The following is a 572,608-nucleotide window of genomic DNA, read 5'->3' as shown; positions in this document are numbered from 1 at the left end:
TGGTCTATGTTGAAGAAGATGACTGGAAGAAGGAAGTCCACTCAAATTCCTGTTTTTATTGTGGGTCAAAAAACTGATAAAGAAAAAGCTGACTTGTTGGGGGAAAACATTTGCTAGGGTACATAGTGGATGTTACTTTGGATGAAGTATATAAGCAACGCAGGTGTGAGATTTGAAATGCTCATGTTAATGTGTATAAGGAAAGGGATACTGTTAACTCTTCTTTTGGATGCTGTTTTTACCACACATGAGATGCGTTCAGCCTTAATAGGCTGTGGATATACAGCCCCAGGTCATGATCAGTTGTGCTGTGCATCATTTAAGCATCTACCTGATGAGATCATACATGTTCTCCGGGGATTATTTAATGCGATTTGGAGTGAGGGTGTTATACCTTCTGGTTGGAAACGTGCTGTAATATTACCTTTTGTAAAGCCTGGTAAGGACCCTTCATGTGCTGATAGTTATAGACCAATAGCACTGACCTCTAACTTGTGTAAACTGATGGAAAAGATGATTGTCATATTTCCTGGAACATAGAGGTTTATTGAGTCAATGTCAAAGTGGATTCCGTAAAGATAGACATACTTTGGATGCATTAGTAAAGGTGAGCAATGAAGTTGAAAAGAACTCTGGTCATGACAGAAGTAATGGCTACTGTCTTTTTTTTACACTGAAAAGGCTTATGACACTATGTGGAGCAAAGGCCTACTGATTAAGATGGAAATACTTGGTATTGGTGGGAGATTATATAACTGGGATTTGGCTTTCTTATTTAATCGCTCGAGTTAAAATAGGATCCATTTTATCTGATGCCTATGGAGTTGACAATGGTATTCCTCAAGGCAGTGCTATCAGTCCTACTTTGTTCAACATTATGATTAACAATTGCTTTTGGGGATATTGGGGCTTCCCTATACAGTGGGGCAAAAAAGTATTTAGTAAACAAGCTATAGTGGAAGTATAGTTGAAAGATTGTCGATTGACTGGGGTTTTAAATAGTCAGTGGCGAAGTCTTGTTGTATGTTTTTCTCAAAGAAGAAAGTTGCTGATATTATACAGTTGTTTCTGTATGGACAGCCTATGGGGAGGGTTTATAAGTACAAATATTTGGGTCTATGTTTCAATGAGCGATATGCATGGAAAGATCATGTCATAAATGTTGAAACAATGTGTAAGAAGGTGGTGAATCTTATGCTTATGAATGGGGTGCTGACAGACAATCGTTGATGGATATTTATAGAGCTCTGATCAGGACAACAATTTATTACGGGTGTATAGTTTAAGGAACAGTGGTGAAGACTTGGCTTCAGAAGCTGGACAGAATCCAGTATATGTAGTGCATTTGGAAATTATTCAGACCGCTAGACTTTTTGCACATTTTATTACATTACAGCCTTATTCTAAAATATATTAATGTTTTTCCTTATCAATCTACACACAATACACCATAATGACAAAGCGAAAACAGGAAAAACCCTGTTTCCATTGATCATCTTTGAGATGTTTCTAGAACTTGATTGGAACCCACCTATGGTAAATCCAATTGATTGGACATGATTTGGAAAGGCACACATCGGTGGAGAAGGGCTTTGGTCAGGGAGGTGACCAAGAACCCGATGGTCACTCTGACAGAGCTCCAGAGTTCCTCTTTGGAGATGGGATAACCTTCCAGAAGGAAGCACTCCACCAATCAGGGCTTTATGGTACGTGGCCAGAAGGAAGCCAATCCTCAGTAAAAGGCGCATGACAGCCTGCTTGAGTTTGCCAAAAGGAACCTAATGGACGCTCAGACATGAGAAACAAGATTCTCTGGTCTGATGAAACCAAGATTGAACTCTTTGGCCTGATAGCCAAAGGTTGCGCTCACCACCTGGCCAATTCCATCCATACGGTGAAGCACGGTGGTGGCTGTGGGGATGTTTTTCAGCAGCAGAGACTGGGAGACTAGTCAGGATCGAGGAAAAGATTAACGGAGCAAAGTACAGATAGATCCTTGATGAAAATCTGCTCCAGAGTGCTCAGGATCTTAGACTGGGGCGAAGGTTCACCTTCCAACTGAACAACGACCCTAAGCACACAGCCAAGATAATGCTTGAGTAGTTTTGGGACAAGTCTCTGAATGTAATTGAGTGACCCAGCCAGAGTCCGGACATGAACTTGATTTAACATCTCTGGAAAGACCTGAAAATAGCTGTGCAACGACGCTCCCCATCCAACCCGAGAGAGCTTGAGAGGATCTGCAGAGAAGAATGGGAGAAACTCCCCAAATACAGGTGTGCCAAGCTTGTAGTGCCATACCCAAGAAGACAGCTGTAATTGCTGCCAAAGGTGTTGCAACAAAGTACTGAGCAAAGGGTCTGAATACTTATGTAAATGTGATATTTCCTTTTAAAAAATTTAATACATTTGCAAAAATGTCTAAAAACCTGTTTTTGATAAGGGAAAAAACGATTTAATCCATTTTAGAATAAGGCTGTAGCATAATAAAATGTGGAAAATGTCAAGGGGTCTGAATACTTTAAGGATATGTACTGGTGAATCATCATCTGGTGAATTAACATCTGTATGTGTCTTAATAGTGGAGGCAAGTGAGATGCCTTTGGATATACGGCGTAAAAAAAATCATTAGCTTATTGGGTTAGGTTGAAAGGCTGTGAGGTTGAGCATCCCACTGCTACAGTTCTAGATGACTGTTGGGAATACTTGTAGATAAGGCAGTGGTTTTGGTTGGACAGTTGGAAAGCTTGCTGATGAGAGGGTTTTGAAGGAGTTGGAGGTTGGCCCTTCTGTGATGATAGGGAATGTTCCTCCATGGTTACTCCCAGATCCTGTTCTTGATCTAACCTTGATAGTGAAAAGGAAATATTGGTCAGATGTCAGTGATATAGGTAAACTGGTTGACAATTACATTGGTTGAAGTCTTTATGCTTTTTTACCACTTTTCACAGATGGATCCAAGGACCCAGATAGTGGGCGCACAGAAGCAGGTGTTTACGTTCCTGAATTTGATGTGAAGATATGTAGAAGACTAACAGATTGAACTGTTGGCGATAGTAGTTGCCCTACAGTGGGTGGAGGACGTACAACCTGTTATAATTATAACAACCTGTTAGAATCTGAGCAATTATAATATGCTCAGATTCTCTGTCTGTATTGAATCTGGTAAATCTAACAGGAGTGACTTACTGTTGGAGGTATTCTGGTTATTATGGAGAATTGAGAGAATGTGTGTAGTAATGAGATTTCCAGCACATTCTGGTGTGGAAGGGAATTCAATTGTAGACCAGTTAGCCAAAAGAGCTTTGAAATGAGATATAATTTATATTAATGTTCCACTGGGTAAAGGTGAGGCCAAATGTAAGATTAGAGCCATTTTAATAGATGTGTTGCAGAAGAGATGGGACTCTGAGCCCAAGGGCTGTCATTTATATGCCCTCAAAATATATTTTTATTTAACTTGGCCATTCTGTAAAGAACAAATTCTTATTTTACAGTGACGGCCTTCCCCGGCCAACCCCCCCCCTAACCCGGACGACGCTGGGCCAATTGTGCGCCGCTATATGGGACTCCCGATCACAGCCGGTTGCAATACAGCCCGGGATCAAACCAGGGTCTGTAGTGACACCTCTAGCACTGAGATGCAGTGCCTTAGACCACTGTGCCACTCGGAAGCCTTAAAAGAAATGTCGGTGGACCAAGATTCAAAGGTCAGATTAGGAAGGAAGAGGTGGTGTTTGCTCGATTGCGCTTGGGACATTGCACATTGAACTCGTCATTACATCTGATTGGCAAGCATGTGAATGGTTCGTGACTGGAGTATATGGTTAATGAAACGGTGGAGCATGTGTTATATTGTTTTTAGTATGTTGAAGAGAGGGAAAGATTGAAGTTTAGGGTCATTGAGGTTGGGGGGGTTTGGAAGGTATTTTGGGAATGGGGGATGGTCTATTAGAAGTTGGTAGGGCTCTTTTTTATTTTCTTAGAAGTACTGAGTTAGGTAGGAGGATTTGACCACACACTCCAGCACAGTAGGTGGTGGAATGCACCTTTAACATTGGTTTGCGGACAGCCATTATATCATAGAAGAAGTAGAAGTTACTTTGAAACGAGCATGGTACGTTGTGTTGGGTCAAGCCCAAATCAAACGAAAAGTGTATTTTACACACATTAACACACTGGAATTAGAATGAACGGTAGTGAATGAGAGAGAACAGAGGGGCCGTGGCCTCCCGAGTGTCGCAGTGGTCTAAGGCACTGCATCTCAGTGCTTGAGGCGTCACTACATACCTGGGTTCAATTCCAGGCTGTGTCATAACCGACCGTGACCGGGAGTCCCGTAGGGTGGCGCACAATTGGCCCAGCATCGTCCGGGTTAGGGGAGGGTTTGGCCAAGGGGGCTTTATTGGCTTGACGCACTCTAGCGACTCCTTGTGGGGGCCGGGCGCCTGCAGGCTGACTCTGGTCGTCAGTTGAACGGTGTTTCCTCTGACACATTGGTGCAGCTGGCTTCCGGGTTAAGGGGCAGTTTGGCGGATCATGTTTTGGAGGACGCATGACTCGATCTTCTCCTCTCCCGAGCCCGTTGGGGAGTTGCAGCGATGAGACAAGATTGTAATTGGATCGAAGATTGGATATCACAAAATTGGGGGTAAAAAAAATTAATAATAATAATTCCCCCCCAAAATTAAACAGAGGAGCCGTGAGAGTCAACAGCATCATAGCTGTAAAATTAGAAGGGAAGTCTATTTTTCTCACTTCTACGCAAAGCAATACTGGTGAATTTAGCAGATAAATTCCCAGAAAATAGACTGTTTATACAATGTTAAGTCTGGAATTGTGACATGTATAGTTAAAAGGCGTCTATTTAGTGTTGATAATAATACTGCCAGTGCCAATAATACATATTTGAAAACAATAACATTATGCCTACCTTGATTTGATTTCGATCACAGGCATATAACCTAGGCAGGCTACGGCTGGGAAACTCGAGGAGAATACTGTTATGTAGAAAAAAATTGACTAGCTAAATTCTTTATAAAGTGCTCAGGTGTATTAGCTACAACTGTCCTCACGTTCGTGAGCTAACGTAACAACTGTTTAGAGCAGGCAGGTATGGTGGCTCCAGTAGGACATATAAGGAGAGTTAAAGAGGAACACACAACAATAATTAAGGGCAGTGTATGTGAATTGTTCTCTGCTCTCGCATGCACATTTTGATGCCATTGACGTCTCTCCATGTGATTTGTGCTTCCATGTTGCGTCTAGTGCTATTCTTAGCGTTAAGATTATCGTTAGAAACTTCTTACGATGTATCTTTAGCTTACGATGTATCTTTAGTAGCTGAGGTGTTTCAACAGTCTTCGTTAGAAACATTACATTTACATTTAAGTCATTTAGCAGACGCTCTTATCCAGAGCGACTTACAAATTGGTGCATTCACCTTATGATATCCAGTGGAACAACCACTTTACAATAGTGCATCTAACTCTTTTAAGGGGGGGGGGGTTAGAAGGATTACTTTATCCTATCCTAGGTATTCCTTAAAGAGGTGGGGTTTCAGGTGTCTCCGGAAGGTGGTGATTGACTCCGCTGACCTTGCGTCGTGAGGGAGTTTGTTCCACCATTGGGGTGCCAGAGCAGCGAACAGTTTTGACTGGGCTGAGCGGGAACTGTACTTCCTCAGAGGTAGGGAGGCGAGCAGGCCAGAGGTGGATGAACGCAGTGCCCTTGTTTGGGTGTAGGGCCTGATCAGAGCCTGAAGGTACGGAGGTGCCGTTCCCCTCACAGCTCCGTAGGCAAGCACCATGGTCTTGTAGCGGATGCGAGCTTCAACTGGAAGCCAGTGGAGAGAGCGGAGGAGCGGGGTGACGTGAGAGAACTTGGGAAAGTTGAACACCAGACGGGCTGCGGCGTTCTGGATGAGTTGTAGGGGTTTAATGGCACAGGCAGGGAGCCCAGCCAACAGCGAGTTGCAGTAATCCAGACGGGAGATGACAAGTGCCTGGATTAGGACCTGCGCCGCTTCCTGCGTGAGGCAGGGTCGTACTCTGCGAATGTTGTAGAGCATGAACCTACAGGAACGGGTCACCGCCTTGATGTTAGTTGAGAACGACAGGGTGTTGTCCAGGATCACGCCAAGGTTCTTAGCACTCTGGGAGGAGGACACAATGGAGTTGTCAACCGTGATGGCGAGATCATGGAACGGGCAGTCCTTCCCCGGGAGGAAGAGCAGCTCCGTCTTGCCGAGGTTCAGCTTGAGGTGGTGATCCGTCATCCACACTGATATGTCTGCCAGACATGCAGAGATGCGATTCACCACCTGGTTATCAGAGGGGGGAAAGGAGAAGATTAATTGTGTGTCGTCTGCATAGCAATGATAGGAGAGACCATGTGAGGATATGACAGAGCCAAGTGACTTGGTGTATAGCGAGAATAGGAGAGGGCCTAGAACAGAGCCCTGGGGGACACCAGTGGTGAGAGCACGTGGTGCGGAGACAGATTCTCGCCACGCCACCTGGTAGGAGCGACCTGTCAGGTAGGACGCAATCCAAGCGTGGGCCGCGCCGGAGATGCCCAGCTCGGAGAGGGTGGAGAGGAGGATCTGATGGTTCACAGTATCAAAGGCAGCCGATAGGTCTAGAAGGATGAGAGCAGAGGAGAGAGAGTTAGCTTTAGCAGTGCGGAGCGCCTCCGTGACACAGAGAAGAGCAGTCTCAGTTGAATGACTAGTCTTGAAACCTGACTGATTTGGATCAAGAAGGTCATTCTGAGAGAGATAGCAGGAGAGCTGGCCAAGGACGGCACGTTCAAGAGTTTTGGAGAGAAAAGAAAGAAGGGATACTGGTCTGTAGTTGTTGACATCGGAGGGATCGAGTGTAGGTTTTTTCAGAAGGGGTGCAACTCTCGCTCTCTTGAAGACGGAAGGGACGTAGCCAGCGGTCAAGGATGAGTTGATGAGCGAGGTGAGGTAAGGGAGAAGGTCTCCGGAAATGGTCTGGAGAAGAGAGGAGGGGATAGGGTCAAGCGGGCAGGTTGTTGGGCGGCCGGCCGTCACAAGACGCGAGATTTCATCTGGAGAGAGAGGGGAGAAAGAGGTCAAAGCACAGGGTAGGGCAGTGTGAGCAGAACCAGCGGTGTCGTTTGACTTAGCAAACGAGGATCGGATGTCGTCGACCTTCTTTTCAAATGGTTGACGAAGTCATCAGCAGAGAGGGAGGAGGGGGGAGGAGGGGGAGGAGGATTCAGGAGGGAGGAGAAGGTGGCAAAGAGCTTCCTAGGGTTAGAGGCAGATGCTTGGAATTTAGAGTGGTAGAAATTGGCTTTAGCAGCAGAGACAGAAGAGGAGAATGTAGAGAGGAGGGAGTGAAAGGATGCCAGGTCCGCAGGGAGGCGAGTTTTCCTCCATTTCCGCTCGGCTGCCCGGAGCCCTGTTCTGTGAGCTCGCAATGAGTCGTCGAGCCACGGAGCAGGAGGGGAGGACCGAGCCGGCCTGGAGGATAGGGGACATAGAGAGTCAAAGGATGCAGAAAGGGAGGAGAGGAGGGTTGAGGAGGCAGAATCAGGAGATAGGTTGGAGAAGGTTTGAGCAGAGGGAAGAGATGATAGGATGGAAGAGGAGAGAGTAGCGGGGGAGAGAGAGCGAAGGTTGGGACGGCGTGATACCATCCGAGTAGGGGCAGTGTGGGAAGTGTTGGATGAGAGCGAGAGGGAAAAGGATACAAGGTAGTGGTCGGAGACTTGGAGGGGAGTTGCAATGAGATTAGTGGAAGAACAGCATCTAGTAAAGATGAGGTCAAGCGTATTGCCTGCCTTGTGAGTAGGGGGGGAAGGTGAGAGGGTGAGGTCAAAAGAGGAGAGGAGTGGAAAGAAGGAGGCAGAGAGGAATGAGTCAAAGGTAGACGTGGGGAGGTTAAAGTCACCCAGAACTGTGAGAGGTGAGCCATCCTCAGGAAAGGAACTTATCAGGGCGTCAAGCTCATTGATGAACTCTCCAAGGGAACCTGGAGGGCTCTTAAAGAGAGTGCTTTTAAGAATCGACGAAACAGCCAATGTGGCATCTATACTGAAAAAACCCCCAAATCCAACATGTTTCATGAGCTGAAATAAAAGATCCCAGAAATGTTCCATACACACAGAAAGCTAATTTCTTTAAAATGTTGTGCACAAATGTGTTTACATCCATGTTATTTAGCATTCCTCCTTTGCCAAAATAATCCATCCACCTGACAGGTGTGGCATATCAAGAAGCTGATTAAACAGCATGATCATTACACAGGTGGACCTTGTGATGTGGACAATAAAGGGCCACTGTAAAATGTGCAGTTTTGTCACACAACACAATGCCACAGATGTTTTGAGGGAGTGTGCATTTGGTATGCTGACTACAGGAATGTCCACCAGTGCTATTGCCAGATAATTGAATGTTCATTTCTCTACCATAAGCCACATCTGACGTCATTTTTGAGAATTTGGCAGTAAGTCCAACCGGCCTCACAACCGCAGACCACATGTAACCACGCCAGCCTAGGACCTTCACCTGCGGGATCGTTTGAGACCAGCCACCCGGACAGCTGATGAAACTGGGTTTGTACAACCAAATAATTTCTGCACAAGCTGTCAGAAACCGTCTCAGGGAAGCTCATCTGTGTCCTCAACAGGATCTTGACCTGACTGTATTTCGGCATCGTAACCAACTTCAGTGGACAAATGCTCACCTTTGATGGCCACTGGCACACCGAAGAAGTGTGCTCTTCACGGATGAATCCGGTTTCAACTGTACCAGGCAGATGACAGACAGTGTGTATGGTGTCGTGTGGGCGAGCGGTTTGCTGATGTCGTGATACCGTGACGACATCCTGAGGCCCATTGTCGTGCCATTCATCCGCTGCCATCACCTCATGTTTCAGCATGATAATGCATAGCCCCATGTCGCAAGGATCTGTACACAATTCCTGGAAGCTAAAAATGTTCCAGTTCTTCCATGGTCTGCATTCTCACCTGTCAATGGTGTGCGTACTGGGAGCAGAGTCAGGTGCAGGAGAGCAGAGAGTTGTGAACAGGCGCACACTTTATTTAGGCAGGAGAAACTAACAGACGGACGCCACTGCGTCGAAACCTCCAGCCAATATGCCAAAGTGCAAAACGCGCAAACAGTCACAATAATTATGTACGAACAAATAAACATACCTTGTGAAATAAAACACGGAATAAACGTACACCAGAATAGCGCGTCAAACATGTCACGTAACACGAAATAATCACACACAAAAACATGAGGGGGAACAGAGGAATAAATACATGTAGTGTGATTGGGGAATAAAAACCAGGTGTGTATGGAACAAGACAAAACAAATGGATAAATGAAAAATGGAGCGGCGATGGCTAGAAAGCCGGTGACGTCGACCGCCGAACGCCGCCCGAACAAGGAGAGGAGCCGACTTCGGTGGAAGTCGTGACATCACCAGACTTGTCACCCATTGAGCATGTTTGGATTGCTCTGGATCGACGTGTATGACAGCGTGTTCCAGTTCCCGCCAATATCCAGCAACTTTGCACAGCCATTGAAGAGGAGTGGGACAACATTCCTGATCATCTCTATACAAAGGAGATGTGTCGTACTGCTTGAGGCAAATGGTGGTCACACCAGATACTGACTAGTTTTCTGATCCACACCGCTACATGTATTTTTTAAGGTATCTGTGACCAACAGATGCATATCTGTATTCCCAGTCATGTGAAATACATAGATTAGGGCCTAATTTATTTATTTAAATTGACTGATTTCCTTATATGAACTGTAACTCAGTAAAATCTTTGAAATTGTTGCATGTTGCGTTTATGTTTTTGTTCAGTGTACATGAGTCAGGAACAGTTATTCTAGTGTCAAAATGTACTACAAAGTGTAAATAGTATAAAGTCAGTCTCGTCTAAAAACAGAGTTTGGAACGTCTGTGTGTCACAATTGGTTAATGAAGGTTGGGTTTTGATTTGACAATGTTCATTTGCCCACTAACATGGGGTAAACAGCTGTGGTGATTCCTCTCTATCCAATAGCATAGACAATGAGACAGACCTGCCCAGCAGCTCCGACTTTGTTTACACAAGACAACACGTTGCACATTTCTTTACTTGAGAAACTGCACCAAACACCTTAGATGTAAAACTGCGGAACTAAACATCCTCGTCAAAAGTGCCAAAATGAATTACAGATTTATTGAGTTAGATTCATTCTGGGGATTTTGAGAACAAACATCATTAACCAAACACAGAATTGGTCAGGAAACACACCTCCGAGACTGAAATCTTGTTTTTCTAACGAGCAACAGAAAAATACACGTGCCAATATGCATGTTAAGTGGATCTTTAAAACCTTCTCAACCTTATGAAAACACATCTACAAGTGATCCAGACCTGGATACCCAGCCTAAACATCTTGATTCTGTTTAGCAGAAATCTTCTGTGAATAAAGTTACGCGGAATGGCAAAAACCATCTAACGATTCACTTTGGCTGCTTTACGAGGGGTCTGGATCACCCAGGTTGTCATCAGTCATAGATGTGCTAAGGTTTTTAAGAGTAACGTTACTAACGAAGGCTCTGGGGAAAAAGATTGGCTTCTAAAGATAGATTTTAAGATGGTTCTAACAATGATCTTAACCCTACGAAGGCTCTGGGAAACGAGGCCCAGTGCGGTGTCTGACAGTTGTCTCCTGAATCTAGCATATTGCCTGCAATCACAAAACTGGAGATAAAATAAGAACGTGATGGCTTTTCAGACTAGAGGCAATTTACAATATGCACCATTATTGGCCATTTTGACTTGTATGGTCTTAGTCATGATATTGTGTCCTGTGTTTTTTACAAGCCCTCCTCTTGCATATACTGCAGTTGCATTGCAGTCTTTACAAAGCAATAACCTACCCACAAAACACATATGTCATAGAAATTGGACTATAGGCAAATTTGACTATTTTACTGGAAATCTAAAGTTTTAGAAATATTTAGCCTGGAAATCCAAGACTTTCAATTCCTTTAGTATTTTTCCGGAAGTCATTTGTTATCTCGCTCACTCATCTCGGCGCATTATGTATAGAAAAGGACTGGTGAGGCTTTGATGTGGCCTGCTGACTGATTCTCAGTCTGAACACCCTGGCTCTGTCTGTCTGTCTCTGGCTGGCCTGGCACACAAACACAGTGTCTTTAGTCTCCTTCAGTCCTCTGTTGTTACCAGTCACATTTAGCAGGTTGTCATGGCAGTGACATGTGAAACACTTGGGCTACACCATAGCCATGGCCATTCTATTTCTATGGGCAACATCTTCAATATCTTTCTAGTGGTGGTTTCAAATGACTGTGATCGACGGTATTTGCTTTTGTAGGTGGAGTGCTTCTTTTTCTGTCTGCGTGTGCATATGCATGTGTTGCATTCCAGTATTATATAGGGCATCGGTGTACATTTCTTTGTTTATGAGTGTTTGCCTGTGTACACCTGATCTCTTTGTGTGCCTGTGAGGTGGTGCATGTTGGAGAGTGCCTCTGTATCTATTTCCATTCCTGTTTATTCATATGCAAACATGCTCTCTGTACACTGGTAAGCTCACCTTTTGTTCTATAGCTGTGCTATATATTCTGGTTTCACTGACTTCACAATACTGTATGTTCTCCCATCTTTCTCTGTGCTGTGGGCCACATCGGTCTGGAATGAGGCTAGAGACCATATTCACCCTCCCAGTCCAACACCCTGCTAACACCCACCCCCTCCCACCAGCGTTCTAATCGATTAGTGTCATTCATTAGTGAGGACACTAGAACGAGTTTCATTGAGAGAATCTGACACTCGGCACTGGAACTACAGCCAAAATCCAAATCCATGTCCATTCCAACCAACCAAACAACCAGACCACCACCGAATCTGAAAAACAAGGCCCTGTAAAAAAAGGTCTGAGAAAATTCTATATTTCAGACTTTTTTAAAGGCTGGTACGTACATAGGAATATAATGACATTGGTAGGCAAAATTGAAAACCTCTCGGAGAAAGATGTGCATTCGATCGATGCCATGTCTTCAGTTCATCCGAGGAAGACACATTGTCATGAAGGAGAAAGAAGGAGGAGAATGGAGAAAGAGGAGAAAGTACAGGTACAGAAAAGAAGACCCACTCAGGTGGAACCATGGGAAAACACAGAGGGCCAACAGTTCATACCGTGTATATGGGATGAAATAGTACGGGTCGTAGGTGTTATCCACACAGGAAGATACAGAATATAAATAGCACTTTACGGTCCCACAGGGCTTGTGCAGCCATAAAAAAAACTATTACTCATTTGCTGCTGATAGAACAAGAGCACTTGGTGGACTATCTTCAGAATTTTTAGTGGAAGGCTAAAGTGCTTGATCAAATTTAAGGCCCTTTAATATCAGTTATTTAAAGGTATTTGAAGGTATTTAAGTTTCTTCTAGTTGTGTTGTCTCTTAACAATTTGACTAGAAACCAAGTGTGTTCCAATGCGTTAAAAAAATCTGTATATACTGTATATGCTTTATAGGACATTAATAAACTCTTCATAAGCATTGCATAAATGCTTCACAAATGTGTGTGTGTGACAGGCAGTGTGTAATAAGCAGCAACTCTCCTCCCTTATCAGAGACTGATCTCTCTCATTGAATCCACTATACAACCACCACCGATGCACTTGCACGCATCAGTGCTTATATCTATTATCAACAGTTGAAAAAATCTTGGTTATGTTGAAAATCTCTCATTCACCCACTAAGTCTGTCAAAAATTAAGTTGATTAAATTCTCTCAATTTGCTCACTCCTGGAGTCACAGAAACCAGGCACACAAAAAGGCCACGCACAATACAGTCAACATATTTTTTTGATAATTAAATCAGGTAAGAATAATTACAAAGAAAACTAACAGGCCAAACAGACCTACATTAATAATTGCAATTTTAATTTGTGAAGCAACCTTGAGCTTAGAGTGAGACAAAGCTCAGGTGAATCAAAATTCGTTTTTTGTATTGACATGTTCTTCTCTTTCATTTGATTTCCTTGTAAGATATAATCACATTGGCTTTGTTGAACTGCTCCTATTGAGGGAATCTGATGGAGAAAGAGAAAGTAACAGCGTGAGAGCATAAGAAATACTCTGCAACAGCACAGGACCCCAGGCATCTGTGTGCGTGTGAATGTGCGCGTATGTGCACAAGAATGTGTGTGTGTGTGTATGTATGCATGTGTGCATATTGCTTCAAATCTGTCCATGGATGACACAATTTGATAGTGATGCTCTGCGATGCCAGCTAACACAACTGCCTGTACTTTGGTTGAAGACATGTCTCGTTTCTAGGGCAACTGGGAAGTCAGCACCTATCAGAGTATATACTCCAAACTCCTCAGGAGGGGATGTGAATTACACGTCTTTATGCTTCAGGGGGATGAATCTTACTATTTCATTTGAGTAGGATACAGCTACAGTAGTGTATTACCTGCTTCTAGAGGGGTCACAGCACATCAGGCCTTTCTAATCGACCTGGCCCGGGTATCCTGGAAGGATATTGACCTCATTCTATCAGTAGAGGATGCCTGGTTGCTCTTTAAAAGTGATTTCCTCACCATCTTAAATAAGCATGCACCATTCAAAACATGTAGAACCAGGAACAGATATAGCCCTTGGTTCACTCCAGACCTGACTGCCCTTGATCAGCACAAAAACATCCTGTGGCGTACTGCATTAGCATCGAATAGCCCTCGCGATATGCAACTTTTCAGGGAAGTTAGGAACCAATATACACAGGCAGTTAAGAAAGCAAAGGCTAGCTTCTTCAAACAGAAATTTGCATCCTGTAGCACAAACTCCAAAAAGTACTGGGACATTGTAAAGTCCAGAGAGAATAAGAGCACCTCCTCCCAGCTACCCACTGCACTGATGCTAGGAAATACTGTCCCCGCGGAATTTTTTTTGTTGGCCATGCTTTCCACCTGGCTACCCCTACCCCGATCAACAGCCCTGCACCCCCCATAGCAACTTGCCCAAACCTCCCCCATTTCTCCTTCACTCAAATCCAGATAGCTAATTTTCTGAAAGAGTTGCAAAATCGGGACCCCTACAAATCAGCTGGGCTAGACAATCTGGACCCTCTCTTTCTAAAATTAACCGCCGCAATTGTTGCAACCCCTATTACTAGCCTGTTCAACCTCTCTTTTGTATTGTCTGAGATCCCCAAAGATTGAAAAGCTTCCGCGGTCATCCCCTTCTTCAAAGGGGGAGACAATCTAGACCCAAACTGTTACAGACCTATATCTATCCTACCTTGCCTTTCTAAGGTCTTCGAAAGCCAAGTTAACAAACAGATCACCGACCATTTCGAATCCCACCGTACCTTCTCCCCTATGCAATCTGGTTTCCGAGCTGGTCATGGGTGCACCTCAGCCACGCTCAAGGTACTAAACGATATCATAACCGCCATCGATAAAAGACAATACTGTGCAGCCATATTCGTCGACCTGGCCAAGGCTTTCGACTCTGTCAATCTCAACATTCTTATCGGCAGACTCAACAGCCTTGGTTTCTCAAATGACTGCCTCGCCTGGTTTACCAACTACTTCTCAGACAGAGTTCAGTGTGTCAAATCGGAGGGCCTATTGTCCGGACCTCTGGCAGTCTCTAGGGGGGTGCCACAGGGTTCAATTCTTGGGTCGACTCTTTTCTCTGTATACATAAATGATGTCGCTCTTGCTGCTGGTGATTCTCTGATCCACCTCTACGCAGATGACACCATTCTGTATACTTCTGGCCCTTCGTTGGACACTGTGTTAACTAACCACCAGACGAGCGTCAATGCCATACAACTCTCCTTCCATGGCCTCCAACTGCTCTTAAATGCAAATAAAACTGAAAATGCATGCTCTTCAACCGATCGCTGCCCGCACCTTCCCGCCCATCCAGCATCACTACTCTGGACGGTTCTGAATATGTAGACAATTACAAATACCTAGGTGTCTGGTTAGACTGTAAAATCTCCTTCTAGACTCACATTAAGCATCTCCAATCCAAAATTAAATCTAGAATCGGCTTCCTTTTTTGCAACAAAGCCTCCTTCACTCGTGCTGCCAAACATAGCCTCGTAAAACTGACTATCCTAACGATGCTCTCGCTGGCTGGCCCTCGCTTCATATTCGTCGCCAAACCCACTGCCTCCAGGTCATCTATAAGTCTTTGCTAGGTAAAGCCCCGCCTTATCTCAACTCACTGGTCCCCATAGCAGCACCCACCCGTAGCACGCGCTCCAGCAGGTATATTTCACTGGTTACCCCCAAAGCCTATTACTCATTTGGCCGCCTTTCCTTCCAGTTCTCTGCTGCCAATGACTGGAACGAATTGCAAAAATCACTGAAGCTGGAGACGCATATCTCCCTCTCTAACTTTAAGCATCAGCTGTCAGAGCAGCTCACAGATCACTGCACCTGTACATAGCCCATCTGTAAATAGCCCATCCAACTACCTCATCCCCATATTGTTATTTTATTTTTTATCTTTTTGCTCCTTTGCACCCCAGTATCTCTACTTGCACATTCATCTGCACATCTATCACTCTAGTGTTTAATTGCTAAATTGTAATTACTTCGCCACTACGGCCTATTTCTTGCCTTACCTCCCTAATCTTACCTAATTTGCACACACTGTATATAGATTTTTTCCTATTGTGTTATTGACTGTACGTTTGTTTATTCCCTGTGTACCTCTGTGTTGTTGTTTGTGTCGCACTGCTTTGCTTAATCTTGCCAGGTCACAGTTATAAATGAGAACTTGTTCTCAACTGGCCTACCTGGTTAAATAAAGGTGAAATAAATGAAATTAAATTTAAAAAAATCAGTCCTTATGAGGAGTTTATCAACAAGCTCCATTAACAGGTGATTGGATCTCAATCTCTAAGCCATAGAGATTGGCTACATATGGGCAGACAGTGATGTATCTAGATGTGCATAGAATTGTGCTTGAAAGGAGAGATGCACATCCCTAGTACACCATAATGTGACTGGGGAAGGGGCCAATCGATATTAACCTCACGGATGAATTTATCTCGAGGTCATATCTCAAGTATCTCTTCACTGCAATTGTTGATGTGTGGTGGGCACTATGGTGCAAAATGTCCACCACTTTGCATCACACAGGTACATATTTGCTATTTTAATTTGATCCCTCTGTTGGCGCAGGGAATTCTCCTGTGCAGCAGTAAATGCAAATTGTAGTTTATTCAAGGTTTAAACGATCCACCCTTTTTTCTGCATTTTCGCCTAAAATGACATACCCAAATCTAACTGCCTGTAGCTCAGGACCTGAAGGAAGGATATGCATATTCTTGATACCATTTGAAAGGAAACACTTTGAAGTTTGTTGAAATGTGAAAATAATGTTGGAGAATATAACACATTAGATCTGGTAAAAGATAATACAAATAATAATTTTTTGTGTACCATCATTGAAATACAAGAGAAAGGCCATAATGTGTTATTCCAGCCCAGGTGCAATTTAAACGTTGGTCACTAGATGGCAGTAGTGTATGGGCAAAGTTTTAAACTAATCCAATGAACCATTGCATTTCTCTTCAAAATGTTGTATCAAGACTGCCCAAATGTGTCTAATTGGTTTATTCAAACATTTGAACATCAAGTTCATAATTGTGCACTCTCCTCAAACAATAGCATGGTATTATTTCACTGTAATAGCTATTGTAAATTGGACATTGCCGTTAGAGTAATACGAATTTAAGCTTTCTGTCCATATCAGATATGTCTATGTCCTGGGATTTTTTGTTTGTTTCTTACAACCTCATGCTAATCACATTAGCCTATGTTAGCTCAACCGTCCCACGCGGGGACACCGATCCTGTAGAGGTTAAAAATGCTTCTAAAGTTTGTAATTTCCAATTAAAAACGTCAGACTTGATTTGCAATAACGAAAAATGCATCAACCCCAACAAAATGTCCATTAATTATAATCCATATAATAATTCACATTACCTGTTGCTGCAGGATTATTTTCCTGCTGTGAGAAGCAGGGTCAAATTAAGATAGTGTATCTGTAGGAGGGTGCCGTTACACATTGGTGATGGGCACAAGACCAGAAAGGAGGCGCTACATATAGCAAATGCAATCCACCATTATCCATGATGTTCAACGTTGAACTACAACCTCAGCACATCCTCAGCGTCTCTCATCCACAACACCCTGATCTTGGGTTATATTCACTAGGCACGGAACACAAGAAAATGGTCTGACATTGAGGAAAACATGGAAGTACTATCAGAACTTGTCCAATAAGAAACTGCTTTATTCCTTTTCTGTTGCACAACGTTTTGAAACAAATTAACTAATGAACATAACCCTAAAAACATTCTATGAACACAGAGCAGAATTCTGTTTAATTATTGTACGCATTCATGTTTATACAGTTGCCGTCAACAGATTCAAGCCACTTGAAAGACGAAGGCGAGGTGTGATACTGCACCTACCTCACCACCAGAAAGAGGAAGCATGCAAGTACATGCAAACGCGTGCGTGTGCACACACACACACACACACACACACACACACACACACACACACACACACACACACACACACACACACACACACACACACACACACACACACACACACACACACACACACACACACACACACACACACACACCGTGGTGGAGACAAACACAATTGGCAGGGAGAAAGGGACATGTTGTTGGAAAGACAGCAGAGCAAGGACAAGAGAGCACAAAGATAACAAGCAGCCTGCCCTGGCACAGAGTCACAGACAATCTCCTTCAGAGGCATTCAGTAACACCAGTATTGGTCCCCTCTCAGTCAAACCAGGAAGGCCAACCTTACCTGCTTCTGTATCAACCGAATGTTTACTAAAAAAAGGACACAGTTTCTCTCAGGAAAGAACACTGCTACTAAACTGGTGGAACTAACTGCCCGGTTCTGCAGGTGTGGGTAGATGTGCATTTATTTGATATAAAAAAACTACTTTTTTATTTGTATTTGTGGTTTAACTGTCTTTTCCCAGCTGATGTCTCAGGGTGAACCACAGAGATAGATAAAGGACTCATCTTTGCATCTGTGCTATTACGGCATCTGTGATAGCAGACCAAAAAGATAATCAAGGACAACAACCACCCGAGCCACTGCCTGTTCACCCAGCTACCATCCAGAAGGCGAGGTCAGTACAGGTGCATCAAAGCGGGGACCGAGAGACTGAAAAACAGCTTCTATCTCAAGGCCATCAGACTGGTAAACAGCCATCACTAACACAGAGAGGCTGCAGCCTCATCATTGGCCACTTTAATAATGTCTACATATCTTGCATTACTCATCTCATATGCATATACCGTGTTTTGCTATACTCGAAACAACATCTGCTAACCATGTGTATGTGACCAATAAAATTTGATTGCTGTACTCTCCATTTTAAAGTACTACATTTTCTTATTTTATGTTTGAAAAAAGCATAAAGCTAATATTGGTGATTTACTGCACCCGCCGTGCTGGAGTCCTAAACCAAATCTTGTGTGTCATTCATTTTATTGTTGCCACTAGATGGTGGTGATATAGTTTAAAGCCATTTACAAACCATAGGCAACCACATTTAAAGGAGAAGACAATGCTCTGATCATGGGCCGATCACTCCAAACCTATAGGAATCCCCACCCAGTTGACTACATTAAAATGGTGGAAGCCCTCGATGGCAATGTCCATGCTAAAACGGGTTATATCCATCTAGAGTCCTCTATCTCTATGGGGTGAACCTGTCCCTCTCAGTGGAGCAGTGAGCTCTCAGCCCAGTGTTCTGTCTATCTGAGGTCAGAGAGATAGGATGTGATGTGATTGCTCTCCTGCTGTTGCTGACAGACTGGCTTTCCTGGAGCAGGTAAAACAGAAGAGAAGTGCAGGTAGAGTAAACACACAATGCTGGTCAAACACATACACTGGATAGCGAGGGTCTGAGGGTCTATGGGCACGCACACACACACGCACACACACACACACACACACACACACAGACACACACACAGTAGTCAACAGTGGACACACATTTACATGTTGTTTTCCTCTTCCGATTCAGTCTAAAATTCTTCTATTACCATACTGTTTGTGCTTCTCATAGAACACATGCCAAGCACACCTGCCCCATCCTCACTCACATCAGAATAACTAATGTCACTCATTGTACCTCAGTGTAACCCTGAACCTGCCACCCAGACTGATCGTGATCCACCTTGGCATCTCGAGTGGCGCAGCAGTCTAAAGCACTGCATCTCAGTGCTAGAGGCGTCACTACAGACCCTGGTTTGATCACGGGCTGTATCACAACCGGCCGTGATCGGGAGTCCCATAGGGCGGCGCACAATTGCCCCAGCGTTGTCCGGGATAGTGGAGGGTTTGGTCGGGTTAGGCCGTCATTGTAAATAAGAATTTGTTCTTAACTGACTTTGCTAGTTAAATAAAGGTTAAATAAAAATAAACGGTATGGAGGTGACAGCTAGTTTGTGTTAAGGTCATCCCAAGTCAGACCTGATGCACCAGCAGGTAGGGGCGCGGCACACACCAGCTGTGGCTCACTGGTACCCTCTCCTCCTCTATCCCACGGCCGCATCCACAAATAAACACATGCTAAACAGATCTCCATCCCCACTGCCTCCCACATTCAGCTGCAAATGAGCCGGCATATGGGCCTCACTACCCCTGTTTGATGTGGGGAATAATGTGAACGTATTCGCATTCGTCCAGGCCTGAAAACGCTAATGTGCATTGTGTGTCCCTCACACAAAGCGTGATCTAGTCCATACATAAGCAAGTAGACAGACAGACAGACAGACACACACAAACACACACACACACAAGCAGGTTCCACCCCCCCAGTATTTGGAGAATCCATCTCATAGAAACATCTGTCCCTTATGTCAGTGTTGTGTCTATCTGAGGTCAGAGAGATAGGATGTGATGTGACTGCTCTACTGCTGTTGCTGATGCTGACAGACTGGCTCTCCTGGAGCAGGTGAAACAGGAGAGCGCAGGTAGAGTAAACGTACACAACTGGTCACCCACTAGATACACTGCATACACACTCACATAGACTCAAAAGTAAGGGCTACATTTTCCTCAACACAAAACAGCACTGAATTGTGCAAAGAATACACAGTTGCAGTGTTCAGAACCAGCCTTGGATGTACCGTTCCATCTAATTTGATGGTTACATTAACTTGGCACACTGCAAATGCTATTCTCCTGAATCGTTTCCTTTTTTCAATTGGTATACAGTAATCCCTCGTTTATCGCGGGGGTTACGTTCCGAAAATGACCCGCGATAAGTGAAATCCGCGAAATAGATTTTTTTTTTTTTTTTTACAATTAGCAACTATTACATGTATACAAATACAGTGACTCACGTGTAGGCCGTTTCGTCGACATTATGGGTTTAGGAGATGTTCGAAATTACAAGATAATTTGGCCAACTTAATGTAAATTTGCCAAGCTGTTTTATGTACGTACACATAACTGCACGAGACGACAAAATGATAGCACAATTCGTAGCATGTTTTGATACAAGAAGCGGGAGTGAGTTTTTAGCGAATCAGAATGCAGAGCACAATGCACCAAAAAAAAAAAAAATATGCATTATGAAAATCCGCGAAATAGCGAATCCGCGATAAGTGAACCGCGAAGTGGCGAGGGATCACTGTATTGTATTGGATAGGAAAGGAAAGATAGAGGAGAGAGTGTGCTGAAACAGCAGTGGGCCAGATTCAAACTTTTTCACTCAGGCCCCCCTCCAGCATTGGGGAACATCCCAACCTTCCAGCAGCGTGTGAAGGAATGTGAATGTACAGTTGAAGTCGGAAGTTTGCATACCCCTTAGCCAAATACATTTAAACTCACATACATTTTCACAATTCCTGACATTTAATCCTAGTAGAAATTCCCTGTCTTAGGTCTGTTAGGATCACCACTTTATTTGAAGTGAAATGTCAGAATAATAGTAGAGAGAATGATTTATTTCAGCTTTCATTTCTTTCATCACATTCCCAGTGGGTCAGAAGTTTACATACACTCAATTAGTATTTGGAAGCATTGCCTTTAATTTGTTTAACTTGGGTCAAACGTATCGGGTAGCCTTCCACAAGCTTCTCACAATAAGTTGGGTGAATTTTGGCCCATTCCTCCTGACAGAGCTGATGTAACTGAGTCAGGTTTGTAGGCCTCCTTGCTCGCACACACTTTTTCAGTTCTGCCCACAAATTTTCTACAGGATTTAGGTCAGGGCTTTGTGATGGCCACTCCAATATCTTGATTTTGTTGTCCGTAAGCCATTATGCCACAACTTTGGAAGTAGGCTTGGGGTCAATGTCCATTTGGAAGACCCATTTGCAACCAAGCTTTAATTTCCTGACTGATGTCCTGAGATGTTGCTTCAATATATCCACATAATTCTTTCCTCATGATGCCATCTATTTTGTGAAGTGCACCAGTCCCCCCTGCAGCAAAGCACCCCCACAACATGATGCTGCCACCCCCATGCTTCACGGTTGGTGTTTTTCGGCTTGCAAGCCTCCCCCTTTTTCCTCCAAACATAACAATGGTCATTATGGCCAAACAGTTATTTTTTTGTTTCATCAGACCAGAGGACATTTCTCCAAAAAGTACAATCTTTGTCCCCATGTGCAGTTGCACACTGTAGTCAAGCTTTTTTATGGAGGTTTTGGAGCAGTGGCTTCTTCCTTGCTGAGCGGCCTTTCAGGTTATGTCGATATAGGACTCGTTTTACTGTTGATATAGATACTTTTGTACCTGTTTCCTTCATCATCTTCACAAGGTCCTTTGCTGTTGTTCTGTGATTGATTTGCACTTTTTGCACAAAGGTACGTTCATCTCTAGGAGACAGAATGCGTCTGCTTCCTGAGCGGTATGACAGCTGCGTGGTCCCATGGTGTTATGTTCCGGAGTTCCAAATTAAGCAGCAGCAGCTGAAAAGATGAGCTCCTACAAATATTGAAATGTAAATGTTTTTTTAGAGTAAAGTACATCGAAAAAAAAATCAAAAGAAAACTGCAAACTGAATAGGAGACCAAACAAGCAGCAAACAAAGAAGAAAGGCTTTTGAAAAAGTAACAATTTTTCATAAAATTATACCGTTTTATTAGCTAGCTAAGTTGTTTACCTGTTGCTAGGCAGTTGCTAGGGACATTCCTGAAAGAAGCTAGCTAGCTAACAAGGAGTGTCTAGTTGGCAGAAGAGAAGAAGGGACAAAGAAGGGACAAAGTGGGACAAAATAAGGACAGAAGAAAAGGGAAAGGGGACATTAAGGTGAAGCAGTCCTCTAAAGACACAAAAGACAATAATACAAGAAACAACACTTCTATTGCCTCTCCCTCTACGATACGCACTCCCGGTTTGGTTTGGAGCGAGTAGTTGCATTCCGCTTTGCTCCACAGGTAGTATTACAGGTAGTATTACATTTCATTTCATTACAGTACAACAGTTTGATTTGTTTGATCTTAGCTGGCTACATAGCCGTCTTTGTATCCAAGATAATTGTGTAGTCTAGAGTAATTGTCGAGGTTACCTAGCCAGTTAGAGGTTACCTAGCCAGCTACACTTTCAAACAAAGTCAACAACGCAGCCACTGCTAGCTAGCCTATTTCACCAGCCAGCAGTACTATATCATTTTAGTCAATAAGATTTTTTGCAACGTAAGCTTAACTTTCTGAACATTCGAGACGTGTAGTCCACTTGTCATTCCAATCTCCTTTGCATTAGCGTAGCCTCTTCTGTAGCCTGTCAACTATGTGTCTGTCTATCCCTGTTCTCTCCTCTCTGCACAGACCATACAAACGCTTCACACCGCGTGGCCGCTGCTACTCTAACCTGGTGGTCCCAGCGCGCACGACCCACGTGGAGTTCCAGGTCTCAGGCAGCCTCTGGAACTGCCGATCTGCGGCCAACAAGGCAGAGTTCATCTCAGCCTATGCTTCCCTCCAGTCCCTCGACTTCTTGGCACTGACGGAAACATGGATTACCACTGATAACACTGCTACTCCTACTGCTCTCTCCTCGTCTGCCCACGTGTTCTCGCACACCCCGAGAGCTTCTGGTCAGCGGGGTGGTGGCACTGGGATCCTCATCTCTCCCAAGTGGACATTCTCTCTTTCTCCCCTGACCCATCTGTCTATCGCCTCCTTTGAATTCCATGCTGTCACAGTTACCAGCCCTTTCAAGCTTAACATCCTTATCATTTATCGCCCTCCAGGTTCCCTTGGAGAGTTCATCAATGAGCTTGACGCCCTGATAAGTTCCTTTCCTGAGGATGGCTCACCTCTCACAGTTCTGGGTGACTTTAACCTCCCCACGTCTACCTTTGACTCATTCCTCTCTGCCTCCTTCTTTCCACTCCTCTCCTCTTTTGACCTCACCCTCTCACCTTCCCCCCCTACTCACAAGGCAGGCAATACGCTTGACCTCATCTTTACTAGATGCTGTTCTTCCACTAATCTCATTGCAACTCCCCTCCAAGTCTCTGACCACTACCTTGTATCCTTTTCCCTCTCGCTCTCATCCAACACTTCCCACACTGCCCCTACTCGGATGGTATCGCGCCGTCCCAACCTTCGCTCTCTCTCCCCCGCTACTCTCTCCTCTTCCATCCTATCATCTCTTCCCTCTGCTCAAACCTTCTCCAACCTATCTCCTGATTCTGCCTCCTCAACCCTCCTCTCCTCCCTTTCTGCATCCTTTGACTCTCTATGTCCCCTATCCTCCAGGCCGGCTCGGTCCTCCCCTCCTGCTCCGTGGCTCGACGACTCATTGCGAGCTCACAGAACAGGGCTCCGGGCAGCCGAGCGGAAATGGAGGAAAACTCGCCTCCCTGCGGACCTGGCATCCTTTCACTCCCTCCTCTCTACATTCTCCTCTTCTGTCTCTGCTGCTAAAGCCAATTTCTACCACTCTAAATTCCAAGCATCTGCCTCTAACCCTAGGAAGCTCTTTGCCACCTTCTCCTCCCTCCTGAATCCTCCTCCCCCTCCTCCCCCCTCCTCCCTCTCTGCTGATGACTTCGTCAACCATTTTGAAAAGAAGGTCGACGACATCCGATCCTCGTTTGCTAAGTCAAACGACACCGCTGGTTCTGCTCACACTGCCGTACCCTGTGCTTTGACCTCTTTCTCCCCTCTCTCTCCAGATGAAATCTCGCGTCTTGTGACGGCCGGCCGCCCAACAACCTGCCCGCTTGACCCTATCCCCTCCTCTCTTCTCCAGACCATTTCCGGAGACCTTCTCCCTTACCTCACCTCGCTCATCAACTCATCCTTGACCGCTGGCTACGTCCCTTCCGTCTTCAAGAGAGCGAGAGTTGCACCCCTTCTGAAAAAACCTACACTCGATCCCTCCGATGTCAACAACTACAGACCAGTATCCCTTCTTTCTTTTCTCTCCAAAACTCTTGAACGTGCCGTCCTTGGCCAGCTCTCCTGCTATCTCTCTCAGAATGACCTTCTTGATCCAAATCAGTCAGGTTTCAAGACTAGTCATTCAACTGAGACTGCTCTTCTCTGTGTCACGGAGGCGCTCCGCACTGCTAAAGCTAACTCTCTCTCCTCTGCTCTCATCCTTCTAGACCTATCGGCTGCCTTTGATACTGTGAACCATCAGATCCTCCTCTCCACCCTCTCCGAGCTGGGCATCTCCGGCGCGGCCCACGCTTGGATTGCGTCCTACCTGACAGGTCGCTCCTACCAGGTGGCGTGGCGAGAATCTGTCTCCGCACTACGTGCTCTCACCACTGGTGTCCCCCAGGGCTCTGTTCTAGGCCCTCTCCTATTCTCGCTATACACCAAGTCACTTGGCTCTGTCATATCCTCACATGGTCTCTCCTATCATTGCTATGCAGACGACACACAATTAATCTTCTCCTTTCCCCCCTCTGATAACCAGGTGGTGAATCGCATCTCTGCATGTCTGGCAGACATATCAGTGTGGATGACGGATCACCACCTCAAGCTGAACCTCGGCAAGACGGAGCTGCTCTTCCTCCCGGGGAAGGACTGCCCGTTCCATGATCTCGCCATCACGGTTGACAACTCCATTGTGTCCTCCTCCCAGAGTGCTAAGAACCTTGGCGTGATCCTGGACAACACCCTGTCGTTCTCAACTAACATCAAGGCGGTGACCCGTTCCTGTAGGTTCATGCTCTACAACATTCGCAGAGTACGACCCTGCCTCACGCAGGAAGCGGCGCAGGTCCTAATCCAGGCACTTGTCATCTCCCGTCTGGATTACTGCAACTCGCTGTTGGCTGGGCTCCCTGCCTGTGCCATTAAACCCCTACAACTCATCCAGAACGCCGCAGCCCGTCTGGTGTTCAACTTTCCCAAGTTCTCTCACGTCACCCCGCTCCTCCGCTCTCTCCACTGGCTTCCAGTTGAAGCTCGCATCCGTTACAAGACCATGGTGCTTGCCTACGGAGCTGTGAGGGGAACGGCACCTCCGTACCTTCAGGCTCTGATCAGGCCCTACACCCAAACAAGGGCACTGCGTTCATCCACCTCTGGCCTGCTCGCCTCCCTACCTCTGAGGAAGTACAGTTCCCGCTCAGCCCAGTCAAAACTGTTCGCTGCTCTGGCACCCCAATGGTGGAACAAACTCCCTCACGACGCCAGGTCAGCGGAGTCAATCACCACCTTCCGGAGACACCTGAAACCCCACCTCTTTAAGGAATACCTAGGATAGGATAAAGTAATCCTTCTAACCCCCCCCCCCCCCCCTTAAAAGAGTTAGATGCACTATTGTAAAGTGGTTGTTCCACTGGATATCATAAGGTGAATGCACCAATTTGTAAGTCGCTCTGGATAAGAGCGTCTGCTAAATGACTTAAATGTAAATGTAATGTAAATGTGTTTATACTTCAGTACTATTGTTTGTACAGATGAACGTGGTACCTTCAGGAGGTCTACATTTTTTTTCTGATGTCTTGGCTGATCTTTTTAGATTTTCCCATGATGTCAAGCAAAGGCTTAACATCAAGTTTGAAGGTAGGCCTTGAAATACATCCATAGGTACACCTCCAATTGACTCAAATTATGTCAATTAGCCTATCAGAAGCTTCTAAAGCCATGACATAATTTTCTGGAATTTTCAAAGCTGTTTAAAGGCACAGTCAACTTAGTGTATGTAAACTTCTGACCAACTGGAATTGTGATTGTGAATTATAATTGAAATAATCTGTCTGTAAACAATTGTTGGAAAATTACTTGTGTCATGCACAAAGTAGATGTCCTAACAGACTTGCCAAAATATAGTTTGTTAATTAACAAGAAATTTGTGGAGTGGTTGAAAAACAAGTTTTAATGACTCCAACCTAATTGTATGTAAACTTCCGACTTCAACTGTATGTGTGTGTGTCACGCCCTGATCTGTTGCACCTGTCCTTGTGCACATCTCTACCCCACTCCACGTTTCGCCCATCTTCCCCATTATCCCCGGGATACTTATACCGTGTTCTCTGTTTGTCTGTTGCCAGTTCATCTTGTTTGTCAAGTCAACCAGCGTTTTGTCTCAGCTCCTGCTTTTCCCCAGTCTCTCTTTTTCTCACTCTCCTGGTTTTGACCATTGCCTGTCCTGACCCTGAGCCTGCCTGCCGTCCTGTACCTTTGCCCCTACTCTGGATTACCGACCCCTGCCTGCCTTGACCTGTTGTTTGCCTGCCCCTGTTGCTGTAATACACATTGTTACTTCAACACAGTTTGCATTTGGGTCTTCCCTGAAATGTTATAGTGTGTGTGGCATCAATATGCACGTGTGTTTGTGCTTTGTGTGTGTGTCCATATCAGTACACGCTCCTCAGAGGAGGAAGGGTAGAACCATCCAGTCACGCTGGTATAAAGGATTTTGGAGACGGGCGCAGGAATACACAATAGGGGTTTTTAATACACCCAAAACAAACACGTATACAAAAACACTGGGCTGTACCCAAACAAAAGAGCGAGGGTAAACATTGTTGAACGCCACGGGACGATACCCGTAATACACCATATACTGTATATAGCACGCAGCATAACAGCTGCACCAACGCATAGGTACTCACACCACCAATGGATATGGGAACAATAACCGAGAAAGACAGAGGGAACAGAAGGCACATACTGTATATAACATACTAATCAGGGGAAATGGGAACCAGGTGTGTGTAATCAGATAAGACAGCCCGGGGTTGATAATAATGAATCCTGTTCAGTGAAGCCTAGAAAGCCAGTGGCGTAGACCTCCGGAACTGGTGAACAGAATGAGCATCAGTACCGGGGGGATCTGTGACACATCCTCCTCAGTGAATTTCATAAAAATACAATTGTAAAGCATTTAAAGAGTGATCATTTTTTAGATAAAACTATACTAAAACACAATATTTTGCAATGAAGGTCTACAGTAGCCTCAACAACTCTCTGTAGAGTAGCGCCATGGTGTAGCTGGAGGACAGCTAGCCTTCGTCCTGCTTTGGGTACATTGACTTCAATACAAAACTTAGGAGGTTCATAGTTCTCACCCCTTTCCATAAACCTACACAGTAATTATGACAACTTCCGGAGGACGTCCTCCAACCTGTCAGAGCTCTTGCAGCATGAACTGACATGTTGTCGATCCAATTAAAGGATCAGAGAATGAATCTAGTACTGCAAGCATAAGCTACAGCTAGCTAGCACTGCAGTGCATAAATGTGGTGCGTAGTTGACTGAAAGAGAGACAAAGACAAAAGTTGAACAAGAGAGAGATTGTCATTTTTCACTTTCAGTTTCACTTACTTGGCAGGCAAATGCAGCTAGCTAGTTTAACCTACTCAAACAGTGGGATGCTATGTTAGCTAGCTGGCTATGACTATCCAACACAACACGGAACTCTTCCAAGTCAAGGTAAGCTTTTGGTTTTACTAATTTATTGCCACTGGGGCCCGCCGGTGTAAGTGCTAAACTGCTTACTGACTGTACACTGTAACGTTACTGCAACAGTGTAGTGGGTTTACTAACGTGTTAGTTCTATATTTGTAGATCTATTAGCTATGTTGACTATGACATTACTTTAGCTAATATGGTGACAATGATGTAGGCTGTGTGTAGCGAGGCTGTGTGTAGCGGTTATGATATGGTTTGGCTTGGAAAGTATTTTCTGCCTGGTCACATACAGCTGATGAGTTGTGCATTGAAGTCCACAAGCGAAGGGAAAAAGTGAGAGGAGGAGAGCACATAAATGCAAGAAGAAATACAAAGTGGCTGCCATGAAAGTGAACTGTGTTTACGCGTGATCAGGGCTGTATTCATTTGGCCGATACTGTTGAAAAACATTTCTTAAACGAAAGCAAATGGAACAAAAAGGTATAAACAGACCTGAATTCGTCCAATAGAAACTCATGTTTGCAACTGTTGGACTAATGATTACACCCTATATCAGCTAGATGCAGGCAAGGGTGTGCAAGGTCTTGAATGTCACTGTCTGTCAACTCAAATTTCTCTCTCGACCTGTGTGCACCTACAGTGGCAAGAAAAAGTATGCGAACCCTTTGGAATTAGATGGATTTCTGCATAAATTGGTCATAAAATTTGATTGGATCCTTATCTAAGTCACAACAATAGACAAACACAACGTGCTTAAACTACTGGCACACAAACAATTATATGTTTTAATGTCTTTATTGAACACACTGTGTAAACATTCACAGTGCAGGGTGGGAAAGGTATGTGAACCCTTGGATTTAATAACTGGTTGACCCTCCTTCAGCAGAAATAACCTCAACCAAACGTTTTCTGTAGTTGTGGATCAGACCTGCACAACGGTCAGGAGGAATTTTGGACCATTCCTCTTTACAAAATTGTTTCAGTTCAGCAATATTTCTGGGATGTCTGGTGTGAACCACTCTCTTGAGGTCATACCATAGCATCTCAATCGGGTTGCGGTCAGGACTTTGACTGGGTCACTCCAGAAGCAGTATTTTCTTCTGTTGAAGCCATTCTGTTGTTGATTTACCTCTGTGTTTTGGGTTGTTGTCCTGTTGCATCACCCAACTTCTGTTGAGCTTTAATTGGCGGACAGATAGCCTTACATTCTCCTGCAAAATGTCTTGATAAACTTGGGAATTCATTTTTAGCAAGTTGTTCAGGCCCTGAGGCAGCAAAGCAGCCCCAAACCATGATGCTCCCTCCACCATACTTTACAGTTGGGATGAGGTTTTGATGTTGGTGTGCAGTGCCTTTTTTTCTCCACACGTAGTGTTGTGTGTTCCTTCCAAACAACTCAACTTTAGATTAATCTGTCCACAGAATATTTTGCCAGTAGCGCTGTGGAACATCCAGGTGCTCTTTTGCGAACTTCAGATGTGCAGCAATGCTTTTTTGGACAGCAGTGGCTTTGTCTGTGGTGTCCTCCCATGAACACCATTCTTGTTTAGTGTTTTACATATTGTAGACTCGTCAACAGAGATGTTAGCATGTTCCAGAGATTTCTGTAAGTCTTTAGCTGACACTCTAGGATTCTTCTTAACCTCATTGAGCATTCTGCGCTGTGCTCTTGCAGTCATCTTTGCAGGATGGCCACTCCTAGGGAGAGTAGCAACAGTGCTGAAGTTTCTCCATTTATAGACAATTTGTCTTACCGTGGACTGATGAACGTCAAGGCTTTTAGAGATACTTTTGTAACTCTTTCCAGCTTTATGCAAGTCAGCAATTCTTAATCTTAGGTCTTCTGAGATCTCTTTTGTTCGAGGTATGGTTCACATCAGGCACTGCTTCTTGTGAATAGCAAACTCACATTTTGTGAATGTTTTTTATAGGGCAGGGCAGCTTTAACCAACATCTCCAGTCTCGTATCATTGATTGGACTCCAGGTTAGCTGACTCCTGATTCAATTAGCTTTTGGAGAAGTCATTAGCCTAGGGGTTCACATACTTTTCCCAACCTACACGTTGTATGTTTAAATTATTTATTCAATATAGGCAAGAAAAATACAATAATGTGTGTTTTTAGTTTAAGCACAATGTGTTTGTCTATTGTTGTCAATTAGATGAAGATCAGATCACATTTTATGACTAATTTATGCAGAAATCCAGGTAATTCCAAAGGGTTCACATACTTTTCTTGCCACTGTACGTTGTAAACTTTCATTCATAGGCTTAGTTGTAGCAACCTCATGATGGGTTTTGGGAAATGAAAGTGTCATGTACTGTAGTAGCCTAAACCTATCGCTGTTACATTGAACTGTGTGAATGGAAAAGGAATAACAGTCATCCAATATGCTGTAATAGAAATAAGGCCATGCTCACAAACAAAGAAAAATCATACCCCCTCATAAAACTGCACTGCCTGCCACTGGTCCATATATCTGTCTCTGTGTGTGTGTCTCTGTGTGTGTGTGTATGTGTGTGTGTGTGTGTGTGTACGTGGTTAGAACTCTAACCACGTACCCACACATACTACACTGACACTCCAACACACACACACACACACACACACACACACACACACACACACACACACACACACACACACACACACACACACACACACACACACACACACACACACACACACACACACATCGAGCCTGTGCAAGAGAGTAAGTGCAAAAGATAAGAATATATAGGACAATGCAAATAGTCAGGGTAGTCATTTGACTACCTGTTCAGCACACTTATTGCTTGGTGGTAGAATCGTTAACCTTTTCACTCATACCAACAAATGGGTGTGATCATTCTACAGTGGTCCCTGCAGCATACGCTCGAACCGATGTGATTAGAACGCTTATTTAGAATGTCCAGTTTCGATTGACGCAACAGTCAGCATTTGAGGTGGCCAGACTGCTGGCCACACTGAAACATTTTGTACAAACACAGCCCATACAAAGTTAAATCCAGAATGTGACCAGTTTATTTTTGGATGTAATGTTCAGACATTCCCAGAAGTAGCTACAGCATAACACAATCATCCAAACCGGAAAATGTAGGCTACATTTGTCCTAGAGCAAACTGAGGAAAGATAGACTTAACACAAGCAGTCATATTTTTACAACTCTCGGCTGACAGAAACTACAATATGAATTTGCTATGACTATTTATAATTAATCACATCACAGGTGAGATCAGCATTGATCGAAATAATTGAGTAAAACACTTTCTAGAAATTGAAAATAATCCAACGATGGGTAGTTTGTGCACCCGCCATGTTTGTTTTATCACATCAACCAAAGACAATAAGAGGAGACAAGATGAGTTTGGTCTGTTTATTGTATGCATGTTGAAGGGGGTGAGTCAGCTACCATTGTTCACATCCCATCATTCATTTCCGGAAGTTTACTCGAAAAATGAACAACACCTCGCTCACCTCATTATAACTTCTTTGGTCTGACAGACATTTACATGAAACCCAGAATGCATTGTATGTCAACTAACATGGCTCCACACATAGCTGGCAAATAGCTTAGCATTAGCTCATTAGAATCAGTACAACAAAATAGCAAAAAACTATCTTACACACATCATAGGTGTACATTACAATCTATGCAATAATCAGAATGCATTATTTGTCACCAGGACTTGAAAACATGTGAATAAAACTGTAAATACATTATGCTCCATACATACATACTGTATGCTACAGTAGAAACGACAACATGATATACAGAAAATAAGGCACTTACTTTGATAGGAACGCACACATGTCCAAAGTTTTTATTTGTAAGGAAAAAAACTATGTGATAATGTGAGTGCCAGCCAGAAAATTTGCCAGTTCGTGGAAAACTGTGCAAATGTCTGCATACTTGATGTGTGAAATAAATGGGGAAGGGCTCTCGGAAGTTTTGTCCGGCTCAGTAAAGCCTCAAACATAAATTGTCCGCAACAATGAAATGGGCTACTTCTATGTGAATTAATGAGGAGGTGGAACACACCTCTATTCAAACTGTTGTTAGGAAATACAACTTGTTGGAAAATAATGTTGAAATTGACAAGTTGAAACATAGCCTATAGATAATTAGCAGGCCGCATGTGTTCTGTTGCGTAACAATAACATTTTGAAACAGTGAGTGCATTCTGACATCACGTGCATAAAACAACGGTCGCTGAGGCGACTGTTAGAGATATTTGGAACTCACATGTGAAAAGGTTAAGGAGCCTTTTGGTCCCAGACTTGGCGCTCCGGTACCGCTTGCATCCGGTAGCAGAGAGAACAGTCTACCTGCTTCCTCTAACACCGCCTAGTATAGAGGTCCTAGATGCCGAGCAGTTGCCATACCAAGCGGTGATGTAACCAGTCAGCATGCTCTCGATGGTGCAGCTGTAGAACTTTTGGAGGATCTGAGGACATATGACACATATTTTCAGCCTCCTGAGGGGGAATAGTCATTGTCGTGCCCTCCTCACGACTGTGTTGGTGTGTTTGGACCATGATAGGTCCTTAGAGATATGGACACCAAGGAACTTGATGCTCTCGACCTTCTCCACTACAGCCCAGTCGATGTGAATGGGTGAGTGCTCGGCCCTCCTTTTCCTGTAGTCCACGAGCAGCTCCTTTGTCTTGCTCAAGTTGACGAAGATATTGTTGTCCTGGCACCACACTGTTAGGTCTCTGATCTCCTCCCTATACGCTGTCTCATTGTTGTCAGTGATCAGGCCTATCACCGTTGTCTCGTCAGCAAACTTAATGATGGTGTTGGAGTCATGCGTGGCCACACAGTCGTGGGTGAACAGGAGGGGAATAAGCACACACCCCCTGAGAGGCTCCTATGTTGAGGGTCAGCGTAGCAGATGTGTTGTTACCCACCCTCACCACCTGGGGAGTGGCCCGTCAGAAAGTCCAGGATCCAGTTGCAGAGGGAGGTGTTCAGTCCCAGGGTCCTTGGCATAGGGATGAGCTTGGAGGGCAATATAATGTTGAACGCTGAGCTATAGTCAATGAACATCATTCTCACGTAGGTATTCCTTTTGTCCAGGTGGGAAAGGGCCGTGTGGAGTGCAACAGAGATTGCGATGTCTGTGGATCTGTTGGGGCGATATGTGATTTAGAGTGGGTCCAGGATTTTGGGATGATGGTGTTGATGTGAGCCATGACCAGCCTTTCAAAGCATTTCATGACAACAGATGTGACAGCTACGGGGCGATAGTCGTGTTACCTGGGCATGCTTTGGCACAGGGACTATGGTGGTGTGCTTGAAACATGTAGGTATTACAGACGGGGTCAGGAAGAGGTAGAAAATGTCAGGAAAGACACTGACCAGCTGGTCAGCGCATGTTATGATTACGCGCCCTTGTAATCTGTCTGGCCCTACAGTCTTGTGAAAGTTAACCTGTTTAAAGGCCTTACTCACATCGGCTACAGAGAGCGTGATCACACAGTTGTCCAGAACAACTGGTGCTCTCATGCATGGTTCAGTGTTACTTGCCTCGAGGACAGGCATAGATTGGATTTAGCTGGTAGGCTCGCCTCACTGGGCAGCTCGCGGCTGGGTTTCCCTTTGTAATCCGTAATAGTTGGCAAGCCCTGCTACATCCGACGAGCGTCAGAGTAGTAGTAGATCTTAATTCTGTCTGGACACTTTGCCTGTTTGATGGTTCGTCGTAGGGCATAGCAGGATTTCTTATAAGCGTCCGGATTAGTGTCCCACTCCTTGAAAGCTGCCGCTCTCGACTTTAGCTCAATGTAGATGTTTCCCTGTAATCCATGGTTTCTGGTTGGGATATGTACGTACGGTCACTGTGGGGACAATGTTGTCAATGCACTTATTAATTTTTTTATTTTATTTTTCATTTTATTTCACCTTTATTTAACCAGGTAGGCTAGTTGAGAACAAGTTCTCATTTGCAACTGCGACCTGGCCAAGATAAAGCATAGCAGTGTGAACAGACAACACAGAGTTACACATGGAGTAAACAATAAACAAGTCAATAACATGGTAGAAAAAAAGAGAATCTATATACAATGTGTGCAAAAGGCATGAGGTAGGCAATAAATCGAATAATTACAATTTAGCAGATTAACACTGGAGTGATAAATCATCAGATGATCATGTGCAAGAAGAGATATTGGTACTGGTGTGCAAAAGAGCAGAAAAGTAAATAAATAAAAGCAGTATGGGGGGTGAGGTAGGTAAATTGGGTGGGTAGTTTACAGATGGACTATGTACAGCTGCAGCGATCGGTTAGCTGCTCGGATAGCAGATTTTTAAAGTTGTTGAGGGAGATAAAAGTCTCCAACTTCAGAGATTTTTGCAATTCGTTCCAGTCGCAGGCAGCAGAGAACTGGAAGGAAAGGCGTCCAAATGAGGTTTTAGCTTTAGGGATGATCAGTGAGATACACCTGCTGGAGCGCGTGCTGCGGGTGGGTGTAGCCATCGTGACCAGTGAACTGAGATAAGGCGGCACTTTACCTAGCATAGCCTTGTAGATGACCTGGAGCCAGTGGGTCTGACGACGAACATGTAGCGAGGGCCAGCCGACTAGGGCATACAGGTCGCAGTGGTGGGTCGTATAAGGTGCTTTAGTAACAAAACGAATGGCACTGTGATAAACTGCATCCAGGTTGCTGAGTAGAGTGTTGGAAGCTATTTTGTAGATGACATCGCCGAAGTCGAGGATCGGCAGGATAGTCAGTTTTACTAGGGTAAGTTTGGCGGCGTGAGTGAAGGAGGCTTTGTTGCGGAATAGAAAGCCGATTCTTGATTTGATTTTGGATTGGAGATGTTTGATATGAGTCTGGAAGGAGAGTTTGCAGTCTAGCCAGACACCTAGGTACTTATAGATGTCCACATATTCTAGGTCGGAACCGTCCAGGGTGGTGATGCTAGTCGGGCGTGCGGGTGCAGGCAGCGAACGGTTGAAAAGCATGCATTTGGTTTTACTAGCGTTTAAGAGCAGTTGGAGGCCACGGAAGGAGTGTTGTATGGCATTGAAGCTCGTTTGGAGGTTAGATAGCACAGTGTCCAAGGAAGGGCCGGAAGTATATAGAATGGTGTCGTCTGCGTAGAGGTGGATCAGGGAATCGCCCGCAGCAAGAGCAACATCATTGATGTATACAGAGAAAAGAGTCGGCCCGAGAATTGAACCCTGTGGTACCCCCATAGAGACTGCCAGAGGACCGGACAACATGCCCTCCGATTTGACACACTGAACTCTGTCTGCAAAGTAGTTGGTGAACCAGGCAAGGCAGTCATTAGAAAAACCGAGGCTACTGAGTCTGCCGATAAGAATATGGTGATTGACAGAGTCGAAAGCCTTGGCCAGGTCGATGAAGACGGCTGCACAGTAATGTCTTTTATCGATGGCGGTTATGATGTCGTTTAGTACCTTGAGCGTGGCTGAGGTGCATCCGTGACCGGCTCGGAAACCGGATTGCACAGCGGAGAAGGTACGGTGGGATTCGAGATGGTCAGTGATCTGTTTGTTGACTTGGCTTTCGAAGACCTTAGATAGGCAGGGCAGGATGGATATAGGTCTGTAACAGTTTGGGTCCAGGGTGTCTCCCCCTTTGAAGAGGGGGATGACCGCGGCAGCTTTCCAATCCTTGGGGATCTCAGATGATACGAAGGAGAGGTTGAACAGGCTGGTAATAGGGGGTGCGACAATGGCGGCGGACAGTTTCAGAAATAGGGGGTCCAGATTGTCAAGCCCAGCTGATTTGTATGGGTCCAGGTTTTCCAGCTCTTTCAGAACATCTGCTATCTGGATTTGGGTAAAGGAGAAGCTGGGGAGGCTTGGGCGAGTAGCAGCGGGGGGGGCGGGGCTGTTGGCCAAGGTTGGAGTCGCCAGGAAGAAGGCATGGCCAGCCATTGAGAAATGCTTGTTGAAGTCTTCGATTATCACGGATTTATCGGTGGTGACCGTGTTACCTAGCCTCAGTGCAGTGGGCAGCTGGGAGGAGGTGCTCTTGTTCTCCATGGACTTTACAGTATCCCAGAACTTTTTGGAGTTAGAGCTACAGGATGCGAATTTCTGCTTGAAAAAGCTGGCCTTTGCTTTCCTGACTGACTGCGTGTATTGGTTCCTGACTTCCCTGAACAGTTGCATATCGCGGGGGCTCTTCGATGCTATTGCAGTTCGCCACAGGATGTTTTTGTGCTGGTCGAGGGCAGTCAGGTCTGGAGTGAACCAAGGGCTATATCTGTTCTTGGTTCTGCATTTTTTGAACGGAGCATGCTTGTCTAATATGGTGAGGAAGTAACATTTAAAGAATGACCAGGCATCCTCAACTGACGGGATGAGGTCAATATCCTTCCAGGGTACCCGGGCCAGGTCGATTAGAAAGGCCTGCTCGCAGAAGTGTTTTAGGGAGCGTTTGACAGTGATGAGGGGTGGTCGTTTGACCGCAGACCCGTGGCGGATACAGGCAATGAGGCAGTGATCGCTGAGATCTTGATTGAAGACAGCAGAGGTGTATTTGGAGGGCAGGTTGGTCAGGATGATGTCTATTAGGGTGCCCATGTTTACGGATTTAGGGTTGTACCTGGTGGGTTCCTTGATGATTTGTGTGAGATTGAGGGCATCAAGCTTGGATTGTAGGACTGCCGGGGTGTTAAGCATATCCCAGTTTAGGTCACCTAACAGAACAAACTCTGAAGCTAGATGGGGAGCGATCAATTCACAGATGGTGTCCAGGGCACAGCTGGGAGCTGAGGGGGGTCGGTAGCAGGCGGCAACAGTGAGAGACTTATTTCTGGAGAGATTAATTTTTAAAATTAGAAGTTCGAACTGTTTGGGCATAGACCTGGAAAGTATGACAGAACTTTGCAGGCTATCTCTGCAGTAGATTGCAACTCCTCCCCCTTTGGCAGTTCTATCTTGACGGAAAGTGTTATAGTTGGGTATGGAAATCTCAGAATTTTTGGTGGCCTTCCTAAGCCAGGATTCGGACACGGCAAGGACATCAGGATTGGCAGAGTGTGCTAAAGCGGTGAGTAAGGCAAACTTAGGGAGGAGGCTTCTGATGTTGACATGCATGAGGCCAAGGCTTTTTCGATCGCAGAAGTCAACAAATGAGGGTGACTGGGGACATGCAGGGCCTGGGTTTACCTCCACATCACCCGAGGAACAGAGGAGTAGTAGGATGAGGGTGCGGCTAAAGGCTATCAAAACTGGTCGCCTAGAGCGTTGGGGACAAAGAATAAAAGGAGCAGATTTATGGGCGTGGTAGAATAGATTCTGGGCATAATGTGCAGACAGGGGTATGGAGGGGCGCGGGTACAGCGGAGGCAAGCCCAGGCACTGGGTGATGATAAGAGAGGTTGTATCTCTGGACATGCTGGTCTCAATGGGTGAGGTCACCGCATGTGTGGGGGGTGGGACAAAGGGGGTATCAGAGGTACGGAGAGTGGAACTACAGGGTCCATTGCAAACCAAAACAATGACAATGAAAACTAGCCTGAACAACAGTATGCAAGGCATATTGATATTTGAGAGAGACATACAATAAGGCATAAAGTGATTGCAGGTCTTGATTGGGAGAGCTAGCTAAAACAACAGGTAAGATAACAGCAGCAATAACAGGGTGCTAGTCTGACACAGCAACAACAGGTAAAAAAATGGCGATGACTAGGCAGAGAGGGTCGGATTAACTACACACAGATCCTGAGTTAAAGCACAGAGCCGACAGATAAGACACAAATAAACAGAATGGAGTACCGTGAATTAATGGACAGTCAAGCATGCATCAGCTATGTAGCCAAGTGATCATAGTGTCCAGGGGGCAGCCGTAGATGGAGCAGAGGAGGCCTCCACTAAGCTAGCACGCGGCGTGTAAAGTTAGTAGCCCGGGGGGTGGTCTGCTCAGACGGAGGGGGTCTGCTCAGACGTGGTTGTGTCGACAGAGAATCCAAGCCAGATGGCGATGGCGAAAGAGAGGTTGTCAATTGTAGAATAGTGTTTGCTAACTGGTGCTAGCTTCGTGGCAGTGGCAGTGGCACTAGCTCTTCAGCTAGCCGGCAGATGGGCCTAGCTCGAGGCTAGCTCAAGGCTAACTGGTGCTTGCTTCGGGACAGAGGTGTTAGCCAGTAGTAGCCACTCGGTTGCAGCTAGCTAGCTGTGATGATACGGTGTAATTGTCCAGAGCTTGCGTCAGGAATCCGGTGATGTGGTAGAGAAAAAGCAGTCCTATATGCTCTGGGTTGATATCGCGCTGCAGCTAGCCGGCAGATGGGCCTAGCTCGAGGCTAGCTCAAGGCTAACTGGTGCTTGCTTCGGGACAGAGGCGTTAGCCAGTAGTAGCCACTCGGTTGCAGCTAGCTAGCTGTGATAATACGGTGTAATTGTCCAGAGCTTGCGTCAGGAATCCGGTGATGTGGTAGAGAGAAAGCAGTCCTATATGCTCTGGGTTGATATCGCGCTTGCAGACTGGCAGGTATCGGCCCGGTGTTGAAGCTGGCTGTGTCCGAGTTAAGGGCGAAGACCGCAGCAGTGGCTAACTGACTACTAGCTAGTAGCTAGTTATCTGGCTAGCTTCTGATTGGGGTTACGGTTCAAAAGTATATAAAAAATAGCAGGTCCGTACCACATTGGGTGAGGCGGAATGTAGGAATGTATATTCAGTTCCTAGATGGAAAGTGAAATTAAAATAAATACGAAATGTATACGAAGAATACGAATACTATTTACACGGGACAAGACAGGACAAAGACACATCCGACTGCTACGCCATTCTTGGATTGAAAGCCGGCGACTGATGTGGTATACTCCTCAATGCCATTGAATGAATACTGGAACATGTTCCAGTCTGTGCTAGCAAAACAGTCCTGTAGCTCAGCATCCGCTTCATCAGACCACTTCCATATTCAGCGCGTCACTGGTACTTCCTGTATGAGTTTTTGCTTGTAAGCAGGAATCAGGAGGATAGAGTTATGGTCATATTTGCCAAATGGAGGGAAAAGGAGAGCTTTGTATGTGTGCTGTGTGTGGAGTAAAGGTGATCTAGAGTTTTTTCTCCCTAGTTGCACATGTGACATGCAGGTCGAAATTAGGTAAAACGGATTTCAGTTTTCCTGCATTAATGTCCCTGGCCACTAGGAGCGACGTGTCTGGATGAGCATTTTCTTGTATGCTTATGGCCTTATACAGCTCGTTGAGTGTGGTCTTAGTGCCAGCATCGGTTTGTGGTGGTACATAGACATCTACGAAGAAAATAGATGAAAACTCTCTTGGTAAATATATTGTGTGGTCTACAGCTTACTATGAGGTATTCTAACTCGGGCAAGCAAAACCTAGAGATCGCCCACCAGCTGTTGGTAATATAGAGACACAGATCTTACCGTAGGCTGCTGTTCTGTCTTGCCGATGCACAGAAAACCCAGCTAACTGTATATTATCCATGTCCTTGTTCAGCCACAACTCGGTGAAACATAGGATATTACAGGTTTTAATGTCACATTGATACGATAGTCTTGAACGGAGCTCATCCAGTTTATTCTTCAGTGATTGCACATTTTCCAGTGGAACGGAGGGTAGAGGCGTATTATCCACTAGCCGACGCAGTCTCGCCAGGCATCTGGCTTGCCGACCCCTATAGCGGCATCTCCTCTTATGAATAATGGGGATTTGGGCCTGGTCTGGGAATAGCAGTATATCCTTCGCGTCCGACTCATTAAACAAAAAATCATTGTCCAGACAGAGGTGAGTAATCGCTGTTCTGATGTCCAGAAGCTCTTTTCAGTCATAGGAAATTATATCGGAAACATTATGTAAAAAAAAGTTAAAAACAGCGCAATAAAACACACAAAATAGCATAATTGGTCAGGAGCCTGTAAAACGGTGGCCATCCCCTCTGGCTCCATTCTATTTAGTTAATGAAACAAACTGTTCACACCCCTCTTGTTGGTGGAGAGAAAATGTTGTAGGTTTAAAGCTTATTTTCTGCAATTCTACACATTTTGTCATGGGGTGCAGAGAACATTTAGCAGTTTTTAAGCTACTTTTCTTGCAGTTCTATACATTTTGCTATGTCTCACGTATATTCACTTGATATTTGAGTGACTCAAACATTACAACACAATCTATGGGTTAAAAAACCTAGAAAAAAAACGTTAGCTGACATGGGCTAGTTGATCTGGACATTTCTGAGAACATTACAATAGCTCTCTAAGGTACACAAAGACTGACATGACAAGAGGAAAACTGATGATGCACTACACAATTAAAAAAATTGCACCCTGTGCATTCTAGCATTACAACTTTCAAGAGTAAGTTGAAAGCCGGACTGAGTACCTTGGTTGGATCACTCCAAACAAAGCTGGTTACCAACATGTACTGACCAACCTGTTTACTGGGGAAGAAGGGAAAAAACAAACAAGTGAAAGGCACTCAAAGTACCAGGTTGGGTTCGGATCGACTAACGGGTGGGTCAAAGGTTGGACTCAATTGGAGCCTGCCGGCAGCTACAGGCTGCTATCGACTGTCTGGTTGCAGTTGACCACATGACTGTAGACGAGTGTAACATCTCATCACTGTGCTTAATCTATGAGCAATACAGTTATGGCTAGGGTATGTTCTAGGGCCATTACTGCCACTACTATGGTACTAACTTAGAGGAAGAATTCAATATGAGGCCCATAGGTTTGAGGGACTACTGTCTGCTTTTATGCTTTGCTATGTGTGTGTGTGTGTGTGTGTGTGTGTGCGTGGGCATGGCTAAAGATGCGTAAATGTGGCCCATTGATTTCCTCATTACCCTCAGCCTATTAAACAGCCAGGCTACTCTGCTAATGCACTGTGAATCAACACACACTCAGTGGACTCCCTCCCTGAAGTGAAAGAACACTATCATTATCTGTGGTTTTTGACGAAGTCAAGGCTCATCGATAATTTATTTTAAAAGGCAAGGTATGCTATTATATTTAGTTCAACGTGCTTTTACTAGGACAGCAGCTATTTTCAAAGGTAGTCCTCCTTAAACTGGTATTATCAGTCAGATGTTCAAATAATACACAAATAGGGCCCGGCCAACTCCATTACAGATTAAGAAGCCCAAACTCCAGTGGTTACGCACTGTCTAGTCGTTGTGGGCACCACTTGGCATTATATTTCCATGGCAATTTCCAACCGTCCACTTGGGGCAACGCAAGTGCCTTTTACGAGAGCCCTGCATGCCACATGGGCATGAAATTGAAGCCTGAGCCCTAACCATGCCCATGACGTTCAGGCCCTACCCTACCCGGGCCCCCTTTGCTTCTGCCAAATTTAAGGCCCAGCCATGCACGAACCCGAAATCAGAAACAACTTCCTCTGCTACTATATCCATTCCATTAGCTGCTAGTCTCTATCTGTCCCCTGCTCCCTGCACTAACCCCGCTTCATGCGCTCTCTGCATGTGTGAGTATCCATAGCAACGGCCCCGCTTTGGGCTGCTCATTGACAAAACGTGAGAGACCTCTTAGCTGTTAGCTAGCTACTTCTTGTCACTCTTAACTCAAACAAAACTCACAGAACATTATAATTTTCTGTCAAATAATCTCTCTTGTCAACTCAGACAATGTTCTGGTTATATATTTGACAAGGTTGAAGCTTCAAAATTAATTGAATAATTCTTGAAAATAATACCAGTACCCTAGTTATGGATGAAAAAAACAGGCCCTACCCAGCCCTAACCCAATATATAGTGTTGGGACCCGTCGGGCTTGGGTCGGGTAGCAGAGCTCTACCTGGTGTGCCAATCTGGCTATACTCGTATTCGTGATCGTAAATTGAATGTCGTGGTTGGAGTTTGCACCTGAACGGAGTTAAAACAGCGCTCTATCCAATCGTAATGCTAGGATCAACCTACAGCCCGCCCATTTCTTTACAGACAGCAGAACTAGCCTGTTGGTTTATTAAGAGCAATTATTTAGAGCATTTAGAGTACCTCACACATGTTTGAGTGACATAAGAGAGATGCGGTTAATTACAAAAAAATACTCTGAACATAATCATATCTGGAAAATACCCCATATCCGTTAAGGTGCTCATTTTTCCGAGTACTCGGCACACCCCTACCTGTTATCATCTAGTAGGCTCACAACAAGCTAGGGCATTGACGAAAGGTTTTAGGATAGGCTAAATTACAGAGTGTGTGGCGATGTGTTCGCTATCAGTCAAACTGCACAAAAGTGAAACCAAAACTAACATACATTTTAACATTAGGCATTATTCCGAGATTAAAAAAAAAAAAAGTTTAGGCATTAGGGTTACATTTAGGCATTAATTCCAACTGATTAAGGTTAGGGTTAAGGTTTGGTTAGGGTTAAAAACAAACACACAAAATTCTAAATGAGTGCCTTGCACTGGGATTGAATCTGCGACGTTCAGAGATGTAGCGCATGATTTGTAATTAAAACGGTAACAAACGTCATAATCTAAAGATGGCACCAAAATGTCATTAAAAGGGCAATAAACACCGTAATCTATGTTACCTGGAGTAACGAAAAATGTCTCCATTTGCCTTAGAAGGTGCGTTGAGATTCAGATTTTTGAGATAAGCGTGTGCCACTCAGGCATTCACGTAAATCTTTAATTGATACCAATGTGAGACTTAAAGGCGCAGTAAAGCCATTTTGATGTTCTTTCCTTAACAAATGATTTCTGGGTAACAATATTGGCAGATAGTTTGAAATTAAATACTTTTTTATTGGTCTATTCAATTATTCCCTCACATGACATCACACGAGGAGCAAAAACTCTACCCATGCAAAACCTGTTGATTATACAGATTGTATTTTCTAAGTGCAGAGATCTCAGAATACCATCCTTTGTACATTTTCATTCAAACCATAGTCTTAGATAATGGTTTCTTAGTAACTTCCACTGTTTGGAAGACATCCCAACCTTCACTCTTCTCTTTTAGTCTCTGAAATGTCTGAACGTAAGACCTTGAAGTAGATGCAGAATACTGGTAGGCCTATACAGGTTTGGCTTTGTTTCTGCTATTTGAATACTTAGCTCAATGTTCACCTTAACTCACTGTCTAGCAATGAACCAATATTGTGAGGATCGACGCCGGACACGAGAAGCAGGTACAGGGAGTGAACATTTAATAAACAACGGACATGAAACAGAACAGGAACAGTGTCTGGACAGGGGAAAAATAACGACATCAATGCTGACACAGGGAACAAACTGAGGAGCAGTTTGAAGGGCAGCCTGGCGCCCTTGAGCGCCAGAGAGGGAGAGCGGGAGCAGGCGTGACAAATATAGAAGGTAAGCTATCCATTTTGTCCGTGATGAACTAAACCTATGGACTTTTCTGAAAACAGTGCAGAGGTGTGTATGTTAACTTTAATTTCAAAACACATACAGTTGGTCCATCATAATATCCCTAAGTCTATCTTTCATTCATTTCTGGTATGAGGCATAATCCTGCTGTTGAGCCAAACAGATAATTTGGGATGATATACTGTTAAAATGTAAACCCTATCCCTGTAGGGCTATACTTCTGCATTAAAGAAGATAAAAGATCAAGAAAGTGAGAAAAATAGAAAGAAGGGAAACAAAGGGCAAGACAGACAGAGAGCAAAATAGAGTAGAAGAGTAAGAAAGAGAGAGAGGGAGAAAGAGTGAGACAGAGAGATAGAGAAGGGTCTCTTTTGGGGTGCAGTGGGGTGTGAGACAGGCCCATTGAGCCAAATCTAAGCACGGTGTCAGACTGTGCATCAGCGCTCTCACCCAGGCAGCAGCAACACTGGCTACAGACACAAAGTTAACCAGTCAACTCCATTACAGTGCAGGGGGCGTGTACAGACCTGCCACACCAAAGAGACCACGCCGGCCAGCCAAGAATATTAATTGCTTTTAAATGAAGTGGAAGTCTCTTTATTGGGTGTCTGGTGTTGGTTTGTTATCGGCCCTCTGAAAAGGAGGCGTCCCTCTTTGGTCTCACCGCCTTTCAAAGAGCTGCTGGCTCTAAATGAGGTCATTGATCAGCAGGAGCTATATTCTTCCAATGTTTTTTGGGGGGCCCTTCCCCTTTAAACATTCCTATTGTATACTGCCTTTCAGCCCTCAATCATACTGTTTAATGTCTTATCCAACCGCAGCCATATTAGATTCTGTCCAAACCATGTTGACTTCAATTGTTTGGTGCTATTTTCAAAAGTATTTGGTGAATTTTCTAAATTCTTAGAACAAAACTCCAAACTGGTAACACTTGTAACGCAGCAAGTCTTATCTTCAAAACTTTGTATTGTGCATTCATTTTGTTTGGAGGCATCTTTTAACACATAATCATTGATCCAAAATATAAGTGTACTGTGAAATACCATGAGGATCAAAACACAACATTTAATCATCAAAACACAACATAATAATTCTGTATCTTCTCAATGTAGTTGTTTTAACAACCAGTTAATCCAATAGCAAAAAATGCAAAATACATGTTTTACAATTCCCCTTTGAATGTAATATGCTACAGTACTGCACATTACAGTACATTATACTGTTTTCACATCAGGCAATACACTTGCAATACCCATCAAAATTGACTGAAAATCAAATTTCCATCATTTCTATCCCATGTGTGATCAAAGGGGTGATCATTAAAGACATCTTTCCTTGACGCATAAAATGAATGTATGGTTCAGATATAATTACAACATAGGTGTACTGTAATCAAATTAAACAAATTAAATGAATGAAAGAAAGAAACATAACGCTTAGCGGGCACTAGTTTGCATCAAGCTTGTCTTGAGAATTTGGCCGAGGTTCTCATCGACATCGCTGTATAATTTATGTCGAATTAATGGAGAATCCAAGCCTGACATACTGTAGGTCTGGATTGATGTCATTGCATGCCTCACCCATGGCCTGGAGGAGGGTGACACGCTCATGGGGAAGGTGATCCTACACGTTCCACCTCTATTGTAATCATGTACTGTATTTCACAGTATTGTATTGTACTTATGTATTGTAGTGGTTCTGTGTTAGTAAGAGCATGGCACTAGCAACACCAGTTGCTGGTTCGATTCCCACTGAAGTCACATAAGAAATTATGTGGACTCACTGTTGTGGATAAAACGCCTGCACGTAAATGGCATATATTACAGTATTGTATTTGCCAATGTAATTTTAGTAAAGCAGTGTGACAGCAATTTCATTTTGTATACATGTTTACTGCAATCGACGCTCCTCAGAGGAGAAAGGTTGGACCATCCTACACATAAAAAATCAAATAGTGAAACATTAAAAGTGATCTTTTTTAGATAAAACTATGCTAAATATATTCACGTCACCAAATAACTGATTAAAACACTGTTTGAAATGAAGGTCTACAGTAGCCTCAACAGCACTCTGTAGGGTAGCACCATGGTGTAGCCGGAGGACAGCTATTTTCAATACAAAACCTAGGAGGCTCATGGTTCTCACCCACTTCCATAGACTTACACAGTAATTATGACGACTTCCGTAGGACATCCTCCTACCTATCAGAGGAATGCTATTTATGTTAGCTAGCTGGCTAAGGTTATCCAATACTATAACTCTTCCAAGTCAAGGTAAGCTTTTGGTTTTATAAATGTATTGCCATCGGGGCCCGCCGCTGTAACTGCTAATAATTGCGCCGGAGGAGATGGCTGCCGTTTTACGGTCCCCTAACCAATTGTGCTATTGTGTGTGTTTTTCCGTGTTATTTGTTGCTTATTTTGTACATTACGTTTCTGCCACCGTCTCTTATGACCAAAAATAGCTTCTAGATATCAGGACAGAGATTACTCACCCCGTACTGGAAGAATATATATTTTTTCTTTAACGAGTCAGGCGAAAAGGATTTACTCCAGACACCCGACAAGGCCCTCATCCCCGACAGAATAAGAGACATGAATAACATACAGCTGGCTTGGATGTTTTACGCTTTTTTTCGTCAGGATAGAAGAGCAGCCTCTGGTAAGACAAGGGGTGGCGGTCAAGGTACATTTGTAAACAACAGCTGGTGCACGAAATCTAAGGAAGTCTCAAGGTTTTGCTCGCCTGAGGTAGAGTATTTCATGATAAGCTGTAGAATACACTTTTTACCAAGAGAGTTTTCATCTATATTCTTTGTAGCTGTCTAAGACTGCACTCTACGAGCTGTATACGGCCATAAGCAAAAAGGAAAACGCTCATCCAGAGGCGGCGCTCCTAGTGGCCAGGGACTTTAATGCAGGGAAACTTAAATCCGTTTTACCGTTTTATGGTGTTGATGTGAGCCATGACCAGCCTTTCAAAGCACTTCATGGCTACATATGTGAGTGTTATGGGTCAGTAGTCATTTAGGCAGGTTACCTTGGCGTTCTTGGGCACAGGGAATGTGGTGGTGTTCTTGAAACATGTATGTATTACAGACTGGGTCAGGGAGAGGTTGAAAATGTCAGTGAAGACACTTGCCAGCTGGTCAGCGCATGCTCTGAGTACACATCGTGGTAATCCGTCTGGCCCTGAGGCCTTGTGAATATTAACCTGTTTAAAGGTCTTACTCTCATCTGCTATGGAGATCGTGATCACACAGTCGTCCGGAACAGCTGGTGCTTGGTTCAGTGTTGCTTGAATCGAAGCGATAAAAAGTTGTGTGAGATGAAGAATGAATTATCCACATTTTACACACACTGCTATGTGACTTTTGTAGAATGACCCAAGATGAAAAGTTGTGTAGGAATATTACAAGGGAAGATTATAAAAGCGAGCGAGACAGAGTATAAGCACCTCAGGCATGTCAAATCAGAAGTCTCACAGAAACTACATGGGTGCCAATTAATGACTGGATTGTGAATCCTGTCAATCGTGTATGTTACATCCTTACATCTGTGTCGAGTCCCAAACTTGGTGACATCTGTCTGCAATGAGACAACTAATACAACTAACTAGGGTCAATCTGCAGTTGCTACATCCATTTTTGGACATATAAATTAATAATATGTACCCATTGACTCTTGAAGAATATATCTACAGTGCATTCGGAAAGTATTCAGACCTCTTTACTTTTTCCATATTTTGTTACGTTACAGCCTTATTCCAAAATTTATTAAATAATTTTTTCCCCTCATCAATCTACACACAATACCCCATAATGACAAAGCCAAAACAAGTTTTTAGAAATCTTTGCAAATGGATTACAAATAAAAATCAGCAATACCTTATTTACATAAGAGACTTTACTATAGAGACTCAAAATTGAGCTCAGATGCATCTTGTTCCCATTGATCATCCTTGAGATGTTTCAACAACTTGATTGGAGTCCACCTGTAGTAAATTCAATTGATTGGACATGATATGGAAAGGCACACACCTGTCAATATAAGATCCCACAGTTGACAGTGCACGTCAGAGCAAAAACCAAGCCATCAGGTCTAAGGAATTGTCCGTAAAGCTACGAGACAGGATTGTGTCGAGGCACAGATCTGGGGAAGGGTACCAAAAAATGTCTGCAGCATTAAATTTCCCCAAAAACACAATGGTCTCCATTATTCTTAAATGGAAGAAGTTTGGAACCACCAAGACTCTTCCTAGAACTGACCGCCCTTCCAAACTGAGCAATCGGGGGAGAAGGGCCTTGGTCAGGGAGGTGACCAAGAACCGATGGTCACTCTGACAGAGCTCCAGAGTTCCTCTGTGGAGATGGGAGAACCTTCCAGAAGGACAACCATCTCTGTAGTACTTCAACAATCAGGCCTTTATGGTAGAGTGGCCAGAAGGAAGCCACTACTCAGTAAAAAGGCACATGACAGCCCGCTTGGAGTTTGCCAAAAGGCACCTAATGGACTCTGACCATGAGAAACAAGATTATCTGGTCTGATGAAACCAAGACTGAACTCTTTAGCCTGAATGCCAAGCGTCATGTCTGGAGGCAACCTGGCACCATCCTTACGGTGAAGCATGGTGGTGGCAGCATCATGCTGTGGGGATGTTTTTCAGCAGCAGGGACTGGGGACTAGTCAGGATCGAGGGAAAGATGAACGGAGCAAAGTACAGAGAGATCCTCAATGAAAACCTGCTCCTGAGCGCTCAAGACCTCAGACCGGGGTGAAGGTTCACCTTCCAACAAGACAACGACCCTAAGCACACAGCCAAGACAACGCAGGGTTCTCTGGAGAGACCTGAAAATAGCTGTGCAGTGACACTCCCTGTCCAACCTGACAGAGCTTGAGAGGATCTGCAGAGAAGAATGGGAGAAACCCCAAATACAGGTGTGCCAAGCTTGTAGCGTCATACTCAACAAGACTCGAGGCTGTAATCGCTGCCAAAGGTACTTCAACAAAGTACTGAGTAAATAATTCTGAATACTTATGTAAATGTGATATTTCAGTTTATTATTTTTAATAAATTTTCAAAAATGTAAAAAAACTGTTTTTATGTGTTATTGTTTGTAGATTGATGAGGAAAAAACAATTTAATCAATTTTAGAATAAGGCTGTAACATAACAAAATGTGGAAAATGTCAAGGGGTCTGAATACCTTCCGAATGCACTGTAAATTCCTCATCAGCTTAGTTCAACTGTCATGCCCGTCAGAACCCAAAATATTTGCTTATTTTACTCCAATTTTTGGAAACAAAGTGAATGTAAACAAACACTGTATTGCATCAAAACACTTGAAACTATAATACTGATATCATGTACATTATGGTCTGTCCTTGCATCCATAGCTCTGTCTATGAATTTGAGAGTGGTTAAATTTCTCCAGCCCCATCGCTCAGCTTTTTACCAAAACAGTGGTGGGGAGTGCCCTTTGTTATTGTTTTAAGTGCAGATTGTCCCTTTAAGTTATAACATTAGAGCACTACCGTTCAAAAGTTTGGGGTCACTTAGAAATGTCCTTGTTTTTGAAAGAAAAGCACATTTTTAGTCCATTAAAAGAACTTCAAATTGATCAGAAATACAGTGTAGACATTGTTAATGTTGTAAGTGATTATTGTAGCTGGAAACAGCAGATTCTTTTATGGAATATCTACATATAGTAGGCGTACAGAGGCCCATTATCAGCAACCATCACTCCTGTGTTCCAATGGCAAGTTGGTTAGCTAATCCAAGTCTATCATTTTAGAAGGCTAATTGATCATTAGAAAACCCTTTTGCAATTATGTTAGCACAGCTGAAAACTGTTGAACTGATTAAAACCTCTTAGCGCCAGGGGTCAGATTTATTATTATTTCTTTTTTTAAATAACGTGCCCAACGTAAACGGACATTTTCTCTGGCCCAGATCGTAGAATATGCATATAATTTACAGATTATGATAGAAAACACTCTAAAGTTTCCAAAACTGTCAAAATATTGTCTGTAAGTAAAACAATACTTTTTCTGCATGCGAAAACCTGAGAAAAAGTAACCCGGAAGTTATATTTAAAAAAAGAAAAATCTGTGTTTCCTGGCCCGCCTATCCTCCATTTAAAGGGGTATCAACCAGATTCCTTTTCCAATGGCTTCCTCAGGCTGTGACCAGGCATTAGACATAGTTTCAGGCTTTTATTTTGAAAAATAAATGAGTTTTTTCAACTCTAGTCAGGTTTCCTCCGAAATAATTCCTGTGCGCGCAAGAGGAGCTCACTATTTTCCTTTCGTCTCTGAATGAATAGGTTATGGTCCTGTTGAAATATTATCGATTATGTTTATTAAAAACAACCTGAGGATTGATTATAAAAAAAACATTTGACATGTTTCTACGACCATTAATGATACTTTTTGGAATTTTTCGAACGGAACACAGCTTTGATTTTCTCAGCATAATGCGCAACCCAAATGGCGGTTTTTGGTGATAATAGTAATATTTATCGAACAAAAATAACATTTGTTGTGTAACTGGGAGTCTCGTGAGTGGAAACATCCGAAGATTATCAAAGGTAAGCAATTAATTTCATTGCTTTTCTGACTTTCATGACCAAGCTAATCAAGCTAATATAAGGCTAGCTTGTTGTAGCATTGAAAGCTACACTCACAAAAGCTTGGAATTCTTTCGCTGTAAAGTATATTTTCAAAATCTGACACGATAGGTAGATTAACAACAAGCTAAGGTGTGTTTTGGTATATTTCACTTGTGATTGCATGATTATAAATATTTTTTGTAATATTTATGCATTTGGCACCCTGCAATTCTAGCGGTTGTTTAGGAAAGTGAACCCGTATTCGGTATCCGTAGCGCAGAGAAGTTAAAGAAGCAATAAAACGGGCCTTCTTTGGACTAGTTGAGTATCTGGAGCATCAGCATTTGTGGGTTCGAGTACAGGCTCAGAATGACCAGAAACAAAGCACTTTCTTCTGAAACTCGTCAGTCTATTCTTGTTCTGAGAAACGAAGACTGTTCCCGTGCAGGAAATTACAAGAAACTGAAGATCTCGTAAAAAGCTGTGTACTACTCCCTTCACAGAACAGCGCAAACTGGCTCTAACCGGAATAGAAAGAGGAGTGAGACGCCTGGTACACAACTGAGCAAGAGGACAAGTACCTTAGAGTGTCTGGTTTGAGAAACAGACGCCTCACAAGTCCTCAACTGGCGGCTTCATTAAATAGTACTCACAAAACACCCGTCTCAATTTCAACAGTGAAGAGGCGACTCCGCGATGAGGGTATACCTGATGCCCTCCTCCTTCCCCTCGGATCGCTTCAAGATAGCCTACCTCATCACGCTGATGTCCGGGAGGGCTCTCACCTTGGCACCTGCCGTGTGGGAACAACAGCCGGCCATATGCGCTAGTCTGGAGGGGTTCGTGGGAGAAATGAGGAAGGTCTTTGATGCCCCGTTCTCTGGGCGAGAGGCCTCCCGGAAGCTAATCCAGCTTCGGCAGGACTCCCGCAGTGTAGCTGATTATGCGATGGATTTCCGCACGTTGGCAGCGGAGAGTGCTGGGAATCAAGAGGCACTGTTCAATATGTTCCTGCATGGCGTATCGGAGGAGGTCAAGGACGAGCTTGCAGCCCGGGAGTTACCTACGAAGCTCAATACCCTCATCCCTTTGACCATCGCATCAATGGGCGATTTACGGGAACGGTGGAGGGAGAGGAATTTGGATTTCGCTCGCACGCCCAGAGATCCCACTTTGCCTCTGAGTCATCCCGGAAACTCCCGGCGGTTTCGTTGCAGAGAGAACCCGAGGCTTTCCGACTTGCCCTGAGGGCCACCGAAGACGGCCGAGTCACCGCTTCCTGAGCCTATGCTACTAGGCAGAGCTGGGCTGTCGCCAGCGGAATGGCAATACAGGATTGACACAAAGAGTTGTCTGTATTACGGGACTCTTGGTCATTTCGTGTCCTCTTGTCATTTACAGAAATCAGGCTCACCGGTAGGAGCAAGTACTCTGGTGGGCCATATGGAGAACGTTCCAGCTTCCTCTGCTCTCACCCCTTTTCATGCCATTCTGCTGTGGGGAGACCAGTCCAAATCTCTCTGGGTTCTCATTGACTCTGGGGCCGACAAGAGCTTTTTGGACGCTACCCTGGCATCCGAGCTGAACATCCCCACTCAGCCCCTCTCCATTCCCATGGACATTAGAGCGTGGATGGGAGTTCTACATGCCGAGTCACCCACAACACCACAATCAACTTACGGGTGTCGGGGAACCACAGCCAGGCTATCCAGTTCCTGCTCATCAAGTCCCCTCTGATTCCCGTGGTATTGGGATTTTCTTCTCCCGCCAGCGCAGGGTTCTTCTTCGCGCCCGTGCATTCACTACTAAGGACTTAATGACATTATAGTTAAGAACCGTTACCCGCTACCACTCATCTCCTCAGCCTTCAAGCCGTTCCAGGGGGCCACTGTGTTTTCCAAGCTGGATTTACGGAACGCCTACCACCTGGTGCAGATACGAGAGGGGGACGAGTGGAAGATCGCCTTCAACACAGCCAGTGGCCACTACGAGTATCTGGTCATGCCCTTTGGCCTCACCAATGCACCTGCTGTGTTCCAGGCTCTGGTGAATGATGTATTCCGCGACATGTTGAACTGGTTCGTCTTCGTCTACATTGACGACATCCTCGTCTTCTCCCGCTCCCCTCAAGAACACATGCTTCACGTCTGGCAGGTCCTTCAATGCCTTCTGGAGAATCAGCTGTTGTGAAGGCGGAGAAGTGCGAGTTCCACCATCCCCTTTCTGGGTTACATCATCTCTGCTGGGAGTGTCCAGATGGATTCCGGGAAGTTGAGAGCCGTGATGGATTGGCCTCAGCCTACGTCCAGGGTGCAGCTGCAACATTTCCTGGGGTTCGCCAACTTCTATCGCCGCTTTATCCGGGGTTACAGCACCCTGGCATCCCACCTGTCAGCACTCTCTTCACCCAAGGTTCCGTTCACATGGTCTCCAGCTGCTTACCGGGCGTTCTGGGACCTCAAACATCCTTTCACCACAGCTCCCATCTTGGTTCATCCTGACCCTTCTCGTCAGTTTGTGGTGGAGGCCGATGCTTTGGATGTCAGAGTGGGGGCTGTCCTGTCCTAGTGTTCTGCCCTTGACCTCAAGCTACATCCCTGCATCTTCTTCTCTCATCACCTCAACGCCATGGAAAGGAACTACGATGTGGGGAATCATGAGCTTCTCGCGGTGAGGATGGAGTTGGAGGAGTGGAGGCCCTGGTTGGAGGGGGCGGAACATCCGTTCATCGTGTGGACTGACCACAAAAACCTGGAGTATCTCAGCACCGACAAGTGCCTAAAATCCAGGCAAGCCAGATGGGCCCTGCTGTTCACACGGTTCAACTTGTCCCTCTCATACCGTCCGGGATGCAATAATGTCAAGCCGGATGCACTGTCACACCGCTATGGCCCCACGACTACTACCCTGGAACCCGAGACCATCCTTCCCACTTCATGCCTGGCGACGACACTCAGCTGCGTAACAGGGAAGCAGTCCGTGAGGCGCAGCATCCCCAGCAGAAACACCGGGGGGAGGGCACTGATAACCGGATGTTCGTTCCTTACATCGTCCGCCCCGTGGTCCTGGGGTGGACCCACTTCTCCAGGCTTGCCTGCCACCTGAGCGCCCGTAGGACACTGGCCTTTGTGCGACAGCGCTTTTGGTGGCCTACTATGGTTCCTGACGTGTCTGCATTTATTGCCGCTGGCATTGGGGGGTGCACAGAACAAGACTCCTCGGCAAGCTCCGGCTGGTCTCCTCCAACCTCTGCCTGTCCCCCACCGTCCCTGGTCTCACATCTCCCTGGACTTTGTCACAGGTCTTCCCCCGTCTGATGGCAACACCGCCATCCTGACCGTGGTGGATTGGTTTTCCAAAGCCGCCCACTTCATTCCTCTCCCCAAACTACCCTCTGCCAAGGAGACGGCCCAGCTCATGGTGCAGCACGTCTTCTGGATCCATGGACTGCCCGTGGACATGGTCTCCGACCAGGGTCCTCAGTTCTTGTCCCAGTTCTGGAAGGCGTTCTGCACCCTCATTGTGTCGTCGTCCAGCCTGTCCTCCGGGTTCCACCCCCAGTCCAATGGCCAGTCGGAGCGAGCCAAACCAGGACCTCAAAACTACCCTGTGCTGCCTGGTCTCCGCCAACCACACCACCTGGAGCCAGCAGCTTGTGTGAGTCAAATACGCGCAACACCCTTCCCTGCTCTGCCACGGGCCTATCTCCCTTTGAGTGTTCCCTGGGGTATCAGCCCCCGCACTTCCCTGAGCAGGAAGAGGAGGTCGGCATACCTTCTGCCCAGATGTATGTCCGCCGCTGTCGTACCTGGAGGAGAGCCCGGTCGGCCCTCCCCAAGACCACCTCTAGGTATCGACGACAAGTGGATCGCCATCGGACCCCGGCGCCCGGGATCTGCTCCTCCGGGTGGAGTCTCGCAAACTGCCCCCCCCCCGGTTTATCATCCCTTTCCCCATCTCCAAGATCATTAGCCCCTCTGCTGTCCGCCTTCTGTTGCCCCGTACCTTTCGTATTCATCCTACATTCCATGTGTCTAGAATTACGCCCGTGTCTCACAGCCCTTTGTCTTCTATTTCCAGGCCCACCCCTCCTCCCCGTGTCGTCGATGGCCATCCGGCGAACACGGTGAGACGCCTCCTGAGGGCTTGGCAGGGATTTCCAGTACCTGGTTGACTGGGAGGGTAATGGCCCGGAGGAGAGGTGCTGGGTCCCTGCTAGAGACATCCTGGACCCATCCTGGACCCAGCACTCATTGCCGACTTCCACCGCCGGGTACCCCGGTCAACAAATTATGCGCCCAGCTAGGATGCCAGGTGGCGCCACTAGAAGGGGGGGGGGGGGGTACTGTCACACCCTGATCTGTTTCACCTGTCTTTGTGATCGTCTCCACCCCTCTCCAGGTGTCGCCCATCTTCCCCATTATCCCCAGTGTATTTATACCTGTGTTGTCTGTTGCCAGTTTGTCTTGTTTGTGAAGCCTACCAGCGTTTTTGTGTCAGCTCCTGCTTTCCCCCAGTCTCTCTTTTCTTGTCCTCCTGGTTTTTGACCCTTGCCTTCCTGACCCTGTACCCACCTGCCTGACCACTCTGCCTGCCCCTGACCCTGAGCCTGCCTGCCATCCTGTACCTTTGCCCCTGTTGCTGTAATAAACATTGTTACTTTGACACGGTCTGCATCTGGGTGTTACCTTGATACCCGATACATGATACCCCTAAGTAATACATCTTTACTAGGCATCAAGAATCCACCGTCCTGAGATCATGATAAGGATACACATAGGTTGTGAGAATGTACTGCTGTGTTCACTAATCTGGCTAGTCTCATGGCCATGCAGTGTCTCTGTCCACTCCTCTGGTACTCACTAGTCTGTCTATCTAAAGGCCTAGCGGGAAATAGAAGAGAAGAGGATGGAGAACATTATATTTAATTCCCTGCACCGCCTCATTCAAGTGGGACAACCAAACAAAGCCCTGGAGGCTGCTGTGGTAGAGATGAAGAAGAGACAGGGGTTTCAGATGACTTGAATGAGGTTATATATTAATCCTGCTAAGAAAAAAAAACATGCTACAGGTTGTAAGGTTCCTTTGTGGCAGTTTTTTTTGTTGTGTTGCTCTCTGTCTGGCTCCTGAAAAGGATTTTTTCTTTTCCCATTGAAGAAATTGCCTTCTAAATACATGCTATTAGAATATTTGTATAGATGAGTAATAAGTTATTAGTTGCAATTACTGGTCATCTATTAGTCCCGTATAATAGACTGATTAGCCACATGGCCTTTTAACTTCAGAAGAAGTAATTTAGAAGACAGCCTACCTTTGACAAGGAGAAGAAAGGCTGTCCTTTATTCCTGCCATATCTAGCTATTGTACTAAAAGACACATTATAATAGGAATACCAGAGTACCAAAGAGAACTGATAAAATCAATGGCAAATGCATATATCATCATTTTGGTGGTTTTGTCAGTATTATTCAGACATACAGGAGATCACAGGAAATCTGTGCTAGTGAGGATAGTGAGAGGGCACTTAACAAGAGGGTGGAGAGTTGTCACCATGCCACAAGGCCAATGATGAATGATGAACCGTGTAATGTACTGAAACGTGTTATACTGTATACTGGATTATGTACATACTCTGAGGGTAAATTGAAAAGGAAATTCACATATACTGCCTTTGATTTGGGAAGTTTGAAACAGGTATAAGAAAATGTTACATTTACTTGGAAACTAACCTGCTTGTGACCTAAAAAACTGGAAACATATTGCTTCCATACATGTGAAAGTGAACTTTTGTCTAGGATTGTCTCAAATTCCCATTCAAGTCCTTTGTGAGTTTTCCAAGGACAACCTTTTATTGCTATAATCGTTATGACAAACACTCGGGATAGGTTTGTAATCGGTTTCTTTATAACTTTTTCATTATCAAGAGCAATGTTAGCCAGTGGTCTTCTTTTCCTTCTGCTCAGCCTCTTTTCCCATTGCAAATAACATAGCTGCAATAACTGCTAAAATTCTTATTTTTTGGAATGTACTCTACTGTAAACTACCTGTGAATGTTTATGTCTCCCTCTATGTCCTTGCCTTTGGGCTTTGAGCTTTTCTGTTAACTCTGGCATGTTTACATTGATGTGGAAACTGAAATGTTGATGAATGTTCACAGTACCTACATCATAATTTACCAGGGAAAATCCAATGAGATTAAAATGATCCCGTAAAAGAGAGAGCTGGATTATGGACTAGAGCAGGTTATGTTTTGGTCATGTCATAACAATTCTCTGGCCTTCGTGTGTCGAACGCCAGTTCTACAGAGGAGATGCACTGCTTCTGACACAGGAGGGATAGCCGCGGAAAGTAGGGGTGATGAGGGTTCTGCAGCACCCTCTGAGAAATCTGAATGAAAAAATTATAATAAATTATATATATTTTTTAGATATGTTTATTTTCTTCACAGAAGTGGTGCACTGGGACTTTATTAGTCCTGTATTAGCGTACCAATTACAGCCCTCTGTAGCGCGGGCAACATCGTTAGGACGGAGAGACATGTATCTTGTCAGTATATCTATAATCTTTGCTCCAACTGAACTTGAGGAGGACAGTAGGCCTAACTAAGGTACTTACAAAAAACATGTTTAAAAAATATTTATATTTTATTGTTACCAGATAGGTGCAGTGAAATGTGTTGTCCTGATAAAGAGCTACAAAAGTAAGTAAATGGCAGTATTAGACTGAAAGATATGTCATTTTATCAAACTTGTGAGGCTCTCCATGTTTATTAGTTGCTCATTCAACATATTTGCTGCTACTTCAGTCAATCCCGTTTGAACAGTTTCCCTTCCTAACTGTTTTACGTTCTCTGAGATCAGCCAATTGCTTTTATTCATGTATACTACACTGTCCCACTAATGTTCCGTAAAATCATCCTGTGTCCCGCATTTGGGGTATTTTAAATGTGGTCACCCATCGTCCCGTGGCTATGCACAGAAACACCGAGAGGAGTCTGCATCTTTCTACTTCAATCGCCAGCTCAATTTGTGCTTTATCCCGCTCCTCCATTCAACATGCAGCCCTCACAGACGCTGCTTTGACAGGCCAAATGACACTGAACAATTCCATTTTTTGTATCGCTGAGCACAAGCGCTGTCCTTTTCTTACTCTCTCCCTCTCACTTTTTCTACCTTGGCCTTATCCCTTCCTAGTTGTTTATTTTAATTTGGCCTGCAGGAACAGCTGGTGGTGACACGGGGGTTGATTATGCTGTGCCTAGATTGACATATTCAAAGGCAGCCAGAGGAAGAGTCCATTGTGCTCTGCTCTGCTGTTGACAGGCCTGCCTGTTGCACCAGCCTAGGCAGGGCCAATGCCTGGTGAGAGGGAGCAGGCCATACACACACACCACACATACACAACACAACACCCACACTCTCTACAGTATTCTACACTGAGATATAATAGTAGATACTATAGTTCAGTGTAATTTATAGGGAAGATTTCCTGGACACAGCTAGCTCAATGGAGAATCTCAATTTGAAAATGTTTTTAGTCCAGGACTAGGCTTAATCAGTGTCTGGGAAAACTAGCTCATAGTGTTAAAAGAAATGTATAGAGTATAGAGTAATAAGATTACAGATATAAACCTACAAACTAATCAGTATTCTACAATATGGCATTACCATTGTAACAGGTCGAACTGAACCTGTTACACAGTATATGATAAAATAAGGAACACGGGGAGAAAATCAAGAAAGGAAAACAAGGAGTACCACAGAGTCAGTCACTCAGTCAGCCAGTCAGTCAGAGGCCCCAGTTTTCAGTAATTGCTGCCAGCAAGTGAGCCACTTCATATGAATGGAAGTGCAGTAAAGCATCAGTGTCCATGATCAGTGTCTGCTCTGAGGTAATAGCCACCCACCCCCCCCATACAACCCTTCTCTAAACCTCTAGTGCAGAGGGAGAGGATGAAAGTACTGAAGGCTGGACAAAGAGAAGGAGGGAGGGTTTTCTTCTTCCCCCATGCTTTAATACTGGCCGTCTATAATTACATGTAATGAGAGTTTTGTCTTGTAGCATTATGGAGATGTTCTTGAAGTCATCCTGGAGGTTTGAATCAAGGAAAGTACTTTCCTTGGTTTGAATGAGGAAGAGCAGCACCAACGGCACACCTCCAGTCCCACTCACAGTTCTGATCCATATGTGCTGTAAGTACCCAAGTCTCATTGAAGTCTCTCTATCTGCTCTCTCAGCTGGATGAATACCATCCACCACTTCCCCATTACATAAAGTGACACTCCTAGAGATTCAACATATCCCATCTTCTCCTTCTCCTCCACCACCCAGAAAACAGCTCCAACTCTCTTTTGATGTCTTTGACTGACTGCCGTAATGGGTCACCTTGGCGAGTGAATGTATTTTTTGTGTGTGTGTGAATGTATCTTTTTATGACTTTTGACAAGCAAAAAAGCTTGTAAAAAGCAAAAAACAAACTTCCTCCTGAGGGAAATATTGGAGTGTTTGGTATCAGATGCCGAACTATATCTAATATCTAACACACGTGCACACACACACACATGAAACACACACTCATAGCATGCACACACAAGCATGGATACAGTACCCCCTGTATATAGCCCCACTATTGTTATTTACTGCTGCTCTTTAATTATTTGTTATTCTTATCTCTTACTTTTTTTAAATTAATTTTCTTAAAACTGCATTGTTTGTTAATAAGGGCTTATAAGTAAGCATTTCACTGTAAGCTGTTGTATTCGGCGTATTCGGCGCATGTGACAAATAAAATGTTATTTGATTTGAACCTTTGTTACCTACACCGCCTTCATTGCGTTGTTCAGGAGGCTTTGGATTTTTGCTGGATGAATACCAGCATTAAATTAGCATGGAATAAATCTAAACAGGAATCATTCTAAAAAAGGCTGAACAAATCTGAAGCAGTCTAGCCTGTAGTAGAGCATATATGGGTAAAGAGGTGCACTTGAGATTTAGAAAAACCAGAAAACCAGCAGATTTTTTGGTTAAGGTGGCATTACATTAACATAGTTAGTTCATTTATACACATTGCGACTACTACCATGAAGGAGCTAGAGTGTCATTTTTAAATGAACCAAAGCACTGGCAGCCTGTGAGGGCACAAGGGGGTACTCAATAGTCAGCTCTCAGGTAGGGTTTGGAAATAAAGTGATTTAAGTGTGTGTGTGTGTTAAAGTGTATAGAGAGCAGCAGGAATAGGTTCTAGACTCCTCGTCACAGAGAAGAAAATGACCCAGTGAGCCCAGATACACACTCTCTCTTTCACACACACTCTCTCTTTCACACACACACACACACACACACACACACACACACACACACACACACACACACACACACACACACACACACACACACACACACACACACACACACACACACACACACACACACACACACACACACACACACACACACACACACACACATACACAGCTGTACGGGTGGGCCTTGTTGTTTGTCCTGTTTGTTTTCTTTTTATTGAGGAAAGTTGCATTGCGGTGCGGCTCTCGAGCAGTGGAAGAGTGTGTGCCATGTGGATCCGTTCTCAGCCTCCACTCCGCACCGGGGCTAATTTGCATTCCTTTGTGTGTGGATAAAGGACACCTATTCTGAGGACAGAGTTTACCAGCTGCCATCCAGGGCTAGTCCTTATTAGAGCCCTGCTGTTTCTCTGAGAACGCCAGCACATGTTCAACACACGCTCCCACTCACACACGAGCAGACAGGCAGACAGGCGGAGACAGACAGACACAGAACACTTATAAGCGTGCCCACATGCACACACACGCATGCACGTATGAACACATACACACACACACTCACACACAAAAATGTACACAGTGGTTCTTTGACAACGCCATTTGCCCAACCTCATCCATCTATCTGTGTTCATCCTTTCCAACCACAAATACAACTAGAAACGTTATGAGAACATACGGGGACTATTTCATGTGGTTGGCCTCAAACATTATTAGCATGAGAAATCATCTGACAAAGGAAATGTCATGGTTTAATGTTCAAGGACTTGCCCCTGAAGTGCTTTTTGGAAATGCTTTCAGATGCAAGAGTCGTTAGCTGGGAATATACAAGCTTAGGTACCTGAACAAATGTACATGAATCCTCACATTCAAATATAAGTACAGTGGCATACTTTGTCCTAAAGACCTTGCTCGTCATTCAATGCATCTTCTCCAGGGATCTGTACGTCTATAAAATATGGCCTCAGTTAAGCCATTGAGTCAAAGTAACGAAAAATAGCAAATGATTTTACCAAACAAACAAGCTGAGTAAAACATTGAATCTGCTTGCACAATACATGGAATTTATTCAAGTTCCACAGTTAAATTAGAATACATTCCCCAAACATATTTTCTTACTTGGACTTCACTTTATGATTATAAAATACTGATCTCATTGTCCCACTTTATATGAGTTACTGATGACTTTATGTGCCACAAAGGGATAAGTTGGTGAAAGTTTTTGAATTATTTGAAGTGGTAGCTTTGTGCTAGGAGTAGGCTCCCTGAGTAGACTCCCTGAGTAGTCTCCCATGTGCGATATCAATGAAGTGTCACAGATTGAATAGTTGTTGTAAGTTTGTAACATATTTGAAGTAGCTCTCTTGTAATTCATTCCTGCAAGGTTCACACAGTGTGGATTTTATGGATGTAATTGAGTTGTGTCAGTTTCCGTTGTGTGTGCATGTGTGTGTGTGTGTACAGACTGATAGGAATGAGGTTAAGACAGTGGTCCGGGTGGCATGTGTTCTTGGACCTCCTGATGTCTGCGTCCAGGCCATAGATCAGGTCCTAGGGCACAAACTAACATCTGTTCAGTATAACCACTCCAGAGCATCTGTGACCCCCCTCCGCAATCCCCCAACACACACACACACACACACACACACACACACACACACACACACACACACACACACACACACACACACACACACACACACACACACACACACACACACACACACACACACACACACACACACACACACACACACACACACACACACACACACACACACACACACAGACCTATATTTAATGTCAGATGACAAAATGTCATTGAAACCAAGCACATTTTCTGGGCTGAAATTGATCATTTGTGGGAAAGATTTGAGATTTCATGGAGGAAAACTAATGATACAATTGAAGAGTTTTTCAGTCAAAAACGCTGTAAGTCCATTTTCAGAAATGTTGGTCAATTAGCTCTTTTGTTTAAAGAACTTATGAAAGAGATCGGTATGTATTCCCCCCCATCTAGTCATGGGTTATTAAATGACAGACGTATTTGCTTGAAACTAAACAATCACATTTAGTTGCAAAACAAGATATATCCGCCTCACTAACCACATTTCCATCCACAGTTTTTAAGCGAGTAAAGTCATATAGTACCAAAACAAAAAACGAATGACATTTGTGATGCAATTTTATAAATTCAACATGATGGGATCAGAGTGGGCACATTTGCTGTTCAACGCAACAGGTGTGACAAAACTATCGGTAGAGTTGAAAATGCGATGAAAACACATTGAACATTTGATTTGTATTCGCTACATGAAAAGTTAAGTGAAAAAGTACATTTCGTGTGCACTACGTCATCACACACTGATTTGTATCAGCAACAAGCCAGTTTGGTGGAAACTCATATTTTCTTTATGCAGATTTTTGAATATTTGCATGAAATCCTGTCGCCAATTGGATGGAAACCTAGCTACTCTCAGTTAAAAAAGTAGCACTGCAAGGTTTTACCCAGTCAGATGTGACAAATAATTACATTTGGTTGGTGGCACCTTAATTGGGGAGGACGGGCTCATAGTAATGACTGGAATGGAATTGATGGAATGGTAATCAAACTCATGGTTTCGACTCACTCCATTCCAGCCATTATTATGAGCCGTCCTCCCCTCAGCAGCCTCTTGTGGTACAAATTATACATTTGTGACATCAATATTTTAAAACATTATCAACACAGTAATATGAGATCTGGGCTCTGGTCAAAAGTAGTGCACTATATAGGGAATAGGGTGCCATTTGGGATGATACTTTACTCTAACCAATCACTATAGCATGAGGCTAGATTGATGATGTGTTGAATTTGCATGTGAAATCTACAGGATACAAACATTCCATTCCAGATGGATATATTTTGCAACAAAACCAATTGTAATACACATCTCAAATCAATGAATATAAAATCTGAGGACAGTAATATTTGACACACCCATAAAAGTACCTATAAGCATGAATTTCTGATGAAAAAACACAAATGTGAAAAATTGGCAGATATAGCATTTTGGAAATAAACTCTTCAATTAAAGGGCTAATAAACCCCTTGATAGTGACAGGGTTGAACTAAAGGCTAACCTCTGTGTGAATACCGGATTATTAGCTGTGAGGGGAAAATCGCTAGGTATCCTCCCAAATTACAAGCTGGCCTCATACACAGAGAGAGCGTGCTCTCATATAGGGCATGTGAATGGCTAGACTATTAGCCTGTGTGCATTCAGAGTTGATCCTCTGGGTCTGGATACACTCTGTTCTCCCAGTCTCTGGTCTGAAGTGGCCGCTGACACTCACGTCCATTTGATGATCCGTGTTTCACAGTCACACGACTATTGTTTTTCTTTGTTTCTCTATCTCTCTTCCTTTCACCAGTTCTCCCTTGTCGGTCTATTTTGCATTAATTGCATCTAGATGGATTGTTCATTTTTTTGAATAGAGGTTTGCCAAGAACACCGTCGAATGAGGAAAGCCATCACAAGGGCACTTCAGTGATATCACAAATAGGTGCCGGGCTCGCTCAAGTACTGTTTCGAGCTGCTGTTGAGTGGCGTCGGGAGAGTTTAATCAAAACTCAGTTAGAAAAATATGGAATATGATCATCATTGTCATTACTGTATGTTTGCCAACACTGAGCAACATCAGCGGAATAAATATATGACCAATGTTAGGGAAGAAAAGCTGCAGCACGAGCGAGGTTTTGGCACCTTTCATAACGTCTGCAGCCTTTTTGAAATGGGATTGGTCAAATGAAACCTTGTGTGAAATGGTCTCCATTCCATCCAGCCATTCCCAGAACACTTCGATCAATATTCACGCGGTGAGTTTTGTCATAGTCACCAAGCCCCTCGTGTTTGTCATAAAATGGGATCATTCCATAAACTACGGACACACAGTACAAATAAGATGAAGTGCTCCTTCTGGAATTAGCAACCTTCCTCTTACAGAGTTAGGACCCCCCTCAGATAGTTCTGAACAATCCATTACTGGAATTATAATCCTGCAATTACATCATATTCTTCTCATGCTCATATATGTACGAGCAGGAGTGTGTGTGTGTGTGTGTGTGTGTGTGTGTGTGTGTGTGTGTGTGTGTGTGTGTGTGTGTGTGTGTGTGTGTGTGTGTGTGTGTGTGTGTGTAAACAGGCACTTTTTTCCTTCTCTGTTTTTTTAGCCATTATTCAGATTGTGCAATACTACTAGAGGGAAGGGAATCTGATTGGCTTTGACCGCTGTCACAATACAGACAGCAGACATGTTTGGTGAAAAATGAGATTTTCCCCCCTCTGTGGAGCAGAAAAATTACCCCGGCGGAATTATTTGCCTGCAACTACTAGAGCTTGTGGTAATTACTTTAATGATGTCCCCGCGCCGTCACCGACTCAGTGCCACGATCAGTCAAAGGCTGATCAGAAAATACAATTTCAGGGGACACACGGGGTAGGCACAATCATCTCATTAATACATGCTAATATAGCAGGGAGAAAGAGAACAGAGCCCAGGCTGCTGCCGGATTCTCTAATAGGACATGAAACAACACTAGAAGCAAATCTTTTACAGATGATGACCCCTCTGATTTTACATTGGAAAAACCATGGGTGTTGACCTTTACAGTAATGGAAAACACTAAACTTTAGGTTTTTACACCGTGATGAAATCCTTTCTATAAGGTTAACCACAAGCAACTTCTACACTGACATATCAACATTATTGGATGTCTAAATCTCTTGCAATGCATTGCATATGAATATCATACAGTACACATAAAGCAGCATTCAAATGAATGTATTGTAACAAGGATCTAGCCAGAAAATTCTTGAAATCTGCATATTACCCCAAGAAAATGGACAAATTAAACAAAATGACTGCAGGCAAATCAGGGAAATGGTACAGTATGTAAAGAAAACAAAAACAGAAGACATAATTCTTCAGGAAAAAAATATACTGTATATATCGTAAAATAACAACAAATTTAATACGGTATATGGTACAAAATATTTTTGGGGACTGGCCCAAAAAAACATGGTGGATGAACAAGCATGGTAGACTAATGATTTGCACAGCTGTTCCCCTTCATATCCACAAGCATGTGACCATGGTCTCTGGGTTTTACTCTTTCCCGCCTTACTGCTCTGCTGCTTGCTTTTGGTCCCTAATGTTAACCATGGCGTTGTTTGATTCTGATATGCCCTGAAAGGAAAGGGACATACGTAGCTATAACAACATCAATGCGCTTCACCAGGTTTTCAAGTCAGGGACATGTCTTATTATAATTATTACCTATATATTATTTATTTCTCTGAGAAACAACTCGTTGTATTTTCTGAACAGTCAGTCCCCTTTTTTGTAGCTTTTCTCCTTACATCTTCCTTCCTAATCCTAGGAAATCTGGAGATCATTTATTTACATTTGGCATCTGCATAATGAACTGGGGAGCCAATGGCGGCCCTGGCTGGCCCGAGACAGGGTGGCATGCCTTCAGTTTTAATGGGCACGCTGAGGAAACTTCCAATCCTTCTTGACATTTCTCATAGCGAAATAAACGTGCTCTGGGTCAGAGTGTCTATTAGGAAAATAAGAGACGAACAAGTCAATTATACTTCAATGACTGCATTGCCAGGGGACCTCATTATCATGATCAGGGAGGTCCATGCTGCAGCAGCCCGCTCCTGTGTGTAGCTCCTGATTAAGTTGTGGAAGAATGACATGGCCCTTTTCCCCCTCTTTTTTACGCAGAGGAAGAGGCAAACACACAGATACACACACAAATGCGTGTGTGCACACACACACACACACACACACAGAAATTGTTGACACGTTCAAAAAAGTGAGAGGCGCACTGGTTTTTGAGCTGCTGATAGGGTCACGGAAGTGGATGCAACGGGAAAACAGTTATGGCAGGGGATGTTGTGAGCTGTCATGCACAGCCTGGATGCATGGCCTTGGGTTGGGATTGGAGGGTTGGGTTGGGGGGGGGGCGGCGCGGGCTGAGGCGGAGGCGTGGGTTAAAAAAAGCAGTGCCTGGGGTTTGGTGGGCGGAGTGGTGCATGTTTTCTTCCCTTCTCTCTATCTGCTGGGCTGTTCTCCACTGCGAGGACACTGCGATCTGTTGACGTTGATGGGATGAGTGCAGACAGGGTACAGGGAGCCTGGCTTGTCTTTCCTAGTGCTTGCATAGTGTGCATCACATAGCCAGTGTTTCAGCTAAGGCTCTAATTAATTCATCTAAGTGCAGATCTGGACCACTGGGAATTGATCAGCAGCCAGTCGCCTTATCTGTGACAATACTGTTCACACTTCTGACTGGAGAAAGGAGACGTAGTAATCTCATATTTATGTGAGTTACATGTGTGTTGTATAACCCTCTTTACATTTTCCTTCTTTGTAATGTGGGGTTTTTATTACAGACAATATTGATATTTTGACAAATACGGAAATAGTATGACAGGAAACAAACAGATGAAAGTAAATCCGGAAATAGACTGGTGTTGGCTAGGTGAAGAAAAAAACGGACCAAAAATCTGTTATGCAGATGAATGAGGACCCAAAAGCGACGTAATAGTAACAGAGTCTTTATTCCAGTATAAAACAAATAATGATACTCCTGGATATAAATCAATGGAAATCCAAAACAGGAAACTGAAATCCTCTCGTCAATAGAGAGGAACGACTGGAGACGCGACCACAGACTGCAGGTCGCTTCAGGAAGGCACAGGCCGTAGCTGACATAGACACCTGCTCACACGCAGCATCTGAAGAAGGCAAAAGAACACGACAGGGCGGAACAAGACACAGGAACTGCAAACATCAAACAAGAATCCGACAAGGACAGGAGCGGAAAACAGAGGGAGAAATAGGGACTCTAATCAGAGGGCAAAATAGGGGACAGGTGTGAAAGAGTAAATGAGGTCGTAGGGAGAATGAGAAACAGCTGGGAGCATGAACGGAACGATAGAGAGAGAGAAAGAGAAAGAACCTAATAAGACCAGCAGAGGGAAGCACAGGGACAAGACATGATCAAAGACAAAACATGACAGTACCCCCCCACTCACCGAGCGCCTCCTGGCGCACTCGAGGAGGAACCCTGGCGGCAACGAAGGAAATCATCGATCAACGAACGGTCCAGCACGTCCCGAGATGGAACCCAACTCCTCTCCTCAGGACCGTAACCCTCCCAATCCACTAAGTACTGGTGACCACGTCCCCGAGAACGCATGTCCATGATCTTCCGTACCTTGTAAATAGGAGCGCCCTCGACAAGGACGGGGGGGGGGAGGGAAGACGAACGGGGGCGCGAAGAAAAGGCTTGACACAGGAGACATGGAAGACAGGGTGGACGCGACGAAGATGTTGCGGAAGAAGCAGTCGCACAGCGACAGGATTGACGACCTGAGAGACACGGAACGGACCAATGAACCGCGGAGTCAACTTGCGAGAAGCTGTCGTAAGGGGAAGGTTACGAGTGGAAAGCCACACTCTCTGACCGCGACAATACCTAGGACTCTTAATCCTACGCTTATTGGCGGCTCTCACAGTCTGCGCCCTGTAACGGCAAAGTGCAGACCTGACCCTCCTCCAGGTGCGCTCACAACGTTGGACAAAAGCCTGAGCGGAGGGAACGCTGGACTCGGCGAGCTGGGACGAAAACAGAGGAGGCTGGTAGCCAAGACTACTCTGAAACGGGGACAGCCCGGTAGCAGACGAAGGAAGCGAGTTGTGAGCGTACTCAGCCCAGGGGAGCTGTTCTGCCCAAGACGCAGGGTTTCGAAACGAAAGGCTGCGTAAAATGCGACCAATCGACTGATTGGCCCTTTCTGCTTGACCGTTAGACTGGGGATGAAACCCGGAAGAGAGACTGACGGAAGCACCAATCAAACGACAGAACTCCCTCCAAAACTGTGACGTGAATTGCGGACCTCTGTCTGAAACGGCGTCTAACGGGAGGCCATGAATTCTGAACACATTCTCAATGATGATTTGTGCCGTCTCCTTAGCGGAAGGAAGCTTAGCGAGGGGAATGAAATGTGCCGCCTTAGAGAACCTATCGATAACCGTAAGAATCACAGTCTTCCCCGCAGACGAAGGCAGACCGGTAATAAAGTCTAAGGCGATGTGAGACCATGGTCGAGAAGGAATGGGAAGCGGTCTGAGACGACCGGCAGGAGGAGAGTTACCTGACTTAGTCTGCGCGCAGTCCGAACAAGCAGCCACGAAACGACGCGTGTCCCGCTCCTGAGTAGGCCACCAAAACCGCTGGCGAATAGAAGCAAGCGTACCCCGAACGCCGGGGTGGCCAGCTAACTTGGCAGAGTGAGCCCACTGAAGAACAGCCAGACGAGTAGAGACAGGAACGAACAGAAGGTTACTAGGACAAGCGCGCGGCGACGCAGTGTGAGTGAGTGCTTGCTTTACCTGTCTCTCAATTCCCCAGACAGTCAACCCGACAACACGCCCTTCAGGGAGAATCCCCTCGGGGTCGGTAGAAGCCACAGAAGAACTAAAGAGACGGGATAAGGCATCAGGCTTGGTGTTCTTATTTCCCGGACGATAGGAAATCACGAACTCGAAACGAGCGAAAAACAACGCCCAACGAGCTTGACGTGCATTAAGTCGTTTGGCCGAACGGATGTACTCAAGGTTCTTATGGTCAGTCCAAACGACAAAAGGGACGGTCGCCCCCTCCAACCACTGTCGCCATTCGCCTATGGCTAAGCGGATGGCGAGCAGTTCGCGGTTACCCACATCATAGTTGCGTTCCGATGGCGACAGGCGATGAGAAAAGTAAGCGCAAGGATGGACCTTATCGTCAGACTGGAAGCGCTGAGACAGAATGGCTCCCACGCCCACCTCTGAAGCGTCAACCTCGACAATGAATTGTTTAGTGACGTCAGGAGTAACAAGGATAGGAGCGGATGTAAAACGCTTCTTGAGGAGATCAAAAGCTCCCTGGGCGGAACCGGACCACTTAAAGCAAGTCTTGACAGAAGTCAGAGCGGTGAGAGGGGCAGCCACTTGACCGAAATTACGAATGAAACGCCGATAGAAATTAGCGAAACCGAGAAAACGCTGCAACTCGACACGTGACTTAGGGACGGGCCAATCGCTGACAGCCTGGACCTTAGCGGGATCCATCTGAATGCCTTCAGCGGAAATAACAGAACCGAGAAAAGTGACAGAGGAGACATGAAAGGCGCACTTCTCAGCCTTCACGTAGAGACAATTCTCTAAAAGGCGCTGGAGTACACGTCGAACGTGCTGAACATGAATCTCGAGTGACGGTGAAAAAATCAGGATATCGTCAAGGTAAACGAAAACAAAAATGTTCAGCATGTCTCTCAGTACATCATTAACTAATGCCTGAAAGACAGCTGGAGCATTAGCGAGACCGAACGGCAGAACCCGGTATTCAAAATGCCCTAACGGAGTGTTAAACGCCGTTTTCCACTCGTCCCCCTCTCTGATGCGTACGAGATGGTAAGCGTTACGAAGGTCCAACTTAGTAAAGCACCTGGCTCCCTGCAAAATCTCGAAGGCTGACGACATAAGGGGAAGCGGATAACGATTCTTAACCGTTATGTCATTCAGCCCTCGATAATCCACGCAGGGGCGCAGAGTACCGTCCTTCTTCTTAACAAAGAAAAATCCCGCTCCGGCGGGAGAGGAAGAAGGCACCACGGTACCGGCGTCGAGAGAAACAGACAGATAATCCTCGAGAGCCTTACGTTCGGGAGCCGACAGAGAGTATAGTCTACCCCGAGGGGGAGTGGTCCCCGGAAGGAGATCAATACAACAATCATACGACCGGTGAGGAGGAAGGGAGCTGGCTCTGGACCGACTGAAGACCGTGCGCAGATCATGATATTCCTCCGGCACTCCTGTCAAATCACCAGGTTCCTCCTGAGTAGAGGGGACAGAAGACACAGGAGGGATAGCAGACATTAAACACTTCACATGACAAGAAACGTTCCAGGATAGAATAGAATTACTAGACCAATTAATAGAAGGATTATGACAAACTAGCCAGGGATGACCCAAAACAACAGGTGTAAAAGGTGAACGAAAAATCAAAAAGGAAATGGTCTCACTGTGGTTACCAGATACTGTGAGGGTTAAAGGTAGTGTCTCACATCTGATACTGGGGAGAAGACTACCATCTAAGGCGAACATGGGCGTGGGCTTCCCTAACTGTCTGAGAGGAATGTCATGTTTCCGAGCCCATGCTTCGTCCATAAAACAACCCTCAGCCCCTGAGTCTATCAAAGCACTGCAGGAAGCAGCCGAACCGGTCCAGCGTAGATGGACCGACAAGGTAGTACAGGATCTTGATGGAGAGACCTGAGTAGTAGCGCTCACCAGTAGCCCTCCGCTTACTGATGAGCTCTGGCTTTTACTGGACATGACATGACAAAATGTCCAGCAGAACCGCAATAGAGGCAAAGGCGGTTGGTGATTCTCCGTTCCCTCTCCTTAGTCGAGATGCGAATACCTCCCAGCTGCATGGGCTCAGTCTCTGAGCCGGTGGGAGGAGATGGTTGAGATGCGGAGAGGGGAAGCACCGTTAACGCGAGCTCTCTTCCACGAGCTCGATGACGAAGATCTATCCGTCGTTCTATGCGGATGGCGAGTGCAATCAAAGAGTCCACGCTGGAAGGAACCTCCCGGGAGAGAATCTCATCCTTAACCTCAGCGTGAAGTCCCTCCAGAAAACGAGCGAGCAACGCCGGCTCGTTCCAGTCACTGGAGGCAGCAAGAGTGCGAAACTCTATAGAGTAATCCGTTATGGATCGATCACCTTGACATAGGGAAGCCAGGGCCCTGGAAGCCTCCTTCCCAAAAACTGAACGATCAAAAACCCGTATCATCTCCTCTTTAAAGTTCTGATAATCGTTTGAACACTCAGCCCTTGCCTCCCAGATAGCTGTGCCCCACTCCCGAGCCCGACCAGTAAGGAGTGATATGACGTAAGCGATCCGAGCTCTCTCTCTTGAGTACGTGTTGGGCTGGAGAGAGAACACAATATCACACTGGGTGAGAAAGGAGCGACACTCAGTGGGCTGCCCAGAGTAACATGGTGGGTTATTAACCCTAGGTTCCGGAGACTCGGAAGACCAGGAAGTAGCTGGTGGCACGAGACGAAGACTCTGAAACTGTCCAGAGAGATCGGAGACCTGAGCGGCCAGGGTCTCAACGGCATGACGAGCAGCAAACAATTCCTGCTCGTGTCTGCCGAGCATAGCTCCCTGGAACTCGACGGCAGTGTTGAGAGAATCCGTAGTCGCTGGGTCCATTCTTGGTCGGATTCTTCTGTTATGCAGATGAATGAGGACCCAAAAGCGACGTAATAGTAACAGAGTCTTTATTCCAGTATAAAACAAATAATGATACTCCTGGATATAAATCAATGGAAATCCAAAACAGGAAACTGAAATCCTCTCGTCAATAGAGAGGAACGACTGGAGACGCGACCACAGACTGCAGGTCGCTTCAGGAAGGCACAGGCCGTAGCTGACATAGACACCTGCTCACACGCAGCATCTGAAGAAGGCAAAAGAACACGACAGGGCGGAACAAGACACAGGAACTGCAAACATCAAACAAGAATCCGACAAGGACAGGAGCGGAAAACAGAGGGAGAAATAGGGACTCTAATCAGAGGGCAAAATAGGGGACAGGTGTGAAAGAGTAAATGAGGTCGTAGGGAGAATGAGAAACAGCTGGGAGCATGAACGGAACGATAGAGAGAGAGAAAGAGAAAGAACCTAATAAGACCAGCAGAGGGAAGCACAGGGACAAGACATGATCAAAGACAAAACATGACAAAATCTGACTATATGAACAACATGGCCTTTTTACTGTCCTTTTGATAGCATGGTTAATCTGAAATGTCCATCCTTCTAGAATTGATGAATTCATCTCACACACCACTGACCTGTAAGAAATTATATGCCTTGTTTCAAATTCAAATAGGAAATAAACCCACCAAACTGTTTCAGATAAATTGTTGAATTTCTGATCAAAACGTAACTTTTTTGTTAACGTTCAAAATTCTCCTATGTGAATCACATTTGTTGATCACAATTTACAGATTGCAACAGTAAGTAGCTTGCGTTTGTCCACACGCAGACCAAGCACAAAGGAACCACACAAGGAAGGGTCCCGGCCATATCTGCTTGCCTACCTCCGTTATTGCTCTCTGAAACATGACTGATTTGATTATGTGATGACAGCTTATTTCCTAAATGTGTTTCGGCACCATATGTCTCTAATATGCAATTCCCTTTTATAAAAATTGCTTCGCCCTAGGGTCTGTGAAAGGCCACGCACTTCTCATACCTGGAGGGAGATTGGCATGTGAGTTCAGACATAAATACTCCACTGGAAAAAGCTCAACGAACCGCAATCTTGTGCATGTTCAAGAAAAACCTTTTTTATTGCGTCTCACTTTTTTTATGATGAATTAATAACGCATTTTGAGGCTACAAGTGCAATTTTTAAATATCTTGGCCTCAACAAACCTACCCAAATCAAGCAGAATACGGGGATAAAAAGCACTTCTTTCATTATTTTCCAAGTCTTCTGACAGTAGTATCCTTATTATAATTGGTTTCCCAGTCTTGTTTTCCTGAGTAATCTTAAAATATGAGCAAGCTCTTCAATTCAAACAAACCTTAACCAGCTTTACAACCTGTGTCTCATCACTATAATATGTTCTTTAGTTTATTTGACCGCATGACAGTGATGTCCAAATAATAAATCATGGCAGATTCTGTCCAAAATACAGTGATGGTAAACCAAATTGGAAGAATAATGGCATTAGACCCAAGAGGAATATTCTTCATTATGCTATTGATATTAAATATCCATAATTATGATATATAATAAAACATTCAAAATAAAATAAAAAGCAATTACATGAATTTAACATTTGCCTTGATTATATTCTGACAGTAAATAGTTCTAAATAGTTAACTTCCATAGTAAATACTATAATTGAGATGAACATGATTACATTAGATTCCTATTTCTTGTCTTATATTAGTAGTCTATGACTGACATCTGTATATAGTAGATAACAATGCAAGTATTATATAGCAATACTACTCATTTGAAAAGGGATTTATAAACACTTTCCACACCATATGATCCTCCTCTAGTCGAGTGCAAATATTTTCTGATGAATTTCAAAATAATTGTATTTGTTCAGTGGACAAATAATTGCAAATATTTTGCTAATTAAATAATTTCATAATATTCTATTACCATTATTATCATCATATGTATTCTTCTTACGTTTATTATTATTACATTATAATTTTTATGAACAAAATAATCCTCATCCTATTTGGATAATCTAACCCAATACAGTATCCTATATACTGTACATGTTTAAGCAATGTCCTGTGGCTGGGCTTTTGGTGTCATGGGTGAGCATCAGTAGACAGTAGGGCATGTTAAGGATTAATGACTGAAGTTTCTCCATGCAGACTGCAGAGCAGGGCATTTGTATTTGTATTTGTATTTATTATGGATCCCAATAGCTGCTGCCAAGGCAGCTAAGTAAATCAATGAAACCTTTATTAATGCAATTGCAGACAGAAGTTGAAAATGTAAACACAGCTTGTATGTTTCAGAGTAAGTTCTGCACCCCACCTAAGGGCGCAGCTGATTTTATACATGTGATCACTCCCTAGCGGTATGATCACCCACGTCAATGTATGTATACAGCAATATGCTGAGGTTACCTTATAAAGTAACCTAGTACAGTAGCTTCTCTGAATTCATTACCATTGTCCACTGTCACACAAGATCAAAATGTTAAAACCAGACAGTGGTTAATTCTAAATCTAGTTTTGGTCTGACTCAGACCTAGCCTGCAAGCACACTCTTGCAACAGCTAGGGCTTAACCACAAAGACTAATATAGATGGCTTGTGCAACGTATAGTGGCAGAGTTTTTAGACACATAGCAACAGTATCTATTATCAGGCCTGCAGCAAAACATATGAATCTTAAGGTCCCCTTAATCAATAATGGGGAGGGTCTTTGGGACCCTAACCCCTTCACAGGTATACCAACATTACAATACATTCACAGATTTCACAACACACTGTGGACCCTCAGGCCCCTACTCCACCACCACCACATATCTACAATACAAAATCCATGTGTATGTGTGTGTATAGTGCGTAATGTTATCGTGTGTGTGTATGCATGTGTCTGTGCCTATGTGTGTGTTGCTTCACAGTCCCCGCTGTCCCATAAGGTGTATTTGTATCTGTTATTTAAATCAAATTTTACTGCTTGCATCAGTTGCATCAGAATAGAGTTCCATGTAGTCATGGCTCTATGTAGTACTGTACGCCTCCCATAGTCTGTTCTGGACTTGGGGACTGTGAAGAGACCTCTTGTGGCATGTCTTGTGGGGTATGCATGGGTGACCGAGCTGTGCGCCAGTAGTTCAAACAGATAGCTCGGTGCATTCAATATGTCAATACCTCTCATAAATACAAGTAGTTATGAAGTCAATCTCTCCTCCACTTTGAGCCAGGAGAGATTGACATGCATATTATTAATGTTAGCTCTCTGTGTACATCCAAGCGCTAGCCGTGCTGCTCTGTTCTAAGCCAATTGCAATTTTCCTAAGTCCCTTTTTGTGGAACCTGACCACACGACTGAACAGTAGTCCAGGTGCGACAAAACTAGGGCAGTGATGAGGTCACTAAAGAGGGCTAGGAGTGCACTGTGTCTACTACACAGTATCCTACACATCTCATTCACACCTAACATATGGAGAAACCTGGCCAGCCAAAGTTCATAATCGTACAAAACATATACGTAGCTATCGATGGCAATCTTACACACAACATTTGGTTCTGGAAGCCGACATTAAGAAATGTCAAATGACGTGTCAAGCAGTGGCGACCCGTCATTCAGGGCAGGTCGGGCAAAAATGGGGGCTTGCCTGTTTTGCATTATTTTGTCATTAATACGTGTCACATATCAGTTTGCAAACAATGTAAAGAAAAAATGTATCATTGAGTTAATAAAGCCGCATACAAACATGGTCTCTTTTTAGTTTTCTTGAGTAAGGCAGCTCCAAAATGCAGGTGTTTCAGCCTAGCTCAGTGCTAAGGGTAGAACTTGAAGTCTAAGGGTAGACCTTGAAAATTCTATCCCTATCACGTTTCAGGTATGACCCAGATGCAGACAGTGTCGAAGAAAAAAGTGTATTTCTAATACTGGGGCAGGCAAACAACAGGTCAAAGGCAGGTAGGCAGGGGTCAGTAATCCAGAGGGGGTGCAAAGGGTCCAGAACGGCAGGCAGTCTCAGGGTCAGGGCAGGCAGGGGTCAATAATCCAGTGAGGTGGGGCAAGGTATAGAACGGCAGGCAGGCTCAGGGTCAGGGCAGGCAGAAGGGTCAAAACCGGGAAGGACTACGAACAGGAGCAAGATACAGGCAGGAGCAGGGAAACAAACGCTGGTAGGTTCCACGAACAAAACGAACTGGCAACAGACAAACAGAGAACACAGGTATAAATACACAGGGGATAATGGGGAAGATGGGCAACACCTGGAGGGGGGTGGATACAAGCACAAAGACAGGTGAAACAGATCAGGGTGTGACAAGCCCTTTGGGTGCTGCCATAGATTTACATTAAGAAGGCTCATCCAAGAAGGCTCAAGGTCATTGGTCACAGTTACAATGACGTCAAATCTCGTTATATGTACAGCAGCTTTGATTGAACTGATTATGTCAACATCATACTTTCAAAATCTTAGCTAGCAGTCATTATCATGAATCAAGTCGACAATCTACTGGCAAATCCTTTTTAATCCTTGTCATATGAAAATAAATTATAGATAATTATAGATAATTATAGATTTTCATTGGGAATACAGATTTCTAATTGACCTCCTTGCAGTTCCTACCGCTTCCACTGGATGTCAACAGTCTTTAGAAATTGGTTGAGGGTTTTTCCTTTGTGTAATGAAGAAGTACGGCCATTTTGAATCAGTGTCATTTGTTGTGTCCTGTTTGTTAGAGGAGCATTACCAGTAGGCTAGCTACAGTTTGTTTTAATCCTGTATTGAACACAGATCATCCCGTCTTCAATTTTATCGATTATTTACGTAAAAAAATACCTAAAGTTGTAGTATAAAAGTAGTTTGAAATGTTTTGGCAAAGTTTACAGGTAACTTTTGAGATATTTTGTAGTCACGTTTCACAAGTTGGAACCGGTGTTTTTCTGGATCAAACGCGCCAAATAAATGGACATTTTGGATATCGACGGAATTAATCGAACAAAAGGACCATTTGTGATGTTTATGGGACATATTGGAGTGCCAACAACAGAAGCTCGTCAAAGGTAAGGCATGAATTATATTTTTATTTCTGCGTTTTGTGTCGCGCATTCAGGGTTGAAATATGATTCTCTCTCTGTTTACTATGGTGCTATCCTCAGATAATAGCATCGTTTGCTTTTGCCGAAAAGCCTATTTGAATTCTGACATGTTGACTGGATTCACAACCAGTGTAGCTTTAATTTGGTATCTTTCATGTGTGATTTAATGAAAGTTTGATTTTTATAGTAATTTATTTGAATATGGCGCTCTGCATTTTCTCTGGCTTTTGGCCAAGTGAGACAGTAGCGTCCCGCCTAAACTCAGATTTTTGCATATAAATATGAACTTCACCGAAAAAAACATACATGTATTGTGTAACATGAAGTCCTATGAGTGTCATCTGATGAAAATCATCAAAGGTTAGTGATTAATTTTATCTCTATTTCTGCTTTTTGTTACTCCTCTCTTTGGCTGGAAAAATGGCTGTGTTTTTCTGTGGCTATGTACTGACCTAACATAATCGTTTGGTGTGCTTTCGCCGTAAATCCTTTTTGAAATCAGACATGTTGGCTGGATTCACAACAAGTGTAGCTTTAATTTGGTGTCTTTCATGTGTGATTTAATGAAAGTTAGATTTTTATAGTAATTTATTTGAATTTGGAGCTCTGCATTTTTACTGGCTTTTGGCCAAGTGGGAAGTTAGCGTCCCACATATCCCAGAGAAGTTAATGTCTTCTACGAAATTACGGATTGCCTCTTATCCGCTTGTCGTCCCCTTATGCCATAGTTTGTACATCTCAATTGTCATTAGAAACCACATTTGTTTAAACAAGTCAGCCATATATCAGATATGTTTTTTTTTAAAGGCAGTAAATGAGGCTGAATGAACTGTTTCGCTGCCAGACAAGGCATGTAAGCCCTAACAGTTTGTGGGCTCTGTTTGTCACCGTTATAGTGCAATTCATGTATTGTTTAGTGTTGTGTAGTGGCTTTGCTGGCATGCAACCCACTTTTCTTTTTTTTGTTACCACATTTACATGCTAAAATCACCACTGGTGTAAAGAGAAAAAAAACGATATTTCTAATGCCTGGCTTTAACCACACTCCCACCAGTGAGAAGGGCCAAGCGGGAGACGGACTATTCATGACCAACCATTACAGGCAGAAAGTGCATCACTACTGTAGCAAGCACAACACTTGAAAGGAGGGTCGAGGGGATGCGGGAGGTACTCTACACCACAATACAATAAACTCAAACATCTTCTTTACGACATGTATGCACTTTTGGACTGAGACATTTTTAGGCTTTTTTTTGCAGAAATAATTTCCCTTTTGAACCAGTGATCCAGCCGGTGAATGATGGTGGCTTTTCTTAATTCTTAATTTCAATGAAATCAATTTAGGAGATGCCTGAAAAATGGGAAAGGGCAGCGGGCACTGCTCCTGGAAGTGTTCCTTTGGCGACCAGAATTTTTTAAATTGAAGTCTAAAAGCACTGAACACCTTCAAGGTCTATAGGTCTGCACATATTACTCAGTACCTCAAAGAGTTAAAAATGTCACTATTTCAATTAGCTTAATAATGCAACTAGGTTCACATTCCCTACTATATTCTCAAGTTGTCAGAAGATGACTTGACTATATACTGTCTCTTGATCACATTGACTGCGAGTATGTGCAAGTGTGCATGTATACAGCATGTGTATGCAGTGCTGGAAAAAGTACCCAAAAGCAATACTTGATTAAAATGACTCAAGTAAAAGTGAATGTCAGCAATTGAAATACTACTTGAGTAAGTCTTGAAGCACCTGATATTAAACGTACTTAAGTATCAAAAGTAATAGCTGTAAGGTAAATGTCCTTAAGTATCAAAAGTTAAATTATGAAACGTAAGAGTCGTAAATCCAAAAAGTAAAACAGCCAGACCTTTTATTTAGTTTGAGTGTAACAGTATAACTTTAGTCCGTCCCCTCGCCCCGGGCGTGAATCAGGGACCCTCTGCACACATCAACAACAGTCACCCACGAAGCATCATTACCCATCGCTCCACAAAAGCCACGGCCCTTGCAGAGCAAGGGGAACCACTACTTCAAGGTCTCAAAGCGAGTGACGTCACCGATTGAAACGCTATTAGCGCGCACCACCGCTAACTAGCTAGCCATTTCACATCCGTTACATGAGCTTGAGTTTTTCTGAAAGGTAATAGTTATTTTTTCTAAAAGGTAACAGTCTTACAGATGCAAGAAGTGCTCAGATAAAAAAAGGTGGATTCTCAATTAGGCAACACTTCAAAATGAGGCAAAATATAATTATGCCCCAATTAAGGAATATAGCCAGTAAAGCACTTACAATCAGTCACGTTTCTTTAGAAAAAACATCCTATAACAGAACACTATATATTGAAAAAAATTATTTAGATGATGAGCTCATCAAAAGTACATGTACAGAACTGCACACAACCTCACTGTAGGAATGAGGACATCAGCACTGTCGTGACTTTACTTTCATTAACCTCTAACGAGTCACAAACCCGGATCCAGGACCCCCCCCATCAAAAAAGCTGACTAGCATAGCCTAGCCTAAAGCCACAGGGATATCATATAATAAAATGTTCATGAAATCACAAGTCCAAGACACCAAATGAAAGATACACATCTTGTGAATCCAGCCATCATTTCTGATTTTTAAAATGTGTTACAGGGAAGACACAATATGTATTTCTATTAGCTAACCACCATAGCAAAAGACACAACTTTTTTTCCCCACCATTTTTTTCCTGCATAGGTAGCTATCACAAATTCGACCAAATAAAGATATAAATAGTCACTAACCAAGAAACAACTTCATCAGATGACAGTCTGATAACATATTTATTGTATAGCATATGTTTTGTTCGAAAAATTTGCATATTTCAGGTATAAATCATAGTTTTACATTGCAGCCACCATCACAACTCTCACCAAAGCAACTAGAATAACTACAGAGAGCAACGTGAATTACCTAAATACTCATCATAAAACATTTATGAAAAATACACAGCGTACAGCAAATGAAAGACAAAGATCTTGTGAATCCAGCCAATATTTCAGATTCTTTAAGTGTTTTACAGCGAAAACACAATTTAGCATTATATTAGCTTACTACAATAGCCAACCACACAGCAGCATTGATTCATGCACGTTAGCGATAGCGAATAAACCAGCAAAAGATATTAAATTTTTCACTAACCTTCTCAAAACTTCATCAGATGACAGTCCTATAACATCATATTACACAATACATATATTGTTTGTTCGAAAATGTGCATATTTAGCGGCACAAATCGTGGTTATACAATGAGAATAGTAGCCAAGCTGCCAACAAAATGTCGGGAGAAATCTTGGGAGAGGCACCTAATCTAATCAATAACTAATCATAAACTTGACTAAAAAATACAGGTTGGACAGCAAATAAAATATACATTAGTTCTTAATGCAACAGCTTAATGCAACAACGTTACTACGACATACAGCGTGCGTTAAAGCGAGACCGCACCGAAATTAATGGCGGAATAGTAGTGTAACATTTTTCAACAGAACAACGAATTAACATCATAAATAGTTCTTACTTTTTGATGAGCTTCCATCAGAATCTTGTGCAAGTTGTCCTTTGTCCAGAATCATCGTTGCTCGGTTGTAGATTGTCGTCTTCAGCTTAGGAATTAGCAGCAAACATTAGCTATGTGGCCCAGACGTGTCCAACTCTTCATAACGCAGCACAAAGAAAATTCAGAAAATCGCAATATACTGATATAAACTGATATAACTCGGTTTAAAATAACTACATTATGATGTTTTTAACACCTATATCGAATAAAATCAGAGCCGGATATATCTAAGGCCTATAACGAGAGCTTTTCAGAATGCCATCCTGAGGTCTGTCTTGCGCCATGACGAACGTTGAAAAGAGTGCACCCCACGTTCCAAGAGCCTTTATATGGCCTCAGATCTACCTAGCAACCCCATTCCAATTCTCACTGCTTACTGACATCTAGGGGAAATCGTATGCAGTGCATGTCGACTCATAGATTACATGCAAATTAATAAACTGACCCTGGAACAGAGTGCCCGATTTCAGATTTCTCACTTCCTGACAGGAAGTTAGCTGCAACCTGAGTTCTGTTTTACTCACAGATATAATTCAAACGGTTTTAGAAACTAGAGAGTGTTTTCTATCCAATAGTAATAATAATATGCATATTGTACGAGCAAGAATTGAGTACGAGGCAGTTTAATTTGGGAACGAATTTTTACAAAGTGAAAACAGCGCCCCCATATTGACAAGAAGTTAATCTGATGACTGTTATTTATTTAATCCACTAACTATGTTTAATTGTTACCCAATTAAATGAATCATGTAACAACTAACTCATTAGGAATTTGGGGCACCACGGAAGAGGTTGTTTAAAGAGTTACCATCTCCCAAATTAAATTCTATAAGATATATATCTATTACATCGATAAACAGTCATCTTATTAATCATTACCTTTTATCAAGTAATCATTCTGAACAGTCGTAACCTCATGCATCTGCAAAAACCCCAGCATTACTCATGATTCAGTATTACACAAATTGGTTTAATTATTTATTCACTAGCTAACTAAATGATAACAGGATAACATACACACTTAATACATGAAACAAAGGTCGCTAGTGGACTTTTACAACACGGTGGCTTTCTACACAACGACATGGAGAGGGAGAAAGAGAGAGAGAGAGGGGAAAAGTGTCACGACTTCTGCCGAAGTTGTTGCCTCTCCTTGTTCGGGCGGTGTTCGGCGGTCGACGTCACCGGCCTTCTAGCCATCATTGATCCATTTTTCATTTTCCATTGGTTTTGTCTTGACTTCCTACACACCTGGTTTCAATCCCATTCATTACCTGTTGTGTATTTAACCCTCTGTTTCCCCTCATGTCTTTGTCAGAGATTGTTTTTATGTCAGTGTTGTATATATGTCTGTATAGGTGTGCGACGGGTCCTCGTACCCACTTTTGTTTTTGATGTACATTTAGTGTTTGGAGTATGTTTAGTGGACTTCTATTAAAAAGACTCCATTACACTCCATTTGACTCTTCTGCGCCTGACTTCCCTGCAACCTATACACACGACTCTGACAAAAAGACACTTATCGTCGATTCATTTCAGAACTATTCTTACAGTAATCACATAGTTTGCACATGAACCGCAGCCCGTTTGGAAATAAAAAATCATGAATGTATTTACGTTTGAGTGCCTTTGTTCGCAGTTTATCTCTGTCGGAACCAGCCCTCCTTAGGAAGGTTTTTGGCCTTTCAGCTGCAAGCTGTATGGCTCGGACTGTCCGAAAGGGGACTCCCCTTTCCCGTCTCTACTGTTGTTCACTCTGGAAGATAGCTAGCCAGCCGTGTTGATGGTTCCCATTGGTAATGAACGTAGTAGTAGAGTCTCACTTAGATTCGCTTTTCTAGATATTTAACTCAAGACCGCTAATCAGCTGTCTCAGTGATTGTCTGAGAGGGTAGTTTGTTTCTCCCCCGTGTTGGTATTCAGGATTCGTACCACGATGGATATGAGCTGCAGCTTGCCGTCTCTCTGGTCAAAAGGAAGGTGAGTTTATTTCTCCACCTCGTGTTAAGGTTCAAAGTTCCAACCATTTCAAATGTGTAGCTCCCGCCTCACGTTTTCTGGTCTATGAGATTCAGCGTTTAAACCACTTTAGACGTGGGCTGCAACTTCCCGTCTTTCCTGGTCTATGAGATTCGATGTTTAAACCACTTTAGACGTGGGCTGCAACTCCTCGTCTTTCCAGGTCAATGAGATTCAATGTTTAAATCACTTTAGACGTCGGCTGCAACTCCCCGTCTTTCCTGGTCTATGAGATTCAGCGTTTAAACCACTTTAGTCATGGGCTGCAACTGTAATGTTGATCTCTGTTGACAATAATTGTATGTACTCTGGCCAAAGAGGATGGTTCCGTCAGTTTGACACGCTCTCTGACCTAATTCGGGGCGTGGCTACTTACTATGCACAAAGTTATGTAAAACTATTATCTTGTATGGCTCTTAAAATCATGCCCCATCTTAACAAAAATACTTTCAGCATTTTCCATATTACATGTGTAAGAATATTTAGAAGATAAATACACAATGCAGAAGTCGAGAGGTTAATAGAGTACTTATGGTCAAGAGGACTAAAAGTCAATAGAGTACTAACAATCAATGGAAATAGTGTTTCTTCTGTAATAGGGGATTAATGATCAATGGGTCAGACAATGGGAGGAATTTGTCTATACAGTTGAAGTCAGAAGTTTACATATACTTAGGTTGGAGTCATTAAAACTCGTTTTTCAACCACTCCACCAAGTTCTTGTTAACAAACTACAGTTTTGGCATGTCGGTTAGGACATCTACTTTGTGCATGACACAAGTCATTTTTCCAACAATTGTTTACAGACAGATTATTTCACTTATAATTCACTGTATTACAATTCCAGGGAGTCAGAAGTTTACATACACTAAGTTGACTGTGCCTTTAAACAGCTTGGAAAATTCCAGAAAATGCTGTCATGGCTTTAGAAGCTTCTGGTAGGCTAATTGACATAATTTGAGTCAATTGGAGGTGTACCTGTGGATGTATTTGAAGGCCTACCTTCAAACTCAGCTCCTCATTGCTTGACATCATGGTAAAATCAAAAGAAGTCAGCCAAGATCTCATAAAAAAAATTGTAGACCACAAGTCTGGGTCATCCTTGGGAGCAATTTCCAAACGCCTGAAGGTACCACGTTCATCTGTACAAACAATAGTACGCAAGTATAAACACCATGGGACTATGCAGCCGTCATACCGCTCAGGAAGGAGACGCATTCTGTCTCCTAGAGATGAACGTACTTTGGTGCGAAAAGTACAAATCAATCCAAGAACAACAGCAAAGGACCTTGTGAAGATGCTGGAGGAAACAGGTACAAAAGTATCTATATCCACAGTAAAACAAGTCCTATATCGACATAACCTGAAAGTCCGCACAGCAAGGAAGAAGCCACTACTCCAAAACCGCCATAAAAAAGCCAGACTACGGTTTGCAACTGCACATGGGGACAAAGATCGTACTTTTTGGAGAAATGTCCTCTGGTCTGATGAAACAAAAATAGAACTGTTTGGCCATAATGACCATCGTTATAAGTCGCTCTGGATAAGAGCGTCTGCTAAATGACTTAAATGTAAATGTAAATGTTTGGAGGAAAAAGGGGGAGACTTGCAACCTGAAGAACACCATCCCAACCGTGAAGCACGGGGGTGGCAGCATCATGTTGTGGGGGTGCTTTGCTGAAGGAGGGACAGGTGCACTTCACAAAATAGATGGCATCATGAGGAGAAAATTATGTGGATATATTGAAGCAACATCTCAAGACATCAGTCAGGAAGTTAAAGCTTGGTCGCAAATGGGTCTTCCAAATGGACAATGACCCCAAGCATACTTCCAAAGGTGTGGCAAAATGGCTTAAGGACAACAACAAAGTCAAGGTATTGGAGTGGCCATCACAAAGCCCTGACCTCAACCCTATAGAAAATTTGAGAGCAGAACTGAAAAAGCGAGTGCGAGCAAGGAGGCCTAGAAACCTGACTCAGTTACACCAGTTCTGTCAGGAGGAACTTATTGTGGGAAGCTTGTGAAAGGCTACCCGAAACGTTTGACCCAAGTTAAACAATTTAAAGGCAATGCTACCAAATACTAATTGAGTGTATGTAAACTTCTGACCCACTGGGAATGTGATGACATAAATAAAAGCTGAAATAAATCATTCTCTCTACTATTATTCAGACATTTCACATTCTTAAAATAAAGTGGTGATCCTAACTGACCTAAAACAGGGAATTGTTACTGAGATTAAATGTCAGGAATTGTGAAACTGAGTTTAAATGTATTTGGCTAAGGTGTATGTAAACTTCCGACTTCAACTGTATATTGAGCCTGAAATAGGATACTGGTTATTTGGCCATTAGCCCAGTTTTATTGCAAGGAATTCTAATTGGTCAACCACAGGCTAGGGCTGGGTTATAAAACTACATCCTGTCCCTTTATTCTGTGGAGAGAATCACAGGAGAAAGTCACTGAGGACAGGGGAGAATGAACATTTACCTCTCACCATAATATCTCCTCTTTGAATAAACCTATTTTCCTCCCCCTGATTTGCTTTGGGGTTTGTGTTATTGAAGAGTAACATCAACTGCTAACACTTGGTGCCGTGACCCGGATGAATTGGTCTTGAAAAACTCAACTGTGTGTTGATCCAGGGAAAAGAGAGAGAGAGAGGGCTGAGTGCAACCCATGGGATTCAACTCTTAATCTCCTGATTGACTGCTAACATATTGCTGGTTGAGTCTAGACCGATATCATTTAAAAGAAACAAATCAGGTTAAAATTAGTGCATGTAATGAGTGATACGTATCTGTGATGTATAAGGTTCATGTCCTTTGTTCTGTTATCAGGTTAACTTCTTATGGCTGGAGGGCAGTATTGAGTAGCTTGGATGAATAAGGTGCCCAGAGTGAACTGCCTGCTACTCAGGCCCAGAAGCTAAGATATGCATATTATTAGTAGATTTGGATAGAAAACACTCTGACGTTTCTAAAACTGTTTGAATGATGTCTGTGAGTAAAACAGAACTCATATGGCAGGCAAAAACCTGAGAAAAAATCCAACCAGGAAGTGGAAAATCTGAGGTTTGTAGGTTTTCAAGTCTTTGCCTATCCAAACTGATGAGGAAATACACCTTGTATACATTGCAACATATTAGAGACATGCAAAGCAGTGCACCAAAAGATGAAGTGTGGGAATGGATGGCTGCAGGATGCAAATTCAATCAAGAAGGTGTGTGGAAATACAACCTGAGATGTGTAGCGCCAAATGCACTCTTACCCTACTTGGTGACACAGATCCATTCTTTGGGACACATTGGTGTGGACAAGATAGTTTATCGTTTTTGTGGGCAAATGGTGGATTCCTGGTGTGCGGAAAGAGGTTGAGACTGTTGTGGCGAAATGCAACATTTGTATGGAAAACAACACCAAGGGACGAGTGAAAGTATAGACATGACGAGCGCCTGGCCCACCAGGACCCGTCAGACATCTACAGCTTGATTACATCACACTGCACAAATGCAAAGGACACGAAGATGTGCTGGTCGTTCTTGATCGTTTCTCACGATGGGTTGAAGCCTACCCTACTAAGAAAGGAACTGCACAACACACAGCTAAAATTATGATTTGAGAAATCATTCCCAGATGGGGATTTCCGGAACAATTAGATTCAAACCAAGGCACTCATTTCACAGGAAAGTGTGTCAGGAGGTAGCTCGTCTTCTGAACATAGACTGGCAATTCCACTGCCCTTATAATCCTCAATCGAGTGGACAGGTAGAACGCACAAATCGAGTTTTGAAAGAGAGACTTTCAAAGATGCATCAGAAAGGGATGGCATGGCCGGATGCATTGCCTACAGTATTATGTAGTATATGGGCAACGCATAACAAAATCACTGGGTTGAGTCCGTTTGAGGTCGTCACAGGTCGACCCATGTCACTACCAGGCACGTTAGATTTGAGAAAAGCAGACGTTCACTTTATGAGTGACACAATGCTTAACTATTGCATGCAAAGAGGCGTGGGGAATAACTCCCGAGGGGGGACATGACGTAATACCAAGACAGTGGGTGATGGTAAAAAAATGTAACAGAGACATTAGAGCCAAAATGGGAAGGTCCTTATCATATTTTTCTCGTAACGAGGTCAGCAGTAAAAGTCCAGGAAAAATCACGGTGGATACACGTCACTATTTGCAAGGTTGTCCATTTTGATGACAAAGCGGAGCCTGGAGAATAAAGAACTGATTGATTAGCAATCAGGAGCCAATCTTGGGTGAAGAAGCATAGTAAGATGATCAGAACCTGATAAGCGTATATGTTGTACACCGCAGTCATCATATTAGGGATATCTAGGTGAAATGACCAACTTTTTCCTTAAAATCCAGACATGCTTACTTAGGGAAATCTGTATGAAATATAAATTTCTCTTGAAACCAGGACATGTTACTTTCACTTTTTTGTTTCCTTCGTTACAGGTTATGAGAATCTACCATCTGAAGCTGAAGCAATATTCCTTGAACCAAGGACTGTACTTGACATGATACAAGATCAATGGTGAAGTGTTCATTACAGAAGTCCTTATCAACCAGTGGAACGGAAGAAGAATTCCTCACTACCAGCAGACTGTCAGAATATAATTTCTAATAGTTATCTATGTGGGACTGATACCAGTGTGGAAGAGCTGGTCACTTTTAAAGGACTTGGTGAATGATTACCTTGCCAATAGGACGACTGAATATTTTTGTCCTGAAGACAACATTTATTTTGTGAGTTTCCTCCTAATACAGGATGTGGTAGGAATCGTAAGGGACATCATCATTACACCTATTAATACTTATTTAATTTAATTTTGTTTGAAATCTATTTCTTATTGTAACAGCAAGTAAAATATGCTATTTTTGTCTTATAGAAATGCAAGGTGTTTAATGTGAATGATTTTATGCTTACTGCTAATGTTTTTTTACAGTTTTTTATATTTATATATATTTTTATATTTATGAAGATAAATACAGAACGCAGAGGACGAGAGGTTAATAGAGTGCTAACGGTCAAGAGGACTAAAAGTCAATAGAGTACTAACGATCAATGGAAATAGTGGTTTTTCTGTAATAGGGGATTAATGATCAATGGGTCAGAGACATGGGAGGAATTTGTCTATATATTGAGCCTGAAATAGGATACAGGTTATTTGCCCATTGGCCCAGGTTTATTGCAAGGAATTCTAATTGGTCAACCACAGGCTAGGGCTGGGTTATTTGTTCTGTGGAGAGAATCATAAGAGAGAATCACTGAGAACAGGGGAGAATGAACATTTACCTCTCAGAATAACATCTCCTCTTTGAATAAACCTATTTTTCTCCCCCGAATTTGCTTTGGGGTCTGTGTTATTGAAGAGTATTGAAGAGTAACGTCACGTGACGTCACTATATAAAAACCAATATGACATTTGTATTCTATAGCTCCCCACTGACCATTCCCCACATTCTTATGCTAGAATTATTATTCCAGTATCCACTTTTAGTGTTAGAGTTTCGGCGGGAAACAGTCTGTTAACAATGGACATTCCTTTCGCCAATACTGGAGTGGAAAAGAGAATCCTCTTCTACTTAAATTTACGACAGGGCGTGAGGTGTCAAAACCCCCACACCAATTCCCTCCTTCCCGCTCCTGTTGGTGAGAGAAGGTCTGGTTACTGTCAGCCATTGCCAAGCTGATCTGACCCATTCTGATCCTCACAGGACAGTCATGACACCACTGATGGAACTGTATTAGAAATCAGTGTGTCAGGTCATGCCTTTGTAACAAGGACACCTATAACCTGTGAATTTTAAAAGTAAATTAACAAAATGCATAAGCCATCTCTGTCCTTGGGCTTGCTAGCATTAAAGTTGAAGAATTTTCAAAGTTTCTGGAATCCAGCCTTGTTCTCCTGGGGCTGAAAACAAGTCCTGCAATGCTGAACAGCCTTTCACAGGCAGCTGAGGCAGGTAAGGGTGTGGTTAGCCTCAGAGACAGGGAAGGACTTGAGCAACTCCATATGATCAGCTGAAGAGGCCAGGTATCCATCCAGCTGTCTGGAGCTTTCTTGTGCTTGAGAAGTCTTCATGGCAGAGAAGAAGTCCTCCTCATCTGAAGAACTGGTGCCATCACCTAGCTGCAGCAAGGGTTCTTCCATGTGGTCTTTGATGTAGTCCATTCTTGAATTACAAGGGAGATGACAATAGAAATCACGCAGTTATGTTTTTTTGTGAGCCTACATTAACCCATCCACACCCCCCATCTATATAAACCAAGCAACAGGGCTAAGTAGGCTACCCATTGGAATGAACCACAAAGTCAGGATAGTCATTTAAATGAGTGGTTATCAAATCTATGTCAAAATGTACACTATACACAGTTGTTTATGAATAATAAAATATTGCTAATGTCTTACCCATTCTGATGGTGGCAACTGGAGGTTCCAAGCATCTTCAACCGTTTCGGCTGCAAGTGTGGATCTTCCTCATTTGTTCCAAAGTGCCTGGCACTTGCCAAATGTTGAACGGGACACTTTTTTTGTAAGCTTTCAGGGCATCGACTGTAGATACTAAGTTGAGTACGTGGCAAGCACAGCGCTGGTGCTTCGGCAGCTGGTACTCAAAACCATCATCTTCATTCAGGATCGTTGCCACATAAACTACACTTCTTCACTCTTCTCTTGTTCCTCCTCTTCACCATCTTCCTGTTCTGGCTGAGCTGCTTCACCACAACCACCCACTGCATCGACTGCCTCGTTATTTTCCTCTTCTCCAACAACTTGGAAAGCTTTCAAGAAGGTAAAGCCGTTGTCTGTTGTTCTCACAATCTTACCCTGGATTTTGAACTCAGAATTTATGTAATTTAGGGTGTCTGCCAGCAAAGGTGTGCGAGCCTCTCAACCGTTTACAGGCCAGGGCTGCAGAGCATCTGTTGAGACTTTCAGGGTCTATCCAATGGACTGTAACACCAATAAAGCTCCGTCTTCTTGCAGATCAGCAGTCGGTGGTGGTGGCGATGTGGTAAACTCATCATGGCCTCAGTCACCTTCTTCTCAATTTCCTTGGAGGCTTCATCCATCCTGGAGTGCAGTGAGGGCCTTGATATGATCTTTGAGTTAGGCTGCAGATCCTGGACAAACTCTCTGAACGGTTCTTGTTCTACAACAGCGAATGGTTGGAGTCCTTGGACTACATACAGTACTTCACCACAGCTTCACCACAATACTTAAGGTATAGGATCCTAATTTTAAAGCTATAAACAACATTAGTTAAGTGAGAGTTTGTGACCACCATTTAATATTATAATGAATAAAAACAATGTTAATTGATCTAGTAGTAGGTTATGTCAATACTTTAAGTCTACTGTAATTAGCTAGGTAAGAAGAACAACTTTATCAACTAACACAAATAATAAAATGACTAGCTAACTAGCTAAGCTAGTGGGTGTTAACTAAAATTTGAATGTTAATGTTAGCTAGCTAGCTTGACCAGGGGTGTTCAGAGAAAGGGTATTTGGCTAGACTAGCGTTAGCTGACTAAAATGTTCCCAGATTCGGAAACTACTACTCTAGCTAGTTAGCAATTTTTATTTAGATTGCATTAGCTAACAAAGCTTCCGAATCTGGGCACATTTTGGCCAGCTAAAGTAGGTAGCTACTAGCTAGTAAACTATATAAGTTTGCGATTAACTAACACTGCTTGTTGTATTAGCAAACGTTAGGGTGACCAGACGTCCCCGTTTTCCGGGGACAGTCCCCGTTTTTGGTGGCCTGTCCCCAGCTGGAGCTGTCCCCGGAAATGTCCCCGTTTTTAACTGTGCGTTAAAAACAGACCGCAAAGTGAAATAGACTGCTCAAAAAAATAAAGGTAACACTAAAATAACACATCCTAGATCTGAATGAATGAAATATTCTTATTAAATACTTTTTTCTTTACATAGTTGAATGTGCTGACAACAAAATCACACAAAAATGATCAATGGAAATCAAATGTATCAACCCATGGAGGTCTGGATTTGGAGTCACACTCAAAATTAAAGTGGAAAACCACACTACAGGCTGATCCAACTTTGATGTAATGTCCTTAAAACAAGTCAAAATGAGGCTCAGTAGTGTGTGTGGCCTCCACGTGCCTGTATAAACTCCCTACAACGCCTGGGCATGCTCCTGATGAGGTGGCGGATGGTCTCCCGAGGGATCTCCTCCCAGACCTGGACTAAAGGATCCGCCAACTCCTGGACAGTCTGTGGTGTAACGTGGCGTTGGTGGATGGAGCGAGACATGATGTCCCAGATGTGCTCAATTGGATTCAGGTCTGGGGAACGGGCGGGCCAGTCCATGGCATCAATGCCTTCCTCTTGCAGGAACTGCTGACACACTCCAGCCACATGAGGTCTAGCATTGTCTTGCATTAGGAGGAACCCAGGGCCAACCGCACCAGCATATGGTCTCACAAGGGGTCTGAGGATCTCATCTCGGTACCTAATGGCAGTCAGGCTACCTCTGGCGAGCACATGGAGGGCTATGCAGCCCCCAAAGAAATGCCACCCCACACCATGACTGACCCACCACCAAATCGGTCATGCTGGAGGATGTTGCAGGCAGCAGAACGTTCTCCACGGCGTCTCCAGACTCTGTCACGTCTGTCACGTGCTCAGTGTGAACCTGCTTTCATCTGTGAAGAGCACAGGGCGCCAGTGGCGAATTTGCCAATCTTGGTGTTCTCTGGCAAATGCCAAACGTCCTGCACGGGGTTGGGCTGTAAGCACAACCCCCACCTGTGGACGTCGGGCCCTCATACCACCCTCATGGAGTCTGTTTCTGACCGTTTGAGCAGACACATGCACATTTGTGGACTGCTGGAGGTAATTTTGCAGGGCTCTGGCAGTGTTCCACCTGCTCCTCCTTGCACAAAGGCGGAGGTAGCGGTCCTGCTGCTGGGTTGTTGCCCTCCTACGGCCTCCTCCACGTCTCCTGATGTACTGGCCTGTCTCCTGGTAGCGCCTCCATGCTCTGGACACTACGCTGACAGACACAGCAAACCTTCTTGCCACAGCTCGCATTGATGTGCCATCCTGGATGAGCTGCACTACCTGAGCCACTTGTGTGGGTTGTAGACTCCGTCTCATGCTACCACTAGAGTGAAAGCACCGCCAGCATTCAAAAGTGACCAAAACATCAGCCAGGAAGCATAGGAACTGAGAAGTGGTCTGTGGTCACCACCTGCAGAACCACTCCTTTATTGGGGGTGTCTTGCTAATTGCCTATAATTTCCACCTTTTGTCTATTCCATTTGCACAACAGCATGTGAAATGTATTGTCAATCAGTGTTGCTTCCTAAGTGGACAGTTTGATTTCACAGAAGTGTGATTGACTTGGAGTTACATTTGTCACGGTTCATGAATCCACTGCCTCCCTCTCTCTTTCTCTTTTGTCTTTTTCTCTCTCTCTCTCTCTCTCTCTCTCTCTCTCTCTCTCTCTCTCTCTCTCTCCCGTGTTTGTGTGGGCGTGGTTCCCAATCTCGGCCTGATTGTCTGCGCCAGCTGGAATCACTTATCTTCCCTTTATATGTTCTGTAACCAGTGTTTCTTGTTGTCAGATCGTTGTTACTTCCCTGAGGTTGTGTCGTGTGTCCGTGCTCATTCTCTCGCCGCCCTTGTGTGGATTATCTTCTGTGCTCCTTCCTACCCATCCGGACACACTCCCCTGGATTTCTCAGCACGCTATCATCGGAAGATGCGCTCTAGTCCCTGGGTCGGATTCCGTCTGAGTACAGTCTGTCTGTCCTGTTGCTGCTGTAAACTGTATTCATTAAACCATCGTTGCTTGCATCTTGCATCCGCCTCTGTATTGTCACAACATTGTGTTGTTTAAGTGTTCCCTTTATTTTTTTGAGCAGTGTATTTTACTTGGCAAGAAAGACCGGGCAGCAGAGCCTACCGGTTGACGTCTCAATCGCGTTGTGCTTGTTTAGGCCAACAGAGGGGTCTGCTCGCTATAGCAGCTTCATTCACTCTTCTTCTACTAACTACTTGCTCGCGATAGTTTTAGAGAAAACTGCTGTGGAAAACTCGTCCAGAAGCTAGCAAGTATCAAGTGGATCCACAACATCACGACAAACGTCTTTTCAAGCCAATCGTTTGAGATACTAGTGATGTTATACTGTCACAACTTATTATATAGATAGATGATCTGCTCTATAAGGTTTTAAATAGGTTATGCTAGCTAACGTTTGCTATGTAGACTAAGTTAGCTAGCTATATTAGCTAGCTACTGTTATGGTCGGTTAAAAAACATTCACATGTAAACATACAGTGGACGGGCTATTTTTAAAATATGACTATATTAAATGAATGCACAATTAATTCTGAGAATATTTTTGTAGATTACAATTTAATGGTTTGGCATTATAATAAATAGTGTGAAAATATATTTAGAAGTGTTCATGGATAACATTAGCAGTGGAGAGGAAGGAGAGGAGGAAGACTGGATAGGAAGAAGTGTGAAGGAGACAGAGGAGGAAAGGGTAAAGATATGGTTACAGAGCCTGCCAATTTATTACTCCAAACAATGTTTTTGAGATAAAATACAAAAATGAGGCAAGCAATGGGAATCTGTTAACCAAAGTATTTTATCTAATAGTATGCTATTTATTAATACAGATTGGAGAGGAAGGAGAAGGAAAAATTAAGGGAGGAAAAAGAGTGAAGCAAGGAGAGTGTAGAAGAGTGAGGTGGAAAGGTGAAGAGAAGGAAAGGAAGACGAGTGACGAAAAGAGGAGGAGAAAGATTGGAGGAGAAGAAAAAGTTAAGAGAGTAAGAAGAGTGACACAAGGAGAGTGAAGAAGAACAGACAGAGGAGATACAATGACTCTTTCCAAGAAACGGAAATGCACTTTTTATGAAAAACATGAGAGAATTTCCATTTATATGCTCAGGTCAAGACAATAGAATTGTTCACTGCACGCTTTGTAATTCCTCTCTTTCAATTGGCAGCCGGAGAAGAACGGCAGTGGTAGAACATCAGCAGACGAAAAAGCATAAAGCCTCTCTATTTGCCCGTGTTGGTATGCCCTCTGTCACCACATTCTTCAAGAAGGTAGAGCTTTCCCAAGAAGAATATGGTTTAGCTGTGCAGGAGGATGTATTTGCATACCACACTATGCGACACAATCCTAGTTACAGATCTATGGACTGCACAGCACAACTGACACGGAAACTTTATGAGCCAAAGTTTACATGTGCTTGGACAAAATGTGACGCCATAGTGAGTAACGTGTTAGCAACATGGGCAAACACTTTGGTAACACAGGACCTAGTCAAGGTTTAATTTGTTTCCCTGTCCGTTGATGCGTCCAATCATGGACATGTAAAGCTGCTGCCAATAGTAGTCAGATATGTAAGATATATGATGGCAGCACATCTGTGGAAACAAAACTGCTTGATTTTGTTGAATTGAATGGAGAAACAGCAGAGGAAATTGCAGCTGAGGTCCTGGTGGTCATCCAAAAATGTAACCTGGAAAACATTCTCTGCCGACAACAAATACCAACTTTGGAGGACTGAATAGGCTGGGGAGGGTCAATGTTCATACCAAAGTTAAAAATGCTCTGCAGCGGGAGGTGATTGGCTTAGGTTGCCCACATCATTCATAACACGGCCAGAACAGCTTTGGATATGATGTTGAGTACCTGCCCACATCATTCATAACACGGCCAGAACAGCTTTGGATATGATGTTGAGTACCTGCTCACGAAGATATTTGGATATGTTCATTTTTCACCGTCAGAGTAGAAAGACTGAAGGGCTTTTGTGAGTTTGTTGGCCAGGAGTACCATAACATTTTAGGACACAGCAATGTTCGCTGGATGTCCATGCTCCCTGTTCTAGAAAGAGTGCTGAAAATGTATGTGCCATTGAAATCCTTTTTTATTTCTGAAGACAAATGCTCTGATGTCCTGTGAACAATGTTCGACGATCCACTGACTGAACATTGGCTGGCCTTTGTTAATGGAAACTTGACCGTATTCAGTGACACGATCAAGATGCTTGCAATTCTGAGAAACGTTGAGGCAAAATTGACTGCAAGACGTGATGACAACTTCATTTTTTATTTATTTTATTTTTTATTTCACCTTTATTTAACCAGGTAGGCTAGTTGAGAACAAGTTCTCATTTGCAACTGCGACCTGGCCAAGATAAAGCATAGCAGTGTGAACAGACAACACAGAGTTACACATGGAGTAAACAATAAACAAGTCAATAACATGGTAGAAAAAAAAAAAGAGAATCTATATACAATGTGTGCAAAAGGCATGAGGTAGGCAATAAATCGAATAATTACAATTTAGCAGATTAACACTGGAGTGATAAATCATCAGATGATCATGTGCAAGAAGAGATACTGGTGTGCAAAAGAGCAGAAAAGTAAATAAATAAAAGCAGTATGGGGGGTGAGGTAGGTAAATTGGGTGGGTAGTTTACAGATGGACTATGTACAGCTGCAGCGATCGGTTAGCTGCTCGGATAGCAGATTTTTAAAGTTGTTGAGGGAGATAAAAGTCTCCAACTTCAGAGATTTTTGCAATTCGTTCCAGTCGCAGGCAGCAGAGAACTGGAAGGAAAGGCGTCCAAATGAGGTTTTGGCTTTAGGGATGATCAGTGAGATACACCTGCTGGAGCGCGTGTTGCAGGTGGGTGTAGCCATCGTGACCAGTGAACTGAGATAAGGCGGCACTTTACCTAGCATAGCCTTGTAGATGACCTGGAGCCAGTGGGTCTGACGACGAACATGTAGCGAGGGCCAGCCGACTAGGGCATACAGGTCGCAGTGGTGGGTCGTATAAGGTGCTTTAGTAACAAAACGAATGGCACTGTGATAAACTGCATCCAGTTTGCTGAGTAGAGTATTGGAAGCTATTTTGTAGATGACATCGCCGAAGTCGAGGATCGGTAGGATAGTCAGTTTTACTAGGGTAAGTTTGGCGGCGTGAGTGAAGGAGGCTTTGTTGCGGAATAGAAAGCCGATTCTTGCTTTGATTTTGGATTGGAGATGTTTGATATGAGTCTGGAAGGAGAGTTTGCAGTCTAGCCAGACACCTAGGTACTTATAGATGTCCACATATTCTAGGTCGGAACCGTCCAGGGTGGTGATGCTAGTCGGGCGTGCGGGTGCAGGCAGCGAACGGTTGAAAAGCATGCATTTGGTTTTACTAGCGTTTAAGAGCAGTTGGAGGCCACGGAAGGAGTGTTGTATGGCATTGAAGCTCGTTTGGAGGTTAGATAGTACAGTGTCCAAGGAAGGGCCGGAAGTATATAGAATGGTGTCGTCTGCGTAGAGGTGGATCAGGGAATCGCCCGCAGCAAGAGCAACATCATTGATGTATACAGAGAAAAGAGTCGGCCCGAGAATTGAACCCTGTGGTACCCCCATAGAGACTGCCAGAGGACCGGACAACATGCCCTCCGATTTGACACACTGAACTCTGTCTGCAAAGTAGTTGGTGAACCAGGCAAGGCAGTCATTAGAAAAACCGAGGCTACTGAGTCTGCCGATAAGAATATGGTGATTGACAGAGTCGAAAGCCTTGGCCAGGTCGATTCTCAATGGGTGAGGTCACCGCATGTGTGGGGGGTGGGACGAAGGGGGTATCAGAGGTACGGAGAGTGGAACTACGGGGTCCATTGCAAACCAAAACAATGATAGCTAGCCTGAACAACAGTATGCAAGGCATATTGATATTTGAGGGAGACATACAATAAGGCATAAAGTGATTGCAGGTCTTGATTGGGAGAGCTAGCTAAAACAACAGGTAAGATAACAGCAGCAATAACAGGGTGCTAGTCTGACACAGCAACAACAGGTAAAAATGGCGATGACTAGGCAGAGAGGGTCGGATTAACTACACACAGATCCTGAGTTAAAGCACAGAGCCGACAGATAAAACACAAATAAACGGAATGGAGTACCGTGAATTAATGGACAGTCAAGCAAGCATCAGCTATGTAGCCAAGTGATCATAGTGTCCAGGGGGCAGCCGTAGATGGAGCAGTGAGGCCTCCACTAAGCTAGCCCGCGGCGTAAGATTGTTCGATAGACCTGTTCAGATAGCAGCCGATATGCTCAAGACAGCTAACGATTAGCGGGCCGCAGTTAGCATATGTGCGTTCAGGTTACGTCGCGATGGAGGGGCCAGTTGAATAACTCCCTCGGGCAGATAACGTCGGTATCCCAGTCGTGAAGGCCCGGTGGGGCTCCGCATCGGCAGTAAAACGGGTCCGGATAGGTAATTGTAGCCCAGGAGTGGCTGATGGAACTCTTCAGCTGGCTAGCTCCGGGATAATTGGTGTTTGCTCCGGAATTGATGTTAGCCAATAGTCACTCGGATAGCAGCTAGTTAGCTGCAAGATCCAGGTGTAAATGTCCAGAGATTGCGGTAAAAATCCGGGGATATGGAGAGAAAATAGGTCTGGTATGCTCTGGTCTGAGTCGCGTTGTACAAAACTGGCAATAGTTTTCAGAGCTAAAGGATAGCTGATAAGCGCTAGCTGTGGTTAGCTGAACTACTCACGTTAGCTTGTGAGCTGGCTAACTTCTGGCTAGATGAATAACTCCCTCGGGCAGATAACGTCGGTATCCCAGTCGTGAAGGCCCGGCGGGGCTCCGCATCGGCAGTAAAACGGGTCCGGATAGGTGATTGTAGCCCAGGAGTGGCTGATGGAACTCTTCAGCTGGCTAGCTCCGGGATAATTGGTGTTTGCTCCGGAATTGATGTTAGCCAATAGTCACTCGGATAGCAGCTAGTTAGCTGCAAGATCCAGGTGTAAATGTCCAGAGCTTGCGGTAAAAATCCGGGGATATGGAGAGAAAATAGGTCTGGTATGCTCTGGTCTGAGTCGCGTTGTACAAAACTGGCAATAGTTTTCAGAGCTAAAGGATAGCTGATAAGCGCTAGCTGTGGTTAGCTGAACTACTCACGTTAGCTTGTGAGCTGGCTAACTACTGGCTAGCTTCTGTTGTAGATTTCGGATACGAGGTGAATAATACCTTTGAGGAGAAAAAAAGCAGATCCGCACCACATTTGGTGAGGTAGGTTGCAGGAGAGTGTTTTGAAGTTGAGTTTTTAAGAAGAAAAAATATATATATAAAAAGAAATGCGAAGAAAAATATATAAAAAATATATACACGGGACAGGACGAGGACAAAGGACATCTGACTGCTACGCCATCTTGGATTCGATAGGATCCAAGATTACAGTTTTGGTCAGAGGACTTCTGAGAGAGCTAGAGGAAAATGGAGCCATGTCTAAAGAGAGCTTTCTCAAAACATCCCAATCATTCTTCACTATGGCTGTGAACTACTTGCAAGCATGGGGATAATAATAATCTAAAAGATTTACATTGTCTCCTTTTAAAAAGGCAACCTCTGCGTGAAGAGATCCAGAAGGAAGCAGGCACACTGCAGGAAAAATGCCCCAATGTGACCATCAATGAGGATGCATTGTGTGACGAGGTTACTGGCCTGCAAGAGTTCCTAAAGGGGGGATCGCTTGAAGAATGGAAAACATCTGAGACACAGAGATGGAGCACGGTGGTTACCCACTTCAAAGAGAATGACATCCCACACACTAACCTGGCTAGATAAGTGTCTGTTGTCATATGCTTACCTGGAAGTAATGCACCAGTCGAGAGAGTGTTCTCCCAAATGAATGATCAATGGACAGCAGTAAGAAATAGGTTCACTGTTCCTACCATCAAGGCCATGCTTATTGTGAAGACAAACTTCAACCTCCCCTGCCAGGAATTCATGGAGAAGCTGGCCAAAGAAATACCTTCTTCTGAGAAATATACAGATTAGGTTGGTATAAGTATATTATGTAGTTACCAATCTCATCATCATTTATTCTTTATTATGTTGATAACTATTTCACAAATACTATTGTCTGTTTTTTCAATTTTGCTCATGTTCCCTTCTGCTCTTATTCTACCAAGACCACTGAATGGCTGTTCAGATCAGACAGTTCTGTCTTGTCTGTAGTGTTTCTGTAATATAGTTGTTTTCTTTGTCTACCATAGTGTGCCTGTTAGACTAAATACATGAAACCGGAACTGTCCACCTTTATATTTCATAGATAATAACATTGGATATTTTAATTATATATTGACCTGCCCGAACTGGAAATGTCCCCGGTTTTCATTTCAGAAATCTGGTCACTTTAGCAAACGTGGGCTAGCTAGCTAGGTTAGCTAGCATGCTAACATCATTCTTGCTAGCTGGAAAGCTAACAGTAGGCTTACCTCAATGTGTTTAAAAAAAATTTGATGGCGAGTTCTTGAACGCTAGTATTCCCTGAACTTTTAGTAAACATAACAGACATTTCATCATGTAGGATGAATCCTTCATCCCGAGAAAATAAAACATTTATTTTTGATACGGCCAAGGTTGTTCGTCCTCATCAGGAGGTGGTGGTAAAGCGATGTCGGACATGATTGTGCTATTTCGGACATGCTTGGGCAAAGTACTGCTGAGTGGATGACTATTTTGCAAGTGACAGGCTCCCGGTGGGTGCATGTTGTCGAGTACTGCCTTGCAAAACAAGTTCACCCATGGGTGCGCCGTTGCTTGCTTCTTTTTTCCAACATGATTCATTTTTTTTCTTCCAGCTTCAGGATTGATTAGATTTCATAGTGAGTAACGAAGGTGTCAGGGGAAATGTATCAGAGTAAAAGTGTATAAACTCAGCAAAAACAACCCTTTTTCAGGACCCTGTCTTTCAAAGATATTTCGTAAAAATCAAAATAACTTCACAGATCTTAATTGTAAAGAATTTAAACACTGTTTCCCATGCTTGTTCAATGAACCATAAACAACTAATGAACATACAGCTGTGGAACGGTCGTTAAGACATTAACAGCTTACAGATGGTAGGCAATTAAGGTCACAGTTATGAAAACTTAGGACACTAAAGAGGCCTTTCTACTGACTCTGAAAAACACCAAAAGAAAGATGCCCAGGGTCCCTGCTCATCTGCGTGAACCTGCCTTAGGCATGCTGCAAGGAGGCATGAGGACTGCAGATGTGGCCAGGGCAATAAATTGCAATGTCCGTACTGTGAGACGCCTAAGACAGTGCTAAAGGGAGACAGGACGGACAGCTGATCGTCCTCACAGTGGCAGACCACGTGTGACAACACATGCACAGGATCGGTACATCCGAACATCACACCTGCAGGACAGGTACAGGATGGCAACAACTGCCCGAGTTACACCAGGAACGCACAATCCCTCCATCAGTGTTCAGACTGTCCGCAATAGGCTGAGAGAGGCTGGACTGAGGGCTTGTAGGCCTGTTGTAAGGCAGGTCCTCACCAGACATCACCGGCAACAACGTTGCCAATGGGCACAAACCCACTGTCGCTGAACAAGACAGGACTGGCAAAAAGTGCTCTTCACTGACGAGTCGCAGTTTTGTCTCACCAGGGGTGATGGTCGAATTTGCGTTTATCGCCGAAGGAATGAGTGTTACACCGAGGCCTGTACTCTGGAGCAGGATCAATTTGGAGGTGGAGGGTCTGTCATGGTCTGGGGCGGTGTGTCACAGCATCATCGGACTGAGCTTGTTGTCATTGCAGGCAATCTCAACACTGTGCGTTACATGGAAGACATCCTCCTCCCTCATGTGGTACCCTTCCTGCAGGCTCATCCTGACATGACCCTCCAGCATGACAATGCCACCAGCCATACTGCTCGTTCTGTGCGTGATTTCCTGCAAGACAGGAATGTCAGTGTTCTGCCATGGCCAGCGAAGAGCCCGGATCTCAATCCCATTGAGCACATCTGGGACCTGTTGGATCGGAGGGTGAGGGCTAAGACCATTCCCCCCAGAAATGTCCGGGAACTTGCAGGTGTCTTGTTGGAAGAGTGGGGTAACATCTCACAGCAAGAACTGGCAAATCTGGTGCAGTCCATGAGGAGGAGATGCACTGCAGTACTTAATGCAGCTGGTGGCCACACCAGATATTGACTGTTACTTTTGATTTTGACCCCCCCTTTGTTCAGGGACACAATATTCCATTTCTGTCAGTCACATGTCTGTGGAACTTGTTCAGTTTATGTCTCAGTTGTTGAATATTGTTATGTTCATACAAATATTTACACGTGTTAAGTTTGCTGAAATTAAACGCAATTGACAGTGAGAGGACGTTTCTTTTTTTGCTGAGTTTATATATATTTTTTCTAGTTCAGTAAAAGTCGACAGAAATATAAATAGTAAAGATAAAGATACACTAAAAAAATACTTAAGTATAGTAACAAAGTATTTCTACTTCCTTACTTTACACAACTGTGTGTTTGTGATGTGTGTGTGTGCGCACATGCATTGGAGTGTGCATACATATGCATGCTTGCATGAGTGTGTGTGTGTGCATGTGCATGCTTGCATGAGTGTGTGTGTGTGTGTGTGTGTGTGTGTGTGTGTGTGTGTGTGTGTGTGTGTGTGTGTGTGTGTGTGTGTGTGTGTGTGTGTGTGTGTGTGTGCGTGCATGTATATGTGTTTGGCCAGCCCGGCTCTGTGTGCTACGGTCTACTGGCCCTGTGAGTAAACCTGTCCGGTCCAGATTCTTTCTGGCCATTTAGCTTGGCTAATGGCCACTCTGCCATGGCAAATGGCCCATCTCTCCGCTCTGCCAGCCAGCCGTCACCCTGATAGGCCCTAATGTAAATATTTGGACCATTTCTACCTCCCCCCTAGGGGACAAAACAAGCTCTTTAATTGATATACTGTGCGTCCCCAACATCCCACGCCCCCCTTTGAGTTTCGGGAAGGAACTGGTGTAAGGAGTGGAACAAAAGAACTACAGCAGTGTAGGAGGGATAATGGATTAGTCTTATTCTGTGAAGAAGCTGGTGTCACACTGAGTGTCCCTGGACCTTCAGATCTCAGCGGTGTGCATCTCTGGATCTGTCCTGACAAGAAGTGGAGTTTCGCTTGAGTTAATCCCTTTGAAGTCTTTTCACAAGGGTGGATGTACAGACGTGAAAAAAGTGAACCATTACAAAAATGAACTTTAAACGAAAGATAAAATACACAACACTTTCAAAGTCTACACAGTTGTTCCTTTTAGTTCAGACAAAGTTGCAGAACAAATCTGTTCATGTGGGAACTGAAAATGAAATCACCAGCAGTGAAATCATTTGCTGCCAATTCTGACACCGAATATCGTTTGGATGATCAGCTTGTCTGTTGAGTATCTCACAGTGCTTATTACTCTTGGGAAATGAAGCATACAACATTCATCTCTACAATAACCTCTGAGCCATACACAAGCCGTTATGTCAGAAACAGAGCATGGCACTATGGGGCCACTATCCACTCTCACGGCAGGTCTTTATATCAAGTCCCTCTGAAAACTTCATTAGCTATATAGAGTTTTTAAAAAATCTCACTTTCTCTTCAAACAAAAAAAGAGGGAGCATTGCATAGCCCAAGGGGCATATGTACAAAATCACAGAGCCCTCCTGAAAGCTTAAGTAGGTCACAGTGTCAGGAGACTCATGTGGGACACGTGGCTTGGGCTGGGATCACTTTACACTTCCCCACGTGCTTGCTAATTGACCGTAATTGCCAAATTTACTGGTCAGTAATCTACTTTTAATTTGTAGTTTTTTTACTCCCCACCTCCTCCTCCTTCCCTCTCTTCACTCCATAGAGTTAGAGAAGAGGGCCAGCCCTGTCCTGAGTGTCACGTTCAATAACGCAGCTCAGGACGGGACCCAATTAGCATTGTGAGCTGAATTCTCAAAAAAGGAAACCTAACGGCGACATATCCTGGGGACATAATTGAACGTGACACCAGCTATAATTTGAATTTCTACTGCCTACGGGGCTGGGCTCTGAAATAAGTTTGTCTTAAAGGTCATGTAAACTATGGGAGCTCAGATTTCACTGTTTGTCCAATGAGTAGGTAGCTTAATGAGAGTAATAATTAGGATCTAATTACTTCGCTGTTGTTTCCGTAAAGAACAATAACGATAAGGTTTACTTTTTTATGTGCTCGCCACAACATTCAATGTTTTAATTATGTCACCTATACACATTTTGAAATTGTATTCTATTGTATTTATTCTGGTAGGACAATCAATGTCAGAATGTATCTGTATATAATATAATGGTCTATTTCGTCCTTACCATTGTTTGATTACAAATGTATGTGTTTTTTGTCTGATACGTATACTACCTCAATGCACAGTATACTTTCTCTGTAACACGGGTGTAATTTAAATGATACAAGATCTAGTGTTCTCAAGCTACATTAATGTTAGACAAAAGTTGACACACAAAGTAGAAAACGGTTCAATAATGTATAAACACTGAAACAGTGAATATGCATGTCTGTGGCACAGTTGTGCATCAGTCGTAGTCACAGATCAAAGGGAAACTGACAGACAGGTAAAGATAAGCCTTGCTTCTAGAGCCATAAAGTGTCTAAAGAAAGTCAAGGTTTATTCCATAAGTAATTATCTCAGACAATGAGGGAAAACACTGCTTTTCAAAGACTGTAATAAAAAACGTTAAACTTGTGGGCATCGAGATGCAACAAGAGGAACTGTATCACCCCAGCTCTTCAAATACACAGAGGATATCACTGAGGGACAGGCGAGAATGAGGAGAGGCCTTGGTGGGTGGGTACTGTTGAGGTAAGGAAGAAAGACTCAAGTCTAGATCGAAGATCATGAAGTGATTCCAGAGATGAGATGAAGGATTGGTGTCGACTCTCGATTAGGTGGTCAGGGCCTGTGGTTAGGGTCTCTCATGACCTGCCACACCAAAGACCTGTCACAGGTCACGCCAATGACCTGTGCTGTATCCGCTCTTGGGAGATGCAGACTGAAGTGTCTCCTCTTCGTGTATCTCTCTCTATTTCTCCCTCCGCCTCTTCGTACTCTCCTCTCTCTCTACTAATCGCCTCTGTCTTTAATAGCTTCTCTGGTGGTAGTGATAGGAAGACTCAGTGCGGACCTTCAGATCGCATTACCCCAGGCCAGTCCAGATTTGAGTGGCTGAACTTGTAACCTTATGATCCTCCAGCCCAAACTTAATGGGGCACCAGAGTCCCAACCCGCCTCAACCAGCCCATTGCATTAGTACCACTCGGGGCCCTTCAGAGGGACTGGCCGCAAATGTGAGGCAGCACTGCCGGAGACCTGCCTGAGTTTACCATGGCCCCAGGTCATGTGCCCGTGACATCACTGGCCAGCCTCGTCGCCCCGGGTCACCATCATCAGATAGGGAGGCCGATCCAGAATGCGCCTGAGTGGCCGGAAAGTCTGATGATTATGACATCATCACGCCCATACAGCTCCATGATGGAGCTCGCCCATACAGAACAGCTGCCGGGCATCGCCCTGGACAGAGAGGGGTGGACTCTCTGGTAGTGGAGCTGCTCAGCTCAGCGGAGAGAGAGACCACTATGAGACAGATTTGCCAGGGTGAAAGCCGTTTGTTTAGAAAACGCATGTTTTGGTGCCCAACAAGCCAACCACCATATTCACTGCCAACTGATTCAACAAGCACTAGGGTCACTGGGATGCAGAGATAACAAGAAAACACTTGGTGAAAAACAGGGCCTTACACAGAACCTACAAGGTTTAATAGACTTTCACCACACTAAACACCCCATCTCAAAGGTACTCTGACTATGTTGATTGGCTACATACAGGTTGGCCAACTGAAAAGTATTGCAGGATCACAAAACCTCCTGATAGAGGATCATTCACTCTCTCTCCCATCCCAAACAGAGAGTCGGGGCTTGTAGCCTGTGTCTTTATCCTCCGTGAGGGGAAACAGAGGTGTGTCTGTTAGCCTAATCGCTAAGCACACTTATGGAACAGCAGTCAAGTGAATTAGGGACACAACATTACGGTTCAGCGTAATGGAAGCCAACAAGTTGACGGGATACTAGTGAATTTATGGTGCGCGCTCAGCAGCTGAAAAAAATGGCAAAACTAGTAGGTTGAATGGTCTTCAATCTGATTGGATTAATGTTACTCAGACCATACACAGTCAAGAATGAATAACTCGAACCCCTCTCTCTCTCGGTGGGTGAGAGAGGAGATGGACTGGAGATGACCTGACCTAATTGGAGAACATATCCAAACTGATGTATATCTATATGATAAACCTTCCATCTTAAATACTGTATATAGTATGTTTGTGAATGTAGAAGAATAAGCAACTTGCTTCTGTGCCTAAGAGTAGGCTTGGCTGAGACTGGAGCATCATGGACTGGATGACGGACACATCCGAAAGATCACTAAGTATATGTATACTATGCATTAAATAGCATGATTCCTATAAGCACAATACACCAGCAGAGCAAACCCATATCATCGGCCAAAGCACGATTGGAGTTTTTGAGTGAAAATATAGGGGTTGCACTTTCATTAATTAATGCTATTGCATTTTAGTTAATAAATGGTTTATAGCCACAGAATAGAATCGGCCTTGAAAAGCAAACTTTGTCACTAAAAGAAAACAACAACCTGCAAAATCCACCTGTTGAACAAGACACAGAAGAACCAACCCAGAAGACAGGCAACACAGAACAAACAACATGGCTAAAGGGATGCGGATGTTTCAGTTCATGCCGAACCGAATGAGTGTACTCGCATAATCCCTTAAAATATCTTCACTTGGGAAACGAGAAAAAAGCGGCAATGGTACCGTTTATCCATTTTGAGAAGCCGTAGTCAGTATACACTTCCTCAAAATATTCAGAATGAATCTAAAATAACTCAAGAAATCTGTCATTCATTTTGACGTTTTTGCCGAAGAGATCTTAGTTGCACAATTTAACATCTAAGATTTTTTTTGTATGAAATGTGCATGAAAACGAGTCGTCTCTCATTGAATGACAACAAAGACTTTATTGAAGAATCCCAATGTTGACCAATCACAGATGAAGGGGCATAGACTTCGGCTCCGAACTCCAGCTTGCCCCCAGAATTTTTTTTATTGTGTCTGAACAGCCAAAGTCCAAAAGAACTAAAACGTTGTCATAATATATGCATAAACTCTCCCAAACTGTTTCGGCTTGGAAGCATGAGGATAGACTACACTCCCACCTTTCATCCAAAAAATATTTTCTTTAAAACCCATTTCCCTATTCATCCCTGTCATTATTGTGAAACAGCCAAGGTGATCCTGCTCTGTTTTCAATTAGGCCGCTGGTTGTTTACAACTATTGTGCTGAGGCTGTTGGACCCATGTAGGCTGTCCTCGAGGCCATTGTGCCTGCCGACAATGGATAATGAGCTTTCTGCCCATGTGCGGCTTGCAGGGGAGAGCGGCAGACAGACAACGTGCTCGTCACTCCCCACCCAAACACACACACACCCATGCACACGCAAAAACAGGACAGACAATATAAATATATATATAGGATAACCTTTTTTGGTTCCAGATAGAACCTTTTGGTGGTGAAAAAGGTTCTAAGAACCTTTTAGTGGTGAAAGGGTTCCACGTAGAATATTGTATCAATGAAAGGGTTCCAATTGGAACCAAAAATTGTTATTTTCAGAGGGTTCTCCTATGGGTACAATTGAAGAACCCTTTATGGTTCTAGGTACTGCAGCACCTTCTTTTCTAAGAGTGTACTGACCCCCTGACTCCTACTTACGTCTCAGATACTTCTCAACCAACCAACTGTCCACTCTGATGTCTAATGAACAGCCACCTCTATAATTTCCGCTATTTGAGATTCAGTTGGTCAGATATGGACATTGTTGCTGCCTGGACAATTAAACCTGAAGCACTAAATAATAATGTTCTCATGTTCAGACAGTGACTCAAAAACCCACAACCGTAGACAACAATCAGCTTCGGAGAAGTTCTAAGTGGTCTGTTAGGTGGGCAAGTCTGTTGAGTCACTGTATTGTTCCGCGGTGGGGGGTAGGAAGTTGGGGGGGGTCTACGATATCACGTAGACCCTTGAGCAGGTAAGGAGATAAAATCCCAGCCGGATTTACATGCCACAAGTGATGCAGAGAAAGAGACACCTCATCCATTGCAGCCACATCAAAGGAGACCAGGTTATTAACGGGGGATGGAGAGCACTGGAGGCTGCATTACAAATCACACGCTCTCCCACGCTCATTTAGAATCAACAACACATGCAAACACAATTACACACAGCCACACAACCACATAAACACACAAGTATACATACCAACTATGTTCTATATCTTTCTCTATTATCGACATGATGGCGAAACTACTCTATTGTCGGTGCCTCTCACAATTAGGCAACTTATTGAGCTCAAGACGCAATATGCATGTTAATTTAATGGGTTCTCTGGTTTGGGGGAACATTTTAAATGCTTTGATGTTCACCAAACTTGGCAGTCAATCGTCAGTGGCAAACAATTGCAGACTTAATGAAGACAGCAAAAACAATGGCCAGGGCTATTGTTTCAAATACATGCATGTTAATATGCCTCAAATACATGCATGTAAATGTGATTTGAATCAATACCTTTTAATTGGCCAGTGTCTGTATTCTTGTCCTTGATATATAGCACTTACCTAATCCTCCTGAACGGAATAACCTTTATGATTTAATTGGTCATGAAATAAGAGCAGTTTTAAATGATGTTACCTTCATCAGCACCTCTCAGTTACAGGAACCAGACAGACTTGGATGGAACCCCGGGTAAGTCTGCAAAGGACAGTGTCAGCAATAAGATGTAAAACTCAAGAAATATCTTACTAACGGTTGACAGACTAGGCTAGGGATGGGCAACAGGTAAGTCTGCGGATCAAAATATTATTATGATTTTAAAAAATGTGGGAACTCAGTCCGGTCCGTTTTCTTGTTCTCATCAGTCATTTTGATTGGCAAATGAGTCTAGCCAGCTCTCTAAACTTGCAGTAATCATGATCGAATTACCGACCGGGGGCCCCCATTGATTTTATTAGTCCCTCTCACTCAGATACCACATTAAAAAACTGCAAACACTTTCTCCACCTTATGGCAAAATGTGTAGAATTGCAGGAAATTAGCTGTAAAACCCAACAACATTTTGTCGACGGTCAAGCGAGCCACTGCGGCCCCTCATGATGAGTTCAGATTTTTATATGGCCCCCAGCCCCATAAAAGTTGCCCATCCCTGGACTAGGCCTACTCTAGGCCTACTCACATGCACCATTTTACACTGAACAAAAATATAAACGCATGTAAAGTGTTGGTCCATGTTTCATGAGCTGAAATAAATGATCCCAGAAATTTTACATACACACATACTTTCAAATTTTGTGCAAACATTTGTTTACATCCCTGTTAGTGAGTATTTCTCCTTTGCCAGGATAATCCATTCACCTTTTATTTATTTTTAAAATTTTATTTAACCTTTATTTAACCAGGTAAGCTAGTTGAGAACAAGTTCTCATTTACAACTGCGACCTGGCCAAGATAAAGCAAAGCAGTGCGACAGAAACAACAACACAGAGTTACACATGGAATAAACAAGCGTACAGTCAATAACACAATAGAAAAAAAGAAAGTGTATATACAGTGTGTGAAAATGGCATGAGGAGTTAAGGCAATAAATAGGCCATAGTAGCAAAGTAATTACAATTTAGCAGATTAACACTGGAGTGATAGATGAGCAGATGATGATGAGTCGATGATGGTGTGTAAGTAGTGATAATGGTGTGCAAAACAGCAGCAAAGTAAATAAAAACAATATGGGGATGAGGTAGGTAGATTGGGTGGGCTATTTACAGATGGACTATGTACAGCTGCAGCGATCGGTTAGCTGCTCAGATAGCTGATATTTAAAGTTAGTGAGGGAAATGTAAGTCTCCAGCTTCAGCGATTTTTGCAATTCGTTCCAGTCACTGGCAGCAGAGAACTGGAAGGAAAGGTGGCCAAAGGAGGTGTTGGCTTTGGGGATGACCAGTGAGATATACCTGCTGGAGTGCGTGCTACGGGTGGGTTTTGTTATCGTGACCAGTGAGCTGAGATAAGGCAGAGCTTTACCTATATTTACCATACCGGACAGGTATGGTATATCAAGAAGTTGATTAAACAGTATGATCATTACACAGGTGCACCTTGTACTGAGGACAATAAAAGGCCACTCTAAAATATGCAGTTTTGTTCCAACATAATGCCACAGATATCTCAACTTTTGAGGGAGTGTGAAACGAGGCAAGCTGACTGCAGGAATGTCCACCAGAGCTGTTGCCAGAGAATTTAATGTTCATTTCTCTACCATAAGCCACCTCCAATGTCATTTTAGGGACTTTGGCAGTAGGTCCAACTGACCTCACAACCGCAGACCATCTGCGTGCTCGTCATCCACACCAGGGTCTTGACCTGACTGTAGTTCGGCATCGTAACCGACTTCAGTGGGCAAATGCTCACCTTCAATGACCACTGGCACACTGGAGAAGTTTTCTCTTCATGGATGAATCCCGGTTTCAACTGTACCGGGCAGATGGCAGGGAGCGTGTATGGCGTTGTGTGGGCGAGTGGTTTCCTGATGTCAACATTGTGAACAGAGTGCCCCATGGTGGCGGTGGGGTTATGGTATGGGCAGGCATAATCTACGGACAACAAACACAGATACTGACTGGTTTTCTGATCCACGCCCCAACAGATGCATATCTGTATTCCTAGTCATGTTATATCCATATAGGGCCTATTTTATTTCTTTCCATTGAAATGGTTGCATTTTGCATTTATATATATTTTTTTCCAGTATACTTGTCTAGCCCTGGATAGCTGAAGCACTTCATCTGGCTACTCCTTATGATTTAAAAATGAACCTTGTCAATGTAGCACATTAGGCTTATATTAACATTTCTGCTCACATTTGAGGAAATGTCAGGTTGGCATAGTATAGGTGAAGGTAGGCCTATGCTTCTGTATGCTGTAGCAAAGAAGTTTAATTCAAGGACCAAGGTCACCAAATATGTAAAATGCCTCGTCTGTACAGTGGAGCAGAAGTGAAGGATTGAGGTCAAATGTAAATCTGTATCTTACTTGTCATATGTCCAGCATGTGTTGATCCATCTGGAGCTGTAGCTAGAAGTGAATAATCAGCACAAGCTGCGCGAGCATGTTCCCGAAATGGTAAGGGCGGGAAAAATAGAGCAAAATTATACAAAATAGGTAACCTATGCCTTAGCGTTCGTTGCCAGAAAAATGATTGAAATATGTGTATACAATAAACACTATTTGGCCAATGTAAAAGAAACTGAAGCTATTAGCCTATTGTGTTAACATGGGCCTGGCCTAGGCTACTCAAGGGCTATCAGGCTAATCATAGGCTTTCCTTATAGTAGGGTGTCCAATCAAAACACATATTTTGACCAATGGGTAAAATCATATGTTTATTGTGTAGACAATCCTGCAACTTCATTGGAAGTTGTGGGACTGTACATTTGATTTCCCATTGCTTCTGGGAAAGAAGCCATACATTTTCTGACTGGTAAAAAACGTTTTTTAAACATTCTGAGAACTGAAGTTAAAAAAAAAAAATGTATTTTCTGGGAACATTAACTTTTAGGTTTTACTATGGTTCCCTGAATGTTTTCCTGTGAGGTTTTATTAACGTTCTGAGAACATAAATGACTTTAAATAGAACCATGAGGAAAACCTGATGAAAACATTATGCTGAAGTACTGAAATTCCCACAGAAGAACATGGGAATTTTGAGAAAAAGTACATTAAATAGAACCACGAGAAAACCTGTAGGAAATGTTATGCTGAAGTACTGAAATTCCCACCTACGAAACACATGGTTCTCAGAACGTGATGGCTAGCTGGGTATCCTGCACCATTCCCAGAACATTGTGGGAAGGTCGTATGCAAAATATCTATAGGACAACCAAGCTCTAAGAAACATATGTTTCTCAAACCGTTATGTGCTAGCTGGAAATCTTCAAAGAAAACCAAAGGTCCAAACCTCATGTCTACCATAATCCGTTACAAATGTATTGGAGTTTTTACTCTTGTAGGATGGCCAAAATTAGGGGACTAAATCAATGGAGGCCAGATAAAAAAAAGTGATCAAAAATAAGGAAGATTGCACAGCATCGCCTCAGCTAGGCAGGATGCTGTAGAAGAACGAAGGCTACCTGAGAGGCTCACTTTCCTGTTGAACTCGTCATATTTTCAAATCGGCAGGATTCTCAATCCGCTGAGGATACAGCGTTCAACGAATCGCCACTATTGGTTGATCGGTCTTGATATATTGCTTATTTGACATTTTGTTTGGTTTTGAAGGGCTTTGAAATTTTTATTTAAAGTGCTATATAAGTTTAAATTAGGCCTATTATAAAATAAAAGATAAATCTCGATTGAGACATATGTAGTATTTTCATATTTTAGTAGCCTATACGCTTTTCAAATTAATGCGATATTCCTGTTATTCTTTTGAAGTTTTCTCCGAAAACCAAGCTGTCTATGTGATGTCAACGAAGCACTGAGCTTAACCAAGCGTCTCATTTTAAAAGCCTTTTACATTTAATTCAGCTCCTATCATGCTAACGTTAATGTAGCTTTTTGAGACCCTGAGCAGGTCGGGTGGACACCCTACTATTAGTGTGATGTAGCAGGCTATATTTCGCTACAGTAGCCTAGGTCTAACACTTGCTGAGTTAAACAAACTCAAAGTATGCTGGTCCTACCATGTCGGATAAGGTCAAAACCATCAACAACCATTTTTTTTTTGCCACAAAAAGGACTGGGAGGTTTTCAGTGGGGGCTTCGGGCAAGACTGTCTCCTTTAAATTGAAACAAAATAATTATTAAACGCGACTTTAGGTCGTGATCACACTTGTCATGTTCAATTCGGAGTTGAGTCACACGGGGGTGAGACGCCTCGTCTAATTATGTAAACGTTGTCAAGTCTTTAGGATTTGCTTGCTATCTGCGCGTGGTACCCGCCCGAGAAACAACAGGCTGTCGGAAACCTGTGCCCACCATTGCCTCACAGGCGAAAACCTGTGCGTAGCGCGGGAGCACGAGCTGTCTGGAGATCCGAGATGTCTTGATATATTATTCACAGAATCAGTCAAGTGAATCGCAAAACAGTCAGGGGTTTTATGCGTGCCATTTTCTCTCTTAAGGACTTGTAGTTTGTCATGTTTGTGTCTGGGAAGTGAGGTGGTCCACCAGTTAGCCTAATGTGATGAAAAATAAAAGTCGACTACACTTCTTGATTTGGCCAAAGATGATCTATTATATTGACAAGATAGCCGAGTTGACCGCTTTAACGATGGAAATACATATCTTCAATTATTGAAGGCAGGCGAGATCAGGTGGGGCCATTCTAGCCAATGAGAGGGCAGATACGTGTTTGAACAAAAGGAACAACTAAGTCGTTTTTCTCAAAGTTCATCCACTTATAGGCCTATCAGTACATTTGTAACAGCTTAAACATTATGAAACTTCAATTCAATTAAATGCGCCCCACGTAAATCGACACGTTCATAGATCTCCATACAAAAAAAGGCCTAATCTCACAGGACAGATTTTAGGGCAGAGTAAATCCTCTCGCTTCTCCTCTTCCTCTCTGATTTGGTTCAGAAATTCTAGTGGCCATGACTGAATTCAAATCTGAGTTGGTTTCTGGGTGTGGTTTAATGTGTGCGTTTGCAGGTGGGAAGAGTTACCCAAATAATTTAGCCAATCTTTTTTAAACTTCAGCTGACTGGTGTGTGACCATGGAAAAGTTGGTTTAACTTTGGATACCCTATCTCTGGGGATATTTAGGGACCATTAATAAATTACACAATGTTAATAGGGCAATATTTTCATGTTGCACACATTTTCTTTGTCTCATTAAATGCGCTCAATATTTGTATATGAATTTCTACAATTTAAAGTTGGTTTGAGGTTTTTAAGTCATTGAAATTTGTAGCTTTTTACTTTTTAAAATATTGTCCAGTGACCATTGTGTAATTTACTGATGGTCCCTAACTAACCCCATATGGATATCGAATGTCAAACCAAATTGACCATGGGCATTATAATGAATGATTAATTGGGTGCTGCCAGCTGTGGGCATGTGGGCAGGATTAAAAATAAACCCAACCCATAGAAAACTGTTATAGTACCCTTCATTCCGTGACATACCATTTTTTCCTAGCATCTCCAGATCTCAGTTTTGGACGAGATTGACTTTATGACCAAACATATACTGTTTTACACTTTGTAGTCAGGAAATGTTTCTGACTAATAAATGTTTCTGACTCATATTGGGGTGGCAGGTAGCCTAGTGGTTAGAGTGTTGGACCTGTAACTGAAAGGTTGCAAGATCAAATCCCTGAGCTGACAAGGTAAAAATCTGTTGTTCTGAACAAGGCAGTTAACCCACTGTTCCTAGGCTGTCATTGAAAATTAGAATTTGTTCTTAACTGACTTGCCAAGGTAAATAATAACAAAAATATATATATATTGATGCCACATATGCCATTTTAAACAAGAAGTTGATTTTTAGGGGCAGTTGCTCTTTAAAAATGTTTTAAAGCTAATGTCCTGCAATTCTACACATTTTGCCATGACTTATGCTATGTTAATATGATATCTGAGTGAGAATGACTAACACAATCAATGTGGGCCCCCTGGAGGTCAGGGCCCTGGGCAAGTGCCCTGTGTGCCCGGAAAGTATTCGGCCATGATTTCTACAAGTTTAGATAACTGGCTTAACTAACTACCAATCAAAAAATTCTTAGCTGACATGGCTTATTGAGTGACTGTCAGTGACTGACATAAGAAGAAAAAAAACTGCCAAATGATGCATAACCACATTTCAAAATTGCAACTAGTGTATTCTACTATTCTTACTCTCAATAGTAAGTTGAGACCCCACCACTGCAGATCAGTGGTAAGGTCAGTAGTAGGTGGGTCAAATCAGCCCTGTAAAGCAAATGGTCTACTCTAGTGGCCATGACTTCACCCACATAATTGAACGGAACATGCATTATACCGTATCTCCACGGCTTCATCGGGAGCATTTTCAGGTTACAGTAGCAATGTAAGGCAGTGGTCTTGACATCGGCATCACACCATTCAGGACCATAGGCTAGGGCAGTGGTCAGAGCTTGACAATGGAGCACTGGTCACGGTACCACTCAGCTGTAGATCAGGGGGAAGGGACTTCATGTTTTTGATTTAACCGACCTGGAAGACCAGGTGTGTTGAATTTAGGCAATCGATGAACTGATCAAATCAAAATAAAATAAAATGTTATTTGTCACATGCTTCGTAAACAACTGGTGTAGACTAACAGTGAAATGTTTACGGGCCCTTCCCAATAATGCAGAGAAAAAGATAAATAATAGAACAATTATAACACAAGGAATAAATACACAATGAGTAACGATAACTTGGCTATATACACGTTGGTCAGGTGTGGTGCATAGTTGGAACAAAATCAGGGTTGCCTATCCATACTGTAGGTGGTCAATGAGGTGGTCCGTGACGGCTAAACAACTGACACCACTGTGTTTCATCTATAGAGAACCTATAATTCACTCCAACTCAATTTGCTCTATTTCATGTTGTCATTGTACCATCCTCATTTGACTGATTCAAGTCAGTGTCTTCATTTAATTGTATTATAGGCCTAATCCCCTGGTCTTCGTTTAAGATGTGTGGGGAAGAATTAAATAAATCATCAAATTCTGATTAAATCTATGGTTTACTGTACAAAAAATATGATGAACTTACTGACATTTTGATGCCTTGTGAGGCAAGTAGACAGAATAAGTCAAACCAGTTGTGACCTCCCAACAGTTGGGAAACACTGCAGTTTTGAGGAACATTGGAAAAGGGTGCCCTCTGCTGTTTATAATAATGCTAAAATAAAATTGTTTTAATAGGGATTCTGTCTTTCTCTTTCTATTTTTCTGTTTCTCTCTCACTAAAATACAAACATCAAGGTCACATGTTATTGATACATTATTACATATATTTAAAAAAATAAGGCAGCATATTTTCTATTTACAAACTGTAATTACACTTTTTCAAAAGTCTTACCAAGAAAACAACAATAACGGCTTTAAACAATGAAGTCAGACTCCTACAACGTTATGGACTGTCTTGACACATTTTTATTTGTACACATTCTGGACACATTTTCTTATCCAGACAACTGCGATACTATTTTTTCCTAAACCAAGTGAAAGAGCTCCAACTCTACATTCAGTTGTGCTGCTCTGTGGCTGACCCTGTGCCTCTCAATGCGTGTTCTATTCTATTCAGATACATTAATAGTTACATGAGTGCATGATTATCTGTGCTACCTTTTGGATGGTGGGGGTAGACAGACACTAGACAGGGACAGGGTGAGCAGGGTGGGATGGGTTAGAGGAGAGGGTGTCTGGGTTCCCTACGGCAGACAGTCTTGGGACAGACAGACGCTAGGCTGCAAGGCCTCAGGGGTGCCAGTGCTACTGACAAGGTCCTGGTGTCACATGATGCCATGATGGTGTAAACAAGGTCAAACAAAGTCAGGTTACAGCTGTCTGTCTGTCTGTCTCCCCCAGACTGGCAGGCTGACTGGAACCAGCAAGGTGACGTGTCATTTCCAAAAGAAAGTAGAAAATAAAATAAAACATAAGACGTAACTGAAATAATTATCTGGAGTGTCATCTCTTTTATATGCCGTCATCCACTTTGTGGACTAGCACCCTTTTAAAACACAGAGACCCTCAATTTGACCAGCAAGGTGCCTAGGCTAAGTGCAGAGAGCAAGGTGTATAGGGAGAGATGGAGAAAGGGGAAAAGGTAATGGGGTTGAGGCACAGAGGGGAAAGAAGAGGGTTGAGGTGTACAAAGAGAAGGAAGATTTATATAGGCAGTAGTATGGGAAGGAAATATTTTTGAAGTAACAGTTGAAGAGAGTATAGAGAGAGAGTAGGAAGAAAATATAATTATATCGCATTGGTATATTAGTCGATTTAATAATTTGATGTTATTGGAGGAGGTGTGAGCGGAGAGGTAATGTTAATAAATGAGGTACACTGGTACTGATAACATACAAATGAATCCATGGTCGACCAATAACACAATGGAATTTAGTATGTTGAGCACAACCAATCCAATAAGAGACTAATTGGAAACCATGGAGACAACAGGAGTATGTTGACATTGAGACATATTGATCAATATGTCAAAGCACTCTATGCCTGAGGCAATTTTGGAGTAAAAACAGAGAGGGATTACCATAGAGAGAGAGAACGATATAGAAAGAGAGAGAGAGAGAGAGAGAGGAGGGGTTGCACTTTAGTCTCCCCTTAGCCTTGCCGGGGGTGTGACGCTACGCCTATCTGTCTGATCTGGTTTGCTATAGGCTTTTTATTGATCCCAGGCTGGGTGAGGGTAAGGATGAGTGATTTGATTCGGTGCCCCTGGTGGTACTGTCCATCTGTGTGTCTGTGGCCAGTGGTCAGTCTGTTGACTGGTAATACCGTTACATCCTGGGGCCAGTTCCCAGTCCAGCCCAGTTAACACCAGACAATACCAAAACACCCTGGACCGATCCCAGTGATTCCAGTCTAGTTCTTAGCATTCAGTCTATCTGTAATAAATGTTTATTCACTCAGCAGTCTCAGCACTGTTAGCAGTAGATACAGTTCAGTAGAACAGATGTTTCTGTGTGTTCAAAGTCCCACACATCACAATCAATGCACCAATTAATGATATAGCAACACTAACTTTAGGTTGAAAACAAATGCCAAACAATGTGCTAATGGAAAACACTTAAAATGTGTTATTTGTTTTTTTAGTTATACATTAAAATACACAGTGAAAGTAAAGTCAGCCGAATTCAGGTGAACCCAAAATGATAGTGGATCAATCCTTGCAATATCCCAATCTACCTCTGGATGGAGCCTTGCCACCATGAGAAATTTGAACCATATTCTGAATACAAGTACAGTATCTTTACAAGATGGCAACACAAAAATATCCTAACAGGCAATAACCCCTAGCGTGTTATGCTAACCACCCATGAGACTGATCCATTAGCAATATATGTATTTTCTTTAACAGCAGGAACTACTCATGTGAACATAATTACTTTACAATGTAATAACTACAGTATTCTACCGTACAGTCCATTTGAAAACCATAATAGAAAATAAATAATAACACTCTGATCCTGTTGAGGTGTAAGTCAATCCACAATGTAAATTAAAGCACTCCTGCCATAGGTAATGCCCCAGGCAGTGTGCTGGGGATAAGCTGTAATGGTGGTGGTGTGTGTGTATGTGTGTGTGTGTGTGGATGCGAGCGCGTGTGGGGAGATGCGCTTGTGCGCATGCATGGATGCATGTGTGTGCGTGTGTATGTGTGTGTGCCTGCTTTGAGGACAGGACTGTCAGAAGCTGGAATGTGGTGTACGGACCTGGGGCCCACAAGGCTCACTCTCAACACTAGGCCTGATGGTCGGCTTGCGGTAAGTGAGTCGGCGACGGAAGTGTCCGCTGAGCAGGATGTAGATGAAAGGGTTAATGCTGCTGGCGGCGTAGCTGAGGCACACTGACAGGTAGTAGCAGGTGTAGTAGGCCAGCGTGGGCCGCCGCAGTGTTAAGCTGACCAGCTGGAGCATGTGGTAGGGCCCTATCTCACCAGGAAAACCGCCACTAGGACCAGAACCATCTTGGTGAGGCGGATGGCTCGGTCCCGGGACTGGTTGTTAGCACTGAAGCTGAGGAGGGGAGAGGAACCAGGGGCATGGGTTAGTGACAATAATGACCAACATAGAAGCATGAATCAAGAAGTTCCCTCCTGCATCAGATAAGTGATCCCCACTATAATTTTGGTTTACTGAGTGGATAACCTTGTCCTTAGGCTCAATTTCTACCCACAGAGAAACAGACGGCTAATGACTAGATTTCTGAGAGGAGGTCATGGTTCCGTTAGATTTCTCCAGCATAGAACTGTTTTAATGTCATTTCTTTTTAGAACACCCACCAAAACCTGTAATTTCATACCTGTGGGCATCTCTATTTCTAGTGCCTCACATTTACTGTATCTAGTACCTCTGTGTGTCTCTGTGTATATAAGTAACTATCAGGCTCTGCCACGGTTGATGACCACGACTACATTTGACCACGCTCTCTGCCACTCTTGTTCTTCAGGTACATCCTCCAGGTATAGCACAGGATCAGCATATAACAGGTGAGGATAAGGGGCAAGGGCAGACAGAAAGACGTGATGGTCTGATAGAGGGTGTGCCTGGGGGGAGGGGAGATAGAGAGAGAGAGGGAACGAACATGTGTATCAGCTTTCAGTAGCTACAGTACCATCCCACTAGGTGTAACGATCGTCGTACGAAGGAGTGGACCAAAACGCAGCGCTGCAAGTGTTCATGACAAATTTAATACTCAAAACACTCAAACAAAATAACAGAGGGAAAACCGAAACAGTCCTGTCAGGTGCAGACACTAAACAGAAAACAACTACCCACAAATGAAAGAGGGAAAAAGGACTGCCTAAGTATGATTCCCAATCAGAGACAACGATAGACAGCTGCCTCTGATTGGGAACCACACTCGGCCAAAAACAAAGAAAGAGAAAACATAGAAATAAAGAAACTAGAATGCCCACCCTAGTCACACCCTGGCCTAACCAAAATAGAGAATAAAAACCTCTCGTGACACTAGGCAAAAACTTGTTGAATCAATGTTGTTTCCATATAATTTCAACCCCAAAAATATATGTGATGAATGTTGAATCAACGTGGAAAACTAATTGGATTTGCAGAGTAAGGGTAATTCATATTTTTTTCACTCAACTTTTAACCTAAATCCAATGACATGGTTAAATTTTTCATTGATTTCACATTGAATTCACGTTAGTTGACTCAACCAAATGTCAATCGAAACTAGACATTGAACTGATGTCTGTGCCCAGTGGGATGTCCCACTGCTATGAATACGTTTGATCATTAGATAGGATGCAGGAATTGTAGCTAAACAAATTTTCACACTGTTAAAAGTGTCCCCAGGATTACAGTAATTACAATGAAGGGTGTGAGTACATAGTAGGTGTTCATTTTTCTACCACTGATTAATACTATGCTTGAAAGCAGCTCTACTTCCGAGAACAGGTTCCTCCGATGGTTTTTCTGCCTGATACCCTAAAAGGCCTCTTTACCAATTTAATTGACATTTGGATTTCTATGAACAGTTTCTGCAGGAGTCCAGTAATTTCCCCAGCCAATAACATGTGTATGGTTTGTTCATAAAGCTAGTTGGGGGGGTGAATATGGCATTGGAGTAGAGGATCATGATATAGAGACCAGCATGACTCATCTGACCTCTGACCCCATCAGACAAATCATCAGACAAATTAACTCCAAGTTCTATTAACATCAGATTTCGTATTTCTTTCAGCATTGAACATTTATTTCAAGAGCAAACCAACAACATGATTTCATGATCTGGTTTACCCCATGTTGAAATCATGTTAGTCAAGTCAATTAAATATCCACCTAAATTCAATGTTGATTTGATGTTATGTCAGGGTTGTGACCTTACCAGAGCACCTCTTTGGGAGTGACCAGGTTCATGGAGCAGCTCTCCAGTCCGTCAGGGAAGCGAATGACTTGAGTGGACCCAGGCGGGAAGGACCATGACAAATGACACCACCCACACAAACAGGTTGATCCAGATGGTCTTAGAGCGGGTTCGTCGGGTCATCAGACGGAACGGGTGCACCACCGCCAGGTACCTATGAGTCAATTGATAGATCAATATGAGGAACTGAACAATTAAACCGACTATATGCCACAAACATACATCCCCATTAAATAACCTAATTTATATCCTTGCAGATATAGACTGACAACAGAACAATCTATAGAAGGGTTGGTTGTTCAGCAACAAAACCGACAAGGTTGGTTTTGGAATGTTGACTACATGTAAACGATATTTTGTCTCCAATGTTTACAAAAAAACATAATACATTTGCACAATGAGCACTTGTTGTCTCTCAAATGCATTGTTAAAGTTGTTGGTTAGCTAGCTAGCGAATTTGAGCCATATTAGGATTGACATGAAATCCATCAAACACCTCAAAACAAGACAGTGTCAAGAACAAGATGAAACTATAGTAGCTGAAACGAGACACTTATGATTTCCCGCATGGCAGTTTCTTGTCATTGTTACTGGCCATTTGGCCATCCAGAATCACAACAACTTACGGATTTCTGCCCCATTGAAGCGTGCACATTGTTTTCGTGACATTGTCAGCTAATCCATCTATACAAAGTCAGGTAAGGTCACTATGTTACTGTCTGTAATAGAGTGCAGATGAGACTGTAAAGTGAGAGTGAGAGTGTGTAGAGATTGCGGGCGAGACGATTGAGTTTTCATCATGTGCTGGCTTGGAACAAATGGAAAGGTAACTTCGATCATGAGCAGAACAGTTAGCTAGAGACGATTGTCAGTGGATTCCGCATCAAATCAAATCAAATTTATTTATAAAGCCCTTCTAACATCAGCTGATTTCTCAAAGTGCTGAACAGAAACCCAGCCTAAAACCTCAAACAGCAAGCAATGCAGGTGTAGAAGCATCCAACTGGACACTGACATGGAGGCCACTACGCTCATCAATTATACAACTGAGGTCATGACACCATCTGCATATCACTAGAAACAGGGCATTCAGGGTAAAGAAAACCCATGAATTATTCTACTTCCACAAATCAGTTAATCTGTTAGTTGTTCTAATCTGAGCCAGATATCACTTTTAAGAAGTTGAGGGAAATAGATTTTCCCTCCAAATTATGCTACCTCTGAAAAATCGTGCATGTTTTTAGTGGGACTCTGGCATTTTGTATGCAATTTGTATAAGAGTGAATTTAACAAAACCAGAGTAGAACATCTAGAAATGGCCCTGGATTGGATGGTAAATAAAGTATAGACAGTGTAACAGCAATTTGGAAAACTAAAGGACATTATTGATTACGTACTTCAGTTTTCTATGGAAGTATAGATAGGAATGCAATCACAGACATCATGGAATGTAAAGTGTATGGTGAATGCACAATGTTAACATACAAAACGTGTGTACCGCGACCCCTGTGAAAGGAAATGTTAGGAACAGTACTGTACTATATGCACTACAGTGGCGTGTTCGCCTGGCTGATGGGTAAAATCCATTTGAATGCAATCACTTTTTGACAGCATCCCTTTTGATTGGAACAAAACCTTCCATACATATTTGCCCATTGTTGAAGTGCTCAGAAAGTGACTTTTTGGACCTGAATGCAAAAACATTCAAGAGATAAAGGTGCTCAAGATACCCTATTTTGCATACCCCACCAAACCATGAGATATCCATGTCTTCATCTCTGGAAAAGATTAACAGTTGAGATTGATATCATTTAAAAGCTTACAAACAGGGTTGTCAAACTATTTTCTAATTTAAAAAATCAAAAAATACCCTGGGGAAACCAACCTCCCAAAAAGCCGTATTACATGTGTTGTGATAATTTTGTTGTTTTCCCTATGACCTGTTAGTTCATATGCCTTGCGACCGTGATATATAGGCCTAAGGCCGAGACAATAAGAAGACACAGTGGCACACCTTTGTTTCATCACAAAACAAGACAGCAACCTCTGTCCGGTGAAATCCACAAACCATATTGCATGTAACAAACAGCTACATGACCTACAGCATGTTCAAGCAAGTTAATGTTGCCGACATTTTCGGACTACTAAACAACTATTGATTTAGAACCACAGAGAGTTACATGACCTACAGCAAGTCGCAAAGAAAACAGGAGCTGCCTCCACTATTCCAGTACCATTTCAACATCATCAAATCACCTATGCTTAGTCTAATACTGTAACAACTAAAAGATACCAAAAACAATTTAGTCCAATCAACGTAAGCTAAATATGATTTGTCTGTCCATGGTTCTGATTTCTGTGTGTGTGTGTGTGTGTGTGTGTGTGTGTGTGTGTGTGTGTGTGTGTGTGTGTGTGTGTGTGTGTGTGTGTGTGTGTGTGTGTGTGTGCATTCAAGTAGAAAAAACGCTGACTCACCCTACGCCAATGTCATCCTCCTCTCTTTCATGTTGACAAACGGTCTATGACTCCGTCATACAGTACGCTTATAGTTTTTGTTGTCATAGGCTACCTGGCTAAAATGCTTGCTCACTAGCCTAAGTTCCTTTCATGGGCAACAATGAGCCAGCTAGTTAACATCAGCCTACTACAACTAGCTACATATTGATCTTCCATCCTCTCAGGCCATGTATGAATTTAAAGGTTGGATCAGAATCACCGTTATAATCATTGGCCAGTACGGAGAATTAAGTCAAACCACAAGTCCAAATCCCTATCTCCATCCATGGCTAATTTAGGAAAGGGCCAAGTTTAGATAGCTAGCCACCCGAGGACAACAACACAACGAGATGCGCATTTTTTCTGTCAATTACATTTTGCTCTCGATGTGATTGGTGTGAAGCCAAATCCAAATTGGCTTCCCTTGACACTTTTTTTTGATGCCCCAGGACAATTCACTGTTGAGCTCACTCAGTTTAGCTCAACGCTGATTGGCTATTATTTTATACTTTTTTTATCAAGGGAGGATAGACATGACTATTTAGTTTTTTTATCGCTTTGGTACTATGTGGTAAAATTTCACAACTCTTAGTATAAAAATCTAAACAGGTCATCAAATTATTATTTTTTTTTATTACTTTAAGAACGTTTTCAATTGAGTAAGTACAACAATCAAAATCACACAGTAACTTTTTCACCAAACCTCATCAGTGTTTCATCTAGAAATACCATTCACAATGCAATGCTCATAATACTTTTCATATGATTCTCAAAAAGTTCTACAGCTACACCATCGAGAGCATCCTGACTGGTTGCATCACTGTCTGGTATGGCAAATGCTCGGCATCTGAATGTAAGACGCTACAGTGGGTAGTGCGTACGTGTCAGAGGAAGGCCCCAAAAATTGTCAAAGACTCCAGTCACCTCACCCAAGTCATAGACTGTTCTCTCTGCTACCACACAGCAAGCGGTACCAGAGCGCCAAGTCTAGGTCCAAAGGGCTTCTAGGTCCAAACCCCCTTCTGCTGAACAATTAATCAATTGGCCACCCAGACTATTTTCATTGACACCCTCTATGCATAGTCACTTTACCCCTACCTACATGTACAAATGACCTCAACTAACCTGTACCTCCCGCACATTGATGCTCGGTGCCGGTACCCACCGTATATATAGCCTCGTTATTGTTATTTTATTGTGTTACTTTTTATGTAATTTTTTACTTTAATTTATTTAGTAAATATTTTCTTAACTCTATTTCTTGAACTGCATTGTTGGTTAAGGGCTTGTAAAGTAAGCATTTCACAGTAAAGTATTTCTTTTTTGGGGGGGTGAGCTTTATTATTGCAAATATACTGAACATAAATATAAACGCAATATGCAACAATTTCAAAGATTTTACTGAGTTACAGTTCATATAAGGAAATCAGTCATTTGAAATCAATCAGAATGAGTTTTTCTCCACAGAATGGCTTATTACAGACTAATACTCCTCATGACCGCACATTTTAAAGTGACCTTTTATTGTCCCCAGCACAAGGTGCATCTGTGCAATGATCATGCTGTTTGTTTAATCAGCTTCTTGATATGCCACACCTGTCAGGTGGATGGATTATCTTGGCAATGGAGAAATGCTCACTAACAGGGATGTAAACAAATGTGTGCACAACCTTTTTGAGAATTATGCTTTTTGTGCGTATGAAAAATGTCTGGGATTTTTTATTTCAGCTAATGAAACATGGGACCAACACTTTACATGCTGCTTTTATATTTTTGTGGCTTCTATCAATGTAATTGTCTGCATCATTTCCAATCCCCCATGAATGTTTTTATGAATATATATATTATTTTAAATATACATTGTATATATTTTCCTGTATCATTTTCCCATAACCCTACCACCCCTCCCTAATTGGAGTAAACTAATGGACTACAACACTTAGGCTTCTACTTCAAACTCATATAGTACATACTAAATACATTTTACAAACACAGTATATTTTACATCAGTTATCTTTTGTTTGTTTTTAGTTCTAACCTTCAGCTCCGCTCAACCCCTCCCATCTATCTCCGAACACCATCCAGTTTTTTAAAAACTGTGCTGTGATGTTTCCCAAAAGTTCTGAACCTTTCTATTCTGATAGTTTCTACAATGTACAGTTTATCGAATACGAGAGCTACACATTTCCCTTTTATTCTATTCACTTTGAATAGTGGGTGCAGAATTCTGCAATTTCCTTCATGAACTGATCATTCATTCCTATTTTCATGCCAGCAAGTCTTTTGCACAGGTTTTTAAACAGCGGCCTTACCATGGCAGAGGCTGCCAGATTAGTTCAACCCAATCTGAAAAGGTCAAAGGTCAATTCGATCATGAGAACATGTTGCCAAGAAAACCGGTACATCTGCAGAATATGCACTATGCTTTACCATTACATTTACAGTAAATTACATATTGTAAATTCACAAAACACGTTACAGTATTCTTACAGTACGATCTATTGACAGTATACTCTGTTCTACCCTCAGAATTTACAGAATGCCCCATGGTGATGGCCGTGGCCGCGTGCTGACCGACCAGGAGGAGTGGGCAGTGGTGGAAATGGTGAGGGCCAGGAATGACATACAGTTATCCAAAATAAAGCAGGCCATTGAGGAGAATGATGACAGCTTTGCCAATGTGGCATCCATCAGCCTACCAAGAATCGCCTGCCTTTTGAAGAGGCACCAGGTATCTATGAAACACATTTACCTGGTGCCTTTTGAGAGAAACAATGACCGGGTGAAACAACTGCGGGCCGAGTATGTTCAGGTGCAGCACTATATACTATATTACTGTTACTATTTGATGCCCATGATACTTCACAATATCATACTGGAACTATACTGTAAAAAGAACTAACCAAAATGTATTTTTAGAGGGTAATGGTACTTGATGCTCCTGTGAATCATCACAAGAATATCTTTGTTGATGAGGTGGGCTTCAACCTGGCCAAAACTCGTCGCCGGGGGTGGAACCTCATCGGCCAAAGGGCGACTGTCCAAGTGCCTAGACAACGTGGGGGAAACATCTCCATGTGCGCAGCTATCTCTAACATGGTGTGGTAGGACGTAGGCCATTCTTTGGATCCTACAACGCTGATCACCTCATTGTGTTTCTTAATGAAATTCAGCAGGCTTGTCAAGGTGACGGCGTCACCTAATGTCATTGTTTGGGACAATGTCAGGTTCCACCATGCAGAAGTGGTTCAGGCACGGTTTTGGGCCTATCCCAGATTCGTGACCCTATACCTGCCCCCATACTCTCTTTTCCTCAAACCTATTGAGGACTTTTTTCAGCATGGAGGAAGGTATACGATCACCATCCCCATGATTGTGCCACCCTCCTTCTGGCCATAGATAAGGCATGCGACAACGTCAATGCAGACCAATGTCAAGCTTGGATTTGCCATGCCAAAATGTTTTTCCCATGGTGCATGAACAACGAGAACATTCACTGTGATGTGAAATGTTTCCTCTAAGCTGCACGCATGTGTGGGTGCACAGTAGCCCCGAGACTGCCATGCAGCTCCCTCTGGACTGCCAAGCAGAGCGCAGAAGAAATATCAGCCCATGGAGAGAAGCAGTAGATTGAACTTCACTCAACTTTCTAGAGTTTTCCCTTGTTAGTTAACACTATCAACGTTTCCCTTTACTGTGGCAATAGTGATCGAATGAATGCAATGTTAGCCAATTTCAGTGCAACATACCGAATCAAAACAAACTATGCAAGAGATTATGTAGTAGGCAGAATGCATCGGAGCAGGATTCTATTGTGCAAGACTCAGCCCCTACTCTACAGAGACCAGTGTCGCATAACCAATCAGAGCTGCAGTAGGCCTATATGCAAATAGACCATTGCCATATACTGTATGGATCTGTGCTATTTACTCTGAACTGGACTGTGTTTACAGCTGTGGTCGTGAGTAGATGCGCTTGTTTTGAGATCAAAGCAAAGGCTGCCCATAGCCACCTGTGCACATTTTGTTCATATCATTTCCTAGTTACTGAGTTATTAGCCCAGTTACAAATAATTTGTAGTCAGCAATAGGGGAGTGATTGCTTCTAACAAGAGCACAACATGTGTAGGGAGAGGGTATAATAATTTGTCTGATTCTCTGTAATAATGGTATGGGAATAATAATGCAGATTATTTCATTTTCAAGAAGTGCAGTTTGGCAGGTCATTTTTCGAAGGACACATGACTCGACCTTCGCATCTCACGAGATATATTTATTATTTACTTCTTTTTTTTAGGGGGTAGATCAGCTTTAATATTTCAGACAGATTGTAGCTTCCATCAATGTAATTGACTGCATCACTTCCAATCCCCCATATATATTTTTTGCAAATATATATATACACACACACAGATGTATAAAGATATATATATATATACTGTATATATAGAAATATACAGTTGAAGTCGGAAGTGTACATACACCTTAGCCAAATACATTTAAACTCAGTTTTTCACAATTCCTGAACCACCACTTTATTTTAAGAATGTGAAATGTCAGAATAATAGTAGAGAGAATTATTTATTTCAGCTTTCATTTCTTTCATCACATTCCCAGTGGGTCAGAAGTTTACATACACTCAATTAGTATTTGGTAGCATTGCCTTTAAATGGTTTAATTTGGGTCAAGCATTTTGGGTAGCCTTCCACAAGCTTCCCACAATAAGTTGGGTGAATATTGGCCCATTCCTCCTGACAGAGCTGGTGTAACTGAGTCAGGTTTGTAGGCCTCCTTGCTCGCACAAGCTTTTTCAATTCTGTCCACAGATTTTCTATAGGATTGAGGTCAGGGCTTTGTGATGGCCACTCCAATACCTTGACTTTGTTGTCCTTAAGCCATTTTGCCACAACTTTGGAAGTAGGCTTGGGTTCATTGTCCATTTGGAAGACCCATTTGCGACCAAGCTTTAACTTCCTGACTGATGTCTTGAGATGTTTCTTCAAATTATCCACATAATTATCCTGCCTCATGATGCCATCTATTTTGTGAAGTGCACCAGTCCCTCCTGCAGCAAAGCACCCCCACAACATGATGCTGCCACCCCCGTGCTTCACGGTTGAGATGGTGTTCTTCGGCTTGCAAGCCTCCCCCTTTTTCCTCCAAACATAAAGATGGTCATTATGGTCAAACAGTTATATATTTGTTTCATCAGACCAGAGGACATTTCTCCATGTGCAGTTGCAAACCATAGTCTGGCTTTTTTTATGGCAGTTTTGGAGCTGTGGCTTCTTCCTTCCTGAGTGGCCTTTCAGGTTATGTCGATATAGGACTCGTTTTACTGTGGATATAGATACTTTTGTACCTGTTTCCTCGAGCATCTTCACAAGGTCCTTTGCTGTTGTTATGGGACTGATTTTCACTTTTCACACCAAAGTACGTTAATCTCTAGGAGACAGAACGCGTCTCCTTCCTGAGCGGTATGACAGCTGCATGGTCCCATGGTGTTTATACTTGCGTACTATTGTTTGTACAGATGAACGCATTTGGAAATTGCTCCCAAGGATGAACCAGACTTGTGGAGGTCTACACATTTTTTTCTGAGGTCTTGGCTGATTTCTTTTGATTTTCCCATGATGTCAAGCAAAGAGGCACTGAGTTTGAAGGTAGGCCTTGAAATACATCCACAGCTACAGCTCCAATTGACTCAAATGATGTCAATTAGCCAAGACATAATTTTCTGGAACTTTCCAAGCTCTTTAAAGGCACAGTCAACTTAGTATATGTAAACTTCTGACCCACTGGAATTGTGATACAGTGAATTATAAGTGAAATAATCTGTCTGTAAACAATTGTTGGGAAAATGACTTGTGTCATGCACAAAGAAGTCCTAACCAACTTGCCAAAACTATAGTTTGTTAACAAGAAATTTTTGGAGTGGTTGAAAAACGAGTTTTAATGACTCGAACCTAAGTGTATGTAAACTTCTGACTTCAACTGTATATGTGGGAAACAACCATCCCAGCTCTGCAGATTTAGCTGCGAAGAGACATTTACTTCATTTGTTTTGGTCCTGGGATGGTCGCAGGTCCAGAAATGGCTGAAGAATTGCGAAATTTACCTTGAGCTTACTCTGCAGGTAGCACTACTGGGTGATTTGAAAAGTCCTAGTCAATCGATCAATAATATAATAATACTTTTAGCAAAAATGTTATCTTTAATTTACAATCTGTAAATTAAAGATAAAATCCTTCTTCATATCCCAAAAAGTCAGTTTAGTTGGCGCCATCGATTTGAGTAATCCACTCGTTCAATATGCAGAGAAAGGAATCCAAAAAGCTACCGCTAAACTTTGTTAAAACAAGTCAAAATATGTTTCTATTAAATCCTCAGGTACCCGAAAATGTAATTAAACTATAATATTTCATACGGAAAGAAGTATGTTCAATAGAAAAGAAAATTAGCAAGTGCACGTCCTCTTCGTCACGCGCGCACAGACTGATTTCCAACTCTGACTCCCAGTACCAAAACTCAAAATTCTTCCTCATTTAGGAAGAAACAAGCCTGAAACCTTGAACAAAGACTGTTGACATCTAGTGGAAGCCACAGGAATTGCAATCTGGGAGCTGGAATTGCATAGGACCCATAGCTTTCCATTGAAAGAGCATGGGCTCTCCCCCCAAAAAAATCTGGTTGGTTTTTCTTTGGGTTTACCCTACCATATCAATTGTGTTATAGTCTCATACATTATTTTAACATTTCCACAAACGTCAAAGTGTTTTCTATCCAATGGTACCAATTATATGCATATCCTGGCTTCTGGGCCTGAGTAACAGGCAGTTTACTTTTTGGCACGTCAGTCAGACAGGAAGTGGAGAAAAAATAGACCCTAGCCTGAAGAAGTTAGTTTTAACAGTGGTCAAGTAGGCTACTGTGGCTATTTGATCATAATGTAGGCCTACCATAGTAGCCTACCATCAAAAACAATGGAGAAAATGCATCCCATAACATTTTAACATGGAAATAGCTGTTCTATCATTCAGCCTACAGTAACAGCCAATGTGTGGTGTTCAATGTAGGCCTACATTCCATGAGACTTTTGAAAAAAACATGCAGAGCTTGACATTAACCGGTTTACCCACTTCTCCTTCAGACAAGGAGGTGTTTGAAATGTTGTGTTGTTTGATGCAAGAAACCACTTCACAAAATAAAATGCACAATATCGCTATAAAACAAGCCATAGAAAGTTTGTTGCAATTTCAGTTTAATTCACCATTAGTCAGGTTAAGTCAATTTAAATTGAAGTTTTACCTTAATTGCAATGTTTACAACGCTGGTTGAAATGAGATGATGGTTGCTAACTTTTTTCAAATCAAATGTATTTTCCACTTTAATTCCACGTCACAACATGTTGAGAAATTATGTTGAAACAACTTTGATTCAACTGGAATGCTGTGATAGAATTGAATTTCCAATCATCACTGCTGAACGGTGGGAGCTAACGTTCTCTTGAAGACAATGACACTCCAAGAGCGCATTATACACACGCAGTTTGAACAGACGTGGTATGCAATGCTCATTTGCATTGGTCATGCTCGGTATGCTGTTTATCAAACGGAACACGTTAACCAGATTTGATACATTGCCAGAGTATAACAAGATGTGTTTTCTTGAGATAAGATTGAGATTATCTGTCCAAACATTAGACTAATAAAATGTTATTATTAGACATGTTTTGAAAACCTAACAGAAAAAGAAAAAAAACTGACGGTTCCTTAAATTTTTCCTTACAAGGGACTATGTATGACACCTATTTCCAAGTGTAATGTTAAAAAACGTTTTAAAGTGTATTAAACTGTTAATAAAAATGTAGATCTGGTAAAATGACTGTTTTTCTCTTTACACATTGTACAAATGCACAACAACAACATCATATTCTGACACTGTCTAAAACGTCACCAAAAGCTACCAAACGTTAATACATTGTGTAGGGCCTATGTCTGATGACAGTAGTGGATCTCCTTGAGTTCCCTAGTCAAAAACATAGGCATGTGGAATTGTACAGTACCTTAAGAAAGTATTCACACCCCTAGACTTTTTACACATTTTGTTCTTACATGCTAAATTTGAAATTAATTAAATGTAGATTTTTTTTTGTCACTGGCCTACACACAATACACCATAATGTTAAAGTGGAATTATGTTTTTAGACATTTTTACAAATTAATTAAAAATGAAAGCTGAAATGTCTTGTCAATAAGTATTCAAACCCTTTGTTATAGCAAGTCTAAATAGAATCAGGAGTAAACATTTGCTTAACAAGTCCCATCATAAGTTGCATGTGCAATAATAGTGTTTAACATGATTTTTTAATGACTACCTCATCTCTGTACAAAATACAATTATCTGTAAGGTCCAGTGGAATTTCAAACACAGATTCAACCACGAAGACCAGGGAGGTTTTCCAATGCCTCGCAAGAAGGGCACCTATTGGTAGAAGGGTAAAAAATGTAAAAAGCAGACACTAAATATCCCTTAGAGCATGATGTTGTTATTAATTACACTTTGGATTGTGTGAATACTTATGTAAATGTAAATTTCATTTTCAATAAATGTGCAAAAATATGTTTTCACATTGTCATTATGGGGTATTGTGTGAAGATGGGTGAGAATAAAAAAAATATGAATAAAAATTGAATTCAGGCTGTAACAACAAAATGTGGAATACGTCAAGTGGTATGAATACTTTCTGAAGGCACTGTATAGCATAAATGTCTTCACAAATGGACTAAAAGCTATGTCTGTGTAATGTCCTCTGGAATACAATGTTCTAAATACTGTGTATCTATGTAAAACATGTACTGTACACCAGCAACCCTCAAACCAGTGGTCATCTTAAATAATATAAATGACATCAAAATATCTGTTGTACTGTAGTTCAGTGCCTGTACACTATGGAGCCATGTCATGTGGTGAAAATGAAACCCATGGTATGCTTACACAATAGCACACAATAGTGTCATGTCCAATATCGAATACAACACTCACTATCAAGGGATGACGTTGCATGCAATTTTTCTGTTGTTGATATCTACAGCACACACACACACACGTTGAAACTCAGAAGAAAAGTCAACATGCACAGTTTTTGTGCCAAAACATTGTAGTACATGAGTTAAAAAAAGCAATGGTTGAATCGATCAACATTGTTTCCACATCATGGAGACAGCTGAGGAACCCTTTTTCTAAGCGTGTGGAACACAAGGGATTTACATAAACATGCATGTTTAATTTGTCCCCTATGACTGTACTAAATGGAGCCTATCTCCCGAGTGGCGCAGCGGTCTAAGGCACTGCATCTCAGTGCAAGAGGCATCACTACAGTCCCTGGTTCGAATCCAGGCTTTATCACATCCGGCTGTGATTGGGGGTCCCATAGGACGGTGCACAATTGGTCCAGCGTGGCCGGGATAGGCTGTCATTGTAAATAAGAATTTGTTCTTAACTGACTTGCCTAGTTACATTTAAAAAAAATAAAACTTTAACTACATACAGCTGAAGATGCAGCAGAAGAGGAGAATCACATAATGTCCAGGTGTTCTCATTTCTTTCAAATGCCTGTTGCTCCCTAATAACACTGCCTTGCGCAGTCACCTGTTTAAATTACCAGTAATCCGTATTACAAGGACCACTTCTCAGTGTTACCAGATGTTCTGGCTAAGAATCCTCAGTACGCATCTAAAAGACCTGGTGAGAAAACCCCTAGTAGGTAGGTAGACACAGACAGCTCCAAATATGACCTGGGAATGGGAAAAATTGTGCTTGTACACTAAGCACAACTTGGCTCCATTCCTGATTTCGGCACAGTTGAGAAAAGAAATGGGAAACTATTAGACAACGGCAGAGATCTAACATGAAGAGAGCACATTTTGACACTCCTCTGTTATGGCCCCACTGAGCCCACATGTGTTTGGGGGAATCAAAGTCCAGGCAGGCAGGCACGGAGGCGGCCAGGGATTCCTATCTTCCTTCTAGGGAGGGGGCTGACTGCTGGAGCACTTTGCGGAAAGATAAGGGGATAAATAATTGCTTTATCGTCTGAAGGACGGGAAAGAGAGCATCACTTATAACTGAGTGGATAGAATACGAAAAACAACAAAACAACAGTGGTATCATAAATGAGCCAGACATGTCAAAAGTCCCCACATAACAACATTGCATCGTTGTGATAGCTACTGTATGGTCGGATGTTCTCATTTCTTTTGCAAGCCTTTTTCATGAAGGAACCGTACATTAAGCTCCCACGCCACATCACAAGACGTGATAGAGCTATGTAGCTATGGTCGGGCATTCTAAGGTCTGTTGCTGCCTTAAAATATGGCCTTGCCCAGTCACCTGTTTGAGCAAGTGATCTGTATTACAGGGTTGACCACTTCTCACACCCAGACAGAAGCTCAAGGTCACTGCTTAGCAGCATCCGTCCATGGGTAGCTCTCACTGTGCTGAAGTCAGTGTCAGTATTTTTATTTGTTTTTATTGGTTACTCTGTCTTCAAAAGAGAACATTACAATCAATGTTTTTACTTTACTTCTTGAACTTCTCAAATACGGACAAATAATGTCTCAGACAGTTCTCTCAGGGTGGTTGTGAGTCATTAGGTGGAATAAGATCAGTCTTACCAGGGGCTGGAAGACCTACTGAAGACTCAAAACAAACAATAAGGTTTTTACGAATCTATCAAACAATATGATGACAGACACCAGAGTATGTGAGTGGAGCAGCGCTGGAGTGGAGCGAGGAGAGGAGCCTGTCCAATTAGACTGGAGAGTGGAGCGAGGAGAGGAGCCTGCCCAATTAGACTGGAGAGTGGAGCGAGGAGAGGAGCCTGTCCAATTAGACTGGAGAGTGGAGCCTGTCCAATTAGACTGGAGAGTGGAGCGAGGAGAGGAGCCTGCCCAATTTGACTGGAGCGAGATTCCCAAAGGCTGGAGTGTCGACCTTCTCTCCCGCTCCAATAGCGCTCACTTCACGAGCTCAGGGCATATCCGGCCCAGCATGCATTTGTAGTCTACTTGTGTGCTGCTATAGGCCCTTGCTTCAGCTACGGTCATGGAGTTCACTAAATATTTTCATAAAAAACCTGAAAAATCACATAGGTACAAAATCAAGGTGACTTACAAAGATGAGGACCAAGAGCAAGAGAGGGAGTGCTGTGATGTAATGTCCACAACCAAAGAATCATTGGAATCTGAAAAGACACAAATCCCAAAAGCATGATGGTGTACTTACTATGTGCACATGCTAAAAGAAAGGAATGAGGTGGTTAGCTAATTAAGTGTCATTGTAGCAAAGTATTTGTAAACAAAAAATCTGATCTCATAAAAGTTTCCTTCATTTTTGTTCTATTATCTATACAATAGGCCATAATTGATTTTGGCCCAATAGACCCGGCTTATTCCATTTTTCAAGGAGCTTTCCCTTTGGTTGGGTTATTTATTTATTATAATATTTTTTTAACCCTTTTTCTACCCAATTTCATGTTATCCAATTTGTAGTTACAGTCTTGTCCCATCGCTGCAACTCCCATACGGACTCAGGAGAGGCGAAGGTCGAGAGCCGTTCAACCTCCGAAACACAACCCCGCCAAGGCGCACTGCTTTTTTGACATACTGCTCTCTTAACCCGGAAGCCAGCCGCATCAATGTGTTGGAGGAAACACAGTACACACTGGCAACCGAGTCAGCGTGCATGCGCCCGGCCCGCCACAGGAGTCGCTAGAGCGCGATGGGACAAGGACTTCCCAGCCGACCAAACCCTCCGCAAACCTGGACGACGCTGGGCCAATTGTGCACGGTCTCATTGGGCTCCCGGTCGAGGCCGGCCACAGCCTGGGATCGAACCAGGATCTATAGTGACACAGCAAGCACTGCGATGCAGTGCTCGGGAGGCCTGGTTGGGTTATTTTCCCTAAAAACCTTTAGGCCTACAGTACCTAAAATAAAATAAACTTTGCATCCCTGCCCAGCCTGGCAAGAGTGGCCAAAAGGGTGTTTAACATCTACAGTGGCTCTGCAAGCGCCTAGAGGATGTCCTCCGCTGCTGGCTTCAGGCACTATCACATGAGCCTGGAGCCAAAGACTCTGGCCAAACTGGTGTTTCTAAAAAATGAATTCAAAGGCAATGAGACATTGCTAGTTTAATTTGTATTTAATTCTTAGTAAGTCACAGCTTATATGCACAATTTATAGACTATGATGATTTAATTCAAAAACATGTTTAAATGATGAGTGTTTAATATCCCTGACTTCCTACCTGCCTGGTGTGTCGCAATTGCAAATGTTTCACAATACATTTCTTTATATGCTATAGCCTTGAAATAATAGAAATAATATAGCCTAAATAATTCATTTATGTTCCTTCTCAGGCTCTGTGTCTGGCTCCTGACCTATTTAGAGTATTTATATGCCGTTTAATATGACATGTAGCCTATTTGAAATGATGAGCGCTTTTCATGTTCATTATAATACTTTTCATTCAAAGCATATGGTTTGATGTCAATACTTCAAAACCAAATGGTAGGTCCAGGTAGTCACACAAATGTATGGGTGTTGGTTAAATTGTGATTTTAATGAATGGAGCGAATTTGGAGGCAGTTTTTTTCCTTGTGAGCAAGGAGCGGATTTTAGCGGAGTGGTTGGAAAGGACATGGAGCACCGGAGCAATGAGCGGGATTTCTGACAACAACTCCACTCACATCCTCTGACAGACACTAATACAGTGAGTATGGTCAGGACTCAATTCTTATTGTTGCACGCCTTATATAGAATACCTTATGGTAAGCTTCTGACCATTTTATATACCAAGAGAGTTCTCAACCATAATTATCATGCCGGTCTACATCAATTCTGACATTCAACGAACTGTATGGGGCCATAAACAAACAAGAAACAGCTCACCCAGAGGCAGTGTTTCTGGTGGGTGGAGACTAACGCGGGGAGGCATAAAACCGTCCTACCTCACTTTTACCAATAACAGGGGCGTTAAAACTCTAGACCACTTTTATTCTACCCACAGAAACTCATACAATGCCCTCCCTTCTGCAAATCTGACCACGAAACCATTCTCGTGCTTCCTGTTTACAAACAAAGGCTCAAACAGGAAGTACCAGTGATACGCTCAATACGGAAGTGGTCGGATGAAGCAGATGTGAGGCTACAAGACTGTTTCGCTATGTTCCGAGATACATCCGATACCATTGAGGCGTTTTACCACAACAGTCACAGGCTTCATCAATAAGTGCATCGACGATGTCGTCCCCACAGTGACTATACGAACATATCCAAACCAAAAACGATGGATTACAGGCAATATCCACCTAGGATAAAGGCTAGAGATACCACTGACAAGGAACGGGACATGGATGGATACAAGAAAGCCTGCTACGACCTCCAATGAGACATCAAACATGCAAAAGGACAATACACTCCAAAGGGGTTCTTTGCGAAGGGATAAGGTTCTACCAAGAACTGTTTTGTTCAGAAGAACCGTTTTTGGAAGAAAGGGTTCTTTGATTCTTTGGAAGGCAAGGATTCTTTGGAAGGTAAAAATGTTTCTACAAAGAACCATATATTTCCCAGCATGCTCTATTGCAGGGAGACTTTCAACATTGTTTGTTTTACTGTTATATCAGTTGTTTTTGCATTGATTGTGCAGCATAAAATGTATCAACCAAAGATAAATAACATATCATTTTCTAAACTAATCTAATCTGTTCGTCATTGGTTGTTCCAGTTTTCAATCTTCACTACCATGGCGGTCATTCTGAATGCAGGTTGCGGGTGATTAACAATTATTCTTGTTGGATATCCTAATTCTAGCTGGATTCCAATAGGAATTACACATCACTTTGCAAGCCAGCATAATGTGACTTGCAGGCCTGATGTGGCCTGTAAACCAGGAGATTCCTAACACCCTTGTGTTAGGGTATAACTAGGCCCTCAAAGAAAGACCTTATATATGCAATGTATTGTCATAAATCACTATGTAAGAATGCTGTTCATAGACTACAGCTCAGCGTTCAACACCATAGTCCCCTCCGAGCTCATCACAAAGCCAGGGAACCTGAGATTGAACACCTCCCTCTGCAACTCAACTGGATCCTTGGACTTCCTGATGGGCCGGCCCCAGGTGGTGAGGGTAGGAAACAACACCTCCGCCACGCTGACCCTTAACACAGGGGTTCCACCGGGGTGTGTACTTAGTCCCCTCCTGTATTCGCTGTTCACCCACGACTGCCTGGGAATGAACGACTCCAACACCATCAAGTTTTCTTATGACACAACGGTGGTAGGCCTGATCACCGACAGCAATGAGACAGCCTACAGGGAGGAAGTCAGAAGCGTAGCAGTGTGGTGCCAGGACATCAACCTCTCCCTCAACGTCAGTAAAACTAAGGACCTGTTCGTGGACTATAGGAGAAAGAGGGGAGAGACCCCATCCACAGGGCTGTGGTCCACGCACACCCGCACTGTTGTGAAGAGGGCACGGCAACACCTCATCCCTCTCAGGAGGCGAAAAAGACTTGGCATAGGCCCTCGGATCCTCAAAATGTTATATAGCTGCACCATTGAAGGAATCTTGACTGACTGCATCACCGCTTGTTATGGCAAATGCACCGCCTTCGACCGCAAAGAGCTACAGAGAGTGGTGCAGACAGCCCAGTACATCACTGGGGTTGAGGACCTCTATATCAGGCGGTGTCAGCTCTCGTATCAACAGGCTCCGAGACAGCTTCTACTCCCAAGCCATAAGACTGCTAAATAGCCATAATACTGCTAAATAGTTCAGATAACCATTAATTGACTATCTGCACAGACCCCATCTTGCACTGACCTTGTGCACACTCACTAGACAATATTTGTATTATTTTATTATTTTTAAACTCTGTATCGTACATGCACTAACACACACTCCATTGACACCTCCACACATTCACATACACTACATACGCACACACAACCACATAACACACACATGCGTATCGACACAACAAACACACTTTTACACATCATTTGCTGCTGAAACTCTGTTCTTTCATTTATTCTTATTATTATCTATTATGATGCCTAGTGACTTTACCCTGCCTTCATGTACATACACTACATGACCAAAAGTATGTGGACACCTGCTCTTCGAACATCTTATTCCAAAATGATGTGCATTAATATAGAGTTGGTCCCCCATTTGCTGAAATAATAGCTTCCACTCTTCTGGGAAGGCTTTCCACTAGATGTTGGAACATTACTGAGGGGACTTGCTTCCATTCAGCCACAAGAACATTGGTGAGGTCGGGCACTGACTTTGGGCGATTAGGCCTGGTTTCGCAGTTGGCGTTCCAATTCATCCCAAAGGTGTTCGACGGGGTTGAGGTCAAGGCCATGTGCAGACCAGTCAAGTTCTTCCACACAGACCGACAAACTATTTCTGTATGGACCTCGCTTTGTGCACGTGGGTATTGTCATGTGAAAACAGGAAAGGGCCTTCCCCAAACTGTTGCCACGAAGTTGGAAGCACAAAATCGTCTAGAATGTCACTGTATGCTGTAGAGTTAAGATTTCCCTTCACTTGAACTAAGGGGCTTAGCCTAAACCATGAAAAACAGTCCCAGATCATTATTACTCCTCCACCAAACTTTGCACTATGCATTGTGGCAGGTAGCGTTCTCCTGGCATCCGCCAATTCCAGATGGTGAAGAGTGATTCATCACTCCAGAGAACGCGTGTTCACTGCTCCAGAGTCCAATGGCGGCGAGCTTTACGCCCCTCCAGCCGACATTTGGCATTGCTCATGGCGATCTTGTGTGTGGCTGCTCAGTCTTGGAAACACATTTTTACATTTACATTTTAGTCATTTAGCAGACGCTCTTATCCAGAGCGACTTACAGTAGAGTGTATACATTTTAACATACTGAGACAAGGATATCCCTACCGGCCAAGAGCAGACGCTCTTATCCAGAGCGACTTACAGTAGAGTGCATACATTTTATTACATTTTTTACATACTGAGACAAGGATATCCCTACCGGCCAAACCCTTCCTACCGGCCAAACCCTCCCTAACCCGGACGACGCTATGCCAATTGTGCGTCGCCCCACGGATCTCCCGGTTACGGCCGGCTGCGACAGAGCCTGGGCGCGAACCCAGCCCAGCCTGGGCGCGAACCCAGAGACTCTGGTGGCGCAGCTAGCACTGCGATGCAGTGCCCTAGACCACTGCGCCACCCGGGAGAACTACATTTCAAACACAATTCATGAAGCTCCCGACGAACAGTTATTGTGCTGACATTGCTTCCAGAGGCAATTTGGAACTAGGTAGTGAGTGTTGCAACCGAGGACAGAGGATTTTTAGGTGCTACGTTAGCTTGCGTGGCCTACCACTTCGTGCCTGAGCCGTTGTTGCTCCTAGACGTTTTGATTTCACAATAATAGAGCTTACAGTTCACCGGGGCAGCTCTAGCAGGGCAGAAATTTGACGAACTGACTTGTTGGAATGGTCCGATGGTCCGATGTTGAAAGTCACTGAGTTCTTCAGTAAGGCCCTTCTACTGCCAATGTTTGTCTATGGAGATTGCATGGCTGTGTGCTCAATTTTATACACCTGTCAGCAACAGGTGTGGATGAAATAGCTGAATCAATCAATTTGAAGGGGTATTTACATACACTACATATAAAGTATCTCCCTCAAATATCTCTGCACATTGATCTGGTACTGCTACTCCCTGTACATAGCTCCATTCTTTTGTATTTTATTTTATGTCTTATGTTATTTTATTTGTATTATTTTATTATTTTTAAACTCTGTATTGTTGGGAAGGAATTGTAAGTAAGCATTTCACGGTTTTACTCTAATTTACTCTTGAGTTTACAGTGAATGTGGTGCCCACAAACATTGTGAATATTGCCTTTAATAGGCACATTGTTGACAGAGCAACACGCTTCTCTATAACCCTGGCCTTTGTGTATGGATGACAGACTCTTACCAGTATATCAATGGGAAAAGAGTTAGTCATGCTACTTTGGGACGGCTGAGTGGAGACATCTAGCATGTGACATAAAAGACCCACTCTCCTCTCACCCTGTGCATCACAGCCAACAGTCTTTCTCCTAGTTATATGTTTTATAGACACATTTTCTGTTAGCTTTGAAGATAGAATTTTCCCACTTAGTATGACACGGTCATGGGAGCAAACAATGGTAATGCCCAAACCTTACCCAAGAAACCGCTAAAAGTACTGTACACACACAAACAAACACAATGACAGCAGATATGAAGTAAACAATCATTTAAACCATTTATTTGATCATGTCTATTTTGGCTCGTATCTATCACATTCATTAAGATATTTTCCCTTTTACATCAAAACCACATTCACCATTGTCTTGATGATATTGCACTTCTGTAGTCTCCTTCACTCCCTTCCTGGATCACTTCTCCTTTGTGCCCCATGTCCCTCGCCCTCAGTCTCTCCACCACATCACATTTTGCATGACTGGATGGTCATGGCGTCCTCTGGCCAGCGGTAAGAGTCCACAGCAAACTCGTCATAGTCAGGGCTGTAGATCAGGGAGCGCACAAAAGCCTCCTTATCCTCAGGCTCCGGGTACAGCGTCGCCAACTTGTGCTCATAGGCAAACTCCACGATCTGTAAGACACGCAAACACACACACGATAGTTCATAGGTGTACACTGTATAGACTGAGTAGTATACAAAACATTAAGAAAACCTGCTCTTTCCATGACATAGACTGACCAGGTGAATCCTGGGGAAGGCTATGATCCCCGCACTTGTTAACTCCACTTCAAATCAGTGTAGATGAAGGGGACGAGACAGGTCAAAGAAGGATTTTGTATGTGTGCCATTCAGAGGGTGAATGGGCAAGACAACTCAATATTAGGAAGGTGTTTGGTATACTCGGTATACTTGGTATACTCAGTGTAAGTGTGAAGACCGATTGAGGCTATGGCAGCATGAAGACCTAAGGACATGTTTGTTTGTGTGTGTGTGTGTGCGCGTGTGCGTGCGTGCAGATGTGTGTGTGCTCTCACCTTCACGGCCAGCTTGAGAGAGACATCTCTGATGGTGTTCAGGGGAGGGTACAGTCTTCCCTCTGACAGATCCTTCTCTGTCACCAGGTCAGCAATGGTCTGTCAGAGAGCAACCAAATGGATGAGTTATGCACACACAGTCACAAACAGATATTCGGCATACCTTAACATACACACACGTTACTGTAAAGAGTATTGAGACGTTGGAATGCATTTTAAATAAAGTTACATTTGATTAGATTTCTATATGATATACCGGTAGGGTGGGTATTAGGGTATAATGGGTGGCAATCAGTGTAGATAATGTAGCAAAGACTTGACATTCATCCCACCCTCCCCCTCCTTCTGTTGCGCAACCGTCCTCCATCCTCAGTCTACCTCATTGGTAGGCTGAGTGTGGCTCTCATATGCTTGAGGCCCATGATGACAGTATCAAATAAAACATGAAATTGTCATTCAGTAATGCACCCCCCATTTATGCATCACCGTGAAGCTTTAATCGTCTCCCATGTCTGCAGAGCCAGGCAGCACAGAGGAAAGAGAGCTGATTGGCATTCGCACAAGATCAGCCTATGAGAGGTTATCAGTTTGGGCATTTTTTCTGATGGTTTATTGACTGGGCTCACAGGGATATTGTTATATTTGCCATGCCACTGAGCTGGGGACAGACATGAGGACATTTTTAAGTGATTTCCTTAATGATCTGTAAGCAGACTGAGTTTCACTGTAGTGTTATTTGCAGACTTTAGTGTAGTATTCAATGTAGTGTTTTTGTAGACTTCAGTGAATACTGTAGTATTTACAGTAGTATACTGTAGTATTTACAGTTAACTATAGTATAAACACTGTTGTAAAATAACTAGTATATACTATAGTAATTAATGTAGTGTTTTTGTGGACATTACTGTAGTATTTACTATAGTGCTTTATTATATTTGACATAGAAGTGGAGTCTTTCTCCTTCAGGAAACCTACTGGAGAAATGTAGGTTTCTCCAGTAGGTTGTACATAACCTGTAAGGAGGTAGGACTGGGGTCTGAACAGATAGTTCTGAGATTCTGCTCTTTTCTATATAACTGAGGTCTATACCTGGCATGTAGGTTTCTCACTCCTGGGTGGCACAAATTGCAATATGGGGGAGGGGAATGGGCAAGGTATATGCACATCCGATACTTTAATATTTACTATAGTTAAAAAGAGTAGTGTTTTTTGCAGACATTTTCTGTAGCATTTACTACAGTGTTTTTTTTGCGGATAATGCTGTAGTGTTTACTATAGTATTCTACAGTATACTACAGTTTACTATAGAATTATATAGTAAGTACTGTAGTATTCTATAGTAAACTGTAGTAGTTTTCATGTAGGGTCTCCAGGGAAGAAGAAAGAGGGAGAGATAAAGGGGAAGAATTATAGCGAGATTGAGTTGAAACAAATAGAGAAAGCGATACGGAAAGTGAAAGAGATATTGAGTTGGAGAAAATACATGAATAGAGAAGGTGAAGAAATATACAAGAGAGCGATAGAGAGGGAGTTGAATAGGAAGTGATAGAGAGAATGGAAGAGAGTGTGTTAAAAAGAGACAGGCCAGATATAGGAAGGAAGATACAGAGAGAGTCAGTTGAAGAAGAGAGAGTTGGAGGGTGTGTGTGTTAATTAAGATGATATTTTAATGAGTGCTCTGTCACCAAGCTATTTGAAAGTAAATGAACTGATAATTGGATGGATGCATTTGTGTGTGTGTGTTACCTCTGCGGTGGTGAGGAAGATCTCATCGGTGACGTGTCGGATTGCACAGGCGGTGACGCCCAGGCCGACTCCAGGGAACACGTACGCATTGTTGCCCTGGCCAGGGAAGAACGTCCGCCCATCAGGGAGGGTCACGGGGTCAAATGGACTGCCACTGGCAAAGATGCCCCGCCCCTGGACCAAACAAGTGTTGAGGGTGTCAACACAGGAAAATATATTACTGTGCATATACTGTACATACACACTGACTCAACCTCTCTAAATGAACTTTCCCCCAGGGTCATTGTAGTAAGTACAATATGTGCTCTTAATCAATTTATGGAGTGGCTGCGAGGCCGAATTCTCTGGACGCCTCTTCCCGATCTCTAAACAACTGAACCTTCTGTAGCATGTGCAGGATTAGAGGCGACAGTACTCTGGCGAAAACGCAGGACGTTCGGCTGCCCAGAGGTGGAATACTGGCAAACTTAAATTCTGCTGTCAATCAAATTGTGTGGTGTTGATCAATGAAAAGCGAAATAACAGTTTTGTGGTTAAAATGCAGACTGTTTAGACTGTGTCCTGCTTATGTTTATGCTACTGCAATATCTTAAGTTACAACAGACAGAGAGGGTTGTAGCCTACATCCTAAATTAACCTACAAAATATATATATTTTTGGAACATTAGTTTAAAATCACCACAGGGTTTTTATTTCAGCTGTTCAGAAATATGAGGCAGAAGTAACCCAAGTACCACTTGAGCAGAACGTGATTCCTTTGTTTAGCTCTGGGGAAGAGGCGTCCAGGTGGGCGGGACAGGGGGCGGAAGTCAGTGGTTTGAGTCGTTCGCACAGTCTCAGCCATCAATTTAACCAGTAAACACAATGCATTCACTTATATTATCTCCTGTACACATACTGTTCAACCACAGAGCTGATCAAGTGTTGAAGTACACAGACACTTCAGACCCTCTCCGGTACCTCTGTGATGGTGTAGCACTGCTCGGCAGTGCACTCTGCCTTGCTGGTGGGGTTGCTAAGGGCGAAGATGATCGGCCTCTCGTTAAACGAGGCCATGTCCCTGATGATTTCCTCCGTGAAAGCTCCAGAGATGGCTGCCACACCTAGAGAGCAGGATCGTATTCATTAGGCACCAAAAGGAAGAAAACAGACTGAAATAGGGAGGGACTACCTGAACTTAAATCCAATATGAAATGCTCACTTTTGTTTTCCATTGCAAAATGTTTTGCTACGGTGTATCCTAATGAATAAGACCCACGAGAGAACACATTAACCATGCGGACCACTACAAACTCTAACCCAGGGGTGGTAAGCCCTCTATCCACCTGGAGAGATATCGGGTAATTGGAATTTCAATTAATCTCAGTGATTTACTGGATTATATTGAATTGTAACCTGTATACTGTTTTCTATACTATTCTATGGTATCTCATTCACTTAATAATGTTTACATATCATTACTCATCTCATATGTATATACTGTTTTCTATACTATTCTAGTGAATCTTAGTCCGTTCCGCACTGACATTGCTCATCCATAAGTATATAGTCTTAATTCATTCCTACTTAGATTTGTGTGTATTGGGTATATGTTGTGTAATTTGTTACACCCACAATAACATCTGCTAATCACGTGTATGTGACCAATAAAATTGGATTTATAAATAAAGGTTCACTTAAAATCCAATTGACCCCCTCCCTGCCTCCCCAGTGAGCCGATTGGTGTATTACCTATGATGGCTGTGGGTTTGAGCTCATGCACCACATCTACCAGGTACCTCATCTGCTTGTGTTCGTGGGCAAACCTCTCCTTCTCATGGGTCAGGTGGTCTCTTCCCTGAGGGTGGAAGAGAGATAGTTGGAAGACAGAATATAATGGAGCTTGTTTCTACACATGCCAACAACTGATGTTATCTTTGATAATCTCTGAAATAAATACATAGAGGAATTCAAACACAGACACAAAGACTATCTGCAAGAGCCAAGGATTCTGGACTTCTCCACCCTAACCCACTTAAGGGAAATAAGCTTGGAGTTTCAGTGGAGTCAAGTGCTATGTGTTCTGGTCACTAGAGGGCAGTGTTGACTCAATGCTGGTCTACAGAATTGGTGACAAACGTACATCCAGCTTGCCAAAGGCTCCATGGAGTTAGTGACTTTACCAGAATCCTATAAAGTGAATATCAACAGGCACCACCACTCTGTCTGCATGTCTGTCTGCCTGAAAGCCTCATCATTTAGTTGATCAAATAAGGATTACTTCCATAAACAATTCCCTCTTCATCTTTTATTGCGTCAACCCTGTGGTCAGAATGACCTTTTCAAGACAGACGGGAAAAGGCCATACAGTGACAGAAGCATGGACACAATACCAGCTTCTGGCGTAAGTGTGTGCGCACTGTGCAGAGTTATTCTTATCATTGATCAAACAGAATTGACTCCACAAACATGCCTCAGATGACAATCTCTGGGTAGTTCTTCAGTCCCCAACCACATGTGGATCATGACAGGGCTAAGACTGTGGCAGTTCTCTGTCGAAATAAATGCAATACAGTAGCCCGTGTCAACACAACAACGGACTCAAAGGACTGGTAGACAACCAGGCTCAAACTCATCCACACTCTGGCAGCATCTGGTGAAACCCTTAATTAAATGCATAACATCTACAGTGTTTCATCCCATTATAGACTCTACCTGTCTTGTTGAACTATGAGAGCTACGACTCTCATTCAGACTCATGTCTGTCTTTCAGTTCATGTATAATAAACAAGGGTTGGGATCAGTTCCATTTAAATTCAGTCAATTTTACGAAGTAAACTGAGATTCTGTCAGTCGCGTCACACATCATGAATATATGCACGCCTATAGGTCCGGACAGTGGGGACTCCAGACAGAGCTGTGTCTACTCTACAGGGGATGAGTGACCCCGGACGAGTGGCCAGAGCGGAGGTACTTGTATCACCTTGACGATGAGGCCCTTGGAGTCAACCATCCAGATCTTCCTCAGAGCCTCGTCTTTGGGGAGTCCCTCCTTCTCCATCGCCATCGTGATGAGGTCAGCTATCCCCATCGCAGCCTGGGGACAAGAGGGAGAGAAAAGGGAGGGAGAGAGAAAGCAGATGTGATAGGAATGCCTCTGTGCCCCACCATTCACTTCCCTGATCAAACAAGAAATAAGTCCCTAGCTTTCACCCCTAAACAATTTACCCAGTTATTATTCGGACTTATTGTAATCTTGACTCTAGTTATATTAACGCACACCTTTCAATTTTGTGATTTAATTCAATGCAGGTCTGTGAAATGCTTGAAAGGCTCACTTTTCTGTTCTGTTCTCAGCACAATAACCCTTCACTGTAAATACACTCAAATTCTACACATCACCATCTACTTCCCTTTCAATACAAAGTGGTCATCCACCAACATGGAAAACACATGAAACAAGGCATTTTAAAGAAGATGGGGGTACTATGGTTCACAGTTAGGCCAAGAGCCCCAGAGGCTAAAATACATTCTAAATGTCTCCCCATTACAAATGATGTTGTGCTAATCACAGTTGTATTTCCATGTTCTCCTGTTTATTAGAGACAGGGTCTGTTGAGCACAGCCTAGTGGTCTACTAGACCTCAATAAAAAGCTCAGTGATTGGGAATGGGTATTTGAAGCAGTGGTCTGTGGTTATTTCTGATTATGTCATTAGGGGCAATCAGTCTGGCGCGTTTCTGAGCAGAGAAAAAACAGGAGTGAATTTGCACATTGACAAGAGCTCTGCACCCACCTCCCCTGCACCCTGGAATACAATGGTATGGTCTGACATCTTGCTCTTGGTGACACGAAGGGCAGCGAGTAGGCCGGCCACCGCCACTGCAGCGGTACCTGAGGGGGGTTTGGGGGGACAGAGTGACATATATGATTTAGACCTGCAAGTATGAGCTTTCTTCAAGTGAGTTACTATTGCAGTGAGAGAGAGAGTCAATTTGCCCTTTATGTTGTCTGCAGTAATAGGAAGCAGATTTACCGAGACAGAGAATTAGAGAGAAAATATGGTTTAGATTAGCCTGCAGAAATCACGGCTACCAGGGCTAATTTCTGGGGAAAATTGTTTTATTTGACAGACGAACTAATGGCTCCATAGACATGGTGTGACTGATACTGTGGTCTCATTAAGGATACAAAAAGTTTGACTGTGTCCCAAATGGCACCCTATTCCCTATATAGTGCACACAGGGCCCATAAGGCTCTGGTCAAAAGTAGTCCACTATAGAGGGAATAGCGGTGCCATTTGGGACACAAGCCCTAGTCTGGAGTCTCTGGACTTACTGTTACATTACTGTTGTTTTCCACAGGACTCTATCAAACCCAACCCACTGGAGAGAGAGAGGGATCAGGGGCTCGGTGTGTTTGTTTGACATTTGAATTAGTGCTCTATGAACAAGCTATCTGATTTAAACAGAATTGGTGGTTGGGTGTGTGTGTGTGTGTGTGTGTGTGTGTGGGGGAGGGAGGGAGGGAGGGAGGGAGGGAGGGAGGGAGGGAGGGAGGGAGGGAGGGAGGGAGGAAGAGAACGTGGAAATAGAAAAAGAGAGGGAGAGATAAAGGGAAGGAGGATGATTGCTCGAGAGGGAGTTTGAGTGCATTTGACATGGGGAGTGGTGTGCGTGTGCGTGTGGTGCATGTGTGTGGGTTCTTGTGAGCGCGTTATCGAGTCTCTGCGCAATTGATATTGGCATTTTGCAATCGAAGTACACGTGTACCTTGGATGTCATCGTTGAACGTGCAGTACTGGTCGCGGTACTTGCTCAGCAGACGGAAGGCATTGGTATTGGCAAAGTCCTCAAACTGGATGAGACAATCCATTCCATACCTGCGGATAAGACAGCCAAGTCAGATAAGACAACATTCACATTCCTACTCTTTTCCTAGTCATTCGCCACAGGGCCAAGAGAGTTCAAACAAAGGAGAGAGCTGAAAATCAGAGTAATCACATCCAGGACTGTGATAATGTTGTGCATCGACAGTAGAGGAATGTTGCCCACACACACACACACACACACACACACACACACGTCTGTGTAGCAAATAGTGCATTGCCTCTGCCTGTACCAAGTCCCCCTTCTACACCATAGGAATAAGAACCTTCACAGTTCTGTCCTGGAGAGGGCACTCATTCACTGTTGAGGAGCTCGAGTTACATTTGAAACATGTGGAGTGGGATGCTGTACGAGCTTGGTGTTTATGCATACAATGCATATGACTAATTATGAATGTAAATAAGCATGTTTCAATGTGCAGGCTATACCATCCAGCAATCCACTTTGTCAGTGACTTAGGCCTCAAAAATACAGTAAGAGACTTGGTGTTCAGGACTGATTCTATGACAGGCTATTTGCCTCTGCTTAGCGACCAATCCTCAAACAGCTGTCCTCCAGGTCACTAGACAGGTTAAATGTCTGTCAAGGAGGGAGATCTGCTAGCTTCACAAAGGAACGGAAACACTATAAAACCCTGTGTAATGGTAAGAATAGCAGGACCACCTAGTAAATCATCACCGAACAACTTTACAAGCTAATCCCCAGGTCACCTGACACCCTGTTCACCGACATATATGACCTCATCATCCACTAATACAAAACCCTACAAAAACACGATACACAGAAAATAAGAAATGTATTATGAGCTGCTAAAATAGCCTTAGCAGAAAGTGACTCCTGGTTCCCATGCTCTCTTCCGCAGTGCTGTAAATCTGTGAAAACAGAGTAACACAAGCTCTCTCTATTAGCCAAGCCCAGTGTCACACAGATACAATAGGCGTAGAAGGGAGGGAGAGGGTGGGAGATGCACTTCTAATGAAAACTCCAGGGCTCGCATTTCGGCCGCATGGCGCGGGAGGAAAATGGGGACAGGTCGAGCAAACAGAGAGCGACGGCAGCACAGAGTATGGTCCTGTCAATCATGAGGGCAAGGAGAGGGAGAGATGATGTGAGTTTCACCCCCTTGTTCTTTATGGATCTTTCTAGCTACAATATAACTTGGTTGTCTCTCCCCTCTCTCTCTCTCTCTCCCTCTCCATTATTTCTCTTTCGCTCCCTCTCTCCATCTTTCTGGAGAGCCCCTCATACCCGGCATATGGAAAAGACTCACTCCAGCATTTCTGCAGCTTATTGTACAAATCACGAAAGCCGTTTCTCAGTTGGCCTTCTGCTGCTAAAATGCTTAAGCCTCCAGGGCAAGAGGAGGAAGAGAATTGGAGAGGAAGGATAAGAGGATGAGAGTTGGGCTTCAGTGCTAATAAAACTTTAGCTCCAGATCAGCGAGGTGGGTTCCATCACTGTGTCCGTCTGTCTGACCCTGTATTTCATCCGACTCAGCCATCTGTGATACAGCGCATTCTGTAAGCGACGATTGACACAGGGAATGACTGAACGAGTGCTCCAAACGAGCACAGCAGGACCGTGGAGAGAAAATGTGTTTTCTATCAGGCACAGAGGAAAGCAAAGTACTAAAGCAGTGCAGCTATGGTTACGGGGAGGATGATAGAAGCAGCCAAAAAGGCACCATAAACTTTTCATTGTCTCAAGGCTGCGGAAGAGGCGCACAGCGAGAGAGGCGAGGATGCTGTCACCACTACAGCACCACTACCGCCCCCTAACGTGCTTTATTGTGTATCGCTACGAGGTCACCTCAGTTCATCCAGATAAACAGGCGCCCTCGCAGCTATTCAAAGAGGTGGTTTTGGAGGCAGAGTGTTGTGGCTCTGTAGCTCTGAGACAGACGACAGTCATGTAGCTCTCGTGTTGCATGTGACAAAATCATATAGTAGGGAGTGGATAGCTTCGAGTTGAAGCACAGACTGATTTATCCTGCTGATAGCTAGTACATGATCTGCGCAGCTCTGTATAGCAGTTCTAATGAGGAGGACTGAATGTCCACAATCAATCAATCAAAACCAAAATGAGAATATTTGCGATGGAGGGAGAGACTGAAATCAGTCTTGGCTAGGGTCAAACCCCTGCTCCTCAGGCCATACCAACAGAGAGGGGGCGAGGGGAGATGGGGAGAGGGAGTGAGGGCTAGATGGGTGTACCTCCGATCAGAACAAAACCCCCTGGTATGTATTGACCCCCATTGTACTAACGATTTCCATTCTTCCCTAAAGCCTGTTGTCTTTCTCTGACACCTGACGTCTGAATGGGCCCCTCACTCCCACAATGCACCTCCCAGCCTACCGTAACACACCCAAGACAAAGAGGCTGGATCTGCTTTAGGTGAGAAGCCTCTAGAAACTACCAATACGCCACACCCAGAGATGAGTAACATGCCTTGTAGAAATTCCTAGGTTGAAGTGGAGAGAACACAGTCTCTCAGTGAGGAGAGGCTGGCTTCCGTCTGGCCACTCTACCATAAAGGCCTGATTGGTGGAGTTCTGCAGAGATGGTTGTCCTCCTGGAAGGTTCTCCTATCTCCACAGAGGAACTCTGGCGCTCTGTCAGAGTGACCAGGGTTATTGGTCACCTCCCTGACCAAGGCCCTTCTCCCCCGATTGCTCAGTTTCTAGAGCTGGCCGCCCAGCCAAAGAGTCTTGGTTCCAAACTTCTTCCATTTAAGAATGATGGAGGTCACTGTTTTTTGGGGGATCTTCAATGCTGCAGAAATGTTTTGGTACTCTTCCCCAGATCTGTGCCTCGATACAATCCTGTCTCTGAGCTCTATGGACAATTCCTTCGACCTCATGGCTTTGTTTTTGCTCTGACATGCACGGTCACCTGTGGGACCTTATATACACAGGTGTGTGCCTTTCTAAATCATGTCCAATCAAATGAATTTACCACAGGTGGACTCCAATAAAGTTGTAGAAACATCTCAAGGATGATCAATGGAAACAGGATGCACCAGAGCTCAATTTAGAATCTCATAGTAAATGTTCTGAATACTTATGTAAATAAGGTATCGGTTTTTAATTGTAATACATTTGCAAACATTTCTAAAAACCTGTTTTCGCTTTCTCATTATGGGGTATTGTGTGTAGATAAATGAGGAAATGTTTTTATTTAATCCATTTCAGAATAAGGCTGTAACATAACAAAATGTGGAAAAAGTGAAGGAATCTAAATACTTTCCAAATGCACTGTACATACAGTACCAGTCAAAAGTTTGGAAACACCTACTCATTCAAGGTTCTCCTTATTTTTACTATTTTCTACATTGTAGAATAATAGTGAGTACATCAACACTATGAAATAACACATATGGAATCATGTAGTAACCAAAAAAGTGTTGAACTAAGTTATTTCATAGTTTTGATGTCTTCACTATTATTCTACAATGTAGAAAATAGTAAAAATAAAGAAAAACCCTTGAATGAGTAGGTGTGTCCAAACTATTGACTGGTACTGTATACATTGTATATGCTTGTTTATACAGAGGCCAATGGTGACCAGTGACCTCTACGATTATGTTCTTACATTTATTTTGTTTGCTCTTTTCTATACTTATTTCTTAATTCCTCTTATAAATCAAAATGCATTTCTTGCAGTCAAAGGTTTGTGTGTGCGTCAGAGCAAAACTAATGCTGTTTTGAGTTAAGCATATATAGGGGTATGATGTGTGCTTCAGGCAATTGTGCTGAGTAATATAATTCTTGCTGTAGACAGCAAGTGTTGCTTCATGATGTTTATTACACACACACACACACACTTTTCACTGATATCGGCTACTCATTGGCGGATGGACTAGGGGTGGAGTGCACAGTTGAGGCCTCAATCAATGTGATACTTTCCTAGCACTGCTAAAGCCATCTGGGGGACGTCACCAGCACAATACAGACCTCTTTTTGACACTTTCATTCTTCTGGGATTTACAGCTCATATGGATAATACACATTCTTACTGGAGGAAATAAGTGTTTCCCGTGTCGGCAAGTTAAGACTATCACCTTTTGATGGGGCGCTGAGGTTTCTCACTAACTGCCAAACTTCCCCTACAGTGAGTGTAAAGCCTTTTGACACACTAAAATGTTTGATACTGGTCTGAAAAAACCTAAGATGGCTATGAGAGATGACAGCAGATTTCCCATGTGGCGGATCGCTCAGACGCGGCGGTGTTACGTTTGGACTGGCGCGTGGGATAAAGAGGACAAATTAAAGACCCCAGGTCCTTGAGGCAACTTAATCCTCTCTCATCCCAGGCCCGATGAAACCTAAACTTGTACCTAGAATCTTTCCGGAAGTGTCCTCTACTTCCAGGTTTGAGGGTGCGACAGAAGAGGAGGCATGAAGTGGGTCTTGATCCTCCGTGTGCATACCAAGGAGCCGCTGGCACTAATAAAGAATGTCATGGATAAGAGCACTCTGTCCAAACACAGCTGTCCAAGCAAGATAACTCACACACACACACACTGTCCTAAACTTTACATATACCTGTACAGTACACACGCACGCACACATGCCAGGGTCAGGCCCTGTTACCTCCGTATTTGTTTCCATCTCCCTGTGTGTGCATCCACATTGGCTGCCTGTTCTTTCTGTGTCCATGGGGGGCTGAGCCGAGGGGCCTGGGGGCTGAAAGGCCAGAGAGGTTGAGAACAAAGCCTTCTTAATAAAGCCACAGCGTCTCGCCTCCCTCTTTCCTTCTCTCCTCCAGAGAGCAAACATCTCTCAGCGACACACATTATTTCCCAAAATCCCCTCTCCATCATTAAAGACAGAAACACAGTCTGCATTCCTTCTCCCCCTACATCCGCCTGTTTGTCCGATATCCCCTAACCCCATCTACCAAAGAGGTCTAACCCAAAGCTGGCCCCATAACCATGACGATGGACAGACAAAGACGGACGACAGAGTTGTTGGGTTCAAAAGAGGGAATCTTTACTCATTAAAAGATTTGACATGGGGACAAAAACGTGGCGGGAAATGGTCGAGAGGCACAGAAGTCAAAAATATTTCAGGCATTGAAATGCCCTGTGTGCTGCCCCCTGCACCGACCCTCAATTCATGCAAACCTGAGGAGAGGCCAACTCTCACAGAAGTTCTCCTGTTTAGCATTTGAAAATGGTCTTGTTAGTTTGAGAGGGCTCTTCACCCAAAATACGAAAGACTTGAACAGTGTCTAGACTGTTGGTGGGCCTTGGTTCCACTGGTTTAAAACATTGTGGGGGATCGTGTTGACTGATCGGAGTGTTTCTATCTGTATCCTTTTCCAATAGTCTGGCCAGCGACTAAAGGAGAGGGGACACATGTAGACTGTTTCACAGGAGCCACCTTGGACAAGAGCTTGGCCTGAAATCAATCTTATCGGCAGACTCAACAGCCTTGGTTTCTCAAATGACTGCCTCGCCTGGTTCACCAACTACTTCTCAGACAGAGTTCAGTGTGTCAAATCGGAGGGGCTGTTGTCCGGACCTCTGGCAGTCTCTATGGGGGTGCCACAGGGTTCAATTCTTGGGCTGACTCTTTTCTCTGTATACATCAGTGATGTCGCTCTTGCTGCTGATGATTCTCTGATCCACCTCTACGCAGACGACACCATTCTGTATACCTTTGGCCCTTCCTTGGACACTGTGTTAACTAACCTCCTGATGAGCTTCAATGCATTACAACTCTCCTTCTGTGGCCTCCAACTGCTCTTAAATGCAAGTAAAACTAAACGCATGCTCTTCAACCGACCGCTGCCTGCACCTGCCCGCCCGACTAGCATCACTACTCTGGACGGTTCTGACTTAGAATATGTGGACAATTACAAATACCTAGGTGTCTGGTTAGACTGTAAACTCTCCTTCCAGACTCCCATTAAGCATCTCCAATCCAAAATTAAATCTAGAATCGGCTTCCTATTTCACAACAAAGCATCCTTCACTCATGCTGCCAAACATACCCTCGTAAAACTGACCATCCTACCGATCCTTGACTTCGGCGATGTCATTTACAAAATAGCCTCCAACACTCTACTCAGCAAATTGGATGCAGTCTATCACAGTGCCATCCGTTTTGTCACCAAAGCCCCATATGCAACCTGTATGCTCTCGTTGGATGGCCCTCGCTTCATATTCGTCGCCAAACCCACTGGCTCCAAGTCATCTATAAGTCTTTGCTAGGTAAAGCCTACCTTATCTCAGCTCACTGGTCACCATAGCAGCACCCACCTGTAGCACGCGCTCCAGCAGGTATATTTCACTGGCCACCCCCAAAGCCTATTCCTCCTTTGGCCGCCTTTCCTTCCAGTTCTCTGCTGCCAATGACTGGAACGAATTTAAAAATATCACTGAAGCTGGAGACTCATATCTCCCTCACTAACTTGAAACATCAGCTGTCAGAGCAGCTCACAGATCATTGCACCTGTACATAGCCCATCTGTAAATAGTCCATCCAACTGTCACGAACGTCGTTGTAAGGATTGTCGGACCAAAGTGCTGCGTGGTATGGGTTCAACATATTTATTTAGTGAACCGGCACAAAAAAAACAATAAAGCACAAATGAAATGTGAAGCTAATGGCGTGCTCACAGGCAACTAACCAAAAACAAGATCCTACAAAAACCAGTGGGGAAATGGCTGCCTAAATATGATCCCCAATCAGAGACAACGATAAGCAGCTGCCTCTGATTGGGAACCAGACCAGACCAACATAGAAAACAAAACACCTAGATAGGAACACACCCCCATAGTCACACCCCGACCTTAATAAATAAATAAAAAAATAAAAAAAGGGCCTCTATGGTCAGGTTGTGACACCAACTACCTCATCCCCATATTGTTATTTATTTTTTTGCTCCTTTACACCCCAGTATCTCACTTTCACATTCATCTTCTGCACATCTATCACTCCAGTGTCTAATTGCTAAATACTTCGCCACTACGGCCTATTTATTGCCCTACCTCCCTAATCTTACCTCATTTGCATTTCTATTATGTTATTGACTGTACGTTTGTTTATTCCATGTGTAACTCTGTGTTGTTGTTTGTGTCGCACTGCTTTGCTTTATCTTGGCCAGGTTGCAGTTGTAAATGAGAACTTGTTCTCAACTGGCCTACCTGGTTAACCAAAGGTGAAATAAAAAAAAAATTAGAAGAATGACAAATGCTTGCATGGCCTTTGATGAGCAAAGATATCAAATTATATGAGGCAGTGTGAGTATAGACAAATCAGCTTCAGAATATAAAGCGGCACCAAATGAGCGCCCGGCCCGCCTAAGAGCTCTCCGTTTCTCTCCCAGACTATAATCATTCATTCATTCACTCAATTTCCAACCCAATAATCATTTGTTTTCCGCCAAACCGGCTCTTTCGGGGGAAAAGCTCTGCCATTCCCTGGAGTTGTGAAGCCACCCGGTTATTAAGGAGTCATGGCTTTCCCCTGCCAGTTGGAGGGGCCCCAGACCCTGGTCTCTGCTCTGGCCTCTGTGGAGCTGAACTGGTCTGACATTAAGCAAGACCACATGTGACCAGGGGTGGTCAGGGACAGCTCTGTGTCACCGAAGAGAAAACATCAGCCACTATAGAGACAGAACTGGACTGGACACTCTCCAAGCCCCAGGGGAAAGTATAGGCCTCTCCATATTCATCCCCTTATTTATACAGTCATTGATCCATCCCCACAAAGCGACAAAATACCCAATATGAATGTACAAACCTAATGTAGAAAAATATCAAAATACCAAACAGCCCTATATCCAGTAACGCATCTATGTCCAGCGAGTCCATCTCTAGCCAATCCTTTCCTGCCATGTCAAGCACAGTACTGAAAGCACTGGAGACTGGGGTTTGAAAGGGCTAGATTGGTTCCATCACTAGGCTGCAGGATATGATGGGTCTGTGTGCGTGCGTGCGTCCGTGCGTGTGCGAGAAAGAGAGAGAGTTTAGAAATTTAATGAAGTGGGTATAGTGTGGTCGGATATCTGACCACTTAAGTCAGCACTCAGAAACGGCCTCTACCCACAAAGCAGAGGCACATACAACCTCACATTCTAACTAGTGTTAACTGAAGGCTCAGATATTCTGTATAAGCTCAGTAAGACCCACACCACCATGTAACAGCATCAGCATGAGGTCAGCTTGAGAATGAGCCTGTGCTCTTTCGTCTGATGTGGAATATAAACTACAGTATGACGACATATCGACACATAGGGTTAGAACAGTATGTTGACTAAAGCTGGGAGGTATGAGCAAATATCCATATCGCGATAAATTGCCTGAATTGATGCGGTAACGATGAATAGAAAGATACGTTTCTAACATTAATGTGCACCAGGTTTTTATTTATTATCCTACTACTACTAGTTTGATGGTTGAACCATAAACTGTCCCATTAACAATCACCCATATTAGCAAACTTATTTAATTTCAAACTTCACATTTTTCTATTATAGGCTACTTATCGTAAACAATAACAAGCAAAGTGCCTGCAATAAGTGCCCAATAGACATTAAATGGTAAATAATGTATTGTATAATTTTGGAATCACTTTTATAGGAAATAAGAATACAATATGTTTCTAAACACTTCTACAATAATATGGATGTTACCATGATTACGGATAATCATGAATGAATTGTGAATAATGATGAGAGAGAAAGTTAGAGGCATAAATATCATATCTCACAAAAATGCTAACCTCCCCTTATTGGTAATGGTGAGAGGTCAGCATGTCTTGGTGGTATGATATTTATGACTCCAACTTTCTCACTCATCATTATTCACAATTCATTCATGACTATCCGTATCATATACAGTTGAAGTCGGAAGTTTACATACACTTAGGTTGGAGTCATTAAAACCCGTTTTCAACCACTCCACAAATGTATTGTTAACAAACTATAGTTTTGGCAAGTTGGTTAGGACATCTACTTTGTGCATGACAAGTAATTTTTCCAACAATTGTTTACAGACAGATTATTTCACTTATAATTCACTGTACCACAATACCAGTGGGTCAGAAGTTTACATACACTAAATTGACTGTGCCTTTAAACAGCTTGGAAAATTCCAGAAAAGGATGTCATGGCTTTAGAAGCTTCTGATAGGCTAATTGACATAATTTAAGTCAATTGGAGGTGTACCTGTGGATGTATTTCAGTGCCTCTTTGCCTGATATCATGGGAAAATCAAAAGAAATCAGCCAAGACCTCAGGAAAAAAAGGGTAGACCTCCACAAGTCTGGTTTATCCTTAGGAGCAATTTCCAAACGCTGAAGGTACCACGTTCATCTGTACAAACAATACTATGCAAGTATAAACACCATGGGACTACGCAGCTGTCATACCGCTCAGGAAGGAGACACTTTCTGTCTCCTAGAGATGAACGTACTTTGGTGCGAAATGTGCAAATCAATCCCAGAACAACAGCAAAGGACCTTGTGAAGATGCTGGAGGAAACAGGTACAAAAGTATCTATATCCACAGTAAAACAAGTCCTATATCAACATAACCTGAAAGGCCGCTCAGCAAGGAAGAAGCCACTGCTCCAAAACCGCCATAAAAAAGCCAGACTACGGTTTGCAACTGTACATGGGGACAAAGAACGTACTTTTTGGAGAAATGTCCTCTGGTCTGATGAAACAAAAATACAACTGTTTGGCCATAATGACCATCGTTATGTTTGGAGGAAAAAGGGGAACACTTGCAAGCCAAAGAACACCATCCCAACCGTGAAGCACGGGGGTGGCAACATCATGTTGTGGGGGTGCTTTTCTGCAGGAGGGACTGGTGCACTTCACAAAATATATGGCATCATGAGGAAAGACAATTATGTGGATATATTGAAGCAACATCTCAAGACATCAGTCAGGAAGTTAAAGCTTGGTCACAAATGGGTCTTCCAAATGGACAATGACCCCAAGCAAACATCCAAAGTTGTGGCAAAATGGCTTAAGGACAACAAAATAAAGATATTGGAGTGGCCATCACAAAGCCCTGACCTCAATCCTATAGGAAATGTGTGGGCAGAACTGAAAAAGCGTTACACCAGCTCTGTCAGGAGGAATGGGCCAAAATTCACCCAATTTATTGTGGAAAGCTTGTGGAAGGCTACCCGAAACATTTGACCCAAGTTAAACAATTTAAAGGCAATGCTACCAAATACTAATTGAGTGCATGTAAACTTCTGACCCACTGGGAATGTGATGAAGGAAATAAAAGCTGAAATAAATCATTCTCTACTATTGTTCTGACATTTCACATTCTTCAAATAAAGTGGTAATCCTAATTGACCTAAAACAGGGAATTTTACTTGGATTAAATGTCAGGAATTGTGAAAAAACTGAGTTTAAATGTATTTGGCTAAGGTGTATGTAAACTTCCAACTTCAACTGTACATGTGACATCAATATTTAAACATTTTTATAGAAAATAATTCAAAACACTAATAGGAGATATGTATGCAAAACATTTTTTAGTCATTTAGCAGATGCTCTTATCCAGAGTGATTTACAGTAAGTACACTCATCTTAAGATAGCTAGTGGAGACAACCACATGTCACAGTCAAATATACAGGATACGAACATTCCATTCCAGCTAAACAATGGATATATAGCGTCCAATAAAAAAATAATAAAAAAAAACACAAATATGAAAAATTGGTGGATAAAGCGTTTTGGGAAAAAAACTCTTCATATGCAGTTCCTAGGCTGATAAGGGCATTAGTGCATAAACCCTTTCAGAGTCACTGTCCTGAACCTTAGATAAAATAGAGTACAAGGCAGAAGTGTTGACATGTGATTCTTGGGCAGTATTCATATACCTAATTTTCACTATAGGGTGAACCTGAACCATACTGTGCTGGCTCAGATATTTTTGCATGCAGTCCTCTCCAGCTTGGTTCCAGTGCCTATGGTGGATGTGTAACCAGACTATCCCAGTACATCTTGGGCTTAGCTCGGCTAAGTAGTGTGAAAATAGTTCTACTGTACCTGTCCGACACTGCCTTCATAAACTCCTCCAGCAGGTCATCATAGGCCTGGCCTCGAATCCTCTTGTGTCTCAGCCCAATGTACAGAGGGTCCTTCAGCAGCTCCTAGAAAAGAGGGGGGGAGAGGGAGGGAAGGTTAGAGTCAGTTCGTACAGTATATAGTGGTAAGGATTTCACACAGACCCAGGGGTGGAGAATAACTGCTTTTTCCATCTGCGGCAGCTGGGTATGTCACACATACTGTAGGAGCAGACATCATACTGTGAGGCACGCTATGCAGAGACAGAGAGACAGAGACAGAGGGAGTGTTTGGACTGGTTGGATTCCATTTACTCCTGCATATAAGACCACTACTTATCCAAAAAAGACTGGGTTAGAGTTCACAAGGCCTCTATCCCTCAGATCCAGCAAAGCCCATTCCCCTACAACCACACTGCAAATCCATCACACACTGACTGTCCTAGCCACTGGATGATATTGGATAGAACTGTGTGACATAAGTAAGATTTACAACTATGATTATGATCTCTTTGGTGTGGAACTAAAAAAATAACATGGGGCAGAAAGTGAGACATGATTTGGTGTTTGGATTTACATTCAAACGAATTGGGAGAGAGAAAAAGGGAAGTATTTGTGTGTACTGTACATTGTGTGTGTGTGTGTATATGAGCGTGTGTGTGTGTGTGTGTGTGTGTGTGTGGTGTGTGTGTGTGGTGTGTGTGTGAGAGAGAGTGTCCATGCACATGTGTGTTTGACAAAGAGTGCGAAAGACAGGAAGATAGATGTGTGTGTGTGGTCTAAATGTGGGAGACTCCTGCTCCTATGAGGCCTTTCCTTTGTGCCCTTAAGCACTCAACAACCCCTGCAGTACTGGTTCCAGCTCAAGCAATTTATTGTTTTTAATAACCACTCTCAAATGCTATTTCTGGGCAACGTTGTCCCCTTAAAAGTCAAATCCACAGTAAAATGGACAGACAGCGCACACACACACATTCTCACACAGGAGGCAGCTTGTGTCCTCTTTTAAAAGAAAAAAAGAAAACAGTGGAAAAACTAAAGTAGTAAGGAAGAATGAAGTGATATTGGCATACACACACACACGCTTATCACTGTAAACCTCAGCCCCCTATAATGTGAACCATGTGTCGTTGATTCCAAAAGAGAAATGAGGAGTGCAGCCTCTCAGTTCAAATAGTGTCAGCAAATATACACTGAGTGTACATAACATTAAGAACTGCTCTTTCCATGGCATAGACTGACCAGGTGAAAGCTATGATCCCTTATTGATGTCACTTGTTCAAGCCACTTCAAATCAGTGTAGATGAAGTGGAGGAGACAGGTTAAAGAAGGATTTTTAAACCTTGAGACAATTGAGATTCGGATTGTGTATGTGTGCCATTCAGAGGGTGAATAAGCAAGGCAAAAGACGTAAGTGCCTCCGAACGGAGTATGGTAGTAGGTGCCAGGCACACCGGTTTGTGTCAAGAACTGCAACGCTGCTGGGGTTTACACGCTCAAAAGTTTCCTGTGTGTATCAAGAATGGTCCACCACCCAAAGGACATCCAGCCAACTTGACACAACTGTGGAACGCATTGGAGTCAACATGGGCCAGCATGTAGAACGCTTTCGACAATTGTACAGTCCATGCTCCAAGGAATTGAAGCTGTTGAGGGCAAAAGGAAGGGGGGGGGGGGGGGGGTGATACCACTGACCCTCACCAAATCAAAAGTGTTGGCCTTATCACCCTTGTTGGTTTGAATTCTATTTCTGTTGGCACTTTTCACTCCTCACAAGGGCTATTATGGGGAAACAAAGTCAGACTAACTGGTAATGCTTAGATCCCTAAATTACCTCATTGCTGTAGGTAAAAGCTCAAATTAAACTTCTGGACAAAAATATGTGGAAGTAGTTTGCTGAAAGTTATTGGTAGAAGTAATCCACTCTCCCAAAACTCTTCATAGAAAATTGTTCCTTTGGTCAGAAAAATGCACCGGTTTTCCTTTTTTGTGTGCAAATACCACAGGTCAAACCTTATCGGCCTATCATACTCCTTTACTAGTTTCAAATGCCACTGCTGCTGGCTGGATTTTTATCAAGCCTCGTTTTTGGCTAAAAAACACCACACCCTTTCACCAAAGGTTGGATCAACAGAAAGGAGGTACCAAGATGATGGGAAAGGTGAAATAAGGTTTGGTTACCATCCCCAAGTCCAGTTCACATCCCTCCCCATTCCTCATTGTGTTGCTTGGAGCAGCCTCGTAATACATACGGCTTCATTTACTGCCATTCCATCCTTGAAATCTTTCGCTGTAGTTAGTCCATTTTATTGCCATCCAAGCTGGCTTGTTATGAAAGTTGTTTCGGTGACGGCCAGATTGAGACAGAGAGAAAGAGGGATTGAGTAGCTACGCTAGCACTTTAGCCCTTTGACTGAGGCCTGAGTTCAGGTCGAGTGCGCACACGTGTGTGTGTGTAGCTTGTCTGCATGTCTGTGGTGATCCTGATGGAGTGCTCGGTGATGAGAGGCCTGGGTTCAGAGGGCCCCTGTATGTGATTTATCACACAAACACACTTTGATCTGCTCTTAACACACACATACACGCACACACTCTGCATCAAAGCGTGGTCTACTCTACAAAATGTCTCCTCTTCGCTGTGGTCAGCTAGTGTGTTTTATTGTGTGTTTTAATACTGTACTTCTTCTATTTGTCTTATCTATCTCTGGCATGTGTCTGTAAAGAGAGCCACTTGGAGCCAGGTTTCTAAATCCAGGAGTGGGATGTCCTCCCTAGGATCCTGCCAGTCTTCTACGCCAATCCTGCCCCCCCTGTCTGCTCCACTGTCTGCTTCAGGGGATGCTCCTCAGAGGAGGAAGAGGAGGACCATCCTCCTCAGTGAATTTCATATTTTTTTTGTAATTGTCAAACATTTTGTTTTAAAAGTTTTTTAGATTCAACTATACAAAATATATCCATATGTCTACCAAATAATTGCAATAACGGTCTACAGTAGATGGGGTAGTCGGAGGACATCCTCGTCTGGGAACATTTACTTCAATACAAAACCTACAGTAGGAGGCTCATGGTTCTCACCCCCTTCCATAGACTTACACAGTAATTATGCCAACTTCTGGAGGATGTCCTCCAGCCTATCAGAGTTCTTTTAGCATGAACTGACATGTTGTCCACCCAATCAAAGGATCAGAGAATGAATCTAGTACTGAAAGCATAAGCTACAGCTACAGTAGCTAGCACTGCAGTGCACAAAATGTTGTGAGTAGTTGACTCCCTCCCATCAGCATTCAACACCATAGTACCCTCCAAGCTCATCATTAAGCTTGAGGCCCTGGGTCTCAACCCTGCCCTGTGCGATTGTGTCCTGGACTTCCTGACGGGCACAACGCATCACCGGGGGCAAACTACCTGCCCTCCAGGACACCTACAGCACCCGATGTCACAGGAAGGCCAAAAAGATCATTAAGGACATCAACCACCCGAGCCACTGCCTGTTCACCCCGCTACCATCCAGAAGGTGAGGTCAGTACAGGTGCATCAAAGCTGGGACCGAGACACTGGAAAAAAAATTCTATCGCAAGGCCACCAGACTGCTAAACAGACATCACAAACTCACAAATGCCTGCATACAGACTTGAAATCATTGGCCACTAACAAATGGATCACTAGTCACTTTATTAATGCCACTGTAATAATGATGTTTACATATCTTGCATTACTCATCCCATATGTACAGTATATACTGTATTTTATACCATCTATTGCATCTTGCCTATGCTGCTCGGTCATTGCTCACCCATTTATTTTATGTACATATTCTTATCCCATCCCTTTACTTAGATTTGTGTGTATTAGGTAGTTGTTGTGGAATTGTTAGATTACTTGTTGATATTGCTGCACTGTCGGAACAAGAAGCACAAGCATTTGCTACACTCTCAATAATTTCTGCTAACCATGTGTATGTGACCAATAAACTTTGATTTGATTGGAGAAAAGACAGTTTTGAACAAATTCATTTCTTTAAAAAACAAAGGAGAAACAATAGAGGTTGTTTTTTTTCACTTACTTAGCTAGGAAATGCAGCTAGCTAGTTTAGCCTATTCAAACACCCTGCTGAAACAGAGGGATGCTGTTAGCTAGCTGGATATGACTATCCAACACAACACTGGAACTCTTCCAAGTCAAGTTACGCTTCTGGTTTTACTCATTTGTTGCCACCGGGGCCTGCCGGTGTTACTGCTAAACTGCTTACTGACTGTACACTGTAAGGTTACCGCATTATTGTAGCTGGTTTACTAACGTGTTAGTTCTATTAGCTATGTTAACCAGCTAATATGGTGACAATGATCTAGGCTGTGTGTAGCAGTTATGATATGGTTAAGCTTGGAAAGTTTTTTTTTGCCTGGTCACATACAGCTGAGGTGTTGTGCATTGAAATCCACAAGCGAAGGGAAAAGGTTAAAGGAGGAGAGCGCATAGCGAGAGGAAATATAACGTGGCTGCTATAAAAGTGAACTGTGTTCAGGGGTGTATTCATTCTTCTGATTCTGTTGAAAAACATTTCTTAAACGGAAGCAAACAGAGCGAAACGGGGCTAAACATACCTGAAATTGTCCAATAGAAACTCATGTTTGCAACTGTTGGACTAATGATTACACCCTAGATCAGCTAGATGCAGGCAAGATTGTGCAAGGCAGTATTGAATGTGTCACTGCCTGTCCATGTGTCACTGTCTGTCAAATTTTTCTCTCGACCTGTGTGCACTTACGTTGTAAACTTTCATTCATTGGCTAGGTTGTAGCAACCTCATGATGGGTATAGGGAAATTTAGAGTATCATGTAGTAGCCTAAACCTATCGATGCTAATGACAGTCATCCAATATGCTGTAATAGAAATAAGGCCATTCTCATGAAGAAAAAAAAAATATCTGACTCCCTCATCTTAAAAACGGTACCGACTGCCACTGGTCTGTTCAACTGAGGACATGACGCAAGGGAATTCTGATCCCCCTGGGAAGAGGTGATTTGGAACGCTGGCATGCCTCATCAAGACTGGAGCGTTTAGATTCCGTGGAGTCTGGGGGTTGGGGGAGGGATTTAAGGGGGTGGTCTATTTGGACAGAGCTGGGACAGGCTCTGTGTCACAAATGGACCATGACACTGTCAATCAAAACTAGTATACCCATTAACAACTCCCAGAGTAACTTTAAAGCCCCTGACATTTTCAAAACCTTCCACCCCAGGCATTGACACAGGTCTCACCACTAACTAAAACAACATTCTCAACCATGTTCATGTTCAACTCAATGGTTGACTTTTACAAGACGCTAGATTACTTTCTCGTGTGCATACTGTATCCGAGGAAGGAGATACTGTATAAACAGCTCTGACAGAGTAATAATGAACGAGTTAATCTCATGTATTGGCTCAGTTGACACAGCACTGAGGTGTTGAGATATGTCGACTTTCTCCCTGAGATGCTCTTCTGTTGATTGCCCGAGCTGTTCTTTCTGCTTTCAGGTGTAACTAACCCTGTTCAAAAGCAACAGTCAGGGTCTGTTTAGGACAGAGAGGTAGGAGATGGAGGGAAGAGTGGGGGATGAGAGAGCAGAGTGTGTGGGGGGGATAGGGGCCTGTCTGAAGGGACACCCCCCTTTGGGTCCAGGAGAGCGCACCCAATACAAGACAAACAACACATTGTGTGGGATGACATCACCGGGGTCTCATTTCAGTGTGTGTTGTGACACAGAGGTTATACCAGGTAATATCAGTGAAAGAGAAAGGGAGAGAAAGAGAGTGAGTGGGAGAGAGAAAGAGCGAGATGAGAGAGGGCCAACTTTCCCATAACACTCACCGTTTAGTTTATTTCCCACAAGCCACATTTAGATTAATGGCCATTTAGAGAAGAAAAAAAAATGTATGTGTTGTATACTCACTCTACAGACCTGTTTACTGGGAGGGAAAACAACGTGTAGACACAGAGACGTGTCTTACTGATGAGTGTGAGTGTACATGTCTGTGTGTAGAAAATAGACAAAGGAGAAAGGGAAGAGAGAGATGTGCATCTGTTTTTGCGAGTACGTGCTTGTGAATGTGACGGGACGTTAGAGAGCTGAATGATGCGTCAGAAACAGTGTGCGCGTTTGTGTGTGAGAGGGAGGAGAGAGCGAGAAGTCCACAGGTAGCAGGGCTGTGTAGGATTAGCGATGGTTTACACAAGAGATTATCCACTTCCCGCATTCCAGTGCACCTAGAGAAGCGCACACATCCGAAACGCCTTGCACAGCACAGCCCATCCCATGCATCAGTCACATCCTATACAGGAGCTCTTCCATATCCCATCTGTTTTCTGGACATGTTCCCAAAACATTCCCCCTTGCTTTATCACATTCTGGAATTACAGTGCAACACTACCACAGGGAGATCCAGGCTGAGTCTCACATCGCACCCTACAGTATTTCCTAATTCCTATATACTTTTGACCAGGTCCCATAGAGAATAGGGTGCCATTTTGGACACAACCCCAGTCTTTCCAGTCAAGGTCAAGATGTCACATGCCTGACCTCAGTGCAGGAGTCCTCATACCAACCCAAGGTCAGAAATAAGCCTCATATGTTCAATTATTTACTGCCTACCTCCACCACCTCCTACCACTGTGTAACCCTCTGCCTGTAGGGGCTGGAGCACGGCATCAGACCAGCGTGTCTGAGATAATATATTATGAGTCAGGCCAGAGGAACTCCATATGGCTTAAGACACACAGGCACTCCATTTATCCTATTACAACTCATTTGGCCTGTCATCTCTTTAGAATAATGGAAAAATGGAAAAGGTTGTGATGGCCAACTAGAGACTACAGTGCAAGGTCTTAGTTCTCGTGAGGTTGTGTAACACATGCACGTACACACGCATTCACACACAGAGATCTGTGTCTATGCATACATGGGTGCGCCCGTGCCTGAATGAGTGTTTGTGTGCCTGTGGTGATCCTGATGGAGTGCTTGGTGATGAGTGATCTGTGGTAATGGCTGGCACATTCTGCTTCCCGGGTGGTGAGGTGATTTTTAAGGGAAATGTGCTTGGCCTGTTGTAAACTCTGACAGATACTGAGCTGCTGGGCTGCTGCTGTGCTACATCTGCAAACACTTCACAGGTTTGGAAAACAACAGGCAGAAACCTGTAACTTCTCTGAGTGTAAGGAAGAACATCTTTTCACACATGAAGGTTACGGCCCATTCCAGCACTATGGGTGACAATGAAGGTCTGTCCATTATTCTCAATAGTTGATTTTATTGATTAACGTTCCAATTCAGTCCCTGCCACAGACACGCATCACACAAAGGGAGAGTAGCATGAAATATGAGCACACATCGCTAAATGCACACACACAATAAAAAAATACTCCATACACACACTTCCATACATACAGAGATGAATAGAGGAGCATAGAAAGTAGACAGACCGAGCCAAATCCAGGATTAGCAGAGAAACACATCTCAAACATGCACGCACACAGACACTACAGACACGTACTCTTAGAAAAAAGGGTTCCAAAAGAGTTCTTCAGCTGTCCCCATAGGAGAACCCTTTTTGGATCTGAAAAGTGTTCTTCAAAGGGACTCCCTATGGGGACAGCCGAAGAACCCTTTTAGGTTCTAGATAGCACTTGTTTTCTAAGAGTGCACACACACACACACACAAATATATGGTAATAAACCCCTATTTGCTTCCATCCTCTGGCAGCAGCTACAGAGTGCATTGAGGACACCGACAGTCTTTGAGGCAGCTAGTTAAAGTGGTGTTTTGATGCCTATAAATGTCCGGGAATAGTTGACAATCACCCAAGCATCCCTAAACTGGACCTGTGACAGTCGCTTTCAAAATCTTTCAATAGAACAATAGAGTTCATGCATAGAAGTGTGTATGGAGATGCTATTAAAGGGATGGGGGCAGAAGGGCATGGCATTTACCTCTGCTATGAGGTAGAACAGAGTGGGAGAAACTGGCAGAGAGGGAAAACATAATCCTGTACACCAAGATCCAATGCCACCTACAGTATTCATGCTGTAGTGTAAGATCTTTTATAGGTTCTCTCATAGGCATTTTGTGTGTGTTCTATGAATAAGGGGGATTTCTTCTGGGTCTCAGTGTGGTTTGATGAAGTGTGAATTGGCTAGCTGACATAAGAGAACATGGAGAGAGTTTGTGGCGACCATCCACACAGCGAATGCTACATCTGACAGGGATAGGGCTAGTCCCTCTGTTCAACTCTGCTTCCCGTCTCCTTATCTTTCCCTCCCCCTTCCTTTATTTATCCCTCTTTTATACTAGTCCCCTCGTTTTGTTGCCCATGGAGTGTCTTTCATTATTTCTTTCTATCGCCAATGATTATTGTCAGTCGTTTACATCTTTGACCAGTCCTATACCCAGCTAACCGCAAATCCATCTCCCTCTTCTTTCCTCCCACCCTTTATCAATCTATCCTTCTTTCACAGTGATGTCTTCTTTTATGTCTCATTCTCAGCATATGGATAACTGTCAAGATCATGTCTATCCTTGACCAGACCTACCAACTAACCCCAAATCGCCCATTATCCTCTCCCCAACTCTTATACTGAAACTCAGAGGCTAGGAGAGCAAGTCCAGGCCCAGGAAATCAGAGGATGGCTCAGCCAAGCAGCAGGCATATGGTGGCAGTGCCACACCCTTGGCCCAGCTCTGGATGACATGGAGAAAATACACTTAAATATAGCCGTGTACACAACACGGACTATTCTTAGTTTGCTCCTGTTTAACAGTGTTGCCACAGCACACCCAGAGTGAGGCTCCTCTTTCAGCTATAAAGAGGAGGGCCATGCCATACATAGGACCAGTGGAACCAGCAGGAAAAACCAAACCAGAGGGCCTCTTTGAATACTGTGGACTGGCAGTGCTGGCGGGCTGGATAGGTGCTGTCATGACATTGCCCTCTTTGGGTACAGCGAGTACCATCCCCCTCTCTCTGTCTCCTACAACTAGGCTGCTGTGGTCAGAGAGGTCGTAAATTCCCGGAGGAGATTATCTCCTCATGGCCACAGTATAGAGACAGAGTGAATTTTCATAGAGAACAAAGGAATTTCTTCCACCTCACAGAACTTGAGGTCCGAACATTTATGTTCCGGAGAAGGTATAAAAGATCGGTGAAGAATCCAGCTACGAACTGGTCTGTTTGGTACCATTTTGTGACTCATGGGAGACGGTGCGTCCACATTACCATAACGCTGTTTATATAATAGCCTCAGATATGAGGTTTACATCTAATTGTTGTATAAGATGAATGAGTGAGGATGATACTGTTTGTAAAATTGTGTAATGTGATTTTTGGACTGTTTAATGAAGGAAACTCCAATTCTCTAAAAAGTTTCACTACGTCCTTGGCACGCCCCCAGGTGTACAGACAGGACCGGGCGTCATGAGACAGCCCTTTTCGATGTTCCGAATAAAACTCCCACTGAGAATTTCTCAACAGACCATGTTTCTCTCAATTACGAGAGGACAAAGGTTGCAAACCAGCTTACCTCGATAACAAGAGGGCCAAGGTTTGAGACGATTGCTGAATCTTTTAACCATCCCACGTGGTTAAACTCTTAGACTATCGATACCGACAGAATAAGAACAAGTCTTTGATATTAATTACTAGTCTGCAGCTAGGAATTCGGTATCATTGAACGCAAAGAACGACAACCGCCGAAACATCTATAACGAAAAGAATGAATGTCACTCTGAACTATCCACTCTAACCACGACCGAGAGAGAGAGAGGACAAAAACTCTCCAACAGAAACTAACTTTTAAACAGAGATCCCGACAACACACTGAGCGTAAATATATATATTGATTGCAATTGTTCTCGAATGAGTGAGCGTTCATGTGCAAAGGATTAACATTTCAATTGTTATAATTATCAACTTTGTAGTGTCTCATCTCAGTTGACCCCCACTTCCCTTTTTGTCCACCAAGCCGCGATATCGGTTTATCCCACTAAGGAAACGCCGTTATCATTTCCTTGTAACTATCTACTGTTTGTTTATGCATTTCTGTGAATTACTTTGTTAGTAAATAAATGATTTAAGACAATTGATGTATGGATGACTCATAGTGAAGACTGGGTTCGTGCAGATAACCAACAATTTACGACGTTTGGAATGAGACTAACGTGAGGTAAAGTAAATAATTAATTAATTAAGAAGACTAATTGATCAGATATGAAAATATCTGAAAAGTTATATTAGGAAAATTATAACTTTGTAATCTGAATATTTTCCTTGGTGCCCCGACTTCCTAGTTAATTACAGTTACATGATTAATCAGTTTAACCGCGTAATAATAATTACAGAGAGTTATTTGATAAATAAGACAGTGCTTTTCTGTCTTGCATGGGTGAACAGTACGGCTTTCCTCAGTTGCGTTCAGGGTGTTTCCTCGTTGTAAAGTGTGAGAATTTCTCGTTTCTTGGCTGTTAGTGCTTGGAAATTTGGAGTTTGGAGTCTGAGGGGCTTACCTGAATATAACGTATTGACTGGATCGTGTTTTCTTAGCTGGCATATTACGTCTAGCATATAATATGTTACGAAGTTGACAGTTTTCTTTGTTACATAGTTGACGGGTGTCAAGTGTATCATCTTGTTTGCATGTAGCTATGCGTGTATTCACTTGGTTGTTAGGTGTGCCTCTTCTTACCTCATTGTCTGTGCCCACATCCAGCATGACTGGCAGACACTGCTGGGGTGGCATGCCTCCACAGGCCGTGTAGAGTGCCAGTTTGCCCACAGGGATGCCCATGCCGTAGCAGCCCAGGTCCCCCAGGCCCAGGATCCTCTCTCCGTCTGTCACACACACCGCCTGTCAATCACATCACACCTGTCAATCATACCTGTGAGTCTATGTCAATCAAATACTTTATCAGTCAGAGCAGACTGTCTATGGCTCTAGATAACAGTAATTTTCTTTCGGCTTCCTGTTTGAAATTAACCAAATAAAATCTCAGATTAGCCAAAAATGTTATCATAATATCAGGCAGTGAAAATACAGTAACTAGCGAATAAAGCCAGCATATTCATTAGCCAATCAGTTTCAGTAAGTGTACATGATTAAACAGGAAATATTCACACACAATATTCACACACAATATTCACTACTGACACGTCCTGTGTCTGTAAAATACATAAGACGTTATCAGTCAGAGCAGAATATTAGTAACTCTAGACAACGGTAGTCCCTAACCTCAAAGGCTATCATCAAGCAGTCAGTGAAAATACAGACAGCAACTTGCAAATAAATCTATGTTCAGTAACTAATAATTTACTGTACAGTTAGCATACATTACATGGACGTGATTTAACAGGATATATTCAAACTAGCTACTGTAACAGCATTGCTTCCATCACTCCATTCCCATACTACCCTGCCAAGCAAACCCCCCCACCAATCCTGCTTCTCTACTCCATCTCCCCTGTAGGTCTGGCCCGGTCCTGCTTCACACAACCTAACCATGCACTCTTATTAAACAGAAAACAACAAACAAATTGCCTGACGTTCTCAATGTGGAATTTACAAACGAACGATTGTGTAACATAACCTGATCACCAGGGGTGTTTTGGGGAAAAAAAAACTTTATTGTCCAGGAAATGTGTCGATTGAAATTAAAACATTATCATGCTTAATAAATGACCAACAACAAATATATATAAAGACAATTATGAACTGGGTGGTTCGAGCTCTGAATGCTGATTGTCTGAAAGACGTGTTATGTCAGACCTATACCACAGGAAAAAAATGTTTTTTTTTACTGCTCTAATTACATTGGTATTTAATAAGTGATAATGCCCGAGAAGCCGGTGTTTGGATGATATGGCATGGCTGTTATTAGGCCTGAGACTAAGACGAGTGGCGGCAAACCGTGCCAATATATCCTCCAAACACCTGCTTTGGGGGCATTATCACTTTTATACAACGGGTTAGCAACATATTCAAATAATGATTGACATATTTTCATTAAAAACATTATTTTGATGGATTTATATCTATGGCAACATTCTTATCCTTTTGCTTGATAGCTAGCCAACTACGGCTAACTTAGTCACGTCAAACAGTGCAGCCAGAATAACAGAAAACAGCTGCGTTTGCATTTGTTTAAGCTGTTTTCTAGTGACATTTATTTGGATACATCCATAACAATGAGCTAATGATGCGCAATTTCACCTGGCATAGAAAATGTGCTCTCTCGTCAGGAAATTGTTGTTCAGAGGAGCTAGGCAACAACACAGATAACACGATCACTTCAAACTGAAGATGGAAAGCTGCATTTCATTTAGTTTTACCTGTTTTATATTGAAATTTCTTTCTATACGCTACTATTCAAAAGTTTGTGGTCACTTAGAAATATCCTTGTTTTTTTGTCCATTAAAATAACATATTGATCAGAAATACAGTGTAGACTTTGTTAATGTTGTAAATGAAGCTGCAAGTCCTCAACTGGCAGCTTCATTAAATAGTATCCGCAAAACACCAGTCTCAATGTTAACAGTGGCGACTCCGGGATGTTGGCCTTCTATGCAGAGTTCCTCTGTCCAGTGCCTGTGTTATTTTGCCCATCTTAATCTTTTCTTTTTATTGGCTAGTCTGAGATATGGCCAGCATCCCGGAGTCGCCTCTTCATTGTTGATGTTTAGACTGGTGATTTGCGGGTACTATTTAATGAAGCTGCCAGTTGAGGACTTGTGAGGCATCTGTTTCTCAAACTAGACACTCTAATGTACTTGTCCTCTTGCTCAGTTGTGCATTCTGGTTAGAGCCAGTTTGCGCTGTTCTGTGAAGGGAGTAGTACACAGCGTTGTAAGAGATCTTCAATGTCTTGGCAATTTCTCACATGGAATAGCCTTCATTCCTCAGAACAAGAATAGACTGACGAGTTTCAGATGAAAGTTCTTTGTTTCTGGCCGTTTTGAGCCTGTAATCGAACCCACAACTGCCGATGCTCCAGATACTCAACTAGTCTAAAGGCCAGTTTTATTGCTTCTTTAAATCAGCACAACAGTTTACAGCTGTGCTAACATAATTGCAAAAGGGTTTTCTAATGATCAATTAGCCTTTTAAAATGATAAACTTGGATTAGCTAACAGAACGTGCCATTGGAACACAGGAGTGATGGTTGCTGATAATGGGCCTCTGTTCGCCTATGTAGATATTTCATAAAAATAAATAAGCCGTTTCCAGCTACAATAATCATTTCCAACATTAACAATGTCTACACTGTATTTCTGATCAATTTGATGTTATTTTAAATGGACAATTATTATTTTATTTTTTCAAAAACAAGGACATTTCTAAGTGACCCCAAACTTTTGAATGGTAGTGTATATACCCATAAAAATTATGCTGATTCATGATTTCGACTGGCTGAGAAAAGCTGCCTGCCTGTCTCTCTCATCCCAACTCCTGACCCCTACACATTCATTATTATGGGATAGCTGGAGATCGAATTTCAATATTGAAACGATGTTGCAAATGTCAGAGAGACAGATAGCAAGGTTTAAACAAATCTCCACTTTTGAAACCAATTGCTAGTCTAAAAGAAATTGGAGATAATGTCTAGATGCTTTTTACAGTGGAGATCAAGTTTATAAATTGGCTGGCTGGGCTGATGAGACTGCGCAACGAGATGGAACAGAATAAATAGGCATTTCAACGTCATAGCTTTAGCCAGTGGTAACTTGTAGAATAGACACAGGCTGGAATGCGGTTTTAACCAATCAGCATCCAGGATTAGATCCATCCGTTGTATAAAATAGCAGTAAGACACCTCTGGGGTTTGAGGTATATGGCCAATATACCACAGCTAAGGGCTGTGTGCAGGCACTCAGCATTGCATCGTGCTTAAGAACAGCACTTGGCTGTGGTATATTGGCCATATACCACACCTCCTCTGGCCTTATTGCTTATCGCATTACTCAACAACATGAAAGCAGATATAATTAAAAGGAACAATCTTCCCATGAATCGTACAGGTAGAATAAACCTCTTTAGAATAGTATGGCTCCCAAAGTTTCTATATTTATTTTCGGTAATACCAATTACACCACCGAAGACATTCTTTAAAAAAGTATCCCGTCATACGACTTAATATGGGCAAATAAAACTCATAGAATAAAAACAAAAGTTTTACATCTCCCTAAGTCTGAAGGTGGTTTAACCTTCCAGACTTGGAATTATATCAACTCTCCACCCTGCGACATACAGAGCATTCAGAAAGTATTCAGACCCCTTGACTTTTTCCACATTTTGTTATGTTACAGCCTTATTCTAAAATGGATTAAATACAATCATTTTCCTCATCTTTATGGAAGAAAATGAAATGGATTCTACAAGAACTAAAATCACTCCCTATAACACACCCCTATGAAACAATCCTTGGATAGCTTTTCAGAATTCACCGATAAATTGTCCCACATGGAAAACTAAAGGCATAGAAATCGTAAATGACTTGGTAATAGGAAACACAATTATTTCCATGACAGAATTAAAAAGCCATTTTGGACTGACCAATTTACAGTCGTGGCCAAAAGTTTTGAGAATGACACAAATATTAATTTTCACAAAGTTTGCTCCTTCAGTGTCTTTAGATATTTTTGTCAGATGTTACTATGGAATACTGAAGTATAATTACAAGCATTTCATAAGTGTCAAAGGCTTTTATTGACAATTGACAACATGAAGTTGATGCAAAGAGTCAATATTTGCAGTGTTGACCCTTCTTTTTCAAGACCTCTGCAATCCACCCTGGCCTGCTGTCAATTAACTTCTGGGCCACATCCTGTCTGATGGCAGCCCATTCTTGCATAATCAATGCTTGGAGTTTGTCAGAATTTGTGGGTTTTTGTTTGTCCACCCGCCTCTTGAGGATTGACCACAAGTTCTCAATGGGATTAAGGTCTGGGGAGTTTCCTGGCCATTGACCCAAAATATCGATATTTTGTTCTCCGAGCCACTTAGTTATCACTTTTGCCTTATGGCAAGGTGCTCCATCATGCTGGAAAAGGCATTGTTCGTCACCAAACTGTTCCTGGATGGTTGGGAGAAGTTGCTCTCGGAGGATGTGTTGGTACCATTCTTTACTCATGGCTGTGTTCTTAGGCATAATTGCGAGTGAGCCCACTCCCTTGGCTGAGAAGCAACCCCACACATGAATGGTCTCAGGATGTTTTACTGTTGGCATGACAAAGGACTGATGCTATCGCTCACCTTGTCTTCTCCGGACAAGCTTTTTTCCGGATGCCCCAAACAATCGGAAAGGGGATTCATCAGACAAAATGACTTTACCCCAGTCCTCAGCAGTCCAATCCCTGTACCTTTTGCAGAATATCAGTCTGTCCCTGATGTTTTTCCTGGAGAGAAGTGGCTTCTTTGCTGCCCTTCTTGACACCAGGCCACCCTCCAAACGTCTTCGCCTCACTGTGCGTGCAGATGCACTCACACCTGCCTGCTGCTATTCCTGAGCAAGCTCTGTACTGGTGGTGCCCCGATCCCACAGCTGAATCAAATTTAGGAAACGGTCCTGGCGCTTGTTGGACTTTCTGGGGCGCCCTGAAGCCTTCTTCACAACAATTGAACCGCTCTCCTTGAAGTTCTCGATGATCCGATGAATGGTTGATTTAGGTGCAATCTTACTGTCAGCAATATCCTTGCCTGTGAAGCTCTTTTTGTGCAAAGCAATGATGACGGAACATGTTTCTTTGCAGGTAACCATGATTGACATAGGAAGAACAATGATTCCAAGCACCACCCTCCTTTTGAAGCTTCCAGTCTGTTATTCGACTTCAAACAGCATGACAAAGTGATCTCCAGCCTTGTCCACGTCAACACTAACACCTGTGTTAACGAGAGAATCACTGACATGTCAGCTGGTCCTTTTGTGGCAGGGCTGAAATGCAGTAGAAATGTTTTTTTGGGGATTCAGTTAATTTGCATGGCAAAGAGGGACTTTGCAATTAATTGCAATTCATCTGATCACTCTTCATAACATTCTGGAGTATATGCAAATTGCCATCATACAAACCGAGGCAGCACACTTTGTGAAAATTAATATTTGTGTCATTCTCAAAACTTTTGGCAACGACCGTAGACATTTTCAAATACGATCTGAAATCTTTTATAGACATAAGAGTAATGTTGAGGGAATCCTATTTGAGTCAGAAAAGGAAATTCATATGCTAGGTAAGATATACAAAACCTTGCAGAGAGTCTATCCAACAAACAATCTCTTATAAATATGACCTATTGGAAAAAAGACATGAAAATAACTGAAATTGTCACAAAATGGAGGGAGCATTCAAACATAACTAACGAAATTACAGTTCATGAAAATGAATGCTTAATCCAGTATAAACTAATGTATAGAATTATTATACAAGACAAAATTCACAAATTCGACAGCACAATGGCATTCATGCCTTAAGTGTAAAATTAACAATGACTCAATAATTCATACCTTCTGTGAGTGTTATAAAGTCCAAAAGTTATGGGCGGAGATAGAAAGTTGGCTGTTTTACAATGCAAATGTACTTTTAATCCGTATATCTGCATATTTCAAGACATGGCATATGAGGGTGAGATGAGATACGCAATGGGTTGCACTCACCATACTTTTCTCATCAATCATTTTGAAAAATGTTTTTCTTTAAATCTGGAAATCAAATGACATACCCAAATCTAACTGCCTGTAGCTCAGGACCTGAAGCAAGAATATGTATATTATTGATACTATTTGAAAGGAAACACTTTGAAGTTTGTGGAATCTTTGAAATGCAAAAGAAAGGCCATTATATCACTTAGGAGTCCAGGGACAGTTTAGATTTTGGCCACTAGATGGTAGTAGTGTATGTGCAACATTTAGACTGATTCAATGAACCATTTCATTACTGTTCAAAATGTTGTATCACGTCTGCCCAAATGTGCCGAATGGGTCAATTAATAAATGTTCATGTACATAACTTTAGAGAACATACAAACATGATATGGTAATATTCAGGGGGGGGGGGGGGGGGGGGGGATGCCAGACACAGCAGGGGTTCAAACTGTAGAACCCAGTTCCTACATTTTAAAATAAAAATTGATTTTAACAAACAAAACTATGCTACATTTTACCCTCAGGATGACAAATCAGAGCAAGATTACTGAATAAGTCCTTTATTAAGTACATGATTTACCTTCAGAGGTGAATGTATCAAACCAGTTGCCTTGATAAGTGTTTTGTTGTTGTGCACTCTCCTCAAACAATATCATGGTATTTGTTCACTGTAACAGCTATTGTAAATTGGACAGTGCAGTTAGATTAACAAGTTAAGCTTTCTGCCCATATAAGACATGTCTATGTTCTGAGAAATGTTCTTGTTACTTACAACGTCATGCTAATCACATTAGCACATGTTAGCTCACCATCCCGCGGACACCGATCCTGTAGAGGTTTTAAGACAATGGAAAAATCTAAACTATTTATATTTAAATATTGAAAAGGTGTGGGTGACAGAGAAAAACAGATTAATGCAATAATTATTTATTTTATTGAACCATTATTTAACTAGGCAAGTCAGTTTTACAATGACGGCCTACCAAAAGGCAAAAGGCCTCCTGCGGTGACGGGGGCTGTGATGAAGAAAAAATATAAATAAATATAGGACAAAACACACATCACGACGAGAGACAACACAAGACTACAAAAAGAGAGACCTAAGACAACGTAGCAAGGCAGCAACACAACATGACAACATCATGGTAGCAACACAATATGGTAGAAGCCAAAAACATGGTCCAAACATTATTGGGCACAGACAACAACACAAAGGCCAAGAAGGTAGAGACAACAATACATCACGCAAAGCAGCCACAACTGTCAGGAAGAGTGCCCATGATTGAGTCTTTGAATGAAGAGGGAAAAAAACTGTCCAGTTTGAGTGTTTGTTGCAGCTCGTTCCAGTCCCTAGCTGCAGCGAACTGAAAAGACGAGCAACCCTGGGATGTGTGTGCTTTGGGGACCTTTAACAGAATGTGACTGGCAGAACGGGTGTTGTATGTGGAGGATGAGGTCTGCAGTACTGTAGATATCTCAGATAAGGGGGAGTGATGCCTAAGAGGGTTTTATAAATAAGCATCAACCAGTGGGTACATAATCTTACAAGCACTGGAGAGAGATGCGGTGGGAACATGTGGGTCTGGGCAGGTGTGATGACATTAATGTTTGTGTGCGTCTGTCTGTTGTATTTTATCTATATATGTTTATATTGTTTGAAAAAATGTAATCTTGCAAAAAAAAGTTAATAAAAAATCATCAGGAGCACTTCATCATCATCAACTTCATAATATGTTCGATCCCAAAACCCAACATGCATGTGTGTTTTTCCATGATTAGTCTATGACGCAGGCCACTCTGGCACTTTACTTTTACAACCTTCTTCCACACTGGTTCCACAGCACCCTGACACCACCTCAAGGGATGATGTCATCCACCTAATCATGTTTTTAATGCCCAATGAACACATGATTAGGGGTTTATGACATTCTAACAGCAAAACCACTTATTTTTTTGGGGAAAAATGTAATTAATAGTCCCATACATTTTGGGCTTACTGATTTGTTTCAGGATTTGTAGCTTTTATTATTGGAACTATGTAAGTAGGGCATCGGATCGTGGTGAATAGTTTTATATGAGGTCCTGTGAGCTCAGGGTTTCAGAGGGAAATGCCATTGTGTTGACAGCTGTGAACAGGTGGTAGACCGGCTAGAGGCTGCAGCAGGCATATCTTTACATGCCAAGAATACCTGGACGACTTGTCATACTGACTCTACAGTTGAAGTCAAAAGTTTACATACACTTAGGTTGGAATCATTAAAATTCGTTTTTCAACCACTCCACAAATTTATTGTTAACAAAAAATTGTTTTGGCAAATCGGTTAGGACATCTACTTTGTGCATGACAAGTAATTTTTCCAACAATTGTTTACAGACAGATTCTTTAATTTATAATCCACTGTATCACAATTCCAATGTGCCAGAAGTTTACATACACTAAATTGACTGTGCCTTTAAACAGCTTGGAAAATTCCAGAAAATTATGTCATGGCTTTAGAAGCTTCTGATAGGATAATTGACATAATTTGAGTCAATTGGAGGTGTACCTGTGGATTTATTTCAAGGCCTACCTTCAAACTCAGTGCCTCTTTGCTTGATATCATGGGAAAATCAAAAGAAATCAGCCAAGACGTCAGGAAAAAAAGGGTAGACCTCCACAAGTCTGGTTCATCCTTAGGAGCAATTTCCAAACGCCTGAAGGTACCACGTTCATCTGTACAAACAATACTATGCAAGTATAAACACCATGGGACTACGCAGCTGTCATACCGCTCAGGAAGGAGACACGTTCTGTCTCCTAGAGATAAACGTACTTTGGTGCGAAATGTGCAAATCAATCCCAGAACAACAGCAAAGGACCTTGTGAAGATGCTGAAGGAAACAGGTACAAAAGTATCTATATCCACAGTAAAACGAGTCCTATATCAACATAACCTGAAGGGCCGCTCAGCAAGGAAGAAGCCACTGCTCCAAAACCGCCATAAAAAAAGCCAGACTACGGTTTGAAACTGCACATGGGACAAAGATCGTACTTTTGAGAAATGTCCTCTCGTCTGATGAAACAAAAATAGAACGGACGAGGCTTGCAAGCCGAAGAACACCATCCAAACTGACGCACGGGGGTGGCAGCATCATGTTGAGGGGGTGCTTTGCTGCAGGAGGGACTGGTGCACTTCACAAAAATTATTATGTGGATATATTGAAGCAACATTTCAAGACATCAGTCAGGAAGTTAAAGCTTGGTCACAAATGGGTCTTCCAAATGGACAATGATCCCAAGCATACTTCCAAAGTTGTGGCAAAATGGCTTAAGGACAACAAAGTCAAGGTATTGGAGTGACCATCACAAAGCACTGACCTCAATCCTATAGAAAATTTGTGGGCAGAACTGAAAAAGCATGTGTGAGCAAGGAGGCCTACAAACCTGACTAAGTTACACCAGCTCTGTCAGGAGGAATGGGCCAAAATTCACCCAACTTATTGTGGGAAGCTTGTGGAAGGCTACCCAAAACGTTTGACCCATGTTAAACAATTTAAAGGCAATACTAATTGAGTGTGTAAACTTCTGACCCACTGGGAATGTGATGAAAGAAATAAAAGCTGAAATAAATCATTCTCTCTAATATTATTCTGACATTTCACATTCTTAAAATAAAGTGGTTATCCTAACTGACCTAAGACAGGGAATTTTTACTCTGATTAAATGTCAGGAATTGTGAAAAACTGAGTTTACATATATTTGGCTAAGGTGTATGTAAACTTCCCACCTTAACTGTATATGACAAGAGCATGACTTGATATGGATGCCTGATGAAGACCTAAAGGTCGAAATGTTGTTGTAAATAAATATAATCTGGGAGCATGAGCAGCAGTGTGCGGCATTTTCCTTTCTGTTTTCCATGAGTTTGCCTACCACTCCAGCACCTGAAAGTAACTGGATGTGCGTATGTTCTTCAGCTTTTGTACAAGATCATGACTTATTAGAGGATATTAGAGCACCGTTGGATGTAATGGCCTCAAACAGGCCAGAACCCATTGACATCAATGCATGATTTACGAGAAAGTTGGAGTTACACTATACACTGCCTTCGGAAAGTATTCAGACCCCTTGACTTGTTCCACATTTTGTTACGTTACAGCCTTATTCTAAAATTGATTAGAAGAAGAAAAAAAAGTTTATTAAAAATAAAAACAGAAATATCACATTTAAATAATTATTCAGACCCGTTACTCTGTACTTTGTTGAAGCAACTTTGGCAGCGATTACAGCACAGAGTCTTCTTGAGTATGATGCTACAAGCTTGGCACCCCTGTATTTGTTAAGTTTCTCCCATTCTTCTTTGCAGATCCTCTCAAGCTCTGTTGGATGTGGAGCGTTGCTGCACAGCTATTTTCAGGTCTCTCCAGAGATGTTCGAGTCTGGGCTTTGGCTGAGTCACTCAAGGACATTCAGAGACTGTCCCGAAGACACTCCTGTATTGTCTTGGCTGTGTGTTTAGGGTTGTCATCCTTTTGGAAGGTGAACCTTCACCCCAGTCTGAGGTTCTGAGCACTCTCGATCCTGACTAGTCTTCCAGTCCCTGACACTGAAAAACATCCCCACAGCATGATAATGCCACCACCATGCTTCAATATAGGGTTGGTGCCAGGTTTCTTCCAGACGTGACACTTGGCATTCAGGCCAAAGAGTTCAATCTTGGTTTCATCAGAACTCATGGTCTGAGAGTCCATTAGGTGCCTTTTGGCAAACTCCAAGCGGGCTATCATTTGCCTTTTACTGAGAAGTGGCTTCTGTCTGGCACGCTACCATAAAGGCCTGATTGGTAGAGTGCTGCAGAGATGGTTGTCATTTTGGAAGGTTCTCCCATCTCCACAGAGGAACTCTGGAGCTGTCAGAGTGACCATCAGGTTCTTGGTCACCTCCCTGACTAAGGCCCTTCTCCCCCGATTGCTCAGTTTGGCTGGGCGGCCAGCTCTAGGAAGAGTCTCGTTGGTACCAAAAATCTTCCATTTAAGAATGATGGAGGCCACTGTGTTCTTGAGGAAATGTCATGCTGTAGACATTTTTTGGTACACTTCCCCAGATCTGTACCTCGACACAATCCTGTCTCGGAGCTCTACGGACAATTTCTTCGACCTCATGGCTTGGTTTTTGCTCTGACGTGCACTGTCAACTGTGGGATCTTATATAGACAGGTGTGTGACTTTCCAAATCATGTCCAATCAATTGAATTTACCACACAAGTTGTAGACACATCGAGGATTATCAATGGAAACAGGATGCACCTGAGCTCATTTTCGAGTCTCATAGTAAAGGGGCTGAATACTTATGTAAATAAGGTATATTTTTATACATTGGCAAAAATGTCAAAACCTGTTTTCGCTTGTTCATTATGGGTATTGTGTGTAGATTGTTGAGGATTATTATTTATTTAATCCATTTTAGAATAAGGCTGTAACGTAACAAAATGTGGAAAAAGTCAAGGGGTCTGTATACTTTCCGAAGGCACAGTATACACAAAAGTATGTAGACACCCCTTCAAATGTGTGGATTCGGCTATTTCAGCCACACCTGTTGCTGACAGGTGTCTAAAATCAATCACACTGCCATGCAATCTCCATAGACAAACATTGGCAGTAGAATGGGCTTACTGAAGAGCTACGACTTTCAACGTAGCATCGTCATATGATGCCATCTTTCCAACAAGTCATTTCGGCAAATTTCTGCCCTCCTAGAGCTACCCCGGTCAACTTTAAGTGCTGTTATTGTGAAGTAGAAATGTCTAGGAGCAACAACGGCTCAGCCAAGAAGTGGTATGCCACATAAGCTCACAGAATGGGACCGCTGAGTGCTGAAGCGCGTAGAACGTAGAAATCGTCTGTCCTCGGTTGCATCACTCACTCCCGAGTTCCAAACTGCCTCTGGAAGCAACGTCAGCACAAGAACTGTTCATCGGGAGATTCACAAAATGGGTTTCCATGGCCAATCAGCCGCACACAAGCCTAAATCACCATGCACAATGCCAAGTGTTGGCTGGAGTGGTGTAAAGCTCGCCGCCATTGAACTCTGGAGCAGTGGAAATGCGTTCTCTGGAGTGATGAATCACGCTTCACCATCTGGCAGTCCGACGGATGAATCTGGGTTTGGCAGATGCCAGGAGAATCCTACCTGCCCTAATGCATAGTGCCAACTTGAAAGTTTGGTGGAAGAGTAATAATGGTCTGGGGCTGTTTTTCCATGGTTCGGGCTAGGCCCCTTAGTTCCAGTGAAGGGAAATCTTAACGTTACAGCATACAATGACATTCTAGACGATTGTGTGCTTCCAACTTTGTGGCAACAGGTTGGGGAAGGCCCTTTCCTGTTTCAGCATGACAATGCCCCCGTGCACAAAACGAGGTCCATACAGAAATGGTTTGTCGAGATTGGTGTGGAATAACTTGACTGGCCTGCACACAACCCTGACCTCAACCCCATCGAACACCTTTGGGATGAATTGGAAAGCCGACTGCAAGCCAGGCCTGATCGCCCAACATCAGTGCCCGACCTCACTAATGCTCTTGTGGCTGAATGGAAGCAAGTCCCCGCAGCAATGTTCCAAGATGTAGTGGAAAGCCTTCCCAGAAGAGTGGAGGCTGTTATAGCAGCAAAGGGGGGACCAACTCCATATTAATGCCCATGATTTTTGGAACGAGATGTTCGATGAGCAGGTGTCCACATACTTTTGGTCAAGTAGCGTATGTGTGCTTTTCAGTGGCGGCTGGTGGGATAAGCTATAGGAGAATGGGCTATTGTAATGGCTGGAATGGTATCAAACATATGGATACCACATGTCCTCCTATAGCTCTTCCCACCAGCCTCCACTGGTGCCTATCCCCAGTTATCACACTGTCCATACAGAGAACTACCAGGAATGCTAACCCCTGACTTCTAAGCCAGGGCTGCCCAACTTCCTCCTGAAGAGCTACTCTGTTGCAGAGCAGAATTTCACTCCAACCCTGATCTAACGCACCTGATTCTACTAGTTAGCAGTTCACCAGGACCTTGCTTCACTGGATCAGGCGTGTAATTTACAACAGGCCTGGAGCAATGGGTAACGATGCTTCGAGAGTGGCTGTTGTTGATGTGTGCAGAGAGTCCCTGGTTCGAGCCCAGGTTGGGGCGAGGAGAGGGACGGAAGCAATACAGTTACACATACCCAGTAGCAATACCTGCCTTAAGCCATCAGACCGAACAACTAGGCCTAACAGTGAAAAGGGCATAGCACCCCTAATAGAGCGATATGGTGCCATTTCAGACACAACCTATTTCTGCATTATATAGGGAAAGGCCTTTTCAGGTTTGACCATAGACTTACGCGTATGTCCTTCTCTGGCCAGCTCTGGAGCACGGTGGAGATGTGAGTGAGGTCATGGATGGTGATAAAAAGCCCCCTGGAACAGATCAGAGATCAGATGATGAGTTATAATGAGTGAGACTAGATAAACTGTTTACAGTACCTTTCACATTGCACATCGATTACCAGCATAAGGAAATACTGTAATTTTGCTCAGTGCAGGGTCAATACGGAGAAAAAACATTGTCTTTGCATTCTGTTTCAAATGGTTCTTTGATACCTGAATGGAAGCTTGAAATTAACTTTAAGCACTATTTGAGTAGCTTTTTGAAGTTTCAATACAAATTTTCTGCCCTTTTCCCCCCCTACTTGTGCTGTAATATCCCAGAGCAGATGCCACCTGGAAAATGGATAGCTGGACCAGGGACCCCTCTAGTGCTCCTCTGCTCCAAGAAAAGCTAGACAGATACGCTTAGTCTGTGTGCGTGTGTGTAGGCCCACAGGGTGGGAGGTCCAGCCCAGAAGGGTTTCAGCTCGGCCCAACAAAGCCATCTGCCCATGATGTGGAGGCACTATCATCTCCATATGTGCCAGCAACAACAAAAAAACATCTATATTGTAAAATCTGTTCATAAACTAAAAACACAGGTCAAAGCTGGAAAGCGAGAATGAAAATGTGAAACAGCAAACAGCCCAAAGCCTGTTAAAAAAGAACCAGAACACAAAAAGTGTTGGAAAGAAGAAGAGAGACATAAACGTGTCACATAAAAACACCCTGATAACTTTAAAGTTTCAGCTGAGGTTGACCCCAATGTCATGGCTGGGTTTTAACTTTCCTGCAAGACTTCCGTAGCTACAGACAATAACAGGCAATAACAGTACAACAAGTCTAATATTAATGACAAACCTGTCACACCCGGATCTGTTTCACCTGTCTTTGTGCTTGTCTCTGCCAGGTGTCGCCCATCTTCCCCATTATACCCTGTGTATTTACACCTGTGTTCTCTGTTTGTCCGTTGCAAGTTTGTTTTGTTTCGTGAAACCTACCAGTTCCCCTGCTCCTGTCTCTTCCTGCTCCTGTTTTCTAGTTCTTCCCAGTTTTGACCGTTCTGCCTACCCTGACCCTCAGCCTGCCTGCCGTTCTATACCTTGCCCCACTTCACTGGATTATTGACCCCTGCCTGCCCTGACCCTGAGACTGCCTGCCGTTCTGGACCTTTTGCACCCTCTTTGGATTACTGACATCTGCCTGCCTTTGACCTGCCATTTGCCTGCCCCTGCACTAGAAATAAACGTTTGTTTCTTTGACACTGTCTGCATCTGGGTCATACCCGAAACCTGATAAAACCTGATGACACAATCCTTGTATGAAGGCCCACTAGATTAGAGCATTGGATTCTGTTGTGAGATTCAGATAGTCCTGAATACTCTGATAAAATGATGGGTCACATTTCATCCCCCTGAGAAACTGGAAACCTTCCTACTACATCATATCATTTGGAAATGGAAACCTCTGGAGTTGAAACTTGGGTTAGTTTCCGTGGTGTGTGTTTGCATGTGTGTGTCTGTGCACGTATACATCTATATGCATGTGTGTACGAGGCTGATAGAGGACCAGTCAATATGAGGGCCACATTACTTGAGTTAAAGGTAGAGAGAGAGAGCCTCTCACACATGGTGACCCACGTCACTCACCCCGGGGCTCTACATATTTGGCCTCCATAGGTAAACACTGTGTCCTCCTGCCACATTTCTGATAAATTTGAGTCGACATTTCCAAAATAAGAAAAGAGAGAATGAAATACACAACGAGGAAATGAAGAGCAGGAAGTAAGAGATGGATATTCGAATTTTACAGCAAGAGAAAAAGATTGAAAGGATAAGAGACGAGAGAGAGACAGTGAGAGCGAGAAAGAAGGAAAGGGAGAGAGGGTTTGGAAGGAAAACCTTGAGTTGAGACCTGTTAGGGAGGTCAAAGAGAGGACCAAAACAAGAACAAATGGGACATAAAATCAAAAACATCCACGGTCAGTCACACTCTTTAAAATGTTTAAACTGGACCAGCAATGGCTGCCAGAGGTCACGCACGTAACGAGAAAGCTAACGATCAGTAACAACTCATATGTGTTTGACCATCAGTGATCAAACACATGCACACAAACACACGCACATCCTGTTTGACACGCATCATTGTTGGAACATTTGATTAGTCTGTCTGTGTGTCGTTTAAACAGCTGTGAAGAGCTGGATTTGCTTGCAGTGTGTGTGTGTGCAGTGTTTTTGTGTGCCTGTGTTTTTGTGTGCCTGTGTGCGTGTGTGTGTGTGTGTGTGTGTAACCTGTGAGAGTTGCGTGTGTGAGAAGCCTGTGAGAGCACTGGGTCAGTGGAGTGTGTGAGGCCTGCTGGGTTTGTTTGCCTGCAGCGACCGTGGGGCAGAGAGCTGAGCTGCTGCCAATTCCAGAGCTAAGAGATCCAGGTCAGGGAAAGGAGCATGTTGATGGTGGTGGTGTTGGTGGTGGTAGGGGATGGTCCTCATTGGCTGGACTGACCCCATTTACTGGTGTTGGTGAAAATGACTTGTCTGATATGTGATAGACGTGTACATGGTTCTTAACACATTATGACCATAGATGTTCCTTATTACAGCATAATAGCTCTATTATTTGTTAAAATATCTCACTTGAATTCTCCCAATCTGTCTCCAGTTTCTTCTATCATTCTTTCTCTCTCCCCTTCTCTTCCGTTCCCCCTCTCTCTCTTTCCCACTCACTGTCTGTCTCAACTCTCTTCAGTGCTGTTGGGGGAGACGTTGACCCCATGACCCTGAGATGAGGGAGGAGAGGTGTCCTCAGTGCCTCTGACGCCTTTCCCCCGATCCCCTCTCAACATCTGTACAGGGCCTCCAGCACCTTCTCTATCCCTTAGGAACAGTACTGGTGTTATAATAGGACAGGGAGAGGGACATTCTTCTGATAAGCTGCTAGAAGAATCATCAGTCACATCTCCTAGGCTGAAGAGAAAGGGGAAAGGGGAGAGATATTCCGTGAGAAGGGGGAGAGAGCTGAGCTTTCTCACCAAGAGTCTAATGACCCCATACTCATAATCATAGTACCTCTCAGAATCACCTCATCTGGATCTAGGTGTCAAAATAAAAGGTAATCTTGAGTGGAAGGAGACAATACTGTTTAACAATGTATATGAGTGATCAAATGTGTTGAGAGTGCACACCTTGAGATTGATACAGAATGAGGTTGGTGAGGAGTGTTTGTGGAGTGTGTAACTGTCTTGAGCTGTCTTGTAACTTGAGCACTGATAGGTGGATGGTGTACCGACTGTCCTGTGAGCATCCAAATAGGTCAGACCAGCTTTGCAATATATAACTTCAACCAGACCACCTCTCTCACCCGCAGAGGGGGGAGACAGGAACTGGTGGGGGGGTTGACAGCTCACACCCTGTTGTAAATCAAGGACAGAACATTCAGCATCTCTCTCTAAATTCACCCAAGGAATGTGCCTTTGTCTTAAAGAAGATTTTCTTCCGCCAAAACTCTAACACCTTCAAAAGCAAATATTGGAAAAATATTTCTAACATAGAACGTGGGGAATGGGCAGAGGTGACCTAAAAGAACACTAATGTCATATGATGTCATTAACAATGTTACTAAGGAAATACTGAACTTTGAAAAGTATACCCACAATATGTGTGAAGTGTCCATAAAATCCGTTGTGCATGAAATATGAACATTTATGAATGTTTTTGTTAAGAGGGACATGATTTTAGGAGCCATAAGGGATACTAGTTTTACAAAACGGAACGACCCCTTTTGAAGGAACTGTATAAAAGGATGGGTAAAGAATTAACATATCAGACCAGAGAGATGTTGAGATGCAGCTCATGTTTAAAGTGGTTTCTCAACACGGAGACAATAGTCACCTCCCGGACAATCACTGGTACGGCTGATTAGCTGTCCTACGCATCTAGAAAAGGACATTTAAGTGGGACCATTCCATTAGTCTGTTCAAACCATCGTTTTACGCTACTCTCATCACCCCACTGGGAACCATCGACACGGCTGGCTAGCCTATCTTCAAAGAAGCATCTTCCAGAGCGAATGGAAGTAGAATAAACTCTGTAGTTCTGTTCAGGACTATACGAAAAGTCACCGGATACCGGACGACTGCAGGGGAGAACAACAGTAGAAGACAGGTGGGGACCCCTTTGGACAATCAGAGCCTTACAAGCGTGCCGCAAAAAGGCACAGTCATCAGATTAATGAGTGTAAAGTCACGACAACGGTATAGTCTTAGATAATAGAAAGGTCAAGTTTTAAGCTAGCCTGTGTAGAACTTTCTTGGAGACTGTGTAGTGAGTGAGGGAGTGAACAAGAGACCAGAGGAAAGAAGGAAGAGAGAGAGAGGAAACAAAACCGCACTGAATCGGCAATACCGCTGACCCACAACCCAGCAGAAGACACAACCCAGGGAGTGTGTGCCAAGAGTGGGACTGCAGCATCAATACAGCCCCAGCAGGAGCTGCTCTCTACACTTGACCCACAACATGGCCAGAGCCCCAGAGAGACACCAACTTCTGACAGACTACCCACCCGTGTCCTCAACAAACACAGAGCGCCAACCACTCACCCAGAATACATCCGCTCCCTGAGGGTCGCCGCTCACCCCATTCAAGACTCTCTCTGCTGCTCGTTAGCCATAACCTCTGACCGGCTAAACTGTCACTAAGCAGTGCGAGCTGTATGTGAGCACAGTGAGAATGCAATGGGAGGTGAAACAACGTGTGCCAGTTATGTGCTGTTCAACGCAACCTTTTTTTTGTCAAAGTCCAATAAGTCAATCTTAATAGGATTTTGAATGCATTCTAAACTGTCACTCAGAGAGACTTCTAAAGTGCTTTGACCAGCCAAAAGGCCAAGGCCCAAACAGTCGATTACATAAAACATCTGGGACAGTTTCCCTACCTACAATACCATTAATACTAGCCTTCATTTAATGTGCATCTGTGATTGGCGTGGACAGATAGAGTGGAAAGATATAGGCCTGAAACATGAAGTCACAAATGATCAAAACTCTCAGATGTTCATTAGTAATGGTCTAATTCACCACATCGCTATGAGCCAATGGTCTAGAATAATAATGAGTACAATGCAGTGAAGGCAATAACTTTACTCTGCAAAGAAATCATCTGTTTGGACTGGAGATATTTTTCATTTGGGAGAGAAAGGGGGAGGAGGGAATTTGTGACACAGCAAATATCTCTGGTATTGACTCTTTCCAAACCCAACAGAGAACACTGTGGAATACCCTTGTGACACCTTTGGGGGTCATTCGAGAAATGAAGTATTTTGTCTCCTACCAAAACATATCAATCGCGCATTTGCTTCTGTCAATAGACTGAAAAGACAGGAGTGTGGGGTCTTGCACATGCTGACCATCCAGCTTCTCTGTCATCCCTCTTAAGAATAATGTGTTGGGCAGCTCCTCTAAAGACCACTATATAAATATGAGAGAGAGCGAGAGAGCGAGAGAGCGAGAGAGCGAGAGAGAGAGAGAGAGAATATCTTTGACTGGATGTGGTAAGTGACCGCAAGCTGAAGAAAAGGATGTGACAATTTGTAGTTCATACATGCAGATTTACTGTCTAACCTCAATTAGCCACAAAATCCCTAGTTTGAAAGCGACTGTTTTTCTGGAAGCTGTGCAGCACCATTTTTCCTATATGTTCCCCCACCTGGCCCAGCCCCCTAGCAATTTGAGTTCAACCAATGAACTTCAGCCCCTCGACATTTGAGTGACAGATGAGGCACATCATGCACACACAGCAGAGAGAGAGAAAGAGATAAAAATGACACTAGATGGCTTAATGAACTAGAGATTGAGGCAGGGGTCAAACTGTACTCACTCACAGCAGCAGATGCAACATACTCAATATCAATAAAAATAGATTGATTGTGTTTGTTTATCTTGAAACTAAAGTTTAAAACTAACTCAAGCAGGTTTCACATGACATGCAAAAGAATGACATTGCACTAAGGAAGCCGTGATAGCCTATATGGACACACCTGATGCCCAAATTGATGACTTATGTCACACAGCTGAGAGTCGAGTGGAGAAGGATGCATTCGGTTCAGTAAGTTGACCTGATGAGTCCTTCCCAGCTAGCTAGTTTATGCTTGTGGCTAAAAACTTCATCAAGAATTTGAAACTTGTCTGCCGAAGTTTGGTACTTGGGAGAGTGTTCAGAATCGTTCCGTTTTTAATCAGAGTAATTGTTATGTATAATTTTTTTTTTTAAAGGTAGCCATTAATGCTGTAGTTGTACATTTTGTACATTTCTGTGAAAATCGCGTTTTAACCGTAACCATGGTCTCATATTGCATATTGGTAATGGCTACACTATCTAGCTACATCCCTCTCCTTACTGCCAGTATGGAGATGGAATTACTGAGGATCAACTGTACTATTTGTACAGGCTTTGATCTTATCCCATCTTGACTACTGTCCGGTAAAATGGTCAGGTGCAGCAAAGAAAGACCTAGCAAAGTTGCAGCTGTCTGAAAACAAAGCAGCACGCCTTGCCCTTAACTGCACACACAGAACTAACATCAAAAACATGCATGATAGTATTTCATGGTTGAGGGTTGAGGAGAAATTGACTACTTATCTTCTAGTCTTTTAAGAAACTTTTGTGTTGAAAATGCCTAACCATTTATATAATCTACCGTGGTTTGTCTTTTAAAAGTTGCAGCATACTGCAGCACAGCTTGCGTGGTGCCGCAGAATTCTATGGCACGTTATTTAAGTGCCCACCACTGGTACCATTAATGCTAGTTAGTGCTAGTTTGACCACCAGAGGGCATCTTAGAGAAGCATTTGATACCCTTTAATTGTGGCTGTACTATAGAATTTAAAACCTTTTTTGTAAGAACATAGTATATGGAACTGATTTTAAGAAATTTAGCTTAATTAATTTGATTCATATTATGTTGTTTCTATTCCAAGAAAAACGAAAAACCCTCTGAGTTTCCATTAGGATGGAATGGAAAATACGGCGCTGTACAAAGTGACGGTCGGGAGTTGGCTACAGGACTGGGCTATTTAGCTAAACAATCCCTGTGGGAGACCGGGGTTCAATTCCCCGACAGGGGAGGAAGGAGTAGGCTGTCTTTGTAAATAAGAATTTGTTCTTAACTGACTTGCCTAGTTAAATAAAAGGTTACACTAAGAGCATAACAGTTCTACACCATAATTGTAGTCTAACCAATACCCAAACGGAGATTCAGTCTAAATAAAAATGTCTTTGATTTATCAAGACCAGTCCCCATACATGTCTCAGAGCAGCGGGAAATGTCAATAATTACATATAGAAGATTGGAGGATTCTAAATTTAAACCAAAAGCCGCCTCATGGGTCTCCCTGGGGCAGCCGGCACGGGTATCTGTAGCAACTCATTTTGCATTGCGGTGACTTAGACAGCTGTGCCGCTGTTGAGGCCCCATCCACAAAGTATCAAAATACAGAGAGGTGTTGGTAAAGGTATATTGTCCTGCCCATAATGGGCTATTATAATACTGTACATGGTGTCCAGGTCAGGATAACCAAAAAAAGTATTTATTAAAGACTATCAGAAAGAATGTTTGTACTTATTTATTTTGATCCAAAGCCATGAATGAGTGAGTCACTCAGCTTTATGTAGGTGTCGCTATATGACTGTGCCATCAACTTGATAATATATAACGAGGTTATTATAAAAAATGTTTAACAAAAGTGAGCAATTGTAATCTTAATAAAGGCCAAAATAATATTTGTAAAGGCCAAAACATTTATTTCTGTTTTTATAGGGAGAGAAACGCTGGGCCAATTGTGCGCTACCCTATGGGACTCCCAATCATGGTCAGATGTGATACATAATAGTGGATACAGCTGGAGAACTGCAAGGTAATCCCATTGTGTGCCACTCGGGAGCCATGACCAATATATATTGTCCTGCTAATAACAGGGTTAATAATATATGAGCATATCCAAGGGTCTTTTATATAATTCAAAATTAATAATAATTTTAAAAATCACTTTGTTAAAAAAAATAGCTGTATTCTGGAGATTATTTTGTTTTCAAATAATGTAAAATGAGCCTAGAAAAAGGCCATTCTTGAACATGAGGTGAGACATTGAAACTAATTTGTAAATAAAGCCAGTTTGTTATTTATAATGATGTATTTCTGTTTTTAGAGGGAGAGAAACCAAAAACCTACAGTCATCTCATGGGTCTCCCAGTCGATCCAGCATATGTAACAACACAGCTTGCACTGCTATGCGGTGTCTTAGACCGTTGCACCACTCAGGCGCTGTACAACGTGATCGGTCGGGAGTGGGCTACTCTACTACAGTAAGAGCAAAATAATCCTAACAAAATAAAATAATAAAAACCTTAGTGTAACACCAGTTTTAGTAAGTAATACTGAAGTCGTGTACAATTATCAGTTAGAGACACAGTAGGACCCAAAACCATATTCAGTGCTCTAACTCCCCCTTGCGCTGGTCAGGAGCAATGAAGTGTTGACGCAGGGTACTGTACTAAACCACAAATGACCTCTATGTACCGCAGCATAATCACAAAACTTTTAGTGGAGCAACCACTATGTACATAACCCACCAAACCTGTCACTATGGGTTTCTTCACGGTACCCAAACCAAAAACAGATTTAATGCGTCCCTCAGTTACTGCATGTATAAAATGCTGTCATCATGGAATGCTCTGCCACCAGAGGTCACTGTACACAGGCAAAAAGCAAGTATAGCTTAATTTTTTTAATCTTCTATCACAGTGTATCAAGAATGTAACTGAACTGTATATATGAATAGGAATATATGAATACAGTACTGTGTAAATAATTTTTTTTTTTTTGGTCTCTTGGTGTCTTTACTATATAAAGTACAACTCTTGTTATATTTGGAATATATTATGTTGTTCTTGTCTATTACTGTTCTGTACTTTGTTATGTATTTGTACATTTTATGCGGACCCTAGGAAGAGTAGCTGCTGCATGTCCAGTAGCTAATGGGGATCCTAATAAACTAAACTGTCGGACAGCAGTGCTCCTCGAGTGAGAGTGAAGGACACTGTACCCCGTGGTTTTATGTCGCCCGCTTGCAGCGCAAACTCTTCTCATTGAGCAGTAACGTTAGACTGTATTACAGTGACATCCAGATGGCTACTACCAATTATGCAATATTACAAATGATTTATCGTGTAGGCCGCTATCCTACTCTAAATAAAATCAAGTGGGACAGAACAAATTGGCCACGTTAACTACCAACAGCGATATGTGATACAGCTGCCGAGCCTGCCTGATAGAAGCCAACTACATTCGCCTCGATACAACATCGTTGCAATGGTAATTTCGTTACGTTAACTAATTGCATGTCACGGTGACATCCAGAAGGTGACCAATACGACAAGTTATTTCTTTCTTTCCCATCAAGATAAACATCACATTATTTTACTGCGGTGGTTGCCAGCTAGACAGAATAAACTAGCTAGCTGGGAAAGGCTCATCCGGACTAATTACCGCTGCTACGTTTGACCCCCCACAGCGAGCTCAGTGCGTTGCACGTATCAAGTAAAGGGGCTTTTAGTGGACAGTTATCAGAGTGAGTTATGGTGAAGGCCAAAGAGTAGAGAGGAGTCATGTGTAGAGTAGAGGTGAGGTCAGTCATTAACAACGTTAGGTAGACAGGAAGTTTTAGATAACCCTTAAGGTAGAAATTCCGCCTAAGATGTTTTGTGCATGTCACGCCCTGACCGTAGATTGCTTTCTATGTTTCTATTTTTAGTTTGGTCAGGGTGTGATGTCAGGGTGTGATGTGGGTGGGTATTCTATGTTGTAGGTCTAGGTTTTCTATTTCTATGTGTTTAGCCTGGTATGGTTCTCAATCAGAGGCAGCTGTCTATCGTTGTCTCTGATTGAGAGCCATACTTAGGTATCCTGTTTTCCCACTTTTGTTTGTGGATGGTTGTTTTCTGTTTAGTGTATGTCACCTTGCAGAACTGTTTCGTTTTCGTTTTGTCCTCGTTGTTATTTTGTGTAGTGTTCAGTTTTGATTAAATTATTATCATGAACACTTACCACGCTGCATTTTGGTCCTCTTCTCTTTCTCCAGACGACATTCATTACAGTGCAACTGTCTAAAAGGTTAAGGGACCTATTGGGGAAAGGGGGAAATTAACTGTTTTGTGCAACTGTTGTCTGTAGGGATCTGGAATAATACACCTGTTTCAGTGAGTAAACCAGCGCCAACCAATTGACAAAATCCATAGCAGCAGCATACGGAGGAGGAAAAAGAGACAATAGTAGGCAGGCTGCTGGCACTGCCCATCAATAACCCAACCAATGCCAGCGCCTGTACTGACGGTCGCTCTGTTTGCCCAGTTTTAAAAATATCTAATTACAACAGAGCGGAGCGGCATCAAAGAGGCTAAATACTGTACGCAGCAGAGCTCTGGGAGATGGAAAATAGCTCAGTTAAAACTTGAGACGGGGGGGGAATTTGGAACGGTGACAAAGAATCCAGCATCAGCTGGACAAACAGTCCCTTTGCCTCCCTCCCCAATATCCCCCTTTCTCCCTCTCCTGTATGCAGAGACATGAGAAGCATTCCCGCTGCCTGAACCGCCAGCGACATGGGAAAATTATAACCCATAACCCTGCCTCCATCCATCCCTCCCTCCCCCTACACCACCTTCCTCCTGAGTCACTTGTCTTTCTACTGCAGCCCGTTGAATATAGGCAAGGCCTCCACCAGCCAGAGCCTCTTCCCATATGGCGCCATCCAGGTCTGCAGCCATTGACGCTGTGGTGGATGACATTGCCAATCACATTGGATGACAATAGCAAACAGGATTTATGCCGCCAAGCGGACATGCAGCCAACCTGAATGTGCGGTAAATAACACACACAGAGACAGAGAGTGAGCGAGAGAGACTGGTATGCAATTCCAGAATGCGCAGTATAAGAGAAGACTGCGTTTCTCTCAGGCCTTACCTACATTACAACAGGAGGAAAAGTCTCTCTTCCCAAAGAAAGGCATCCTGCTAAATGAATCAGAGCCACAGACCTGCAGAGACTGACAAGCCCTCCGATATCGTTCAGCCATATGCAGCTACACTTTCCATTAATTAGCCCCTTCTGCAGAGATCATTACTTTTCTGGCGCGCAAATGATGGTTTGTGTGGGTTGAAACGCGCCTCCTATTTGTGCCGAAATGTATCAGACTTGATATTTGACTCTGCTAACTGTGTGCAATGATCAATTACAATGTGTTTCTGCAAAAGGCTACTTTGTGTTAGCAACAGAGGTCAAGATTGGATCATACCACATGAGAAAATTGCATTAGTCCTTCCACTAAGTTGGGATCAGATTTTTTTTGGGGGGGGAAATAACCTAAAAGTAGCATGGTGGAGATGGGAGACAGGTCAAAACTAATTGTATAGCACCAGTAAATACTGTATGTGAGACTATGATTTATGGAGCATTATATACTTACATTTACAGACAAATATGGATAGAATTTTAGTAGATGTATGGGGGCAACACTGGGCAGGCTGCTACAACGATGTCCACTGTGAACCACTTGTAACGGTATCCCATTCTGATTCCTCATACATTACAGATGAGGAGATAATGTAGAACATTTATATGACACGGACAGGCCTGGACTGGGACAAACATATTTTATGACAAACAACCAGACATTTTCACGCACAATCCAGATTTTAGTAATAGTATTTTATTCAGATCCACCATTTTCTTCCCCCAGAAGAAGAACAATGCTGTAGGCCAAGACTGTCTCGCTCTTGGAGATCACGATGACTGTTGGAATCTTAATAAAATACTATTACTCTACAATGTAGAAAATAGTAAAATAAAGAAAAACCCTTGAATGAGTAGGTTTTCTAAAACTTTTGACCGGTAGTGTACTTTTGTGTGTGTGTTCGTGTTTGGGGGTTCAAATAAAAAGGGTTAGCAAATAAAAATTAGAGGCACTATAAACCTAACTTCTCTTTTAATCATGTTTTCCCACAGCTTAAGAGTTGGTGGGAACTGAGATCAAACTGCCCACAAACCAAGTTATTGAAACTGACTTTTTACAAAATAAGAGACACACAGGAATTATTGCTGATGATAGTATAATATCAGCCTAAAACATCCAAAAGAACCAATATGAATGGACAGGTCATCAGGGAGAGTAAACTCAGATACATTGACCTCTAAGAGGGGACACATTTAACTGTGACACCATGGGGAGTAGGGTAAAGTAGATATATGGACTGCCGTTGAGAACCAAATCTAAAAACATTTAAGTATGGATTTTACAGGCGGTTAGTGAACTAACTCTGGCATCGTTAATCTATTCCCAAACAAATAAATTGGATTTTAATCAGTGTCCAAACACTGCATGTTCTGATCGCCTATATTGCCAAACCAACATACTGCCAGCAAAATTTGTGGTGGTGGAGAAGTACGGTGGCAACCAGGCACATTTTGATGACATGCCAGGAAGTGACAGACCCTACAGTAAATGCATGTGATCCCCTACTCTTCTCTCATTATAAAAATATTGAGAGACTGGGAATAGAGGAACTGGCAAGGTTTATAACTAAACATAAAAATACATTTGATGTACAGTAGACTTTTGGTGTGGCTGTGTATGAGCAAGACAATGAGCCTGTGTGTGCATGGGAGCCATATAGTATGTGACTTATCAGTGTTACTAACGTTTACATCTTATGGTTGATTCCTCCCTTTAAATAGAGCGTGTAATAGAGGATATAAGGTTCAAGGCATATGGCCATAAGTTCACAAACCACATCAGGGAGTTTTATTTCCAGTTCTAATATACAAATATACAAGAGGTTTTCTAGCAGGGAATGGAACAGAAATTATTTGCCAATCATTATGTTCTGAACAGAACCACTATTTTTCTATTTTCGTTCCCCTGTTCCAACCAGCAAAATAAAGTTCTGAACAAGTTCGAACCCCCCAAAAAGTACCTTTCTGTTCCTTTTTTAATCTGTGAAATCAACCGTTTTTTTTACATTTAGTTCATTAAATTACATCACCAAATCAGTTTTGATAGAGCAGGCAAGCTATTTGTTTACATGCGTGGTGGACAGATACGTGTAGTCTATGGTGCAAGATGTGACTGAGATTTGCAGGTGGGGAGAGAGGGTTGAGGAGGACGCTTGAAGCATGGGCACCTTGTTATGCATTATCTGAATTACGTCCACAGAATTATACCTGTAGGAGGAGGGGCTTCTATGGAGGAACTTTGAACGCCCTTTGAGCTAGCTAGCTAACTAGCAAGTTTCAGCTAGCTAGCTAACAGGCTTGGGTGTGCAGAGCAGCACCAGAATTAAAAACACGTTTTACCCTTTTGTATTTAATAAAGGTCTAGTTATCACGTTTCACATTGGATTTATTAAATACAAAAGGGTAAAACGTGTTTTTAATTCTGGTGCTGCTCTGCACACCCAAGCTTGTTAGCTAGCTAGCTGAAGCTTGCTAGTTAGCTAGCTGAAGCTTGCTAGTTAGCTAGCTAGCTCAAAGGACATTCTTCTTGGAGGAACTTCTATGGAGGAACGTTGAATGTCCTTTGAGCCAACTAGCTAATAAGCTTGGATGTCCAGAGCAGCACCAGAATTAAAAACACGTTTTACTCATTTTTATTTCATAAATCCAATGTGAAACGTGATATCTAGACCTATAGTATCCCTGACTAGCATTGAAAAAGTTTATCCATTATTTTCCAGCAAATTAAAAGTATCCCTCCCCATCTTCTGAATCAAACCTGTAATGTCAGTAATGTAGCCTATGCTTCGGAAGGGGGTGGGGGCAAGTAGCCTAAACACAGGCAGACACTGGAATACGTTTCTGAGTGACAGAGTGAGGGGCTTTGCATAAGCACTTTGTCACATTGTGGGACTAGAAAAAAATGCCTGGAATGTAAAATAACGTTATTAACCAGTTCCCATGATTTTAAAATAACGGAGAGTATGGATCACTTTCGTTCCAGGTTCCGTTTCTGTTCCTTGAAAAAGGAGAACACGGTTTTGGGTTCACACGGTTTTGGGTTCTGTTCCCTGAACCGGTTCCAACCCCTGGTTTCTACCGTTTATAGGCAAACCATAACTGTGAGCTGATGGGGTTTGTCATATCAAAACAAAATAGTTTTAGGGGCTCCTTTTAGAATGAATTACAGTATGCAGCTCTTCAGCCATCAAATAGGAAGTTTTGTGGATCTGAGATTTATCATAATCATCAATGTCAAGTGCATCTGTAAGCTGCTGTCTTGACCAGATCTCCCTTAAACTGATTATTCTTGGTTAAATAAATGTAACTTTATTTAACTTCCTAGTTAAATAAAAGTTAATTATGCCTCTCTAACATACCTGCCATTCTTGTCACAGAACAAGTGCTCCTCTGGGGGCATAGCAGTCATTTTCTCTCATATCTGTTGACTTGCCTCAACCACATTATGATTGTCATTCATTAGTTGTCCCCCATGATGTTTGTCACATGCGATATCTCAGACAGCACCGGCGCGATTGTGATGAAACTTGGGTGAATGATGCGTCTTGCAATAGAGATCCTCCATTTAAGGTTGGCCAGATGGTGGCGCTATAACAAATGATTGAAAATGCTAATTTTGAAAGGTCACGTACCCTAATCCTGTTTGTGAAAGATCTCTCAAAGCAATACTTTCCAGACCAGTACCTAAAACAACATGGATGCTATTGACCAATAAACATTCACATGAGCGTGGTCTAGCACATAAATGCATATACAAATCAGTCAAGAATATTCGTATTGTATAATAATTTTGCAGACATGTTGCAAACACTCAAGACTCAACATATGCAAGAACATTCCTATGCTAAATGATTTCATAAAATATCGATAACACAATGGTTCTGTAATGGCCACACATTTATATCTCTTGATCTGTTTGACCCAGAGTGATGAAATTTGGTACACATGCTCAGGGATATGAGTCTAGCCATCTCAGACACCACTGGCCCAATTGACTAAACTTGGGTGAATGATGTGTCTTGCCATAGAGATCCATCATTTACACTGCTTGGCCCAAAGGGGGCGCTGCATCATTCGTGTGGGACGACATGTTTACTGTTGCCTTGTCTGACCATGGTACAATCAGACTTGGCTTAACCTTGAAACCATTAAACCCTTGGACATTAGCTGTATGAGATTATTATTGTGTGTATTAGCCAGAAATGCAACATCAGAAGAGAGAACACGGACTACTTCTAAATTGAATACTATTTGCCTACTGGACCCACTAAACTCAACTTCTTTGTTTGGGGAAAAAGTGTGCATCTAGAGCTGAAGCCTGAAGTGCCACAGCTGGAAAAACAGTGTCTAAAGTTAACCATGGGGGCTGTAGACTACGTGGCCAGACTGCCATGGAGCATCAGGTTCAGTAAAGCACACGGCCCAAACAACCAATCCCTCAGCATGGATTTCATTAATCATCACGAAATGGATAGTTTGGGACAGTAACTCAAAAACGATGTACTGTAGCTAGGGATATCCATACAACACTATAGTTGTATTGAGATTGAAATGCATTTAATCCTGCTACTGTAGCTTGCATCAGGCTCATTTGGTGTAACAGCACTTTATATCCAGTAAATTGTGTTGCATATGACATTTCATGCTCCTGATATATAGATGAATTCCTCAGATTGGCAACATGGGTTTTTAGCCTGGCTCGGAGAGAAAGGAGAAAGAGAGACAGAGACTGCAGATGATGCTGTGCCAATAAGGTTGGGAGTTGGAACACGAGTGGGGCTTTTCGTTTTGGGTTTTTCCCATTCACCCTGGGGGAAACAAAGCTGGATTCAACAAACCAGCAGCGAACCTGTTCCGTGAAGAGACAAATGCTTTGTGTTAAGATGTTTCTGCTTGCTTGCAGTGGTCCCGAATCCCCGGTCATACGTGTAACATGCGTGTGGTCGTGTGTTAAATCCCACACACACTCACACAGCTGGCCTTTAAAAAGCCACAGAAGAACGGGGCCACACAGCACTGGCGCCCCTCCTTCCTAAACACTCCGCCAACATCTGCTCTGGCGTCACTGCAGCACACACACATATGCAAGTACGCATCAATGCACACGAGAGATATAAACTCAATATTTTCTTTAATTCTCAATCTTGCTCTAAATCGTATTATCTCATGCCCTTCCACAGTCGAAATTATTTGGCCAAAAAAGATAATTAAAAACGTACACACAATAAAGTTAGTTTAAAGTAGCCGAGATGTGCCAACACAGAGTATTTCATAAAGCAATGTATTTAACTTCTCCCTACTTGATGCTTTATGGTTCCACTTCTGAATCCAATAAAATATAAAAATGACTATATTTAGAATTGATATATAGAATGATGACGCTGAACTAACCTGGGAGCTAGTTTTCAGTAAATCAATGCATTGTTGAAGGTTTGCTAAGCATTGACATGTTTAGACCACATTGAGTGTAGAGTTAAAGTGTGCTTGAAAATTAAATGTGATTATTAGAATGACTGTAAACAGTGAAGCAGTCAATCACTAAATCACTTTAGTTCTCCCCTATAGCCTGTTTGTGCAGCATTCCTGTGAGCCAAAGTCTTTCTCTCTCTCTCTCTCTCTCTCTCTCTGGGGGAGGGTGACAGAGAGACAGAGAGAGAGAGAGAGACACAGAGAGACACAGAGAGAGAGACACAGAGAGAGAGAGACACACACAGAGAGAGACACACACAGAGAGAGAGAAGTGTGAGCCAGATCCTAACTTATCCTCCCCCAGAGGAGAGAGGAATGGGGAGGAGGATGGAGATGGCTGGATCGGAGCGGAGAGTGGAGGAGGTGATTGTTCAGCATAGCTCCGTTCCAGATAAAGCTTGGCCAGAGGGGGTGAGAGGGAGTTTCAGTCTGATGACCTGATGCTGTGTGTGAGCACACTGACCCTATTAGAATCCAGAACACTGGCGAGGAGAGCCCTGCTTATCCAAACATCTACAAGGTGTCTTCTATTAGGCCAAGTAGCATGGCTAAATCCACAAGGTCCTATAGTGACTAGGAGTTCTCACACACAATACTGTAAGAGTTAATCCTCCCAAATCCTGTCATAAGTTCTCCAATACACATACAGCAAGAGAGATGCAGGATCAAATTGAAAACCTGTAATGAAATAGGAAAGGATATTCCAGTTGACCACAGTGCATGTCTCCTGAATAAACTGAGAGGGACTATGGTTTCAAGTCAGGTAATACCTGCAGCGGGAATTCATTTATTATCACAAAGGTTAGTGTAGAGAAAAAGGAGAGGTAATATTCAAGGTCTTTTGCTTATTTTGGCTCCAAACTTTTTACCAAGCAGACCCAAAGACATAAACTCTAAATTGTTTTACAAGGTCCTCAAAGTCTGAGGTAATTAATCCCAAATGTTTTGCCACTTTCCTCATGAGGTCAGCGCAATTCCAAACCTTTCCTCTCTAATTTCGCCTCCCCCGTCCCCCCATTCCCTCTCTCTTTCTTTATAAAGTCTGATTGTATAATTTACAACGCAACAATTCTGTTTCCTTCATGATGTATGATGGAACATACTTATGGCATGGTCATAAAATAGATCACATGATTAACTTCTCAAACGCATGCATATAAAAGGATTTAACCAATGTGGCAGTTACTCAATCCAGCTATCAAAGACTTGTCCCAGTCGAATGCTCTCGTGGATTAAACATCCAAGAGGGCAATTTTCTACTTAGCTACTTAGACTACATGCTCATCGATTCAAACAACACTCTCCTCTTACACGCTTACACCAGCACTGTGTGTGGGCCTGAATGTTGGATCACAACACTTAAGCCTCTACCCGGGGGACTGAGGCGCTTCATCAAGCACATGTTTCCCCTTCAGACTGAGGTAGCACAGTGGCAACTTCTTCATTAAGACAGCATAGCCATTTATACTGTATGTTAATAATGGCCTTTTATATCTCGCCTTTTGGTTTAATCATAGGCTCTCCTCTCGACTATGTAAGTCTAATTATCTTACAGCTTTGTCAATCATTGGCATTATTGTAAAGCTCGCAGCCGTTGGACTCTGGTGCAGCGGAAACGTGTTCTCTGGAGTGATGAATCACCCTTCACCATCTGGCAGTCCCGTCGAACAAATCTGGGTTTGGCGGATGCCAGGAGAACGCTACCTGTCCCAATGCATAGTGCCAACTGTAAAATTTGGTGCAGGAGGAATAATGGTCTGGGGCTGTTTTTCATGGTTCGGGCTAGGCCCCTTAGTTCCAGTGAAGGGAAATCTTAACGTTACAGCATACAATGACATTCTAGACAATTATATTCAGTTTGGGGAAGGCCCTTCTCTGTTTCAGCATGATATGCCCCTGTGCACAAAGCGAGATCCATACAGAAATGGTTTGTCGAGATCTGTGTGGAAGAACTTGACTGGCCTGCACAGAGACCTGACCTCAACCATCGAACACCTTCAGGATGAATTGGAACGCCGACTGCCAGCCAGGCCTAATAGCCCAACATCAGTAGGCTAATAGTCTTGTGGCTGAATGGACGCAAGTCCTAGCAGCAATGTTCCAACATCTAGTAGAATGCCTTCCCAGAAGAGTGGAGGCTGTTATATCAGAAAAGTGGGATCAACTCCATATTAATGGCCATGATTTTGGAATGAGATGTTCGACGAGCAGGAGTACACATACTTTTGGTCATGTTGTGTATTTATCTTCAAGGCCTCTCATTTCCAAAAGCTTTGACAGAGTATTGCTGTGGTCCATAGTCATTGACACTCCATAGTCATCGACCTCTACCTCCAAGTCCACTAAGGGGTTTTAACCAAGATAATTAATCTTTATTAACAAGATGGATTGGTAATCAGCGCTCATCTTAGGAGGTTCTTTGTTGGTATTATTTAGTGTCTGTGAAATTAACATTTGTGGTGGTAGTTGTAGCAATACTAGTGGCAGTTGTGCTAGCAATAGTGAAAATATTAGTTCTTACTTCACAGTCACCATTGATCACATATCACACAAACAGCTCCTGCATTTAGTGAGTGACTAGCCACAAAGTCATTCGTTTAACTGAAGCATCAGAGACAAAAAAATGCCCTGTGTATCCTACACTTATGAGCTTATAGGTCCCAAAACATAATGGATCCAGTGATCTCACAGTGTCGTGAACGCGCTCCTTTCTTTACCTTCTCTGCCTGCCATTAGCCCACCCAGAGATCAGTGAATCAGCTCTGTTTTGACACTTCATAGGACTTGACCTTTGCCCCCTGCAATGGAGCCTAGTATTGACGCGTTTAGTCTGCGTGAAGCGGATTACAGACAGTAAGCCTGGGTAGGACCAAAAGGACGCCTCTCCCACACAGTGCGCTTTATACCTGAGGGGAAGGCAGTGATTAGAGAGCTAACATCAGTCTGTTCAGCCACTACAGGCACACACACATCCAGGCATAAGCACACACGTAAGCACGCACGCAAACTCAGGAATTCATTACTGATCTATCTAAATGGTGCTACTTTGTGTGTGTAAATCTGCTAGAAGAGTTAGAGAGAATCACAGAGACAGATATGTAGACAAAGACAGTGATAATAGAGACAGCTAAGTTGTCCCTATAAAGACCAGTTGACCATAGAAAAGGCGATCTGAGAGGCTATGTGATCTATATACAGTACATGCATGCTCGAGCTCCCCGAATGTGAGTTCCCTGTGAATCTAGGCTGTGAGTTCAACCAATCAGGGGTAGACGTAACATAGTCAATGTAAATCCGGGGACACTCCAATTCGTATGATATGTTACGTTTCGTATGGTATGTACGGTACAGTAGGTATCATCCATTTTGTATGATATGTTCAGATTTACAATTCATATGATATATGTTACGAATTGCAATTCGTACAATATGTTACAAATTTACAAAATGTATGATATGTAACGAATTCCAAACTGTTGTGGCTAACCTTTGCTAGGTGGCTAACGCTAACTTTAGCTAGGTGGTTAACGTTAGCTAGGCTAGGGGTTAGGGTTTAAGGTTAAAGGGTAATGGTTAGGGATGGGGGAAGGGTAACGCAATGGGATGCAGGGGAGAGGCCTGGGTCTGGGACTGGCTAAGGACCAGGTTTGTGGAGTCTACAGAGCCTGCTGCTAACTGACCCACTGTCACACGTCTACCAGTCCCAAATTCCCCACCCCCGGCCTCTGCAGCTCGCAGTGTGTCTTGGCCCACTGCATTGTGGGTCTGCAGGGAGATATAAGATCACTCCTCTAGCCCAGTGTCAGAGGTAGGGGAGCTAGGAGTATGCTACACATATTTTCCACATACTTGCTCTGGGGAAATTGTGGAAAAGGGGGTTGTATAACTCCAAGTATGTGGGAGGGTGCACTTAGGTTTACAAACACATTTTAAATGTGCCCAGGGTAAGCATTTCAAATAAAACAGCTTTGGATTTAGCATTCGCTACTAATCAAAAGCATCCCTGGACATGATCAGTTTATTTGGGGTTTTTGAGACCCGCAAGGAAAAGTTCACTGAGGATATGAGTGAGTGAGTCCCAAATGGCACCCTATTCCCTATATAGTCCATATGGGCCCTGGTAAAAAAAAATAAGAAGAGTTGTGCACTATATATTGAATAAGGTGCCATTTGGAATGCACACAGTGTGTCAGTCTGTGACTGACTGACAGAGTGACTGACGAGAGAGTGAGAGGAGAGAGTGAGAGGGTCTATAAAGAGTGTTTATAACTGAGAGGTACTAGACAATATAACTTCAACATCCTTCTCCCTCAGTAGTTGACTACAGAACAATACTCTCGGTGGCGTTTCTTGGACCATGTTAGTTCTAATGTCTAAGACTCAAAACAAACGCAACACCTGACATCTTCACAACACAGTCTAGATATGTTAAAGCCAAGTCAAGCATGATCAGCTCCTTGACATTGTCTGAATGTGTGTTATATTCATTTGATCTCCATTATGACTCTAATGAGGGAGTTTAAAGGTGACAGAGACGTGGACCTAATTGTTTGAGGAGAAACAGACACAGATAACTGAGCAGACCGAAGAGGCAAGTCCTGCTTTATGCAATGCCAAGTCCATTCAAGGTGAACTGTACACTGTAACTTCTTATACTGGCCTAAGCTGCCCAAGGACTCGCAGAACCCAACTCGACACAGACCCGCCCCAGCCTCTGATTTTGATTGAGAGTTTGTTGCAACAGGCGCCAAGTCCAACATACACAGATGTTTGAAAATTCAAAAGGATTTGTTTCATAAGAATGCATGTAAATTATTTGACAATTGATGGTAAAATCTTAAAACAATGTTAAGGCTGGCCACGAGCAGCAAGTGTGTGTGTGTGTGACAGTATATCCATTAGGCCTATTCAGTGTGTGTGTGTGCATGCATGTGGTGTGTGTTAGTGCTCCCATGTGTGTGTGCATACATCCATGTGTGTGTGTGTTTCTCTCTCACCTGGGTCTCCTGAAGGCAAGGCCATACATCTGGCAGGCCAGGCCCACGGTGGGGGTGTAAACAATAGGCATGAACCTCTCTGTGTCGGACGTCAGCACACGGTAGAACAGCTTCTCATTCCTGTCCTGGAGCCCCATCAGAAACACATATCTGGGAATGGCAGAGGAGGAGGGGGTGAGGGAAAAGGTGAAAATCTTTAACACTGATTCCTAAACTGCATGCAAAACAGACTTTAGAGGGACTTAAGAGTTACTGTTGCTTATGTTACAAATGCTTAGAAAAATACACAGCGCACAGAAACACCCATTAGATATCCTACACAAGCTCCTTGTTATGATCAAACATTGACAGGGGGACCCATATTAATTACTGGCCCACTCCACAGGCTCTCAAGAAATAAGAAAGCTTCCCATAAAATATGGTATATTGTCCCTCTTGTTGGGATGATAGGAAGTATGCATGGCCTTCTCCCACATGGTCATTGGATACAAGGTGTTAACAATCTCTTTAAAAAAAAAGTTGATGGTGTTCCAGCCAGATCAAGTCATGGCTTACATCATACCACAGGGACCATCCACTAGATTCAGACACGGGATGATTTTCTTTTGAGTATCCACTCAAGGGGGCCGGAACATAATTACAAATCATTTGTTGACTGCAAATTGACCGCAAGAAGCCCAAACAGATATAATATTTGGCTAAAACATGATCATTTCATTTTACCTTGCTTATATTTGTATACGATCACTTGCCTGCCTGTCTATTATGCATGGGGATACTTGGGAACAGATTTCCAAAAGTAAAATCACTTCTAGCTGATTCCCTGGTGTTTTTACAGTATTTTATGTCCAACAATAAAAAAAGAAATAAAATGTTTTTAAAGAATTTGCTCAGGGGGGCCAAATAAAACCACCCACAGGCCAAATTTGGAAATTCTGCCATAACACCACAATTCAATCACGAACTAGGGACACAGAAAGAGACCAACTTATTGGTGTCCAACATTGTGTAATTGGTGATGTGACTTTGAGGCCATGTCAAGACAGTGTCAAGCTAGGGTTGTACCACTCACATGCCACTAGGAAACGGGGTGGCACAAAATGTATATTGTCAGTAAAATTTGGTATTTCAGTCTAGGTGGCCTAGACCCATATGATTATTTTGATTTCACTTATCTAGTTGTCTTTTCCACTAGCGACTACAACTTGAGCCTGTTGTGGCTCTCTCTCGGCCTGAAAGCATATCACAGTCACACACACACACTTTTTTTCAGATAGTGTTTGGGCTGTGTTAACAAGCGTGTGAAACTCTGCTTAAACTTGGCATGGGAAAATAAAAAATTTCCCTCTTTCAACCCCCTTCTTTCTCCATCCAAATTCATGATTCTTTATGATTCTTGACACTCTTGCCGGTTGGTTTTTATGATATTTCTTTAAACTGCTAGATAGCATATCACATGCATCAGGTAAAAAATCTGAAATTGACATTTTAAGAGTTGACCCCTATGACATTTTAATATTCGTGAGTCCTTCTCTTTATCTCTCCCACTGTGTCTTTGTGCATAGAAGAAGATTTCCCCAATAAATCCAGCCTAGGCCACCATCTCTGTTATCATAGACATGTTTGGGCTTAAAGCCAGTGATGTCCAGAATCCAGCCTGCTTTATCAATGTCCAGACACCAGAATGAAGCTCTGCTTTGGGGAGTAGTAAAAACAGTAAATATCTGCTGCTTGGAATAGAATGGCATGTATCGTTTTGTGAGCGTTTTGAGCAACCGGCATGCAAAAATAAAGTGACATGGTCGGGTCCAGTAAATACCACAGAAAGCTTGAGAAAAAAGTAAGGCCCAGACTGCAATGGAAATACTATGGCCAGAGGCATGAGGACAGGCAGGGCGAACACCAGCTCTAATAAAGTGTTCCCATGCCATGAGACAAATTGTTGATGACATTGAAAGGGCATGGGAAAGGGAATAAAACACGCTAATTGCTGTTTTGGAGGATTGGTGTGGTACAGTATAGCAACCGTACCTCTTAGTCATCATACTACCACGCTGGAAAATCAAGTGGGATAAAAGTAGTGGTGGAAAAAGTACCCAACTGTCATACTTGAGTAAAAGTAAAGATGCCTTAATAGAAAATGACTCAAGTATAAGTAAGTCACCTGGTAAAATTCTACTTAAGTAAAAATACTTTAACTGGAAGGAAAGGCGACCAAAGGAGGAATTGGCTTTGGGGGTGACCAGTGAGATATACCTGCTGGAACGCGTGCTACGAGTGGGTGCTGCTATGGTGACCAGTGAGCTGAGATAAGGCGGGGCTTTACCTAGCAGACACTTGTAGATAACCTGTAGCCAGTGGGTTTGGCGACGAGTATGAAGCGAGGGCCAACCAACGAGAGCGTACAGGTCGCAGTGGTGGGTAGTGTATGGGGCTTTGGTGACAAAACGGATGGCACTGTGATAAACTGCATCCAATTTGTTGAGTAGAGTGTTGGAGGCTATTTTATAGATGACATCGCCGAGGTCGAGGATCGGTAGGGTGGTCAGTTTTACGAGGGTATGTTTGGAACATGAGTGAAGGATGCTTTGTTGCGATATAGGAAGCCGATTCTAGATTTAATTTTGGATTGGAGATGCTTAATGTGAGTCTGGAAGGAGAGCTTACAGTCTAACCAGACACCTAGGTATTTGTAGTTGTCCACGTATTCTAAGTCAGAGCCGTCCAGAGTAGTGTTGCTGGACGGGCGGGCAGGTGCTGGCAGTGATCGATTGAATAGCATGCATTTAGTTTTACTTGCATTTAGCAGTTGGAGAGCAGTTGGAGGCCACGGAAGGAGAGTTGTATGGCATTGAAGCTCGTCTGGAGGTTAGTTAACAGTGTCCAAAGAGGGGCCGAAGTATAAAGAATGGTGTCGTCTGCGTAGAGGTGGATCAGAGAATCACCAGCAGCAAGAGCGACATCCTTGATGTATACAGAGAAGAGTCGGCCCGAGAATTGAACCCTGTGGCACCCCCATAGAGAATGCCAGAGGTCCGGACAACAGGCCCTCCGATTTGACACACTGAACTCTATCAGAGAAGTAGTTGATAAACCAGGCGAGGCAGTCATTTGAGAAACCAAGGCTGTCGAGTCTGCCAATAAGAATGTGGTGATTGACAGAGTCGAAAGCCTTGGCCAGGTCTATGAATACAGCTGCACAGCAATGTCTCTTATCGATGGCGGTTATGATATCATTCAGGACCTTGAGCGTGGCTGAGGTGCACCCATGACCAACTCTGAAACCAGATTGCATAGCGGAGTTTCAACATGACAATGCCCCCGAGGACAAAGCAAGGTCCATACAGAAAAATGGTTTGTCGAGATCGGTGTTGAAGAACTTGACTGGCCTGCACAGAGCCCTGACCTCAACCCCATCGAACACCTTTGGGATGAATTGGAACGCTGACTACCAGCCAGGCCTAATAGTCCAACATCAGTGCTCGACCTCACTAATGCTCTTGTTGCTGAATGGAAGCAAGTCCCCGCAGCAATGTTCCAACATCTAGTGGAAAGCCTTCCCAGAAGAGTGGAGGCTATTATAGCAGCAAAGGGGGGGACCAACTCCATATTAAGGCCCCTGATTTTTGGAATGAAATGTTCGACGAGCACATACATACACTACCATGCCAAATGTAACTTTCAAAATAAAGAAATCATCCATGTATGATGCATTGTGCATGATATGAAGCTGTGTTTTGTGTCATAGGATGCAAAATACATAATACGGGGATGATTTCTATATTTTGAAAGTAACATATCTTGAAATCTTGATTGCTGACAAGCAAAACCTTTTGGGACTATGTCAACAATGGACTGATGAAAGAAATACCAAAATATAGTTTTTCGGTGGAATTTTCCTTTAAAACAGAGAAATCAACACAGAGAATATGGTACACCCACCCCCATGATTCAAAATGTTAAATTCCCTCTGCATGACTAACTACGTGCATGTGGTATCAATGACCAAGTTGCCAATGATCAAAGAAATCAGCCTGGGACATAAGCAATGCAGCATTACATAATGCTAAACCTTTGTGACCCTAATCAGCTGCAGTAGAGACTGAAATCAGCATTTATTTTATGTCTTAAAGAAGACATGTAAAAAGTAAGAGGAGGACAAGGAAGAATGAAGCCATAGAAATTGTGAAAAAAGTAGTAGCGGTTTGTTCAGTAACCAGTAGGGTGCTAGGATGGGTTGAATAAAGAGCTCAGAGGACTAGTCAGTAATCCTTCCCTTAAATCTCAGTCTCTTTGAAGGCTTCCAGGTGTGTGATCTTTCTCTCCCTGCGCGGAGAGGACAGACGAGACAGACGCACACAGGATCTCAGTCTCACCTGTCCAGGTCGTCCCTCTTCATCTCGTAGTTCTTGAGGACACGGAGGAGCTGAACGTCCTGGCTGAGGAAGCAGGGAGGCAGCAGGCCGTGGATCCCCAGCTGGAGACGTTCCTCCAGGGAGAAGGCCATGCCCTAAAACAAACAGAACCATAGGAGGGACATCTGTTAGACCATCATCATAACACCAGAGCACGGTAGGGGGATCTGTTAGACCATTAAACCACAATAACACCACAGACCACTATTTAAGGCCACTGTGGGCCAGCTTCTGTAGGACTACTGGATGAGAAAGACTGTCTGACCTTACTGTATACGGTAAGCCCTCTGGTCCCAACTACTAAAAATTAATCGTGCTACTGTATGTCTTGACTATAAACTGTGTACTTGAGTGTATGTATTTTGTCTTTGATTGAACTTTAATTGATACACTTCACATTACAAATTAACTTTGTGTAAAAAATGTTTTTATAATAGTTATTCTAAGTGTACAAGTCTATAGTCTGTGGAATGCTGGGCCTACATTCCAAACAGTTCAAAGTCCAGTTCAAGTCTAAAGTCAGCAGTAACTGGAGGAAGAATGGTTTAAACCACAGATCTCATGACCTACTTAAAATGTATGTTCTACAACCCTGCTATCCCCTTTACATTCAACATTACCGGCTGAGACTGCCCTGGTGAAACGTCCTTTGAACTTTTAGCCTAAGTTTGTATAAACAGGGACATTTCCATCCATCCCTCTTCAGAATCCCTGGAGTGATGATACTCAGGCTACTGCATGATCTGTCCTATCCCAGTGTTTGCTCTGGATGGGGGGTTCCCCTCAAGTATGAACCCTATTGGCTGATCTGATGTTCTGACTGTCTGCTCACATTCTGCTGTGATGTCCGTTCCCGTGAAGATACACACTGCAGCCATGAGACCAGGCTCTGTCTGACGACCACAAACTTTGACCTTTACCACAACCCTGACCTCCAGACGGGCATCTCGATAAACACACATGTTTAACATCTGGGTAGTGACCTTGAACACTACTGGATCTGTGAATCGGCTGTTGCCACTGTTGCCCCTCCTCTCTCACGGAGTCTGGTGGAGGGAGAAATAAGAGGATATGCTCATTGTTATAGCTGAAATAGAATAAATGGAAAGGTATCAGGTCAAAAACATGGTTTCCATTCCATTCCAGCCATTACAATGAGCCCAACCTCCGATTTAAAGTGACACCAGTCTCCACTTATCCATAGAGGTGCTGCCACCGCCCCATAGAGGGATCAGAGTGTGTCTAGCTGTGGTAGACAGTGTGTTTTAGACTCTCTGGATGTATTTTTACATATGTGCATAATAAAATACAAGTCTGCTGAACACACCAGATCCTGTCGCTGCTGGGATGGAATTGAAGTTGTGGTGCAACTTCTGTGTTTTGGAACGCACCCCACGAGGGCTTGGTCAAAATGTACAGCTTTTTCAAGGAATTGGCACTTTTAAATCTGGTTGAGGGGTTTGATTACATGGACGCAGAGAGAGTGAAGTAGAAAAGCATACAGTGCAATAAAATGTAGTGTTCTTGACGTCGTACTAACCGCAGGCACATTTTCAAACCTTTGCAGATTTTCTTTAAAAAAATATATAACATTATTGGGTTTGGTCTCAACTGAACTTGGAGCTAATGACTCTGGGACAACACAGTTTAGAGTGCATGCATACACAGTGGACAACATCACAGAGAGGAAAACAAACACACAAACACACAGATTCCTCTTGGCAGAACATCTGAGGAACAAATCAGCAATGTTATTTTGTAAAATTTCTAACGAGGAGCCTTCACACAGATTCTATTATAAATAACGGGGGACGTTTGGGCTGAGAGGTTGACAGCTTGGATGTCATCTATTGTACCTGTGACTTTCAGTGGACCCATGGTCTGATGTCAATGCACTCAATTTCTGTCAGCAGGCCAACAAGTGTGTCAAGTCACAGCCCAAAGCCTACACTAGTCATGGATTTGTAGTTTTCCATACTGCCACATAACAGTACATTATAATACAGTAAAGCCTAAAGTACATCAACAACTTTTGGTCAGATGTAACCACTGTAGTAGTTCCTATTGACATTGACACTTGTCCCTTGTTTTCGAGCTAAAACACATACAAAAACACACCCTGCCCTGAATGCAATTTCAATGATGATTAGGTACAATTCTCTTTTGTTCTGCTGTTTAAGAGCAATGTTTGATATTTCAATAAAGTTATGTTGCCTCTTTGTGCCTGTCCTTTCTCCAGGCTTGACTGAGTATGTACTTAAATGACCTGAGGAGCAGACACTCAATACTGCCAGCTCGGAATTACTACCTTCCTCATAATCGAAAGATACATTCTATTTTGCTAAGAGCCAGTGGTTGACATCATAAAGGGTGTCTCCTTAGAGGCTTTGGACTGCACTGGCCATTATACAGCTGTTTAAGTGGCTCATACAACTGACCATGAGACATATTGGAGACTAGTCTAGAAGCTCTGGAAATGAAGCAAGGTTTTTAAAAATACATGAATCGAGCTTCATATAATGTGGTGACATTATTATATGAGATCAAGCCTCAGATGTGTGACTGCACATGCCACATGTGTCAAACCAGAGAGGAAGAGGAGAAGCGAGAGGAATAACTGGGCCAAAAATCTGTCTTCTCCAGCAGGTGGCATTTTTTGTATTTTTCGCTCCAAGCAAAGAGTTTATAAACTCAGCAAAAAAAAAAACGTCCCTTTTTCAGGACCCTGAAAATAACTTCACAGATCTTCATTGTAAATGGTTTAAACATTGTTTCCCATACTTGTTCAATGAACCATAAACAATTAATGAACATGCACCTGTGGAACGGTCGTTAGGACACTAACAGTTTACAGACGGTAGGCAATTAAGGTCACAGTTATCAAAACTTAGGACACAAAAGAGGCCTTTCTACTGACTCTGAAAAACACCAAAAGAAAGATGCCCAGGGTCCTTGCTCATCTGTGTGAATGTGCCTTAGGAATGCTGCAAAGAGGCATGAGGACTGCAGCTGTGGCCAGGGCAACAAATTGCAATGTCCGTACTGCGAGACGCCTAAGACAGCGCTACAGGGTGACAGGATGGACAGCTGATCATCCTCGCAGTGGCAGACCGCGTGTAACAACACCTGCACAGGATCGCTAAATCCGAAGATCACACCTGCGGGACAGGTACAGGATGGCAACAACAACTGCCCGAGTTACACCAGGAACGCACAATCCCTCCATCAGTGCTCAGACTGTACGCAATAGGCTGAGAGAGGCTGGACTGAGGGCTTGTAGGCCTGTTGTAAGGCAGGTCCTCACCAGACATCACCGGCAACAACGTCGCCTATGGGCACAAACCCACTGTCGTTGGACCAGACAGGACTGGCAAAAAATGCTCTTCACTGATGAGTCGCGGTTTAGTCTCACCAGGGGTGATGGTCGGATTCGCGTTCATCGTCGAAGGAATGAGCATTACACCAAGGCCTGTACTCTGGAGCAGGATCAATTTGGAGGTGAAGGGTCCGTCATGGTCTAGGGCGGTGTGTCACAGCATCATCGGACTAAGCTTGTCGTCATTGCAGTCAATCTCAACGCTGTGCGTTACAGGGAAGACATCCTCCTCCCTCATGTGGTACCCTTCCTGCAGGCTCATCCTGACATGACCCTCCAGCTAGACAATGCCACCAGCCATACTGCGCCTTCTGTGCATGATTTCCTGCAAGACAGTAATGTCAGTGTTCTGCCATGGCCAGCGAAGAGCCCGGATCGGAGGGTGAGGGCTAGTGCCATTCCCCCCAGAAATGTCCGGGAACTTTCAGGTGCCTTGGTGGAAGAGTGGGGTAACATCTCACAGCAAGAACTGGCAAATCTGGTGCAATCCATGAGGAGATGCACTGCAGTAATTAATGCAGCTGGTGGCCCCACCAGATACTGACTGTTACTTTTGATTCTGACCCCCCCTTTGTTCATGGACACATTTGTCCATTTCTGTTAGTCACATGTCTGTGGAACTTGTTCAGTTTATGTCTCAGTTGTTGAGTCTTGTGTTCATACAAATATTTACACATGTTAAGTTTGCTGAAAATATACACAGTTGACAGTGCGAGGACGTTTCTTTTTTACTGAGTTTATATGGAGGTCAATGAGAGAGCATCGAATTTGATTAACAAAAATGTAATGACTTGTTTGCTACGTGTGTCTTATTTGATCAAATAGAAGTTGCGTAATGCTTAGGTTGTTACGAGTGTAATGATATACAGTTGAAGTCGGAAGTTTACATACACTTAGGTTGGAGTCATTAAAACTCGTTTTTCAACCACTCCACACATTTCTTGTTAACAAACTATAGTTTTGGCAAGTCAGTTAGGACATCTACTTCGCACATGACAAGTAACTTTTCCAACAATTGTTTACAGACAGATTATTTCACTGTATCACAATTCTAGAGGGTAAGAAGTTTACATGCACTAAGTTGACTGTGCCTTTAAACAGCTTGAAAAAGTCCGGAAAATTATGTCATGGCTTTAGAAGCTTCTGATAGGCTAATTGACATCATTTGAGTCACTGGAGGTGTACCTGTGGATGTATTTCAAGGCCTACCTTCAAACTCAGTGCCTCTTTGCTTGACATCATGGGAAAATCAAAAGAAATAAGCCAAAAAGAAAATGTAGACCTCCACAAGTCTGGATCATTGGGAGCAATTTCCAAATGCCTGAAGGTATCACATTAATCTGTACAAGCAATAGCACACAAGTATAAACACCATGGGACCACGCAACCGTCATACCGCTCAGGAAGGAGACACGTTCTGTCTCCTAGAGATGAACGTACCTTGTTGCGAAAAGTGAAAATCAATCCCAGAACAACAGCAAATGACCTTGTGAAGATGCTGGAGGAAACAGGTACAAAAGTATCTATATCCACAGTAAAACGAGTCCTATATCGACATAACCTGAAAGGCCACTCAGCAAGGAAGCAGCCACTACTCCAAAACCGCCATACTACGGTTTGCAACTGCACATGGGGACAAAGATGGTCTGATAAAACAAAAATAGAACTGTTTGGCCATAATGACGTTATGTTTGGAGGAAAAAGAAGGAGGCTTGCAAGCCGAAGAATATCATCCCAACCGTGAAGCACGGGGGTGGCAGCATCATGTTGTGGAGGTGCTTTGCTGCAGGAAGGACTAGTGCACTTCACAAAATAGATGGCATCATGATCATTTTCCTTTATGTGGATATATTGAAGCAACATCTCAAGACATCAGTCAGGAAGTTAAAGCTTGGTCGCAAATGGGTCTTCCAAATGGACAATGACCCCAAGCATACTTCCAAAGTTGTGGCAAAATGCCTTAAGGACAACAAAGTCAAGGTATTGGAGTGGCCAACACAAAGCCCTGACCTCAATCCTATAGAAAATGTGTGGGCAGAACTGAAAAAGTGTTTGTGAGCAAGGAGGCCTACAAACCTGACTCAGTTACACCAGCTCTGTCTGGAGGAATGGGCCAAAATTCACCCAACTTATTGTGGGAAGCTTATGGAAGGCTACCCGAAACATTTGACCCAAGTTAAACAATTTAAAGACAATGCTACCAAATACTAATTGTGTGTATGTAAACGTCTGACCCACTGGGAATGTGATGAAAGAAATAAAAGTTGAAATAAATCATTCTCTCTACTATTACATGGAACCCAAACCGGCTGCGCGCGTGCGCCATCATGCGCTATCGTGCATACATTTATTTTGCCCCCCCACACCAAACGAGATCACGACACGCAGGTTAAAATATCAAAACAAACTCTGAACCAATGACATTAATTTGGGGACAGGTCCAAAAGCATTAAACATGTATGGCAATTTAGCTAGTTAGCTTGCACTTGCTAGCTAACGTTAATTTGTCCTATTTAGCTAGCTTGCTGTTGCTAGCTAATTTGTCCTGGGATATAAACATTGAGTTGTTATTTTACCTGAAATGCACAAGGACCTCTACTCCGACAATTAATCCACACATAAAACGGCCAACCGAATCGTTTCTAGTCATCTCTCTCCTTCCAGGCTTTTTCATCGTTTAACTTATATGGTGATCGCATCTAAACTTTCATAGTATTACCACGACAACCGGCAAAACAGTTCATCTTTCAATCACCCACATGGGTATAACCAATGAGGAGATGGCACATGGGTACCTGCTTCTTTAAACCAATGAGGAGATGGGAGAGGCAGGACTTGCAGCGTGATCTGCGTCAGAAATAGGAATGACTTCTATTTTAGCCCTTGGCGTCGCAGACGCTCGCAAGCAGTGTGGGTGCAATAATTGAATAACACGCGACGTGTCCGGTCTTGTCAGCATGTTATTCTGAAATTTCACATTCTTAAAATAAAGTGGTGATCCTAACTGACCTAAGATGTGAAATCTTACCAGGATTAAGTGTCAGGAATTGTGAAAAACTGAGTTTAAATCTATTTGGCTAAGGTGTATGTAAACTTCCGACTTCAACTGTAAGTAGGACACGTTAGGTAGTAGGTACATCCGGCAGGTAGCCTAGTGGTTAGAGTGTTGGGCCAGTAACCGAAAGGTTGCTAGATCAAATCCCTGAGCTGACAAAGTAAAAATCTGTCATTCTGCCCCTGAACAAGGCAGTTAGCCTAGGAACAGTGGGCTGTCATTGAAAATAAGAATTTGTTCTTAACTGACTTGCATAGTTAAATAAAGGTTCAATTAAAAAACATCCCGGCAACTGAGAAAAAAAGTTATGCTTGTTGTTCACGCGCATATCTGCCCTCTCATTAGCTAGAATGCTCCCACATCTTGCCTCCTCTCGGCTGCCATCCATTTTTGAAGACATTTCGTTTCATTGTTAGCGCAGCCACTTGAGTATCTGGTCAATATAATTCCATGGAGGGCCAAGTGTCTGCGGGTTTTTCGCTCCTCCCTTGTATTTGATTGATGAATTAAGATCACTAAATTAGTAAGGAACTCCCCTCACCTGGTTGTCTATGTCTTAATTGAAAGGAAAAAACTAAAACCAGCAGACACTAGGCCCTCCACGGAATGAGTTTGACACCCCTGGCATACGCACACAAGCGCACGCAATCAGCCACACTTTCCCGAACGCGCACACGTACCCACCCATGCACGCACACACAAACTTGTTCTCTTGAATAATTGTGTGCATTTGGACAAGCATTAAAACAAACAGTGGCCCACACAGTAGCAGCACTGACACAGTTAGGGGCTTGTCTTTGTCAGAGCTAAATGTCAAGGCATGTCTGAGAGAGTGAGATGACCCATGGACTCAGTCTCATTAAGAATAATTACTCGCACAGTTCTGTGGTCGCTCAAAGGCTCCTAGTGTAATATGTGAAATGGAGACCCTCCATGGAACCCAGCCCAAATGAGCAATTAATGTCGCCGACAATGGATCAGGAAGCCTGGGCCGACAGGGCAAGCCACTGAGTATGGAACCACCTTCCGATTGGGGACATGGATGGATGGGTTGGTGATGTGGAAGGGGGGAGGAGAGAAGGAGCAAGAGGAGAGGGTAGGGAACTGCTTTTCTGTTTATCCACTGTATGCTTGGATGTCAAGAAATATTATATCGACATGGTCTGCAGCTCCTGGCAGGGTCAATGTGGGAACCGGCAGGTGGATTTGCTGTGTGACTGACTAGCTATATAAATCGGCCTTCGTCAACCCTTAACTTAGCCCATAGAACTGGCTACCCTATCAATCAACCAACACAGACCCTGTCAGTCACTACAGGCTGGTGAGGCCCTCAGACAGCTACTGAGGAAAGCCATACTCCAAAACAACTCCGATAACAGCTGGAGAGTGATGAGATAAGATGGCGTAAAGGGAAGAGGTGGTGAAGGAGGATTGTGTTCCTAATATGGGTGCCATATTTTGAACTGTTCAACTCACAAACATTTCCACTTGTTGTTGTGGTGGAGCAGGTATTAGTTTGTTGAGAAAGAATGGAACAATATGTTGTCAAACACTTTTTGCTGTTTCAGTCCGTTAGTAACTGGGGTTGAGTTCTGATAAACCCAGGCTCTCGAAAGGAAAATCTACAATTGGAACATAGTGAGAGAAAATAGAAAATGGATGAATAATAATGCCGTTTCCACTTTCCATTAATCATCAATGGAATAGATTCCTCCGTTCATTGTTGGTGAATGTTTGCACTCACTCAAACACAAAAAAAATATGCATTCTTGACCAAACAGACACACATGCACTACATGACCAAAAGTATGTGGACACCTGCTCGCCAAACATCTCAATACAAAATCATGGGAACTAATATGGAGTTGGTCCCCCGTTGCTGCTATAACAGCCTCCACTCTTCTGGGAAGGCTTTCCACTAGATGTTGGAACCTTTCTGCGAGGACTTGCTTCCATTCAGCCACAAGAGCATTAGTGAGGTCGGGCACTGATGTTGGGCGATCAGGCCTGGCTTGCAGTCAGCTTTCCAATTCATCCCAAAGGTGTTCAATGGGGTTGAGGTCAGGGCTCTGTGCAGGCCAGTCAAGTTCTTCCAAACCGATCTCAACAAACCATTTCTGTATAGACCTCGTTTTGTGCACGGGGTAGTGTCATGCTGAAACAGGAAAGGGCCTTCCACAAACTGTTGCCACAAAGTTGGAAGCACAGAATAATTTAGAATGTCATTGTATCCTGTAGTGTTAAGATTTCCCTTCACTGGAACTAAGGGGCCTGGCCCGAACCATGAAAAAGAGCCCCGGACCATTAATACTAATCCACCAAACCTTACAATTGACTCTATGCATTCGGGCATCTAGCATTCTTCTGGCTTCCGCAAAACCCAGATTCCTTTGTTGGACTGCCAGATAGTGAAGCATGATTCATCACTCCAGAGATAGCGTTTCCACTGCTCCAGAGTCCAATGGCGGCGAACTTTGCACCACTCCAACCGACGCTTGGCATTGCGCATGGTGATCTTAGGTTTGTGTGCGGCTGCTCAGCCATTGAAACCCATTTCATGAAGCTCGCAACGAACAGTTCTTGTACTGACGTTGCTTCCAGAGGCAGTTAGGAACTAGGTAATGAGTGTTGCAATAGAGGACAGACGATTTTTAGCACTCTGCGCTCCCGTTCTGTTGGCTTGTGTGGCATAACACTTTGCATGTGTTTCCACTTCACAATAACAGCACATATTCGCTCCCTATCCCAGTCTGCTGTCCCCACATGCTTCAAGACGGCCACCATTGTTCCTGTACCCAAGAAGGCAAAGATGAAATAAATGACTACTGCCCCGTAGCACTCACTTCTGTCATCATGAAGTGCTTTGAGAGACTAGTCAAGGCACATATCACCTCCACCTTACCGGCCACCATAGACCCACTTCCGTTTGCATACCACCCCAACAGGTCCACAGACGATGCAATCGCCATCACACTGCCCTATCCCATCTGGACAAGAGGAATATCTATGTAAGAATGCTGTTCATTGACTACAGCTCAGCATAAAAACACCATAGTACCCTCCAAGCTCATCATCAAGCTGGAGGCCCTGGATCTCAACCCAGCCCTGTGCAATTGGATCACTTTCTGAAGGGCCACCCCCAGGTGGTTAAGGTAGGAAACAGCATCTCCACTTCGCTGACCCTCAACACTGGGGCCCCACAAGGGTGCGTGCTCAGCCCCCTCCTGTACTCCGTTCACCCACGTCTGCGTGGCCATGCACGCCTCAAACTCAAATCATCAAGTTTGCAGAAGACACAACAGTAGTGGGCTTCATTACCAACAACGATGAGACAGCCTACAGTGAGGAGGTGAGGGCACTCAGAGTGTGGTGGCAGGAAAACCTCTCACTCAACATCAACAAAACAAAGGAGATGATCGTGGAAACAGCAGAGGGAGCACCCCCCTATCCACTGACTTGTTGAAAAGGTGGCATCCTATGATGGTGCCACGTGGAAAGTCACTGAGCTCTTCAGTAAGGCCATTCTACTGCCAATGTTTGTCTATGGAGATTGAATGGCTGTGTGCTCGACAATAGGTGGCTGAAATAGCCAAATCCACTAATTTGAAGGAGTGTCCACCTACTTTTGTATATATAGTTTACACACTCAATTGGACACGCGTACACACAGCTTTTGTCTTTTTGATTGCTTGCCCTAATAGTTTTAAAGTGTGATTGTTGCAAAGCTTTTCTCTTTCGCTTAGGGAGTCGAGGGTTGGGCAGGGTGGACTAGAATGCTTCCACATGTGGCGTACCACATCTAAGGTGCCCGCGCCCTGGGCCAACACGTGTCGCCCGCAGATCCATGTTCCAGGAGCTAGTGGTAACCAAACAGACCTGTAATCTGCCCATGGGGCAATGCCACCCTCCAGCTCAGGCCACACTGCCACGGCCAAGCCTACCCCAAAAACACACAGTACACAAGGAAACGGGTAATTAGTAGACCAGATGGTGTAAGCATAGAATATAAAAGTATGTTATTTTCAAACTGATAAAAATCCTTCCGTGTGTTCCAGAAAGTTCCAGAGTTCAAAAGCAGCGTTGTTTGGGTTATTCATTCTGGAGGGAGAGTTTCAGAAGTTTGACTAGCCCTTCTCATGCCTCAACCATGTAATCTCACATCTCCCACAAACCCAAATACAGAGAGATGTTCAGGGGCCTGCCTAGTTTAACCTCAAATACACTAAAAGTTTAAAATGTCCAACACTGCAGGAAAGTTCTCCTGCAACAGGGTGATCAAATTAAAATCTTACATCTGTAACACTGCTCATAATTTGTCTCTTCCAACCTGAAGTACAATTTGCCCTCCCGCTGTTGACATTTCCTGAATTTCCCCCCTCTTTCCTGCGTGTCCCCTGAGCTCTCGGTTTCGGTGGAAGCGAAGTCCCCTCTTCTTGAAGAGAAAAGACGCCCATTGAGCGAGACCTAGGCCAAGACACCCCACTCACCCCAGTCTGAGATTAGATACAGAAACATAAGCCCTTCATGGAAGACAGATGGATAATGTTTGGCAGAAAAGATTCACTGGCACAAACATGTGATCAGAGAGGTTTAGACTCTGCTGCTCCCCCGAGCGCTATGGAAGGGGGACTGGAGTGCTCTCTGTTCATCCCAGAGAGACGGAGAGCGCTGAGCTGAGCCACTGCACCTCCACTGACGCTTTCCCCACTGTAGGGTGTATAGGGCACAAGGGAAATGTGCACACAATCGAAAGGACGAAGTGTGGATAAAGACTCATTAACTCTGTTTATTGCAATTCCACAGTGTATAGCCCTGGACTCATCAGCCCACACAGGGCTCTTCTTGGCATATGAGGCTCATCGATCAACATGGCCAACTGCTGTATGAAACTACCGAAGATGCTGAAAAGGAACTAAGAGGTGTTGTAGTGTTGAAGCCCTGTGTTCAGCTTTAAGCTGATCTGGCTGGTATTCAGGTGCAACAACATGTAACTTTGCAGATAGAAATGTCCTCCATAGAGCTGACATGATTCTCTATTCTACACGACCGTGAAGCATTTCTGTTCTACATACAATATTTCTATCTGAACACTATATAACGTTGCACCCCACTGGAGGTGGCCTTGGAGTTTCTGCTGGGTCTGAAGTAGGCTAAGTCCCAGGGCAGTACTCGGTCTAAAACCCCCCAGCTGACGAAACAGGGAATGAAGGCTATTACCATAAAACGTGGCCAGCCATCAGCTAAACTCCACTATTACTACAACAGGTTCTTCAGACCACACATCATCTGGGTTAAGGTGTTGCATGTGATTGGGGTCCATTGGGTCTTCATTGGTGGACACAGAGCAGGAGTGGACTTGCTTTTCTACTGAAATGACAAGGAGTCATTGTCTGGAAACCTGCCAATATGGACACCATCATACTGTACTAGAATAAATATGTTTGAGAAATGCAAAGTAAGATCATTTGGAAGAGCTGAGACGATTCCAGAACGGCTAATATTGTAAAGTCAGAAAATTGTAAGTTAAAGCATACTGTCATTAGAAGTATGAGTAGTTTGGTTGTGTGTGACCTGACTGGGTTTACCACAATCAAACAGCTTGGGGAGAGTCTGACTCACACACCTCATTCCAATATGCTTTCAACAACGTGACACACACATACACACAAACTCAGAGAAGAAATCAAGATTGTGCAATGCTACAGAAGCGGTTGTGAAGAATGGTGCTGTTTAGCTCCGACTAAGAGAGGACAAACACACTACCGTACAGTACAGTCGTGACCAAAAGTTGAGAATGACACAAATATTAATTTCCAAAGTTTGCTGCTTCAGTGTCTTTAGATATTTTTGTCAGATGTTACTAAGGAATACTGAAGTATAATTACAAGCATTTCATAAGTGTCAAAGGCTTTTATTGACGATTAGATGAAGTTGATGCAAAGAGTCAATATTTGCAGTGTTGTACCTTCTTTTTCACGACCTCTGCAATCCGCCCTGGCATGCTGTCAATAAACTTCTGGGCCACATCCTGACTGATGGTAGCCCATTCTTGCATAATCAATGCTTGGAGTTTGTCAGAATTTGTAAGTTTTTGTTTGTCCACCCGCCTCTTGAGGATTGACCACAAGTTCTCAATGGGATTAAGGTCTGGGGAGTGTCCTGGCCATGGACACAAAATATCGATGTTTTGTTCCCCGAGCCACTTAGTTATCACTTTTGCATTATGGCAAGGTGCTCCATCATGCTGGAAAAGGCATTGTTCGTCACCAAACTGTTCCTGAATGGTTGGGAGAAGTTGCTCTCGGAGGATGTGTTGGTACCATTCTTTATTCATGGCTGTGTTCTTAGGCAACATTGTGAGTGAGCCCACTCCCTTGGCTGAGAAGCAACCCCACACATGAATGGTCTCAGGATGCTTTACTGTTGGCATGACACAGGACTGATGGTAGCGCTCACCTTGTCTTCTCCGGACAAGCTTTTTTCCTGATGCCCCAAACAATCGGAAAGAGGATTCAGAGAAAATGACTTTACCCCAGTCCTCAGCAGTCCAATCCCTGTACCTTTTGCAGAATATCAGTCTGTCCCTGATGTTTTTCCTGGAGAGAAGTGGCTTCTTTGCTGCCCTTGACATCAGGCCATCCTCCAAACGTCTTCGCCTCACTGTGCGTGCAGATGCACTCACACCTGCCTGCTGCACTCACACCTGCCTGCTGCCATTCCTGAGCAAGCTCTGTACTGGTGGTGCCCCGATCCCGCAGCTGAATCAACTTTATTAGACGGTCCTGGCGCTTGCTGGACTTTCTTGGGCGCCCTGAAGCCTTCTTCACAACAATTGAACCGCTCTCCTTGAAGGTCTTGATGATCCGATGAATGGTTGATTTAGGTGCAATCTTACTGGCAGCAATATCCTTGCCTGTGAAGCCCTTTTTGTGCAAAGCAATGATGACGGCACGTGTTTCCTTGCAGGTAACCATGGTTGACAGAGGAAGAACAATGATTCCAAGCACCACCCTCCTTTTGAAGCTTCCAGTCTGTTATTCGAACTCAATCAGTATGACAAAGTGATCTCCAGCCTTGTCCTCGTCAACACTCACACCTGTGTTAACGAGATAATCACTGACATGATGTCAGCTGGTCCTTTTGTGGCAGGGCTGACATGTAGTGGAAATCTTTTGGGGGGATTCAGTTCATTTGCATGGCAAAGAGGGACTTTGCAATTAATTACAGCTCATCTGATCACTCTTCATAACATTCTGGAGTATATGCAAATTGCCATCATACAAACTGAGGCAGCAAACTTTGTGAAAATGTATATTTGTGTCATTCTCAAAACTTTTGGCCACGACTCTACATTACTTCCTTATTGTACAGCGGCGTACCACATCATCCTTTTGTTTGATCAATTGTGGCATGTGTGTCTAGACGCTGTGAAAACAGAGGGGCTGGAGCAGGGCTTGGGGAGGGGTCATCCAGTGTGTGTGTGTCCAACAGAAGGGGCTGGGCTCCCAGTTATCAGGGAGTCCAGAGAGAGGTTCTGTTATTCTGCAGCTCAAAGACAAACTGGCACCAGAAGCAACCAGGCAAGCCACTGCTGGCTGACTGCATGAGACAATACGTGCCAAGACTGGACTCAGACATTCACGGTCCACTTGCCTCCCCGGCTTGGTCCGGCCTGACTAGCTCAGCCAGTATGCCTGTTATATAAACCCTCACCACCTCCCTTTCTCACTGTCTCTGGTGCTGCCACGTAGCCAAACAAGCAAGAGAAAAAGAGAGAGCAAGTAAGCGAGAGAGAGATAGAGAAGTAGAGAGAGGGAGCAAAGGAGAGAAGGAGGTGGAGCGAGAGATGGCACTTTGAGGCTTGCTGGGTGATCTGAAAGGACTCAATGAGTTAGTAGCAGATCTACAATAAAGGCATCTCTCCCTCGTGAATATAACTTGACCTCTTTCTTTCTCTCTCACGCTCTCACAGATTTGCATTCACACACACTTGCATTTTAGACACACATGCCACACTTGCACTCACCATCTCACACACAGGTGTGGAAAATAAGTTGGCTCTGCCTGGAAAGCCCCTCACACTCACACACACACCCACGCACGCACACACACACACACACGCCATCCAATCCAGCCCCAGTTCTTCTCTCAACACCAGCCTCTCCACTGAGGTGTTAATGAGTCTGACGTGTTAGTGTCAGAGTGTAACAATTCCGTAACTACACGCTGGGAGACGGGAAGCAAGTACAGGGTGAGGATTTAATAATAAATAGACATGTAACTAAACAAGAACAGCATCTGAACAAGGTAAACAAAACAATATCAATGCAGACACAGGAATGAAACTGAGGAAGTGACAGATTTAGGGGAGGCAATCAGTGACGTGATGGAGTCCAGGTGAGTCCGATGAAGCACTGGTGCGCGTAACGATGGTGACAGGTGTGTGAAATGATGAGCAGCCTGGCAAACTCGGACGCCAGAGAGGGGGAGCGGGAGCAGATGTGACAGAGACCCCAGGGAGGGAGCAGCGGGCAGTGTTAGCTAGTTGGTGCACTGGCCTAGCACCCTGACTGAGCCAAGGCACACAGGGCTGATCTCTGATGGACAGCATGGGGGGAGAGTGACAGCACTGCACCACAGACTTTTGTACAGGCTGGATCACATGTGTCGAGTGAGAAGCAGAGCATTTCCTGTACATGCATACGCTGGGGGCATGGACATAAACAGGAGGAAGACAAGGAGCAGAATCACTGGATTACCTGTCAGGTCAAAATTCTGGAAAATTGCATCGCATCAGTTAGGCTGGGTTCTGTACAATAATTAAGGCTACTGGCTACCTGACAGGCTCACTAGTTCCCATTGAACTAGTCATCTTTCTTCTCGAATCTGTGGGACTTAAAACATAGAGGTAAGATAGATATCGATTTTGATACCTGACGTAGTATTTTCATATTTTAGTATACGCTTTCATATTAAATCGAAATTCAGTTCTTCTTGAAGTTCTCACAAAAACAAGCTTGTCTCTGAAATGTCAACGCAGCACTGAACATATACCAAGTTTTCTATTTTAATTCAGCTCGTGTCATTCTAATTTAGATTTTTGCAACCTGCGGAAACAACTTCAAAGACAACAACAAAATGTAAAATCTGCACCGGTATGTCAACAGAGCTCGGTGCTTATTATCAGATGTATTAGGTTATGAAATCCGACTTTTTGGATATAATGTTAATGATATGTTAGAGAAAGACCCCACTGAACGATTCAGAACTTGAGTAATCATATTTATCTTGGTAAAAATGTATTTTATAACATAAGGAAGTTCAATTTCATCACAAAAGCGCCTGGAGATGGCGCTGGAGAAGAAGGCTGACGTTTTACGTGTTCCTATCCAATTGTGTTTTTTTTTTGTTTTTTTTGCATTGTTTGTAACTTATTTTGTACATGTTGCTGCTACCGTCTCTTATGACCGAAAATAACTTCTGGACATCAGACCTGTGATTACTCACCACGAACTGGCAGAATCCTTTTTTTTTTTTGAGTCAGATGAGCCCGACGTGAATGACATACTGCTTTCACGGGAACAGGCCCAGATCTCCGTCATTTGTGTGGAGAGAAGGCGGTGAAAAAGGGGCCGGAGGGTGGGCTGCCTTTGGAGAATTCGTAGGTGATCGAATATATCTCCACTGCCTTCCATTCTGCTAGCCAACGTGCAATCTATGGAAAATAAAATCGATGACCTACGCGGAAGATTAAACTACCAACGGGACAATCAAAATTGTAATATCTAATGCGTTCATCGTTCAGCCACGGAGTCGTGGCTGAACGATGACATTATCAACATACAGCTGGCTGGTTATACGCAGTATCGGCAATAGAACAGTGGCGTCTGGTAAGACAAAGGGCGGCGGACTATGTATTTTTGTAAATAACAACTGGTGTACAAAATCTAAGGAAGTCTCAAGGTTTTGCTCGCCTGAGGTAGAGTATCTCATGATACGCTGTAGACCACACTATCTACCTAGAGAGTTTTCATCTGTATTTTCATAACTCTCTACATACCACCACAGACTGATGCTGGCATTAAGACCGCACTCAATGAGCTGTATTCCGCCATAAGCAAACAGGAAAACGCTCACCCAGAGGCGGTGCTCCTAGTGGCCGGGGACTTTAATGCAGGGAAACTTAAATCAATTTAACCTAATTTCTATCAGCATGTTAAATATGCAACCAGAGGGCCTCCCGGGTGGCACAGTGGTCTAGAGCACTGCATCGCAGTGCTAGCTGCGCCACCAGAGTCTCTGGGTTCGCGCCCAGGCTCTGTCGCAGCCGGCCGCGACCGGGAGGTCCGTGGGGCGACGCACAATTGGCATAGCGTCGTTCGGGTTAGGGAGGGTTTGGCCGGTAGGGATATCCTTGTCTCATCGCGCTCCAGCGACTCCTGTGGCGGGCCGGGCGCAGTGCGCGCTAACCGATTGGATACCACCGATTGGATACCACGAAAATAGGGGAGAAAAGGGGATAAAATTTATTTAAAAAATAATAATAAATAATATGCAACCAGAGGGGAAAAAAACTATGGACCACCTTTACTCCACACACAGACGCCCTCCATTTGGCAAATCTGACCATAATTCTATCCTCCTAATTCCAGTTTACAAGCAACAATTAAAGTAGGAAGCACCAGTGACTCAATCAATAAGAAAAGTGGTCAGATGAAGAAGATGCTAAGCTACTGGACTGTTTTGCTAGCACAGACTGGAATATGTTCCAGGATTCCTCCGATGGCATTGAGGAGTACACCACATCAGTCATTGGCTTCATCAATAAGTGCATTGATGACTTCGTCTCCACAGTGACCGTACATACATACCCCAACCAGAAGCAATGGATTACAGGCAACATCCGCACTGAGCTAAAGGCTAGAGCTGCCGCTTTCAAGGAGCGGGACTCTAAGCCGGAAGCTTAGAAGAAGTCTCGCTATGCCCTCCGACGAACCATCACAGGCAAAGCGTAAATACAGGACTAAGATCGAATCGTACTACACCGGCTCTGACGCTCCTCGGACGTGGCAGGGCTGCAAACCATTACAGACTACAAAGGGAAGCACAGCCGAGAGCTGCCCAGTGACAGGAGCCTACCAGAGGATCTAAACTACTTCTATGCTCGCTTTGAGGCAAATAACACTGAAACATGAGAGCACCATCTGTTCTGAAAGACTGATCACGCTCTCCGCAGCTGATGTGAGTAAGACCTTTAAACAGGTCAACAATCACAAGGCCACAGGGCCAGACGGATTACCAGGACGTGTACCGCGAGCATGCGCTGACCAACTGGCAAGTTTCTTCACTGACATTTTCAACCACTACCTGTCGGAGTCTGTAATACCAACATGTCTTAAGCAGACCACCAGAGTCCCTGTCCCCAAGAACACTAAGGTAACCTGCCTAAATGACTACCGACCCGTAGCACTCACGTCTGTAGCTATGAAGTGCTTTGAAAGGCTGGTCATGGCCCACATCAACACCATTATCCCAGAAACCCTAGACCCACTCCAATGTGCATACCGCCCTAACAAATGCACAGATGATGCAATCTCTATTGCACTCCACACTGCCCTTTCCCACCTGGACAAAAGGAACACCTATGTGAGAATGTTATTCACTGACTACAGCTCAGCATTCAACACCATAGTGCCCTCAAAGCACATCAATAAGCTAAGGACCCTGGGACCAAACACCTCCCTCTGCAACTGGATACTGGACTTCCTGACAGGCCACCACCAGGTGGTAAGGGTAGGTAACAACACATCCGCCACGCTGATCCTCAACACAGGGGCCCCTCAGGGGTGAGTGCTCAGTCCCCTCCTGTACGCCCTGTTAACTCAGGACCGCACGGCCAGGCGACGACTCCAAATCCATCATTAAGATTGCTGATGACACAACAGTGATTGGCCTGATCACCGACAATGAGGAGACAGCCTATAGGGAGGGGGTCAGAGACCTGGCCGTGTGGTGCCAGGACAACAACCTCTCTCTCAACTTGAGCAAGACAAAGGAAATGATTGTGGACTACAGGAAAAAGAGGACCGAGCACGCCCCCATTCTCATCGACAGAGCTGTAGTGGAGCAGGTTGAGAGCTTCATAGTTCCTTGGCATCTACCTCATAAACAAACTAACATGGTCCAAGCACACCAAGACAGTCATGAAGAGGGCACGGCAAAACCTATTCCCCTCAGGAGACTGAAAAGATTTGGCATGGGTCCTCAGATCCTAAAAAGGTTTTACAGCTGCACCATCGAGAGCATCCTGACGGGTTGCATCACTGGCTGGTATGTCAACTGCTAGGCCTCCAACTGCAAGGCACTAGAGGGTAGTGCGTACGGCCCAGTACATCACTGAGGCAAAGCTTCCTGCCATCCAGGACCTCTATACCAGGCGGTGTAAGAGGAAGTCCCTAAAAATTGTGAAAGACTCCAGCCACCCTAGTCATAGACTGTTCTCTCTGCTACCGCAGAGGGTGTGGTAACTAACTCGGGCTCTCGCTCCCTATAATGGGGAGCTAGGTCAGGCAGTGTTTTCACCAGTCACCTAATGACAGAAGAGCTGACAGATTAATGAGAAACATTATAAAAAGCATATTCCTCACGGGAGAGAGAGAGAGAGAGAAAGGGAGAGAAAGAGCAGGTGTGAAACCTCAGCGTTGTTGTGTTTAGGGGTTTCCATTCCATAGCAGAGTTGGGATAACGAGCCGGTGAAGTGTGACGTGTCACAGCCATGTCCTGAGAAACCCCAATTCTTGTTTGTGGAGTGGTTGGTTAGGACATCTACTTTGTGCATGAAACAAATAATTTTTCCAACAATTGTTTACAGACAGATTATTTCACTTATAATTCACTGTATCACAATTCCAGAGGGTAAGAAGTTTACATACAATAAGTTGACTGTGCATTTAAACAGATTGGAAAATTCCAGAAAATGATGTCATTTGGCTTTAGTAGATTCTGATAGGCTAATTGACATCATTTGAGTCAATTGGAGGTGTACCTGTGGATTTATTTCAAGGCATACCTTCAAACTCAGTGAATTGTAGACCTCCACAAGTCTGGTTCATCCTTGGGAGCAATTTCCAAACGCCTGAAGGTACCATGTTCATCTGTACAAACAATAGTGCGTAAGTATAAACACCATGGGACCACGCAGCCGTCATACCGCTCATTCCTAGAACAACAGCAAAGGACCTTGTGAAGATGCTGGAGGAAACAGGTAAAAGTATCTATATCCACAGTAAAACAAGTCCTATATCAACATAACCTGAAAAGCCGCTCAGCAAGGAAGAAGCCACTGCTCCAAAACCGCCAGAAAAAAGCCAAACTACGGTTTGCAACTGCACATGGGGACAAAGATTGTTCTTTATGGATAAATGTCCTCTGGTCTGATGAAACAAAAATAGAACTGTTTGGCCATAATGACCATCGTTATGTTTGGAGGAAAAAGTGGGATGCTTGCAAGCCGAAGAACACCATCCCAACCGTGAAGCACGGGGGTGGCAGCATCATGTTGTGGGGGTGCTTCGCTGCAGAAGGGACTGGTGCACTTCACAAAATAGATGCATCATGAGGACAGAAAATTATGTGGATATATTGAAGCAACATCTCAAGACAGGAAGTTAAAGCTTGGTCGCAAATGGGTCTTACAAATGCACAATGACCCCAAGCAAACTTCCAAAGTTGTGACAAAATACCTTAAAGACAACAAAATTCACCCAACTTATTGTGGGAAGCTTGTGGAAGACTACCCGAAACGTTTGACCCAAGTTAAACAATTTAAAGGCAATGCTACCAAATACGAACTGAATGTAAGTAAACTTCTGATCCACTGGGAATGTGATGAAATAAATAAATAATTCTCTACCATTATTCTGACATTTCACATTATTTTAAGAAAGTGGTGATCCTAACTGACCTAAGACAGGGAATTTTTACTAGGATTAAATGTCAGGAATTGTGAAAAACTGAGTTTAAATGTATTTGGCTAAGGTGTATGTAAGGGTATATATTTTCTCAAGCATTTAAGAAATGTATTATTCCAGTTTAGGCAAAATTTTGATCTAGGCTACTAGATGGCAGCAGTGTATGTTTAAAGTTTTAGACTGATCCAATAATCCATTGCATTTCTTTTCAAAATGTTGTATCAAGTCTGCCCAAATGTGCCTAATTGGTTTATTGATAAATGTTCAAGTTCATAACTGTGCACTCTCCTCAGACAATCGCATTTCACTATAATAGCTACTGTAAATTGGACAGTGCAGTTAGATTCACAAGACTAAGCTAATGGAACTCTAGTCACTTTAATAATGTTTAAATAATGTTTACATACTGCTTTACTCATCTCATATCTATATACTGTATTCTAGTCACTGCCAAAAATCTCTGAAACTGGAAACACTTATCTCCCTCACTAGCTTTAAGCACCAGCTGTCAGAGCAGCTCATAGATTACTGCACCTGTACATAGCCCATCTATAATTTAGCCCAAACAACTACCTCTTTACCTACTGTATTTATTTATTTATTTTGCTCCTTTGCACCCCATTATTTCTATCTCTACTTTGCACATTCTTCCACTGCAAACCAACCATTCCAGTGTTTTTACTTGCTATATTGTATTTACTTCGCCACCATGGCCTTTTTTATGTTTTTATTTATATATATATTTTGTTTGCCTTCACCTCCCTTATCTCACCTCACTTGCTCACATTGTATATAGACTTATTTTTCACTGTATTATTGACTGTATGTTTGTTTTACTCCATGTGTAACTATGTGTTGTTGTATGTGTCGAACTGCTTTGCTTTATCTTGGCCAGGTCGCAATTGTAAATGAGAACGTGTTCTCAACTTGCCTACCTGGTTAAATAAAGGTGAAATAAAAAAATAAAAATTGCTCAATCTAATATTTATATATTTCTTAATTCCGTTCTTTTATTTTTAGATTAGTGTGTATTGTTGTGAACTGTTAGATACTACTGCACTGTTGGAGCTAGGATATCAAGCATTTCGCTACACCCGCAATAACTAAATATGTGTATGTCACCAATACAATTTGATTTGATTTACAGGCATTGATTCCCCTATATGCATTTAGCAGCAGTGCACCGCCACTGCTAAATCGTGGCCCCTACTGATTTTTTGCACAAGAAAAGATCTTTAAAATGGTCAAATGTTCTCTCTGCCCCATGGCAAAACATTGTCTCTGCGGCCTAGAAGAGGGCCTTGGCACTGGCCACCACCCTCCCGCTAACTTGCCACTGCAAGGGGAAACACTAACATGTTACATATCAGGACGTAACAGATCATGGTTTGGTACAGACATCCGAAATCATCACTGGACCTTTTGTTCCAAAGGTCTTTAGGCCATTCTACACCACATAAATTATGTGCACAGACGAGGTAATGCTATTGGAATTTGCACTCTTTTCACAATGGAAGAGCTCTATCGCTCATACATCACATTTAATTAAGTCTGGTCTCGGTCTGTCCCCGAGACGTTTACAACTGTCTTCCTCTGGGATCGTCTCTTTTTCGGACCCAATAACAGGCCATCAATCAAGCATGAACAGGTGGAGACATACATTGTTTTGAATGTATGTTTTTCAACCTAGGGTACTACTAGTTCCCCTGGAGATACTTGACCTATCCACAGGGGGTACTTAAGAAAACTCATAAAGCTATGACCAGTTGCACATGAGGGGGACAGGTACTTTGGGCACAGTTAAATGTGATTGGGAGTTTTCAGTAACCAAAGATGGTTGAGAACCACTGTTTTAGAGGATAGTATCACCTTTCCAGCAGCCTTTCCAGCAGCCTCTTCTCCTTGCTTTTATGGTCACTCAGTACAAAGACTTGGATGAATCAAATGACTGGTTAGATTTAGGAACAAGACACGCATGAGAAATGGAAGCATCTGTCGCATGTTTAAAATAGCTAAATCAGGAGATTCCTCAAAGCGAGGCCAGGAAACCACATCTGATTACTAAGAGAGACTTCAGGCAGACAGACACTCTGCCAGCACATGTTCACAGCAAACAAACTATATCCATCTGTGTGTCAGTCATTATGGTTCTAATAAAACAAATCCAAATGGTGCCAAATACTTGTAAATTAGGCTATAACACCTACATAACATATTAACAATGTTTCAAACATATGCTCTCATAACCTAGGACTAGGCTATGATTAACGTTGATGACAGAATTATCACATTTTGTATGGAGAGCCACACCTCCACACACAAAACAGAAGCCTGAACAGCTTCTACCCCCAAGCCATAAATCTGCTAAATAGTTAGTTAAATAGCTACCCGGATAATCTGCATTGACCCTTTTTGCACTCACCTTTTTGACTCATCACATATGCTGCTGCTACTGTTTATTATCTATCCTGTTGCCTAGTCACTTTATCCCTATCTATATGTACATATCTACCTCAATTACCACGTACCCCTGCTCATCGACTCGGTACTGGTACCCCGTGTATATAGCAAAGTTATCATTACTTATTGTGTATTTATTATTACTTTTCTATTATTTCTCTTTCTCTCTGCATTGTTGGGAAGGTCCCGTAAGTAAGTATTTCATTGTTAGTCTACACATGTTGTTTGGGGAGCATGTGACAAATAACATTTTAATTGAAAAGGGCTAGTAAACATTTACAAGGGACCGTAAAATATGTAAGAAATAGTCCTATAGCCTAGGCTATTGTAAGATGCACAAAAGTCAAATGAAGTCCGCTTTCTAGATTATGCAGGTTCTAATTATAACAGAGGACAACATTGACTGTAGTGCCACCTTCATCGTATGTCGATCCTATAGTTTAAAATGCAGGAAGAAAGGAGTAGTCCTAACACTCAATAGTTTCTCTGAAAGACATGCAGCCAAGGTCTTACAGCAGTGCAATGCACATCCCACCCACTTAACCCACTAATGTACAGACACTATTGATGGAAGCTCCTCCTCCTCCACTCATAACTCTACACACCTTAAATAATCATGGCATTGACCTTTGCCATCTGACACTATGTTGAAAACACAAGTGGCTGCTATGGTTTCCAGTTACCAACACCCCTGCCTGCCCTCACTTTCCCACAAAAAAGTCACTCCTCCGTTCTGACACTTCCCTCCTTTTCAATTTGTCACCCCAAACTAGAAAATGTTGTGGTCATACACATCCTTAAAGATGTCGGTGCTGGGCTAATAAAATAATACTTGTAAAGAACAGGAAGGCCAGCACACTGTTCATGCCCCTCTCTCCCTCCCTCTATAAGCGGCTTTAATGGCATGGGAAACATGTTTACATTTCCAAAGCAAGTGAAATAGATCATAAACAAAAAATGAACAGTAAACATTACACTCACAGAAGTTCCAAAAGAATAAAGACATTTCAAATGTCATATGTCTATATACAGTGTTGTACTGATATGCAAATAGCTAAAGTACAAAAGGGAAAATAAATATACAGAAATATAGGTTGCATTTACAATGCCAAGGCAGCAGCTACTCTTTCTGTGGTCCAAACACACCAAAGCACCCACATTACATATAAAAGATAAAACAGTGAACTTTGTTTGTACTGAATGAGCTAAAGATAAAACAGTACATCATAAAACATCCCTACACCACCACATATCCACAACACAAAATGTTCAATACCACCATACAACAATATCACAATGTGTGCCTATGCATGTGTCTGCCTGCACCTTTGTGTGTCTCTCCTCACAGTCCCGGTTGTTCCATAAAGGTGCATTTTTACCTGCTTTTTAAATCTCATTCTACTGCTTGCATCAGTTACCTGATGTGGAATAGAGTTCCATGCAGTCATGGCTCTATGTAGTACTGTTCTCCTCCCAAAGTCTGTTCCGGACTTGGGGACTGAAGAGACCTCTGGTGGCATGTCTTGTGGGGTATGCATGGGTGTCCGAGCTGTGTGCTAGTATTTTAAAACAGATAGCTTAGTACATTCAGCTTGTCAGCACCTCTTACAAAAACAAGTAATGATGAAGTCAATCTCTCTTCCACTTTGAGCCATGAGAGATTGACATGCATGTCATTAAGCCCTCACCGTACTTTTAAGGGCCAGCTGTGCTGCCCTGTTCTGAGCCAACTGCAGTTTTTCCAAGTCCCTCTTTGTGGCACCAGACAACACTACTGAACAGTAGTCTAGGTGCGACAAAACCAGGGCCTGTAGGACCTGCCTTGTTGATAGTGTTGTTAAGAAGGCAGAGCAGCGTTTTATTATGGACAGGCTTCTCCCCATCTTAGCTACTGTTGTATCAATATGTTTTGACCATGACAGTTTACAATCCAGGGTTACTCCAAGAAGTTTAGTCACCTCAACTTGCTCAATTTCCACATTATTCATTGAGGTTGAGGGTTTAGTGAATGATTTGTCCCAAATACAATACTTTTAGTTTTGGCAATATTTAGGACTAACTTACTCCTGGCTACCCATTCCGAAACTACCTGCAGCTCTTTGTTAAGTGTTGCAGTCATTTCAGTCGATGTATGGACATGGATAGTGTTGAGTCATCCACATACATAGACACACTGGCCTAACTCAAAGCCAGTGGCATATCGTTAGTAAAGATAGAAAAAAGCAAAGGGCCTAAACAGCTACCCTGGGGAATTCCTGATTCTACCTGGATTATGTTTGAGAGGCTTCCATTAACAAACACCCTCTGTTATGTTAGACAAGTAACTCTTCATCCACATTATAGCAGAGGGTGTAAAGCCATAACACATACGTTTTTCCAGCAGGAGACTATGATCGATAATGTCAAAAGCTGCACTGAAGTCTAACAAGACAGCCCCCAAAATCATTTTATCATCAATTTCTCTCAGCCAATCAGTCATTTGTGTAAGTGCTGTGCTTGTTGCGTGTCCATCCCTATAAGTGTGCTGAAAGTCTTCTGTCAATGTATTTACTGTGAAATAGCATTGTATCTGGTCAAACACCATTTTTTCCAGAAGTTTACTAAGGGTTGGTAACAGGCTGATTGGTCGTCTATTTGTGCCAGTAAAGGGCCTTTACTATTCTTGGGTAGCGGAATGACTTTAGCTTCCCTCCAAGCCTGAGGACACACTTTCTAGTAGGCTTAAATTGAAGATGTGGCAATATCATCCGTTATTATCCTCAGTAATTTTCCATCCAGATTGTCAGACCCCAGTGGCTTGTCATTGTTGATAGACAATAATTCTTTCACCTCTTCCACACTGACTTTACGGAATTCAAAAGTACAATTCTTGTCTTTCATAATTTGGTCAGATATACTTGGATGTGTAGTGTAAGTGTTTGTTGCTGGCATGTCATACCTATGTTTGCTCATCTTGCCAATTAAAAAAATAAATCGTTTTTATAGCAAATAGCAATATCAGTGTGTTTTGTGGTGAATGAGCCATCTGATTCAATTAATTATGGAGCCGAGTTGGCTTTTCCCCCTAGAAAATGTAATTTAAAGTGCTCCAAAGCTTTTTACTATCATTCTTTATATCACTTATCTTTGTTACATAATAGTTTATTTTTAAGTAGCTTAGTCACATGATTTCTTAAATTTGCAGTATGTTTGCCAATCAGTTGGCCTGCCAGACTTATTTGCCATACCTTTTGCCTCATCCCTCTCAAAAATACAATTTTTCAATTCCGCGTCAATCCAAGGGGATTCAACAGTTTACAGTAATTGTCTTGAAGGGTGTGTGCTTATTAGTAACTATAATAAGCAATTTCATAAAGGTGTCAAGTGCAGCGTCTGGTTGCTCCTCATTACACACCACAGACCAGCAAATATTCTTTACATCATCAACATATGTATCACTACAAAACTTCTTGTATGACCTCTTATACACTATATTAGGCCCAGCCTTTGGAACTTTGGCTTTCCTAGATACGGCTACTATATTGTGATCACTACATCCTATGGATTTGGATACTTCTTTCAAGCTAATTTCTGCAGCATTAGTAAAGATATGATCAATACATGTTGATGATTTAATTCCTGTGCTTTTTGTAAATACCCTGGTAGGTTGACTGACAACATGAACCAGGTTGCAGGCACTGGTTACAGTTTGAAGTTTTTCTTGAATGGGCAGCTTGATGAGAGAGTCAATATTTAAAATCACCCAGAAAATATACTTCTCTGTTGATATCACATACATTATCAAGCATTTCACACATATTATTAAGATACTGACTGTTCACACTTGGTGGACTATAGCAGCTTCCCACAAGAATTGGCTTTACTTCAACAGTATTTAACAATAGATCGTCTCTAAGCTTTACAGGAATTTTGTTCTGATTATAAACCGCAACACTGCCCCAGTTGGCATTTCTGTCTTTCCGGTAGATGCTATAACCATGTATTGCTACCACTGTATCAAATGTATTACCTAAGTGAGTTTCAGAGATCATAAGAACATGAATGTCATCTGTTTACACGCAAGATATTGACTTCATGGACCTTGTTTCTCAGGCTGCATCTGTTAATATGGGCCATTTTTAGCACTTTTCTGGGTTGCTTGATTGTTTTTAATGCTTTACTGGGAAGCTTATCAGAAGTAGACTTGCTCATCTTATTTATTTTGGAGCTGATAGTGCAGGGTGAGCTGCACAAAGTGGTCTTCCTACTAGGGCACACCTAGCACACATATGGGAGTGTATCAAAATTGGATTTGTTTTCAAATTCTTTGTGGGTCTGTAATCTGAGGGAAATATGGGTCTCAATTTGGTCATACATTTGACAGGAGGTTAGGAAGTGCAGCTCAGTATCCACCTCATTTTGTGGGCAGCGTGCACATAGCCTGTCTTGTCTTGAGAGCCAGGTCTGCCTTTCTCAATAACACGGCTATACTTACTGAGTCTGTACATAGTCAAAGATGTCCTTCATTTTGGGTCAGTCACAGTGGTCAGGTATTCTGCTACTGTGTACTCTCTGTTTAGGGCCAAATAGCATTCTAGTTTGCTCTGTTTTTTGTAAATTCTTTCCAATGTGTCAAGTAATTATCTTTTTGTTTTCCTCATGATTTGGTTGTGTCTGTTTGTGTTTGTGAACAAAGCCCCAGGACCAGCTTGCTTAGGGGGCTCTTCTTCAGGTTCATTTCTCTGTAGGTGATGGCTTTGTTATGGAAGGTTTGGGAATTGCTTCCTTTTAGCAGGTTGAAGAATTTAACGGCTCTTTTCTGGATTTTGATAATTAGCGGGTATCAGCCTACCTCTGCATGCATTATTTGGTGTTTTACGTTATACATGGAGGATATTTTTGCATGCAGAATTCTGCATGCAGAGTCTCAATTTGGTGTTTGTCCCATTTTGTGTATTCTTGGTTGTTGAGCTGACCCCAGCCCTCACAACCATAAAGGGCAATGGGTTCTTTAACCTCTCTGGTACAAGTGGGACGCTAGCCAACAGCCAGTGAAATTGCAGGGCGCCAAATTCAAACAGAAATCCCATATTTAAAATTCCTCAAACATATAAGTATTATACACCATTTTAAAGATAAACTTATTGTAAATCCAACCACAGTGTCCAATTTCAAAAAGGCTTTATTGTGAAAGCACACCATGCGATTATGTTAGGTCAGCAACTAGTCACAGAAAACCATACAGCCATTTTCCAGCCAAGGAGAGGGCTCACAAAAGTCAGAAATAGCGATTAAATTAATCACTAACCTTTGATGATCTTCAGATGGCACTCATAGGACTTCATGTTACACAATACATGTATGTTTTGTTCGATAAAGTTCATATTTATATCCAAAAATCTCAGTTTACATTGGCGCGTTATATTCAGACATGCATTGTCTCAAACAAACATCCGGTGAAACTGCAGAGAGCCACATCAAATAACAGAAATACTCATCATAAACATTGATAAACGATACAAGTGTTAAACATACGAATAAAGATAAACTTCTCCTTAATGATTTCAGATTTCAAAAAGGCTTTCCCGCGAAAGCACACTGCGATTATGTTAGGTCAACGCCTAGCTACAGAAACCCATACAGCCATTTTCCAGCCAAGGAGAGGGCTCACAAAAGTCAGAAATAGCATTAAAATGAATCACTTACCTTTGATGATCTTCATCTGGTGGCACGCCCAGGTCTCCATGTTAGACAATAAATGTTTGTTTTGTTTGATAATGTCCCTCTTCATGACCAAAAACCTCCTTTTTGTTTGCGCGTTTTGTCCAGTAATCCGAATGCACAAGGCTCGTGCACGAAGTCCTGATGAAAGGTTTTTTAAAAGTACAATAATATTTAAACCGGACAAAAGCTTTGTCAATAGGAAAGGAGAAACAAGAAAGGCGCGTTCCCGATCAGGCTGGCTGATGTCTGGAAATTTCCACTGGAAAAATTGAAAAACAGCCTTTCAAAATAATAGTACTTCCTGGTTGGATTTTCCTCGGGTTTTCGCCTGCCATACCAGTTCTGTTATACTCACAGACATTATTTTAACAGTTTTGGAAACTTTAGTGTTTTCTATCTAACTCTACTAATTATATGCATATCCTAGCTTCTGGGCCTGAGTAGCAGGCAGTTTAATTTAGGCACGCTTTTCATCCAAAATTCTGAATGCTGCCCCCAACCCTAGTGAAGATAACTGATTCAAGTATTTTTGCCAGATCCTAATTGGTATGTCGAATTATGGTCCTTTTGATAGCATAGAAGGCCCTTCTTGCCTTGTCTCTCAGATCGTTCGCAGCTTTGTGGAAGTTACCTGTGGCGCTGACGTTTAGGCCAAGTATGTATAGTTTTTTGTGTGCTCTAGGGCAACGGTGTCTAGATGGAATTTGTATTCGTGGTCCTGGCAACTGGACCTTTTTTGGAACACCATTATTGTTGTCTTACTGAGATTTACTGTCAGGACTCGTTCGCAGCTTTGACAGACTGTGCAAAAGATCTAGGTGCTGTTGTCGGCCCTCCTTGTTTGGGGACAGAAGCACCAGATCATCAGCAAACAGTAGACATTTGACTTCAGATTCTAGTAAGGTTATCCCATCCACATCGAAGGGACAGTAGTGGAGAAGATGGAAAATTTTAAGTTACTCGGCGTAAACATCATGGACAAACTGAAATGGTCCACCCACACAGGCAGCGTGGTGAGAAGGCGCAACAGCGCCTCTTCAACTTCAGGAGGCTGAAGAAATGTGGCTTGTCACCAAAAACAAACTTTTACAGATGCACAATCGAGAGCATCCTGTCGGGCTGTATCACCGCCTGGTACGGCAACTGCTCCCCCTACAACCGTAAGCCTCTCCAGAGGGTATTGAGGTCTGCACAACGCATCACCGGGGGCAAACTACCTGCCCTCCAGGACACTTACACCACCCGATGTCACAGGAAGGCCAAAAAGATCATCAAGGACAACAACCACCTGAGCCACTGCCTGTTCACCCTGCTATCATCCAGAAGGCGAGGTCAGTACAGGTGCATCAAAGCTGGGACCGAGAGACTGAAAAACAGCTTCTATCTCAAGGCCATCAGACTGTTAAACAACCTTCACTAACATTGAGTGGCTGCTGCCAACATACTGACTCAAATCTCTAGCCACTTTAATAATAAAAAAAATGGATGTAATAAATGTATCACTAGTCACTTTAAACAATGACACATTCTAGTGCCCTTGCCAATTCGTTGGTATATATGTTGAAGAGGGTGGGGCTTAAGCTGCATCCCTGTCTCACCCCCCCGGCTCTGTGGAATGAAAGGTGTGTTTTTTGCCAATTTTAACTGCACACTTGCTTGTATACATGGATTTTATAATGTCGTATGTTTTTCCCCCACCCCACTTTCCATTAATTTGTATAGCAGACCCTCATGCCAAATTGAGTCAAAAGCTTTTTTGAAATCAACAAAGCATGAGAAGACTGCCTTTGTTTTGGTTTGTTTGCTTGTCAATTAGGGAGTGCAGGGTGAATACGTGGTCAGTCGCACGGTAATTCGGTAAAAAGCCCCATTTGGCAATTGCTCAGTACATAGTTTTCACTGAGGAAATATACGAGTCTGCTATTAATGATAATGTAGACGATTTTCCCAATGTTGCTGTTGACCTACTATACAGGCTAATATAGGGGAAACATGTCATTCAGTGCAACACATAAAACTATGGGGCTGAAACTGTTACAGCTCAAGCAAAATACAAGGACTGTGGACCATGGTGGAGTAATCTAACCATTGTGAGTAGAGGGGAAAGGGACTTAGTCAGATAAATCAAGTAAGACAAAGCTTTTGTCCAGTGATTTGTTTCTAACCATGTGTTCGGCTAACATGCTGACCAGACCAGACATCGCGTGCGCGAGCGTCACAAAATAAATTTAGAAATCCATATTATTCAATTATTGCACCCGCATCAACGAGCGTGTGCGTTACCAAGGGCTAAAATAGAAGTCATTCCTATTTGAGGCAGATCGCGCTGAAAGTCCTGCCTCTCCCATCTCCTCATTGGTTTATAGAAGCAGGTGATTGAAAGACGAACTGTTTTGCCGGTTGTCGTGGTAACACTATGAAAGTTTAGATGCGATCACCATATAAGTTCAACGATGAAAAAGCCTGGAAGGAGAGAGATGACTAGAAACGATTCGGTTGGTCGTTTTGTGTGGATTAATTGTCGGAGTAGAGGACCTTGTGCAGTTCAGGTAAAATAACAACTCAATGTTTATATCCCAGGACAAATTAGCTAGCAACAGCAAGCTAGCTAAATAGGACAAATTAGCTAGCAAGTGCAAGCTAACTAGCTAAATTGCCATAGATGTTTAATGCTTTTCGACCTGTCCCCAAATTAATATCATTGGTTCCTGCGTGTCGTGATCGCGTTTGGTGTAGGGGGACAAAATACATTTATGCACGATAGCGCACGTGGGCAGCCTGTTTGGGTTCCGTGTAAGGCTCAATATCCATGTTGCTAAATAAAATAAATACACATAACTCTTAGACACACACAAGTGCACACAAACACCTTTCCCTACCACCACACACTTACTGTATAGGCCTAGCCCTCTTTAATTTGAAATGTAGGTTACATTCTGCTTTCAGAACAATTACTTATTATTTGAACAGCGATAATATTTCATTCTTTCAAATATTTTTTCATTAATCAAACAAAGCCTTGTTTGCCATTTATTTCCCTACTATACACACACACACACACATACATACATACACGTATATATATATATATATATGTGTATATATGTGTATATGTGTATATATATATATGTATATATATATATATGTATATGTATATATATGTGTATATGTATATATATATGTATATATACACACCAGAAGTGAATTTACCGTTAATCCCAGTAATTTCTCAGTCTGTTACTTCAATCTATTAGTTCATTATAAAAAGTCAAACTTTTTTCAATTTTTCAGGACCCTGTCTTTCAAAGATAATTCGTAAAAATCCAAATAACTTCACAGATCTTCATTGTAAAGGTTTTAAACACTGTTTCCCATGCTTGTTCAATGAACAATTAATGAACATGCACCTGTGGAACGGTCGTTAAGACACTAACAGTTTACAGATGGTAGGCAATTAAGGTCACAGTTATCAAAACTTAGGACACTAAAGAGGCCTTTCTACTGACTCTGAAAAATACCAAAAGAAAGATGCCCAGGGTCCTTGCTCATCTGCGTGAACGTGCCTTAGGCATGCTTCAAGGAGGCATGAGGACTGCAGATGTGGCCAGGGAAATACATTGCAATGTCCGTACTGTGACACGCCTAAGACAGCGCTACAGGGAGACGGGACGGACAGCTGATCGTCCTCGCAGTGGCAGACCATGTGTATCCATACCTGCACAGGATCGGTACATCTGAACAGCATACCTGTGGGACAGGTACAAGATGGCAACAACAACTGCACGAGTTACACCAGGAACACACAATCCCTCCATCAGTGCTCAGACTGTCTGCAATAGGCTGAGAGAGGCTGGCCTGAGGGCCTGTAGGCCTGTTGTAAGGCAGGTCCTCACCAGACATCACCGGCAACAACGTCGCCTATGGGCACAAACCCACCGTCGATGGACCAGACAGGACTGGCAAAAAGTGCTCTTCACTGATGAGTCGTGGTTTTGTCTCACCAGAGGTGATGGTCAGATTCGCGTTTATCGTCGAAGGAATGAGTGTTACACCGAGGCCTGTACTCTGGAGCAGGATCAATTTGGAGGTGGTGGGTCCGTCATGGTCTGGGGCGGTGTGTCACAGCATCATCGGACTAAGCTTGTTGTCATTGCAGGCAATCTCAATGCTGTGCGTTATAGGGAAGACATCCTCCTCCCTAATGTGGTACCCTTCCTGCAGGCTCATCCTGACATGACCCTCCAGCATGACAATGCCACCAGCCATACTGTTCGTTCTGTGCGTGATTTCCTGTTAGACAGTACTGTTAGTGTTCTGCCATGGCCAGCGAAGACCCCGGATCTCAATCCCATTGAGCACGTCTGGGACCTGTTGGATCGGAGGGTGAGGGCTAGGGCCATTCCACACAGAAATGTCCGGGAACTTGCAGGTGCCTTGGTGGAAGAGTGGGGTAACATCTCACAGCAAGAACTGGCAAATCTGGTGCAGTCCATGAGGAGGAGATGTACTGCAGTAATTAATGCAACTGGTGGCCACACCAGATACTGACTGTTACTTTTGATTTTGACCCCCCCTTTGTTCAGGGACACATTACTCCATTTCTGTTAGTCACATGTCTGTGGAACTTGTTTAGTTTATATCGCAGTTGTTGAATCTTGTCATGTTCATACAAATATTTACACATGTTAAGTTTGCTGAAAATGAACGCAGTTGACAGTGAGAGGATGTTTCTTTTTTTGCTGAGTTTAGAATAATTTACCAATGTAAGTATGGATATGGAAATGGCCTTTTACTTTGTTGGACCAGTTCATTGGTAATTTCCAACTGGGTAATTGTATGGACCTGGTAGGGGCCAAGTGCATAAACACATACAGATTTGATTTCTCAAGGGGAGGCTGTGTAGTCTTGCCCTCTACCTGTGTCTGTTCAGATAGGACATGTTAAGCCTGATACAGAGGCTATTTCTGTAAGGCTGTTGCACGTGTATATTTTGTAAATCGACTCGTTTGATATATGGCACCTTCACTGTTGGATCAGCAAGACTTGTAAATAGATCTACATTTTGAGAACTTCAACCTGCCTTCCTTCCACTGATTACTGCCCTTATGACTGCTACAACATTTGTAAACACTTGCATACCAAGACATAATTGGGTCATTAGTTGGAATCTCAGGCAGAAAACGTGTTAATATGCCAACTTTGTTTAGAGAGTGGTTGTCATCAGGACCTAAACCTTTGCAGCTAGTAATAATAACTTAGCAGGAGAGAGAATACGGAATAAGTAGGGTAAGTGGAGAGAGATAGCATGGAGGCATTCCTACCGAAGCTGAAAGAAGCGAAGGAAAGTATGTGGTGGTGTGATATAGTATAGTAGTCTATGAGAGGTGTGGTATTGGAAGTAGAGAGACAAGGACACCAGGGGGGCAGTAGATAGACCCACACGGTCTTCTCGAAAGGCTATTTATGAAAGTTTCCCAATTTACATGTCACAACTGACTCATGGCTAAATTAAACAGGCATTGGCAAACTTGACTTAACACACAACTTTGCCCTCAGGAGTAAAGGCCAGCCTTAGTTTAGTTTCGATCACTAAGCTTTCAGTCTTCAACAGCACCATGCTGTAGACTTTAGCCTCCACATTATCCAGAACCTCAGTTGACAGTCTGATGAGTATTGCCATTGTGTTTAAGCCTGCTTGGACGTGGCGTCACCTTGGAAGACAGGCGTTTTTGAGACTGGATGACAGAGTGACCGTGACCAGTGGTCAGCCCCACAGGACTCAAACATAACATGCAGAGTAAACAACCATCACAGACACGTCCATATGGCATACCACAGCCCAGCACTGTTCCAAAACCACCATTAGTAAGCACAACATTAACGCCTATTTAGGTTATCTCCACTTCCAGTAAGTCATCCTCATCCTGAAAACTCCACCCATCTGTGCTCCCATTCTCTTTTGACTGGGAGGAGCTTCTAAAAGTCTTCCTTCTGAGCAAATATGTGAACCCACGTGGCTCTGTAAATCAGTGAGGTGTCAACTTGTGAATTTATGGACACTCTTGCTGGTTAAACAGCCTTGAAAACGGAGGTGGGCCGGGGTGTGGAATGTAAGACTTAAAATGCAGCCTTCTGCCGTGGTCTTCTCATGCTCTATGTACGGGGTTTGCCGGGCAAGAGTCCAAGTCTCTAAACAAATCAGCAACTCTGTGAAGCCTTGGGCTAAACATTCGCATACTTCAGGCCAGTCCCTACTCAGCACTCATTAGTCTAGTACCAAAAACTGTCTGGGCTGATTAGCACATGAAGGTATTAAAATCCCTCCGTCACTCTCACAGCTGTCCTGTAGGCATCAGTCACTATCTATTCAACATGTTGTTCCCTTGTGACAGCTAAACCGTGCCCACACCCAGAATGCAGCTAAATCCATTCTAAAGAAGCTGTACATCAAGGGTCATGAGGTCATTTCTGAGCAATATGTTCATCCATTTTAGTGGACACCTTTTGGCTCAGGAGCACCCCCAGAGGCAACATTTCTGTATAGCCACAAAGTATAAAGTATGCTACAGAAATGTTTTAAGTTAGGCTACATATGAGGGAGAAACTTACAAATCTAATAGCTAAGGTCTGTTAGCTACTGAATTGCTCTTCTCAGTCTAAATTCCTAATCAATTTGGCTTCTGTTCTGTTCCCAGAAATAAGTAAATCATTGTTGACCTGCTATCGCAGAATAACAGCAACACTGTGAACTCACTATAGAGTGATTCCAGTTCTACAATTGTCAGAACTGAACAATTGGCCGTGTTTTTAGGTGGGCTGATTAATTTACAGTTGTACAATCATCAGAATTGAAATGATTTGGCCATGTCTTAAATGACAGCCATCTCTAAGCCTACTCCATGCTGGAGTATAGCCTTGGGATAGCCAGTGTGAATGGGATTCCAGTTAGAATAGGATGCATGACATAGGTTTACCATCAATGGACATTGTGTGTTGTTAACATGAAACCTATGAAAGGGAGACACAAATGGTTGTCCCTTGTCCCTACTGCCTTTTATGATATCTTCCATCCACTGCCTTTTATGATATCTTCCATCCACAAGGCCCACCTACATCACAACCGGTGCTCTGAATGAATCTTTCTAAAAAACACAAAGGCGAAAAAGAATGGAGCGTTGGAACTTGTTTCGAGCCATGCAAACACCTTCACCATTACAACGAGCACATGTTGTAACTCTGCAACCCCATAACATAACTCCATTGCCAGTGTCATAACTTTCCTTGTGACACCAGTGATGTTGTGCTTGGACCCGAGCTTGTACTGCTGCTTGTGCAGGCCAGATTGTGTTTCTCCACTGTTTCCCAGAAAGTGGATATGGAGGCCCATTGACCAGGTTGACTTTCAGTCGTTGACATTTGGTCATATTCAAAGTCCTTTGGGAATCGTGTCAAATCTGATAAGCCGAAACCAGACCCTCAACCTGTTTATCAGACAATTTCCTCACACAACCTCCTTTATGATACAATAGGCAATCGGTCATTCCAAATTCCAAATCCACTGACTAGTCTCACTGGGATAGGCCTAGTCCTCATCTCAATAGCATTAGGTCTGTTCTTTTGGTTATTCCCTTGGTTCTCCATCTCTAGATCCATATTTATGTCAGGACTTTGTAAGACTTTCCCTTTCAAACAACAAACAAAAGCTGTATTGAGGAAACAAGGGAGTGACAAGAGCAACAGATGGGAGGGGAGGACTGAGCCATGCTTCATAGGCAGGCGATGAGTCCATCACTGTCTCCCTCTATGCGTCTGGGACCAGTCTAATGGCTTCTCCATTGTCCAGATCTGAAAAAGACTGTCTTAGAGAAAACAAAGTCTCAACGGACCAGCAGGTTAGGGGATTTAGGCGTGTCTGGCCCAAGGAAACAAAACAGGCCAGAACAAACAGGCAGATTGAGATCTTGTGTGTGTGTGTGACAGTGTAAAAATCAGGCTGCTTGGCATGTTCCACCGAGGTTGAGTTATTGAGGGGGCACTTTCCCCGTCTGGCCGATCCACTCCAGGCCATCAGTGGAATGTCTGGCGGCCGGCGATGCGTGCGGTCGCACTGCCACACCTGGAAACACCTGGGATACCTGTGACATCTTACACACACAGTCCTGGGAGTTCTAGAGTTCTAGTTCCTAGTGAGGGAGATTGACAGGATCATCTGACCTGTGATAGAGCAAGAACAGAGCACTCTTTGTCCCATAGCCACTCATCGGTTTAACAGTGTCATGAAAGCTTATTGCCAGCTAACACCCGCCTGCATCTCACGTTGGCCCTGAAAAAAACGAGTTTCTGTACTACTCATAATAGAATGGCCTATGTCATAGAGTTGTGACAATAACAAGTTTCCCAACATTCCAAAATATTTGGAGAGACATGCTCATTCTGTAGGTGAACAAGTCAGGGCTAGGCCCCACACTCTCGTAAGCATCCAATGACACCTTTTCCAAATTAGGCAAGCATTGGGTTATACCTTGGTCCAAGTGTTACAGCCCAGACTGAAGAACATTAGGATTCACACAAAACCAGTCCCTCTCAATCACTGGCTGCTCTTCCAACCAACCAACCAACCAACCAACCAACCAACCAACCAACCAACCATAAAGAGTGCTGGCTAATGGTTACTTCTATTTGTTAAAGACAGAAGATTATGATAACCCAGCTCCATTCCCAGGGTCAGCCAGTTGGCATTCCAGCACATCCTCGTTGTCCAATCAGATACAGTGTTGTTCCACAGAATTTTCACTAAGCCAAGAACACAGATTAATGGATGTCTGTTGTCGGATGGGCCATCTGCGATGTCAATGTGGACAAAGAGTTACTTGTCTAACAGAACACATAGGGTGTTCTTTAATGGAAGCCTCTCAAACATAATCCAGGTAGAATGAATTCCCCAGGGTAGCTGTTTAGGCCCCTTGCTTTTGATTTTTTTTACTAATGACATGCCACTGACTTTGAGTAAAGCCAGAGTGTCTATGTTTACGGATGACTCAACACATTACACGTCAGCTACTACAGCGACTGAAATGACTGCAATACTTAACAAAGAGCTGCAGTTAGCTTCAGAGTGGGTGGCAAAGAATAAGTTAGCCCTAAATATTTCTAAAACTAAAAGCATTGTATTTGGTACAAAACATTCATTAAACCCTAAACCTCAACTAAATCTTGTAATAAATAATGTGGAAATTGAGCAAGTTGAGATGACTAAACTGCTTGGAGTAATCCTGGATTGTAAACTGTCATGGTCAAAACATATTGATATAATGGTAGCTAAGATGGGGAGAAGTATGTCCATAATAAAGCGCTGCTCTGCCTTTTTAACAACACTATCAACAAGGAAGGTACTAGTCACACCTTGACTAAATCAAATTAAATTTAGTTTGTCACATGTGCCGAATACAACAGGTGTAGTAGACCTTACAGTGAAATGCTTACTTACAAGCCCTTAACCAACAATGCATTAAGAAGTTAAAATAAAAGTGTTTCGTAAAAAAAATTAAAATTAAAATAACAAATAATTACACAGCAGCAGTAAAATAACAAGCGAGGCTATATACAGGGGGTACCGGTGCAGAGTCAATGTGCGGGGGCACCGGTTAGTCGAGGTAATTGAGATAATATGTACATGTAGGCAGAGTAAAAGTGACTATGCATAGATTATAAACAGAGAGTAGCAGCAGCGTAAAAGACGGGTCTGGGTAGCCCTTTGATTAGCTGTTCAGGAGTCTTATGTCTTGGGGGTAGAAGCTGTTAAGAAGCCTTTTGGACCTAGATTTGACGCTCCGGTACCGCTTGCCGTGCGGTAGCAGAGAGAACAGTCTATGACTAGGGTGGTTGGAGTCTTTCACAATTTTTAGGGACTTCCTCTGACACCGCATGGTATAGAGGTCCTGGATGGCAGTAAGCTTGGCCCCAGTGATGTACTGGCCCGTACGCACTACCCTCTGTAGTGCCTTGCGGTTGGAAGCCGAGCAGTTGCCATACCAGGCAGTGATGCAACCAGTCAGGATGCTCTTGATGGTGCAGCTGTAGAACCTTTTTAGGATCTGAGGACCCATGCCAAATCTTTTCAGTCTCCTGAAGGGCAATAGGCTTGCTTTGTCATGCCCTCTTCACGACTGTCTTAGTATGTTTGGCCCATGATAGTTTGTTGGTGATGTGGACACCAAGGAACTTGAAGCTCTGAACCGGTTCCACTACAGCCACATCGATGAGAATGGGGGAGTGCTCGGTCTGACTGTTCAGTCGTGTGGTCAGGTGCCACAAAAAATAACTTAGGAAAATTGCAATTGGCTCAGAACAGGGTAGCATGGCTGTCCCTTGGATGTACACAGAGAGCTAATATTAATAATATGCATGTTAATCTCTCCTGGCTCAAAGTCGAGGAGAGATTGACTTCATCACTACTTGTATTTAAGAGAGGTAATATCATGTTGAATGCACCGAGCTGTCTGTCTAAACTACTGGCACACAGCTCAGACACCCATGCATACCCCACAAGACATGCCACAAGAGGTCTCTTCACAGTCCCCAAGTCCAGAACAGACTATGAGAGGCGCACATTACTACATAGAGCCATGACTACATGGAACTCTATTCCACATCAAGTAACTGATGCAAGCAGTAAAAATAGATTTAAAAAACAAAGGAAAAAAACACTATGAAACAGTGGGGACTGTGAAGCAACAAACATAGGCACAGACATGCATACACACACAATAACATATGCACTATTTACACACATACACATGGATTTAGTACTGTAGATATGTGGTAGTGGTGGAGTAGGGGCCTAAGGGCACACAGTGTGTTGTGAAATCTGTGAATGTATTGTAATGTTTTTAAAATTGTATAAACTGTCTTAATTTTGCTGGATCCCAGGAAGAGTATCTGCTGCCTTGGCAGCAGCCAATGGGGATCCATAATAAATACAAATGTGGAGTCTGTGGTTACAAATGGGGCATCCAATTGCTGTTCTGGATCTTCACCACAGTTTGATTTTGGGCTGAAATATTACATAACACCAGCAGCTATTTAAACCTCAATAAACTGCATATTACTGCTTAATCAAGAGATCTCCATTTTCTGGGGAGTTGAAAGTTGATGCCAGATTGAACTCTGCACCATTCCACACTATTTTGGTGAAATTGAATACCAATCCATGATGAACAGCTGAAAATCTTCTGTGCATCATAGGGGTCTTCCTTAACATCCAGAGATGTTAGAGGACTGTCCCAGTTCAAGGTCTTCATTGATGCCACCCTGACCCTCTAATGAATGCTAAAGGCAAAGTGTCCATCCATACCGTGACCAAACTCAGCACAGGGTTAGCCTAGTTAGCACACAAAGACCGACTGAATGGGCATCTGTTGGATCACCTGCACTCCACTACCTCTGTGTTTGAGGTGAAACACAATCCCTGATAGGGCGCTCAGAGAGAGTGTTTCACTTCTTGTTGTTTTTCATGCCAGCGTTTCGTGGCAGCCCAGCAAGCATCAGAGGGCTGCAGTGTGGCCTGGGAGCCTGGGATTCACACAGGCTGCTCATTAATACCTGATCAACCCAGAGAGACAGAGGACGTCTGTGGAGTCCGGCCAGCTCTCTCTTCCTCCCCACAGAGACCCCTTTCTTTGCCTCGCTCCCCACTTTATTTCTTTATTGCGTGGTGTGCACACAGAAAACACACCTATAATATCCTGTTCCACCTTTTCAAAGGGGTGGAGTGAGTGTTGAGTGAGAAAGGAGGGGTACAAGGTGAATGGAGAGTGAGTGGAGGGGGATGAAAACAAAATTGACTCTTGCAGATGTGAGGACACACTGCTTTTAGTAACCTCCGTCCCTCAGCATCAATTAGTGTGTTGTCCTTCTCACTGGCTCCTGTCTGAGGCTGAAGTGGATCAGGTGAGGGAGGTAAACACATATCCCCAGGGTGTGCTGAACCTAGGAGTGGGCAACAATGTCCCACTACTGGGCCCACAAAAGGCTGCCTGTTGTTGAGAAGCAGAACATGCTTTAGCAGGCATTTCCTACTTTCTCCTCTAATTTCCTCCTGCTGGTTCATGGACAAGGTTGACAGTGAATGGTTCACCCCGCTGCATAAAAAGCCTTTTTCTCCTCTGATCAGTCTTACCTGTGCACTTGTGTGTTTAAGTGTGTGTCAACGTCAGTTTCGACTTGACTTATGAGGGTATCAGGTAGATCATACCAAACCAAAGCTGGAGCATTCAAGAAGGCAATCTCAGTGTCTTTGCACTTAGTGCTTATACTTCATTGACTGCTGCCAGTCAAAAATAATTGTGGTTTAGCCCTACTTATAGAAAACGAAACGTTCTTTAAAAGAATAGTCTATCTCGGTTATTATCAATTAACAAAGAGAGAAACCCATTGTAGCCTTCTTTGACCATTCTTTGACTGATGCAAATAGACTTGGCAATTTGTTACTCACACTGACTATTAAGCCTGTACTTTGGTCCTCACAGTCTTTTGGTGTATTAGGCCTAACTTAACGTTTTCCAGATGAAGCACGTTTACTATAGAAGGAGAGTTAAATAAATAGGTTGCTGCACTCCGTCTCCAATGACTCCCAATTTAAAGCAGTTTGAAAGCAGTTTCTCTTAATTAATCTCATTAAACCCCCAGTCTTCTCCAAAACAAAGCAATAACACATGCTCTAGCTAGCTCATTACGACAGGAGACATAGAAGTAACATGAAAACCTCCGACACAGAGAGGGATGAGCATAGAAATAATGGATAGACCAGCCAGGGTCTCTAGGTCTATAGCTCATAGCCTAGTTCATGTGACCAAATCCAATATGGCCACCCAAATAAAATATTGTTGTGCTGACATGTCTTTGTGGTTTGCACCTAGTGAAGCATGCTTGAGAAGTTGTGCAACTCCAATCAAATATCCTAGCCATTCCTTCTGAAATTTCAACATTCAATGCCATTCCAGAATAAAATTCACTGCGTTTCTCTGACCAATCAACTTCTCAAATTCACTGTCCAATTGCAATTTCAAATTCAAGCTTGCATTGACGGGCTAATAGCTCTCTTGTACAGACGGTCCATTCAAACCACTTGGGTGCAAACTGGGATGTGCGGCAGGTAGCCTAGCTGGTAAGAGCATTGGGCCAGTAACTGAAAGGTTGCTGGCTCGAATCCCTGAGCCGACTAGATGAAATATCTATCGATGTGCCCTTGAGCAAGGCACTTAACCCTAATTGCTCCTGTAAGTCGCTCTGGATAAGAGTGTCTGCTATCTGACTAAAAATGTTATTTAATGTAAACAATCAGTTTACTAGATGTAAACAAACAATTTAGACAGGGTTCAGAGCTGACATGACCAACTTGAGTTAAAACAGCAGAAGCAAGAACCTGGCTCAAGCTTTAGTCTATCAATGATTGGGGATTAGAATCAGATTCAAGGCAGATTCAGTGCTCCCAGTGACCAATATCACATAGGCTACCCTTGACAAAACCCCTTTCTTATTGGGATTAACAATAAATGTAGGTATGGAACTGTACAACACAAAGCAAAGCCTAATCATACTCCACCATGCAGCCAGCCACATTCACTGTGTAAAAAAAAGGATGTTTGAAACAGGATGTTTGAACTGCACTGACTGACTTATCAGCAGCTAGGTAGGGACAAGGACCCTGACAGCCCTTTCAACAGTTGTAAATGTCACTCTTTATCAGATAAGGGAGAGCTTTTACCCAAAGACCTCTGCTGCTGAATGGCGTCATGCTGTGCTTCAAGGCAATCAGAGAGACATTTTGAGACCAAAGGTGGGAAATATAGCAAGGGTAATTCCATTTTTTTCTTACCTAATTCCTAAAATAGAATCTATTGAAATTAAATAGCACTCTAATATTTAAATGCATTGTGTTAGCTTAAATACAAGATAAGTATCCTAATTAGCAGTTGAAATGCAAGTACTCAACTAAAGCCAACAATTGGCCTACAAGTCCTTGTTCTTCTCTTTTACAGCATCAAAGGCAAAATACTGTATGACACAAGCCCCAGTCAGCCTGGTCTCAGACTAGAAGTAACATAGTAAATGTAAATTCGGGACACTCAATTTAGTATGATACTGTATGTTATGTTTAGTTACATAAGACAGATGGTTACTTAAGGCAAAAATGAAAGTAGGGTGGTTGGTCAGCAATATAACGCCAACGTCTAGCAACCCGAAGGTTCGAGTTTGAATCCCATCACGGACATAGTACTTTTTAGCTACTTTGCAACTACTTAGCATGTTAGCTAACCCTTCTCCTAACCTTAACCCTTTTAGCTAACCCTTCCCCTAACCCTTTATCCTAACTCCTAAACTTAACCCTAACCCCTAGCCTAGCTAACGTTAGCCAGCTAGAATTTGTAAGTTTTTCAAATTTGTAATATATAATACAAATTGTAATTCATAACATATCATATGAAATGGGTGATGGACATCCACAAATGAATGCATGAATCCATACGAAATGTAACATATCATAATAAATGGAGTCGGATTTACCAGCAGAATAATATGAAATGCTCTGAGAGCAGGTTGCCCCAATCGGTCCCAATTAATGGACAACGGCAATACAACAATAATGGAGAGTTCAACAGGTAATTCGTTTTTCTGGCTTTAGTACACTACAAATGTCTAATTAAACAGTTTAGTTTTTTCTGTTGACAGATGACCCACAATTTGCACTCATCGTGATGACCTGATCAGAACCATGGACAGGGATAGTAAACTGTCACTCTCCCACACGTTGACGAACAACATGTAGCCTCACTAGCCTGTGATCACAAATATGTAGGGGAGGCGTGGCTCGTGCGACCAAGAAAAACACTAGAAAGCTCCCTTGGTTACCACAATCAAACTCTGACACATTGACTATGCTTTGCAGCCTAGCAAAGCTATCTCCTGACATTTTGGCTAATTTCGTTAACCGTTGTGCCAGCCTCTCTGTGCTATTTTGAAAACATATTCCTAAAGTGGCAGCCTGTGACAAAAACTGGAAGAGTTTTTCGAAGTCTGACCAGCAAGTTGAGGGTGGACATATACTTCCATAGCTTCATTCCACTCATGCAACTGCGAAGGTTAGCAGCTGACCGACTTTAGTTCTTCCTCTCGCCAAATGAAAATATATTGTTAGCTCGTTAATCTTAAATGCACAAATCTCAATCATCCACAGTGGGCTGGCTGTCATTTAATATTTGAAAAGCTGAACTTGTGTAATGGGTATTACGCGGGGAGGATGGGCTTTCGCGTCATTTCTTGGAGCTAGGGGCTACTAGAAAAAAAACGCAAAGGCGAGAGTGGAACAACTTCATGTAAACCGCTTCGAGGGGCATTGTGCTCCTTTAAATCTAAATATAGCCTGCTCTGAAGCCAATACTCCTAAACATGTAGGCTAAAGCTAACACTTCGTTTAGAAAATAAACGTACAAAGTAAACACAAAAAGCACTTGTTTTGGTTACCTTGTTCAGGTAGGGGTTACGTGTAACGTCATACCCCCTCTTCTTCGTGTAAACAAAGATCTTACTTTGGTCTTCGGGTTTATGCATCTCACTCTCGACTGATTCCCGTTTGACTAAACCGTGTGCCATGTTGCCTCCCTCTTTAAATAGCGTACAGTAACCCTGAACTCTGTTGTGAACACAGGTCAACAAGTGGATGTGCCGGTGAACGCTCTCCCAGTGACAACACAGAACGATGAGCACGAGCGCAACGATCAGTCTACCTACCGTGAGGAATGAAGTTAGTCTACATTCATTAACAATACTATTGTATTGCTAGGATAAGACTCCTTCATACCTTAATGCAACTATTTACTTGTATTTAATACATTTCAAATGCATGTGGTAATATTTCTATGATGAAATCATTTTCTATTCCATCCTGAAAAGAGCTAGGGGCTATGTTATTAATTTAATGAGTGAATATTGGCTTTTATCCCTTACAGTAGGAGCACTTATAAAAATGAGCCATGAAATCCTGAACAGCCATATAGGTTCATGGCCAACCTTGAGCACACACACCTGTGTCGTTGATAAAGAGTGAAGGCTAGGCTGTGTGTGAGAGAGTGTTGTTCAATAGAGGGTAAGAAACAGCCTATACATTACTCTTGCAGAATGTCCACATGGGCAAGGATATTGGACATTTTATCAAAGCCTATTGGATGACAACTTATTTTTTACAAAGGACAGAATAATTTATAACTCACTTTTTTCAACATATAGGTATAGCAGATCCCCTTATTGTGAGAGAGTTTTAAAAATGTGCTTTTACAGGTCATGCAATTCAATATTCATATTTAAAACAAAAGCAATTTAGGTCAAAATAATTCATATTAACAAAGGAAATAGATATCATGACACAAGGCGAGACACAGATGCAGATGGTTGAAGTCTTACAATGTTTATTAATCCAAAGGGGTAGGCAAGAGAATGGTCGTGGACAGACAAAAAGGTCAAAACCAGATCAGAGTCCAGGAGGTACAGAGTGGCAGACAGGCTCGTGATCAAGGCAGGTGGGTACAAAGTCCAGTAACAGGCAAGGGTCAAAACCAGGAGGACTAGAAAAAGGAGAATGCAAAAAGCAGGAGAACGGGAAAAACGCTGGTTGACTTGGAAACATACAAGACGAACTGGCACAGAGAGACAGGAAACACAGGGATAAACACACTGGGAAAACAAGTGACACCTGGAGGGGGTGGAAACAATAACGAGGACAGGTGAAACTGATCAAGGTGTGACAGTACCCCCCCCCCCCCCCCCCCCTCTAGGGACGCCACCTGGTTGACCGGGGTGTTGGCAGTGGAAGTCGGTGATGAGGGCTGGATCCAGGATGTCTCTAGCGGGAACCCAGCACCTCTCCACCGGGCCGTAATCCTCTCAGTCAACTAGGTACTGGAAACCCCTGCCCCGTGGTCGAACACCCAGGAGACGTTTAACCGTGTAGGCCGGATGGCCATCAATGACGGGGGGAGTGCTCCTGGTGACAGAAGACAAAGAACAGTGAGACATGGGCTTAATCTTAGACACATGAAAGGTAGGGTGAATTCGGCGGGTACGGGGTAACGGACAGCAGTGGAACTCAGGAGATGGGAAAAGGACCAATGAAACGAGGGGACAGTTTGCGGGACTCTACCCAAAGGGGCAGGTCTGTGTGGACAGCCATACCCTCTGTCCAACGCAGTAGCAGGGAGTTGGGGTCCGGCGACGGTCCGCTTGTCAACGATACCTCGAGTTGTTCTTGAGAATAGCCGCCCTGGCTCTTCTCCAGGTACGCCGACAGCGGACAAACATCTGGGCCGAGGGTACGCTTACCTCCTGCTCTTGTTCCGGGAAGAGCAGAGGCTGATTCCCCTTTCAAGTGCTCCATGGGGGGAGTCTTGTGGCAGAACTGGGAAGAGTGTTGCGGGCATACTCCACCCAGACCAGTTGACGGCTCCAGGTAGTGGGGTTGGTTGGGACCATGCACCTTAAGGTGGTCTCCAGGGCTTGGTTGGCTCGGTCCGACTGACCGTTAGTTTGGGGATGGAATCCGGATGACAGGCTGACCGACAACCCAATAAGGGTGCAGAATGCCTTCCAGAACTGAGACGAGAACCCCGATCGGAGACCATGTCTACCGGGAGTCCATGGATCCGGAAGACATGCTGCACCATAAGTTGGGCTGTCTCCTTGGCAGAAGGTAGTTTGGGGAGAGGGATGGAATGGGCGGGCTTGGAGAACCGGTCGACTACCATCAGACGGAGGGAGCCCAGTGACTAGGTCCAGAGATATAGGAGACCAGGGACAATGAGGAACCGGTAGTGGCTGCAGGAGGCCAGAAGGAGCTTGCCGTGGAGTCTTGTTTTGAGCACACACAGTGCATGCGGTGACGAAGGCAGAGATGTCAGGGACCATTGTGGGCCACCAGAAACGTTGTCGAAGGAAGGCTAGTGTACAACGGAACACTGGATGACAGGTCAGCCTGGAGGAATGAGCCCATTCCAGGACCCGGGACCGGACTGGTTTAGGGACAAACAGCCGGTTAGCCGGGCCTCCTTCAGGTCCAGGCTGGGAGCGTTGTGCCTCGCGGACCAGGTTCTCAATACCCCAATCCACAGTGGCAGCAAGGCATGAGGTAGGGAGAATGGTTTCAGAGGAGAAGGGTGTGGCAAAGGAACTGTATAGGCTGGAGAGGGAGTCAGGCTTCACATTCTTTGACACTGGGCGGTAGGAGATGGTGAAGTTAAATCTGGTGAACAGGAGGGCCCACCGGGCCTGCCTGGAGATGAGGCGCTTGGCTGTAAGGAGATATTCCAGGTTATGGTCGGTCCAGACCAGGAATGGCTGTTCTGCTCCTTCCAGCCAGTGCCTCCACTCGTCCAATGCCATCTTCACCACCAGGAGTTCTCAGTTTCCTACATCGTAGTTCCTTTCAGCAGGATTGAGACGATGGGACAGGGATGAAGCTTCTGGTCCTGGGCAGATCGATGGGAAAGGATGGCCCCCACTCCAACATCCGAAGCATCCACTTCCACCACAAATTCACGCGAGGGGTCTGGATAGATGAGGATGGGTTTTGTTGTGAACCGATGCTTCAGGTCCACAAAGGCTTTGTTGACAGCTGGAAACCATTTGAACGGTACCTTGAGACAGGTGAGTGCCGAGAGGGGGGCCGCCAGGGTGCTGTAGTTCCGAATGAAATGGCGGTAGAAGTTTGCAGAACCAAGAAACCGTTGCAACTGCACCCTGGATGTTGGTTGAGGCCAATCCACCACTGCTTTCACCTTTCCAGGATCCATCTGAACATTGCCCTCAGCAATGACATATCCCAGAAATTTGATAGTAGCTTTGGAGGAACTCACACTTCTCTCCAGGAGGCGCTGAAGGACCTGTCTGACATGAAGAACATGTTCTTGTGCAGATCGGGGGGAAAAAACAGGATGTCGTAAAGGTACACGAACCGGTTTAGCATGTCCCGAGGAACATCATTGACCAAAGCCTGGAAAAACAACGGGGCGTTGGTGAGTCCAAATTGTATGACCTGGTACTCATGTCCACTGGCTGTGTTGAAGGCTGTCTTCCACTCATCCCCTCGCATATCTGAACCACATGGTAGACATTTCGAAGGTCCAACTTGGAAAATATGGTGGCCCCCTGGAGAGGTTCAAACGCCGAGGAGAGGTAGGAGGTAACAATTCTTGAGTCATGTCATTAAGTCCCCGGTAGTCAATACACGGACGCAGGGTCTTGTCCTTCACAAAGAAAAACCCTGCGCTGGCAGGAGATGCAGACAGACGGACGGCCCCAGTGGCCAGAGACTCTTTTATGTACTTATCCATAGCGTTGGTCTCTGGTCCAGACAGAGAATACAACCAACGCACAGGTGGTGTAGTGCCTGAGAGAAGATCAATGGCACAATCATAAGGACGGTGCGGGGGAAGGGAAGTAGCATGTGCCTTACTGAACACTTCCAGGAGGTCATGGTATTCTGTGGTGATAGCAGAGACATCCACAGTCTTGCTAACATCTGTGCTGCTTGAAGGCAGTGGGAATGGCAAAAATGGGCTCCAACCCAGGATCTAGCTTGTGGTCCAATCAAGCAACGGATTGTGCTTTTGAAGCCATGAAAAATCCCAAAACAACCGGAACATGGGAAGATGTGGTGAGGAGGAACTGTATTGTCTCACTGTGGTTACCAGAAATCCGTAATTGTACTGGTACAGTACTATGGGTGACTTCCCCTATAGAGCGGCCGTCCAGTTCCCTAGCATCAATGGGCACAGAGAGAGGCTGAGAGAGAATACCAAGCTCCGAAGCTATCGTGGCATCCATAAATCAAATCAAAATCAAGTTTATTTTATATAGCCCTTCGTACATCAGCTAATATCTCGAAGTGCTGTACAGAAACCCAGCCTAAAACCCCAAACAGCAAGCAATGCAGGTGTAGAAGCACATAAGATTTTCATCAGCCCCAAAGTCAATGAGCACTCGGAGAGAATTAGATTGGTCTCCCCACTGCACAAGAGCAAAAAGGGGTGTGTGGGTGATGGGAATTAGGGAACTCCCAGTCTGGCTCACCATAGTACTGGTACCCACTAGAGACAAGGGTTTCCGAATAGGGCAGATATCTATAAAATGCCCTGCCCATCCACAGTACAGACAGCTTTTATTCATCCTCCGTGATCGCTCCCAAACTGATAGCCTAGTTCTTCCCAACTGCATAGGCTCAGCAGTATCCAACTCACCAGTCGTAGATTCACGAGAGAACTCGGGTGGCTTCGACTCCTCTTAGAAGAGCTGCCTTCGGAATCTTCCGGATTCCATAGGAGGTGAACGCGCCATATCGAGTGCACGAGTGTGCCCGAGACCAGACCTCCTCTCACTCTTGCGTTCCCTTAGGCGTCCATCAATTTTAATGGTTAAGGCGATAAGGGAGTCGAGGGCCATCGGCAGTTCCCGAGCAGCTAGCTCATCCTTAACCTCCTCAGATAATCCGTGCAGAAAAGTATCTTAAAAAAGACTCTGGATTCCAGGCACTATCGGCAGCCAACGTGCGAAAGTCCACCGCGTAGTCTGCCACACTACGGGAGTTTTGACAAGCAGTTTGCTGGCCGCCTTTCTCCCGGATACCGGAGACTCAAAAACTTCTCATCTCTGCCATGAATTCCTCCAAATGACTGCAAATGGCAGATTGTTGTTCCCAAACTGCCGTAGCCAAGGAGAGCGCCCTTCCCAACATTAGCGTAATTATATACGCCATCTTCGATGGGTCTGAAGAAAACAAAGATGGCTGTAGCTCAAAAATAAGTGAGCACTGAGAAAGAAAACCCCGGCAGGTACCAGGATTCCCCGAATATCGCTCTGGAGGTGGTAAGTGGCGTTCACGGGGAGTCGGGATAGGCTGTACCAACGCACCACATATATGAGAAAAAATTACTGGGTGATTGGGGTTTTTCAGAGGTGGCAGACAGTGAGCTAACTCCCTGATTTGCTCCAGTCTGAGCTAACTCCCTGATTTGCTCCATAATAGCCTTTAACCCATGGTCGTGGCATTCCGTCAAGGAACTGAGCCCTTCCAAAAGGCCCTGTAGCAACTCCTGATGTCTCCCAATGGTTGCTCACTGCAGGGAGACAGCGTGGCGGAGCTGGTCCAAGTCTGCTGGGTCTGTCATGGTCTGTCATGGACTAGAAAACGGAGAATGTAAAAAGCAGGAGAATGGGAAAACCGCTGGTTGACTTGGAAACATACAAGACGAACTAGCACAGAGAAACAGGAAACACAGGGATAAATACACTGGGGAAAACAAGCGACACCTGGAGGGGAGGAGACAATAACGAGGACAGGTGAAACTGATCAGGGTGTGACAATCGAGGAGTTTACAGTACAGATAGATAGCAATACTACAGAAGCACAGAATACGTTAGTGAAAAAACTAAAAGTAATGGAGTAACTTATTCAAGAAAGATAAAGTGTACTATATTATAAAAATAAAGCGAACTGGATGAAATATGGGGAAAAATAAACAAAATATATTTTTTATGTTCAACATAGAAATGCTACCAAAAATAATTTACTGTAGCTTGTTACCCATGATTCACCAAACAATATGTTGAAAGAGGAAGCAAAGTACTTTAAGCATATGTTTTCATTTCAGTCTCCTCCATCTCCACTAACCATAGTTAATTGTAAGGATTTTTTTTCAATTAATAATGTCAAATTAACAGCTGTACAGATAGATTGGATCTTGGTCCTGTCCTGTCCCGTGTAAATAGTCTTCGTATTTTTCGTATACATTTCGTATATATTTTAATTTCACTTTCCATCTAGGAACTGAATATACATTCCTACATTCCGCCTCACCCAATGTGGTACGGACCTGCTATTTTTTTTATACTTTAGAACCGTAACCCCAATCAGAAGCTAGCCAGATAACTAGCTACTAGCTAGTAGTCAGTTAGCCACTGCTGCGGTCTTCACCCTCAACTCGGACACAGCCAGCTTCAATACCGGGCCAATACCTGCCAGTCTGCAAGCGCGATATCAACCCAGAGCATATAGGACTGCTTTTTCTCTACCACATCACCGGATTCCTGACGCAAGCTCTGGACAATTACACCGTATCATCACAGCTAGCTAGCTGCAACCGAGTGGCTACTACTGGCTAACACCTCTGTCCCGAAGCAAGCACCAGTTAGCCTTGAGCTAGCCTCGAGCTAGGCCCATCTGCCGGCTAGCTGAAGAGGTCTACCAGCGAATTCTTGGGCTACAATACCAGCTACAAGCTAATTTAGCCATTTTTTTGCCGCTGCTAGTAGCTTTTACCTTCTGCACAGACACCAGCCCTGTTATTAGCCTGGATATTACTCACCAATTTACCAGCATCGGACTGTCTCTCGACAACAACGCCGGATTCCTGCCGTAATCCCTGAGCCACTACTTCTGATCCTCACAGCTAGCTTGCAGCTAGCGCAGCTAGCGCCACTGCCACGAAGCTAGCACCAGTTAGCAAACACAATTCTACAATTCACAACCTCTCTTTCGCCATCGCCATCTGGCTTGGATTCTCTGTCGACACGACCACGTCTGAGCAGACCCCCTCCGTCTGAGCAGACCACCCCCCGGGCTACTAACTTTAAACGCCGCGTGCTAGCTTAGTGGAGGCCTCCCTGCTCCATCTACGGCTGCCCCCTGGACACTATGATCACTTGGCTACATAGCTGATGCATGCTTGACTGTCCATTAATTCACGGTACTCCATTCTGTTTATTTGTGTTTTATCTGTCGGCTCTGTGCTTTAACTCAGGATCTGTGTGTAGTTAATCCGACCCTCTCTGCCTAGTCGTCGCCATTTTTACCTGTTGTTGCTGTGTTAGACTAGCACCCTGTTATTGCTGCTGTTATCTTACCTGTTGTTTTAGCTAGCTCTCCCAATCAAGACCTGCAATCACTTTATGCCTTATTGTATGTCTCTCTCAAATATCAATATGCCTTGCATACTGTTGTTCAGGCTAGTTATCATTATCATTGTTTTGGTTTGCAATGGACCCTGTAGTTCCACTCTCCGTACCTCTGATACCTCCTTGGTCCCACCCCCCACACATGCGGTGACCTCACCCATTGAGACCAGCATGTCCAGAGATACAACCTCTCTTATCATCACCCAGTGCCTGGGCTTGCCTCCGCTGTACCCACGCCCCACCATACCCCTGTCTGCACATTATGCCCAGAATCTATTCTACCACGCCCATAAATCTGCTCCTTTTATTCTTTGTCCCCAACGCTCTAGGCGACCAGTTTTGATAGCCTTTAGCCGCACCCTCATCCTACTACTCCTCTGTTCCTCGGGTGATGTGGAGGTAAACCCAGGCCCTGCATGTCCCCAGTCACCCTCATTTGTTGACTTCTGTGATCGAAAAAGCCTTGGCCTCATGCATGTCAACATCAGAAGCCTCCTCCCTAAGTTTGCCTTACTCACCGCTTTAGCACACTCTGCCAACCCTGATGTCCTTGCCGTGTCCGAATCCTGGCTTAGGAAGGCCACCAAAAATTCTGAGATTTCCATACCCAACTATAACACTTTCCGTCAAGATAGAACTGCCAAAGGGGGAGGAGTTGCAATCTACTGCAGAGATAGCCTGCAAAGTTCTGTCATACTTTCCAGGTCTATGCCCAAACAGTTCGAACTTCTAATTTTAAAAATTAATCTCTCCAGAAATAAGTCTCTCACTGTTGCCGCCTGCTACCGACCCCCCTCAGCTCCCAGCTGTGCCCTGGACACCATCTGTGAATTGATCGCTCCCCATCTAGCTTCAGAGTTTGTTCTGTTAGGTGACCTAAACTGGGATATGCTTAACACCCCGGCAGTCCTACAATCCAAGCTTGATGCCCTCAATCTCACACAAATCATCAAGGAACCCACCAGGTACAACCCTAAATCCGTAAACATGGGCACCCTAATAGACATTATCCTGACCAACCTGCCCTCCAAATACACCTCTGCTGTCTTCAATCAAGATCTCAGCGATCACTGCCTCATTGCCTGTATCCGCCACGGGTCCGCGGTCAAACGACCACCCCTCATCACTGTCAAACGCTCCCTAAAACACTTCTGCGAGCAGGCCTTTCTAATCGACCTGGCCCGGGTACCCTGGAAGGATATTGACCTCATCCCGTCAGTTGAGGATGCCTGGTCATTCTTTAAATGTTACTTCCTCACCATATTAGACAAGCATGCTCCGTTCAAAAAATGCAGAACCAAGAACAGATATAGCCCTTGGTTCACTCCAGACCTGACTGCCCTCGACCAGCACAAAAACATCCTGTGGCGAACTGCAATAGCATCGAAGAGCCCCCGCGATATGCAACTGTTCAGGGAAGTCAGGAACCAATACACGCAGTCAGTCAGGAAAGCAAAGGCCAGCTTTTTCAAGCAGAAATTTGCATCCTGTAGCTCTAACTCCAAAAAGTTCTGGGATACTGTAAAGTCCATGGAGAACAAGAGCACCTCCTCCCAGCTGCCCACTGCACTGAGGCTAGGTAACACGGTCACCACCGATAAATCCGTGATAATCGAAGACTTCAACAAGCATTTCTCAATGGCTGGCCATGCCTTCCTCCTGGCGACTCCAACCTTGGCCAACAGCCCCGCCCCCCCCGCTGCTACTCGCCCAAGCCTCCCCAGCTTCTCCTTTACCCAAATCCAGATAGCAGATGTTCTGAAAGAGCTGGAAAACCTGGACCCATACAAATCAGCTGGGCTTGACAATCTGGACCCCCTATTTCTGAAACTGTCCGCCGCCATTGTCGCACCCCCTATCACCAGCCTGTTCAACCTCTCCTTCGTATCATCTGAGATCCCCAAGGATTGGAAAGCTGCCGCGGTCATCCCCCTCTTCAAAGGGGGAGACACCCTGGACCCAAACTGTTACAGACCTATATCCATCCTGCCCTGCCTATCTAAGGTCTTCGAAAGCCAAGTCAACAAACAGATCACTGACCATCTCGAATCCCACCGTACCTTCTCCGCTGTGCAATCCGGTTTCCGAGCCGGTCATGGGTGCACCTCAGCCACGCTCAAGGTACTAAACGATATCATAACCGCCATCGATAAAAGACATTACTGTGCAGCCGTCTTCATCGACCTGGCCAAGGCTTTCGACTCTGTCAATCACCATATTCTTATCGGCAGACTCAGTAGCCTCGGTTTTTCTAATGACTGCCTTGCCTGGTTCACCAACTACTTTGCAGACAGAGTTCAGTGTGTCAAATCGGAGGGCATGTTGTCCGGTCCTCTGGCAGTCTCTATGGGGGTACCACAGGGTTCAATTCTCGGGCCGACTCTTTTCTCTGTATACATCAATGATGTTGCTCTTGCTGCGGGCGATTCCCTGATCCACCTCTACGCAGACGACACCATTCTATATACTTCCGGCCCTTCCTTGGACACTGTGCTATCTAACCTCCAAACGAGCTTCAATGCCATACAACACTCCTTCCGTGGCCTCCAACTGCTCTTAAACGCTAGTAAAACCAAATGCATGCTTTTCAACCGTTCGCTGCCTGCACCCGCACGCCCGACTAGCATCACCACCCTGGACGGTTCCGACCTAGAATATGTGGACATCTATAAGTACCTAGGTGTCTGGCTAGACTGCAAACTCTCCTTCCAGACTCATATCAAACATCTCCAATCCAAAATCAAAGCAAGAATCGGCTTTCTATTCCGCAACAAAGCCTCCTTCACTCACGCCGCCAAACTTACCCTAGTAAAACTGACTATCCTACCGATCCTCGACTTCGGCGATGTCATCTACAAAATAGCTTCCAATACTCTACTCAGCAAACTGGATGCAGTTTATCACAGTGCCATTCGTTTTGTTACTAAAGCACCTTATACGACCCACCACTGCGACCTGTATGCCCTAGTCGGCTGGCCCTCGCTACATGTTCGTCGTCAGACCCACTGGCTCCAGGTCATCTACAAGGCTATGCTAGGTAAAGTGCCGCCTTATCTCAGTTCACTGGTCACGATGGCTACACCCACCCGCAACACGCGCTCCAGCAGGTGTATCTCACTGATCATCCCTAAAGCCAAAACCTCATTTGGACGCCTTTCCTTCCAGTTCTCTGCTGCCTGCGACTGGAACGAATTGCAAAAATCTCTGAAGTTGGAGACTTTTATCTCCCTCAACAACTTTAAAAATCTGCTATCCGAGCAGCTAACCGATCGCTGCAGCTGTACATAGTCCATCTGTAAACTACCCACCCAATTTACCTACCTCACCCCCCATACTGCTTTTATTTATTTACTTTTCTGCTCTTTTGCACACCAGTATCTCTTCTTGCACATGATCATCTGATGATTTATCACTCCAGTGTTAATCTGCTAAATTGTAATTATTCGATTTATTGCCTACCTCATGCCTTTTGCACACATTGTATATAGATTCTCTTTTTTCTACCATGTTATTGACTTGTTTATTGTTTACTCCATGTGTAACTCTGTGTTGTCTGTTCACACTGCTATGCTTTATCTTGGCCAGGTCGCAGTTGCAAATGAGAACTTGTTCTCAACTAGCCTACCTGGTTAAATAAAGGTGAAATAAAAAAATAAAATTAAAAATTAAAAAAAAGACTCATGTGAAGGCCAAATTACAGAGGAGGAACTTATTGATGCAATTAAAGCCTTTAAGTCTTTTATTTATTTTATATTTAACATTTATTTAACCAGGTAGGCCAGTTGAGAACAAGTTCTCATTTACAACTGTGACTTGGCCAAGATACAGCAAAGCAGTGCGACAAAAACAACAACACAGAGCTACACATGGGATAAACAAATGTACAGTCAAAAACACAATAGAAAAATCTATCTACAGTGTGTGCAAATGTAGTAAGGTTAAGGAGGTAAGGCAATAAATAGGCCATAGTGGTGGAATAATTACAATTTAGCATTAACACTGGAGTGATAGATGTGCAGATGATGATGTGCAAGTAGAGATACTGGGGTCCAAAAGAGCAAAAAAAACAAATGGGGATGAGGTAGTTGGGTGTGCTATTTACAGATGAGCTGTGTACAGGTACAGTGATCGGTAAGCTCTGACAGCTGATGCTTAAAGTTAGTGAGGGAGATATAAGTCTCCAGCTTCAGTGATTTTTGCAATTCGTTCCAGTCATTGGCAGCAGAGAACTGGAAGGAAAGGCGACCAAAGAAGGTGTTGGCTTTGGCGATGACCAGTGAAATATAACTGCTGGAGCGCGTGCTAAGGGTGGGTGTTGCTATGATGACCAGTGAGCTGAGAAAAGGCGGAGCTTTACCTAGCCAAGACTTATAGATGACCTGGAGCCAGTGTGTTTGGCGACAAATATGTAGCAAGGGCCAGTCAACGAGAGCATACAGGTCTCAGTGGTGGGTAGTATATGGGGCTTTGGTCACAAAACGGATGCCACTGTGATAGACTATGTCTGATTTGCTGAGTAGAGTGTTGGAGGCTACTTTGTAAATGACACAACCAAAGTCAAGGATCGGTATGATAGTTAGTTTTACAAGGGTATGTTTGGCAGCAAGATTGAAGGAGGCTTTGTTGCGAAATAGGAAGTCGATTCTAGATTTAATTTTGGATTGGAGATGCTTAATGAGAGTCTGGAAGGAGAGTTTACAGTCTAACCAGACACCTAGGTATTTGTAGTTATCCACATATTCTAAGACAGAACCGTCCAGAGTAGTGATGCTAGGCGGGCGGGCAGGTGCGGGCAGCAATCGGTTGAAGAGCATGCATTTAGTTTTACTAGCATTTAAGAGCAGTTGGAGGCCACGGAAGGATTGTTGTATGGCATTGAAGCTCGTTTGGAGGTTTGTTAGCACAGTGTCCAAAGAAGGGCCAGATTTATACAGAATGGTGTCGTCTGCATAGAGGTGGATCAGAGAATCGACATCATTGATATATACAGAGAAAAGAGTAGGCCCGAGAATGGAACCCTGTGGTACCCCCATAGAGACTACCAGAGGTCCGGACAACAGGCTCTCCGATTTGACACACTGAACTCTATCTGAGAAGTAGTTGGTGAACCAGGCGAGGCAGTCATTTGAGAAACCAAGGCTGTTGAGTCTGCCGATAAGAATGTGGTGATTGACAGACTCGAAAGCCTTGGCCAGGTCAATGAAAACGGCTGCACAGTATTGTCTTTTATCTATGGCTGTTATGATATTGTTTAGGACCTTGAGCGTGGCTGAGGTGCATTCATGACCAGCTCGGAAACCAGATTGCATAGTGGAGAAGGTACGGTGGGATTCGAAATGGTCGGTGATCTGTTTGTTAACTTGGCTTCTGAAGACTTTAGAAAGGCAGGGCAGGATGGATATAGGTCTGTCACAGTTTGGGTCTAGAGTGTCTCCCCCTTTGAAGAGGGGGATTACCGCGGCAGCTTTCTTAATCTTTAGGGCTCTCAGACGATACGAAAGAGAGGTTGAACAGGCTAGTAATAAGGGTTGCAGCAAAGTCTGGGAAAACTCCAGGGCTGGGTTGCATACCAGTTGCGGTACATAAAACCTTTTTTATCAAATCAGATTTATTTATATAGCCCTTCTTGCATCAGCTGATATTTTTTATTGATTTCACCTTTATTTAACCAGGTAGGCTGGTTGAGAACAAGTTCTCATTTGCAACTGCGACCTGGCCAAGATAAAGCATAGCAATTCGACACATACAACAACACAGAGTTACACATGGAATAAACAAAACATACAGTCAATAATACAGTGTATATATATCTCAAAGTGCTGTACAGAAACCCAGCCTAAAACCCCAAACAGCATGCAATGCAGGTGTAGAAGCACGGTGGCTAGGAAAAACTCCCTAGAAAGGCCAAAATCTAGGAAGAAAACTAGAGAGGAACCAGGCTATGAGGGGTGGCCAGTCCTCTTCTGGCTGTGCCGGGTGGAGATTATAACAGAACATGGCCAAGATGTTCAAATGTTCATAAATGACCAGCATGGTCAAATAATAATAATCACAGTAGTTGTCGAGGGTGCAACAAGTCAGCACCTCAGGAGTAAATGTCAGTTGGCTTTTCATAGCCGATCATTAAGAGTATCTCTACCGCTCCTGCTGTCTCTAGAGAGTTGAAAACAGCAGGTCTGGGACAGGTAGCACGTCCGGTGAACAGGTCAGGGTTCCATAGCCGCAGGCAGAACAGTTGAAACTGGAACAGCAGCAAGGCCAGGTGGACTGGGGACAGCAAGGAGTCATCATGCCCGGTAGTCCTGACGCATGGTCCTAGGGCTCAGGTCCTCTGAGAGAGAGAAAGAAGGAGAGAATTAGAGAGAGCATACTTAAATTCACACAGGACACCGGATAAGACAGGAGAAGTACTCCAGATATAACCAACTGACCCTAGCCCCCCGACACATAAACTACTGCAGCATAAATACTGGAGGCTGAGACAGGAGGGGTCAGGAGACACTGTGGCCCCATCCGATGATACCCCCGGACAGGGCCAAACAGGAAGGATATAACCCCACCCACTTTGCCAAAGCACAGCCCCCACACCACTAGAGGGATATCTTCAACCACCAACTTACCATCCTGAGACAAGGCTGAGTATAGCCCACAAAGATCTCCACAACAGCACAAACCAAGGGGGGGGCGCCAACCCAGACAGGAAGATCACGTCAGTAACTCAACCCACTCAAGTGACGCACCCCTCCTAGGGACGGCATGAAAGAGCACCAGTAAGCCAGTGACTCAGCCCCTGTAATAGGGTTAGAGGCAGAGAATCCCAGTGGAGAGAGGGGAACCGGCCAGGCAGAGACAGCAAGGGCGGTTCGTTGCTCCAGAGCCTTTCCGTTCACCTTCACACCCCTGGGCCAGACTACACTCAATCATATGACCTACTGAAGAGATAAGTCTTCAGTAAAGACTTAAAGGTTGAGACCGAGTCTGCGTCTCTCACATGGGTAGGCAGACTATTCCATAAAAATGGAGATCTATAGGAGAAAGCTGAGATGTTTGATCAGGTTCAAGTCCAGGCTCTGGCTGGGCCACTCAAGGACATTCAGAGACTTGTCCCGAAGCCACTCCTGCATTGTCTTGGCTGTGTGCTTAGGGTCATTGTCTGAGGTCCTGAACGCTCTGGAGCAGGTTTTCATCGAGGATCTCTCTGTAATTTGCTCCGTTCATCTTTCCCTCGATGCTGACTAGTCTCCCAGTCCCTGCCGCTGAAAAACGTCCACACAGCAGGATGCTGCCACCACCATGCTTCACAGTAGGGATGATTCCAGTTTTCCTCCAGAAGTTCTGCTTGGCATTAAGGCCAAAGAGTTCAATCTTGGTTTCATCAGACCAAAGAATCTTGTTTCTCATGATCTGAGAGTCTTTAGCGGGCTGTCATGTGCCTTTTACTGAGGAGTGGCTTCCATCTGGCCACTCTACCATAAAGGCCTGATTGATGGAATGCTGCAGAGATTGTTGTCCTTCTGGACAGAGGAACTCTGGCGCTCTATCAGAGTGACCATCGAGTTCTTGGTCACCTCCCTGACCAAGGCCCTTCTCTCCCGTTTAGCCCGGGAGGTGGTTCCAGACTTCTTCCATTTAACAATGATGGAGGCCACTATGTTCTTGAGACCTTTAATGCTGCAGACATTTTTAATTAAGTACCCTTCTGTGCCTCGACACAATCTTGCCTCGGAGCTCTACAGACAATTCCTTCGACCTCATGGTTTGGTTTTTGCTCTGACAGGCACTGTCAACTGTGGGACCTTATAGACAGGTGTCTGCTTTTCCAAATCAATTGAATTACTTTCTGAAAGCACTGGAAGTAGATGCCTAAGTGTTATTGTCCATTAGTTTCCTCCAATTAGGGAGGAGTAGTAGGGTTAGGGGAAAATAATGAAGGAAAATATATTTAAAAAATATATACACTACCGTTCAAAAGTTTGGAGTCACTTAGAAATGTCCTTGATTTTTGAAATATTTTTTTTGTCCATTACAATAACATCAAATTGATCAGAAATACAGTGTAGATGTTGTAAATGACTATTGTAGCTGGAAATGGCAGATTTTTTTTTTTTATGGAATATTTGCATAGGCTAACAGAGGCACATTATCAGCAACCATCACTCCTGTGTTCCAATGGCACGTACTGTTAGCTAATCGAAGTTTATCATTTTAAAAAGCTAATTGATCATTAGAAAACCCTTTTGCAATTATGTTAGCATAGCTGAAAACTGTTGTGCTGATTAAAGAAGCAATCACACTGGCCTTCTTTAGACTAGTTGAGTATCTGGAGCATCAGCATTTGTAGGTTCGATTACAGGCTCAAAATGGCCAGAAACAAAGGCCTTTCTTCTGAAACTCATCAGTCTATTCTTGTTTTGAGAAATGAAGGCTATTCCATGCAAGAAATTGCCAAGAAACTTGGAAAATTTGCTTTTCAAAAACAAGAACATTTCTAAGTGATCCCAAACGTTTGAACAGTAGTGTGTGTATATACACTGCTCAAAAAAATAAAGGGAACACTAAAATAACACATCTGAATGAATGAAATATTCTTATTAAATACTTTTTTCTTTACATAGTTGAATGTGCTGACAACAAAATCACACAAAAATTATCAATGGAAATCAAATTTATCAACCCATGGAGGTCTGGATTTGGAGTCACACTCAAAATTAAATAGGAAAACCACACTACAGGCTGATCCAACTTTGATGTAATGTCCTTAAAACAAGTCAAAATGAGGCTCAGTAGTGTGTGTGGCCTCCACGTGCCTGTATGACCTCCCTACAACGCCTGGGCATGCTCTGATGAGGTGGCGGATGGTCTCCTGAGGGATCTCCTCCCAGACCTGGACTAAAGCATCCGCCAACTCCTGGAAAGTCTGTGGTGCAACGTGGCGTTGGTGGATGGAGCGAGACATGATGTCCCAGATGTGCTCAATTGGATTCAGGTCTGGGGAACGGGCGGGCCAGTCCATAGCATCAATGCCTTCTTCTTGCAGGAACTGCTGACACACTCCAGCCACATGAGGTCTAGCATTGTCTTGCATTAGGAGGAACCCAGGGCCAACCGCACCAGCATATGGTCTCACAAGGGGTCTGAGGATCTCATCTCGGTAAACTGTTGTGCTGATTAAAGAAGCAATCACACTGGCCTTCTTTAGACTAGTTGAGTATCTGGAGCATCAGCATTTGTGGGTTCGATTACAGGCTCAAAATGGCCAGAAACAAAGGCCTTTCTTCTGAAACTCATCAGTCTATTCTTGTTTTGAGAAATGAAGGCTATTCCATGCAAGAAACCTAATGGCAGTCAGGCTACCTCTGGCAAGCACATGGAGGGCTGTGCGGCCCCCCAAAGAAATGCCACCCCACACCATGACTGACCCACCGCCAAACCGGTCATGCTGGAGGATGTTGCAGGCAGCAGAACGTTCTCCACGGCGTCTCCAGACTCTGTCACGTCTGTCACATGTGCTCTGTGTGAACCTGCTTTCATCTGTGAAGAGCACAGGGCGCCAGTGGCGAATTTGCCAATCTTGGTGTTCTCTGGCAAATGCCAAACGTCCTGCACGGTGTTGGGCTGTAAGCACAACCCCCACCTGTGGACGTCGGGCCCTCATACCACCCTCATGGAGTCTGTTTCTGACCGTTTGAGCAGACACATGCACATTTGTGGCCTGCTGGAGGTAATTTTGCAGGGCTCTGGCAGTGCTCCTCCTGCTCCTCCTTGCACAAAGGCGGAGGTAGCGGTCCTGCTGCTGGGTTGTTGCCCTCCTACGGCCTCCTCCACGTCTCCTGATGTACTGGCCTGTCTCCTGGTAGCGCCTCCATGCTCTGGACACTACGCTGACAGACACAGCAAACCTTCTTGCCACAGCTCGCATTGATGTGCCATCCTGGATGAGCTGCACTACCTGAGCCACTTGTGTGGGTTGTAGACTCCGTCTCATGCTACCACTAGAGTGAAAGCACCGCAGCATTCAAAAGTGACCAAAACATCAGCCAGGAAGCATAGGAACTGAGAAGTGGTCTGTGGTCACCACCTGCAGAACCACTCCTTTATTGGGGGTGTCTTGCTAATTGCCTATAATTTCCACCTGTTGTCTATTCCATTTGCACAACAGCATGTGAAATTTATTGTCAATCAGTGTTGCTTCTTAAGTGGACAGTTTGATTTCACAGAAGTGTGATTGACTTGGAGTTACATTGTGTTGTTTAAGTGTTCCCTTTATTTTTTTGAGCAGTGTATATACATACATATACACACTACTGTTCAAAAGTGTATATACATATATATACAGTACCAGTCAAAAGGACAAAGTTCTACCGATCTAATGTCTATTGCTTGTGTTTCTTGGCTCAAGCAAGTCTCTTCTTATTATTGTTGTCCTTTAGTAGTGGTTTCTTTGCAGCAATTTGACCATGAAGGCCTGATTCACGCAGTCTCTTTAGAACATTTGATGTTGAGATATGTCTGTTACTTGAACTCTGTGAAGCAATTATTTTGGCTGCAATTTCTGAGGCTGGTAACGCTAATGAACTTATCCTCTGCAGCAGAGGTAACTCTGGGTCTTCCATTCCTGTGGCGGTCCTCATGAGAGACAGTTTCGTCATAGCACTTGATTGTTTTTGCGACTGCACATGAAGATACTGTAAAGGTCTTGAAATTTTCCACATTGACTGAACTTCATGTCTTAAAGTAATGATGGACTGTCGTTTCTCTTTTGTTTTTTGAGCTGTTCTTGCCATAATATGGACTTTGTCTTTTACCAAATAGGGTTATCTTCTGTTTATCACCCCTGTCTTGTCATAACACAACTGATTGGCTCAAAACCATTAAGAAGGAAAGAAATTCCATAAATTAACTTTTAACAAGGCACACCTGTTAATTGAAATGCATTCCAGGTGACTACCTCATGAAGCTGGTTGAGAGAATGCCAAGAGTGTGCAAAGCTGTCATCAAAGCAATGGGTAACTACTTTGAAGAATCTCTAAAAATATTTAGATTTGTTTAACACTTTTTTGGTTACTACATGATTCCATATGTGTTATTTCATAGTGTTGTGTACATTATATTCTACAATGTAGAAAATAGTAAAAATAAAGAAAAACCCTGGAATGAGTAGGTGTGTCCAAACTTTTGAATGGTACTGTATGTACACTGTGAATGCAGTTTAGAGATTTTTTTTACCTTGGTTTCTTACCAGGGTTAGGGTTAATTCCATTTAAATTCCTGTAAAGACCAACACTGGAGACAAGAAGCAAGTACAGGGAGTGAACATTTAATGAAAAATGGATATCAAACAAAACAAGAACAGCGTCTGGACGGGAGAACAAAATAACATTATGACAATAATGCTGACACGGTGAACAAATCTGAGGAACAGACAGATATAGAGGGGGCAATCAACAACGTGCAGGAGTCCAGGTGAGTCCAATGAGTGCTGATGCGTGTAATGATGGTGACAGGTGTGCGTAATGAAGGGCAGCCTGGCACCCTCGAGCGCCAGAGAGGGAGAGTGGGAGCATAAAACACTGTTTATTTTCAGCCATATTCCCAGACCTCTTTCCATGGTTAAATGCGGTGGTTCGCGCTTTCAGCTTAGCGTGAATGCCGCCATCCACGGTTTCTGGTTAGGGTAGGTTTTAATAGTCACAGTGGGTACAACATTTCCAATGCACTTCTTTATAAACTCATTCACCGAGTTAGCGTATAGATCGATGTTGTTATCTGAGGCTGACCGGAACATATGCCAGTCCGCGTGATCAAAACAATCTTGAAGCAAGGATTCCGATTGGTCAGACCAGCGTTGAATGGTTCTAGTCACTGGTACATCCTGTTTGAGTTTCGGTTGGACGGTTGGAGCAAGATGGCGTCGTGGTCGGATTTGCCGAAGGGAGGGCGGGGGAGGACTTTGTATGTTTTGCGGAAGTTAGAGTAGCAGTGATCGAGTGTATTACCCCCGTGCGTAGTGCAATCAATATACTGATAGAATTTAGGTAGCCTTGTTCTTAAATTTGCTTTGTTAAAATCCCCAGCTACAATAAATGCAGCCTCAAGATATATGGTTTCCAGTTTGCATAGAGTCCAGTGAAGTTCCTTGAGGGCCGTCTTGGTGTCTGCTTGAGGGGGAATGTACACAGCTGTGACGATAACTGAATAGAATTCTCTTGGGAGGTAATATGATTGTTAGGAATTCTAGGTCAAGTGAGCAGAAGGACTTGAATTCCTGTATGTTGTTATGATTACACCATGAGTAGTTAATCATGAAGCATACACCCCCGCCCTTCCTCTTCCCAGAGAGGTGTTTATCTCTGTCGGCGCGATGAATGGAGAAGCCCGGTGGTTGAACCGATTACGTTAACATATCCCGAGAGAGCCATGTTTCAGTGAAACAGAACATTTTACAATCTCTTATGTCTCTCTGAAAGGCAACCCTTGCTCGAATTTCATCTACCTTGTTGTCAAGAGACTGGACATTGGCGAGTAGTATACTCGCCATCTGAGGAACAGACAGATATAGAGGGGGCAATCAACAACGTGAAGGAGTCCAGGTGAGTCCAATGAACTCTGATGCTCATAATGATGGTGACAGTTGTGCGTAATGAAGGGCAGCCTGGCGCCCTCGAGCGCCAGAGAGGGGGAGCGGGAGCAGGCGTGACAATTCCAGTCAATTCAGGAAGTACTGGAATTTTAAATGGAATTCATCCCAACCCTGTTTCTTTAAAAAAAAAAATCTGAATTGACTGGAATTTAAATGGAATTAACCCTAACCCTGGTAAGAAACCAAGGTTAAAAAAACTAAAAACTGCATTCACAGTGTTATACAGGATTAGGCACATAGGATACTTGTGGTGTTAATGGCCATTACCCGTTAACAAACTGTGGTGTTGCAGTAGCCTCGGAAACCCACACCTGAAACTGGAACAATGGTAGATCATAGGAGGCAACCCGTCTGTCTAGAGAGACTAGTGTTGCAGGATTAGGGAAGTGGTCAGTTCCACTTTGCACACTGAATCACTCCTGCACCATTTACATGTTCCTAAATAATTTCATAGCTTTATCATCTGATTTAATCGCATAGGCCTATTCCATACTGTACATCTTTTTATGTTCATAGTGCTTGCCTCTAGAGTAAGTCTTTACGCTCCCATATTAGTCCAATTCGTTTTACAATCACATTTAACAAGACATCAAGAGAGGTTCAAAATGTGCAAGAATATGAAACCAGATAAGTCCTTTGTGTGTCAGCAATCATATTGTCTCTGCAATGACGACAGGCTCTTGTCCTTCTGTTTCTACTTGCTTGTGCCTGTTCAACTGTAACATATTGCTGTCCATAAAATTGAGATAAGGAAAGATTATATGGGCTGTGGATGTGCATGTGAAGCTGTTCTATCTGGACCTTGATCCGTGCTGGTGCATGCGTGTGCATGCTTGTGTGTATGAAGACATGGAGAGACACAGAGACATACTGACAGAGTGAGAGAGAGAAGAGAGAGATCAGCTAGAGTAATTGAAGGCCAGCTGAACAACGGTGTGGCTGGCTGGCACTTAACTTTGTGCTGACTCACAGATCAAACAGTCAGATAGAGTCTGCTGCTGATTCACTGTGACTGACTGCAGGCCTGGCTGGCAGTTTGTCTTTCTTGGCACTGAGTCAGCGCTACAGAGCTCTGCTGCCTGCCTACTGGAAGAGGAGGGCCGAACACGCCCCCATTCACATCGACAGGGTTCCTTGGTGTCCACATCACCAACAAACTACCATGGAGCCAAACACACCAAGAAAGTCGTGAAGAGGGCACGACAATGCCTTTTCCCCCTCAAGAGACTGAAAAGATTTGTCATGGGTCCCCAGATCCTCAAAAGGTTCTACAGCTGCACCATCGAGAGCATCCTGACCGGTTGGTATGGCAACTGCTCGGCCTCCGAACGTAAGGCGCTACAGATGGTAGTGCGTACAGCCCAGTACATCACTGGGGCCAAGCTTCCTGCCATCCAGGACCTATATACTAGGCGGTGTCAGAGGAAGGCCCAAACATTTTTCAAAGACTTCGGTCACCCAATCATAGACCAGGGCTGCCCAACCCTCTTCCTGGAGATCTACCGTCCTGTGGGTTTTCAGTTCAACCCTAATTTAACACACCTGATTCTACTTATTAGCTGCTCAACAAAACCTTAACTAGCTGAATCAGATATGCTAACTTAGGGTTGGACTGAAAACCTACAGGACAGTAGATCTCCAGGAAGAAGGTTGGGCAGCCCTGTCATAGACTGTTCTCTCTGCTACTGCACAGCAAGCGGTACCGGAGCGCCAAGTCTAGGTCCAAAAGGCTCCTTCACAGCTTATACCCCCAACCCATAAGACAGCTGAACAATTAATCAAATGGCCACCCGGACTATTAGCATTGACCCCCCCCCCCCCCCCCCTTGTTTTTAAACTGCTGCTACTCACTGTTTATTATCTATGCATAGCCACTTTACCCCTACAAACATGTACAAATTACCTCGACTAACCTGTACCACCGCACATTGACTTGGTACAGGTACCCCCTGTATATAGCCTCATTATTGTTATTTTATTGAGGTATTTTATTTATTTTTCATTTAGTTTATTTGGTAGTAAAAATGTTCTTAAGTCTATTTTCTTAAAGCTGCATTGTTGGTTAAAGGCGTGTAAGTAAGCATTTCACGGTAAGGTCTACACCTGTTGTATTTGGCGCATGTGTCACGTTCTGACCTTTATTTCCTTTGTTTTGTCTTTATTTAGTATGGTTGGGGTGGGCAGTCTATGTGTGTTTTTCTATGTTGGGGTTTTGAGTTTGGCCTGGTATGGTTCTCAATCAGAGGCAGCTGTCAATCGTTGTCCCTGATTGAGAATCATACTTAGGTAGCCTGGGTTTCACTTTTGGTTTGTGGGTGTTTGTTTCCGTGTGAGTGTTTGTTGCCAAACGGTACTGTTTCGGTTTCGTTCATGTTCACATTTATTGTTTTGTATTTCATAGTGTTCAGTTTATGTTTTAAAATAAACGTTATGGACACTTACCACCCTGCGCATTGGTCTTCCGATCCTTCAAACTTCTCCTCCTCAGGTGAGGAGGAGGACAGCCGTTACAGCATGTGACAAATAACATTTGATTTGATCAGTGACAGAGAGGCAGTGGAGACCCCTGACTGAGACTGCATGCTAAGAGCACCATAGAAATCACTGAAATTACTTGGGCTTGGGAATAATGTAAAATCTATTGAGAGCATCACTCACCAACAGCTGCTCTGCTGCTACCTGGCTTACATCAGTGGGTAAATTCCATTTACGCACGGTTATTTTATTAGAGAAACTGTCAAAGATGAATGATTGGGGGTAGTTAATTGTTAAGATAGACCTCTTCTTATACCAATGGATGGTGACATAATGGTGACATACATGCCATTCAACAGGTTCCTTGGGCTGGGTGATTTCTCATGTTTCCTAACTGAGTAGTTGGTTTACTTAAAGAATACGGTGTCGAATGAAATTTCAAAGTGTACAACTACAGGCTGGAAGAGCAAAAGGCCAAGAAGTGAAACCTGCACTACTAAAGCCCAGGTTTAACCCTTTGCAGCCAAATCAGCTCTGCATGCCCAGTGAGTGTAGCCCATAGGATGGCAAATGGAAACCCATTACTCCCTTTTTCTTCTCAATAGAACGATAATGTGTCAATCAGACTTTCCAGCTAAATCCCTCCCGAAATGTAGTAGTTTGATAATGGCTGAGCATCCCGGCACTCCACACTGTCAGAAGACTTTCACCCAAAATCTGAATGATTTATCCAGATGACTAACAGCTGTTGTCTCCAATTGGACCGGGAGCCGGGAGTGACTGTGTTGCAGGTTGGGCAGCTAGCCAGCTGGCCGAGGGAGGAACATTTTGGGAACCACCTCCACCGACCAAATCAACATGTTGGTTAGAGAGGGGGGAAGGATCTGATCACAGTGCTGGATATGACCTACAGGAAGTTGTACACATCTGGTGATAAAGCACTGATGGCAGGGATCCCTTGTTGTGTGTGGTTTGAAGAAAGAGAGATAGAGGGAGCTGAAAAATAGAGGAAGACTTGGAGTTTTAGAGGGGTGGTGCATGTACAGCATAGGTCTTGGGGGGCATGGGGCCGGGCAGAGGCTGGGTTGGTGTGTACCGATATAAAACGAAACAAAAAACAAACAAGCTAAGGCTCAAACAGGATTACCGCACTTCCTCCACACACTGTATCACAACAGCAACATCTGGTCACACTTCCATAGCTGGGGCTGATGCTAAAGGATTTATTCACAGACACGCTTATTATATATGATTACAGCCAGACTGCCAGGAATGAGGAAACCTACCAGGCCTGGATTTACACCTGCCAATGCAAACTATGCGTACAGTAAGAGTTCATAGCATGAAAATAAAAGACTACCAGTGTCACGCCCTGACCATAGAGAGCTGTTTATTCTCTATGTTGGTTGGGTCGGGTGTGATTAAGGGTGGGTTATCTAGGGGAATTGTATATCTATGTTGGCCTGATATGGTTCCCAATCAAAGGCAGTTGTTTATCGTTGTCTCTGATTGGGGATCATATTTAGGTAGCCATTTCTCCATTGTATTTGTAGGATCTTGACTATGTTTGTGTGTAGTTGCTTTCTGCACTGCATGTAGCTTCATGTTTCGTTTATTCGCTTTATTGTTTTTGTGCTTTAAGTTTCTCTTCTAAATAAAGGATGGAAACATACCACGCTGCATCTTGGTCCACTCCTTAATAACGATCGTGACAACCAGAAATGCATGGAATGGCTCCGTTTCAGTTCCCCTGGCGGAAATGACTTTGGTCAGTTTTAACAGGCTGACATCCACATTGTGAAGTTCACTGGTGTGAGTGAGAAAGGTACAAAGGAGGAGAAATATGAAAACAGCTCCGGTGGTTTGGGGTGTAGGATGAGAGCTGAGTGGGCTGTGGGTGTGTCTGGACCGGGAGTGACTGTTAGAGAGATTTGGATAGGAGAAATATGGCTGTTGGTGTATGGTGTTGAATGTCAAAAGGGCTTAAAAAGTTCTGTGAAAATTCCCAAGGTCAGGGAGTAGGATGAGCAATAGCTATAGACTAACTCTCTCAGGTGTGTATACCTGCTTTAGTCCACTAAGGTGTAGCACTCTCCCTCCCCCTTTCTCATTGACCACAGCTGTAGGACATATAGTAATGTGAGTTTCTGTGTGTGTATTCTGCCTCATATGCCTAGCTCCATGTACTAGACCTGTTCAGTATCCTGGAATGGGCCCACAGATACGCACATACTACGTAACATAACTTCCTTCTCTTAGTTAAAGCCATTCATCCCTAAAAATACCTGAGATCTCTAATGTACTTCCAGCAATCTGAACTTTTACCCCAAAATTCTGATCGATGCCAGAATAAGAAGCACATTTCTTCCCTCTGGGTGGGTGTATTAAAACCTAATTGTTTGGTTCCAGATCAGAACACACACAACGGTACTTCTTGGTTTGGCAGGTTGAGAGCCTCCCTATGGAGGAAATGGGTGGATGTTTTTGAGAGTGTCCTGTGGGACAGTGCCCTTCCGGATCTGTAGCCATGCAGCTCTTACCACCAGCACTTTGGCTCTGGCTAAGATATCATACAACTGGCCCTGTGTGGCCTATGGGCCCACTTAACACCACCAGCCTCCTATTCAATGGGGCCTTTCACTGATCATGGGAATTAATGACCTAGTGTTTGAGCCCAGGGATATTTTAGGGATGTTGAAACTAAGAATAACAACTATAAGAAATCTTGAAACTGCAGAGTTACTTTTTTGCTTTATTGCAAAGAGTTGGGTGGCAATGTAGGTATAGAGCAAAGAGGAGTCTGATCATCTAAAGGCTAGTTTGATTTAAGGTCCGGTTCAACATTTCCGCAGAAAAGCATTCCTGAGCCTATGATTTAATGAACTATTTGAACAGGTTTATCAACCGGTTTCTTTCTTTTAGCAGTCGGTTTGTGTGTGTCTGTGTGTGTCTGTGTGTGTCTCTGTGTGTGTGTGTGTGTGTGTGTGTGTGTGTGTGTGTGTGTGTGTGTGTGTGTGTGTGTGTGTGTGTGTGTGTGTGTGTGTGTGTGTGTGTGTGTGTGTGTGTGTGTGTCTGTGTGTGTGTGTGTGTGTGTGTGTGTGTGTGTGTGTGTGTGTGTGTGTGTGCGTTTGCTTCAACAAAACCCCCTTTCTTCTACAGGGCAAAGGACATTGATTTACATAGTGGGGTGGTATTTGTATAACCTTTTTGACCTCAAGGAATAGGTATGTTAATGTGTGTGTGTCTGTGTGCGTTTTTGAGTGTGAGTATGCATGTGTGAGTGTGTACATGTACTGTATGTGTGAGTGTGTGTGTTCACACACTTGTCTGCTTAATTTACTAAAATGTAAATATAAAATGTGTGTGACAGGGCTGCTTGTTATTGAGTTGGATACTCTCACTAAGCGTGTAAATAATGTCCGGGCTTCAGAGAGTAACTATGCACTGCTTCTGAGCTCATCAAATAACTTTTTTAATTTTTTCCCCCTTTTTTTTTAACTCCTTTTTTCTCCCCAATTTCGTGGTATCCAATTGGTAGTAGTTACAGTCTTGTCTCATCGCTGCAACTCCCGCACGGACTCGGGAAATGCGAAGGTCGAGAGCCATGCGTCCTTCGAAACACAACCCAACCTAGCCGCACTGCTTCTTTACACAACGCATATCCAACCCGGAAGCCAGCCGCACCAATGTGTCGGAGGAAACACCGTACACCTGGCGACCTGGTCAGCGTGCACTGCACCCGGCCCGACACATGAGTCACTAGTGCGCGATGAGACAAGAATATCCCTGCCGGCCAAACCCTCCCTAACCCGGACGACGCTGGGCCAATTGTGCGCCGCCCCATGGGCCTCCCGGTCGCGGCCGGCTGCGACAGAGCTTGGGCTCGAACCCAGATGCGATGCAGTGCCTTAGACCACTGCGCCACCCGGGAGGCCCCTCTCATCAAATAACTTAATCCACCGACTCCGCTCTTCTCCCTTCAACTGTCTCGAGTGCTGGCTGGCTGCACTAATCTCTAAAGAAAACACCTCCTCTGTCCAAGTCTTCACTATAAACAAGAGGCCTGTCAGCCTGACTACATGTCCTACGTCAGCTTGTTTGTCTCAGCATGTATAAATTGATTCATGGATTGTTGTTTGCACAGTCCTTGAGGGTGTGATAAGGCTTGACTATAGAATAACAATATACGGAAGTTACAGTATTTGACTAAACTAGTGTGTTGTGTGTGTGTGTGTACCTTGTTGTGTGTGAACCTTATTGGCTTGCCATGATAAGACATAAGGTTTTGTATATACTGCAAAAATGCTGCATTGGATTTGGGGGGTTTGTGTGTAGCACGCACTGAGATCATGTTGGGTTTGTGTCGCCTCTTTTCACGCTTGAACCGTTCAGCTGCACTGTGTATGTTGGCACTGGGACCAGAGATGATGGGGGAGGACATTTCTTCACTGTAACTGGGCTGATTGCACCAGACCACTTTGATGGCGAGAGCGATTTCAGTGCCTTGCTCAGTAGGACACAGCCAAAGCATGTTCTGTATGCAGTATAATGAGGCTTCTGTGTGAGAAATCATTGAAACAACAAAGTCAGGGCCCTTAAATGGCTCAGCAGCAGAGGACCAAAGACATCCTATTTCTAGGCCGCACATTTCTGTGGGCTGAAACTCTTAGCTGCTTTTCCTGTGAAACGTCAGAAGTTATGATTACGGTACACAAATTACAATCTCAATCAAGGAGGCTTTGTACTTTAGATGTCCAAAGTTAGAACAGTGTTTTACTCATGAGCAGGGTAATTTGCTCTCCTCCTTACTCTTTCTTCTCTCAATGGTGATATTCATTAGGGATGACCTTGGTTGTAGCCAGGTTGCTTCAGGTGGAGATATGGGGTGTGGAATGTGCATGTGTGGTGTGAGAGATTTGAGTGATCAATTTACAGTGAGCTCCAAAAGTATTGGGACAGTGACATTTGTTGTTGTTTTAGCTCTGTACTCCAGCACTTTGGATTTGAAATGATACAATGACTATGAGGTTAAAGTATCATGATCCCCCCCCCCCCCCCCCCCGCCCAAAATGCAAAACTCCCCTGTTATTGTAATGGCGATAGGTTAGCAGGTCTTGGGGATATGATTTTCGTGCGTCTAACTTTGCCACTCATCATTATTCACGATTATCAGTAATCATACTAGCATCCACGTTAACGTAGAAGTGTTCAGAAAACATATTATATTCTTATTTACTAAAAAAGTGACTCCAAAATGACACAATACATTATTTACCATTCATTTCTATTGGGCACAAAATAATATGAAACACAACCAAAACCAACAGCAAATGCATCCAACAAATGTATAGATTCACAAGCTTGATGTAACCATTGCGTGCTATGAGTATGGGACCAAATACTTAACTTTTTAATCGTGAATTTGTCCCAATACTTTTGGTCCCCTAAAATGGGGGGGATTATGTACACAAAGTGCATAATTACTAAACGGTTCACCCAATATGGATGAAAATACCCTCAAATTAAAGCTGACAGTCTTCACTTTAACCTCAGTCAGTGTATCATTTCAAATCCAAAGTGATGGATTACCGAGCCAAAACAACAAAACATGTGTCACTGTCCCAGTACTTTTGGAGCTCACTGTACATGTACATGTAAAAGTAGGGGCATACAGTGCATTCGGGAAAGCATTCAGACTCCTTGACTTTTTCCACATTTTGTCACAGCCTTATTCTAAAATTATTATTTTTTTAAATTCCCTCATCAATCTACACAGAATACCCCATAATGACAAAACAAAAACAGGTTTAGAATTTTTTTCGTTGCAAAAACTGAAATATCACATTTACATAAGTATTCAGACCATTTACTCAGTACTTTGTTGAAGCACCTTTGGCAGTGATTACAGGAAGTCCAAGAAGATCATCAGGGACCTCAGCCTCCTGAGCCACAGCCTGTTCACTCCGCTACCATCCAGAAGGCGAGGTCAGAACAGATACTTCAAAGCTGGGACCGAGAGACTGAAAAACAGTTTCTATGGCAAGGCCATCAGACTGTGAAATAGTCAACGCTAACTGGCCTCTGCCCAGTACCCTGCCCTGAACTTTAGTCACTGTCACTAGCCAGCTACCAGTTACTCAATCAACCCTGCACCTTAGAGACTGCTGCCTATATACATAGACATGGAACACTGGTAACTTTAATAATGGAACTCTGGCCACTTTAGTAATGTTTGCATACTGTTTTACCCACTTCATATGTATATACTGTATTCTAGGCTAGGCCTATCCTATTTAACTATTGCATGTTCATACAGTATACTATTCTAAGTATTATTCAGATATACTACATATTCTATCCATATACTGTCCCTAATGTCTATATATCCCATCATAGATATATTTATATTTATACTCCGGACTCCGACATTGCTCGTCCCTAATATTTATATATTTCTTAATTCCATTCTTTTACGTTTTAGATTTGTGTCATGCCCTGGCCTTAGTATTCTTTGTTTTCTTTATTATTTTAGTTAGGTCAGGGTGTGACATGGGGAATGTTTGTGTTTTGTCTCGTCTTGGGTGGTTATATGGTAAAGGGGGCGTTGGGTTTAGTGTATGGGGTTGTGTTTAGTGAATGTGTCTATGGTTGCCTGAGTGGTTCTCAATCAGAGACAGCTGTCTTTCATTTGTCTCTGATTGGGAGCCATATTTAAGGCAGCCATAGGCATTATGTGTTTGTGGGTAATTGTCTATGTAGAACGTTTGTAGCGTTTGTATTGCACTTACGTTTGTAGCTTCACGGTCGTTTGTTGTTTTGTTTAGTTTTGTTTTAAGTGTTCGTTTCGTGTTTCTCTCATCTCTAATAAAGAGAATGTATTTTTCACACGCTGCGCCTTGGTCCACTCATTATCCTCAAGACGATCGTGACAGAATTACCCACCGTAACGGGACCAAGCAGCGTGTTAAGCAGCAGCAGGAGCAGCGCATAAAGGATTCTTGGACTTGGGAGGAGATACTGGAAGGTAAGGGACCTTGGGCTCAACCGGGAGAATATCGCCTCCCTCGTGAAGAGCTGGAGGCAGCTAAAGCCGAGAGGAGGCGATATGAGGAGGCAGCACGGAAGCAAGGCTGGAAGCCCGAGAGTCAAACCCAAAAAATTATTGGGGGGGGGGGGTTACAAGGGAGTGTGGCGAAGTCAGGTAGGAGACCTGCGCCAACACCCCGAGCTTACCGTGGAGCGCGAAAGTACGGGCAGACACCGTGTTATGCGGTAGAGCGCACGGTGTCTCCTGTACGTGTGCATAGCCCGGTGCGAGTTATTCCACCTCCCCGCACTGGCAGGGCTAGATTGCGTATTGAGCCGGATGTCATGAAACCGGCCCAACGCATCTGGCCTCCAGTGCGTCTCCTTGGGCCGGCATACATGGCACCAGCCTTACGCATGGTGTCCCCGGTTCGCCTACATAGCCCAGTGCGGGTTATTCCACCTCCCCGCACTGGTCGGGCTACGGGGAGCATACAACCAGGTAAGGTTGGGCAGGCTCAGTGCTCAAGGGAGCCAGTACGCCTGCACGGTCCGGTATTTCCGGCGCCACCTCCCCGCCCCAGCCCAGTACCACCAGTGCCTACACCACGCACCAGGCTTCCAGTGTGTCTCCAGAGCCCTGTTCCTCCTCCACGCACTCGCCCCATGGTGCATGTCTCCAGCCCGGTACCACCAGTTCCGGCACCACGCACCAAGCCTCCTGTGCGTCTCCAGAGTCCTGTGCGTCCTGTTGCTGCTCCCCGCACTAGCCCTGAGATGCGTGTCCCCAGCCCGGTACCACCAGTGCCGGCACCATGCACTAGGCCTAATGTGCGTCTCCAGGGTCCAGTATGCCCTGTTCCTTCTCCCCGCACTAGCCTTCAGGTGCGTGTCCCCAGCCCGGTACCACCAGTTCCGGCACCACGCACTAGGCCTAATGTGCGTCTCCAGGGTCCAGTATGCCCTGTTCCTTCTCCCCGCACTAGCCTTCAGGTGCGTGTCCCCAGCCCGGTACCACCAGTTCCGGCACCACGCACCAGGCCTACAGTGCGCCTCAGCCGGCCAGAGTCTGCCGTCTGCCCAACGCCGTCTGAGCTGTCCGTCTGCCAAGCGTCGCCTGAACTGCCCGTCTGTCCTGAGCCTTCAAAGTCGCCCGTCTGTACTGAGCCTTCAGAGCCGCCCGCCAGACAGGAGCCGCTAGAGCCGTCCACCAGACAGGAGCCGCTAGAGCCTGCCGCCAGACAGGAGCCGCTAGAGCCTTCCGCCAGACAGGAGCAGCCAGAGCCTTCCGCCAGACAGGAGCAGCCAGAGCCTTCCGCCAGACAGGAGCAGCCAGAGCCTTCCGCCAGCCAGGAGCAGCCAGAGCCTTCCGCCAGCCAGGAGCAGCCAGAGTCGCCAGCCAGCCATGAGCAGCCAGAGTCGCCAGCCAGCCATGAGCAGCCAGAGTCGCCAGCCAGCCATGAGCAGCCAGAGTCGCCAGCCAGCCATGAGCAGCCTGAGTCGCCAGCCAGCCATGAGCAGCCAGAGTCGCCAGCCAGCCATGAGCAGCCAGAGTCGCCAGCCAGCCATGAGCAGCCAGACTCGCCAGCCAGCCATGAGCAGCCAGCCATGAGCAGCCAGAGTCGCCAGCCAGCCAGGATCTTCCAGAGCCGCCAGTCAGCCAGGATCTACCAGAGACACCAAAGCTGGTATTGACAATGGTGGAGTGGGGGTCACGTCCCGCACCCGAGCCGCCGCCATAGGAAGGCCCACCCCGGACCCTCCCCTTCTGTGTTAGGTTTTGCGGCCGGAGTCCGCACCTTTGGGGGGGGGTACTGTCACGCCCTGGCCTTAGTATTCTTTGTTTTCTTTATTATTTTAGTTAGGTCAGGGTGTGACATGGGGAATGTTTGTGTTTTGTCTCGTCTTGGGTGGTTATATGGTAAAGGGGGCGTTGGGTTTAGTGTATGGGGTTGTGTTTAGTGAATGTGTCTATGGTTGCCTGAGTGGTTCTCAATCAGAGACAGCTGTCTTTCATTTGTCTCTGATTGGGAGCCATATTTAAGGCAGCCATAGGCATTATGTGTTTGTGGGTAATTGTCTATGTAGAACGTTTGTAGCTTTTGTATTGCACTTACGTTTGTAGCTTCACGGTCGTTTGTTGTTTAGTTTTGTTTTAAGTGTTCGTTTCGTGTTTCTCTCATCTCTAATAAAGAGAATGTATTTTTCACACGCTCCGCCTTGGTCCACTCATTATCCTCAAGACGATCGTGACAATTTGTGTGTATTGTTAGATATTGCTGCACTGTTGGAGCTAGGAACACAAGCATTTCACTACACCCGCAATAACATCTGCTAAATATTTGTATGTGACCAACTACATTTTATTTAATTTGAGGTTTGAAGTGAAGCACAAACAATTATTTATATATACACTAGATCAGTGGTTCCCAACCTTTTTATAGTCCCGTACCCCTTCAAACATTCAACTTCCAGTTGCGTACCCCCTCAAGTACCAGGGTCAGCTCACTCTCAAATGTTGTTTTTTGCCATCATTGTATGCCTGCCACACACATACTATACTATACGATACATTTATCAAACATAAGAATGAGTGAGTTTTTGTCACAACCCGGCTCGTGGGAAGTGACAAAGAGCTCTTATAGGACCAGGGCACAAATAATAATAATCAATATTTTTGCTCTTTATTTAGCCATCTTACATATAAAACTTTATTTGTTCATCGAAAATTGTGAATAACTCACCACAGGTTAATGATAAGGGTGTGCTTGAAAGGATGCACATAACTCTGCAATGTTGGGTTGTATTGGAGAGTCTCAGTCTAAAATCATTTTCCACACACAGTCTGTGCCCGTATTTAGTTTTCATGCTAGTGAGGGCCGAGAATCCACTCTCACATAGGTACGTGGTTGCAAAGGGCATCAGTGACTTAACAGCACGATTTGCCAAGGCAGGATACTCTGAGCGCAGCCTATCCAGAAATCTGGCAGTTGCAATTTCGATGAGGCTCTCTTGTTCAGATATCGGTAAGTGGACTGGAGGCAGGGCATGAAAGGGATAACAAATCCAGTTGTTTGTGTCGTCCATTTCGGGAAAGTATCTGCGTAATTGCGCTCCCAACTCACTCAGGTCCTTCACTACATCACATTTGACTGTCCGTAAGCTTGAGTTCATTTGCACACAAAGAAATCATACAATGATGGAAAGACCTGTGTGTTGTCCTTGTTAATGCAGACAGAGAAGAGCTCCAACTTCTTAATCATAGCCTCAATTTTGTCCCGCACATTGAATATAGTTGCGGAGAGTCCCTGTAATCCTAGATTCAGATCATTCAGGCGAGAAACAAAATCACCCAGATAGGGTAGTCGTGTGAGAAACGTGTCATTAGACAAGTGAAAATTATGGTCAGTAAAGAAAACTTTAAGCGTGTCTCTCAATTTTTTTTTAAACGTGCCAATACTTTGCCCCTTGATAACCACTTCTGTATGTTGTAAAAGCGTTACCCAGGTGGCGTCGGGAGCAAATGCTTGCACTCGCATTACCACTCCACTATGTCTCCCTGTCATGGCTTTTGTGCCATTAGTACAGAATCGAACACATCTTGACCACCAAAGTCCATTTGATGTCACAAAGCTGTCCAGTACTTTAAAAATATAATCTCCTGTTGTCCTAGTTTCCAGTGGTTTGCAGAAGAGGATAATCTTCCTTAATTGACCCCCCATAAACGTAACGGACATGTACCAGGAGCTGTGCCAGGCCGGCCACATTGGATGTAACGCATGGAATTCACTGGCTTGTATGCGAAGCAATAATTGTTTCAAAACATCTCCTGCCATGTCACTGATGCGTCGTAAAACAGTGTTGTTTGATGAAGGCATTGTCTGTGTAGTTTTTTTGGGCCTTTTCCCCCAGCATTGTCCCAGCCATATCTGCGGCAGCTGGAAGAATTAAGTATGGGGCTAGCCTGTCCTAGCCACTCGGTAGCTCACCATATAAGACACTTCTAGCCCCTTCTTATTAATGGTATCTGTTGCTTTTATACATGTCTTACTACTAGAAAGTCATCTTACTTTTCAAATTGGCATGTTTTGTTTCTAAATGTTTGCGCAAAAGTGAAGGTTTCATCGAGTTGTGAGACAGTACTTTTGCAAATATAACACACTGTGGCTGAGGAAAGGCACTACTCCCAATGTAAGGGAACCCCAAATCAATGTAGTTCTCATCATATTTGCGCTTCTTCGATGGTCCAACGTCCCTATCTGTTGTTCGGTGCTTTCCTGGGTAAGGGGGCAGTAGCTCTTCGGCTGCATCAGATTCACAACTGTCAGTGTCCATGCTAGCTGGGCTAACAACAAATGTAGAATTACTGATGCTAGAATTGGATGTGCTCGTGGAAGCAGAACAACTTGTGTCGGTGCAGGTGTAGTACTGCTGGTACTACCAGTAGAGCTGGTATGTGTTTCTGTGGGCCTTACCTTTTTTTAACCATTTATCTATTTTCGAGCAAAAGGAATGAGCAGCAGCTACGTTTGGCTACATACGGACCGTTAGTGGAATTCCCATGAGAGAGTAACGGTTAATGTGATTGGATGTTAATTATTTGACTAGGCTACCTGTATTTGACATTGTGTTGTTCTTTCGCTGAACACTAGATGGTTTCATTACATTTTTGGCAGTGAAACGAGGCTACTCAGGCGAGAGAAAAAACTCACCCAAATGTATAGCCCCGTTGCAAAATATAAATGGACTGTTTGAAAATGTGAAAAAAACATATATACACTACCGTTCAAAAGAAAAGCAAATTTTTTGTCCATTAAAATAACATCAAATTGATCAGAAATACAGTGTAGACATTGTTAATGTTGTAAATGACTATTGTAGCTGGAAACGGTTGATTTTTAATGGAATATCTACATAGGAGTACGGAGGCCCATTATCAGCAACCATCACTCCTGTGTTCCAATGGCACGTTGTGTTAGCTAATCCAAGTTTATAATTTTAAAAGGCTAATTGATCATTAGAAAACCCTTTTGCAATTCTCCTTTCCCCCCTCTGATAACCAGGTGGCGAATCGCATCTCTGCATGTCTGGCAGACATATCAGTGTGGATGACGGATCACCACCTCAAGCTGAACCTCGGCAAGACGGAGCTGCTCTTCCTCCCGGGGAAGGACTGCCCGTTCCATGATCTCGCCATCACGGTTGACAACTCCATTGTGTCCTCCTCCCAGAGTGCTAAGAACCTTGGCGTGATCCTGGACAACACCCTGTCGTTCTCAACTAACATCAAGGCGGTGACCCGTTCCTGTAGGTTCATGCTCTACAACATTCGCAGAGTACGACCCTGCCTCACACAGGAAGCGGCGCAGGTCCTAATCCAGGCACTTGTCATCTCCCGTCTGGATTACTGCAACTCGCTGTTGGCTGGGCTCCCTGCCTGTGCCATTAAACCCCTACAACTCATCCAGAACGCCGCAGCCCGTCTGGTGTTCAACCTTCCCAAGTTCTCTCACGTCACCCCGCTCCTCCGCTCTCTCCACTGGCTTCCAGTTGAAGCTCGCATCCGCTACAAGACCATGGTGCTTGCCTACGGAGCTGTGAGGGGAACGGCACCTCCGTACCTTCAGGCTCTGATCAGGCCCTACACCCAAACAAGGGCACTGCGTTCATCCTCCTCTGGCCTGCTCGCCTCCCTACCTCTGAGGAAGTACAGTTCCCGCTCAGCCCAGTCAAAACTGTTCGCTGCTCTGGCACCCGAATGGTGGAACAAACTCCCTCACGACGCCAGGTCAGCGGAGTCAATCACCACCTTCCGGAGACACCTGAAACCCCACCTCTTTAAGGAATACCTAGGATAGGATAAAGTAATCCTTCTAACCCCCCCCCCCCCCCTTAAAAGAGTTAGATGCACTATTGTAAAGTGGTTGTTCCACTGGATATCATAAGGTGAATGCACCAATTTGTAAGTCGCTCTGGATAAGAGCGTCTGCTAAATGACTTAAATGTAAATGTAAATGTAATGCAATTATGTTAGCACAGCTGAAAACTGTTGTTCTGATTAAAGAAGCAATAAATCTGCCCTGCTTTAGACTAGTTGAGTATCTGGAGCATCAGTGTTTGTGGGTTCGATTACAGGCTCAAAATGGTCAGAAACAAAGACTTTCTTCTGAAACTCGTCAGTCTATACTTGTACTGAGAAATGAAGGCTATTCCATGCGAGAAATTGGCAAGAAACTGAAGTTCTCGTGGGAGTGGGAGGCCCCGGTGCACAACTGAGCAAGAGGACAAGTACATTAGAGTGTCTAGTTTGAGAAACAGATGCCTCACAAGTCCTCAACTGGCAGCTCTCCGACGAACCATCAAACAGGCAAAGCATCAATACAGGACTAAGATTGAATCGTACTATACCGGCTCCGACGTTCGACGAATGTGACAGGGCTTGCAAACTATTACAGACTACAAAGGGAAGCACAGCCGAGAGCTACCAGACTTGCTAAAAAACTTCTATGCTCGTGTAGCGTGGTTTGTTCTGTGTTGTGTACTTTTAATGAGGACACTGCCACAACTGGAGTTCTGCTGGTTGGATTATTTTTATTTGCCCTGCACACGAAGAGACAACACACAATATTTTAGCCCTTGGCGCAGTCATAGCTCTCAGGCACCTTGCTATGCCAAAGGTCAGGCAAAAGAGAGCGCCAAAAATAAATAACAGGTGCTTCGTGCACACATTCAGTGCACAACCGCACACCATACAATACAAGTAAAATGATATAGAACATAATTCGGACAAAAAAGGTCAGGCAAAAGAGAACAATAAGGGGGTACGGAAATACAGATAACCCGCGATGGGCCAAACCAAAATATACAAAACTTTTACAATCACGTGTATGTACAATATAGATATGAAAAAGTGTTTGTACACCAAAAACTAACATTAGCTATGCAGCTGTAATTAAATAAAAAAATACACTGAATTATTATTATCAAATTATTAACATCCCCTCTTGACCTGGCCTATTTCAATTGGTCCTTGTGTGCAACTTGGTGCATAATCTAGGGGAAACAACATCACACTGCTACACTCGCTTCGGGGCAAGTAATACTGAAACATGCATGAGAGCATAAGCTGTTCCAGACGACTGTGTGGTCATGCTCTCCGCAGCCGATGTGAGTAAGATCTTTAAACAGGTCAACATTCACAAGACCGCAGGAACAGATGGATTACCAGGACATGTACTCCGAGCATGCACTGACCAACTGGCAAGTGTCTTCACTGACATTTTCAACCTCTCCCTGTCTGAGTCTGTAATACCAACATGTTTCAAGCAGACCATCATAGTCCCTGTGCCCAAGAACACTAAGGTAACCTGCTTAAATGACTACCGACCCGTAGCCCTCATGTCTGTAGCCGTGACATGCTTTGAAAGGCCGGTCATGGCTCACATCAACACCATTATCCCAGAAACCCTAGACCCACTCCAATTTGCAAACCGCACCAACAGATCCACATATGATGCAATTTCTATTGCACTCCACACTGCCCTTTCACACCTGGACAAAAGGAACACCTATGTGAGAATGCTATTCACTGACTACAGATCAGCATTCTACACCATAGTGCCCTCAAAGCTCATCACTAAGCTAAGGACCCTGGGACTATACACCTCCCTCTGTAACTGGATCCTGGACTTCCTGACAGGTGGTAAGGGTAGGTAACAACACATCTGCCTCGCTGATCCTCAACACGGGGGCACCTCAGGGGTGCGTGCTCAGTCCCCTCCTGTACTCCCTGTTCACTCATGACTGCACGGCCAGGCACGACACAACAGTGGTAGGCCTGATCACCGACAACGATGAGACAGCCTATGGGAGGGGGTCAGAGACCTGACCGTGTGGTACAAGGACAACAACCTCTCCCTCAACGTGACCAAGACAAAGGAGATGATTGTGGACTACAGGAAAAGGAGGAGCGGGGACACCCCCATTCTCATCGACGGGGCTGAAGTGGAGCAGGTTGAGAGCTGCATAGTTCCTTGCCATCTACATCACCAACAAACTAACATGGTCCAACCACACCAAGACAGTCATGAAGAGGGCACGGCAAAACCTATTCTCCCCTCAGGAGACTGAAAAGATTGTGTCCTCAGATCCTCAAAAGGTTTTACAGCTGCACCATCGAGAGCATCCTGACGGGTTGAATCACTGCCTGGTATGGCAACTGCTCAGCCTCCGACCGCAAGGCACTACAGAGGGTAGTGCGTACGGCCCAGTACATCACCAGGGCCAAGCTTCCTGCCATCCAGGACCTCTATACCAGGCGGTGTCAGAGGAAGGCCCTAAAAATTGTTAAAGACTCCAGCCACCCTAGTCATAGACTGTTCTCTCTGCTACCGCACGGCATGTGGTACCGGAGCGCCAAGTCTAGGTCCAAGAGGCTTCTAAACAGCTTCTACCCCCAAGCCATAATACTTCTACACTGCTGCTACTCTTTGTTATTATCTATGCATAGTCACTTTAAGAACTCCAGCTACATGTACATATTACCTCAATTACCTCGACACCGGTGCCCCCGCAAATTGATTCTGTACCGTTACACCCTGTATATAGCCCCGCTATTGTTATTTACTGCTGCTCTTTAATTATTTGTTATTCTTATCTCTTAATTTTTTTGTGGGTATTTTATTAAAACTGCATTGTTGGTTAAGGGCTTGTAAGTAAGCACCTGTGTTATTCGGCGCATGTGACAAATAACATTTGATTTGATTTGATTTGAAAGACTATATCAGGGGATGACAACAGTTCCTCAAAAGGTCAAGAGGGTTGGACGGTAGTTGAACAGGATCTAGTTTCTTCAGGTCTACAATGATAATGAACTATTATTGAATTACTTCCAGTGGCTGTGTTTTTTTTGCACCATTTAAGGTGTCTCCTAGGGTGTTCGGTAGAGAGGTAACATTGAGTTCAAGATCAGTCCTATGGTCCATGAGTGCATACGTTCATAAGCACGTGTGAATGTGTGTTCTGTCAGCCTTTCATCAATATGGCTACAGTTTCTACTGTAAAACTTGGCATACTAAACTTCTACTCAAATATTTACAATAACAGTTTTTTTCTCGATTGCTAAGACACTTTTAATGAAACTGGGGTCCACTCCATCATAACCTAATGAGCACAACGCTGTTATTTTTTGGCAAAACATAATTTCTTATTGCTTTCACACACAATGCAAATACTAAGCACATTTTTACAAAACAGCAAACACAACTCTCTACAAAAGATTCAAAACTGAGTAAATCATGACCAACGAAATTGAAAGGCAGAGGCAGAGGGGCCCATAGAGGAAGATAGTTCATCTCTGAGTTAAAATGGAAAAAGGTCAAATAAAGCCTTTGCTTCTGGATTTTCATATTCAGTGAAATTCTTTCTGCATTGGTCATCTTTGGTAAAATCATTTTAGGACAAAAGAGGACAGCCCATGCTGTGATAATATGTTTACTTGCATTTTATGGTGCATACTATAATTATAGTATCAACAAATGGCACAGACATATAAAAGACCGTTAACCATGTTAGGTTTAGGGTCTTAATGCATTTTGCAAATGAAATGAAATCATTTTGGCCAACGTGTTTCAGTTTGGGGCTGCGGGTTAATTGTTTTGAAAAAGTGAATTCTGTTTTGACCAGTGTGTGTGTGTGTGTGTGTGTGTGTGTGTGTGTGTGTGTGTGTGTGTGTGTGTGTGTGTGTGTGTGTGTGTGTGTGTGTGTGTGTGTGTGTGTGTGTGTGTGTGTGTGTGTGTGTGTGTGTGTGTGTGTGTGTGTGTGTGTTGGAGTGTCTGTGATCATAAGTAATCCAAATGAGTGTAACCATACTAAACAGATCAGGTGGATAGAATTGACCTGCTTTTCAGGCTCTCAGGTTCACTGGTCAGGGCCATAGGTGTCCCTATAGAACTGAATGTGTAACAATAAGTCAGAGTATTACTCCACCCATACACTATAACAACCTATGACTGTCATGGCAACCATTTCAATGTGAGATAAAGAAACATAGTAACTTTTCTGTTTTCAGTCCAAAGTCAAAGGTCATGAATGTGGTGTGAGAGAGGCTCTAAATGGAAAAACAGTGAGTGATATTTCTGGTTATGTTTAGGGTCTGCAGGGTGCATAGACAGGCTTTTGTGCCTCGGAACACCCTTGCAGGAAGTCCTCCTTCTGCATTCAGAAGATCCAGGGCGTTTTAGGGAGTTTAGGCAGCTCAACGTTTAGGTGATATATGATGGTGTATGTTTTAGACGAAGGAGCCAGTGTCCAGTTTCAGCATAATAAATCACTATGAATCACTAAGACCTGAACATCCAACTGTCCTCTTACTGTACAGGGGGTATAGAGATTAACTGCAGGGGACATGGAGGCATATTTATTTGTTTTCAGTTTAGAGGTGAAGTACAGGGTACTGATTTACAGCTTTGATTCAAACATTAATAACCTCACCAATTATGACTTCGGTCTATTATATAGGCAGACCACACCAATAAGCCATCTCAGTAGGCAGTAATGACCCAGCCTTTGCTGCCACACGCTTAATTTGTCCTTTTAGCCACTCTTGACAATTCACACTGAACACAGACTGCCATTGATCAGCAGGGTCTCTAAAGTTTAAACCTCTCTCGCTATCGCTTTCTCTATATGACTCTCTCTTCCAGCCTCTCTCTCTCGCAACCTTTCTCTCTCTTTCTCTCTCTCTCTCTCTCTCTCTCTCTCTCTCTCTCTCTCTCTCTCTCTCTCTCTCTCTCTCTCTCTCTCTTTCTATTGCACTCTGTCTCAACATTGTCCCCTATCAACCTCTCTCTCTCTCTCTCTCTCTCTCTCTCTCACAAGCACACACACACACACACACACACACACACACACACACACACACACACACACACACACACACACACACACACACACACACACACACACACACACACACACACACACACACACACACACACACACACACACACACACACGCACACACACACACACACACACACACACACACACACACAACCACACATGGAGGAGGGGCTGACTCTACAATGTTTGTGAGAGCATCAGTGAGTGTAAGCCTACTGTACATCAAGGTGAGTGACAATGTGACTACATGCGGATCAGTTTCCAAGTGACATCCTGTAATCCACTCAGTCAGCTTGGACGGAATATGTATCATTGTACATCCCTTTTCTCTCCATTGAACATATTCTCTCTTTTCTTGGCTCCTTGAGGCTTTGCAAATCGCCACTGCATTCCCATCTGCCTCTGGCCATGGCCTGACCTCACAGGTCCATAGACAAAGTGCTGACATGCTTAGCTATTCCAACACTCAACTTTGAACACATACTCTCTCAATCTGGAATTAGTTGCTAGCTCATCATCACAATGTCCAAGTCCACTATGATACACACATTCTTGAGAAAGAAATACGGGACATTTATTTCCATCAACACATTTTCTTTCAAAGGCTATTGAACTATTGGTTTAGGGAATACTATTGTAATACTGTAAATACTGATATAAGCTAAAACAAATCATGTTGATTAAATGTAAGTCAACCTGATGCAATAGGATTATGAGTTTTCTCAACATTTGGGCATATACAGTTGAAGTCGGAAGTTTACATACACCTTTACCAAATACATTTAAACTCAGTTTTTCACAATTCCTGACATTTAATCCTAAAATTCCCTGTCTTAGGTCAATTAGGATGACGGCTTTATTTTAAGAATGTGAAATGTCAGAATAATAGTAGAGAGAATGATTTATTTCAGCTTTTATTTATTTCATCACATTCCCAGTGGGTCAGAAGTTTATATACACTCAATTAGTATTTGGTAGCATTGCCTTTAAAATGTTTAACTTGGGTCAAACGTTTCAGGTAGCCTTCCACAAGCTTCCCACAATACGTTCCTCCTGACAGAGCTGGTGTAACTGAGTCAGGTATGTAGGCCTCCTTGCTCGCACACACTTTTTCAGTTCTGCCCAAAAATGTTCTATAGGATGAGGTCAGGGCTTTGTGAAGGCCACTCCAATACCTTGACTTTGTTGTCCTTAAGCCATTTTGCCACAACTTTGGAAGTATGCTTGGGGTCATTGTCCATTTGGAAGACCCATTTGTGACCCAAGCTTTAACTTCCTGACTGATGTCTTGAGATGTTGCTTCAATATATCCACATAATTTTCTTTCCTCATGTAGCCATCTATTTTGTGAAGTGCGCCAGTCCCTCCTGCAGCAAAGTGGTCATTATGGCCAAACAGTTATATTTTTGTTTCATCAGACCAGAGGACATTTCTCCAAAAAGTACGATCTTTGTCCCCATGTGCAGTTGCAAACCATAGTCAGGCTTTTTTATGGCGGTTTTGGAGCAGTGGCTTCTTCCTTGCTGAGCAGCCTGTCAGGCTATGTCGATATAGGACTTGTTTTACTGTGGATATAGATACTTTTGTACTTGTTTCCTCCATTATCTTCACAAGGTCCTTTGCTGTTGTTCTGGGATTGATTTGCACTTTTCGCACCAAAGTACGTTCATCTCTAGGAGACAGAACGCGTCTCCTTCCTGAGCGGTATGACGGCTGCGTGGGCCCATGGTGTTTATACTTGCGTACTATTGTTTGTACAGATGAACGTGGCACCTTCAGGCGTTTGGAAATTGTTCCCAAGGATGAACCAGACTTGTGGAGGTCTACAATTATTTTTCTGAGGTCTTGGCTGATTTATTTTGATTTTCCCATGATGTCAAGCAAAGAGTCACTGAATTTGAAGGTAGGCCTTGAGGTACACCTCCAATTGACGCAAATTATGTCAATTAGCCTATCAGAAGCTTCTAAAGCCAGGACATAATTTTCTGGAATTTCCCAAGCTGTTTAAAGGCACAGTCAACTTAGTGTATGTAAACTTCTGACCTACTGGAATTGTGATACAGTGAATTATAAGTGAAATAATCTGTCGGTAATAAATTGTTGAAAAAATGACATGTGTCAGGCACAAAGTAGATGTCCTAACCGACTTGCCAAAACTATAGTTTGTTAACAAGAAATTTGTGGAGTGGTTGAAAAACGAGTTTTAATGACTCCAACCTAAATTTATGTAAACTTCCGACTTCAATTGTAGCTGAACCATCAACATTCTCAAGTTGAATTGTATGTTCACTTTGAATTTGCTTGAGTGAACATACAATTCAACTTGAGAATGTATTCTACCTTATTTGCATATTTCCCAGTGTAAAATTAAACTCTTTATGACAATACATTACATATATCACAAGGCCTTTCTTTGAGGGCTCAGTTACACCCTAACGCAGTGGTCTGAAACTCCGGATTTACTGGTCACATCAAGCTTGCAAGTCACATTGTGATGGCATATAAACTTAGCAAAAAAAGAAACGTCTCTTTTTTCAGGACCCTGTATTTCAAAGATAATTAGTAAAAATCCAAATAACTTCACAGATCTTCATTGTAAAGGGTTTAAACAATGTTTCCCATGCTTGTTCAATGAACCATAAACAATTAATGAACATGCACCTGTGGAACGGTCGTTAACAGCTTACAGATGGTAGGCAATTAAGGTCACAGTTATGAAAACTTAGGACACTAAAGAGGCCTTTCTAATGACTCTGAAAAACACCGAAAGATAGATGCCAGGGTCCCTGCTCATCTGCGTGAATGTGCCTTAGCCATGCTGCAAGGAGGCATGAGGACTGCAGATGTGGCCAGGGCAATAAATTGCAATGTCCGTACTGTGAGACGCCTAAGACAGCGCTACAGGGAGACAGGACAGACAGCTGATCATCCTCGCAGTAACAGACCACGTGTAACCATACCTGCACAGGATCGGTACATCCGAACATCACACCTGCAGGACAGGTACAGGATGACAACAACAACTGCCCGAGTTACACCAGGAACGCACAATCCCTCCATCAGTGCTCAGACTGTCCGCAATAGGCTGAGAGAGGCTGGACTGAGGGCTTGTAGGCCTGTTGTAAGGCAGACATCACCAGCAACAACAATGCCTATGGGCACAAAACCACTGTCGCTGGACCAGACAGGACTGGCAAAAAGTACTCTTCACTGACGAATCGCGGTTTTGTTTCATAAGTCGTGATGATCGGATTCGCATTTATCGTCGAAGGAATGAGCGTTACACTGAGGCTTGTACTCTGGAGCGGGACCGATTTGGAGGCGGAGGGTCCGTCATGGTGTGTGGCGGTGTGTTACAGCATCATCGGAATGAGCTTGTTGTCATTGCAGTCAATCTCAATGCTGTGCATTACAGGGAAGACATCCTCCTCCCTCCTGTAGTACCCTTCCTGCAGGCTCACCCTGACATGACCCTCCAGCATGACAATGCGACCAGCCATACTGCTCGTTCTGTGCATGATTTCCTGCAAGACAGGAATGTCAGTGTTCTGCCATGGCCAGCGAAGAGCCCGGATCTCAATCCCATTGAGCACATCTTTGACCTGTTGGATCGAAGGGTGAGGGCTAGGGCCATTCCCCCAGAAATGTCCGGGAACTTGCAGGTGTCTTGGTGGAAGAGTGGGGTAACATCTCACAGCAAGAACTGGCAAATCTGGTGTAGTCCATGAGGAGGAGATGCACTGCAGTACTTAATGCAGCTGGTGGCCACACCAGATACTGACTGTTACTTTTGATTTTGACCCCTCCTTTGTTCAGGGACACATTATTCCATTTCTGTTAGTCACATGTCTGTGGAACTTGTTCAGTTTATGTCTCAGTTGTTGAATCTTGTTATGTTCATACAAATATTTACACATGTTAAGTTTGCTGAAAATAAACGAAGTTGACAGTGAGAGGACATTTCTTTTTTTGCAGAGTTTAGATGGGTTTATTTTATCATTTAAAACACAATACAACCACACGTGGATAATACATTTAAAATCCTTGAGGATGACACAAGAAAGTTTGAAAACGTGTTTCCATTGTGGTCCTATGTAAATAAATGGCTTAAAAAATGTACAAACATAACATAGTAGGCCTAGGCTACATTCTGTAGTAGACTTAACATACTAGGCATACTTGGGTTACAGATATAATAACAATTACTACATTTCTTAACTTGTATTGTGCTTTTCATAGAATCTCAAAGTGCATAAAATGTAAAACAACGAACAACCATTTTTAATTTACCTAGGCAAGTCAGTTAAGAACAAATTCTTACTTACAAGGGCGGCCTACCCCGGCCAAACCCGGACAACGCTGGGTCAATTGTGCACCGCCCTATGGGACTCCCAATCACGGCTGGATGTGACACCTCTTGCACTGAGACTGCTGCGCCAATAAGGGAGCCCATTTTAAATGATGGAGATCATTGTCTCAGTCGGCTTAGGATGAGGTTGAGACAGTTTGGGCTGGAAACCATCAACACATTTTGGGCTCTTCAACAATGCACCACACCTGCTTCTCTGAATGGTCAGTCACGTCATTGGAGCCACTCCTCAGGTACTGGTCCTCTATTGCCAAGATTATATCACCCACCTGGGTGATGCCATGGCTGCTGAAAAGCGCATGAAAAGTCACCACATCTTGGCAGTGGTTAGGAGCATTCCATGAACAGTCTCTGAACTTCCTCTGCTACCTCTGGACACAGCATGCAGTGTAATACAGATTAAACAACAAAACCGCATTATTTGAATCCAATAGTAGTCTATCAGATTCTACAGCAGTGACTTATGTAGCATTATATTCTACTGTTATTAACAGGCTGCCATTGCATAGTTTCTGGAACTTTCCAGCCCTATCCAGCTTGCTCTCGCATGCTCAGTAGCCATGCCTCCAGATAACATCTAGCCCTTGATCATGACTCTTAGTTCCATTACATTATACATAAGAGTAATTGGGCGAAGGCGTTTTCTGTAGGGGGAGAATTGTTAGGATCCTGACGCTCGGTCTGAACATTAACATGCATCGCTTGCAGTACGGTTTTGGAAGCATAAGAACCTTATCTTTTATAATCAGCGTGAAGTCATTTTCAAAAAACAAAAGGTTAAATTGATACACAACTTGATAGGGTTAGGGTTAGGGTTACCACACGGCAATATCTCTGTTACGTCGCTCGTTACCGGAAAACCGACAGAAGACAAGAGGGAACCACCTGTGCTAATTAACTATCTAACATGCTCTGAACACCTGTGTGTAAGCATAACTCAGGAAGTGTAGCGGAAGTGTAGTTTCATCAGATGGAGGCACCCATAGCCTTGTGGATCTGTGCAAAACTGCTACAGTAAGTGTATCTTTTTTCTTCTTTCTCGCTGATGAAAGACAAGGGACATACGTTTCGAAAGCCGTATCACAAGCGATGATTATTGACGTTGCTGAACATAAAAAAATAGTGTTGGGTTTTAATTTTACGAGGCAGTCGTGGGCAAAGGTTTGGGACTTTGCTAACTTGCTTGCCACTTATTCCATGTGTTTTCTTCCTTCACAGACTCCGTGAAATGATGACCTCTTCCTAAATATTTGATCATATGATTCATTTTGTGTGTTGTTTCCTGGAAACAAGGGGTGGCTGAACTAACACTTTGGCTCAGCTTACCCCACTCTCCCCTACAGTGTTCTCTTCCAAACATTAATTTGTAATTCCACTCAACAAGTTTTTATACATTCAGATTACTGTGAGCAAAGTTTGTTGAGTGAACAAATGTTCACACTTTAGCTCAATTTCTTGTCCTTCTGAAGTCCACCCAACTCACAGAATAACGCTGATTAAGCAATTGGTTAAATTGGCTTTTTTTTACAGTACATGGATAGTCAAGTGTGGCAGAGGAGGCTGGTGGGAGGAGCTAGAGGAGGACGGCTCATTGTAATGACTGGAATGGAATTAATTTAATGGAGTCAAACATGTGGTTTCCATATGTTTGATGTGATTGTTACCTTTCCATTTATTCCATTCCAGTCTTTACAATGAGCCTATCTTCATATAGCTCCTCCAACCAGCCTCCTCTGATTAGTGTGGGAAGTTCCCTTTATCTTTACACATGATTCATGTGTGGACAGACGCAGATCCAAGTGAAGCACATCCTCCCTATAAAACTGGAAATGAGCATCCATTCATTTGCTCTACATCCCGTTGGACAGTTAGCTTCACTATTCTAGGCATGTTTTGCTGAATAGTGCTCTCTGTCACCGCATGGGTGCATACAGCGCAAAGACCCCCTGCCAGTGTGTTTACCACTTCATCGAGCACAGAGACAAGTGCAGCAGATGTGGAAGTTCAGACGGGCGACAATGAAAACAGTCTGCGAGGGCCATTGTGGGTTCCCTGGAACTAATTCCAGTCCCCGGTCGAATGAAAGCTCCGTTGAATAAAGCGCACAAAATGACACTGAAATGTAATATGTATTTCATAGGGCGCAACAGCATCTCATGAGCGCACCATCCCATTGACGACCACATAGGACTGTTGGGTTGCATAGACTGACAAATACTCACTCATTCAATCAATCAATCCAGCGTTTTTAGCTGATCCGGCTGGTCACTCCCATGTAGGCCTATGTAAACAGCTTTGTCGCAAGTGAAAAAATATTTTTCAGACCTTTCTTCCCTCCTCCCTCTCTCAGCATCAAGCGCAGCCCGCACGGAGGGCTCTGGCTGCTGCGACTTTCTCTCAGCCTCTTTGGTGCAAATGCGATGAGGAGAAGGGGACTTTCGTCCGCTGATAAGAAGACGTCTTAGATGCAATAGCAGTTTCTTTCTGGAAATAAAAAACAGATTTGAGGAATTGTCATATCAATCAATCGAATGAAAGCAGGTATGGAGTTTCAGAGCCTTTTGTTTATTTTGTTGATGGAGCCACTTGGACAATGGGGCTCTCACTTCATTCTTTTCAAAATACGGGTTTTGATCTATTTTCTTGATTTCTGGTGGTCTGGTTTGGTAATCGTGATATTGCAAAATTATATATTGATGGGAATTTTTATTCTATTCATTACAAGGCTAATATTGTTTTGGATTAGTATTTTTATCTGTTTGTCATTCGTTAAAGTATTTTTTTTACTATCTAATTAGTCATTGAGACAACAATATGGAATACGTGACAGTTCGGTTTTTTACATGAAAATGTGTTAGGTTAATTAATGAACTCATTTTATTTTATTCTTGTTTTGTTTTTAGGCTACAATCTTCTTATATATATATATTTTCCCATAGAGTTCTTAAAAATAAAATATGTATATATAGTAACATAAAACAATTATTTATAATGCACATCATTTATTTAACCTTGAGATTAGAAACCTATTTTGCGAGGTTATTATGGATTTTTATATTAATCGATACCTCATGGCTTTATTGATAACCAATAGTTGATCTCATTTTCCCTTTGCAAGATAGGTTGTGTGAGTCTAAAGTTATTAGCAAAAACATATTTGCATCACAATTACTGAAGTTAGTGCTACTTTAGGACCAAGAGGACACCCTTGCTTGCAGTGATTTTTATTGTATCGACATTTTTCCACTTTGATTTTAGAGGATATTTTCCCATAAAAATCCGATTTATGAACAAAAAAATGAAGGAGCGCGCGAGAGAGATTGCATTCTAGCACCATCTTTTGGTGGCCGTGCGCGGGATTCTTTCAAAGCACGCGCTGGAGTGGAAAATGGTGTATGGGATGGCGTTTGAGAGATTATACTGTAATGGAAAATCACTCAGTTAAATGCAGGCCTTCTTTAACAGAAAATTATACTGGCAACATATCAGTTTCCACTCTATCCTCAGTAATTTAACTTTTCTGTTGAATTTGTGCTATTTCTTGGTCTGGGAAAATGTGTCTTGTTGGCCAGAAACCTGGGTCAAATTCCTGACATCACATTTCTAATGCATTGAGTCATTCTAATGTCATGTTTTATATTCTACCTTGTTTTATTTCAGGGTAAGGTTGGTTTGAAGATGTATGGCATTGTGTATATGGCTATCCCATCCACAGTTGAGCGATTTGATTTGTAGACAAAAACTGAGGCCATTAATTCAGAATACTCAGGTGTCAAGACCTACCATTGACAGAACTGCATTAAGATTACATAACATGGCATTATACATGCTATTCTGGGATAGGTCATGTGTGACCTTTGCCCTTACAGTAGACATACACCTTGTCTGAAATAGGCAGGGCATATGGTTTGCTACATGAGGTGGAAGAAGGATAACTCCCCTGTGAGAGGTGTGGTAGAATAATGCCAAACTGGCCTGGTCCCTTGTAACCTATGGTTGGTGGTGCAACAGCACATCCTTTGATGGGATTATTTCCTACCATCCGTCTTCATCCGTCCACCGTGCAACGCCTGGCAGCTTTTCACTTTCACACTGCCTAGCATTTTTGTTTGAATGGGAATGCAAGGAAGACACCTGGCCACCAACGCTCGCCCCTCCCTCACAGGCTCGGCCTCCAGCTGGAAGGTCAGATGTTAGCCAGTATGCCAAAGGCTATTTAGGCTCTTCAAACAGGCTGGATGAATGTACTGTAATCACATAAGGGTTTTTTCTCACTTTACCTCTATCCCACCGCACCATTGTTTGAAATGGTTGTTGGATTTGTACTACTGCACTACTTCACTACAGCACTACTGCTTAGGCCCCTTCATGAAATGCACTGTAGCTCAAATGACTTCCCCTGTTCTATTCTCTGTATAGAATTGCGGTTGAGCTACGTCTACGCAACTGCTGACAAAGGGCTATTTCTCTGCTCAGTAGTGAAGTGATGGTCTGTTGAATGAATAAAATGCCCTGAATTCAAATTTCCTCCACAGCTATCAGCCCAGTTTGGCCACAGTCTAACTCTCATCTTGTGTGATGTCATGTCGGCCTACGTCTTCAAACTGTGGGCGGAATGAAGCAGAGAGCAGCATAGACTCAGAGAGAAACCAGATATGGTCATTACTGACAGCTAAAGGCTAACCATGTGGCTAAGCTCCAAGCCACTATCTCAGTACAGTCAGAGCCCCCGGGATGGTCCTCTCCTCCTCCTCTCTTCCTCATTGGCCACAGCCTCCACTCAGCCTCAGGCTCCATAAATGTCCTCTCAACCAACAGCTCCTATGTTAACTCAATGAAATGCTATGATTTCTTGAGAGACTGTTGGTTATTCTGTTGGTTATATTTAATCGTTTCCATATGAAGACGCTGCTACCCCTTCTTTTTGTTGATATGAGCATTTTGAAGATGGTTGTGTCCATGAAAAAAAAACAGTGCTAGTAAACAAGGAGTGCTCTTGTGTCTTTTGTTAGCCACAGACACGGCCCACTTTCTTGACAGCTTTGCTTCTTCTCAGTGCTCTGAATTTGGCAACTGTGAGACGTTCATTTTTCTGGGTTACATTGCCCTCCTGTGGATGTGGCACGCTGGTGCTGGATGTATTTTGGGGAAGGGGGGGGATTTGACCTCATTTATCTTTGTCTGAGTATGTTTCTATTCAGAGTCAGACTTATAAAAATACCCTCCAAATGAAATTCCATCTCATCCCAGCTGAAAATTTTGACCAACAACAGATGGATGCCTCAAACTATAAATTGCCAACAGTGGTTTCTGTAACAACCACATGAAAATGTGTTTTAGTAGAACGTTTTTACTAACCCACAGATTTGGTTGCCTATACTGCTTGTGTCTGTATGTTGTGGGAGTAGAGTAGCAAGCAAATGTTTGTCTCTTTCCGTCTATTCTATTCAATAGAGACATATGAAACCATTTAAAAAGCCCTTCATGCATGTTGACAAAGCATTGACAGCACACTGTATTTGCACCTCAGCGTTCTCCACCATCCCTTATAGTGTCTTTCTCTCCTCTCCCCTCCAGAGCCAGGCCCATCTGTGCAATGGTCCCCGTACCCCTGTGTCTCCTGCTCTCAGTGACGTCGCTGGCCGTGGTGGTGGCTGTGGAAGCCCATGAGGCCACAGGAGGAGATGATGAGTATACCTGGCCGCAGTGGAAGGTGCCACTGGTGAGGAACAGGAGGACGGTGGCCCTTAGCAGCCCTGGCTTCACGGCCAAACCTCAGGGAGAGCTGAACGGGACCTGTGGGATTGAGTGCCAGCGTCGCCTCCCCGACCCCTCTCTGGCTGACCTGGAGGAGTTCCTGTCCTATGAGACGGTGTACGAGAACGGAACGCGCACCCTGACCTCTGTGTCTGTGCAGGGCCTCGACGAGGTCAACGCTTGGCCTGCTGGGAACTCCTCCTCTTCCTCCAAGTCACGCCGCAGACGGGAGGTCTACGGCACAGACACCCGCTTCAGCATCGCTGACAAGCAGTTCTCCACTAAGTACCCCTTCTCCACCTCCGTCAAGATCTCCACGGGCTGCTCTGGTGTCCTGTTATCCCCCAGACACGTCCTGACGGCCGCCCACTGCATCCACGACGGACAGGATTACGTGAGCGGAGCACAGAAGCTACGCGTGGGCGTCCTCAAGGAGAAATCCCGGCGAGGGAAAGGGAAGAGAGGACGGGGTAAAGGCAAGAGGAGGAAAGGAGAAGACAAGGAAGAGAAAGAAGAGAAAGATGGAGGGAATGAGAGGAAAGGAAGGAAAGGGAAAGACAGAAAGAGCCGCAGTCGTCGCAGCGCAGAGGTTGAGAAGCCATCCTTCCGGTGGACCAGAGTGAAGCAGACCCAGGTCCCTAAAGGCTGGTTCAAAGGCGGGGCGTCGGACGGTGTAGCGGCTGACTACGACTATGCCGTGCTGGAGCTGAAGAAGGCCCAGAAGGTCAAGCACATGGACCTGGGCATTATCCCATCGGTCAAGAAGCTGCCTGCCGGCCGAATCCACTTCTCAGGCTTTGACGACGACCGGCCCGGCAACTTGGTGTACCGCTTCTGCTCGGTGTTGGAGGAGTCCAAAGACCTGCTGTATCAGTACTGTGATGCCAAGCCCGGCTCCAGCGGCTCTGGGGTCTACATCCGTCTCAAAGAGCCTGGCAAGAAGAAATGGAAGAGGAAGATCATCGGGGTGTTTTCGGGCCATCAATGGGTGGATGTCAACGGCAATGGGGCGCAGCAGGATTACAATGTGGCGGTGAGGATTACGCCCCTCAAGTATGCCCAGATCTGTTACTGGGTCCATGGGGACTCCAGCGAGTGCCGGGACGCCTGAGGGACACACAACATGCCACAACACCCCTCCACCCTCCTCCCTCCATCACCAACGAACCAGGGGCCTGCCCGACTGCCTCTCCTCTGTCTTCTTCTCTTTTACCTCCTGTGCTTCCCACTGGCAACTGGCACAGATTGCCTCATCACAGCATTCATCGCACACAAGCGGCCATACAGACTCACTGTTGTTGATTACAGGAACTCGTCAACAGATCAAAGAGAACTATGGCTGTTCTGCCTTGTCTAATTTATTTAATTATTAAAAAGCAAACATTTTAGAAATTTATGAATATCATGATTATATATTGACAGGTCCTGTGTTTATGCCAACGGGAATATTTTGACAGATATTTAGGTTTGACCAATTTTGATAAAATGTTGTATATTCAGCTGTTTCAGGGGAGCGATGCCTGTTATTTCATATATTCCAGTCGGGCTTAATGAACGCAGAGACGTTAACTTTTTCAAATGTGTTCCCTTTTCTAGCAAAAGGAACAAGAAAGTTTGCATCGGCTTTGGTGAACGACCCAGAAAAAAGCTACATTTTTTCAGGAGAAATTAACATTTGAGTATATTAAGAGGTTGTAACTGTCTTTTTTTCTAAATATTTTCTAAATCAACGTGCTGGTGTTTAAAAGAGTGTATATCTAGCTCTTCGAGTTTTCTGTAATATCCCTTTTTGTACAACTACCTTTTCTTATAAGAGTATGTTTCTATGACTAAATAGTGAAAGGTTCCAGAGGGATCCTGGATAAAACATGATTGTTTTCAGTCCTAGCGTTCGTTCTTTTTTTACTCTAGCAGTGCATTAAAATGTGGTTTCATTGCCATGCACATAAAAATTCTGGTGCTTATCCAGAGACTTGGTGCTAATTTAATTCATATGAAATTGTACACTTTGGGGAGACCTATCGGAATATATTTTTGATAGCCTAGTACTGTAACTATGTATTTAATATGAGGCTACACAGTGGGTTTGATGTAACAGAGCTTTCAGATTAAAAACATTAATTATTCCCATTAGAATCATGTAATTTGAAGGGTAGTGGTGACAACAAATGCCATAACGTTATTTGATGAAAACAATCATCATTCTTAAGGGTTCATGTTGATGAATCTTGTTTATTATGTGCCACAATTTATACGAGTTTGCCATTGATGACAAAATACATTAAATTAATAACATTTCACCATGATTGAAAAAACAACAATTAAACCAAGATTACAACTTGTATGTGTATGTTTGTTTACCGTGAGGAGAAGTGATGTATGTATGTATGACACATCTATGCCTGTAGCCAGGGTCATGATCATTAGGCACCAAATGGAAGAAAACAGACTGAAACATGGAGGGACTACTTGGACCTGTCCAATAAGAAACAGTCATTTACATTTTTAAATGTTTTCAGTTGTGCGCCCTAATGAACACAACCCAAGTTAGCCCTATTGATGTCATTACAATGTCATGACATTTAGTGCACCAGATTAAAAATGCAATGCGTCCATGATCTGATCTATCAACATGAGAAAAAGATTGGCGATCATTAACGGGCGATTCTTTCCATCATTGAGTTTATTGCATCTCAAAGGGCTTACATGCACTGGGGAGGGGCATAGTAAATAATAATAATAACATGTAAAAATGTAACTCAATAATGAAAAAAAGCATGTTTTCCCATTTTTCTAATCCATATTTTTTCCCACAACAATTGTCGAAACAGTCTTGCAATGACGCAACAATGTATCTGTTATATCTGGGGCTGTACAGCACAGGACTGGTTTCACTGGTTCTAAACAGCTGCCTAGATATACATGGAAGCCACACTGTTCAACAGTGTCCTCTTTTGACTGGGCATATACACAGGCTCTCCTCTCCGTCCATGCTACCATGTACAATATTACTGATTCATTAACAATGGGGGAGGAAACGGAACAGAAATATGTAACAAATCTGGGGTGGGGGAATAGGGAGATAAGGATGTTTGTTTCTTCTCAAATACAAAAATAACACTACATATCCAGTACCTAACCGTGGTCTAGTTATAGTAATAATGATAATAATAAAGTACGAGCAAATATGAAAATCAAACAACAGACCACTGATGAGGAGGACAGTGATAGGTCCACAGGGAGAGTGCCGGTGATACCAGGAAGTAGACTAACTTGTTTTAGTGGTTTAACAAAAGACTGTTCTCCTCTGTATTGAGATATGAGGTACTGGCAACATCTGGCTCCTGATATGCACTCTTTGACCTTTATCTTGAATAGGAATAGGAAAACACATTTTCTCTGTAAATAAGCGATAAGATACGATCTGTTGATAAAAAATATCCGACAATGTTTTACAGCAGATTCACAAACAATGTCAACAGAGAGCGAAAATACAAATAATGTTGGACATGATGCGTAAAATAAAAATAAATAAATAAATAAGCGCTGACAAAAAAACGAATAAATATACTGAACATCATAATAAAAAATCATTGGATGATCATTTAGGATTCAGGAGCCCGTACATGTTGCTTATTCATATTAATCATATATTCATATCATATTTGTTTCTAAATACGTTCAAAAGATGACGGGAAATAAGACAATGGTCACATGACTTCTTACAATTTGATATCAGATTCACATCAATATGCTCTTCCACAGACATACAGAGTAGAGACAGAATCCTTAAAGATTTGCCAGTGTAATGTATATACAACAGCGAAGAAGAACTTCTGCGAACGACACATTGCACGTTTCATCCAAAAATGACGGGGCTGCTTTGCTTACCCCTCTTATCCAATCAGGGTGAGGCAGGGTGGAACCCCCTCCTCTTGAGTGATCAGAAGGCCAGTGCAGGGCCGAAGGTGGAGCTGAGGGCATCAAACAAACACGCATCCATCATTCAACTCAACACGCCAACACTACTGGAAAAAATTATCGAAATACATACAGCACATACGCCTTCAGCTTCCGCTCGTTTTTGTATGTTTTGTGTGGTTTTGTTTAGACAAAAGGTTACATCCAGTTAAGCACACACTTGTTTTTTTCTCACTAAGGTTTCACTTTCACAGTTTGTGCTACAACATTACACAGGGGGCTGGGATGGGGTGGAGGAAGGGGGTCTCCTATGGGTGAGTAGCTGAGGAGGGTCTCTGGTGTCCCAGGTTGTACAGAACGCCGAAATAGGACAGGCGGCCAGAGGGCCCAGCTCCAGAAAAACAAGAGCTGGAAGACAATAAGGAGAAAAACATACCCTAAGTTTGACTATGACTAGCATGACTAGCATTAGCCTGGTCCCAGATCTCTTTGTGCTGTAGTCCTGTAGTCATTGGCATGACAATGATCATAAGTTGTCAAAACCACACAAACTGATCTGAGACCAGGCAAGACAAGCATTACACCAAGATGACAGCTGAAAGTGCTGAACACACACCTGGGCTGGGGGATTACATTAAATCCTTGAGGTTGAGGTCTGCCAGTGGGTCCTTGGGCTTTTTGCTCTGGGTGGCAGCAAGTCCTGGAGACAGCTGGAAAACAAAAAAACGAATTGAGTACCACTTCAAAAACATTGCCTTTAAAATATATTTATTTTGCACATACAAGCCTCATATCTTTCCTAATATCAAGCCTGTGTTTATTTTGTAGAAAAGTCTTATGATGATGTTTTGCACTTTGAAAGCAATATATCTTGAAAACATGAACGTTGACATGCATCATTTTATGGGACTGTATCAAAAGTGGACTAATGAAGAATATATGAGTATATTTCCCCTTTAAATAAGTTTAAAGGGGAAAGTTTCCCCTCCTTCAGTAAAATGTTTATTACTGAAGGAGTAACAGGTGATTCTGTATACTTATGTGTAATCTACTGTGTACTGTATGTGTTTGAGGGTGTGGGAAAAATGTATCTGAGAATGAATGTGAGTGTGTATCTGTGTGCGTACGTGTGTGTGTGCATGCATGTGTGTTACCGGTGCCCCTGGTGCTGCAGCTCCTGGCAGGGGTGGTCTCATGGGTTGACCCATCATTGGCTGTCCCATCATCATGGAAGGCATCATGGGAACTCCAGATCCAGCTGCTGAGGCCTGGACAGAGATGGAAGGGGTTAATGGAATTGACCAATAACTACATCCTGTCTTGAATAAGAACACTGAGCTCATTTATAAGTATAGCTGTCCATGTTGGTTTCTGGGCATCCAGTCCAGTATCTCACCATGCCAAAGGCAGGATGTGCTCCCATGGGTGGAGGGATGGCTCCAGGGGCACCGGGGGCGGGGCCACCCTAGAAACAGGAAATCAAGACATAAACAGTTCACAGCTCTATGACATAGAACATCATTTCCATTCCTGAACAATCCTTTTCCAATTTCCAATCCTTTTCCAATATACCAAAATGCTACACTCTCCAGGCTCTACAGAGTGGTGAAGACTGCCCAGTCCATCACTGGAGACTGACTCTCTTCACAGCTGCACCTAAGAGACTTTCACTCACCCACCCACCCTTACACACACACCTCGCACGCACGCACACATACACCTCATACGCACGCACACACACGCACACACGCACAAACCCGTGTACCATTGCTGCTACTATTTATCTAAGCTGCTCAACCATATCACTACTCACTCTAGCACATTTCATAGTCTACACTGTATATTCTTATTGTGTATATTTCTAAACATGACTATTTTTATAACTTTTTTTTTTTTATAAATGTGTATTGATTGTACTGTTGAGGTGAGCTTGCAAGTAAGCATTTCACTGTACAATTTACAACCTGTATCCTGTGCACATGACCAATAAACTTTGATTTGATTTCAATAATAAATGTCCCAATAATGGTTCTTTGCTAATATTGGGAGGCTTGTGGAGGCTTTTACCATCATAGGTCCAGGAGCACCCCAGCTGGGAGGGGCTACCTGGGGGGTCCAGTTAGATCCTCCTGTCAGCTTCTTCTCATTCCACTGATGGTCCCTATATGAGACACACATGACACCAAAGTTGTCATCAACTAGCTGTAAGGTTTGGGAATACACACCAGATACCGCATGACTTTGATTGTTATTTAGGAAGCACACAAAGAAAAGGAGAACACGCACACGCACGCGCAAGCACGAACACAGAGAAACTCCGTACGTACTTTTTCTGAATCCCCAGATCTGCAAGAGAAAAAAACATAATTTCAGAACTCATTATTAAACTGACAAAAAAACAGTAATCAGAACCATCAAGACTGTCCAGGTGTGATCAATACATGCCTCCAACCAGGTTTGCCAGGGAGGAGTCCAAGTCGCCCCCGATGGATGGCCGTTTAATAGCTGTGGCGCCTGTCATGCCACCCCCGACCGCGGGTGTCACCTTGGTACTGACCCCACCACTGCCAGTGCTGCCCACACTACCCCCAGTGGACTGGGGTGTTAAGGCTGGCATCAGTAGGTCCCCTAATCCACCAAACACTTAGAGGGAAAGGGTAGAAATAAGGGGAGTAAGATGTTAGTGACATACAGAATGGATGAGACAAACATATTGAAACATGCAAAAAGGGAATATTTCAAAAAAATGGGGAACGTCTCAAAACAGCACATACTGCAAAGCACTAGCGGGAGAAAGTCTTGTGCACTCACCAATTACGCAGTAGCAGCAAGCAATGACCCAGCAGTGACAGAGAGAGAGAGAGAGGGGATGGCAGAAAGAGACAAGGGCAGAGTGGACAAGAGGAGGGGATTGAAGGGGTGGACAAAGAAAGGATGTGAGGAGAGAAATGAGGAAAGGTAGCATGTGACAGAGAGAGAGAACACGAGGACGGAGGGAGGTAGAGGGAGACCAACATATAGAGAAAGAAGGAGTTGAAATAGGATGGGGAGCACAGTAGTAAGTATTGGCATGTGCACATGCGAGAGAGAGAGAGAGAGAGAGAGAGAGAGAGAGAGAGAGAGAGAGAGAGAGAGAGAGAGAGAGAGAGAGAGAGTGACTGTTGAGGAATTAAACCGTCAGCAGTGGTGACCGTTGAGCCCTCAGCGTTACATAATAGGGACAGCGGCGGTGGAGCGTGGCAGCGTCAGTCATGCATGCAGAACACACACACACACACACACACGCACACACTTCTCTCAGGATAATATATTCATGGAGCTGACTGTGTCCCCTACCTGATGCATCAAAGCCACCAGAGGGTGCTGCTGCGGCCGGCACTGTGTCTGCAGCTGCTGGTGTGGCGGGCATTAGTGGGGGTAGGGAGCCGAGGATGTCGAAGCCACCCTCCAGCAAGTCATTCTGGGCTGAGACAGGAGCCAGGGTAGGGGCGAGGGCCGGGGCCAAAGCGGGGGCCAAAGGAGCAGGGGCTGCCGTGGGAGCCAGGCTAGGAGACATCAGTCCTGGAAGTGGGGAACCATTTGAATGAGAGTATTATATACGGTGATAATGATTTTCATTTCCATTGATTACAATTCCATTGATTTAAGTTACATTGTGTCATGGTATTCAATATTAACATACTGTATGTGCAGTATGAATCACAAACGGCAGATGAATGTCTTAGAGCAGGGGCTCCCAACCCTTCTCCTGGAGAACCACAGTCCTGCAGGCTTTTACTACAGCCCTAATCCAGCTCACTTTATTCGACTAATTAGCTGCTCACCGGGACATTGATTATGGTGTGTTACAACTGGGTTAAAGTTAAAGTGTGTGTGTGTGTGTGCGTACCACCCAACAGATCCTCTCCTGGTCCCCCGGGGGCAGCGGGCATAGCATCCAACAGAGCAGGACTACTGAATGTGTCTATACAGCCAGCCAGCCATACGGAACGCAGCATGAGGGTAAAGAAGAGTTAGTTAGCCATGAGCCAGGAAGGGAGGGGGAGGCAAACAGGCAGTGAGACAGTAAACCAGGGTTGGGTAGGTTACTTTCTAAATGTAATCCGTTACTAGTTACCTGTCCAAAATTGTAATGAGTAACGTAACTTTTGGATTACCCAAACACAGTAATGTAATCTGATTACATTCCGTTACTTTTAGATTACTTTCCCCTTAAGAGGCATTACATAGCTGGCCATAAATGGATGTTACGTTTTACTTTATGGGTTGGTTATGTGGGCTTCTTCTAACCCATTGCTTTCTACTACATATAATAATACAATTAAAATATATTTACATAAAAAAACAAAGTCTATCAGAATTCCAGTCATTCCACTAAATGTTATACCCCTTGATCTTCAAGAATAGGACTTGGAAATATGGAAGTATAGATTAGCCTAATTGTTTTACCCAAGCATAACCCAAAAACTAAGGACTTATTAGCCAGCCCTACTCTTTTCTTTATGATTTTGTTGTCATGGAGGACTGATTGGGTTCATTGATTCGAGTTAAAAATAAATGCTGCGCTCATGCAATGGCATGCTTTGCCAAGAGTGTGCAAAGCTGTCATCAAGGCAAAGGGTGGCTACTTCTTTTTGGTTACTACATGATTCCTTATGTGTTATTTCATAGTTCTGATGTCTTCACTTTTATTCTACAATGTAGAAAATAGTACAAATAAAGAAAAACCCTTGAATGAGTAGGTGTGTCCAAACTCTTGACTGGTACTGTTTATATAATGTATAAGTCCAAAAATAGATGTAGCAACTACAGATCGCCCCTTTAAGTCTATTCAAAAGTGTGTGAGTTTGAGCATGTGTCCATTAGGCCTATGGATTTTTTTTTTATCAGCATGAATTAGATTGAGCTATAAAAGCCCCACTTTTATTCCATAGGCTTGGATCCGCACTATGCAGCCGTTTGAAGATCGCATTGTTCACTGGATGTCCACTGGTTTCAAAAACAATGATTGATAGGCAGCTTAAATTTCTTGAATACAACCATTATTGGGTTCAAATACACATTTAGATTTATGAACAGCCATCCACAACGAACACAATCCGTAACGCGCAAATAGCTAAATGAGAGAGCAGCAGTGTGATTCACAACGTTATGTAGATATCAATAATAGGTGATATCCGTATCGCCGTAAACTACACCACTACTGTCATCCTTACCTCCAACCGTTTATTCAAGTTGGATAATCTTTCGGATGCCGACAGCAGTCGCACCATTGGAATATTTAGCTTGGACTGTAGCCTACAAAAGCCTATTCCTGCTCTTTTCCCGCGATCCATCGAACACATTTCCTATGTCATCATAGTGTTCTCTGACTTGTGGTCAGACTCGCTCAGGTGGAACAAACTTAAACTTGAGCCTTTTTTCAATGCTTATTTGAATGTCATTGAGAAAACAGAGGTGTCAAATATTTTTTTACGCAAACATCCTTTCTGAATTTAAAAGTCATCCTCGAAGTAATCATTTCGTTTTTCAAAAGTATTGGTAATCTGATTACAATATTTTAGCTGGTAATGTAACGGATTACAGTTACCATTTTTTGTAATCCCTTACATTTAACGGATTACATGTAATCCGTTACTCCCCAGCCCTGTAGTAAACACACGCACGTGCACGCAAGCACACACACACACACACACACAAACACACACACACACACCTCTAAGTACCATGCAATTGCAAGAGGGTAGAACTTCCGTCCCAACCTGTGTATGAACTCAAAACTCTGCACACCAAAACATCGCAACTCAAGAAGCCTTAATACCGCTGACCCAGAAAATCCAAAGATGTTTCTTGGTGCGGGCGACATTATTTGTAGGTTTCAGGGCGGGTGACGTCGCTACACAATGGCTACTACTAACTCATTCACAGCTAACTAAAAAGCAATGCTACATTGGCTACATAATCCAAAAGCAGATATACTGCTACACCAAACATATGACACTATCCTCTCTCCTAGATCTAGACTTATCAGGGGTCTATTACCCTGGCTACGAAGATACTTACACATGAACAGCTCTCCACATACAAATATCCTTCACACCTAATAGCTATATTTAACAATGGAGAAATGGCAATAAAAAAAAATCACTGTAAACAAGACACACAAGACAAATAGATGAACAGAGTATGGAAAAGGTCAGATGTTAACGCAGCACGAGTCAAATCAACCCATGGAGGTGTACAGGAAGTGGTAAGTTTCGTGGTACAGTACGCACCCAGCAGATCAATGACAGGTGCAGGTGCAGATGGCTCAGGTTTGGGAGGAGAGACCGTTGCAGGGGCAGAAGCTGGAGCTGGTGCCACTGCTGGCGCTGGAGCCATAGCAGAGAATGCATCTACAGAATGAGAGAGTGGGGTATTGCACCACAATTGGAAAAAACGGCATTATATAGAGTAGCAGTCAAAAGTCCTGACACACCTACTCATTCAAGGGTTTTTCTTTATTTTTACTATTTTCTACATTGTAGAATAATAGTGAAGACATCAAAACTAGGAAATAACACATATGGAATCATGATGGACTGTCGTTTCTCTTTGCTTATTTGAGCTATTATTGCAATAATATGGACTTGGTCTTTTGATTATAGATTTTGTTGTCACGGAGGACTGATTGGGCTCATTGATTTGAGTTGAAAAATAAATGCTGTGCTCATGGAATGGCATGCTTTGCCAAGAGTGTGCAAAGCTGTCATCAAGGCAAAGGCTGGCGACTTTGAAGAATCTTAAATATAAAATATATATATATAACATACAGTGGGGAGAACAAGTATTTGATACACTGCCGATTTCGCAGGTTTTCCTACTTACAAAGCATGTAGAGGTCTGTAATTTTTATCATAGGTACACTTCAACTGTGAGAGACGGAATCTAAAACAAAAATCCAGAAAATCACATTGTATGATTTTTAAGTAATTCATTTGCATTTTATTGCATGACATAAGTATTTGATCACCTACCAACCAGTAAGAATTCCGGCTCTCACAGACCTGTTAGTTTTTCTTTAAGAAGCCCTCCTGTTCTCCACTCATTACCTGTATTAACTGCACCTGTTTGAACTCGTTACCTGTATAAAAGACACCTGTCCACACACTCAATCAAACAGACTCCAACCTCTCCACAATGGCGAAGACCAGAGAGCTGTGTAAGGACATCAGGGATAAAATTGTAGACCTGCACAAGGCTGGGATGGGCTACAGGACAATAGGCAAGCAGCTTGGTGAGAAGGCAACAACTGTTGGCGCAATTATTAGAAAATTAAAGAAGTTCAAGATGACGGTCAATCACCCTCGGTCTGGGGCTCCATGCAAGATCTCACCTCGTGGGGCATCAATGATCATGAGGAAGGTGAGGGATCAGCCCAGAACTACATTACAGGACCTGGTCAATGACCTGAAGAGAGCTGGGACCACAGTCTCAAAGAAAACCATTAGTAACACACTACGCCGTCATGGATTAAAATCCTGCAGCACACGCAAGGTCCCCCTGCTCAAGCCAGCGCATGTCCAGGCCCGTCTGAAGTTTGCCAATGACCATCTGGATGATCCAGAGGAGGAATGGGAGAAGGTCATGTGGTCTGATGAGACAAAAATAGAGCTTTTTGGTCTAAACTCCACTCGCCGTGTTTGGAGGAAGAAGAAGGATGAGTACAACCCCAAGAACACCATCCCAACCGTGAAGCATGGAGGTGGAAACATCATTCTTTGGGGATGCTTTTCTGCAAAGGGGACAGGACGACTGCACCGTATTGAGGGGAGGATGGATGGGGCCATGTATCGTGAGATCTTGGTCAACATCCTCCTTCCCTCAGTAAGAGCATTGAAGATGGGTCGTGGCTGGGTCTTCCAGCATGACAACGACCCGAAACACACAGCCAGGGCAACTAAGGAGTGGCTTCGTAAGAAGCATCTCAAGGTCCTGGAGTGGCCTAGCCAGTCTCCAGACCTGAACCCAATAGAAAATCTTTGGAGGGAGCTGAGTCCGTATTGCCCAGCGACAGCCCCAAAACCTGAAGGATCTGGAGAAGGTCTGTATGGAGGATAGGGCCAAAATCCCTGCTGCAGTGTGTGCAAACCTGGTCAAGAACTACAGGAAACGTATGATCTCTATAATTGCAAACAAAGGTTTCTGTACCAAATATTAAGTTCTGCTTTTCTGATGTATCAAATACTTATGTCATGCAATAAAATGCAAATGAATTACTTAAAAATCATACAATGTGATTTTCTGGATTTCTGTTTTAGATTCCGTCTCTCACAGTTGAAGTGTACCTATGATCAAAATTACAGACCTCTACATGCTTTGTAAGTAGGAAAACCTGCAAAATCGGCAGTGTATCAAATACTTGTTCTCCCCACTGTATATAACACTTTTTTGGTTACTACATGATTCCATATGTGTTATTTCATAGTTTGATGTCTTCACTATTATTCTACAATGTAGAAAATAGTAAAAATAAAAACTTGAATGAGTAGGTGTGTCCATACTTTTGAGTGGTACTATATATACAGTTGAAGTCGGAAGTTTACATACACTTAGGTTGGAGTCATTACAACTTGTTTTTCAACCGCTCCACAAATTTCTTGTTAACAAACTATAGTTTTGGCAAGTCAGTGAGGACATCTACTTTGTGCATGACACAAGTAATTTTTCCAACAATTGTTTACAGACAGATTATTTCACTTATAATTCACGGTATCACAATTCCAGTGGGTCAGAAGTTTACATACACTAAGTTGACTGTGCCTTTAAACAGTTTGGAAAATTCCAGAAAATTATGTCAAGGCTTTAGAAGCTTCTGATAGGCTAATTGACATCATTTGAGTCAATTGGAGGTGTACCTGTGGATGTATTTCAAGGCCTACCTTCAAACACAGTGCCTCTTTGCTTGACATCATGGGAAAATCTAAATAAAATCTAAAACAATTGTAGACCTCCACAAGTCTGGTTCATCCTTGGGAGAAATTTCCAAACGCCTTAAGGTACCAAGTTCATCTGTACAAACAATAGTACGCAAGTATAAACATGGGACCACGCAGCCGCCATACCGCGCAGGAAGGAGACACGTTCTGTCTCCTAGAGATGAACGTACTTTGGTGCGAAAAGTGCAAATCAATCCCAGAACAACAGCAAAGGACCTTGTGAAGATGCTGGAGGAAACAGGTACAAAGGTATCTATATCCACAGTAAAACGAGTCCTATATCGACATAACCTGAAAGGTCGCTCAGCAAGGAAGAAGCCACAGCTCCAAAAACGCCATAAAATAGCCAGACTACGGTTTGCAACTGCACATGGGGACAAAGATCGTACTTTTTGAAGTAATGTCCTTTGGTTTGATGAAACAAAATTAGAACTGTTTGGCCATATTTAACCTCATTATGTTTGGAGGAAAAAGGGGGAGGATAGCAAGCCGAAGAACACCATCCTAACCGTGAAGCACAGGGGTGGCAGCATCATGTTGTGGGGGTTCTTTGCTGCAGGAGGGACTGGTACACTTCACAAAATAGATGGCATCATGAGGTAGGAAAATGATCTGGATATATTGAAGCAACATCTCAAGACATCAGTCAGGAAGTTAAAGCTTGGTTGCAAATGTGTCTTCCAAATGGAAAATGACCCCAAGCATAATTCCAAAGTTGTGGCAAAATGGCTTAAGGACAACAAAGTCAAGGTATTGGAGTGGCCAACACAAAGCCCTGACCTCGTCCTATAGAAAATGTGTGGGCAGAACTGAAAAAGCTTGTGCGAGCAAGGAGGCATACAAACCTGACTCAGTTACACCAGCTCTGTCTGGAGGAATGGGCCAAAATTCATCCAACTTATTGTGGGAAGCTTGTGGAAGGCTACCTGAAACTGTCACACCCTGACCTTAGAGATCCTTTTAATGTCTCTATTTTGGTTTGGTCAGGGCGTGAGTTGGGGTGTGCATTCTATGTTTTGTGTTTCTATGATTTTCTATTTCTATGTTTTGGCCGGGTATGGTTCTCAATCAGGGACAGCTGTCTATCGTTGTCTCTGATTGGGAACCATACTTAGGTAGCCTTTTTTCCCACCTGTCTTTGTGGGAAGTTGACTTTGTTTAGGGCACTTTGCCTTTGAGCTTCACGGTTTGTTTTTGTAGTATTATTTGTTTTGTTCTGCGTCATTTTTTCAATAAAAGAAAATGTACGCTCACCACGCTGCACCTTGGTCCTCCTCCTTCAACAGCCGTGACAGAAACGTTTGACCCAAGTTAAACAATTTAAAGGCAATGCCACCAAATACTAATTGAGTGTATGTAAACTTCTGATCCACTGGGAATGTGATGAAAGAAATAAAAGCTGTAATAAATCATTCTCTCTACTATTATTCTGACATTTCACATTTTTTAAATAAAGTGGTGATCCTAACTGAACTAAGACAGGGGATTTTTACTAGGATAAAATGTTAGGAATAGTGAAAAACTGAGATTAAATGTATTTGGAAAAAATGGATGTAAACTTCTGACTTCAACTGTATCATCTACAGTAAATATGTTTATGCATCCTTACTACGCATAATTGTTAGGTTTTTGCTGTTTACACTGTACATAATGGTATGTGGATTTGTGTAAATTCTTTGTCTATGTCACGGATTTCTACCTGGGATGAAGGAGAGGACCAAAATGCAGCGCGGCTAGTGTTCAACATGTTTAATAGACGAATAAACGGTAACACTACTACAAGTAACAAAATAACAAATGTGAAAACCGAGACAGCCCTATCTGGTGCAGACAAAACACAGAGACAGGAAACAATCACCCACAAAATCCCAACACAAAACAAGCCTCCTATATATGATTCTCAATCAGGGACAACGATTGACAGCTGCCTCTGATTGAGAACCATATTAGGCTGGACACAGAAACAGACAAACTAGACACACAACATAGAATTCCCACCCAGCTCACGTCCTGACCAACACTAAACAAGCAAAACACATAAGAACTCTGGTCAGGACGTTACAGTCTATATATTCTGTCTGTATATTCTGTTTATTGTGGCAGCACCATTTCACCACGTCAAATTCCTGGTACATGTAAATGTACTTGGCAAAAAAAAAAAAACTGTTTCTTCTGATCACAAAAAAAGACAACGTTCCGGTCACTTCCTGAAGAGATACATTGATTGACAGGCTGACAGGGAAGTGCATTACCAAACTTGTACTACTGTATGCTGTAGTCATGCAGGCAGAGTTGGAGATGCAGGAAGTAGATGATCATCCATAGGTTATCATGAATTGAGGTCACCTAAGAGTGAGCAGATAGTGTAACTCACCAGTCACACCAGACAAGAGGTCTTCATCAGCATTGGCCTCGGGAGGCAAAGGAGAGGGCCCGCGAGAGATAGTAGGGAGATCTTCCAGGGAAACACCCGAGGAAGAAGGTAGAGGAAGTAGGAAGAGTGAAGTAGAAGAGCACAGAGGAGCATTAGCATAACAGAGAGAGTGAAAGCAGTGGTAGGAGTTACTGTTGTTAAGCCAGTGGGACCAGGGTTGGGATCAATTCGAAGTCAGTCAATACAGGAAGTAAAATGAAATTACGATTTAATTGAAAATAAATGTAATTACTTCTCAATAAACTGAAAAGAAGAAGCTTGTTTCAAACAATTTACCAATTTTGAATGTTAAATTCAAATCCCTTCCTGAATTGACTGACTTCAATTCAAATTAACCCAACCCTGGATTGGGTGCATGCACAAGTTGCATACCACTATGGGGACAAACCAAGACGTGTGGTAAAACAGATGGCTGAGGAGGAAGGACAGAAGAGATGAAGAAGAGGTTCCAAACAAAGAAAGCAATCCACATCCTGTACCTGCCCCAAATAGGTCTACGCTAGGAGTAACAGCAGCATCAGCTGTTTCTGCGGTAGGGCTTTTCTCAGGCATAGAATCAAACATAGAATCTATAAACAAGGACACACAGTTACATTCAGTTTACAATCTATACAGCATGAGTTAAGAGGGAAAGGGAGAAAAGCAACAACAACAAAAAATAATGTTTAAAAAAAGTTGTTACAAAGTGTTACAGATTAATCTTTTATTCTTAAAATAATTGCATAATAATGCATAATAATTACAAATTATTGCAAACAAAGGAAATTATTAACTAAAATCAGGTGAAAGGTAAAATGAAGATTTGCTCAAATGAAGGGTGTCGATATCTACAACCTTGGTCAGAAGTTGGAGGTGAAGAAAGCAAAGGTTGTCATGCAGGCACACTGCAGCAAAGAGTGCCCATAACAACTAGGTTGAGTTCAGTAAGGCACACCGTATCAAACACTTTTGCAACGGAAAATGAAAATGTGTTTTCTTATTTAACACGTTTCAGGTAATACCTCCGCGTTTCACTCCTTTTCAAATACTAAACACAACTCTGCTCACTTCCCTCTAGCTTTGGCTGACTATAATAGTTCATGATAGAGGTTGGGTTGAAATCACAACATGTTGAGCCACCCCTATGAATGTAAACAGCCGACAGGCCAATATCTGGTGCTGACAGATTACTTAATCAATGCCTCAGGAAGCGTATACAACAAAGATTTACTGACAACTGAAAAGGTTTGTTTTGTAACAGCCTGCGGGTATAATGCGTCAAAACCTGTTATAAGCATGTCTGAGGCTTTATCATGTGTAATAATAAGCCCTATGATATGTTTTGTCTCATATTTCAACTGACTCAAACTGACTGTTATTTAGTCACGATCATTATGGAATGATTATAAGACATTATAAGGGGCTCATAGTCATACATGCTCATGACGTCTTACAATACACGATAACGGCATATTTGCTGGTTTTAAGTAAAGTGTTGCAGTTAGTTTAAATAGTTGTAGTATACCAATAGAAGGCATCCACTTTTGAGATCTGTGTATTTACCTCTAGTCTGCACAGGAATGATGCAGAGAATAACCTTAATTTGATAGATCCATATACTGTACCCATCATCATATCCATTTAATTTCTCATTTGCAGGGGTGGTCAAAATGTGTGATTCACTCAATGCCTATGACTTAAATCAAACGAATCAAACGAATAATAACAGAAAAAAACATAGCCATATTTACAAAAATGTAGGGAAGTTACTGTATCATCGTCATTATCATCACCATCGTCATCATTGTCATAGTGCAAGCAATGCAGTGTGCAAAGTAGAATGTGCACTTTACCACCAAAGAGGTCTAGAGTGGGGATGGCGGGGGCAGCTGCAGACTCAGTGGTGGTAGAGGAGGGAGCGGGGGCGGCAGCAGGGGGCTCGATGGGGGCGACAATGATCGGCACTGCGCTAGAGGTGGGGCTGGCTGCTTCTGGGGCAGCCAGTGTGTTATCGAACTTCATAGCAAAGAGGTCCATCTCTGGAGCCAAGTTCGCACTCCCCTCCGATGGAGCGAAGGGGTCTTCAGGAGGGGGGAGGAAGGAGGATGGGGTTAGGGGGTTTAAGGGATATGACCAGAAAAGGGAGGATGGGAAGAGAGTAGGGGGAGTTGAGAGTTTGTTAAAACAACAAACACTGTAAAATACATATTATTGTGAGTCTAGAGGAGCTTCCATAATGAGGGTTAGTGGGAAGTAAAGAAAAGATAACATTAACTTTATACTACAGCCACAGGTTAGAATACTCAGTGTCTCACACTCAGACTCATTAAAGGGAATGGGCTACAGCTGGTTTTGGTAAATACTGTAGTTACATAGACAGGCCACAGGGGACGATGTCTAGTGGTTATATTAGAACTAGTACATACACATGGAAGCAGAATCACACCAAAACAAATACAAATAATATAATTTTGGCATGAATCTGCTTCCACACTGATAAGCTCTGTCTACATAGAATTCAAATACATGATAAAGGCGCAGAATAAAGTTAATGTAGAAAAATGTGCATAATTCAACATAAAACTGTCCTACTATTCTTTGCCATAAGGCCAAAGCTCCATACACACGTAATGGAGCCATGTGAATTACACACACTGTACTTTTGGACTTCTACAGTCACAGTAGTCGATTAATACTTACAAATTCAGGCCAAAGAGAGAAATAAAACAGGGTAAATAAAGATGGTCAGTTAGTATGATTAGTAAGTGGCATCATTTATATGAAATATAAACAATTGTAGGATTTGGGGCGAAAATTATACAACTGTGTTTTACTCGAGTATTCATCACCAGGTGAATATTACGAGCTGAGAGAAGCAGGGGGACTGTTCTGAAGCAGGGCTGAGTGGCGGAGGGGTAGAGAGGGGGGCCGAGGCTTGAGCCCCCAATAGTGGGGTTAGGGTCAGGACGGTAGGCCCCAATGCAATGTTTCAGATGATTTACTACTGTCCCATATGGTAGCAGAAGCAGCTTGGAGCTACCCAAGCTTCAGGATCTCACACACACACACACTCTTGCACAAACACACACACGTGTGTTGGAAGAGTGCACACACGTACAAACATATGCTCACTTACACACACTTACACACACTTACACACACTTACACTTACACACACTTACACTTACACACACACACACACACACACACACACACACACACACACACACACACACACACACACACACACACACACACACACACACACACACACACACACACACACACACACACACACACACACACACACTGAGCAGTGTTATCACCCACCAGATCCTGCACATGCATCAGCAGCAGGCGCCCTGCTGGGCGGGCCGTCACCTGGGGAGGGTGCAAACGCGTCTGGGGTACCGGACATGAGAGGATGGGACAGTGGACACAAACCACAATGCAACACCCAGAGAAAAACAGGGGAGGCAGGAGAAAGAGAGATGAGGAGGTAAATAAAGAGCAGGAGAGTAGAGAGAATGAGAGAAACAGAAAGATGAGCGATCAGCATTAGGAGAAAACAGAGAATACAAGGTGTATTGCTGAAATTGCTGATCTTATTAGTATCATATGAATGGGGCCTGTACTTTCCCGCTGCATAAAGCTGCATTCAGTGTGCACAATGTTTGTACACGCTGGGAAAGTGAAGAGATAACATGATGCTATCATAAGCTTGTACTGTGTGACAGGAAATGCCATGCTCAGCGATGGGCAAAGCAACATCTCTCTTTGACAGAGGCTGTTTTCCATGGAAAAGAGGGCCACACTTTGCTATACAATTTTGATAGGGGATTTCATTCTGTATATCTACTATTAGATATGTGAGCGAAAAGAGGAGATATGCCGAGTATGGGCTACAATTTCTACTGTTCTCCATACAGTGCAGAGCAAAAACTTCCTCACCTGCTTGCTGTCTTAGATAAATAATTGATTGATTGATGTAGTGCCCAAATAATGAATCATCTGTCAAGCTAATCATTATTTAGCGAGATGGAACATTTGGAAATGAGTGTCCTTATTAGACGTCAGTAACTATGTCAATAACTAGAATTTTGCACAAATACAGAATTTCATGGACAGAATATTTTTGTTAAGGTGTATGTAGAGTGTATACTGAAACTCGTAAATGTGAAGAGTGTGAGAACCAGGTGGTGTAACTACATGTGAGCATGTCAGAGGTTGCTCCAAACAAGCAGACAGCTGCTGTGTAGTCTGCCATGATGATTCCTCCCATGAGGCTGACCCCGACTGACCTCCGAACAGATCCAAGTCTGAAGCGGTAGTGGCGGGCACGGGCAGCACCACCACGGGGGCCACAGAGGGCGCGGCGGGGCCATCCGTATGGGCCACCGTGGGCGTGGAAGCTGGACCGGCTGCAGCATCAGCAGCAACAGCGGCTGGCTCAGAGGTGCTAGTGGGATCAGGGGGGGTATCTAAACCTACACCACCCCATCCATCCCCACCCAAGCCCATCCCCAATCACAACAGGATAGAGGAACAGGGGGAATATAACAGGGAGAGATAAGTAGAGAGATTGTGTTGAGAAAAAGACGATAAGTGTAAGATATGTCAAAGGGAACAGTGGTAATAGAGAAGTGTTGGAGAGGAGTGTGTTACACCTTGAGAGGCATTGTTAGAAATCACAGAGCAAGAATAAGAGGAAGGCTGCCACCTATATATGCTGATCCTCTCAGATCCTAGGTCTACAGCTGGAGTCATGCACTGAAAGCCCAGTGAGCCACAGGTACAATGGTCACGTTCCAGACCGACTACATTGCAGTACATCATTGCATCAACTTATGGTTGTGTGAAACGTCATTGACTGCGCAGTCGGTATCAGATTGCTATATCGTATGATATGGTTAGCTGATGATGTGGTTAGTTGATATGTTAAACACCTGTCCAGGTGCTGTGAGATCTAGTAGGCGTCTGCAATGCAGTCAGCCTGGAATGTGGCTAAAGCCTCCAGATAGGTGTTAATCATAACTTCAGGTGTAAATCCTAGCAGTTCTCATGCTCTGCGGTGGATGGGAGCTGTGTAAAGAATGTAAAGAACAGTATGTTCCTCAGTACTCACCGCCACCAAGCAGATCTGTACAAGACAATGAAAGAGAGAGAGAGAGCGAGAGAGAGAGCAAGCGAGAGGGAGCGAGAGAGAGAGAGAGAGAGAGCAAAGAGAAGACGTGAGTGAGGGATTACATACAGAGAATATAAACATATAAATGTCAATCAGGGTCAATAACTCACTACCATACCACGTGACTACTGTACTTCTGATTTTCCAACTGCCATCTTTAAAAAAATAAAAAATACACTCCAAGGAAAAAGTGTTATGTCACACCCTGGCCTTAGTTATCTTTGTTTTCATTAGTATTTTAGTTAGGTCAGGGTGTGACATGGGTTAGTATGTGTTTTTGTATTGTCTAGTGTGGTTTGTATGGTTGAGGGGGTTTCATAGAGTAGATGGGGTTGTGTTCAGTGTAGGTGTTTAGAATTGTCTATGGTTGAGTGTAGTTGTTTAGGAAAGTCTATGGTTGCCTGATTTGGTTCTCAATCAGAGACAGCTGGTTATTGTTGTCTCTGATTGGGAGCCATATTTAAGGTAGCCATAGGCTTTAGGTGTTTGTGGGTAATTGTCTATGTAGTACGTTTGTTGTTTGTCTGTGCACTTACGTTATTTAGCTTCACGGTCGTTTGTTGTTTTTTGTTAGTTTGTTAAAGTGTGTCGTGTCGTGTTCATTCATCTTCATTAATAAAGAGAAGATGTATCAATATCATGCTGCGCCTTGGTCCGTGTCTCCACACGATCGTGACAGAATTACCCACCACAGGATCAAGCAGCGTGACAAGCGGCAACAGGAGCAAGGCATCAAGGATTCTTGGACATGGGAGGAGATATTGGATGGAAAGGGACCTTGGGCTCAACCTGGAGAATATCGCCGTCCCAAAGCTGAGCTGGAGGCAGCGAAAGCAGAGAGGCGGCGATATGAGGAGGCAGCACGGAGGCAAGGCTGGAAGCCCGTGAGTACTACCCAAAAATTTCTTGGGGGGGGGGCTAGGAGGTAGTGGGCCGAGGGCAGGTAGGAGACCTGCGCCCACTTCCCAGGCTAACCGTGGAGAGCGGGAGTACGGGCAGACACCGTGTTACGCAGTAGAGCGCACGGTGTCTCCTGTACGTGTGCATAGCCCAGTGCGGGTTATTCCACCTCCCCGCACTGGTAGGGCTAGATTGAGCATTGAGCCAAGTGCCATGAAGCCGGCTCTACCTATCTGGCCACCAGTGCATCTCCTCGGGCCGGCTTACATGGCACCAGCCTTACGCATGGTGTCCCCGGTTCGCCTACATAGCCCGGTGCGGGTTATTCCACCTCCCCGCACTGGTCGGGCGACGGGGAGCATTCAACCAGGTAAGGTTGGGCAGGCTCAATGCTCAAGGGAGCCAGTACGCCTGCACGGTCCGGTATTTCCGGCGCCACCTCCCCGCCCCAGTCCAGTTCCACCAGTGCCTACACCACGCACCAGGCTTCCAGTGTGTCTCCAGAGCCCTGTTCCTCCTCCACGCACTCGTCCAATGGTGCGTGTCTCCAGCCCATTACCACCAGTGCCTACGCCACGCACCAAGCCTCCTGTGCGTCTCCAGAGTCCTGTGCATCCTGTTGCTGCTCCCCGCACTAGCCTTGAAGTGCGTGTTCCCAGCCCGGTACCACCAGTGCCGGCACCACGCACTAGGCCTAATGTGCGTCTCCAGGGTCCAGTATGCCCTGTTCCTTCTCCCCGCACTAGCCTTGAGATGCGTGTCCCCACCCCGGTACCACCAGTTCCGGCACCACGCACCAGGCCTACAGTGCGCCTCATACGGCCAGAGCCATCCGTCTCCCCAGCGCCATCTGAGCCATCCGTCTCCCCAGCGCCATCTGAGCCATCCGTCTCCCCAGCGCCATCTGAGCCATCCGTCTCCCCAGCGCCATCTGAGCCATCCGTCTCCCCAGCGCCATCTGAGAAATCCGTCTCCCCAGCGCCATCTGAGCCATCCGTCTGTCCGTCTGTCTGTCCCGAGCCATTAGAGCCGCCCGTCTGTCCCGAGCCGTCAGAGCCGTTCGTCAGTCAGGAGCCGCTAGAGCCGCCAACCAGACAGGATCCGCCAGAGCCGCCAACCAGACAGGATCTGCCAGAGCCGCCAACCAGACAGGATCTGCCAGAGCCGCCAACCAGACAGGATCTGCCAGAGCCGCCAACCAGACAGGATCTGCCAGAGCCGCCAACCAGACATGAGCAGCCAGATCCGTCAGCCAGCCATGAGCAGCCAGATCCGTCAGCCAGCCATGAGCAGCCAGATCCGTCAGCCAGCCATGAGCAGCCAGATCCGTCAGCCAGCCATGAGCAGCCAGATCCGTCAGCCAGCCATGAGCAGCCAGATCCGTCAGCCAGCCATGAGCAGCCAGATCCGTCAGCCAGCCAGGATCCGCCAAAGCCGTCCAGCCAGGATCCGCCAGAGACGTCCAGCCAGGATCCGCCAGAGCTGTCCAGCCAGGATCCGCCATTTAGTCCGGTGCTGCCCCTTAGTCCGGTGCTGCCCCTTAGTCCGGTGCTGCCTCTTATCCCGGTGCTGCCCCTTATCCTGGTGCTGCCCCTTATCCCGGTGCTGCCCCTTATCCCGGTGCTGCCCCTTAGTCCGGTGCTGCCCCTTAGTCCGGTGCTGCCTCTTAGTCCGGTGCTGCCACTTAGTCCAGTGCTGCCCCTGAATCCAGTGGGGTTAAGTTGGAGGGTGGTCATTTGGAGGAGGCTACGAAAGCGGGTAGTGACTATGGTGGGGTGGGGACCACGACCAGTACCAGAGCCGTCACCATGGACAGACGCCCACCCAGACCCTCCCATAGACTTTATGCTGGTGCGTCCGGAGTTCGCACCTTAAGGGGGGGGTTATGTCACACCCTGGCCTTAGTTATCTTTGTTTTCATTAGTATTTTAGTTAGGTCAGGGTGTGACATGGGTTAGTATGTGTTTTTGTATTGTCTAGTGTGGTTTGTATGGTTGAGGGGGTTTCATAGAGTAGATGGGGTTGTGTTCAGTGTAGGTGTTTAGAATTGTCTATGGTTGAGTGTAGTTGTTTAGGAAAGTCTATGGTTGCCTGATTTGGTTCTCAATCAGAGACAGCTGGTTATTGTTGTCTCTGATTGGGAGCCATATTTAAGGTAGCCATAGGCTTTAGGTGTTTGTGGGTAATTGTCTATGTAGTACGTTTGTTGCTTGTCTGTGCACTTACGTTATTTAGCTTCACGGTCGTTTGTTGTTTTTTGTTAGTTTGTTAAAGTGTGTCGTGTTCATTCATCTTCATTAATAAAGAGAAGATGTATCAATATCACGCTGCGCCTTGGTCCGTCTCTCCACACGATCGTGACATGTTATATGAGTAAGAGGCCCTTAAAGTGATTTCAATCTGCAGAGGGGCCAGGTTTGAATATCTGCTAATAGTAATCCTTCCCTTGAATAAGGGTGGAGAGGAGGATGTAGGTAGAAAGCATGAAAGAGAGCAGGGTGAAATTCATTAGGCACCAAACGGAAGAAAACTAACTGAAACAGGGAGGGAAGTCCTGGGCCTGCAATGAGAAACGCTCATGTACATATATGTACATATATACATATATATATTGTGTGCCATAAAGAATGCAACCCAGATATTAAATGTATTAAAGGACTTACCTCCCCATGACGAGATAGAGGCTGTTGCTCCACCTGCTGATGGGGAGGCTGACAATGGATCCAAGTCTAGCAGAGCACTGCAGATAGAGTGAGAGAAAGAGAGGGGGGAGATAGAAAGAGAGTAACAGAGAGAGAGAGCGAGAAAGAGACAAGAGACAAAATGAAGAAGAGGGAGAGGTGAAGGAGAGACAGGAAGAAGGAAAAACAGAACGACAAAAGGGTTAGATGTAAACTGGTGATTGGAGACTGTAGATTGTACAACATAGCTAATTGTTAAAGCTAGTGGGGCACCTGAAGTGGCACTTGAAGTGGCCAACCTAAGAGCCCACAGCAGATGGGCACCTACTTGTTGGAGCTCTTGATGGTGGGTGCCGCCGTGGGTCTGGCAGGTGGTCCAGGGCGGGCAGGAGCAACTGGAGCAGCAGCAGCTGCAGGGGCCGCTTGAGCTTTTGTAGGCGTGGCGGCTGCGGCCGGGGAGCCATTTGCTTCACACTCCTGTCAGACGGAGGGTTAGCCTCGTTAGTCAGTTACCATGGCGACGCACCACAGTTACAGAAACAGACATGGCTATCCTGTTTTACGCATTAATGAACACACGTCAAATTATTGTCAAATTGTCGGCAGTTGTCAAAAAGATTTGTTGAGGTGCAGAGACAGAGTAAAATAAGGGGTAGCTGACTCACCTTGGTTGGTGACCTGCAAAGTGATACAATAAGAACGAGTTAAAGCCATCATAGCATCACCAGATGATATGAATGGTGAAGCACAATGGCTGTTATTGAGCTGTGTAAAAGTGACAGCTAAAGAAGCACTGTTGTTTGGATGGCAGAGAGCAGGCATTTTGAGGCAATTCCATTGTGAAAACATACGCTCTTAGAAAAAAATTGCTATCTAGAATCAATAAGGGTTCTTTGGCTGTCTCCATCGGCGAACCCTTTGAAGAACCCTTTTTGCTTCCAGGTAGAACCCTTTTGGATCCAGGTCGAAGCCTTTTGGGTTCCATGTAGAACCCTTATCACAGAGTGTTCTACATGGAACCCAAAAGAGTTCTACCTGGAACCAAAAATGGTTCTCCTATGGGGACAGCCAAAGTACCCTTATGGAAGCCGTTTTTCTAAGAGTGTACTGCATCTGTAGAGTTTAGATTTTCAACACCGAATAAAACAAAATGAAATCACTTCCTTGCACAAAGCTTTTCATTCTTATTTTCCAGACATAACAAACCCATGTTTTGCAATGACATGCAACAAAAGGTTTGAGGAGTTGAGTTGATCCCAATAATATGACAATGAAGTTAATATGAACATTGAAGAGCCAAGACACCAGATTCACGTCATCTTAGAAAAACTATGCAAAGTGAATCTTGGGTAAGTCCTGAGTCAGCTGTCAAAGTTCATATTAATATTGAGAGAGAGGCAAAACTCAGGAGAGACACTGAAAAATCACAAATATGCCAAATTCACATAAATTCTATAGAATCCCATTTGACCTTTACAACACTGCGAAACATGACTTTAAACTTGAGGTTCAAATGTCAATTCCGTAGAATCCTCATGTGAATGTCACGAAACAATTGGGGATTTCTTTGACAGTTTCATTCATTTCAATACAAGACAACATCAAATAATGACCCGGCCCTCCACGTCAACTCATTCTGTAGTAGATCCAGCAGAATACTTACACATCCTCTCTGTGAACATCCTCTCTGTAACACACATTGACAATCACTGGCATTTGCTAAGCCTTCATCTGCTAAGTTTCTTTCCATACATCCGATCTGATGATGCCCCCCCCCCCCCACCCCACCCCCCCCACACACACACACAAGTACTATCTTGTATCAGTGTCCTACTAAGGTCCTGTCGAGAACACACGACTGACAGTCTGGTGATGACAGATTCAGTCCAATCACACCCCATAAAAATCACACAATCTAGAGGGCATACACTGGAGGTCCTAATGATGTTAATTGAGAGGATGTGCATAATTAAAGCCTATGGGACATCAGGGTCAAGCACAGTTCTAATTTGGGTTCACTGGATGGTCACAGACTATTTTCACACACAGATGAAGGCTCTTTAGCCGAAGTGTTGGTCAAATAAATCCACAGCAAAAGGAGGCAGAAGGTTTCCATTTCAGGCATTTAACAGATGCACTCGTCCAGAGCTACTTACAGGAGCAATTAGGGTTAAGATTTCTCACCTAGTCGGCTCAGGGATTTGAACCAGAGACCTTTCGGTTACTGGCTCAATGCTCTTAACCGCTCTCAACCGTTAGGCTACCTGCCACCCCCAGTATGACTTTCTGTTTCACCTTTAGAGTGTGTGTTCCTTATTTATTTACTCCACAGACTTTTTTAAAACCCAAAGTACGTGCGTGCATGCATATGAACTGTACTGAGATTGCGGAATTCTCAAATATGAAGTAAATAGGAAGTAAAGTAGTCCCACTCCCAAGTAGCCCTGGTTACAAAGACGCCCATGGGGTAAGGATACACGTGTGGTTGGTGGAGAGTGTGGTTGGTACTTACGGCTTCTTTCCCTCCAGAGTGTTCAGGTGAGTCTCCAGGGACTGCAGGAGACTCTCAGGGGCCTGGAGAACGAGAAGAGATGGGCAACATATTACTACAGGTGCCACAGGGCTATAGTATACCGTACAGTACATGGATCAGACACATAGGTTATGAGCAGGGGTCTCCAACTTTGAACCTAGAGAGCTACTGGCGGTGCCGGCTTGTATTCCAGCCCAGCAGGCTTAGATTACAAAACACCATAATTAGTTGATTATTTGTACTATTAGTGTGATGGTGCTGGGCTGGAACAAAAACCTGCACACCCAGTAACTTTCCAGGACTCTGGAGGACCCTGGGGAAATGTTCAACGCAAAAACATGAAGACACAAGGGAAAATTTATGTCAGGGCACACAGAGTATCAGGGGAGCTCTTAAAAGGTGATGACACTTGACTTGATGAAAGGGTCTGGAGGGAAACAGAGAGGGATGAGAAGAAGAGCCAGAGGAGGTCTGACACAAAAAATGCTCACATTGGGCCTAACAGGGGACAGAGAATGGTCACATTAGATCTAATAGGGAACACAGAGAATGGTCACATTGGGGCTAATAGGGAACACAGAGAATGGTCACATTGGGGCTAACAGTGAATATAGAGAATAGTCACATTGGGGCTAATAGGGAACACAGAGAATGGTCACATTGGGGCTAACAGGGAATATAGAGAATAGTCACATTGGGGCTAATAGGGAACACAGAGAATGGTCACATTAGATCTAATAGGGAACACAGAGAATGGTCACATTGGGGCTAATAGGGAACACAGAGAATGGTCACATTGGGGCTAACAGGGAATATAGAGAGTAGTCACATTGGGGCTAATAGGGAACACAGAGAATGGTCACATTGGGGCTAATAGGGAACACAGAGAATGGTCACATTGGGGCTAATAGGGAACACAGAGAATGGTCACATTAGATCTAATAGGGAACACAGAGAATGGTCACATTGGAGCTAATAGGGAGCACAGAGAATGGTCACATTGGGGCTAATAGGGAACACAGAGAATGGTCACATTGGGGCTAATAGGGAACACAGAGAATGGTCACATTGGGGCTAATAGGGAACACAGAGAATGGTCACATTGGGGCTAACAGGAAACATAGAGAGTAGTCACATTGGGGATAACGGGGAACACAGAGAGTGGTCACACGGGCTAACAGGGTACACACAAATAATTATCACATTGGGGCTATCAGGGGACATACAAATAATTATCACATTGGGGCTATCAGGGGACATACAAATAATTATCACATTGGAGCTAACAGGGTACACGGCGTCTAACAGTGGACACAGAATTATCACATCGGGACAAACAGGGGACATATAGAATGATCACATTGGGGCAATGGAAGTAATGGTGGGGACAATAGGAAAACAATGCTAATTCTGTGCCACTTCAAAATCTCTTTCACACAACAGTTCAGTCCATTCATAACTTAAATGTAGTAAACTACTCATGCGTATGTTAAAGAACAATGCTTCCAGTTGTACTGCATTCTCAAACTTACAGACTGTAAACACATCATAGCAAAACAAGCTGCACAGCCACAGATGGCAGTACACCTGATAGGCTAAGCAGTTGGCATCTAGCAAGCCACGTGTACGCTGTCAAGGCTAAATGGGCCAGCTAAATCTCACACACTTCCCTCTTAAATCACTATTATTTTCCTGCCCATTTACCTTGGTCTACTTCCTCTGATAACCCAATAAATGTCTTGGCATTCTAGGTAATTGTGTCTGAAATGTAAGAGGCCTCGGAGGCCTTTTCAATATGAAAGAGGACGGCCCATTTCAGAACTAAGTACCAGCAGTAGTGTGTCTACTCTGACCTTTCTATTTTTATTAGGTCACACCGTAGCAAAACATTTTGCAACGGACAACGAAAAACCAGCGTTCCTTATCAGACACATTCAGATAACACCTCCCAATTTAACTTGGTTTTGGACAGTTTTCTTCCATTTCGTGCCTATTGAAAACAACCCAGGTGTGTGATTGACTGTCACAGAGCTTCCAGAGGGAGGAGTGACAGTTCCATCACTTCCAGAGGCCAAATGGGCCATGTACAGACCCACAGGGGTCCTTGTATTAAACAGGTGTCTCAACCTGATACAATCCAAAATGACATACCTTCCTTCGGGCAGCAAGCTGTTCAGGGAACATTTAGGTACATTTAGGGAGGGTCTGCTCTACACTGTTGGCAGTGATATCGCTGTAATGACTTTCTAAGCATCCTCACTGAGCAATCAAAGGAAAATAACGACTATATGAATTGGAACAGTTTTCTCCTAGAATCTTCTAGATTCTGTTCAGCCTACAGTACGCTTATAATGTGCATGTATATATGTAATGAATGCATTATGACGATGGCCGTAATGTAAATCGTTACTCAGCATTTGCCTCTGCCAAACGATACACTCCAAAGAGGGGTTAAGAGATCTGATGATTAGACGCTAATACGATCTATTTAGATGTCATTTAGATGCTATTACAGACAATACACAGCCACAAACAGAGTAGACGGGTGCAAATATGTTATTTCCCTGCGTCACGCCGTTCCAAGGCTTTTGTATTCCCTACAGCACTGTGGGATTATCAAGATCCACCTGGAATTGACATATCGGTCTATCTGTCATAGATAAGAGGTTGCTGTGTCCGTACAACAGAGAATAATACAATACACATGCTTATGGATTTCAGGTATATCCAGTAACAAGAGAAATATATAACATCTGGTGAAACGACATGATTTGTTTTCATTTCGCTCAACTAATTCTATGGCTCTCTTATTCGATTTCGAATAGCTACCGCTAAATCCCCAGGTCGTTTAGCTGCCCAAATGGTGACTCATGGGACGGAGAATTCAGTCTAATTTATTGTGGAGCGTCACTTGTCTCAGCTGCCTAAGCACTGGCACTTGGAGTCTAATAACTCACACCTCTAGGCCAGGACAGCATCCCTAAAACGATACTGCCTAAGAAAGGCAGTATTCTTTAAGGCTCTAAGAAGGAGCCAAGTCTAGACATAGTGTATGTAGGCTTTCTCTTTGCCTCTCCACCACATGCACACAAACATACATGAAGACACATAGATTGTTCTACGAGCCAGTCATTTCATTTGACAGTTTATAAACAACTAGTAATAGTAATAGTACAAGGAATATGACAGGAATCTCTCTACACAATAAGGAGCAACCAGAATGTCCAAACTGTGACATAATGCTAACCATCTGCTAGTTAGCCAATGGACTCCATTCAAATCCAACCACACACACAGGGCTTTCAACCCTAATCCATGCTCAACAACTCCCCCAAACTCACAGTCATGATTCAATGTATCATTACCATGCTTTAACCAGCCCCTCTTTAGTGTAATACCATGACATGACAGTAAGCCCAACCCCCCATTTCACATCCCACCACCCTCTCGGTTGGCTAGTAGTCCAACCCATCATGCATGTTAGTGTGGTCAAACACCCTGCAGATCTGCATCTGCCCAAGGCTGTGATTTTATATTACATAATGTTGATGAGTGAGAGTGTACCCCTTCCCCTTGGCCTCAACCGCTTTGATGTTTGGAGATCTGACGGGTCTGAAAAGGTAAAAGCAGTGTGGGGGTTGAGCTTCACATATGCAAACATTAAAGCTTTATAGGGCCAAAAGGAAGGGTTAGGGAGTGGTTGGCACACATAGTGAGCTACAACATACTTAATTCAAATCAAATCACATTTTATTGGTCACATAAACATGATTAGCAGATGCTATTGCGGATGTAGCGAAATGCGTAATAATAATGCAGTAATATCTAACAAGAAATATCTAACAAACTACGCAACATATACCCAATACACACAAATCTAAGTAGGAATGAATTAAGACTATATACTTATGGACGAGTGATGTCAGAGCGGAACGGACTAAGATACAGTAGAATAGCATAGAAAACAGTATATACATATGAGATGAGTAATGCAAGATATGTAAACATTATTAAGTGAATGAGATATCGTAGAATAGTATAGAAAACAGTATATACATATGAGATGAGTAATGCCAGATATGTAAACATTAAGTGACTAAGATACTGTAGAATAGTATAGAATACAGTATATACATATGAGATGAGTAATGCCAGATATGTAAATATTATTAAAGTGACAAGCGTTCCATTCCTTAAAGTGGCCAGTGATTCCTAGTCTATGCCTATAGGCAGCAGCCTCTAATGTGCTAGTGATGGCTGTTTAACAGTCTGATGGCCTTGATAGAAGCTGTTTTCAGTCTCTCGGTCCCAGCTTTGATGCACCTGTACTGACCTTGCCTTCTGGATGATAGCGGCGTGAACAGGCAGTGGCTCGGGTGGTTGATGTTCTTGATGATCTTTTTGGCCTTCCTGTGACATCAGGTGCTGTAGGTGTCCTGGAGGGTGGGTAGTTTGCCCCCGGTAATGCATTGGGCAGACTGAACTACCCTCTGGAGAGCCTTGCGGTTGCGGGCGGTGCAGTTGCCGCACCAGGCGGTGATACAGCCCGACAGGATGTTTTCAAGTGTGCATCTGTAAAAATGTGTGAGTGTTTTAGGTGACAAGCCAAAATTCTTTAGCCGCCTGAGTTTGAAGATGCTCCGTTGCACCTTCATCACCACACTGTCTGTTTGGGTGGTCCATCTCAGCCTGTCAGTGATGTGTACACCAAGGAACATTAAGCTTTCCACCTTCTCCACTGCAGTCCCGTCGATGTAGATAGGGGGGTGCACCCTCTGCTGTTGCCTGAAGTCTACGATCATCTCCTTTGTTTTGTTGACGTTGAGTGAGAGGTTGTTTTCCAGGCACCACACTCCCAGAGCCCTCACCTCCTCCTTGTAGGCTGTCTCGTCATCGCTGGTAATCAAGCCTACTATTGTTGTGTCGTCTGCAAACTTGATGATTGAGTTGGAGGTGTGCTTGGGCACGCAGTCATGGGTGAACAGGGAGTACCGTAGGGGGCTGAGCATGCACCCTTGTGGGGCCCCAGTGTTGAGGATCAGCGGAGTGGAGGTGATGTTTCCTACCTTCACCACCTGGGGGTGGCCCGTCAGGATGTCCAGGACCCAGTTGCACGGGGCGTGGTTCAGACCCAGGAACTCGAGCTTAATGATAAGCTTGGAGGGTACTATGGTGATGAATGCTGAGCTATAGTCAATAAACAGCATTCTTCCATAGGTATTCCTCTTTTCCAGATGGGATAGGGCAGTGTGCAGAGTGATGGCGATTGCATCATCTGTGGATCTATTGGGGCGGTAAGCAAATTGAAGTGGGTCTAGGGTGGCAGGTAAGGTAGAGGTGATATGATCCTTGACTAGTCTCTCAAAGCACTTCATGATGACAGAGGTGAGTGCTACGGGGCGATAGTCATTAAGTTCAGTTACCTTTGCCTTCTTGGGTACAGGAACAATGGTTGCCATCTTGAAGCATGTGGGCACAGCAGACTGGGATAGGGAGAGATTGAATATGCCCGTAAACACACCAGTCAGCTGGCTAGGGATGCCGTCTAGGCCTTCAGCCTTGCGAGGGTTAACACGTTTTAACGTTTTACTCACGTCGGCCACGGAGAAGGAGAGCCCACAGTCCTTGTTAGTGGGCGAAGAATGTGTTTAGCCTGTCCGGAAGCAAGACGTCGGTCTCAGCGACGTGGCTGGATTTCCTTTTGTAGTCCGTGATTGTCTGTAGTCCCTGCCACATACGTCTCGTGTCTGAGCCGTTGAATTTTGACTCCACTTTCTCTATACTGACGTTTAGCTTGTTTGATTGTCTTGGGGAGTGAATAACTACACTGTTTATATTCTGACATATTACCAGTCGTCTTTCCATGGTTTCCATGGTTTCAGTTTCACGTGAATGCTACCATCTATCCACGGTTTCTGGTTAGGGTAAGTTTTAACAGTCACAGTAGGTACTACATCTCCTATACACTTCCTTATGAACTCAGTCACTGTGTCCCTGTATGCATCTAGATTATTTTTGCAAACTACCCAGTCCACATGATCAAAACAATCGTGAGGCATGGGTTCCGATTGGTCAGACCAGCGTTGAATAGTACGAAGCACGGGCACTTCCTGTTTGAGTTTCTGCCTATAGGACGGGAGGAGCAAGATGGAGTCGTGGTCAGATTTGCCAAAAGGGCAGCGGGGGAGGGCCTTGTAAGCATTCCGGAAGTTTGAATAGCAATGGTCGAGAGTCTTAGTAGCGCGAGTAGGACAGTCAACATGTTGATGGTACTTCGGCAGCCTAGTCCTCAGATTTGCTTTGTTAAAATACCCAGCTACAATAAATGCAGCCTCAGGATATGTGGTTTATTGAGGGCTGTCGAGATTTCGGCTTGATGTGAACAAAATGACTTGAGTTCCTGAATGTTCCTAGATTTACACCATGAGTCGTTAATCATGAAACACACCCCTCCGCCCTTCTGCTTCCCGGAGGGATATTTATTTCTGTCTGCGCGATGTACTGAGAATCCTGCTGGCTTTACCGACTCTAACAGAGTATCCCGAGAGAGCCATGTTTCCGTGAAACAAAGTATGTTATAGGCACTGATGTCTCTCTGAAAAGAAATCCGTGCTCTAAGCTCATCGACTTTGCTATCCAAAGACGGAAAATTATCGAGTAATATACTCGAAAGGGGTGGGTGGTGTGCGCGCCTCCTTAGTCGAACCAGCAGGCCGCCTCGAGTGCCTCTCCTCCGCCGGTGATGGTTTGGGTCGTCCTCTGGAATAAGTTAAATTGCTCTGGGAAGAGTGAACAAAGGATCTGCGCCAGGGAAGTCATATTCCTTGTCGTAATGCTGGTAGTTCTGGTGAGTTACCGCCGCTCTAATATCCAATAGTTGTTCCCGGCTGTATGTAATGTAATGACACAAAACATTTCCTGTGCTAATAATGTAAAAAATAGTACATAAAAAAATAAAATACTGCAAAGTTTTCTAAGAGCTAGCCGCGATGCTGCCATCCCCGTCGGCGCCATCTTCTGCTTAATTGAGGGTCGTATACTGCCCATGGGATTTCAGATACCATCTCAGGTGATTTTGACATTATGGAAACTCTATAGTAACATTCTGGTGAATTAAGATACAATTGTTGAGCTAAAACCAATGTTAGCTCAGATCTTAGCTATCAGCGAAATAGCTCTGCAAGTATTGCGACTTCTCCAATCTGTTTCTTCAATCACATCAACCTGGACTCATAGGTAGACGTAACATAGTAAATGTAAATCCGGGACACTCCAATTAGTACGTTGTTACGTTTCATATGGTATGTATTAATTTGTGGATGTCTGTCATCCATTTCATATATGATATGTTATAAATTACAATTTGTATATGTTACGAATTGAAATGTGTATAATATGTTACGAATCGCAATTCGTACAATATGTCACAAATTAGAAAAATGGATGATATGTTACGAACTCCAATTAGTTGTGGCTAACGTTAGCTAGGTGGCTAGCGGCTAATGCTAACTTTAGTTAGGTTACTAATGTTAGTTAGGCTAGAAGTTAGGGGTTAGGGTTTGGGGTTAAAAGTTATGTTAAAGGGGAAGGGTTAGCTAACATTCTATGTAGTTGCAAAGTAGCTCAAACGTAGTAATTAGTTGCAAAGTTGCTAATTAGCTAACATTATAAAGTTTCGAAAGCACAACCTTTGTGTTGCTACACATTCACATTATACATCCACCCGCCCACCCGATCGACCGACCGACCGACCAACCACTGTATTTTCATTTTTGCCTTATTTAATCATACCAAACGTAACATATGATACTAATTTGGGTGTCCTGGATTTACATTTACTATGTTATGTCTAGTGTATGAGATCAGGCTGTTGACATCCAACTTCATCCAAGAGTATCTGCTGTATTTGCAGTTCAATGGATTCAAGAGAGTTCAGTGTTGTTATTCAATTTCCTATAGGCTGCTTTGCTCCCCAAAAGCGAGGTTTTGACTAGACGGCATTCAGCTTTTGTCAGATTTGACTTTTTGTAGCAGGTTAGGAGAACTTACGCAGCAGGCTAGGATAATTAGGTTAAGGTTAGGAAAAGGGTTAGGGTTAGGTTTAGCAACAACAACAAAAATCTACCTTTGATGTCAATTTGACAAAAGCTGTATCCCTTCTAGCCATGACCCAAAGGCAAGCTGTATGTACGACACACTACTCACACTCTCAGCCTATAAGATCAAGCTGCACCTCTGGAAGTAAGAAGAGGGGGGGCAGAGTGGCTGTCAATCCCAGGGGAAGCACAGCTCATGGAGGACAGAATGGATCAAAGGGATACGCCCCAATTTTATGAAAAGCTCACCATTGGTCAGGTAGACAATGACCTGTCAACTATGTACATGACTGTGATTGGCCAGGGCTGCTTGTCCAAAAAAAGGACCAATATTGTGATTGGTCAATGCTGATAGAGAAGAGATTTCTGAGTTGTAGGCTATGTCCAAAACGCATGCTACCCCAGGTTAAACAAAACCATAACACTGAGATGCAATGCTGGTACAATGTAAGTACAATGTGAATACAATGTTATTAGATTAGGAGAAAGTGTATCATCCCAGTGAAAATGTGGGACATTAGGCTTAAAAGGTCAAACAGGACTTACCTGAGTGAGCTCAGGGATATCATTTTTGTCAATTCCTATGGTCTGTAAAAAAAGATGTTGACATTTCAGCTGAGCCTCCATATACCATGCTTGTCATACTGGCTGTGGATTGAACTTTTCAACAGTAAAGTGTATTGTTGGGTTTGTCTTTTACCTCAGCGATTTTGAAGACCTCAGAGACCCTGGTCATCCGTGTCAAGAATCTCTTGTAGATCTCCAGCCCGTCTTTGCACTGTCCTCTCTTCATCTGGAAAAATTTCTCTGTGAGGAAAAAGGGGAATGAACATGTTTATTATTACACAAGAACCGTTGAGACATTACTATTACATAAAATTAACAGGACCACATCTATTTCCATGTGTTGAATAAAATTAAACCGGCAATATTCATCAAATATAAAAAGACATGATTATTGTCCCAGGAAGTAGAAGAAAATGGTCAAGTCTTGCCTAATACATTGATGATCCCGTCGTTGTAGCAGGCATATAACTTGATCAGGTCTTTGAACATCAGGAGGAAGCACGCGTTGATCACCCCATTGGTTAGTTCATTGGGATGGACCTATAGATAAACAAGGTGAGATTAGATCACACTGAGGATGGGAGATTTGAGTTAATATGGTCATATGTTTCTAGGTAACTGCTTGGCAATAGTGGAAAAAGTACCCAATTGTCATACTTGAGTAAAGCATAGATACCTTAATAGAAAATGACTCTAGTAAAAGTGAAAGTCCTCCAGTAAAAAATATTTGAGTAAATTTTTTTAAGTATTTGGTTTTAAATATACTTAAGTATCACAAGTAAATATAATTGCTCAAATATACTTAAGTATGAAAAGTAAAAGTACAAGTATACATCCTTTAAAATTCCTTATATTAAGCAAAGCAGACAACACCATTTTTAAATGTATGGATAGCCAGGACTACACTCCAACACTCAGACATAATTTAAAAACGAAGCATGTGTGTTTAATGAGTCTGCCAGATCAGAGACAGTAGGGATGAGCAGGGATGTTCTCCTGATAAGTGCATGAATTGGACCATTTTCCTGTGCTGCTAAGCATTCGAAATGTAAGGAGTACTTTTGGGTGTCAGGGAAAACGTACGGAGTAAAAAGTATATTATTTTATTTTGGAAATAAGAAGAGTAAAAGTACTACTTAAGTAGTATTTAGAAGTATTTTTACTTAAGTACTTTACACCACTACTATTTGGGTTGAGTTGCCAGGTAGTTTAGATCAGCGCTCCCCAACCCTGTTCCTGGAGAGCTATCGTTCTGTAGGTTTTCGCTCAAACCCTAATCTAGCACACCTGACTCTAATAATTAGCTGGTTGATAAGGTGAACCAGGTTAGTTACAACTGGGATCGGAGCCAAAACCTACAGGAGGGCAGCTCTCCAGGAACAGGGTTGGAGACCTCTGGTTTAGGATATTGTTTAGGCATGGGGCATAACAGAAGGTGGCCTAGCAATCACTAGTAAAGGTGGCCTAGCAATCATTAGTAAGGACAAAAATGCCCTTACTAACGGATACAGAAATCCTTCTCATCATCATCATAATACTCACATCAAACTCCAGCAGGGCGTCTATCTGGCTCTGCAGAGTGGGCATTCCTTTCAACAGCTTCTCTACCGGCATTGTCCTCATCACCCCCTCAGCTCTGAGACAGACAGACAGACAGACAGACAGACAGACAGACAGACAGACAGACAGACAGACAGACACAGACAGACAGACAGACAGACAGACGACACAGGAGCAACGACATGGTACAGTATGAGTGTGAGAAAACCCTGAATGTTGGTTTGAGGTCCATTAAAAAAATATTGTGGAGAGTCTTTTATCCAGTTGTTTGTGTTGATGATGTGATGTCTTTAACGTCGTCTATATTTTCATTGTTGTTTCTGTGCTGGGTGTATTGGTACTTGTTTGTATTATCTGGTGTAGTCAAATTTCCCATTAGCGGATCAATACAAAAATCTTTCTTGATACAGTATGATGAGTTAAACCCTAATGAAGGTCTATTGACGAACACATAGGTTTAAGATCCATTAAAAACATTGATACAGTATGATGAGTTAAACCCTAATGAAGGTCTATTGACGAACACATAGGTTTAAGATCCATTAAAAACATTGTGGAGCATACAATAATGTGCTGCCATTTCTTTTTCCAGCAATATGAGATGAGAGGAAACAACTTAATACTCTCTACATTGGGATAAATAACATATAGACCTCTGGGACAGTGAATCTATAAGGAAGTACTGTAGACAGGCGCTAGCAAAACAAAGGGAGTGTCCTGTGGTCCTGTATGGCTCAGTTGGTAGAGCATGGTGCGTGCAATGCCACGATTATGGGTTTGATTCCCAGGACCACCCATATGTATGGATGCATGAATATAAGTTGCTTTGGATAAATGCCTGCTAAATGGCATATATTATTCAATTCTTGCAGGGATCACATGCACATACTAAAGACTTATACACTCACTGTATTGTTAGTGGCTTTGCATGAAGGCTTCTGCTAAGTGGCATTTGCAATTACTGTATATTATTACTAGAGATCTGCCAAGGCCAAGGCCTTGTGATGCAACACTAACACAGCAACAGTTTTAGATGGATCCAGCTTCTTAGATACTTTAGGTAAGACACATGACATGAGACACTAGGTCAGAGCTCTATCTGCACACCTGGCTGTTCTGTCTGTTTGTCGCATGGCTGGCACAGACTGTGCTGTGGGACCTTGTTTCTGCCAGCAAAACGCAACAGTCTGGACAGGAGCCTAAGTAATAGCTCACTGTCTGTATTCAGACTGTGTAGTCTATATTCATCTGTCTGTTTCTGTACAGGCACAGGCATGGACAGCCCACTCACTCTGCCCTCACCCACAGTGCAATCACAGAGTTTCTAAATCCAGAGGCACAACATTACGATACTTCCAGGAACGCTTGTGAAACAGACCAAACAGACTGGCTTTAAGATGAATCACTCCCACCTACTGACCCCTGAGACTGACAGACAGGTCAGGTGGCTGTGATTCTGCCAAGTGTTGTCTCTATGAGAAATAGAATATAAATCTATTTCTATGTTCTTATACTGAACAAAAATATAAACCCTACATGCAACAATTGAAACTATTTTACTGAGTTACAGTTCACCCAACCTAGAATTCCTTACAATCAAATGCCGACGCATTATCTTCCAAGAGAATTCTCTTTGATTATAGTCACAGCCGTGTAGAAACTAAAACAGGAAACGCCCGTGCTCAGGTCAATACAACACTGATCTGACCAATCGGATTCCACGCTTCAAGATTGCTTCGATCACGTGGACTGGGATATGTTCCGGATAGCCTCAGACATTAACATTGACGTATACGCTGACTCGGTGAGCGAGTTTATTAGCAAGTGCATTGGAGATGTCGTTCCCTCTGTGACCATTAAAACCTTCCCTAACCAGAAACCGTGGATTGATGGCAGCATTCGCGCGAATCTGAAATTGCGAACCACCGCTTTTAATCATGGCAAGGCGACTGGAAACACGACCGAATACAAACAGTGCAGCTATTCCCTCCGCAAGGCAATCAAACAAGCAAAGCATCAGTACAGAGACAAAGTAGAGTCGCAATTCAACGGCTCAAACACGAGGCGTATGTGGCAGGGTCTACAGTCAATCACGGATTACAAAAAGAAAACATTGCTCATCCATATATTTATATGTACATATTCTTATTCATCCCTTTACATTTGTGTGTATAAGGTAGTTGTTGTGAATTTGTTAGATTACTTGTTAGAATTTACTGCATAGTCGGAACTAGAAGCACAAGCATTTCGCTATACTCGCATTAACATCTGCTAATCATGTGTATGTGACCAATACAATTTGATTTGATTTGATATAAGGAAATCACTCAATTGAAATAAATTCATTAGGCCCTAAATCTATGTATTTCATGTGACTGGGCAGGAGCGCAGCCATGGGTGGACCTCGGAGGGCACTTTGAAGCAAGGCCCACCCACTGTGGAGCCAGGCCCAGCCGGTTTTATTACAGACAGAACTACTCCTCAGTTTCATCAGCTGTCTGGGTGGCTGGTCTCAGACAATCCTGCAGGTGAAGAAGACGGATGTGGAGGTCCTGGGCTGGCCTGGTTACACATGGTTTGTGGTTGTGAGGCGGGTTGGACGTACTGTCAAATTCTCTAAAACGACGTTGGAGGCGGCTTATGGTAGAGGAATTAACATTCAGTTTTCTGGCCACAGCTATGTTGGACATTCCTGCAGTCAGCATGCCAATTGCACACTCCCTCAAAACTTGAGACATATGTGGCATTGTGTTGTGTGACAAAACTGCACATTTTAGAGTGGCCTTTTATTGTCCCCAGCACATGGTGCACCTGTGTAAGGATCATCCTGTTTAATCAGCTTCTTGATATGCCACACCTGTCAGGTGGATGGATTATTTTGGCAAAGGAGAAATGCTGACTAACAGGCATGTAAACAAATTTGTGAACAAAATTTGAGAGAAATACGTTTTTTGTGCATATGGAACATTTCTGGAATATTTCATTTCACCTCATGAAACAGGGGACCAACACTTTACATCTTGTGTTTTTATATTTTTGTTCAGTACATATGATTCTGAGGGGGTGGGAGGGTGAGGGGTCAAAACATATCTTGCATATTGCAGCTAGACTGTGTGTTTTGCTTGATTTTCCTTTTAAAAAAGCCATAAAGAGAAGAGCAGCACTGATGGAGAGGATAGACAGAGTTATTGAGAGACAACACACCCCTTCTTCACTCTGCCAAAGTCGAAGGACATCTGTCTGTAGGCGAACGCCTTCTCGTTGAGGTACCGGCTGTAGCGTCTGATAAACGTGGACATGTCGTAGCCTGGGGGAGGAACAACAGGCCAATGTCACCTCCACGTCTCCATAGAAACAACGCCTCACAGAGGACCATTTCCATCACCCGAGAAACAAGTTTACATGGCCATGAGAGCCCATAATAATCACCATGGACACAGTTTTTACAGTGATCACACTGGGTGACAGCTTGACTCGACATTCGAGCTGGTTGTTTGATAAACCCATCGAGGGAAGGGGCTGCCGGAGCTCACGTGTTAACTCACCATGGGAGCCAGTTTTGTCCAGAAAGTTACTGAGGTTGAAGAGGGTGTTCCTGGAGGCAAGGAACTGGAGGAACCTCTGAGGAAGAGAGAGAGAGAGAGAGAGAGAGAGAGAGAGAGAGAGAGAGAGAGAGAGAGAGAGAGAGAGAGAGAGAGAGAGAGAGAGAGAGAGAGAGAGAGAGAGAGAGAGAGAGAGAGAGAGAGAGAGAGAGAAAGAGAGGGAAAGAGAGAGAGAGAGAGAGAGAGAGAGAGAGAGAGAGAGAGAGAGAGAGAGAGAGAGAGAGAGACAATACACACCAGTCAGAGGAGACAGGATCAATACACTAAAACAACAAACCAGCTCAGCAAATTATTGAGTCTGTTATGCTAAAGAACCAGACATTATGGCAGGTATTAAAACACATGCACATATTAAAACACACGCAAACACACAACTGCCTTCAAAAGATAATTACTATCTTCAAAGGATTGAATGAGTCACAAAAGGAAATGGATTAGATGTGTAATTTCAGAGGAGCTGTTTCATATTATACACACACAATTGTGTTGAGGAGGAACTGGAATTCATGTGAAAAGTGTGACATGATCATGCTGCAGCTTAATTGATTACAGAGAGCCAACATCAGAGAAAACAGCGCCTGAGTGGGCGGGTGAGAATGAGAATGCTTCTGCTCAAATACAGAATGTATCACCTACTAAACAATAATACATGAACGGCAAATAGGCTTCTATGGAGGAATTGTGAAACATGACAAGAAAATCACACTCTGCACACACACACCTATACACATGATATGTGCACGCGCGCACACATACACACCTGGGTTTTCATTTACACTCTTAATTAATTCAAAAGTCAAAGCTCAGTTTAATGAGGTGAATTAAATGAGAGGTGAATTAAATGAGAGGTCCTCTCTTGGGTGGCAGGTAGCCTAGCGATTAGAGCGGTGGACCAGTAACTGAAAAGTTGCTGGTTCAAATACCCAAGCTGACTATGTGAAACATCTGTTGAGGTGCCCTTGATCAAGGCACTTAACCCTCATTTGCTCTGGGGATGCTGTACTTCTATGTCTGACCCTATAAAGCAACATGTTTCACTGCACCTATCTGGTGTAAAACATATCATTTTGCGATACTGTAGTACACTCCTTCTCCTCCTCCCTCTTTCAGACAGTGTACAGTCTCATACCAACAGACACACTCCAGACGTTGAGCTAAACCCCACACATCTGTCTCTACACATACGGCTCTGGGAAAATGTATGCTGAGGGGCTGAAAATTCACTGGCCAGTCAAATACACACCCACACACACAAACATACACGCACATACACAGATGCACGCACATACATACACACACACACACACACACTGTGATGAGATTAATAATGGTGGGGGGAAGGGCATATGAATGAAAAGACCTCTTCAAAAAGCCCTGTGTCACCAATGGCAACAGAAGTGCACATGTCCTCTTCCCCATTGATTTCTGATCCACAGACACTGAGTTTAATTTCATTATCACAGTGTGTCCGTTCGACATGACACAGCTCTTTGTGATCTCCCTGCATCTGCCTCCTCTCTCTCTCTCTCTCTCTCTCTCTCTCTCTGTTTCTCCTCCATCCATAATCTCAGTGTGGCCATAGACATGCTAGACAGGCTAAACAGACAGTAAACAGAACATCTGCTTATTTGACTGTGTTACCCCTGGTTGACCCCAGTGACATAACAATGGAGGTCAAGATGAAGGATGGAATTACTGAATATCTAAATGGCTGACTGAACACCTGCTCTTTCCATGACATAGACTGACCAGGTGAATCCAGGTGAAAGCTATGATCCCTCATTGATGTCACCTGTTAAATCCACTTCAATTAGAGATTTTTTAGATTTTTTAGATCTGCAAATGCATTTTTTCAGCAGGATAATTAATGCCCAATGCCACAAGGCCAGGAGTATCCAGGAATGGTTCCACGGCCATGACAGTGAATTCAGCTTACTGCATTGGCCTGCCCCGTCACCAGATCTCATTCCAATTGAGCATCTGTGGGATGAGATGGAATGAGCTATTTGGACTAGAGATCGACTATCAGCCAACTTGACACAACTGTGAGAATCATTGGAGTCAACATGGGCCAGCATCCCTGTGGAATGCTTTAGAGACCTTGTAAAGTCCATGCCCCAATGAATTGAGGCTGTTCTGAGGGCAAAATGGGAGCAACTCAATATTAGGAAGGTGTTCCTAATGTTTTGTACACTCAGTGTATTCAGACAAACAGGCTTATCATCTAACCTTAAACCCGCCAGAGCAGAGGTAGCCAACCCTCCCCCTGGAAAGCTACTGGGTATGCAGGTTTGTGCTCCAGCCCTTCTTTAACACACCCGATTCAGCTAATCAAAGTCTTGATGAGTAGCTGATTACTAGAATATGACATGTTAAAGCAGGGTAAGAGCTAAAGCCTACACACCCAGTAGCTCTCCAGGAGGAGGGTTGGCCAACTAAAAACTCAGCATGTCCAATATAACCAACGTATATAAAAAAAGAGCCAATCACATCCCAGCCCTTTTAAATACAGGCCCTCCCATAGGAACAGTAGTGGTGGTGCTGGCTTTCACTCACCTCATTGCCAGCGACCATCATGTGATGCGTAGTGATCAGGGCCTTGAACACCACCACCCAGCTGGCATTGGTGGCCCTCTCAAACAACGTGTCCGCCATCTGTGGGATGTTCACATTAGACTCCTTGGTGGCCTCAATCAGGTCTGAGGGAGAATAATGAAGAGAAATATAGTGCTTAATTACATTTTCCCATACATGTAATGTACAATCCCCATACATAATCAGGCTTGGTCAATTTGTACCTCGATCAGGTCTGAGCGAACAGCAACGATGAGAGGTTACACACTACAAACAGGTTACAAAGGGTACAAATAGGTTACAAACTCTCCAAGTGCTTTACATTGAGTGTAATCTATGTCATTTTGACAATGTATTTCCCACCGGCTGGATTGCTTTAAACCAGATCTTCTGCTTCCTGGAAATAGTTACATTGGTCCTGAACTGACAGACAGACAGAGCATCCTTTTGTCAATAGTTTCCTTTAATCACCCGGTCACACTGACACGGGTACAGAGTGAGGAGAAGAGAGAGGAAATTCCCTACAATTGTGAGAGAAAGGCATCACTCGGGGCAGAGCTAGAGAGACAGAGAGACAGAGAGCCAGAGAGAGTGGTGGTGCCATCTGAGCAGACAGACAGGGTGGGAAATTTCAAGCTGTTCTACCTCCCCCTCACCAACACAAATCAGCCAACATGTGCTCAGAGAAAATCTATTTACTGTGGCGGGATAGTAAGGATTCCTCAGTCGCGCTTGGTAGTTTTCGGTTTACATTCCTCATGTAAATGACTGATATATGAGATATTGCAGGTGAGTTTGCGGCTCAGAGAGAGGGAGGAACTCGCTCTGAGAACAGAAAATAGGTCATAGCAGTCCTGCATGGGAGAAGAAGTGAGGCACACGCAGTACAATATATCTCTGTCACTCTGCCAACAGACAGAGAAGGCTGAGAGATTGGTACTGAATTTCCCCTTTCTGACTTTACACACCCGAAATTACCAATACAGCCCGTCCACGTCCAAAACACTTTGCCATTTTGATTTGTTGTAATAAGATCTTCCTGCACTCAATAAAGATTTAGAAGCAAAATTGAAATGGACAGGAAGGTTGGATATATTTATATCGTACACAATGAGGCAGCGAGATGGAGGGACGGAGGGAGTGATAGAGAGATGAATAAAGAGGAGAGGGATGCTCTGAAGGTCAGGGTTCTGTCACAGACATGTTACAATGATGTCTCCCATCAGCCTTTTAGCATCATGGTATCATCATGAATGGCTGATCGGTGTGGACGTCCCCTCCAGTGAGGTAGGGTGCCTCTTGCGTGTGTATACCAACATACGTTAACCCACACACATACGTATACGTAGGTATGACCCATACTCGCGCACGCAGACACACACACACACACACACACACACACACACACACAGTGAGAAAGATCATCCCTAAGGGATTGACGAGTCAGCAGCCTGTACTCCACCTCCTCCGTTTCTCTCTCTTTATATACCTCTCTCCCTCACTCTTTCCTTCTCTCTCAAAATACACACACTGAGCCGTACACAAACCGACATAGAAGACACATGGACAAACACACAATGACCAAGTTAAAACACAGATTCAGATCATCGATACACCGACAAACAGACACATACACACAAACAGAAACCCATGGATACCTCTGGGCCAAAGGCTACGCATAACGTCTGGGGCAATTCTAGGGGCTAACCAATGGTGACTTCACCTCGACTCCTCACAGAGACCCAAACCAAGCCAGTGACCGATTGTGGTTCAAAGCTGAGTCACCCGGGTGTCTCAAATCTGTGTTACCCCACTGAGCAAGAGCCTTGGCATTCACCAAACCACCATATGTTAAGACTCACAACCGTGCAGGTTGGATAGGATAAAGTTGAATGACAAACAGAGAGGGTCCCCCAGGCATCATTACACTGATAATAAATCCAGCACCGTTAATTACCCGGCCTTGCTCTAATCATTGTCGCTAATCCCATTGCCTTGTTAGACCAATCCTGCTGCTTCCTCTGGATTATCTGGGCACAGGAAGTAACAAGTGCTGTTCCCAGAGCAACATATCAGAGCACAACAAGTCCAGAGATAGACTATGATGAAGTCTGTTTTTTTTCTCACATAGACATCGACTATGGTCAGCAGGATCCACATAACGGCCAGAGTGGCCGCAATAATACGTTCCCAGAGACGCATAGATATGAGAGGAGAGAGAGAGAGGAAGGTAGAGAGAGATCATTTAAATGACATTTAGAGAGAGAGAGAGAACGGAGAGAGAGAAACAAAAGAGAGGGAGCAGAGAGAGAAAGCAGAGAGATAGAGAGCGAATGGAGAGAGCAGATGGAGAGAGAGAGAGAAAAAGGAGGAAGAGAGCATAGAGAGAGAGAAAGGGTGGGTTAGAGATGAGGAGAAATGTGACTCAGGGCAGGGCTATTCTGATTGAGATGCTGAGCAGCAGGAACCTCAGCACGGCAAACAGCAGCCCTGACTCACTGTCTCAGCACAGCTCTCCCTCCCCCTCTCTCCACTATTCATACTGAGAGAGATGGGAAAGAGAGAGAGAAAGCGAGAGATATAGAGAGGGAGAGAGAGAGCGAGAGAGAGAGAGAGAGAGAGAGAGAGAGAGAGAGAGAGAGAGAGAGAGAGAGAGAGTGTGTGTGTGTGAGTGTGTGAGTATGTGTGTATGTAATTATGCACACAGCAATTTCACAAATATCCCCTACTCACAAAGTCCCATACGTGTAGCATAGACCCACAAGGGATGTACAGTAGCTACTCACACTACGCAAATACAAACACATGAGTGTGCACACACAGTCATGCATTCACTTAGACAACGTTGTCATAGCAGCAGTAACACTGCCCTAGTTATTAGGGACTACTTCCCTGTAGTGCACCTGCATGAGACAGACAGGGTGAATCACCACCATGTGACACTACTGGAGCCAACACAGGAAGGAGGAGGGATTATAAAGATTCCTGTCATGGATCAAGTAGAATTGCCTCGTTGAAAAAGCCTAGTCATATTGGAATAAGGAGGAACAGTCAATGTGACAAGGGTGTTAGTGAAAACTTGAATCATGTATTTTCTTGAAATCCTACTAATGCCACATTACGGGACCATTTCATTGCCTAACATTTAAAACATAATATATTCACTGGGTGGGCACTGAGCTCTTGAGATAACATCATAAAAAGCCATAAATGAGATTATTAGCCTTGGAAGAAGCAACCAGAGCAGTACGTTATCAGTAGGGAGCCATAGAGGAAGAGCAGTGGCGGCAGTAATTGCCAGTTAGGAAAGTGGTGGCAGTAATAGCAGCAGCCTTGGCAGTGATTACTGTAATAGTCACATCCCCATCTCCCCACTGCACCAGACACTACTCAATGGCACCATCATTCTGCAGCAGAGAGACAACACATACTCAGATACACACATTTAGTTCAGTTAGTATGTACCTCACACACACACACACACACAAATATACACGCTCACACACAGATATACACACACGCACGCACACACACATTATCACACACACAGACATGTGTAACTAACTGACGTTGCAGAAAGGCAACGTTAGCCCACTGAGCTAAGACGTATGTGTTTTCAGGATTTAGGCAAGGTTATTCATTCACACAAGCGTAGGGAAATGCATCTCTCCTACTAAACGTACACAAACACAGTACACATACTACACACAGCCCTTCTGCCATACTCATAAAGCCGCACCACCTGAGGCGTCATCGTGCAGCAGAGCGAGCAGAAGAGGAACATCACGGGTCTGACATAATCTCATCCTCGTGCTGTATGTGAACAAAGGCAGGAGGGGGGAGGAGGAGGCAGAGAACCCTGTCAGCGTCAAAGATACTACTACTCTACCTCAAATGCATCCATCATCCATCATCCATCCTCCATCATCCATCCTCCATCATCCATCCTCCATCATCCATCATCCATCATCCATCGCTTACACCAGGGCTCAGTATGTCAGTCGAATAGCCACAATGTTGACTTGAGAATTGCCATCACACACACGCACTCTGCTGTTATTATGCATGACAAGACAGAGAACATCCACCCCCACACTGACAGCATCATCATCACACTGCCATACTGCCGCTCACACTGTGCTTTCATCACTTCTTCATCTTTGAAGCGAGTGTAGTGTTACAATGTGACTGGAACTTACATTGGAGGCTGCTTACTCTAAGCACGGGTTCAGACAAAGGCTAAACACAGACATGGCGCCTGCTACTTATCCTATGAGCTCTCATTGACACAGCTTTTACTGTAGAGCCATGTACAGTACGTATGTACGTGTGTGTGTGTGTGTGTGTGTGTGTGTGTGTGTGTGTGTGTGTGTGTGTGTGTGTGTGTGTGTGTGTGTGTGTGTGTGTGTGTGTGTGTGTGTGTGTGTGTGTGTGTGTGTGTGTGTGTGTGTTCTATTGACCGATTTCGTATCGGGTCACTGCCAGTGAAAACGATACCACAACACCCTGCCATATGTCCTTTTGCCAAACTCTGAATCGAACAGGCCCATTTCATTCATCGATAGCTGAAAGTGATACTGGTGCCACAGGACACAAAAGGGACACACAAAGTCACACACATAAGCACATGCACACACACACACACATAAGCATACATGCATGTGCACACTAACTCACACAGGAAATGTATTGAGTCTTTTTATATAAACGGGTTTAGAGTACAAATGGGGATGAGCCAAGACTGTTTCCTTGGCAACTAGAAATCTCTCATAAGGTTCCAGTAAAATACCTTTGCAGAACATGTTACAGGTATATTTTCACTGCAACAGTTATAGACATAACATAGTAGTGCCAGACTACACAGAATCACACGTTTACCTGATATTTCATGTCCCATCTTACCCCATTTCACATACAGTGCATGACAAAGTGTAGCACCAAGTGTATAACACACAATCAATTGGACATAACAAATGGATTCGAAAATAAGGATTTCAATATATGCCGTGCCCTCTCTCCAGTATGTCCATATTGACTGGTGTCAGATACACCAGCAAATCAAACCATTAAACCAAACCATGTAAAAGGTCCTGTTTCTGTGAGTGCTCGAGTATCTGTTGGAGGCATGCACCGTAAGATCATGTTTCACTGCACATGAATGGACCATGAAAGGCCCATGTTATTTATAGACCTCTTCCCCGAGCAGAACAGGTAAAATTACCCAGAAACCCCACTGGCCAGCTGATTGCATGGCATATCAGCCAAGAGAGAACCAGCAAAATCCAGAGCAGACAGCGAGAGGAGAGGGACATTGGGGACAGAGAGACACATCTGAGGAATAAATATGTTACTGTCACTTCCAGAGCACTCTGATTTGAATCCCTTGTGTGTACCACTGTGAATCACGTATCTCATTCTCAATTTCCCTTCTTTCGCTCCCTGTACATCCTACTGTCCGACACTTACCCTACCCTCACTCCCTGAGCACCATAGTGACCATACATTCAGCCTACCACCTCTCCCTAAGCACCCTACATTCATCCTACCCCCATTCCTAAGCACCCTACATTCATCCTACCCCCATTCCTAAGCACCCTACACTCTGTCTACTCCCACTTCCTAAGCACCCTACACTCTGTCTACTCCCACTTCCTAAGCACCCTACACTCTGTCTACTCCCACTTCCTAAGCACCCTACACTCTGTCTACTCCCACTTCCTAAGCACCCTACACTCTGTCTACTCCCACTTCCTAAGCACCCTACACTCTGTCTACTCCCACTTCCTACATGCCCTACTATCCCTTCACTCCCAATGGGTCTAAATCAGTCCTGTCTCTTCCTCCCCCTTCTCCATCCCCATGGGGCTGCCCTGTCCCGGGTTCCCTCCTGGGTGCTTGTAGCAGTGCCCCTGGGAGCCAAGCGGTGAGGCTGCAGGGTGAATAAACAGGAAACACAAGCGTCCCTGCATTATTGAAGTCCTGCTTGTGTAGAGACAGACAGTGAGACACAGCCCACCCCATCACTGCTGTGTGCAGGTTAGGAAAGGGATGCCCACCTGGATGTTGGCTAGGAGCTGTGCCCTCATACAGGAGTGAAAAGTGTAAAGTATTTAGCTTAGCGGGCTAACACAGTTCTTTAGCAGGCTAACACAGTCTTTAGCTCAGCAGGCTGACACAGTTCTTTAGCAGGCTAACACAGTCTTTAGCTCAGCAGGCTGACACAGTCGTTAGCTCAGCTCACTGGCCTAACAATTTTTAGCGGAGCAAGCTAACACAGTCTTTAGCTCAGCGGGCAAACACATTATTTAGCTCAGCAGACTAATACAGTTTTTAGCTCAGCAGGCTAATACAGTTTTTAGCTCAGCAGGCTAATACAGTTTTTAGCTCAGCAGGCTAACACAGTCTTGTGGTATGGAGACATCCTGGGTTTGAGCGCTGATCAGTCACAGAAGCAGCAAAACAACTATTCGTCATAGGCCTACTGGTCTATATGTGTGGTAGAGCAGTAGATCATGTTTCAATGGGATTTCAGAATGACTGGGAATACGTACAGTGGCTTCCGAAAGTATTCACCCCCGTTGACATCTTTCCTATTTTGTTGCCTTACATCCTGGAATTAAAATGTATTTTGGGGGGGGGGGGTTGTATCATTTGATTTACACAACATGCCTACCACTTTGAAGATGCAAAATAAAAAAAATTGTGAGACAAACAAGAAATAACACCAAAAAAATTAAAACTTGAGCATGCATAACTATTCACCCACCCTAACTCAATACTTTGTAGAGCTACCTTTTGCAGCAATTACAGCTGCAAGTCTCTTGGGGTATGTCTCTATAAGCTTAGCATATCTAGCCACTGGGATTTTTGCCCATTCTTCAAGGCAAAACTGCTCCAGCTCCTTCAAGTTGGATGTGTTCCGCTGATGTACAGCAATCTTTAAGTAATATCACAGGTTCTCAATTGGATTGAGGTCTGGGCTTTGACTAGGCCATTTCAAGATATTTTAATGTTTCCCCTTAAACCACTCAAGTGTTGCTTTAGCAGTATAATTAGGGTCATTGTTCTGCTGGAAGGTGAATCTCCGTCCCAGTAGCAAATCCAACTTCCGGCGCCGAAAAGAGATGGCCGCCTCGCTTCGCGTTCCTTGGAAAATATGCAGTATTTTGTTTTTTCATGTGTTATTTCTTACATCGGTACCCCAGGTAATCTTAGGTTTCATTACATACAGTCGGGAGGAACTACTGAATATACGATTAACGTCAACTCATCATCGTTCCTACCAGGAATATGACTTTCCCGAAACGGATCCAGTGTTTTGCCTTCCACCCAATACAATGGATCTGATCCCAGCCGGCGACCCTGTGCGACGCCGAAAAAGGGGCAAACGAGGCGGTCTCGTGGTCAGGCTTCGGAGACGGGCACATCGCGCTCCACTCCCTAGCATACTACTCGCCAATGTCCAGTCTCTTGACAATAAGGTTGACGAAATCCGAGCACGGGTAGCATTCCAGAGAGACATCAGGGATTGCAACGTGCTCTGCTTCACGGAAACATGGCTAACTCAAGAGACGCTAACGGAGTCGGTGCAGCCAGCTGGTTTCTTCATGCATCGCGCCGACAGAAACAAACATCTTTCCGGTAAGAAGAGGGGCGGGGGGGTATGCCTTATGATTAACGAGACGTGGTGTGATTATCATAACAACACACAGGAACTCAAGTCATTCTGTTCACCTGATCTAGAACTCCTCACAATCAAATGTCGACCGCATTATCTACCAAGGGAATTCTCTTCAATCATAATCACAGCCGTATATATTCCCCCCCAAGCAGACACATCGATGGCCCTGAACGAACTTTATCTGACTCTTTGTAAACTGGAAACCACACACCCTGAGGCTGCATTCATCGTAGCTGGGGATTTTAACAAGGCTAATCTAAAAACAAAACTCCCTAAATTCTATCAGCATATCGATTGTGCTACCAGGGCTGGAAAAACCCTAGATCATTGTTATACTAATTTCCGCGACGCATATAAGGCCCTCCCCCGCCCCCCTTTCGGAAAAGCTGACCACGACTCCATTTTGTTGATTCCAGCCTACAAACAGAAACTCAAACAACAAGCTCCCGCGCTCAGGTCTGTTCAACGCTGGTCCGACCAATCTGAATCCACGCTTCAAGACTGCTTCGATCACGCGGATTGGAATATGTTCCGCATTGCGTCCAACAACAATATTGACGAATATGCTGATTCGGTGAGCGAGTTCATTAAGAAGTGCATTGACGATGTCGTACCCACAGCAACGATTAAAACATTCCCAAACCAGAAACCGTGGATTGACGGCAGCATTCGCGTGAAACTGAAAGCGCGAACCACTGCTTTTAACCAGGGCAAGGTGACCGGAAGCATGACCGAATACAAACAGTGTAGCTATTCTCTCCGCAAGGCAATCAAACAGGCTAAGTCCCAGTACAGAGACAAAATCGAGTCGCAATTCAACAGCTCAGACACAAGAGGTATGTGGCAGGGTCTACAGTCAATCACGGATTACAAAAAGAAAACCAGCCCCGTCGTGGACCAGGATGTCTTGCTCCCAGACAGGCTAAACAACTTTTTTGCCCGCTTTGAGGACAATACAGTGCCACTGACACGGCCCCCTACCAAAACCTGCGGGCTCTCCTTCACTGCAGCCGAGGTGAGTAAAACATTTAAACGTGTTAACCCTCGCAAGGCTGCAGGCCCAGACGGCATTCCCAGCCGCGTCCTCAGAGCATGCGCAGACCAGCTGGCTGGTGTGTTTACGGACATATTCAATCAATCCTTATCCCAGTCTGCTGTTCCCACATGCTTCAAGAGGGCCACCATTGTTCCTGTTCCCAAGAAAGCTAAGGTAACTGAGCTAAACGACTACCGCCCCGTAGCACTCACTTCCGTCATCATGAAGTGCTTTGAGAGACTAGTCAAGGACCATATCACCTCCACCCTACCGGACACCCTAGACCCACTCCAATTTGCTTACCGACCCAATAGGTCCACAGACGACGCAATCGCAACCACACTGCACACTGCCCTAACCCATCTGGACAAGAGGAATACCCATGTGAGAATGCTGTTCATCGATTACAGCTCAGCATTTAACACCATAGTACCCTCCAAACTCGTCATCAAGCTCGAGACCCTGGGTCTCGACCCCGCCCTGTGCAACTGGGTCCTGGACTTCCTGACGGGCCGCCCCCAGGTGGTGAGGGTAGGTAACAACATCTCCACCCCGCTGATCCTCAACACTGGGGCCCCACAAGGGTGCGTTCTGAGCCCTCTCCTGTACTCCCTGTTCACCCACGACTGCGTGGCCATGCACGCCTCCAACTCAATCATCAAGTTTGCGGATGACACTACAGTGGTAGGCTTGATTACCAACAACGACGAGACGGCCTACAGGGAGGAGGTGAGGGCCCTCGGAGTGTGGTGTCAGGAAAATAACCTCACACTCAACGTCAACAAAACAAAGGAGATGATTGTGGACTTCAGGAAACAGCAGAGGGAGCACCCCCCTATCCACATCGACGGGTCAGTAGTGCAGAAGGTGGAAAGTTTTAAGTTCCTCGGTGTACACATCACGGACAAACTGAATTGGTCCACCCACACAGACAGCGTCGTGAAGAAGGCGCAGCAGCGCCTCTTCAACCTCAGGAGGCTGAAGAAATTCGGCTTGTCACCAAAAGCACTCACAAACTTCTACAGATGCACAATCGAGAGCATCCTGTCGGGCTGTATCACCGCCTGGTATGGCAACTGCTCCGCCCACAACCGTAAGGCTCTCCAGAGGGTAGTGAGGTCTGCAGAACGCATCACCGGGGGCAAACTACCTGCCCTCCAGGACACCTACACCACCCGATGTCACAGGAAGGCCATAAAGATCATCAAGGACAACAACCACCCAAGCCACTGCCTGTTCACCCCGCTATCATCCAGAAGGCGAGGTCAGTACAGGTGCATCAAAGCAGGGACCGAGAGACTGAAAAACAGCTTCTATCTCAAGGCCATCAGACTGTTAAACAGCCACCACTAACATTTAGCGGCCGCTGCCAACATACTGACTCAACTCCAGCCACTTTAAAAATGGGAATTGATGGAAATTATGTAAAAATGTACCACTAGCCACTTTAAACAATGCCACTTAATATAATGTTTACATACCCTACATTACCCATCTCATATGTATATACTGTACTCTATATCATCTACTGCATCTTGCCATCTTTATGTAATACATGTACCACTAGCCACTTTAAACTATGCCACTTTATGTTTACATACCCTACAGTACTCATCTCATATGTATATACCGTACTCTATACCATCTACTGCATCTTGCCATGCCGTTCTGTACCACCACTCATTCATATATCTTTATGTACATATTCTTTATCCCTTTACACTTGTGTGTGTGTATAAGGTAGTAGTTGTGGAATTGTTAGGTTAGATTACTTGTTGGTTATTACTGCATTGTCGGAACTAGAAGCACAAGCATTTCGCTACACTCGCATTAACATCTGCTAACCATGTGTATGTGACTAATAAAATTTGATTTGATTTGATTTGATTTGAAATCTCTGGAAGACTGAAACAGGTTTCCCTCAAGAATTTCCCAGTATTTAGCGCCATCAATCATTCCTTCAATTCTGACCAGTTTCCCAGTCCCTGCCGATGAAAAACATCCCCACAGCATGATGCTGCCACCACCATGTTTCACTGTGGGGATGGTGTTCTTGGGGTGATGAGAGGTATTGGGTTTGCACCAGACATAGCGTTTTCCTTGATGGCCAAAAAGCTCAATTTTAGTCTCATCTGACCAGAGTACCTTCTTCCATATGTTTTGGGAGTCTCCCAAAACATATGCAGCTCCTTCAGGGTTATCTTTGGTCTCTTTGTTGCCTCTCTGATTAATGACCTCCTTGCCTAGTCCATGAGTTTTGGTGGGCGGCCCTCTCTTGGCAGGTTTGTTGTGGTGCCATATTCTTTCAATGTTTTAATAATGGATTTAATGGTGCTCCGTGGGATGTTCAAAGTTCCAGATATTTTTTTATAACCCAACCCTGATATGTACTTCTCCACAACTTTGTCCCTGACCTGTTTGGAGAGCTCCTTGGTCTTCATGGTGCCACTTGCTTGGTGGTGCCCCTTGCTTAGTGGTGTTGCAGACTCTGGGGCCTATCGGAACAGGTGTATTTATACTGAGATCATGTGACACTTAGACTGCAAACAGGTGGACTTTATTTAACTAATTGTGTGACTTCTGAAGGTAATTGGTTGCACCAGATCTTATTTAGGGGTTTCATAGCAAAGGGGGTGAATACATACGGACGCACCACTTTTCCGTTGTTTATTTTGTTTGTTTTTAAAACAAGTTATTGTTTTCATTTCACTTCACCGATTTGGACTATTTTGTGTATGTCCATTACATGAAATCCAAATAAAAATCCATTTAAATTACAGGTTGTAATGCAACAAAATAGGAAAGATGCCAAGGGGGATGAATAGTTTTGCAAGGCACTGAATATGTGACTAGTCTGAGCATAAACTAACCACAGAGCTCCTGGAGCATCGCTATGAGCTACACCCCAGACATAACCGAAAGGTTGCTGGATCGAATGCCTGAAATGACAAGGTAAAAATCTGTCGTTCTGAGCATAAGGCAGTTAACCCACTGTTCCCCGGGTGCCGATGACATGGATGTCGATTAAGGAAGCCCTCCCGCACCTCTCTGATTCAGAGGGGTTGGGTTAAATGCAGAAGACATATTTTAGTTGAATGCATTCAGTTGTACAACTGACTAGGTATCCCCTTTTCCCTTCAATAAGAGGACTTAATATCCATAAAACCAGGTCAATAGTGTGACCAGTGTTAGTATTTTTTATTTAACTGGGCAAGTCAGTTAGGAACAAATTCTTATTTACAATGATGGCCTACCCGGGCCAACCCTAACGACAATGGGCCAATTGTACATTTCCCTATGGGACTCCCGATCATGACCTGTTGTGATACAGCCTGGAATCGAACCAGGGTCTGTAGCGACACCTCTAGCACTGAGATACAGTGCCTTAGACCGTAGATACAGCACAACAGTTTGACTAGAGGGAGCATGTTATTTTATCACAGTATTAAGGGAAGATCTCAATTGTATATTCCTCTTTCTCTCGCTATCCCTCTTCTATCCCCTTTTTACTGCAGCACACTAATTTCACGGTTCTCTACTGGGAGAGAATGAATAGGGGTGGGGTAAGGATGGGGGGGGAGCGCCTAACAAAGCAGCAAGGAGAAGATGGAGAAAAATGGAACGAGCACAAGGAAGTTGGGGGGCGTAGCTGCACCACTTAGCCCTACCACTCCCTCTTATTTCTTCTCACTATACTAACACTCTATACATCTCACAAAGTGAGCTTGCTCAATCTAGTCTCTCGCTGCTCCACCTTGTCTCTTTTTAACTCTCCCTCTGCCGCTACAGATGCATGTTTTCTCTCATTCTATTCTGAAGGAGATCTTCACTCTCCATGAATGAGTTGATAGGACTTCAAATGCAGGAGCAAAGTACTACATAAATACAGCTCCTTACACATACAGTGGCAAGAACCATTTGGAATTACCTGGATTTCTGCATAAATTGGTTATACAATTTCATCTGATTTTCATCTAAGTCACAACAATAGACAAACACAGTGTGCTTAAACTAATTTCACACAAAATATTGTATTTTTCTTGTCTATATGGAATACATAATTTAAACATTCGCAGTGTAGGTTGGGGAAAGTATGTGAACCCTTAGGCTAATGACTTCTCCAAAAGCTCATTGGAGTCAGGAGTCAGCTAACCTGGAGTGCAATCAATGAGATGAGATTGGATATGTTGGTTAGAACTGCCCTGCCCTATAAAAAATACAGACAAAATTTGAGTTTGCGATTTACAAGAAGCATTGTCTGATGTGAACCATGCCTCGAATAAAAGAGATCTCAGAAGACCTAAGATTAAGAATTGTTGACTTGCATAAAGCTGGAAAGGGTTACAAAAGTATCTCTAAAAGCCTTGATGTTCATCAGTCCATGGTAAGACAAATTGTCTATCAATGGAGAAAGTTCAGCACTGTTGCTACTCTCCCTAGGAGTGGCCGTCCTGCAAAGATGACTGCAAGAGCACAGCGCAGAATGCCCATTGAGGTTAAAAAGAATCCTAGAGTGTCAGCTAAAGACTTAGAGAATTCTCTGGCACATAATAACATCTCTGTTGACAAGTCTACGATACATAAAACACTGAAACAAAAAGGGTGTTCATGGGAGGACACCGCGGAAGAAGCCACTGCTGTCCAAAAAAAACCATTGCTGCACGTCTGAAGTTCGCAAAAGAGCACCTGGATGTTCCACAGCGCTACTGGCAAAATATTCTGTGGACAGATTAAACTACAGTTGAGTTGTTTGGAAGGAACACACAACACTATGTGTGGAGAAAAAGAGGCACAGCACACATCAAATCCTCATCCCAACTGTAAAGTATGGTGGAGGGAACATCATGTTTTGGTGCCGCTTTGCTGCATGCTATCATCGACGTAAATAATGAATTCCCACGTTTATCAAGACATTTTGCAGGAGAATCGTCGGACGGGGCCACACTGTCTCCCGACCCCTCCTGTCTCAGCCTCCAGTATTTATGCTGCAATAGTTTGATCGGGGGCTAGGATCAGTCTGTTAAATCTGCAGTATTTCTCCTGTCTTATCCTGTGTCCTGTGTGAAGTTAAGTATTCTCCCTCTAACTCTCTCTCTTTCGCTCTTTCTCTCTTTTCTCTCTTCTCTCGGAGGACCTGAGCACTAAGACCATGCCTCAGGACTACCTAGCCTGATGACTCCTTGCTGTCCCCAGTCCACCTGGTCGTCCTGCTGTTCCAGTTTCAACTGTTCTGACTGCGGCTATGGAACCCTGACCTGTTCACCTGTAACGGCAGATTTCCTCCTCTTCGTCTGAAGAGGAGGTGTAGGGATCGGACCAAGACGCAGAGTGGAAAGTGTCCATAATTTATTATAAAATTAACTGAACACTACAATGAAACAAATTAACAAATAGAATCCAACCGAAAACAGTCCCGTGTGGCACGAATACTAACACGAAAGACAAACACCCAACAAACACACACGTGAACCCCGGCTGCCTAAGTATGATTCTCAATCAGGGACAACGATTGACAGCTGCCTCTGATTGAGAATCATACCAGGCCGAACGCACAAAACCCCAACATAGAAAACAACACATAGACAACCCACCCAACTCACGCCCTGACCATACTAAATAAATACAAAACAAGAGAAAACAGGTCAGGAACGTGACATCACCGGACATGCTACCTTGTCCCGGACTTGCTTTTTTCGACTCTCTCTCTCTACCGCACCTGCTGTCCTCTGAATGCTCGGCTATAAAAAGCCAACTGACATTTACTCCTGAGGTGCTGACCTGTTGCACCCTCTACAACCACTGTGATTATTATTATTTGACCCTGCTGGTCATCTATGAACGTTTGAACATCTTGGCCATGTACTGTTATAATCTCCACCCGGCACAGCCAGAAGAGGACTGGCAAACCCTCAGAGCCTGGTTCCTCTCTAGGTTTCTTCCTGGGTTCCTGCCTTTCCAGGGAGTTTTTCCTAGCCACCGTGCTTCTACATCTGCATTGCTTGCTGTTTGGGGTTTTAGGCTGGGTTTCTGTATAGCACTTAGTGACATCAGCTGATGTAAAAAGGGCTTTATATTGGTTGATTGATTATGGTTCATTGTTTAGCTAGCTAGCTACATGTCTAAACAAAAGACTCCACTATACAAACAACCATTTCACTGTACCATTTACATCTTCTGTATCCTATGCATGTGAAAAATAAACGGATATAATTTGATATAGTGTGTGTTTACCAGAGACAGTAACGTGAAGAACAACATGACCAGCTGTCACGATCGTCAATGGGAGAGAGAGAGGACCAAGGCGCAGCGTGTGGAAAATACATCTTCTCTTTATTAGAAGAAGGACAACGAAACAAAACAACAAACAGACGAACGTGAAGCTATCAAAAACTAAGTGCAAACATGCAACATAGACACAGACATAGACAATTACCCACCAAACCCCAATGCCTATGACTGCCTTAAATATGGCTCTCAATCAGAGACAATGAACCACAGCTGCCTCTAACTGAGAACCAATCTAGGCAGCCATAGACATAACTAGACAACTACACTAGACACTACAAAAACACATACATTCCCCATGTCACACCCTGACCTAACTAAAAAACATAAAGAAAACAAAGAATACTAAGGCCAGGGCGTGACAGTACACCCCCCCCAAAGGTGCGGACTCCGACCGCACAAACTGACATAGAAAGGGGAGGGTCCGGGGTGGGCCCCATCATGGCGGCGGCTCGGGTGTGGGACGTGGCCCCCACTCCACCATTGTCAATACCCGCTTTGGTAGCCTCCTCCAAATGGCCACCCTCCAAATTAACCCCACTGGATTAGGGGGCAGCACCGGACTGAGGGGCAACACCGGAATGAGGGGCAGCTCCGGACTGAGGGACGGCAGCTCCGGACTGAGGGACGGCAGCTCCGGACTGAGGGACGGCAGCTCCGGACTGGCTGACGGCTCTGGCTGGTCATGGCTGGCTGACGGCTCTGGCTGGTCATGGCTGGCTGACGGCTCTGGCTGGTCATGGCTGGCTGACGGCTCTGGCTGGTCATGGCTGGCTGACGGCTCTGGCTGGTCATGGCTGGCTGACGGCTCTGGCTGGTCATGGCTGACGGAAGGCTCGGGCTGATCCTGTCTGGCGGAAGGCTCTGGCTGCTCCTGTCTGGCGGAAGGCTCTGGCTGCTCCTGTCTGGCGGGAAGGCTCTGGCTGCTCCTGTCTGGCGGGAAGGCTCTGGCTGCTCCTGTCTGGCGGAAGGCTCTGGCTGCTCCTGTCTGGCGGAAGGCTCTGGCTGCTCCTGTCTGGCGGAAGGCTCTAGCGGCTCCTGTCTGGCGGACGGCTCTGAAGGCTCATGGCAGACGGGCGGCTTTGCAGGCTCATGGCAGACGGGCGGCTTTGAAGGCTCAGTCCAGACGGGCAGTTCATGCGGCGCTTGGCAGACGGACAGTTCAGACGGCGTTGGGCAGACGGGCAGTTCAGGCGCCGCTGGGCAGACGGGCAGTTCAGGCGCCGCTGGGCAGACGGGCAGTTCAGACACCGCTGGGCAGACGGCAGACTCTGGCCGGCTGAGACGCACTATAGGCATGGTGCGTGGTGCCGGAACTGGAGGTACCGGGCTAAGGACACACACCTTCAGGCTAGTGCGGGGAGCAGCAACAGGGCACACTGGACTCTCAAGGCGTACTATAGGCCTGGTGCGTGGTACCGGCACTGGTGGTACCGGGCTGAGGGCACGCACATCAGGGCGAGTACGAGGAGAAGGAACAGGACTCTGTACAGGACTCTGGAGACACACAGGAGGCCTGATGAGTGGTGCCGGAACTGGAGGCACTGGACTGGAGACACGCACCACAGGGAGAGTGCGTGGAGGAGGAACAGGGCTCTGGAGACGCACTGGAAGCCTGGTGCGTGGTGTAGGCACTGGTGGTACTGGGCTGGGGCGGGGAGGTGGCGCCGGAAATACCGGACCGTGCAGGCGTACTGGCTCCCTTGAGCACTGAGCCTGCCCAACCTTACCTGGTTGTATGCTCCCCGTCGCCCGACCAGTGCGGGGAGGTGGAATAACCCGCACCGGGCTATGTAGGCGAACCGGGGACACCATGCGTAAGGCTGGTGCCATGTAAGCCGGCCCGAGGAGAAGCACTGGTGGCCAGATGCGTTGGGCCGGCTTCATGACATCCGGCTCAACGCTCAATCTAGCCCGGCCGATACGTGGAGCTGGAATGTACCGAACCGGGCTATGCACGCGTACAGGAGACACCATGCGCTCTACTGCGTAACACGGTGTCTGCCCGTACTCTCGCTCTCCACGGTAAGTACAGGGAGTATGCGCAGGTCTCCTACCTGACTTCGCCACACTCCCTTTTAGCCCCCCCCCCCCCAAGAAAATGTTGCGTTGTACTCGCGGGCTTCCAGCCTTGCTTCCGTGCTGCCTCCTCATATCGCCGCCTCTCTGCTTTCGCTTCCTCCAGCTCAGCTTTGGGGCGGCGATATTCTCCTGGTTGAGCCCAAGATCCCTTACCATCCAATTCGTCCTCCCATGTTCAGAAATCCTGTCTAGGTGGGTCCTGTTGCCGCTTGACACGCCGCTTGGTCCGATTCTGGTGGGTAATTCTGTCACGATCGTCAATGGGAGAGAGAGAGGACCAAGGCGCAGCGTGTGGAAAATACATCTTCTCTTTATTAGAAGAAGGACAACGAAACAAATCAACAAACAGACGAACGTGAAGCTATCAAAGACTAAGTGCAAACATGCAACATAGACACAGACATAGGCATTGGGGTTTGGTGGGTAATTGTCTATGACTGCCTTAAATATGGCTCTCAATCAGAGACAATGAACCACAGCTGCCTCTAATTGAGAACCAATCTAGGCAGCCATAGACATAACTAGACAACTACACTAGACACTACAAAAACACATACATTCCCCATGTCACACCCTGACCTAACTAAAAAACATAAAGAAAACAAAGAATACTAAGGCCAGGGCGTGACACCAGCACCAAAGATAGATTAGGATATAGGCCAAGGACTATATAAAATGTATTTGTACTACTACGTTTTTGCTACTACTTTTAGTCTTCAAATATTTGGTTGTTTACTACACTACCTTAGTACACTACTCTCCAGTAGGTGTACCAAAACAGTAGGTGTAGCAAAATATTTAAGGGCATTTTCTCAATAGTGGCGTTACAAGTTTATTAACTTTCAAAGCAGAATAACTTTCCCATTGTTCCTCAACTGCAGTGTATGATATACTATTTTCTATCTCTGACTCTAATTTTATCCAATGTAAAAAACACAATTTCCAATTTAGCTAAATAGTACCAAATCCAGGTGGTGGGTTACATATCTGCTGCCACCTCTCACCCCCTCCCCTGTGCCCTCCAACCCCTACTACTACATAAAAGCTGTTAATTGGAATGACTGTGGATTTAGATTTAGGCAGTGCAGGTGATAATTAACAGTGCTGGTGATAATTAACACCACACACACACACACAGAGAGATGGGTATTCTGCTGCAAATGCCTGTCGGATGTCACGATAGAATATATATGTGTTGTTGTGTATGTATGTGTGTTGGTGTGTGTACGTGCATGCGTGTGTGTCCACAGCCCTGATCATGACTCATGTACACTCAAACAGCTGTTGTAGCAGGGCAAGAGGATGGAAGCCATATTGTTTAAATTGCATTGGATAAAGATGGTGGTCCTTATGAGCAGCAGGGTAGCAGGTCTCCTCCTTCTGAACCATCTAATTTGGCTATAATCCAAATCCTGCCAGTGCACTACCTCCCTCTGGGCTCAGGCTAAGGCTGTCCTTCTCATCTTACTAGGGTCTTAACCTTTGAAGTCAGTATGAAAACCATCAGTCTTTCTGACCATAGGGACCAAAAAACACGGTAGAAGCCAGAATCCCAACATGGCCACAATAATAAGATGATGTGAGAGTCATGAAGAGGTTAAACGTTTCCCAAGACTTGTGCCCAGGCAGCTGGGGCCCATGAGTGGCATAGACATAGAAAGCTGGGCTTCTTAATCCATAGCGACCCCATACAGTTGTGTTCTCTCTCCCCTTCCACACAATGAGAACTTGGCAGGAGAACGTACGTAGCATTCACACATAAGCAGTGCAACAGCTCTAAAATTGCTGGAGTCTGCACTGAAGACACAAGCAGGCCCTGTCGAGCCACCATCAAGAGTGTTGAAAGATGTGGAAGCACCTCCTTGCTGTTCAGCTGTAATGATCACAATTCTAAAATAATGAACGCGTGGATCTTTCACACAGGTGTGTCTCCAATCCCCTGCTAAGATGATAGCTGACCTGACATCTTACTCTTTTCAGGGCTTTCAATGTAAGCTGTGGTGTGAAGCTACACCGTCTTCTAGGTGTGAAGGTGTGGTCTGAGGAATCCTGACTGACAGACGGACCATTACAGTCTACTGTGTTGTCTGGCAGGAGGAAGACCCATTTCTGATCAGAGTCATGTTCTCAAGAGAGAAAATGTGTGGAAATAGGGAGATTTTAAATGCAAAATCTTGCTTTACAAAATGTTTTGCTACAGAGTGCCCTACTGAACATGACCCAAGTGATCTAGTTCAGCTACTACACTGGTGTCCTATTACACTACTACTGTATTATGTCTAGTGAAATCCCTTGTCCAGTGAGGGTTGGACACATGAGAGGTTGGAGGCTCTCTCCTCACTCTCTCTCTCCTCACTGCAGCACACTACTAGCACTGCATAATTTCACTCTCTACTGGGAGAGAATGAATAGGGGTGGGGTAAGGATGATTGGGAGAGAGAGCCTCTCTCCCTCTCGCTCTCCCGCTTATGGGTCAGCATGGAAAGCTTACAGGCCTGGTGTTTGACGATATCACACTCACGAAATCACCATGGAAACATACCGGGGACACAGAGTCTTCAAACGAAAAAGACACGAGAGACCTTTCCGCTTTTTAGATGGCACCACTCTATATCCAGACAAACGATTCCTACATCACAAGATAACACATAGGATTGGGAAATGAACATTAAGTGTGCTTTGGTGTACATCAATCAGGCAAGAACATGTTCTGAATGAATATCAATTTCCAGTCCTCCTCTAGCCGATGGGGAAGCCTTGATGAACAAGACTTGGAAGGACAGCATCACAACTAGTTATAAATAAACAATAAAACAGTAGGATCCACATTTTGCTCAAAAATCATACTTCTTGTATATTTCCTTTTTTTGCCTCTCAATTATTGAAGTCTGAGAGGAAAATCTGCTGGATGCAAAAGTTATTAAATTCATAATGTTGTTAGATCTAATAATGGTTTTGTGAGGGGTTCAGATCACAGACCTGCAATAATATTTAAAAAGTTACATATAAAAAAATGAAAAAATATTTTACAAATATCTATATTATTTGTCTTGTCTGTCCCATCTCCCCCGCCCCTCCCCCTTCTTAATAGGTGCCACCATTTTCTATTCCTCCCTCCCTCCCCACCTCACTCTCTCTTCCCCATGAGCTCATGTTGTGTTTGAAAAATTGTTTGTGGGACCAAGGCACACATGAATAGAATCAGCCTGCATCCATCGATATTCTATACTGACATTCAAAATACAAATGATAAATTCAAACAATTCTACATTTTTGACTACTCTATTGAATGTATCTAATGTTGTTTCCTTGGCGCTGTTCACACGAGCTATGGAGAGCTGTAGTGAAAGATCATCAAGGAAGTTTTGTAGCCATTGCGTTATGCTGAGGTTATGTGGAGGCTTGCATCTGGTCACTAACATTCTTTTTGCTGCAGTCAGCCCAGACAACCATATTCGTTTCTGGGGTACTGTGAAAGTCAGTGAAGAGTCATTTTCAACAATAAAATACTGGGGAGATAGGGAATGGCAGCACCAACCATGCTCGACACAGACCTGGCAACCTGTGACCAAAAGGTCTTCACACTGGGGCAGTCCCACATCATGTAGGTTCCACACTGAGAGATACTATTCTCTTCCTCATCTCCTAAGTAGGTTCCAAAACTCAGTGAGTGGATGGAATGGTGTTCATAAGAGCACATAGCAGTTCTTAACTGCAAATGTTTAAAAAATGACACACCAAATTAAACATATTTTTTTTAGGTCACGAAAGAATAATAAACCTTCATCATTCATTATGTCTGAAAATGAATTAATTGTTTGATGAATGAATTGATGAATTGTTTCCCTCCCAAAGGAAGGGAGTTATTTCAAAATATTGGTGTTTGGGTATGCCATTGCACTTCCCAATTACCCAGTTCTTCGATTTGTTGCCAGGTCTGTATTGTGTGGGAGATGATTGGTCCTAACTGAGTACGGCACAACTTAGGAGATGAGGAAGAGAATAGTATCTCTCAGTGTGAATGGTGACACTATATTTTCCTCATTTTCCAACCAAGAAAGACATTTATCTTGATCAAACTATTTCTTAAGTGGGCGGAGCACTAGAGACAAAGCATATTACTTGAAATTGGGTAAACCTAGTCCCCCAAAACCTTTGGATTGCTGGAGTGTAGTCATTTTAATTCTGGGACATTTCCCTTTCCATATAAAATTCAAGACTGAACTTTTTATATTTTCCCAGTACCCTAATGGCGTGGGCAAAGGAAGCATGCCAACAAAGTGATTGAGTCTAGGCAAGACATTAATTTTGACTTTTGAAATTCGACCTGATAAAGTTAATCTTAGATTAAACCATCTGTTGAGTTCTGCTGTAGTTTGAGCTGGGACTTGTTTGTAGATCTTCTAAACAAATGTATCTGGAAAGGGAAAAATGCGAAGGTGTTTAAAATGGGTCACAATTGGTATGTTCAATTCTATATTGAGATTGTACATTGCTTTGTTAAGTGGGAGCAGAGATGATTTAGTGAGGTTAATCTTATAACTTGATATACTGCTGAATTGTCTGAATATACTTAATACATTAGGGAGGGATTGTGATACATTGTCAAGGTACAATAATACATTGTTGCATTACAGCCTTATTCTAAAATGGATTAAATAAATAAACATCTTCATCAATCTACACACAATACCCCATAATGACAAAGCGAAAACAGATTGTCAGAATTTTTTGCAAATGTATTAGAAATAAAAACAGAAATACCTTATTTACATAAGTATTCAGTCCCTTTGCTATGACACTCAAAATTTTGCTTAGGTGCATCCTGTTTCCATTGATCAACCTTGAGATGCTTCTACAACTTGATTGGAGTCCACTTGTGGTACATTTAATTGATTGGACATGATTTGGAAAGGCACGCACCTGTCTATATAAGGTCCCACAGTTGACAGTGCATGTCAGAGCAAAAACCAAGCCATGAGGTTGAAGGAATTGTCCATAGAGCACCAAGACAGGATTGTGTCGAGGCACAGATCTGGGGACGGGTTCCAAAAATGTCAGCAGCATTTAAAGTCCCCAAGAACACATTGGCCTCCATCATTCTTAAATGGCAGAAGTTTGGAACCGCCAAGACTCTTCCTAGAGCTGACTGCTCGGCCAAACTGAGAAATCGGGGGAGAAGGGCCTTGGTCAGGCAGGTGACCATGAACTTGATGGTCAATCTGACAGAGCTACAGAGTTACTCTGTAGAGATGGGAGAACCTTCCAGAAAAACAACCATCTCTGCAGCACTCCACCAATCAGGCATTTATGGTAGAGTGACCAGACAGAAGCCACTCCTCAGTAAAAAGCACATGACAGCCCACTTGGAGACTGCCAAAAGGCACCTAAAGGACTCTCAGACCATGAGAAACAAGATTCTCTGGTCTGATGAAACCAAGATTGAACTATTTGGCCTGAATTTCAAGCGTCACGTCTGGAGGAAACCTGGCACCATCCCTACGGTGAAGTATGGTGGTGGCAGCATCATGCTATGAGGATGTTTTTCAGTGGCAGGGACTGGAAGACTAGTCAGGATCGAGGGAAAGATGAACAGAGCAAAGTACAGAGAGAGCCTTGATGAAAACCTGCTCCAGAGGGCTCAGGACTTCAGACTCGGGCAAAGGTTCACCTTCAAACAGGACAATGACCCTAAGCACACAGCCAAGACTTTGGGATAAGTCTCTGAATGTCCTTGAGTGGCCCAGCCAGAGCCCGGACTTGAACCCGATCTAACATCTCTGGAGGCCTGAAAGCTTGTAGCGTCATACGCAAGAAGACTCAAGGCTGTAATCACAGCCAACGGTGCTTCAACAAAGTAGTGAGTAAAGGGTTTAAATGCTTATGTAAATGTGATATTTTTTTATTTATTTTTTGGACCCAAAAATGTAAACCCTGTTTTTGCTTTGTCATTATCGTCACGTCTGCTTCTCTCCCCCCCTCCGGTGTACGACGTCGCCAGAGTACTAACCACCGGTCCTGGGATTCATCATTACGCACAGCTGGCACTCATCATTACGCGCAACTGTTAATCATTATGATTCACACCTGGACTCCATTATCTTCATCATTTCCTCCCCTTTATATGTCACTCTCCCAGGTTCACTCACCAGTTGGTATTGTTCTTGTGTATGTTAGTGTCATGTTCTTGGTTTTGTTGTTTTATTAAAACGTTTCACCTGCACCTGCTTCCGACTCACCGCCCCATCATTACAATTATGGGGTATTGTGTGTAGATTGATGAGGAAAAAATACAATTTAATACATTTTAGAATAAGGCTGTAATGTAACAAAGTGTCGAAAAAGTCAAAGGGTCTGAATACTTTCCGAATGCACTGTATGTCATCTGCATATAATGAGATTTGGTGGTCTGTGTCCTCAACTGATATTTGCTCTAAATCTTGGGATTGATCTATTGTTTTAGCTAAAGGCTCCAGTGATAGGGCAAATAGGTGACTAGACGCTGGACAGCCTTGATGAGTTCCCCGTTTGATGTCGAACTGTGAGGAGCATTGGTTGCCCATCAAAGACCATCGCAAAGGGGTTACGATACATATTTATAAATATTTAGCCAAATACCATTCTTTCCATAGAATACCAGAGACGGTCAAAGGCCTGACTGCACAGGGGGATGGTATATTAGGAGTAATGTGCATTATACATATGAGACGTCTCAGACTGGCGTCAGACAATCTATGTTTGACAAAACCTGTTTGATCAGGATTAACTAGTTTGGGTAAATGATTTCAAGACGTTTGGCTAGAACCTTTTCGTACAATTTCATGTCACTGTTAATGAGGGAGAGAGGCCTATGACTTGAATAGAGAGTTGTGTCTTTACCTTTTTTATGTAACAGAGAGATAACTGCACTATTAACATCTCTATTGAAAAAGCCCATTTGAATAGATGTTTGTATCATTTCTAATAATATCAAGCCAAGTTCAGACCAAAAGGTTAAATAGAATTCCGGTTGGGATGCCATCCCATCCAGGGGATTTACCTCAGTTCATGTCTTTCAATGCATCGTGCAGTTCATTGAGCATTATACTGTAGGTGCATTTAGAGTGTGTATCATCGGAGGAGAGTTGCGGGTTCAAGCCCTCGAAAAAGGCCTCGAAAAAGGGTCTCTTGCTTTCAGCTGTATTTTGTACTTCAGAACTGTATACTTTTTCATATCAATTTTTTAATTGTAAATTGATTGATGGTGAAAAAGAGAACACGTCAGACTGAATGGAAACAACGTCAGCAAGACTATCATTATTGCGTAATTTACTAGCTAAGAGGAAGCTAGGTCTATTACCGTCCACATAATCAGTTTGTCTGACTTAATGAATTAGAAATTCTGCTCTTAATTTGAGTAAGGAATTTAACTAAGGATAAAATGAGACTGTTGAGACTTGTTCAAACCAGAAGCAAATGCTATTGTATTGTTTCTAATGAACCCTTTAATGGCATCCCCCAGGAATTCATTATCATTCACCAATTCTTTGTTGAGGAGGATAAATTCATGTAAATCAGACCTGAATTGATTACAGAAATCCAATTTTTTAGAGTGAGATTACTTGTGGCACAATTTGGAACATTGGTTATAGTTTGCATAAGTTTCTGTCATGATCAGACATAGACATACAGTACGTACAATTTCCACCTTTTGTACTAGATGCAATAACTGTGATGAAAGTAATATGTAATCAATCTATCCTTGAAAATGATCTGTGCCTAGCAGAGTAAAAAGTATATTCTTTCAGGTGTGGATTATGCACTCTCCATATTGTATATCTACTAGTGTAACATCAGAAACCATATTTTGCTACGCTATAGTGGCTAGTGGTGCAGTACCCGATTTGTTAGATTTACACATTGTCGGGTTTATGGTTGTATTCATGTCACCACCTAAGACCATATGGAAATCTGATATTCCAGCAAGAATTTTGGATAGAGAAACAAAAAACGAATAATCGTAAGCAATTGGAGGCATATGGGGGCATATGCAGAAACAAAAATATATACAGTACCAGTCAAAAGTTTGGACACACCTACTCATTCAAGGGTTTTTCTTTATTTTTACTATTTTCTGCATTGAAGAATAATAGTGAAGACATCAAAACTATGAAATAACACATATCTAGTAACCAAAAAAGTGTTGAAAAATGTAAAATATATTTTACATTCTTCAAAGTAGCACCCCTTTGCCTTCATGACAGCTTTGAACACTCTTGGCATTCTCTCAACCAGCTTCATGAGGAATGCTTTTCCAACAGTCTTGAAGGAGTTCCCACATATGCTGAGCAATTGTTGGCTGCTTTTCCTTCACTCTGCGGTCCAACTCATCCCAAACCATCTCAATTGGGGTGAGGTCGGGTGATTGTGGAGGCCAGGTCATCTGATGCAGCACTCCATCACTCTCCTTCTTGGTCAAATAGCCCTTACACAGCCTGGAGGTGTGTTGGGTCATTGTAATGTTGAAAACCAAATGATAGTCCCACTAAGCGCAAACCAGATGGGATGGCTTATCGTTGCAGAATGACGTGGTAGCCATGCTGGTGAAGTGTGCCTTAAATTCTAAATAAATCACTGACAGTGTCACCAGCAAAGCAGCCCCACACCATCACATCTCCTCCCCCATGCTTCACGGTGGGAACCACACATACGGAGATCATCCGTTCACCTACTCTGTGTCTCACCAAGACACAGCGGTTGGATCCAAAAATCTCAAATTGGACTCATTAGACCAAAGGACAGATTTCCACCGGACTAATGTCAATTGCTCATGTTTCTTGGCCTAAACAAGTCACTTCTTCTTATTTGTGTCCTTTAGTAGTGGTTTCTTTGCAGCAACTCGACCATGAAGGCCTGGTTCACACAGCCTCCTCTGAACAGTTGATGTTGAGATGTGCCGTTACTTGAACTCTGTGAAGCATTTATTTGGGCTGCAATCTGAGGTGCAGTTAACTCTAATGAACTTATCCGCCGCAGTAGAGGTAACTGTTGGTCTTCCTTTCCTGTGGCCATCCTCATGAGAGCCAGTTTCATCATAGTGCTTGATGGTTTTTGCGACTGCACTTGAAGAAACATTCAAAGTTCTTGAAATGTTCCACGTTGACAGACCTTCATGTCTTAAAGTAATGAAGGACTGTCATTTATCTTTGCTTTTTTGAGCTGTTCTTGCCATAACATGGACTTGGTCTTTTACCAAATAGGGCTATCATCTGTATACCACCCCTACCTTGTCACAACACAACTGATTGGCTCAAACGCATTAAGAAGGAAAGAAATTCCACAAATGAACTTTTAACAAGGCACACCTGTTAATTGAAATGCATTCCAGGTGACTACCTCATGAAGCTGGTTGAGAGAATGCCAAGAGTGTGCAAAGCTGTCATCAAGGCAAAGGGTGGCTACTATATTTAAAATATATTTAGATTTGTTTAACACCTTTTTGGTTACTACATGATTCCATATGGGTTATTTCATAGTGTTGATGTCTTCACTATTATTCTACAATGTAGAAAATAGTAAAAAAATATATAAAAACCCTTGAATGAGTCGGTGTGTCCAAACTTTTGACTGGTACTGTAAATTTGCCAGAAAATATTTCTTTCACATAGGTAATCCTCCCTTCTTGATCATTGAAACTTGAGACTTCAACAATTACCACTTTTGTTTTATTATTAACAGAAGAAAAGGCAGCCAACTTCAAGTTGTTGTTTTCTATTTTGCTTACATCCTCATCCTTCATTATATGAGATTCCTGGAGCATGGCAATATCTACTCCTTTCCTATTCACAATATCAAAACAACTAGTATGCTTTTTTTTCTCCTTTTATGCCCTGTAAATTCCAAGAAAGCACAGTTAGCTTAATAACGATTAAAAATCTGGAAAAGACTTTGTTGCAAATGTAATAATGAGTACAATCTCATTTTAAAGTTAATAAAAAGTAAATAGATGAGTAATCAATAATCAGCATAGAATACAGTACGTAAAAATAAAAAATAAACTACATTTTCCAAGAAACTATTTGCCATATGTACTTTTGTGTGTGTGTGTGTGTGTGTGTGTGTGTGTGTGTGTGTGTGTGTGTGTGTGTGTGTGTGTGTGTGTGTGTGTGTGTGTGTGTGTGTGTGTGCATGCACGCGTGCGTGTGCATGCATATATATGTGTGTGAACCTGTTGTGTATTCAGTGGAGAGCATTGTCCCTTAGAGCTAGTCAGTGGGTCGACATCACATATACTCAGAGCACTAAACGAGAGTGACTGGCTATGAGGAGCAGAGGACACTGAGTCTACACTTTCCGAGATGTCAAATGATTGCTGACACATGATTGGCCGGGGGTGGGCTTTCCAATCCCCCAATCCCATGATTAAGGGGAGAACATAAATATGCTTTACTCCCAGACTCAAGGAGGGTGGATTGATTATTCCCTGTGAGGTTTTTCCAAGGTCACTCTTGGTTTTCATATTGATGATGTACAGAAGGAGAAACTATAGCATTAGGTTACCTAGCTGACGCAGTATTGGGCTATCATCCTGGCAAGCAGACTCTCTTGGCCTAATTGCCACAGACTGATCACCAATGGTCCTTAGGGAGAAAGTGAGGCAAACAAGCCACCTGCCATCAGTGATAATGTAGGCCTGATGCAAATCAGAAGCCTTTGGATTAAATTGATCTGGTGCCTGACCTGGACACCCATGACAAAGATTCTCTCAGGTAGGAGTGTAATTCTCTCAGGTAGGAGTGTATAATCTTTCAAATGCTTACACATAATCGCATACAGGGGTATACACTTAGTATACAAAACATTAAGAATACCTGCTCGTTCCATGACATAGACTGACCAGGTGAATCCAGGTGAAAGCTATATGATCCCTATATGATCCCAATCAGTGTAGATGAAGGGGAGGAGACAGGTTAAATAATTATTTTTTAAGCCTTGCGACAATTGAAGCATGGATCGTGCACCATTGAGAGGGTGAATGGGCAAGACAAAAGATTTAAGCGCCTTTGAACGGGATATGGTAGTAGGTGCCAGGCGCACCGGTTTGTGTCAAGAACTGCAACGCTGACGGATGCTTCACACTCAACAGTTTCCTGTGTGTATCAAGAATGGTCCACCACCCAAAGGGCATCCAGCCAACTTGACACAACTGTGGGAAGCATTGGAGTCAACATGGGCCAGCATCCCTGTGGAACGCTTTCAACACCTTGTAGAGTCCATGCCCTGACAAGTTGAAGCTGTTCTTAGGGCAAAAGGTTGGAGGTGCAACTCAGTATTAGGAAGGCGTTCCTAATGTTTGTAATACTCAGTGTATATTGGGTGTGTCAGACATTTAGTCAAATACAACTCTGAAACTAAGAAGTAAATTCAGCACATCGGGTTTCCTATGTCATTGGCAGGCAAAACCTGAAGAAAAAAACCTTGTATCTCATCACCATCTTTTGATACCAGACACAGCTGACAGACAGTGCCACTCCGCCTCCAATACCTCCTCAAACTGGCCAGGTCCCGAGGTACAAGCCTGTGTTAGTAGTAGTGACAACAGGACCTTTGACCTTTCGCATTATGCATTTAGCAACATTGGTGCAGGAATCTATTATTCAGACAGATAGAGGCCCTGATCCAATGCTTTAAAAACATAGCCTGCCTGCCTTCCTTCCTTCATTCCTTCCTTTCTTCTTTGAGGTAATCCCTGATCTAACAAAAATTGCTAGGTGTAAGCAATGGTTCTATCCCATAGCTCCCACCATTTCACCCATATCAGATCACTTATTTCTCAAATGAGGGTGGAAGGAAGGATGCAGAGGTAGGAGGCTGATGGCTCTGTTCTGTTCAATGTCCTGGCTCGAAGTTGACTACTTCAGTCTAACCGCCCCTTTTATGAGCGCAGCAGGCATCAATATTGATCGGTGATGCCTGGCAAGGGGCCTGGATAGTCTGGCTAAAGCAAAAAATCATTTGTTTTAGGTCTACATGATGAACATTTTTATTTCACACAAGCAAATGAAGATGGCGAATCATTACTATTGATTTAATAATATTATGATATGGGTATAGGTATCACAGGAGATTGGTGGCACCTTAATTGAGGAGGACAGGCTCGTTGTAATGGCTGGAGCGGAATGAGTAGACTAGTATCAAATACATGAAACACATAGTTTGATGACACTCCATTTGCTCCATTATGAGCGTCCTCCCCTTAACAGCCTCCACTGATAGGTATAATATTATTAAATCACAGGAACACACACACACACACACACACACACACACACACACACACACACACAGGAAGGGAACCAGTACTTGTAAGGTGTGTGTAGAGATAGGGAGGAGAGGCCATACTTACATTCCAGGTGTTTTTTCTTGGGTGCTGTCTGCTCATGAGTGGTGGCTTTGCAGACAGCTCGAGCAACCTCCGATCCCGTTAAGCTGTATTGCGCCGCGGCAATGCGGTCCGTCAGCGTCTGCCCCGACATCTTCTCTCCGTGGCGTCAAACCTCACGAATCAAACGTCAAAAATGGTCCCCCCCCAAAGCACAACCAGTCGTGGTATTCCAGACTGCCCTTAAAAATCCACTGGGGAGGTGGATATAGGTAAAAAATACTCTCAGCCTAGATATGGGGAAATGTTCTGAGATCGGAAATGAAACGACAAATTGAAAAGGATGCTTGACATGGATAATGACAAATACGCTTGCGTCGTGCTTTCCTCTCGAGTCAATTTACCGATAGCCTATGCCTTACTTAGCCCTGGCCCATGCTATATGAACTCGATTTGATAAATGAGATTGGCCTATTGGCTAACAGAGGTGCAATTTATCCTCAATATGCAATACAAAAAGGCAAAGGGAGAGATGAGGTCGATTTATTTTCTATGATACCTTCTCGTTGTAATTGTCTATAAACGGGTATTTATTTTTTGCAATGTTTGATTTGTATAATTCTACATTAGTAATAAATGTTTTACAATTAAATATCCGTTCAATTACTTGTAGGTTAATCTATTCTAAAGTCCTTACTGTAACGGTTTGGATGGTCTCCTCCTTATAAAATGATGGTTCGCTGTGGATGATGCTTGACCGACAACGCGTCCTTCTCTCTTCCAGCGAAGGACTATATTCCTCGCCAAGGACCCCAGTTTTTCAGCCAACTATTTCGCCTCTCAATTTATGGGCCATTAAATAACAGTGGCGTTCTTTCCTCCCAGTGATCCACCGTTCACCACCGACGATGCTTGAAACTGAGGAGGTGGATTTGCCTTGTTTGTTTATTTATTTATTATCTCACTCCTCCCCCTCGTCTGAGTCAGATGGCACGTCATTTAAGAACCCAGTAGGCTAGTAGCAGCATCGATATAATCAGCGGGCTGCATCCCAATGGCGAGGCGAGTTCTTAAAGGGGACTACAGAAGCCAACGTTGCAACTGATAGTTATGAGTAACCAACAGCTGATCTAGCCAGTACTGGAGAAGGATTTGGAAAGCTCCCTGACTCAACTATATTGTGTTGTATTACGCTGCCTATTATGCTTTCATATGTAATCCCTGTTGGAAGTCTGTTTGTCTTTTCCTCTGGATTCCCTGAGAAGAATGGTTTGTTCACAATGATATGTTTGCGCATCTATTGGTGATGATAGAGAAACCTTCAAGTATTTATATTAGAACCATTTCAGCTCCATGGCGCTGTCCATAAGTGCTGCCCAGTCTATGGATCTCAAACCATTTCAGCATCATGGCGCTGTCCTCAATTGGTTTCCACCAAAAACACCTTCCACCAAGAAGACCAGCATCCCAGAGTCGCCTCTTCACTGTTGACATTGAGACTGGTGTTTTGGGGTACTATTTAATGAAGCTGCCAGTTGAGGACTTGTGGGGCTTCTGTTTCTTCAAACTAGACACTCTAATGTACTTGTCCTCTTGCTCAGTTGTGCACCGGGGCCTCCCACTCCTCTTTCTATTCTGGTTAGAGCCAGTTTGCGCTGTTCTGTGAAGGGAGTAGCACACAGTGTTGCACGGGATCTTCAGTTTCTTGCCAATTTCTCGCATGGAATAGTCGTCATTTCTCAGAACAAGAATAGACTAACGAGTTTCAAAAGAAAGTTCTTTGTTTCAGGCCATTTTGAGCCTGTAATCAAATCCACAAATGCTGATGCTCCAGATAATCAACTAGTCTAAAGAAGGCCAGTTTTATTGCTTCTTTAATCAGAACAACAGTTTTCAGCTGTGTTTACATAATTGCAAAAGTTTTTTCTAATGATCTATTAGCCTTTTAAAATTATAAACTTGGATTAGCTAACACAACGTGCCATTGGAACACAGGAGTGATGGCTGCTGATAATGGGCCTCTGTACGCCTATGTAGATATTCCATAAAAAATCTGCAGTTTTCAGCTACAATAGTCATTTACAACATTAACAATGTCTACACTGTATTTCTGATCAATTTGATGTTATTGTAATGAACATTTTTTTTAATTTTCTTTCAAAAACAAAGACATTTCTAAGTGACCCCAAACTTTTGAACGGTAGTGTATATATATTTTTTATTGTAGGCTATAAGGACTAATAATACTAATAATAGCCTATTTATAATTGTTTTTAGCTTAAATGTCTAGGCCTAGCCTTCTCTGGTTGCTTGTAAGATCAGGTGCAGGCCTTTTATGAGATCATCTTTATGACAACTGTCACGCCCTGACCATAGAAAGCGTTTTATTCTGTATGTTGGTTAGGTTGGGGTGTGACTAGGGTGGGTTATCTAGGTGATTATATATCTATGTTGGCCTGGTATGGTTCCCAATCATAGGCAGCTGTTTATCGTTGTCTCTGATTGGCGATCATATTTAGGCAGCCATTTCCCCATTGTGCTTTGTGGGATCTTGTCTATGTATAGTTGCCTGCGAGCACTACATTCGCGTCACGTTTTCGTTTTTGCGCTTTATTGTTTTCTGTGAGTTTCACGTCCAAATAAAGAGGATAGAACTATACCACGCTGCATCTTGGTCCACTCATTATAACGAGCGTGACAACACCACCAGGTGTCGAATTTATCGTCCCCATTCACTTGTCCACATTTTGCTCATAAGACGTTTGTAGTCTACTTTGATCGAATGTGTTTTAACAAGTGGAGCGAGATATTGAAAATAACTTACATTCCATGCTTCCGGAGTAGGTGGAAAGCAGGTAAAGCATGAAACCTACAGTATACAATGAGTTCCAAAGTATTGGGACAGTGAAATATTTTTTGTTGTTTTCGCTAAGTACTCCAGCACTTTGGATTTTAAAGGACAACAAAGACTATGAGGTTTAAGTGCAGACTGTCAGCTTTAATTTGAGGGTATTTTCATCCATATCGGGGAACCATTAAGAAATTACAGCCCTTTTTAAACATATTCCCCCAATTTTAGAGGACCAAAAGTATTGGGACAAATTCACTTATGTGTATTAAAGTAGCCAAAAGTTTAGTATTTGGTTCCATATTCCAAGCACAATAATTACATCAAGCTTGTGACTCAACAAACTTGTTAGATACATTTGCTGTTTGTTATCTTTGCGTTTCAGATTTTTATGCCCAATATAAATTAATGGTAAAAAATGTATTGTGTCATTTTGGAGTCACTTTTATTGTAAATAGAATATGTTTCTATCTTTCTAATATGTTACCCATGCCATCAAAAAAGTTTACTCAAGTTTGACAAGAAGCACCTGGATGATAATCAAGACTCTTGGAAGAATGTTATATGGACAGATGATAAAAATATATAACTTTTTGGATGATATGGGTCCCATTATGCCTGGTAAAAAAACAAAACACTGCATTCCACAGTAAGAACCTTATACTAAGGGTCAAGGATGTTCTTCCTAGGATCCTGCTGTCATGACTTTCCCTCCTGGGTGAGGATCAGAGAGAGCCCTCTCTCCCACCAGAGAGGAAGGGGGGGGGGGGGAGTTGGCCAGTTTTTTGATGGTCATAAATACCTTGCAGGAACGCTCTCTCCCACTCTGCAGAAATGGAAGTTAGAAATCCCTTTGTTACAACAGAGAGATTTTGCAGTACTGTAACATCAAAAGGTTGGACATTGAAACAACATTTCAACGGGATGGAACCACCCTCTAAGGCGAGTGCTTAAAAGGACTTGCAGAATAATTAACATATTAGACCAGGTTGACCGACAGCATGAGCTGAAAGGTACGAAATGGTTAGAAACTGAAACTTTCAACAGAGAAGAAAATCTCTACCAGACCAGAAAACGTGAAGCGGTGGCTACACGGCTGAGAAATGGTTTAAAACTTCATTTCATTGCATCATGTTAGTAACCAATGTACAATCTATCCTGTGTGTGTGTTTATTTAATTCTGTGCGATTATTTAGTTAGTTAGTAAATAAATAATTAAGCCAATTTGTGTATCGCTGATTCATGATGGAGACTAGGGTTCTTGCAGATTTGAAGTCCACAACGTTCAGAATGAGACTGACAAGGGAATAATGATAATTAATGGATGACTGGTATGATGATATATTTATATCTTTGGAGTTAATTCGGGAAATGGTAACTCATTAAACAAACTTTTTCCGTGGTGCCCCAAGATTGCTAATGAGTTAATTGTGAGATGATTAATTTAATCATCGGAATAATTAAACATAGTTCATTGATTTGATAAAATAATCACCATCACCTTAATGGTACCAATGTCACGACACAGTTTTTCCTAGCCACAGTGCTTCTACATCTGCATTGCTTGCTGTTTGGGATTTTAGGCTGGGTTTCTGTATAGCACTTAGTGACATCAGCTGATGTAAAAAGGGCTTTATAAATATATTTGATTGATTGAAGCATGGTGGTGGCATCATCATGCTGTGGGGATGTTTTTCAGTGGCAGGGACTGGGATACTAGTTAGGATCGAGGCAAAGATGAATGGAGCAAAGTACAGAGATCCTTGATGAAAACCTGCTCCAGAGCACTCAGAACTTCAGACTGGGGCGAAGGTTCAGCTTCCAACAGGACAATGACCCTAAGCCCACAGCCAAGACAACGCAGGAGTGGCTCCAGGACAAGTCTCTGAATACCCTTGAATGCCCAGCCAGAGCCCGTACTTGAAGGAAGAATGGGAGAAACTCCCCGAATACAGGTGTGCCAAGCTTGTAGTGTCATACCCAAGAAGACTCGGGTCTGTAATCGCTGCCAAAGGTGATTTAACAAATTACCGAGTAAAGGGTCTGAATAGTTATGAAAATGTGATATTTCAGTTTATCTTTAATACATTTGCAAAAAATCTGTTTTTGCTTTGTCATTATGGGGTATTATTGTGTGTAGATTGATGAGGGAAAAAAACTTTTTCATCAATTTTAGAATAAGGCTGTAACCTAACAAAATGTGGAAAAAGTGAATGGGTCTGAATACTTTTCGAAGGCACTGCATATATATAAAGAACAGCCAGGCCTCAGAGGCAGCACAGGACCAGGCTAAGATTGTCCACGAGGATGACTATTGCATTTGTAAGTCCATACATTAAGACCCCTTTAGTATATGGTTATGTTTAACTGTGTACATAAAATGAAACAAATCTTTACATTTTATTCTGCCAATCAAGAATGTTTCGGCCTTTAATGCACTTCCAATGCCTCAACATGGACAGTCATTACAGTAAATACTAAAGTTGGGAGGAAAATGTTTGACAGACACAAATTCATGTTCATGTCAACCCTCTCTCCTGCCTACCAGCGTACATATTGCCAGAAAATCTACCTCTCAGCCACAGGAGAAACCATGCAAGCGCTCCCTCTTTGTGAGGATGTTTTCATGCTTGAGGAAGACTTCCAAAAAATCCTCCTGCTGCAAGACCTTGTAGAGGAATGTATTAGTCTTATTATACTAATGTTATTGTAGTTTGTCTTTTCGAATCTATCTAATATCATATTTCAGAAAGTGGTGGATGTAACTGGCCAAAATGTGTGGCAACATTCTAGTTATTCATTCTATTAGTCATGAAGCCAAAATAAGCACAAATTACAGTTTCTGTCCCCAACCCTATATATGAAATTACACATAAAAATGGCACAAATCAATCACACTATTTATGTACAATGTGAGAGAACATGTTAAAGGCCCAGTGCAGTAAAAAATGATGTTCCTGTGTTTTATGTGTTTCCACACACTTTCAGTGTGACAGCGGTTTGAAAAGACTGAAATATCAGCCTGTTCTGGTGGGATAGAGTTTTGTTCTGCCTGGTGAATAGACTAATAAGAGTTCCAAACCTCTGCAAATAACAGCTAGCTTTCAGTTTTCCTCTCTCCACTCAGACGACTTCCAGACAGTCCTAGCAAAAATTATTGCTTGAGAAATTGCTCTTTGCCAAGAAGCTATTATTATTTTTGGACAATTTTATTTGAAAACAATCACAGTAAGGTACTTAATTGCTAAACAGAAATGTGATATTGAGATAAAAACAGCTGCACTGGATCTTTAAGTGCTTTCCACTCTATGACGCTCAAAACATTTCAAATAACATGTCTGTCCATGGTGAGGGTGAGACCGAGACACACAGGGCATGTGGATCTCATGAAGTCTTTAATTCAGTAAGTCACAACAATATAGAATTGCACAGCATCTTCACATTGTCCCAGAGGGCTTACACAAACTGTCAAAATCAGTCTTCACAGCTGCCCTGTATATACAAATAATTAAAAGCCTTTGAAAAGTAAAATACAGTCATAAATACAAAAACAGAAAACAGATGTATTTTTAGTTCCATGGTTTATGTCCCTAATATGTTCCATTATATACAAGATTAGTTTTATTCACTAATGTTTTTAATTAATATATATCGCCTCGGAAAATACATTTCCCTCTGTCCCTCATGTTCACGTCTTGATAAGGCCCTCTAAAAAGTCTTTCTCCACCATCTCCTCAATGTTCTGCCGTGCCCGGCTCCAGAACACTTTTTGGCTCTCCAGCTTGCCCTCCTTGTTGGGGAAGGAGTGGCCAGAGTGGCTAGGGGTGGCGTTGTGGGTAGGGCCATTGCGGCTGCTGGCCTTACTGTTGAACACCTGACTGAGCAGGTTGAAGAAGGGGAGGAGCTGCTCCATGCTGCGGATCATGTAGAGTGTCAGGGTGAGGTGGCCCGGTTCCCAGGACAGAGTACGCAGGGAACAGTCCTCCTCTGGGTTCTTCTATGGACAAATGGATGGAAACAGACGACAGCAGAATGAGCAAAGAGTTGTGACTTTATACAGCTATGAATATATTATATGTACACTACCGTTCAAAAGTTTGGGGTCACTTAGAAATGTCCTTGATTTTGAAAGAAAAGCAAATTTTTTGGTCCATTAAAATAACATCAAATTGATCAGAAATACAGTGTAGACATTGTTAATGTTGTAAATGACTATTGTAGCTGGAAACGAAAAGGACAACATCCCAGAGTCGCCTCTTCACTGTTGACGTTGAGACTGGTGTTTTGTGGGTACTATATAATGAAGCTGCCAGTTGAGGACTTGTGAGGCGTCTGTTTCTCAAACCACTTTAATGTACTTGTCCTCTTGCTCAGTTGTGCATTCATTTCTCAGAACAAGAATAGATTGATGAGTTTCAGAAGAAAGTTCTTTATTTCTTGCCATTTTGAGCCTGTAATCGAATCCACAAATGCTGATGTTCCAGATACTCAACTAGTCTAAAGAAGGCCAGTTGTATTGCTTCTTTAATCAGAATAACAGTTTTCAGCTTTGCTAACATAATTGCCAAAGGGTTTTCTAATGATCAATTAGATTTTTAAATAAAAAAAACTTGGATTAGCTAGGAGTGATGGTTGCTGATAATGGGCCTCTGTACTGTAGATATTCAATTTTAAAAAATCTGCGGTTTCCAGCTACAATGGTCAAATACAATCATTAACAATGTCTACATTGTTTTTCTGATCAATTTGATGTTATTTTAATGGACAATTTTTTTAAATTTTCTTTCAAAAACAAGGACATTTCTAAGTGACCCCAAACTTTTGAATGGTAGTGTATGTGCTTTGTTGGTGTGCCATTATCTGACTGGATTGTCTGCCAGAATTTTTCTAACATATGAATTTTTTAAAACAAATTAAGTACAAAACCTGCTGGAACACACTGTCCAGGCTACAGCTGACATTTACATTGCTCAATTTCATTTTTGTTGTCACGTGGCGAAAACGCCCTAGCGCTCTGATTGGCTCAAGGGTGTGAAGCTATTCCTGACGCTCCTCCAAGATTCTACATGTTGAATCGTGAAAGACTGCCATCACTCTCGACCACCCGGCAGGCGGCCCCTGGAACACACCGTGTGGACTGCAGCTGATGTTCGCCCACTGATAGCCTTCAGAAAAGATTTTCAGCCTGCTGTGTCCAGGCTCTTACACTACTGGCCTTAGGGGTACAGTAAGTTGTCCCAAATGTCAGTAATAGCTAAAGTTACCATGGTCATTGGGATTGGTCACTTTTGCTAATGTGGGTCTATGTCCAGCCTTGCATTATGTTGCTCTGAAGGTAGACCAGAGCAGTTACCTTGGCTCGTTTCCTCAGCAGCTTGGCTAGTCGGACAACATAGGGTTTGAACTCTCTCTGGTGTGTCCCCTGTCGTCTCACCTCCAGGCCCGAGTCATCAGATGCCTCGGGGATAAAGGCCCAGCGGTACCTGGGAAAGAACACAGCCAATGCCCAAACATTACACACACATAAACCTTTTCACACTTCTGAGCAAAAAACACACAATTTATGATGGAAAGGACAATGTTACAGGAAAATATGAGCCATCACTGAATGGTTTCGTTCAGTACGATAGTGTGAAAAGGCTTGAGGACCTCCTTGGGTAAAAGTGTTGCAACATAGATTGTGTTTCATAACACATTAAAGTATGTGCTTAAACCTTTTATACCTTCCAAAAAAATCTAAATGAAATAGTGCAGTGTGCACTACAGTCTTCAGATAATTGTACTGTATGTGAGTGTATGAATCCAGGCACGAGTAGTGGGTTAGTACACACATCTGGAACTGGGGCAGGCTCTCTGAGGGCAGGGCCAGGGCCAGGTCCAGCAGTTTGCAGGCAGACAGGTAGAGGTTGAGCCAGCGCTGGCTGTTGTAAGACGTGGAGAAACCGTTCCCTCCAGAGTAGGTGGTCTCCAGGCCAGCCACCGCTGGACCTGACGTCCTACAGGTCAAACCCAGATGGAAACATGACCAATGCATACACACAGCATAGACGCAGACAGTACGGACCGGTTTCCTGGACTCAAATACACTCTCAACAGAGAATCTCCATTGAACATGCTTTTACATTTCAGGTCTATTCGTAATCTGTGTCCAGGAAACCAGCCCTACGAAGTCACCCAGGTTGAAGATACACATTGTTAGTGGATGTTTCCCCACCATACAATCTAAATCGCGTTGAGCACCTGAAAACTCGATAAATCCAATCCATCATCATCAAGTCACATTTCTATGGCAGGAAAAACACACACTCTCATTGTCATGTATTAATCAATGTCCACTCCCATTTGGTGGACTGACAGTTACCTTGACATGTCCTCGTCTGCAGTAAGCTCCTGCTCCATGAGTAAAAAGACCTGAACCTGAGAGGGAGGAAATACATAGGTAAGTAAATAGGAGAAAAGCCACACAATGTTCGGATTATATATAACAATCTATTATCTTGGTCGACGATTTTATAGTACAGTAGTTTGAGACAAAGGGGATGATAACCACAACTCAGCAATCGAAAAGTATTGCAAGAATAACAGTGGGGCTTACTTATCCAATCAAGACACTCATTACTATCCAATCAAGACACTCATTACTTTATTTTAAAAGCCTTCATTATCCTGGAAATTCTATTGAAATATTTATAAACAGCAGGACAAACAAACGCAGAGGTGTTTGGGCTTGGCGTAGGCCTTCATCAGGCTGTTCATCAGCAGTTGTCGCTTGTGTGTGTGTGTGAGACTAAGTGCGTACATTTTTTGTGTGGTGCATGTTTGTAGCGTGCTCTAGTGTCTCTCACCAGTTCAGTGATCATGGTGGGCCACAGTGAGGTGAGGTGTTGAGGAGACATGCGCAGCAGTAGAACTCTGAAGAACAGGAACACCTGGGCATGGAGGATGGGCACCTGGGGCAGACGCAGACTCTCCACCAGCCGCTCTGATAGGGGAAACACACACACACACTCATAAGTCAATACTCCATCGCTGTGTGTGTGTGTAAATATTTGAAAAAAGAAGGATGTGTGTGTTTATTTCTTAGTGGTGTGTGTGTGTTTGTAAGCGGGGGTATGTGTTTGTGTGCATGCCTGTCTGCATGTGCGTGTTTACCCTGTATGTCAGGGAGGTATTTCTGGTACTGGTCCACCTCGCTGCTGTAGATGGTGAAGGCCAGGCGTTTGAGCAGCATGGCTCTCTGCTCCAGCTCTGCATCTCGGTTAGAGAACAGATTCAGAGAGCTGCTCTGAGCCACCGCCACACGAGCTGCAGACACACGCGCGTTAACTGCTACACTATAACAGTTCTAATATAATATCTACCCATATATTTATCTGTACAGCTCACATACAACTATACACAGAAATTATATACACACAGAAATTCTCATTTAGAAGAATCGGGCTACTCAATTATACTTACTCATAAGATCTCTAAACGTGGTCTTGTCGTGGGTCATAAGATGATCAATGATGGCTCTCCAACTGGAAAATACAGGAGAGGACGTCAGATAGAATCCTATTATATGAAGCACATATAATAAAAATACACGATCCCCGTTCCCCCGTCGTTCCCCTCCCCCACACACACACACTCAACAATTCTCAACTCACTGGCTGACACAGGAGGAATCCATCTGGAAAAAGGTGTGGTCCATGAAAAGGTCGAAGGCTTCTTTCTTCCAGGCCCGCCGGGTGTACTGGTACCCACTCAGGCTGCTCAGCAGCTGGATACACGCCCGGTAGCTGGGGGCGTTGTGGGCACTGCCAGGGAAGAGGGCACAGAGACACACTGCACATTGGAGATAGGACCCAGATTTAACCTGACCAGGAAATACTAGGCCCTAGTTATACAGCTTGGGAGTGTTTCCTTGGCAGATCCCATGTGCATGTTATTTAGTGTAACTGAGGACCTGGGCATGCTCTAGGCTCTAGTGAAGGAGTGTAGTGTATTGGCTGGTCCATCCTTACCTGTGGTTGCGGAGGTAGGGCACGACATAGTGCATAATGTTCACCAGTAAGGGGATCACCCTCTCCTTCTCATCACTGTAGAACACCATGTCTAGGAGATGGGCCAGCACCTGACAACACACAATCACTACTCTCAATACTCTGCACTGTTCAGATAGGATACATGGCAACAGCATACTACACTAAAAAGTAATATCAAACTTAGCACATTGCAATATTGCTTTAAAAGATACATCCTTGCACTACAGCAGACATAAACCGACCAATAAACACTAATGCACTGCAACGAGTAAACGGGTCACATGAGAGTGACATAATCCTAAACAATGGGAAGAGAGGGAGGTCTGTTTATAACACTAAAGCAAGAGAGGCACACTTAGTGCCTCCAGTTTCTATCTGGCTTCAACAGCGACAGTGTCCAAGGAAGGACGTATTGCTTTGCTAATAATGATTGAGGTTGGGCCTGGGGAAGGGAGAGCTGATCGTAAATCAGCTGAGTGTGAGTAGACTGTGTGTGGGTCCTAATAGCAGAAGCAAGGCTGTTGGTAGCCGTGAGTGGAGAGGATGCACAGATGGACAGCCAGACAGTACGCTTGGTGTTTTACCTCCGCTAGCAGTGTGAGGGCGTGAACGCTGTACACAGATGGAGTGAAGCTGGACGCCTCCATCACTGTGAGCATTAGATCTGAAACACACACGCCATTAGTGACAGATCATACGCAGCACACACACATGCAGACACATGCTGTACGTGTGCACGATCAAATATCCACACTAACATAACGTACCCCTTTGAATGCATTCCCAATACATTGGGTCATTCTAAGTGGTATGATAGTGTGGATATTGAAAACACAGCCATACATTCAGTCACACAAGAAACACCTCTAATCTGCACATTCCCGATTAAGGTTGTGTTCATTAGGGACCAAACGGAAGAAAACGGACTGAAACAGGGAGGGACTACGCTGGACTTGTCCAATAAGAATCCGGTGCCCCAATGAACACGAAGCTGACGTATTGTACACAACTAGCACAGACAGCCAGGGCCCTCTCATCGCTCCTACCCTCTACGTCTTGCTCCAGGCTGGTCCCGTCCACCATGATCTGTGGCGAGGCCTTGACCTCCAGGTTCCTCCTCAGCCAGGTGGTCTGCTCCAGAGAGGAGCCTGCGATGGTCCCGATGGCCTCCACCACCTTGTGGGTCACATCCTGCACACACACGGACACGGAGGATGAATAATCATACTGGCTTCATTACAATAACCATACTACCATACCACTTAAATAAAATGCATGCTTCAATCTAATCGGTATGCTGGGGTAAATAATGGAACGCAACTCTTGAATTGAATTTATTTGGGTAAAAACATATTCAGCAACAGGTAAATTGTATTCCCAGAGGACAGCACTTAAAAGTATTATTCAAAACACTTGATTCCAAAGTGGTCCTCGACGGGGCGTTTACCTCGATTAATATTATCTTATCTAGAAGATAAGAATTGTGAATTATGTCACCTTAAAGATAGAAGAATAGTGAATCCTTTTGCATGGGACTGAGGCTTACCTGCAGCTCCCGCTGGTCCTTCTTGCTCTCTAGGTTTGGGTTCTTGAGGATGAACTCATTCAGAACTCTGGGGAAGAGACAGACGAATAGGTTAGTCTGGTGGCTGCGTATGTAAAAGGGTAGATAAGGGGAAGAGAGTGATGGTGTAAGTGAGAGAAGTCAGTGTCTCAGAGAGCGTTGTAAAGCGCAGTCATACCAAAAACTACAAAGTAGTAAGGAATCGCAGAGCTCTCCCCCTTCGTGGGTGTAGCTTCCAAACAACAGGCTCACAACGTCACGTTGGATATTAGCGTATCCAGCACAGTGTCAAAGCTAGCTTGCAAGATTCTCCCTCCTCCGACTTGATTATTAGCTAATTATAAACTGTGTGGTTCGAGCCCTGAATGCTGACTGGCTGACAGCTATGGTATATCAGCTGCTCAAATTACTTTGGTAAGCAGTTTATAATAGCAATGACGCACCTGGGGGTTTGTGGTACATGGCCAATATACCACGGCTAAGGGGTGTGTCCAGGCACTCCGCGTTGCGCACAAGAACAGCCATTAGCCACGGTATATTGGCCATATACCCCACCTCCTCGGGCCTTATTGCTTAAATGTATCCTTGTGTCTTCTTCCCCTTATTGAAAATGACTGGTCTTCGGTAGCTTGATAGCTAGAGCCTTGCATACTTTTTATATATTAAATGTTTTTATTTTACGAGGCAAGTCAGTTAAGAACAAATTCTTATTTACAATGACTGTCTACCCCGGCCAAACCCGGATGACGCTGGGCCAATTGTGCGGCGCCCTATGGGACTCCCAATCACGGCCGGATGTGATACAGCCTGGATTCGAACCAAGGACAGTAGTGAAGCCTCTTGCACTGAGATGCAGTGGCTTAGAACGCTACGCCACTCGGGAGCTGGTGTGTGTGTGTGTGTGTGTGTGTGTGTGTGTGTGTGTGTGTGTGTGTGTGTGTGTGTGTGTGTGTGTGTGTGTGTGTGTGTGTGTGTGTGTGTTTGTGTGTGCATGTGGTCTAACCCCAGTATGAGGAACTGTCCAGGAGCAGGCAGCCCCAGCTGTATCGAGTCCTTCAGCAGTGCCAGCAGAGACAGCCAACTGTCCACCAGACTGGACACCGGGATCCTACATAGACAGACAAGAAGGATACAGTCACAAACAATGTTCTAATGATGGGTCAAGTACTAATTTAAGTAAGATACCTGTAAAGACAGTTTAGTAACAATAATAGTAAAGCTACAGAACTCAATGAATTGGACTAACAAAATTACCTCGATTTTATTCTACACGCTCAACACACTTGACATACAAAAATGTCAAACTAAACATGACATCACCTGAACTAAACTAGAGAAAACTCAGTTGGCACACTACACGATAGAAAACTCAGTTGGTATATTTGCTACTTATGCTCAACACACTTGACAGACAGGTGGAGGAGGTCTGTTGGGTCTCACCTCTGAACGTAGGCATAGAAGAATTGCAGCATGCACACCTCCAGAGACAGATGCTTCTATGGAGATACGGTGAGAAAGAGGGAAGACGAGTGAGAGAGGGGGAGAGAGGGTTGAGGAAGAGGCAACACTGGACTGAATTACATTTCATTCGAAAATAATGAGGCCGTAGCAGGGAAGCTGCCAGTTTACTTTGATATAGTGTAACAATAAGATGGTACCTGTCCAATGTAATAGTAACAGAGGACCTGCATTAGGGTGAATTAGGACTAATGTAAGCAGGAGGCTAGGAGTCGTGCAGCTTTGTATATAGTCATAAACTGTAACAAGGTTAGAGAAGCACAGTGTGATCTAAGCGTATGCATTGGGAAACTAATTTGCTTTATTTTAATGGTAAAACAGAGCATGTCAGTTTAGATTCCAGGCTATTGGGAGACCGCAGCACCAACCTTCTCTTTGGCGATGGCCGGCGGCTGCTTCAGGACCTCTTTGACCGTCTGCATCACGGTCTCGGTCCGCATGGCACTGACCGACCGCACCAGCTCCACCAACAACAACTGCTCCTCACTTGCAGCGGGGATCACCTACACACAGACGTGCGCGAACATGGACACGGACACAGGCAGGTTAAGAGACCTCTGCGCACCGCCAATAACCACACTAATAACACAAAATGTACGTGTTTAGTAAGGGTTTCTGCCATGTTGATTTCTGGAGCTTACCTTGTAAGCGGCAGAGGTCTTGACCTGCTTCCTCTCGTTCCACACGTAGGCGATAGCTGCCATGAAGTGGGCTCCGTGGTTCATGGAGATGGGGCCGAGCAGCTCCAGGATCTGCTGACGCAAGTTCTGAGGAGAAAGAGGAAAGATTGAGCGCTCTATGCAGTGTCAGAAATAAGACCAGGCCAACAGGCAGTGGACGGCCCATCCTCCTTGAACAATGTTCGAGTCCTGGGGAAACCCACGTTGTGCAGCCTTTTGTTCCAGTTCAGCGCTAACGGATGCTTAGTCGAATCCTCAAATCAGGAGTATTGGGCTGAAACAAAAGCCTGCACCCCCTGTAAGCATTTTGCTGCATCCACTATAACACATGCTAAACTGGGTACACTACCCCCCAAAAAATGTTTAACTTAGATTTGACTATATTGAACACTGATCTAGGTATCAACGACAGGTACTCTTTTCACAGTATCGTGTCGACCCAGACTAAAATGTGATGGCTATTATCACATTGTCCATTTCAGCTCAGTTCTAGCAACTATGGATGGATGAGTAATCAGATCAGCTCAGTACAGCTTGGTTTGGCTCGCCTTAGATCGATTCAGTACTGTGAAAAGGCTTCGGGTCCGTGTGTAACCGCAGTACCTTGGTGGATCCCAGGTTGATGTTGGAAGTGGACGCAGCGGAGGCGGCAGCTGGCCGGTCTGTGCTGTCGGCCTGGTACAGGACGCTCCACAGCAGGGTGACGGAGGACATGATGGTGTGGAGGATGGACAGGATCCCTGAGCGAGCCTCCGCCAAGTGCTTCTGGTCCACACTCACCTGCAGCTGAGAGGAGAGATAGGGACGTGGAGATACAGTCACTAGTGAAAGTCTACACACCCCATGCAGTCCTTATGTTTAGCTGCCTTAAAATTACATCTAAAAAGGGATTACATTCGATTTTTTCCCCTACCAATATACTCAACCTACTCCACATTTTCAAAGTTAAAGAAAAATTATAGAAACGTTAACAAATTAATAAAAAAAGTAAAAGGAAGATGTATTGATTGCGTATGTCCTCACACCCCAGAGTTAACATCTGGTGGAAGCAAAATCTTTTACAAAATTGCTCAAGCTCAGTAAATGTGGTTGAGAGTCATTGATGGACAACAATATTCAAACCTTGTCTCTACATTTTCAAGCAGATTTTCAAGTCAGGACTGAGACTGGACTATTCAGGAACACTCACCACCTCTTAGAAAGCCATTCTGGTGTGTCTTTGGCATTAAAGCTTGTGTAATTGGGGCGGCAGGTAGCCTAGTGGTTAGAGCGTTGAACTAGTAGCCGAAAGGTTGCAAGATCGAATCCCCAAGCTGACAAGGTACAAATCTGTCGTTCTGCCCCTGAACAAGGCAGTTAACCTACTAGGCCGTCATTGAAAATAAGAATTTGTTCTTAACTGACTTGCCTAGTTAAATAAAGGTAAAATAAAATAAAAAATTATAATTGTCACATTGAAAAATAAAACCCTATCCCAGGGTTTGGTTTTCAGAAGACTATGTTGGGTTTCCCTCTAACCTTTTACCTGAGCTTTGCTTCTTTCCTATTTACTTTGATCATGACAAACTCCCAAGTCCCTGCCGGTGACAAGCATACCCATAACTTGATGCTGCTACCACAATAGCCATGATAATAGCAATCACTGTTTGAATATTGCTGTCCATCAATGACTCCCAACCAAATGTACTGAGCTGGAGCAATTTTGACAATAACAATTGATATATGTTGCCCTATGTGCAAAGTTGGTAGAATCTTCTTCAAAATGATTTACAGATGTAATGGCTGCCAAAGGTGCTTCCACCAAGTATTAACTCTGGGGTGTAAAGACATACGCAATCAAGACATCTTAGTTTTTTATTTATTAATTTGGGAAAATGTCCTATAATTTTCTTTCACTTTGAAAATGGTGTAGTAGGTTGTGTAGATCTGTACAGAAAATATCATCCTTTTTAGATAAATGTGTGCTTTATAAACGAAGGAGGTCTATCAATGTGTAAATAAGTGACATCAGCAATAAATCAATGCAGATATGACATATCTGTCTACTTGGCAGTGCAGTGCGGCTGACTAGCGCCCTCACCTGGTGGTACTGGGAGGATGGGTCCAGTAGACAGTAGTGGATGATAGCCGTCACTCCTTCCAGTACTGTTAGAATCAAATCTGGGGGGATGCACAGGGCCATCCACTGAGGTCTGGAAGACGGATAGTGGGGAAAGTATAAATGAATAGTCATCATTTGGTATAAAAAACTATTTTGCCATAAACAATGAATCTTGTCATAGAATATACAGTAACAATTTAGAATCCACAAAGGCATTAGTCAAAGGTGGGTAATTGAGGCAACTGTTGGTCAAGAGAGACATCGTGTGGCAGCATCACTCACCTAATTTCTCACCTAATTTCTCCACAAACATTCCCTCTGCTACAAAACAGCTGTAAATCTGTTGCCTTGGATATGTACTTAAATTAACCAATTCATCCTCATACAAATATTTCACTTTACTAGCTAGGTTCATCCAATTGGCGACAGATTTTCAGACGACTACTCAAAAAACTGCATAAAAGAATACGCCCTCCAGTGTCGTTTCCACCAAACTGACTTGTGAATAAAAATCACTACGTGATGAAGTAGAGCACATAAAAAGGTACATTTTATTCTTCTTAATTAAAGGGATGGTTTGAGATTTTGTGAATGAAGCCCTTTATATACTTTCCCAGAGCCAGATGAACTTGTGGATGCCATTTTTATGTCTCTGATTGCAGTTTGAAGGAAGTTGCTAAGTAGCGTGCTAGGTGTCCCTGTAGACTTCAAGGCATTGCGCTAACGCTAGTTAGCATTGGCTCACGAAACTACCTCTAACTTCCAGACATAAAAATGTTATCCACGAGTTCATCTGATTTTGGGGAAATAGATAAAGGGCTTCACTGTCAAAATCTTGAACTATCCCTTTAAGTTTGTACCGAATAGAAACCTATAGTTCAATGTGTCTTCATCTCATTTTCAACTGTACCGATGGTTTTGTCACAAAAACTGTTGCGTTAAATAGCTAATGTGCACACTATGGTCTTGGTATCTGCAGTTTGCAGATACAGTGTGGGTAAGGCTACCTAGCCTATATGATGACATTATTATGGACAACCTTTTGAGATTATTTTTATTTATCAAATGGCAGCCAAGCATCGATTATCATGTCACCAGAATAAGACCATTGATATTTATTGTAAAGACGCATCAAGCTCATCACCGTGCACTTTCACAACCTTTTGAAGTCGAAGTGGGAGGACCACACAAAATATAATCGTGTGACTCCAAGTTTATTTCGGTTATTATATCAATATTTGCACAGGTAGGTAACCTAGTGGTTAGAGCGTTGGACTAGTAACCAAAAGGTTGCAAGATCGAATCCCCGAGCTGACAAGGTAAAAATCTGTCGCTCTGCTCCTGAACAAGGCAGTTAAAACCCACTGTTCCTAAAAAATAAGAATTTGTTCCTAACTGACTTGCCTAGGACCTGCCTAGGTAGGTAAAGGTAAAATTAAAAAAATAATACAAATAAAAGTGTTTCCACTGCCATTTCTCGCATAATTAGCCAAATTTTACTGACACCATGTCGAATCAACAAATTGTCCCCCAACATTTCCTGTTTCCATTAGCCCGGTCGTGAATTTTTTTTGCATCAGGTAATTCATGAAATGGCTAGATGGAAACCTGGTTACTGACAATCTGCTGGCAGTTACCTTCACACCAGATCCTGGAACAACAATTTTTCCACTTTTACATTTAAAACTATCTATCCCATATGGGTTTATAAGAAACTATACTATAGCAGTTACCTGGTGTCTGTGATGGCGGTCTCATAGCGGTACTGTTGAATGAGGTTATCCAGATTCCTACAGAGCTGCAGCGTTACCGAGGCCACCACCCTGCGCAGTACCTTGCCCATGTAGGGCAGCGTGGCCGTGATCAGGCCGATCCACTGCGGGTGCATCTTACACGCGTGGTGCTGGTGCAGCGCCCGGATCACCGCACACAGGAACATGCCCTGCGCCGTGATAGGCTGCCCGTGAAGGTACTGCAGCGACGTCATTGGCTGCTGTGGGTTCATGTGCTCCACCTCGCCTCCCAGCAGTTCGAAGCCCGTCCCTGCCCCGCTACCCGTCCCTAATGTTACAACCCCTAATGTTACACCCCCCGGGATGACCACGGGCCCCCCGTCGCCCCCCTCCTCGGCGGGCACTAGGACCCTGTGCTCCAGCACCACCAGGCTCTGGAGAAGCCTCAGCAGCTGGGACTGAACGGCGCTGCAGCCGTCCATCTGATCTTCTGAGAGGTTGATGACGCTGTCCTCTGAGAGACCCTCCTCCTGGGAGGCCACGTTGACGCCGGCCGCCCGCTGCTCGTGCCACTTCTGGGCCGAGAAGATGGAGGAGAGCAGGCAGTGGAGCACCACCTTCTGGACCTTACACTTGGACAGCACGTCGCTGATGAAGCTGGTGAAGCCTTTGGCTGAGCCGCCGGTCACCTTGGACAGCTCACTGAAGAGAAGGGTGAGGACCTCCAAGCTGGTCAGCTGCATGGCCCGGTTGCCCGCCAGGTCGGTGGCGGCCGTGCCCACGTGGGCAGAGTAGTAGGAGCGCAGGAAGTAGAGGCAGAGGGAGATGATGATCTCTAGGAACATGGCGCTGCGGAACGAGTGGGAGTGGCTGTCCTGGGAGATGGGGCAGTAGAAGTCCTTACCTGGGAGGTGGAGGAGATTGAACATCACATTATTTTACATTCTAATAAGAAGAAAATGTATTGTTTTTAAGGTCTTTGTGTACATTTTAAATTGACATTTTAGTCATTTAGTAGCTCTTATCCAGTGCAACTTAGAATCAGCGTAATGTGTTACACCTCTGGCATACATTTTACACGTTTAGTTCATATGTGTTTAGTGGTCTTATCTGTGTTTTTATGCATAATTTTTTTTATGTGACTTACCCATGACGGAGACGCGGTGGCGTGCCAGCAGGTTCTGCAGCAGTGACAGCTGGGGCGTGTAGGTGTTGTTGATGCTGGTGGTGGAGATGGCGTCCACGAAGTCCGATGGCGCTGCCCGCAGCATGGCGGCGATGGCCGAAAGGGCGTGCAGTGTGCGGGATGAGTCATATAGCTGCAGGTAGAGCAGCACGTGCTGGTAGAGGGGGTGGATGTTGAACCGAGGCGGCGAGCCGGAAGCTCTACGCCCCGCTCTCCCGTTGGGACCATTGCCCCCGCTCACCCCTTCGCCCCCACTGGGCGAGCCGGTGTCACTCTCAATCTCGGACACCTCACCTTCTCCGCAGCTGTACCAATTCTCCAGATCCAGGCTGTCTCCGAAGAAGATGCTGGGCGGCCGGAGCTTCTCGGCCTGCAGGGCCTTCCTCTGCCTCTCCTCCTCCTTCCTCTTGCTCTTCTTGACCTTGGGCTTGGCGCCGGGGGACTTGTCTTGCAGACGCTCCATGATCTTACCCTTGAGGCTAAGCTGGGTGCTGCTGTGGGAGCGCTTACGGGCCCGCAGGTCCACGACGTCCAAGCGGAGGTTCCGGTCGTGAGGGGCGGCCGGGCCCGAGCTGTCCGGTAGGGTCACGATGGAGGGGGACGAGCTGTGGCGAGTGATGCCCTCACGGTGCCTCTCCCACTCCTCCCCTGTCTGGTCCGGTGGGGTGACATGGAAGAACCCCAGGGTGCCACCCGCTAACATCTCGAGGCGGTGGGAGGGGGCGTCGGTGCCCGAATCGAGCCGAAGACCGGCCTGCGTGTCTGATGAGGAGCTATCTGAGTCCGTTTGTGCCCACGCTTCAGGGGGGGACGGCGTTTCAGGTGGCCCTTCCTCCTCTCCCATACCCACCACCTTGTCTATCAACTCATTTAACACCGACAACACAACCTCTTCTAGTGAATCCTCCTCATCAGGAACCATACTGTCTGACTCTATAAGGACAGGGACTTGGTCGGATCCACATCCGTTCACTGTGCTGCAGGTGCCGTCTGGCTCCTCGAAGCTGCCATTGTCTATGGAGGAGGAGTGGGAGCCGCTGGACTCAGAGCCGTGGAGGTGGGGTTCCCCCTGCTGGTCAGGGGGATGGTAGTCACCGCTCAGCGCCAGGTTCTCACTGCTCAGGCTGAGCAGGGACAGGCTGTCACTCAGAGGATTGACTGTCAGGCAGAAGGGCTCCATGTCGCTCAACGGCAGCCCTCGGAGCCCTGACTTCAGAGAGTCCCCTGGCATCTGGCTGAAGTCTGAGAGAAGAGGATATGTGACATACTGTTTATGCAAATAAATTACAGAGTCGAAATGAACCTTGAACTAGATTCACTCCAAACCAATGTTCACCAAACTACACTGATCCTTTAGAGCTATAGACTTTTCTTCCAGCCCAACATTATACAATCATGAGATGTGTGTTGAAACTATTAGTGCTGGGATGGAACAAAAGCCTGCAGTGCCCTGTATCTCTTCACGACCATGGCTGTCCTGTCCACCACCATTCTAACCCGTATCACCCCTATACTCACTGTCAGAGATTCCCGAGTCTCTCATGTAGATGGGTTCTGAGGGGTCCTGTTCGGCCTGGGGGTTGTGGTTAGGGAACGCCTGGGCCCAGTGGCGCTGGGCCTGGACGCGCTGGATGGACACACGGTGGGTCTTGGGGTGCAGCAGCAGCAGCAGGAGGGGCTCCAGGACCCGGGCGATGTCGTGCCTCTGGAGCACCTGGTTGAGCCAGGCCCGGCCCACTGCGCTGGCTGACGCATCCCAGTAACTTAGACTGTCCAGCATGATGAACAGAGACCTGGGAGGGGGAGGGAGAGAGAGATAGACAGAAGCCACACCGGCAGTCATGAGTCATGACCTCAGTCAAAATCCAAGTGACCGCTGAGTCACAGTAATCTCCTCCTATTCTCCGCTCTGTAGTTGATGCATTGGTAGTACCCAACTCGCTAACGGCCTGGTACTCAGCACTCGATTGTCTCTAATCAGTCTGACATCAATTCAAATGCATCCAAAAATCACATCAAACATTTCAAGACTGAATTATAAGAATCTGAATGATGAGGACAACTGGTGATGGCGGGAGTTCTACATTTTTATCAATGGCAGTCTGATTATTTTGGGGTGGGTGTTTGGGTGTTTGGGAATATCATGCTTGCTTAAGACGTCACACGCAGAACCCTCATATGCATATTAGAGCTTATGCATATGCATAAGCCTAGCCTATATGAATCCAAGCCCCCCCAAAAAAACAGAATTAAAATAATTACAATACATACATATAGCTCTGCCTAAATCTATATAAGCCTATCTTAAAGCTTATACATACACTGAGTGTACAAAACATTAAGGACACCTGCTCTTTCCATGACAGACTGACCAAGTAAATCCAGGTGAAAGCTATAATCCCTTATTGATGTCACTTGTTAAATCCACTTCAATCCATGTAGATTAAGGGGAGGTGACAGGTTAAATAAGGATTTTTAAGCCTCAATATTATAGAGCCATGGATTGTGTATGTGTGCCATTCCGAAGGTGAATGGGCAAGACAAAAGATTTAAGTGCCTTTGAACGGTGTATGGTAGTAGGAGCCAGGCGCATCGGTTTGTGTCAAGAACTGCAACACTGCTGTGGTTTTCACACTCAACAGCTTCCCGTATGGATCGAGAATGGTCCACCACCCAAAGGAATCTTGACACAACTGTGGGAAGCACTGGAGTCAACATGGGCCAGCATCCCTGTGGAACGCTTTCAACACCTTGTAGAGTCCATACCCCGATGAATTGAGGCTGTTCTGAGGGCAAAGGAGGGTGGGGGTTTACCATCGATGTTTCCGAATAGATTTCCCTTGGTTTTCGATGTTGTGGCTTAAGTGGGCTACTGTCCGTTCCCAAATTAAGCACTGGGTAGCTTGCAGGGATAGGGTTGGAGTCCGGCATACATAGATTGAGCTGGTTGATGCGTGGAGTGAAGTAAGTTCTTATAAGCCCATACATATCTATACGCAATCCCGCTGTAGCCTACACAGCATGATTGAAAAAGGAAGCACGGGAAAGCGCATCCTCCATTCCCTATTAGAGTGCATATGGATTACTTGTCTTTTCCCCCCCTACCCCTGCATAGCTGATAATGGACATTCTAAATTGAAAAAAAATCATTCACAGTTAAAGTTGCCAAATAGCTCTAAATCTAAATCCATATACGCACTCACTCAATAACCGTTTGGGGAAAATATCCTTTCTATTTTATTCAACTAAGATCAATTATATTCATATAACTCTACAATTATATATTATAAAATAATGGTATGGGAATTATAAGCATATCTTGTCCGCTCAATGAACTAGTCTACAGCTTAGGCTGCCATTGGCATGGCACAGAGCCAGATCAATGCTATCCAGTTCCTCTGAAATATATTTAATACAGATCATGTTTCGTAATGGATTTATTGTGATGGTGTATATTAATAATCCACCGAGCGGCAATCTAAGTAACATTTTAAAAATCCCTATCAAAATCGGTCAGTTTACGCTAGAGACATGTTTCTTTTGCATGGGCTGCATCTCAATCTGCGGAGGAAGGTGGCCGAGCTACAGCGGTGTCTGTCGGACCATGAGACATCCCGAAAATCGGTCTTCTCACAAGAACGTCTGTAGCGTCCAAACGGTATGTGTGTGTGCGTGTGAGAGAGAGACCGACAGAAAAGGAGTAGGAGATATGTATTACATTACTATATTAGCAGCTGTTCTGTCCACCCTTGATAAAACCAAACTTTTGAGTGGAGTGTCAGTAGAGGTAAGGCCTACCTGTCAAAGGTGCGGTTGAAAGGGGAAGACTTGGTGATGTTCAAGTCTCTGGTCAGATGCCAAAGCACAGAGAACTTCACATGGGCCTCAAGACGGATTTTCTGAAAGGAAAAAAAACACAGAAGTCGTGTGTGGATGCGTGCGTGTTGGAGCGTAATTCCTTCAGGCATACAGAATTCTTACAAGCATACTGTGAAGCTATGTGTGTTCCTGTGTGTCTGACTGCATATGTACTGAGCTGACCAACCTTGTCTCTGTGCATGAGCTGCTGGCTGATGACGTCCTCACAGATGCTGGAGGAGGGCACCAGGTTGTGGAGCTGGTAGAAGAGCTCCACGCTGCGCTGGTGGTGCTGAGGGGTCCCCTCCCCCAACTGTCCCCACAGGATAAGGGCCACACTCTGTAGAGGTGAGGGGGAGAGAGAGAGAGAGTGTGTTAGAGAGAGATACCTAAAGCTTCTAAGATGTATCATGGTGAGCAATACAGCGATTTATTAGCATTGGTTTACTACCATTTATCATGCTGAAAAACAGATTTATCAGCATATAGTACCAGCCAAAGGTTTGGACACACCTACTCATTCAAGGGTTTTTCTTTATTTGTACTATTTTCTACATTGTAAAATAATAGTGAAGACATCAAAACCTTTGAAATAACACATATGGAATCATGTAGTAACCAACAACAAAAACGTTTTATTTTATATTTGAGATTATTCAAAGTAGCCACCCTTTCCCTTGATGACAGCTTTGCACACTCTTGGCATTCTTTTAACCAGCATCATGAGGTAGACACCTGGAATGTATTTCAATTAACAAGTTTGTCTTGTTAAAAAGTTAATTTGTAGGGCCTCCCGGGTGGCGCAGTGGTCTAGGGCACCACCAGAGACTCTGGGTTCGCGCCCAGGCTCTGTCGCAGCCGGCCGCGACCGGGAGGTCCGTGGGGCGACGCACAATTGGCCTAGCGTCGTCCGGGTTAGGGAGGGTTTGGCCGGTAGGGATATCCTTGTCTCATCGCGCACCAGCGACGCACCAGCGACTCCTGTGGCGGGCCAGGTGCACAGTGTTTCCTCCGACACATTGGTGCGGCTGGCTTCCGGGTTGGAGGCGCGCTGGGTTAAGAAGCAGTGCGGCTTGGTTGGGTTGTGTTTCGGAGGACGCATGGCTTTCGACCTTCGTCTCTCCCGAGCCCGTACGGGAGTTGTAGCGATGAGACAAGATAGTAATTACTAACAATTGGATACCACGAAATTGAGGAGAAAAGGGGGTAAAATTTAAATTAAAATAAAAGTTAATTTGTGGAATTTTTTTCCTTCCTAATGCGTTTGAGCCAATCAGTTGTGTTGTGACATGGTAGAGTTGGTATACAAAAGACAGCCCTACTTGGTAAAATACCAAGTCCATATTATGGCAAGAACAGCTCAAATAAGCAAAGAGAAATGACAGTCCATCATTACTTTAAGACATTAACTAGTTAATCCATGAGAAGGTTAGTTAATCCAGAAAATTAAGAACTTTGAATGAATCTTCAAGTGCAGTTGCAAAAAGCGCTGTGATGAAGCTGGCTCTCATGAGGACCTCCACAGGAAAGGAAGACCCACAGTTACCTCTGCTGCAGAGGATAAGTTCATTGGAGTTACCAGCCTCAGAAGTTGCAGCCCAAATAAATGCTTCACAGAGTTCAAGTAGCAGACACATCCCAACATCAACTGTTCAGAGGAGACTGCGTGAAATCAGGCCTTCATGGTCAAATTGCTGCAAAGAAACCACTACTAAAGGACACCAATAAGAAGAAGAGACTTGCTTGGGCCAAGAAACACGAGCAATGGACATTAGACCGGTGAAAATCTAAATCTAATGATTTTTGGTTCAAACCGCCGTGTCTGTGAGATGCAGAGTAGGTGAACAAATGATCTCTGCATGTATGATTCCCACCTTGAAGCATGGAAGAGAAGGTGTAATGGTGCTTTGCTGGTGACACTGTCAGCGATTTATTTAGAATTCAAGGCACACTTAACCAGCACGGTTACCACAGCATTCTGCAGCGATACGCCATCCCATCTCGTTTGCGCTTAGTGGGACTATCATTTGTTTTTCAACAGGACAATGACCCAACACACCTCCAGGCTGTGTAAGGGCTATTTGACCAACAAGGAGAGTGATGGAGTGCTGCATCAAATGACCTGGCCTCCACAATCACCCAACCTCAACCTATTTGAGATGGTTTGGGATGAGTTGGACCGCAGAGTGAAGGAAAAGCCGCCAACAAGTACTCAGCATATGTGGGAACTCCTTCAAGACTGTTGGAAAAGCATTCCAGGTGAAGCTGGTTGAGAGAATGCCAAGAGTGTGCAAAACTGTCATCAAGGCAAAGGGTGGCTACATTGAAGAATCTAAAATATAAAATTTGTTTAACACTTTTTTGGTTACTACATGATTCCATGTGTGTTATTTCATAGTTGTGTCGTCTTCACTATTATTCTACAATGTAGAAAATATTTTTTTTAAATAAAGAAAAACCCTTGAATGAGTAGGTGTGTCCAAACTTTTGACTGGTACTGTAAGTTTGTACTATTTATCATGCTGCAAAACAGATTTATGAACATAAGTTTCTACCATTTATCATGGTGAGCAATGGCAAAGAGATCTCAAAAGTTTCTTCCATTTATCATACTGAGCTACATTCTGTGTTATCTGTACTGAACCACTTCTAAACATCTCAACAATATCAGATTCAAATAAGCCACAAATCTCCTCCCTGTCACTTACCTTGAAGAAGTCTGTCTTCTCTGCAATGTACTTCAGGATTCCCTGTGTGAGTGGTGGCCTGATCACCACAGCAACACGGCCCTGGCTAGGGCTCATGGACTGAGTGGAGTCTAGGTTGCCACCGGCGATGCTGCCCTCGGCAGTGACCATGGCGACGGACTGGGTGAGGCCCACCAGGTCCATGACCAGGGAGATGGCCACGCCCTGGACGCTGAAGTTACTGGCCAGGCAGCAGGCGTCCATCAGGGTCTGCAACCACACGGCAGGACACATCTGCTCGCTGTCTGCAGGAGAGAATAGAAACGATACTGTATTGAGAGAAGGGGAGAAGACATACAACAGTAAATAGCTGTAGTCCAGATGTGCTCATCTAACACAAAGGGGAGAGACCATATGTTTGAAATATGGAGAAGGGTATAGGATTATCATATCAAACTGAAATGTAGTTAAACACTTCTCCAGCCATAGTGAAAATCTGTTCATCGGCGCAGAGCCTGTACCTCAAACGTGGTCAGTCAGTCTGTCTTACCAGTCTGCTCCTTAGGCGGGGGCGTGGACTTGAGGTTGCCCTCGGCGATGTAGACGGGGAAGCTGGAGCACTCCAGGAAGAGCTGGCAGGCGGCAGTAAAGGCCGCCAGACACTCCCTTTGCCCCGGCACCTCAACCACATCACGCCCGTTCTGCTGGGCGCCGCCCTCTGGTTCCGTTCGTACCACTTCGCTCCTCTCACCCCCAGCTCCTTCTACCATCCCCGGGGTGATGTAAAGGGTGACCAGGCGGGAGAGGAAGTGCTGGAAATGCTCCAGGCAGCACTGCATGACGGGCTTGTCCTGCGGCTTGTTCTGGGAGGCTGGCAGGGAGCCGCTGCAGCCCGTCTTGAGGGAAGGCTGAGTGGGTAGTGCTGGTTCCTCAGAAGCCTGGTACTGGACAAAATCTGTGAAGCCACTCTCGGAGAAGCGACTGCTGTTGGGGTTCTCCCCGTTCTCAAACACCTCGCCGCTGGGGAGCTCCAGAGTAGAGGGCAGGGGCTTAGGAGAGAGAACAGGAAGAAGAGAGGAGAAAGGAGAAGAGGTCAAACACAGACAGCAACAATACATATCAGGAGTGGAAACAAAAGTCGTCCATGTTAAACAAGCTGGAAACCAAAAACTGGACCCTCCAGTGAACAAATTGACTGTGTAACAACGGCAAGGTTGGTTCCTAATGGTTTCTAACGGGGCCTGTTTTAGGATTGTCAGTGGGGACAAAAGTGCATCAGGTCAAGAGAAGAGCGCAGGTCTCTCAGGAGACAAGGAGGGAGAGGATTTCTAAGCACAGACACTCCCTGACAGACCCCCCCCGACAGACCCCCCCCCCACACTGTAGGCACCCACAGCGCAGACAGGGACGTGGACAGCTGTTGCCCCAAACTGAATGGGGTGCCTACTCCTTTACTACACCCTACATACAGCTCCCTCCCTGCATCATGCCAGCCAGCTTAGGACAGATCGACAGACAGCCCCACATTGCCATGCCACAAAACAGCCTCAGGGCTTTCCCAGCATGCAGTGCGGCAGGCTGAGGCTACACATTCTGGCGGCAGGACTCAGATGGCAAACTACGTCCTGTAAATGTCCCCAGGAGGGTAGCTGGAGAACAGGAGGAAGGGAGAGGGGGGAGGATGGATAGAGCTGAAGGGAGGGAAGGAAGCCTTCCACTCCAATGGAGTAGACATACCCAAGGGGAAACCATAGGGTAGTCTGATCCTCCTCTGAGAGAAAGAGGGGCTCAGCTGTTTGTTAGTTACCACTTGTGTCTGTCTCTATGTGCCCCCTACCTTGCACCTCTCCCTGGCCTCTACCTCTAGCCTAGGAGTCTGTCAACTTTTAGTCGAGCCTTACTGAGCACTGAAACACTCTACCAGACCGGCAGGTAACAGACAGGGGGGCAAAGACAGTTGACTGATCCCAGCTTCTAACACCTGTCTGTGGAATAGGGGAGGGACAGTCCTGCAGCTCCCCTCCAGTCCTGGAGCGGGGACCACCCAGCCAAATTGAGGGGGTAGAGGGGTGGGGGACAGCTCTGGGACCAGGGGACACCATAAGGGCCTTGGATGGTTGTTTATGTTTTTGAGGGCGAGGGAAGCAGGCCAAACTGCAGTCCCTGCTAGGTCAACAACAGAGGAGCCCTGCCCTGATGATTTTATTTGGCAGGAAGTGAAAGAAGTAACATTTATGTACTATCAAAGGTAGTCAGTCATCAGCTAGGAACTGAAAAATTGACAAAGCTTTAATTTTCAAAGTGAGAATCAATGAACGTGGGCGTGTTGTATGTTTGCCTTTGAACATCCGCTTGACAATGACAAAAGGCAAAAACGATTTAACCTTTCCATGGATTTCATACTGTTCAGAGATAAAAGGAACCATGTTATTTTATGATCAACCAAATGCTCAGAGACAATATGCTAACGCAAACTGTGTAAAGGCAGGGAAGAACTAGGAAGACAACAAGATGCTTTCAGACTTGGCAGAGGTCATGACTGAAGCTCATTCATCATCACCAATGCTTTACGGGATCAAATGTAACTGGGTTAAAAGCGTAAATCAGGACAAAGTCCAGTTGCTTTTGTCATGAAAAGGTAGCCTATAGATTATCCTTATTACCTGGGAAATGTCTGCAAGAAATATTGATTCATCATACATTGGGGTGGAAGGTAGCCTAGTGGTTAGAGTTGGCCTAGTCACCGAAAGGTTGCAAGATCAAATCCCCGAGCTGACAAGGTAAAAATCTGTCGTCCTGCCCCTGAACAAGGTAGTTAACCCACTGTTCCTAGGCCGTCATTGAAAATAAGAATTTGTTCTTAACTGACTTGCCTAGTTAAATAAAGATAAAAATATACATATTTCTTCAATACATATATTTTACATACATTTTACATATGCATACAATTTTATTTTTTTTAACTCACACATAAACAACAAAAGCTATAGAATATGCTCTGGCTGTAACAACCAAAGTTAATCTAACTCCTATAGGTGTCCAGGGCTGGGGCACCATCTCAGTCCTTCTTACCCGTTTCTCCTCCTTAGCAGAGACTGTGGAGGCGAGGGGGCCCGTGGGCAGGGACAGGGGGGACACCAGAGGGGGCTGCACCTTGCTGAGGATCTTGGAGCAGAGGCGCAGGCAGTGGGTGAGCTCCCCAAGGCCCAGGGCCGGGAGGTGAGAGGTCAGGGCAGAAACCATGCGCAGCAGAAGCTGTGGTAGGTGCTCCGTCTGGATCTCTATGTAGGTCTCCTGAAGGGAGGAGGAAGAGGAGGGTGAGAGGGCTCCGGAGATGGAAATTAGATGCCTAGATTCATCTGGTACAATGCATCACATCACCCGATTTGTGTTTTAACTATAAATAGACCCTGTCAAATAAACCCAATAGAATAAAAAGGCAGCATCAAGCATATCTGAGAAAGTTATTTTTGGAGCTTGATGTAATTAAAATCCAATTCCGAATCTATATAGTTATTTATTATTATTAGTTATCAGTACAACGCTGTGTTTAACCTCTCAATTCTTCAAAATAAGTCTACACATTAGAGAAACTGTATACCATTACCATGGCTTTGTTGGCATTTCCAGAATAATCTGTGGTTGTTTTGGACACAGTACCGCATCCAACGATTTGGGGGGGTACCCCCGCCCCAAGGAGGTAAAGGGGGATACCCTATCAGTTGTATAACTGAATGCGATAAACTAAAATGTGTCTGAATACTTACGTCAATGAGATATATTTCTGTATTTCATTTTCAATAAATTTGAAAAACATTCTATAAAACATGTTTTCACTTTGTCATTATGGGGTATTGTGTGTAAATGGGTGAGAGAAAAAAATCTTTAACAGCAAAAATGTGGAATAAGTCAAGGGGTATAAATACTTTCTGAATGCAATGTATATCATTCCAGCAAGACAAAAAATGAAGGCATGGCAAAGTTAACTTTTTTTTTTTTTGCCTGCTGCATCTCGGGCCCTGTAGTAGTGACACTGTTTTTCTTAATCAGAATCCAACAGTTCTTACCTTCCGAACAGTACTAAGCATGTGCTTGTAGGACTTACAGTTTTGAAACTTAAAATGTACAATGCCTTCAGAAAGTATTCACACCCCTTTTTCCACATTTTGTTGTGTTACAGCCTGAATTGAGATTGTGTCACTGGCTAGGACTAGGGAGTTTTTTTTGGTTAATAAAAATAAATGGAATATAGCTAAGCACAGGCAAAATCTTAGAGGAAAGCTTGGATCAGTCTGCTTTTAGAAATGTTTACAGTTCATTGAATATCCCTTTGAGAATGGTGTCAGTTGTTAATTTTACACTTTGGATGGTGTATCAATATACCCAGTCACTACAAAGATACTCTTCCCAAATCAGTTGCCAGAGGGGAAGGAAAACCCTCAGGGATATTACCATGAGGCCAATGGTGATGTTACAACAGTTACAGAGTTTAATGGCTCTGATAGGAGATAACTGAGTGTGGATCAACAACACTAACATAAATCCAAATTACTAAAGCTTGTACAAAACATAACTATTCCAAAGCATGCATCCTGTTTTCAATAAGGTACTACTAATACTGCAAGAAATGTGGCAAAGAAATTAACTTTTTGTCCTGAATACAAAGTGTTCTGTTGGGGCAAATCCAACAAAATGCATCATGTTATGGACTAGTGAGTTTCTTGGGGGATAGAAATAAACAGAATATAGCTAGGCACAGGGAAAGTCCTTGAGGAAAACCTGGTTCAGCCTGCTTTCAACAGACACTGGAAGACAAATTCACCTTTCAGCAAGACAATAAGTTAAAACACAAGGCCATATCTACACTGGAGTTGCTGACCAAGACGACATTGAACGTTCCTGAGTGGCCTAGTTACAGTTGACTTAAATTGGCGTGAAAATCTATGGCAAGACTTGAAAATGACTGTCTTGCAATGATCAACAACCAAGTTGACAGAGCTTGAAGGATTTTTTAAGACACACAGCTATAATCGCTGCCAAAGGTGATTCTAACATGTATTGACTCAGGGGGTTGAATACTTATCTAATCAAGATATATTCATGTTTTATTTTCCATTTAAAAAATTCTTCCACTTTGACGTGAGTATTTTGTGTAGATCGTTCACTTAGACCCTTTGAAAAATACAACCCATACTAAAATATTTCATCATGAGGAGGCATCCTCAAATCAGTGTCATCTTACATTGTACCTTTTCCTTGAATGTTGTAATGGACATGTTCTTTACAAATGACATAGAAAACAATAATGCTAAAAGAAAACAGAACAATGGGCAAATGAAGAATAAACAAACGTGACATTTTCAAAAAGACATAGGCTACTTCTTTAAATGTGAGCAATGGGAGCATATTATTCTGTGCATGCAGGATAATGACACACCAGGCTGAAATTGTATTTTCACAACATCCCCCACACCAAACTATGAATATATATATACAGTATATTCCTACAAAAAAATCCCAATTCTATTGGACTAGGTAGAAATTCCACCATATTCCCAATAACACAGGAAGATGTTGCTGGGACGTTGCTAAGCTATCCAAGCACAGAAAAGCAGGCAGGCAGGATGAAGGGTGAAGAAGCAGGAGACAGCAGTACTTTACCTGGCAGATTACCCTCATGCTTCTAGTAGGCTTCAAGGAAAAAGAGCAGATAGATTGAACAGACAGGAGCAAGCAGAGCATAGGCCAGAGGACACTTTGTATGCAGAACATACTCATGCAGAGAAACATCTTCACGCTCACACACACACACACTCAAGCACGCAAACACCTGCGCACGGTCGCAAGCAATCACTCACACACACGCTGTGCACGTACACAGACAGTAATAAAAGGTGTCAGGGGCTTTCCAACCTATTCAGATTGGAAATGAAGACAGGCATTCTCTCTACTAAAAGATGCAATGACACTAAATACAGGCAGTTCTAGAACCTGTTAATGCATTGCACACACACACACATAGAAAGACAGCACACACCATAAGGGATTGCCACGAGCACTCATATTCAGAAACTGCGACTTATAATTAGTAAATATTCTATTGTATGAGTGCTGATATTTCAATGGCTGTTGTTCTGTATAGAGAGACTATAGTATGAGTGAGAAAGGAAGGCGGGGAGAGAAGGGTGTGTGTGTGTCTCACCAAGGACACAATGTCCAGTAGGAAGTCCACCAGCTGACAGAACTCCACCAATGAGAGCCCTGAGGACTCTGTGCTCCCAGCATTCCCTGGTCCATTCTTTGCCTTCCTGCAAGATGGACAGAGTGACCCATTTACAAACACAAAACAGGATGGTGTTCGTCCCGCAAAAACGGAGTAAAACTTGTCCAATAAGAAATGCTGAACTTTATTTTCGGTTGCGAAACATTTTGCTACGGTGTGGCCTAATGAACACGACTCAGGCTCTATCTCGCTATCTTACCATGTCAGCATACACACATGGAGCAGCGCATACACACAGACCTGCAGCAGTCCTCGAACCAGCGAGCGATGTAGTCCCACATGTAGTACGGCTCAAAAGAGTTGAACAGGAGATTGGCCGTTTTGATAAGCTCTGCAGTTTTCTTGTTCTCTCGCAGTTTGCTGAGGGAAACAATCAATACGACCCTTAGCTTACAATGTTTATTAAAGCTTTGGCTTTTTTCATGTGTTTTGTGTTACACACACACACACAAACACACAAGCTGGCCAACCTGCTGAGATGAGCATGGTCCTTGCTGAATGGGTTGTGGTTCTGCAGGTCCAGCTCTGCTCGGCACTGTGTGTGTAATGTCCTGAACACCTCGATCAGAACGTCCTCCAGGATGGCTGGTCCTGGAACACACAGGATTAGAAATCAGTCACTGATCATGTCCATTTACAAATGTATCTAGAACAGTCACAGGGAAACAGGGTCATTAGGCACCAAATGGAAGCAAATGGACTGAAACGGGGAGGGACTGCCTGAATTTGTCCAATAAGAAGCTCTCATTTTAATTGTCAGCTGTGAAACGTTTTGCTATGGTGTTCCCTTCTGAATGCGGCCCAGTAGTGACATGTGGGTCACTATGACCAAAATGTTGTGTGTGTTCTATTCGGTGTGTAACAGTGACATGAATGACATGTGTTGCACTGATCTGATGGATGTAGTAATATACCGTACCGAGTTCAGGTTTGTCCAGCAGACTGATGAGAATGCGGAAAGGCTTGAGGTCATGCATCAGGACGCTCTCCTCCTCCCCGCCTCGGGCCTTCCCTTGCAGGATCCCCACCATTGCCTGCACACACACAGTCAAAACTTCTGGATCAAACCGCATTCAAAAAACACAGAACGATGAAAGCAACTCCAGAGACAGGCGGCAGAACATGGACTCAGCTGGTTAGCTATCTAGTTTCTGGTTGGGATTACATTTTTGGGTTAGGGCCTGGGGACATTCTCCAAGGCAAGTCTTATTTTTGTCCTTCAGTGTGTGCGTGTGTTTTTCACGCCTCGTCTAACACAGAAGCGGATGGGTCCGGGGAACAGACGGTCCCTGCAGTATTCCCGTTTCCCAGCAGGAGGAGACCCAACAAGTGTCCATGAACAGATGGCAGATGAACAAATTAAAGCCCTGGTCTGTCTGTCCCAACCCCTGGAGTAACAGGACACATCACATGTAGGCCCCGCTGTCATAAGAGCCAATGCTGTTGGAGCGTGACAGTGCATTACAAGGGGGAATAGTGTGTGAGTGTGTGATCATGGCCCAGGCACGGAGCAGATTTTGGGAGAGCTTCAAAGGGAAGGCCCCTGGGATTAGGAGGGGTGTGGAAGTAGGGGGCTACAGGCATTACAGGCAAACCCCTAAGGGTGTGTGTGTGTAGGTGGGGGGGGGGGTAGTTTAGAGATTAAAAGGGGGCACAGAGGGGGAGCAGTAGGGGTCTGAATTTCACCTGATGAAAAATGTAAGGCATTTAACTTGCCCCCTTTCAGACAACCCACTCAAACTTTGAGGTCTTTGAAAATAATAATTTAAGCACATAACTTTGGAACAGTTTGTCTTGTAAGTGTGTGTTAGCAATCTGTATTTAAAGGCTAATCAAATGCACATTAAACAGCTTGTCTTGTTTTTGTACCCATGTTTTTTTTTATAGAAGGCCATAAAGCACCTGTGTGTGTGTGTGTGTGTGTGTGTGTGTGTGTGTGTGTGTGTGTGTGTGTGTGTGTGTGTGTGTGTGTGTGTAGGTGTGTGTGTGTAGGTGTGTGTGTGTAGGTGTGTGTGTGTAGGTGTGTGTGTGTAGGTGGGTTTGTGTGCATACAAGGCGTACCTGGACCAGCATGTCCTTGGAGTAGGCATTGAAATACTGGGTAGCATGGTCCTCAGGGTTGCTCTGTCGTGAGCTGCGAGGGCCTGTCCTCACACCATTGTTGTCAAAGCCTAGGAGCAGAGTACACACACACACACACAATATGACGAAAGACAAGGGAGAAGAGGGTGTGGTGAAATTGAGTTACCAGTAATTTAGCAAACAAACAAGCTTTTCTGAGTGTAAAAAAATTAGCCCTGCTTAACAAAGCAGACACTTACCAGCATTTTTATTTTATTTTATCCACAGCGAGTGAGACGCAAATAAGACAAAACAAAGTAGGGAAATAAGCACTGGCATATGACTTGTTACAAGACATGTTACTGCACAAGACATAAATGGCCAGATGATCATTCCAACAGGCAAAGTCCAACAGCTCAACTGTACTAAGTCGTACAGAACGCATGCAGTGGTATGTATATGTGCTTGTTTGTGCCTGTGTACCAGGGTTTCCATTATGAAAATGTGGCGCTGGACATTTGACCAGCAGCACTTTAATTACCGGAAATATACCGAACCCATATGCATTGGATGTGTGAGCTGATCAGGGCTTCCACTCAGTGATCAGAATAACAGAAATCACATTTAGATTATGGTCATTCATATTAAAAGAACATGCAAGACGAGGAGGCAACAATGTTCTTACCAAATCCTGATGTACACTTTGAAGATGTCAGAATAACTGTTTACTTTTCCTCAGCCAACAAGACGAGGGAGTAATGAACAGCAAAATCACTAGCCTATGTCAACCTACTATCCCCCATAGAAAAGTTGACCTATTCTATTGGTCATCTTGTCGTTCTGTGCAAGAAAGAAATAGCCTATTCCAAACAGACTCTGGGACAGTTGTGGCACAATAGATCCTAAATTCATACAACCAGTAGGCCTAGGCTATGTAAAAACATATATATTTTTTTAAAGCAATGATTCTGATGCAACAGATCAGAACATTTAGCTTAAAAATGTTGAGAAACTATTATTTATTCACATTATGAGCGCAGCAATGCGCACAAGGCAGTAAGTTAGGCGTGAATGTTCGTTCCATAATGCAATTAGTGGGAAAACACATTTGTCGAAAAAGCACACCCCACATTCTAGTGGTTTCATGTGACAGAGAGAGGGGAGATCTAATATGCAGCCACTAGCATGGGTTGCTAATATGACTAGGATTGTGTCTTTGGCTACTGGACAATGAAAGAAAGTTGAGAACACCTGCTCTTTCCATGATACACTAACCAGGTGAATCCAGGTGAAGGCTAAGATCCCTTATTGATGTCACTTGTTAAATCCACTTCAATCAGTGTAGGGGAGGAGACAGGTTAAAGAAGAATTTTAAAGCCTTGAGACAATTGAGACATGGATTGTGTATGTGTGCCATTCAGAGGGTGAATGGGCAAGACAAAATAATTGGAGTGCCTTTGAACAGGGTATGGTGGTAGGTGCCAGGCGCACCGGTTTGCGTCAAGAACTGCAACGCTGCTGGGTTTCACGCTCAACAGTTTCCCGTGTGAATCAAGAATGGTCCACCAGCCAAAAAACATCCAGCCAACTTGACACAACTTATTGCAAATTGGTGTGACGTGTTGATGAAGCCTGTTTTCGGTAATACATAACAAATATACTGAACACGCGCCATTTTAATTTCACTAAATGATGCTAATTATCTTATAGACTGATAAGCATGACCAGTCAAATGTATTTACATAAACTGGTATTTCCATCAGTTAATAGGCTAAAAAGCATTATTTCGCAATGGGATTTGTTTCTTCTTCTCCCAGACAATTTGCAGGTGCCAATTTTATTTATCAAATTTTCAACAACAAAATTACATCCAGAAGCAGGCTATTACCGGCTAAGGAAAACCATTGCGTGTGCGTGAGTGTGTCTTTTACCCAGCAGCCAGGCGTACAGTCTGCGGTTGAGTGACATGTCCCTCCTCAGAACCACGTGCAGCGCTGCAGAGAGGATCCGAATCATGTCTGGACGGGTGGCCTGGAACAGCAACACACACAACAAAAGTAAGGAAATAATAGCTACGGTCAGATGAGTTCTTAATTAGAAGGATGCCGTAATTTGGGCTGTTTGGTCTCTGAGGCACTTTGTGCTTCGATGATTGAATGGAGAGGTGAACAGCCAAAGAAGCATCCACTGTGAGTCACTGCATGCTCTCTCTCCCTCTAACTGGATGTCGGATAGCCTCATCATCAAGAATGGCCAGTTCCCAAAAGTGCTGTGATTGCTGTCTTGTCTGCTGAGCAGTGCTGACAGAGTAGTGCAGATCTGTCCTTACCTGACTCATGTGAAATGGGAAGCAGAAGAGGATCAGGTCCAGGGTGCTCCTCTGGACCAGAACACTGGAGTCCTGCACTGACGTGCTGACTGCCTCCACCTGCAGGGTTCGACACCACACAGGGTTAAATCAAGCCCCATTTACATCTATCTAATGTACTGCAAATAATTTTGTGAATATGTCGAATTTCAGAACAACCAGACTAGGTTGACTCCTACTGCATTTGTTGCTTGTTATTGTTCTTCAGGAAAGAAGTAGGGCCCAAAGTTTTTTACGTTTTTTTTATTAGGAAAAACTCCTGGCCCTACTCAATAGGTTCACAGGATTTAATTTCTCAGTCTGCATCATGAATACACTACTAATGATTTCTAAAAGTTGCCCAAACACAGGCACTACAAGCTCTACTTGGTGTGTGCATCTTGGGGGGTTGGGATAAAAGAAAAAGACAAGTGTCTCTGAAAATGATTCTTCTTTTCGTGTACCATGAGCTCGATGTCGCTGCCCATGACGTAGAGCTGGTCCTCCATGGAGAGTTTGCGGTTGAGGTGCAGCAGGACAAAGGTGACCCCGGGCAGGCGCACGGCAGGGCTGGTCAGGATGCTGCCCCACAGGGCGCTGTAGAAGGCCGACTGCTCCACCGCCGCAGCCACCTTCTCCAGCAACATGTTGGTCCTGGAGAGGATTGCATTGAATTGAAATAACTGAATTTGGGTTGCAAATCAAACATACATTGACAAGACAACTGAATCCCAGATGACTGAATTGTTACTAAGGTTGATTCTGACCTAATTTTTTTTTTTCATCTTCATAATTAGCAATTCACTTCATTCAATGACATAATTTCTCTTTCTCCAGCCCTCCATCTCTTACCTATCATAGTACTCAGAGCCTTCCTCCAGGCCTGGTAGGACCCCAGTCAGCAGCCCCTGCAGGCCAGGTTTGAGGGTCTTCCCAAGGGGCAGGTAGTATGTCTCATACAGGCCCAGCAGCACCGGCTTCACAGACATAGCAGCATTGGAGAGTAGAGGGAACAGCCCAGAGCTGAAACAGAAAGCAGGGGGCAGGTGTTAGGTGGTGGGGTAATAGAGCAAAGGGGAAATTATGTGGCAGATAGGTCAACTGTAGAAAAATGTGCCTTATTTTCATTCTCTTACTAGTTCAAAGGAGATGGATTGAGGGTTAAGGCCCTGCGATAGATTTGCGTTCTGTCCAGGGGGTGTACTTCTACATCATGCTGCCTCACTCTACAGAAACAGGATAAACAGGCTCCTGCCCTATGGACCATTCTGGCTTGGACAAGCTTTATTTACTTACTTTACTAGTTCAAATTCAGTTTATGACATGTTTGCCAGTTACAATAAAGCTACTGTACTTCTCCTACTGTCCTGAACAAGTGTTGACATCCTGTAGCCTAGTCGGTACCTGTAGAGGAAGAGGTCTTTGGCCAGCCTCTTGGGCCCTATGATCTTGAAGATGATCTCGTAGGTCTCCAGGGCCTTGCGATGCACCCCGCTGGGCAGAGCTGGGTGGAGGCATTGAGCCAGACGCTTGCCTATCGTCAGCTTCTTGGGCACCACCTGGTACTTAGCATTGCTTTGCAAAACCTGAGAAACAGATTCAAACATCAGACGTGGGGTACCAGTGGCCAATCTACATCTTTCCATAATAGTGTCGAGTTAAAAAAAATATATATGCATTTAGCGCATTAGAGACTATGCAGATCTGGTTTTAATTGCTGACGTGGTCATTGTGTATCCATTCCAAACTAAAATGTACATATGTGAAATATCCAAACACGTAAATGTTTGTGGTCGTTACCTTGTTGAGTTTGCCCAGTGCAGAGATGAGGTCTGCCCATTCGCTAGAGTACTCAAAGTTCTTGAGGGCCTTGTCCACCGCCGCCACATAATTCCTGTACTTGGAGTCACTGAGCAGCTCCACTTCCTCTGCATTCATCCTCCTGGGTGGTTATTCTGCTACTTGTCAACACCAAGCTCACATACACACATCACACCTGGAGTGAATGAGTCAGGGGGGGCAGAAAGAGAAGGTCATTACTCTGAGTCATAGTGAGTGATTAATCAGAACATTGCGTATGGAAGCTTCATTAGTCTCACACTACATGTGTCCTTAATGTGCAGGCCAGTGCCAGTCAATCTGTCAGAATGAGAGCATTACAGAGGAGAAGTACATGGATTGATGATGGTGCACAGATGGAGCTGTTTATTGACCAGTCATATACAAATTACAAATGTTTATTAGGAACAAAGTCTGACAGGGTACAAGGAATTGATATGGTTAATGTTGGTATGTGCTGAGTGCTTAAATCATGAGTGTCTTCTTCCAGACATGTCTTAGTGAAACAGATGCCTTAGGGATGGGCGGGCTTCAACAGACAATACAGAAGTCAAGTGAACAGAGAGAGAAAGATGTGTGTGAGAGAGTTGGGTTCCAACTACAATCAAATCAAATAACATTTTATTTGTCACATGCTTTGTGGACAACAGGTGTAGACTAACAGTGAAATGCTTACTTATGGGTCCATTTCCAACAGTGCAGAGTTACAGATTTAAAAAAGAATACATGGAAATAGTGGCACAGTGAATAGCAAATAAAAATAATGAGTAAAAAAAAAAAAACATGGCTATATATAGGGAGTAGAAAATAACATGGCTTGATACAGGGAGTACCAGTATCGAATACAATGTCAACCTTGGCAGGAACCTACATTTCTGCCGCCTGGTAATCAGGGAAGGGACAGACCTACGTGGTACAGTACGTGCATCACATGACAGCGCTGCCCATTGCCTCACAATAAAATGTGTTCTTGGTGAGGTGGGCGACACAGGAAACTAAATGACAGCCCTAGTCTTTGTACTTGCTGCAATATGGATATGTAGCTAGTTGGCAAGAGAGCCTAATTTCATAATGACACCAACTAGATATTGACAAGAACAATATAATGATATGCAAATTATAAAACGCAAGCTCAAACTAGCTAGCATGTCACCTATTTAAAAAGATGGAGACAAGACAAGTGTTATTTCGAAGGCAAACGACGTTATACACTTATCGAGGCAGCTAAAAAATAACTCGCAACCAAACTTGAATGACATAATCTATCGTAATAAGTTAGTTAGCTAACTCAGTCAAGGCATGGAACCAACACCCAGATGGCTACAATAGTACCATGTAACTTAGTTCGCTGTAACGTTACAGCCTGCAACGACTAGCTTTGGGACACATCATCTCAGACAGACTAACTCCCGATGTTGTGTCCCAAAGCTAGCAACGACAGTCTGCTATTTCTCGGCCGTGACAATTAACGATAAATGCTTACCGTTAGTAGGATATTTGAAAACCACTGTCACTAAATTATTTATCCAGCTTGACGAATGGAAAAAAAAATCGGTCTGCGCTATTGGCACAGTGGGAAATGTATCCTTGCTAGCTAACGGTATGTGATAGCAATGCCCGTATTGATGTTGCTGCTGCCGGGCCCCCGTCGTCGACTCAGTTAAACCGTGGCACTTGTCAAGTAAGCATACAACGCTCACAGGTCAGATAATAACGTGTATCCTACATATTCTGAGATAGCGATGTCTTTACCTTTATTATTGAATAACAAACTACCATCAAAACCACACCTGCCCTACGTTCAGTTTCACAAAGCCCAAACAATCCCGTTTACAGCTGTCCCAGACTGCATTGCAGATTGTAGCACGTCTACTTCATTTGTCCGACTGCAATCCATCCTAGCGTAGACAAGTTCCGGCTCGTGTTGATAACTAGTCAAATATATGCATTAGAAGTCTTCACCGTTTTAAATTGATAGGTTGATGATTTTTATTGGTGCATTTACTTTAATTCACCATACTGACAATCAGATGTACAAAGCCATTTCGTTTTGGACTCAGTTATCTATGTTAAAGCAAAAAGTAAACTGCACGTGTCTTTGTTGTTAAATTAGCCAGCTAACGTTAGCTATTGCGAGTACCAGAAGTAACGTTAAATAGAAGAAAAAGACAGACACGCCATGGGAGAAAATACCAAAGGAGCTGGGGACCCCAGTTGGGTGTTTATCGAACTAAGGAAGCGGTTGCAAAGTGGTCTTCTTGTTCTCCGGTAATTATTTGTGAAATAGTTAGCAAGCTCTAGCTAGGTAACGTTATCTAGTCTTAGCTAATGTCAGCTAGTTGTGCTAGCAGGACAGGACAGAGGGGGGTGCGTTCTCGCAGAACAGACGCAAAGAAAGGGATTCAGCATTTCAAGCACATTTATGTGATATTTATAACATCAACTGCGGGCCCTACATTACAGGGACTTAACCAAGACCTGGCTTTAGTCCCGATTGATTTTGGGTCAACCCCGAAACTTTTGCGCTGCTGCAATGGTGTAAAACAATTATACCGTTAGTCAACTGAATGCACCACTGAGTTCATAGAGCTGCGGTTACGTGTATTTCCCGAAGTCATCCAACGGTTATAATCAGGAGTGTAGTGCTGCAGGTGCCACTTCTCAGAATGGTGATATTTCTCGCAAGATCACTTAATGATTAATTAGTATTCTACATAACACACCAAATATAATGTCAGGCTACTCTTATACCAAAAACACCACGTAATTGTTTATGTCAATTTAGGATGATTGTGCTGAAGTTGTTGCATTTTTGTTCTCATGCTGTGGCTGTGTTTAACTCCATCTGCTAGAAAATTCGATTAGACAGTAGTTAGGCTGGTTACCCACCTTTACATCATTCAAGATTGAAATGCATATTCCCATGAAACTGATTGGATCAAATGGTTGGCATGCATGCAGCATGGACGTTTCACATGTAAAACGGGAATAATTATCATTCACGATTGACAGTGATGAAGGCCTAATTTATAATAAAGTAGGCATAATTTGGAGTTTTAGGATTTAAAAAATATAAAATTTTCCTCGAGCTACTTAGAGTATGTGTAGGCAATCGTGCAATTTGGATTATGCATTGTATGTATATTATAAAAGTATCTTATACAATGTCGGTACATAAAAAATATCACTACTCCGCTGGTTATAATAAATGTAACGCAATTGCCATGTGTGGTCAACTGATAATACCAGCACCGTTTTGATTGAGTACAGAGTTATTGCGCTGTTTTGAGATACGCATGGGAACTCATCTTGATAAATCAATCAATGTCCGATTTTTGTTTTCAGTGAATCTCCGTTTGGATATTTGGTTACAATTATGCTGGGAAATATTAGCTAAAATGAGGTGAGTGCTCATGGTCTTTAGTCTAGCAATTGAAAGCAATTCAGAACTTCTCTACGCACACATTAGGCCTATAGCCCAACTTTCCAATACTTTTCTGATGCATTTCAGTCACATAGCCTACTGATGTAAATACACGTGTACACTTTTCCCATAGGCTATTCAAGTCATTTGACATATTTTCTTATTGGTTAAAAAGGTCATAAGGCCTTCTATAACAGTATAGCTGAAACCACTATTGGCTTCATTGACTTACTGAATGTATTATCTTGTAATAGGCTAGGCTACTTGCTGATATATTATTGTTACAGTAGGCCTACCTTCACAATAACCTTATGGGGTTATTGACCACAATCAATTGAATGAATAATAAGTGTTGATTATTTGGCCTTGGAAAATACAGCGCATGGAAGAAAACATCGCGCTGCAGGAAGGGGTGTGTCACGTTCTGACCATAGTTCTTTTGTGTTTTCGTTGTTTTAGTGTTGTTCACGACGTGAGCTGAGTGGGCATTCTATGTTGTGTGTCTAGTTTTCCCGTTTCTATGTTTGGCCTGATATGGTTCTCAATCAGAGGCAGGTGTTAGTCATTGTCTCTGATTGGGAACCATATTTAGGTAGCCTGTTTTGTGTTGGGTTGTCTTCTGTCTTTGTGTCTATGCACCAGATAGGACTGTTTCGGTTTTTCATATTTGTTGTTTTTGTATTTTGTAGTGTTCAAGTTTTTTGTTGTTATTAAACATGATGAACACTAACCACGCTGCGCTTTGGTCCGATCCCTGCTACACCTCTTCAGACGAAGAGGAGGAAATCTGCCGTTACAGGGTGCTGGAAGTGCTGCAGTTAAATGGAAATGCATGTGCCAATTATGTAACTACTCCCGTCTCTACAGAAATAAATGAAATCGTTGAAAATACTACACCAGAGAGCATAATATAGCCATAGATTATCAATATCTCTCTTATTTTTTTATGCTGTTGATTGTGTTTTGTCACATGAGCACCAAGGCTGCAGCCCGCGCGCCAAATATCAAACCGCCGACTGTTGCGTTGTAGCTGTCAATGAACAGCATTTTTGAAGTATTTTTGCAATATTTCAAAATACAATTGCGGGAAAATCTGTTTGTATAAGTGAGTGGCACCAGAAAGTTGGTGTACTTTAATTTCCTCATATTGTAGGCCTAAAATATGTGTATCCTCTCTTTTCATTGGCCTATGATATTGGTTGCGTTTAAGACATGGGCAGTTCGTTTTATTGATCTCAGTAGGACTATTTCAACGTCAGAGTAACTTGCCATTTTTTATACCACACAATTTGTGTGGTATAAAAATTATTATTAATATCTCCAGTCATATAAAATGATGTAGAATTGCAGAAATGTATATTAGAAAAGGTCCTCTTTTTCTCCTCTGACCTACAACCCCCTCAGTCCCTGCTCTTCAGATATGACCCCCGACTGTTATGAAACTGGTGACGTCCCTGCCTTTACATCACATGTATTTGGCCAACATGTTCTCATGGATGTAATGCTGGGTTTTGAAGTAGGAAATGAACAGTTTCACATTGGGCAATTTTTTTGTTTCGTTGATATTATAAAATTAAATGGGCCATTCCAGCTGTGGCAGCTAGTCAGACTTAACATGGACTTGAGAACATAAAACATGCTCTTAAGTCAAAATGTTTTGTTTTAATAGGGCCCTAATGCTGCATTTGGACTGTTAACAAAAGCATCATTAGGGCCCTATTCAGACTTGAGATAAGTTGACTTAAGATGGACTTAAAACAAAATATTTTGACTTAAATCCATGTTTTATGGACCTAAGTCCATGTTAAGTCTGCTTATCTCAAATTTGAATCGGCCCCTAATGAATCTTTCCATCTCTGAGAATAAATGTATACTCTTCTCACTTAATGCTGCTTTTCGACTGTAACACCCGTGTTACACTAGTGTATACACCCTTCTGCGATACTTGGGAAATTGTGTTTCCACTGTTAGGGCTGACAGTGAGGACTTGTGAAGAGCAGAATCAACTACCTCTGCATAGGTTATCAAAACAGTTGCTTTGTGAGAAGGTGTTAAAGTTCACAGTTAGCCATTGTTATGTAAACACAATCTGAAAAGTACCAGTGGCCTGGCTTTTGCCCCTAGTGAGAGCAGGTCTGCCGGGTCTGCTGTAGCCATGGCCCAGTGAGACACGGTAGATGGAAACAGAAAAGTCCCCTAAATGTGTTACAGTTTATTGGTGTGGGATTCTGTAGGTCAGGCCTATAGCCTAGTCGGTGCTTTGCTGCATAGCCTAATTGTTCTATAGTTGGATAATATCTTGTAAAAAAGAGCAGGTTTACTGGTTAGAGACCCTTGTTTTACCAATCGCTTGTGTATTGTCTGGTGTGGCAGTAGTAGCCTATATGAAGTAGACTTGTGTCGAAATATCTAATTGTAGACACCCGGCCTCCCGGGTGGCGCAGTGGTCTAGGGCACTGCATCGCAGTGCTAGCTGCGCCACCAGAGTCACCAGAGTCTCTGGGTTCGCGCCCAGGCTGGGCTGGGTTCGCGCCCAGGCTCTGTCGCAGCCGGCCGCAACCGGGAGGTCCGTGGGGCAACGCACAATTGGCATAGCGTCGTCCGGGTTAGGGAGGGTTTGGCCGGTAGGGATATCCTTGTCTCAGTATGTAAAAATGTAATAATAAAATGTATGCACTCTACTGTAAGTCGCTCTGGATAAGAGCGTCTGCTAAATGACTAAAATGTAAAATGTAAAATGTAGACAGAATAATTTAGAGCAAGTCTGATGATGGTTCCTTCCAGTTGTTTGTTGTTGCTTCCTCCACTCGATTGGAAGTGAGAAAATTCAATGCAGCCGACCCAAGTCTTTAATGCTGTCTTCGCTGGGAAATATGTTTTTCTTCCTGGGGGACAGCAGTTGTGTCAAGCATGGACAGAGACGCATTGCATGGTTAGTGAAATAATTGCATCGAACCCAGAGATTGAGCAGAGGGCAACATATCATCTGTGCATGAGTGCATCAGGGGTGTCGCTGCCAGGAGGAAAAAAACATTTTCTGTATTAGACCAACATTGTACATGCGCTTTCCCCTACCCTCCACTCTTTTTTTCTTCCTTCATTTCTCTTTCTTACACACACACACACACACAATATAAATCTCTTTATTTCTCTCTCTTCAGTTGGCCTACAGCTGTTTTCCTTTTCCCTTCTTCAGAGCAGTGAGTGCATCCTTTCTCTTTGCAAGTTTTCCTCTTAACTCATTAGACTTCTACTTTGAGCTGAGACAGCAACAAGCAGGAGGTAGAGGGGGATAAGGACAGGTTGGAAGGTTATGATAAATTACTTTAGTACTGTCACACACTCACACACACACTGGTCTACCATTCACTTGTTTATCATCCACTTGTCAAGGAACGCGGTCTAATTTGTCTGTTAGCCATTGTGCAGAAGCCTGCCATTATGCTGAATCATTAATCCAATTGTATATGTTTTGTTACCTGTGTTTAGAAAAATAAGACTCTGTCTGTCCCTCCCTCAGGAGAGATGTGGCTACGAGCTATGCAGAGGTGAGCGTTACAGGAGGAGATTCGTCCCTCCACATCCGGACTCCTCGGGGCCTGCTAATCGTGGAGCTGCCAGCAGGGGTCAGCCTCGTGGAGGGCTCCTGCAGGGAGGCACCTGGAACAGGAGACGAGATACACTTCAGAATGCGCCTCAATGTGGACCAGCACACAGATGACACAGGTAATGGTGAGGCTAGCTGTATGGACGCACTTAAAAATAAATGTGTGCACGTACGCACGCACACCACACACACAGAGACAGAGAATTACTACCATGTAAATGTATGTTTCTCACATAGCCTAATTACCATCTCCACTTCAGGTAAGATGGAACAGTATCAGCAGATAATTTGTTATTTATGGCTGATTTATATAATTTATTCTCATCTGGTTTGAGTCAGTTAGTCCGTGGCTGTGAAGCCTTCCCTCAAACTGAGACAGTGGAGGAGTCCTCCTGTGTGCTCTCTGTAGCCTGATCAGCCCACACAGTACTGATCTATAAAGGACTGAGTCATCAGCTCAGTAATTGTCCCGTCATGTCTGGTGCCTAAAGCTATACACACTGATAGATATACAGACAATGTGAATATTTGACCTGAATCAGCTGTAACTTGATTTTCCAAATAGTCTGGGTAGCCATTTGATTAGATGTTCAGGAGTCTTATGGCTTGGGGGTAGAAGCTGTTTAGAAGCCTCTTGGACCTAGACGTGGCACACCAGTACCGCTTGCTGTGCGGTAGCAGAAAGAACAGTCTATGACTAGGGTGGCTGGAATCTTTTGACAATTTTTAGGGCCTTCCTCTGACACCACCTGGTATAGAGGTCCTGGATGGCAGGAAGCTTGGCCCCAGTGATGTACTGGGTCGTACGCACTATTCACTGTAGTGCCTTGCGGTCGGAGGCCGAGCAGTTGCCATACCAGGCAGTGATGCAACCAGTCAGGATGTTCTCGATGGTGCAGCTGTAGAACCTTTTGAGGATCTGAGGACCCATGACAAATATTCTCCTCAGGGGGAATAGGTATTGTCATGCCCTCTTCACGACTGTCTTGGTGTGCTTGGACCATGTAAGTTTGTTGGTGATGTGGACACCAAGGAACTTGAAGCTCTCAACCTGCTCCACTACAGCCCCAATCGATGAGAATGGGGGCATGCTCGATCCTCCTTTTCCTGTAGTCCACAATCATCTCCTTTGTCTTGATCACGTTGAGGGAGAGGTTGTTGTCCTGGCACCAGTCTGTTTTCTTCCGTTTGGTGTCCAATGAATACACCCCAGGTTTACTTTGTCTCACTCATCAGATCTGGCTTATATTAACTGTAGTCATTGCAGCACTAACCTGAGAGAACAGGGGTCATATCCATATCCACAAAAAGTCTGATCTAGGGGGCAAAAGTCGATAAACACTGCGGTGGTAGCGGACTGGCGGTGGTGAAAGCAGCTTGGAAGAAAGCTGGCAATTAATCTGTTTTTGAGCACTCCTTCTCTGAAATGCTTTTTGGATATGGGCCCAGACCCCTAAGACCACAGGCCTTCATCTCTCTGCCTGTGTTCACTGTGTGTTTTATGGTGTGAGGGAGTAATTTACCTCTCCAGCTGAGAGGAAGCCGGCCCAGCCGACGCAACACAAGGACAGCTGGGGGGGTATTCATTGACAAGTCCAATCAAAAACAGATTGATTGGCAGCTTTCTTCCAAGCTTCTTTCACCACCGCCAGTCCGCCACCACCCCAGTGTTTATCGACTTTTGCGCCGTCTCTAGGTGAAGCTCTTTTCCGCCGATAGAGTTGTTTATGTTTTCTGTGGCTACTCTCTCCTAACAGAGGCCCTGGGGAGTGTGATGGAGAGGCTGCTGGTCCAAGAGAGTTATTGCTTCCACTGCCAGTCCTGTGGGACCAGGGTGCTGGAGGAGAGGTGAGACGACCCCAGGAAGGAAGTTGGTTTGTTGGTTAATTTACGTCCTCCGTTCAGACACAAGAAGCGGTGCCGCTCATAGTAGTGGAGAAGATGGGTTCGGTGAGGGAGATGGATGGCTGTTTGAGCTAGAGGACAATGCTGTGGTCTGTCTCAGCTCATCTCCCAATGTCATGGAGACATTGGATAGGGGGATACATGCACACCCACACACACCTGCCATAGCTTAGTGAATACATATGTTTGTGACATTATGTCATGGAAAATGGGTAGAACTGGAATATTGCCCAGCTTTCCCTGTTAATGCAAATATGTTTTTGATTGATTCATGCAAATAGGTTTTTGATTGAAGTTATCGATTAATTTCATCACAGTACAAATAGTCTCCATTGTGCAACAATGTAATGTCATTGATTTTTCTCAGGGTGTTCAAGCGAGTGCTCCCTCTCCCCAACGGCAACTGGAGCTCTCTGGTGGATGACTGGTGCTGCCACCCGGACCCCTTTGCCAACCTGAAGCTGCTGCCCCGAGCGGAGGACTGTTTACTGGGCGACACTCACCTCCTTGTGCACCGGGATAGAGGCTGTGAGGAGACTCTCACCCAGGAGCTCAGCCCCAGGCCCATCACCAACAAAATGGCTGATGGTCAAAATCAGGACACACAGGTGAGAGGCGGCAAGGAAGGAAGGAACCTCTGAGGCAGAAGATCAATGCTGTTTTAGCATTGCTCATCACTTTGATGTTCGTTAGATACATAATTTTGGCGTTTCACCTCGCTCCCACTCCCTCCCCAATGTGCTGTATACCTACCAAAACGTTAAGCAACATTTTCGTGTTTGGAAAGTGTACTGTAGTTACATCAGCAGTGTATGTGCTTCAGGCTCATTGTTAGTGAGAGACTGTATCTGTATACCCCCATCCCACTGGGCCCGAGACTGGCAGGATGAGATGGACACATTCTACTTCACTACCAGCAGCAGCTAGCAGCACTCCCTTTTAGAGAGAGAACTTGAGGAGGCGGGCAGACAGGCAGCACATCAACACATATCGTGAGCCACTTTAACCCGAGCCTACAGCCAGGCCGGGTGTTTGAAGCCAAGCTTCTTTCTTTTTTAAAATTATTATTATTTTTTTAAATCTCTCTGCCGCTCTCTCTCTCTCTCTCTCTCTCTCTCTCTCTCTCTCTCTCTCTCTCTCTCTCTCTCTCTCTCTCTCTCTCTCTCTCTCTCTCTCTCTCTCTCTCTCTCTCTCTCTCTCTCTCTCTTTCCATCACTATCTGGAGTGGGATTGATTTCCCTCTCCATCTATTAGTCACTATCTGTGGCTCAGCCTGGGCCTTTTAGTGTGGCTGTGGTTGAGTGGATGGGAAGTGGAAAGAGAGATGAGGAGAGGAATTCTGCCTGCCCATTGCTCTCTCCTCTTTTAGGCTGTTTGATTTTGGTTATCGATTTCCGTTTTGGATTAACTTAAATTAGAACTGTGTGTCTTTATTTTGTATTTTTCTGTTCTTTTTGTAGAAACCCAACCGCAGGCGTACACTGATCTCCTGTAAGAGCTGTACAGCCGGCCTGGGAGAGGCTGTGGCACCAGGTACATAACAGTCATTATAGAATAGATACTGTATATTGTCAATTTTTTCAACAGGAATTTATTGATTTGATGTCATAATACCCAATGTCACACACACACACAAACACACACTGGCTGGGAGCAGCACAGCGTCTGCCTCAGAGCGACACTACCAGAGCAATTTTAGTGCTTAAGTTCCTTGCTCAAGGGCACAAAGGCAGTGAATGGCATGAGATCAGCAGCCCTTCGTTTGCCAGTTCAATTCCCAACTTTTATCATCTAACCTGGGGCTTGAACCATAATAAAGTTGCATTGCATTAGGAAAGACGCCCAGGCCAGGTTTTGTCTGCATGAGGGTTCGCTCAATAGTAACAGTTTCTGTAAATGTTGCAGGGACCCTGAAACTCTACATCACAGAGGTGACAGTGAGACCCAGTGTGGGAGACAGCCAGTTTGATACCTCCCTAGACAGGTAACTATGCTGATGCTTCTCAGACTGGTGCATATTGCTGTAACATCTGTGGATACTCATCATCATACGGATACTCAGCTTCTCAAAGTGCAAATCAATGTAAACGTATCGTTTTTCATTATGCAGATGACAGATATGACCTTTTGTTACTACAATGCCAACGAGATGTAGAATATTATGTTAGACACAGAAGGTAGAATTCATAATGATGGTTAACTATGCCCTACTCTTCCACAGGTCACTGTTTCTGGAACAGACCATAGCTGCCAGACTGGTGGAGCTGTCCTCCTCCCAGAGCATGTTTCGTTTCTCTATCCAGACCCCAGATGGAAAAGCCTTCATATTGGTAAGAGGTGTGAACGTGCGTGCGTATGTGTGAGCAAGAGCGCTTGAAATATGCGAGGTGGAGACGGTGCATTTGCATTGGTGAAATGTGTGTGGCTTTAACCGAGAGGATGTGAAGTGTTAAATGACTTCTTCTGATCCTCAGCTCTGGCTCCTGAACAGTGACTCCCTCATCGTCTCTCTCTCTGCCACTATGTCATCGACTGTCAGAGGTGATGCTGTCCCCTCTCCCAGCCACCGCCAGTGTTCTGAGCGTCAATCACCCACTAAGGCTGGCAGCGCCGTCAAAGTCCTCTATCTCCCCTGTTCTCCCTCTGCCTGCACTGGGAGCACACACCAAGAGTGAGATATAGCCTCCATACCAATCTCCTGCTGAATGTCAGCCTGACAGCCTCTGCATTTCTGCTAGAGTATGATTTTTTTAAATTATAAAATGGTGTTTTGCAACTGAGAAGAGAAATGAGTCACAGATAGATGTGGCTGCTCCGTGTTCCTCCATGCAGGAGGATTCTTCACTTCTGTTATGATTTCCTTCTTCCTCTTCACCTGAGAGAAGTCTGGTTTTGCTTTGTAGGATGTGACAGCCCCTCCAGCAGACTGGCAGCAGAGCTGTAATTAACAAACTGTAGATGAAAGGAGAGGACTCCACTCCTATCTGCACGGCACTACAGTACAGCGTAACTCAGCGCATCACATCAGTGCTGTTCACTGCATGTAGGATGGGAAATTGCCTGCTGTTTTAAGTATAACGGGGTATTCAGGGGTATTCAAATCTGGACCTCGAAGCCAGTTCCACTGCTGATTTTCATTCTTCCCATCTAATCAGGGACTGATTTAGACCTGGGACACCAGGTGGGTGGAATTAAATATCAGGTAAGAACAGAAAGCCTGCAATACTCTGGAAATCCTGGCTCAGATTTGAATACACGAACACCCTACGTCAAGGCTCTCCAACCCTGTTCCTGGAGAGCTACCATCCTGTAGGTTTTCGCTCCAACCTTAGCACGCAGGTTGATAATTAGCAGGTCGATAAGCTAAATCAGGTTAGTTACAACTGGGGTTGGAGCGAAAACCTACAAGAGGTTAGCTCTCCAGGAACAGGGTTGGAGAGCCCTGACCTACACTAGCTTCAACCGGATCACTCCTCCAACATTTCGGGAAGAAAACAGCGTGGCTATTGGCTGAGACAGCTTATATGAAGGTGGGGAAGTGGTAGAGAAACATCTGTTTCATCTAGGCCTACATACTGTTACATATGTGACATTCATCCCTGACCATGTTTTAATTCAGTTAGCCGTGTTAAGTCACGGAGCACCGTCTGTCTTGGTTGAACGTACTGGAGGTGACGTGGTGTTTGTTGGAGATGCACGCCAGTAATGTGTCTCTAATTGGTAGGAGAATCAGTGAGCCTCTGCTTAATTGAATTGTGGCTGTCTGTCACTGAGGGCCATGACTTGATTAGTGTAGAGTTGACGACTGCAGAACTAATCTAATTTATTACCAGGGGTGTACTCATTAGTACAAACCGTAGAAAAACATTTTTGCAATGAATACGAGGGTTTCTTATTGGAAAAGTTCAGGTTAGTCCCTCCCTGTTTCAGCCGTATGCTTCTGTTTGGACAATGGTTCCTAAACACTACACCCCAGGTGGACTTGGGTGACTGTTGAAGTGTTATGACCAGCGCTGCATGTGTTATGCTTTTCTTTACTGTAAAAGCAGTTGTATTCACTGTGTACTAAGTGAGTGTTACTTTCTATACTAAGGGCTTATCAGCATTTTAACTCTGCATGTCTCTCACAGAGCTACTGCACAGATGGCCAAATGTAATGAAAAAACCTGGATCGCTTCCACAACCTGTGACAGGGAATCAATCTCTCCCTCACTTTCTCATTCCTCCATCCCTTTCAAACTCTCGCTGTTCAACATTACCCAGTGATATATTCCAATTATTTGATTAACATCATAACACTTTTCAAACTGGGATTTATGTCCCCTTGCCTAGAAGATGTGAACCTCTGAGAGATATTTGACTTATGTGTTACTCTGACTGATGCAGTGTTGTACATTTTCTTCATGTCTTTCCCTCGGTCTCGTTATTTTTTAAATTTCTTTGTCTCTTTCTCTCACTATCCCTTATCTCTGTATGTGTCCAGTGTTGTAGACACCTGGGAGAAGGACATCGGTGTCCACCCCGTAGACCTGCCCCAGACCACGTGCCAGGAGCTGTTGTCGGTGCTGACAGCCAGTACTTCCTGTCTCCCTCTGTCGCTGCATTCCATGAACTCCTACCAGGTAACAGGGCCTCTGGGTAATGTAGGCAGAGCTTCTCCCGTTGGCAGGAGGAGCACGACACTGTTTGATTCCATATTGCAGCTATCCATTATTTACAGCCTCTGCCTAGTAGCTATCGTTGCGGCCATTTTTTAAAGCTCATTTTCGAAAAGAGGTCCAGAGGGATTTTTTGACAAACTATCTTTAGAAGACGCTGGAGCACCGCCAATACTGTTGGGCAGTCAAACTTATTAGTGCACACAGAAACAGTCTCCTCTACTGTACGAAAAGGGAGAGTTTTCTTGCACCAAGGCAAGACTAGGAGGTGTAAACTTTGCTGACTTCACCAGGGACTCTCCAAAGACTTTCCAGACAGTTGCACAGTAATTACCGACATTGTCTCATCCCTGCCTCTTTACCTGTCACAGCAGCACTCACCTGAGAGCCAGACGTATAGTTGAAGAAGTTGAAGGAGCCTAACATCCACAAATCATGTGAAAAAGAACAAACATTTGAGCTCCGGCATATTTAGTGTGGCTGTAAATAAGGCCTCTGGCTCCTGTCTCATTATATAGTTATCATGACTCTGGGTCCTTTGGTTAAAATGCTTTCTACTTACTGTTCTCACTTCCCACCACTGCGACAGTACCAAACCTCTACGAGACTGCTTATTACGTTTAAGAGCTCCCTCCCTCTCTCTCGCTCTCTCTCTGCCAGGCTCTGCAATCTCATATTTTGTGTTTCTTCCCTCTTTCACAAAACTCTGTTACTTGCCCTCTGGGTCTGTACAGGGGAGGAGGAACTCAATTTTGACTCTGGAAGAAGCTATCAATTCCACTTAGATAGAAAAAGGGGAGAGAGAGAAAATGGGAAAAGTAAGGAAAGGAGTTATCTTCAGTTTGTCGTATTTCAGTCTGATAGGCGTTAGAGTTAGTAATTCCGTACATTCCAGATGTCGCAATAAGTCTTTTTTAGTTTACATACATATTTTCCATCGAAACCATCAATTGTCTACAGTTGCGATGCCGTACTCCCCCCACGTTACCATATTCCCAAGTCCCGTTCATCACTCAGCTGGAAAGCCTGGAAATCGAGGATATCAATGTCTTGTCCTGATCATGAGTGATTATCCTACAGCTGACAAGAGACTTGTTTTAGGACGGGGTACTTAGACTGCATGTCACTGAAATGGAGAAGAGACAAGAGGGACTGAGGGGAGTGATGAAGAGTGTCTGATTTTAGTCACTTAAATACCTCTACTAGAGAGATGGATTCACTGCTCTGCTGTAGGCCTAGTAGTACCAGAGAGTAGTGTGATCACATAGTCAGAGTCACAGCATATGAGGGCTGAAAACTCCTAAAAATTGATAATGTAGCCTTAATAGTGTGTGTGTGTGTTTTTGTTTGTGTGCATGATGTGCGTATGTGTGGGCATGTGAAATGGTGAGTGTGCCAGTCTATTGTGTTAGCCCTTCTTGCCTCTCTTTTATTGGAGGAGGAATGGTGTGTTGTCTGGGATGTTGTGTTCCACCTCTGAGCTGTGCTGTAGTGTAATGGGGTGTAAAGTAGTTCCAGTGCAGAGTGCCACCCCTGCATCAGGGAACAGACAGAACCCTGCCCGCCAGCTCATTAATCTCCCACACAGAGAGGCACACTGGAAGATAAAACTGGACAGAAAAATGTAAGGGGCAAAATGCAGGAACATTTTGATCTATATCAAGTCTCACCCTAACGATGTCTTGGAACACTAGTGTGGCGCATTGTTGAAATCAATTACCTCCCTCAGATACACGCGCCTCGTTTCATTACTTCTGTGCCAGGGGATGCATGAAAAAAGGGATTTCGGGAGAAGAATTCTCTGCTAACCCGCACTTTATTGTATTAGACTGAATGACTTGAGAGACTCAGTCAGTGTGGCTGGTCCCCATAATTTAGATTACTCAGTCAGTTGCTGTGGCTCTCAATCAGAATCGGAAACCTCCCTCAGTCATTATTTATATTTTTTTACCTTTATTTAACTTGGCAAGTCAGATAAGAACAAATTCTTATTTACAATGACGGCCTACACCGGCTAAACCCGAACGACGCTGGTGCAATTGTGCGCCGCCCAATGGGACTCCCAATCACGTCCAGTTGTGATACAGCCTGGATTCGAACCAGGGTGTCTGTAGTGACGCCTCTAGCACTGGGATGCAGTGCCTTAGACCGCTGCGCCACTCGCCACTAGATGACACTTTCAGAAATGCCTTATTCCCTACAGAACACAGTTTTAGTGTAGGCAAACTTCTTTCCCTTCAGCAGCCCATTCACGTTCACACATCATTTGTGTGTTTTCCCCCCTCAGTTATTTTTCTTGTCAAGTGAAGAAAATAATACTCCATCTGTCACCTCACCAAGATGTTGAGTGTTGTGATAACAGAACGCCTGTACGAGAGCATCAAAGCTGAGCCTATAGCATATCAGCTCTTTTAATGCTGACAGATTAACACACCGCTGTGAATACTACTACCTCTGACAAAAGAGCCATAGTACAGTGATAGAAATTAATTAAGCTGTACTGGCAAATGCAATATCCTGGTACTGGAAGAAGTGTTTCTCTCAAATATATATTTAAAAAAATATATATCCCTAGGACGTCGGGGGAGAAAATACGTTTTTAAAGGAGGCGGGCTAAAATTGTATTTCCATTATTTGAATTTGTAACTGCTGTGAGCTCACGACAAATCTGTGATGAGAAACTGTTTCACCCCTGGGTAGAACATTAGCATATCACAACTATTCTTGGAATGTAGCAGGACCTTGTGTCAATAATAATTAATTTCATTTGTAACGTGTTTTTCTCACACCCAAGGCTCCAACAATTCACAAAACAGAACATAGACAGACAAAAAAACAAAGCTATATACAGGTATCATCAACTCTGGAGGACATGAGAACAGAATTAGCAGAAGTCCTTGAAAGCTTTTCTGAACAGCACGGTCTTGAGCTGTGCCTTTAAAGGAGGACAGAGACACTGCACTAATAATGTCTGGAAGAGACTCTGCCCTAATAGTGTCTGGAAGTGTGTTCCACAGACGCGGAGCCACACAACTGAAAGCCCTGTCACCTGTCGTTCTTAGTCTGCTGCAGGGCTGCTGAAGGAAGACAGACCTGGAGGAGCGAAGGGTGCGTTTGAGGCAGGAGGATAGAACGAGGGCAGACAGGTACTTGGGTCCAGAGTTGTGGATAGCTCAGTAGGTGTGAACCAGGATTTTGTAGTCGATGCGTGAGCACATGGATTGATGTGCTCACGGGGGGCGGTGTGAGTGAGGACACGTCCAGTACAGTTCTGGTCAAATTGTAGCCTGTTTAGGCACTCGGCAGATAGGGCAACGAAAGGGGTGTTTAATAAACTGCAATTAAGCCGTGGATGAGTCGCTCAGCTGCAGGTTTTGATAGCATAGGTCGTAACCTGGCAAATGTTCCATAGATGGAGAAATGAGACTTTGGTCACACACTTGATGTGGGCTTCAAACGAGAGCTGACTGTCAAATATCACACCCAGGTTGTGAACCTCACTGGAGGGGAGGATCTTGACACCATCAATATTGAGGCTGTAGCTGCTGATTTAGTCAATGATGATGCGAGTGCCAATCAGGACGACCTCTATCTTCACTGCAGGAAACTAAACTGCATCCACTCTTTGATGTCCAGAAGGCAACTGACCAGGAGTACAGTGGCATTGGCAGTGTTTGTGGAGACAAACAGCTGAGTGTCATCAGCATAGAAGTGAAATCCCAGTCCGTGTTTCCTCAGGATGTTTCTCAGTGGCAACATGTAGATACAAAACAGTAGTGGCCCCAGAACCGAGCATTGAGGGGGACCCCCTGTCGGACCACAACTGTCTCACCTACTAGGACCGATGGCTACAAACTGGTAGCGAGCAGTGGGATAGGACATGAACCAGAACAGTGTCTGACAGGCCCAGGTGCTTCTCCATGCGGTCCAGCAGGATGGTGTGGCTGACCAAATCAAATCAAATCAAATTTTATTAGTCACATACACATGGTTAGCAGATGTTAATGCGAGTGTAGCGAAATGCTTGTGCTTCTAGTTCCGACAATGCAGTAATAACCAACAGTAATCTAACCTAACAATTCCACACTACTACCTTACACACACACAAGTGTAAGGGATAAAGAATATGTACATAAAGATATATGGATGAGTGGTGGTACAGAACGGCATGGCAGATGCAGTAGATGGTATAGAGTACGGTATATACATATGAGATGAGTACTGTAGGGTATGTAAACATAAAGTGGCATAGTTTAAAGTGGCTAGTGGTACATGTATTGCATAAAGATGGCAAGATGCAGTAGATGATATAGAGTACAGTATATATACATATGAGATGGGTAATGTAGGGTATGTAAACATTGTATTAAGTGGCATTGCTTAAAGTGGCTAGTGGTACATTTTTACATAATTTCCATCAATTCCCATTTTTAAAGTGGCTGGAGTTGAGTCAGTATGTTGGCAGCGGCCGCTAAATGTTAGTGGTGGCTGTTTAACAGTCTGATGGCCTTGAGATAGAAGCTGTTTTTCAGTCTCTCGGTCCCTGCTTTGATGCACCTGTACTGACCTCGCCTTCTGGATGATAGCGGGGTGAACAGGCAGTGGCTTGGGTGGTTGTTGTCCTTGATGATCTTTATGGCCTTCCTGTGACATCGGGTGGTGTAGGTGTCCTGGAGGGCAGGTAGTTTGCCCCTGGTGATGCGTTCTGCAGACCTCACTACCCTCTGGAGAGCCTTACGGTTGTGGGCGGAGCAGTTGCCGTACCAGGCGGTGATACAGCCCGACAGGATGCTCTCGATTGTGCATCTGTAGAAGTTTGTGAGTGCTTTTGGTGACAAGCCGAATTTCTTCAGCCTCCTGAGGTTGAAGAGGCGCTGCTGCGCCTTCTTCACAACGCTGTCTGTGTGGGTGGACCAGTTCAGTTTGTCCGTGATGTGTACACCGAGGAACTTAAAACTTTCCACCTTCTCCACTACTGACCCGTCGATGTGGATAGGGGGGTGCTCCCTCTGCTGTTTCCTGAAGTCCACAATCATCTCCTTTGTTTTGTTGACGTTGAGTATGAGGTTATTTTCCTGACACCACACTCCGAGGGCCCTCACCTCCTCCCTGTAGGCCGTCTCGTCGTTGTTGGTGATCAAGCCTACCACTGTAGTGTCATCCGCAAACTTGATGATTGAGTTGGAGGCGTGCATGGCCACGCAGTCGTGGGTGAACAGGGAGTACAGGAGAGGGCTCAGAACGCACCCTTGTGGGGCCCCAGTGTTGAGGATCAGCGGGGTGGAGATGTTGTTACCTACCCTCACCACCTGGGGGCGGCCCGTCAGGAAGTCCAGGACCCAGTTGCACAGGGCGGGGTCGAGACCCAGGGTCTCGAGCTTGATGACGAGTTTGGAGGGTACTATGGTGTTAAATGCTGAGCTGTAATCGATGAACAGCATTCTCACATGGGTATTCCTCTTGTCCAGATGGGTTAGGGCAGTGTGCAGTGTGGTTGCGATTGCGTCGTCTGTGGACCTATTGGGTCGGTAAGCAAATTGGAGTGGGTCTAGGGTGTCCGGTAGGGTGGAGGTGATATGGTCCTTGACTAGTCTCTCAAAGCACTTCATGATGACGGAAGTGAGTGCTACGGGGCGGTAGTCGTTTAGCTCAGTTACCTTAGCTTTCTTGGGAACAGGAACAATGGTGGCTCTCTTGAAGCATGTGGGAACAGCAGACTGGGATAAGGATTGATTGAATATGTCCGTAAACACACCAGCCAGCTGGTCTGCGCATGCTCTGAGGACGCGGCTGGGAATGCCGTCTGGGCCTGCAGCCTTGCGAGGGTTAACACGTTTAAATGTTTTACTCACCTCGGCTGCAGTGAAGGAGAGCCCGCAGGTTTTGGTAGGGGGCCGTGTCAGTGGCACTGTATTGTCCTCAAAGCGGGCAAAAAAGTTGTTTAGCCTGTCTGGGAGCAAGACATCCTGGTCCTCGACGGGGCTGGTTTTCTTTTTGTAATCCGTGATTGACTGTAGACCCTGCCACATACCTCTTGTGTCTGAGCTGTTGAATTTCGACTCGATTTTGTCTCTGTACTGAGACTTGGCCTGTTTGATTGCCTTGCGGAGAGAATAGCTACACTGTTTGTATTCGGTCATGCTTCCGGTCACCTTGCCCAGGTTAAAAGCAGTGGTTCGCGCTTTCAGTTTCACGCGAATGCTGCCGTCAATCCACGGTTTCTGGTTTGGGAATGTTTTTATCGTTGCTGTGGGTACGACATCGTCAATGCACTTCCTAATGAACTCGCTCACCGAATCAGCATATTCGTCAATATTGTTGTTGGACGCGATGCGGAACATATTCCAATCTGCGTGATCGAAGCAGTCTTGAAGCGTGGATTCAGATTGGTCGGACCAGCGTTGAACAGACCTGAGCGCGGGAGCTTGTTGTTTGAGTTTTTGTTTGTAGGCTGGAATCAACAAAATGGAGTCGTGGTCAGCTTTTCCGAAAGGGGGGCGGGGGAGGGCCTTATAAGCGTCGCGGAAATTAGTGTAACAATGGTCTAGTGTTTTTCCAGCCCTGGTAGCACAATCGATATGCTGATAGAATTTAGGGAGTTTTGTTTTTAGATTAGCCTTGTTAAAATCCCCAGCTACGATGAATGCAGCCTCAGGGTGTGTGGTTTCCAGTTTACAAAGAGTCAGATAAAGTTCGTTCAGGGCCATCGATGTGTCTGCTTGGGGGGGAATGTATACGGCTGTGATTATGATTGACGAGAATTCCCTTGGTAGATAATGCGGTCGACATTTGATTGTGAGGAGTTCTAGATCAGGTGAACAGAACGACTTGAGTTCTTGTGTGTTGTTATGATGATCACACCACTTCTCGTTAATCATAAGGCATACCCCCCCGCCCCTCTTCTTACCGGAAAGATGTTTGTTTCTGTCGGCGCGATGCATGGAGAAACCAGCTGGCTGCACCGACTCCGTTAGCGTCCCTTGAGTTAGCCATGTTTCCGTGAAGCAGAGCACGTTGCAATCCCTGATGTCTCTCTGGAATGCTACCCGTGCTCGGATTTCATCAACCTTATTGTCAAGAGACTGGACATTGGCGAGTAGTATGCTAGGGAGTGGAGCGCGATGTGCCCGTCTCCGAAGCCTGACCACGAGACCGCCACGTTTTCCCCTTTTTCGGCGTCGCACAGGGTCGCCGGCTGGGATCAGATCCATTGTATTGTGTGGAAGGCAAGACACTGGATCCGTTTCGGGAAAGTCATATTCCTGGTAGGAACGATGATGAGTTGACGTTAATCGTATATTCAGTAGTTCCTCCCGACTGTATGTAATGAAACCTAAGATTACCCGGGGTACCGATGTAAGAAATAACACGTAAAAAAACAAAATACTGCATATTTTCCAAGGAGCACGAAGCGAGGCAGCCATCTCTTTTCGGCGCCGTATGAGTATGAAGATGATGGCAGCCCCAGAGTTAGCATTCATGAGCTCGTCATTGGTGACTCTTACCGGGGGAGTCTTGGTGCTGTGTCTAGCTCTGAAACCCAACTGGAAGGGCTCAAGTAGGTTGTGAGCGGCGGTTTTGGAGTTGTGGTTTTGGAGTTGGTTAGAAACAGCACGTTTGAGGGAGGAGCTTACTCTGGAAGGGCAGATTGGAAATAGGCCTGTAGTTCTGGATGTTGTCAGGCTTTTTAAGTACTGGTGTGACTGTGGACAGTTTGAGCTGAGGAGGGACACATCCGGTGATAAGGGATGTGTTGATAATTTCCGTAAAGAAAGGCTCCAGAGCAGGTAAGCAGGTCTTGACAAGGGAGGTAGGGATAGGGTCCAGTGAGCAAGTTGTTCTAACAAGCTTGGTTACATCAGCTGTAGTGACTGTGGTGAAGGTGGAGAACGTTGACTGGGGGAGTGTAGGACTGGGTAGATCAACTACAGGGTTTGGAGAGGATAGGATGGTGTTTTGGGGGTTTTCAATTTTGCTTTGGAAGAAGAACGGGTATTTGTTGCACTGTTCTGGGGAGGCTGAGGTAGCAGAAATGTTGACAGGTTGGAGGAGCTTGCTCACAGTAGAGAACAGCACCCGGGAGTTGCTGATCAGTTGGGAGAAGTAGATTGTCCGAGCTGAATTGATGGTCTGTTTGTATTCTCGCTGATGTTGCTCAAACATCTGCGCGTGTACTGTTAGCCCGGTTTTCTTATACCGTCGTTCTAGACGATCGCCAGTTGCTTAAAGAGAGCGTAGCTCCTCAGTGTACCGGGGAGAATATTTGGAGAAAGACACCAGGTGGGTTTTCAAAGGAGCAACCTCATCCAGTATGGAGGCCAAGGCAGTGTTGTATTGAGCCACAGATAGTTCCACAAAAAAAGTCAAAGTTGAGCTTAGGAGGCCGATCAATCAGCACAGCAAGTACTGATACAGAGCCAGTGATTTTGAAAGCCGTGCATTCAAAAGATGAGACAGCTGGTACTGGAGTAGACTTCACAGTGCAGTCAGTCCTGCAGATTAGAAAATCCGGCAAACCTGTCCAGATGTGCGAGGACAGTCCAGGTAGGTGTAGCCAGATGGGAGTGCAATTGGTTGAGAGATGTGTACTCAGTCTGTGAGGCAGCGAAAGTCTAGAACTCTGTCAGTGATGATGTCATTCAGTAGTTAGCCTCTGTTGCTTATGAATGTTGCATTCAAAAGCCTCAGTTGAATTACTTTGGAAGTTGCCTGAGGGTAAACCTGCAGAACTGGCCAGTGTCCTTTATGATCCGGTGTGCATGATCTACTGCTCGCATTGCGAGTGCACACAATAGATTTAAGTTTGTTCATTAGTCTCCTACCGCGCCGTCGTCCTCGCTGTCTGCATTTCTTCCGGAGGATCCTGTATTGCATAAGATTGTTCTCTCAGCTCCCTGCACAGGGTTGTTTTAATATGTTCAAAACTTCTGAGGAATCCTTGAGTGTAGTGAGTGATAGTTGCTGCCATTTCTGTATCTTTTTGTCCAGCCTTTGGTGCAGTAGATATGAGATAAGAAGAGATGAGATCTAAGGATCTGTGCTGGTATTTGAATCCAAATAATTAGCTCGGAGTCAAATATGTTAACAAATTTTAACGTTGTTGATTTAAAAAAGAAAAACTAGTTATGTGTTCAATACAAAAAACAAAAAGTTTATAAAAGCAATGCACATTAAAAAAAACACTTCAAACAAATAATTAAGAATACGTTTGCAGGAGTAAACTACCACGTCTGCCACTAGGCGCCATTGCAACCATCTATCAATGACAGCAGCTGGTTCAAAGGTACTTACTTGAAAGCATTAACATTAGAGGTTGAGGTTCACTCTCTTCAGTCAAAGGAAATAAATAGTAGCTTGTTTCTTGCTTAGTTTTTCTTGTATTCTTTGGGGGCTTAGCTATTTTGTAGCACATTCACCTTTGGGCTTAACAAATGAGTCTGTGACAGCGAATTATAATTTGTCTTGATGCGGTGTACAGGCTGAGTCATGCGTTTCGGGAGGGAGCCTTGAGTGAAGCCAATGCCCTCATCCCAATATAGCGGTCTCACTGGAGATGCAGTCGGGCATAGCTGTGACCCTCTTCCAGGCAAACAACCAGGACTAGGAGATGGCTTTGAATTTTGTGTATGTGCAAGACCTATGTTTTTTTTAATTATTCTTAATGTAATGTTATGTCAGCCATCTGACCATGAAAAAGGACAGGACGTGCCACGAGCCAACAAATACCCTCATTTTATCTGAGCACATTGTTTACCTAAATGTCACTGTTTTCACCATTGTTTTAAAACAATCCATACAGTAGACTGATTATAAGTCAGTTTCATTGTACATAATGAAGATTCTATTTTGCTGACTGTATATCTGAATGTACATATACAGGTGCGCAAAGTAATACTGTATCTCTTATTGTTACACTTTAGAGATCTAACCCTATCTATCTGAATTCTCTACAGGTGGCGTACATGAGACTCTAATGTCAGAGGTCAAGAGCCATGGATCCACGCATCTTTCCTAGAGGGAGGACCGGCAGAAGAAGCACTGCAACACTAGAGTACAGTGACTCATCTGCCTTCGGCTGTGTTCAAGAGGCACGTAATGGAAAACCAGGTTTCGAGCATTTTCCAAAAAGAACGCTCATTCCGTTATACGTTTTGAATAGGTTTATTCATTTTGGTCCTACTGAACATGACCCTGAAAGCTGCTGTAATGCAGACCATGTAAAAAGACTTGTAACTAATCATTCCATTGGAATGTCTGAGTTATTGATGACCTGCCCAGATTAAATAGTGAATCTGACTAACATGCCTATGTTGAAGTGCATGTTTATTAGAGGTGGTTCACTTTTATTGTAAATAAGAATAGAATATGTTTATAAACACTTCTGCATGAATGTGGATGCTACCATGATTACAGATAATCCTGAATAAATCGTGAATAATGGTGAGTGACAAAGTTACAGACGCTCAAATATACCCCTCAAAAAATGGCTTGTAGGTATTATATTTGTGCATCTAACTTTCTCACTCATCATTATTCACGATTCCTTCAGGATTATCCGTCTATTCTTTTTTTTACAATAAAAGTGACTCCAAAATGACACACTACATTATTTACCATTCATTTCTATTGGGCACAAAATCATCTGAAACACAACCAAAACAAACAGCAAATGCATCCAACAAATGTGTACTCACAAGCTTGATGTAGTCATTGCGTGCTATGAATATGGGACCAAATACTTAACTTTTTACTACTTTAACACATACATAAGTGAATTTGTCCCAATACTTTTGCTCCCCTAAAATGGGGGGGATGATGTACAACAACAAAGAAACGGTTCACCCGATATGGATGAAAATACCCTCAAAATAAAGCTGACAGTCTGCACTTTAACACCATAGTCATTGTTTGATTTCAAATCCAAACTGTTGAAGTATAAAGCCAAAATAGGAAGAAATGCTTCACTGTCCCAATAATTACAGAGGGCACTATGTAACCTCTGTGACAGGCTTTTCATTTTACCTCTACCCACTTTTCAAAGCCACACTATTTGCTACTGTGTGAGAGGAAAATCAACTGACAGCATCATTATAATAACTCAGCTATAATGACTTTTTTTTTTACCAGAGAGCTAGTAATTATGTGGTTGCTTATGAGATCGAACGCTCCAGAGTTTTCTGAATGTCAGCTAGTCAAGCTTTAATTACAAATACTTCCGTAGATTAATGTGCAATAGAAACTCAGCCAGCTTTAAAAGTACATGACAACATATCGTTGATGCAGAATATGATTATATATTATGCAGAATATTGTTATATACAGTGGGGAGAACAAGTATTTGATACACTGCCAATTTTGCAGGTTTTCCTACTTACAAAGCATGTAGAGGTCTGTCATTTGTATCATAGGTACACTTCAACTGTGAGAGACGGAATCTAAAACAAAAATCCAGAAAATCACATTGTATGATTTTTAAATAATTAATTTGCATTTTATTGCATGACATAAGTATTTGATCACCTACCAACCAGTAAGAATTCCGGCTCTCACAGACCTGTTAGTTTTTCTTTAAGAAGCCCTCCTGTTCTCCACTCATTACCTGTATTAACTGCACCTGTTTGAACTCGTTACCTGTATAAAAGACACCTGTCCACACACTCAATCAAACAGATTCCAACCTCTCCACAATGGCCAAGACCAGAGAGCTGTGTAAGGACATCAGGGATAAAATTGTAGACCTGCACAAGGCTGGGATGGGCTACAGGACAATAGGCAAGCAGCTTGGTGAGAAGGAAACAACTGTTGGCGCAATTATTAGAAAATGGAAGAAGTTCAAGATGTTGGTCAATCACCCTCGGTCTGGGGCTCCATGCAAGATTTCACCTCGTGGGGCATCAATGATCATGAGGAAGGTGAGGGATCAGCCCAGAACTACACGGCAGGACCTGGTCAATGACCTGAAGAGAGCTGGGACCACAGTCTCAAAGAAAACCATTAGTAACACACTACGCCGTCATGGATTAAAATCCTGCAGCGCACGCAAGGTCCCCCTGCTTAAGCCAGTGCATGTCCAGGCCCGTCTGAAGTTTGCCAATGACCATCTGGATGATCCAGAGGAGGAATGGGAGAAGGTCATGTGGTCTGATGAGACAAAAATAGAGCTTTTTGGTCTAACTCCACTCGCCGTGTTTGGAGGAAGAAGAAGTATGAGTACAACCCCAAGAACACCATCCCAACCGTGAAGCATGGAGGTGGAAACATCATTCTTTGGGGATACTTTTCTGCAAAGGGGACAGGACGACTGCACCGTATTGAGGGGAGGATGGATGGGGCCATGTATCGCGAGATCTTGGCCAACAACCTCCTTCCCTCAGTAAGAGCATTGAAGATGGGTCGTGGCTGGGTCTTCCAGCATGACAACGACACGAAGCACACAGCCATGGCAACTAAGGAGTGGCTCCGTAAGAAGCATCTCAAGGTCCTGGAGTGGCCTAGCCAGTCTCCAGACCTGAACCCAATAGAACATCTTTGGAGGGAGCTGAAAGTCCGTATTGCCCAGCGACAGCCCCGAAACCTGAAGGATCTGGAGAAGATCTGTAGGGAGGAGTGGGCCAAAATCCCTGCTGCAGTGTGTGCAAACCTAGTCAAGAACTACAGGAAACGTATGATCTCTGTAATTGCAAACAAAGGTTTCTGTACCAAATATTAAGTTCTGCTTTTCTGATGTATCAAATACTTATGTCATGCAATAAAATGCAAATTAATTACTTAAAAATCATACAATGTGATTTTCTGGATTTTTGTTTTAGATTCCGTCTCTCATAGTTGAAGTGTACCTATGATAAAAATTACAGACCTCTACATGCTTTGTAAGTAGGAAAACCTGCAAAATCGGCAGTGTATCAAATACTTGTTCTCCCCACTGTAACTCCATTAGACTCAAGGAAAGCCAGTGTGATTCGGTTTCATTTTGAGGATTTGGATGTTCTCTTGCAGTGGGTCAATAAACAGGGCATAACCAATAATAGGACACAAATATTGTGCATCCCCATAGGCTATAACGAGGTCATTGTTGGTAGCAACTGTAAACAGAATAGCAATGAGGTGGAACAGGGTCTGCACTATTTAGAATAAGGGAAGAGTTATATTCAGTATCACTTAATGTCTATAGTGAGCAAGCTAAAAGGTCATGGTTTGAATACCAGGAGCAGAGCTTCATGACAAACTAAGTTACCCAAATGTACAGATACATTTATTTATTTTTGCTCTCTATTTTGGGGCTTTTCAGACCCATCTTGTCTATCATGGTTTTGTGAACCAATATTAGGACATAACTATAGTGAATCCCAACACAGGTACAGTATATGGGGGTCATTGTTGGTAGCTGTACAACAGCAAGAAACTGTAACTGTAAACTAACATCAGCTCTAGCTGATGTAGATGCAGAGTTAGACCAGCTTGTAACTGTCTACAGTAAGATAAAAGGTAGACCTTAACAGTACTGTATAACGGGGGAGGGACTAAGCTTCGCAACACAGATCCAACAGAAATAACAAATGTATCAAGCTCTAGGCTCTATTCCTCAATATTTTTTTGCTGTCTCTGTTTTGGAGCTATTTAGGCCTACCCCTCTCCATCATTGTTTTCTGAATAAGACAAGCTATCTGTGTAGGTTATGTAGCAGACAATGAGAGACGATTCAGCATTGTGTCTCTGCCAACATAAGGTGTCTAACATTTTTTTTACAAGCTCCCCAGCAGATGTAGATTCCTCTGGTTTGCCTCCCTGGATCTGCCATGTGCTGATGCGGCAACTGACAATTACTTTGAAACAATACAAAGGCACATTGTGCTCACTGAGGTGGCAAAGCAGAGAGTGAATTGGCTAATTAAATATATCCCGTGTTGAACGGTCAAGAGGGTCTCGGCTCTCTTTCCAGCTCTTGTCACACGAGAGTCAATATATAGAGCTCTATATAAACCATCAGTATGAACCAAAGCAGACTGAGTGGGAAGAGGTACTGGAAGAGTTGCCCTCGTTCTGAAGACACATACACAAACACACACACACATGACAGATACATTAACAGTGTTTATTGTTTGGAATCACTGCATTTCGTAACCTTGAGATGCTGTCTTTCATTCCTCGTGTCTTTGATCAAAGAAAACGGTGTTTTAAAAAAACATTTTTAAAGATCCTCCAAGGTGATTTTGGGCTGCCCCGTGTTGTCATTGTACTGCTCATTAGTCTCCTCACCTAGTAATCGCTAGGTGAGGAGCTGCAACAAAAAACTAAATTTTCAGGAATAATTTTCTTCCTATTTGGACCTATGATTTGGACGTAGCTTGACGGGTTTTTGTCATCTCAGAGGATGCCTTGGAAAAGGTAGAAGGTAGAAAAGGAAGGGATCAAAACCTACCTTGAGAGAATAAAAGGTTGTAACTAGCCTTTACTACTGTAACTCTCAAATGTGATTGCGGTCTTACATTTGTATCTAATCTAAGGGGTGAACACTGGCTGAGTGTGCGACTGTGTGTGAGTGTGTTTGTCAATCCGGGACTAGGACACATTTTCAATGGAGACTGATTTTTTTTATTTTTTTTATCTGTGTCTTGGAAACCAGCCCGGTGAGTATAAGACATTGATACCCTATTTTACTCTCCAACCCCTGCAAATGTTTTCAGTTTTCTCCCAACTCCCATTGTAGATAGTTCATTATTTGATAACATCACATACGTACAGACAGATCCATTCAGAGCTCTCCGATATCAATTTCAGATTGGATGTTCCAGGCATGTGCCTAAATGAATTAGTTCTGTATTATTTTTAGATTAACTGGGACGGGTGGTGTGTGAGATTACGTGACCTGTGCAAAGGGTGAGATCCATTGGTATAAAGTCAGAGGAACCAAGCTCCGACCTAATTTATTTTAGTCAATGAGGCATCGGATAGAGTTCCTGCTGCAGTCAACCAGCCCTAATGTTTTCTCTGCCTAAGTGCATCTTCAAGCTCATTCCCCCTACAAATGATTCCTGAACCTTTGATATTCGCTCTTTGTGAATCAGTGTCATTACTGGGGTTAAAAGATATGGGTAAAAAAATAATGATATTGATAGCAGGTGGAATTAATGTGATAGCTTTCTTTGCTGTAAGGGCACCCCAAGATAATATTGGCATCTTTTATTTCTCTCTTTCCTCCCTCTTTGAGCATGCTTATTATTCTTCACATCTTTCTATAATTTGTCTCGTTCTCTCATTTTCTCGTCCGATACATTTCTCTTCTTGCTCTTGCGACTACATTGTCAGCTTCCTCTCATCCTATCCTAACCCCTCCCTCATCCCCCTCTCTGTCCCTCTCCAAACCTTCAGCTGCTTCCACTATCACCCTCCTATGCTCCTGCCTCCCCCTCCCCCTCTCTCACTCCTCTGCGCTTACCGTACTCCCTCTCTCTTCCTACCGCTCACTAATATGGCATCGTGGTGTATCTGCGGGTCCCCTGTGACTCATTAGTTTGCCCAGTAGCCTGGGTGCCACCCCCGGACAAGAACCCGTGAAAATGCCATGCCTGCGGTGAAAGGTTTGAGCGTACAGTACTGCCAACCCTCCCCTGGGCAAGGATGACACCACCACATCAGTAGACATGAGATGCTCAAGAATAAATCTTGCTCTGGATTCTGTGCTACTGTTCTCCCCAAAATAAAAAGCCATAATATATGAGTCAATTGCATAGCAGACACACATTACAATATTAAACATGCTAATGTATGTTGCATGTTAATGGACTGTTAATTGGTGAGTTGTACTCCCACAGATGTCCACTAAGACTTATGATAGTACAAGATGGTGTGATGGCATGCAGTCAGTCAATTTTAACATTCTAATCGAAACAATCCGAATCAGCATCTGTGTGCTCAGTATCTGTATTTTATGATATATGCAAGCCATTAGGAACACCTGCTCTTTCCATGGCATAGACTGACCCGGTGAATCCAGGTGAAAGCTATGATCCCTTATTGATGTCTCTTAAATCCTCTTCAATCAGTGTCGATGAGTTAACGGTTAAAGAAGACATGGATTGAGACATGGATTGTGTTTGTGTGCCATTCAGAGGGTGAATGGGCAAGACAAAGGATTTAAGTGCCTTTGAACAGGGTATGGTAGTAGGTTCCAGGTGCATCAGTTTGAGTATGTCAATAGCTGCAATGCTACTGGGGGGTCTACCACCTAAAGGACATCCAAATTGACACAACTGTGTGAAGCATTGGAGACAACGTGGGCTTGTAGAGTCTATGCCCTGATGAATGCAGGCTGTTCTGAGGTCAAATGTCAATAGCTGCAATGCTACTGGGGGGTCTACCACCTAAAGGACATCCAAATTGACACAACTGTGTGAAGCATTGGAGACAACGTGGGCTTGTAGAGTCTATGCCCTGATGAATTCAGGCTGTTCTGAGGTCAAAAGGGGGTGCAACTCAATATTAGGAAGGTGTTCCTAATGTTTAATACACTCTGTATATCTATCTATAAACAGGTAACTGCCAAAATAAAGGAAACACTTGAGTAAATGAGGGATACAAAGTATATTGAAAGCAAGTGCTTCCACACAGGTGGGGTTCCTGAGTTAATTAAGCAATTAAAACATCCCATCATGCTTAGGGTATACATGTATACAAATGCCCAGTTGCCCATTATTGTGGCTACCGTGTCTCGAAGAAGAGATCTCAGTGAATTTGAAAGAGGGGTCTCAAACGAGCATAGGCGGTTTAAAGGGTGTGTGTGTGTCTCAATCACCAGATCTCAACCCAGTTGAACACTTATGGGAGATTCTGGAGCAGTGCCTGAGACAGCGTTTTCCACCACCATCAACAAAACATCAAATTATGGGAATTTCTCATGGAGGGATGGTGTCGCATCCCTCCATTAGAGTCCCAGACCCTTGTAGAATCTATGCAAAGGCGCATTGAAGCTGTTCTGGCAGCCAACGCCCTATTAAGACACTATGTGTTTCCATTTTTTTTTAGCAGTTACCTGTGTATCTTCACTTTATAAGATAAACATTTGAACAGCAATGTGTTGTTGTTTTTGTATCTTTTTAAAAACTTTTCCTTAAAGGCAGCGTGGATTTCTCAGTAGGTTGATGGAGTGTCTGAGGGGTAGGCCTGACAGTCAGGAGAATAGACCTTCCAGTGACAGTTGGCAGGAGCGATTGGAGCGTTGGTAATGATGAGACCAGGGTGTACAGCGCCTGTACGGTGTAGCAGTAGATATTTTATTATCTTTCAAGAGGAACAGAACAGCTGCTCAGTCTTTTAGAGTGAGATATAAACATCACTGCCCGAGGTCAACTGCATAGGGGCAGTAAGATACACTGAGTATACCGAACATCTTGTGTCTTGCCCATTCACCCTCTGAATGGCACATGTACACAATTCATCTCTAAATTGTGCCAAGGCTTAGAAATCCTTCTTTAACCCCTCCTCCCCTTCATCTACTCTGATTGAAGTGGATTTAACAAGTGACATCTATAAGGGATCATAGCTTTCACCTGGTCAGTCTGTTCTTAATGTTTTGTATACTCAGTGTATTTTACTGTCGTTATGTACACAGTATAAATATGGAAAAGTTCCATGATGTGGTAACCATAGAATATGGTGGGGATCAACCTTGGTCATAAAGACCTACAGGATATGCAGGCTTTGGTTGCGGCCCAGCAATAATACACATGAGATGACTAAGTGATTAGTAGAATCATATGTTTGTCACGATCGTCGTATTGAGGAGACCAAGGCGCAGCGTGAGATGTATACATTCTTCTTTATTAAAATGAAGAACACTAAACAACCGTGAAGCTATAAACACGAGTGCTGACATGCAACTACACATAGACAATATCCCACAAAACCAAAATGGAAAATGGCAACTTAAATAGGATCCCCAATCAGAGACGACGATAAACAGCTGTCTCTAATTGGGAACCAATTCAGGCCACCATAAACCTACATTTACCTAGACAATACCAAAACCCCATAGATATACAAAAACCACTAGACAAGACAAAAACACACCTACCACCATCGTCACACCCTGACCTAACCAAAATAATAAAGAAAACAAAGATAACTAAGGTCAGGGCATGACAATGTTTTAGTGTAGGGCTGGAACAAAAATGCACACTGGGTAGTAACTTAGTATAGTTGGTGAGCTGACCGCTGAAGTAAATAAATGGAAAAGGAATGGTTTCTATAATGAAGATAGCGATCCACACTAAACAAAAATACAAACGCAACATGTAAAGTGTTGGTCTCAGAAATCTCAGAAATGTTCCATATGCATAAAATGCTTATTTCTCTCAAATGTTGTGCACAAATTTGTTTACATCCCTGTTGGTGAGCATTTCTCCTTTGCCAAGATAATCCATCCACCTGACAGGTGTGGTATATCAAGAAACTGACTAAACAGCATGATAGTGGGACGGCAGGTATTCTAGTGGTTAGAGCTTTGGACTAGTAACCGAAAGGTTGCAAGATCGAATCCCCGAGCTGACAAGGTAAAAATCTGTCGTTCTGCCACTGAACAAGGCAGTTAACCCACTGTTCCTAAGCCGTCAACTGACTTGCCTAGTTAAATAAAGGTAAAGTAAAATAAAAAATAGGGGGCTGAGGAGTATTTCTGTCTGTAATAAAGCTCTTTTGTGGGGAAAAACTCATTCTGATTGGCTGGGCTGCCAAGTGGGTGGGCCTATGCGCTCCCGGGCCCCCTGCACAGTCATGTGAAATCCATAGAATAGGGCCAAATGAATTTATTCCAATTGACTGATTTCCTTATATGAACTGTAACTCAATAAAATCTTTGAAATTGTTGCATGTTGCGTTTTATATTTTTTTGTTCAGTATATTTTAGCATGGTCTTTGTGGCTGTATGAGTTGTGGTACCTGAGTTTGACTAGTTAGACCAGGTGAGGTCCCCATGACAAAAGACAGTTAGTTGGGATGATAACCACTTACTCCCAACACAGGGATGAATCTCTCACCAAGTCCCAAATGACATGCCAGTAAAATGAACTTCTGAGCTGACTTGACCTCTCTAGGGGAGTGCTACATGAGAGGTGAATAGATACATGGATGGATGGAGGGGGTTATGGACAGGGCAATCTGTTAGCATCTAAAGCCAAGATGAATGGCCCTATTTGAGCAGGCCAATGTCTCTTCTGTTTGCCTCGTGTCATCCCTCCCTGTAGCAGCTGTGTCCTGAGCCTACGTTACCCATGTAGCAGCATCAGCACAGAGGGAAAGATGTTCTGTCACATTAAACTGCCGGGTCATAGCAGGATCAGAAAATTGGGGCTGTAGAGAGAAATGTCTTTCTCTCGCTCTCACTCTCACTCTCTCCCACTCACTCTTCCACTCCTACTCCGTCTATCGGTTTTCAGTTATCATGGTCTTGGTGAGAGGGGCTGCTGTTTGTGTGGGAGACGAAGCCTCAGGACACTGGAGCAATATCCCACTCATGTCATTTGCTCAAGAGAGCTGTAAACCAAATTAAATAATGTCCAGCAGATAATCCTGCTGGCCAGTATCCAGAATGTGTGTCTGTGTACGGCTTAAGGTTGTTCTACTTCTGTTAAGTTCTGCAGAAGAAGTCTCATGCACATTTCCCTGGATTCATCTGAGTTTGGTGGCATACTTGAAAGACATTGTGACCAAAACGTTTCTTTGGCTTGCTGAATGAGGCATGCACTTTCCACATTATTCTGATGTGCTGGGGTGCTTTGTGATCTGTGAGTTCTGTCTCACAGAGCAGTCTCAGGTGATTGTAGTTCACCCCAAACAAAGGTCTCGGAGGCAGCTTGCTCTATCCGATCCCAGACTTTATTCTATATTACCGTGTCTTCTGACAGACGAAAGACCTACACTCAACCAAATGGGGTGAGGAGGAAGTGAGCGGGGGCGGTGGAGGGCTCACCCTAACAAATAGAGAGCACATCATCCATTTTTTCTTGGTCTCGCTCTTCAAAGCGCCCCTGCCACCCTATTTCATCATAATGCCTCATCGCCCATGGAAAAAAGAGAAGATGTACTTTCTGCTATTTTTCTTTTAAGGGGATTTCTTTTGATGCAATGTCTGTGCTTTTTCCCATCTTTATTTCATCAGTCAGTGAGCTGCCATTTTGACTTTATGTGCAAATTATCTGAAACTCACATTGCAGCTTCTCATCAAAAGTTAGGAGACATTTCAAGTTATTTTGTAGTGTATTGTAACTGGAGAAAATGTGGCTTTTTAACATGTTAACACATTTTTATCTTTGTATCACTTGGCATATCCTTGCTAATTTACGCACACACACAAAACATTTGCTATATGCCCTCGCACTTACAGTAGCTTTTGGCTGTCATAGTGTACTGTTAGCTATCATTTATCCCTAGCCTCCATCTGACGTCTCACAAGCCTGTCTCTATCTCTGAATTAAAATCTCTCTCGCTCTCTCTCTCTTTTCCCTCTCTTTCTATTCCTCTGCTCAAATGCCTGTCTCTGCCGTGCAATCACAAGGCACCCTGTTCAGATGAGCGAGCCGGAGGATTGGTTTGTGGAGTTGACTGGGTTCCATATTATTGGAATGGAGTTTACAGCTGTAAAGCGCAGTGAGGAGTGGAGTCTAGACTCACTGTCTCACATCAGAACACTATAGGCCATTAGTTTGTGCATGTGTACGCACCACCTACATATGTTCATACGCATATAAGTAAAACAAATCAAATAAAGATGTGTGTATGCATGCACATTCTGTATAAGCATATTTTATTATGTTGTATTATGTTTGAGTGCCATTATGATGTAGGTAAAAAATAGTTTAATACTTACCCCAGGGCCAGAACTACTCCTTTGTGACATAATATCTCCAGAATGTAGGTGCCCGCGGTCATGTCCCTGACACACAACCATCTCAGCCCTCACTCTGAGTTCATTTTGTGGCTCAGCGTTGATGAGACAGTGCCTAAATGAACCACATAGAGGAAACAGTCGTTTAACACAGCAGATGTCAGCTTGACTCTGTCCTTACAACCCCCCAATCCCCCTTTTTATTCCATTCTGCTGATTCCCCTCTCTCTCTCTCTCTCTCTCTCTCTCTCTCTCTCTCTCTCTCTCTCTCTCTCTCTCTCTCTCTCTCTCTCTCTCTCTCTCTCTCTCTCTCTCTCTCTCTCTCTCTCTCTCTCTCTCTCTCTCTCCCTCTCACAGAAAACATTTTGTCTCTTCTATCCGTCTTTCTTAATCTATCCCTCTAATTACTGCCGGAGCCTCACCTGCTGTCTTGCCATGCTGAATGAGCTTGTGGCGTAGCCCTTTGTTTTCAGTCTTCAGTGCACTTGAATATTCTCACTGCATGGTCAAACTGAGCTAAACAAGGGGGACTCGAGCTGAATACAAATGCAGAATGAAAGAGATTTGAATTGAATGGTCTGCCTGTTGTTGCTCTGATCATTATATATCCTCTCTAATCACAGAGATATTTACAGAATAGCTCCCAGCATGCAGTGCGGTGTATCGTGTTCCTTCTTCATGCACTTGGAAGGAAAAGTGCCCTGCAGCCATTGTTTTGGAAGATTTCCTCCCCAGATCTTGGCATATTTGTTTTTTGTGATGTGATTAAAATGATTAATCTGAATTCAGCATTATTCAAGTTGCTCTAGGGAAAGAGAGAAGAAAGAGAGACAGAAAGTATAAGAGGGAAGTAAGTAGAGTAGAGTATCGGAGATAGACAAGTGTAAATTCAGTTTCATTGGCAAAGAGCATACACAGCAGATTATTGGTGTAACGTATTCCTGATTCTTATAGCTGTACAGTATCCACAATATACAGTACAAGTCAAAGGTTTGGACGCACCTACTCATTCAAGGGTTTTTCTTTATTTGTACTATTTTCTACATTGTAGAATAATAGTGAAGACATCAAAACTATGAAATAACACATCATGTAGTAACCAAAAAAGTGTTACATTTTTTTTAGATTTTAGATTCTTCAAAGTAGCCACCCTTTGCCTTGATGACAGCTTTGCACACTCCTGGCGTTCTCTCAACCAGCTTCACCTGGAATGCTTTTCCAACAGTCTTGAAGAAGTTCCAACATATGCTGAGCATTTGTTGGTTGCTTTTCCTTTACTCTGCAGTCCAACTCATCCCAAACCTGGCTACTTTGAAGAATCTCAAATATACATGGGCTGGCATGAGGGAGATAGGCAAGTCCCTACAAACCTAAATGAGCTTTTATCCTTGTCATCTCCTCTGAGCTCATAGACTTTTATTTTGTATTTATTTACTCAACCCTTATTTAACCAGGTAAGTTGACTGACAACACATTCTCATTTACAGCAACGACCTGGGGAATAGTTACAGGGGAAAGGAGGGGGATGAATGAGCCAATTGGAAGGGGGGCACAATTGCACAACACGTTGGATTGTAGACGATAGCGCGAGGTCTAGTCAAGTGCCACATAATTGATCTGATATCTACATATAATACTCAGATTACACAGCACTTTAAGAAAATTTCATTACATCTGTCGGGACTCGGGAGGCGGTCTGTGGCTGTGTCTCACTGTCTCAGGCCTATTTCATTATTCCCCGTGTCGAATGCCAGTAAGCTTCCCTGGTGAGGCGACACGTCTCATTTCATAAAGATAATGGAAAATGGCAAGATGGAGATCAGGCGGGTGGAACGACGATGCAGTTGACAACAGGGAGCTGATATTGTAACCAGAGAAATGTAGTATGGGAGTGTTTCCACCTGCACTCAGGTTCCATGGATGGACTCTGGGGTTGTCATGAATGTGTGCAAGTGCATAATGTATACACACATGTATACACCACACACAAAGATACACACACAAATGCACGGAAGTGGTGAATGGCATGGTATGTTCATAGAACACTCCACACCTCTCAGACCCAGGTGGGAACTTGTTTGCACCTAAATAGGGAATATGAACAGTGTTAATATATTCAACCAGGCTTACAATTATGAGCCATAACACCTTTGAGATAAGTGCATTTGAGTTGAATCAATTAGCACACCATCTGTGTAGGACCAGTGTGTAACCCTGTAAAACATCATAGTGTATCTTTTTGGATTCTGGGGTAAACTTTGAAAATTGTAATACTTAGAGTATAGGAACATTATTTACAAAGTTACAAAGGAGACATGAGGGGTGCCATAATGAAGCTTGGGAGGGGCTGCGTGCAGGGGAAACATGTGACAGTACTGATAAGGGGAGAAACCGTTGAAGACTCATGTCACTTAGTTCCCTGCTTGGCAAGAATGATGCAATGTTTAGAGATAAGGAGGAAACTCCACCCAAAGTGGGGTATGAATACCACCACGGGGGAAGCCATGTCTTGGTCTGAGTTACAGCAGTAATGACCCTTTGGGAAGAATTAAACTTGGTTACGCTTCTCTAGTGTACGTGAGTTATTTACTCTGAAAAATTAGAACCTAACAATCTAAAATAGAATATCACAGAGCCATATTTCCTTAACCGGTCTCCATCATTCAGGCAGACAGATCAATGGCAGGGACACAGCTAATTTGGAAGAAATAAATATTTTAAAATATGATTGCCTCCATCTGGCCTTGGTAGCGGCTGTGCTGTGACGTGTGGCGTGGTAGACCTTCCTCCCTCTGACACTCTAGCCTCCACCGCCATGCCTCTGTGGTGGTGAGGTCATTATTCACTGTGACATGCACTGATTTGCATCATATTACCAGAAGTTTAATAACAAGTTTAATAACCTTTACTGGTTGAATCAACATTGTTTCAACGTAATTTGTCAATGTATTGTAACGTGGAATCAACGTCGAAAATACATTGGATTTTAGAAAAATGTGATCAACCAGTACTGTTTTCATCTCATTTCAACCAGCGTTGTAAACATTGAAATTAGGGTAAAACTTCAACTTAAAAACATTCACTTAACCAGACTAACAAATTGTTAGATCAATCTAATTTCAACATAATCATTAAAACGATGTACAGTATATGTTGAAATTGCGTTGAGAATTCCACATAAAATCATCCTGGCTGAAATTATGTAGAATTTCATAATTTCATAATTGATAAGACATATTTTATTTGACCTTGTTTCAATGTTGATGGTAAAATGGTATGTTTGAATCAACGTCATTGTTTCAACGTCATGCTACAGTATCAACCTAAATAAAGAGGTACATTGAAATAATGTGAAGCCACAGTCCCAAGATTTCTGACTGAACAGTTACTTTTATTGGTATACGAGGGGTAATGCACTTCAGTGAGAACAAGTCTATCATCCTGATACCTACCTCTATGTACTCTGCTTAGCTTAAAAAAATGAAATACATATTTTTTTTAAACTGCTATTTCCATGACATTGATTGACCAGGTACATCCAGGTGAAAGCTATGATCCCTTATTGATGTCACCTGTTAAATCCACTTCAATCAGTGTAGATGAAGGGGAGGAGACAGGTTAAAGAAGGATTCTTAAGCCTTGAGACATGGATTGTGTATGTGTGCCATTCAGAGGGGGAATGGGCAAGACAAAACCTTTGAACGGTGTATGGTAGTAGGTGCAGTCCAGTTTGCAGCCCAACATGCAGCATAAAGAAGACCAGCAAGGGGGCCATCATCAGCATTATACAGGCATGCCCTCGCTGTGAGCATTCCAATGAATGGAACAGTCAGCCACATTCTGGCAAGTATCCGGCCAGCAACCTTCACCTGTCAGTGGCAACAGCTTTCACAGACTCAGAATTTGTACAAATACAAAGGTAACCAGCTTCATTACTTTCATACATTTGATAAACCAATTATGAAACACAATCTATGTAATCTGACATTATTTGCTGCTTATTTTAAATGCAAAATAGCACCAATAGACATTTTTATGTGTTATTTCTTACATTATTAGTTCAGAAAGGTTTTTTTGCGTTATTATATACAGACGGAAATTACTTTTTGAAATCAGAGCGGAGGTAACTCATCAGCATTCCGACCAGAAATATGACTTTCACGAATTGGATTGGATGCAAGGCAATTTAACTTATCCCTGAGGCTGCTCCAAGATGCCACCGGCGGAGAAGAGGTATTCAGAGTGAACTTCTAGTTCAACTCAGGAGGTGTGCACACCATCCACCGCTTCCGAGTATATTACTCGCTAATGTTCAGTCCCTAGACAATAAAGTAGATGTGCTCAGGGTGAGGATCTCCTTCCAGAGAGACATCAGGGACTGTAACATAATCTGTTTCAAGGAATCATGGCTTTCTCTGGATATACTGTCCCCGTCCATACAGCAAGCTGGGTTCTCAGTACATGCAGATAGGAATAAAGAACTCTCTGCAAAGAAGAAAGGCGGAGGTATATGTTTCATGACTAAATACTTATGGTGTTTGGTGAAGAAGTGCCCCCCGGGCATTGACTCAATCGCCATGGCTGTACCTCACAGTTATCTGATTAAGGCTTCGATAGTCAATACACGGGCGCAAACCTCCCTCCTTTTTCTTCACAAAAAAGAAACTCGAGGAGGCGGGTGAAGTGGAGGACCGAATGTACCCCTGACGCAGGGATTCGGAGACATATGTTTCCATAGCCACCGTCTCCGCCTGTGACAGGGGATACACGTGACTCCTGGGAAGTGCGGCATCTACCAGGAGATGTATCGCACAATCCCCCCGTCGATGGGGTGGTAATTGTGTCGCCTTCTTTTTGGAGAAGGCGAGAGCCAAATCGGCATACTCGGGGGGGAATGCGCACGGTGGAGACCTGGTCTGGACTTTCCACCGTAGAAGCACCTATGGAAACCCCTAAGCACCTTCCCAAGCACTCTCACAACCACCCCGTGAGAGCCCTCCATTGCCATGAAATAGTGGGGTTATGACAAGCTAACTAGGGTAGACCTAGCACCACTGGAAACGCAGGAGAGTCAATGAGAAAGAGACTGATTTTCTCCGTGTGACCCCCCCCCTGCGTCACCATGCCCAGAGGAGCGGTGGTCTCCCTAATCAACCCTGACCCTAATGGTTGACTATCTAAGGTGTGAACTGGGAAGGGCATTCCTACAGGAACGATGGGGATCCCTAAACTAAAGGCTAATCATCTGTCTATAAAATTCCCAGCCGCGCCTGAATCGACGAGCGCCTTATGAAGTCGTGACAATAGTGTAGTTTCTTCTTCTTTTTATTCAGTTTAGTCACATGATTTCTCTATTTGCAGTACGTTTGCCAATCAGTTGTGCAGCCAGACTTATTTGCCCTTTCTTTTGCATCATTCCTCTCAACCATACAATGTTTCAATTCCTCATCAATCCACAGGGATTTAAGAGAACAGAAGGGTGCATGCTTATTAGTAACTAGGCAATTTCTTAAATGTGTCAAGTGCAGCGGTTGGTTGCTTCTCATAACACACCACGGACCAACGAATATTCTTTATATCAACAACATAGAAATCACTACAAAACGTATTGTATGACCTCTTATACACTATATTAGGCCCGGCCTTTGAAACCTTGTTTTCCCTAGATATGGCTACTATATTGTGATCACTACATCCGATGGATTTGGATACTGTGTTCAAGCAAATTTATGCAGCATTAGTAAAGATGTGATCAATACATGTTGATTTCATTCCTGTGCTGTTTGTGACTACCCTGGTAGGTGGACTGATAACCTGAACCAGGTTGCAGGCACTAATTACAGTTTGAAGCTTTCTCTTGAGCAGCCTGATGAAAGCCAGTCAATATTTAAATCACCCAGAAAATATACCTCTCTGTTGATATCACATACATTATCAAGCATTTGATTGTGGTATGTACAGGAACTTGAGTCTTTTTCTTCACCCGACCTAGAATACCTCACAATCAAATGCAGACTGCATTACCTTCCAAGAGGATTCTCTTCGGTTATCGTCACAGCCATGTATATTCCCCTTCAAGCCGATACCAGGACGGCTCTCAAGAAACTACACTGGACTTTGGGCAGACTGGAAACCACATATCCTGAGTCCGCATTTATTGTAGCAGGGGATTTTAACAAAGCAAATCTGAGGAAAACACTACCAAAGTTCTTTGTCTCATTTTTTTATTGAATTGAATGGTATCAGTTAATATGGGGAGGGAGAAATCCTGTGTATTCTGCGCCAGGATCAGGGAACTCCTGTTGTATACGGGACACCACACAGGAAGGTATGACCACTCTGACATGTTTGCCAAGGTAGCCCCATTACCACAAGACAAAATGCCGATAGGCACAGTATCTGTACCGGCTTGGAAAGACAACGAAAGATGAAAGGTGCACATTGTTATATTAGCCGAACACTGATTCTATGGTATTATGTAAAGGGTTGTTAATTCTACATGGACCTGTTATTAAAACACTTAGTTTAGAATATCTACATAAATTCAGCAATTGTATTCTTCTCATATTACTCTGGAGGCTACTGACCTATTCAAAACGTCCTCTGGCATCTTACCATACATCTGCCTGTAGTTATTGAACTCAACCTGCAGGAGTTTTTTTTGTATGGACTGAGTTGGGGGAAACAGCTGCAAGGTTCGGACAGATGGGTGTGTCTTGGTAGTGGCAAGGACACACCAAAGAAACACCCACATCAAACCACACACCCAAGCCAACTCACGTTTGGCTTCTGTCATGGCCCCCAGCATTTCTTGAGGAGCAAGCCAAAAAAACGAGGCCAAATCAGCAGGTGCAGTTCCCCTTTAACCCATTGTACCTCTTTCCACTCCTGTTGTAAATAACCCCTAGCAACCCGTAGCTGATTTTCCCAGACTTCAAAAACATTAAATCTGTCACTGCTTGTTTGGACATAAGAGGTTAACTTAATCAGTCTTTCTCCCCTCTCTTTCTCTCTCTCTCTCTCTTTCCCCCTCTCTCTATCTCTCTTTCGCTTGCTGCTGTGGTCCTGTATGGAAAGGACACTGGGGAAGGTGTGTGTGTGTGTGTGTGTGTGTGTGTGTGTGTGTGTGTGTGTGTGTGTGTGTGTGTGTGTGTGTGTGTGTGTGTGTGTGTGTGTGTGTGTGTGTGTGTGTGTGTGTGTGTGTGTGTGTGTGTGTGTGTGTGTGTGTGTGTGTGTGTGTGTGTGTGTGGGAGTGAAATCCCTGCATGTAGTGACTGGGTGTATTGATACTCCATCCAAAGTGTAATTAATAACTTAACCATGCTCAAGGATATTCAATGTCTGATAAATGCATGTTCAAATTAGCATGCAAAGATCCCAGGTCTGTAATAATCTGCGCAGAATCTTGAACAGCATTGATCACCTGCACTATGCACTTTTAATGTAATCTCAACTACAATCCAGGTCACTTGGTTGTGCTATTAGGTGAAGCACAGTGATAACACATAATTGTTTTTATAAATACAAAATATCTGACATTGTATTCCCATTTGAACCTTTTTGTGCTTTTAAATGGTTCAAAGCGCAGAAATAACACATTTGGATGACAGCTAAACCAAAAACCTGACATTGTTTTTTTCGATTGGAATTTGGATGTACTTTTAGATGGTCGAAAGCATAGTGATAATACATTGGGAATTCACCAAACTTCTGGCTGTCTTTTTCAGTGGGTGAATAAAGGTTGACATCTCATTGATCAATGTCTCAACCAAAAATGACCCACATTTCCACACCTTTTTCTAAAATGTTGGAGAACACATTGGGAAGGCTGATTCTTAGTCCTTCTCCGAACAGAATCCTTTCAGATCCTTGATATCCTTCGTTTGCGCTTATCGACTGCACCCTCCAATTCAAACCTGAGATGGCCATTGCAAAATGTTGATTTTGTGGTCAATTAGCAATTTTTCTTTGTGTATTTGATGTGTGCTTGTGGTTATTGTCTTGCTGGAAGTTCCACTTGCGGCCAAGTTTCAGCCTCCTGGCAGAAGCAACCAGGTTTTTGGCTAAAATGCCCTGGTACTGGGTAAAGTTCATGCTGTCAGGCTCATTTGAAGCATAATAGCCCCATAGCATCAAAGATCCACCACCATATTTTACAGTAGGTATGGGGTTCTTTTACGTTTATGCATTCTCATTTCGATGCCAAACCCACCACTGGTGTGCGTGGACAAAGAGCTCTATTTTCATGTCATCTGACCAAAGCACTGGATCCAATCCAAGTGGAGATGCTTTTTAGCAAACTCCAGGCACTTACATTTGTTGGATGACATGAAAATAGAGCTCCTAGGCCACACAGACGAAGGATATCAAGGATGTCTTGCTCCCAGACAGACTAAATAACTTCTTTGCTCGCTTTGAGGACAATACAGTGCCACTGACACGGCCCGCTACCAAAACCTGCGGACTCTCCTTCACTGCAGCCGACGTGAGTAAAGCATTTAAACGTGTTAACCCTCGCAAGGCTGCAGGCCCAGACAACATCCCCAGCCGCGTCCTCAGAGCATGCGGCGACCAGCTGGCTGGTGTGTTTACGGACATATTCAATCAATCCTTATCCCAGTCTGCTATTCCCACATGCTTCAATAGGGCCACCATTGTTCCAGTTCCCAAGAAAGCTAAGGTAACTGAGCTAAACGACTACCGCCCCGTAGCACTCACTTCCGTCATCATGAAGTGCTTTGAGAGACTAGTCAAGGACCATATCACCTCCACCCTACCTGACACCCTAGACCCAGTCCAATTTGCTTACCGCCCCAATAGGTCCACAGACGACGCAATCGCAACCACACTGCCCTAACCCATCTGGACAAGAGGAATACCTATGTGAGAATGCTGTTCATCGACTACAGCTCAGCATTTAACACCATAGTACCCTCCAAACTCGTCATCAAGCTCGAGACCCTGGGTTTCGACCCCGCCCTGTGCAACTGGGTACTGGACTTCCTGATGGGCCGCCCCCAGGTGGTGAGGGTAGGTAACAACATCTCCACCCCGCTGATCCTCAACACTGGGGCCCAACAAGGGTGCGTTCTCAGCCCTCTCCTGTACTCCCTGTTCACCCACAACTGCGTGGCCATGCACGCCTCCAACTCAATCATAAAGTTTGCGGACGACACTACAGTGGTAGGCTTGATTACCAACAACGACGAGACGGTCTACAGGGAGGAGGTGAGGGCCATCGGAGGGTGGTGTCAGGAAAATAACCTCACACTCAACGTCAACAAAACAAAGGAGATGATTGTGGACTTCAGGAAACAGCAGAGGGAGCACCCCCCTATCCACATCGACGGGACAGTAGTGGAGAGGGTAGTAAGTTTTAAGTTCCTCGGCATACACATCACGGACAAACTGAATTGGTCCACCCACACAGACAGCGTTGTGAAGAAGGCGCAGCAGCGCCTCTTCAACCTCAGGTGGCTGAAGAAATCCGGCTTGTCACCAAAAGCACTCACAAACTTCTACAGATGCACAATCGAGAGCACCCTGTCGGGCTGTATCACCGCCTGGTACGGCAACTGCTCCGCCCACAACCGGAAGGCTCTCCATAGGGTAGTGAGGTCTGCACAACGCATCACTGGGGGCAAACTACCTGCCCCCCAGGACACCTACACCACCCGATGTCACAGGAAGGCCATAAAGATAATCAAGGACAACAACCACCCGAGCCACTGCCTGTTCACCCCGCTATCATCCAGAAGGCGAGGTCAGTACAGGTGCATCAAAGCTGGGACTGAGAGACTGAAAAACAGCTTCTATCTCAAGGCCATCAGACTGTTAAACAGCCACCACTAACATTGAGTGGCTGCTGCCAACATACTGGCTCAACTCCAGCTCACTTTAATAATGGAAATTGATGGGAATTGATCAAAAATGTATCACTAGCCACTTTAAACAATGCCACTTAATATAATGTATATGTATATACTGTACTCTATCATCTACTGCATCTTGCCATCTTTATGTAATACATGTATCACTAGCCACTTTAAACTATGCCACTTTTATGTTTACATACCCTACATTACTCATCTCATATGTATATACTGTACTCGATACCATCTACTGCATCTTGCCTATGCCGTTCTGTACCATCACTTATTCATATATCTTTATGTACATATTCTTTATCCCTTTACACTTGTGTGTATAAGGTAGTAGTTGTGGAATTGTTAGGTTAGATTACTCGTTGGTTATTACTGCATTGTCAGAACTAGAAGCACAAGCATTTCGCTACACTCGCATTAATATCTGCTAACCATGTGTATGTGACAAACAAAATTTGATTTGATCTGGAAGGATTCTGTATGGACGAATGGGCTAAGATCCCTCCCAATATGTTCTCCAACTCATAAAACATTTTAGAAAAAGGCTTAGTGCAGTTATCCTTGCAATGTGAGGTATTAGACTGCAAGGTGAGGTATTAGACTTGTAGAAGCTGTTAAGGAGCCCTTTGGTCCTTAACAGCACTCCAGTACCACTTGCCATGCTATAGCAGAGAGAACACCAGTACCACTTGCCATGCGATCGCATGGCAAGTGGTACTGGAGTGCTGTTAAGGACCAAAAGGCTCCTTAACAGCTTCTACCCCCAAGCCATAAGACTGCTGAACAACTAAACAAATCAAATGGCCACCCGGACTATTTACATTTACCCCCTCTCCCCTTTGTTTTTACACTGCTGCTACTCGCTGTTTATTATCTATGCATATTCACTTTACAAATGACCTCGACTAACCTGTACCCCCGCACATTGACTCGGTACCGGTACACCCCGTATATAACCTTGTTATTGTGAAGTACATTTCTTGTGTTACTTTTTGATTGATTTGATTTTTTAAACTTTTATTTAGTAAATATTTTTAACTCTATTTCTTGAACTGAATTGTTGGTGAAGGTCTTGTAAGCATTTCACAGTAAGTTCTACACCTGTTTTATTCGACGCATGTGACAAATACAATTTGCTTGATTGGGTTTATATTTAACGGTATTGAAAACAAGGGTCTCAATAGTTTTGACCCCTACTTTTTGAGAAAATAAATTATTACTTGTTAAACAACATCTCTTTCACTGAGCAATTGCATTAGTATAAAATAATAGAAGTGACCTATTTTCTTTGAGCATACAATACCCACTTGGCAAAAACAGGTTGGAATCAATGTTTTTTCCATGTCATTTCAACAATTGTATTGGTAGAAAGTGGAGACGAAGAGAGATGGAAATCAGTAGGGTACATATTGGGCAGGAGGATGACAACAGGAAAAGCAAAAGAAGAAGAAGAACGTCTCACTGTCACACTCCCATTCACATTCAGTGTATCTGTAACAAGGCTTCTAGTCTGTGACAAACAACATCAGTCCTGCTTTTTCTGAATGTGAATTGGATTCTGTCAACAGGCTGGTGTGTGGTAATAAAAAACCAGAAACAGTTCTCTCTCTGTGTGATAGACTCCTGCCTTTCTGGCCTTAACAAAATAAATCAAGCAGGTGTGATGAGAGACTTGTTGGAGTTGTTTGGAGACTTGTTTTAACAAGCACAAAAGGGTCTGTCCAGTGGTCAGAACACTCCCTCTCTTCATCAGTCTCACTTCTCTCCACCCCCTCAACTCCTCACATTGCCCATGTAATTACACCTGCTCCTCCAAGTATGCCCAGGGGCGCGTTGCACACTCTTGTTAATAAAAATATGTTCAGTGCTGTTCCTCGCAGAACGTCCTTGGGTAGCGTGCGTGAGGGCTGAGATGGTCGCCGTGGAAACGTGAGAGTGTGTATTGAGCAGCATGCACCTGTATCTCCTCCCGGGACAGAAGGACAGAACATTCCCCTGTTGGGAGGAGAAGGTGTGGCTACTGTACGTCCACTGGGATTCATCCACTGCTGCCTGCGCTAGGCTACTTGTCAGTCTCCACACACACACACACACACACACACACACACACACACACACACACACACACACAGAGCTCTCTGCTATTAAAAAGACCCCCAGGCCAGCTGCCTTTGGCAGGAGTTGGTTTAGCAGACTCAAAAGCAACAATGGAACAAGTGAAATCCTCATCAATTGAGAGATCAGACTACAATATTTTGGGTAACATATAACTGAAATATGTTGACGTAATATTATACTAATTCTGATTGTTAACACAGACCAGTCCAGCTACATTAATAAAATACAGCTCCTTTAGAACATATTCACACCCCCCTTGACTTTTTCCACATTTTGTTGTGTTACGAGGTGAGATTAAAATGAATTTAATTGTAATTTATTTGTCAACAATCTACACAAAATATTGTGTAACGTCAAATTGGAAGAAAAATTACAACATTTATCAAAAACAATATGAAAATAAAATACTGATATCTTGATTAAATAACTATTCAACTATTTTTTATTACCATGGCCTCATGGTGAAATCCCTGAGCGGTTTCCTTCCTCTCCAGCAACTGAGTTATGAAGGACGCCTGTATCTTTGTAGTGACTGGGTGTATTCAAATCAAATCAAATGTTATTTGTCACATACACATGGTTAGCAGATGTTAATGCGAGTGTAGCGAAATGCTTGTGCTTCTAGTTCTGTCCATGCAGTAATATCTAACAAGTAATCTAACAATTTCACAACAACTACCTTATACACACAGGTGTAAAGGAATGAATATGTACATAAAAATAGATATCGATGAGCAATGGCCGAACGGCATAGGCAAGATGCAGTGGGTGGTATAGAGTACAGTATATACATATGAGATGAGTAGTGTAGGGTATGTAAGCATTATATAAAGTGGCATTGTTTAAAGTGACTAGTGATACATTTATTACATCCAATTTTGAATTATTAAAGTGGCTAGAGATTGAGTCAGTATGTTGGCAGCAGCCACTCAATGTTAGTGATGGCTGTTTAACAGTCTGATGGCCTTGAGATAGAAGCTGTTTTTCAGTCTCTCGGTCCCAATTTTGATGCACCTGTACTGACCTCACCTTCTGGATGATAGCGGGGTGAACAGGCAGTGGCTTGGGTGGTTGTTGTCCTTGATTATCTTTTTGGCCTTACTGTGACATCGGGTGGTGTAGGTGTCCTGGAGAGCAGGTAGTTTGTCCCCGGTGATGCGTTGTGCAGACCTCACTTCCCTCTGGAGAGCCTTACGGTTGTGGGCGGAGCAGTTGCCGTATCAGGCGGTGATACAGCCCGACAGGGTGCTCTCGATTGTGCATCTGTAAAAGTTTGTGAGTGTTTTTGGTGACAAGCCAAATTTCTTCAGCCACCTGAGGTTGAAGAGGTGCTGTTGCGCCTTCTTCACCACGCTGTCTGTGTGGGTGGACCATTTCAGTTTGTCCGTGATGTGTATGCTGAGGAACTTAAAACTTTCCACCTTCTCCACTACTGTCCCGTCGATGTGGATAGGGGGGTGCTCCCTCTGCTGTTTCCTGAAGTCCACAATCATCTCCTTGTTTTGTTGACGTTGAGTGTGAGGTTATTTTCCTGACACCACACTCCGAGGGCCCTCATCTCCTCCCTGTAGGCCGTCTCATCGTTGTTGGTAATCAAGCCTACCACTGTAGTGTCGTCTGCAAACTTGATGGTTGAGTTGGAGGCGTGCATGGCCACGCAGTCATGGGTGAACAGGGAGTACAAGAGAGGGCTGAGAACGCACCCTTGTGGGGCCCCAGTGTTGAGGATCAGCGAGGTGGAGATGTTGGTTCCTACCCTCACCACCTGGGGGCGGCCCGTCAGGAAGTTCAGGACCCAGTTGCACAGGGCGGGGTCGAGACCCAGGTTATGGTAGCGGGCCGTGTCGTTGGCACTGTATTGACCTCAAAGCGAGCAAAGAAGTTTAGTTTGTCTGGGAGCAGGACATCGTGGTCCGTGACGGGGCTGGTTTTCTTTTTGCAGTCCGTGATTGACTGTAGATCCTGCCAAATACCGCTCGTGTCTGAGCCGTTGAATTGCGACTCTACTTTGTCTCTATACTGACGCTTAACTTGTTTGATTGCTTTGCGGAGGGAATAGCTACACTGTTTGTATTCGGTCATGTTTCCGGTCGCCTTGCCCTGATTAAAAGCAGTGGTTCGCGCTTTCAGTTTTGCAAGAATGCTGCCATCAATCCACGGTTTCTGGTTGGGGAAGGTTTTAATAGTTGCTGTGGGTACAACATCACCGATGCACTTGCTAATAAACTCGCTCACCGAATCAGCGTATTCATCAATGTTCTTTCCTGTTTTAGTTTCTGTCTATAGGCTGGGAGCAACAAAATGGAGTCATGGTCAGATTTTCCGAAAGGAGGGCGGCGCAGGGCTTTGTATGCATTGCGGAAGTTAGAGTAACAATGGTCCAGGATTTTTTCCACCCGGGTAGCGCATTCGATATGCTGATAAAATTTAGGGAGTCTTGTTTTCAGATTAGCCTTGTTAAAATCCCCAGCTACAATTAATGCAGCCTTAGGATATGTGGTTTCCAGTTTACATAGAGTCCAATGAAGTTCGTTCAGGGCCATCGATGTGTCTGCTTGGGGGGGATATATACGGCTGTGATTCTAATCGAAGAGAATTCTCTTGTGAACGCGATGCGAGGCGGCCATCTGTCGGCGCCAGAAGTCATATATTGATTCTACCAATAGGTGCCCTTCTTTGTGAAGCTTCGGAAAACCTACCTTGGTCTTTTTGCTTGAATCTACGTTTGAAATTCATTACTCGGCTGAGGGACCTTACAATTATCTATATGTGTGGTACAGAGATGAGAGTCATTCACTAATCATGTTAAACACTATTATTGTACACAGAGGGAATCCCCCTCCCCTACCTTTATAATACCCATTACCGTAGTCTGAAACCCTAACCCCATCACACTTCCCCTACCTTTTATAATACCCGTTACCGTAGCAAGAGACCCTAACCTCCTCACACCCTCCCCTACCTTTATAATACCCCTGTTACCAAAGCCGTGTGCTGAAGACGTGGCTGTTGATTAAGGCAGCCCCCCGCACCTCTCTGATTCAGAGAGGTTGGGTTAAATGAGGAAGACACAGAGGTTGGGTTAAATGAGGAAGACACATTTCAGTTGAATACATTCAGTTGGACAACTGACTAGGTATCCCCCCTTTCATTTTCCATGCAACTTATTATATTTTTACTTATTTAGGCTTGCCATAACAAAACGGTTGAATACATATTGACTCAAGATATTACATATACATTTTTTATTAATTTGTAAACATTTCACAACACATAATTCCACTTTGACATTGTGTGTAGGCCAGTGACAGTAAATCTCATTGGAATAAAACAATAAAATATGTGTGGAGAGGTTGGTTTTGCAGGTTTATGCTCTCTAGATCAGGGCTCTCCAAACCTGTTCCTGGAGAGCTACCATCCTGTAGGTTGGACACCCCTACTCTAGATTTTCGTACTGCATGTGCTTCGTTGCTATCTTGCCATGGCTTTGTCGGGGTAGATTATAAGTTAAACTTGTGTAAATCAGTCATGGTCAAAAGATAGACTAATAAAGGAAATAACAGCACAGGCAGATGGCAATAAAACTACTATAGAGGAAAAACAAAAATAATTGGAGGAACTTATTCAAGAACAATCAAGTGTAATTTATTACAAAAATAAAGTAAATTGGATGGAAAATTGTGAAAAATGCACAGAATGTTTCTTGAATCTTCAACATAGAAATGCTACCAAAAATAATTTACAGAAACTCGTTTCAAACGAAGGAGTCATCCATGATTCATAAAATTATATTTTGAAAGAGGAAGCAAAATATTTTAAGCATATGTTTACTTTTCAATCTCCTCCATCTCCACTGAAAGATGTTAACTGTAAGGACTTCTTCCTAATAATAATAATCTAAAATCTATGTACAGAAAGACTTGTGTGAAGGCCATCTTAGAGAGGAGGAACTTCTTGAGGAAATTAAATCCTTTCAGTTTGAAAAAACACCAGGGCTTGTTGGTATACCAGTAGAGGTATTTTTTGATGTACTCAAAGATCCATTATTAGCATGTTTTAACTACTCCTATAAAAATGGTAGACTATTGTGTACTCAGCAAGGTCTGATTTCATTACTACTGAAACAGGACCTATGTGGTAAGTAAAAGATCCAGTTCATTTAAAAAACTGGAGGCCTCTTACACTGCAATGTTGTGATGTGAAAATCATGACAAAGAAAATAATTTTTAAAGGTTTTACCAGATAATATAAAACAATTAATTGAAACAGTAGCACATTATGAAACATAAAAGATGCAGGACCAGGCCTGGTCTTCATAGCAGATTTTGAAAATACTTTCGATAAAGTACGACTATAATTTATATATAAATGCCTGGACTATTTTAATTTTGGTGAATCTCTTATGTAAAATTATTAAATTATGTATGGCAACCCCAGGTGTAAAATAGTAAATAATTGTTACATCTCAGAAAGTATTGAGCTGTCGAGGAACAAGGCTGCCCATTGTCTCCATATCTATGTATTATGGCCATCGAAATGCTAGTTATTAAAATTAGATACAACAAGAGCATCAAGGGGTTAAAAACAAAAGTGTCAGTGTATGCCGATGACTCAAGTTTCTTCTTAAGTCCATAATCTGGATCCCTGCACAGTCTCATTGAAGATCTAGATCACTTTTCTAGTGACTCAGGACTAAAACCGAATTACGATAAGTGTACCATATTATGTTTTGGATCGTCAAAAGACACAACGTTTACACTACAGTACCTTGTAGTTTACCAATAAAATGGTCTGATGGTGAAGTAGACATACCTGGTATTCATATCTAAAAAAGTATAAATGCACTTACCACAACCAATTTCAATAGAAAGTTAGTTAGAATAGACAAGATTCTGCAACCATGGAGAGGTAGATAGATACCTGTCTATTTATAGAAAAATTACATTTATTAACTCTTTGGTCCTATCACAGTTTACTTACTTCCAATGAGAGCTGTTCCGGACGACTGTGTGATCACACTCTCCGTAGCCGATGTGAGTAAGACCTTTAAAAAGGTGAACATTCACAAGGACGCAGGGCCAGACGGATTACCAGGATGTGTACTCCGAGCATGAGCTCTGGCAAGTGGCAAGTGTCTTCACTGACATTTTCAACCTGTCTCTGACCAAGTCTGTAATACCTACATGTTTCATGCAGACCACCATAGTCCATGTGCCCAAGAACACCAAGGCAACCTGCCTAAATGACTACCAACCCATAGCACTCACGTCTGTAGCCATGAAGTGCTTTGAAAGGCTGGTCATAGCTCACATCAAGAACATCCTCCCTGATACCCTAGACCCACTCCAATTCTCATACCGCCCCAACAGATCCACAGATGACACAATCTCAATCGCACTCCACACTGCCCTTTCCCACCTGGACAAAAGGAACACATATGTGAGAATGCTGTTCATTGACTACAGCTCAACACCATAGTGCCCATGAAGCTCATCACTAAGACCCTGGGACTAAACAACTGGATCCTGGACTTCCTGACGGGCCACCCTCAGGTAGTAAGGGTAGGCAACAGCACGTCTGCCACGCTGATCCTCAACACTGGGGCCCCTCAGGGGTGTGTACTTAGTCCCCTCCTGTACTCCCTGTGTGGCCAAACACGACTCCAACACCATCATTAAGTTATAGCAAGCGTCAGCGCAAGGCCCTAAAAATTGCCAGCCTCCAGCCACCCTAGTCAGAGACTGTTCTACCCCCAAGCCATAATTTCTCCTGAACAGCTAATCAAATGGCTACCCGGACTATTTGCATTGACCCCCTGTATATAGCCTCATTACTGTTATTTTTATATAACTCTTCAGTTTATTTAGTAAATACTTTCTTAACACTTGTTTTTCTTAACTGCATTGTTGGTTTATGGCTTGTAAGTAAGCATTTCACTGTAAGGTCTACACCGGTTGTATTCGGTGAATTAGTAATGGCACCGCCTACTCCAGACGACTCATTTTTTAAATCGTATGAGCAAAAAATATTTCGCTCTATTTGAACACTAAGCCAGACAAAATTAAACATGCCAATTTATGTAATGAATATGAGTTTGGGGGGCTCAAATTATTAAATAGTAAAGCATTAAACCTCTCATTAAAAGCTTTACTCATACATAAATTATATTTAAACCCGAACTGGTTCTCTAGTAGATTATTAAGAAATACTGATTTATAAAAACACATTGCTTTTGGATTAAAAATGTTTTATTAATGATATTTTGAATAGGAATGGTGGACTTATAGGCAGCTTTCGAAAATATATGGGAAAGTTTGCTCAAAGTTAATCAACTGATTGCAGCATTACCGCAGAAATGGAGGAGGCAAGTGGAAGGGGGAGAAGGTAGGAAACGTTTTTGTCTGCCATATATTAAAGATACAAATAGTCTGAAAAAGGTCGGCATAAATAGAAAAATATACCAGTTTCATTTGAGGACAAAAAAATGTTGACAGCTGCGCAAAATAGCTGGGGAGAGATTTTCGAATGTGCATGTGTCTGCTCAAACGGTCAGAAACAGACTCCATGAGGGTGGTATGAGGGCCCGACGTCCACAGGTGGGGGTTGTTCTTATAGCCCAACACCGTGCAGGACGTTTGGCATTTGCCAGAGAACACCAAGATTGGCAAATTCGCCACTGGTGCCCTGTGCTCTTCACAGATGAAAGCAGGTTCACACTGAGCACATGAGCACATGTGACAGACGTGACAGAGTCTGGAGACGCCGTGGAGAACGTTCTGCTGCCTGCAACATCCTCCAGCATGACCGGTTTGGCGGTGGGTCAGTCATGGTGTGGGGTGGCATTTCTTTGTGGGGCCGCACAGCCCTCCATGTGCTTGCCAGAGGTAGCCTGACTGCCATTAGGTACCGAGATGAGATCCTCAGACCCCTTGTGAGACCATATGCTGACACATGCACATTTGTGGCCTGCTGGAGGTTTTTTGCAGGGCTCTGGCAGTGCTCCTCCTTGCACAAAGGCGGAGGTAGCGGTCCTGCTGCTGGGTTGTTGCCGTCCTACGGCCTCCTCCACGTCTCCTGATGTTCTGGCCTGTCTCCTGGTAGCGCCTCCATGCTCTGGACACTACACTGACAGACACAGCAAACCTTCTTGCCACAGCTCACATTGATGTGCCATCCTGGATGAGCTGCACTACCTGAGCCACTTGTGTGGGTTGTAAACTCAGTCTCATGCTACCACTAGAGTGAAAGCACCGCCAGCATTCAAAAGTGACCAAAACATCAGCCAGGAAGCATAGGAACTGAGAAGTGGTCTGTGGTCACCACCTGCAGAACCACTCCTTTATTGGGGGTGTCTTGCTAATTGCCTAAAATTTCCACCTTTTGTCTATTCCATTTGCACAACAGCATGTGAAATGTATTGTCAATGAGTGTTGCTTCCTAAGTGGACAGTTTGATTTCACAGAAGTGTGATTGACTTGGAGTTACATTGTGTTGTTTAAGTGTTCCCTTTATTTTTTTGAGCAGTGTATATAGGGCACCCAAAAATCTCAGCTCTGCATATTTTGCTGTGATGAGACATGTGGCTTCTGGTCTATGGTGATAGGTGGAATGCATGGCACGTCTTTGCCTTTCTGCCGCTCTTGGTGAAACCAAAAAAGTAAGCAAAATGACATTGAAAATGTAAAAAAAAAAAAACATTTTCCAGACGTTGAAGTTAGGTTCAATTTAAATTCTGAATTAAATGTGAAAATATATTTTCCATATGTTTAAAATGTTCTGGATGTTGAACAATACATATTTTCCCCAACGATGAAATCAGGTTAATTTTCAGTTCTGAATGAAAGTTTAAAATAGGCTACTTATTTTCCGTATGTTGAAAATATGTATTTTCTAGATCTATTTTATGGATGTTGAAATCAGGCACATTTTGGGTTCTGAATGAAAGTTGAAAATAAGTAATTTATAGACGTCTATGTTTGGGCCAAATCAAGGCTGGTCCAGACCGGACCAAAGTCTGTCGATGTGGAAATTAAGTCCGGACTCACCAAAAAAAGACGGTGAGGTGTAACCGACAGCGTTGCCTGAAATGTAATTTTATGAATGCCCATCTATGTGGTAAATCTACAGGATTAAAAAAAAGATGTCGAAAAGACGTCTGCTCTTGCTTATTGGGGTATCCTACCATGTTGGCCAGCAATGGAATTTTATGAATGCCCATCCATGCTGTAGGCCCACCGTTCGTAAAATGGGCTGATGCATTGGCTTTATTAGTCCTGACTCATGTGACTAATCAATTTGGCTATTTAAGCTCTGAAAATCAACTACCCAACTTTCAAGCAGTTATCGTGAGCCTATTTGCAATGTCTTTACACAGCGGGAAATGCAGAAGTATTTTCTTTTTCGATATGATCAGCTTGTCAAAAAATGATGGATACAAACTTGAAATCACTGATACTTACAATGGGGTGAAACTCCTGGACAATAGTTGTGATTGTCCATTCCATATTGTCAATTTCTTTGACCTGCCCTGTTTTTAGGACATGTTTTGTTGATGTGATAGTACATGTTTAATTTTATTGAGCGCCATTTAGGTTAGGCTATTTGATCAGAGAAACCTGGATAATGTAAAAAGTGTCCGTTTTATTGCATTGTCATACATTTTATCTCCAGCCTGTAGACTACAGAAAAGGCCACATACTCTTTCTACCATAACCTATATCTGCTACATGATTTATGTTAGATTATTTTTTTGACGCAACGTTGGTGGAATGCCGCAGCATGCGTCTCTCCAACAGCACCCTGGTGAGGCGCGCTGGGAATGGACAAGCAAAATATTTTGCGCCCCTGCCTTTGATAAAGTGGGCACTGCTTGTCACAGAGGCATCAACGCTCAACTAAAAAGCCAATATGCCACTGGTTAAGAGAAATTGTCATTGTTTTTGGGCAGAATTATGTGAGGTTTTATGTGTTGTTGGAGGTGCGTCTTGGTCAGTTGACCTCAAATTCCGCCCATGTCAATCTGCCGCCGTAGACGGCGGCCTAAACCTGCCAAATGAGCGGGCTGGCCATGGTGGGATGGGTTGAGAGTAGCTGAGGGGTGGGATTAAGGAGATTGGTAATGATATTACTGAAAACACTACATATATTGCAGAGTTGCAAAGAAAAAGCCATATCTCAGACTGGCCAATAAAAAGAAAAGATTGATGGGCAAAACAACACAGACACTGGACAGAGGAATTCTGCCTAGGCCAGTATCCCGGAGTCGCCTCTTCACTGTTGAGACTGGTGTTTTGTGGGTACTATTTAATCAAGACAGTTGAGGACTTGTGAGGCGTCTGTTTCTCAAACTAGACACTCTAATGTACTTGTCCTCTTGCTCAGTTGTGCACCAGGGCCTCCCAATCCTCTTTCTATTCTGGTTAAAGCCAGTTTGCGTTGTTCTGTGAAGGGAGTAGTACACAGCATTGTACGAGCTCTTCAGTTTCTTGGCAATTTCTCGCCTTCATTTCTCAGAATAAGAATAGACTGACGAGTTTCAGAAGAAAGTTCTTTATTTCTGTCCATTTTGAGCCTGTAATCGAACCGACAAATGCTGATGCTCCAGATAATCAACTAGTCTTGGAACACAGGAGTGATGGTTGCTGAGAATGGGCCTCTGTACGCCTATGTAGGTATTCCATTAAATATCAGCCGTTTCCAGCTACAATAGTAATTTACAACATTAACAATGTCTACACTACTTCTGCTCAATTTGATGTTATTTTAATGGACCAAAAAAAAAAAAGTAATTTTCTTTCAAAAACATGGACATTTAAGTGACCCCCAAACTTTTGAACGGTAGTGTGTATATAAAATAAATAGCAATGGTGGTTAGCTGGAAAGGAACTAAGATGAATGATGACAAAAACAATGAATTCCTGAAATGGATAGCCTAGCCTCTACTTCTGATACCTTATTGGCTTATTTAAAAGCAAACAATGCCTTGGGAAGATTGATTGCAGACGTAATACGTGATAGGCCTATATATTTTAAACTCATCTCCATAGTCAATCCGGGGTTAAAATGTATCTACTGGGTAATGGTTTTAATGCATTATCCTTGTTGGACCCTGTACACAGACTGTCTTTGTATTGAGAGTGAGGGATGAAGAAACATGGTTAACACCCACACACTGCATAAAATGTGGACACAATCTCTGTATGATCACAGACCTGTGAAACACAAAAACAGTTTACACAAGAGCCACTAACATTCAAACACATATCACTAGTGACTGAGGGAGGTCTGGGCATTGTTATGGTAAGAGGATATGTACAGTAGCTCAGGGCTATGCAAAGGTAGTAGTTAGTCGTGCACAGAGACTTAGTGTGTTTCTGTTTTGTGCTTGTTAGCTCATACTACCTCTCGGGTGGTCTTCTATGTGCATGGTGAGGTAATGGCCAGGTACACCCCTAAAACACTGCAGATTAAAGCAGAGTTTGAGCTCATTTCCATACCATACTGCCTGTAGAGTGCCCTCCTGGTAAGAACCTTGGGTACTGTGTACCTTCCTTAGCATTTGTCAGGAAACACAGCACTTATCTTTCCCCTTTTGCAGCTGTTTGCACTCACAACGCTGGAATGCTTTGAATGAGTGCCATTCCTGTACTTGGTGTAGTTGAACCAAAGAGCTTGTTCAATACCATTGGCTAGACGTCAAATGGTTGGTTCGGAGCTATGCAATCATTTGACTATCGCGCCAGGGATTTCTACCCAAATCCTTGCAGGGATTAAATTGGACAGAAACATTCCTTCACGTCTAGATTCCCAAATAGAGTGGCAGATGAATTAACTTTAATTGGAAAGTATTTCAAAATCAATTAATCTTCAAGGTCATTCTGCCACCTTCGAAAGTCCCAGTTAGCCTTTTCTCACCTCCTTAAGAGTAAAATTTGGACACTCAATGGCGTCTGCCTGTAATGTCTCATCTGCACGAGCTGACAGAGAGCTTGTTAATGTATAGAGGTGACATGTAAAGTCTTGCCTGTGTGGTATGGTTGGTGCTGACTGTAGCATGATGACCTCTGTCTGCATGTGTTTGAATCTGCAATGAGTGTGCACTTCTCCATTTCATGACCCTGAATCTCTGCTGCCCAAAATACCTCCACATTCCTCAGTCTCTGGAGTTTAAAGGACCTCAATCGAGAAAGGAAAACAGCAACGCAATACATTTTATTCAGCTGTACATCATAAAAAAATGTTGATAATGTCCACCTAACAAGTGCAATACGAGTGAGATAAATTAGCAAGTGCTTTAATAATCACATTATATTAAAAAGGAATAAAGACATCTAAACAAGCATAGCAACACTGTGCAGTGTAAGGAAAGTGGAAACAAAAATGTGATTAAAATATAACCAGCAGAAAGGATATAGATGTGTGTATATAGCCTAGTTACTACCAGTCAAAATAAGTCTGTTAGAGTTTTACGTACCATCCTTTTTTGCTCAAGGGAACATTTTATATTACAGAGAGCCCGCTCACAAACCCCATCTGAGTCATGATTCTCAACCCATGGAATGTTGAACTGCTTGAAAAGGAGTAAAAACAAATAATCACACACTGCGTTGCAGGGGCCAAGGGCATGCGTGGTGGCAGATTGTGGGTCGTCATGACTGGTGTAGAAGTCTAGACAGTACCGTGGAGTGGGTTGCAGGCAGGCTGGAACACTCCGGAACTAAAGAGTTGCTCCTGTATATCTTGCTCATAACAAGTCACAATGCCTCAGTCACTGTGGGGCCCTGGCTTACATAGCAGTCCTCTTAAATGTCTGACTTGAGGCTGAGGTTGGCCAACCTGGGGTCCGAGTTGATCTCATACCTGTAATGGTAGCCCTCCATGTGGTCCCTGCATGCGTCCCGAATATTGTATATCCACCGCTTGATCCCCTTCCTGTTGAGGTAGAGGACCAGCAGAAAGATCACTCCGATCAAGGCCAGCACCATGCCCAAAAAGACATACGAGGTCTCCAGCACACCTTTCATTTCACCTGAAAAGGTACACTCCAACTCTTTTATCTGGAGCAACGGTAACTGCCGCAGAACCTCAGGGTCAGAACAGGTCATATTCTGCTTGTCTGTGACCTGCTCAGAGCTTTTCAGCCAGGCCACGAGGTCCTCGATATTGCAGTCACAGAGCCAAGGGTTTCCTGCCAGATGCACCTGAAGCCCAGGCTGGAGGCTGAAGTCCATCAGTGTAGTGTTGGGTAGTTCCCTCAGGGCATTGTCCCTCAAGTCTAACTCACGTAGCCGAGGAACACTCAGCGTCCCATTCTGGATGAAAATGAGGGAGTTGTTTTGTAGGTTGAGGATGGTGAGGTTGGAGAGGCGGGAGAACATGTCCTCAGGTAGGATCACCAGGTCATTGTTGGACAGGTCTAAGCGGGTAAGTTGAAGGGCTCCGCCACTCCGTAGCAGACTGAAGAGCTCATCCATGGAAGTATGGTTGTAAAAAGCCCTGCTGAGGTTAAGGTCCAGCAATTTGTTGTCATCGGGGAAGGCTTGAGCACTAAAATGCAGAATCCTGTTGTTACTCAAGTCTAGCAGCCTGAGATTTGGCAAGTTGTTGAATACATTGTGGTCCACCAGCTCCACCTGGTTTCCTGTGAGATACAAGTCTGTTAACTGCTCAAGGGGCACAGGGAAAGACACAGCAGTGAGATGGGAAATGTTGTTCCCAGTAATGAACAGGGTTTTAGTGTTTGCTGGCAATGGCTGTGGAACCGCGAATAAGCCCTGGTTCAAACATTTGACCGTGGATGTGAAACAGACGCATTTGTCAGGACAGGCTGAATTTGAAACAAGGACAGCAAAGAAAACCCACAAACGATGTAGAGTCGTATTCTCTCGGGTTTCTTCAAGTTTACTACATAACAATGAGCTCACAAAACGCATTTTCTCACCCTTGGTTCCAATGAATCTGATAGATGAAACGAAGCACAACGCGTAGACCGTGTAACGTTACAAATGTTTTTTTTTCCACCTTCAAGTTCCTGTCCTCCACATGCAAAATGCTACTTTTCAACCTTTTTCCTGAAGGAAATAGCTTCACTTCCGATTTAAACTGGGTGGCAACGATTACATTCATTAGCTAAACAGCATCCTCGCATACATTTACGAAGAGAAAAGTTTTTGTTGTCAACCAGTCTCTCACCATGCTCCTCGTGTTAGTGGGGCTTTCAAATCCGGTTGACGTTCGTTTTATCGCACAGTTCTCACTAAAATGTATTCGCACACGCTCGAGTCAGTCGTTTACGTGAAGTGCGTAAATAGCCATTAGATTTCGAGGACAGAAAACACGATATAATGTTCGAACAAAAGTATCTGAGCACACTTGGTCCAACGATGCTTCCCTCGAATCAAAAGAATAGACCCTTCTCCAAGCGGGGTATGCGAAAAATTAGTCTGCGACGGCCAAACCACTGCAAGGCTTAGGCTATACCATGTTCCATTACAATGGGTGAGCAATGAAACTTTTGTAACTTAATGTTGTCATTCAACAAATTAAATATTTGTTATATATCCTTATTACTGCTCATATTTCTTGTTTCCTTTATTTATTTAAATGTACATACAATCACAAGATGTGCAGTCTCTATTGGGCATTTCCCTAATGGTCAAGAAAATGCTATGGGTGTGCACCAAATAAACCACTGCTTCATAGCAGAAGTAGTCTAGTTTGATCTAATGAATGGTTTTCGATCCAAAATCAAACACATCAACTATACTAAATTATTGGAAACTGTAAACAAGTATAGCATATTATTTAATATCATTAGTCAGATACATTGTAGATATCAGGGCCACTCAGCCAATGTGCTGGAGAGCTAAGGGAATGCAGTTTTAAACCTCAGAACACAAGAACCCATTAGTCTCAGACTTTATGATTCTATTGAAAGATTATTGTCAAGTGAAAATCCATCACTTTGGTTGTGTACTGCACTTCCTCACTTAATGTAGGCTATTATGTGCTTTTAGAGGGGAATGACAATCAAAAGATAGAGCATAATGTGGGTGGTTTAATGTACTATAGCCTACTGGCCTGCGCTTTTTTAGAATAGCCAGCTGTAAAATGTGAGCATAGCCAGCCGTGGGAAGTAGGGGTTCTGAGGGTGCTGCAGATAAATAAATAAAAAATATAATAATAAATAAAAAATGGCTTTTTTTTGTCCAACAAAATTAGTGAACTAGATCCCCCTCACCCGACAGCACCCCCAACCCAGAACATCTTCCCGCGGCCATACATGTGTCATTTTAGACAGTAATCATTAATTTATATGAGTTAACAGCCAATATATAATCCTAATTGATTGATGAGGAGCACAAAGTCCCCAGGGTCCAGGGCATAACACTGATGAAGTTCTGGGGTGGAGAGAAACCAAGCACTGCTGTTAGTGTGTGTGTGTGTGTGTGTGTGTGTGTGTGTGTGTGTGTGTGTGTGTGTGTGTGTGTGTGTGTGTGTGTGTGTGTGTGTGTGTGTGTGTGTGTGAGAGAGAGAAATAGTACATAGGTTTACAGTAAAATTCATGCTCTTATACATGTAGTTACATTTACGTCATTTAGCAGACACTCGTATCCAGAGCGACTTACTGGAGCAATATGGGTTAAGTGCCTTGCTCAAGGGTACATCAACAGATTTATCACCTAGTCGGCTCAGGGATTCAAACCAGTGACCTTTTGGTTACTGGCCCAACGCTCTTAACCGTTAGGCTACCTGCACTGTAATTACTCTAGTGATGTTAATTGATAAAAACCTACTAACATAACTTTTAGTGATCCATTGTAATGTTTTTGTAATTACATAAGAGAAACTTATCCTCTTGTAAAATAGCTAAACTGCTGCTCACCAGATCTTCCGGTACCAAGAGTTAAGAACTTCATCTGGTCCAAATGAAGGAGAGCAGCATAAAAATAGTTTATTTCCAAAATGGTATATCCACCAATTTTTCACGTTTTTTTTTTCATTAGAAATAAATGTTTATGTGTACCTTTATTCGTGTGTGTAAAATATTACTGTTCTCAGATTTTTAATCCATAGATTTTAGATGTGTATTAAAATGTTTTTTCCCCCCTGCAAAACGCTATATATATATATACCCCATTGTTTAGCTGGAATAGAAGTATCCTGTATATTTAACATATAGATTCTACCTATAATAAATCTATCCTCATGCTATAGCGTTTAGTTGGGCTTGTCCCAAATAGCACCCTATTCCCTGTATTGTACACTACTTTTGACCAGAGCCCAGATCTCATATGATGGTTAAATATAGGCCTATTTTTTCATATTTAAGTCACAAATACATTTGTACAGTTCTTTATTAAAATGTAATTATGTGTCACATTTAACTGTGTAACACTTTGTAGTGCAACTTTTTTTTCTCAGAGTGAGGCAGACATAACACTACATGGCCAAAAGTATGTGAACACCTGCTCGTCGAACATTACATTTTACATTACATTTAAGTCATTTAGCAGACACTCTTATCCAGAGCGACTTACAAATTGGTGCATTCACCTTATGATATCCAGTGGAACAACCACTTTACAATAGTGCATCTAACTCTTTTAAGGGGGGGGGGGGTTAGAAGGATTACTTTATCCTATCCTAGGTATTCCTTAAAGAGGTGGGGTTTCAGGTGTCTCCGGAAGGTGATGATTGACTCCGCTGACCTGGCGTCGTGAGGGAGTTTGTTCCACCATTGGGGTGCCAGAGCAGCGAACAGTTTTGACTGTTCTTTTGTAATGAGAACATCTCATTACAAAATCATCTGCATTAATATGGAGTTCCCTTTGCTGCTACAACAGCCTCCACTCTTCTGGGAAGGATTTCCACTGGATGTTGAAACATTGCTGCTGGGACTTCCTTCCATTCATCCACAAGAGCATTAGTGAGGGCGGGCACTGAAGTTGGGCGATTAGGCCTGGCTCGCAGTTGGCTTTCCAATTAATCCTAAAGGTGTTCGATGGGGTTGAGGTCAGGGCTCTGTGCAGGTCAGTCAAGTTATTCCACACCGATCTCGACTGACCATTTCTGTATGGACCTCGTTTTGTGCATGGGGGCATTGTCATGCCGAAACAGAAAAAACAGCCCCAGACCATTATTTCTCCTCCACCAAACTTGACAGTTGGCACTACATTTGGGCAGGTAGCGTTCTTTTAACATCAGCCAAACCCAGATTTGTCCGTCGGACTGCCAGGTGGTGAAGCGTGATTCATCAACCCAGAGAACGTATTTCCACTGCTCCAGAGTCCAATGGCGGCAAGCTTTACACCACTGCAGCGGACGTGGGGCATTGCACATGGTGATCTTAGGCTTGTGTGCGGCTGTTCGGCCATGGAAACCCATTTCATGAATCTCTTGACTAACAGTTCTTGTGCTGACGTTGCTTCCAGAGGCAGTTTAGAATTCAGTAGTGAGTGTTGCAACCGAGGACAGATTATTTGTTCGTGCTACACACTTCAGTGCTTGGCGGTCCTGTTCTGTGAGCTTGTGTGGCCTACCATTTCGCGGCTGAGTTGTTGTTGCTCCTAGACGTTTCCACTTCACAATAAAAGCACTTACAGTTGACCCGGGGCAGCTCTAGCAGGCCAGAAATTTGAGGAACTGACTTGTAGGAAAGCTGGCATCCTATGACTGTGTCACATTCAAAGTCACTGAGCTCTTCAGTAAGGCCATTCCACTGCCAATGTTTGTCTATGGAGATCACATGGCTGTGTGCTCGATTTCATACACCTGTCAGCAACGGGTATGGCTGAAATAGCCAAATCCACTAATTTGAAGGGTTGTCCACATACTTTTGGCCATGTATTGTATCTCATTTTGCAACTAAATGTTTGTCTCCATGAAATAAAACCATCTAGTGATAGGTTTCAAACAAATACATGCCTGTCATTTAACAACCCCATGTCATGATTAGATGGTGAAAAAACACACCAATCTCCTTCCTACGTTCTTTAAACTAAAAAGGTGTATTTACCAACATTTCTGAAAATGAATATATAGTGTTTTGAATTGAAACTCTTCATAACTACACAGGCATAAGTTTTGAAGAATAACCTAATTTAAAGTTTTACCAAAGCATGTACCAAAGTCTTTCTGACTGCACTCTTTCCTCATTAGTGGTGGTTTCTAATGACTGGCCTCCTGATCTTACTCAGCAGCAGAATTGTTCTCCTAGGATTAAGAAGAATAATGCTGCTATCGTAGCAAAAAAAGTAAATGTGTGACTCGAGAAGGAAATACTCATCAATATGTAATTGTGTGTCAAGCTCTGGCGTGAACCCAACGTCTAACCCTAGCTCCAACCTTGACCCCTTATCTATTCTAAACTGGAGCCCACGTGACCATCATTTGAAATTAAGAGATGTGGAGGAGAAATCATTTTTCCTTTAAAGGAAAAGAAATTCAACACCTTCATGCATTTATTACTTGAAGTCATGATGTATTATTTTCAAGTTGGAAACCAGTGGCCCAAGGGTAGGCAAACCTGGACCTACTCTGGGCACCCCCAGGACCAGAGATACCAGTGATAAGGTAAAAACAACAACATTTTGTGTTGATTAAACAATCAATACATTCATGTAATTAGTCTACTCCCAGCTCATAACTCAGAGTAGGTGTCACTTTTAGTTTATTAAAAGACAGCCTATTTCTCCAAGCAGTGACGTCAATCATCGAGAGGAATTATTTTGACAGTGTGCCAATCATCTGTGACAGGGGGCGCTATCAGGGATTTACATATGTGGCTAGAAGATATACGTTCTCCTGTGACTGCTGCACATATCGGTGTTCATATTTTTAATGCAGTCATTCAGTACCTGTGCCAAGTTTTCAATATAAAGTGCTTAATCAACTCCACATTGACAAATGCAACCAGACCACTGAGGTTTGACCAGACTTTCGTTTGATGATCTAAAGCGATTATTGTGAAACCGTCCAATTGAAAACGGGATAACAAGATCTCTCAACCAATCAGAAGTCTCCGTGTTGCCCAGCCTCCCTCCTTTTTGGATCCTTACTTAACTGTGGAATAGCATCTGTTTTGTCCAAATATCCAGGTTTAATAAGAGCATTTAGCGATGTATATTTTTGAAACGATGACACAGTGGATGTGTATCATTGGCGCAAGCTTCATAACCACTTTCGTCTTCATCTAGCGACAGGTGAGAAAGTGAAATGTGATCGTGGCAATCTATTTTCAATGCAACTCGCTAGCATAGCTAATCTAACTAAACATCATCACGTCAGTAACATCATTCAGACCTCGATGGTCACATCAGACTAACAACCAACGATACATCGTCACCCGTGCCGTATATAACAAGTTTTATTTAGATTAAAGTATTTGAGAGATTGTCCAATATGTTAATGGTTTGTAGCTAATTTTCAGCTTTCCAAGATCAAATGCTAGCTAGCTATCAACGTAGCAGGTAACTAGCCATGATTTAGAGAGTGAAAGATTCAGGAAACTGTTAAATCATGGTGAAAAACGTTGTTGTACATGTATATAACTAGTTGCAATACCACTGGATTACATTGTAACTAGCAGCCCAGTGAAAAAAAAAAATGGAGGCCTATTGTCTGGTGCAGTTCTCCTTATTAAGAGACTTGACGTTAGGGTAACTATGTTAGTTAGCTAGCTAAGTAGCAAGTAAGGTAACGTAGATGGAAGCAGCGTCGACTGTATCCGCTTCTAACTTAGCTAATCAAGATATGTTAGCTATGTTCACTACACTGTGGACATTTAATGCACACCATACACAGAACAGGTGTTTTTCAGACCAATGCATCTTTATTTAAATACCTTTTTATTATACTCATGTTTTTCACTTTCACAACTCCAAACTGTGCATGATGTGGAAACAGACAAACTGTTGCAGTTGCATGTTCCTGTTTTGATACCCTTGTTTATTTTCGTGTTACTAAAAAGTTTGTGCAGTATTTTTGGCATGGAGTCAATGGGCTACTATTATAGGCACAGTAGGGTCAAGTCAATTGATCCGTGCTGGTTGTCTCTGCATATCTGGGGTGCTGAACTGCACTTTGACCTCTCTGTTGACCTTTCAACATGGCTTGCTAGGTTTGAACCATTTAATCTATGTAGCATAGTACAGTTAAAGAGCAAGATGGGTATGTTGGATTTTCCAGAGCATGTATTTGTTCTTGGCGCTTTGAATAAGCCTGTTCTGTGGCGTTGTGGACAAATTTAGTACATGCCAGGTTTATGTTGTGTAGCTATGAATCCAGTTGTTTTCTCTGCCTTGCATGTACTTCCAGTGTTTTACAACTAATGACTGTGTCCACCCTTTCTTCCCCAGGTTCCTAATACAATTATGGAGTTTTGAGAAGGGTTTTGTGCGTCTTGGGGGGAAAGGGGGCCTTTCCCCTCAATTTGGATGGACTTTTTGAAGGGACCTTCTGGAGCGTTAATGAATTGTTGCCCTTTGTAAAATATTGTATTTAAAAAAAAAAAAAAAAAAAAGTTTTAAAGTATTTTTGGAAATATTTATAGTATATTTGTATTTTATATAAGTATAGTATTTGTAGATGTTTATTTAATGATTTCCTGATGCCATTGTATGTTTCAAACACATTTGGTTGTGTTGAGCTTTGGGTTGACATGGTGGACTGAGATGACCTAAAACAAGGCCCTGGGGTTGCTAGGGTGCGGTGGAACCTCAACACAAGCACAATTCTAGCACCCCATAACAATCTCCCACCTTTTTCTATTTTCTTCTGAGAGCAGCTACATTAAAACATTATAGTTTCAAAGTCAAACTGACTTGCCCTTAAAGCATTATCTTAGGGTTTGTTGTTGTACTGAAGGGTGTTTCAGTGTTTTTTTTAGAGTTGGGAGTGTAGGGGGAGCAGGGTCTCCGTGACCGCATTAGAGCGGGGAGTTCACAGCAAGGTTTAGAAGTCACTCAGGATGAGCATGGTGATGGCAACCCCGGACTGCACGCCAAAGTGCCGCTCCATGCGGCATGCAGATGAGGTGGTGGCGGCGCTGACGCAGGGTTCAGAGGGGCGCCTGCGGGCCTTCCTCAACACTCACTGCCACAACGCGGCCACACTGAGGGACGCCTTCGGCCGCACGGCCCTGCACCTGGCCGCCTCGCTGGGCAAGAGGGCCCTGCTCGAGTGGCTGCTGGAGAGGAAGAGCGCTGACCTCATGGTGAAGGACAAGGAGTCTGGCTGGACCGCCCTGCACCGCAGCGTCTTCTACGGACACATCCACTGCCTCATGTCACTTGTTAAGGTGAGTCTCCCTCTGTGTTTCAGAACTAATGTTGAGATGACTGGGCCTCCTTTGGCCTCTACAATACAGTGGCAAGAAAAAGTATGTGAACCCTTTTGTATTACCTGGATTTCTGCATAAATTGGTCATCAAATTTGATCTGATCTTCATTAATGTCAAACAATAGACAAACAGTGTGCTTAAACTAATAAAACACAAACAATTATACGTTTATTGAGCATATTGTCATTATTGTGTAAACATTCACAGTGCAGGGTGGGAAAAGTATGTGATCCCTTGGATTTAATAACTGTTTGATCCTCCTTTGGCAGCAATGACCTCAACCAAAAGTTTTCTGTAGTTGCGGATCAGACCTGCACAACGGTCAGGAGACATTTTGGACCACTCCTCTTTACAAAACTGTTTCAGTTCAGCAATGTTCTTGGGATGTCTGGTGTGAACCGCTCTCTTGAGGTCATGCCACAGCATCTCAATCGGGTTGAGGTCAGGACTCTGACTGGGCCACTACAGTATTTGCTTCTGTTTAAGCAATTTAGCCTTCTGCGCTTCAATTGGCGGACAGATAGCATTTTGTTCTCCTGCAAAATGTCTTGATAAACTTGGGAATTCATTTTTTACGTCGATGATAGCATGCAGCAAAGCAGCACCAAAACATGATGTTCCCTCCACCATACTTTACAGTTGGGATGAGGTTTTGATGTTGGTGTGCTGTGCCTTTTTTTTTCTCCACACATGGTGTTGTGTGTTCCTTCCAAACAACTCAACTGTAGTTTAATCTGTCCACAGAATATTTTGCCAGTAGCGCTGTGGAACATCCAGGTGCTTTTTCAGATGTGCAGCAATGTGTTTTTTTGACAGCAGAGGCTTCTTCCATGGTGTCCTCCCATGAACACCATTTTTGTTTAGTGAGTGTTTTACGTATCGTTGACTTGTCAACATAGATGTTATTATGTTCCAGAGATTTCTGTAAGTCTTTAGCTGACACTACGGTTCTTCTTAACCTCATTGAGCATTCTGCACTGCTCTTGTAGTCATCTTTGCAGGACGGCCACTCCTAGGGAGAGTAGCAACAGTGCTGAACTTTCTCCATTTATAGACAATTTGTCTTACCGTGGACTGACGAACAGCAAAGCTTTTAGAGATCCTTTTGTAACCCTTTCCAGGTTTGTGCAAGTCAACAATGATTAATCTTAGGTCTTCTGCGATCTCTTTTGTTCGAGGCGTGGTTCACATCAGGAAATGCTTCTTGTGAACAGCAAACTCACATTTTGTGAGGTTTTTTTTATAGGGCAAGGCAGCTCTAACCAACTAACCATCTCCAATCTCGTCTCATTGATTGGACTCCAGGTTAGCTGACTCCTGACTCCAATTAGCTTTTGGAGAAGTCATTAGCCTAGGGGTTCACATACTTTTCCCAACCTACACTGTGAATGTTTAAATGATGTATTCAATATAGACAAGACAAATACAATATTTTGTGTGTTATTAGTTGTAGCACATTGTGTTTGTATATTGTTGTGACCTTAGATGAAGATCAGATCAAATTTTAGGTCCAATTTATGCAGAAATCCAGGTAATTCCAAAGGGTTCACATACTTTTGCTTGCCACTGTAAATGATTGGTATGTGGAGGAAGACCTTTTATATGGCTTCCATTTGCAATACTTTTGTTCTGTAGCTCCTCTTTTCTTGCTTGATTCATCACTGGCCTACAGCTGGGTGTAGTTAGATGGAAATAATATTGTGTCTCTAGTCTGGAATGGTGCTTCTGTGTTGCAGCATGGCGGTATTCTCTCCACCCAGGATAAGGAGGGCCTCTCTGTCCTGGACTTAACCATGAAGGACAGACCAGCACACGTGGTATTTACAAAGACCGGTGAGGATCGCTTATCATTTCATATCGATCTCTCCATTTAGACTACGCATGATTTAAAAAGTGAAAAGCGGACGTTTCTTTTTAAGCACATAGTCAAGACATTTGTCAATCGTTGTTGCCTACTTGTAGAAAATAGTGTTGGAAGTCTTGGCTGTGGCAGGCATTATTTTTAAACCTTTTGGTTCTCTCTCTGTCTCAGACCCCACTGAGGTTTATACTTGGGGGAGCAATACCAATTTCAGTCTGGGGCATGGGAATCAGGAGAGCAGACATCACCCGGAGATTGTGGATCTGTTTGCCCGGACCGGGGTTTACGTCAAACAGGTAAACAAACCGACTACTATACAGATTCAATAAATGTTCTCTTGAATTATTTTCAGTCTACGCTCTGTTCCGTTCCTCTTAAGGGGAGAAGATCTTCTACCTCTGTTTGCCACCAGCCATTAGATGGTCACATGAGGCATTATAGGGCTTCCCCCACCTTAAACACCCTAGTCTCCTGGGGCCTCCTTCCTCCACACAGACTTGGCCTCTATATGGCTCACCAGGGGGATCCATCACAACAATGCTTATGTAAGAACACAGTTGTACCATCTGCGTCTCCTGGATAACAGGTACGTCACCTGCCCCCCTCCGCACCTCCTGCAAAACAGACCCCCTCCTGGGATATTCCCCTCACAACAGGCTGCTCTCCTGGGAACAACGGGCATGGGTAGAAACTAGGAAACAAAGGTGTTTTGTATAAGTTGCCGTTGTTCTTATTGGGTGATTGTGTACGGTATAAGGGGTAAAATCACAGCAATGGTAACTGGCTATTATGAAGCTCTCTATTAACAATGCTTAAACCACATCAGGAGACCACTTTTGAAGTCTGGGAAACATCTAAGACACTTTTTATGTGTAGTTACCTTTAATTCAAGTGCACCTGCACCGAGCACTGTTTAGTTAGCCCTGTTTTTCTGTAGCACACATGATAGTTAGCAAAACAAATGCCCACTGGATTGATGCAAATAATCCTGAAATCGTTCTACCAGGTAGGCAGAGGCTACTCTTTAGTTAGATAACGTTATAATTGATTAGGTTTTTGGGAAAGCCTTTCCATCTACCAGAAGACATTTATCATTAGCATTGCTGAATTTTTTTCCCTGTTCCTTAATTTTTTTGGTGTGGTTGCAACAATTTTGAGGCAGTGCGCCTAAATGAATACAGGGGAAACACTGACTGACATCATTGTCCTCCTATCACTATGGATTTGGGAGATTTAGAAATTGAAATATCAGTCGTAATCTCCTTTGAGTGACCTGCTGAGTGAGAGGGTGAATTAATTAGAGGAGTAGGACGGGTGCACTGGGCTTGGGTTCTGTGTCTGGCTTTGTCTAGCCCAGTTTTGCATGGTTTAACCCACGTTGGCCTTATGTGCGATCTGCTCTACAGTGTCATTGATGGCCATGTGGAGGCTCTTAGTGCGACTACAGCTATTGGCACCAGACAGCACCCGTGTCACTGCCCAGTCTGTCTCTCTGTAGTATAGAGCAGGGTTCCCCAACTGTTGGCCCCTTGTTTTATTTGGCCCCCAAGTTTTCGGAGATAAAATAAAATTAGTTTTCATTATTGGACATAAGACTGTAAAAACGCCAGGAAATTTAAGAAATCTTTTCCTAGTATTCCCACGCATAATAGTGATCGTATACAAATTCAAGCAAGGTTTGAAATTATTGTTTTAGTCAAACATGATCTTTTTGGGCATCTTGCGGTCAATTTGCAGTTTACAAATTATTTGTAATTACAGTTGAAGTCGGAAGTTTACATACACCTTAGCCAAATACATTTAAACTGAGTTTTTCACAATTCCTGACATTTAATCCTAGTAAAAATTCTCTGTCTTAGGTCTGTTAGGATCACCATTTTATTTTAAGAATGTGAAATGTCAGAATAATAGTAGAGAGAAGGATTTATTTCAGCTTTTATTTCTGTCATCACATTCCCAGTGGGTCAGACGTTTACATACACTCAATTAGTATTTGGTAGCATTCCCTTTAAATTGTTTAACTTGGGTCAAATGTTTCGGGTAGCCTTCCACAAGCTTCCCACAATAAGTTGGGTGAATTTTGGCCCATTCCTCCTGACAGAGCTGGTGTAACTCAAATCAAATCAAATGTATTTATATAACCCTTCTTACATCAGCTCATGTCACAAAATGCTGTACTGAAAACCAGCCTAAAATCCCAAACAGCAAGCAATGCAGGTGTAGAAGTACGGTGGCTAGGAAAAACTCCCTAGAAAGGCCAGAACCTAGGAAGAAACCTAGAGAGGAACCAGGCTATAAGGGGTGGCCAGTCTGGCTGTGCCGGGTGGAGATTATAACAGAACATGGCCAAGATGTTCATAAATGACCAGCATGGTCAAATAATAATAATCACAGTAGTTGTCGAGGGTGCAACAGGTCAGCACCTCAGGAGTAAATGTCAGTTGGCTTTTCATAGCAGATCATTGACCTAACGGAGTCAGGTTTTATAGGTCTTCTTGCTTGCACACGCTTTTTCAGTTCCGCCCACAGATTTTCTATGGGATTGAGGTCAGGGCTTTGTGATGGCCACTCCAATACCTTGACTTTGCTTGGGGTCATTGTCCGTTTGGAAGACCCGTTTGCGAGCAAGCTTTAACTTCCTGACTGATGTCTTAAGATGTTGCTTCAATATATCCACATAATTTTCCTTCCTCATAATGCCATCTATTTTGTGAAGTGCACCAGTCCCTCCTGCAGCAAAGCACCCCCACAATATGATGCTGCCACCCCTGTGCTTCACGGTTGGGGTGGTGTTCTTCAGCTTGCAAGCTTCCCCATTTTTCCTCCAAACATAACGATGGGCATTATGGCCAAACAGTTGCATTTTTGTTTCATCAGACCAGAGGACATTTCTCCAAAAAGTGTGATCTTCGTCCCCATGTGCAGTTACAAACTGTAGTCTGGCTTTTTTTATGGCGGTTTTGGAGCAGTGGCTTCTTCCTTGCTAATGTCGATATAGGACTCATTTTACTGTAGATGTAGATCATTTTGTTACTGTTTCCTCCAGCATCTTCACAAGGTTGTTCTCCTGTTGTTCTGGGACAGATTTGCACTTTTCGCACCAAAGTACGTTCATCTCTAGGAGACAGAACTCGTCTCCTTCCTGAGCGGTATGACGGCTGCGTGGTCCCATGGTGTTTATACTTGCATACTATTGTTTGTACAGATGAACGTGGTACCTTCAGGCGTTTGGAAATTGCTCCCAAGGATGAACCAGACTTGTGGGGGTCTACATTTTTTTTCTGAGGTCTTGGCTGATTTCTTTTGATTTTCCCATGATGTCAAGCAAAGAGGCACTGAGTTTGAAGGTAGGCCTTGAGATACAGGCACACCTCCAATTGACTCAAATGATGTCAATGTCAATCAGAAGCTTCTAAAGCCATGACATAATTTTCTGGAATTTTCCAAGCTGCTAAAAGGCACAGTCAACTTAGTGTATGTAAACCTCTGGCCCATTGGAATTGTGATACAGTGGATTTTAAGTGAAATAATCGGTCTGTAAACAATTGTTGAAAAAATGACTTGTGTCATGCAGAACGTAGATATCCTAACCGACTTGCCAAAACTATAGTTTGTTAACAAGAAATTTGTGGAGTGGTTGAAAAACGAGTTTGAATGACTCCAACATAAGTGTATGTAAACTTCTGACTTCAAATATATGTTCCGGCCCCCATCATCCGCTCAAAAACAAATCGGTCCTCGGCTGAATCTAGTTGATGGTCCCTGGTGTTAGGTTTTAATTATCAGGGTAAGAACTCGATGGACACTATGAAAGCTTAAACCAAGTTTTTTTTTTTCTTCCTAAAGGATCGAACAGCTGAACAGACAAAAACATGTTTACAATAGTGGTGGTAAATGTACCCCAATTTGGGGTGGATTCTCCTCCTTCTCTCTAAACACTACATCTCTGTTGTTAGGCAGGAAATTAAGTGACGCAATAAATTCTTCCTTCTCCCTTAACGTGACCTGACCTCGACCCCCTTCATCACTAATCCACTGCTCTCTCCCCTCATCAGTGTTGCCACGTGATCGTTAACTTCTGGTGTAGACCTAAACCTAATCACTTAAAATGTCAATATGATACCTGAAAATTTACCCTACTCAAAGTTTAGGAGTTAGAACCCAGAATCCATCACTGGTATAGAGGGCGTTGAGAGGTCTGAGGAAAAAACATTGTACGGTAACTTTGTATTTTTTTAGGTAATGTTCTAGAGATCTATGATATGATGTTGTAAAGACGTAGACCCTAACTGTAGTTAGAACCGTTTTCCAGCGGTTATTTAGACTCTGACAGGAAGGATCTTTTTACAGGGAGCTATGCTAGGGAATGCAATCCTATGACATCAGTGCTCTGCTACAGCTCATGATGTCATAGGGTGGCATGCATTCCTAGTTTACTACAGATTTTGACAAGTCTTTTGGTTAGGTACATTCTAGATATATCAGATGTCATATTGAAAAGTAATGACCAAACTTTTGAGTATCATAATTGTCTTATGGCAAGTTGATGTTTAGCTTCTATATTTTATACACATTTTCATGACCTGTGCATTTTCATGACCTTTGCCCAGTGGGGAGCAGATCCCATTTCAAGACCTCTCAGCGACCTACTGGTACCCCCCACATGGAGGCAGAGAGCCTTTGTCCTCAGTGCTACCTGCTCACAGTTCAGCAGGTGCTGGGTGTTAAATATTTATCCCAGTATGACATGCTTTAATTAAATGAGCCACGGCTGTGTGTGTGTGTGGCTGTCTCATTATCGATATGATACTTGGAGAAACATCCCTATTGCGAGCTGGAGGGGAGTGATGCATTATTAATGATGTTTACTTTTCCACTTGTGCCCCGGTCTATAGTACCACCACTTTTTGACTATTACTACGAGAGGGCTTTGTCCACGGAAATGGAAAGACCCTCACAATCAAACATGCTGATGTCTTTTCTTTGAGTTCTTGTAAAGACAATTTGACAACGGAGCAAAATTTGTCTCACCGACTAGACCTATGTTATTGATTACCAAAAAATGTGTTTCCTTTCCTGTCAGGTGGTGCTGTGTAAGTTCCACTCCGTGTTCCTGTCTCAGAAGGGACAGGTGTATACCTGCGGACATGGGCAGGGAGGTCGGCTGGGACACGGGGACGAACAGACATATCTGGTGAGAACACTATACTGTATTGCAGAGGTGGGACCGAGTCATTGTTTTACAAGTCACAAGTAAGTCTTAGCACTCAAGTCCCAAGTCAAGACAGGCAAGTCCGAGTCAAGGCCATTAAGTCTCAAGTCCTAAACTTTAAGTTTCGAGTCCTAAACAAGTCATAATGTACTCTTCACCAAATGTAATACCATTTCATATTTTTAACAAGAGTAATAGTTAGTATATTACTTTTACGCAAATCATGAATGCTTTTAAAAATATCTATTTATTACCCCCCCTCCCCCAATAGTGTACGACTATCAAGGATCGCTATGGGGCGCAATCGGGCGATGTAGGCTTGTACACAATCACCCAACCTTGTTTTAGGAATAGCAGTAACGTCAGGCAGGATTTAGGCTACCAACTGCCTAGCCAGTTGTAGCTCAAACTTGGGTGCAATGATCACGTTCACGCACTGACTGACTGTGTGGAGGCTCATTGATTTAACGTTACACTATGATACACTAGTAATGTAATAAAATATATAGCTGTCGGCAATATTAGCCACGATTTACCGTTCTTTGTGCAGGTTCAAATGTCGAACAAAGTTGGAAATTGTTGCGTCTCCGTCTGTAATTTTCTACCCGCGTGTTTTGCAAGTTGCAATCAGTTTTTTTGTTGATACAGCGTCGTCTTTATATCCGAGAATAATAATTTGGGGTATCATCTTTCTAAGGGCTCCATCTGAATTCACCCGCCGACGTTCCTCTGCACTGCCACACACAACCTTTTCTCAGCTTGCACAATTTGATTGGCTGCTGTCCGATTCAAACTGTAATCCGTTAAATTAGGAGTTGATGCGCTGCACACTTTTTTTTTAATAGCATCATTTTTAATATTTGGGCTTGGAGGTTATCAAGTCAGGTCGAGTCACAAGGCTCAAGGTCAAGGCTCAAGGTCGAGTCACAAGGCTCAAGGTCGAGTCACAAGGCATCATATTTGTGGTTCGAGTCTGACTCGAGTCCAAGTCATGTGACTCGAGTCCACGCCTCTGCTGTATTATATCTGACCTAACAGAATTTAATGGTCACATACACGTGTTTAGCAGATGTTATTGCGGGTGTAGTGAAATGCTTGACCTATGACCTACGCCGACTGTTTGGCCTGTATTATAATAATTAGGTTGGTGCTTACATTTATCCTTTTTCACATGTATATTCTACGCATGTGTGAATTGGAAATGTGTTTTTTTGCATATCCTACTCCCCCTGAGACACCCTTCGAGATGGAGTCATGACCAGGGATCAGCCATTACTGACGGCGACCCTGGAGCAATTAGGGTTAAGTGCCCTTCTCAAGGGCACATTGACAGATTTTTCACTTAGTTGGCTCGGCGATTCGAACCAGCAACCTTTCGGTTACTGGACCAGCGCTCTTAACTGCTAGGCTACCTGCTGTATGGCTGTCTAACTGTTTTCACATGCTTCTAGCTTGGTTAGCTGTAACCACTCCACCCTGAGTGTACCTGGGGTTTAGTTGCCGCCTCCTCTCTCTATAACACCATTTTGTTAACCTGGGTTCAAGTAGTTTTTGAAATGTTTGAGCTTGTCTGGCACAATGGAACCAATGGAATAGTTCCAAAAGTGTAAACTTCAATATTGCCCCATTTTGAAGGGACTCCAGGGCAGGATCAAGCAAACGCTAAAAGTATTTGATATATTTAAAAAGTCAAATAGGGCTGTGGATTTTGGGCTCATGTGCCTATCATCTGTCAGGTTCCTCGGATGGTGGAGGGGCTTCTGTCCCATCACTGCTCCCAGGTGGCTGCAGCCAAGGATCACACAGTGGTGCTGACCGAGGAGGGCTATGTCTACACCTTCGGCCTCAACACCTTCCACCAGCTGGGCCTGGCTCCCCCGCCCGCCTCTAGCCACCTGCCCAAACAGGTAAGAGAGCACCTGGCCATCATAGCTAGGCAGCTAGATGGGGAGTTTTCCCTTACCATGTGACCGGAGTAGGACAAGCTAAGGAAAAACTCCTGGGGTCTCATTTATTATGGCATAAACAAAATCAATGGAAGAGTACATACTGCATAAATAGTTTGTTTTCCTTTTCAATCAACTTAAACTTATGTAAATGCTGAAATCACATTGACAAAGTGTTTTATATTAATGATTTATGAATGTGACACTCACGGCCCATGGCCCCCATCATAAGACAAACATGTACACAGAGCAGACACTTGAATGTGTGGTATGCTGAATTACAGTTTGGATTGGTTGTTGACTGACATTGGTCTTGACCGATGGGATGCAGGTTTTCTCCAAGACCCTTAAAGGCAGGACTGTGATTGGTGTAGCAGCAGGGAGATTCCACACAGTGCTGTGGACCAGGGAGGCTGTCTACACAGTGGGACTGAATGGAGGACAGTTGGGTAAGTCATTATGACTGGCACACCGTAGCAAAACATTGGTTTCCAATGCCCTTGAAGCTAAGCCAAGGCAACTATAATGATATGCTCTATTATTCCCCTACCATTATACATGGTGATGATTGGCTTTTGACATCTAGGCTACCTGGTGGACCCCAACGGGGAGAGGTGTGTGACCACGCCTCGACAGGTGTCCGCCCTCTACCACAAGGACGTCACCATCGCCATGGCAGTGGCCAGTAATGGGGCAACGTTGGTGGTGACAGAGAAGGGAGATGTCTACTTGCTGGCTAACTATCAGTGCAAGAAGTTGGCATCCAGGTGACTACACCGATAGTGGAGAAGTGACTACCAGAGTTGACGTCAATTCCATTTCGGTCATCTCAGGAAGTAAACTGCAATTCCAATTTCTCGTTGAGGAGAATTGGAATACAAATTAAAATTTACCTCCTGAATTGACTGAATTCCAAGTGACATTTTCTTTATGATAGAGAGATGACAATTAACCTAAGGTCCATCTAATTAGCATAATACAAAAATCCCCATAATGTCAGTTTAAGCTAGAGATATCTGTTTTGCATTGGATGTGTCTCAATCCACCGCATCTGCCTATTTACTTCCGCATTTGGGGTGACAGAGCTTGAGCGGTGTTTGTCAGACCATGAGACATCCGGAAAATCAGTCTAATCACAATCTTCTGGAGCATCCGACCAGTTTGGACTACAAAATATTATGTCCACTCTATGGAAAGATTACTCTCACGAACACGATAGTGTTTCCTCTACGACCCCCACAAGTGTCTTGGGACTCGTCTGATGTCGGTATAGCCGGTCTCCCAACTTTTGTCTGTAGTGGCAGAACAGTTTGGGCTACATACTAATATGACCCCTCTGTGTAAAGGTGAGACTCATGAACACATACACTACCGTTCAAAAGTTTGGGGTCACTTAGAAATGTCCTTGTTTTTGAAAGTAAATCACATTTTTGTAACATCAAATTGATCAGAAATGCAGTGTGGACATTCCTGTTGTAAATGACTATTGTAACTAGAAACAATTTAAAAAATAATAATATCTACATAGGCGCACAGAGGCCCATTATCAGCAACCATCACTCCTGTGTTCCAATGGCACGTTGTGTTAGCTAATCCAAGTTTATAATTTTAAAAGGCTAATTGAGCATTAGAAAACCCTTTTGCAAATATGTTAGCACAGCAGAAAAAGAAGCAATAAAACTGGCCTTATACTTGTTAAGTATCTGGAGCATCAGCATTTGTGGGTTCGATTACAGGCTCAAAATGGCCAGAAACTCGTCAGTCTATTCTTGTTCTGAGAAATGAATGCTATTCCATGCGAGAATTGCTAAGAAACTGAATATCTCATACAACGCTGTGTACTACTCCTTTCACAGAACAGCGCAAACTGGCTCTAACCAGAATAGAAAGAGGAGTGGGAGGCCCCGGTGCACAACTGAGCAAGAGGACAAGTACATTAGTGTGTCTAGTTTGAGAAACGAATGCCTCACAAGTCCTCAACTGGCAGCTTCATTAAATAGGACCCGCAAAACACCAATCTCAACGTCAACAGTGAAGAGGTGACTCCGGGATGTTGGCCTTCTATGCAGAGTTCCTCTGTCCAGTGTTTGTTATTTTTATTGGCCAGTCTGAGATATGGCTTTTTCTTTGCAACTCTGCCTAGAAGGCCATCATCCCGGAGTTGCCTCTTCACTGTTGACGTTGAGAATGGTGTTTTGCGCGTACTATTTAATTCAGCTGCCAGTTGAGGACTTGTGAGGCATCTGTTTCTCAAACTAGATACTCTAATGTACTCATCCTCTTGCTCAGTTGTGCACCAGGGCCTCTCACTCCTCTTTCTATTCTGGTTAGAGACAGTTTGTGCTGTTCTGTGAAGGGAGTAGTACACAGCAGTGTACGAGATCTTCAGTTTAGACTCTTATGGGTTAACAGGAGAGGGAGAGCGTGAGATGTGATAATTTTACTCAGTCACTCGCTCTCTGTCAACTCATAGTTTCTCTTTTCCATGCCTCTTTTTCAGACAACTGAACATCCGGAAGGTCCTTGTGAGCGGAGGCAGCCTCGACCATCGTGTGGACCCCCAGGTCCTGAACGAGGGAGGTGGAGAGAAGGTGGCCATCCTGGCCCTGGATGAAGCTGGGCGGGTAAGGACCAGATGGGTCCGATACATTGAAAAATACCAAATACTTAGTAGTGACTAGCTACAGTCATTTGTTGGTGGATCCTTAATGTTCACTCCATATGATCACCTCTCTAGCTGATGTATTTGAGTCATTGATCATCTTATCCCAGTCTTTCTCACTTAGTTTTTTCTGTGTGTACATGTTATGAAGTTTTGATGTGTGTTGAGCTGTATGGTCTTTTATGTTTATTCAAAGTATTTGTTGTCGCCAGTCACTGACAATGCCTTTCTAATTGTCCCTCTGGATTATTAAAGTTTTATTCAATTGATTTCTCTCTCTCTCCGTCCATCAGGTGTTCTGCTGGCGTTCAGTGGGTGGTTCGGTGAGACAATGCAGGTGGGTGTACGGGCGCCAGGTGTTCATGTCGGACATTGCCCTGAGCAGGAACAACATGATGTTTGTCACACTTGAAGGGGAGGGCTTCAGCGGACAGTGGCACGGAGAGTACAGGAAGAGCGTGGAGAAGAAAGGTGAGATTAGAAAATTGTTTACTCTCATAGCTCAGCGATGACATAATGATACTTCTGAGTACTACCACTATTATTTCACACTTTCCTCATTTACATGTATGGTGGATGATAAACTTCATGAAGTATGGAAAAATGGTAAACAAGACTTAGATTCAAAAGTAATCTTGTTTACTATTTCTCTGTATTTCATGATGTGTATCATCCAAGATAAATCAGACATTTTTTGTATTTTAATCATTGGGAATTTAAGTTGGAATCACTGCATTGTAATTTGACGAAAGCATTTATCCCTTGTGTGCTTTAGATGGGAGTGTGGAGGTGTGTGGTTACCCAGAGGGTGGAACTGTGTACGAGCGAATCCGCTTGGAGAAGCTCCCCTACGTCCACCGTGCGGTCAGCATCACCATGGACTCCAAGGGACGCAACTTTGGAGTGCTGCAGTCGGACCCCAAAACCAGGTACTGTTCCTCTCTGTGTGTTGTCGCTCCTTTAAAACATTTGAACTATGTCGTCTTCATTAGACCACACTGTCACAAAAAGTTTTGAAATGGACAAGAAATGTTTGTTGGGTAAATTCACATAAACAGGGATGTACTAACTCATTTTTGGAGCATTTCGTGCCTAGTGAACAAAATGTTTGATTTCTCTCCTTCCCCCGCCCAGCCTGTATGAGATTCCCAGCGTTTCTCCCTCCTCCTTCTCCCAACACTTCCAGAGCCTGCTGGAGGAAGCGGACGAGACGGATAGTATTCACGACGTGACCCTGCAGGCCGGAGACCGCACCTTCCCCGCCCACAAGTACGTCCTGTCCATGAGGTCCGAGTTCTTCAGGAAGCAGCTGGTGCTGGACGGGGAGGAGGGAGACCGGGAGTTGAGGAGGAGCGAGGATGCGGTGGGCTGTGACCTGTTGGTGGTGGAGACGGTGAGCCCTGAGATGCTGGAGCACGTCCTGAAGTTCATCTATACGGATTCCTGTGATCTGCTGGTGCAGGGCCACCGCCCTCGAGTCTTCGGCCAGAATCAGAATCAACAGGGCCCAGACCCGGAGCAGGAGCAGCTGATCAGCAGCCTGCAGGATCTGGGCTTCCATGAGGGCAACTTGAGGGACCACTCGGCCCTGGAAGTGTACCGCTCGCTGACCCCTTTGGCCCGAGGGGACGGAGACAAGCCTAAAAGCAAGGGTACCAAGCCTGGGAAAAAAGGCAAGGGAAGCAAGGCTGGAGCTGGAGAGGGAGGAAGAGTCAACCCGGTCAAGACCTTACAGGGCGTGGCCAAGAAGCTCGGCATGGGCAGTCTGTCGGCACGGTGAGGACTGAGTTGGTTATGATTGTTGTCCCCCACGATGAAATCGGGTAGTGGACTGTGGGTCTGTCTCTGTCCGTAAGTACGTTCGTCACACGCGATAGCGCAGACCGCACTGGCCCGATTTTGACAACTTGGGTGAATGATGTGTCTTGCCATAGAGATCCGGCATTTACAAAATTATACTGATTGGCCAGATGGTGGTGCTATAAAATTAGATTTGAAAATGCTAAGTTTGAAAGGTTATGCACTTCACCTCGTTTTGACCTGAAGTCATGAAATTCGAAACAGGTCCTTCTCCCCACAAGGAACAAATTTGCCTCGGGGACACATAAGGTCCGCCATGATGGATTCTCCACCATTTAGAATTTTGTGATAAACACTTAAAACGCAGCTCTTCTGGCACCGAATGACCGAAATGACGAAACTTGATATGTGGCATCAAGGGGAAAATGTCTCTCGATGCAATATTTTTAAACTAGTACCTGAAACAACATGACCAATAAACATTCACGTGGGTGTGGTTTGGCACATAAATGCATATAAATCAGTCAAGGATATTTGTATTTTAAAAAACACTGTCAAGACTCATGTGCAAGAACAAACACTGTCAAGACTCACATCGACCACACGGTGCCGCCATTACAGGCACATGTTATATCTCTTGATCTGTTTGACTCTGAGTGAGGAAATTTGGCACATTTGCTCAGGATATGAGTCTAGCTAACCCATGAGATATCTGTCAACACTGGCTGATTTTGTCAACTCGTATGACTGATAGCCTTGCCATAGAGATCAAGCATTTACGAAATTACACTGATTGGCCCAAGGGGGCGCTATAGTAATCAACTGTATGTACGTTAGTCACATGCCATATCTCAGACACCACTTGCCCGATTTTGACATTTGTGGGGGACGACATGTTTACTGTTATGTTATTTGTCTTGCTATTAACCCCTAAGCCTTTGGGGGCTTAACATGTGGAATTGTTTTAAGATGGTCATACCATGGATCATTTAGCTATTTGATTTGGAATTTTAGGACCCCTATAGGTATAAAAAAAAAATATATATATATATTATTTGAAACATTGAATTTGGGCTTCTGCTATTGGTCTTAAACGCATTGAATAACAGAGCCTGGTTCCTCTCTAGGTTTCTTCCTAGGTTCCTGTCTTTCTAGGGAGTTTCTGTGTATTGCTTGCTGTTTGGGGTTTTAGGCTGGGTTTCTTTATAGCACTTTGACATTGGCTGATGTAAAAGGGCTTTATAAATACATTTTTTAACACATTCATACGTGACAAAACAGTCAAAAAATTTATCAAAAATAAGTATGGTTTGAGGTGTCTGAAATGCATCTGAGATACACTGTGTGTATATAGGAAAGCATAAAAAAAGGGTTACATGTGTAACCTTGTCCCAAAAAAAATGATTAATTTTAATTCATTTTTTACCGGGTTACCTTGACGAGTCTCGTGAAACTTGTGGGCGTTATAGAGCAAAACGGAGAACACGTTTGTGAGTCTTCGCTTTTGATGTGGGGTCATATTAGTTTGTAGCTCAAACCGTTCGGACTTGACAAAAGTGTTTGGAGTTGAGACGCCGGTGTTAGCGACATGAGACTAGTCCTGTGAAGCGTGTGGGTATCGTAGAGCAAAACCGAGAACCCATTTGTGTTGAAATAGTTTCTAGCCACAACCGTTTTGATACTGCGGACATTTTGTGAAAAACTATTTTTCGGGATGTCTCCTGGTCTGACAAACACCGCTGTAGCTCTGCCATCTTCCATTGCAGATGCGGAAGGAGTACATCGGCGGATGCGTTAGATTGAGACACAGCCCATGCAACAAAAAAAAAAGTTTTTAACTCCGTCGGATTTTGATGGCAATTTTATATTATGTTAATTGATTTCTGCACGGGCATCGACCTTAGGGGGGTTATTAACATGTAGTGTATTTTGTTAAATACATTTATTACAGTTTGGATGGAGTGAAATATGAAAATGGGAAGATCAATGTAGTCCATAAGATGACTGCCAACAAGCCACGATGTAACCAGAAAAAGTGGTGAGTAATTGCCATGTGGCAGATTACGTGAGAAAATATTGTGTTCATAGAAAGATAATTACTAGAATGGACATTCTTATTCAAGTCGATGTTCTGTGATTTCTATTCAATTGTTGTGTCAGATAATCACAATACCAGAGGAGATATTGTTCCGTCTAAGCTGTATCTGTGTCTCCCCGAAGCTCCTACCTCTGTGACGTCACTCTGAGGTCTGTGGATGGCAAGGAGTTCCCCTGTCACAAGTGTGTGCTGTGTGCCAGACTTGGTGAGCTACAGTGTGCCAACATATTGTTGCGTTTCTTGGGGTGTGAGGGATGAACTGGGGGGTTGGGTTATTCAATGTTGTAGACATCTGACACTAGATTTTCCAGTCATTTGTTGAAGCTATGGGGCTGGTTTTCCGTACACAGATTAAGCCTAGCCCTGGACTAAAAGCATGCTCAATGGAGAATCTCAATTGAAAATTATTTTTAATTAAGCACTAAGATTAATCAGTATCTGGGAAATATATTTTAAATAGAAATTTCTTGGTGGCGGTTGTATTGTAAACGTATGTGTTTTCAGAGTACTTCCACAGTATGCTGGCGAACCCCTGGATAGAGGTATGTCGTAATGTTTTGTTTCTTTGATGTTACTTCATTTTTATCAATCTGTATTAGTTTATACAAATGATAAAATGTCTGTTTTAGTTGCTGGCAATTGGAGGTCTTGCTCATTGTACGCTAAAGCTTAATTTTAATATTGCCAGAAGTAACCGTTGGCTCTGAATATGTTGTCTCACATTGTGCTTGAGTAGGTGTGCTGCTACTTGTGAACAGTGTTGGTAATGTTGTTGTTGTGCGCTCCCAACAGGCTACTTCATGTAGTGCACTGGAGTTGCCCACCAGCTCAGATATACTGCATGTCATCCTAGAATATGTCTACACTGACGAGTCTCCCACTATCAAAGGTACACAGGACACACCAGATCATGCGTATACAACCTGTACACACACACACAAATACTCAGTGAAAAATGCTTCAGGACTATGGATGGAAAATAGCTCTTTTGCCAACTTGGGTACATATACATTGACTCTGAAATAAATGTGCACTGTCCCTGTCAAATAAGTGCTTTAAATTAATATTGAGTTAAAAATAAGTATCATGTGGCTACCCATAATGATATTTATGAACCTCATGTTGACTTTGATCTTGATGCATAAGGTAGTTGAAAGCTACATGGTGGAAGCAACGTCTCTATCCTCTTCCAGAGTCTCTGAATGTGGAGTTTGTCTGCAACGTGTTGGTGGTGGCCGATCAGCTTCTCATCACCCGACTGAAGGAGATGTGTGAAGTGGCCATTACTGAGAACCGTACGTCCTCTCATCTTCCCTCTGTCCTCTTAGCCTCCTCTCGTCCCTCTGTCCTCTCCTCTCTCTCATGCTTCTCAACATGATATCAGACAGCTTTGTTGTGTCTTAAAAAGCACTCGTGTAAGTGCATTGTCCTGTTTTTTTATTTTTTATCCTCAGTGACACTGAAGAACGCTGCAGAGCTGCTGCAGTTTTCTGCCATGTACAATGCCGAGCAGCTCAAACTATCCTGCATCCAGTTCATTGTGCTCAACATGGCTGCCCTGCTCGAGTCCAAGTGAGTGTGTATACAGTGCGTTCGGAAAGTATTCAGACCCATTGACTTTTTCCACATTTTGTTATGTTACAGCCTTATTTTAAATATAAGTTTGTGAACAGAGCCACAGGACCAGCTTTCTTAGGGGTCTCTCCTCCAGGTTCATCTCTTTGTGTGTGATGGCCTTTGTTATGGAAGGTTTGGGAATCGCTTCCTTTTAGGTGGGTGTAGAATTTAACGGCTCTTTTCTGGATTTTGATAATTAGCAAGTATCGGCCTAATTCTGCTCTGCATGCATTATTTGATGTTTTACGTTGCACACAGTGGATGTTTTTGCAGAATTCTGCATGCAGTCTCAATTTGGTGTTTGTCCCATTTTGAGATTTCTTGGTTGGTGAGCAAGACCTCACAACCATAAAGGTCAATGGGTTCTATAACTGATTCAAGTTTTTTTTGTTGCCAGATCCTAATTGGCATGTCGAATTTTATGTTCCTTTTGATGGCATAGAAGGCCCTTCTTGCCTTGTCTCTCAGATCGTTCATAGCTTACCTGTGGCGCCGATGTTTAGGCTGAGGTATGTATCGTTTTTGTGTGCTCTAGGGCAACGGTGTGGAATTTGTATTTGTGGTCCTGGCAACTGAACCGTTCTTGGAACACCATCATTTTTGTCATACTGAGATTTACTGTCAGGGTCCAGGTCTGACATAATCTGTGCAGAAGATCTAGGTGCTGCTGTAGGCCCTCCTTGGTTGGGTACAGATGCACCAGATCGTCAGCAAACGGTAGACATTTAACTTTAGATTTTAGTAGGGTGAGGCACTGTTCTAGTGCCCTCGCCAATTCATTTGTGTGTGTATGTGTTGAAGAGGGTGGGGCTTTTGCTGCATCCATGTCTCACCCCATGGCCCTGTGAAAAATGTTTTTTTTTGCAATTTTAACCGCACACTTGTTTGTGTACATGGATTTTATGTTGTATGTTTTTCCCCCAACACCACTTTCCATCAATTTGTATAGCAGACTCTCGTGCCAAATTGAGTCAAAAGCTCTTTTGAAATCAACAAAGCATGAGAACACTTTACCATTGTTTTGATTTGTTTGTTTGTCAATTAGGGTGACTACGTGGTTTGTCGTATGGTAATTAGGTAAAAATCCAATTTGACATTTGCTCAGTACATTGTTTTCGCTGAGGAAATGTAGGAGTTAATGAAATGCAGAGGATTTTCCTAAGGTTGCTGTTGACTCATTGGGGTTAAATTTGTCTCCACTTTTGTGGATTGGGGTGATCAGTCCTTGGTTCCAAATATTGGGGAATATGCCAGAGCTGAGGATGATGTTAAATAGTTTAAGTATAGCCAATTGGCATTTGTCTGTATATTTTATCATTTAATTGAGGAGACCATCAACACCACAGGCCTTTTTGGGGTGTAGGGTTTGTAATTTGTCCCATAGTTCATTCAATGTAATTGGAGAATCCAGTAGGTTCAGGTAGTCTTTTAAATAGTTGATTCTAAGATTTGTATTTGATCATGTATATGTTTTTGCTGTTTTTTCTTTGTTATGGGGCCAAAAAGATTGGAGAAGTGGTTTACCCATACATCTCCATTTTGGATAGATAACTCTTCGTGTTGTTTGTTTGGTGTTTCCCAATCTTCCCAGAAGTGGCTAGTGTATGGATTCTTCAATACTCTCTCTCCCTCTCTCCGTCCCGCCCTCTCTTTTTCCGTCTCCCTCTCTGTTTATATATCTGTACCTCTCTCTTCAGAGCGCTGGATATCTTGAGTGATGAGGTGCTGGTGGAGCTCTCTGCCTCTTACAGGAGTATGGTGAGTCATTTCCCCTCAGTGTCGTGACCATACCTGCATCAACTGCATAGTGAGATACCTGGCATATGTTCATTAGGGGAACTCAACAGAAACTGTTCCAAACAGAAAACGACAATAGGGGTTTCTTATTGGATGGTTCCTCAGATTGTTTCACTTGTTTTCTTCCATTCGATTCCTACTGAACACAACCATAGGTTCTGAACTGAACACGACTGTTGGTTCTGACTAACTGACCTGTTACCATCCTGTTCCTGTCAGATTCCGGCCATGCAGATGCGACTGATCACTCCTTACCCAGACGCCCCGGACCTCAGTGTGTACGAGGACTGGGACTCTTCATTCAGCTCTAAAGCCGACACTGAACTGAACTACTCCTGCAGGTACTCTACCATCTATCAAACTATCTACAACACTGTGGCTGCATCTCATTCCACAAAGTTGCTCCTTCGTTCACTCCCTGTCATGAATGAGATGGGACTGAATTGGTGCTTAAACTAGGTTCCAATGTTTTGGAATGAAATGCATCCAGCCAGTAACCGCCCTAACATTTGAACCGTGGTCGAATTTGTTCCTCTTCATCATCTGTCATCTTCCTCCTCTCAGGGAGACTCTGTTGAAGAAGGCTAAGTTAAAGGCCAAGAGAAAACCTAGGCGACGCTCCGACAGCTCAGGGGGTTACACCCTTTCTGACATCATCCAGAGCCCACCTGCTGCAGGTAGAACACACACACACACACACACACACACACTGTCACGGCACGTAATAATTATTTCCTTTAATTGGAGTTGGGCTGATATGGATTATGATATGTCTCTTCTAGTCTCAGTCCTCTCTCCCAGCCTGGTAAAGTCAGGAAAGACCAACTCCATGGAGTCTCTGCAGGAGCTGATGACATCTGACTCTGAGGGCAGCTACATGGGTGTGGGCAGCCCCCGAGACCTCCAGAGTCCCGTGTTCCACGACAGGCCCGAGGAGGAGAGGGCTGGAGGAGGTCCCAGGCTGAAGACTCCCCCCAGCACCCCCACCACCACCATGAGGAACAGCCTCCCCGCCGAACCCCCAAAGAGTTCTGCTCTAGAGCACATCCCCAAGGTCACAGCCAGGTGAGCCAGGTCACTGTGGACCAGGTCAGGGGTGGAACTGTATGTGACATTGTGTCGTTTCTCTCTTTCTCCAGTCCTGCTCAGCCACTTCCTGTCTTGGACCTCAGGGCAATCATGGATATGGAAGCCAGCTCAAAGACACAAAGTCTCGGAGCAACTCCCAAAAGTCCTGGCAGTGTTGGCAGCAGCAGCAAGCAGTCCCCTCTCCCAGCCAAGCTCTCCCAGAAGCAGAGGAAGATGATCGCCACGGCAACCAAGGAGGGCAGTGCTGATTGCGCCCTATCCAAATCGACACCAGTGATTACTCCCTCGAAGAGTGCGAAAACATGGTAAGCGCCTCTCCATAAGGAATGCTCCTGATATCAGAGCCAGCACAGAAGGTTGTGGGTTGGTGCGACAATCCCTATGTAATAGAATAGGTCCTGTCCCGGTCTCTCATTTTGTGTTGAAAATGTACAAATACAAAATCTGCCTATTCCCTCAGCTGTTAGTTAAAGTAGTACTTTTTAATGCTTTGAAGTAGAACTTTTGATTATCAAATGGTGGTTCCACCTCCCTCCTCTCCTCAGGGCCACTCCGTTCCAGACACCCCCTTCGTCTCGAGCGTTCCGGGACCTCCTGGTGGAGGAGGAGAGCCGGGTCAGGAACGGGGGTCCAGGGGCCCCGGGAAGACCAGTAGCTCAGGGGCCTCCGGTCTCTGCTGCCAGGAGGGTTACCTTCAAATGTACTGCTGAGCCTCCCAGTGAGCCAGAGAGACCCGCCGGGTAAGACTATGCGCGCAGACAGACACGCACACATACAGTCTGTCATATTTCATGTTCATCGTCACCAACACACATACAGAGGTATCCATTATATAAACACACATTATAGACTAGCATTTATGTATGGCCAAGGGATGAATGCCCTTATGTCTGAATTTTGGAGCGACAGGTAGTGGTTAGAAAGTTGGGCCAATAACCGAAAGGTTGCTGGATCGAATCCCCGAGCTGACAATGTTAAAATTTGTCTTTCTGCCCCTGAACAAGGCAGTTAACCCATTGTTCCCCAGAAGGCCATCATTGTAAATAATAATTTGTTCTTAACTGACTTGCCTAGTTAAATAAAATAAAAATCTATGAACTAGTCTTCTACCCCAAAGTACCAGGATTGTCCACTAGATGTCTCTAGTGTGTTGCCATGCTCATGCATATTCTTGTTTCTATCAGACAAGAATCTGACACTAACAGATCTACTAGCATCAATGTCATTTGGTTACCTTGGTGAGAAACAAATGTGTTGTAGTAAGGAGATGGTAAAGCTTGTATCTATAGTGATTGTGCCTTAATTAGGCCTATGTTATAGCTGATGGTTAACCATACAGGAATTACTCTGTGTGAGGTATCTCTTTAGAATAAACATAGTCACTAAGAAAGCGGGAAGTGACTGGCAGAGTTTCTCTATGATGATTCTCTGTTATTCCAAAGGGAAGCAGACGAAAGAAGGAATAATGATTTGGAGGACTACTTGTTTTTATACAGAGAATTTAGAGTTGACTATGTTAAGCTTACTGTCCAAATGAAATGCTCTGGAGTGCGGTTTCCCAGACACAGATTAAGCCAAGTCCTGGACTCTCTATTGACCATGATCTTTAGTCCAGGACTAGGCTAGTCTGGGAAACCAGCCCTGAGAGTCTTATCTGTGGTTTGCTTGAGCAGATGCATCGGAAATGTTCAAATGTCATCTGAAGGTTAGGAAGCCGCCTTCTCTACACTCACTCTCATGAAACTCCTGCCTACTTGGGTGCAAAGTGATCTATGCAGATGCACAGATGGCACAAAAAATGTTTTTTTTTTTAGCGAGAGGACAATATCGCCATAACTGTCCTGGAATTCTGGGCAACCAATCGCAGCACTCCAATGGATAGCAACTGTCGTCGAGTCCAACACCTTGTGAACACATGAAAGCCAGTGAGGGCAGTGGGGAAAAACAGTTTTATTCTATACATATGTTTTAAATGGCTAAATAATTGAACAATGCACTAGGGGTACTTGCCACTGTGATTCATGAAATGCAGAGACTCTTGGAGTATTTTGCTAACACGAAATTGTACTTTGCTAGCTCAACTGGTTAATGTTAACTACTGGCATCTTTCTCATTGAGCACCAAACATTGCTAAAGCTGCCTAGCTAGCTAACTACTTAATGTAACTTTTTTTCTCTAAGTTAGCTTGCTAAGTTGGCTATATTGGGAATGTAACTTATCTGCTGTCGACATCAGCAACATATTTGAGAGCACTTATTAGCCCCAAACGTGGTTAGTACTGTAATGAAACAGCAAGGAGCAGGTCTCGAACCCTCGACCTTCTAAGCCCGAGGTCCGGCGCGCTATCGACTGTGCCGCAAAAGCATGCTCAAGCGGCAGAGTCGATTTCCGCGCTTATAAACCCAGGGTCGTTACAGTACCTTTGACAGCGTGCACAGTACATTGAGCCCTTCAGTGACTAACCACACTCCAAACGTAAAGGTCATTTTACCAGGTTCCCGTAGGGCTGGGCGATATGGCCAAAATATCATATTTGAAAAAAATTGGGATGGTATGACATTTTTTTAAGTTTCTTGAATAATACAAGTTCTACATTTGCTATATGAGTGCGTGACTGTCAAATCTAAGTTATTTCAATGGGTCTTGCTCCTTTCTGATTTTGTTTATACTGTTCAATTCAACCCATTTTTATTTTCATACATTTCTGCATTTCCTGCACTCATTTGAGATAATTTCCTCACTTTTATAGGCATTATTGCGATTTGACATGTGATTTTAGAGCAAAACACTTGGGTGAACTGTTGGCGTCATTGAAATATAATGATTATTCTAATTCTATAGTTCAAATATAATAGTGGGAGCTTTGAATACAGTGTTTGACATGACAACAATTAAAAATACCAAGGAGTGACAGGGTAGGAACCAAAATTGTTAAGTGTTACCTAGGGGACCCAATAATCTTTTGCTGCATTGAATGTTTTCTCTTAGCTACTTCATGTAGTTAACATATTCATGCTTCGCGTATTCCTCTCTGATTTATAAGATACTGTTGCACAAACGACATGCTGATTTAGGTCTACACTGTCACCGGTGTGTGTGTATAGCTAATTACGTTTGCTTTGACTACGTATATTAGCTAACTAGTGACTAGCATTAGCGGCTAACAAGATTTAGACACAACTTGCAAATGAGCTGTTTGCAGATGTAAGAAACACGACCTAATAGTGTAGTTATAGAACACTAGTGGAATTATGTTAAGAATCAAAGTGAAAACAGTATCCTTGTCATCAACATTGTTGCATGTGCTGGATGCAGACTGAACGCAAGTGTCTCGTGGTTGAGGAATAACACATGCGCTCCTTGAGTGACGGACGGGGCTAGGTATGTGTGGAAAGCCGCATGGAGTGAGAGAGCGGAGACGGATGACTCAAGTAGCGAAGTAAACTTTAAAAATGTATGTTACACATGGCATATCACATTTTAAAAACCAAACATTCAAATACCGTTATAGGATGTAAAGTAAAAACCCAAACCGGTCTGTGCATCAATACCGGTATATGGTTAAAATACAGTCCTACGTTCCTGTGAAGCAATTGTGATGACAGTCCACAACATACCCAATAATTTCCTGATTAGTTAGGTGTAGTCTGTGTTTTTATTTCATTGTGTATTAAAAACACAATTTGAGATCAATGTGAGGGGATTTGGCTTCCTGGGATGTTGTCCGAGGTTCCAACAGTAACCAAGTGGGGCGGGGCTTAGTGAATGGTCAATGTACTGAAAGGGAGGCAGCTGCCTGAAGCAGGATGTGACTCACTGCTAGGGCTGTGGTGCTATTAGGCTGATGGTCACTATGACCTTTTCACTTCCCATTCAACAAGACTGACACGTCAGCTAGAAGAACTGCCTCGTCAACTATGCCTCGGGTGAACTTTTTCATAAGAACTGATCCTATGATCAGCTTCCCTAGGGGCAACTTCACCTTGCACTGTGAACTACACCACCACCCAGACACCAGCTGGATTGGTAGAGCTTTAGATGCCAAAAGAGCTGAATACTTGCCTGGTCCCAGAGCTGTTTGTGCTACGATGAAAATAACCATGGGAGTTGGCAAGACAGCACAAACTGATCTGAGACCAGGGTAACTGAATACTGTGTGCTCCTGATTTGAAACGACAGTAAACAATACGACTTCAGCATTATATATTTTTGGGTGTTTTGACATAACAAAAACGTTTGGAAGAGAAGATTGTTTATGTACTGGTCAACGTTGTAGGATACGGCACATCTAGATTAACACATAATATGGGCGGAGGTGTTTGAGGAATGCTTGTGAAACCGATGTGTGGATGTTTTTACTTTAACTTTGGTAGCAATGTTTTGAATTGTGACATCTCTCAAGTCATATCATGCCAAAGAATTTCAGGAAGTGTGTGTGTGCACTTGTGTGACCCAATGGTGTCTATCTCTCTGTTTTTGCAGAAGCTCTTGACGTTCTCTTACTTCCTCTTCTATCAGGGTCATTCGAGGCATCTGTCTTCCAGACGTAGATCTTTTATCTATGCCCAGAGCTAAGATGGATTAAAGCCCACAGACTGGAAACGTTCTGGTCTGTGACGTCCGCTCCCACTCTGTGCAGTCTCTAATGGCACCCTATTCCCTATGTAGTGCACTACATTTGGGCCCGCGAGTGGCGCAGCGGTCTAAGGCACTTCATCTCAATGCAAGAGGCGTCACTACAGTCCCTGGTTCGAATCCAGGCTGTATCACATCCGGCCGTGATTGGGAGTCCCATAGGGCAGGGCACTATTGGCCCAGCGTCATCCAGGTTTGACCGGGGTAGGCCGCCATTGTAAATAAGAATTTGTTCTTAACTGACTTGCCTAGTTAAAAAAAAAAAAAAATGGCTCACATGGCTCACTCCATGCTCTGGTAAAAAGTAGTTCACCGTGTAGGGCATATGGGGTGATTTGGGACGTAAACTAGTAGTGGGTCCTGAATATGAATCAGCCAGTGAGTCTGTGATGTATTGTTGGCTTCTGATCCTAATCAGCACTGATAAGAGACGACTTCCATGTCACAAGTGATCACTCAGAACAGGAAGTAGGATTCAGGTTCTAGTCTACTCATGCTGATAAGCACAGAGGGAGGAGGGATGGAAGGAGGGAAAGTTCAGGGCTGGGGAAAGTCTAATATTCATATGTGAAGTTTTTTTATAAGTAGAATAATAATACTTATTATTTGTATACTTTTTTATACTTATTTTCTACTCATTAGTGTTTTCTTACACACACACACACACACACACACACTCTCTGTCACGCTCTGTGTGCGTGTCAGTTGTAATTCACCCAACCCATGTCCTCTTGGGTAGCCTGTGGTCATCCTTGGTTACCACTGTCACAGGATATATCTAGTTCAGACCTGTCTTTCTCTGTGTCTTTGTGTCTCTCTCTGTTTGTCTCTTACTCTGTCAGATCAGCGTCAGAATTATTACAGGATGTACCTAACACCTGTCAACTTGTCCCAACCTTGAAATAAAAAAACCTGAACAACCACAGGGGGGAAAAGGAACAATTGTTTGAGGGGGAGAATGTTCAACCTGTCACAAACTCAAGGTAATTTTCTTTACTGACCAGCCCCTGGGTGCTGGGAGCGGCGGGCAGCCCCCCTACGGCCTCCGTGGTAACCTTTGCTTCCATCGTGGAGGAGGAGAAACAGCAGGAGGCTGCACTGATCCGTAGCCGAGAGAAACTGCTTGCACTCATTCAGGTAACGTGTGTGTGTGTGTGTGTGTGTGTGTGTGTGTGTGTGTGTGTGTGTGTGTGTGTGTGTGTGTGTGTGTGTGTGTGTGTGTGTAGAAATTTGTAGCAGATGTTTACTATGCACACTGTGCTTTTCCTTTCACTGCGAGCTTGTCTGTCCAACTCACATACTCAACTCAGTGCACTCAATTTGATGGTCTTATGTCTGTTAAATTGTCTGTCCTTAATCACTGTGAGCTTGTCTGTCCAACTCACATACTCAACTCAGTGCACTCAGTTTGATGGTCTTATGTCTGTTAAATTGTCTGTCCTTAATGGTGTGCCCCAAGGCTCTGTACTTGGTCCTCTCTTATTCACTATTTATATAAATGATTTAGACAAAAATGTCCAAAATGCACTTCATTTTAATGCTGATATTTACTGTTGTGCCTCGTCTCTTACAAAAGCTTTCCAGAACTTGCAAACTGCTTTTTATACTGTTCAACATACCTTGTGTCAATTGAAGCTTATCCTCAATACTGACTAAACTAATGGTGTTTTCTAATGCAAGAAATAGACCTCTGAACCTTTCACATATTACTACTTGTCAGGGCAAGGAGATTGAGGTTGTAACCTCATATAAATATCTTGGAATTTTAATTGATGACGGCCTCTCTTTTAAATTGCATATTCAACAACTTACAAAAAAATTGAAGCTGAAATTGGGATTTTATTTTAGGAATAAGGCCTGTTTTTCTTTTGAAGCCAGAAGGAGGCTAGTATCAGCTACATTTATGCCTTTACTAGACTATGGGGATATTTTATATATGAATGCTTCCGCTCAGTGTTTGAGATCAATTGACACTCTTTACCATGGCACTTTGAGATTTATTTTAAACTGCAAAACCTTCTCTGGCCTTCTCTAGTCACTCGTAGGCTCAGTCACTGGTATACTTTTATTTACAAAGCCATTTTGGGTTTACCACCTTTATATTTTGGGCATTTTTATTGTTCAGAAATGTGGTGGTTATTCTCTTAGTTCGCTGAACTTTATCCTGCTAACTGTTCCAAATGTCCGAACTGAATTTGGTAAAAGGGCTTTTATGTACTCTGTGCCATCGTCTTGGAACACCTTACAAATACTTTTAAACTGGAAGAACTTGTCCCGTTTGGTGTTTTTAAATCACTGATGAAGGATTTTGAGGCTGATTTCCTGACTTGTCAATGTTTTTAATTTGCTGTTTTTGATTTTGTTATACTCTTGTGAATTCAATGTTTTTTACTAGATTACTTGTAGTTTTTCATGTTGTCTGTAATTTTTGTAATGACTTGGTGCTGCCTATCTTGGCCAGGACGCTCTTGAAAAAGAGATTTTAAATCTCAATGAGCCCTTCCTGGTTAAATAAAGGTTAATAATAACGTACCTTGATAAGTGTCTCCTAAGAGGAAATCAGAAATACTTAGTTCTTTCACCTCTGTCTAATGTCAGTAGAAATTACTTGTTTCCAGCTGTGCCTTTTGACAGCTGCCTAGACTTGGCTGTGACTTTAAAACACTCCAACTGTGTTTGTATGTCCCCCTCTCTCCTCCTTGCAGATTGAGGAGGCAGCGATCCAAGAGCTTTTGCATCACTATGGCGCCCGCAACAACCCCAACGAGATGATTGTGGTGGAGAGGTCTGTCCAGGGGCCCATCGCCACCCCCTTCTGGAACAAACACTGAGACGTCACACCCACATAGCGTTGTGAGACGTCACACCCACATAGCGTTGTGAGACGTCACACCCACATAGCGTTGTGAGACGTCACACCCACATAGCGTTGTGAGACGTCACACCCACATATCCTTATGTATCTCCTGTCAGTCAGTGTTACGATATACCCCAGGCCCAGTTGTGCCAGTGGGCTGGGTCTGACGCAGGTCTTTTATGCTTAACTCCAGTGTTCTTTTCTCGTGTTAACCTTTTGAGAGTGTCCCTGAGGAAGGAACGGTGGGGGAGAAAAGATTGAGGTATATAAGTTACGACTCCCATGTTATGCACGTTTTTTGCAATCAAAACATGAGTAAAGAGATTCTTCCAAAAAGTTTCAGCCATTTTAAAATATGTTCACAGTAGTTAAGTAGTTGCCAAAGACAAAGTATATAAGGAAATGGAGCAGTCCAAACTACAAATTGGGTCCAAAACTACATTACCCAGCAGGATGTGCGTAAGCTGTGTGCCAATTAGGGAAAGTACTACAGCACGAGTTCCTCTGAGGAGAACTAGGCCGAAAAAGTCGGAGCCTGGAGTTCAGAGGCTAGCCTGATCTGGTTGCTACCTATTTCTACTTTATGAGTTGGGAAATTAGTTGTGTTCTGGATATATTGTGTGATGCAGTGTAGTTGAGTTATGAAAGGAGGAGGGTAGCGAGTGACGGTGTCATGCATCCTGCCATTTTCTAATGTGAGCTAATTGCATATGAGAGTTCGCTGGTGTTTCCCTTTTATCAGAGTTATAGGACAAGCTGACGAGTGTTTGTGCCTTGCTTCCACCCTGAAGATCCTCTGATGTACACACACTAATATTTTCACTACTTTCTGGCTGGCTGTATTTGAGTTGTTTTCCTTTTATTTTGTGTTCTGGAGCCGATGTGTGGGCTTGGTAGCCCAGACTCGGACCATGTAAACCCAGTCTTATTCCATCCAGCACACTTCGTTTGAGACTTTGGATGTGAGAAAATGGCATGCAATAAAACTCACCTGTGCAACGACCATGTTTCCTGGTTCTATCACTCTTATTGTAGAATTGCTATTCTAATTATTTGTGCTGTATTACAATAGGCCTGTCTTGTGTTATGCAAAACAGAAGGGTGGGTGAATGTCCAAGGCTAATGATATAGTTCTGTGTGATGTCTGTAGTGTCCCCACAAGAATGTAGGCATTCGCCCTCAAGCTCCCCGACAAATGTAGCTCTCGCTGAATCGATCTCAATGGAAACATTGAATGCCTCTCTCCACTCTAACATCTGTGCTCTGCATAAATAAACAACCGTTAAACGCCTACCCGTGATGACCCTGCCATGGAAAGAGAGGAAGGGTGGTGATTAAGGTAATTAAGTAATCCTAATAGTCCTAAGTTGATACAGTATGACATCAGGAGTCAGCCAGAGACTGAGACCTGAGTTCCTAGTGCTTACTCCATTAAGCTCAATTAGTCAAAATGGAGATGATGCGTTACACAGAAAGGCTCTCAGAAAGACTTGGCTCCATGTCAGGTCGGAATGGTCCAGCTAGGTCACTGACAGGCACACGACGTATGCCTCCTGCTAAAAACGTTTACCTCAGATGTGAAGTGTTTACCTCATTAGTCGTTTACCTCCTGCTCATGAGCGTGACATACTCCAGAGATGCTCTCCTGCGCAGAATTGAACTATATGAATGTGGATATCTCCTGAAAATCTCCATGTTCATAGAATGTAACAGAGAGCTGAATTTCCATCTAATGGGTAACATATTTTTTTATATTTAACTTCTAAAAATATATCTATTTACTTGAGTTCCAACTTTGAGCATGTACGGTAGTGTCAACCCTGAGTGTTTCATATCTGTGACGATTGAGTAAAATGCCTCTCAAATGTCATTGCCTGCAATGACAACAAGCTCAGTCCGATGATGCTGTGACACACCGCCCCAGACCAAGATGGACCCTCCACCTCCAAATCGATCCCGCTCCAGAGTACAGACCTCGGTGTAACGCTCATTCCTTCGACGATAAACGCGAATCCGACCATCACCCCTGGTGAGACAAAACGACTCGTCAGTGAAGAGCACTTTTTGCCAGTCCTGTCTGGTCCAGCGACGGTGGGTTTGTGCCCATTGGCGACGTTGTTGCCTGTGATGTCTGGTGAGGACCTGCCTTACAACAGGCCTGCAAACCCTCAGTCCAACCTCTCTAAGCCTATTGCGGACAGTCTGAGCACTGATGGAGGGATTGTGCGTTCCTCGTGTAACTCGGGCAGTTGTTGCCATCCTGTACCTGTCCCGAAGGTGTGATGTTCGGATGTACCGATCCTGTTCAGGCGTTGTTACACGTGGTCTGCCACTGTGAGGATGATCAGCTGTCTGTCCTGTCTCCCTGTAGCGCTGTCTTAGGCGTCTCACAGTACAGACATTGCAATTTATTGCCCTGGCTACATCTGCAGTCCTCATGTCTCCTCGCAGCATGCCTAAGGCACATTCACACAGATGAGCAGGGACATGGGCATCTTTCTTTTGGTGTTTTTCAGAGTCAGTTGAAAGGCCTCTTTAGTGTCCTAAGTTTTCATAACTGTGACCTTAATTGCCTACCGTCTGTAAGCTGTTAGTATCTTAACGACCGTTCCACAGGTGCATGTTCATTAATTGTTTATGGTTCATTGAACATGCATGGGAAACAGTGTTTAACCCTTTACAATGAAGATCTGTGAAGTTATTTGGATTTTTACAAATTATCTTTGAAAGACAGGGTCCTGAAAAAGAGGTGTAACTTTTTTTGTTGCTGAGTTTAGTTGTGTACAGGTGTGGGGGGCTGCCTCCCCCCTATCTGACTCAGAGGGGTTGGATTAAATGAGGAAGACACATTTCTTTTGAATGCATTCAGTTGTGCGACTGACTAGGTATCCCCTTTCCCATATGGGGGAGTGAATGCTGTAGGTGTTTGTTCCCCTGTGTGCTGCGTGTGTCAGGTTCTTGTCCAGTTCTGGTGTTTAGGTCACCACAGACTAGTATATGTCCCTGGGTCTGGAAATCGTTGATCTCCATTTCTAGGATGAAGAAGCTGTCGTCATTAAAGTATGGGTCGTCTTTTGGGGGGATATTGGTAGCACACAGGTGGACATTTTTCTCTGTTGAGATTGACTTATTTATTTCTAACCAGATGTAAAATGCTCCTGTTTTGATTAACTTAATGGAGTGGGTTAGGTCTGATCTAACAAATTGGCATACCCCTTGACTCTTCCCTGTTTCACTCTTGGTAGCTTGGTGGATGGGACTACCAGGTAGCCTAGAGGGCAACCAGTGTGTCCATCACCTCTATACCATGTTTCTCGATCTTCCATCTCGTCATTTCCTAACATCCAGTGGGTAGGTGGTCCAACCGTTTGAGTAAAATAAATGTCTCTCCCTGTGTTGTATTCACGAGGCACAAAAAAAGAAGAAACGGGGAGATACTATCTACACTTGTTCAGTAAGAAACACTAGTTTTTGTTTTCTGTTGCGCAACGTTCTGCTACGTTGTGCTCTCATAAATACGACCCTGATGAGCGTAACAGAGCAGCAAGCCAGACATTCTGGGAGCACAGTCCTCCTGTGGAGGAACAGAAAAGAGACAGCATTTCTGTCCGTTCTTTCCTTCATCCTGCAGATGGGAAGCTCATAGTACCGTCAGTTGCCCTCCAGGCCAGCCAGAGGAGATACTGTACCTCAGGATTAATATGTTTATTGAGAAAAGGGAACATGCTATACGCTCCACGCAATACCATTTCCTTCCATCCCACATTCCCAGTCTGTGATATGGCGCTCTGATCCAACCCGGGGCATGGAAGATTCCAGGCAAAGGCCTAGCTACACCTGTGTTGTATTCATTAGTGCCCACCGTAGCAAAAAAAAAAAAAAAAACGATAGTTTCTTGTTGGACAAGAAACAATTGAATGTGATTTTTGTCTTCCACCGGAATGGACATTTTCACACACCCCACCTTACTTCGACTTACTCAGTTGAATGAGACCTTAATCATTGTCCCTCTGTTTTAGAGCAAAATTTGAGGCTTCGTAATAACGGTGAGTCAGTCTTTGGCTTCATCTTATTATTCATGTCAGCCCCACCTCATTGTGTGACAGGGATCCTCATTTTGGAAATGAAAGGGTGATGAGAATGGACATGAGAGTAAGGTGATGAGTAGAATTTAAGATGGCGCCAAAGAGGATGACTGACGTTTTACATGCCCGTAACCAATTGTGCTATTTTGTTTGTAAATTATTTTTTTATATGTTGCTGCTACCGTCTCTTATGACTGAAAATAACTTCTGGACATCAGAACTGGGATTACTCACCACAAATTTCTACCTTTTAACGAGTCCCACAAAAAATATATACTGCACTCCTGCGAACAGGCCCAGATCCCTGTCATTTGCGTAAAGAAAAGACAGAGGAAAAGAGGACGCAGATCGGGCTGCCTTTGGAGAATACGTAGGCAAGCAAGTAAACTCCCACTGCCATCAATTCTACTTGCTAACATGCAATCATTGGAAAATAAAATTGATGACCTACGATTACAATTATCCTACCAACGGGACATTAAGAACTGTAATATGTTTCACTGAGTCGTGGCTAAACAATGACATGGATAATATAGCGCTGGAGGGATTTTCAATGCACCGGCAGAACAGAGAAGCTACGTCTGGTAAGATGAGGGGTGGGGGTGTGTGTCTTTTTGTCAATAATAGCTGGTGCGCGATGTCTAATATAAAAGAAGTATCGAGGTATTGCTTGCCTGAGGTAGAGTACCTTATGATAAGCTGTAGACCACACTATCTACCAAGAGAGTTCTCATCTATGTTATTCGTAGCCATCTATTTACCACCACAGACCGATGCTGGCACTAAGACCATACTCAACCAACTCTGTAAGGCCATAAGCAAACCAAGAAAATACTCACTCAGAAGCGGCGTTCCTAGTGACTTGGGACTTTAATGCAGGCAAATTTAAATCCGTTTTACAACATTTTTCCCAGCATGTCTCATCTGCAACCAGAGGTAAAAAAGCTCTTGACCACCTTTTACGCCACACACAGAGATGCATACAAAGCTCTCCCCTACCCTCCATTTGGCAAATCTTACCATAATTCTATCCTCCTTATTCCTGCTTACAAGCAAAAACTAAAGCAGGAAGTACCAGTGACTCGCTCAATACGGAAATGGTCAGACGCGGATGCTACGCTACAGGACTGTTTTTCTAGGGATTCATCCAATGGCATTGAGGAGTATACCACCTCAGTCATCGGCAGCATCAATAAGTGCATCGACTACATCGTCCCCACAGTGACCGTACATGCATATCACACCAGAAGCCATGGATTACAGGCAACATCCGCATCGAACTAAATGCTAGAGCTGCCACTTTCAAGGAGCAGGACACTAATCCGGACACTTATAAGAAATTTAGCTAGGCCCTCAGACGAACCATCAAACAAGCAAAGCATCAGGGCTTGAAAACTATTACGAACTACAAAGGGAAACCCAGATGCGAGCTGCCCAGTGATGCGAGCCTACCAGTCGCACGAGAGCACTAGCTGTTCTGGATGACTGTCTGATAATGCTCTCTGTAGCCGATGTGAGGAAGACCTTTAAACAGTTCAACATTCACAAAGCAGCGGGATTACCAGGACGTGTACTCAAAGCATGCGCAGATCAACTGGCAAGTGTCATCACTGACATTTTCAATCTCTCCCTGACTGAGTCTGTAATACCTACGTGTTTCAAGCATAGTCCCTGTGCCCAATGAAACGAAATGTAACCTGCCTAAATGATTACCGTCCCGTAGCACTCACGTCGGTAGCCATGAAGTGCTTTGAAAGGCTGGTCATGGCTCACATCAACAGCATCCTCCCGGATACCCTAGACCCACTCCAATTCGCATACCGCCTCAGCAGATCCACAGATGACGCCATCTCAATTGCACTCCACACTGCACTTTCCCACTTGGAAAAAAGGAACACCTAGATGGGAATACTGTTCATTGACTACAGCTCAACACCATAGTGCTCATCACTAAGCTAAGGACCCTGGGACTAAACACCTTCCTCTGCAACTGGATCCTGGACTTCCTGACGGGCCACCCCCAGGTGGTAAGGCAACAACATATCTGCCACGCTGATCCTCAAACACTGGGGCCCCTCAGGGGTGTGTCCTGTCCTTGTCTCCCTGTTCACACACGACTGCGTGGCCAAACACTACTACAACACATTCAAGTTTGCTGACGACACAACAGTGGTAGGCCTGATCACCGACAATGATGAGACAGCCTATAGGGAGGTCAGAGAACTGGCATTGTGGTGCCATGACAACAACCTCTCCCTCAATGTGAGCAAGACAAAGGAGCTGATCATAGACTACAAGAAAAGGTGGGCCGAACTGGCCCACATTAACGTCAACGGGGCTGTAGTGGAGCAGGGTCGAGAGTTTCGAGTTCCTTGGTGTCCATATCACCAACGATCTATCATGGTCCAAACACAACTAGACAGTCGTGAAGAGGGCACGACAAAACCTATTCCCCCTCAGGAGACTGAAAAGATTTTGCATGGGTCTCCAGATCCTCAAAAAGTTCTACAGCTGCACCATCGAGAGCATCCTGACTGGTTGCATCACCGCCTGATTTGGCAAATGCTCGGCATCTGACAGTAAGGCGCTACAGAGGGTAGTGCGTACAGGCCAGTACATCACAGTACATCACTGCCAAGCTTCCTGCAATCCAGGACCTATATAATAGGCGGTGTCAGAGGAAGCGCATAAAATTGTCAGAGACTCCAGTCACCCAAGTCATAGACTGTTTTTTCTGCTACTGCACGGCAAGCGGTACCAGAGCGCCAAGTCTAGGACCAAAAAGCTCCTTAATAGCTTCTACCCCAAACCATAAGACTGCTGAACAATTAATCAAATGGCCACCGGACTATTACATTGACCCCCCCCCCTCCATTTGTTTTGTACACTGCTGCGACTCGCAGTTTATTATCTAGGCATAGTCACTTCACCCCTACCTACATGTACAAATTACCTACATGTACAAATTACCCCCGCACACCGACTCGGTACTGGTACACCCTGTATATAGCCTTGTTATTGTGTTACTTTTTATTATTTTTTACTTTAGTTTATTTGGTAAATATTTTCTTAACTCTTCTTGAACTGCACTGTTGGTTAAGGGCTTGTAAGTAAGCACTTCACGGTATACTTGTTGTATTCGGGCGCATGTGACATAAAGTTTGATTTGAATACAACCCTGACTCACATCGCAATTTATCAACTATATTTCACAAGTGTTCACACCTACAGCAAACAACTATAGCAAGATAAGCTTATGGGTTCAGGGTGAGAGAATATCATTTCTGGCCACACCAGGCTCAAAATGAGCAGTTCAATAAAGATGATGTTCTAATAGAACTCAACACAGAACATCCTATAATGCACTAATGATACGAGTATTTCACTTAAGTGGGCTGTGCGACTGTGGACTGATTTACGGTCTGTGCTTTCGGCTCTGTCCCTAATTAAGGTGGCCTTTGACTCTGGCCCTCTATAGGTTGTAGTCTTACATCACTTTTGAGACTGACGCAGTATCTAACAAGAACACAATTCTGTTGTACCTCTTTGACTCTGTGACACGTCACTTTAACTCACTAGAGAGTGTCCGACAGTCCGAGACTGTCCAAGAACATCCATAAGTTGTGTGTTAAAGAGATATTCATACGCTGCAGTCCTCACCCGTCCATTGGCTAAAGTCCCTTCCAGCAGCTTATAGTCTCTCTTCATAGCCACAGAGAGTGGTTAGAGCCCCGGCCAGCACTCCCAATCCCACTTAGCGGTCATGGAGCCAGTTAAGCATGGATTACTTGACTGCTCCACAATCGTCAGCTCAGCTGGCTGCTTTAGACCATTAAGGTCCGTTCCCAAGACAAGCTTGCACTGAGCGTGCCCACAACGTGCCGTCCTGCCATCTTGGCTGCTGTCTGGGGACGTCTTTGAAGCTCAATGAGGTTGGTGATTTGATGGGCTAAAACCTGGACCGCACCAAACATCCCGTCCTACTGGCCACTTGGCTGGACAACCAGGCTGCAGAAAATAGACCTTTTTGTTTCTGTTGCTAGGCGGTGGACAAACCAAGGGTTGACATGACATTGTTTGGTCAGTTGTAGGTTTGTTGTATTCAGTCTTCGCCCACTACCTTTGTGAGGAGCCAAACTCCTATCACTTCCTATCCACGACATTATTGAATTAACAGCTCAATTAAAATGAGTTAATAGATTAGAAAACCCCCTGAAATACACCGTGGTAGGTGTACACGAGTGCCAAAGTTTGGAGGCTTTGCTATATTGGCCTAGCTGAGCCAGAGGTCCAGGTGTTAGGGCAGAGGTCTAGTGATGGTTGATGGCGTACGGTTGGACTGGAGAATGTAAGCCAGCCAAGCCAACACAACACATGACAGGTGGAGGGTGAACCCACACAGCACAGCACACAGGTCAGATCAAATAGGGTCTGCTATGCCCATCACTCCCTAAAATGCTTTAGCAGCTAGCGGTGTGCTTTCCTTCTCCGGTGTCACTGGACTCCCTAGTTGTCAGATCATATACAGCCCATAATCCGGCCTATGAGACCTCCACTAGGACAGAGATGGGCCTCTCTGTGTCTCCCTGAAACACGACCCGTACTGTTATCCTCAGTACGGCCCTGACAAAAGAAACCCAGATCAGTCTCACCATGCACCTACACACACACACGCGTGTGAACGTGCACACACGCATCATATGCACGCACACACACATGCATGCATGCGCACTCACACACAGTCACACGCACGCCGGTGAAGTAGGAAACATCCATATTAAAGCAGCTGCTGCTTTTTTTAGTTGCCACGACCCTATCTCACCAGGAGTCAAAACACATTGACTGAGAAAAGCTGGAAATCCCATTCCGTCCGGGAGCTTCTGATCCACACCCAAAACTAACTGTGCCGTCAGTGCCAGGAATGTCACTTCGACTGGACAAACTAATGCGACCCACCTGGAAATCCAGTCATCTTAGGCAGGGGGAAGGGGGAGACAGAGTGAAAGAGGTAGAGGAATAAGAGGAGGACACGGATTACTTAAACCCTGCAGAACTGCAGGTATAATGCTTTATGAATTGTTATAAGCGTATGACCTTTCATAATGGCTCAAGACATATAATACAGTTATGTGGGAAATGTTTATTTGACTCAATGCTTGATATTTTGTCAGGATCATAATGAGTTTAGACGTTATTGAGGAGTCATGAATGCGTATGACATGTCTTACACTGCATTATAACCTCCTCATAATGCTGCCGCCTCATTATACCTGCAGGCTTTAAGTAAAGTGCTACAAATCAAACCTTAAGCTCTTTATCCCCACAAAATGCACTGCCCATACAACTTCTAAGATAATCGACTTCGCAATCTTGCAAAATGCATCTTGCATCACCGTCAGTGGTATTTGCAGATAACATGCAAGAGTTCCGGTCCTGGTCTCTACTATAGCTCTACACAAAAAATATATATAATATAAGGTAGTTCACGTTACTCACTTCAACTGCCAAGAGGAAACAGATTAGCCAAGATGTTTGTCAGTTTCCACACAACTTCACAGCCAAAGAGAGGAGATACAAACACATCTAAAACACATGCTGCTGAAAGGAGTTGTCTACATTATGAAAACTTTTTTGCTCATTTGCCCGCACTAATCAATTGCTTAATGTAGAATGATTGAATAACTTGAAATTATGCAAAGTGGGTAAAGACACAGATATAGTGAAGGAAAGGGTAAAAGGTGTGAAAAAATACAGAGCACTTCAAATCCTCCGCATAAATCCTATGAAAGTCATACCCCACATTAAATAAAACTTTTCTATCTATATGACCTATTCCAACCATCTTAGTTTGGCATCTGTAAAACGTTTCAGAGCGATTGTGGCAACGTATGTGTACGAACAGATATTTTTGCATTTGCTATAGGCCTAAGTCCCCACTCCCATCTAATCAGTGCCTCGGTACTCATTCACTCATGTTAGAGCATAATAACCGGTGCTTCCATCCCCTCCTGTTAAAATGAGGTCAGATGAGAGAGGTCAGACCGGCTCGATTGCTCTTAATGAGATAGAAATTCTCATCATGCCGCTAGAGGACCCTGGACCTCCATGGCCCTCTGGGCAATCCACATACTGACACCACAACTCATGCATCTCATCCAGCACATTAAAATAGGTCTAACTAGAAAACACACGAGTGCACTCTCCCCGGAACCGCATCGCCAAAATGTATTTGAGAGCCCTGCTCTCTATCCAACTCATTAGCATGATGTGTTAATGTGTAGTTCCTCTCCATATGATCTGAGGAATTAGCTAGCTAGCCGCACTGCTCGACTAAAGCGACTCTCGCTCACAAAACATGTTAAGTTAGCTATTGTATTTTGTTTTCAAAACATTAGGTTTCAGACGTCAATGACCTTCATTAGTTGTTGTTGTTAGATGTGGAAGATGCAGACGAGTGAAGAATAGTGACTAAGACATTAGATTCTAACTCCTCGACCGTCTCTTACTCTAAAGATGAGCTCAAGGGGAGAGGATGTGGCTGTCCGAGAGGATGCGACTCTTCACGGTGCATCAATCCAATGGTTCCTGTCAGCTGGTTGGCACAGTGAAAACCCTGGCTTCTCTTCGTTTATTGGGCCGAACTGTCCTGATCATTTTTTTATGGACCCTGGGGGCAGGCTCTCTGTGAGTGTAAAAGATCGGTTTTACGAGGGAGAGGGCCAACAATCACAGTTGCGAAATAAGATATTTTCAGATGTTGGGTCCTTCCGTGGTGCATTGACATGAAGAGTCTTTTCAACAGTGGTGTGTATTCATGGATGCCAAGGGAAGCCAGGCTTCCCCAAAAAATGTACCAACAAAAAAAGAAACAAATAATTTCTTTAATCTCTCTGTGTTTCATAATTTTCCTTCAAGTTGCAAGAGGCTGCATTTTTGTATTTCACCAGGGAAAGCCTCCGAGCGAGCGAAACAGACCCCACTTTTCTTTGTATGTGTAGCCCATCTATCTGATGCTGTCTGGTCAAAAAGAGTATGACAAAAAGAGTATGATACTGCACAGTACCGTGCAGTATTGAAGAGCCCTCACTGCTGCTCAATCATCCTATTTTCCCAACATAATTGAGGAAAATAAGAACAATCCAACATTTATTTTTGATACTGTCGCAAAGCTAACTAAAAAGCAGCAGGGGTGTGTCACTTGAATGGGTTGAGTCACTGATGTGATCTTCCTGTCTGGGTTGGCGCCCACCCTTGGGTTGTGCCGTGGCAGAGATCTTGGTGGGCTATACTCGGCCTTGTCTCAGGATGGTAAGTTGGTGGTTGAAGGTATCCCTCTAGTGGTGTGGGGGCTGTGCTTTGGCAAAGTGGGTGAGTTTATGTCCTGCCTGTTTGGGCCTGTCCGGGGGTATCATCGGACGGGGCCACAGTGTCACCCGACCCCTCCTGTCTCAGCCTCCAGTATTTATGCTGCAGTAGTTTATGTGTCGGGGGACTAGGGTCAGTCTGTTATATATGGAGTATTTCTCCTGTCTTATCCGGCGTCTTGTGTGAATTTAAGTATGCTCTCTAATTCTTTCTCTCTTTCGGAGGACCTGAGCCCTAGGACCATGCCTCAGGACTACCTGGCCTGATGACTTCTTGCTGTCCCCAGTCCACCTGGATGTGCTGCTGCTCCAGTTTCAACTGTTCTGCCTGCGGCTATGGAACCCTGACCTGTTCACCGGACGTGCTACCTGTCCCAGACCTGCTGTTTTCAACTCTCTAGAGACAGCAGGAGCGGTAGAGATACTCTTAATGATCGGCTATGAAAAACGAACTGACATTTATTCCTGAGGTGCTGACCTGTTGCACCGTCGACAACCACTGTGATTATTATTATTTGACCCTGCTGGTCATTTATGAACATTTGAACATCACCCGGCACAGCCAGAAGAGGACTGGCCACCCCTCATAGCCTGGTTCCTCTCTAGGTTTCTTCCTATGTTCTGGCCTTTCTAGGGAGTTTTTCCTAGCCACCGTGCTTCTACACCTGCATTGCATTTACATTTTACATTTAAGTCATTTAGCAGACGCTCTTATCCAGAGCGACTTACAAATTGGTGCATTCACCTTATGATATCCAGTGGAACAACCACTTTACAATAGTGCATCTAACTCTTTTAAGGGGGGGGGGGGGTTAGAAGGATTACTTTATCCTATCCTAGGTATTCCTTAAAGAGGTGGTGTTTCAGGTGTCTCCGGAAGGTGGTGATTGACTCCGCTGACCTGGCGTCGTGAGGGAGTTTGTTCCACCATTGGGGTGCCAGAGCAGCGAACAGTTTTGACTGGGCTGAGCGGGAACTGTACTTCCTCAGAGGTAGGGAGGCGAGCAGGCCAGAGGTGGATGAACGCAGTGCCCTTGTTTGGGTGTAGGGCCTGATCAGAGCCTGAAGGTACGGAGGTGCCGTTCCCCTCACAGCTCCGTAGGCAAGCACCATGGTCTTGTAGCAGATGCGAGCTTCAACTGGAAGCCAGTGGAGAGAGCGGAGGAGCGGGGTGACGTGAGAGAACTTGGGAAGGTTGAACACCAGACGGGCTGCGGCGTTCTGGATGAGTTGTAGGGGTTTAATGGCACAGGCAGGGAGCCCAGCCAACAGCGAGTTGCAGTAATCCAGACGGGAGATGACAAGTGCCTGGATTAGGACCTGCGCCGCTTCCTGTGTGAGGCAGGGTCGTACTCTGCGAATGTTGTAGAGCATGAACCTACAGGAACGGGTCACCGCCTTGATGTTAGTTGAGAACGACTTGCTGTTTGGGGTTTTAGGCTGGGTTTCTGTACAGCACTTTGAGATATCAGCTGATGCAAGAAGGGCTTTATAAATACATTTGATTTGGTTCCCGTAGCATCGAATGCAAGGGAAGCCAGCCTGCATTTGGCCTCCCTTGATAAAAACAATATAAAATAATAGTCAATCAGCATTGAGCTCAACTGTGAATGGTCCCGATTCACCCCCCAAAAAAGTGTCAATGGAAGCCAGTTTGGATTTGGCTTCACACCAATCACATCACGATCACAGCTAAACAACATTGACAGAAAAAACTTTAATTGTTGCATCTCACTGTGTTGTTTTCCTCCGGTGTCTAGCTAGCTAGCTAAAATTGTCCTGTTCCTAAATTAACCATGGATGGAGATAGGGATTTGGACTTGTGGTTTTTACTAAATTCTCCATACTGGCCAATGATAATAAAGGCGATTCTGAACCAACCATAAATTCATACATTGCCTCTGGCCTGAAAGGATGGAAGTTCAATATGTAGATAGATATAGTAGGCTAATGTTAACTAGCTGGTTCATCATTGCCCATGAAAGGAAGTTAGGCTAGCGAGCAAGCATTTTAGCCAGGACAACAAAAACTAAACGTGTGTAGCCTACCGTATGATAGTCATAGACCGTTTCGGCGACATGAGAGGAGGATGGCATTGGCGTTTCTCTACAAGTAGGGTGAGTCAACATGTTTTTTTTGTACTTGTACGTACACACACACACACACACACACACACACACACACACACACACACACACACACACACACACACACACACACACACACACACACACACACACACACACACACACACACACACAGAAATTGCTACCATGGACAGCCACATCATACACTGCTCAAAAAAATAAAGGGAACACTTAAACAACACAATGTAACTCCAAGTCAATCACACTTCTGTGAAATGAAACTGTCCACTTAGGAAGCAACACTGATTGACAATAAATTTCACATGCTGTTGTGCAAATGGAATAGACAACAGGTGGAAATTATAGGCAATTAGCAAGACACCCCCAATAAAGGAGTGGTTCTGCAGGTGGTGACCACAGACCACTTCTCAGTTCCTATGCTTCCTGGCTGATGTTTTGGTCACTTTTGAATGCCGTCGGTGCTTTCACTCTAGTGGTAGCATGAGACGGAGTCTACAACCCACACAAGTGGCTCAGGTAGTGCAGCTCATCCAGGATGGCACATCAATGCGAGCTGTGGCAAGAAGGTTTGCTGTGTCTGTCAGCGTAGTGTCCAGAGCATGGAGGCGCTACCAGGAGACAGGCCAGTACATCAGGAGACGTGGAGGAGGCCGTAGGAGGGCAACAACCCAGCAGCAGGACCGCTACCTCCGCCTTTGTGCAAGGAGGATCAGGAGGAGCACTGCCAGAGCCCTGCAAAATGACCTCCAGCAGGCCACAAATGTGCATGTGTCTGCTCAAATGGTCAGACTCCATGAGGGTGGTATGAGGGCCTGACGTCCACAGGTGGGGGTTGTGCTTACAGCCCAACACCGTGCAGGACGTTTGGCATTTGCCAGAGAACACCAAGATTGGCAAATTCGCCACTGGCGCCCTGTGCTCTTCACAGATGAAAGCAGGTTCACACTGAACACGTGACAGAGTCTGGAGACGCTGTGGAGAACGTTCTGCTGCCTGCAACATCCTCCAGCATGACCGGTTTGGCGGTGGGTCAGTCATGGTGTGGGGTGGCATTTCTTTGGGGGGCCGCACAGCCCTCCATGTGCTCGCCAGAGGTAGCCTGACTGCCATTAGGCACCGAGATGAGATCCTCAGACCCCTTGTGAGACCATATGCTGGTGCGGTTGGCCCTGGGTTCCTCCTAATGCAAGACAATGCTAGACCTCATCTGGCTGGAGTGTGTCAGCAGTTCCTGCAAGAGGAAGGCATTGATGCTATGGACTGGCCCGCCCGTTCCCCAGACCTGAATCCAATTGAGCACATCTGGGACATCATGTCTCGCTCCATCCACCAAAGCCACGTTGCACCACAGACTGTCCAGGAGTTGGCGGATGCTTTAGTCAAGGTCTGGGAGGAGATCCCTCAGGAGACCATCCGCCACCTCATCAGGAGCATGCCCAGGCGTTGTAGGGAGGTCATACAGGCACGTGGAGGCCACACACACTACTGAGCCTCATTTTGACTTGTTTTAAGGACATTACATCAAAGTTGGATCAGCCTGTAGTGTGGTTTTCCACTTTAATTCTGAGTGTGACTCCAAATCCAGACCTCCATGGGTTGATACATTTGATTTCCATTGATAATTTTTGTGTGATTTTGTTGTCAGCACATTCAACTATGTAAAGAAAAAAGTATTTAATAAGAATATTTCATTCATTCAGATCTAGGATGTGTTATTTTAGTGTTCCCTTTATTTTTTTGAGCAGTGTATTTAGTTTACGTTGATTGGACTAAATTGTTTTTGGTATCTTTTAATTGTCACTGTATTAGACTAAGCATAGGTGATTTGATGATGTGAAGTTGTGCTGGAATAGTGGAGGCATCTCCTGTTTTCTTTGCGACTTGCGGTAACTTTGTGATTCTAAATAAATAGTTGTCTGAAAATGTCGGAAACATTAACTTGATTGTCCATGCTGTATGTCATGTAACTGTTTGTTACATGCAATATGATTTGTGGACAGATGTTGCTGTCTGGTTTTGTGATGAAACAAAGGTGGTTGAATTTATTCTGCCCCTTTCTTCTTATTGTCTCTGCCTTTAGGCTTATATGGGGCGGCAGGGTAGCCTAGTGGTTAGAGCGTTGGACTAGTAATCGAAAGGTTGCAAGTTCAAATCCCCGAGCTGACAAGGTACAAATCTGTCGTTCTGCCCCTGAACAGGCAGTTAACCCACTGTTCCTAGGCCGTCATTGAAAAATAAGAATTTGTTCTTAACTGACTTGCCTAGTTAAATAAAGGTAAAAAAAAAAATATATCACGGTGGCAAGGCATATGAACTAACATGTTATAGAGCAAACAACACAATTATCACAACATGCAATTTTTTCCCCTGGCTTGGCATCCCCAGTGATTTTACCCATCTACTGCTTTTCAAAGCACTCACTGATTATGGCATCTCTGAAGATAAAGTTGTCTGTTATTATATAAAATTCAGGATTGTCCATGCAATGAGGATGTTTCCAGTCACCAAAGCATAATGTGACAATTTTTGCATATCCTTTTTTTTCTATGCAGCCCCTGTCAACCATTGTAGAGGAATATACACCTACTGTCTCTATGGCAACCACTCTGATTTGGCTGGAGTGGAGATGGCTGGTGCACAGAGCTCTTGAACGAAGGCCAACCCATACCTCCACACCTGGGAAATACATTGACTCCTCACATACATTTCCAGATGTTAGTTGCTATTTGAGAGACTTGTGATCTCTCATTGGACTGTCCACCAATAAAAAACTGGCTATCCCAGAAAAAGCGTGAGTGAGATGCATGATTCGAATAATGTGCATATGGTTGCATATGGAATATGGCTGTGAATGTATCTGATCTAAGTCTATAATGCTTAAAATCAAATCAAATTGTATTAGTCACATACATGTTTAGCAGATGTTATTGCAGGTGTAGCGAAATGCTTGTGTTTCTAGCTCCAATAGTGCAGTAATATCTAACAATTTACAACAATACACACGGATCTAAAAGTAAAAGGATGGAATTAAGAAATGTATTACTATTAGGACGAGCAATGTCGGAGTCCGGAGTATAAATATATAGTATGTGATGTATGTGGATAGAGTATTTAGTATATCTGTAGAATATGTAGGATAGAATAGTATATATACAGCAATATAGGATAGCATTGACTAGAACAACACACACATCTAAAGGAATGGAATTAAGAATATATATAAATATAATATAAGTATTTGGACTAGCCATGTCGGAGCGATTGTGAATGATCAGTGATCTATGTGAATGCGATTGCCTCTGACCCCCTGTTGTGAGGAGTGTGACTGTGCAGGTAGGCTCTGGGATCTCTGCTCTGCTGTGGGCTAAGAGTAAATGGGATAAACTGGGTTTACAGGGCTGTGTGGCAGCAGTGACGCAGGGCTTTGCACTGCTTGATAGATGCCCTGATGGCTGCCCCGACCGGCCATGACATGGCACAGCATGTTAGTCCTAATATGATATGTTTGGCTTTGGCAGGTTTCTCTCTGATGTTTGATGGAGATGAGCGTGTGTTTCTCTGATGCTAGCTGTCATGCTGTGCTGCACTGTGCCATGGAAGTTCAGTCTGACACTGACATTAGAGTCTGACTAGCACTGTGCTGTTGTGTCAGCTGTCTCACTCACACTTCAGTAGAGAGCATTAAGCCCAGGGGGTATGATGATGGGGAAAACAAGGGATTCAAGACAACAGAGACCGCTAATGTCCACAACACACATTCACAACACTAGTTAGCCCAGGCCAGGGGGTATATTGACCAAGAAGAGAGAAATACATGGTTGCATACAGGGACTAAACTCATATTGTCTGAACTTCTATGGCTGGACACGTCCCCATCACATTCATAAGACCACTGAGCTAGCCAGGCCTTCCCGAGCCGCTAGGCTAAAGTCCCCTCAACATTGGTAAGACCCCTCCCACATTAAAAAAGACTACAGTTGACTATAGAATATTAAAGTACTTACTATAGAATTCTATAGTAAACTGAAGTATACTGTAGAATAATATACTACACACTGTTGTATCCCTCAATCATGTGTAGTAATTATAATGTTGTATCTTTAGAATAATATAGTAAATACTACAGTATTATCTGCAAAAAAAGCACTGTAGTAAATACTACAGTAATGTCTGCAAAACTCTACTCTTTTTAACTATAGTAAATACTACAGTATTTAAATTGTGTATACCCTGCACATTCCCCACCCCCACATTGCAATTTGTGCCACACGTTAGTGAGAAACCTACATGCCAAGTATAGACCATATATTGTGTTTCCTACAGGTTATAGAAAAGAGCAGAAGCTCTGAACTATCCGTTCAGACCCCAGACCTACCTACCTACCTACAGGTTATGGAAAATGAGCTCTCTCAGTATTTCTCCAGTAGGTTTCCTGAAGGAAAAAGCCTCCACTTCTATGTCAAAGATAATAAAACACTATAGATACTGCAGTGACATCTGCAAAAACACTACAGTAAATCCTACAGTATACTATAGTCCACAAAAACACTTAATTAATTACTATAGTATATACTACAGTTTTATTTTACTATAGTATTGATACTATACTTAACTGTAAATACTCAGTAAATACTACAGTATTCACAGTAGTGTTTTTGCGGACGCAAAACACTACAGTGAATACTATAGTATACTATAGTATTTTTTAATGTGGGCTGGGATCAGATACAGCTTAACCAGGCACTAAATCAGGTCACAACTTATACTGTTTGATAGAAACAACAATAGGGTTGGAGGTTAGGAAAGAGAGTGTTTAGGAAAGAGAGTGTTCTTTAGAGGTGAGAGTTTGGGGGCCTGGTTTAGGAAATGGCATTAGGGAAACCATAATTAGGTATGTGTTGGTCCTGTGTGGTTCTAGGAACGCCAAGGTCATGGGTTCAAATCATGCAGGGATCACATACTAAAAATGTATGCACTCACTGTATTAAAAGTTGCCTTGGAGAAAACATTTATCTGTAAGTGGCATATTTATATGACGTTTCCTCAACACAGCAAGTAAATATCAATATAGGAACACTGGAGCTCCCTAAAATAGACAAACTGTAGGAAGTGTCATTCTACATTATGACTCACAATCAGTAGTGGAAAAAGTACTCAATGGACATACTTGAGTAAAAGTAAAGATACCTTAATAGAAAATGACTTAAGTAAGAGTGAGTCACCCAGTAAAATACTACTACTTAAGTATCAAAAGTATAAACCATTTCAATTGTTTTTTTTTAAGGATAGCCAGGCGCACACTCCAACACTCAGATATAATTGACAAACAAAGCATTTGTGTTTAGTGAGTCCGCCTGATCAGAGGCAGTAGGGATGACCAGGGATGTTCGCTTGATAAGTGTGTGAACTGGACCATTGTCCTGTCAAAATGTAACTAGAACTTTTGGGTGCCAAGGGAAAATGTATGGAGGAAAAAGTACATTATTTTCTTTTGGAATGTAGTGAAGTAAAAGTTGGCAAAAATATAAATTGTAAAGTACAGATACCCCAAAAAACTACTTAAGTAGTACTTTAAATAATTTTTACTTTAGTACTTTACACCACTGCTCACAATATGTTGTTGCTGGATATTTTTCAAATTACTCATAGATTTGGTTAGGATTGTGATCTAACTTTTTCCTCTTTCCCATAGAGGGCGGTATGGCAATGCCAACTCAAAGGTAGGCTTTTGCTCCACAATTTTTGTATGGTCAATGAAATCCTGCAAGTCAAAATAACATCTCTTTATAGTGAAAGCCTAATGCGATAATGCGATTTCAACTCAAGGGAGGGCACATTAGGTTATTATATTTTCAATGAACTGTGCCTGCATTTCATAAGAGAATATACAAAACTGTCATTTTATTTGTAGTAACATTAGCAGGCGTAGAAAACGCCTGTGTGGTGTCCCTCTTTCCGTGAAGTTAGGTTAAATTCTGTATGCCTGATAACTGGCTACATCCGCTTTTTGCCAACGCCGCTATAGTGCGGTTGTAGTCAGAAGTCCGATTTGCTATTGGTGAGCACACTGTATGAATTGGTGAACACACTGCTCGCTTAAACCGGATGTCAGCCGCACCAATGTGTCGGAGGAGCCAAGGAAAGCCCCAACGGCCAAAACCCTCTCCCACCCCGGACGGCACTGGGACAATTGTTCGCCGTCCTATAATGAGGGTCACGTCCAGTTGCGACAAAGCCTGGGATGTAACCCCAGGCTGTTGATGTCGCTCTAAATTATCTTCGTTCAAATAATAAGGGGGGAGGGGAGGGGAGGGGAGGGGGGTGGGGGGGGGGTTGTACATAGCATGTGACATTCCTAAAACTGTACCTGCCTTTCAGCGAGAAGCGACGCCCACAAGCCAAGCACAATGGATAGGTAACGGTTAACTTTGGAAAACAAAAGTAGCCAAACTAAACCTTTAAGAATTTATTGGAGACGAAAAGGGAATCAAATATTTAGAAGTTGCGCGTCACAATCCACGGGATTCCACAGAGGGCTGATCGCTGCAAAACTTGCCAAGTGCGTATTCATGCAAATTAAAAAATCATAGGCGTGCCTTAGGCGATGGAGTCACAGCCCGAACTCAGAACTCCTAGTATACCAACAAGCTCCAAAGACGGTGATGCGCACAGTTCGGATGCACTGAGTGACAACCGACTAGGACACGTTTCACGCTCTATAAAGAAAGGAAAAAGGCAGAAGTGACGACTATCTTTGAGAGAAGATCTTATTTACTGTCCTCCCTCATCTCACGACAAAAGACACGCGAGTCAACGGGAGTTAGCGGCTGTCATTTCTTTACTGCGCACTGAGTAGCCTATTTCGCCTTGATTTGATTTATGTTACAGTATAATATAGAGGTACTGCACTCTGACTGAAGATACCGATGTGGATGAAGTGACATTGCCCCTCTATAGCCCACTGTCACTGCGCGTAAAATCCACATTTGGATACGGACCTGTCTCTAAAGAAACTTCATAGTCAATTGCCGTTTAATTTTCTCCACAATGTCTGAAGAACATAGTTGCACTGGTGCTAGTCCTATAACTGAGGTTGAAAGCAGCAATATCAGCGTTCTCGGCTGGGAACAAGTGCAGCGTCTTGATGCCATCCTGACCGAGACCATTCCCATCCACGGCCGTGGAAACTTCCCCACTTTGGAGATGAAACCCCGACAAATAGTGAAGGTGGTGCGTAGTCGCATGGAGGAGAGGAATATCCACGTCCGGGACGTACGGTTAAACGGGTCTGCTGCAAGCCACGTTCTTCATGAGGATAGCGGACTGGGCTACAAGGACCTTGACCTAATCTTTTGCGCGGATATGAAAGGGGAAAGTGATTTTCAGATTGTGAAGGATATCGTTTTGGACTGTCTCCTGGACTTCTTACCTGACGGGGTGAATAAGCAAAAAATATCACCATTGACTTTAAAGGTAGGCTACATTTTCCAATCAACAGTTATTGAAATAAATCAAATGGCTATTTAGAAATCAATTTAATTTATGAATATGGCTACTTTTACTCACCTTCGCCCTTTTGCACATCATTGTGCATGTTATTTCAAAGTACAATAAGACAAGTTGACTGATAGTATAATGTTGATTTTATCCAGTTAAGAGGATTGCAGTAAGCCCATTTTAAAGCGGATCCTGTTTCCTCGGCCACCTAAGTTCCATAGATAGGGCAGCCAATGTTTGCCCCTTATTGTAGGCTACAGAAAGATGCAAAGAAAATATGTGCCAATGTAATCACATTTATACATCTTTATGTGGCGCTATAGAAGATGAACTGTTCCTGATTTAGTGCTTGTATCGGTTTAATTGGATTCAGATCAGGAGTAGACTACAGTATTTATATCCATGACAGTTATTTGTTTAAGATCATAGTGGCGCAAAAGCATTTATATAGTATGTGTACAGTATTTTTTAAATCCATTCACAGTTATTCATTTTAACTGAGCAAAGGTCCTTTTATAAAGTATGCATACAGTATTTCTATCCATTGGCAACTGGAGCTAAAGATTAATTTCCCCTGTGTGTTTCTGTCTGACAGGAAGCCTATGTGCAGAAGATGGTGAAGGTGTGCAATGATTCAGACCGCTGGAGCCTCATCTCCCTCTCCAACAACAGAGGAAAGAACGTGGAGCTCAAGTTCGTAGACTCTCTGAGGCGGCAGTTTGAATTCAGCGTGGACTCCTTCCAGATCAAGCTGGACTCCCTGCTGCTGTTCTATGAATGCTCTGAGAACCCCATGGCCGAGACCTTCCATCCCACCATCGTGGGCGAGAGTGTGTTTGGGGACTTTGGTGCTGCCCTCGACCACCTCCGCCAGAAGGTGATCTGCACGCGCAACCCAGAGGAGATCCGGGGCGGCGGTCTGCTCAAGTACTGTCACCTGCTGGTAAGGGGCTTCCAAGCCGACTCCGAGACAGAGATGAAGTCCCTGCAGCGTTACATGTGCTCGCGCTTCTTCATCGACTTCTCGGATATCAGCGAGCAGCAGCGCAAGCTGGAGTCCTACCTGCAAAACCACTTTGTGGGCCTGGAGGACCGCAAGTACGACTACTTGATGACCCTGCATGGGGTGGTCAACGAGAGTACGGTGTGCCTGATGGGACATGAGAGGCGGCAGACCCTGGGGCTGATCGCCATGCTGGCGGTGCGCGTGCTGGCCGAGCAGAACGTCATCCCAAACGTGGCTAACGTCACCTGCTACTACCAGCCAGCCGCTTACGTGGCAGATGGTAACTTCAGTAACTACTACATAGCCCAGGTACAGCCCGTGTTCCACTGCCAGCAGCATGCCTACTCCACCTGGCTACCCTGCAACTGAGACAGCACAGGGAGAGGAAGGAGTGAGAGAGGGGGAGGGCGAGTGATTCATTCATACAGAGGCTGAATCACTGGGGTGACTCACTGTAAAGTGTTTTTCAGATAAATGAATGAGAAAAAAGGTATCCCCATGACTCACCAACCTGTATTGAATTGAATTTAGTCATGTTCTGTTAGAGAGTGATGGGGGGAAGAAAATAACAGTTGGGTCTCAGCTCCTGTGAGGTCCGTCTTAAACCAATGGCAGGACAGTTTACTGTGAAAATGCCACCCTGTCCGACACCTAACCCAACCTTGGGAAGTATGGGGATGGGGTTTTGCCCAATACAATGCAAACAATGATGGACAAGAATGAAAGCAGCAGCAATACTTTCATTGACACTGACCTGGATTGACTGACTCTGTTGCAAACTGAAAAGGCAGTTGGATTGAGCGATAGACAGACAATAATGTGTGGCTGCATCTGTGTCCTGTGGTTTCCAGCTGCCTCCATGGCTGTGAGGAGGATGCCGGCCCCTTTGCTCTCTGAGGGGTGTGTGGCTTGCACCCTGACGCGTGCTGGGCAATGTCCCAGCAACACAGGGGTTACTAGAGCACCATAAAACTAAATTTCTGGTGAGATATCATCACAAGCTTTGAATGACAACAACTACACCTTAACTAGTAATGATTGATATGAACGTGTGTTTACAAACCAAAGATTTTTCATTTATTGTTTTTAATACCCAAGTTTGTTGGGGAAGAAAAATAATGTATAATGCTATCTATATTTGTATATGTGAACATGTGTTTTAAGTGCCTAACGCCTATCAGTAGTATAGGTAGAGGAATAATGATCAGCAGGCCATATCATTTTGTGAATAAATCCAGTTTGATTTTCGTCAGGCACACAAGACAATAGCACCCCAGTGGCTTGTGAATGTAACCGTGAAATCCTGGTACAGTCCGTGTTGATGTCATATTTTTTGGAAGAAAACAACATATCCCCTTGCAGTCATAGAGTATTAGTCAATGAGGGAGAGATGGGGCTTTGCTGTACTTTGTACAAAGTAGTTTGACAGGTTGATGCAAGACCTTGCGTTAACATTTGCTGATATTTTAAACATTTCAGCTCCAATTAATAACAGCAGTACCTCCTCATAGGTGTGTTGAAGCCACAGAGGCTAGGGCACTATTTTCTGTTGCTCTCCCGTAGTCATTTTCAGACAAACAAACGCCACAGGAATATTAGTTTGTGCCATAGTGCATGTACAGAGATTGTTTAATATTGTTTTGTCGTTGTTCATGTCGACTGTTTCAATTTCATATGGATTACTGTATATTCAGTTTCACGTGGTTTAAACTTTACTGTATTTTGTATAGGGGTGTTTATCTTTTAACTCACCTTTTGTAGCAAGTTCACAGCAGGCTGAGGGATTGACAAACCTTTGTCGGAAGAAATAGATCGGAAAAATAAATACAGATGGAAAAAGAGACAGAACGGATCGAAAAGGCAAAGAGAGAGTCGGTGTGTGTTCCTGTGCTGCCTTCTAGGATGATATTTGCCGAGACACCCTAGCAGGGAATTACGCAGCTGCCGAAGAGGTTGAACTTAGCTGGGCTGTGTTTGTAGTGCATGCACTCGCTTTGGGTCGGCTGCATACCTACCAGAAAATCTTGTGCCAAATGTTTATCAGCTTCTTGCCCAATGTTGAATGAGTGTTCTGCCTTTTGTCGATGGAGAGCGAGGTTGAGGATGTGTTGTTTTTATATTGAAGTACAAATATTGAGCTGTAGGGGGGGGAAAGAAGAGAACTTGTGAAGGAGTGCAAGTGAGGTACAGAGGAAAACGTGAGAGGCAGGGAGCTGGGCTGGGGAGATAGGTGCAGATGGTGAAGGGGTTTGTCTTGCTTTCACCACAGACAGACAAGCACAGTGGTAATACTTCTCTCTCCCACCTTTAAGAGGACCTAAGCAGAGAGAATAGGCAGGAGAGAGAGGGGTCCTGGTACACACAACACAACTTTAGGGAGGTAGCCTATTAAGCCGAGCACTATTTATTATCATTACCTCTGTGTGTCAGGGCCTCTTCTCTGTGGGACTAAACAGATATTCACGCATGCCTTCTGAGCTTTGATAACATTCTCTGGGTTGGTGCACTGCCATGGTATAACTGTAAATGACCTGTTAATTGAGGCTAGGTTAGGCAGTGGTTACATGATCTAACTGCTATGCTGTAAGTTCCAAGCCCATGGGGAAATACTGTCTCATGCTAATTCAGTTTCTCTAATGCCATTTTTAAACATAACATGTTGATAGGAACTGCTAGGAATTGATTTTTGACATGAAGATAAAAATGAATGATGATTCATCACCAGTATTGTGGGTCTTGAGACAGTGTTATTAAAAATAGCAACATCGGTGTGCACTATACAAATCTAAAGTGTGTATCTTTGGAGAATAATGAACAGTGTTTTCACTGTGGGTGGGATTCCTGGCTTCCCACTAGTGTACAAATGGGTCATGTCACAACTCTTTAGGACATCTTAAGGAAACTACTGTCTTTGTCTCCACTGGTGAGATCCTACTCGTGTCCTCTCTCCTCTCCCCTCACTCCCATAGTGTGTAAGCTGTAATGCAGCTCCCTTAGGGACAGAGTGAATGGACATCTAATGGAGTTCTACAGGGCGGAGGCACTCCATAGGGGATGTGAATCGGCTTAGGTGACCACTGTGTGACTGTAACCTGGGTGGTCAAGAGAACAGAGAAAAATGTGCTCTACTCAAATCATTCTGTAGACTCCTTTTTCTCTATTTTGCTATTTCACACGTTCTGGTCTTGCATTTTTTCTTTTTGACTGTGTACATTTTGATGATATTGTCTGGATCGTGCAGGCGGTGTGTATTCTCATCTCTTCTCACCCTGTGAAATTGGCTCAGAACAGCTCAGCCAACACCAGTCTACCATGTAGTTAGCAAGCAACACACAGGCTACTATGGGTTACTGCATAGTCTTGTATGCATTGTTTCAACGTTTCACCTCCTATTCATGCAGTCTTTTTTCAATCAAACCGACAAAAAAAGAAAGAGCCTGCCTCATATGTATTTTTTATGATTGTTATTTTTATAACTGTATCAGACACTACCATGTTGCAGCGCTTTGGAATCTGTAATCAGGTCGCAAAATATCATTTCTCAGCTTACATTTTTTTTGTTGCAGATCTTGTAAATGTGTCTGTTTCGAAGATAAAGGATGTTTTCATCATTAAAAAAAAACCTGAAACCCACATTTTCATCTCAGTTTCTTGTTTGTAACGATGCTTGTGGAGTCTGTGACTGAATTGTGTCGACGATGACACTCAACTGTCTGCTCAATCTAGATTCTGATTGTTCCTGTCTAGCGTTAGGCTATTTCCCCAAACCACCCCCCCCCCCCCCCCCAACGCTCAATGTCCAGGCTTGGCCTCAATGGTCTGCCCATCAAGGCAACTGACTTCAGGCTTCTTTTTCATGAGAGGGCATCTCTTTTAACAGACACTAGCGATTCAGCAGCTTTTAGAAGGATGGGTTCCCTGCTTACAGAGGACAATCCGGGCCAGATCCTGCCAGACCAGACCCAAAGGGCACCGGCCAGAGAGAACTGCTCCACCGCTGCCAGAAATAGCGGGTGGTGAGTGTGAGGGATTTGCGTCCACCCAAAAAGAGACTTTAACGCTTTTGTGTTGTGAATATCTTTGCCTGCTCATCAAATTCTCTTTCAGAATTGCCCAGTGCCTCCCATCCACACCACTGTAAATGTTGACTGACTGATCAGGCAAGGGCAGGGTAGCAGTGAATGGACCAGTTCCATGGATTGAAATGGAGCTCTAAAGCAACGTAGCTCTAGTATGGGTCATATGAGTCACATGTCTCATTCTCCCACATAGAGAGAACGTGGGAGAGAGACAGAGTAAGATGAGTAAAAAAGTAAGCTATATTTAGGAGCCATGATAAGGATATTATCCCTTTCACTTGAAATTAAATGGGTGACTGCTCTATGCTTGCAGACACACACCTCACTTTTCCAAACCCATCAGAAGACGAGATACGAGAACGTCTGGAAAATCTGATCACATGTACCTTCAGCTTCACCAAGATCTCCAATATCTCCTCAGTGCAGCCAGCTTCAAACACCAGAAAACATTAGAGATGCCTACACAGCAAATTCTCCAGTGTGGAATCAACACTGAGCATGTTTATTTTTAAATTTATTTTTTTTGTAACCTTTATTTAACTAGGCAAGTCTGAGCATGTTAAGTGTAACACTGTTTCAGTGTTTATACAGGTCCACACTTCCAGTGTTAAATTAACACTTTCCTTAGTGTAAAGCCTTATTTGCATATTTCCCAGTGTGCCTTGCCTTTCGAGCGTTTGTAGAGGTTCTACCCATGACTGTATTTGTTAGTGACAGAGACATGGTTGTTGCATTCATTCTTTTCCAGTCCTGTGGCCTTCACCAAGTGAGATCCTAAGTAAATATGTTATAATTAAAATTATATTCTTGAAGACAATACATACTTCATAAGGCCTTCTTTTGAGGGCCTAATTTTACCGTTATACACTGGCCTGAAACATATGTTTTACAGGTCACATTAGCCCTGCAAGTCACACTATGCTGGCTTGCAAAGTGATGTGTAATTCCTATTGGAATCCAGCCTGAGTGGGGATAGTCAAAATGTGTCATTTGTATTTACCCGCAAGCTGTATTCAGAATGACTGCCAGGGTTGGGAAGACTGAGATATGAGACTACCTAAAGCATCTAAACTAGAACAACATTACAGTAACAGGGGCAATACATCCAAGTAACAGATTGGATGAGTTTAGAAAAATGTGTGATATATTTAAGTAGCGTAAGAATAATGAATTCATCAGTCAATGTACATGCAAAAACATAGAAACAAACAATAATACAAAATAAAAAAATATGCGATAGAGCATGGTGGGAAATATAACAATGATGGCCGTGTTTTTTTTGTTCATCTCTGGTTATTACACCAACACTGGGGTTCTTTTACACCACTGAGTGTTAATTTAACTATTTACAGAGGTCATGTAATTTCTGAATCAACACTAGAAATGTTACATTGAAAAATCAACGCTACTTAACACTGGCCAATTTTCTGTGTACTTAATGGCCTGTCTCTGCTTGAAAGGGATGAGAATAGACTAAACAAAATATGATATATAGCAGACCGTATGCTTGGGGGAGATCCAAGGTCCTCCGCCTTATGACTCCAACTTGACAGCAGTAGTGAAAACATTGGCAATAGTTAAGAGGCTCATATCACTTTTCAGTTAATTGATTACATGTTGTGGGAGGGAAAGGGGGAGGTTGTTGGATGACTGAAAAACTGATCTATCTTCTATCCTTAAATTCCCTGATGCAGAGCTCCTTCGTTAATGGCTTTTCCACCCGGGAATAGGAGAGTGGCCGCTACTTCATGAGATTTTCTCTCTCTCTCGCCCTCTTGCTTGCCCTCTCCCGCTTGCTCTCGCTCTCCCTCTCATTTTTCCAGATTAAGGTTTTTATTGAATAAGCCAAGAAATGTTGGATCAATACTCGGCGTGGCCGACCCACCATGCAGAGATGGGAGCCAATGTTGTGCTTTACGACGTGGTCTAGTCATTTCAATAAGGCAGCAATTTTCTCTCTTGGAAAAGTGTGAAACGGACGATACGGCCATGATTCCTCACTTTGAGAGGTGCTTGTGAACAATTTCCAGGTGGGTGAGTTGTAAAACATTTAGGGAGCATTAATCAGCTATGGTGAATACAGCCGTGCAGAGAGAGAGATGTCAGAGTCACCGAAGGGTCACAGACAGTCTACCTATACTCACAAGTCATCTCATCATTTGACATTCATTCTTTTAAATACATTTTTTTCTCGATTGCTAAAACACAAAAACTGGTTCCTGTAGCACAAAACCCCATACCCTTACGTCATTCCCAAAAACACACACACATTTCCCATAAACGTAAACACTATTCACCTGTTTCCGCACGTTTCAGTATTAAAATATCTTTCTGCAAAACCTTACACAAAAGTGGCCAAATAAATCATTCACTGCACCATATATTCATTCAGCAAACACATGCTCTCAATATAACTAACTCAAGTCATCACAACCTAAACTCAGAGGACACATTTCTCCAGGTGCAAACATTAAGCCTCAAAATTGTCAACACACCAATCAGAATTGCAGGATCAATAAACAGGGCCTAGAGGCATGTCCATGTGCTTTGGAACAATGGATCCTAACAATGCCGAAGTTGCTAGACAATAGAGAGGAAGAGGACGAGGACAACAACAACAAGAACAAAGAGAAGTAATCTCAGATGAAATCCGTGCCACCCTAGTCCATCATGTGCTCATACATGGGAGGACTATGAGAGAAGCTGGACAGCTGGTGCAACCCAACCTAAGCCGTTACACGGTTGCATCCGGGTAATATGCCTTGTTGTTACTGTGATACATGTAATGTTGTGGTGCATATAGACTGAATCTCCACTTTGTTCTCAGTGTAGTTTTTACAACAGTGATGGATGACCATAGGTCAGTAATGGTCAATTTAATTTTTGCAGAACTGAGAGGCGGCCATCTATTGGAGGTAGGCGGAGACTTCTCACAGCTGAACGGGAGACTGCCCTGGTGTTTATGATGATTGCCAATAATTTTGAGGGAAATAGTTGAAAACCAGGTAGTCTTCCAAGGAATTGACAGCATCAGCATTTCCACCATTGACCGGATCGTTCAGAAGAACCACATCAGGACAAAGCAGCTGCACCGTGTGCCTTTTGAAAGGAATTCAAAAGAGTTAAGGAGCAACGATTCCAATACGTGCAGGTAATTGCTATACTGTACAGAATTTTTACAGTATGTAGAGTATGGCCCATCTCTCCAGCATATCAATACAGTGCAGTATAGTAATGCGTTACAGTAACTGCAGTACACAATCTTTCATTCTAGTACAGTAGTACACTACAGTACAGTAAACATTTTTTTTTTAAAACTTTTGTAGAGAATCTTTGAGCTGAATGCCATGGCTGACCCACAGGAGTACATCTTCATCGACGAGGCAGGGTTCAACCTAACAAAAAGCCGCAAAAGGGGGGCGCAACATCATTGGTCACCGTGCATTCATTCAAGTTCCTGGCCAGAGAGGAAGCAACGTCACCCTATGTGCAGCCATCAGCAATCGTGGCGTCCTCCACCGCCATGTCAAAGTGGGTCCATACAACACGGCACAACTACCTCAATTTCTAGATCAGCTGCACAGTAACATTCTTCAACAGGAAGGGGAGCCAGGGCAACCAGAGCAAGCCCAATATGTTGTCATTTGGGATAGCGTGAGTTTCTACCGGGCTGCTCTGGTTCGCGCCTGGTTCAATGACTACCCCATGTTCACGGTTCTTTTTTTGCCAGCATATTCCCCATTTCTGAATCCGATTGAGGAATTTGTATCAGCATGGCGGTGGAGAGTGTATGACCGTAACCCCTACGCACAGCAAAACCTCCTGGAGGCAATGGTGGACGCCTGTGGTGATGTGTCTGTGGAGTCTATTCAGGGTTTTCTAAGGCACACAAGGGCATTTTTCCCATGCTGCCTGGCAATAGCAAACATAATGTGTGACGTTGATGAGATATTATGGCCTGACCCAGACCTGAGATGATGAGAACGCTGATGCTGATGCTGATGCTGATGCTGATGCTGAGTAACCTGTACATTTGCTGCATTTGGAAATAAAGCTTTTGGAAATTGGGTATTTTACTGTGCATGGGCTCTTCCTTACATGTTTTGTCAGTGTGACATTTCAAAGATCAGGTTCTTGACCAAAACAGCATATACAGTAGTATTCCCTTATCCACTAATGTAAGAGGTATTTATTACAGTAGTTTTGAATTTCTCTCACCAGGGTGTTCCTGAAAGGTTTATCTGGATAGTCAGTGCTGTGATTTTACAAAGTTCCAAATGATTTCTCTGAAAACCTATTCTAAACATTTTGGTAGCAGTGTTTTGAATTAGTCCCTCGTGTGTAACAAACAGTCATGTAGTCTGTGTTTTTTTGACAGCTTGTGTGTGAGTTGTCTGTGGGCGAAGTTTGAATTGGGACCCAGAAGTTAGATGTTTGTACTGTTGGGTGTGAGTTTTTAAAATTGTGTGTGAAGATTTGAGAAAATGATTTTGTGTCTAAGCAATTGAGAAAAACTGTAACACCAAGTACAGTAACAATTCCCCCCTGGCCAGACCACCACAAACTGTCTATTATGTTCTGCTCTGTTTAACCATTCACCTTATTCTATTTAACCTTTGACCTTCTACAGTTGAATCAGGTGATTTAGGAACTCAACACGGCTCTGTATTTCAACAGTGCCATGCCACTATAAACATCCTAATGATGGAAACATGTTGGTTATAACGGTAAACCTCCTCAACAGTGCCATGACTATGCCATGTCGTCTCCATCATCCCATTGAGGATAGACCATGACAATGCAGTCTGAGTGACGCAGAGTTTTTCCAAAATAACACACAGGACGAGGACAGAGTGAATCCTCCCAGCTGAAAGATATGAATTGACGAAAAGTAGGACAGTCAGGCAGGCACCCAGGCTTTTGTCGAGGGAGGTGTGTCGACGATCAGTGACAAAAGGTAACAGGAGAGCACACAGCCTTAATTGTGTTACTGTGTGCTTTTCTGAGAACAGGCACTCCACTCAGTGCCAGTACACCTCTTATTTCATACATGCCTCTAGTCTAGTGTGTTGAGTATAGTGTGTTATCTTTTATTATAGATAATAGAAGAACAGAAAGAGAGAGACACAAAGAGAGAGGGGTCAGAGTATCAAAGGGAAGACGAGTGGAGAGACAGAGGGGAGGAATAAAGAGAGTCAGAGCAACCGAGAGGAGAGAGGGAAGTGAAACAGGGATACAGGGAGAGCAGGAGAATCTGTGAGAGGACGGAATGGTAGGGGGAGAGAGATTCAGAGAGAATGAAAGGGAAGAGAGAGCTGGAGACACTGAAGGAGAGGGAGTCAGAGAGACTGAGAGGGAGAGCAGTGCAGAGTAGTGACATGCAGTCAGGGTAGGTAGTGCTTACCTTGTGATAATCGAATACAAAAAATATGTTACGAAAAGCCAGATGATTTTTTTATGATATAAAAAATTACATCAAATTTTGTTATCTGATGTCTTTTCTCAACGATACTGGTGGTTTTTATCAAATGTTTTTGTTTTTGCTAAAACTGCACCAGGGTGTTCATGCCTTCCTTTTCATCAATTCAAATCGTTGATGCAGACGGCCATTCCGGACTCCAGTCACTGTTAATGGACAGGTTCATCATAGCTTTGCCTAGCTTCATTCATTGCATTGACGATTTCATATTTTGCTCATGCGTATTGCCTAAACATTGTGTGTGTAAACATTGTGTGTGTAAACCTGGGGTAATATATGACATTTTATTGTCACAAAGACCAGATAGGTGCAGTGAAATGTGTTGTTTTACATGTTCAGCACCCATGGAGCAATTTAGGGTTATGTGATTTGCTCAAGGGGACATTGACAGATTTTTCAACTTGTTGGCTTGGGTATTCAAACCACCGACCTTTTGATTACTGGCCAAAAGCTCTAACCACTAGGCTACCTGCCGCCCTAAGCTCGGCACATTTGGGCGTGTCTACATAATTTGGTGTTCGCATCCCTTGAACTGAACGTGGCTGGCAAAAACAACCATTGGAGGGTTCGAAGAATGGAACGTCAACTATAACGGGTTAAGACCAGACAGAGGCAGAATACAGGAGCTCTATAAGACATGACTTCATTCATGACATGCAACCACCATCTCCCTAACTGCTAGCTGTCGGGCAGGCAAACAGTGAGTATTGGACTCTCCACTTGTCTGAAACATCATTACCAATTAACAGATGTTACCTGAACTTTTACACATCTTGATGTTGGATTTTTGCTTTTTCGGACATAATGGGAATGGGGCTTCTCCCACCACTCAAAGCGTGACTGAGCTTTGGTTTTTACAAGATGGATGCGACTAACTACAACAATTCTACATGGGGGTGCACCAGTGCGGGGGGATTCTGCTCTCTGACCGGGTGGATGGCCTGATTGATGGAGGAGCCTACTTGTGTTCTGTGTGGGGGGATAACTGTTCTACCAGCTAATGTTTGTGTCTGTGTGACTTTTTGTGTCCGTGTGAAAATGGAACCAATGGAGGCCGTTGGCGACGCGCCTCCCACACGACTGTGGACATGGGGTTCTGCTGTGACTTCTAAAACGTTGTCACCGAGAGATTCACCTTGAAGGGCAGACAAATGGATTTCCTAAATGCATTTTCTTCTGCAATTTGCAGGTTAGGCTACTGTTGTATGAACACGAGAACAAACCAAATGTGTGTGTGTGTTTGCGCGTGCTGTGCGCAGTGCATTGGAATAATTGTAAATCCATTGTGAAAGGCTATGGAGTTTGCGTTGCAAACTATTCGGATGAAATATGTCCATATTATTGGTATTTTAGTGCCACCTATCAGTTGTAACTGTGGATGCTACATCAGTCTATGGCTGAGCAGTGTGTCATTTAGTCAGATAATGTCAAATATTCCGCAATCAGAGAGTATATCTTGTGTGTCTTGGCTACATTGGTATTTACATTTGGTGAAAAGTGTTTGTCAATTTTGGTTAATAGCCTATGTCACTCTGGTTGTTGGAGCTATCTGTTGTGTGGTGAACTTCATCAAGGTTTATTTGTGAGTAAATCTGGTTTTGATAATAACCAGTGCCAACCCAGCCGCCGCCTGCACCGCATGTCACTGGCGCAGAGAGAGACAGAGAGAGAGAGGGGTGGTGAGATTGAAAGGCGGAGAGCAGGAGAAACTGTGAGTGGAGGGGATTGCACGGATGAGAGAGTCAGAGAGAATGAGAAGGGGGGGGGGGGTGGTGGAGAGAAAGGGAAGGTGATCCTCTTGTCTGGGGGATTAGACTCATTGAGGTTAGTCAGACCCTGGAGCCTGCAGCACAGATAATCATATCACACTTTTAGCACCTGAGGTAGAAATAGGGGGAGAGACAATGTTCTGAAAAGGAAGAAATAACCATGCTGACAGGGAGAAAGATGTATACAAGGATAGATGAAGAGAGAGAGAAAGTGATGAGGGAAACATGCACACATATTAACACACATTGGCATGACACACCGTGTGCAGTGTTGATTTTTGGCGTAGCACTGTTTACTATGGGTGTGTGGCATGGAGAGACTTGTCAATACTAGTTAACCCATACATCAATAAAAAATAAATGCTACTGCTTATCCAAGGGTTATCTAGCGAACACAAACACACTGACACCTATTTAAACATATTGAAACTGGAACACAACACCCATGCGTAGGTGGTAAACTTGTCAGCTAGTAGGGCTCGGCTCTGCCCTTACCTTTTAAACACACTCGTAAATGTAAGGTTATGACTGTAACTACTGTTTCCTGCAGGAGCGAAAAGAGGTATAACATAGTATGGGGGAGTCTCACTCTCGCGATTTTGGTTGAAGGACCTGAAATTACACCTGACAGGCCAATTGAAATTCACCCCTCGCTGGAAGCCCCTCCTTCCACAAGTGATAAGCTAGAAGCTTGGATTCATTCCTATTATTTAACACCTCTCTTTAATGAGCCCAGGAATGGGCGGTGGGGGCCAAACAGGCGGTGTACCTCATTTGTCTCCTTCAGGGAACAGTAGTTATAGACAACTTTGGTACAACATACTATGGGGAAATAGAATCCCATCCCAAGCTGACCCCAAAGGATACTAAATGAAACGACCCATGGCAGACCTGACCCCAAATGCCTCAGTCCTTGCATTGTGCACACGGCGTGCTGCCTAGTAACTTTCCGCTGTCCCAGCCATAAACACACTGTGGGCTACACTGGGAGCAGTGACATCCAAGCAATAAAATCTCACAAAAGTGTATGGTGATGCCCAACTCGCCGCAGCACAAATATCTCATACAGTCAACCCTTTAAACAACACCCAAGACGCTGCCAGACCCCTGGTGGAATGGGTGCATACACCACTAAGTAACCCTTGCCCTTTGCCGCTATACGCCAGGGCCTGGTTTCCCAAAAGCATCTGAAGGCTAAGTTCATCGTTAGAACCATAGGATCCTTAAGATGCTTATGTGAAACCGGGCCCGGGGAGATCCAGTGGGACAAAAAGCCGGTCACATAGCTGGTTCTCCCCCGTAAAGCACAGAGCATGTAACCTCTGTTACTCTTCAGAAGCAAAAGGAGGATAATAGGGAAATAGCTCAAAAGCTAAGGACCTGTAGGTCTCAACGTAACCTTAGAGTCGCCTGGGGGCGAACTAAGTTCAGGAAGGGTGTATGGATAACTCGTGGAACTCCCCAACATGTTCAGCTGAGGCCACAGCTATGTACAGGGAGTAGAACGGCCCCGGAGGGGATGGCTGATGTTTTATGTGCTTCTAACCAACTGTGCTATTTTGTTAGTTTTTTCGCGTTGTTTGTAACTTATTTTTAAACTTATTTTAAACATAATGTTGCTGCTACCGTCTCATATGACCGAAAATAACTTCTGGTCATCAGAACAGCGATTAGCCACCTCGAACTGGAAGAAGGATTTTTCTTTAACGAGTCCAACGCGAAGGATATACTGCTTTCTCCTGAATGGGCCTAAATTGCCATCATTTGCATGAATAAAAGATGGAGATAAAGGGGGCGGAGGTCGGGCTGCCTTCTGAGAATTCGTAGGCGAGTGAGTAAACTCCCACCTCCATCCGTTCTATTGGCCAACTTGCAATCATTGGAAAATAAAATGGATGACCTACGATCAAGATTATACTACCAACGGGACGTAAAATTTTTTAATATCTTATTTTTCACCGAGTCGTGGCTGAACGACATGGATAATATACAGCTGGCGTGATTTTCCGTGCACCGGCAGGACAGAGAAGCTAGACTACCGTTCAAAAGTTTGGGGTCACTTAGAAATGTTCTTGTTTTTGAAAGAAAAACACATTTTTTGTCCATTTAAATGACATCAAATTGATCAGAAATACAGTGTAGACATTGTTAATGTTGTAAATGACTATTGTAGTTGGAAACGGCTGATTTATAATGGAATATCTACATAGGCGTACAGAGGCCCATTATCAGCAACCATCACTCCTGTGTTCCAATGGCACGTTGTGTTAGCTAATCCAAGTTTATCATATTAAAAGGCTAATTGATCATTAGAAAACCCTTTTTGTTAGCACAGCTGAAAAGTGTTATGCTCATTAAAGAAGCAATCACACTGGCCTTCTTTAGACTAGTTGAGTATCTGGAGCATCAGCATTTGTGGGTTCGATTACAGGCTCAAAATGGCCAGAAATAAAGAACTTTCTTCTGAAACTCGTCAGTCTATTCTTGTTCTGAGAAATGAAGGCTATTCCGTGCGAGAAATTGCCAAGAAACTTAAGATCTCGTACCACGCTGTGTACTACTCCCTTCACAAAACAGTGCACACTGGCTCTAACCAGAATAGAAACAGGAGTGGGAGGCCCCGGTGCACAACTGAGCTAGAGGACAAGTACATTAGAGTGTCTAGTTTGAGAAACAGACGCCTCACAAGTCCTCAACTGGCAGCTTCATTAAATAGTAACCGCAAAACACCAGTCTCAACGTCAACAGTGAAGAGGCAACTCCGTAATGCTGGCCTTCTAGGCAGAGTTGCAAAGAAAAAGCCATATCTCAGACTGGCCAATAAAAATAAAATATTAAGATGGGCAAAAAGACACAGACCCTGGACATAAGAAGATTGGAAAAAAGTGTTATGGACAGACAAATCTAAGTTTGAGGTGTTCGGATAACAAAGAAGAACATCTTTGAGACGCAGAAAAAATGAAAAGATGCTGGAGGAGGGTTTGACGCCATCTGTCAAGATGGAGGCAATGTGATGGTCTGGGGGTGCTTTGGTGGTGGTAAAGTGGGAGATTTGTGTAGGGTAAAAGGGATCTTGAAGAAGGAAGGCTATTGCTCCATTTTGCAACGCCATGCCATACCCTGTGGATGGCGCTTAATTGGAGCCAATTTCTTCCTACAACAGAACAATGACCCAATGCACAGCTCCAAACTATGCAAGAATTATTTTGGGAAGAAGCAGTCAGCTGGTATTCTGTCTATAATGAAGTGGCAAGCACAGTCACCGGATCTCAACCCTATTGAGCTGTTGTGGGAGCAGCTTGACCGTGTGGTACGTAAGAAGTGCCCATCAAGCCAATCCAACTTGTGGGAGGTGCTTCAGGAAGCATGGAGTGAAATCTCTTCAGATTACCTCAATAAATTGACAACTAGAATGCCAAAGGTCTGCAAGGCTGTAATTGCCGCGAATTACTTTGACAAAAGCAAAGTTTGAATGACACTTATTATTATTATCATTTCAATAAAAAATCATTATTTATAACCTTGTCAACGTCTTGACTATATTTCCTATTCATTTTGCAACTCATTTCATGTATGTTTGTATGGAAAACAAGGACATTTCTAAGTGACCCCAAACTTTTGAACAGTAGTGTACATCTGGTAAAACGAGGGGCGGGGGTGTGTGTCTATTTGTCAATAACAGCTGGCGCGTGCTGCCTAATATTAAAGAAGTCTCGAGGTATTGCTCGCCTAAGGTTGAGTACCTTATGATAAGCTGTAGACTACACTATCTACCAAGAGATTTCTCATCTATATTATTCATAGCCTTCTATTTACCACCACAAACCGATGCTGGCACTAAGATGCACTCAACCAGCTGTATAAGGCCATAAGCAAACAAGAAAATGCTCATCCAAAAGCGGCACTCCTAGTGGCCGGGGACTTCAATGCAGGCAAACTTAAATCCGTTTTACAACATTTCTACCAGCATGTCACATTTTTTATTTTACCTTTAACCACTAGGCTATCTTCCACCCCTACCTGCCACCCACATGTATAACCAGAGGGAAAGAAACTCTAGACCACATTTACTCCACACACAGAGATGCATACAAAGCTCTCCCCCGCCCTCCATTTGGCAAATCTGACCATAATTCTATAATCCTTATTCATGCTTACAAGTAAAAACTAAAGTAGGAAGTACCAGTAACTCGCTCAATACAGAACTGGTCAGATGACGTGGATGCTACGCTACAGGACTGTTTTGCTAACACAGACTGGAATATGTGCTGGAATTCATCAAAGGGCATTGAGGAGGATACCACCTCAGTCATCGGCAGCATCAGTAAGTGCATCGACGACGTCGTCCCGACAGTGACTGCATGTACATATCTCAACCAGAAGCCATGGATTACAGGCAACATCTGCGTTGAGCTAAAGGCTAAAGCTGCCGCTTTCAAAGGGCGGAACTCTAATCCGGACACTTATAAGAAATACCGCTATGCCCTCAGACGAACCATCAAACAAGCAAAGCATCAATACAAGATTAAGATTGAATCCTACTACACCGGCTCTGACACTCGTCAGATGTGGCAGGGCTTGAAAACTATTACGACTACAAAGGGAAACCCAGCCGTGAGCTGCCCAGTGACGCGAGCCTACCAGATGAGCTTAATGTCTTTAATGCTCGCTTCAAGGCAAGCAACACTGAAGCATGCATGAGAGCACCAGTGGTTCTGGACGACTGTGTGATAACGCTCTCGGTAGCCGATGTGAGCTAGACCTTTAAACAGGTCAACATTCACAAGCCGCGTGGCCAGACGGATTACCAGGATGTGTACTCAAATCATGCGCGGACCAACTGTCAAGTGTCTTCACTGACATTTTCAACCTGTCCCTGACTGAGTCTGTAATACCTACATGTTTCAAGCAGACCACCATAGTCCCTGTGTTCAAGGAAGCGAAGGTAACCCGCCTAAATGATTACCGCCGTAGCACTCATGTCGGTAGCCATGAAGTGCTTTGAAAGGCTGGTCATCGCTCACATCAACAGCATCCTCCCGGATACCCTAGACCCACTCCAATTCGCATATCGCCCCAACAGATCCACAGATGACACAATCTCAAATCCACTCCACACTGCCCTTTCCCACCTGGACAAAAGGAACACCTATGTGAGAATGCTGTTCATTGACTACAGCTCAGCGTTCAACATTATAGTGCCCACAAAGCTCATCACTAAGCTAAGGACCCTGGAATTATACACCTCCCTCTGCAACTGGATCCTGGACTTCCTAACGGGCCACCCCCAGGTGGTAAGGGTAGGTACCAACACTTCTGCTACGCTGATCCTCAACGCTGGGGCCCCTCAGGGGTGTGTGCTTAGTCCCCTCCTGTACTCCCGGTTCACCCACGACTGCGTGGCTAAACACGACCCCAACACCATCATTAAGTTTGCTGACGACACAACAGTGGTAGACCTGATCACCGACAATGATGAGACAGCCTATAGGGAGGTCAGAGACCTGGCAGTGTGGTGCCAGGACAACAACCTCTCCCTCAATGTGAGCAAGACAAAGGAGCTGATCGTGGACTACAGGAAAAGGTGGGCCGAATAGGCCCCCATTAACATCGACAGGGCTGTAGCGGAGCAGGTTGAGAGTTCCTTGGTGTCCACATCACCAACAAACTATCATGGTCCAAACAAATCAAGACAGTCGTGAAGAGGGCACGACAACACCTTTTCCCCTCAGGAAACTGAAAAGATTTTGCATGGGTCCCCAGATCCTCAAAAAGTTCTATAGCTGCACCATCGAGAGCATCCTGACCGGTTGCATCACCACCTGGTACGGTAACTGCTCGCCATCTGACCATAAGGTGCTACAAAGGGTAGCGCATACGGCCCAGTACATCACCGGGACCAAGCTTCCAGACATCCAGGACCTATATACTAGGCGGTGTCAGAGGAAATCCCCAAAAATGGTCAAATACTCCATCACCCAAGTCATAGACTGTTTTCTTTGCTACCGCACGGCAAGCGGTACAGCTTCTACCCCCAAGCCATAAGACTGCTGATCATATTAATCAAATGGCCACCAGATTATTTACATTGACACCCCCCTACTTTTGTTTTTTACACTGCTGCTACTTGCTGTTTATTATCACTTCACCCCTACCTACGTGTACAAATTACCTCGACTGACCTGTACCCCCCCACATTGACTCGGTACCGGTACCCCCTGTATATAGCTTCATTATTGTTATTTTATTGTGTTACTTTTTATTATTTGCTGAATATTTTCTTAACTCTTCTTGAACTGCACTGTTGGTTAAGGGCTTGTAAGTAAGCATTTCACAGTAAGGTCTACACATGTTGTATTCCCGCGCAGGTGACAAATACATTTAGATTTTTTTTTTTGAGAGAGGATCTTCAGTTCCACCGACTACAGAGACTCAAAGGGGCCGCACACAGTGTCTCCTAGCTCCAAGAACACATTTGGGTGCAATAGGTTTAGAGACCGGTCTGAGACAACGTACACGTTTCAGGTTTCAGACAACGTACACGTTTCAGTTGCCATGGGTCCCCGCCTAAAAGGTGAATGATCTTTGTGAATCAAGGCTGCCTAGGCCAACGGGGAGCCTCCCGGCAGACCCTCTACAACGTGGGCTGAATCACAACCACTGGTGGAAACGCAGGAAGGAGGGTCCGAGGCCACTGGTGCACCAGAGCGTCCATTCCCAATGGGGCACTCAGGTCTCTCAATGATAAAAATAGATAACACTCCATGTGTTCTCGAGCTGCTGAAAGATCTACGTTGGCGCTGCTGAAACTATCTCATATCTGGACAACCACCTATGGGTGTAGTCTCCACTCCTGAGGAAGAGCCCCCTTCCCCCCCGGATAGCGTATCTGCACACTTGAGGTAACCGGGAATATGCTTTGCCCATAGTGAGAGCAAATGTGTACTGCTCCACAGCCCCCCGACCCGGCCTGTTAATGAATGCCACCATTGTCATGATGTCAGATCTGACTAGAACATACCAGCCCGACAAACGTTGGAAGAGGTGCCTGAGCGCCAACAACACCATTAGAAGTTCCAGGTAATTGATATGCTGGAAAAACTGTGACACCGTTCATACTCCCTGATACTCCACTGGGCCAGTGCACGGAGGCATGTTGGGAACACCGACATGGTGAGATGAATCCAAGCGCGTGGCTAGCACCCAGCTCTGGAACAGCCGCATCAATAATAGTCCCAGAGGAATGACCACTATCATAGAAGCCATCATCCCCAGGAATTGGGCCAAGCAGAGCTGGAACGGGACACCCTTTCTGGGGAAAGCAAAGCGCGATTTATGCATGACTCTAACTCAAGATCAAGGATTGGAACGCACTAGACAGTGTTTTTTCTGGTTTACAATAAAACCTAGAGACTGAACATGGGACACTATCCTGGATATGTGTAACACCACTTGATCCCTTGACCTTGCTATTATCAGCCAATCCATCGTCTAGATAGGCCAACACCCTCAGCCCCTGACCCCTCATGGGTGCCAGAGCCGCCTCCACCACCTTTGAAAAGACGTGAGGTGAGAGGAACAAGACAAACGGGAAAACCAAATATTTTAGGCTATTGCCTCGTAATGGAACCTCGGGTACATGGGCACATGAAAGTACGCATTCCTTTAGGTTGATGGTGGTGAACCAATGACCGGAATGCATGGACCATAACAGCTGCTGATTTGTTTTGCATTTTAAACGTGCAAACTCTGAGATGCTTGTTCAAGGCACGCTGTTCTGGAGTGGGGCATAAACCCCCGTCCCTTTTCAGAACCAGGAAATACAGACTGTGCCAGTCGTCCGGGGCTTCCCACAGACAAACCACTCGTATTGCCTGTTTCTGGAGCAGGGAGGATATTTCCTCCCTACTGGCGCTGAGCCGAGGTGAACAGGGGAACAGTCGACTTGATGACGTTTCAAAAATGTGGGGGGCGTACAACGAATTGTAGCCTCTTGTGATAGAAAAATTACATTATTTACCTGATTTATTTGATATTAATGGTTAGAAATTAATATTTAATTGATAGTAAGATATTTCTGTCCTACTAATGCTATGTTTTTATGGTCTCCACTCTAGTTCCCTGTAGCGTATGGTCACTAGAGATAGCTTGAGCTGACAAATGAGTTAAAGACAGCATTACATAGACAAGAATGTGTTTTACTAGAGATAGCTTAGGAGTAGAACAATCTACCTCATTGTCTCAAAATCATCCTTTGGGAAACTAAGCCAGGGTGGGGTTAAGACAACAACCCCGTGCAGATGACAACTGGTTGATCCCAGAGTGGCTTATGATGCCCCTTGGTCTGCATGGGAGGGGTGGAACCACCCATGACTAAGCATTCTTAGTGTTAGCTATATAATGAACTCTGCATTTCTGTAAAGGTTCTCCGTCAAGACTGTTGGGTTGACCAGTCTCATTATTTCAATAATTAAATCGATATTGAATAAAGATGATTGTTTGAAGAAATGACAAAGTCTCTATCACTTGATTAGAATATTCCACACTATTCCTGCTCTTTTTGGCCTCGAACCGAGCCTCCATGGCCTCCAGGGCCAGTGCACGTGCCCCACCCCCTCCATCTCCTCCAGATCCATGAAAGGGGAACACCCATGCAGCATCAGTTTAACTTGACGAAATCCTGAAACAGGGGCAGGTGGTGCTTGACTGTGGCTGCCACCGGGAGCAGATACCTCTTACCGAACTTGGATTACTCTTGCCGCGGGGGGAACATGGACACTTCACCTTGAAACGTGTAGTTCTATGAATGACGCGTACCTCAAGGTACTGGCATCTAGGAAAGGAAAGTCCCCATCGGTAACTCCAAGCTTCCTCAAGAACGCTGCGCATCTTTCCATGGAGTTTGCATGCAGCATGTGGCAGTGCGCACATGGACTGGTTTTAACGAGGGCCGTCTGGGCATGCTCCAAGTCGAGATAAACTACACATAAATCATGAGTATCTTTTAGAGAAATAATATTACCGCATGACTGGGGGCAGAATGACGACCCCGAACCCAGCTTAGCCATCATCGTCTCAGTCGCTTGCTTAGGATTCTTACTTATTGTTCTGAGAACAAATACCAACTTAAGCACACACCGTCCAGGGGGTGAGCACAATCTACCACTAAGGAACAGATTAGTGGGCGCAAATATTTCCTGTTCCATAAAGAGCAGAATAATTGAAGGAACTAATCCGAGCAGGCAGGGCTTCCAGCGAGACGCAGATTTCAACCGAAGTAGCAAGAGTGCAACTCCCCCATAGTATGTTGTACCGAAGTTGACTGACTGAAAGGGAACTCTCAAAGTATAGGTTGTTCCCTAGAAATTAAACATCAGTTATCAGAAAGTGTGTGTGTGAAGTTGGACTTGTCTTATTCACTTATTGTGTTATTGTATTATTATTCACTTATATTGTTATTGTTATTGATTTCTTCTTGAAATCTATATCTGGATGTTCAGTGAAGTATGGCAGCCAACATGTTGTCAGCCTCATTCTCTAGGACGCTATGAGAGGCTATGGTTACTGCTGTGGATATTGGCTTAGGCTCAAAAGGGAATGAGGTAGACTAATGCGGCCAGGGTCAGTGGCCCAAAGTCCTCAGGTAAGTCTTCTGTTAGGAGCTTGTCTCCACGTGAGTGTGTGTACAGTACGTGTACATTTGTGTGTGTGCGTCCATAAATGTGTCCATGTTCACATCCTTTTGACCCAACCGCACCTTTACTGTGTCCAACTACAGTACTAGCAATGATTGGCAGTGCAGGACCTGTGCAGCGTTAACTCACTTGTACCCATGATAATTGCACTCATTGAAAAGACAGGAATGAAAAGGGAATGGCTGGCTCACTCTCTCCTTCAGTCCTGATTGGGTCTTGAGCAGTGGTGTAAAGTACTTAAGTAAAAATACTTTAAAGTTCTACTTAAGTCGTTTTTTGGGGGGTATCTGTACTTGACTTTAGTATTTATGTTTTTGACAACTTTAACTGTTACTTCACTACATTCCTAAAGAAAACTATGTACTTTTCCCTTCATACATTTCCCCTGACACCCAAAAGTACTCTTTACATTTTGAATGCTTAGCAGGACAGGAAAATGGTCCAATACACACACTTATCAAGAGAACATCCCTGGTTATCCCTACTGTCTCCGATCTGGTGGACTCACTAAACACACATGTTTCGTATGAGTGTTGGAATGTGCCCCTGGCTATCCGTAAATAAAAATAACATGAGAATTGTACTGTCTGGTTTGCTTAATATAAGGAATTTGAAATTAGTATATTTTAGCATTTACTTTTGATATTTAAGTATATTTAAAACCAAATACTTTTAGATTTTTACTCAAGTAATATTTTACTGGGTGACTTTCACTTTTACTTGAGTCATTTTCTATTAAGATATATTTGCTTTTACTCAAATATGACAAATGGGTACATTTCAGGATATTATGTTGTTGTCAGGAAACTGATTGACATGTTGGTTTGGTTTCCAAGTAGTGGCGGGAACACAAGAAGCTCTTATTATTTGTGTCTTCTCTAGTTTTGGCTGCATGAATAATATTGACCAAATATAATGATAATAAAATATGTGGATATCCTTTCGTTAACAATTTCAACCCAAACTGAAATGAATCTCACATGTTCAAAATGTTCTAGCTCATCCATTCAGATTGTCATATTGATAATACCATAAGGACAGCAATTTTCAATGTTAAAATGTTCAACTTTCAATGTTAGCATTACTATTACTGTACCTGATACGGTTATTGAATAGCAGATACAAATCTTTCATTGACTTTACAGAACACTAGAATAGTCAAAGAGACCGTGTGAGGTAGATGGAATCCATCCCACCCAGGTACTGGAGTGGGTTTCTGTGACCTCATTCTAATAAGATGTACTTTATTGACTTAGCTTTACGGTTATTGATGCCTATCGTTTTGCCAACGCATCATGCTTATAAACTAATACCAGGCTGAATAAGATTGCTTCTCTCAAGAGGGACTGTGTATTACAGTACCTTACCCACCCGACAAGCTCTCACAGTCTCACATCAGAATTAGAAATTCATCCATGTTTCTCAAACGTCAAATTTCAAATTGTTTAAGGTTAAGTTTAGGCATTAACTCCGAAATCTTAAGGTTAGGCATTAACTCCGGATGGTTAAGGTTAGGCATTAACTCCGGATGGTTAAGGTTTCGGATACGTTTAAAACTAAGATATAAAAAACAACTTTCTATCGCTGGATTCGAACATGCAACCAGAAGCAGATGTTTCAAAGTGATTAAGGTTAAGCTTAGGCGTTAACTCCGATGTTTAAGGTTAGGGTTAAGTTTAGGCATTAAGTCTGACATCTTAAGGTTAGGCATTCAATCCAAATGGTTCAGGTAAGGGTTAAGGTTTGGGATAGGCTTAAAACAAAAATGTAATTATATCGCTGGATTCAAACATGGAACCTTTGGCACAAGAGTCAGATGTTTACAGCCATCCACCATCCACCTTTTCCACATGTTGAGTTACAACCTGAATTTAAAATGTCACTGGCCTACACACAATACCCCATAATGTCAAAATGTTTCTTATAAGGGCACAGGGCGAGACCCAGATGCAAACACAGGAGGCAGATGGTCCGAGTCTCTGATATTTATTATAATCCAAGGGGCAGGCAAGAGAATGGTCATGGACGGGCAAAAGATCATAACAAGGTCAGAGTCCAGGAGGTACAGGGTGGCAGGCAGGCAGTATGGTCAGGCAGGTGGGTTCAGAGTCAAGGCAGGCAGGCAGGGGTCAAAACCAGGAGGACTAGCAAAAACAGAGAAAAGGCAAAACCAGGCGCAAGGAAATAACACGATGGTTGACTTAACAAGATGAACTGGCAACAGACAAACAAGGAACACAGGAATAAGTACCCAGGGACTAATGAGGAAAACAGGTGACACCTGGAGGTGGGTGGAGACAATCACAAAGACAGGTGAAACAGATCAGGGTGTGACAGTTTCTAATTAATTACAAATGAAAAGCTGAAATGTCTTGAGTCAATATTCAACCACTTTGTTATGGTGAGCCTAAATAAGTTCAGTAGTAAAAATGTGCTTAACAAATCACATAATAAGTTGTATGGACTCACTCTGTGTGCAATAATAGTGTATAACATGATTTGTTAATTACCATTTGGATGGTATATCAATACCAATACCATCCAAAGTCACTAAAAAGATACAGGCGTTCTTCCTAACTCAGTTGCCGGAGAGAAAAGAAACCTCTCAGGGATTTCACCATTAGGCAAATGGTGACTTTAAAACAGTTACAGAGTTTGATGGCTGTCATAGGAGAAAACTTAGGATGGATCAACAACATTACTGAGTACCAGTCTCCATATTTTCAAGCATAGTGGAGGCTGCATCATGTTATTGGTATATTTGTAACTGTTAAGGACTGGGGAGTTTTTCAGGATATAAAAGAAATGGAATGGAGCTAAATCCTAGAGGAAAACCTGGTTCAGTTTGCTTTCCAACAGACACTGGGAGACAAATTCACCTTTCAGCAGGACAATAACCTAAAACACAAGGCCAAAACAACACTGGAGTTGCTTACCAAGAAGACAGTGACTGTTCCTGAGTGGCCGAGTTACAGTTTTGTAAGACCTGAAAATGGTTATTTAGCAATGATCAACAACAACTTTGATAGAGTTTGAATAATTTTGACAAAGAAATCGCTGCCAAATGTGCTTCTGCAAAGTACTGATTCAGGGGTGTGAATACTTATGTAAATTAGATATTTCTGTATTTAATTTTCAATACATTTGCAAACATTTCTAAAACATGTTTTCACTTTGTCATTATGGGGTATTGTGTGTAGATGGGTGAGAAAAAAAAGTAATACCTTTTGAATTCAGGCTGTAGTACAAGAAAATGTTTAATAAGTCAAGGAGTAAGAATACTTTCTGAAGACATCGTATGTTCCATCGGACATACCATTTTAAATGCTTCTGTTGAACTAAACCAATTGCCTCTGCAAAGCATTTTTCACACTAACCACAACGTAATTCACTTGCCCTACGATAAACATGGGTCTGTTTCTTATCGTGATAATAGTGTTGGAGATTTCAAGCTGTCTAGAATGGAGACCATTATCAAATCTCTTATTATTAACTGATCTCGAAATAGCTCTATTTTTATGGCAGCAATACACTATTTGACAGGACTGAATCCCATCCAAGCAATTGGAAGTGTGTTTTAGCCTGGCCCATATAACAAACATAACCTTTATGAAAACATTTTGGGCTGGCTCATCAGCTGTTGAATGAAGAAGAGTGGATGGCTGGGGTAATGGGACCCAGATGGTACTGCTGATATAAAAGGCAGGTACGTTTAGATTACACTAGGCCATTAAAACAAGCAGCAGTAGCTACCCGTTTCAACAGGAGCAGCCAAACGTACAATCGACCAGACCCACTCATAAAATGAATGGAGAAAAGGTCTCCTATCCTCCTCTCTGGAGGACAAGCCTCAAGCAAACTCTATCATTTCCTTAAACAGACATTTGATTGCAGTGGAATTAAATGTGACGAGAGCCAAACCACACGAGAGAGGCCTGGAGTCCCCACCAGCAGAGATTGGTTTTTCATATAATACTATTTATTTATTTATGGCTCTATTTATGATAGAGCCATACCGGTTCGAGAATTGATTTGATAACTTCCTAAATCTGAATTTGAATTGTGTGCATGCAGGCAGGAACACACGCACACACATGCATGACACACATGCAAGGACACACATACAACCACAGACGGCCTATATGGTATCTCTACACCTCAGAGACTCTTATGTGCTGTGAGGCGGGTGAGTGGATTAGGAGGAGCCCCAGACTGCTGCTGGTAACAGCCATGTGTGAGCCACATTGAGAGGGCCTTGTGCAATTAATACTGACTGGACTATAGTGTGGGGCAGGTTCACAGGGGTCAGCCTGCGGAAGTGCTCTGTTTACTCTGCAACGCCATACGACTGCCAGGGTGAGACTCACAGATCTCTCAGAGCTCTGTTTAGGAGAAAAAAGAAAATAGATTTTGGAGTCTGGAATTTTCCCAGAAGAGAATCCTGTCAGCACTAAACACCTAGCTGTGTATGTAACAATGGAGGTACAGTATATGACACAATACGCACAGCAAACCTAGGACATTGTTAGGATCTAAAATGTGGTGGATTGTGTGTGTGTGTGTGTGTGTGTGTGTGTGTGTGTGTGTGTGTGTGTGTGTGTGTGTGTGTGTGTGTGTGTGTGTGTGTGTGTGTGTGTGTGTGTGTGTGTGTGTGTGTGTGTGTGTGTGTGTGTGTGTGTGTGTGTGTGTGTGTGTGTGTGTGTGTGTGTGTGTTATTTGCTATTTCTGGGCAGCTTCCTGGTCCACACACAGCATCCTCAGAGAAACACTTGTCTGGTTGCAGGACAGTAATTCATTGTCTCACAGCTGTTTTATTTTCTCCCGGCATCCTGTGGTGTAATTCCACACACAGGACAAGCTCAAATAAAAAACACAAACTTTAGGGCAGGACGAGCCCAGTGCTGACACATCCGGCCGGCAGCGCAGAACACACAGCGCACCACTGGTCTAAACTCATCTCTCGTTAGAGTCCATTATGCATTATGCATTATGCATTATGATTTATGTTTGAGTAAGTGTATTACACTGTATTTGAGAGCATATGCATTAAATACTTGCTACCACACACTGTGACATACTGATTCTGCATTTTCTTGTGGACATTTAGTCATAGACATGGCAAAGATTATTGTCATTCACACACATACATATGCACACACACGGTCACATGCACGCATGCATGCCCCCCCCCCTTCCACCACACAAACACACAGTTTTTCACACACTCCCCGGGCCACACATACTGGTGAAGCTGTGAGCACCAGCCAGGGCTCTTGATGACTCAGCGCATCATTCATTTTACAACCGTTTTCCTTTTCATTTCCTGAGAAGATGACCCAAACCCCCAGACTGAGCCTTGTATATGGACCAGCGTGGTTTAGGGGTTTGGACAGGGAGCATCTAAGGCATTTGGTGGCAGGATGTTTAGTAACCGGTCTAGCTCCCCAAAGAGGCCAGGAGGGTGATCGTCCCCAGATGGTTTAACTCATAGAAATAGAACTAGCCGCCAGTCCACCGGAGTGGCACAGCGGTCTAAGGCACTACATCTCAGTGCAAGAGGCGTCACTACAGTCCCTGGTTCGAATCCAGGCTGTATCACATCCTGGCGTGTTTGGGAGTACCATAGGGTGGCGCACAATTGGCCCAGTGTCGTCCGGATTTTGGCTGGGGTAGGCTGTCATTGTCGATAAGAATTTCTTCTTAACTGACTTGCCTAGTTAAATAAAGGTTAAATAAAAAAATAAAAAAATCACAGACCCCTTAACTTGAATTGGAATTCCCATTCTAGTAATTCTATTTCTGTGATGAAGCTAAGGAAGACTTGAATGGGAATTCCGAAGCACAACATAACATGACTTTTGTAATCCTCTTGTATTCTATTGTACAGCACTGAGTTATCCAGCTATTTAGCAGTGATCCCCATTTACACCTATTCACTGCCTTGGTCAGTTATTGAGCCCTGTTCTAAGTCTGACTCACACACCCATCAAGGTAATGTACTGTACGTTTACAGTCTCAATGAGATCATTCTTTGTTTCTAAGAAAACATTACTGTATGTAGGTTAAGTAGGTTATGTTGCTATGTGAATGTTCAAGTGTATATAAGTCTGTAAGTATGCGTTTAGGCCAAGTAAATGGCGTTAGGCTAGCCTGTCAGCCACAGTAATGTATATTTAAAACAGCTCGGAAGAAGACATTTGAGGCAATACAAGTGGCAGCAAGATTTCAGTTTGGCTTGAGCTTCGTTTTGAAAGGTTTTATTGGCACACAGTAGTAATTGTGGGCATACCTATCTTCTCCAGTGCTCATTAAAGTTAAAATTACACCAGTTAAAAGCTTATAAACCCCTCTATCGGAGCATAACAGTGAAAGTGCGACTCTCTTCGCGTTCGTCTTAGCCACCGTGTCCATATCTCTCTGCCTCAGTGATAAAAACTTTAGATCCAGAACCGCAGAGCCACAGCTATACTTAGCTGGGCTCAGATGATGGTAATTATCAGGTTATCATCATCATACCTGGTTCTGTGCAGGTGGAATCCCCACAGCACAGCCCCACACACAGCCCCACACACAGCCCCACACACAGCCCCACACACAGCCCCACACACAGCCCCACACACACACACACACACACACACACACACACACACACACACACACACACACACACACACACACACACACACACACACACACACACACACACACACACACACACACACACACACACACACACACACACACACACACACACACACCTGTGGACCGAGCTGTAAGTACAACTGTGCAGTTGACAGATGCCTCCATAGACATGAATGAGTAGCTCTCTCTGAAATGACAACCAACTTGAAGCAAGGATTGCAATTACGCCAACTTTCCTCCCTGTTTCGTAATACATTTTGCACACCTCGGCATACCATCACGATTGGAAGGCACATGAGTCCCGTGCAACACAGTTACAATAGTACCTTTGCCATTTTTCCCTAATAAACAATTTAAATCCAGTGTTTTATACTGAATATACAATATACAGTTAACTGACAAAAAAAGGAAACGCTTGAGTAAATGAGGGATACAAAGTATTTTGAAAGCAGGTGCTTCCACATAGGTTTGGAATTAACATCCAATCATGCTAAGGGTCATGTATAAAAATTGTGGGCAGGCCCCAGTTGCCCATTATTTTGGCTACCATGCCTAGAACAAGAGATCTCAGTGACTTGAAAGAGGGGTGATTGTTGGGGTATATTTTGCAGGAGCTTCAGTGACAAAGACTGCTCAGCTTGTTGATGTTTCACAATATGCTATTGTCACCACATGTCAACCCAATTAAACCGCTATGGGAGATTCTGGAGCGGCGCCTGAGACAGCCTTTTCCACCACCGTCAACAAAACACTAAATGATTACATTTCTCGTGGAAGAATGGTGTCGCATCCCTCCTATAGAGTTCTAGAATCTATGCCAAGGTGCATTGAAACTGTTCTGGTGGCTAGTGGTGGCCCAACGCCCTATTAAAACACTATGCTGGTGTTTCCTTTTTTTTGTCAGTTACCTGTATATATACATTCATTATTTTAGACTTTGAGTTATTGTATTTCATGTGTAAGGACATAGCATTGTTGGCCCATGCCTGTAAACGTCAGAGAGACAGAAAGAAAGAGAGAGAGAGAGGGAGGGATAGAGAGAGGAAGCTGAGGGAGCTGGGAGAGAGATAGAGAAAAAGAGAGACGGAGAGAGAGACAGAGATGGGGGAAGAAGGTAGAGCGAACCAACATCGTCAAAATCACATCCAGCAGGCTGTGGTCGTCATGCCAAGAGCTAAACAGGCGTTTCATCAGCTTTTGGGCTCAGATTTATATTCTGGTGCTTTGACGATCAGGGCCATAAATCTAAGTGTGTGTGGGGGGGGGGGGGGGGGGGGGCTTGAAGAAGGGAGACAGGAGGCAGACAGACAGGACAGCAGACCCAGGGCCCGTCCATATCTCACACCAGAACTGGTAAACACTCACCACAGCTTTGGCTGCACCGCTACCGATAGATAACCACCCTGGTGTGAGAACAGGCGTCGGCAGGATGACTCACACCATACTGATAACACCCAAAGCCCTCAGAAACATCCATCTAACACAAGAGGTTTGCTGAATTGCAATTCTTTTGGATTGTATATCTGTGAGTATACAGACAGCTCTGGCTCCTTTATGATATGTTGCCTATAATTGTCCACACTTAGCACAGCCACAAAGGCTTTGTTCACGGTTCTCTGGCAGTGGAGCTTCCTCAGACCTCCTCTCCACGCCACACAGAGTCATTATTCTGTCTGTCCCAGAAAGGGGGGTCATACTAACCCTCAGTGTTCTGAAAGCAAATGGAAAAGTTCTCTGTATCTCTTCATATTTTTATCTCTCTCTCTCTCTCTCTCTCTCTCTCTCTCTCTCTCTCTCTCTCTCTCTCTCTCTCTCTCTCTCTCTCTCTCTCTCTCTCTCTCTCTCTCTCTCTCTCTCTCTCTCTCTCTCTCTCTCTCTCTCTCTCTCTCTCTCTCTCTCTCTCTCTCTCTCTCTCTCTCTCTCTCTCTCTCTCTCTCTCTCTCTCTCTCTCTCTCAGAGATGATGGTTTAATTTACATCAGTTGTGACTATTCAGCAGTGAGTGGGAGCTTCCCTTTTCATTAAAAACACAAATTGGGACACAGAAACACTAGACAAACAAACCCTGTGAAGATACCATAGTATTCTACTCATCATTCAGTGTAATAGTACTCTGAATATTGGGAAAAGTGAATTAAATGTATGATCTTAATTTGACCAGTTTTGTTGCTCGAGTAGAATAATCCTGCAGTAGGAGGATTTGATTCTAAAAAAATACAAAAATAAAGGTAATTTATAACTGGAAATTAGTTTTGATAGGCTTGAGTAGGCAATAGTTTAGGTGGAGCCTGTGGCTGCATTTCGGATACAGCTGCATTTCGGATACATGTCGTTGTGGTAGTGCTGCGCGATTAGTGCTTTTGAGGTCGTTTCGGTTTCCATTATTAAAAAACATTTCAGTTTCAATATATATATATTTTTTACTTTAAATGCATTTTAAATTATTACATAATTATTTTAGAGCTTTATAATGGTAATTCCAAATCCCAAAATAGTGAACAGTCAAATTGTATTGTCTCTATCAGGTTGGGTGGACAATAGAAAAATAGGAAATTACTATGAAATAATAAAATGTCAGTTGTGCATATTACTTAGTTTTTATTTGAGGACTTTATTACTTTTCATTCCTTAAAGTCATCGTCTCATCTCTGCTCAGGCAGTAGCAGCCAGTCAGCCAGACAAAGTTATCTCTATTTCTGACAAAATCATTTTACTAGTTCTTCAAAGTAGATAAGGCATACTTTCACGACTGTCTTGTTTCTCTCTTTCTCGTCATTGTGTTGTGTGCATTCCCCCAACATAGCAAATTATTGTTAATCTAACTGCACTGTCCAATTTACAGTAGCTATTATAGTGAAAGAATACCATGCTATTGTTTGAGGAGAGTGCACAATTTTGAACATGAAAAGTTATTAATAAACAAATTAGGCTCATTTGGGCAATCTTGATACAACATTTTGAACAGAAATACAATGGTTCATTGGATCAGTCGAACACTCTGCACATACAGTACTGCCATCTAGTGGCCACATCTAAATTGCACCTGGGCTTGAATAATATATTATGGCCTTTCTCTTGCATTTCAAAGATGTTGGTTCAAAATAAATACTAAAGAATGGGTGTTTCTTTCTTTGTATTATCTCCTACCAAATCTATTGTGTTATATTCTCCTACGTTCCTTTCACATTTCCACAAACTTCAAAGTGTTTCCATTCAAATGGTACCAATAATATGCATATCCTTGCTTCAGGGCCTGAGCTACAGGCAGTTAGATTTGCGTATGTCATTTTAGACGCAAATTGAAAAAAAGGTGCAGATCCTTAATAGGTTTTAAACAGCTTGGAAAATTCAAGACAATTATGTCATGGCTTTAGAAGCTTCTGATAGGCAATTGTGTTACGTCTGTCGTCGGAATGAGACCAAAGTGCAGCGTGAAAAGTGTACATCTTAATTTATTTTAGAATGAACACCAAAAAAACAACAAAAGATCAACGAACGTAAAGTTCTGCAGGGCTATACAGCTACAGTGCAAAAACAAGATCCCACAAACTCAGGTGGAAAACAGGTTGCCTAAGTATGATTCCCAATCAGAGACAACGATAGACAGCTGCCTCTGATTGGGAACCATACCCGGCCAACAAAGAAATAGAAAACTAGAATGCCCACCCAAATCACTCCCTGACCTAACCAAATAGAGAAATAAAAGGCTCTCTAAGGTCAGGACGTGACAAATTGACATAATTTGAGTCAATTGGAGGTGTACATGTGGATGTATCTCAAGGCCTACCTTCAAACTCAGTGCCTCTTTTCTTGACATCATGGGAAAATCAAAAGAAATCAGCCAAGACCTCAGAAAGAAATTGAGGACCTCCACAAGTCTGGTTCTTCCTTGGGTTCTTCCATCTTTCCAAAAAATATTATGCAAGTATAAACACCATGGGTCCACGCAGCCGTCATACCGCTCAGGAAGGAGACAAGTTCTGTCTCCTAGAGATGAACGTACTTTGGTGCGAAAAGTGCAAATCAATCCCAGAACAACAGCAAAGGACCTTGTGAAGATAATGGAGGAAACAAGTACAAAAGTATCTATATCCACAGTAAAACAAGTCCTATATCGACATAACCTGAAAGGCTGCTCAGCAAGGAAGAAGCCACTGCTCCAAAACCGCCATAAAAAAGCCTGACTATGGTTTGCAACTGCACATGGGGACAAAGATCGTAGTTTTTGGAGAAATGTCCTCTGGTCTGATGAAACAAAAATAGAACTGTTTGGCCATAATGACCATCGTTATGTTTGGAGGAAAAAGTGGGAGGATTGCAAGCCAAAGAACACCATCCCAACCGTGACGCACGGGGGTGGCAGCATCATGTTGTGGGGGTGCTTTGCTGCTGGAGGGACTGGTGCACTTCACAAAACAGATGGCATCATGAGGTAGGAAAATGATGTGGATATATTGAAGCAACATCACAAGACATCAGTCAGGAAGTTAAAGCTTGGTTGCAATTGGGTCTTCCAAATGGACAATGACCCTATGTATACTTCCAAAGTTGTGGCAAAATGGCTTAAGGACAACAAAGTCAAGGTATTGGAGTGGCCATCACAAAGCCCTGACCTCAATCCTATAGAAACTTCGTGGGCAGAACTGAAAAAGTGTGTGCGAGCAAGGAGGCCTACAGACCTGACTCCGTTACAGCAGCTCTGTCAGGAGGAATGGGCCAGAATTCACCCAACTTATTGTGGGGAGCTTGTGGAAGGCTATCCGAAACATTTGACCCAAGTTAAACATTTTAAAGGCAATGCTACCAAATACTAATTGAGTGTATGTAAACTTCTGACCCACTGGGAATGTGATGAAAGAAACAAAAGCTGAAATAAATCATTGTCTCTACTATCATTCTGACATTTCACATTCTTAAAATAAAGTGGTGATCCTAACTGACCTAAGACAGGGAATTTTTGCTAGGATAAAATGTCAGGAATTGTGAAAAACTGAGTTTAAATCTATTTGGCTAACGTGTATGTAAACTTACGACTTCAACTGTAGATAGACAAGGAATCAGTGGTCACTTAAATAATGGAACAGTGATCACTTTAAATTGGATGAAGAACTGATGATGAGCACAGCTTAGAATTGACACAGAGGTAGGAAAATGAAATGGAGCACCAACAAGTGACTTTTTCAAATTCTCAGTTTTGATGTCTATATAGTATCAGAGCAGATTCTGCAGTTTTCAAATAAGCTATCCCTGTCGAACAACTCTTAAAGATGGCCCCTCAAACTTTATTTCAAAAGATAACTTTTTGGCAATTACCATGATTACAAACACTCCCAGCATGTATGCAAAACTCAAAGCACAGTAATATATTTAACCTCTCTGCGCTAGGTGGGACGCTAGCGTCGACAACACCTCGACACCATCCGGTGAAATTGCAGAGCGCGAAATACAAAATACAAAAATCCTAATATTAAACATTCATGAAAATACAAGTGTTATACACCATTCTTTAGCTTAGAATCTTGGTAATCGAACCTCTTTGTCCGATTTACAATAGGCTTTAGGCGAAAGCATAGCATAGAACTTATTATTCTTCGTTGTTTTTCAAAAAACAAGCCTGAAACCATGTCTAAAGTCTGTTGACATCTAGTGGAAGTCATAGGAACTGCAATCTGGGAGCTAAATCCCTATATGGTCAATAGGCTTCTAATAGAAAACCAGTCACATCAAAAAATCCAATTTTCTGGATGGATTTTCCTCGGGTTTTTGCCTGCCATATCAGTTCTGTTATACTCACAGACATTATAGTAATAGTTTTAGAAACTTCAGAGTGTTTTCTATCCAAATCTACCAATTATATGCATATCCTAGCTTCTGGGCCTGAGTAACGGGCAGTTTACTTTGGGGACGCCAGACTCTCCGAACTTCCGAACACTGCCCCCTTGTCCGTAGAGGTTAATAATATTTACATACTGTTTTACTCATATCATATATACTGTATTTTATATACTGTATTCTAGTTAATGCCATCCTATTAAACTACTGCTGTATATATACTATTCTATCCTACATATTCTACAGATATACTAAATATCCACAAACTGTTCATAATGTTTATACATCCCATCACATATTAATTATTTATTCTCCGGACTCCGACATTGCTCGTCCTAATATTTATATATTTCTCAATTTCATTATTTTACTTTTAGATCTCTGTGTATTGTTGTGAATTGTTAGATATTACTGCACTGCCTGAGCTAGTAACACAAGCATTTCACTACACCCGCAATAACATCTGATTGATGTGTGTATGCGACCGATGCAATTTGATTGATTTGATTTGATTGATTGATTGATAAATAACTACCCCAAAAATATATATACACTACCAGTCAAAAGTTTATTTTTACTATTTTCTACATTGTAGAATAATAGTGAAGACATCAAAACTATGAAATAACAATCATGTAGTAACCAAATAAGTGGACCGCAGAGTGAAGGAAAAGCAGCCAACAAGTGCTCGGCATATGTGGGAACTCCTTCAAGACTGTTGGAAAAGCCTTCCAGGTGAGGCTGGTTGAGAGAATGCCAAGAGTGTGCAAAGCTGTCATCAAGGCAAAGGGTGGCTACTTTGAAGAATCTTAAATAGGAAATATATTTTGATTTGTTTAACACTTTTTTGGTTACTACATGATTCCATATGTCTTATTATCTTCACTAATATTCTACAATGTATAAATAATAACATTAAGGAAAACCCTTGAATGAGTATGTGTGTCCAAACTTATGACTGGTACTGTATATATACTGTATATATGGTTAATCGTTCATATCTATCTTTTGTTATTAAGCTATATACAACAACAGTTGTTGATGTGTATGGCTGCAGCTCAGATACATTTTTGTACATTTGAATGTTGCAGTAGTAGGACATTTATTCTGTCTGATGCTTTAGCGTTTGAACGAGCGAGAGTGAAAGAAAACTGCGGGTTTTCAGTGAATGTATGTAAATCACAAGGCTCATTTGAATTTCCTGTGGCGCAGGAACATTCTCAGTGACAACAGAGTGATCAAATTAAGATACCTCACTTATATTGTACAGAGAGACCCATCTAATGATTTATAGCCTAAGCTATCCTTTGCTCTCAGAAGTAAAAAAAAAAACATTGGAAACATAAGAGAGAACATGAGAACAGAAAAGAATGTCTACATATCCAAGATTCATGAAATGATGAGCTGTCACAATGATCAGTTGTCACATAAAAAGAAAATATGATAAAAATGACAGAAAAATAGGCCTGGGAAAATGAAAATGGGAACGCTATGAACTACAAACTATCTGATTGATCTTTAAATCTATGATTGAGATTAGCAAACCATTATTATAACTCCTTGTACATTTGCCAGAGAGACTTTGGGGTTATGGAGTTTGGTCACTAATGTGATCACAATCTGAAAGGGAACCTCCTTCCTATATTTTACTACTTATATTACCTCCATCACACATTTATATACATACCTGCTGGTAGCGACTAGCACAAGTATCACTTCCACACGATTATTACCCTGATTTGTGCTAATGTGTTCACGCTTTAGTCACTCACTGACTACCACTGAGAGAGGACAGAGAGGAGGGAGGGTAGAGAGGACAGAGAGAGAGAGAGAGAGAAGAGAGGACTGAGAGAGAGAGCAAGAGTGAGAGCGAGGAGGAAATGAAAGAGAGGAGCAGGCTAAGGATTGTGGGATAAGACACAGCTATTGAGCGGTCATCCAATGAGGTTAGAAGAATAGGTCGACTACTGTTGTAGACAGACAGGCAGACAGGCAGACTTTTTTTTCTCCTTCATTTCCGGTCACAACTTGCAGACTTGTTTAAGTGTTGCTGTGCGTTTTGTTGCCAACCTTACTTTGCTACCTGACAACTTTACGGTTTTTACTTTTTAATTACCGTTTATATTTTTAGTTTTTCCCTCACTCAACTTTTTTTCATTTAACTTTTTCACTCCGGACGCTTTATCTGGACATGGTTCGTCAGGACCTCCAACAGCCGAAGCTAAGTAGTAACATTAACATAATGCCTTCTAATTGCAGTCGCTGTACTCATAATATACAGGAGAACGATCGCCTTACGGCGAGGATAGCTGTGCTGCAAGCCCAGCTTCAGACGCAATCGTTAGGCAAGGGTAATTTCAGTGTAGGAAAGGATGAAACAGCGTCTGTGCCACCAGTAAGTACAGATAGTAACGTTAGTACAAATTCCCTCGCACGGTCCCCGCAGCTGGACAACTTTCTCATGACTTCTGGAGGGAAATGCTGTAGGAATGCTCAACCGGTGTCGCTCATTCAGCCGACAGAAACTTTCAACCGGTTTTATTTCAGCTGATGTAAGAAGGGCTATATAAATACATTTGATTTGATTTGATAAGGACCAGAGGGAGGGATGAATTAGGAGAGGATGTCAGACAGTCAAGGTCAAGGACTTGGAACCAGACTCTGACAATCTTAATCCCCTGGAGAGACAACACAAACACATACACACACACAGTCAATCAAATGTATTTATAAAGCCCTTTTTACATCAGCAGATGTCACAAAGTGCTTATACAGAAACCCAGCCTAAAACCCCAAACATCAAGCAATGCAGATGTAGAAGCACAGTGGCTAGGAAAAACCCTAGAAAGGCAGGAACCTAGGAAGAAACCTAGAGAGGAACCAGGCTCTGAGGGGTGGCAAGTCCTCTTCTAGCTGTGCAGAGATAAGAGTACATGGCCTTTAAGGCCAGATCGTTCTTCAAGATGTTCAAATGTTCATAGATGACCAGCAGTGGTTTTAGAAGGTGCAACAGGTCAGCACCTCAGGAGTAAATGTCAGTTGGCTTTTCATAGCCGAGCATTCAGAGGTTGAGACAGCAATTGCGGTAGAGGGGAAATAAGAGAGGGAGGGAGAGAGAGAGAGCGAGAGAGAGAAGGAGAGAGAGTGTCGAAAACATCAGGTTCGAGACAAGGTAGCACGTCCGGTGAACAGATCAGGGTTCCATAGCAGCAGGCAGAACAGTTGAAACTGGAGCAGCAGCACGACAAGGTGGACTGGGGATGGGGACAGCCAGTAGTCATCAGGCCAGGTAGTCCTGAGTGAGGCATGGTCCTAGGGCTCAGGTCCTCCGGGAAGGGAGAGAGAGATGGGAGAATTAGAGGGATGATACTTAAGTTCACACAGGACACCAGATGAGACAGGATAATTTCACCAGATAGGACAGACTGACCCTAGCACCCTAGCACAGACTATTGCAGCACGATACCCCCGGACAGGGTCAACCAGGCAGGATATAACCCCACCCACTTTGCCCCCACACCACTAGAGGGATATCAACAGACTACCAACTTACTACCCTGAGACAAGGCTGAGTATAGCCCATGAAGATATCCTCCAACACACAAGTCCGAGGGGGCACAAAACCGGACAGGAAGATCATGTCAGTGACTCAACCCACTCAAGTCGGGTATAGAGAAAAAAGCCTGGCCCTTGAAAGGTGCGGCATCGAAGAGGTCTAGTAAGCCAGTGACTCAGCCCCCGTAATAGGGTCAGAAGCAGAAAATCCCAGTGGAGAGAGGGGAGCCGTCCAGGCAGTATCACGGCTCAGACGAAGACCCAGATGCAGACACAGGAGGCAGAGTCTCAGAGTTTAATATAGTTCAAGGGGCAGGCAAAAGGTAAGTCAAGGCAGGCAAAGGGTCGTAATCCAAATTAGAGTCAGGACGACAGGCAGGATCAGGGTCAGGACATGCAGAAAGGTCAGAACTGGGAAGACTAAGAAAAACAAAAACTAGAGCACAGGAAACACGGGAACATGCTGGTAGGACTTGACGGGATAAGACGAACTGGCAACAGATACACCGAAAATGCAGGTATAAATACACAGGGGATAATGAGGTGTTGTGACGTTGGTACCATTAATGCGAAGACGATTATTTTATCAAGTCAATTAACTATGTTTAATTATTACGATGATTAAATTACTCATGTAACAATTAACTCATTAGCAATCTTCGGGCACCACCGAAAAATATTGTTTAACTTCTTGCGGACCAGTGGGACGCTAGCGTCCCATTTCGACAACTTCCGGTGAAATTGCAGAGCGCCAAATTCAAATTAAATTACTATAAATATTAAACTTTCATGAAATCACAAGTGCAGTACATCAAAATAAAGCTTAATGGACCCAATGACCAAGTTGGATGACAAATCAGCAGAACTCATTGAAGTCGCTGAACAAATTAATAATGAGAGAACTCAGGTGATGAAGATGGAAATATTGATTTCTAAGCAAGTGGAGGAAATCTTATCACTGAATCTCTCTCTCCGTACTCAAGACCCCTACCTGCAAACCATGACAGATAAGTATGAGGCCGAACGGAGCAAGTGCGACACTCACGTGTCTGAAATAAGTACTCTAAGCGCCCAAGTGGACTGTGCTATACAGCAGAATACCACCCTTAAGTACCATCTGGAGGAATTCCAGAACAGTCACGTGCTACAGCGTGACTACCTAACCAAGCACCCTAGCTCGCAACCGGAGCTCGGTACACAAAGGAGGGAAGACGACAGAAGGTTTCAGAGTTTGCCTCTCTCAGGTGTGCCTCAGTCTTAGCCATTCGGCACAGAGTAATATGGCACCTCCTCACCAACAAAGCGAGTAGACACGTGACAAGGTTCATTCGTCTACAACAGCAATATGTGCAAAACTACTACGCTAAACTTGCCACGGCTTTGAAATAAAAATTCAGTGGTTCTGCGACTCGCAAACACGACAGCTCGCTGGCTAACGCTGTCAAACAAGCTCGGAATGAACACCCACAAGCTTACTATCATAGGCTTCATTCAGCTTACTCACCGAAACAGGAATGGAAGAGCTATTGCCATTCAAACAAATGTTTCTGTCGAACATGTATCCCAACTTCATTACCTATTTGGGCCCTACTGCCCACATTGGTGTACCAATCTTAGAACTCAGAGAGCTTGCAAGCACAGCTTTTGAGGCATCAAAGTGCCCTGACATCTCGGTTTTGAAGTTTGACCAGGAGCACTCACTCCCGTTAGAGGATGCATTATCAGATGTTGGAGCTTTGAGAGATGACGCACAACAATGGTTTCTACCACGAAACCACAAAACCACGATACCAATACCCACCGCAGTCGAAATAACTGTAAAGTACGTCGCCAGCGAAGTGACTACCGTTACAATCAACCTGATTGCTACGTTCCTGCACCCAACCCACACAAAGTGTCAGAGCACAAGGGTAACAAGGGCAACAAAGGGTTCAAGGACGATCAAAACATAGGCCGATACTCTCTAGACGGTTCTACTAAGTGAAGTACTAAAGAAAGAAACATTTGAGAAAAGGGAAAAAATTAAGTCACTATGACCAGACGTGGAATTGTCGGACAACAGGTCCGCCAGAATAAACACCCGTAGCAAGGACGTAAACAATCAAATTACTCGAGACCCTATCCAGGGCCCGCTCGATCAAGAAACTAGCCCACAATCTTTGTCTATAGACTCGGATACAAATGTTGAGAAGCAAAATGTCAAAAACATTGAAATAGCCAACTCCACTCAAACCCTGAGTAGTTGATCTGTCTTCACCATGAACACAAATGACACATCACGTAGTTGCAAACAACCACTCCACTTTGTGGGGAATATGACCACAAAACTCAAACAGCCCATACCTGGAAATAGTCCTGGAGGACTGCTTAACCTGTGATGCGCTAATTGATTTGGGCTCGACAATGTTGCTCATCTCTCAAATGTTGTTCAATGATCTAAAAATGGCTTTGAAGCCAGCTAAACGTTGGTTAAAAATGGAACTATGCAATTCTACACTTCGAGGTTTCACTCAGACTACCTCGCTTCTCACATTGAGACTCATGCTGAAACTACACTTCCAGGACGTATCGCTTGTTCACCCTGTGTATGTTACCAGCCTCAAATCTGAACCCCTGCTACTCACAGCAGACTTGATGGATTGTTTACTCCAACTAATGCATTGGAAAACCAACCAAGTATGGTCACAGTGCCATCTCCACTGACCACACTGTCTCCTCCTAACGCTAGCTGCAACGCAGTCATCAACAAAGGGTCTCTGTCGACAGCACCCCTCAGGAAAAAGACGTTCCGAAACCTCTTGTTGCAGAATCTGGCCCAAGGAGATATTACGATATCTCATTACATTCAATCAGCAAACCATTATTTTCATGATTTCAAGCCAGCAGTCTCTGTGAATGAGCAAATTCCCTCCTCCTTGGAGTCATGCAATACTGTAGCTGAGATGAACTTCTCTTGTCCTTCTGCAGGCGTCTCAGGAATAAAAGCATCAACGTGCAGAGTGTACTCTGCTTCCAATGAAACATTTTCCGATTTGTGGGGGACTGAAACCCCTTACAATGACACTAACGGCGTCAGTCCCGCAACTGACCCGATGACACCCACTGGTGAAACACTGTCCGATATCGCAGACAGATATCCTTGTCTCAGTTTTCAGGTACTGGAACGGTTCCACACGCGGACACTGTGGTGACTGACAGGCCTCGACAACCACTGAGCGTTTTGAAGCAGAAACACCAGGAGATTTGTTTGAAAGATTACAGCCAATCTACTAACAATGCGGCTGCTGACAACTCGTACAAAGGGTCTGACCTTTTCGTTTGTGCCTTGGATACCAACACCAACCACCGGTGGGGTGGTCCCGAGACACAAAGGGGGGAATGCTAGCCCAGACCCATGATGAGTGTCGTCGAGGCCGATGGAGGGCGTTGAGACTACATGCAACACTGTATGATGCCACCCGAGCAGGAAACAAATCGAGTTGTAAACTTCCCCATGAGAACAGAGAGGAGTGGACAAGCCCTCGACGGGGATAACCTTAGAATACAGAGATATCACTGCAGTGTACCACACTGGTCATAAAAGAAGTCCAGTGGACTTTCTACCTCCAAAAACAAATGGTAATAATCATTCCTCGCCATGTGTAGTCTCAACTACAATGCAACTAGTAAAACGCTCTAATAATGTGTAGGATAACATTTCAGAATTAATTGGTAGGCTAGCTGGTCCCCTTGGGTACCACTACCAATGCCAGCACAGTCAGTCCAGCCACAATCAGTAAGAAGGTTAGAGACCTCACAATTCGATTTGCTATTGATAACAGCGACAGGGGAGCTAGTAGTCACTCAGATTGCAACACGTGGAAGGGAATCTCCAAAACACTCTTCTGATGGTTAACACACATGCCACTAATAAATAGAACACTCCATTCAGGAGGAAAGTTATTAGGAGTCATGAACCATGATCACACCGCGTATGACTGGTTCAGTGCTTATAGAGTACTTCCCTCGTGAGGTTAGCTCCTCCATGGATAACATAAATAGACTCCTTCATACCTATCGCCACTACAATGGTATAAGACAGAGTGACTTGTAGTTAAACCACTACAGGTCCCCTTTGCATATGGTTTGAGGTCGACACCGATTCTTACTGACCTCCAGTCATTGACATGGAAATTATCTGAAATTCTGAACAGGTTGCAGCCTACCAGGATACTTGCTTTTCTTTCCTTTGGTATGTGTGCTTATGTAAGCATAAACACAAATGTACAACGGAACATTTAATGGAGATTTATGCTAGGATCACTTAAGTTTCAGAGCAAAATACCAGCCTTGGTAAAGTTGAAAATGTACCCTGAGGCATTCACCTCTACAGCTACATTACTCACCAGTTTCTCTCCAGAGGTCCATAGGTCATCCATTTGGACTGTCTGAAGCTAGTGCCTTACAGCTGTAGACTTATCATGCAGTTATTAACTTAGGATAGTGCCCTAAGCAACACACCACTAAGCAGGAACACGCTAGATATGACATTAAACACAATGCCGTAATAGGGTCATTTAGCCAAGACCGTGGACGTATATATAGAATACAGTCCAATTAGATGATTAAGGTGTGGTAACTATATTTCGTATTTGTTTATGCTTTGATTCATTTTGTTTTCATTTTATTTGACACTTAAGAAGTGAAAGAGCCATAAACAAGTCCCCAAAACAATCATCAGTTGGTGCCACAACACCGCTCATTTGGGGAAGAAATGTAATTATCTATTTTGTGAGTGTTGTGCATTGTTAACATCTGCCTAAGTTACTGCCTAGATCTACCAGCCTGGACAACCTGACGACTGGTCCGGAACGTCAATCCCCAACCAGGACATACCCTGGCCATTCTTGTGATGGTCTGCAGCTTGCAGAAATCCTACCAGGTTAAAACAACAGAGCGCAACAATGATCCACAACCAGGACATCCCGTAGTCAGACTCTCTCCTTGCTGAGGATCAAAGGTTCCAGCTTGGCAAATGGCTGACAGATAGCCAGACCCACACCCTCCCACAGGACAGTAGAGGGGGGAGCTGGGCCAGTTTTATGACTCCCTGTCATAAATTAGGGAGGAGGGAAGCTTCCTCTCTCTGCCTTTCAGCATCAACCAAAGGAATACCTTTGTCTACAGAAGACCTTTGCCGCCAAAAAACTCTAACGGCCAAAGAATGAACTTTGGAACAATATTCATAACATAGGAATATTAAGAATGGTCCGTGGGGATCTAAAGAATAATCCTGACATATTGTTTATTATAAGGATGGTATAATGAAATAACTGTGACTCGGAAAAGGTACGCATTCTATTTGTCAAGTTTACATCTCCATTTTGTATAAAATAAACTATTAAGTATCAGAGTATTTTTGAAAAGACAGAAATGTGATTTTAGTTTTCTAAGGAGATACTTGTTTTTCATATTAGCTATGCACAGTCAGTAGCCACGCCTAAGTGAGCTCAGAGTTTGTGTCAGCATGACGGAACACCCCTTTGGCCAGAGTGCTTAATAAAAGGACTCGCTAAGAAGTAATATATCAGACCAAGTAGATGGACGGTGAGCCTGACATTACAAATGGTTGAAACTACCAGACCAGACAGTGTGGAGCGGTGGCTACATGGCTGAAAATGGTGAGACCAGTACATTGCCGGGACACTACTGGTATGTAAAGTGGTTCGGGAGCTGAGCCCTGAATAATCAACCATTGAGACCAAAAGACGAGACCGCGGTCCACACGTTGAAATGGGTATAAACTCTGAAGCTCTCAACCTCCACACAAAAATATAAACTCACAAGACCTTATCATATCAGTCTGCAGCTGGAATGTATAAAGTAGTCTAGAACATTTGACTAAAGACCCCAAAAAATTCCAACAATTGCTTACAGACAGATTATTTCACTTATAATTCATTGTATCACAATTCCAGTGGGTCAGAAGTTTACATACACTAAGTTGACTGTGCCTTTAAACAGCTTGGAAAATTCCAGAAAATGATGTCCTGGATTTAGAAGCTTCTGATAGGCTAATTGACATCATTTGAGTCAATTAGAGGTGTACCTGTGGATGTATTTCAAGGCCTACCTTCAAACTCAGTGTCTCTTTGCTTGACATCATGGGAAAATCAAAAGAAATCAGCCAAGAGCTCAGAAAAATAATTGTAGACCTCCACAAGTCTGGTTCATCCTTGGGAGCTATTTCCAAACGCCTGAAGGTACCACATTCATCTGTACAAACAATAATATGCAAGTATAAACACCATGGGCCCACGCAGCCGTCATACCGCTCAGGAAGGAGACGCGTTCTGTCCCCTAGAGATGAACACACTTTGGTGCGAAAAGTGCAAATCAATCCCAGAACAACAGCAAAGGACCTTGTGAAGAAGCTGGAGGAAACAGGTACAAAATTATCTATATCCACAGTAAAACGAGTCCGATATCGACATAACCTGAAAGGCCGCTAAGCAAGGAAGAATCCACTGCTCCAAAACCGCCATAAAAAAGCCAGACTACGGTTTGCAACTGCACATGGGGACAAAGATTGGACTTTTTGGAGAAATGTCCTCTGGTCTGATGAAACAAAAATAGAACTGTTTGGCCATAATGACCATCGTTATGTTTGGAGGGAAAAGTGGGAGGCTTGCAAGCTGAAGAACACCACCCATCCGTGAAGCACGGGGGTGGCAGCATCATGTTGTGGGGGTGCTTTGCTGCAGGAGGGACTGGTGCACTTCACAAAATAGATGGCAGCTTGAAGTAGGAAAACATCTCAAGACATCAGTCAGGAAGTTAAAGCTTGGTCGCAAATGGGTCTTCCAAATGGACAATGACCCCAAGCATACTTCCAAAGTTATGGCAAAATGGCTTAAGGACAACAAAGTCAAGGTATTGGAGTGGCCATCACAAAGCCCTGACCTCAATCCCAAGGAAAATTTGTGGTCAGAACTGAAAAAGTATTTGCGAGCAAGGAGGCCTACAAACCTGACTCAGTTATACCAGCTCTGTCAGGAGGAATGGGCCAAAATTCATCAAACTTATTGTGGGAAGCTTGTGGAAGGCTACCCGAAACGTTTGACTCAAGTTAAACATTTTAAAGGCAATGCTACCAAATACTA

General features: G+C 43.7%; 8 protein-coding genes and 1 pseudogene across 24 annotated transcripts; 4 read left to right on the top strand and 5 right to left on the bottom strand.

Moving 5' to 3' along the window:
• Nucleotides 1–115,402: 115,402 nt before the first annotated feature.
• LOC139572612 (melanin-concentrating hormone receptor 2-like) lies at nucleotides 115,403–119,950 on the bottom strand (annotated as a pseudogene).
• Nucleotides 119,951–137,633: 17,683 nt separating this feature from the next.
• LOC139573977 (NADP-dependent malic enzyme-like) lies at nucleotides 137,634–250,288 on the bottom strand. Its single transcript, XM_071398015.1, has 14 exons — nucleotides 250,133–250,288; nucleotides 206,008–206,141; nucleotides 201,632–201,781; nucleotides 180,083–180,158; nucleotides 166,784–166,945; nucleotides 156,052–156,155; nucleotides 144,910–145,019; nucleotides 143,934–144,031; nucleotides 143,121–143,234; nucleotides 141,890–141,995; nucleotides 141,119–141,261; nucleotides 140,159–140,332; nucleotides 138,413–138,511; nucleotides 137,634–138,008 (listed from the first exon to the last, which is right to left on the bottom strand). Exons 1-14 carry the CDS (start codon nucleotides 250,259–250,261, stop codon nucleotides 137,841–137,843), a joined length of 1,767 nt encoding a protein of 588 aa, XP_071254116.1. The 5' UTR covers nucleotides 250,262–250,288; the 3' UTR covers nucleotides 137,634–137,840.
• On the top strand, nucleotides 248,386–303,119 carry LOC139573978 (inactive serine protease 35-like). 3 transcript variants are annotated; one of them, XM_071398018.1, is made up of 3 exons: nucleotides 248,386–248,465; nucleotides 250,317–250,412; nucleotides 300,598–303,119. In XM_071398018.1, exons 2-3 carry the CDS (start codon nucleotides 250,408–250,410, stop codon nucleotides 301,886–301,888), a joined length of 1,296 nt encoding a protein of 431 aa, XP_071254119.1. In that variant the 5' UTR covers nucleotides 248,386–248,465; nucleotides 250,317–250,407; the 3' UTR covers nucleotides 301,889–303,119. The 3 variants fall into 3 exon arrangements, with proteins under 3 accessions (XP_071254119.1, XP_071254118.1, XP_071254120.1); XM_071398017.1 differs by lacking the exon at nucleotides 248,386–248,465 and adding an exon at nucleotides 249,618–249,750; XM_071398019.1 differs by lacking the exons at nucleotides 248,386–248,465; nucleotides 250,317–250,412 and adding an exon at nucleotides 297,204–297,561.
• A 323-nt stretch (nucleotides 303,120–303,442) lies between these two features.
• On the bottom strand, nucleotides 303,443–374,195 carry LOC139573976 (clathrin coat assembly protein AP180-like). 4 transcript variants are annotated; one of them, XM_071398011.1, is made up of 30 exons: nucleotides 373,930–374,195; nucleotides 373,257–373,486; nucleotides 343,770–343,912; nucleotides 341,157–341,232; nucleotides 340,816–340,918; nucleotides 337,594–337,687; nucleotides 336,480–336,591; nucleotides 336,185–336,291; nucleotides 336,031–336,072; nucleotides 327,368–327,429; nucleotides 326,519–326,542; nucleotides 325,521–325,533; nucleotides 325,184–325,332; nucleotides 324,838–324,914; nucleotides 321,215–321,229; nucleotides 320,391–320,576; nucleotides 319,420–319,491; nucleotides 317,943–318,170; nucleotides 316,590–316,679; nucleotides 316,051–316,131; nucleotides 310,974–311,093; nucleotides 308,588–308,662; nucleotides 308,035–308,259; nucleotides 307,144–307,341; nucleotides 307,026–307,044; nucleotides 306,766–306,859; nucleotides 306,095–306,163; nucleotides 305,853–305,966; nucleotides 305,315–305,408; nucleotides 303,443–305,106 (listed from the first exon to the last, which is right to left on the bottom strand). In XM_071398011.1, the coding sequence occupies exons 2-29, from the start codon at nucleotides 373,384–373,386 to the stop codon at nucleotides 305,328–305,330; spliced, it is 2,799 nt and encodes a 932-aa protein (XP_071254112.1). In that variant the 5' UTR covers nucleotides 373,387–373,486; nucleotides 373,930–374,195; the 3' UTR covers nucleotides 303,443–305,106; nucleotides 305,315–305,327. The 4 variants fall into 4 exon arrangements, with proteins under 4 accessions (XP_071254112.1, XP_071254113.1, XP_071254115.1 ...); XM_071398012.1 differs by having other exon boundaries at nucleotides 373,257–373,541; nucleotides 373,930–374,186; XM_071398014.1 differs by lacking the exon at nucleotides 310,974–311,093 and having other exon boundaries at nucleotides 373,257–374,187.
• Nucleotides 374,196–379,458: 5,263 nt separating this feature from the next.
• LOC139573973 (protein DOP1A-like) lies at nucleotides 379,459–419,003 on the bottom strand. 10 transcript variants are annotated; one of them, XM_071398000.1, is made up of 39 exons: nucleotides 418,871–419,003; nucleotides 411,929–412,124; nucleotides 411,533–411,714; nucleotides 410,981–411,151; nucleotides 410,593–410,782; nucleotides 410,111–410,209; nucleotides 409,713–409,812; nucleotides 407,782–407,891; nucleotides 406,640–406,754; nucleotides 406,191–406,311; nucleotides 405,961–406,080; nucleotides 405,640–405,745; nucleotides 405,099–405,128; nucleotides 402,510–402,731; nucleotides 399,988–400,486; nucleotides 399,459–399,766; nucleotides 396,938–397,090; nucleotides 396,691–396,791; nucleotides 394,411–394,685; nucleotides 392,854–394,134; nucleotides 391,707–392,610; nucleotides 389,953–390,064; nucleotides 388,476–388,658; nucleotides 387,834–387,959; nucleotides 387,561–387,695; nucleotides 387,115–387,170; nucleotides 386,678–386,782; nucleotides 385,657–385,723; nucleotides 385,157–385,301; nucleotides 384,695–384,774; nucleotides 384,090–384,199; nucleotides 383,733–383,882; nucleotides 383,542–383,603; nucleotides 383,233–383,385; nucleotides 382,926–383,062; nucleotides 382,442–382,497; nucleotides 381,912–382,076; nucleotides 381,434–381,563; nucleotides 379,459–380,077 (listed from the first exon to the last, which is right to left on the bottom strand). In XM_071398000.1, exons 2-39 carry the CDS (start codon nucleotides 412,064–412,066, stop codon nucleotides 379,769–379,771), a joined length of 7,506 nt encoding a protein of 2,501 aa, XP_071254101.1. In that variant the 5' UTR covers nucleotides 412,067–412,124; nucleotides 418,871–419,003; the 3' UTR covers nucleotides 379,459–379,768. The 10 variants fall into 10 exon arrangements, 9 of the variants coding, with proteins under 9 accessions (XP_071254101.1, XP_071254100.1, XP_071254105.1 ...); XM_071397999.1 differs by lacking the exon at nucleotides 418,871–419,003 and adding an exon at nucleotides 413,451–413,586; XM_071398004.1 differs by lacking the exon at nucleotides 418,871–419,003 and adding an exon at nucleotides 413,451–413,586 and having other exon boundaries at nucleotides 383,233–383,328.
• On the top strand, nucleotides 414,098–436,454 carry LOC139573975 (E3 ubiquitin-protein ligase E3D-like). Of its 2 annotated transcripts, none has more exons than XM_071398010.1 (10): nucleotides 414,098–414,235; nucleotides 418,912–419,117; nucleotides 420,756–420,846; nucleotides 421,271–421,511; nucleotides 422,364–422,436; nucleotides 422,809–422,887; nucleotides 423,125–423,233; nucleotides 423,378–423,574; nucleotides 425,387–425,525; nucleotides 435,515–436,454. In XM_071398010.1, the coding sequence occupies exons 1-10, from the start codon at nucleotides 414,147–414,149 to the stop codon at nucleotides 435,533–435,535; spliced, it is 1,245 nt and encodes a 414-aa protein (XP_071254111.1). In that variant the 5' UTR covers nucleotides 414,098–414,146; the 3' UTR covers nucleotides 435,536–436,454. The 2 variants fall into 2 exon arrangements, with proteins under 2 accessions (XP_071254111.1, XP_071254110.1); XM_071398009.1 differs by lacking the exon at nucleotides 414,098–414,235 and adding an exon at nucleotides 415,125–415,370.
• A 33,179-nt stretch (nucleotides 436,455–469,633) lies between these two features.
• On the bottom strand, nucleotides 469,634–472,009 carry LOC139573972 (trophoblast glycoprotein-like). The gene has a single exon (XM_071397998.1). The coding sequence runs from the start codon at nucleotides 471,371–471,373 to the stop codon at nucleotides 470,243–470,245; it is 1,131 nt and encodes a 376-aa protein (XP_071254099.1). The 5' UTR covers nucleotides 471,374–472,009; the 3' UTR covers nucleotides 469,634–470,242.
• A 4,153-nt stretch (nucleotides 472,010–476,162) lies between these two features.
• LOC139573971 (inhibitor of Bruton tyrosine kinase-like) lies at nucleotides 476,163–507,358 on the top strand. 2 transcript variants are annotated; one of them, XM_071397996.1, is made up of 26 exons: nucleotides 476,163–476,644; nucleotides 477,800–478,740; nucleotides 480,519–480,615; nucleotides 480,815–480,939; nucleotides 485,727–485,837; nucleotides 487,592–487,762; nucleotides 488,133–488,250; nucleotides 488,388–488,568; nucleotides 490,302–490,425; nucleotides 490,757–490,934; nucleotides 491,239–491,392; nucleotides 491,598–492,239; nucleotides 494,215–494,301; nucleotides 494,484–494,566; nucleotides 494,866–494,903; nucleotides 495,154–495,250; nucleotides 495,555–495,656; nucleotides 495,816–495,933; nucleotides 497,676–497,736; nucleotides 497,995–498,116; nucleotides 498,340–498,452; nucleotides 498,558–498,840; nucleotides 498,915–499,169; nucleotides 499,410–499,604; nucleotides 504,504–504,636; nucleotides 506,205–507,358. In XM_071397996.1, exons 2-26 carry the CDS (start codon nucleotides 478,411–478,413, stop codon nucleotides 506,328–506,330), a joined length of 4,044 nt encoding a protein of 1,347 aa, XP_071254097.1. In that variant the 5' UTR covers nucleotides 476,163–476,644; nucleotides 477,800–478,410; the 3' UTR covers nucleotides 506,331–507,358. The 2 variants fall into 2 exon arrangements, with proteins under 2 accessions (XP_071254097.1, XP_071254098.1); XM_071397997.1 differs by lacking the exon at nucleotides 506,205–507,358 and adding an exon at nucleotides 503,533–503,703.
• A 19,305-nt stretch (nucleotides 507,359–526,663) lies between these two features.
• On the top strand, nucleotides 526,664–532,049 carry LOC139573970 (terminal nucleotidyltransferase 5A-like). Its single transcript, XM_071397995.1, has 2 exons — nucleotides 526,664–527,386; nucleotides 528,006–532,049. The coding sequence occupies exons 1-2, from the start codon at nucleotides 526,961–526,963 to the stop codon at nucleotides 528,783–528,785; spliced, it is 1,206 nt and encodes a 401-aa protein (XP_071254096.1). The 5' UTR covers nucleotides 526,664–526,960; the 3' UTR covers nucleotides 528,786–532,049.
• The last annotated feature ends 40,559 nt before the right edge of the window (nucleotides 532,050–572,608 follow it).

Source organism: Salvelinus alpinus, chromosome 4 (genome assembly GCF_045679555.1).
Source record: "Salvelinus alpinus chromosome 4, SLU_Salpinus.1, whole genome shotgun sequence".
Classification (NCBI taxonomy): domain Eukaryota; kingdom Metazoa; phylum Chordata; class Actinopteri; order Salmoniformes; family Salmonidae; genus Salvelinus; species Salvelinus alpinus.
This window is presented reverse-complemented; position numbering and strand designations above follow the sequence as displayed.

What these genes read in the sequence shown, in the direction of transcription:
- LOC139573973 (XM_071398000.1), bottom strand. Translation starts at nt 412,066, where the DNA reads ATGAATGCAGAGGAAGTGGAGCTGCTCAGTGACTCCAAGTACAGGAAT. An exon ending in CCTGGAGCAAGACGTAGAGG is followed by an intron (nt 384,775 to 385,156) that starts GTAGGAGCGATG and finishes TGTGTGTTTCAG; the next exon opens with ATCTAATGCTCACAGTGATG. An exon ending in ATACCTCCCTGACATACAGG is followed by an intron (nt 383,063 to 383,232) that starts GTAAACACGCAC and finishes TTCCCCTATCAG; the next exon opens with AGCGGCTGGTGGAGAGTCTG.
- LOC139573977 (XM_071398015.1), bottom strand. Translation starts at nt 250,261, where the DNA reads ATGGCACACGGTTTAGTCAAACGGGAATCAGTCGAGAGTGAGATGCAT. An exon ending in AAGAGGGACGACCTGGACAG is followed by an intron (nt 201,782 to 206,007) that starts GTGAGACTGAGA and finishes TGCCATTCCCAG; the next exon opens with ATATGTGTTTCTGATGGGGC. An exon ending in CAAACCCACAGCCATCATAG is followed by an intron (nt 141,262 to 141,889) that starts GTAATACACCAA and finishes CCTGCTCTCTAG; the next exon opens with GTGTGGCAGCCATCTCTGGA.
- LOC139573971 (XM_071397996.1), top strand. Translation starts at nt 478,411, where the DNA reads ATGAGCATGGTGATGGCAACCCCGGACTGCACGCCAAAGTGCCGCTCC. An exon ending in CGATGTAACCAGAAAAAGTG is followed by an intron (nt 494,302 to 494,483) that starts GTGAGTAATTGC and finishes GTCTCCCCGAAG; the next exon opens with CTCCTACCTCTGTGACGTCA. An exon ending in AACTGCTTGCACTCATTCAG is followed by an intron (nt 504,637 to 506,204) that starts GTAACGTGTGTG and finishes TCCTCCTTGCAG; the next exon opens with ATTGAGGAGGCAGCGATCCA.
- LOC139573975 (XM_071398009.1), top strand. Translation starts at nt 415,264, where the DNA reads ATGGGAACTCATCTTGATAAATCAATCAATGTCCGATTTTTGTTTTCA. An exon ending in GTCAAAATCAGGACACACAG is followed by an intron (nt 421,512 to 422,363) that starts GTGAGAGGCGGC and finishes TTCTTTTTGTAG; the next exon opens with AAACCCAACCGCAGGCGTAC. An exon ending in ATTCCATGAACTCCTACCAG is followed by an intron (nt 425,526 to 435,514) that starts GTAACAGGGCCT and finishes AATTCTCTACAG; the next exon opens with GTGGCGTACATGAGACTCTA.
- LOC139573972 (XM_071397998.1), bottom strand. Translation starts at nt 471,373, where the DNA reads ATGCGTTTTGTGAGCTCATTGTTATGTAGTAAACTTGAAGAAACCCGA.
- LOC139573976 (XM_071398011.1), bottom strand. Translation starts at nt 373,386, where the DNA reads ATGTCGGGGCAGACGCTGACGGACCGCATTGCCGCGGCGCAATACAGC. An exon ending in CGTAGACCTATTTGGGGCAG is followed by an intron (nt 316,132 to 316,589) that starts GTACAGGATGTG and finishes TTTCCCTGGAAG; the next exon opens with ATCTCCCTACTATCTCTCGC. An exon ending in ACCTGTCATTGATCTGCTGG is followed by an intron (nt 308,663 to 310,973) that starts GTGCGTACTGTA and finishes CTGGCTGTATAG; the next exon opens with ACACATTCAGTAGTCCTGCT.
- LOC139573970 (XM_071397995.1), top strand. Translation starts at nt 526,961, where the DNA reads ATGTCTGAAGAACATAGTTGCACTGGTGCTAGTCCTATAACTGAGGTT. An exon ending in TATCACCATTGACTTTAAAG is followed by an intron (nt 527,387 to 528,005) that starts GTAGGCTACATT and finishes TCTGTCTGACAG; the next exon opens with GAAGCCTATGTGCAGAAGAT.